Here is a 519,718-nt window from a genome sequence, read left to right on the forward strand (position 1 = left end):
AAGACCTTGTATATTGTATATGTGGAAGCAAATAATCTACCTTTTAATTTTTAACATTAAACTATTATTTATTTATTTATGGCTGTACTGCATCTTCATTGCTGCTTAGATGCTTTCCCTAGTTGTGGTTAGCAGGGGCTATTCGCTAGTTGTAGCTCCTGGTCTTTAGAGCAAGTATTTGTAGCACATTAGCTGTAGTACACAGGTTTAGCTGCACTCCAGCATGCAGAATCTCCTGGAGCAGGGATCAAACTCATGTCCCCTGAATTGGCAGATGGATTCTTAACCACTGGACCACCAGGGAAGTACCTACGTTTTAAGTTTGCTTCACTGAACTATGACAAACCACAACCACATACAGAAAACTACATACCATCAAAAAATATTGACTCTGAATTGTACGTGAAACAACAGACTAGTTCAAAATTGGGAAAGGAGTACATCAAGGCTGTATATTGATACTCTGCTTATTTACCTTATATGCAGAGTATATCATGTGAAATGCTAGATGGATGAATCATAAGCTGGAATCAAGATTGCCAGGAGGAATAGCAATAACCTCAGAGAGGCAGATGACACTACCCTTATGGCAGAAAGCAAAGAGGAACTAAACAGACTGTTGATGAAGGTGAAAGAGGGCAGTGAAAAAGCATGCTTAAAACTCAGCATTCAAACATGAAGATCATGGCATCTGGTCCTATCACTTCATGTCAAATAGGTGGTGAAACAGCGACAGACTTTATTTTCTTGGGCTCCAGAATGACTGCAGATGGTGACTGAAGCCATGAAAGTCAAAGACATTTGCTCCTTGGAAGAAAAGCTATGACAAACCTAAACAGCGTATTAAAAGCAGAGACATTATTTTGCCGACAAAGGTCCATCTAGTTAAAGCTATGGTTTTTCCAGTAGTTATGTATAGATGTGAGAACTGGACCATAAAGAAGGCTGAGCACCAAAGAAGTGATGCTTTTGAATGGTGGTGCTGGAGAAGACTTTCGAGAGTCCCTTGGATTGCAAGGAGATCAAACCAGTCAGTCCTAAAGGAAACCAACTCTGAATATTCATTGGAAGGACTAATGCTAAAGCTGAAGCTCCAGTACTCTGGCCACCAGATGCAAAGAGCCAGCTCACTGGAAAAGACTCTGATACTGGGAAAGACTGAAGGCAGGAGGAAAAGTGGACAATAGAGGATGAGATGATTGGATGGCATCACTGACTCAATGGACATGAGTTTAAGCAAGTTCCAGGAGATGGTGAAGGACAGGGAAGCCTGGCGTGCTATAGCCCATGGGGTTGCAAAGAGTCAGACATGACTGAGAGACTGAACAACAAAAACTAGATGTAGTAACTTGATGAGCTTCTGGATTATTTTTCTTGTGGAGGGAGTTACTATCATTTTATGTGTGTGGGAAAAAAATGTATAGTTGATCCCTGAGCAACATCAGGATTAGTGGCAGCAACATTAATGCAATAGAAAATCTATGTATAACTTACAGGCAGCCCTCCCTATAGACCGTCCCTTCAGATCCAAGGTTTTGCATCTGAGGAGTCAATCAACTGCAGATCATATTTGTTGTTGTTTAGTCGTTCATTTGTTGTTGTTTAGTCTGACTCTTTTGTGACCCTATGGACTGTAGTCCATCAGCCTCCTCTGTCTGTGGAATTTCCCAGGCAAGAATACTGGAGAGGTTGCTATTTCCTTCTCCAGGGGATCTTTCTGACCTAGAGATTGAACTGCATCTCCTGCACTGCAGATGGATTCTTTACTACTGAGACACTTGTAATATTCACTATTGAGAAAAATCCATGTAAAGGTGACCTACAAACACATGCTGTTCAAGGATCAACTGTGCACAGATATTTGAGTGCAAAAGGAATGCACAGTAGTAGTGATTGCCAGTTGTCCCCTATATCTGTCTTTTCTTTCTTTCAGAATATAGTTCTTAACTGGATACATGGCTGCCCAGAATAGAGTTTATTTTCCAGCCGATAGCAATCATGCATCGCTGATAGCAGCTCATTCGTCAGTTTGACAACTGAGCTGGAAGAAGTATGTAGAGGCTTTCAAGAACCTCTTTTAGGAAATAGTGCACATGACCCCTTTATCCATTTCTCAGTTCCATCCACCATCATTTCTCAAGGACTCTGGGTCTCTTGAACTAGAGAGCAAGGATATGTGCAATGGAATAAAAAGACAGGTACCTTAGTCTCTGACACTTGTGGCAGGCATCCCATGCTAGAGCTGCAATATTTCCTTGATCGTTTCTTACTTGAAAGAAAGGTATATTTGTACATTGCTCAAGCTGTTTTTTTTTTAAAATCACAATTGATCTTAAAGATAATATATTCTTTGTTTAAGTAATACTATCACTTCTAACCATTTACAGATAAACTACTCAGCTTATAACCGTGATTACCCTCTGTTGTTCATAATGTCCTTTTGACAAGATAATTTGTAAATTTTCTAAAAATTTTTTTGATGTGGACCACTTTTAAAGTTTTTAATTGAATTTGTTACTATATTGCTTCTGTTGTTTTATGTTCTGGTTTTTTTGTCCATGAGGCACGTGAGATCTTTGCTCCCTGACCAGAGATCAAATCCACACCCCCAGCACTGGAGGGCAAAGTCTTAATTAACCACTGGACCACTAGCGAAGTACCTAGTCCCCTCTGTTGTTCATAATGTCCTTTTGACCAGATAATTTGTAAATAATAATTTTATAACCAGAAGTAGTTAATAAGTTAAAAGGTAAGTTATGTTTTAAATCTTTACATTTAAATCTTTAGTTAAAAGGTAAATCGTGTTAATATGATTTACCTTTTAACCTGACTACATCCTTCTATAAAATTATTATTTACAATGTGGGATTTGGGGTTATTGTGAATTATCCAGACAAGACATATTCTATATGTTAGTATGGATGACAGAAAGTTGGCTATAAAGTATGTCTCTCATATGAACATTCAAATATTTCAAAGATGATATATAAATTTATAAAATGCATGTAAGTGGGTCTGATTCATTTTCCTGTGCCAAAGATAAAGTTAGTGGAAGAGGCATGAGACTGAAGGAGCTTTCTTGATTCCCCTTTGCTGTCTCATTAATGTGAAAACATGGCCACTTAAAAATAATACAAAACACACAAACCATCACAAAAGACTGTTAAGCAAAAATTTTTCTTCCTAATGCTTCCTCAGTTCAGTTCAGTTCAGTCACTCAGTCGTGTCCGACTCTTTGCGACCCCATGAATCGCGGCACACCAGGCCTCCCTGTCCATCACCAACTCCCGGAGTTCACTCAAACTCACGTCCATCGAGTCAGTGATGCCATCCAGCCATCTCATCCTCTGTCATCCCCTTCTCCTCCTGCCCCCAGTCCCTCCCAGCATCAAAGTCTTTTCCAATGAGTCAACTCTTTGCATGAGGTGGACAAAGTATTGGAGTTTCAGCTTTAGCATCATTCCCTCCAAAGAAATCCCAGGGCTGATCTCCTTCAGAATGGACTGGTTGGATCTCCTTGCAGTCCAAGAGACTCTCAAGAGTCTTCTCCAACACCACAGTTCAAAAGCATCAATTCTTCCACGCTCAGCCTTCTTCACAGTCCAACTCTCACATCCATACATGACTACTGGAAAAACCATAGCTTTGACTAGATGGACTTTTGCTGACAAAGTAATGTGTCTGCTTTTTAATATGCTATCTAGGTTGGTCATAACTTTTCTTCCAAGGAGTAAGCGTCTTTTAATTTCATAGCTGCAGTCACCATCTGCAGTGATTTTGGAGCCCCAAAAAATAAACTCTGATGCTGTTTCCACTGTTTCCCCATCTATTTCTTATGAAGTGATGGGACCAGATGCCATGATCTACATTTTCTGAATGTTGAGCTTTAAGCCAACTTTTTCACTCTCCTCTTTCACTTTCACCAAGAGGCTTTTGAGTTCCTCTTCACTTTCTGCCATAAGGGTGGTGTCATCTGCATATCTGAGGTTCTTGATATTTCTCCTGGCAATCTTGATTCCAGGTTGTGTTTCTTCCAGGCCAGCATTTCTCGTGATGTCCTAAATGTACACAAATAAACAAAAATATGAAATAATTGTAGATCCATTCTAGTTTGATGGGGGTTATTTAAAAAATGTTAATAAGGTCAGTTTTTAAAATATAGCTCATATTTTAGCTAGAACTGAACAAAAATTCAGTTACCATTAGTTAAAAATAAGAAAAAAATGGAGAAAATCCAAAATCCAGTCACTTTAAGAAAAGAACTCCAAGAGTTGAATATGAAAGAAAAATATCAGTATATAAATATGAATAGTTAAAAATGATGGAAAGTTTGCATATTAATAAATAACTACATAAGGGGGAGATAATATACTATTCAGGAAAATCATAAAATTCTTCTTTGTTAAGCAGGGTCCAAATTTTTGTTATAATCTGTATTATGGACTAAATGTGTCTCCCTTCCCCCTAAAAATTCACAGATTGAAGCCCTAACTCCCAGTGATTATACTTGGAGATAGACCTTAAAAAGGTAATTAAGGTTAAATGAGGTCATGAGAGAAAAGTCTCAGTTCAACAGGATTATAAAAAGAGGAAGAGAACCTGAAGTGTGCGTACATAGAGAAAAGACAATGTAAGCACAGTGAGAAGAGGGAGAAAGAAGAAATCCAAGGAGAGGGAGCCACTCAGTCTGGGGTATTTATTATGGCAGCATGCAGATTTCTCAAGAGGCAGGTCAGGTGGTCTGGTATTCCCATCTCTTTCAGAATTTTCCACAGGTTATTGTGATCCACACAGTCAAAGGCTTTGGCATAGTCAATAAAGCAGAAATCGATGTTTTTCTGGAACTCTCTTGCTTTTTCCATGATCCAGCGGATGTTGACAATTTGATCTCTGGTTCCTCTGCCTTTTCTAAAACCAGCTTGAACATCAGGGAGTTCATGGTTCACATATTGCTGAAGCCTGGCTTGGAGAATTTTGAACATTACTTTACTAGCATGTTAGATGAGTGCAATTGTGTGGTAGTTTGAGCATTCTTTGGCATTGCCTTTCTTTGGAATTGGAATGAAAACTGATCTTTTCCAGTCCTGTGGCCACTGCTGAGTTTTCCAAATTTGTTGGCATATTGAGTGCAGCACTTGCACAGCATCATCTTTCAGGACTTGAAAGAGCTCTACTGGAATTCCATCACCTCTACTAGGTTTGTTCGTAGTGATGCTTTCTAAGGCCCACTTGACTTCACATTCCAGGATGTCTGGCTCTAGATGAGTGATCACATCATCATGATTATCTGGGTCGTGAAGATCTTTTTTGTACAATTCTTCCATGTATTCTTGCCACCTCTTCTTAATATCTTCTGCTTCTGTTAGGTCCATACCATTTCTGTCCTTTATCGAGCCCATCTTCGCATGAAATATTCCCTTGGTATCTCTAATTTTCTTGAAGAGATCTCTAGTCTTTCCCATTCTGTTCTTTTCCTCTATTTCTTTGCATTGATCACTGCAGAAGGCTTTCTTATCTCTTCTTGCTATTCTTTGGAACTCTGCATTCAGATTCTTATATCTTTCCTTTTCTCCTTTGCTTTTTGCCTCTCTTCTTTTCACAGCTATTTGTAAGGCCTCCCCAGACAGCCATTTTGCTTTTTTGCATTTCTTTTCCATGGGGATGGTCTTGATCACTGTCTCCTGTACAATGTCATGAACCTCATTCCATAGTTCATCAGGCACTCTGTCTATCAGATCTAGGCCCTTAAATCTATTTCTCACTTCCACTGTATAATCATAAGGGATTTGATTTAGGTCATACCTGAATGGTCTAGCGGTTTTCCCTACTTTCTTCCATTTGAGTCTGAATTTGGTAATAAGGAGTTCATGATCTGAGCCACAGTCAGCTCCTGGTCTTGTTTTTGTTGACTGTATAGAGCTTCTCCATCTTTGGCTGCAAAGAATATAATCAATCTGATTTTGGTGTTGACCATCTGGTGATGTCCATGTGTAGAGTCTTGTCTTGTGTTGTTGGAAGAGGGTGTTTGCTATGACCAGTGCGTTTTCTTGGCAAAACTCTATTAGTCTTTGCCCTGCTTCATTCTGCATTCCAAGGCCAAATTTGCCTGTTACTCCAGGTGTTTCCTGACTTCCTACTTTTGCATTCCAGTCCCCTATAATGAAAAGGACATCTTTTTTGGGTGTTAGTTCTAAAAGGTCTTGTAGGTCTTCATAAAACTATTCAACTTCAGTTTCTTCAGCATTACTGGTTGGGGCATAGACTTGGATAACTCTGATATTGAATGGTTTTCCTTGGAGATGAACAGAGATCGTTCTGTCGTTTTTTAGATTGCATCCAAGTACTGCATTTCGGACTCTTTTATTGACCATGATGGCTACTAGGGTCTTACATTTCCTCAAATGTGAAAACAATGACCAGAGGGTTTCTATGGAGGACCGTACAGAAATGGCCTCCAATTTCTTCCAAGCTGCTTGTACCCATGCTCTTGGCTATCTCTTTCCACATCCATTTTGGTTTCAATCATGTGTTTGGCTTTGACCAGTGGGATAACAGCTGATGTGACTCAAGCAGATTTGAACACTGCTTTCACATTTGGGATTATCCCCACCTGCTGCACCTCAAACCCTGACATGTGAGCAAGTCCAAACCAGCTTGCCAGAGAATGAGAAACATGCCAGACTTTCACTCTGACACTGAAGGTTTTAGCCAACAGCCAGCCCTCCACCAGATTATCTGGCTTTGGTCAGATCATGCAGGACCACCAAGATGCCATTTCAACTTGCTAACTCTGAGCACACGTGTGATCCCAAATGAAGTAGCAAATTCCAGCTCAAACTAGAAGAACTTCCCATCAGGTTCTTAAGTTAAACTAGTGGATGTTGTGAAGTCACAGTTACCAGTGGTTTGTAACACTAACAGAAAATAATAGCTTGACCAACCTAGATAGCATATTCAAAAGCAGAAACATTACTTTGCCAACAAAGGTCCGTATAGTATTGTCAAAGCTATGGCTTTTCCAGTAGTCATGTATGGATGTGAGAGTTGGACTGTGAAGAAAGCTAAGCACCAAAGAATTGATGGTTTTGAACTGTGGTGTTGGAGAAGATTCTTGAGAGTCCCTTGGACTGCAAAGAGATCCAACCAGTCCATTCTAAAGGAGATCAGTCCCAGGTGTTCTTTGGAAGGAATGATGCTAAAGCTGAAACTCCAATACTTTGGCCACCTCATGCGAAGAGTTGACTCATTGGAAAACACTCTGATGCTGGGAGGAACTGGGGGCAGGAGTAGAAGGGGATGACAGAGGATGAGATGGCTGGATGGCATCACTGACTCGATGGACATGAGTCTGAGTGAACTCTGGGAGTTGGTGATGGACAGGGAGGCCTGGCGCGCTGCAGTTCATAGGGTCGCAAAGAGTCGGACACGACTGAGCGACTGAACTGAACTGAACTGACTGAAAGTCTTTACGTTAATGTTAACGATTAAAACATTAACGATTCTTGATTCTATTGTTATGACATAAAATTACAAAAGCACAGTCTTCGCAGACAGAGAATCTGTTCTAGTTTCCCATCTGGACCAGTTTTTGCACCTCAGAAATCTACTTTCATGCACATAGGCTGACCATCCATCCTGATTGGCCAGGGATAATCCCAGTATCCACTGTCATCCTGCTGCTGCTGCTGCTGCTAAGTCACATCAGTTGTGTCTGACTCCATGGACTGTAGCCTACCAGGCTCCTCCGTCCATGGGATTTCCCAGGCAAGAGTACTGGAGTGGAGTGCCATTGCCTTCTCTGACTGTCATCTTAATGTAATTCTTAATAGGGCCCTCTTTAAAAGAGTTTCAGTAAAGTCAATATGGTGATCTTAAAACATATTTTCTAGGTTTGGAATTAGGAATAATGAGTTTAAAATAATTTTGATTATTATGATTAGTTTTTGATAAGCAATCTATATCTTTACTGAGCATAGAATATGCAAAACCCTACTGTAGGAATCATGGAGATACAAAGATGGACAAAACATGGTCCATGAACACAGACATTGACAATCCACCATTACTCTGAATGGTATTATGTCCTCCCCAAACCCATTATGTTGAAGTCCTAACCCTCAACACAATGGTAGTTAGAAAGGAGGCCTTTTGGACATAATTAGGTATAGATAGGAGGGTGGAGATGTCATGATGGGATAGTATTCTTAGAAGAAGAGACTCCACAGAGCTTATTCTTGCTCTCTCCTCCACCTGAGGACACAGGAAGCAGGCGGTCATCTATAAACCAGGAAGAATACCCTCATAAGAGAGAAGTCATGCTAGTACCTTGATCTCTGACTTCCTAGGCTCCATGACTGTGAGAAAATTAATTTCTCTTTAAGACCACCGCCACTCTGTGTATTGTATTATAGCAGCCCAAACTAAGATGACCATATAATTCCTCTAAAATATATAAACTGTAGAAAGTCGAACACCCCAGGGTGTATGAAGTAACTTGCATAGTGAACATATACACGTGAACTTACTTGTAAATTGAGTGAGTACAGTAGTTAATAGGGAAGATTTTAGAGCCAATTTGCTTGTGGTCAACATTCACATGAATACTGTGACCTTTGACTAGACACATCCCTTTCTTAGCTCAGGTTTTCAATCTTGAGAATGGGATAATAGTAACAACATTGAATTCACCATATTTTTGGAATGATACACACACACACACACACACATATATATATACACACACATGCACACACACAACCGTTTTAGCACTAGTGTTACTGAAGTATGAGATTTGTTATAAGGAAAATAGTAGAAGTGCTTTACTTTTTTCCTACAAAAAGAAAAATGCATTAATAGAAAATTGAAATTTATGTATTTATAAGCTATACAGCTTAAATATGAAATACCTCTGAACTACAATAGAGTCAGACCTTGGAGATTATACTCACTGAGTGAAATATCAGACTCTGACATATTTAAATAACTCCCCTTTTCTGAGTCACCTTAGTTGATTCTGGCTAAATTTAATTCATGTATGATGTAATATTTGTACCTGTACTGTCAAAACAAAGCAATATTTTGTTCATTCAAATGATGGATGTTGTAATTAGCTGCTATAAACTGATTAGAATGATATACATTAAGGTTAGAATGCTAATATTTTATAATTATTCTTTTGTTTCCCAAACTAATTTGTGTTTTGAATTGAACTTATTTAGAACTGAAATAATTCTTAATGGTTAACCAAGTATAAAATACTAGTTTAAGAGAAAATGTGTCAGTAGAGGACATATTTGGGTATCTCAGACAGGTCTTCCAGATGTACTACACACAGAAATATAGAAATGCACTTTACAATTGATAACAGTGCTCTTTATTATCTAGAAATGACTTCCAGGAATAATATCTGCATACTACATATACACTTGACCCCTTTGAGCATCAACCCTCCCTGCTGTTGAAAATCTGTATGTAACTTATAGTCAACCCTCCATATCTAGGATTTCTCCATATCCATGGTTTCTTTCCATCCAAACTTCCACATCTGCAGATTCAACCAACCAAAACTGCATAGTACTATAGTGTCCAGCAATACTACTGAAAAAAAATTCCATGGATAAGTGGACTCAGACAGTTTAAACTGGTGTTGTTCAAGCGTCAAGTATAATAGAAAACTTTTCTTATATGTGGCTGTTATCTATAATTTTAAACTTTGTCTCTGTTAATACATGCTTCTTACCAGGCCTGTTCTCAAATCTGTCCTTCATACTAATAACAGGTATTGCTATATTTTTTTCTGCCACTACTGATACCAGTGGACCAAAGCAAGAACACGGTTTGAATTGTGGTTTATGTTTAATGACTCTTGTATTTCTGAACCATGATAGGAAACATTTCAGACAAATTCAGTTGCTAAAACTACCTGACAAATCTTAGAATGATCATAATTGCCAAAAGTAATTTCTTTCACTTGATTGTTCCACTGATTTTAAAAATATCAATTCTATTTTGGTTGTGCATATTGAGACCAAATCAGCATATATGAACATGATATAATTATCCTTAGTTTGGGGCTTACAAAATTAATAACACAAATAAAAAGAAAGTGTATTGGCTTTGAATACAAGTGCTCTAATTATAAAAAGAGCAAAAACAAACAAAAAATTCCACATATCCTCATCCAGTTAGGACCCAGAACAAGAGAGAGCTAATAATAAAAGTTACATTTGTACTATAATAGTCACTCGTTTTAGGGCTGCCTTTATATGAGTATTAAAGTAAAGCACAGAAAGTAAGAGAAATGAAGGGTCCTCACAATTTGCACTTGATAGAAATGTCAAAGAAGCTATAATTTTAGGCAAACTAGGAATATATACCTAGCTTAAGGTACTCTTTCAAAGGCATAGCACTTGTATTTCAGTGACCTCATTTTAGCTTTACTTTAAATGGATTTTTGCTAACCCATCACAAAGAATCAAAATTAAGGGGTAAAAACTGCAAAAATAACAAATGCAAAGTGAATTTTTTTGGAGCCTCCAATCTTACATATGGACACAAGAACTTATGAGAGTAACTATAGGAAAGTAGAAAGATTCTTTGATAGTCACAAACTGCCTATTGCGTAGCAATTTGTGGAAGATGTTTCCTTGAGCACCTAAGGTGAGAAAAAGAGCTATTCCTTAGGAACTGTAAGAAACGTGAAGGTTGAAAAGTTTTAATAAACAGTGAGCACAGTGAATGGAGGCAGTAAATATGACCACCAAAAAGTCTGATAGCATTTTAGGATATTCTAACAGAACCAGCAAAGTAGAAATTTCTTTCTATTTTGTTCTGGACAATGTGATCAGGTATAGATGCTACACCTAACATAATATGCATCCACAAGAGTGACCAGAAAGAAGTGAGTGATGAAATGGTGAAAGAACTGAAAACAATAATTAGTTGAAAGACGTGTAGATGTAAGAAAGATACAAAGAAAAGACTTGATAGGTGAGACTTAGGGTCCATGATAGTAACATGAAAATAATTGAAGAGAAAGGACTAGAAATCACACTTGCTTTATTATGGGTCCCCAATTTTGTTGGACTGCAAGGAGATCCAATCAATCCATTCTGAAGGAGATCAGCCCTGGGATTTCTTTGGAAGGAATGTGCTAAAGCTGAAACTCCAATACTTTGGCCACCTCATGTGAAGACCTGACTCATTGGAAAAGACTCTGATGCTGGGAGGGATTGGGGGCAGGAGGAGAAAGGGATGACAGAGGACGAGATGGCTGGATGGCATCACTGACTCGATGGATGTGAGTCTGAGTGAACTCCGGGAGATGGGTGATGGACAGGGAGGCCTGGCGCGCTGCGATTCATGGGGTTGCAAAGAGTTGGACACGACTGAGTGACTGAACTGAACTGAATTTTATTGGAGAGATATTTTGTTCAGTAATAACTGCCTAACTGGTCAGATTCTCTAAACAAAGAATAGACCACCTCAAAAGGTAACGTGTTCTCATTCCCTGAAGTATCAATTCAGACCGCATAGGTATTTAGGAGAAATGCTGTAGATTCAGTAATATAAGAGTAGATGAGCTATATAATGTTTAATGTTCCTTTGAAGCCTAAGGGATTTGATAGTGGGATACTCAAGCAGACAATTAGCTAAGAGAAAGTAAAAACTATTTGTTTTTATAATGAGTGTGAGTAGCCATGAAAAAGGAGCCATTCAACACATAACCTCAAAAACTCCAACATCATAAATTTTGTAGGCAATTTTATTTCTCAAAGTGAAAGCAGTAAAAAAGGTAGGTATAAAGTTACCTGACTAAAAATGCCATTGTTTTCCTTGCTGAGATTTATTTAAAGAGGAGGCCAATGGTTTGAATTTAAAATAAGAAAAAGTAACTGCAAACAATATTTAAAATGATCATGAAGTGAAGTGAAGCGAAAGTCTCTCAGTCATGTCAGACTGTTTATACCCCATGGACAATACAGTCCTTGGAATTCTCCAGACCAGAATACTAGGGTGCATAGCCACTCCCTTCTCCAGGGGATCTCCTCCTGCATTGCAGGTGGATTTTTAACAGCTGAGCCACCAGGGAAGCCCAAAATGAGCATAAGGTGATATTTCTGAGAATACCAATTTTTTTAATGTGTAACTCATATAGGAGAAAAAGAAATGCATGACTTTTTTTGGTAAGAGAAATAAATCTGCTCCTAGAAGAATGCTATGCTTTCCTTTTTCTTCTTCTTTTTTATAAACAGGACATTTAGGGTGTCCTGACAGAGTCTGACAGGAGTCGGATATAATCCCCAAACACAAGTCCATGCAGGCAGCCTACACATCTCTGAACCTCTTGGCCCCAGGACAGCCAGAAGTACTGATCACCTGACTGAGGAGCCAGGTTCACTGCTGTGTCCCTCTCAAGGATGCTGAAATCTTTTTAAAGTTAATTAATTAATTAATTAGCCTCACTGCATGGCATGTTGGACTTAGTTCCTGGACCAGAGACTGAACCAGCGCTCCCTGCCCTGGAAGCACGGAGTCGAACAGTGGACTGCGGAGGAGGTTGCTGATCTCAGTCTTACTAAATGTTCTGTAGGCATGTCTGCCGAGGAGCTCATACATTTTACGAGCTGCTTCTGTTCCCATAGTTCCCTCAGTACCTAGCTATTGTCGGTCCTCATTTCCTGTACTAAAGGTGGATTTAATCTCTGACTTGTAGCTTCTTAGGCTACATGGTCTCTAACTTTCCCTCATTACTCCTTTATGGTAACCCATTCTAGACTCCAGAGGTGAGAACTGTGACTCTTCTTATCTATACATCCCAGAAGGAGGAAACAGTTACCATGTTCAATTTAAAATATGTAAGAGAGATGTAATACAATAAAATTAATTTGCAGTCTTAATTCTCATAGATGTTAAGCTGCAGAAAATAAATTTTGATTGCTTTGTGACAGTTTCTTAAAAATTGTCCGAAGATGGTTCACACTTCCTAGACCCTAAGGGGTATCCTTATACTGTTTGTAAGATACATACAAAACCCCATTCCCTTGTATAAGAGTACATGATTTGGAACATTTACTGAATAGTAAGTTTCTCACACTAGGAATTCATTTTTTTTCACATTTAATAATCATAACAAAACCATTTTCACTCCAGTGCTTACATACGCCACGGGATCTGTTAATAGACTCAACTGATGTTTTGTTGGATCAACATATGTGAATGGAAACCAAAAGAGTATTACTACCGTTATGTGGAGCTTAAGCAATTAACATTTAATAGTGTTCAGAAATGGTCCAGGAACATCGAGGTTTGTTCTTTCTGAGACTAAAGAGCTCCAGGTATAAACTGAGATCCAAGACTAAGAGTCACTTCTACAACACTTATGATCAAGGGTGGTCCCAGCTAAGGGCAAAAGAGTCTCTCCAAGGTGGAATGGATAAATTTATTTACCTACCTTGGAAGTATATTTTGAAGCAAACTCATGCTGACATACTCATCAGGTGCAGCTCTACTCACACTTACAGCCTGACAGAGATGACAATAAGCTCCTTTCATAGGTGAGGGAGCTGATGAATAATGATTGTCAACAACATTTCCTGATAGAAGTCATCTCTTTTATCCTTTTCAGTACATAATCCCAGAGTTTCTATCAAACACTTGACAAAGAACTTTTGGATTTAAAAAGAAAACTATTTTTTTTTTTTTTTGAGGAAAGAAATGATCCTTGAACATCTGTAGCAACCTACAGATATACATTCCTAGGAATGTTTCTTCCATAGTATATTTGGCATTAGGTAGGACTATTTATTCAACAATATATACAATTGGCAAATCAGATGTGTCAGAAAATGCTGACATCAACTGACTAAGACTGCTAAAATCATGGCTGGAACAAACAGAATTTAAGAGGTCATAGTTAAAGAAAGAATTAATGAACATTCATGATTCTTTATTTTATTCTTACATTCATCAGATACCCAGAAAGGAATGCCCCTCGAATACGTCATTTTAACTTCCTAAAGAAATACCTTCAGCTAATTACTTCTATGTGGTATGCTCATAATTTTAAACAAGAGATAAGGATTTACCACTTGAAGTGCTTTTATTTATCTTCCCAGATGATATGCAAAACTATGCAGTAAAATGGCAGATACATAACAATACATGATAACAGTAAATAAAATTCAGATGGGTTGTACTTTGATGGTATTGTACCATTGTATAACTGTTGGTTAAAACTTGATTCCTGTGAACTGAATTCTCCACCTTTTATAAAAATTTGTTTTGCAGCTGTCTACATCTTTTACATATAAAGTTAGCCTTTTATGTTTAAATTCATAATTTTCCCAGTTTTTATTTTAAATTTTATTCCACTTGTTTTGCTGAAGTAGTCTAACTTCCTGAAATAATTTTAAATCTTAATACTAATTTACTGAATTTACAGTACTTCCTAGAGTCCTGAAAACTTCATAAGCATCCCTCTTATCCTTCCAACCAAACGCTGCTGACAACAATGACTTATACAGTGCCAAGGACAAAACACTATGACATTCAATGGATAAATTTTCAAGGGCAAAGATTTGTTCTTTGGGAAGAATGACAGCACAGTGATGATGTAATTTTATTCATTCTTAGAGCAAATGTGGCTCATTCAGCATAATTTCTTAATTATGATCCAAATGAAAATGTAAAAGAAATTATTTCTGACTGAAGTAAAGGCATATAGAAAGAAGATACTGTGTAACCTACTTTATGTCCATGAGAGATTTGGATCTTTTATATTAATCACATCTAATTCTTTGAATATCTCACCAACATCATTTAAAGTCATAATTAGCACTAAATAGTGAGAGGATCACCGTCTTGGAGGTCATGGAATGAAGCCAAAGTATTGACATTGGAGCCTACTAATGCTATTTGTTTCAACAAAGCTGATGAGTTTGATGTGTGAAAAGGCTGGACATTCATGCAGTAGCCACGTGATGAAGTGGAGCCAATATGCAGCAGGCATGTTTAAAACACACAGGCAACTTGGAATATGGCAAGTACTCATAACATGTACATTTCATACAAAATGATGCAAATGCAAAGGGGGAAAACAGAATGAGTAGTGACTCCAGTTGTAAACCATTATGCAGCCTCAAAGAATTAGGGAAGAAAAAATAACCTTTTGAGTCATGGCCACAGATAGCAACTTCCTTTGCTTATGTCTCCAAAGAGGAAAAGCTCTTGAAGACATAGGATTAGCATTTCTACTTGTAATATTTGCAAATCTAGTCAAGGCTACGGTTTTTCCTGTGGTCATGTATGGATGTGAGAGTTGGACTGTGAAGAAGGCTGAGCACCAAAGAATTGATGTGTTTGAACAGTGGTGTTGGAGAAGACTCTTGAGAGTCCCTTGGACTGCAAGGAGATCCAACCAGTCCATTCTGAAGGAGATCAACCCTGGGATTTCTTTGGAAGGAATGATGCTAAAGCTGAAACTCCAGTACTTTGGCCACCTCAAGTGAAGAGTTGACTCATTGGAAAAGACTCTGATGCTGGGAGGGATTGGGGGCAGGAGGAGAAGGGGATGACCCAGGATGAGATGGCTGGATGGCATCACGGGCTCGATGGACATGAGTCTGAGTGAACTCCAGGAGATGGTGATGGACAGGGAGGCCTGGCGTGCTGCGATTCATGGGGTCACAAAGAGTCGGACACAACTGACCGACTGAAATGAACTGAACTGAACTGAAAACTCAAAGAACAAAACAACCTTGTTTGGTGTGTATGTCTGGAATACCACATCCCTATATATGTATTAATATGGAGAAAAGATCATGTAACATTTCAAATTATTTTTCATATTGCATTTAATTATGAAAGTAAGTGGGAAACAACCTATCAGAAAGCAAACACTCTGAATTGACATGGCAGAGTTAACCCACAATGAGGTTCACATCTGATCCCTTCTCTCTGCTGGAGGGGCCAGTATTAAACAGGTAGCCTGAATAGGAGTCACCATGTGGCATAGTACTAGGGGACACACTAGTAGAATGGAAGATTTGGGCTTTGCAATGAAAAAAAGACTTTAGTTTAAAAATAATAGATATATGTATGTGTAAAACTGATTCACTTTACGGTATACTGAAACTAAAACAACACTGTTAATCAACCATATTTCTTTTTTTTTTTTTTAATCAACCATATTTCAATTTAGAATTAAATTAAAGAAAGAAAGAGACTTAGATTGGAACCCTGCACTGTCCCTCACTAGTTGGTCTACCTTGGGCAGTCACTTCATCTCTCTGAGGCTCTGTTTCCTACATATATAATGAGGATAATAATATCTGGGATTCATGTGAAAAGTACTAAGAAAATGTAACATACACTAAGAGAAATGATAGCTGCAATCATCATTTCCCCAGATACGTTATCAGTTCAGTTTAGTCTCTCTGTCATGTCCGACTCTTTGCGACCCCATGAATCGCAGCACGCCAGGCCTCCCTGTCCATCACCAACTCCCAGAGTTCACTCACACTCACGTCCATCGAGTCAGTGATGCCATCCAGCCATCTCATCCTGGGTCATCCCCTTCTCCTCCTGCCCCCAATCCCTCCCAGCATCAGAGTCTTTTCCAATGAGTCAGCTCTTCGCATGAGGTGGCCAAAGTATTGGAGTTTCAGCTTTAGCTTCATTCCCTCCAAAGAAATCCCAGGGCTGATCTCCTTTAGAATGGACTGGTTGGATCTCCTTGCAGTCCAAGGGACTCTCAAGAGTCTTCTCCAACGCCACAGTTCAAAAGCATCAGTTCTTCGGTGTTCAGCTTTCTTCACAGTCTAAGTTTCACATCCATACATGACCACAGGAAAAACCATAGCCTTGACTAGACAGACCTTAGTCGGCAAAGTAATGTCTCTGCTTTTGAATAGACTATCTAGGTTGGTCATAACTTTTCTTCCAAGGAGTAAGTGTCTTTTAATTTCATGGCTGCACTCACCATCTGCAGTGATTTTGGAGCCCCAAAAATATAAAGTCTGACACTGTTTCCACTGTTTCCCCATCTATTTCTTATGAAGTGATGGGACCAGATGTCATGATCTTAGTTTTCTGAATGTTGAGCTTTAAGCCAACTTTTTCACTCTCCTCTTTCACTTTCATCAGGAGGCTTTTTAGCTCCTCTTCACTTTCTGCCATAAGGGTGGTGTCATCTGCATATCTGAGGTTATTGATATTTCTCCCGGCAATCTTGATTCCAGCTTGTGCTTCTTCCAGCCCAGTGTTTCTCATGATGTACTCTTCATATAAGTTAAATAAGCAGGACATGTTATAGTCATTCTAATGGTCTGGACAAGAAACATCACCAAATAAGCAAGTGAGAGTCATAGGTGCAAAAAGCAGATTAAATAAGTTCTTTATTCTATAGAGCTTTACTTTGGTCTGAAAGAATCATCACTAGAAATCTGGTGAATTGTGGGTTCACATCTGGTTCCAGGTTGAATCAGGAATGTTGTCAATAAAAAAAGCTCATGTATATTAGTGGTTAATTAAAACTCAAGCTAGGGAACAACCACTGTGGAAAATGGTTAGATAGTATCTATAATACTAAAGCTAGAGACATAACCTATGACTTAGCAATTCCACTCCATATATTAATATATACTGAACAAATGTATACACATGTTCACCAGAAGATATATGCTAGGATGTTCATAACAACACTATTCAAAACTGCTTCAAACTGGAAACGTTGTAAAAGATCAACAGTTGACTAAACTGTGATACATTCACACAATGGAGTACTGCTTAACAATAAGAATAAATGGTATACATTAGACAACAATATGGATGATTCTCACAAATATAATGTTGATAATTTTCTATTGTTTAATCTGTATATAGTTGCATAGTTTATTAAATTTATGAATGCTCATCAAATTCTAGACTTACATGTGTACATTTCTATATATGTACATTATTCAAATAAAAAATAATAAATTAAGATGTACTAATATTCAGTGCTTAATTTCAATGTATTCTTTGATCATTGATCCTATGGCCTTCAGAAAGCATAAGCACACCAGGCAAGAGAGTTCCCAGAAAGGTTTTGACCAAAACAAGTTTTAGTATGTTACTTAGTCCCTGAATAAATGCCAGAACACACATTGTTTAGAGACATTATTAAAATTCATGCAATTTAAATGTTAATGTTTCAAGCATAACCTTATGCTAGGGGAAAAGTGTTCTATTTGTTATTTGTTTCCAATATGCAAATTCAAAATTTACATAACTATATCCTAATATTTTGCTTATAAAAAGGTGAATTAGTATAAGAAAAATCCTTTTATATCTGCATTGCACATTTATATGCAATATTGTCATCTGCCCCTTCAACTCATTTCCGGACATAGTAAACAAATATATTGCTACCTACTGATGAATTCAATGGTAGGTACATACTATATGAAATTCAAGAAGATAAATGATGTAATATGCATCACTTTACAACTCATATACCTTGATATATAAAATCACATTCACATCTTAATATTAGTCTTGGATTTTTCTTTAAATGAAATGCTACTTTACATATATAGCAGTATATGTATTAATTCTACTTTATGTATTTGAAATATTATTTTATACATTGTATATGGTTTAATATTTTTTGAGACAACTCATTTCTCATTTTAGAAAGTAGACCCTTCTGTTATTCTTGTCTGCTGTGCTAAAAATGACAGTGCTTTTAAAAGGGTTAGTGAAACTTGGCTGTATGCAATTATTTTTGATGAGATCAAACCCTGGCTTGTTCAAATACTCTCTTTGTACCTTTGGGAAAGTTGTTTGCTTTTTTAATAGTAATGAAACATTTTTTTATTTGTATTAAATCAAATGTACTCAGTTTTCTCTGTGAACAGACAACCTTGCAATGCTCCCTAAAATTACTTATTTTTATAATTTCCATCAGTTGGTATTTAGACTGTTAGTTTGCAAAAGAGTACAGTAATTGCCATAATGGATTAATTTCCTTGAGTAATGAACATGTCAAATGTGCTTTCAGTTCTATCAATTTCCTCTAAAGCCAAGACTCCAAAGAGATGTTATTTTGACCTAAAACAACATGAAGAAATTCAGCATCATGTTGAGGGTTCCCTTGAGCTTCTCCTTTCATTGTCCACAGCTCTGCTTTTCCTTGTGGAAGAAACATTCTCCCTGTAACAAAAACTCCTTCCTCATGAAGAATCCTAGACACAATCTCTCAAAGGAAGGACACTTCCTTTTTTGATTCACCATATTTGTTCATGTTGTTAGGTAGTTAGAATGGGAAAAAGGAGTCCAAAATGGTAGTGGCTAAAAGACAAAGAAAGGAAAAGCTGGCAAAAATGAAACAAAAGAAAATCTGAGGACTGGGGTGAGAACCTCAAGTGAAAGAAACAGCCCTTCTGGATAGCCCAATTTACGTAGTCTCACAGGAGCAGAAAAAACATACAAAAAGAGAAGCCAAAATTGAGCCCCTTTCTTATTTTGGTCAGCCTGCCCTCATTCCTCAAAGATGTATTTTCCTTTGCTTGGCCAAATAAAACTGAGCTGTAACCAAGCTGTAACACTGGTCTGCCATTTCAAATTTTTGCTGCAGTGAGACAGAAATAAGGAAATTGCATACTCCCCCGAAAATTTCATCACCTTTTTATGTGTCATTTATTCTTGATGTTCCTAGATTGCTTTGTCTTAGTCATTTCCTTCACTCCATGGTGGTGACATATAATATTCATCCACTTCCCTCTTTCTCTTCCCTATGCCAGTCCCTGTTAGATGCCTGTGACAAGAGCAGGATATAAGGTGATTAAGAGGCAGTATCTACCTTCAAAGAGCTTATAATTTAATGGCCACTGATTTTTTTTTTTTAATTTAAGATAATCCATAGCAAAGGGCTATAATAATTGATCAAATGAATATATTTTCCTATAATTCAGAAGGGTTAATTATGCTATGAAAGTTAACAATTTCCTCCACAAACAACACTCAAACGTAAGATTGTTCTGTTTCCCAGATTTCACATTTGCTCATAACTTCTTATTGAAGAATTAAGTCACTGTGTCCTCTCTGTCATGGGTGTTTGGGTGGTAATCCTTAAATCTCACAACCATCTTACAGGATAGGGAAGTCAGAAAAGTCAGAGAGCAGATAAGGACTATATTTGAGGGGCAGAGGGTTCTTCAAATGCTTTTGAAATCACCCCTGTAGGCACATCATGTCAGTCAGGCAGGCTAGAGGCATAAATAATATTAACAATGTAAAATGATTTTCCTGAATATTAGACCTAAATTTGCATTAATGCAAAATACATATGTAGAAATGCTATTACTTCAACTACAAATTAATTTATAAGAGTGGTGCAGAATGTTAAATAACTTTACAGAAGGAGAGTCATTTTTCCTATTATCTGAGGGAGTATTTCACATCTTTAGTCAAGTTTTTGTTGTTCAGATACCTTGGCTTCCTGGTGCTTTATAAAAATAGGCAAAAATCTTACAGCATTATTGGGATTGCCTGTGTGCTGTCTCAAGTTTTTTGCTCCAACTGTTTGGACCAGTGTTCCTAAAATTCAGTCATGATGGGCTAATGTATCTCTGACCACAGCTGTATAAGGGTAATAATTACAATTAAGGAAAGGCTACACACACACACACAAAGGATAACTTTACTAAGTTATGAACAGAAATGTTCACCAAATGCATAGGGAAAGGATACATAGTTATTGAATATATACATTATAATGAAAACATGTGTATGTCCTTAGGCAAAATTTATTTATCTACTATTTACTCTATTTCAGATTTCTGGAGTAAAATATGAAATGGTTTCCTTCCTTAACAGAGTTAGTCCTGAAAGGATGACAGACGTATGCACCAATACACACTGTGATAAGGGTTGAGGAGAATATGCTGCTTGGCTGATTAGTACTTCTCAGTCTCTTTTGTTGGTTCCTCACCCTCTGATTTTCCAAACAATTGATGTTCCCTGGCATTCATCCTCCTTCTAGCACTACACATTATCCCTGAGCAATTTTCTTCCCTGTAATTGGCTTCAATTACCTCCCTATGCTGGTGAGTCTAGATATTTCTATTCAGTCTGATGGCTCCTTCCATTCTCTCCATAAGCCTACTGAAAATCTCTACACAGGTATCTCATGCTCATCTCAAAAGCAATTTACCCAGGACAAAATGTATCACCTTTCCTTCTCTTCCTTCTGTATTTACCTACCTTAAAAAAAAAAAAGATATCACGATACTCTGTGGTTCTAGCCAGAAACCTAGGCACTAGCCATTCCCAAACTCTCTCTGTCTTTCAGCATCCACTCTGTGTGCCCTGAAGCCTACCTCTTTGATATAACTCACAGACTTCCAGCTGAATATACCCCTATCTTGTTGCCTCAGTTCAGAATCTCTTTCATTCATCCACCCATACAGTCATTATTCAGCAAATATTTCTGGAAAAGCTTCCTCCCTTTCAATTTCTCATCTTCTTTTGGCAGTAATCACCTGTTTGGTGTCCCAGTATCATTTTCATAAGATATAGAAACTGCATTTCTACCAGAGTAATGATTCTGAAATGTGAATCTGGTTCTGTTACTTCTCCACTGAATATCTCTTTTATATTTTAATGGTCCTAAAACATAGCTTTCACATACTGGGCTGTAGGGTAAGGAGGAATCAAGAAATTGTCAAAATATTAATAATAGTTTAGCATCTAATTCTAGAGTAGAATTGATATAAAATCAGACAGAAAATGTCAAATTTGCTACCCTTTTACTATACTCTACCAGAGCCTCAAATCAGAATAGCATTTCCCAAGTCAAGGCTGTATATTGTCACCCTGCTTATTTAACTTCTATGCAGAGTACATCATGAGAAACGCTTGGCTGGAAGAAGCACAAGCTGGAATCAAGATTGCCGGGAGAAATATCAAGAACCTCAGATATGCAGATGACACCACCCTTATGGCAGAAAGTGAAAAGGAGCTAAAAAGCCTCCTGATGAAAGTGAGAGAGGAGAGTGAAAAAGTTGGCTTAAAGCTCAACATTCAGAAAACTAAGATCATGGCATCTGGTCCCATTAATTCATGGGAAATAGATGGGGAAACAGTGAAAACAGTGTCAGACTTCATTTTTTGGGCTCCAAAATCACTGCAGATGGTGACTGCAGCCATGAAATTAAAAGAGGCTTACTCCTTGGAAGGAAAGTTATGACCAACCTAGATAGTATATTCAAAAGCAGAGACATTACTTTGCCAACAAAGGTGCATCTAGCCAAGGCTATGATTTTTCCAGTGGTCATGTATGGATGTGAGAGTTGGACTGTGAAGAAAGCTGAGCACTGAAGGATTGGTGCTTTTGAAGTGTGGTGTTGGAGAAGACTGTTGAGAGTCCCTTGGACTGCAAGGAGATCCAACCAATGCATTCTAAAGGAGATCATCAGTCCTAGGTGTGAAGGACTGGTGCTGAGGCTGAAACTCCAATACTTTGGCCACCTCATGTTGAGTTGACTCATTGGAAAAGACTCTGATGCTGGGAGGGTTTGGGGGCAGGAGGAGAAGGGGATGACAGAGGATGAGATGGCTGGATGGCATCACTGACTCAATGGACATGAGTTTGAGTGAACTCCGCGAGTTAGTGATGGACAGGGAGGCCTGGCATGCTGCAATTCATGGGGTTGCAAAGAATCGGACATGACTGAGTGACTGAACTGAACCCAACTGAAGAATATTAAAAAGAATGTACGTATGAAAAAGATGTATGAATCACTTTACCATAAAGTAGAAATTAATACAACATTGTGAATCAAATATACTTCAATAGAAGAGAAATTCTAAAAAAGAATAGCCTTTCCTTTCCTCCTCCACTAACTAAGGAAAGATGAAGAACATGTTTTCCCATATCTGGTATACATACTTAAGGCTCTTCTTTCTTATCTTGACAAAGGGACAATGAGGAGTCTGGTGATAGCCTATTTTGGATATTAAACTCCTCAGGACAAAAAGCAATGTTAGCTGAATCAGCAAAATATCCTCATCATCCTACCCCCTGAGATTCTCTCAGTTCCCAGCGGATATTCCTTCCCTTCTGCTGATATGAGTAGTTGAAATGGCGTGCTAAGAAGAAAAATTTAATTGGCATGGAATAATATGGTAATGGCACACTTCAATGTTTGTGAAGTGTATTAAAAAAAAAAGCCTCTATCAGACTTCACCCTGATAACATAAGATGGTCCAAGGAATAAAATCTTACCTATTAGATATTCTAAAGACTTCAAGCCAAATGCTGTATGTGTTAATTGCCCCAAGAGCTCAGAGGCCATGGAGCTATGGATTCTTGAACAGTTTGCCATGAAACCCTTTAAAAATAGAAGTTCAACATGCCAAGCAGATAAAGTGGGACTTGTTCTTGTTGAAGGGCTTTTGAGATTTAGAACTCCACTTACTCCTCTGTCTGACCCCCCATCACTTGTCCTTCATCCTCCACCACCTGGAGGCCCCTGCAGCTGCTAGTTTAATCTTGGAGAGCATGATCTTAAACCCACTAGCCTCTAAGATAAAACATGTAAACATTTAATATGGCTACTAAGACTTCCAAAGGCCCATGCCTAATTTTTAATTCCAATCTTTCTTTGCACCACCCTCCCAGCCACCAGTTTACCCCTGCTACCACTACTTTCCCCAAGCTTTCATTGCACACACTCTCTGCACCAGCCTACTGGTTATTCACCTGGTTACTTCAAGAGAATGGCCATTGCTCATGACCTTCTCACCTTCAGACTTTCTGACCTTCTCCACTCCCTCCAATCTCCATCTATCCATCACATCTCATCTCACAGAGCTCAGCTAGAGGATCACCATCCATAGGAAACATTTCCTGGCCCCTCAGTTAGAAATGACCACTTCCTACATCTTTCCAATTGCACACTATATACACTCCCAATGCAGGGTCTATAAAGTTACATTACGTTCATTATTGAAACTGAGGAGGACTCTGTGGTGCCTTCCCAGGGACACTCCTCCCTCCACCATGTCCCCTGCCTCTTGTTTGTAGAAAAGCTTTCACTTCCTGGGCCTTCCTGGAGTTTCAAAGAGCAAATTTAATCAGAGAAATGAGAAAATACAGAAATCAGGGAAAACAGTCAAGCAAGACAAAATAATAATAGTTTAGCCATAAAACAAAGTTCAGGGACCTTTATTTCCTTCTCAAGGCTGTAGATAATATCCTGAGCCATGTCCTAGAGTTGTTTTGCAGATACTAACACCCACATCAGGTGGAAGAAGTTAACTGCATGTTGACAACCAGCATGCAGACCCTAGACTAGTTGGAACTGGAAGGCTGATGACCGAGATTCCCAAAACATCACCCTGATATCTCAGGAACAACCAATCAGAGAATTATGCATTAGTTTATCACACACCCTGTGATCCTTTCTCTCATACTGTCTTTAAAAACACTTCCCTGAATGCCATCAGGGAGACTTTTGAGCATTAGCTGCCCATACTCCTTGCTTGAAGCCTTGGGAAAATGAATTCTGTACTTTCCTTCACCATAACTTGGTATCAGTAGATCGGGTTTGCTGCATGTTAAGTAAGGGGACCATAATTCAGTTCCATAATATCATTCATTTCTTTTAAATATGGTAAATTATTAAAATACAGAAAAGTACAAAACAGAAAGTAACAAACATAAATTCATCCACAATTTATCATTATAAAATTTTTGAGGTTTTGCTTTTCCTCTTTTCACCTTGTGTCTTCTTTAAAAAATAAAATATGTTTTGTTTAAAACTACATTCTGTTCATAGTATATAATTCAAATAGTGTTGAAAATCAAGAAGATTTAAATTTAAGAACACTCAAAAGTTTATCACTCAGAAGTAAACTTAACTATTCTTATGTAATTATTGTTTAAATCATCATACAAAAGATACGTACAGACAGAATGTAAAAGCCAAGATTGCTGACATGGAAAGGAACCGTATTACAGATATTAATTCTGTGATTTTTAACAAGAGAGAAAGAAACAATGAACACCTAAACCTACAGAAAAGCAGCAAAAGCAGGACAAGGTATTCCTGTTACCTTCTGCCTCAGTTCAGCTCAGTCGCTCAGTCGTGTCTGACTCTGTGACCCCATGAATCGCAGCACGCCAGGCCTCCCTGTCCATCACCAACTCCCGGAGTCCACTCAAACTCACATTCATCGAGTAGGTGATGCCATCCAGCCATCTCATCCTGGGTCGACCCCTTCTCCTCCTGCTCCCAATCCCTCTCAGCATCAGAGTCTTTTCCAATGAGTCAGCTCTTCGCATGAGGTGGCCAAAGTACTGGAGCTTCAGCTTTAGCATCATTCCTTCCAAAGAAATCCCAGGGTTGATCTCCTTCAGAATGGACTGGTTGGATCTCCTTGCAGTCCAAGGGACTCTCAAGACTCTTCTCCAACACCACACTTCAAAAGCATCAATTCTTCAGCACTCAGCTTTCTTCACAGTCCAACTCTCACATCCATACATGACCACAGGAAAAACCATAGCCTTGACTAGATGGACCTTTGTTGGCAAAGTAATGTCTCTGCTTTTGAATATACTATCTAGGTTGGTCATAACTTTTCTTCCAAGGAGTAAGCCTCTTTTAATTTCATGGCTGCAGTCACCATCTGCAGTGATTTTGGAGCCCAAAATATAAAGTCTGACACTGTTTCCACTGTTTCCCCATCTATTTCCCATGAAGTGATGGGACTGGATGACATAATCTTCTTTTTCTGAATGTTGAGCTTTAAGCCAACTTTTTCACTCTCCTCTTTTACTTTCATCAGGAGGCTTTTTAGCTCCTTTTCACTTTCTGCCATAAAGGTGGTGTCATCTGCATATCTGAGGTTATTGATATTTCTCCTGGCAATCTTGATTCCAGCTTGTGTCTCTTCCAATCCAGCGTTTCTCATGATGTACTCTGCATAGAAGTTAAATAAGCAGGGTGACAATAGACAGCCTTGACGTACTCCTTTTCCTATTTGGAACCAGTCTGTTGTTCCATGTCCAGTTCTAAGTGTTGCCTCCTGACCTGCATACAGGTTTCTCAAGAGGCAGGTTAGGTGGTCTGGTATTCCCATTTCTTTCAGAATTTTCCACAGTTTATTGTGATCCACACAGTCAAAAGCTTTGGCATAGTCAATAAAGCAGAAGTAGATGTTTTTCTGGAACTCTCTTGCTTTTTCCATAATCCAGTGGATGTTGGCAATTTGATCTCTGGTTCCTCTGCCTTTCCTAAAACCAGCTTGAACATCAGGGAGTTCATGGTTCACGTATTGCTGAAGCCTGGCTTGGAGAATTTTGAGCATTACTTTACTAGCATGTTAGATGAGTGCAATTGTGTGGTAGTTTGAGCATTCTTTGGCGTTGCCTTTCTTTGGGATTGGAATGAAAACTGACCTTTTCCAGTCCTGTGGCCACTGTTGAGTTTTCCAAATTTGTTGGCATATTGAGTGCAGCACTTTCACAGCATCATCTTTCAGGATTTGAAACAGCTCAACTGGAATTCCATCACCTCCACTAGCTTCGTTCGTAGTGATGCTTTCTGAGGCCCACTTGACTTCACATTCCAGGATGTCTGGCTCTAGATGAGTGATCACATCATCATGATTATCTGCGTCATGAAGATCTTTTTCGTACAGTTCTTCTGTGTATTCTTGCCACCTCGTCTTAATATCTTCTGCTTCTGTTACGTCATACCATTTCTGTCCTTTATCAAGCCCATCTTTGCATGAAACGTTCCCTTGGTATCTCTAATTTTCTTGAAGAGATCTCTAGTCTTTCCCATTCTGTTCTTTTCCTCTATTTCTTTGCATTGATCCCTGAGGAAGGCTTTCTTATGTCTTCTTGCTATTCTTTGGAACTCTGCATTCAGATGCTTATATTTTTCCTTTTCTCCTTTGCTTTTTGCCTCTCTCCTTTTCACAGCTATTTGTAAGCCCTCCCCAGACAGCCATTTTGCTTTTTTGCATTTCTTTTCCATGGGGATGGTCTTGATCCCTGTCTCCTGTACAATGTCACGAACCTCATTCCATAGTTCATCAGGCACTCTGTCTATCAGATCTAGGCCCTTAAATCTATTTCTCACTTCCACTGTATAATCATAAGGGATTTGACTTAGGTCATACCTGAATGGTCTAGTGGTTTTCCCTACCTTCTTCCATTTGAGTCTGAATTTGGTAATAAGGAGTTCATGATCTGAGCCACAGTCAGCTCCTGGTCTTGTTTTTGTTGACTGTATAGAGCTTCTCCATCTTTGCCTGCATAAAATATAATCAATCTGATTTCAGTGTTGACCATCTGGCGATGTTCATGTGTAGAGTCTTGTCTTTGTTGTTGGAAGAGGGTGTTTGCTATGACCAGTACATTTTCTTCTAGATTACTCAAATATTACATTCTACCACACTTGCTTTACCTGAAAAGCTTAAGAGAAAATTACAAACATAATTTCTCTTTACCTATAAATTCTTCAGAATGCATTTCTTAAAAGCAATGACATTCTCTTATATAAACACAGTATAACTATCAAATCAAGAAATTTAACATGGATGTGAGTATTATCTAATGTCCAGACTACATTCAGATGTCACCAATTATCCCACTACTGCTCTTTTTCTGATTCACTACGTATAAATCCAGGATTATTCACTACATTTAGTTGTGATGTCATTTTGCTCTCTTTTAATCTTTAACGGATCCTTAGTCCTTATCTTTCATGATCATGACATTTTTAAGCTCACAAGTCAGTTATCTTGCAAACTGCCCTGCAGTGGTTTTGTATGCTAATGGGTACGTGCAAGAGAGTCCAAAGCTTCACCTTCCTGGTTTCTTTCTTTTGATTCAGGAATGCTGGATTTGCCTGAGTTCTCTTATCTGTTGTGTTTGATTTTGGGGGTGGGGTGGGGAGTCATATTTTCTACCTTTTAGACTAGTGATTCTCATCCTAGCTGCACACTTAGTATCACCTATGTAGCTTTCATGACCAGGGATTTCTCATCCATCCACAATTTTGTAGCCTGACAAGAGGGGGAGTCATGGAATACCTGGGCTGATTCTTCTCTAAGAGCCTACAGCATTCACTATAATATAGCTCAGTCCATTTACTCTTATCAGAAAGATCCTTATTCTTTGGATTTTTCCTGTAACTATGTGTCCAGCTATAGAATCTTTGTTTCTCAAGAAATATCCAACCTCTCACTTCTATATGTTTCTCCCCAACTACTCTGTCTTTGTTATTCCCCAGAAAGAAGAATCAAAAGATACAAGCACTCACTTATTTTCTTCTCCCCAGCTATAGGGATACAGGCAAGAATCTACAATTCAGTACTTTGTTGATCTACATGTATTATTCAGGACTTCAGTAAGTCTCTCTGCTCCACTCTAGAATCTTATTTCTTTTCTTGGGTGCCAATTCTTGGATCTACTGCATTAGTTTCTGCTCTTTCCTAATTTGGCTACTTTTCATTATTTTTGTTGTTGTTGTTGCTGTAGTTTATCTTTCATATTTAAGGTATTGAAGAAGGGAGGGAATTTTGTGGCACAATTTCAACCCATTCTCTTAACACAATACAGCACTTATTTATTCATATGTCTGTTTTTCTCTGAGGGACTATAAACACCAGAAGGTCAGGTATTTATTTTCATTGACTCAGGGTATAGCAAGGTGTCTGACAGATGCCAAGCATTCAATAAATGTTTTTGATTAAATTTTTAAAAAATATAAGGGGAAAATATATGGGGGAGCACCAGAATGTTATTCATTTAATCAAAATTTGGACTCTTCATTCAAGGTCTCTACCATGTGTTTGACCATCATGTATAGAGTACAAAATTGTTTGCATTATGTGGTTATTTCTGACATCATCTCAACATTTTATGAATATCAGTAAAATCTTACTCTTTCCCAACTCTCCCCAGCTGTTCACTTCTCAGGCCAACAGATAGAAAGTAGGACTCAAAGGCTCGCTAATTTACCAAACATTCTTTTTTTTCCCACTTTTCTGGTAATCACAGGCACATATTTTTGTTCTTCCTAGATAGTTCCCTTAGAATTCACAGCACCATCACCACCTCCCAAAACATATCAAAACACCTTCAGTAACTGAAGTTTATGTAAAAACAGCTAAGCCCTTTATTTTTGTAAAAATTTCTTTTCTGACAAGGTAAAAAAAAATAGGTATTCTGTTCCCAGGCTGTACCACAGCATCCCTTTGTATAGTATTACTCATTGTCATTGGATGTTCCAATGTGAATTAACAAAACTGCTTATTCTTTTCCAGTGTAGTTTTATGAGGAAGAAAAAAGACGGTCTTAAGATTTCATTAAGAGACATGTAGATAGTGTGAGCCTAGAAGCATACTCATTCCAACATGAGTATCTCCCAATGCCTTGGCCATTGGTCCTTCTTAGACTGGCTCCCCAGGTCCCCAGTGATCTGATGCCCTCCTACCATTTGGCTATTTGTTGAGTTTTTTTTTGGTTTTTTTTTTTTTTTTTTTATGTCTGTTTACTTTTATCCAGCTTTGAAACTCTTTGGTAGCTTTTAAAGATGTCACTTGCTTACATGCATTCAAAATCTTTTAATGAGGGAGTCTTGTTGATATTTAATAAATGCATAAACATGAGGTTTCTAAGAAAGAAGAGATGAATACCAAACAATTAAAGATAAGTATTTTATACTATTTTAGAACTTATAAAGGGTCTATTCATCTAATTCTTGACTATAGAAAATAGCTCCAAGGACAAGACAGTAGAGGAAGCCTATTAAACCTATTGGGCCAAAATAATTATGCACATATGTCAATAAATTGACTGATTTAACTGATTAATTAATTTACATTTCAAGAAAATAATCTTTTATCTTGCTGGCAATAATACTGTTTAATAGGACTGAAAAGGTTTGGATGGAGTGAAATAAAGCATAAAAAATAAGTTATAATTTGTGTTAAGCTGAATGAAGGCCTGCAAAGATATCAACATTATAAACCCCTGAATCTATAAAAATGTTGCCTTATACATTAGAATGAATTCTGCAGGCAGGATTAAATTATAAATCCTGAGATGAGATTATTCTGGATTATGTTGACATGTCTAATACCATCACAAGGGTTATTTTAGAGGGAGGCAAGAGGCTCAAAATGAAAGAAGGCAATGTGATTGAGCTGGTGGCTTAGATGATAAAGAATCTGCCTGCAATGCAGAAGACCTAAGTTTGATTACTGGATCAGGAAGATACTATGGAGAAGGGAATGGCAATCAGCTCCAGTATTCTTGCCTGGGAAATCCCGTGGACAAAGGAACCTGCTGGGCTACAGTTCACGGGGTTGCAAACAGTTGGACACAACTGAGAGAATACTGCTTTCACTTGCAGATTGGAGGTTAGGGGCCATAAATCAAAGAATGGGCTTCCCAGGTGGCAGCAGTATAAAGAATCCACCTGCCAATGAAAGACACGGGTTCAATCCCTGGGTCAAAAAGATCCCATAGAGGAGGAAATGGAAATCCACTCCAATATCCTTGCCTGAAAAATTCCATGGACAAAAGGAGCCTGGCAGGCTACATTCCATGGGGTCAGAAAATTTGGACATGACTGAGCAACTCGCACTAAGCGCAGGTGGCGGCAGCGAGCTGGCGCACTAGCACTAAGCGCAGGCGGCGGCGGTGAGCCGGCGCACTAAGTGCGGCAGAAAGCCTCTACCCCACGCGAGGTCAGGGGCAGCGGCTTAGAGTGCCCCGCTGCGACGGCGCAGGAACGGCTGAGAGGATTTACCCTGCGTCGGAGGTCAGTGGTGGCTGGGAGGAGCTACCCCAAGTATGTCTATGCCCCAACCAGTAATGTGGAAGAAACTGAAGTTGAACGGTTTTATGAAGACCTACAAGACCTTTTAGAACTAACACCCAAAAAAGATGTCCCTTTCATTATAGGGGACTGGAATGCAAAAGTAGGAAGTCAGGAAACACCTGGAGTAACAGGCAAATTTGGCCATGGAATGCGGAATGAAGCAGGGCAAAGACTAATAGAGTTTTGCCAAGAAAATGCACAGGTCATAGCAAACACCCTCTTCCAACAACAAAGACAAGACTCTACACATGGACATCACCAGATGGTCAACACCGAAATCAGATTGATTATATTTTATGCAGGCAAAGATGGAGAAGCTCTATACAGTCAACAAAAACAAGACCAGGAGCTGACTGTGGCGCAGATCATGAACTCCTTATTACCAAATTCAGACTCAACTTGAAGAAAGTAGAGAAAACCACTAGACCATTCAGGTATGACCTAAATCAAATCCCTTATGATTATACAGTGGAAGTGAGAAATAGATTTAAGGGCCTAGATCTGATAGACAGAGTGCCTGATGAACTATGGAATGAGGTTCGTGACATTGTACAGGAGACAGGAATCAAGACCATCCCCATGGAAAAGAAATGCAAAAAAGCAAAATGGCTGTCTGGGGAGGGCTTACAAATAGCTGTGAAAAGGAGAGAGGCAAAAAGCAAAGGAGAAAAGGAAAGCTATAAGCATCTGAATGCAGAGTTCCAAAGAATAGCAAGAAGACATAAGAAAGCCTTCTTCAGTGATCAATGCAAAGAAATAGAGGAAAAGAACAGAATGGGAAAGACTAGAGATCTCTTCAAGAAAATTAGAGATACCAAGGGAACATTGCATGCGAAGATGGGCTCGATAAAGGACAGAAATGGTATGGACCTAACAGAAGCAGAAGATATTAAGAAGAGGTGGCAAGAATACATGGAAGAACTGTACGAAAAAGATCTTCACAATGCAGATAATCATGATGATGTGATCACTAATCTAGAGCCAGACATCTTGGCTGGAAGTCAGGTGGGCCTTAGCATCACTATGAACGAAGCTAGTGGAGGTGATGGAATTCCAGTTGAGCTATTTCAAATCCTGAAAGATGATGCTGTGAAAGTGCTGCACTCAATATGCCAACAAATTTGGAAAACTCAACAGTGGCCACAGGACTGGAAAAGGTCAGTTTTCATTCCAATCTCAAAGAAAGGCAATGGCAAAGAATGCTCAAACTACTGCACAATTGCACTCATCTAACATGCTAGTAAAGTAATGCTCAAAATTCTCCAAGCCAGGCTTCAGCAATACGTGAACCGTGAACTCCCTGATGTTCAAGCTAGTTTTAGAAAAGGCAGAGGAACCAGAGATCAAATTGCCAACAACCGCTGGATTATGGAAAAAGCAAGAGAGTTCCAGAAAAACATCTATTTCTGCTTTATTGACTATGCCAAAGCTTTTGACTGTGTGGATCACAATAAACTGTGGAAAATTCTGAAAGAGATGGGAATACCAGACCACCTAACCTGCCCCTTGAGAAACCTGTATGCAGGTCAGATAGCAACAGTTAGAACTGAACATGAAACAACAAACTGGTTCCAAATAGGAAAAGGAGTACGTCAAGGCTGTCTATTGTCACCCTGCTTATTTAACTTATATGCAGAGTACATCATGAGAAACGCTGGACTGGAAGAAACACAAGATGGAATCAAGATTGCCGGGAGAAATATCAATAATCTCAGATATGCAGATGACACCACCTTTATGGCAGAAAGTGAAGAGGAGCTAAAAAGCCTCTTGATGAAAGTGAGAGAGGAGAGTGAAAAAGTTGGCTTAAAGCTCAACATTCAGAAAACTAAGATCATGGCATCCGGTCCCATCGCTTCATGGGAAATAGATGGGGAAACAGTGGAAACAGTGTCAGACTTAATATTTTGGGCTCCAAAATCACTGCAGATGGTGACTGCAACCATGAAATTAAAAGAGGCTTACTCCTTGGAAGAAAAGTTATGACCAACCTAGATAGTATATTCAAAAGCAGAGACATTACTTTGCCGACTAAGGTCCATCTAGTCAAGGCTATGGTTTTTCCTGTGGTCATGTATGGATGTGAGAGTTGGACTGTGAAGAAAGCTGAGCGCCAAAGAATTGATGTTTTTGAAGTGTGGTGTTGGAGAAGACTCTTGAGAGTCCCTTGGACTGCAAGGAGATCCAACCAGTCCATTCTGAAGGAGATCAACCCTGGGATTTCTTTGGAAGGAATGATGCTAAAGCTGAAGCTCCAGTACTTTGGCCACCTTATGCGAAGAGCTGACTCACTGGAAAAGACTCTGATGCTGGGAGGGATTGGGGGCAGGAGGAGAAGGGGTCGACCCAGGATGAGATGGCTGGATGGCATCATGGGCTCGATGGACGTGAGTCTGAGTGAACTCCAAGAGATGGTGATGGACAGGGAGGCCTGGTGTGCTGTGATTCATGGGGTCACAAAGAGTCGGAGATGACTGAGCGACTGAACTGACTGAACTGAGCAACTGAACACACACACACACACACTCCCCTTAAAGAATGCCAGTGGCTTCCAGAAGCTGGAAAAAGAAAAGAATAGATTCCCAACCAGAAGCTCCAATAGGAACGAGCCCTGCTGACACCTTGACTGTAGTCCAATGAGACTTCTGACCTCCATAATTGTCATTGCCACTAAGTTCATGGTAATTAATGCAGCAATAGGAAATAATGTGGAATTTTAAATTCTTTCCCCAAAGGCCAATACAATTTCAAAAAATAAGCTGCAAAGCTATGTGATAAAGTCAAAAGTGAAATACTTTCTCTGTTGCTTTCTTAAAATATGTGATGAAATGTTTGCTCATCATCATACTATAAGGTTTTGGTTTTATGTAACTTTAGTACTTCATTTTTCTGCTTAAAGTTCTGTGTTGATACACATGAGTATAAAATTCTCCATAGCCCTCTGCAACATAAATTTTGTGTTTTTTTCCAATAAAATCTCTGATGTAATTACCTCTTATTGGTTTTATAAGATAAAGTCCCCTGATTGTGATAGCAAACATGTTATTTGAAATGTTTGTCTCTGTGATCAAGATATTTGCTACATCAAGGAAAAGCTACCAATTCCTAGGGAGTTTTCACACCTGAAAATTAAACCAGTTTGTATTGCAAATCTGTTTTACGCAAATTACAAAAGCAATCACTTAAATAGAGGCCTCTTAACAAAAGATTTTCCAAAGGGATTAAAGATTCCCTACAGAGGTCAGTTCCTCAAATATCCCTTAATACAAATGTATACACTGAACAGTCTAGGGTGAGACTGGTTATTTAACAGATGCCATGCTACAGAATATATCTTGAAATATTTGACTGACATAGGAGAATGCACTGGATAATAATACATTATGACAGTTCATTGTTTTCTTATGTTTTTAGTGTTTCTTGGGTGAATTCACAGTTAAATATTTGAGGTCTGGGGTTAGACTACTTATATTAAATCCCGGCTCTGCCACTGGTGACCTAAAGTTAATTATTTAATTTCACTACTCTTTTAGGAGACATTAAAAAGCAGAGATATTACTTTGTCAACAAAAGTCCATCAAGTCAAGGCTATGGTTTTTCCAGTGGTTATTCATGGATGGAGAGTTGAACTATAAAGAAAGCTGAGCACTGAAGAATTGATGCTTTTGAACTGTGGTGTTGGAGAAGACTGTTGAGAGTCCCTTGGACTGCAAGGAGATCCAACCAGTCCATCCTAAAGGAGATCAGTCCTGGGTGTTCATTGGTAGGACTGATGTTGAAGCTGAAACTCCAATACTTTGCCCACCTGATGTGAAGAGCTGACTCATTTGAAAAGACCCTGATGCTGGGAAAGATTGAGGGCAGGAGGAGAAGGGGATGACAGAGGATGAGATGGTTGGATGGCATCACTGACTCAGTGGACATGGGTTTGGGTGGACTCTGGGAGTTGGTGATGGACAGGCAGGCCTGGCATTCTGCGGTTCATGGGGTCACAAAGAGTCAGACACGACTGAGTGACTGAACTGAACTGAACTCCTTTAGGAACATGGGGGAAAGTGATAAGACCAACTTCATTTGATTTGTTTTAAAGGTTAAAAGAGTTAAAGTGTATGACATACTTACTGACAGAATGACAACTTGTACCAGGAAGCCTTCAGTTAGCAATTATTATTAAAGTCTGAAATGTAAAATAAATGTCCATCAATCTCATATATATGTATGTAGCTACCATTATATAGGCAGCAAATATTTATTAGGGGCTACTATATCCTACAGGGGTTTTCCAGGTGGTGCAGTGGTAAAGAATCTGCCTGACAAGGCAGGAGACAGAGGTTTGATCCCAGGATCAGTAAGATCTCCTGGAGGAGGAAATGGCAAACCACTCCAGTATTCTTGCCTAAAAAATCCCGTGGACAAAGGAGCCTGGTGGACTACAGTACAATGGTTTGCAAAGAATTTGGACATGACTGAGCTACTGAGCACAGCACAGCAATAGAGTAAGAGATAGTATTATAAGTTTATATATTTAATATTCAGGATAACAATAGTAGATAACCGAGAAAAACTTTTGGCAAAAGTTTTGGCAGAACTTGCAGCAGTTCTCATGAGGGAAGCATTTTTTAGCAGTCAAAGGGAAGATATTTTTTTCAACATTTTTTTTCTTTTAGCATTCAGAGAAAAGTTAGCCCCCAAGTCAACTTTATAACCACATTTACTTGCAGAGGATACATCATGTTCAACAAAAATATCAAGTTCAAATGCAAGCATTTGCTCAACATAATCAACCTCCCAGAAAAAATCTTGACCATTATAGTGAGTATGTACTTATAACTGAGTTGCAAGGAAAAGTCTGGATTGAAGGAAAACTTGTAATTGTTCATTTTGTTTATACAAATCTAAATTTGATTGTATCACCCAAGCTGGGTTTCAGATTCAGTTTTGAAGTATTTTGTCCCATCTCAGTCTTCTTAGTGTTTCAAGGTCTTATACTCAGAGCCCTCCATACTTCACTCCATACTATTTGCTGGTAAATAAATGCTCATAGTCCAACCAGGCCAGTGCATTGATATCCTTTGGCTCTATTGCTTCCTTGTCATGCTTGGGTACAGAAACTTCCTGGCAATCTATGTAGATTCAACCATTCTTTTCTAAGATTTTACACTTTCCCTCCTAAAGCAATTAGGAATCTTTCACATAAAAGAATCAGAAAAGGATTTTGACTGAGACTTTTGTCTCCTAATGTGAACTGTCCCCTCTTCTTTTAGAGCACTCTCAGCTGATAGCTAATTGATTGCCAAGAAAACATTAGCAGACTACATTTTAAGAAGCAATTTCTCCTAGGAATATTTCAATAAGCTTTTCTTACAAGTTAAATCTTCAAGACTCAAAGGAGTAAATCTCTAATGATGGAAATGACAGGTCAAAAGGTAAAGCCTTTGGGGACCCAGTTCAGCCTCATAAGCCCTCCAGGCTATCATGTGTATGTGCTCTTTTATGGAAATCCTTTCATTTCTCTCATGGGAATGAAGGAGACAAATTAAGAGAAATGCAAAGCTAAATATTGGTTACATAAGATGTTCCTTGATATTCTTCTTGAAAGCTATTGCTCAAATAATTTTACTTCCCTGTAAGTAGGGGAAAAGGTGAAACAATTAGCATATAATTTTTATTACTTCATATAACTCTAACTGCAACAGTTTAAATTGTAAACGAAGTCTGAACATTCTCAAAAAATATTCAAATTATAATAGAATGCATCCACATATTTCTATCCACATGTAATAGAACATAATAATAACATTAATAGAATCAACAAATTCTATTTAATGTGAGTACATTATATTATTTTCTGATATAGTGATTGGAAGATTAAATCTAATTATGGTCCTTTTAATGAAAAAATTATGGTATCTTATAAAACTAGGGCCAAAATTAGATATATACTTCTGCTAGAATGTATTACATTTTGAAAAATCATATATTAATATAATTTTAAATTCCATGTAATAAATGAATCTGTCTGTATATATTATATATACATATACATACTGGAGTATCTTTATTGCAGTTGAGATTTTATCATAATTTTACTTTATGAGGTTAATAACGGCATAAAAATTCACAAAATAAAATCTTCAAAAAACTTTAACCTTACTGTCAATTTTGGGTTTCCATGATGGGTTAGTGGTAAAGAAGCCACCTGCCAATGCAGGAGACACAGGTTTGATCCTTGGCTTGGGAAGATTTCCTGGAGAAGGAAATGGCAACCCACTCCAGTATCCTTGTATGCGACACCCCATACAAGTCTATAGTCTGTGAAATTGCATGAGTCAGACATGACTTAGCAACTAAACAACAACAACAACTACAAACTTGGGGTTTTACTCTATGAGTTCAAGGGCCTGAGCCTATTTATAAAATATAATTTGACCTACTCATTTACAGTGCCATAAACACACCTCTCCAACATCTGAGTCATTCATATCAGTAATCCTCCATCTTGTGTAATTACTTTGTTGTTCCCATGCTCATTCTCATGTTCTACCCCCACAGGACTTTTACTGAGTTGTATTTAGAGTGATATCTTTAGGTACTATTTTGGACCTAGGGACTTTACCCTTTCTTTTGATCTATAGTGAAAAGAAGGGGGCATTACTGTTTACTTGGGCTTATGCACACTTCTGATTATGGATCTCTTTAGAAGCATACTCATTTAAGGAAAAATAGTCTGCTTCTGTGTCCTCTTCTGCAACTAGAACCAAAGTCAGGATAAACTCTTGCTAGGTTAAGCACACTGTGCCATGGGAGACTCCTAGGCAGGAGGCTATCCAAACTGTAATAACCATCAAACTGGGATTCTTTAAGTGTTCATTTGATCTTCAGTTCAAGAAAAGACAGCACAGTGAGAGAAAAGGATGAAGAAGAGTGTCTTCTTAGTACTTAATCTCTCCTCAATTTTCCTAAAGAATTCAGTTTTGGAGACAAGTTCTCATACTATAAAATAAAAATAAAAGCTTTTTGGTTAATAGATCTGTCTTCCTCAGAGGCAGTATTGATTATCTACTGTCATTCATTTGTCATTCGTTTGGGCTTCCCAGGTGGCGCTAGTGGTAAAGAATCTGCCTGCCAATGCAGGAGACATAAAAGATGTAGGTCTGATCCCTGGGTCAGGAAGATCCCCTGGAGAAGAAAATGACAACCCACTCCAGTATTCTTGCCTGGAGAATGCCAGGGACAGAGGAGCCTGGCAAGCTATAGTCCATGGGGTTGCAAAGGATTGGACATGACTGAGCACATATCTCTACCATCATTCAAGCACACTTCTTGGGATCTGACCTTCAGCTCTAAGAGGCTTATCATGGTATTTTCATGTTTATATTCTCCTGTACCAGACCAGTTTTAGCAAATAAAGTTTTGTTCATTTCATAAGTTTTCCATCAGAGATTTTTCCATACTTGTAGCCCCTCTGCAAGTTGCCCAGGGACATTTTTGATAATGTCCATTGAGATAAGTACCTCCTCTACCATTTCTATTGATTTCTCTGTGCTGTGTTTATGGAGAATACAGATCCAAACCTTCTTATGCCACACACATGTATATGAAACATACATAGTAACTCAAAAATATCAATGTAACTTACAAAATACATAATTTATTGTTTAGCATCTCTCTTTCAGGCCTTTGATTTGGGAGACACAAAATAAACATAAAACTTGGTTACTGCCTTCAATATACAGTCCATCATATGTGCTCTTCCAAAAGTAAATTATATTGGGGAGATTTATTCTTCAAAAGTAACAGTGGACATGCTTTAAATTCATCCTGGTTTAGAATATGTTTACAACTTTTGTGTCTCAGAGGAACTATGAGTTTTATCCCTAGCTATACATAGGAGACAGAGAAGATTAGTGGCAATGAAATGCCCTGAGTAGATGAAAAAAGACAATTTTTATGGGTCCCTTTTCAATATATTTACATAAGGAGGAAAAAAACCTAAAATAAAACAATAACATCTTAAATAGCACAAAGTCCTTGGCTTATTAGCTTTTTAGAAGCTTGTGTTTGTAGATACTATGGTGTTCTGTTTGGAATACAGCCCCAGATCATCAAATTCCGTTATAATTAACTAGGCTGCATGTGACTTTTCTACTGATGGGTTGACTTTGAGATGGAAATTTTGGAGGAATCACATCAAATGCTGGAGAATGCATACACATTTGGTATAAAAGAATTGTAATTAAACTTCAGTCATCCTCTCCTACAGAGAACATTGAATTAGAGTCAAAATTGGTTTCTATTATGTTTAAGTATATCAGAGGCACTGGGGGATGATCATTAAGACACTAGAGCAAAGTAAAATCTGTAGGCAAATGTTCTATTTATTAAAAAGTGAGGGTGAATTCAAAGCTGTCCCTAGGGTGGGTGCTGAGGGCAGCCTCCTGGAGGGATGCAAATGTAGCCCTCAGTGATTCTCACCAACATAACCCTGACACCACAGTAGGGACTCTGGGTCATTTAAGTCCACAGAGTGTACAGCTCTCTATAGAAGAGCCTTAAGGGAATCAAGAAAAAAAAAAAGAATCTTTGGATTTGAACTTAAGCTTTCTCTGCCTTTCTTCCTTCTTCCCACTTAGATTCAAATTAGGTTATCAAAGTCATCTATATCCTTACAAAAGAAATCCTTTCTGAAGCAGTTTCTTGGGGGAAAGGAGGCAAGATATCTCCTTCATATTGGATTGGGAAGAATAAGTCAATCTTACTGTCACTATGATTCACTCTTGTCAAACACCATCATAAAGCAAAAGCATGAATATGACTCTTCCCCCGATCAGACATAATTTCTACTCTGTCCTTTTGTGACTTCTAGTCTACTCTAGGGCTCACAATATCTACTGCAGCATCATATACTTTGTATATAATGATTATACAAGCATAGGGCTACAATCAATCAACCAGTAAGTAAACAAGCAGGTGAGTACATAAATAAGCAAACAAACAAAGCAGTCTAGGGGTATGGTAAAGAATTGATATTGTCCCTAGTACCAATAATAAAATAGTAGTCTTTGTCTTTATCGCCCTTGCTCCACGAACAAAATCAATGGACCCTGATTCTAACTTAAGTAATCCCTAGATTTTCTCGGATATGCTCCTGAAAAACCCTCTCAATTTTATAGTCATTGTTAACTTTTGTTCTTTTATCCCACAGACAACTTTTAACATATTGCAAAAACAAAAAAAAAACAAAAAAAACAAAATACCACCCACTGTGCAATAAGATCATGAATAAGTAATGCTCTTTGTCCTTAAGGAGTATATAGTATGTGTTAGCTGCTCAGTCGTGGCCAGCTTTTTGTGATACCATGGACTGTAGTCCACTAGGCTCCTCTGTCCATGGGATTCTCCAGGCAAGAATACTGAAGTGGGTTGCCATCCCCTTCTCCAGGAGGTCTGCCAACCAAGGGATTGAACCAGGATCTCCTGCATTGCAGGCAGATTCTTTACAGGGCCACCAGGGAAGCCCCTGTGTATAGTATGGTAGAGGACAAATATATAGATAATTATAACATTGTGATCAGAGATATAAAAGAGATGTATAGGAAGCAATGGAGCACAGAAGAGAGACTCCTAGCTCAGATGGGCAAGGGTAGAGGTAACAGGAAAGGAAAATGATAGGGCCCACATGGGGTCTCATTTTTAAGATGGCTCATTATGTTGAAATCACAAACAAGGAATAAAATCACAGTGATCCTTGAGGCTGACCAAACTGCCCAAATGACATTCTGTCTTCTCACTGGTGCCTACCTTCTCAAAGCTACAAGACCACCAGATTCCAGACCTCCAGCTACATGACCACAGGAATCAACTACAGGCTAAAAATTAACCATCCCTTCAGAGAAATTTTTATTGGTGCGGTATAAGAAAGACCCCGTCAGAAAGGGAGGGTGCTGGTTCTCCTTAAGGGCCAGTCACCCTCTCTTTTCCCTCTAATAAATTTCCCTTTTCTTGTCTGACTGCCCGGCTCACTCTCTTCTTCTCTGCAATCGCCTTACAAAATCGATGCTGACTGGTGCTAGCTAGGCAAATGAAAGACGTTCATTTCAGTTCAATTCAGTCACTCAGTCATGTCCGACTCCTTGCGACCCCATGGACTGCAGCACGCCAGGCCTCCTTGTCCATCACCAGCTCCTGGAGTTTACTCAAACTCATGACCATTGAGTCGGTGACGCTATCCAACCATCTCATCCTCCCAAGGCCCCTTTTCCTCCTGCCCTCAATCTTTCCCAGCGTCAAGGTCTTTCCCAATGAGTCAGTTCTTCACATCAGGTGGCAAAAGTATTGGAGTTTCAGCTTCAACATCAGTCCTTCCAATGAATACTCAGGACTGATTTCCTTTAGAATGGACTGGTTGGAACTCCTTGCAGTCCAAGGGACTCTCAAGAGTCTTTTCCAACACCATAGTTCAAAAGCATCAATTCTTCAGTGCTCAGCTTTCTTATAGTCCAACTCTCACATCCATACATGACTACTGAAAAAACCATAGCCTTGACTAAACGGACCTTTGTTGACAAAGTAATGTCTCTGCTTTTTAATATGCTGTCTAGGTTTCTTCCAAGGAGTAAGCATTTTTTAATTTCATGGCTGCAGTCACCATTTGAAGTGATTTTGGAGCTCCCCAAAATAAAGTCTGTCACTGTTTCCACTGTTTCCCCATCTATTTGCCATAAAGTGATGGGACCAGATGCCAGGATCCTAGTTTTCTGAATGTTGAATTTTAAGCCAACTTTTTCACTCTCCTCTTTCACTTTCATCAAGAGGCTCTTTAATTCTTCACTTTCTGCCATAAGTATGGTATCATTTGCATATCTGAGGTTATTGATATTTTTCCTGGCAATCTTGATTCCAGCTTGTGCTTCATCCAGTCCAGCATTTCTGATGATGTGCTCTGCATATAAGTTAAATAAGAAGGGTGACATACAGCCTTGACGTACTCCTTTCCTGATTTGAAACCAGTCTGTTGTTCCATGTTGAAATGAGAGAAGAAAAGGTGTCAAAGAGGAACATACCATTACACTGAACATTCAAGTTGGTAACTAAATTGAATTTTGGGGATCCTAGCTCCTCTAGCCATTGGAGTTGGATAATATTCAGCCAGCATATACTAATATGTCAAAATCTATGCATGAGTATGTTTGTGTACAAGAAAAGTTATGACCAACCTAGATAGCATATTCAAAAGCAGAGATGTTATTTTGCTGACTAAGGTCCGTCTTGTCAAGGCTATGGTTTTCCCAGTGGTCATGTATGGATGTGAGAGTTGGACTGTGAAGAAGGCTGAGCACTGAAGAATTGATGCTTTTGAACTGTGGTGTTGGAGAAGACTCTTGAGAGTCCCTTGGACTGCAAGGAGATCCAACCACTCCATTCTGAAGGAGATCAGCCCTGGGATTTCTTTGGAAGGAATAATGCTAAAGCTGAAGCTCCAGTACTTTGGCCACCTCATGTGAAGAGTTGACTCATTGGAAAAGACTCTGAGGGATTGGGGGCAGGAGGAGAAGGGGATGACAGAGGATGAGATGGCTGGATGGCATCACTGACTCAATGGACGTGAGTCTGAGTGAACTCTGGGAGTTGGTGATGGACAGGGAGACCTGGCGTGCTGTGATTCAAGGGGTCGCAAAGAGTCGGACACGACTGAGCAACTGAACTGAACTAAAATGAACTGTCTGTTTTGACTGATATGTTCTTGAACTCCTCAGCTCACCTCATTATGCTGGTAAGATGATCAATTAATACAGTGTATGTGGACATACAGAGTAATCTACAAAATATAAATTTAAATATTTGAAATCTATCAGGATGACTTTGTTGCTTAACTCATGTGTTGATTGAGAAGAATACTGAAGGCAAAAAATGGAATAACAGGGAAGAAGAAAATTAATTTTTGCTGCATTTCTACAAAGCACAGCTTGAATCTAGGTATTTAGATATCTATATTCCCATTCAGGAGAAGGCAATGGCAACTCACTCCAGTACTCTTGCCTGGAAAATCCCATGGATGGAGGAGCCTGGTGTGCTGCAGTCCATGGGGTTGCTAAGAGTCAGGCATGACTGAGTGACTTCACTTTCACTTTTCACTTTCATGCATTGGAGAAGGAAATGGCAACCCACTCCAGTATTCTTGCCTGGAGAATCCCAGGGACAGAGGAGCCTAGTTGGCTGCTGTCGATGGGGTCGCACAGAGTCGGACACAACTGAAGTGACTTAGCAGCAGCAGCAGCAGCATGCCCATTCAATGGGCTTCCCTGGTGCTTTAGTGGTAAAGATCTACCTGCCAATGCAGGAAATGTGGGTTTGATGCCTGGGGCGGGATGATATAGAAAACAAAATGGCAACCTACTCCAGAATTCTTGCCTGGGAAATTCCGTGACCAGAGGAACCAGGTGGGGTACAGTCCATGGAGTTGCAAAGGGTCAGATATGACTTAGCAACTAAACAATAACAGCAACAAATTCTTATTTAAGAATTTTTTTATAAGTTGGAAAATGCTATCAAAATTCTGCAAATGACAAAACTGAGATGGGACAATTTAAATATTTTTCCCATGGTATATCAGTGAGTGAAAAAATAGAATTTGAATTCATCTCTGTGTTCAAGTTCTCTTTCTCTATCTCTATGAAGCAAAGGCCAAGTGTTATGAGAATACTTTGACCTCTACTGATAATCACACCAGAACTTGTTCTGGTTCCAAAACAATGAACAGGGCTAAGCACAGGAGCTGGACTCTGTAAGAATCAGGGAATGGTACTATGTCTCTTTTTGGTGAGCTTTCCTTGGTGGCTGTGACGGCGGAGAGGAGCTACCCCATGTCCGAGGTCAGGGGAAGAAACCAGGAGGGCCTCATACCCGAGGGGCGGTGGCCAAGAGGAGTTAACCCATGTCCAAGGTCAGGGGCAGCAGCCTAGAGTGCCAGGCTGCACCGGTGTAGGAACAGCTGAGAGGAGCTACCCCAGGTCCAAAGCCAGGGGGGGCAAAATGAAAGGATACTGAAAGAGGAACTCCCCAAGTCATTAGTTGCCCAATATGCTACTGGAGATCAGTAGAGAAATAACTCCAGAAAGGATGAAAGGATGAAGCCAAAGCAAAAGCAATACCCAGCTGTGGATGTGACTGGTGATAGAAGCAAGGTCGGATGCTATAAAGAGCAATATTGCATAGGAACCTGGAATGTCAGGTCCATGAATCAAGGCAAATTGGAAGTGGTCAAACAGGAGATGGCAAGAGTGAACATCAACATTCTAGGAATCAGCAAACTAAAATGGACTGGAATGGGTGAATTTAACTCAGATGACCATTATATCTACTACTGTGGGCAGGAATCCCTTAGAAGAAATGGACTAGCCATCATGGTCAACAAAAAAGTCCAAAATGCAGTACTTGGATGCAATCTCAAAAATGACAGAATGATCTCTGTTCATTTCCAAGGCAAACCATTCAATATCACAGTATTCCAAGTCTATGCCTCAACCAGTAACACTGAAGGAGCTGAAGTTGAACAGTTCTATGAAGACCTACAAGACCTTTTAGAACTAACACCCAAAAAAGATATCTTTTTCCATTATAGGGGACTGGAATGCAAAAGTAGGAAGTCAAAAAACACCTAGAGTGAAAGGCAAATTTGGCCTTGGAGTACAGAGTAAAGCAGAGCAAAGACTATAGAGTTTTGCCAAGAAAACGCACTGGTCATAGCAAACACCCTCTTCCAACAACACGAGAGAAGACTCTACACATAGACATCACAAGACGGTCAACACCGAAATCTGATTGATTATATCCTTTGCAGCCAAAGATGGAGAAGCTCTACACAGGCAGCAAAGACAAGACCGGGACCTGACTGTGGCTCAGATCATGAACTCCTTATTGCCAAATTCAGATTTAAAATAAAGAAAGTAGGGAAAACTACGAGACCATTCAGGTATGACCTAAATCAAATCACTTATGATTATACAGTGGAAGTGAGAAATAGATTTAAGGGCCTAGATCTGATAGATAGAGTGCCTGATAAATTATGGACGGAGGTTCGTGACATTGTACAGGAGACAGAGATCAATACCATCCCACGGAAAAGAAATGCAAAAAAGCAAAATGGCTGTCTGAGGAGGCCTTACAAATAGCTGTGAAAAGAAGAGAAGTGAAAAGCAAAGGAGAAAAGGAAAGATATGCCCATTTGAATGCAGTATTCCAAAGAATAGAAAGGAGAGATAAGAAATCCTTCCTCAGCGATCAATGCAAAGAAATAGAGGCAAACAACACAATGGGAAAGATTAGAGATCTCTTCAAGAAAATTAGAGATACCAAGGGAACATTTCATGCAAAGATGGGCTCCAAAAGGACAGAAATGGTATGGACCTAACAGAAGCAGAAGATATTAAGAAGAGGTGGCAAGAATACACGGAAGAACTGTACAAAAAAGATCTTCACGACTCAGATAATCACGATGTTGTGATCACTCACCTAGAGCCAGACATCCTGGAATGTGAAGTCAAGTGGGCCTTAGAAAGCATCACTATGAACAAAGCTAGTAGAGGTGATGGAATTCCAGTTGAGCTATTTCAAATCCTGAAAGATGATGCTGTCAAAGTGCTACACTCAATATGCCAATGAATTTGGAAAACTCAGCAGTGGCCACAGGACTGGAAAAGTTCAGTTTTCATTCCAATTCCAAAGAAAGACAATGCCAAAGAATGCTCAAACTACTGCACAATTGCACTCATCTCACATGCTAGTAAAGTAATGCTCAAAATTCTCCAAGCCAGGCTTCAGCAATACGTAAACCGTGAACTTCCTGATGTTCAAGCTGGTTTTAGAAAAGGCAGAGGAACCAGAGATCCAATTGCCAATATCCACTGGATCATTGAAAAAGCAAGAGAGTTCCAGAAAAATATCGATTTCTGCTTTATTGACTATGCGAAAGCCTTTGACTATGTGGATCACAATAAACTGTGGAAAATTCTGAAAGAGATGGGAATACCAGACCACCTGACCTGCTTCTTGAGAAATCTGCATGCAGGAAGCAGCAATTAGAACTGGACAAGGAACAACAGACTGGTTCCAAATAGAAAAGGAGTATGTCAAGACGGTATACTCTCACCCTGCTTATTTAACTTCTATGCAGAGTACATCATGAGAAACGCTTGGCTGGAAGAAACACAAGATGGAATCAAGATTGCCGGGAGAAATATCAAGAACCTCAGATATGCAGATGACACCACCCTTATGGCAGAAAGTGAAGAGGAACTAAAAAGCCTCTTGATGAAAGTGAAAGAGGAGAGTGAAAAAGTTGGCTTAAAGCTCAACATTCAGAAAACTAAGATCATGGCACTGGTCCCATCAATTCATGGGAAATAGATGGGGAAACAGTGGAAACTGTCAGACTTTGTTTTTTGGGGGCTCCAAAATCACTGCAGATGGTGACTGCAGCCATGAAATTAAAAAGACACTTGCTCTTTGGAAGAAGAGTTATGACCAACCTAGATAGCATGTTGAAAAGCAGAGATATTACTCTGCTGACTAAGGTCCGTCTAGTCAAGGCTATGGTTTTTCCAGTGGTCATGTATGGATGTGAGAATTTGACTGTGAAGAAAGCTGAGCACTGAAGAACTGATGCCTTTGAACTGTGATGCTGGAGAAGACTGTTGAAAGTCCCTTGGACTACAAGGAGATCCAACCAGTCCATTCTGAAGGAGATCAACCCTGGGATTTCTTTGGAAGGAATGATGCTAAAGCTGAAACTCCAGTACTTTGGCCACCTCATGTGAAGACCTGACTTTGGAAAAGACTCTGATGCTGGGAGGGATTGGGGGCAGGAGGAGAAGATGACAACAGAGGATGAGACAGCTGGATGGCATCACTGACTCGATGGAAGTGAATCTGAGTGAACTCTGGGTGTTGATGATGGAAAGGGAGGCTGGCGTTTGAGATTGATGAGGTCGCAAAGAGTCGGACATGACTGAGTTACTGAATTGAACTGATGGCTATAATGCAGGGAATTCCCTGGTCATTCAGTGGTTAAAATTTTACCTCCTAGTAGAGGGAATTACATGTTCAATCCCTGTTCAGAGAGCTAAGATCTCATTTGCCTTGTGGTCAAAAAGTCAAAAACATAATAGAGAAGCACTGTTGTAACAAATTCAATAAAAGCCTTTAAAATCATCCACATTAAAAAATGTTTAAAAATAATAATGAAACATTTCTATTCTACAGCTATGCAAATAACTCTTGAATGTGGCAATGTAAACAGATTCTGTTATGTGAGGAATACAAATCTGTAAGTCAAAGCCTTCTTTGTAAGAGCTGTAACATCCTACTGTTTCCCTCATTAATTAATAAGTCAAATAAAATCTTTGCCAAGTGTAAAAAAATGTTTATGGCTAAGGTTACATTCTTCTCCCCACACTCAAAAGCCATGTTGTTAGGCTCATAGAAAATTATAGAACAGACTGATGTTCAAGATCACTTTCACCATCAACACTATACACAGTGAGATTACTATGTGTTTGGCATTAAAAGGATACCACTTAGGAAAGTGGGAAGAAGAGAGCGAACTTCAAAGAGGAGCTGTCATTTGAAAACAACCTCAGGGAATGAGAAAGATACCAGGCTATGAGAAAAAATAAATACTAAAGCTCAGAGGTGAGGATACCTAAATTATGCCTGGGAAATAATAAGCTCAAATTAGTTCCAGATAGGTCATGGAAAAGAGGATAGAGACATCAGTCTATCTCTCAGGTGTGTCAAAGCTGCCTCTTCCCTTCACTCCCACTGCTACTGCCTTTATTAAGTGTCAGAATTCTCAATTGAACTGTAACAACAGCTCGTCACTATTCTCTCAGCTTCCCATTTCTCATCTGTACCCGAGTAATCTTTTTATAATAAATGGCGGTTCAGTTTGCCCTCCCACTTACAAATATTTCAATCTTTCAAAACCTTTTCAACTCTTTAAAGGAAAAAAACCCCTCAAATCCAGACACCCAATAATCAAACATTCACAATATCCAGTATCCAATACAAAACTACTAGACATGTGAAGAAGCCAGATAATGATCCAAAATGAGGAGAAAAAGGAATCAATAGATAAAGACCTAGAAATTACAAATGATGGAATTAACAAGTGATGACTTTAAAGGCAATTATTATAAATATTGCCAAAGATGAAAAGGAAAACAGACATACTTGTGAAAGAAACAGGTTATAAAAGAAAAACAAAAGCTGAAAATACATTATTTCAAATGAAAAATTTACTGGATTGGTATAACAGGCAACTGGATTGGTTAGGCAACACAAAAGCAAATATCAGTTAATTTGATGTTAGGGTAATAAGATTATTCAAATTTAAGTAGAAGTTGAAGAGGAAAAAAGGGCTAAAAACTAAGTGTCAGATAATCTAACACACACGCAATAAAGAGGACAAGGCAGAAAAAAGTGTTTAAAGAAATAATTGTTTAAACATTTCCATATTTAATGAAAAATGCCAAATTAAGACTAAAGAAGTTCAGTGAAGCACAAACAGAACGAAGGAAAGTGAAAGTGTTAGTCACTTGGTTGTGTCCAACTCTCTGAGACCCCTTAGAATGTAGTCCACCAGGCTTCTCTGTCCATGGAACTCTCCAGGCAAGAATACTGGAGTGGGTTGCCATTCCCTTCTCCAGGGGATCTTCCAACCCAGGGATTGAACACGGGTCTCCTACATTGCAGGCAGATTCTTTACCATTTGAGTCACCAGGGAAGCCCAGAAAAATCATACTGACACATTATAATCAAATTACTCAAACTTATTTCCTCTCTCTCTCCTATGTATTTCTGGTAGGGCACATTCAGATCCTGATACAAAGTCTGTTCTGCAGTACATTGTCACAGTGATAAATGTTTAGTGGTAGTATTATCTGAAGTAATTCCTTACCAGCATGGGTAGAAGTAACAATGCTTCAAAATGACAGCAAGCACATAAACAAATCCAACTAAACCCAGACTAAATGCATCCCGAATTCAACTTCTTAACTGACTCTAAATGCCATTGGCTACCCCAATGCTACCCAGACACCAGAATGACCTGATAGAGGAAAGGTCAATGTGGAAAGAAATAGTGGCCTTAAGTAAGTACAGTTAAACTATCCTGTTTTCCTAAACTTTACAGAAATGTATTACTAGGACTCCAGAAGCCTAAACAGGCCTGAGAAATGAGAGGCCCGCTAGTTGGATTTTCTCAGGCTCCTGTTACCCTGTCTCAGCAGTAGAGGAGCCGGGGGAGGGGGAAGTGGGGTGGGTCAGGGGTAGAGTAGACAGGGAAAGCACAAGAAAACAGACAGTAAATTAATATAAGGTCATGTCAACAGAGAAGTAATCACAAGACAAACAGCCCTTTTATGTAAGTATTAAGTCAGATTTATTTCTTATCATTTGGGAAAGGATAAGTTTTATTCTAGAAATGACTGCATTACTCTGAATCAGCAAAATTAAGTTTTCCATCATCTGTAAACTGCTTGCTTAAATGTTACTGTAAATTTTAATGAAATTTTAAAGTTATGTCCGTGCTCAAAAAATAAAAAGGTAAATACCATGAGACTGGACTTGAAAAACTAAAGAAACATTCATTCTTTTGCAGCACATTTTAAAAAATAGAAAAAGAGAAAGACTCTTTCCAGATAGTAAAAGCAAGTATATTGGAAGAAATAGAGAATATTTGTATTAATTTTAAAAGTTTTTTGACTCTCTTTACCATGCATTCCACCAAGTTGTATTATTGAAGGAAATATAATTATACATTAAGAGCAAGGACAATATTATTTACCCAGAGTTTGACTTCTGGTATTTTAAAAAAATAATGAATTTAGTATTTTAAAAAATGACACATATTGGCTGAAGCCAGAAAATAATATGTTAGTCACCACGTCACACTTTAAAGGTCTCTAAAACTGCCTTCTCGTGTCACTACTCACATAAGAATTTTTTAATGATAACATACAATTTTATTTATTTCAACTTTCAACTATCTGAAAAAGCTATTAATATTTTAGCCATAAGTTTTTCAAATGAATAAGCTCAGAGTGTCTGATTCACTTGAACTTCAAAATCCATCACTTGGCCAACACTTTAATTATAAAAATTAAGATAAAAACTTAAGTAAAGAATGATTTAATGTCAATATCATACTAAATAATAGCATATAATGTTAGCTATTTTTGATGAACCTAAGAAAAACATTCTGAAAATTAAAAAACAAGAAAGTATTGCAGAGGCTGAGCATTTGCTTTGAGGCAGGTATTTTCTAAATTTTCATATTCATATTAAAATTGATAAACAAAGACTGCTGTCCTTACTTATGCCATAACTTAATACCATAGAACTGAATTATAGATAAAAACTACTTATATGAGGTTTCTGTTATCACAGCTGTCATTATGTCACTAAATAAACACAGCTTGGGTAGCATCCAAGACTGACCCAGCCAGTGTTAATGACTCTGTAAACCAAACTTTTCATTATGAAAGCAAAATGTACATGTAGTCTCAAACTTGTCACTGAGAAGTATTCTAAAACATCTTTTTGCAGGTGGCTATTTGAATGCATTTTGTCAGACTCACTGGTTTCCAAGGAAATATATTGTCAGCTCAATGAGAGAACTAAATTTAACCAATAATATGCCAGAATTATAGAAGAAATTATAGGAAGTATGTATAATAAGAATTCTTTGGAAACTACAATTACTGGTTTTTCAAGAAATGCCAAGAATGCATCTCATGTTTGTTGCAGCAGACAGTTTTTATTTGAGCCCGTCCCTTCTTATGTGGCAGTTGGAAAAGAGAATCCATCAGCTTCAAGTTGATGCAGGAATTATGGGAGCTGGAGTCAAGAAAGAAAAGTTGGAAGGGATGATTGCTAAGAATGGAGGCCCATTGGCGACGGTACCTTGTAAATACTTCAACTTGTCATTTGCCACAAATATTTTTGTTTTTTCTTACCAGCCACAATACTGGGTTAGGCTGTAAGATTTCTGATAACATTACCTTTGGAGTCTATTCCAATTTGTTCCCTCTCAGGGACTCTTAGAAACAGAGCATCACAGTTTTGCATCTTTTCTCCTGTTGACTGTTCCTAAAACAAGCTCAAAAGGACTTTCCAAGGTGTTTCATTCTTTGACCTTTGTGTGCTTAAATCAATTTTTATCACAACTTGCAACATGAAGACAAACAGAATGTCCTATTATAAGCCACTCAGATTTTCCCTTTTCGTGTAGACTCAGTTATTTTCATACATGGTGTTACAGAAAGCTTGTGAAACAAGTATCTTTTTAAAGAATAAATTATAATGAATGTAAGGTTAGTCCTCTAATAAATGTCTATTTTTGCATTCTGACATACTTTTGTAAAGTGAGGGAAAGAGTAAACAGAATTATATACATAAAGTTAGAAACTGAAAACTGCCTACAATGTAAGTTACCTATGAAAGCATGGGTCATAGGCCCTGAGTGAAAATGTGTGGAAAATGTTAGGAAAGACCTCTGTAGAGAATATGAAAGGAAAGAAAAGGAAAGTGAAGTTGCTCAGTCTTGTCAGACTCTTTGCGACTCCATGGACTGTAGCCTACCAGGCTCCTCCGTCCATGGGATTTTCCAGGCAAGAATACTAGGGTGTATATGAAATTGTTACCAAACCAGTCAGGTCCATGTACCTGCTCACAGTAAAGCCAATCTACTGACACCGGGTTGTGTTGAAGGAAAGTGCAGGTTGTGGTGATGGAAGTGGACCAAAGAGTCCAGGAGAGCTAGTGCTGAAGAAAACCTGAACTCACAAATGGATTTCAGGAAGGCATTTTTACAGGCCAGGTGAAGGAGGGAGGTTGCAGGATGTGTGACTAGTTCCTGGCACAAGCCTCTGATTGGTTGATGGTGAGGTATCAGGCAGTGTCACAGGGGTTAACATTATCAATGTGTAGGTTCCAGGATGCCTGAGGCTATGTGCCCTTGGTCATCAAGTAATTAACATCTTCCATTTGGTGTAGGGTTTTCACATCTGTAAAACAACTCTGGAAATGTGCATCACATATTCTTCTGTAGGTACTTCAGAGAGGACCTAAAGCAGAAGATATGGGGGAGGGGTCAATCCCTGGAAGGCCCCACTGGGTCCTGCTTGGTTACAGAATCTTTATAGACAGAGAGTCTAAAGGAAATACCAAGTTCCTTGCTTTCTTGGGCATTTGAACTTGAGATTGACTCTGAAGGAATGCACTAATTGGCAAGTGTCCAGGCTCTGCACTGGAGTGGGGATGGAGAGGAAATGGAAAAGCAAATCTTATTATTTCACCACTTTACTCTGAAATCCTGCTTCCTCGAAGTTTATCTCAGATCATATCAGAAGCAAGAAGAGAAGCTGGACCCACTTATTTCCCAACAGTAGTTAAGAGAGAGATTGGTTCATCATAATTGGATAAAAATGAAAAAATATGTTTATTATTGAAGTAACAGACACATCAAAAACGTGACCAGTGGCTTAAATTTTCCACAGCACATTAGTAGTAAAATTCAGGTTCAGGTCTTTGGGCTAAATACATGAATTCAAAAGTTTTCTTTGATTATTATTTTTTTTATGAATTCACATGTTTAATGTATTCAAATTTCTATAAGCAGCTGGTACTCACACCTACAAATGTATAACAATAACTGTTTCCTCTCAAGTTCAAATGCAATTCTAGTTAGGCAGAGAAAGTTTCAGAGTCTGGAGATAAGCCAAAGCAAAAGAATTAAGCATAGTTAAGCAGATTTTCAAACATAGAAAGCAGTTGAATTTCTTCTTAGGGATTCATAATTATAAAGAGATCATTAGAAGAAGATTTAAAACGGTATTGCTGCCTTGCCTTTGATGCTGCAAAACCATATATCTTTGATGCTTATGCTGCCCCTTATGTTCAGTTTCTACAATTAGTTTTAAGCACCATTACAAACTAACGGAAGCTGTTTATTCAACTGTTCACTCTGAATACTGAGCACAGCACACACTTCTTTCTTAACAAAGTAATTATCTAAGAGGAAGATTATTTTGGGGGTCACCTACCAAACAAATAAAAAACTCTTTGAAGAGAATTAATTCACTCAATATGCACTGGAGGCTTCTCAATACCCTGAATGGTCCTGAAACATTATATGCAATAGCACTGAAATCACTAACCATAAGCCCTGTCCTCTCACAAAGATTAGCATCCACTGAAGATGTAGAAAACAAATGAGGAAAAAGACAAAAAAAAAAAAAAAAACTAAGCAAAAGAAGGAAACGGGAAGAAAATACTATATGAAGAAACAATCCACTTATACAGGGTATAGAGCAGCAGCCTAAAAGACATTTAACCTGAGACCTAAGGAAGAGAAAGAATCAACCAAGTGAAGATTCAGAGGAAAACAATTCTATTAAAAAACAACAACAACAACAACAAAACCCTAATGAGCCTGTGAAAAAGATTTAAAGCAGGAAAAGTCTGGTGTCAACTTTAGAAAAACAAACAAACAAACAAAAAACAAGCACAATGTGAGAGTTGCAAGTACTGTTTTATTTGGGGCAAAATGAGGACTGCAGCCCAGGAGACAGCACCTCAGCAGCTCTGAAAAATAGCTCCAAAGAGGCAGAGGGGAAAAGTCAGTTTATATGTGATTTTTGGTGAAGGGAGAATACATGAAATCCAGCACATATTTTTCCAGAAGGTTTCTACTAATCTCATGGAGCTTTTGCTAGTCATGAGGAACAGTCATCACCATGAAGGATTTTAGTGCTTTCTAGATAGGAGATTACAAGAATTGGGCTCATAAAATTGGCTTCTGAAAATATCTATCTGCAGACCTGTCTTGACAGTTTTTCCTGCAAGCACAGAATTCCTTACTTCTGCTCTCTACCCTGAACTCTTTTCAAAGGGTACTGAAAATCAGCAGCTGGAGTAGTCCATGATTTAATCCTTGTAGAGGTAGATGGCAAATGCCCACGGAAAGTGCCAATTTGTAGTTGACACTTGGATGAATGAAAACAGAAATAAGGCCACAGTGGCTCCACTTGGTGATCTAGGAGTGAAAGGCACTGCAGGAGATGAGCAAGGGCTGGAGCATGGGAGGTCTTCAAGTAGATGCATGGACTCAGAATTTTATTCTAAGCTGCATAGGGAATTCACAAAAGGTTTTAAAGCAGAGTTGAGATTTTTATCTAATTTCATAAAAGATCATTCTGGCTGTTAAGTAGAGAATGTATTAGGGCTTGGGCAGAAGAGAGAAAGGCAAAAAATTGGCCCAAGAGCAAAAATTGATAAAACAAAAACCGGAATGAACTTTGTTTGCTCTTTCTGTTAAAAATGGCAAAAGATTAATTTTCCTGATATGAACTGAGTAGCTATTTAAATTCAAAAAACAATGAGTTAAATCAGAAAGTTGAAGAAAATGTTTATGCAAAATACAGCATACATAAATGAGGGTTGTGGTCTAGCTCTATAAGCATATAGAAGCTATAAGCTTTTGATATCTCATACCCCATGTACATTTCCACCTTACACACACAAATGCATAATTTAAAACAGCACACAGTGTATGCCTGAGGCTATCTCTTTAGAATGATACTTCTAAAAATTAGAGAACAGAAACTATACTGGTGACAGAGACATGGTTTTAGGTAACATTGGAAATGACATTTGATATCAGGACATAGTAAAAAAAAAATATATATATATATATATATATATAAATTCAGATAGAAAGAACATTATGTCCTTTTCTTTCAAGCATTTCTTTCAAATGCTGTCAAAGAAGTCTCAATTTAAACTAAGATTTATTTAATATCTTTGACATGATCTAATCTCTGTTTTTCCATAATAAAAGTCAAGCTCCCATACTTAAGCAGACACTGATGCCAAACTAAAATTTAATGATTTTTGTTTGCTTCTGTTGAATTTATTGTTACACTAGGGTAGCTATGTAAAGACATATTTCTTTCATATTTTGGTAATAGGATAAAGAGTCTTCCTGGTGGTTCACCGGCAAAGAATTTGCCTGCTAATGCAGGAGACAAGACTTGGGTTCACTCCCTGGGTCAGGAAGATCCCCTGGACAAGAAAATGGTAACCCACTCCAGCATTCTTGCCTGGGAAATCTCATGGACAGAGGAACCTGGCAGACTCACAGAAGAACTGGACACAACTTAGCAACTAAACCACAAATACAACTGAAAAAAAAATCATTAAATACAGTATTTAAGTAGAAAATGAATTGATTTTAAGAAAAATACCAAAGAGTTAGTGGTATACAACAGTTTACAAAAATCATAAAAGTAGTCAACAAATGACTAAATTTCAGGAAACGCTGCTTTAAAATAAAGTTTGTTTCAAAGACAAGGAATAACTCAAAAAGTAATGAAAATTATAAAAGCTTGTATACAGAAGACTAGAAAAAGTTACCAGAACATTAAGGACATCTCAGCAGGTCTTGTAATTGTTAACAAGCCCAGTGAGAATCAGATTAAAGTGGCAGTTGTCCAAAGGCCATACAAGTGAACATCCAGCTTCCTCTTTCAGACAAGGACTTATTAAAATAATGAAGAGCATGACAAATTCAATTTGCTAAGACCTTTGTTAAATGAGTAAGGAGTCAGTTCAGTTCAGTTCAGTCACTCAGTTGCATCTGACTCTTTGTGACCCCATGGACTACAGCACGCCAGGCCTCCATGTCCATCACCAATTCCCAGAGTTTACCCAAACTCATGTCCATGGAGTTAGTGATGCCATCCAACCATCTCATCCTTTGTCATCCCCTTCTCCTCCCACCTTCAATCTTTCCCAACATCAGGGTCTTTTCTAATGAGTCAGTTCTTTGCATCAGGTGGCCAAAGTATTTGAATAAACAAGGAATACACACATACACACATATGTATATAAAATATGTTACATATATATTAGAAATGGGTAATTGCTTTGCAGATCTTTGTTTACAATAAAGGAAAAAGCAATTTCAAAACCACCAACTAAATCTAGTAGCCCCATTGAGGTGTGAATGATTAAAGCTTTATATGATACCAAATATTGGATTGACTTGGAATAAAAAGGAATGTACTTCCTCAAGTAATTTAAAATTTTCAAGATTATTGCACAAGACAAATTTTACTTGGATTTTTCTGTAAGGCCTCACATACAACTCAGAAGTGGCCACAGGACTGGAAAAAGTTGGTTTTCATTCCAATCCCAAAGAAAGGCAATGCCAAAGAATGCTCAAACTACCACACAATTGCACTCATCTCACACACTAGTAAAGTAATGCTCAAAATTCTCCAAGCCAGGCTTCAGCAATATGTGAACCGTGAACTTCCAGATGTTCAAGCTGGTTTTAGAAAAGGCAGAGGAACCAGAAATGGAATTGCCAACATCTGCTGGATCATGGAAGAAGCAAAAGAGTTCCAGAAAAACATCTATTTCTGCTTTCTTGACTATGCCAAAGCCTTTGACTGTGTGGGCACAACACAGTGTGGAAAATTCTGAAAGAGATGTGAATTGCAGACCACCTGACCTGCCTCTTGAGAAACCTGTATGCAGGTCAGGAAGCAACAGTTAGAACTGGACATGGAACAACAGACTGGTTCCAAATAGGAAAAGGAGTCCGTCAAGGCTGTATATTGTCACCTTGGTTATTTAACTTATATGAAGAGTACATCATGAGAAACACTGGGCTGGAAGAAGCACAAGCTGGAATCAAGATTGCTGGGAGAAATATCAATAACCTCAGATATGCAGATGACACCACCCTTATGGCAGAAATTGAAGAGGAACTAAAGAGCCTCTTGATGAAAGTGAAAGAGGAGAGTGAAAAAGTTGGCTTAAAGCTCACCATTAGAAAATGAAGATCATGGCATCTGGTCCCATCACTTCATGGGAAATAGATGGGGAAACAGTGTTAGACTTTATTTTTCTGGGCTCCAAAATCACTGCAGATGTCGATTGCAACCATGAAATTAAAAGACGCTTACTCCTTGGAAGGAAAGTTATGACCAACCTAGATAGCATATTAAAAAGCAGACACATTACTTTGCCAACAAAGGTCGGTCTAGTCAAGGCTATGCTTTTGCCAGTGGTCACGTATGGATGTGAGAGTTGGACTGTGAAGAAGGCTGAGCACCGAAGAATTGATGGTTTTGAAGTGTGGTGCTGGAGAAGACTCTTGAGAGTCTCTTGGACTGCAAGGACATCCAACCAGTCCATTGTAAGGGAGATCAGTCCTGGGTGTTCATTGGAAGGACTGATGCTGAAGCTGAAACTCCAATACTTTGGCCACCTCATGCGAAGAGTTGACTCATTGGAAAAGACTCTGATGCTGGGAAGGATTGGGGGCAGAAAGAGAAGGGGACAACAGAGGATGAGATGGCTGGATGGCATCACTGACTCGATGGACATGAGTTTGGGTAAACTCCGGAAGTTGGTGATGGACAAAGAAGGCCTGGCTGGCATGCTGCGATTCATGGGGTCACAAAGAGTCAGACATGACTGAGTGACTGAACTGAACTGAACTGATCCTAAAAGAAAATTTAATTATGTGTGGATGAAAACATGTCAAACTTTATATTGCATAAAGTAAATAATGGTTTAATCATCTTATTTCTGAATTTAGATATTTATATGCCTAAAAATACAGCAGGAACAGGCCATCTGCTAGGGGCCCTTCCAACTCAGTTATTTGATCACTTTATTAGTCCATTCATTCATTCAGTGATTCTTTCAGCAAACATGTATTAATTGCTTTTTTTTGATACCCATTACATTGCTTTATGTTGGAGATAAAATGCGAATAAAATATATCCATGCCCTTAGAGAGTTGTGAGTCTAATAGAGGGACAGAATGATGTGAACTACTAAGATGAAGCACAAGACACTTTTTAAGATGGTTCTCAAAGTTCCAGTTTAAATTCTCTCTTTGTTAGAGCATACTTTCCAATGATCGCCCCAAATGTTGACATTAGAAGACCCTGGATGAGAGAAGTCCTTCCAAGAATAAACCAAATTAGCAACTCAATCCTTTTCCAGGGTAGTTATTCCTTGTTATTCTTCCTAGGAGGCTGATATCTAACTATCTAAAATGACCCTGTGTTTGGTTTCTCAATCTCACTATTGCTGCAGGAATTACATTCATTTTTCCTTAATTTTATTTTGAGTATTTGGAGAATAAATACATTTACCAATTATCCACAGCAGAAAATCATGAGAATCTAAAATTAGAATTGACATGGAAGGCTTACATATTATCCAGAGATTCTGAACCTATCACTAGATAAGACTTCTGTTGTCTTCTTTTTGTGGCAGGGTGAGAATATTTAGTATAGACATGAACACTTTGAGAGCATAGACTAAATAGATGGATATGTCTAGTAAATATAGAATAGGCAATTCATCAGATAGCAATGGTAATACAACATGTTCAGATGCCAAAAACTTTTTCATAATCTTTGTTCTCTTGTTGGAGTTAAGCCTGTATCCACTTACTAGTTGGATCAATTGACTTAGTTCTAATTCAATCAGGGCATTGCATTTGCCTAATCCTTATAATTAGATGACAATATGACCTAGTGGGGCTTCTCAAGTAGTGTTAGTGGTAAAGAACCCATTTGCCAGTGCAGGAGATGTAAGAGACTTGGGTTCAATCCCCGGAAGATCCCCTGGAAGAGGGAATGACAGCACCCTCCAGTAATTTTGCCTGGAGAATCCCAGGGAAAGAGGAGCCTGGTGGGAAACAGTCCATAGGGTCACAAAGAGTTGGACATAACTAAAGCGACCGAGCACACATGCACACATGACCTAGTGAGGTCAATCAGAATGAATCACAGGACTTTGGTGAAAGCTACTTTAAGAGATTTCCTTTTTTTTCCCCACTAGGCGTGAAATGATAAAAAAAAAATACAACATAAGTAATGGCAGTATAGTGATCATTCTGAAGCAATAATGAAAAAGCATGTTAGAGAATTATGTTGACACAAGAACAATAACAGAGTTAAGCTGTACCAAGAAATGAAGAGAACCAAACCCCAGTGATAAATAAGGTTATCATAAAACTAAGTGAGAAATAAATTAATTCTGTCTTCAATATTCTCCTCTCCTCTCACTACCTATTTTATAGAGTCCCTGAAATGTAGAGCAAAATAGCTCTTTATTTTCCAGAAATTTTTCCTGAATTATGGATCCTTTTTGTTCTTTTAAATTTATTGACAACAATTAATTCCTAAAGACACAAGATGTTAATTACCTAAACTTAGAAAATAATATCATTTGAAGTACCCTTTCTATGCCCACCACATTTAGCTACTTGACAAATATTAGTTCTTTTTCTCTCCTTCCCATCAAGTGTGATAAAATAATCCATGAAGATTTGTTGTAGAAGTCTTTAAAAATAATAGTGGACATTGACTTAACCAATATGGCAGACTAAATAACTTGAAAGACCATATAATACAAAATTTCTAGAAATGTTCTATTTAATATAACAAGCATTTTAAAATTCATAACTGAGTAAATAGGAAAGCAATGAAGTCAGAGTCGAGAAACTGGGAGTTGGTGAGATTATGAAACTGAAAACCAGAAGGGAAAATGACATTAACTGATTTTAATAACTAACAGCGTTGGATTTAATGGACTCACAGAGATGGGAGAAATCACATGGGATTCAAACAGTTTGGGTTATTAGATCTAATGCCCTCTCACAGAGCTTAAATCCTTAAAGGCTCTATCCTCAAGATGTGTGAGCTAGGAAAAATAAATGGTCAACAACAGTATTCAAAAAGGAAACTGCCCATCTATATCTAGGATCTTTATGAGGTTAAAGAAATTGTTTTCTGTTACATAGGTCTGAATTTGACTGTTTATGTGGTCCAGATTACCTCATATTATAAAGAAGTTTCTGATTGATAGAAATCAATTGCAACTGAAAAAAATACACATTCTTTCTGAAGAGATACACTTTAGAACAAGATTCAGAGGGTTATCATAGAAAACATTTCATTAAATGCAAACTCACCTTTAAAATTAGATAATTCATGAGCAAACAAGCCACTTCATGAACTGAGAACAGCTGAAATAGGCCTTTAAGAGTATCAGTCAATGAAATTCTCAGCTTTAGAATATACTGTAGGTATGTTTAAAGTATGTAAAGAATTAAAACTGTTGTGGAGAGATTACAAGAGAGCACAATACCATTAAAACATGTAGCACATTTAAAGAAAACAGCAAAATAAAATTTTCAAAAATGAAAAACATTACCACTGATTATAAACTCAATCAGGAAGTTAAACAGAAGAACAGACACAAGAGAGCAGAGAAATAATAAGCTGGAAGATAGCTTGGAACAGGTTAAATGTAGTAGGGAAAATAAAGAGATTAAAAATATGAGCAAAAGAAAGGGATTTGGAAAATAGAATAAGTAGGTCCAATATATATCTAATTAAAAAAGAAGAATAAAGAGAATGGATAAGACACAAAATTAGAAGAAATATGAGTTTGAAATTTCCAGAAATGATAAAAATTTTTCAGAAAATATATCACTAGCATAAATAAAAATAAATATAAACCTAGATATATTCTTATAAGCTTCAGGATACCAAAGAGAAAGAAATCGTATTAGCTGTTTTTAAAAGATAGAAAACTGGTGAACATCTTCCTGCTCAGGCTGTTAGTGTTGGCCCACTGCCGCTCATGCCTGTGACTGGGACCTGTGCGCGCTCCTGTGTCAGCCCTGCCCATTGGCCTGTATTTATTTCTCACCAAGAAGCTGGATTCTGCCAAAGGAAGCAAATCCTGAATCCTGAATGCTTTGTGAATCAACTGCCTGATTGAAATAAACCCCACTGTCTAGAGTCAACTTCTCTTTGCATGTGGGCCACGGGACTTAGAAATAACTGAAGACTTGCTTCTTAGATCAAGATAGACAGCATTTATGCAGATAAAGGCTGAGATGAGAAACCTGAAGATCAGAAAGATTAATTAACCTTCCCAAGACCACACTTTGAAGATCAAGCCCTAAACCTTTGGAGTGGGAGCACTGACTCCAAGACTCTAGACTACAAGAGAATTAATCCTAGGGATTATCAAATAGTGAAAACTTACATTAAGGAAACCACTTGAATACAAGACCCAGCATCACCCAACCACCAGTAGCACCCTGTGCAGGGTGCTAAACATCTGAACAACAAACAAAACAAAAAAACAAACCCAGCCATCAGCAGACAGGATTACCACCTCACTCAGCCTTGCCCATCAGAGGAAAAACACAAATAAACAAAAACTTAACACAAATCTCACCCTACACAAAGTTTACACAAACCACTGGGCCAACCTTAGGAGGGCAGAAACCAAAAGGAAGAAAGAATTCAGCCTTGAAGCTTGAGAAAAGGAGACCTCAAACATAATAAGTTAAAAAAAAATCAAAAGGCAGAGAAATAATACACAAATGAAGGAACAAACTAGAAACACAGAAGTCCAAATAATGAAGAGGAAAAAAGCAAACTACTTGAAAAGAATTCAGAATAATGATAGTAAAGACGATCAAAAACCTTGAAAACAAAATGGAGAAAATGCAAGAATCAATTAACAAAGACCTAGAAGAATTAAAGAGTAAACATGCAGAGATAAACAATACTGAATTATTTTTAATTAATATTTTAATTACTGAAATCAAAAATACTCTAGAAGGAATCAATAGCAGAATATCTGAAGTAGAAGAATGAATCAGTGAGCTGGAATATAAAATGGTGGAAATAACTTCTGAAGAGCAGAATAAAGGAAAAAGAATGAAAAGAACTGAGGATAGTCTCAGAGACCTCTGACAATATCAAACACACCAACATTCGAATTATAGGGGCCCCAGAAGAGAAAAAGAAAGGTTATGAGAAAACTTTTGAAGAGATTATAGTTGAAAATTACCCCAACATGGAAAAGGAAATAGTCAATCAAGTCCAAGAGGCACAGAGTCCACCACAAGGTAAATCCAAAGAGAAACACACCAAGACACATACTAAGCAAACTAACAAAGACTAAACACAAAGAAAGAATGTTAAAAGCAGCAAGGGAGAAGCAACACATAACATACAAGGGAAACCTCATATGCCTAACAGCTGATCTTTCAGCAGAAACTCTGCAGTCCAGAAGGGAATGGCAGCATATATTTAAAGTACTGAAATACAACCAAGATTACTGTACCTGGCAAGGATCTCATTCAAAATTGATGAAGAAATAAAAAACTTTTCAGACAAGCAAAAGAGAATTCAGTACCACCAAACCAGCTTTACAACAAATGTTAAAGGGAATTTTATAGTCAAGAAATACAAGAGAAGAAAAAAGATCTACAAAATCAACCCCAAACAATTAAGAAGATGGCAATAGGAACATATATATCAATAATTCCTTTAAATGTTAATGGATTAAATACTCCAACCGAAAGACACAGACTGGCTGAATGAATACAAAAACAAGATCCATATATATGCTATCTACAAGAAACACACTTCAGATACAAAGACACATATAGACCAAAAGTGAGAGGATGGAAAAATATCTTCCATGCAAATGGGAAGCAAAACAAAGCTGGAGTAGCAATCCTCATATCAGACAAAATAGACCTTAAAATAAGAAGATTACAAGAGATAAAGAAGGACACTACATAATGATCAAGGGATCAATCCAAGAGGAAGATATAACAATTGTAAGTATCTGTGATAGGAGCACCTCAATACTCAAGACAAACAGTAATAGACATAAAAGGAGAAATTGACAGTAACACAATAATAGTAGGAGACTTTAACACCCCACTCACACCAATGGGCAGATCATCAAAACAGAAAATTAATAAGGAAACACAAGTCTTAAATGATACATCAGATGAGATGACTTCATTGATAGCTTCAGGACATTCCATCCAAAGGCAGAAGAATACACCTCCTTCTCAAGTGCACATGGAACATTCTCCAGGATAGACCACATCTTGGGTCACATATTAAACCTCAGTAAATTTAAGAAAATTGAAACACAACACTATGAGACTAGATATCAATTACAAGAAAAAAACCGTAAGAAACACAAACACATGCAGATTAAAAAACACGTTTCTAAACAACCAACAGGTTACTGAAGAAATCAAAAGGGAAATCAAAAAATTTCTAGAAACAAATCACAATGAAAACATGACAACTCAAAACCTACAGGATGCAACAAAAGTGGTCCTAAGAGGAAAGTTTATAGCAATACATCCTGCTTTAATAAACAAGAAAAACATCGAATAGACAATCTAACTTTATACCTAAAACAACTGGAAAAAGAAGAACAACAATTAAAAAGAAAATTAGTAGAAGGAAATAAATCATAAAGATCCGAGCAGAAATAAATGAAAAAGACATGAAAGAAACAATAGTAAAGATTAATAAAACTAAAAGTTGGTTCCTTGAGAAGATAAACAAAATTGACAAACCTTTAGCCAGACTCATCAAGAAAAAAGAGAGAAGAATCAAATCAACAAAATTAGAAATGAAAAGGGAGAGGTTACAACAGGCAATGGAGAAATACAAAAGATTATAAGAGACTATTGTATGCAATAAAATGGACAATCTGGAAGAAATGGACAGATTCATAGAAACTCAGTCTCCCAAGACTGAACCAGAAAGAATTAGAAATTACAAAGAACCCAAGTACAAGCACTGAAATTGAAGCTGTGATCAAAATCTTCCAAAAAACAAAAGCCCAGGACCAGATGGCTTCACAGGAGAATTCTATCAAACATTTAGAGGAGAGCTTATGCCTATTTTTCTAAAACTCTTTCAAAAAATTGCAGAGGAAGGAACATTTCCAAACTCATTCTACAAGGCTACCTCACCCTGATACCAAAACCAGACAAAGACAACACAAAGAAAGAAAACTACAGGCCAACATCACTGATAAACATAGATGCAAAAATCCTCAACAAAATTTTAGCAAACAGATTTCAGCAACACATCAAAAAGCTCATACACCATGATCAGGTTGGGTTTATTTCAGGAATGCATGGATTCTTTAATGTATGCAAATCAATCATTGTAATACACCATATTAACAAATTGAAAGATAAAAACCATATGATCATCTCAAGAGACGCAGAAAAAGCCTTTGACAAAATTCAGCACCCATTTATGATTAAAGCTCTTCAAAAAATGGGCATAGAAGGAGCCTACCTCAACATAGTAAAGACCATATATGATAAGCCTACAGAAACCAACATTCTCAACAGTAAAAAACCAAAGCATTCCCCCTAAGATCAGGAACAAGACAAGGGTGTCCACTTTCATCACTATTATTCAAAATAGTTCTGGAAGTCCTAGCTACAGCAATCAGAGAAGAAAAAGAAATAAAAGGAATCCAGATCAGAAAAGAAGTAAAGCTCTCATTGCTTGTAGATGACATGATACTGTACATAGAAAGCCCTAAAGATAATATCAGAAAATTACTAGAGCTAATCAGTGAATTTAGCAAAGTTGTAGGATACTAAAGCAATACACAGAATTCACTTGCATTTCTATATACTAACAATGAAAAATAAGAAAGAGAAATAAAGGAATCAATATCATTCACCACTGCAACAAAAGGAATTAAATATCTAGGAATAAACTTACCTAAGGAGACAAAAGAACTGTACACAGAAAATTATTAGACACTGATGAAAGAAATCAAAGATGACATAAACAGATGGAGAGATATTCCATGTTCCTGGTTAGGAAGAATCAATTGTGAAAACGACTATACTACCAAACACAATCTACAGATTCAATGCAATTCCTATCAGATTATCATGGCATTTTTCACAGAACTAGAACAAAAACTTTCACAATTCATATGGAAACACAAGAGACCCTGAATAGCCAAAGCAGTCATGATAAAGAAGAATGGAGCTGGAGGAATCAATGTTCCTAACTTCAGATTATACTACAAAGCTACAGTCATCAAAGTATGGTACTGGCACAAAAACAGAAATATAGACCAATGGAACAAGATAGAAAGCCCAGAAATAAACCCATGCACTTATGGGTACCTTATTTTTGACAAAGGAGACAAGAATATACAATGGGGCAAAGACAGCTTCTTCAATAAATGGTGCTGGGAAAACTGGACAGCTACATGTAAAACAATGAAATTAGAACACTTCTTAACACCATGCTGCTGCTGCTAAGTCACTTCAGTCATGTCCAACTCTATGCGACCCCAGAGATGGCAGCCCACCAGGCTCCCCCGTCCCTGGGATTCTCCAGGCAAGAACACTGGAGTGGGTTGCCATTTCCTTTTCCAGTGCATGAAAGTAAAAAGTGAAAGTGAAGTCGCTCAGTCATGTCCGACTCCTAGTGACCCCATGGACTGCAGCCCACCAGGCTCCTCCATCCATGGAATTTTCCAGGCAAAAGTACTGGAGTGGGGTGCCATTGCCTAACACCATACATAGAGATAAACTCAAAATGGATTAAAGACATAAATGTAAGACCAGAAACTATAAAACTCTTAGAGGAAAATAAATGCAGAACACTCGATGATATAAATCAAAGCAAGATCCTCTGTGACCCACCTCCTATAGTAATGGAAATAAAAACAAAAGTAAACAAGTAGGACCTGATTAAACTTAAAAGCTTTTGCACATCAAAAGAAACTCTAAGCAAGGTGAAAAGACAACCCTCAGAATGGGAGAAAATAAGAGCAAATGAAACAACTGACAAAGGATTAACTTCCAAAATATACAAGCAGCTCATACAACTCAATGCCAGAAGAATGAACAACCCAATCAAATAAGTGGGAAAAAGACCTAAACAGACATTTTCCCAAAGACATACAGATGGCTAACAGACATATGAAAAGATGCTCAGTATCACTCATTATTAGAGCAAAGCAAATCAAAACTACAATTAGATGCCACCACTCACTAGTCAGAATGGCCATCATCAAAAAGTCTACAAATAATAAATGCTGGAGAGGGTGTGGAAAAAAGGGAATGCTGTTACACTGTTGGTGGAAAGATAAATTGATACAGTCACTATGGAAGATTGTATGGGGATACCTTAAAAAACTAGGAATAAAACCACCATCAGTTCAGTTTAGTTCAGTCAGTCACTCAGTCGTGTCCGACTCTTTGCGACCCCATGAATCGCAGCACGCCAGGCCTCCCTGTCCATCACGAACTCCTGGAGTTCACTCAGACTTATGTCCATTGAATCAGGGATGCCATCCAGCCATCTCATCCTCTGTTGTCCCCTCTCCTCCTGCCCCCAATCCCTCCCAGCATCAGAGTCTTTTCCAATGAGTCAGCTCTTCGCATGAGGTGGCCAAAGTACTGGAGTTTCAGCTTCAGCATCATTCCCTCCAAAGAAATCCCAGGGCTGATCTCCTTCAGAATGGACTGGTTGGATCTCCTTGCAGTCCAAGGGACTCTCAAGAGTCTTCTCCAACAGTGCAGTTCCAAAGCATCAATTCTTCAGTGCTCAGCTTTCTTCACAGTCCAACTCTCACATCCATCCATGACCACTGGAAAAACCATAACCTTGACTAGATGGACCTTTGTTGGCAAAGTAATGTCTCTGCTTTTCAATAAGCTGTCTAGATTGGTCATAACTTTTCTTCCAAGGAGTAAGCGTCTTTTAATGTCATGGCTGCCGTCACCATCTGCAGTGATTTTGGAGCCTCCAAAAATAAAGTCTGACACTGTTTCCGTGTTTCCCCATCTATTTTCCATGAAGTAATGGGACCAGATGCCATGATTTTCGTTTTCTGAATGTTGAGCTTTAAGCCAACTTTTTCACTCTCCTCTTTCACTTTCATCAAGAGGCTTTTGAGTTCCTCTTCACTTTCTGCCATAAGGGTGGTGTCATCTGCATATCTGAGGTTACTGATATTTCTCCTGGCAATCTTGATTCCAGCTTGTGCTTCTTCCAGCCCAGTGTTTCTCATGATGTACTCTGCATGTAAGTTAAATAAGCAGGGTGACAATATACAGCCTTGACATACTCCTTGTCCTATATGGAACCAGTCTGTTGTTCCATGTCCAGTTCTAAGTGTTGCTTCCTGACCTGCATACAGATTTCTCAAGAGGCAGGTCAGGTGGTCTGGTATTCCCATCTCTTTCAGAATCTTCCACAGATTCTTGTGATCCACACCATCCAAGGCTTTGGCATAGTCAATAAAGCAGAAATAGATGTTTTTCTGGAACTCTCTTGCTTTTTACATGATCCAGCGGATGTTGGCAATTTGATCTCTGGTTCCTCTGCCTTTTCTAAAACCAGCTTTAACATCTGGAAGTCCATGGTTCACGTATTGCTGAAGCCTGGCTTGGAGAATTTTGAGCATTACTTTACTAGCGTGTGAGATGAGTGTAATTCCATGGTAGTTTGATCATTCTTTGGCATTGTTTTGCTTTGGGATTGGAATGAAACTGACCTTTTCCAATCCTGTGGCCACTGCTGAGTTTTCCAAATTTGCTGGTATATTGAGTGCAGCACTTTCACAGCATCATCTTTCAGGATTTGAAACAGCGCAACTGGAATTCCATCACCTCCACTAGCTTTGTTCGTAGTGATGCTTTCTAAGGCCCACTTGAGTTCACATTCCAGGATGTCTGGCTCTAGGTGAGTGATCACATCATCGTGATTATCTTGGTCGATATCACCCAGTAATCCTACTCCTAGGTATATACCCTGCTGCTGCTGCTGCTGCTGCTGCTAAGTCACTTTAGTCGTGTCTGACTCTATGCAACCCCATAAACGGCAGCCCACCAGGCTCCCCCATCCCTGGGATTCTCCAGACAAGAACACTGCAGTGGGTTGCCATTGCCTTCTCCGATATACCCTGAGGAAACCCAAATTGAAAAAGACACATGTAACCCATTGTTCATTGCAGCACTATTTACAACAGCTAGAACATGGAAGCAACCTAGATGTCCATCAACAGATGAATGGATGAAGAAATAGTGGTACATATACACAATGGAATATTTCTCAGCCATAAAAGGGAATACATTTGAGTCAGTTCCAATTAGGTGGATGAACCTAGAACCTATTGTACAGAATGAAGTGTGTCAGAAACAGAAAGATAAATATCATATTCTAATGCATATATATGGAATCTAGAAAAATGGTACTAAAGAATTTATTTACACTAGAGCAATGGAGAAACAAAGAATAGACTTATGGACCTGGGGAGAGGAGAGGAGAGAGTGAGATGTATGGAAAGAGTAACATGGAAACTTACATTACCATATGTAAAATAGATAGCCCATGAGAATTTGCTGTATGGCTCAGGAAACTTAAACAGGAGCTTTGTATCAGTCTAGAGGAGTGGGATGGTGCAGGAGATCGGAGGGATGTTCAAAAGGGAGGGGATATATTTATACCTATGGCTGATTTTAAAAAAATGTATAGGAAACCTATAAAGGAATGATGATGCATGGATCAAAAACCAATTCAAGAATTAAAAATAAAAAAGCAGATGAATAATAATTTGAAAGTATTGAGTGAAAATATTATCAATATTATCAATTAATTTTACATCTGATGTAACTGTCTTTGCAAACAATTATAAAATAAAAACATTTCCAGATTGAAAAAGAAAAATAACTTGAAAAAATTTAGCAGCAATAGAAACTCAAAAATGCAATAGCTAAAGAATATACTAAAGAAAAAAAATGGAATCAAAGTTTGAAATTACAAAAGAAACATGAGGAAAGAAATTGGTAAAGGTTAATAAACAAAAAATTGAAACAAAATAACTATTTTAACATTGATGAAAAAAATGAAACTATAAAATGACAATGGTCATATGTAAGACCAGAGGAGAAATCAGAATTGTTTAAAGATCTTTGTATGGTTTTTAAAGGTAACTAGAGATGCTGATTAACCATAGAGCTTAGAATTTGTTAAGTATCATATGCATGCATGTTAAAATTTTAAGGACAGTCACTAAAAGACTATAAAGCAGGTATATAAATTTCAAAGCCTGTATAGAGAAGGCAATGGAGTAAAAACAAACCTGAAATATCAAAATATAGACAGGAAAAAGCAACTTACAGAGAAGTAGGCTAAATTGAAAATCCAAAACATGTCAAGATTGACAGTATATGCAGAAACTGCAAGAACAGATTTTTTAAAAATTGTCTGCAAGATGTGCATGTAAAATTTGGTGGCAAATAGGTTGCAATTAAAAAGTTGAAAATTATGCACAAGGAAATTACTAGTCAAAAGTAAGTTACTGTAGCTTTATATATGTTTACACAAAACAAATTCTAAGATCAAAAGAGTTTTTATGAATACAGATATTCTTCATATTTTTAAAAGATGCGTTTCAATCTTTTAAAATGGTCTCTTACAATTTTAAATATGTATGCACTTTCAAAACTATTAACACAAAATGACAGAATTTTATAGCAGACAATTTCACAATAATGTGTGAAAGTTTGATATAATTTTTGCTTTTCTGTTTGGTAACTGAGAGCTCAAAAATAAAAGAGGGAATGAGAGAGAGAAAGATCTGAACTAGGAAATCTGATGTATTACTCTTCTTAAGCTGGCATAACAAAATACCACAGACTGGGTAGCTTAAATAATAGAAATTTATTGTTCACAGGTCTTGAGACTGGAAGTTCAAAGTCAAGGTGCCAGCAGGTAGGTTTGATCCTGAGACCTCTTCTTTAGGCTTGTATATGGCCAATATGCCATCATCTGACCTCATCTTTGTGCACAGGTGGAGACAGAAATGATCAATCTCCCTCCTACTCTTCTTATAAGGCCTCTAGTCCTATGGGACTAAGGCCCCACTCCTATGACTCACTTCTCATTAATTACCCCTAAGAACTCTATCTCCAAATACAGTCACATTGAGGGATTAGGGCTTCACACTTTTGGACAAACAAAATTCAGCCTTACAGCACTTGATAAAATAGAACATTGAATCCAGCAATAAGAGTACACAAGAACACAAAAGACAGTTATAAAAATTGTTCAATGCATTAGGCCATCAAGAATGCTCAATATATTTAACAAATCTAACTTTGGAAGGAATGATGCTAAAGCTGAAGCTCCAGTACTTTGGTCACCTCATGCGAAGAGTTGACTCATTGGAAAAGACTCTGATGCTGGGAGGGATTGGGGGCAGGAGGAGAAGGGGATGACCGAGGATGAGATGGCTGGATGGCATCAGGGACTCGATGAACATGAGTCTGAATGAACTCCAGGAGATGGTGATGGACAGGGAGGCCTGCCATGCTGCAATTCATGTGGTTGCAAAGAGTCGGACATGACTGAGCGACTGAACTGACTGATACTATTCATATCACATTCTCTAGCCAAAGTGCAATGAAAGTAAAAATCAATAAGAAAAAATACCAAAATAAAAATTTTCATACATTTAAAGTTAAATGACATATTTTTAAATTACACATGTATCAACATAATTTAAAAAGGAAATTAGGAAAGATTTGAACTTGAGAAACATAGGTTTCTATGTATAATATGATATAGCTATCTCCTATGAAACCTTGATTTCTGCAAAATCATCCACTAAAAATAACAGAACATGTCAGGAGAAGGATAGGTCTAGGATTGAAACACCTAAAATTTGTGTACTTTGTAACTACAGAACAGATAAAAAGAATAATAATCCTAATAAAATAATAAACAGCATAGTTTAACATGCCTTTTAAACATGTCTTTTAAACAAGGCTATAGAAAATACAAAACTTTATTTTATTTGATAGGTGAACATAAGGAGATGTAAGGAAGAATTGAGGCCACTGAATTATAGTAAGAGGGGATGCATTGACACTGACATTGAAGTCGCTCAGTCATGTCCGACTCTTTGTGAACCCATGGACTGTAGCCTACCAGGCTCCTCTGTCCATGGAATATTCCAGGCAAGAGTACTGGAGTTGGTTGCCATTTCCTTCTCCAAAACAACTCCAAGAGGAAGTACACAACATAATTAAATCAAAAAGAAAAATATGGAGTAAATAGGTACAATACTGGATTTCTCCACAGCTAGCATCATCCAGCAATATTAACGCACCTTCAACTTCACTGATGGTCCAGTGGTTAAGACTGTATTTCCAATGCAGGGGGCATTGATGTTTTCAAACTGTGGTGCTGGAGAAGACTCTTGAGAGTCCCTTAGACAACAAGGAGATCAAACTAGTCAATGCTAAAGAAAATCAATCTTGACTATTCATTGGGAGGACTGATGCTGAAGCTGAAACTCCAATACTTTGGCCACTTGATGCAAAGAGCCAACTCACTGAAAAAGACTGATGGCTGGGAAAGATTGAGAGTAGGAGGAGAATGGGGCAACAGAGATAAGATGATTGGATGGAATCATCATCTTAATGGACATAAGTTTGAGCAAATTCTGGGAGATAGTGAAGGACAGAGAAGCCTGGAATGTCCTTGAGGTCACAAAGAGTCAGACACAAGCAAGTGACTGAACAACAACAGGGAACTAAGATCCCACATGCCATGCAATGTGGCCAAAAAATTAAAAAAAAAAATGCCAGTGCACTTTCCATTTTAGTGTACTTTCTATTTTACCACTATTACTTTTGGTAAGATAAACTATTAATATTAACTTGTTCTTTTTAAAGTGCTTCAACTGAAGCAATATATGCCTTATACTGTCATCATTCAATTATTTATCACCCATGAACTAATTCTTATTACAGAAAATGTGTAGAAGAGCTTACCATAATCAAAAATTCACTATTAGAGGGGAAATTATAGCCTTCAATATTTTTTAGAAAATATGCTGAAATTTAGTTAGCATCTGTGTAAGCTGGATTCAATGAAGAAGAAACAAGAGGAAATTTAGTATCATTTAATGTCATATAATAAAGAACTACCAGTTATTATTGGAGAGTTACAATAAAGATAGAAAGAGAACCATAAAGAGAATCAATCCTATGCCTGAGGGAAAGTGTCCAACGAAGGACAAATTTCAAAGAATGGTTCAAACATTGTTGAAGAAGGTGTGGGTACAGCTAATTAGACAACTGCCTAGCCAGATCTTATCCACACTTGCCAGACAAGCAGGAACAACCTTTTGGAGAACAGACAAACTGAGGCTGATGGTGAGCAGGTAGCAGATGCAGTTGGGACATGACTGTGGATTTGTGAAACTGTGTTGTGTCCACATCAGGATGAGTGGAGGAAATAAACCTCTAAGACACAAGCAAGGCCAGCTGACAGGTGTGACCGCTGGGAGTCTGGTGTGCGGTGAGTTGGAGGTGATTGGTCAATGTGGGAGAAGGGGTACTGCTGATCTTGCTACTGGAATTAGGAGCTGGAGAAACCTCTTTATGCAGGAACTTAGTGCCTTTCTTGTGAAGAGCTTGGGCCCACAGGATTCAGGGCCAGCTTTAAGTTCCACTAAATAGCAGGCTTACTAAGGCTCCCAGCATGGTGCCTAGAGGACAGAGGGGAGAATACAGGAAGCAGAGGTCTTGGCTGAGGAACCAGCTCATGCTGTCAAGGACTCCTAGCTATTCTGTAGCTGCCAAGGTAAAGAGCTACAGAAAGCACATGAGAGGCAGATCCTGGAGAATGCTGGTCTCTGTAGACATCTGACACCAGAAATTCTCTACAGACCGAGCAGTGGGAAAAAAATAAAAATAAAACCCAGCACATTCTTCAAGAATCTGGTGAGCAAGTTGTTAATACTTTGGAAGGAAGAATTCCCCTTAAGATCTTGCTAGATGGCTAAGGAGAAATACTTATTAGGCTAAGTTCCTTTAAAAAAAAAAAAAGCATGAATTTGGAGCTGAGAGGCAATAAATCAAAAACCATCATAGCTTCCATTTGTAAAGCTAGAAAAATATAAGTCCAAAGAATATAGAAGAAAATGATGAAAGAAGAAGATGAATTTATAAAGATAAAGGATACAATAAAAGAATAAACAAATTTTAAAAATACCTCACCTGCCCCCCCATCTCCCCATTCCTCACCCCAGCTCCCACCACACACAAACTCTTGAAAAGATAAAGTGCCAGGGTCCAGCCCCCACAGGATCCAGGGGTACCCTCAGGAGAGACGGCGTCAGTGAAGAGATTTAGAGAGAGATAAAGAAAGAATGTTGCAGATAAGAAAATAGAGGAGAGAAAGAGGCTGATATTCCTTGGTTTACACAGAAAGCCAATAAAGTCCCAGACAAGGGACTTGCTCTGTTCATGTAGGCTGCAGGCGCCCTCCTGGTCTCCCGAGGGAGTGAAGACACAGAGCGCCTTCCCGGTCAGGTCTTAGAAGCCCAGGCAGGAAAGTGAATGCAGAGAGCCTCTGTGATACAAGGGAACAGCCTGAAAAAGAGAGTAAGAGAGAGAAAGAAAGAAAGACATGGGGGAACCAGGCTTTCGTGGAACTGATCCTGGTCCATCACTTTATTTTTCAGGGAAGCTTTTATACCTTGACTTGTACATAGAGGAAAATGAAAGATGCAAAGTCATACAGAGTCAGCCCAAACATTACATCTGTTTTGTCTTTATCGAAACCAGGATTTTTTCTGCATACCTTTCCCATAAACGATGTTGTATACATTTTCTTCTGGCCTTGGAGGCCTGTGAACATTTTATAACCCTCTTTTGATAAAGGCTGCTCAACCAGAAAACTTATTTTCCCTTGAAATGTTTTTTCTTTATATTTTTAATCTATGTCAGCCTCAGAAAGTATTAAACAGAGTTACAGTTCTCATGGAGCAAAGGTGCAATGAGTTAAAACAAAGAAAGAACCAATTAGCTCAAAGGTCTGATATGGTTAATTTCAAGGCTATTGCTTGTTTTTCTTAAATTCCAACTACATTAACTATTGCACTCCCAGGTGCACAGTGGATAAGAGATATGGGAACTTAGCAGCAAGCATTGGCTCAACAGTGAAATCCTACACCAGCACTACTCTAATAGCTTTTAACTCTTTGAAAGGGTCTATATTTTTAGAATGTTTTAGGCTTCCCATGCCTCTCACAGTTGGGAGGCTGTGAATAATCACATGCGTAGCTGCAAGAGTCTGGATAAACCTGTCAGGCAAGCTAGAATGCTAACAGGGGTGTTTGGATAGAAATACTCCTTTCATGCCCAAGAGACTTATTAGCTAGAGCCCTAAGTTGATTTTCTCCAGAGAAAGGTGGTCAGGGATAGCCCCCTGTTAATGTCAGAAGAGTTGGTGAAAGGCACAAAATAGTAAAACAGACAGATTCTGATTTTGGGGTAGATGCTTGAGCAGGTCCAGGGAGTCCCTCAAATCCTGATCCACCTTTGCCTGTCAGGTCTCCTCCACATGACCTTTGTCATGGGTGGGATCTCCCGTGGTGGCTTCTAGCAATAAAGGAGACAAATCTCTATCAGGACTGATCAAGAAAAAGATTCTGTGATTCTCATTAAAAAATGCTTGGATTGATAAGGAATATATAGGGACAAAAAATGTTTAGATTGATAAGCAATATGTAGGGAGAACTGTGGCAGAGGCATACAAACAAAGTAACACTATAATTAAATTTAAGCCAATAAGTTGAAAACTTAGACAAAAAAAAATCTTCTAGGAAGACATAACATCAAAATTAACTGAAGAAGAAAGAAAAACATTCTACATTCTAAAACTACCTGTGATTATTAAAGAAATTGAATCAGTAGATGAAGATCTGCCTTCCAACCCACACAAACACGAAGAATAATATCAAAAGGACAAGGCCAAGTAATTCTATCAGTAATGTATACCAGACTTCCAGAAAAGAGAAAGAAAAGAAAAATATTCAAGTAATTTTATAAGATTAATATAAGTTTGAGTCAAAATCAGAAAAGAACAGTATGAGAAACAACAGTTATAAGCCAATTTTACTGTTAAGATAGAATAAGGCTAGAATAGGCTAGAATAAAAAGGCTTAAATTCAGTTTAAAGACTACCCAGAATGATGACTGAAATCTAATACATGGCCACCTTCATTTTAGTTTCCTATTGAATCAGAAAACAAGTAAAACACAAGGTATATGAGATAAAAACACAAGTGAGAAAGTAGATATAGTTTCCCCATTCTTGCCTGATTTCTCAGAGATATGTTTCCTAAGTTTTGTTTTCAGTGAAGAGAGGGAAGAAGCAGAAACGCATCACACCAAAGGAGCCCAAGTCACCAGGTTTCTTCCATTAGCACTTTAGAAAAAAGAGAGAGGTCATATCATTCAAGGGTCTATCTACCACTATATGGAGAGGGCAATGGCACCCCACTCCAGTACTCTTGCCTGGAAAATTCCATTGACGGAGGAGCCTGGTAGGCTGCAGTCCAAGGGGTCACTAGGAGTCAGACACCACTGAGCAACTTCACTTTCACTTTTCACTTTCATGCACCGAAGAAGGAAATGGCAATCCACTCCAGTGTTTTTGCCTGGAGAATCCCAGGGACAGGGGAGCCTGGTGGGCTGCCATCTATGGGGTCGCACAGAGTCGTACATGACTGAAGCGACTTAGCAGCAGCAGCAGCAGCTACCACTATATAAAGCAACTCCTTTTTACCCTACAATGACCACAATTTTGTGTTATTAATGCATTGTATTTTTATTGCATTACTGGCTCTTTAGTAGGCTTGACTGTAGCCTACTACAAGTATACACAAAACTCCTAAAAATTTATATCTGCAAATTGAAATTTTCAATGTTTTTTAAAAAATAAATAATGACCAGGTTAGGTGTATCATAAAAGTATAAGGATGATATAATATTATGAACTCTCATGATGAAATTCAACACATTAATAAAGATCAAAATGCATTAATTTTGCACATCCAAAAAAACATATTCTGTTAAATCAACTCCAATTTATGATTTAATATGAAAAAGTTATCATATCATAAATAAAAGAATTTTATTAGCCCAAATAAAATGAATAATGCAGACATTATCATTTGGGTTAATATAATCTACTAATTTCTTTACCAATGCTGCCTTTCATTATATAAGCTAGAAAGCTTAATGCTTACTTTCCAAGATTGCTTTAAAAGAGCTGTGGTCTGGGTAGCTGAACTTGTAGCAGGTATTTTGGAAGCATGAGGAAAATGTCTGCATCAAGGCTTATTTTTGCATAAGAAAAGATAACTTCCTGTATTTTATATACTAGAGTCTTGTCACATTTTCTGTCACCTCATGAATGAACACATCCATGAGAGATCCAGATTATCTGACACAAACCTGCAATGATTTCCATAATTAATGTTGAAATTCTAGAAACATTACCTTTAAAAATCAAGAACAAGACAAAGATGCCTGCCATTACTGCTTCTGTTTAGCTGCATACTGACTGTTCTTGTCAGTCCGGGATGACAAGAACAAGAGCTAAAATCTATGAGATTTGAGAGAGAAAAATGAAAACTGTAATTATGATAGAGAAACGCTAAAGAGATATACAGGCAAACTATTACAGTTAATTAGATTAATTAAGCAAGAATACTGTATAGGAGATCAATATTCAAAACAATAAAATTTCCATACTCCAGCAACAGTAAAATGTGGTTTCTAAATGTAAAACTAACTCTCACTAATCCAAGAATAGAGGGGAACGTCCTAAAATTGATAAAGAAAGTCTAAAAAATATATACATTTAACATAATATTTATTTATTTTTAAAATAAATTTATTCATTTTAATTGGAGGCTAATTACTTTACAATATTGTAGTGTTTTTGCCATACATTGACATGAATCAGCCATGGGTGTACATGTGTTCCCACCTCCTTCCCATCCCATCCTTCTGGGTCATCATATTTAATGGTGAGAAACTTGAAAAATTTCCATTAAGATTAAGAACAAAGCAAGGAAGGATGTCTCTTCTCACCATTAATTTTGAACATCATTATGGAAAATATAGATAATGCAATAAGATAAGAAAGGAAAATAAAAGGAATATAGATTAAGAAGAAAGAAATAATCATGTTTTTGCAGATGACATGATTGTGTATGTAGAAAATCCAAAAAGAATTAACAGCAAGAAAAAACTCCTGGAATTAATCAATTGTAGCAAGTTTGCAAGCTATAAGGTGAATACACAGAAGTCAACCACTTGCCTATATACCAGTAATGAACAACTGGAATTTAAAATTAAAAACACAATCACATGAACATCAGCATCTCCCCAAATGAAATACTTAGCTATAAATTCAACAAAATAGGTATATAACATGTACAAGGAAAATTACAAAGCTATGAAGAAAAACATCAAAGAAAAAATAAATAGAGTGATATCCCATGTTCATATATAGGAAAGTCAATATTGTAAAGATATCAATTATTCTCAACTTGATCTACAGATTCAATGCAATTCCAGTCAAACACCAGTGGTTATTTTGCAGATACTGACAAATTTATTCTTAAGTTTCTATGGAAAGGCAGAAGACCCATAAAGGACAACAATTTTAGTATACTAACACATATATATGGAATTTAGAAAGATGGCAATGATGACCCTGTATGCGAGACAGCAAAAGAGACACAGATGTGTAGAGCGGACTTCTGGACTCTGAGGGAGAGGGAGAGGGAGGGGTGGGATGATTTGGGAGAATGGCATTGAAACATGTATACTATCATGTAAGAAACAAATTGCCAGTCTATGTTCGATGCAGGGTACAGGATGCTTGGGGCTGGTGCACGGGGATGATCCAGAGAGATGAAATGGGGTGGGAGGTGGGAGGGGGGGTTCATGTTTGGCAACTCATGTACACTCATGGTGGATTCATGTCAATGTATGGCAAAACCAATACAGTATTGTAAAGTAAAATAAAATAAAAATAAAAATAAAAAAAAAAATAAAAAATATAACAACGTAAGCACTTAGCAACATAAAATCACAAAGTCCAATGGCCACTCAAAAACAAACAAACAAACAAAAACAAGAAAGACCAAGAAATGATAAATTGTGACCCATAAGCAAAATAAACAGTTGTATAAATTCTCAGAAAAGAGAATGCAGACCACACCCAATAGAAGTTACTGTTTCTGTGTCATGTTTTAAGAGCATGTGTATAAAGAATACATGTTTAGAGAGAAAGTCAGTGTCAAGAGAAATATGCAACTATTCTTTAAAAGGGTTTCCTTGACAGTTCAGCTGGTAAAAAATCCACTGGCAATGCAGGAGACCCTAGATTGATTCCTGGGTGGGGAAGATCCCCTGGAGAAGGGATAGGTTACCCACTCCAGTATTCTTGGGCTTCCTTGGTGACTCAAGATAATAAAGAAGCTGCCTGCAGTGCAGGAGACCTGGATTTGATCCTTAGGTTGGGGAGATCCCCTGGAGAAGAGAATAGCTACCCAGTCCAGTATCCTTGCCTGGAGAATTCCATGGACAGAAGAGCCTAGTAGCTACAGTCCTTGGGGTTGAAAAGAGTCAGACATGACATGCTTTAAAAGGTAATTTTTAACCACATTAAAGTGATGATCTAATATTAATATGTAATTCCTATCATCCATTCTCACACATACATTATACAGTTCTAATTATAATGCATATATCTGATAGTAAAGTCACGCATTTAAAAAATATTCTGTGCACGTGTGTATGTAAGAAAGTAGAAAAGAGAAGATGCATAAACTGTCTGCTTTTGATCCAACCTACTGAATTGATCATGACAAGATAATTTCAGACTTTCTATATCCTAAAGCTGCTTAGATGATACATGATCTAAAAACAATCTAAACAATTAACTCCTACTCATTCTTCAAATTGAAGCTCAGGTTAAACCTCCCTTAGAAAGCTCTCCCTGGCACCTTTCTTTTCAGCAGCCGAGTTTGACACCTCTTGCAGCAGCTCCATTGTCCCCAGGCTCTCCTTCATGGTAGCACTAGTGCTCTGTAATCATCTGTGTGTGTCTCTCCATCAGTGCTTGAGCACCTTGGATGTGATCTATTTCAGGGTACTCAACCTAGCCTCAGGCTTGCCACTTAGACTCAAATGTTTGTTTGTTAACCTCTTTATGTTGTATATTCTGGATCAACATTCCTGTGAATATAAATCTAATTAAGATATTCTTATATTTCAAGCAAAGGATGAGAGAAAGAATCAATCATCATTAATCAATAACATGTTGCCATTTTATGTTTTCTCTCTTTTGCCGCTCTAGTAGAAGAGTCCCCTGTGACATAACTAGAAACAAACTGATTCCCTTAATAGAAACAGCAGTTTCTACTTTCTGCTTTTCTACTTTCCAGAACATCATGTTTAAAATACACCTTAAATGAAGTTGGTGAAAGATACCATGATACAAGCTTACCTTGATGTGTATTTTAGCAACAGAGTAAGTACTTGATTCAACATACAGTCAAATTTCATATTGGATAACATATATGATACAATTTTCATAATACACCTGGATTCTTATCACAGTATATGGAGCTATATGCAAGAATTCTGCATCTCAAAAAATGGAATAAGGGATACATTGAATTATGTATTGTATGAGAAGGGACAGATGGCATTATAGAGCACATGGAAACACTGGTATTTATACAATAAGCATTAAATACATTTCTCTAGATAAATGGGGTTATTTGCAGGTATGACGCACCTAACCCTCAAATAATGGTTTATTTTAGGTTTTAGTGCCTCACACAAGCTTATTTTAGAGGCTGCATCTGTCAGAATAAAACTGATGTGATGCAGAAATTCAAAAGATATCAAAAAGAACTCCAAGTAAACATAGAAATGTGGGAATACAAAGAGAACATAAAACTAAAGCATTTCCTTGGAGGTAGAAGAAGAATATAATAAAAATTGAACTTCAAAGAGAACTGAGGGGAAAGGATTTAAAGTTATGGATGTAAGTCACTTAAAAAACATTCCTTGAATAAAAAAATCCACTCAGGTACAAGAAGTCTAAATGACAGTTGAGAATTCATAGTGATCCATAGAATCAATATTATTTACTTTAAATATTACAGAAAAAAATAAATCTTTTGAGGATGTGAATGATTAATTCTACATACAAAATGCAAAATGCATTCTTTTTCCTTTGTATTTTGAAAACCTGTCTTGAAGAAAAGCTAAGGGTAGTGAATGAAATCTTTTCATTATAACTTGTATTATCCAATTCATTTTTCATCCATACTTTAAATTTTTCTCTCAAAAATACTTTTATTCAACACCTAACACTGAAAAAGGTTATCCTCAATTTAGACCAATGACCAACTTTTTTCTTGAAACCACCAAAATTTTGAGAATTCGTTTTATTCATGTTACCGGGAATAATAATATATTATAAATAAACAAGATTTTTCTCATATTCTTTAAGGTTTCTGTATTCTAGGAACAGTTTTATCAATATAAGTTTCACTTTGGAGCAGTCTGGTGCTTACCCTGGTCCTTTGTGTAGTTATGCACTTGACCCCATTCCCAGGCTAATGTATTAGATGGGGGTACTCTCTGCCATTCATCCTGTAATGATACAGTAAAATTTATCCTCTCCTTTTAAAATAGAAATGAAAATCTAAATTGAAAGGAAAATATTTTGAATTTGTGAAAAAAAACTTCATGACACATTTACAAGTACCACTGCTTCTTTTTAAATATTAATTTAAGCATTATAAAATATGTTTTCAAATGTATCACTGATGACAAATATCTTTAGGAAAAAAATTAAATATAAAAATAAACTAATGGGTTGCCTAAGATCAAAAAGCTTTTATGTCTCCCTCAGGTTATCCTACTCAATAATATATGAGGCTAAATGCTACTTTTAAAGACCAGGAATGAGAAATTTAAAACAGAAAGACATGAGAAACAATTGAACATACAATAGAATGTATGTCTATTGAATTTTATAAAAATGATTATTAATGTGCCAATCAAGATTCCTGATTTTAATATTCCAAAAACATAGGGATTGCATGCTTTTTCTCCAATTTCTAAATTCACTGCTTTGAGGTTATAAGATAAGAAACATATAATAATGATTTTGCAGATCCTTACTTTGGGTTCTGTTTTTGCTTAGATTTGTTAAATGCTCCATGTGTGCTGGAAATGAGTTAGCATTTTCTATGAATGCAAGATTCTATTCATCAAATCAGCTTAATAAATATATTATTTAATTTTTTAATATCCTCAATAATTGTTTTGGTCTGCTTGATCACTCATCAGCAAAAGTGTGTCAAAAGCAAACATTAAGATCAGGAATCTGTACATTTACCTTGTTCTGTCCAATGTGTTTGTAGGTTTATTTAACTGTATGTATATTATCATTGTGTTGGTTTTGTAAATGGAATATTTCTTCTATTAGATTCCCTAACTAGTTTCTAACTAATTCTAACCAGCTTTATGTCTATAATTGAATTTTATTAATTTCTGTATAAGAATTTGTATATAGCCATCTACTAAATTTTTATTTGTCACAGTTTTTTAACTGATTTAGGTTTTCTAGGTAAACACTCATTTTGTCTAAATCAGTGATCCCTTTACAGTCTACTTTTATACCTCCTACTTTGATCTCTTCTCTAATTGCATTGCCTACTACCCCTATAACAATGGTAAATAAGAAAGATGATACCTGATGTCTTTATCTTGTTTCGGCTTTTAGTGTTAAAGCATGATGCTGGCTCTGGGTTAATCAATTATGATCAATTACTATCAATATGAAAGTCTCATCTATTTAAATTTTATATTGTTGAATTATCTGTCTATTACTATTTTATCATAATGTGATGTTTATTCATATTTCATCATATTGTAGAAGTATGCATTGATTCTTACTTTAGATATTACATATTAAATGTCTAATACCTTTCAGAATCTACAGAGATAATCACCATTATTTTTCTCTTTTGAGATATTAATTTTAAAGATTCAGCAGAATATCCTTTTAACACTAGCTAGTCTTAAGAACTGGGAGCTATGGAGGGTGGATGAATATATATTATTTACTCTTTGAAACTTCCTTTGCTTTACCATGACAGCTAGTCTGTTTGGGTTATGGATCTTTACTTGGGTTAGTTTTGTAATTTTTATACATAATCCATATGCATGTGAAAAGGTAGTGCTTCCAGAAAACAGATTTCTACATGTTTAGCTTATGCATGGACAGGCTTGCCAGGTAGTGCTAGTAGTAAAGAACCTGCCTGCCACTGCAGGTAGATGGAAGAGACATGAGTTTGATCCCTGGGTTGGGAAGATCCCCTGGAAGAGGACATGGCAACCCACTCCAGTATTCTTGCCTGGAGAATACCATGGACAGAGGAGCCTGCTGGACTATGGTCCATAGGGTCACAAAGAGTTGGCCACGACTGAAGTGACTTAGCATGCACACATGTACAGTAACTTGTGAAATAAAGCCTTTCATTACCAATGCATTTATATTTTTCTTTCTATTTCTAGCATTAAAAAAAACATATTGTTCTTTTCTCCATAAAATGTTTTTAATTTTTTTTCCAGAGACTCTTTCATTTGTAATGTGGAATTATTGGGACTTTTGCAACTGTAGTATTCATAGGAATAAGACAAATTTCTTTTTACAATCTCTGGAATTCCTGAAAAATGCTACATCAGGATGCAGACTGTGGAGAAATCATTGTTTTATAATTGTTTAATAACTGATATTTTTAAGGACCTATCATGAATGTAGTGGATTATTCCAAAGGGAAAGAGGGAATCCTAAAAACTGATAATAAAGTTATTGTTTTTATAGCCTTACTTCCTATGAATATAGGTTACTGGTTTGACAAGGGACTTATTCTTCACACTCATTCTAGTTCTCTTCAACGACTCAGCCCTGAAACAGGATCAGATTCAGTCAGCACTAACATAACCGGGTAATAAGACCTTAGTTGATTAGTACTGATTGTCAAATGGAATATCCACTCAACCAATAACATGTCAATCTTAACCAACAGAATCAGATAGGAAAGCAAGGAGTTATCTGTTGGTAATAATCCATTTTCAATATTGAACATAAATAGATGTAATTTCTACAATGATACATTTATTTATACTCAGCTTGGCCAAAATGTTAGTCGGCATCCTTGCTAGGCTTCCTATAATCCCATCATCCATGTTCTGTGCTCCTGTTTCTGTGGGAAGACTTTGTGTTTGATGTTAAATCCTTTTTGACTTTTGAGAATGAGGAGTCACTACCCTCTGCCAGCTTCCTGCCACCTCTCTACATTTGCCACATTATTTGGACTCTTCCTCCTCATAGATAGATAGCAATTCCCCTCCTTTCCTTCAAAGCCACTGTCTCCCTATAAATCAGCAAGCAGAAGGAACATGTCTGACAAAAATCCTGTCTCTCCTAAAACCCAACGGTACCAAATTTGCTGTTGCCTTTAGCTGTCCCTGTGTGAAAAAATAAAACCTAGAATCTCTTGTCTGTTTCCCTCAGCCATGCCATCAAGCTGCTTGTCAACCTATTTTTAGTCAGGAATTTACAGTATTTCTTGTGAAGCTTTCTTTACATAAATATTTTCTTTCCTAATTTTGTGTCACATTTTTCTCCTTATTTCTTTTTTTAAATCCTGTTTCTCAAACTGAAAAGCCCATTCTAGCTTGGCACATTGAAAACAATTCGACAGATGTTGCAGTCATCACTGTACATTTTCTGTTTCTACACAAGAACAGAAAATTGGCTGGAAAGTGAGTCTCTGTTGATCCTCACGTAAGGCCGGTACCATCAATGCCTTCCTCAGAACTCACCTTCCTGTTCATCAGCTGCACTGTAAGCTAGCTGTCATGAACATACTAAATTATGTCATTGCCTATTGCTTTTATAGCATCTCCTATCTGGTCAAACTTACAATGGCTGCTCTATTATTTTACAGTGTAACTATCTAAAAACATTTTCAAGGACATTTTTTTAAACATCATTCTTTGTCTTCTATATTTTGTAGTAATTTCCCTTAGGGTCTCTTCTGGGCATCTGACTTTTATGAAAGCGAAAACAAAGTACCTATGGAGAAATAATTCCTGATTAAGATTTCCCCACATAAAATTTTTGCAAAAACTTAATAACAGTATTTACTATCCATTTCATACTTAGTACTTACATGATTATAATAAAGGCTTTCAATTTGACAGAATATATAAAGAGTAACTAAACAAACTACATACACACAAATTCAATTTTGCAGATGTTACATCATTTCAAGTCACTAAACATCCACATGATTACGTGAATTATTTTACATCACTCAACACATTCAGTTTCCACTCACTTTTTGCCTTACACTTCAGTTAGGCACTTGAAGAACACAGAAGTGTGAGATTCCTGCTCTTTGTGTCTGGCTGCTAGTCAGTGAGATGTAAATGAGTTCACAGTACACAGCTGGAGAATAGCATTCATCTTCTAACATCTATGTCAGCAAGATTTTCATTACAAGGAAGCAAAAACTGTAATTTAGTTGCCCAAAGAGTCTATCATTTATCAGTTTTAAGGCTAATGTGTCCTTCAATATAAAAACATGAAACAAACGAACAAAAAAAAAACATGAAACAGTATAAAACACTACTCTTTTTCTTTTGCTATTTTAGTGTAATATCTCTACATATTCAACATTCTATTAGCAACAAATATATGAAATTGAATGAATCTTGTGATTATTTAGGTGCCATTATTCTATTCATGGGCTTCTTAGGTGGCGCTAGTGGTAAAGAACCCATCTGCCAATGCAGAAGACAAAAGGGATGTGGGTTCGATCCCTGTGTCGGGAAGATCCCCTGGAGACGGGCATGGCAACCCACTCCAGTATTCTTGCCTGGAGAATCCCGTGGACAGAGAAGCCTGGTGGGCTACAGTCCATAGGGTCACAAAGAGTTGGACACGACTGAAGCGACTTAGTATGCATGCACGCATTCTACCCTATAAGAATTTATATAACTGCCATTCACAAAAACTGTTTTAGGTATAAGAATTGAAGTTTTGCTTTCCTCTTTGCTTTGAACTATTTAACGAAGAACAGTGAAATAGATTCCTACTATAAATATTTCTTATCATAGAGGCATCATAACCAAATGACAGCTTTGTCATAGCCAATTCAATGACCTCAATTTAATAACACTCATCTGAAACTAGTCGTGAAAGATCAATAAAAATTATTCTCAGATAGAAAGATAAGAAAATAGATACCCTGGTCTTCTTATGTTTAAACGTATGGAAACCCTGGGGAATTCATCTATTCCAACTAAAGCTGAGAATGTTGGGAGGAAAATAAGGCACATTCTTTAATCTTTCAAACTATGAACTGTAATTTAGTTGTATCATTAGAAAAGGTTCCCTCATTTGTCTGCTTTAAGTCACTTGAGAGCTTATGATTCTGGTGATGGTTATATGAATGTAAAACAGAACATTTTCTGGCAAAATATGAGCCTTGAAGAGTGGACAAAATTCTAGCTGTGTTCTGCGACGAAGCTGGCTGGAGTTGTTAGAGTCTGAGGGAGAAAGGCTGGGTTTCAGAACCTTTTGGGAATCAACTTTAAACACAAATGGAAACTCTGATTTTAATGAAACAAAGTTGGATATTATTCCCATAGAGCCTGGCTGAAGCTATTGGGCAGAAAGACACATTTTTTTATTCAAAAATTATTTATAAATGAATCCTAATAAAACATAAAACAGAACATGAATTGTTTCCAGGCCATGACGAAACACCCAGCTTTAAGATGATAAGATTTCTACGTGGTCAGGCAGTGGGTTTCTTGAATGAGTTCCAACAGCCTGTGGTAGCTCTGTAGCCTCCCTTTTCACTAGTGTCGTATTTGCATAATTTGAAAACATTTTAATTTGAACAACATTGCTCAGTTTTTCAGCAGATGAATGAACTGTCTGACCCAGCCAGAAAAATCAGAGGTTTCATGCTTAGAAAATCTGATCCTTGTTACAGATTACACTAATTCAGAAAACAGCCTTCAAATGTCTTCAGTTAAGATGCCTCCACAAACTCCTGCCTATGTTATTGAAAAGCCTGCTTTGTGTGTCCCAGAAACACAAGGAGGCCAGTGTACCTGGATCAAACACTTAACACTGGAGAGTAAAGATTTCAGAGAAGGAGGAAGAAACCAGGCCATGCAGTCTTGTAAGTCATTCAAAGTACCACTGCCTTTACCCTAAGAACAAACGAAAGTCATTCGAAAGTCATTCTAAGTCCTTGAGAAAGAGAATGATCCGATCTGACTTACTTTTTAAAGTATTTCCCTGGCTGCTGTGTGCAGAACCAATTAATTAAAATATCTGCTAGTGGACCCCAATAAAAGTTAAACCCAAAGTCACCCAGTAAGCCCTCATTCTCATTTACCTCTTCACATCACTAATCACATTTGAACACTGTCCAGAACTGGAAGGACACATTTGGCAAACTCAAACACTGAAGGTAATTGATGGGCATGCATTAAAAGGACTATTTACAAAGGTGTAGGTAAGTTAAGTAAAACTAACAGTCAATGGTGAAACCACCCTGGGTTAGAAATAACAGGGAATAGTTACCATGCCTTCTCTGAAGTAAGGAGAAGAAAGGAAACTGGTGGTTACCAGAAGCAATTTCTGTAGCTGTAGGAGAGGATACCTACAAAAGCCGTGCATCAAAACAGAAACGCAGACGATCTGCAGCAACCTGCAGCAAAACTCTTCTTTTGAAAAAGCACATTTGTTTCAGTATATTGATACACTAAGAAAGAATTTAAGCCTAACTGAATTTGATGTTTGTTTATGCACAATTTCATCCATGAGAAATACTGAATGAACAGAGAAAATTGCATAGCTGAACCATTTGGGGCAGAAATACACAAAAAGGCACACATACATATACACCTCAAAATCTACCTGCTACACTGTGTGTGTTAAGAGCCATGTCCGTCCACAGCTGGTGTTACAACTTTCCTTCCAATTTCACATACCCCACCTTCTACCACTTTATGATAACTCATATTCTGTAACTTTTCCTATGTCCACTTCTTCAATCAAACCACAGGTCCTTTCCAAGGTAACGTACCATATTTATTGTAATATGCTTTATTACCATTTAACAAGTGTAAAACTGTGCTACAGTTTTTATTAGGCTTCCATCTGTGTGTGTGTGTGTGTGCATGTGTGCATGTGTGTGTGTGTTACTGACAAAGATTTTGAGTGCTCTGCCCCAATCCCATTTTCCCATAACCCTGTGGTTTTAATTGCATGATTTTTTCACAGTGTGGTGATTTTTAGGACGATAAATATCCTGTTACAGCAATACTAATTCTACATATCCAGATCTCACTCATATGCCTCCTTCCATTTTCAGCCAATTCTTCTTACTAACCAAAACCAACAGAAAACCAAAGCAACGAGGCCCACCGTTATAATCCCTAAAGTACAGACGCCTGGGGAACAATGCCCGGTGGAGAAGCATGAAGACTGGATCTGAAAAGGCAAACTGAAAGCATACAGCACAGAAACTTTCTTTCATTTAAAAATCCTCTTTTGATTTCTAGTGCCTTACTACTAAAAATGTGGTCCAGGGATTAGCAGCTTCAGTAGCTTCTAGGAGCATGTTAGAAATGCACAGTATTGGGTTTCTCCAAAGAACTACCGAATCTCTCCTCAGGTGACTCATATGCACATCAGAGTTTCAAAACCATCATTCTCAAACTTCATTATATTTGCTCTTCTCCTGCCTCCTACCTCATTGGCTGGCTACTGCCTTGCTGTATTCTTTCCTAGTACTACTTCTTCCAGCTCGACAAAATTTTCAAAGCTGTTCTGGACTATGACTGACTTGTAACTTGAAGAAATTTCAATGGTGGAATGAACTGTGGCTTCAGTGAGATCATTTTCCTCCCAGGAGCTAGCTCTAAGAAAATGGCAAAAAGTGAAATTACACATCTATTCCCAAGAAACCAAATCAAACCCATGAGAGTTAAACTTAACAAATTAATGCTGAGTCAAACACCAAATATTGTCTATTAGCTTACAAGAAAAATAGTATAGGCTAATCAAAATTAATTATGAGTGAACAGCTATTAATATAGAATTTTTACCTTTTTAAGATAGCAACGCTTATGAAATACAATTGGCTATGAATTCCTCGTTAATTAAATTCACTAAATAACTTTACCTCTACAGTTTATTTTCAACACCAGCCAATGGAAAGCAATGTAATCTTCACCTTCCTTCCTTCAGCAGCTCCCTCACATGATTCTCCCAGTCACTTGTTCTCAACTTCTGAGAATAACATTTGACTTCTTTTTCTTAACTTCACTCTTGGAAGCAAAATAACTGTTGAATCTTAACAATTTGTCTTCCTCAATGTCTCATATCATTTTCATTCTTTCCATCCCCATTTCTAATTTTCTGGTTCATATCTATCACCTTTGGGGTACACGAATAACCTCTTAAGTGGTCTTCTTAAATTTATTATTTCCTTATCTTAGTTCTACACAAACCTCCAGCAGATCATCATTGCCTTCAGAGTAAAATTCATGCCTGCCTTAAAATTCATGATTTCTGATTCAGTTCAGTTCAGTTCAGTTCAGTCACTCAGTCATGTCTGCCTCTTTGCGACCCCATGAATCGCAGCGCACCAGGCCTCCCTGTCCATCACCAACTCCCGGAGTTCACTCAGACTCACGTCCATCGAGTCAGTGATGCCATCCAGCCATCTCACCCTCGGTCGTCCCCTTCTCCTCCTGCCCCCAATCCCTCCCAGCATCAGAGTCTTTTCCAATGAGTCAACTCTTCACATGAGGTGGCCAAAGTACTGGAGTTTCAGCTTTAGCATCATTCCTTCCAAAGAAATCCCAGGGCTGATCTCCTTCAGAATGGACTGGTTGGATCTCCTTGCAGTCCAAGGGACTCTCAAGAGTCTTCCCCAACACCACAGTTCAAAAGCATCAATTCTTCGGTGCTCAGCTTTCTTCACAGTTCAACTCTCACATCCATACATGATTTCTGATTACCTGGTCCCAAATTAGCATTCCAACTTACGTTGGAACTTGTGTCCTTCACAGCTCCATCACCAACCTTAGATGAGACCAAAGGTCATGCATCTCTTACCCTATAGAGGAGTAGTTTTGGGAGAATTCCCCAACATCTACTGTGTGCCCACCTAAATTTGTTCCTTTCATCCTGATCTCCTTAAAGGCATTCCCTTTAATTCATACATGGTTTTCTGGGTTGACCACTTTGATTTTCATTTATTTTTGTTCTTGGTGTTAATTTTTAAGATGCCCCTTGATTCCATGCTTCTAAGTCATAGATCATATCTGTACCTCCTTCAGGGCTCAACCCTGAGAAACCTCAACTTAAGTCAGTGCACCTGGACCCTTTATTTGGTCAAAAATGTGATCTAGAAGCCTTATTTCTAGTCCTTTCTATTTCTTTAAAAACTAGTTACTTGAACATACCTTGCTCCATTTTATCTTCCTTGAATGGAAATATTCTCTTTTTTCTTCTCTAAATACTCAGATTGTATCCATCTTCCAAGAACCTGCTGACTTCAGTTTTCTCCAGAAAGGATGGAATTCCATATCACTTCAGCCACACTAGTTACTTTCTTCACCCCCAAGTAGTTTTTTTTATTTTTTATATCAGTGTTTATTTTTCAGTTAAGGCGCCTGTGGTTTTGTGACATCAGATGAACTTTTCCTGAATTGCTTAACTCAGGTTTAAGCCTTACCTCCCTAACAAGGCCAGGAACCAACTGCAATTTTTCTTGTATGCCTTAAAAATTTTGCATGAGTTCAATAATATTTGTTGTTTTAAGCCATAACAATTTCTCTCACTTGTTTAATGGAAGAAAAGTTTTTTTTCTTCTCTTAATGGAAATGATATAGCCTGGACCCTGTAAAGGTGCACACAAATACTGTGAATACTACCCACATGCTGACAGATTAACAGTGTTTTTAATAGTTACCACTAAGGATCCAGTTCAAGTGTACTTTTATTAAATTTTAATTCCATAAGCAATTTCCTTTGCCAGTGTCCAATCTTAGTTACAGTGTCTTCATTTTTTTATGTAACTTTAACCATTGGGAAACAGGTTAAAACAAATCTGTAATTCAATTGACACTGTAAAATTACAAATGCTGCCTTTCAGTTCAAAGCTTTCTGTCTTAAATATGCCCATCCTTTGTCTATGTTGGCTAATAGTTCATAACTTTATCCCATTAAAACTATCACTTAAAAGTACATGCAGACATATATGTACTTTATATACATGAATATTTAATTTTATAAGCTTGAGTAAAATAGAGAACTTGTATCTTCTAATAAATGTCAGTAACAACCCTGTATGCAAGACAGGAAAAAAGACACAGATGTTTATAATGGACTTTTGGACTCAGAGGGAGAGGGAGAGGGTGGGATGATTTGGGAGAATGGCATTCTAACATGTATACTATCATGTAAGAACTGAATCGCCAGTCTATGTCTGACGCAGGATACAGCATGCTTGGGGCTGGTGCATGGGGATGACCCAGAGAGATGTTATGGGGAGGGAGGTGGGAGGGAGGTTCATGTTTGGGAACACATGTAAGAATTAAAGATTTTAAAATTAAAAAAATAAAAAACTAAAAAAAAAAAATGTCAGTAAGTTTTATTATAAGAAATGTTTTAAAGGCATCTTCAATATTTAGGATATTAGGTTTAAAACAATAAATTTGGAATAGCCTATAGCATTAATAAAGTTTGTAGCAAAATATGTTTGTGATTGATTTTTATTTAATTAAGAAAATCTTATATACTGTGTGGATCACAATAAATTGTGGAAAGTTCTGAGAGAGATGGGAATACCAGACCACCTGACCTGCCTCTTGAGAAATCTGTATGCAGGTCAGGAAGCAACAGTTAGAACTGGACATGGAACAACAGACTGGTTCCAAATAGGAAAAGGAGTACGTCAAGGCTGTATATTGTCACCCTGCTTGTTTAACTTATATGCAGAGCACATCATGAGAATCGCTGGACTGGAAGAAAAACAAGCTGGAATCAAGATTGCCGGGAGAAATATCAATAACCTCAGATATGCAGATGACACCACCCTTATGGCAAAAAGTGAAGAGGAACTAAAAAACCTCTTGATGGAAGTGAAAGAGGAGAGTGAAAAAGTTGGCTTAAAGCTTAACATTCAGAAAACGAAGATCATGGCATCTGGTCCCATCACTTCATGGGAAATAGATGGGGAAACAGTGGAAACAGTGTCACACTTTATTTTGGGAGGCTCCAAAATCACTGCAGATGGTGACTGCAGCCATGAAATTAAAAGACACTTACTCCTTGGAAGGAAATTTATGACCAACCTAGATAGCATATTCAAAAGCAGAGACATTACTTGGCCAACTAAGGTCCGTCTAGTCAAGGCTATGGTTTTTCCAGTAGTCATGTATGGATGTGAGAGTTGGACTCTGAAGAAAGCTGAGCTCGGAAGAATTGATGCTTTTGAACTGTGGTGTTGGAGAAGACTCTTGAGAGTCCCTTGGACTGCAAGGAGATGCAACCAGTCCATTCTGGAGATCAACCCTGGGATTTCTTTGGAAGGAATGATGCTAAAGCTGAAACTCAAGTACTTTGGCCACCTCATGTGAAGAGTTGACTCACTGGAAAAGACTCTGATGCTGGGAGGGATTGGGGGCAGGAGGAGAAGGGGACGACAGAGGATGAGATGGCTGGATGGCATCACTGACTCGATGGACGTGAGTCTGAGTGAACTCCAGGAGTTGGTGATGGACAGGGAGGCCTGGTGTGCTGCGATTCATGGTGTCACAAAGAGTCAGACATGACTGAGCGACTGAACTGAACTGAACTGATGGGTCAGATGGGTGGCCAGATGGCAAAGAACCTGCCTGCAATGCAGGAGACCCAGGTTCAATCACTGGGTTGGGAAGATCCCCTGGAGAAGGGCATGCCAAGCCACTCAATTACTCCTGCCTGGAGAATCCTATGGACAGAGGAGCCTGGCGGGCTGCAGTCCACTAGGTCGCAGAATTAGACATGACTGAAGTGACTTATCACACATCATGGGTCAGATACTTTTCTAACTTTACAAGTATTAAGTTATTTAATATTATAACAATGCTATGAACTGGTATTACTACCACACCCATTTGACAGATGGGAAATTAGGCACAGAATCCCTGGTGGCTCAGGGGTAAAAAATCTACCTGTAATGCAAGAGATCTTCTGCAAAGCAGAAGATGCCAGTTCTATTCCTAGATCAGGAAAATCCCCTGGAGAAGGAAATAGCAACCCATTCAGTACTCTTGCCTGGGAAATCCCATGGATAGAGGAGCCTGGTGGGCTACAGTCCATGGGGTCACAAAGAGTCAAACACAACTTAGCAACTGAACAACAACATGGTGATTGTACCATCTTTAGAAACAAGGTTTTGAACTGCAGCCCAGATTCATGACTTATTGTCATGCATATCCCTTATTTATAATGTGTTAGTTGCTCAGTCATGTCCGACTCTTTGCAAACTCCATGGACTGTAGCCCATCAGGCTCCTCTGTCCATGGAACTCTCCAGGCAACAATACTGGAGTACATAGCCATTCTCTTCTCTAGAGGATCTTCCCAACCCAGGGATTGAACCCAGGTCTCCTTCACTGCTGGCAGATTCTTTACCATCTGAGCCACCAAGGATGATGGCAATAATACCAGCATCACCAAGTTGTGAGAGGAGTAAGTGCTCCCATTTAGAACACATTTCACAATTGTTAGTATATGTGTTATCACCGAGACCAGGAAAACAAAATACCTTCAACGTTCTGATTCTGTGTACCTGTGAACATGAGTGTTCTCAGTCTTTTCTCCCCCTCAGTCTGCCAGAGGCATTGCCTCCTCAGTTCCCGGTCTTCCCCATCCCTCTAAGGAAGTTTCTGCTGTTGCTACGTTAGTTTTTCTGGATTTCAGCATTGCGGAATTGGAAGAAAAGGTCAAAACATAGAAAGGTTATAACTTTACTGGTACACTGTGAGAAGACATACAGTGAGAGTGAAACAGGGAGCATGGGCTGTGATGATAAAAGTGGAAGATGGGGACAAACGGGTTCCAGAAGAGTTCAGAGGGGAGTCTGTGGTTGGGGTTGGGGATGGAGAAAAATGGAAGGGACGGAAAGTCATGAATAAGAAGAAAGATCATCTCAGATGCTATTGAAAATAGCTAATGTCTGTTAGGTGCTTACGATGAGCAAGTTCAATAAATCTTACTTATCCCTTGTATAATAAGAGCCATGACATAAATACCTTAGAGATCTAGGATTTTAGAGAACAGGAGACAACCTAGAATTTTTATAAGCTTTTCTGTGAAACATGGCTTCTCCCTTATATTCATCTAGAGAAATGAAAAAACAATAAAATTATTATTTAGATTACACATTTCTGCAAGAGAGATTACTCTGGGATTGACCCACATGGACCAAGTTTTGAAAGATGACACATATAATTAATTTTATATAGATTTCTCATTCCTTAGTATTCAGCTCAGTTCAGTCGCTCAGTCGTGTCTGACTCTTTGTGACCCCATGAATCGCAGTGTGCCAGGCCTCCCTGTCCATCACCAACTCCCGGAGTTCACTCAGACTCATGTCCATCGAGTCAGTGATGTCATCCAGCCATCTCATCCTCTGTCGTCCCCTTCTCCTCCTGCCCCCAATCCCTCCCAGCATCAGAGTCTTTTCCAATGAGTCAACTCTTTGCATGAGGTGGCCAAAGTACTGGAGTTTCAGCTTTAGCATCATTTCTTCTAAAGAAATCCCAGGGTTGATCTCCTTCAGAATGGACTGGTTGGATCTCCTTGCAGTCCAAGGGACTCTCAAGAGTCTTCTCCAACAGTGCAGTTCCAAAGCATCAATTCTTCGGTGCTCAGCTTTCTTCAGAGTCCAACTTTCACATCCATACATGACCACTGGAAAAACCATAGCCTTGACTAGACGGACCTTTGTTGGCCAAGTAATGTCTCTGCCTTTCAATATGCTATCTAGGTTGGTCATAAATTTCCTTCCAAGGAGTAAGCGTCTTTAAATTTTATGGCTGCGATCACCATCTGCAATGATTTTGGAGCTATTTCAAATGCTGGAACATGATGCTGTGAAAGTGCTGCACTCAATATGCCAGCAAATTTGGAACACTCAGCAGTGGCCACAGGACTGGAAAAGGTCAGTTTTCATTCCAATTCCAAAGAAAGGCAGTGCCAAAGAATACTCAAACTACTGCACAATTGCACTCATCTCATATGCTGGTAAATTAATGCTCAAAATTCTCCAAGCCAGGCTTCAGCAATACGTGAACCATGAATTTCCAGGTGTTCAAGCTGGTTTTATAAAAGGCAGAGGAACCAGAGATCAAACTGCCAACATCCACTGGATCATGGAAAAAGCAAGAGAGTTCCAGAAAAACATCGATTTCTGCTTTATTGACTATGCCAAAGCCTTTGACTGTGTGGATCACAATACACTGTGGAAAATTCTGAAAGAGACAGGAATACCAGACCACCTGACCTGCCTCTTGAGAAATCTGTATGCAGGTCAGAAAGCAACAGTTAGAACTGGACATGGAACAACAGACTGGTTCCAAATAGGAAAAGGAGTACGTCAAGGCTGTATATTGTCACCCTGCTTATTTCACTTATATGCAGAGTACATCATGAGAATCGCTGGGCTGGAAGAAGCACAAGCTGGAATCAAGATTTCTGGGAGAAATATCAATAATCTCAGACATGCAGATGACACCACCCTTATGGCAGAAAGTGAAGAGGAACTAAAAAGCCTCTTGATGAAAGTGAAAGAGGAGAGTGGAAAAGTTGGCTTAAAGCTCAATATTCAGAAAACGAAGATCGTGGTGTCTGGTCTACTTATCTAGTAAGGCGTTCTTTTGTGCTTTGACTGCCCACAGGTTATCTTGTTTACAAGACTCATTTTCTTTCTTTCTTTAATTGAAGGAGTAAAAAGCCCTAGGAGTTTTAAGGGAACAGCTATACTTTTGACCCATATGTTATCTTATTAGGTTTGGCTTTTAAGTGTGTTTAATTTTCATTTTCATTGCAACGGGAAACTTCTATTTCCTTGATCTTTAAAATCATGTGTCTGAATTATTTTAATTCATGTAAACATAAAATATCACTTTTTATTGCACCATTTTCAGATGACTTTTTTTTTAAACCAGTTGCCTTATCAAAATAACAAAAAAGCATAGATTTGCATAACACACATACTTTCAAATAAATTTCACATACATTGTCTTATTTTCTCCTTCTAAAGCTGTATGAGGTGTGTAGGCTGATATTATTTTCCACACTTTATATATAATGAAACCGAGGTACAGAGAGTTTAACACACTTGCCCAAGGGCACATAGATAATAAATGATAAAAGAGAACTATAACCCAGGTCTTCTCACTTCTGACCCACAAATAATAAATCATGTACTTTTTCAAGACAACTTCTATTCTAATGAAGTTTTAACTATTAGATTGGATCAGGTGTTTCTGTAATTATTACAATTAACATTATATTCTAATGTTGAGATAGAGTTACCTCCATTCTCTTGTTTGTAAAAGGGGATGCTGACAAAATCCAGCTCAGTGTGTTACTGAAACAATGAAAAGGGTTAACACAAATAAAGGGGTCTTTCACATGAACCAACCTGGGACGAAATCTTGACCCTTTTGTACCAGCTGTGCAAACCTGGGCAAGTTATCTCCTCTTCCTAAATCTATACAATAAAAATAAGGACCTAGCTCCTAGAGTCTGAGAGGATTATCTGTGACATTTGCAAAGCCCTGGTACAGTTCAACTATTAGATAAGTGGTAGCTGTCACTGCTGTCATTTTCTTAGGTATCAGTCCTTGTTAATATCACCACTTGTTTATGTTTTACTCTGCTCATTAGTAAGGGCTGTGATTCAAGATTTCACTCCGTCATTTACTTCATTGATCAACATTATTAGTTACTTCGGGATAGCTATCCAACTAGATAAAGAAGTACTTCTCACCTACTTTACTGCATCTTTCCCATTAGATATAGTGAGATCTTTTACAGAGGCTTTAATAAAAATAAACCTAGTTGTCTGTTCCACCCACTGAGTGAATTAAGTCACCCTGTTTCAGACAGTAGACTGTGTATCAATGTAAGGGGTTGCTTCTGGCAATTGCTCCTTGGTTCTCTAGCTTCCATCATGGGCACAAAGTTCCAGAGCCCTGTTCCCTGGGACACTGGTGGCTCAGACTTAGTTTGTACCTCTACAATAGCACTCCCTTATGGTAAGTTTCTGTTTTTACTTCTATCACCTTGAAGTCAGATGACAAGCTGAATGAAACTATGGATTGAGCCACCCTTACACACGTACACAGTCTACTGTCTGAAGCAGGGTGACTTAATCCAAACATGAGAAAATTAGATGACAGAGACCAATACCTTAACGTAAGTATGTCAGTAACTGATGAAACAAGAATTGATTCATGATTGAAACATGATCTAATGAATGAAAAAAAATTAAAGTTTGTGAAAGGAAGGTGAAACTTGAGAAATTTCCTGAACTAAAGTTCAGGTAGTATCTGATCAGAACTTTAAAAAAAACTGATGCAAAGAGGAGAGCAACTGTGTCCCATTTATTCTGATTTTCCCCATGATGGACACTGAATGAAAAGCCTCCTTCACAGTCATGGTAAGCTCACCTGCAGCTGCCTCTTAACCCATCATAGGTGGGTTGTCATGTGAAGGCTTTTCCTCCCAGCTTGTTAGCAAGATTCTTTCGATTTGGTCGAGCCCAAGATTCTCAGAGAGTTCCAGAAAAACATCTATTTCTGCTTTATTGACTATGCCAAAGCCTTTGACTGTGTAGGTCACAATAAATTGTGGAAAATACTTAAAGAGATGGGAATACCAGACCACCTCACCTGCCTCCTGAGACATTTGTATGCAGGTCAAGAAGCAACAGTTTGAACTGGATATGGAACAACCGACTGGCTCCAAATCGTGAAAGGAGTACTCCAAGGCTGTATTTTATCACCCTGCTTATTCAACTTATATGCAGAGTACATCATGTGAAATGCTGGGCCGGATGAAGCACAAGCTAGAATCAAGATTGCCAGGAGAAATATCAATAACCTCAGATATGCAGATGACACCACCCTTATGGCAGAAAGTGAAGAAGAGCTAAAGAGCCTCTTGGAAAATGAAAGAGGAAAATGAAAAACTTGGCTTAAAACTCAAAGCTGAGTGCTGAAGAATTCATGCTTTTGAACTGTGGTGTTGGAGAAGACTCTTGAGAGTCCCTTGCCCTGCAAGGAGATCCAACAAGTTAGTCCTAAAGGAAATCAGTCCTGAATGTTCATTGGCAGGACTGATGCTGAAGCTGAAACTCCAAAATTTTGGCCACTTGATGTAAAGAACTAACTCATTGGAAAAGACCCTGATGCTAGGAAAGATTGAAGGCTGGAGAAGGGGACTACAGAGGATGAGATGTTTGTATAGCATCACTGACTCAATGAATATGAATTTGAGCAAGCTCTGGGAGTTGGTGATGGACAGGGAAGCTTGGCATGCTGTAGTCCATGGGATCACAAAGACTTGGACACAACTGAGCAACTGAACTGAACTGAAGATTCTCAGGTTTATCAATGAGAATAGGACATGGTTTCTTCAAACAGTTCCCACTCACTCCAATGAGGAAATCTTCTTAACTAGGTTAAAATTTCCATGGTGGTTAGGTTTTCTGTTTGTGCATTTTAGTGTTCTTACTGTTTTCTTTTCCACTTTTTACTTTGAGTTACAAATTTCTATTCACAAACCTTATCAGTGATTCCCTCTGGCTTACTTCTTCCAACATGCCTAAGAACAAGTCACCCTTTCAACAAAAGAACATCTCTCAAGGTTTCCTTTCTGCTTTTCCTCTCGCATGGAGAGGCATTTGCAGTACACACAGCCAATGATCATCTGTAGCAAAATACATGCATAGCAGATAAGCTATAGATCATTAGACAGATGCCATCATCCTCAAAGGTAATGGGTCTCAGGAGTAATTCTTTAGTTCTTCTGACATATTTCTCCCTGTCAATATTATGGGAATTGCTTCTTTGCAACTCTTGTTCCCTGAGGCAAGAGCTGTGTATGTACTTAAGACTCATCCTCTCCTGCTTCTGAATTTACAAACCTGCTAGAGAAGGTTAGCTTTAAACAAGATTTCAACCCTGTCTCTGGTACCCTCACCCTTGGAGAATATACAACAGACCCCTGCAAAAGAATTCACTCTCTCTCTTATGAGCATTTATGCCTCGGCAGCATGTCCTGCCTCCCCTATGTTATATGGAAATCTAGAAACGGAAAAAGTCTGTCAGTATGAGAATAAATAAGTGACTGTTTTCTTGAGTAACTACAGAGGAGAACTGGGTATAATGCAGGATCTTGTATATGTTGGAATGTGAGGTTGAGAGAATAGTGTTGAAAATAACTCCAAGATTTTAGGTCAGAAAGATCAAGAGGACAGAGATCAGATAATATTAAAACTTTAAATTATCCTAAAGCTATCTGAATACTATTTTAGTCATCCCAGAACTCTGGAGCTTGTAACAGTAGCTGAGGAGTACAGTCTTATATGCAGGAAGTCTATAACTCTTACCCAGTGGACATTCAAAATGAGAAACTTAACCCAGAGTAATTTTTCTAGGAGTTATTGGAACATATTTTGGTTCAGATACTATATTATACCTCAGAAAAATCCTATGACCTGCAGACATCGATTAGCATGTCAAATAACTGGCTCCTTAAATATGAATATATGTGTATATTACATATATACATAAATCTACAACATCTTTCTGTAAGTGGTAACATAAGAGAAATTTCAAGCTGCCTTAATTTCAGATAATAGGCAGCAAAGGCATAGATGTTAATTTTTATAGCTATTTTCTAATTTTCTCTTTCATCTTTTATCTATGCATATGTTAAATATATAATGTAGAAATATATTTCTACTGTATATATTCCTATCTCTAATAATGAATGACTCATATAGTTTGAAGATTTCCATTATTATGAAAATTAGAACATTTTCTTCTATATTCTGCCATTTTTAACTGACTGGCACCAACATTTCTTTCTTTAGTTCTTTAAATCTTTCTCTTATTCTTTTTTCTTACTCTTTTCTTTCTCTTCCTATCCAACCTCAGCCCTCTTCTCCCACTACCAACCACCCCAGTTCAACGAATTATGTCTGCTCAAGCACAAACATCCAATTTAACAACCCCAGAATTTCTGAGCTTCATCATGTTCAAACCAGAAATGCTTACTTTCCTTTCAGAAACTCATGCTGGAAAAGAAAAGATGTGCTTTTAACCAAAGCTATAATGAACTGAGTGCCCCCCAAAACGTAAATACTCTATAAACATTGCCAATAACCTATTTCCATAAAGTAGGAAAAATCACTTTCATATCTAGTCTTTTTATAACCCAAAACTAATGCTGACTAATGAGAGTTGGACTGTGAAGAAGGCTGAGCACCGAAGAATTGATGCTTTTGAACTGTGGTGTTGGAGAAGACTCTTGAGAGTCCCTTGGACTTCAAGGAGATCCAACCAATCCATTTTGAAGGAGATCAGCCCTGGGATTTCTTTGGAAGGAATGATGCTAAAGCTGAAACTCCAGTACTTTGGCCACCTCATGCGAAGAGTTGACTCATTGGAAAAGACTTTGATTGGGGGCAGGAGGAGAAGGGGCCGACAGAGGATGAGATGGCTGGATGGCATCACCGACTCGGTGCACATGAGTTTGGGTGAACTCCGGGAGTTGGTAATGGACAGGGAGGCCTGGCGTGTTGCAGTTCATGGGGTCACAAAGAGTTGGATACAACTGAGCAACTGAACTGAACTGACTGAACTAGTTTATATTTAATTTTGGGGGAATTAAGGGCAATTCTACCTCTAACATTTGCAGGATCAAATTCCAAATGAGATTCATATATCACAGTTAAATATTTAAAATTTTGTACTAAATATTTAACCACTAAGTAATTAATAACTTCAAAATTATATATCAAGCTAATGAATTACTAGATACATCATCTTCATCTTTCTACCTTGACAAATATATATTTATATAATAAAACTTGACAAATATATGTACAGCTATGGTTTTATGTAACTCAAAGTTTAAAAGATATCAAAAGATGACTATTATTACTGCAAATGTCTGGGTATTACTTGGTCACTATGGAGAACAGTATGGAGATCCCTTAAAAACCAGGAATAAAACTTACCATATATTCAGAAATCCCACTTTTGGGCATACACCCTCAGAAAACCACAATGCAAAAAGACACATGTACCCCAACGTTCATTGCAGCACTATTTACAATAGCCAGAACATGGAAGCAACCTAGATGCCTGTCAACAGATGAACAGATAAAGAAACTGTAGTACATACATACAATGGATTATTAGCCATAAGAAGGAACAAATGTGAATCTGCTGAACTGAAGTGAATGAACCTAGAAACCCTTACACAGTGAAGTAAGTCAGAAAGAGAAAAATAAATATCGTATATTAACACATATATATGAAATTTAGAAAGATGGTATTAATGAACCTATTTGTAGGGCAGGAATAAAGATGCAGACATACAGAACAGATTTGCGGACACAGCAGGGGAAGGAGAGGGTGGGGCACAATGAGAAAGTAGCATAGGTATGTATAAACTGTGCCTTCGTGCTTAGTCACTCAGTACTGTCCAACTTTTTGTGACCCCGTGGACTGTAGCCCACCAGGCTCCTCTGTCCATGGGAATTTTCCAGGCAAGAATACTGAAGTGGGTGGTCATGCCCTCTTCCAGATGTATACCCAGCCATGTGTAAAATAGATAGCTAATGGGAAGCTGCTATAAAACACAGGGAGCCCAGCCTGGTAATCTGTGATGACCTAGAGGGGTGGAATTGGTAATTGGAAGGGAGACTCAAGAGGGACAGTATATATATATATATATATATATATATATATATATATATATTGTTATGACTGATTTGTGTTGTATGGGAGAAACCAACACAACATTGTAAAGTAATTACTCACTAATTTAAAAAAAAATATCAAAAGATGACTATTATTATTCAAATTTCTGGGTGTTCCTTGATTAGTTGGTAATTACTGGACATGTGATAAAATACAGATATACATAGTTCATAACTTGTTTACTATATAAATTTTATTTTTCTTGATTTCAATTCAGTAGAAACACTGATTTTTATCATTCTGATCATGATTTAGCATTTGTATTCTCTTAACAGAAATGATTTAAATAAAGGAAAGCAATGCCATTATTTTCATAAGTAAACACAATTTGAATATGCTTCATTAAATGACATCAAATTTTTCTATTGAAAGTATTTTGTCTTCCAAAAACTTATTTTCTTATAAATATTCTGTCAAATATTAAAATTAAAATATTAATGAATATTAAAATTTAAATCCATTACTTAAAATCTGATATTTGTGCTTAATTGTTGAAAATTGTAATTAAGTTACTACTTTTTGATAAAATGACAACTTTTCTCAATTCTTGCATTCAGTGTCCATCTTGTTGCCAATGTAAAAAGCTAGTGTCACACTTCACCTCTAGATCTACATATATGAAAGATTCAGAGTAAGTACCAATGATTTTTTATTATAACAATTCCTCAGTCATCATATACAACTGTTGTGAACTTTATATTCTTTCATTAGTACATCCAGAACCATGAATTAGAACAGGGAAAAATAAGCAAAATAAAGGACTCTCATCACTCCTGAGAAACAATACTTCATTATACTGCAAAATCTATTGTAGTCATGCTATCTGGAAGTAAGCATTTGACAAGTTAATTAATGTGTCTTTTCTGCCAGTGAAGCATTTCTGCCTCTCAACTCCTTCCTGTACTATAAAACAGTGTCAATTTTTGATGTTCATGAAGGCATAATCCTCAAACTTTCACCGCATTTGGAGGCTGTCTCCTATGATTTCTAGGACAAAAGACTGAAGACATGAAAAGGCTTTTTCCTGGGGCCTGAATGGAGTTGGCCACAAAAACAGAGTTTAGGACCACTGGCCATGTTGTACTATGTGAGTGTCAGATCTCAAGTGACAGAGATATTCTTTTTTTCCCTAATTTTCTTTTCTGTCTGTATTTTTTATTTCTGCATATGTTTGTGCTGTGAAAGAACATCTAACCTGCTGACCCAAGGAAGGGAATCCTATTGTCCAGGTCAAGAGTTTAGGGGTTATAGATTATTCTCAATGTTAGAGGAGCATCTGTTGAGGAAGCCAGTAATTCGAAAAGCTTGGAAAATTCCCTCTATGTTGTTCAAATTAACCTAAACAGAACTTCCATATATGATTTATTGTTGTCCAATTTCTTTGGCAATGGTATGTAATATCTCAAACCCCATCTGTACTTCTCCAACCCAGAAAAGTAAATCATCTGTGAAGTGGAGTGCCCACTGGGTCCCATCCAATACTGGACAATCAGACTAAAATATACTTGTAATATAAAAGAAGGAAAAAAAGCTGTTCATCATTGCTTCTATGCAATTTTATTTTCCACTTTATGAAGAACACTCATCAATACAAAACCAATAAAAGAGATCTCAGGAATTGGAATTACTCTGAAGAGTTTACAAGCAAATGCTTGAAAAATAAATTTTAAAGGCACCCATTGTCCATTCCAAGAATGAGAGATTTATATTCCCCAAAGGAAAACAAATGTGTGTCAAATTGCTACTTAATCCTTGTCTGGGCAGAATTCAATCAGGGCAAAGTGCCTGATCAAATTGCCAGCATGATCTATTGAAGTTGTAAATATGACAATTCTTACAACAAAAGAAAAATGGGCTATCAATATTTATATATTTAAAAATATATGGATAGTGAATAGGAGAAATAAGTCCAAAACTGTCTGTCCTATTTCAGAGTCTACTGATATACTGATATAACATGATACAGAAATTCTGTTAAAATGTGTGCATGTATATTACTTGGAGAAGGAAATGGCAACTCACTCCAGTATTCTCGCCTGGAGAATCCCATGGACAGAGGAGCCTGGTGGGCTGTTGTCCATAGGGTTTCACAGTGTCAGACACGACTGAAGTGACTTAGCATGCATGCATGCATGCATTGGAGAAGGAAATGGCAACCCACTCCAGTATTCTTGCCTGGAGACTCCAAGAGACAGAGGAGCCTGGTGGGCTGCCATCTATGGGGTCGCACAGAGTCGGACATGACTGAAGTGACTTAGCAGCAGCAGCAGCAATACACATACGTGTAGTGTATATATACACACATTACTATGTTTGCATATGTTTGGATAAGCACCCCAGAAATTTTGTGTAAATAACCTGGATTGTATTTGAGCAAGAGTGACAGCAATTAAACAGATAAAAGCGCAGATGTATAAGAAAAGACTAAAATAAGTAAATATATGAAGTTTGGAAATAAAAAGATTAATAGCATAATCATATCATGCAACATCTGAAAAAATTACAACCATGAATATGGAGGATGTCTTAATTTGTAAAGGGAAAGAAGAGTAATACATGAAATTACAGGTCTTCCTTAATTATCAAAAATATTTCTTGGAAGTTAAAGAAGTAAGAAACAGAATGCAGGGAAAAAATCTTTTCTGAAATGAGTCAGTGACAATAGGGTCCTATATACACCATCACCAGTTCAGAGCACCAAAATATTTCTGCTAAATATTTCCAAATTGGGATTTCAAGAAACCAGAAGGAGAGCATGAGTCACTGAGATGCCCTGCTCCAGAATTCCCTCATGTTTTAAATACTACAAAATTCAGTTTGCTAAACTCAGAAGAGGACAAAAACATCTACTTTCCCATAAGCATTTTCCAGGGAGAATAGGGGTGTTGTAATTCTTTGACTCCTTTTACATGTATTGCTTGCACCTGTACCAAAGATACCATGCATAATAAACACATTTCAAATTAACAACAATAATATAAATGGAGTTTCTTTTCTAATCAGAGAAAAGAAGGTTATTAGAGACTTTTACTCCCACTCTAACAATTCTGCTGTTTTAAGTCACTAAGTTTTGTCCAACTCTTTGCAGCCTCGTGGACTGCAGCACTCCAGGCCTCCTTGTTATACACTATCTCCCAAGTTTGATCAAATTCATGTCTACTGAGTCAGTGGTGCTATCTAACCATCTCATCCTCTGCCATTGTCTTCTCTTGCTTTAATCTTTCCTAGCATCAGGGTGAATAAACAACAGTTGACTCAGTTCCTGCTCTCATGGCCTAATTTAAAAGTGTGCCTCTTTCTAGAAGCATATATTACTTACTTTAGCCTCTTTCTATTCTTTTATACAAAATGCCTGGCAAACAATGAAAGATTATAAGACAACAAATGGACAAGAGAGGAAATAGTGAATGTAAATAGATCTAGAGATAGCTCAAATGTTGGAGTTATCAAACAGGGAATTTTGACTGATCATGACTTTTTTACAATTAAAGAAATAGTTAAAATGGTGTATAAACAAATATAAAGAAGGTAAGTTTCAGCAAAGACACAAAACATCTAAACATAAATGTTATATGTCAAAGGTATGGTTAAAAAAAAAAAGGATTTAATGGACTGGACACAGCTGCTGCTAAGTCACTTCAGTCATGTCTGACTCTCTGCAACCCCATAGACGGCAGCCCACCAGGCTCCCTCTTCCCTGGGATTCTCCAGGCAAGAACACTGGAGTGGGTTGCCATTTCCTTCTCCAATGCAGGAAAGTGAAAAGTGAAGTCGCTCAGTAGTGTCCAACTCTTTGCGACCCCATGGACTGCAGCCCACCAGGCTCCTCTGTCCATGGGATTTTCCAAGCAAGAGTACTGGTATGGGGTCCCATTGCCTTCTCTGCTGGATACAGTAGAGGACAGTATTAGTATCAAAAAGCAGATCAATAAAAAGTTGCTTACCAGACACAAAGTGGGAAAAAAAGAAGTCAAAATAAGAGTTGAAAAGAACAGAATATCTAAAATATGAAGGATAATATCAAACAGTATGATACTTTGGTAGTTAGACTACCAAAAGAAGCTGAAAGAAAAAATGGGGCAGGTAAACTTAATGGCTATTATCTTTTCAGAACCAATGGAAAAAAATCAAACTATACATTCAAATGACTTACTGAATTATAAGCAGGATACATTAAAAAAAAAAAAAAACCTCAAGGCACATCATAATCAAATTTGTCTTTGAAAACCAAGGACAAAGAGCACATCTTAAAAGTATCTAGAGAACAAGAACACCACTAAAGTAAAAATGTATACCTGTGTTTCTCCTCTCATCTCATATTGTGTTTCCAGAACACTTCCAATGACCAAACTTGGGAGGGTTTTCCTACACCAAGCAATTCTGTGACCTGAGCTGGATGTCCTATAATTTAATTCAGTTCTGACATTATCTACCTGGGGAAGATCCCACAGGTTAATATCTCAGTCCTACAAGACTGCACCTCCATCCCCACTTCAGATATCAATCTCAAATCCAGGTAATCATCTCTGCTTTTGACAAATGAGCCATAAATTTCACATTCTCAAAACCCCATTACTTACTCAATTAGCAGTTTATTACAAAAGGATATAACTCAGGAACAGCCAGATGAAAGAGGTGTGTGAGCAAGGTATGGGAGAAAGGATGTGGAGCTTCAGCCCTCTCTGGGCCCATCAACCTCCCAATACTGCTATGTGTTCATTAACCTCGAAATTCTCCAAACCTTTTTCTTGGAGTTTTTATGAAAGTTTCATTACATAAGCATAATTGATTAAATCATTGGCTGCTAGTGATTAACACACTCAAACCTCCCTTCTCTCTCTGAAGGTCAAGAGTGGAACTGAAAGTTCCAACCCTTTAATTATGTGGTTTGTTCCCACTAAGAACAAAACTCCATCCTCAGGGGCTTTCCAAAGGTCACCTCATTAGTATGAACTCAGGGGTGGTTGAAAGGGGCTTGTGAGGAATAGTAAAAGATATCTTTATCACTCTTATTCTTATCACTTAGGAAATACCAAGGGTTTTAGTTTTAGGAGCTCTAGCCAGGTATGTAGTTTAGACACTCAGTTGTGTCTGACTATTTGTGACCCCATGGACTGTAGCCCACCAGGCCCTCTGTCCATGGGACTCTCCAGGCAAGAATACTGGAGTGGGTTGCAATATCCTTCTCCAGGGAATCTTCCTGACCTAGGGATTGAACCTGGGTCGCCCACATTGCAAGCAGATTCTTCACCACCTGAGCTACCAGGGAAGCCAGGAATGTAGATGAAGGCCAAATACATCAAGAGCAGTATCACAGACACAGTATGCAGAGTAGAATAATATTACGAATAATAGCTCATTTCACAGCAGAAACAATGGCAGCTAAAAGAAATGAAATAAAATCTATAAGGTGCTAGTGGGCAAGGGGGGAGTACTATGAACTTAGAATTAGACATACAGCCAAAATATCCATCAAAATTTAAGGTGAAATAAACATATTCTCTATTTAATAAATCTATTCTTAAATAGATTTAAGGGACTAGATCTGATAGACAGAGTGCTTGATGAACTATGGATGGAGGTTTCTGACATTGTATAGGAGACAGGGATCAAGACCATCTCCCAAAAAAGAAATGCAAAAAAGCAAAATGGCTGTCTGAGGAGGGGTTACAAATAGCTGTGAAAAGAAGTGGAAGGAAAGGAGAAAAGGAAAGATATACCCATTTGAATGCAGAGTTCCAAAGAATAGTAAGGTGCCGGGAGCCAGCATGAGGAATCCTGCCTGTGGCAAAGGTCATGAGGAAGGAAGCTCGGCATATGCAAAGGCCGGATCGAGCCTCAGGGGTCCCCTGGAGATTCTCGAGCATCTTCCCCCAAAACCAGAGTCTGCCTGCCTTACTGATTTATGCTTTCACCTACACTTCTGACATTATGAAAAGAAGCTAACTTAGAACTCCAGTTAATTAATCTTCTGGGCGTGACAAGAGTATTTCAGTCCACAAACTCCTCTGAAGGTTCTCTAGCCTGCCTGACTTGTTTGTCCAGCCACATGTGATTGTTCACAGCCTCCCAACCGTGAGAGGCACGAGATGTTTTAAACTTTCTAAAAACAGATTCTTTTGAGAAGTTAGAAAACTATTAGTATAGTATTAGTGAGTTAGTTAGAAATTATATCAGTGGAGGGTTTCATTGTTGAGCCAATATTTGCTGCTAAGCCTCCATAACCCTTGCTCCTTATACACACTAATTGATATAACCAGCATAAAGGAGAATTAAGTATTAACCTTGATATTAATCACATTAGACCTTAGGCTAAGTAAATTATTTTCTTGATTATAGCCCACTGCACCTTTGCCCTGTAGGAATGCAACTTTATCTGGTGCCTTCAGAGGGTGGTGCCTGACTTAAGAAAAATCACCTTTGAGGAAAATAAGTTTTTTGATTGACTAGTCATCATCAGAAAGGGTCATAAAATGTTAGCAGGCCTCTTGGACAGAAGATGATGTAAATCACCTGAGAACTTTGTATATGGGAAGGAATGTAGAAAGAAGGCATGGTTTCAATAAGGGTCAGGACTGCTGACCCCACGTGACTTTGTATCTTCCATTTATCTTTATGTATAACAAAAAGTATAAAAGTGGACCTGGAAAATAAAGAAACGGACCAGTTCCTAGAAAGACTGGTTTCCCCCTTGTGGTCTTTTCTCGTTCTCTTCTTTTCTGGCTGAATTCCCATCTGGAGCATGGAGGCTCGCCAAGCCTACTAATTTTGCCTGGGCTTCTAAGATCTGAACAGGGAGGCACTTTGTGTCTCCCTCCTTCGGGAGACCGGGAAGATGCCTGTGGCCTACATAGGTGGTGCAAACTCCTTGTCTTGGAGTTTTGTTGGTTCTCCGCATAAACCAAGTTATTCAGCCTCTTTTCTCCACTAATTTTCCTACCACACTATTCTTTCCTAATCTCTCTTTATATCTCTAATTAAATAGTTCTTTCCTAGATGCCGACTCCACCCCCGCTTCAAATTCCCTGTATCCACTGGGGCTGGACCCTGGCAGCAAGGAGAGATAAGAAAGCCTTCCTCAGTGATCAATGCAAAGAAATAGAGGAAAACAACAGGATGGGAAAGACTAGAGATCCCTTCAAGAAAATTAGAGATACCAAGGGAATATTTCATGCAAAGATGGGCTCGATAAAGGACAGAAATGGTATGGACCTAACAGAAGTGGAAGATAATAAGAAGAGGTTGCAAGAATACACAGAAGAACTGTACAAAAAAAGAGCTTTATGAACAAGATAATCACGATGATGTGACCACTCATCTAGAGCCAGACATCCTGGAATATGAAGTCAAGTGGGCCTTAAGGAGCATCACTATGAACAAAGCTAGTGGAAGTGATGGCATTCCAGTTGAGCAATTTGAAATCTTAAAAAATGATGCTGTGAAAGTGCTTCACTCAATATGCTAGCAAATTTGGAAAACTCAGCAGTGGCCACAGGATTGGAAAAGGTCAGTTTTCATTTCAGTTCCAGAGAAAGGCAATGACAAAGAATACTCTAACTACCACACAATTGCACTCATCTCACACAAAGTAACGGTTAAAATTTTTCAAACCAGGCTTCAACAATAAATGAGCCATGAAATTTCAGATGTTCAAGCTGGTTTTATCGATCATCGAAAAGGCAAGAGAGTTCCAGAAAAACATCTATTTCTGCTTTATTGACTATGCCAAAGCCTTTGTGTGGGTTACAATAAACTGTGGAAAATTCTGAAAGAGATGGGAATACCAGACCACCTGACCTGCTTCTTGAGAAATCTGTATGCAGGTCAGGAAGCAACAGTTAGAACTGGACATGGAACAACAGACTGGTTCCAAATAAGAAAATGAGTATGTCAAGGCTATATATTGTCACCTTGCTTATTTCACTTATATGCAGAGTACATCATGAGAAACACTGGGCTGGAAGAAGCACAGCTGCAATCAAGATTGCTGGGAGAAATATCAATACATTCAGATACACAGATGATGCCACACTTATGGCAGACAGTGAAGAAGAACTAAAGAGCCTCTTGATGAAAGTGAAAGAGGAGAGTGAAAGAGCTGGCTTAAAGCTCAGCATGCAGAGAACAAAGATCATGGCATCCGGTCCCATCACTTCATGGAAAATAGATGGGGAAATAGTTGAAATGGTGGCAGACTTTATTTTTTTGGGCTCCAAAATCACTGCAGATGGTGATTGCAGCCATGAAATTAAAAGACGTTTACTCCTTGGAAGGAAAGTTATGACCAACCTAGACAGCATATTCAAAAGCAGAGGCATTACTTTGCCAACAAAGGTCCATTTAGTCAAGGCTATGGTTTTTCCAGTAGTCATGTATGGATGTGAGAGTTGGAATATAAAGAACGCTGAGCACCAAAGAATTGATGCTTTTGAACTGTGGTGTTGGAGAAAACTCTTGAAAGTCCCTTGGACTGCAAGGAGATCCAGCCAGTCGATCTTAAAGCAGATCAGTCCTGAATATTCATTGGGAGGACTGCTGTTGAAGCTAAAACTCCAATACTTTGGCCACCTGATGGGAAGAGCTGATTCATTTGAAAAGACCCTGATGCTGGGAAAGATTGAAAGCGGGAGAAGGGGATGACAAAGGATGAGATGGTTGGATTGCATCACCAACTCAACGGACACAAGTTTGAGTAAACTTCGGGAGTTGGTGATGTACAGGGAGGCCTGGCGTGCTGCAGTCCATGTGGTTGCAAAGAGTAGGACACGACTGAGTGACTGAAGTGAACTGAACTGAAACATATTCTCAGGCAGACATAAGCATAGAGTAGTGCAATAGTCCCTTTCTAGTATAAGTGTGATATCAGCATTCTGAAACATGGGGAAAAACAAAGAGCATATATCAAGTAAATATATTTGTGAGAAAGAAAGTGAATATAAAAAGCATTTTAAGTACCTACATGTAAATATAAAATTTATATGAATATAAATGCCTACAGTATGTCTTTGCATCTGTATTTTAAGGAATATGGACTGCATAAAACATAGCTTACAACAGTGTATGGAGTTGTGAAATAAATTTAAAAAAACAGAGAACAAAAGGTAGCAATACAGTATCACTTAAAATTTGTGCTATAGTAAAGTGCACCAGCTTAGTGATCCCTACTGTAATGTCTAGAGAAAACAACTAAAATAATACAAAGAATTATACATAACTCAAAATAAATATATGGATTAAATGGAATACTAAGAGATATATAATGGACCCAAAATAAGGCAAGAAACAGGAAAAAAATAAGGTGATATATTTAACTCACCAAATACTACATTAAATATAAGTGAACTATAAACAGAGTTTCAGGCTAGATAAAATATCCAAAGTCAAACTATATAATGTCTAAAAGAAACATGCTTTGAAGATAAAGATACAAGTAGAAAAAAATGAAAGGGTGGGAAAATATATTATACCAATACTAAGCATGAAAAAGTTGAAGTGACTTTATTAATGTAAATAGACTTCAAGAAAAACAGTATGACTAAAATAGATAAATTTCATAATGGTAAAATGATCATTTCAATAGGTATACCAAAACTATTTGACATGTCTTCATGAAAAAAGCTTTCAGCAAACTAAGAATGGAAGAAAACTTCGAATCAATAAAACATATCTCTTAAAAAATCTACAGTTGCCATCATAATTAATGATTAAATATTGTACAATTTCCTCTTAAGTTTGGAAAGAAGGCAAATATATCCACTTTCATCACTTCTAGTACACATTGTAGTTGAATACCTACTCAACATTTAGCCAAGAAAAAATAAATAAAAAGCACAAAGAATAGAAAACACATTACTTCTGGATGATATAATTATGTACATAGAAAACTATATGGAATTTACAGAAATAAAATCTACCAGAACTAATAAATTAATCCAGCACAGTTGCAGGTTATGGGTCAATATATAAAAATCTATTTTCTCAATGCTAGTAAAGAAAAAAAAATTAATTTAGAAACTTCAGTTGTAATAATATCAGTAAACATTAAGTGATCTGGGAATCAACTTAATAAAAGATATATAAAATATATAGGATAAAACTGCAAAGCATTGCTAAAAGAGAGTAAGGAACACCTAAATTAATGGAAAGATATGCCATGTTTGTGCACTGTAAGACAGTATCTAAGATATCAATTCTCCCCAAATTGGCCTATCAATTCAATAAAATCTCTTATCATGATTAGAGCAGGATTTGGTATAAAAATTGATAAGATGATTCTAAAATATATGTGAAAATGCAATGATTCTAAATATAGCCATAATAATCATGAAGAAATATAACAAATTTGGAGAACTTACATTACCTGATTTCATGACTCACTAATGAATTATAATAATTGTGGATGTTTTATTAGCATAAGGACAAACAGATCAATGGAACAGAACAGAGTCTAGATATAGACTAATAAATATAAAATAAAATATTATTCCATCAAGATGCCAGACCAATGAAATGAGAAACGGAAAGAACAAAAAAATTGAGAAATCCAGTATTTTTTTTTTAATGGAGAAAAGGCTTGAACAGATATTTTTTTCGAAAAGCCATTTATTGTTGTTTAGTTTCTAAGTTGTGTCTGACTCTTTTTGACCCCATGGACTGTAGCCCGCCAGGCTCCTCTACCCACAGGATTTCCCAGACAAGAATACTAGAGCAGGTTGCCATTTCCTTCTCCAGAGGATCTTCCCAATGCAGGAACTGGACCTATATCTCCTGCTTTGGCAGGCAGATGCTTAACCACTGAGTCACCAGGGGAGCCCCCACATGGCAGTAAGTACATGTAAAAGGACTCCCAACCACAGCAGGATTCACTTCACAGGTTTCACAATGACTAAATTTAAAATAAAAATTTAAAAAAATCATTAAATGCTGTCAAATATGGAGAGAAATCAGAACTCTCATTCTTTGTTAATGTGTACATACCATCATTTTGAGGAATTTTTTACACTGCTTATAATATATATATACCATATGATCCAGAAATTTAACTCCTAAGTATTAGCTAAAAGAAATAAAAATATATGACCAGCAAAATATTTCTGTAAGAATCATGATAGCCATCTTGTTCATAAGTGGCCAAAAACTGGAAACAATTCAACAGGAAAATTAATAAGCAAGTACTGGTATAGTCATATAATGAAATTCAATGCAAAAATACAAAATGATATAGTACTGACATATAACAACATGGGTGAATCTTAAAATCACATTTATGAAAGAAGCTAGATACAAAAGAGTACACATTGAATATTTGCATTTATAAAATTACCAGATATCAAAACTAACTGATATCAGAAAATGAATGATCAGGGAAAGGAGGACAGGGAAAGAGTTGATTGGGAAAATGCATGCAGAAATTTTCTGTTAAGTGATGAAAATGTTCTATACTTTTTTTGAGTGGTGGTTACAGTGGTGAACCCAATGCCAAAGTAAGCAAAACAATTAATATATGTGTATTTGATTATATAATAATTACACCATAGAAAAATAAATAAATATTTCTCTGGAAAGATTACTATTATTAGTGGGAAACTATAACTCCTATAGAAGAAAGAAAAAGTAAAAAAAAAAAACATTGAATAAAGGCTTTCAATTAGAATATCCTAAAACCATCTTTGATTGCTGCTTGCTTACACCCTGCTTTCATATTCTTATCTCCAGCACTACAATAAAATTAATAATAGGCTTACCAGATGTATTAGATTTGTGAAAGTTCTATCATTCCTAGTGGCTGAAACACATAATTTATTTAATAAATGCTTAGTAAGGACATTTATCTTAAAATTAGGAAGTATCAGTCTTACAATAAAACAGTGGGGAGAAAGATAACTGCAGCTCTCAGAAGGTTTTAAAACCACATACTCCCCAGCATTCAAATTTTTAACTTCCATTTTTTCCCATTAGGTCCATTCCTTTTTCATCATATATTTTATAATGACTTTTTGCAAAATATGCAAACAGAATTCTTACTTAATGCTTACTTAGGCATCAATTTCTGCTGATTTCTCTATATCTTCATTCAGAAAACAAAAGAAGAAAACAAACAATGAAGCAATCCAATACATTCTTTATTGGCCCTATCAACAGGCATACAGACACTCTTGCCCTGAACAGCACTTGTGACTGAACAGCACTTGCTTATAGCTGGTAAATTATCCCTTCTCACTGATGGTTAATCTTTAGAACAGTCATTTGTGAAGCAGTGAGGGAAGAAGGAAAAGCCATTATACCCAGCTGGAAAAGTGGAAAGAACTTGGTCGCCTTCACATTCAATAAATAACTTCTTTACTAATTTGAAAACTATCTACATAGTACTACCCACTGAAAATCTGTTCCAACTTAATCTTATTTTCCACTTAGAACAGAAATTCAGAAATCTCAGCTATTGAAACAGAAATGGCACATCTCTGCCCTTCCCATGCTTACAGAAGACATCAGTGTTAATCACCATGCTCTATCCTGCTAAGCCAGGTATGGCCTCAGAATCTTTCTCACCTAAGCAAGATCTCACAGCACCTGAGACAGTCACTATCATTATAGTGAGATGAAACTATTCACCTTTCTTGTTCTGAATCTCCATTAGTATGACTTTATTTGATCCAGATACTATAGCTGTAAAATGAGATTAATATTTATGATTTAAATAAAGGAATCAGGAGTGTAGTACTAAAACCATCATGGCATCTTCTAGCCTCATATGACACAGAGCACATGTGAGTTAAAATTAATTACTACTTGCTATGCTTTTTGAATACATTTGGTAAAATAGGCTGAAAGTGCACAGTGAACCTTATTATTTTTTCAAAAAGTGTTTTTGCTTGCCTACCTCTAGCACACTGGAAGAAGACATACAAGTTTCCTAAAATGATACGTGATATTGAGTTTTCAAAGAGCTATAGTCAAATCAAAACAAATATCCTTGCTTATGACATCAAAGAATTCTGTTTTTTTTAATAATTACCTCTTAAGCACTATTTCTTCCTTGAAGTAGACCTTCGAATATGTCTACCCCAAATTCACAACGTTAACATGTATTGCTAGCATAGAAAATTCAACCTTAAGAACAAAAATTATTATTTGTATAGTTGGTTAATCACCCTCTAATCTAATTCCATGTCATTTTGAAACTCAAATTCTTTTTTCTCCAAAAGGACCAATTTACTAGATTATAATAATCCTCTGGTCTTCTCAATTAGAAACAATCCCTTATGGCAGTTATTTGACGCCAATTTCCAGGTGGCGCTAGTGGTAAACAACCTGGCTGCCAATGCCGGAGGTGTAAGAGATACAGGTTTGATCCCTGGGTCAGGAAAATCCCCTGGAGGAGGAGGGCATGGCAACATACTCCAGTATCTTTGCTTAGAGAATCCCATGGACAGAGGAGCCTGGTGGGCTATAGTCCACGGGGTTGCACGGAGTAGGACACGACTGAAGTAACTTAGCACGCATGCAGGCACTTATTAAATAAAAATGAAGTAATGGTGTAGATAAGGTGGAAAAACCAAATAAGAGTTATATGGCATCAGAGCAAGCAACAGTCAGAGAAAGGAAGAATATATATGCAGTCTGTATATTTCAAAAAAATGTTGCAGTGAACATCCAGGCAAGAGATTAAAGACATTCTCCTTCTCAGGTTTTCTAACAAATATTAATAGAAATTTGTGTTAACTGAAAATAATCAATAATATTTTAGCTATAGAACCCAAAATTTAAGACACTGGAACATACTAAGATTAGAAAAATGAATATTTTTAGACTTGGTGCACTCACTAAACTGAATCTCAACACAACTAATTCAAATCAAATAAACTTTCTTAACTTTCAGTAGCCCAGTATTCTCTGCAAAATTCTTAAGTTTCTTACAAATATACCAAAAATTTGTCAAATTTATTTTAAATATAGGAGATATTTAAACTCTGCTAATTTTGGCAGTCATATAGTAAGAAGCTGACATAAAAACTATCAATAGTGATTTGGTACCTTTTAATATTCGGAGAAGGCAATGGCACCCCACTCCAGTACTCTCCACTGACTTTAGAAGTCCTCAACCTCTCTCTTTAATTTGGGTTTTCAGTTCAGTTCAGTTGAGTCGCTTAGTCATGTCCCACTCTTTGCGACCCCATGAATTGCAGCATGCCAGGCTCATTAACATCAATATTCTCCTCTGGGCACACAGGCTATATTCTCTAACGTTTTTGTAGAAAGTCTAGGACAATATGTCCGTCTGTGACATATTTTCTCACAGATCCTTCACCTTTCCCTTATCAGGGATTTAACACTGCCTCCTCCAACTAGAGGAGGTAACTGTTTCTTGCTATTGATAATCCTTGAGGTTACCTTGAGGCTTCCCAAGTGGCACTAGTGGTAAAGAACCCACCTGACAATGCAAGAAACAAGAGATGCTAGTTTGATCCTTGGGTCAGGAAGATTCCCTGGAGAAGGGCGTGGCAACCCACTCTAGTATTCTTGCCTGGAGAATTCCATGGTTAGAGGAGCCTGGTGAACTATAGTCCAAAGGGTAGCAAAGAGCTGGACACAACTGAAGCAACTTGGCACACATGAGGTTAGCTTATTGTCCTTTGTTTGGCTTCTCAGCTCTGTTATCACTATGTAATTTTCTGTATTAAATTTCTTGTAACAAATTCTTTATTTTAGATCTTTAAAATAGTTTATTTCTATCTAGTGGGGCTCCAACTGCTAACACCTTGTTTCTGAATTCTGATCAAGGTACAGGAGCAGAAGCGATGAGTAACATTTCAATTAGAACTTCTCATGTGTGATCCTCACTCCTTTTTCCCTTCCCCTGCTGAACAGAAATGACTGTGGGGCTTAGAAGAGATGAGTCTTTAGCCCACCGGTACACATTACATCTTAACATGAGCGAGAAATTAAACAATTACTAAGTCTCTGAGATTTCAGGGTGAATCTATTACATATCTAGCATTTTACTTTAAGTAATACAGGTGCCTTTCTGCTTTTCTCATGCCCTATGATTCTTTCAGCTCTATAATCACATACGGAATTATGATTTTTGTGCAATTATTTCATTATATCAAAAATTAGAGTCTGATGATACTTAGATGATATTTACAAGATAATATAATGTTTATATTAATTCTCAGTAACTCCAGAAAAAAAATATTTAAAAGGTGAAGTTAGACTTTGGTATATCTCATCTATTCTGAAGAATGGTGAATCCTCCAAGCTGTTCTGAATCTACTTTATGTTAACATAATGATCTTATCATCTTTTAAAATATGCTGACTTAAAACAAAAAATTATGTTTTCTCATATATGGATAAGTAAAGATGGTCCAATGGTAGTAGGATGACTGTGGGGCATTAGGATTTTTGTTTGTTTGTTTTCATCTTATCTTGCATCCTTATTTTTTGTTATTGGATTTATTGTCAAAGATGGCTTCATGCCACATTCATGCTCCAGCCTCAGGGAGGAGGGAAAGCAAAAAGAATGCAAGGGTAGAGAAGTGGAGAAAGTTCTTTTTGTTCTAGATGCCCAAGCCAGAAATTCCATACATAACTTCTGTTTGCATCACATGGACAGAAAATAGTCATGTCATAGCTATGAGGGATATTGGAAATGTGTTCAGTCAAAACCACTGTAACTCCAGAAAGGGGTAATGTATTTGCTATATGGGGACCAGAATGGTGGAACAGCTGCTGCTTCTGTCATAAAGGCCTGCAGAGCAAAAGAGATCAGAGTGTTAGAATGTTCTGTACAAAAATCAGAAAGAAAGTAATTTCCTCTAACAAATACTAAAACAAGGAAGCTAAAAGATTTTAATGACTTTACTGAAAGATCATACATGTTTTATAATCACATTTCAAAAAATAATAATAATCATATTTCACTGACTTTAAAAAGCTGTCCATTAGATGATTATTAGATGTACTCTCTTATCTCTATCAAATAGATGGGGAAGCAGTGACAGACTTTATTTTCTTGGGCTCCAAAATCCCTGTGGACGGTGACTGCAGCCATGAAGTTAAAAAGACACTTGCTCCTTGGAAGAAAAGCAATGGCAAAGCTAGACAGCATATTAAAAAGCAGAGACATTATTTTGCCTACAAAGGTATATATATTTAAAGCTATGGTTTTTCCAGTAGTGATGTTCAGATGTGAGAGCAGGACAATAAAAAAGGCTGAGCACAGAACTGATGCCTTTGAAATGTGGTGCTGGAGAAAACTCTTGAGAGTCCCTTGGAGGGATCTCAAGGAGATCAAACCAATTGATTGTAAAGGGAATTAACCCTGAATATTCATTGGAAGGACTGACGCTGAAGCTGAAGCTCCAATACTTTGGCCACCTGATGTGAAGAGTTGACTCACTGGAAAAGACCCTGAGAATTGGAGGGAAACAAGAAAAGATAAAGGAATATGTAATGGCTCTAAATCCCTCAGTTTACATTCTGAAAAGGCAAACAATGCTGATAACACTGGCAGGTGGTAAAGGCTTAATAATAAATGAATCTCTAAGTTTAATGAGACCTAAAAGGAAAATCACAACCAGCAGAAATATGCAGATGGAGCAAAGGGAGAAGAGAAATTGCAGAACAAGTGAACTGAATTCTTTGACTTTAATGGTGAGGAATCAACAGATATAGTCTATTCTTTCTAACAATTAGGTGAGGAAAGACAGAAAAGAAGCTATTCATTTTCATTGTACAATCTCAATCATTTTGAATTTCTTTTAAATTTTTAAATTCTAATGATTACATTTTAAAAGTTCTTTTCCATTCTTTTTCAAGAATAACTGAAAGTTTTTGTTTACTTGTTTCCTCAATTTATGTTCCTTCTTATTGCAAGTGCCATAAACATTTAACATGTACACGTTATCTGATAATTCCAATCACTAAAGTCCTTGAATATCCATATCTTAATGTTCCATCCACATCAAGCTGCTTATTGCCTTTCATTTGCTATTGATTCTATTTTATTTGTGAGTTCATATTTTTTTAATCTAACTCCTAAAGGCTTGAATTGGGTAAACTTCTCAGGGGCACTATTGTCCTTGGAGCCTCATGAGTCCCATTTAAAGATCTCTTCTAGTCTTGTGTCTTGCATGAAACCCAGTCTTGGTCTATTTCCTGAAAAATGTCAATATTTATCTTAGTATGAGATTTCCTTGCACAGATTTCAGTTTATTTCATCCTTAGAAATGTCTTTTATTTTCTGTGATGTTAATGATTCAAATAACACATTAAAAAAGTATATATTTTAGCTTGAATTCCTTGGTATTATAATGGAAGAGTCCTTCATAGCATCCAGTCAGCTGTGCTAGTAGGGGCAGAAGAACATAACATTCTATAATGGTTTATTGGTTATCTACTACTGTCTCACAGCGTATCCCAAAACTGGGTGGCTTAAAACAACAAACATTTCTTAGCTCATAGTTTCTGTGGGCCAAGAATCCCAACATGGGATTGAGATGTTAGCTGGGTGTCTGTGGCTCCGGGCCTGTCACAAGGCTGCAGTCAAGGATGGTTGGAGCTTCAGTTATTTCAAGGCTGGACTGGAAGAGGATACGCCTTTAAGCTCACTCACTCACTGAGGTCTCTGTTGGCTTATTGGCCAAGGTCATCAGTCCCTTTCCACATGGGCTTTCCCACAACCTGACAGCTGGCTTCCCTCAGAGCAAACCAGAGATGGAGCAAACAAGCAAGAGATGAATCTCAGAAGTGGCATCCTATCCCTCAGGTCATAGTTAATTCTTTACAAGAGAGGCATTAAATTTAGCCCACAATCAAAGGAGGCAGTTAAACAAGGATTAGAAGGCAAAAGTCACTGGGGGCTATTTTGTAAGCTGTCTACCATAATGACAAAAATACGTATAAGTTTTTACAAAGTAAATTTGGTATTTATATAAATCATTTACCGCTATGATTGCCATATCTTTCCTTGAACCCTTACTTCTATGTTACTCGATTGTTTCCCCCCCATGAATGCTGTCTATCTATTTTATGTTTGCCTTTAAATAATCATGCGATTCCTCTTCCATAATGCTTTTTTTAGTTCTCTATTTCTAACTTCTCCTGTTTCCCTGATCTATCCGGCCTGATCAACTTTATTTCCTCTACTCCCCAGGAAACATTTTTTCTTTTAACTGGTTTATTCCTTGCCACTTCCCTACCTTTATTGAAGTTATTTCCCATGCCTGCTTAGCTTTTCCTACTTCTAGCCTCCCAACAAATATTCTCATAATCCTTCAAGATCTAGTTTGTTCCATCTCTTCTACCTACACCTTCTCTTCATTCAAGTTCATAAAGTGACATTACTTACATTAGTCATTTGACAGTTTATCATATAGTGTTAGTGAACATTGCTTTCAACTCCCACTAATATTTTATGTAAATATACTATTTCCACAGCCAGATTATTAGTACCTCAAAAGCAGGAATTCATTTAACAGAATACTTACATCAGCCACAGTCAATCAAAAAAACCATCTGAAACACTGACTTGTATGGAAATAAATAAAAACTTTCATGTTTAAGTCTATTTTTAACCTACAACCACCTGAGATCTAACCTACCTAATGTATTAATGAATCTGTTTTTGTATTCCAATATAATAAAACTTTTAGTTGGGGACTCAAATGTATGAAAAAAATGGTATCAAAACAAACAAAAATCAGTACTGATGAACATATCTTCAGGGCAGTAATGAAGACTCAGACATAGAGAACGGATTTGTGGACAGAGAGGGTGAAGGAGAAGGGGGGATGAATTGAGAAAATAGTGCTGATATACACTTCCATATGTAAAATTAGATAGCTAGTGGAAATTAGTTCTAATCCAGTGCTCTGTGACAACCTAAAAGGGTGGGATAGAGTGGGAAGTGGGAGGGAGGTTCAGGAGGGAGGAACGTGTGTATACCTATGGCTGATTCATGATGATGTACGGCAGAAACCAATACAATACTGTAAAGCAATTATTCTCCAATTAAAAATAAATAAATTCTGAAAAAATCAAAATCAATAATGAATAAAAATCAGCAATGACTGACTTTCAAAGCTTGTTAGCTATACTGCTGTAAGTATTCTGTAAAACCAATTCCTGCTTTTGAGGTACTAATATTTCAGCTGCAGAAATATTATATTTATATTAAATATCAGTGGGAGTTAAAAGCAATGTTCATGTAAGAGCTGACACAAATACTATGTGATTAACTGTCAAATGACTGATATAGGTAATAAAATGTCACTTTATGAGCTTTAAAGAAGAGAAAATGTAGGTAGAAGAGATGGAAAAAAATTAGTGATGACTGACTTTCAAAGTTCACATAGAATTTAAAAGAAGTTTTAAGAAAATCACATTAATGATCAACCTTTATGGTCTTAGTTTTCACAACTAAGTACAGAAGTATGGGCATTCCTAAAGATGTGAGGGGGAAAATGAAGAAGTTAGTCATAGAAGACATGGAACATGAGTAGGAAAACAGCTTTAGAAGGGTCTTTAAATGATTAAATAATCTTAAAAATGAAAAGAAAAATTTAATCCTATTTCTACTCATGAAACAAAGATCAAGTTAAAATGCTGGCGGTCAAGCTCTCCTTGTGGCATAGTAAGCCACTGCCACAGCCTCAGGGGAGCGCGGGCAGTGGATGGCTTCCCTGTTACCTCACTTTAGGATGAACTAATGCAAGGCAATAGACAAGAAAATGATAGGTTAGCCATACTCCAACTTGAAAGATGGCTTTTGAAGAGACCTTCACTTTAAGTCCAGAAAAATTTCAGTCTTATTTCTGTTACAAATTATGCTTGAACAAGTCACAGCAGGACACCCAGGATCTCAAGTACTTTAAGAAAAGAGAACAGCACAATAAGGAAAACTAAAGTTTTCTCTTTCCAAACATAATTTAGCTTTGAAAAAAGGAAAACCTTACTAGGTTACAATGTGTTAAGTGAGGTGTCCAAGGGCAGAGAATGACTCACAGCAAGGCTAAGAATAAAACGTGGGTTTTACACCCTAAACAACATTTATTTAAAATAAAAATGAAAATCCTATGTGTAATTGAAAAAGTTTTCTTATGAATTTCTAGGTATTTTACAGAAGTTCCTTTTCTCTCTCTGTCTCTCTCCCTCTCTCTCTTTCAATTTAAAGACAGCACTTGCAAAAATGTTATTACTCTCATGATACAGAAGCCTTAAATATAGAGAGCAGAAAGAAATGAAAGCGGGGAAGGAGAATTAAATGAAGTTAACATTTATATTTTTTTCTATAGTTGAACTACCCTAATTGTTTTTTATTTTTATTTTTTATCTTTATTTTAAAAATAAGTTGTCATGTAGTTCAAAAAGCATGAGTTCTAAGATCAAAAATCTGAATTCAAAGGCCTATACTGCCTTATAGGCCTGAGTTCACTTAACCTGAACTTCAAGGTTCTTATCTGTAATTCAGGTTACTATCCAGCCTATAGAGATGTTGTATGTAAATATCCTTTGTAAACTCTAAAGCTTATATAAATATTAAGTCATGTTTCACTCCCAAGATTTTACATTTTTGTTCCTAATGCATGAAAAGACAGAAACAAGTTTTAGGCAAAACTGTCAAATAGACCAAAGGTTATTTCATGGCCCCTCTATTTTCCATGCTTCTCCCTCTTCATTATTTCTCAGCCATGTCTGAGGCTACAGTGGAAATACAATTACCTCTCCCCTTCTACTATTCCTTGTTTTTCCATACTCAACCAAAGAGAGAAGAAGGTCCATATCTGTATGTACACAGAAATACATACACACAGAGATACACAGACACATGCACACACAGACACACACACAGACACACACACAGACACACACACACACACACACACACACACACACACACACACATCCCTGTAGTAAAGTCATAGAGGGAAGAAGTCTTACGGAAGTAGAAGTAAGATCTTCCTCCCTACTGGCAGAAGTTTATCAATGGGGTCCAATAAAAGAGTGTCTCCTTTGCATGTTCCAGAAAATTTGCTGCTATGATGCAGATAGTGGACCATGTGAAACAGAAGACATATCCCAGAAAAACAGGAGTTTGGGGAGAAATTAAAACTTTTGCAGCCCCATTCACAGAATAAGATATCAACCACTGGCATATGCCTTTCATTTACTTTCTATTTTGTTATCAGAGACAGCTTAAAGATGATTCCCAGGCACATGGTTATATTCATAGGACTGTAACTGACCTCAATGAAGTTCGACACTAGAACCACTCAGGTATTTATGAAACACAGTTCCTTGATATGAACAGTGTTGTGTTTTAAATGTTTAACTCCAAGTGGTATTAAATAGCAATTTGAATTAAAATATAGTTCAGCCAGATTTACATTTATAGATTCAATGACTGCCAAGGTCTTTTTTCACATTTTTGTCCAGTAGATATTTTAAATGTATGAAAAGCAACTTTTACTACAATATGCAGAAAAACTAAGTGAAACAATAAAAAGCAACCCACCATAATCTGAGTAACTTGTCCTGGTGATCCTACTAAATTTAAGTCTCTAGTATTTTTTGATTAACACGTAAAATGTATTATAATAAAAAAATTACATACTCCAAGTAAGACAGCAAAACTATTCTTGTACCAAGAAATTTGATAGCATTATTGACTCTAAAGGATCTAAGTGTTTCTCCCTATCTCATCTATATTATTTCCAAAATCACTTGCTTCTAACTTGGAATATGCATATTTTTGACATCAGCAAAAACTGCTTTAGAGGTAGATTGCTAATATCATATATTTTAATAATGTAAATGTGCTTACTTATTTTTCATGTACCATCTGTAATCTTATTTTTGTCTAACTCTGTATTTATGCTCATAAAGTTCATCACTGATTTGAGACTTTACAAATGATATATGAATAATTAACATCTTTTTGCTTTCAAAAATTCTAGCAATTTTCAAATCTATTGCCTATTGCTTGTAATATGAGCCCTTTTGTTAAGGGCTACATCTATAGCCTCCTAAAATATGTTTATGTACAATAAATTTCCTCTTACATTATGGCAATTTTCATTTTCATGTAATATTCCAGTATTTTTCTACAGTCATATGCTGTTTCAAAATGGCTAATTGAGACAATTTTAATTAATTTCTTTCTAGTTTTACAAATTTCATAAGAAAGTCTTGGTATGCATTTGTCTTTGCAAATCAAGATTTCTGCGTGGGCCTTTTATTTGAAGATGTAAAGTTCTTCTCTATGTCCTTCAATTCTCAACTCTTCATTTGAAGATGGGAAATTCCCCATCTCTATGGTCCTTAATTCTGTCTCTCTGGCTAGGGGCCTTTTGACATTCGTCACACTGCCTGGCATACCCCAGACTTAAATAAATTTCACTGTCTGCTTTCTCAGGCTCTACATGCTTCTCAACTCTGATGGGGAAAATCACACAATGGCTTGGATCGATTTCAATTTCAATTTATGACCTCCACATCCACTGGGCACTCACAATTGCCTAGCAAACCCTCTGTGTTTCCCTTCTCACCCTGTCTCCCAGGCTCAAATTAGCAATTTCAAACATCCTCCCTACTCCTCACACCTTCTACCTCATTTCTGATTTGTCTTTCTCATCACAAGACTTTTCTTCCTATTCAGAGATTTTAATCCCTCCTCCCAGACCTGGCTGGCCCTGCCTGTGTCCTGGACCCCAGATATCTAACCTCTTCAGAGGACTGGCCTTCACACCAAGCCCTCTCTCTCCTGCTTTTGCAGCATCCCTCTTTGCTTACAGCTTCTTTCCCACCAGCAAGGACCCTCCTAAGTCTCCTCCATGTTAAAATAAATGTTCTTGACCTTTCTTGCTGCTGCTGCTGCTAAGTCACTTCAGTCATGTCCGACTCTGTGCAACCCCATAGACGGCAGCCCACTAGGCTCCCCTGTGTCTGAGATTCCCCAGGCAAGAACACTGGAGTGGGTTGCTATTCCTTCTCCAACGCGTGAAAGTGAAGTCACTCAGTCATGTCCAATTCTTAGCGACCCCCAACTCTTAGCGACCCCATGGACTGCAGCCTACCAGGCTTCTCTGTCCATGGGATTTTCCAAGCAAGAGTACTGGAATGGGGTGCCATTGCCTTCTCCCTTGACCTTTCTTAGTCACTTCCATTTACTCACCTCACATTCATTTCCCAATTCCTTCCATTTCACTCCATCCTCAAAATCCTACCAAAACTGCCCTATCAAGCTGTCAATGATCTCTTCTTATTGATTCAATAAGTGTGTTTTTATCCTACTCTTACTTGATCTTTTGCATCTATGCGATAATTTGGATTTGTCTTTCTTTTCTAAAATTCTTCCTTTCTGCGTCTTCTCTGACACTACACTGTCCTGATTTTCTTCATTCAGCGTTCAGTGCTCTTTCTCACTCTCCAACCAAGCTGTGTTAATTGCTGTCATGTCCAATTCTTTGCGACCCCATGGACTGTAGCCCACCAAGCTCTTCCGTCCATGGAATCTTCTAGGCAAGAATACTGGAGTGGGTTGCCACTTCTTCTCCTGACCCAAGGATCAAACCCAGGTATCCTGCATTTCAGGCAGCTTCTTTACCATCTGAGCCACCAGGGAAAGCCCCTCCAACCAAGGTGTTCTGCCTATCCCTTTCAGGCAGGTATCAAGGCTCCACTCTTAGCTTTCTTCTCTTATATTAAATATGTTCCCTTGATGATTTAATCTATACCTGCATAGACTCACTTACCATTTCCAGAACTATAACTCAGCTTTCTCCACCGAAACTTAGACCCATATACACAACTACTCACTAGGTATTTCCACTGAGACATGCAACAGAGTTCTAAAATTCATATGGTCAAAACATAACTCATTAGGTATGAGTTGTCTGCTGCAAACTCGTCTGCCCTCTCCTGATTCTCTGTAAATTTCTCTGGCTTAGTAAGTGGCACCCTCAAACTTTCCCGTTTTCTCAAGGCAGAAACATATGTGTGCATGGACAAATTAAAATATAGATATACATACACACACACATAATGGATTTTTTTCTGATATATATATATATATATATATATACAAATTTTTCCAACTTCATTTCACTTAAACATAAAATCCATGTAATTCTTTATTCTCCATAAACCTTGATTCTGTGTTTCTCTCAGAGCCCACTGCTGCTTGCCTAACGCACACCAGCATCATGCTGGGGTTAGTGCTGGTGGGAAGGAAGCCGTAAACAGAAGTGGGATGCAGCAAAAGCAGGAGGGAGGGGGCCCGAGTTTGAGGCAAGTTCTCTGGGGAGGCCAGACAGCTGGGATTCAGGGCACAGGTGGAACCAGTCAGGCTTGGGAGGAGGAATAACTCAGCAATAATGAAGATCTAAAAGCTCACTCTCTCTGAATGAGAGGAGAGGTCTTGTGTTGAGAATGACAAATCAGGAGATGAGGTAGGAGGTGTGAGGAGAGGCAGGACGCTTGAAATTGCCAATTTGAGACTGGGAGAGAGGGCACCTAAGGAAAATCTCTTCTAGATTATTGTTGCAGCTCCTGGCTTGTCTCTCTGCCTCCCGTGTGGTCCTTCTCACATACTGCACACTGCGGCCAGACTGTTTAAAACACAAATCTCCTTTATAAATACTTCAATCCCTTCCCGCAATCCTCAGGAATTTAAAACCCGAGCAGAACATGAAGACCACACAATCTTGGGACTTCCCTGCCAGTCCATTGAGTAAGAGTTCATGCTTACACCGCAGGGGGCATAGGTTCGATCCCTGGTCAAAGAACTAAGATGCCATATGGCACAGAAGAACGAAAGAAAGAAAACAAAACAGTCTTGCCCCTGCTCAGTCCCACACCTCATCTCCTGTCACTGCCCGCTCCTTCACCCACCATTCCAATCCACGGAATTCCTTGAAATGCCCACATGTGTCATGTTCTCATTCCTTTCAAGCCTTAGCACATGCGATCCCTTTGTTCACAATGCCTGTTATCTCCCTACTCAGCATGCCCTCTTCCTCTGTGCAGTTCCTCCTCCTGTTTCCCCAGTCTTTTTTTCTTTGAAGCTTATCGCCTGCAGAAATCTTTTCCTCTACACTCCCTGATTTAGGTTAGTGTGGCCCCACAGTGGTCCCTCACTATCCTGCTGCTTAGCTCTTTACTGGCATACAAATGGCATCATGATTTTCTCTTATTTTTTTATCCAACTAGCAGCAGGGCAAGACCAGAGTCAATGCTGTATAAACAGTTTTAAATGAATGAAAAATTAAGTCACCCCTTAGCGGGTATTTGTTGTACAAGTGTTTATACCTTCTACATGATTAATTTCCCCAAAAATATGAATGAGAAGGATCAGTTTGTGTTCTCCGTAGATGAACAAGTTTATTCATGTTAAAACAGAGAATTGAAACATATGATAATCTCGCAGCAGGTGGTAGAGACGGAGTATATATGAAACGTGGATGTGGTTTAAGACTGTTGAACTCAGGCAGGTCAGAAGCTGTATTTCTCTTGTCTGCCATCAGTAACAAGGCCTATCAACCAGTGAATTGATGACAGAAATGTCAGCAGTCACAACAGCCAACGTGTAGTTCATGTTACCCAGTTTATAGACTCTAGCTACTAAATATACAACAGTCAGTAAAACAGAGCAGTACAATAATCTTCCGCACAAATGCACAACCATCATCTTTTCCAAGTGGCTGAAGATTAAGAAAATACAGGGACAGCCTATTAGTTAAATGTTACACTTACTAAAAATTTAAACTCTTTTAAGTTTTTTTCTCCATTTTAATATACAAACTAAATAAAGTTATTCAACTCAATTCCTAAGCCAGACACAATTTTAGTATTTTCTGCTTTAAGTAAAATGTCTAATAGCTTTTCTTTCATCTCTCTTTCCTTCTGGTAACAGACCTTTCTTATCTACAACTCCATGTAGAGTCTTTAGGTCTGTTCAGGGATTAGCCTGGCAACCTATGTCAGTAATAAAATGTCACACATTAAAAAAAAATTTTTTTATTATAGAAGTGGTATTACAACCTGGGCAAAAAAAGAAAAAAAATGACACCTTCCCCACCCCATGCTGCACAGGTATCAAATAACTACCTGGTTTCAGTCTTTACAAATTAAGGTTCTATTTTTTACTACAACGCCCTACTTGTCCACCTCAACTTGTTGAGACAGAAGAAGCTGTTATTTACTGTTATGTAGAGTTGCCAGACAGAATACAGGATGCAAGTTTAATTTGAATTTCAGTTACACAGTGAATAATTTGAAGTGTACTGCCCCACACATTATTTGTAATGTACTAAAAATTATTCTTTAATCAATGAAATTCAAATTTAACTGGCCAGCCTCTAATTTTATTTGCTAAATCTAGTAACCCCAGCTGTGAGGGCTGAAGCCAGGAAGAGATCATCTCAAAAGTTACTTCTATTTCCTAGCCAGCCACATCCCTCCCCACTCCCCACCCTGAAACTTACCACCATTTCATCTTCTTACCTGAAAAGCCTCACCATAAAAGTTATCTACTCAGAGGTGAGGCAGGAATGCTATTCAGGTCTAAGACCAGGCCCAATCTCCTCATTTTCCATTGAGGAAACAGAGGTTCAGAGTTGAACAAGGACACACAATAATGTGATAGTGAGGTTGGACAGTGTCCTCGTTTTGTTGTTGTTGTTGTTGTTAGTTACAAGCTTTCTGTTCTAAAGGTCTTACTTTACAAAAAAAATGGTCATTTTCTTCAGAATGCCACTAACAAAAGTAGCTAATCTTGGTTAGGTGGGAGGTGGTTACTGGTCTTCTCTGAGAAAATCGAAAGGTCACATAAATATCCATTTAATTGAATTGCACACAATATAATGCTCAGCAAACCAGAGGCTAAACCAGGAATAAAGATATGGGTATAGAAGTGTAGTAAGAGAACTTGGAAAAGAATTAGCACTAGAGGTGTCTACACATCCAAGGAAGCAGAGAAGTCCCTGGAGACTCTGATGGTTTCTCTTCAGTATTGTACAAGAGCCTTTATAAACCACTGATGGGCTTGTGTGGCACAGCTATTTATCAGTGTAAAGGCACATCAGAAAACAATCAACATAAAATGATACGTTTACATCTGAACATATTCAAATTTTTTATGCTTAAAGATAGCTACGTTTGTGGGTCCAAGTCTGGTATCCCCATGAACTTTCACTATACTACCCCACAGGTGAAACATCCATCTATACAACATCTGTTATGTCTTTCTAAGGTGTACCATAATTTTCATACTGTAAAATCTCAGACATATGATGCTCAAGATCATATCCTCTTGCCTCCAGGCTCCTGAAGGATACAGCCATCAAAGAAATTAATGGAAATGCCCCTTTGAGCAGAGAAAGGCCTCATCATACATGAAGCTCAGAACCTGCCTGCTATCTGTCTTGAAAGCAAGCTAAAGAAATTTAGCATGTACTTTGGAACAAGAAGGTATAACAAGTTTATACTGTGTGACTGGAGTGACGTGAAGTAGTCAGGTACATGGGAAAGGCAGTGATCAGAGGGACCCTGCAACTATGTAAACCGCACAGAAAAACTGGCTTGGAACAAACTAGCCAAGCAAAAAGAGCATGTCTACTAATAAACATAATTCATAAAAATTAAAAAAGACAGAAATGGATCCAATGCAAAAGCCATACAGACATCTAGGACTGAGACCCAGATGCTGTCTGCAAAGACAGATATATGCAGGGTATCACAGCAAGCTCTAGCCAGTGTCTGGGAGTCAGCTGAGCACTTTTTTTCCCAATGCCTCAGATTGGTAGCTTGAAAGTGTCCATGGTAGGAATATTTATACATGGAAATTGACAAATGCTACTAATTGGTGTTTGTTTGTTTGCTTTCCTCAGAGCTAGTTTACATGCACAGCACTGCCCAGTATCTAAAACACAGGAGAAAAAACCTGACAGGGACAGCATAGGAGCAATAGGCCCAGGATGCCTTCAGAGAAGTGGCCTGAGGCCAGAGGATGTGTTCATTGAGGCATAAAATACAGACCTAGAAATAGACTTGGAAGGAAGAGTCCGGTATAATTTCCCCAGATTTAAAAGTCCTACCCATCCAAATCCAATTCAGAATGGAAATTTAAGAAGTTTATCTCAAATTATGTTGAGGAGGAGAAAAGAGACCATGTAAATTTTAAATAATAGTTAGAAACCAATGCTCTGTAAACATGTACATTTTTATTTTGTTTGCATCCTGGATTTTCTTTTTAAAAAATTCAAATCCTGAATTAGCTGTTCTAATGAGTATAGTTTCAAAATCTTAGTCCCAGATGATGCTGTGAGTTCCAGGGCAGGGTGGGAGAGTGATACCAAAAAGGCAAGGATATAAAGTTAAACTTCACCCACTTCCAAAGAGAAACTAATAGCTATTTGATCAAGCAGAGCCATACCTGGAATTTGTACAGCTGCGTTCAGAGGGTCCAGAGGACACCCACACACCAGTGAAGGCCCCACATGTGATAACAAGGCCTCAGCCTGCATCCTCAGGGATGGCCCCTGAATTTGCTCAACAATATCAAACCCACCTGTCAATTTGCTTTTTCTGTAACTTGAAGACAAGAACAAAGCTTAAACAACCCATGTTTGTATGGGCAAGCAGATAATTGCTTTTACTCTTAAGGAGGTAATTGCTAAGCCTATTCCAAAGAACAGAAAAGAAACGCATTTCTTTATGTTCTCTGTACCAAAAGTCCTGCCAATCCTGATAAAGAATTTTTAAAACTCTGATTATGAAATTACCCAGGATGTGCAAGAGAGCCCTTTCATCTCTTTTGCTCTGAAAAGACATTATTTTACTTACTATTGCAAATACAATAGTTATTTTATAAAGAATATCTGAAACCAGAACTAAGGATATTATCAAAACTTAGCTCAAATATATGTTGTATGTCTGTGTTGGGTTTTCTACATTGAGCTCATGTGAAAACCTTTCTGATGTTTCTTTTTAAAAACTCATACTAAAGAAAATCATAATTCAAGAAAATCTTCACTTGAAAGTATATGTGTGTATGTATACAGACTTCCTTTGTGGCTCAGCTTGTAAAGAATCCACTTGCAATGCAGAAGTCCTGGGTTCAATCCCTGGGTTAGGAAGATCCCCTGGAGAAGGAAAAGGCTACCCATGTATACACACACACACACACACACACACACACATATTTATGTATATACAGATTTAGAGCAGAAAAATTGTCTTATCAATCAATCAATTCAAAACCTAAATGCTATAAATGAGGAAACTCCACTGGTTTGCAAATGGAAGAGCTCAAGTCCAGTCTTCTGGACTTTCTAAGATTATGATACACTGCTTCCCTGAAAAGAAATAATAACGATTGACACAGGGGTATAAAATACTAAGGTGTGTTATATATTTAACAATTGTGGTGGAATAAGGGCAAAGCCGGTTACTATGAAGCCTGAATAATCCTGACTCCTCTCTTCAGCAACCCAAGAGAGCCTAAACTGGTGGCTTCAATTAGGGTCATCTGTAATCTCTCCTAACTTCATGCTGAATGATTTTGACTAAGCAACCACAATGGGTAAGTGCAAAACAAGATGGCCTCTAATATGGCTCTACTGTTAAAATGCTCATTGCTAAGTGTGTGGTCACTTTCTCATCCACATGAGTATTTTCCTATATGCTGGCTGACCAAGTAACTGCTATTACAGAATCTGTATTGCAATTACCTGGTATTTGTAAGAAAATGTCCCACTCTGTTTTGATGCTTCAGAAATCTTTCTATATACCCACAGAGTGTTTTAACTATATTTCTACAGGGACAAATGTACTTTAAATGTTTTGCCTTTAGTATTATGTTTTCTGGAACAAAGAATGACCTTTGATACTTCAAATTTTTGTATCAATTGTTTTGACAACTAACAGCAAAGTTCTAATCCAGCATCATTTACTCTTATTTCTAGTTTACACTGACCTATGCTTGCAAACCATTTGTTATCACAAAAATTAAAAATTGAGAAGTTACTAAAGATTCAGGTTTGATTAGCAGATTCCAGGGAATGCTGTTCAAGTCATAGTGGATGTGGATGGTGCCCCCTCTGGAGTTATACTGTATACAACCTGCATGGCCATGCACAATGGCATCATTTCCTTGGGGGCTCATTTCTCTATCATTATGGAGCATAAGAGGTGATCCCATGTGTTCTGCATTATTCGGCAACTACAACCTCCTTAGCCCAGTTTTGCAACTCTTCTCTTGAGTCTCAAATTTACAGTTCAGTTCAGTTCAGTCACTCAGTCGTGTCTGACTCCTTGTGACCCCATGAACTGCAGCACGCCTGGCCTCCCTGTCCATCACCAACTCCTGGAGTTCAGTCAAACTCATGTTCATCGAGTCGGTGATGCCATCCAGCCATCTCATCCTCTGCCGTCCCCTTCTCCTCCTGCCCCCAATCCCTCCCAGCATCAGAGTCTTTTCCAATGAGTCAACTCTTCGCATGAGGTGGACAAAGTATTGGAGTTTCAGCTTTAGCATCATTCCTTCCAAAGAACACCAAGGACTGATCTCCTTTAGAATGGACTGGTTGGATCTCCTAGCATTCCAAGGGACTCTTAAGAGTCTTCTCCAACACCACAGTTCAAAAGCATAAATTCTTCGGCTCTCAGCTTTCTTCACAGTCCAACTCTCACTTCCATACATGACTACAGGAAAAACCATAGCCTTGACTAGACAGACCTTTGTTGGCAAAGTAATGTCTCTGCTTTTGAATATGCTATCTAGGTTGGTCATATACAGATACCATGCCTAATAGAACCTCAACTACTTGATTTGTGATGATAAAGAGAAAACTTTCAGCTCAAAACTAGCCAAAGTAGAGGAACTATGTGGGAATATACAGGTTCAAGTGTCCTTTCATTAACCTGAGCAAGTCGCATATGGACTCAGCCTCATTCTCTGAGCTATAATGTGACAGCAGTGAAATCTGATTTCATGTAGTTACTGCAATGAGGTAATGAAATTGCAATCATCTGTCACAATCCTGTCATCTATAGGAAAGGGTGGGGAATTCAGAGGATATTAAAGAGCCCTGAAGGAATTTCCATGATAGTCCTGAGATTAGGCCAATCATTGACTTAAGGACCACAATTCATTCATGTTAACCTAAGAGACTCAAGCACAGCAGTCTGCTTAAGGCAAGAATACTGGAGTGGGTTGCCAACTCCTTCTCCAGGTGATCTTCCCGACTCAGGGATTAAACCTAGGTCTCCCGCATTGCAGGCAGATTCTTTACTATCTGAGCCACCAGGGAAGCCCACTAATGGAGAAACCAATGTCAAAACTTGAGGTGATCGGAAAAAATTGTCTATATAAATTGTAGTAAGAGACATATGAATTAATAATAAATGTGTAATCAGCCTCTCCTGTAATCAAAGTACTGTAAATGTAAACATCAAGGAGAAAATATTTCTCACCTATCAGATTAACAGATTTTTCTTAATTATTTGAGAGACTTAATGGGATACTATCACACATCACTAGTAAGAACATAAATTGACATAATTTGCAGTAGGACACTGGACTTTTAAAAAGTTAATGCTCTTTGACTTAGAAATTCCATTTTTAGGAATAATCCTAAATAGATAACCCACAGATGTACACAAAACAACATGCAAGTGAATTTATATACTTAGGAGATATTGCCTCCCCTTCTTAAAAAAAAAAAAACAAAAACCCTATACTTCCAATAAAATCATGCTATATCCATTATATCCATCCAGTAGACTATAAGGCAAAACTCATTTTTTTTTAGCACAATGTTAAATGACATGCAAAAATGACTCTGTAGAGTGTTAAGTGAAGAAGACAGGATAGACTTGCCATAAATATGGTTAGTATATGGAGTGTACTTCATAAAAGATAACTATAATCAATAGCAGTATTGAACAGTAAAACAATGAGTGGACTATTTTTATAAAGTACAAAAATAGGCAAAACTAAACTATGGTGTTAGAGGCAAGATAATCATTACCCCTGGGGGAACAGAAAAGGGATAGTCATTAGGAGGATCTTCTAGGATGCTAATGTTTTATTTTTTTTCACTTGGGTGGCAGTTATACTGGTGGGTTCACTTTGTGATAATTCATTGAACACACCTACAGTTGATTGACTTTTCTGTAACATATACCATACTTGAATAAACAATGATGATGAAAGTGAAAGAGGAGAGTGAAAAAGTTGGCTTAAAGCTCAACATTCAGAAAACAAAGATCATGGCATCTGGTCCCATCATTTCATGGCAAATAGATGGGGAAACAGTGGAAACAGTGTCAGACTTTATTTTTGGGGGCTCCAAAATCACTGCAGATGGTGACTGCAGCCATGAAATGAAAATGCTTACTCCTTGGAAGAAAAGTTATGACCAACCTAGATAGCATATTCAAAAGCAGAGACATTACTTTGCCAACAAAGGTCCATCTAGTCAAGGCTATGGTTTTTCCAGTGGTCATGCATGTATGGATGTGAGAGTTGGACTGTGAAGAAAGCTGAGCACTGAATAAATTGATGCTTTTGAACTGTGGTGTTGGAGAAGACTCTTGAGAGTCCCTTGGACTGCAAGGAGATCCAACTGGTCCATTCAGAAGGAGATCAGCCCTGGGATTTCTTTGGAAGGAATGATGCTAAAGCTGAAACTCCAATACTTTGGCCACCTCATGTGAAGAGTTGACTCATTGGAAAAGATTGATGCTGGGAGGGATTGGGGGCAGGAGGAGAAGGGGATGACCGAGGGTGAGATGGCTGGATGGCATCACCGACTTGATGGACGTGAGTTTGAGTGAACTCCGGGAGATGGTGATGAACAGGAAGGCCTGGCATGCTGCGGTTCATGGGGTCGCAAAGAGTCGGACATGACTGAGCGACTGAACTGAACTGAAACTATAAAGAAAAGCAAGGTAATGTTTGTCATAAAATCTATGATATTGCTGAGAAAATGGATGTAGTCCTTAGGGGTACATAGGTTCCTTAAAATGTAGGAAGTAAAACATTCTGTGAAAGGTGCTTGGCTGATCTTTTAAAAATTTTCACTTTTTAATATATACAACAGAACTTTAACTCCTACGTATGTACATTTTACATTAAAAAGTTTTAAAGTATTTTTCTTTAAAAAAGAAAAGATATACAAAATGTTATGAAGTGTATTTACTATGCATTTCCTACCTGTGCACTTATATGTATGTGAAAAAGGCAAAGAAGAAGCTCAATCTATTTATTATCTATTCATGTTAAGGAGAGTGCAAAGAAATATACTGAAATGGTCTTAGTATTTCTCTTAAGACGACAGATTATTTTGCACACATATTTTTGTATTTTCCAAAGTATTTTTTAACGATCACATTACTTTTAGAATCTGAAGGGAGGAGATACAAACTTTTTTTTACAGTTGGAAAAAAATGACAGCAGCCACGCAGTTATCAAGGGCAGGGCGTGTGGGCGGGGCCACGTGCAGGGGCGGGGCTACGGGCAGAGGGGCGTGGCCACGCGGAATGGGACGTTTCAACCTGGGCTTCCGCGAGCACACTGACCAACGTGGCCTCAAATCCGGACGTTTGGACTCGGGTGTGGCCAGATGCGGCAGCTGGGAGGTGTCCAGAGCTTCCTCCCGCCCGTGCGGGGTTGAACTGCCTAGGTAGGAGAAGATTTAACTGCGCAGTTAAAAATTTTCAGCTTCCCAGGCTGGCCTGAGAGGAAGGGGGCCTTCAGGAGGAAGCTTGAGGAAGTTGGGGAGAATAGGAGCTCCTTTCATCCTTCTCACCCTAGGAATGAGGAACGTTTTCTACTGATAACCGTAATAAGTAGCCAAGAAATCATTTCCTGCAGGCAGCTAAAGGCAAGGAATTCCACATTGGGTCCCTGTACTCTACGCAGCACACCTTACAGACCAAGATCTTACTTGGTTTATGAATAACAGACTTAATTTTTATTTTGTTTTGTCTTAACCTGTATTCCTTAATAAAGTGTATGATATGAGGTTATTTATCTCATGTCAAGTGAAAGAAGATCATTATTTCAGAGTTCAGATTATATTATAGGCTGTTGTCTCCCTAACTCATGATATTACTAAGGAAATAAAGGCGCCCAATATCACTAAGTATGGCTTTAGGTAGAGAGACAATCTGAGCTCTCTCATTCTCTAAGACACAGACCATGTCTTCATCTAGGTACTCTAACATCATCAGTTCAGTTCAGTTCAGTTTAGTCGCTCAGTCATGTCCGACTCGGCAACCCCATGAATCGCAGCACGCCAGACCTCCCTGTCCATCACCAACTCCCGAATTCACTCAGACTCACATCTATTGAGTCAGTGACGCCATCCAGCTATCTCATCCTCTGTCGTCCCCTTCTCCTCTTGCCCACAATCCCTCCCAGCATCAGAGTCTTTTCCAATGAGTCAGGTCTTCGCATGAGGTAGCCAAAGTACTGGAGTTTCAGCTTTAGCATCCTTCCAAAGAAATCCCAGGGCTGATCTTCAGAATGGACCGGTTGGATCTCCTTGCATTCCAAGGGACTCTCAAGAGTCTCCTCCAACACCACAGTTCAAAAGCATAAATTCTTCGGCTCTCAGCTTTCTTCACAGTCCAACTCTCACATCCATACATGATCACTGGAAAAACCATAGCCTTGACTAGATGGACCTTAGTTGGCAAAGTAATGTTTCTGTTTTTCAATATGCTATCTAGGTTGGTCATAACTTTTCTTCCAAGGAGTAAGCCTCTTTTAATTTCATGGCTGCAGTCACCATCTGCAGTGATTTTGGAGCCCCCCAAAATAAAGTCTGACACTGTTTCCACTGTTTCCCCATCTATTTGCCATGAAGTGATGGGACCGGATGCCATCTTTGTTTTCTGAATGTTGAACTTTAAGCCAACTTTTTCACTCTCCTCGTTCACTTTCATCAAGAGGCTTTTTAGCTCCTTTTCACTTTCTGCCATAAGGGTGGTGTCATCTGCATATCTGAGGTTACTGATATTTCTCCAGGCAGTCTTGATTCCAGCTTGTGCTTCTTCCAGTGTTTCTCAGGATGTACTCTGCATATAAGTTAAATAAGCAGGGTGACAATATCCAGCCTTGATGTACTCCTTTTCCTATTTGGAACCAGTCTGTTGTTCCATGTCCAGTTCTAACTGCTGCTTCCTGACCTGCATATAGGTTTCCTACCTGGCATGAAATGTGTGCTCTGGGTGTAGGTGGTGTATGAGTGAGGGAATGAATGGTTGAATGAGTGAATATCTTAAGAATCTGCCATTCAAAGGGGATTCAGCATGAGCATTGAAAAACAGTGTCAACCTTGTTTAAAGTTTGCTTTTCACAATACTTCTCTATAAAATATAAGTATCAATAAGGATCTCTTTTTGGAACACCAACAAAATACTTACCATGTTTAATAAGCCACTAAGAAAAGAAAGAAAGAAAGTGAAGTCGTTCAGTCGTGTCCGACTCTTTGCGACTCCATGGACTGTAGCCTACCAGGCTCCTCTTGTCCATGGGATTTTCCAGGCAATAGTTCTGGAGTGGATTGCCATTTCCTTCTCCAGGGGATCTTCCCAACCCAGGGATCGAACCCGGGTCTCCCACATTGTAGACAGATGCTTTACTGTCTGAGCCACCAAGTGAAATAAGCCACTAGTTTTAAATACATGCATAAAAACTTATTTGTTATGATAACTATTTTTTAATCCCCTATGATTAAATTTGATGTGCTAATAATGTTATTATACACACAAAGGGGCTTTGGATCTTTTCAGATTTCACCAGTAAGAACTTGGGTGCTATAGAGATGCTATCATTTAAATATTATTGCAGATTGGATGGACTGTTTTCCTCCAAATGGAAAAATAAATTAGGACTCAATAATAATATTTTACAGGTTCTTTTCCCCTTCATGCACAACAAAAGCTCGAGAAGTTTTTTGTAAAGGGAACTGTAAAGGTAGAAGAGAAAAAAAAAATGCTCTGGAAGTAAGAGAGAGACCAGAATCCTTCTAATCACCTAACTGCATACAGCATATAGTTTTTCTTCATTGTCTTGATTTGAGTAAGGAATGAAATATTGATTCTGATATGGGAGACAGGGATATGACTGGAGGCAAGACTGTGTTTTGTAGTATTTCAAAGAGGTTTTTAATTTTTCAGCCTCTTTTTCAACTGGCTGTACCAGTTCAGCACCTAAACTGGTAAGTTGTCATGGTGTGTAGCACAAGAGCATAATCAATATAGAACTGAGATTTTTCTTTGTTCCCAAAGTGGACTTTTCAGTGAAGTACCTTTTCAACCTTGTTCAATATGTTACTCATCAGTGTTATTATAACCAAATAGCTAAAACTTCCTATCTGGTCATTTGCAAAGATATTTCCAAAGAGAAATAATTTTAAAGGCCATTCAGGAAAAATACCCTCTTCTTTATCTTTGCCACAGTTTGAAATGGAAAATAACTACTTGTTACAGTATCTGCCCTAAATTCATAAAGTTGTTCATCTTTTGAGTAGTGAAACCAGTATGTTGGAAATTAATTACAACCTAAAGGAAAACAACAAATGAACATGAATAATAATTGTTATATACAGGACCTTAAAAAGGTCTCCAGGCATAAATCCATAGTTTCTTCCTAACAGCAGGACAGTTTTTTCTAATTAAGACACACAATGACTAGAACCTCAAATCTCCACATAGAATTTGACTGCAGTTTCTTTTCCTTTGTTTTATGTGATGTATCAGTTGAAAATAGATGAATAGGTAGCCAAACCATGGAGGGTTATAGAAACAAAAGCTATACAAACCCCAAATGTTCAAGGGCTTTTAAATCCCTTTACATCAGAGGGCCCAGATTATTATCTCTCAACTAGTATAAAATATATTGAGTCATCTTCCTGGAAAGTGACAGTCAAATTGTAACATTTTGCTCCTATGAAGAGCCTTGCTGAGTTTTTTTCAGGGATGTTAATAAAATAAAATACTATAACAGTCTAGTTTAAAGATCACTGAAGTAGAGACTATAACTTATCACAGCTCTGGCTAGATTTCAAAATATACAAGGTGAAGAAGCATAAGTGAGGGGTCCAATAGAAAGACCATTTTCCTGTATAATTTTTTTTAAATCAATGAGCAATAATAACAATAAAAATGATGAGAGTAATAGTATAACAGCATTTTTCAAGCACTTACTGTTTACCAGGAAACCTTCTATTACTCTCTACAACAACCATGAGCTAGATATTGTCATTAACCTTATTTTGTAAATTAGGAAACTGAGAGCACAATGGCCATTACTGATATCAAAATCATTCCAAATACTCCATGGGATGGGAAAAATAACTGATGGCAAAGATTCAGCTTTACCTCTACATTTTAGAAAACCTGAAGGGGTAAGTTCATTTACATACTGTAAGATTTGATATAGATCGATATATACCTAAATATGTCTGTTATGAAATTTTGAGGATTCATATATTTGAATCACTAATATTTCATAAATTTTAGGCAACTTTGAAAGGTAACTGATTTTATGCAGGATAAGCATGAGAATGTATCCTTTAATGTTAATGAATAGAAGTTGAAGCTGAAGTCACACTGCAATCTAGAACTGCATGACAGGTGGAGAATTGATATGGTGTTGAGTAGATAATTTAAAGGGGAATATTTCAGACCAGTATTATCACTGAATAGAAATAAAAATTACCAGGAGAAACCAGAAGTTCTTGATTTCAATTTCTTTCTGTAGATGAATTAGTCATTCTGTTTACTTAAATAATATTTATTAAACTATAATAAATTACATGAGTAAATCATTAATAAATTAATTAAATGCTATTGATAAATAAGAGTAATATAAATAATACAATTTATTAATTTAAGATTTACTTAAGTTGTATGTGTGCTTTTCAAGAGTAGGCATTAATACATGGAGTCAAAGTTAAGACAGATTAAATTCCCTTTAACAGAGAAAGGGGACTTGTCTATAACTCTGAGCTGTTTTTTTAAAATATAATTGAAAATATTGGTCTTGCTTTTCTTCAGGCACCTTTAGCTGTTACTTATTAGAATGATAGTTGCACATGTTAGTTTAAAAGTTATTGGCACTCAACCTGAGCCTGTGTTTCTCTGCTAGAATAACTTTCCTTAGGAAATTCCAATTCTGGGTGTTCATCTGATTTCACATGCATGAATGCTTCAGTGCTCTCCTACCAGTTATCACTTAAATTCCTATTAGCCAGCATAACTCAAGCAGAAGAATTCAATGCTGTCTCTAAAGATCACCTAAGTTATAGTTTGAGAAGACATTGTATTGTCACCATCCTCTTCCAAAAACGCTGTGCATTTAACTTGTTAGAAATCAGCTCAAGTTTGTTAAGTTTGAACGAAGGTTTAAGGAGCAAAACTATGACTACCACTTCACACCTCTGTTCAATAGACATTTGGAAACCTAGGTTTAAGTTGTAGGAAAAAAAGAATGCAATACTACCATGGCCTCCACAATCAGCCCTCAGCATACATTCCCAAATGTAACATGTCTCTTCTACTTTAGGGAGGTGTATGTTTTGAGCGTCTATGCGATTCCTACTCAGATGATGAGGATAATGTAGGCATAGATGGCATCTCAATCTCCTTAAGTATTGGGGACAAAGCTTAATTAAAGACTCTCAAAAGTTCAGATCTCAGTTAATCCCCCCATATTTTATATTCACGAATATAGTTCACAGTGAAGAGAAAACATCATGTTAGACAGGAGAGCCATTACCAGACTGAGGGGCAAGACTTGATATACATTACAAATCACAGCATCTATTCATTTAAACATTACAACCTGACTATGTACAGTTTCCCTTCAAATGTTGCCCATGCTTTCATTGGTCAATTCCATGGATACAGAAAAGGAAGTATAATCTACAATTCATAGAAGCTCTATCTTCTCACACAGTTGCCATTTCTTCCCATTTTTCTCCCAGAGATTCTGCCTCTCACGGGCTTGCATGTTACTCTGCCTGTGTCTCAGAATTTGTTCAATCAGTACCCACACGAAACTGGTCATTTGGTTTTGGTCTTATCTTCCAATAGTAGGTGACTACCAATGTTTTCCACTTATCACTCCATCTCCCTGATTCTCAGTATTTTTCATTCTTCCAAATCTTTCATATCTACAATATACTCTCAGGAATAATGAGATAGAGCTGGGTTGTGGGCAGGGAGGAAAATGTAGTTTTAAAATGTTCCTCAGGAGCCTGCCTCATTTCTTCTTCCTGGCTTGAAAATGCCTCTTCACTTTGGAACATGCATATCAGGAGATGTCGCCCTATGCTGGTATAGATGTTTTAAAGTGAAGGCTGAGGAAAGTTGATTCCATGAATTTTTGTAGCAGAATTCTGGAGTGAGCTCTTGAGGCCTCTTTTCTTTTAAAGTTAGAATGTGAGAATGCAGAGAGGGACTATTTGTACATACCAATCAGAGATAACTCAGTAATGATTTAAAATAGCCTCTTTGAGTAAATATTTAATAAAATTGAAGCTTGGGTTCTTTTTTATGCCTATTTCTCCAACTCAAGTAGTTACCTTTAAGAGGACAGAGGAAGAAACTCATCTTCATAGCAATCAAAATGGGAAGGGACCTTGTATCAGTTCCATTCTGGTCCTCCCTGGCCTCTATTGATACAGCCTTCTTTCCACTTTTTTCTTAGGATTGAGTGTGACTGAAGTATGGTTGATCCTGAGGTCACTGATCTAATCATCAATCAGGTCATCATCTTTACCAATTAATATATCTACAGCTGCAGGGAGATTAAGTCATAAAAAGAATCAAGCCTGGAGGGATTTTTTTCCCCTTAACACAACTAAACTTTAAAAAGTTTTGATAATGAGAGCAAGCAACTTTTTCATGCCCAGTGCAATTTGTTCAGGCTCCTCAGTGCCTTCAGAAACACAGGCGGAGAATTTCTTCTCTCTCTTCACTCTACGCACCATACACACAGACCAATAATTTACAAGCCACTCACATGAACTGCATTTCATTTGTGTGATTTTGCCCTCCTGGAGAGTTCTATAGAAAAACATCTTCTGATTTACCATCAGATTATTTCCATGACTTATAACTTGTATTTTCAAACAATGCAGAGATTGTAGGTGGGGGAGAAGAGAGCATGTGTTTAGGAAAGTCTTACCTCTATTGCCTTGAACATATTAGAGATATTTTAAATTCCTAGCTAACTCTTATATCTCGATCACCTGCAGGTGTGTTTCTATTGTCTATTTTTTCTTGTGATTTTTGATTTTTTTCTTGGTATTTGGGGGGCATACTTGGTAATTTTGTATTCAGTGTTGAATATTTTGTATAGGAGGCTGTAGAAGATTCACATGATGTATCATCCTATATAATGGATTCCTCCCTGCCTTCACTAAGCAGACAACACAGTTATTCATCTTAATTTAATCAGGAACTGCTATATGTTGAGGCTGGGCTGCAGGCCTGAAAATAGTTCATACCTAGGTCACTGTGGTTCCCAAGAGTTTCCAGCTGTATATCTGATGTTTCTTTAAGGCCATTTCTCCTGCAGGTCTCACAAGACTGTCAAAACTTTGCATTGCTTTTGAGAGGCCTTCTACTTAGGTCTTTAGCATCTTGCCTCTCCCCTCCCCATACCAAATTGGCAAATGTCCCACAGATAAAAATGGCTGTAAAAGTCAGCTCATTTTGATGAAGAAGTTGTACCGCATCTATTTTTCATTGCCTCCCATCTCTCCAGTACACTCAAACTGATGATTTGGTATTTAATCCTGCTTTTTCACTTGGTCTCAACAGAAATTCTGTCTGCTACCAACAAGTCCATCCCACCCATAATGCAGAAGTTATTATGTAACGGAATCATTTGAATGATATATTTTGCCTAGGTTCAAATTGTCAAAATAGTAATTTTAAAGTATCACTTTTTTTTAAAGTTTGATATACATCAGAACTTTCCTCAAAGAAGGTTTTTATTTCATGGTTCTCTTTTTCTGGGATTGACTAGGAAAATATTAGTCAATGATTAATATATGGTTAGTTTTCAAATATCACACAACTCTGTAAACTTGTCAGTTCAGTTAAGTTCAGTTGCTCAGTTGTGTCCGACTCTTTGAGACCCCGTGAACCGCAGCACACCAGGCCTCCCTGTCCATCACCAACTCCTGGAGTCCACCCAAACCCATGTCCATTGAGTCGGTGATGCCATCCAGCCATCTTATCCTCTTTCGTCCCCTTCTCCTCCTGCCCTCAATCTTTCCCAGCATCAGAGTCTTTTCCAATGAGTCAGCTCTTTGCATCAGGTGGCCAAAGTATTGGAGTTTCAGCTTCAACATCAGTCCTTCCAATGAACACCCAGGACTGATCTTTAGGATGGACTGGTTGGATCTCCTTGCAGTCCAAGGGGCTCTCAAAAGTCTTCTCCAACACCACAGTTCAAAAGCATCAATTCTTCTGCACTCAGCTTTCTTTATAGTCCAACTCTCACATCCATACATGACCACTGGAAAAACCATAGCCTTGACCAGATGGACCTTTATTGATAAAGTAATGTCTCTGTTTCTTAATATGCTGTCTAGGTTGGTCATAACCTTCCTTCCAAGGAGTAAGTGTCTTTTAATTTCATGGCTGCAATCACCATCTGCAGTGATTTTGGAGCCCAGAAAAATAAAGTCAGCTACTGTTTCCCCATCCATGAAGTGATGGGACCGGAGGCCATGATCTTAGTTTTCTGAATGTTGAGCTTTAAGCCAACTTTTTCACTCACCTGTATTACTTTCATCAAGAGGCTCTTTAGTTCTTCTTCACTTTCTGCCTTAAGGGTTGTGTCACCTGCATATCTGAGGTTATTGATATTTCTCCCGGCAATCTTGATTCTAGCTTGTGCTTCCTCCAGCCCAGCGTTTCTCATGATGTGCTCTGTATATAAGTTAAATAAGTAGGGTGACAATATACAGCCTTGATGTACTCCTATTCCTATTTGGAACCAGTCTGTTGTTCCATGTCCAGTTCTAACTGTAAACCTGTAAATCCTCATTAAATGTAATTGAAACATGATTGAACAAATTAAAAATGTATCTCTAAATTATTTGATATCTTCTCTATATTAACTCCAAAATTAATTTCTCATAGACAAATGCATTTCTGCAAAATAAGTATCATAATTTATACTATAAAAAGATTCAGAAGAAACCTTCAAGTAATAATACCAAAAACTATACAAGTAAGAAATTACGTTCTTCTTTTTCTTTACTCATTTTTGATTGGTGAAGAAGGGACAGTCTAAGTAGATGAGAAGAGAGGCCCAGGGGGCTCTCTTTGCTCATTTACCCTCTTTATATATCCCAGAGGAGGGTAAAGGGAAGCTGCCTATGCCTGGAAATGAGGCTAAGTGCTTCAAACCCGGGACAGAGGTAAGGGATGATATGTGCCTGGGCAACTTGAGCCAGAGGCAGAGGGGTTCTGAGGAGAATACATGATGCTTGTTGCTTTGTATGTTTCATGGGGAAGCACCGACAGTGAGTAGATCACAGGTTTGTAAACTGAGCGTACTGGCTTCGGGAAGGGGAACAATGAAGTTGAATTAAATGAGTCATTTGTGCAAAAATAGCTTAAACGAATATATACAAGATCTAAGTAGTTCCATCGGAAAGTACTTCATACTCGTTTAGCCATTCAGTCATGCTCTGCTCTTTTGTGGCCCCATGAACTGCAGCCCTCCAGGCTCCTCTGTCCATGGGATTTCCCAGGCAAGAATACTGGAGTAGGTTGCCATTTCCTTCTCCAGAGGATCTTCCTGGCCCAGGGATCAAACCCACATCTCTTGCTTGCAGGCAGATTCTTTACCACTGAGCCACAAGGGAAGCCACTTCATACTTACCTTTAGTAAAGTATCAAACTAGAACTCTTGCAAAGAATCAGATAAACTCTACTAGTTGGCTCAGATATATTTATGATGTAAAATGGATTGGCATGCATAGGAAGGCAGATAAACAGTTCATTTTCTAACCTCCCTCTCTCTCTTCTATGCCAGGTTCTATGGAAAGTACATGTAACATTGTACCATTAGTCCTTAGGCCAATCATACAGAAAATCTAATGCAGCAGTTTCTCAAGTGTTAAAAATAACCTTTTATTTTTCAGTCTCTAAAGGAAAAGGCAACTTAGGGATTACTAAGCTAAAAAGCACTGTAAATGTATTAGAAAATATTAAATTGACAATAGTCATACTTCTATTATATAACATGTTTTGAGATTAGGAGATTTCTGTGTTCACTCTCCACCTGTTTCCACCCTACTCCAGAATACACTTTACAGAGATTTATGATGATCTTAGGTGAAAATAAATATCCAATTCAACCTCAGGGAAAATGATTTAGGAACAGTCTCATATTCTTGCCTCAGGTTCTCCTTGTGAGGTAAGAGTGGCAGATATTAATTATTCATGCATTACCCTTGATGCACCCATTTTATGGATCATGCACTATTTGACTGCTTATATATGATTACAATGAAAGTAGATTAGCTATCCTGCTTGTGATGGATGTTCTCTCATTTTACCAGTTGCTCTCCAGGACACAAAATCCACAGGGAATAAATATCCTGAGATTCAATTTTTATGTAAATATTAGTTGCCAACTTGTTGAAACTGAAGAAGAAAAATGATGTGTGTATGCATCTGTAAACAAAGTTTCACAATGTAAAGCAAAGCAAAGTATCAACTATTAAACATTATTAGTATGTTTTATAAATATGTTTATAATTTGTTCATGGTATAATATATATGTACTATGTTTAAAACTATAATAGCTACTGTTTGTAGAGAACAGATTATATGCCAGATGATTAATCAGTTTCTAAAAAACATTGCTTTGTTAATCCTTCAGTCACCCCTATAAGGAATGAATTGGATGAAAAAACAAGATCCATCAAAGTAAAGTAACTTATTGAAAGTTTCTTCAGCAAAAAAGAAAGATTTAGGATTTGAGCTCAGATCTCAAGTCTAAAACACAGGCCCTGATGCTGGGAGGGATTGGGGGCAGGAGAAGGGGATGACAGAGGATGAGATGGCTGGATGGCATCACCAACTCAATGGACATGAGTTTGAGCAAACTCTGGGAGTTGATGATGGACAGGGAGGCCTGGTGTGCTGCAATTCATGGGGTCACAAAGAGTCAGACACGACTGAGTGACTGAACTGAACTGAACTGAACTGAGGAAAGAGCCCAGTATTTTCACCTAATTGGAATTCAAGAAGTGTTGGTTGACTAATGGATGTAATGAATGCCTGAAAATAATCCATCCATATGAGCCTCTCTTTCAGGAACGTACGCATATAGACCTTCAAGTGTTTCTTAAGTATCGGCGCCTAATGCAGACTGTCTTCCTGTCAGACTGCTTCATCAGTGCCAGCCCAAGTACCAGTTTTACTGCATCCACATCCAGGATAAAAATGCGCTGGCTCAATGCCAGCATGGTCACCCAACCACTTGTATCAGACTCCACTGGAGTAGACTGAACTTGGACATGCTTACAGCACCAGCAAAGTAGCATTACCAAAAGAAAATAATTTTCTAGGAAAATCTAGCATGTTTTAATATTTCAAAAAAGTAATGATCATAACACTGAAACTTGTTGAACATTTTAAAAAATTATTTAATAGTTTGGCATTGTTTCATAACACTTTTAATTTGGAGTGGTATGGAGTTGGAGTGGGAGAGTCAGAAGGTGGTGCATATACTGTAACCACGTTAACACTTTGGACATTTTATATTTCTAGTACAGCCCTCCTCTGCTTATCAAACATGAAGATTCCCAAGATCACTCCTGACCCGTAAATCAAAATTTGTTGGACCTGCAACCTAAGAGGCCTCAGAAGATTCTGATGCATATTAATGTATGATCTCCCATTAAACCATAAACTCCTTGAGAATGGAGGTGATCTCTGCTTCAGCATTGCATCCCAGTGCTGACACAGGTCATGACACAGGGTAGTTGCTTAGTCAATCAGGAATGATTGCTGAATGAATGGAATTCTTAAGGTAGATTTTTAGATATCATTAGTGTATCCCACTCTTTCATTGTCTACTTTATGCCACGAGTTTTTGCTTCCAGCTGAGTACACTGTGTTTTTAACAAACAAGTTTTGATTATGTTTAAAGTAATGTGAGGTACACCTGAAATCAGCACAACATTGTAAATCAACTATAGTCCAGTAGGATATAAAAATTAAAAATAATGTTGCTGTGATGGAACCTAGAATCAGACCCTTTAGACCAATTTCAAGTCCTGCTGTTACCACTAAACAGAGCTGTGCCCTCTCTGGCCCTCATCTCTAAAATGTAGAAATTGGAACAGATGTATCCTATGATTCCCCTCCATTGCTAAAAACAATCATTTTTCATGTTTAAAAACATTTGTTTTAAAATAATGCAGTATCTATTATTTTAATTTAAACATTTTAGTACACTTTTACTTAATTATTGTTTCTTGAAACTATAGGATTTACTTTTTAAAAAAAACACATAAAGTCAAAAAGCACAGGCTACACATGTTTGTATCAGATACTTCAGTAGTGACCAACACTCTGTCTGAGCATTCTAATAACACTGTGAATCGTGAAGGGAAAAATGACCATGTAGCCATCATCACAGCTAAGATTCATGCACACAAGAATCATCAATGGATGCCATATCAAGAGAGGCAGTTTGATGAAGAACAGAAAAACTGCAGGTTTTAAGTGTCTGCACACAGACCGCTTGTAAGTTGTAACAGTGAAATCTTTCTCTGGAGAAACTAGATGACAACTTGACCAGGTGATTAAAATTTTCATCACTGGACTTCCCTGGTGGTCCAGTGGTTAAGAAGCCATCCACCTGCCGATGCAGGAGACGCAGTTTCAATCCCTAGTCTGGGAAGATCCCACATCCTGTTGGAAAGCTAAGCCCGTGCCATGCTACTCAACTACTGACCCTGCACTCTAGAGCCCTCACACCACAACTGCTGAAACTCGCACATCCTACAGACCATGGTCTGCAATAAGAGAAGATCCAAAATCAGAAGCGTGTGCACCACAACGAAGATTAATTCCCACTCACCACAACTAGAGAAAGCCCATGCACAGCCATGAAGACCAAGTGCAGCCAGAAATAATAAGTAGATTAATTTTTAAAACTTAAAAAGTATTTGCATCACCAAAGAAAGACAAGTGCATTGTGTGCTTCCAAACACGGGACCCTGAGAAAGAAGACACATTAGTTTGTGATATAATCTTACTGGGGATGCTTAACCCAATTCTAAATATGCGGAAGTATCTACCGAATCAAGGCAGAGTCTACTGAATTGCTGGTTCTTACTTTTAAAAAATGCCAACACTTTGGACAACAAAGAAAGGCTAAAGGAACTGGTTCAGAGTAAGACTAAAGAGATGTGACAACTATATGCAATACATTATCCTAGACTTGATCTTATACTTGAGGAAAAAGTACTAAAAAGAATGTTATGAAGACAGTTGACAAAACTGAAATAGGGACTATAGATTAGACAACAGCATAGTATCAATGTTAACAATCCTGGATTTCATAACTATATTGTGTTACATAAGTGAAATATCCTTGATTCTAAGAAATATGCACTGAAGTAACAAAGGATAATGAGACATGATGCATGCAACCTACTCATAAATGACTCTGAAAAAAATGAATAATATAAATTTACATACATGAATGTGTGTCTCTATAGCTGTCTACACTACATACACACATACACACACATTGGAATTATAAATGTGGGCAAGATGTTTAAAATTGGTAAATCTGGGTTAAGGGCAATTGAGAGTTCTTAATGTTATTCTTACAACTTATCTATAAATTTACAATTATTTCCAAACAAGTTAATGGGTTCATTTAAAAAATACATTTGTCACCTCTGGGTGGATGTAACTTTAAAACATGTTTGAGAACAATTAATAATTTAAAGGGTAAATAAAAGGATAAGAAATCTTTGTGGTTACTGTTCATTAATTGTGTGACTTTCTGCAAACAAAGCACTAAACTGTTCAATATATGTTTCTTCATTTGGAAATTGCAACTGGGATAACCATTTACCTTGTGTATTATGGTGGAGGCAGTGGAGTGAGGTAGAAAGAACCCTGAGAGTTGCAAGATATGATTGAAAGCACTGTTTTGCTGTGTGACCATGAGCAGGTCATTTCACCTGCCTAAGATTTCATTGTTTTCATCAGATGAGAATATATTGAGAAGCCTCTCCATCTCCACCCTTCTACAATTCTAAGTTATATTTTAAGAAATAAAATGTGAAAGTCTAAGAAGTAAGCACTATAGCAACAGAATTAAAGAGTTGGCCAAAGTTAGGGGAAAAAATTTTTTTTTCTTTATACATCTGTATAGTCTCAGCCTCTTAAGTAAATAGAAACTTGGATTACTTTTACAGACAGACAGTGCTATGTTTGCAAAGAAAGAGAACTTTCTCTCAGGATGCCAATGAATTTGCCAGGCTGATTGCATTTATGCTTCAAGAAGAAATGTAGCCAAAGGTCTCTGAAGTACGTTGAAGCATGACTTGCCTTACCCTCATATTCCTCCCACACCAAATGAGTTATTATTATTCTTTTTACAATCAAGTTAGATTAAGGATGTTAGAGAAGTACATTTGTATTCTTATGGGCCACACTTGTAAAGATAGCAAGTTGTATCATTATGACTTCCCCCAAAAGGTCTGACTTTTCTAATGCTTTTGGTTCTGAATGAGCCACACTTCATGTCAACAAAGAACCAGGGAAATTATTTATCCCCTAACAAAGACTAAAATAAAAGAGACCAGGGTAGGCACATCATAAATATTGTTGACTTAGAGAAGAAAACAATAAAAATAGAAGGAAACGAAAAGAAAGACAGAATCAGGATGCCACAGTGTCTAGAGAAACTCTCCATAGTGAAGTCAATTTGTAAAAGCTAGCTTATATTTAGGGGCCTGTGTGGTAAGTCGCTTAAGTTGTGTCCAACTCTTTGTGACCACCTGGACTATAGCCTGCCAGGCTCCTCTGTCCATGGGGTTCTGCAGGCAAGAATACTGGAGGCAAGGGTACTGCCATACCCTCCTCCAAGTGAGCTTCCTAATCCAGGGATCAAACCTTTATCTCTTGTGTCTCCTGCACTGGCAGGTGGGTTCTTTACCACTAACGGCACCTGACTTTCAACTAACTGTCTAAGCTCCTGTAATAAGGTACAGCAGGAAAAAAAGAACATAACTATGAATTTGTCAATAAATGTACTGTAAGATACAATCATCTGTTTGCCCAGTCAACAAATATTTATTGTGTACTCTGTGTCAGGCTCTGACTATGAGGCAGTGAATTAGGCATACAAGGTTCATTGTCTCAGGGAGCTTATATTCTGGTGTGAAAAGGTAGATTCAAAACCAATACAGTATTGCAAAGTAAAATAAAAATAAATAAATAAATAATGAAAAAAAAGACACATATACATAGACTAATATATGTGACTAAATATATCTGTGATAAGTGGTATGGTGAGATTTAAAAGATATATGACTGGGCTAGACTAGGCTAAGTCACTTTATCGTGTCCGACTCTTTGCAACCCTATGGACTGTAGACTGCCAGGTTCTGTCCATGGGGTTCTCCAATACGACTGGGGGAATTACTTTTAATTAATTAGAGAAGATTTCTTTAGGAACAACATTTAAGCTGTAATCTGAATAATGTGAGAAACACAATGAAGAAAACGCGCATAGACCAACTACTGCAAAGGCTCCAAGGTGGGAATGAACTTGTTAAAACAGCAAAACAAAATAAAAGCCAAGTGGCTGAAACACAGTAGACAAAGCAGGAAATGCATGATGAATTTTCAGGTATAAGAGGTTTTTATTCTATTCTAGGTATTGCAGGCAGCCACTTAAAGATCTAATGCAAGAATATGGTGGGATCTGATTTTCATTTAGAAGGATGACTTGGCTGCTGTGTGTGAGAGAACAGTTTCAATAATCTAGGCAAGAAATTATGGGGTTGGAAAGCATCAGCATGGGTATGGATAGAGGTGGACCTTTGAAAGAAAAAGTCAGTAGAACCTCATGATGGATTGGACAATAGAATTAAGTAAAAGAAAGGAAGGAAAGAAAACTCATAAAGTTCTGTTCTGACCAATGGATGTGGGGGCTTATACTGCAATGGGGAAGACTGGGTGATGGGTAACTGAAGATGAGATTTAAGAGACTTGTTTTGGGCTTTTAAATTTTAAGATGTATATTAGGCAGTCCAAGTAGAGGTGTCACACGGTGAGGTATACAGTTTTGAATTCCTGGGAGTATTCTGACGGCTAGAGTTGTAACCCTGAGAGTTATGATGGTATTTGAAGCAACAGGATTGGACAAGATCACCTAACCAGACAATGCAGATGGAGAATAAAAGCAGCTCCAGCTGTCGGGTGTAACAGAAGAGGAAGGGCCAACCTCGGAGATCAAGAATGAGTGGTCAGTGAAGTAATAGGAAAATAAGAACTGCAAGGTGCCATAGAAGGGGAGATGATGATGTGCCACTAATGAGAGTGTCATCAGTTAAGAATACTGCCAATAGGTCTGGCAGATGAGATACTCGGCAACGTGGAAGTCACTGATGACCTTTGTCAGAGCAGTCTTAATGGAGTAGGAAAGAGTGGAGTCTGCAGAGATTGGATTGGGGAAGAAAATTTGTGATGAAAAAGTGGAGACAGAGAGTATAAAAACTCTTTTCAGTCCTTTTGCAGTGGAGGGGAGCAGCAGTATGGGATGGCAGCAGGAAGGAGATGTGAAGGCAAGAAAGTTTGCTTGCTTTTCCTTAAAGTGTTGCTAGATCTGTGTGCGCATTAATGGATTAAGCAAGAGAGGAAGTGATGATTGCAGAAGCAAAGTGGTTGAGAGGTTTGGAGACACAGGATTGAGACAAAAGTGTTTAACCTTTGAAAGAGTGGAGGCATGTTCAAGGAGGACGCATGTGCAATGAGCTCACTTCTTCTCTTATGTCCCATTACATCAATTATCTCATTTGATTCTCACATGATTCTCCTGAATCCAATCATTCCCATTTCTGGGGGAGGAAAATAATGTTTAGAGAGGTTGGATAATTTCTCCTAGAACACACAGTTGATAAATAATATATCTAGAATTCAAACTGTTTGTGCAACTCCAAACTGAATGCTCTTTCCACGGTGTAAAGCCATGAACAATGAAGATACCTTTCTAATGCTGTCTGATGCAACATAACAAATGTTCACAGTGTACCAGGTGCAATGAAACACAGTTGCTTTGATGCCATTATTACCATTTGGTGACTCTCTGATCAGCAAATGATTTGTCAATTTAAAGTCTGGAATCCCCCACTCATATGGAAGTGTAGTGCCCACATTATTTTTTCAGAATTTAATGACTTCTGGAATAAAACCGGACCATACGTATACTTGCAACTAATGATCTTATTAAAAATGTCTAGTGCCTTTCTCAACAAATCTGCTTCATATACTTGTTAGCTGTAAATTGCCAATTAATTCTTTTTCCACTTAATAGAAAGTCCACCCAATAAAACAGTGATAAAATTGAATACCTTGTTACTAAATTTTGAAAAAAATGTTTTTTAAAGTAGAGAAAGTGTAAATCCCAATCAATGGTGGTGAAATGCAGAGGAATTTATTATCCTGTGGTTCAAAAGTCATGGAATTTGACATCAAATGTCCCAAGTTTAAGTTTTAGGTCTAAATTATCTTGGTGACCCCTCAGGTTGTTTAATCACTTGCTTTCCTCATTAGTAAAATAAGGGTAATAATATTTATGCAAAAAAAGTTGTTGTGAGAAACAAATGGAATAATCTAGTGAGATAAACTTGTACACTGGGAGTACTTGTTGGCTGCTATTATTATTCAGATAACACTACACAGTATGTTTTATTTTGTGTTTCTTAATAAGTATCGTGAGCCCAATTCATTCTCTCTTCCGATAATGGTGAACTATTCCTTATGATTACGTGGATAAAAGAGAAGAAAAATTGCCTGTATAGGAACACCTCTCATTCTGCCTCTTCCAAAACCAAATCTCTTCAACTGCATCAGTCTCCTGTTCCCACAGAAGCATGTTTGTTATTGCTAGCATACTACTCACCTCACCTATGCGCTCCTTTCAAAGCGCAAAAGTGTATTGAGGACCTATTAGGTTCCAGATTCTGAAGGCACTAAACATCAGGATTAGACTCTTAATGTTATGTGGCAGCCTGGATGGGAAGAGAGTTTTGGGGAGAATGGATACACGTATATATATGGCTGAGTCCATTCACTGTCCATCTGAAACTATCACAATATTGTTAATCAGCTTCCCAGGTGCACTAGTGGTTCAAAACCTGCCTGCCAATGCAAGAGACACAGGAGATGTGGGTTCAGTCCCTGGGTTGGGAAGAGTCCCTGGAGGAGAACATGGCAATCCACTCCAGTATTTTTGCCTGGAGAATCCCAGGATGGGCTCTAGTTCATAGGATTGCAAAGACTTGGATAGGACTGAAGTGACTTAGCGTGCACTGGAATGCAAAAGTAGGAAGTCAAGAAACACCTGGAGTAACAGGCAAATTTGGCCTTGGAGTACAGAATGAAGCAGGACAAAGGCTAATAGAGTTCTGCCAAGATAATGCACTGGTCATAGCAAACACCCTCCTCCAACAACACAAGAGAAGACTCTACACATGGACATCACCAGATGGCCAACAGCAAAATCAGATTGATTATATTCCTTACAGCCAAAGATGGAGAAGCTCTGTACAGTCAGCAAAAACAAGACCAGGAGCTGACTGTGGCTCAGATCATGAACTCCTTATTGCCAAATTCAGACTGAAACTGAAGAAAGTGGAGAAAACCACTAGACCATTCAGGTATGACCTAAATCAAATCCCATATGACTATACAGTGGAAGTGGAAAATAGATTTAAGGGACTAGATCTGATTGAGTACCTGATGAACTATGGATGGAGGTTTGTGACTTTGTACAGGAGACAGGAATAAAGACAATCCCCAAGAAAAGGAAATGCAAAAAAAGCAACATGGCTGTCTGAGGAGGCCTTACAAATAGCTGTGAAAAGAAGAGAAGTGAAAAGCAAAAGAGAAAAGGAAAGATATGCCCATTTGAATGCAGTGTTCCAAAGAATAGCAAGGAGAGATAAGAAAGCCTTCCTCGGTGATCAATGCAAAGGAATAGAGGAAAACAACAGAATGGGAAAGACTAGAGATCTCTTCAAGAAAATTAGAGATACCAAGGGAACATTTCATGCAAAGATGGCTCGATAAAGGACAGAAATGGTATGGACCTAACAGAAGCAGACGATATTAAGAAGAGGTGGCAAGAATACACCGAAGAACTGTACAAAAAAGATCTTCATGATGTACTCTGCCGGGAGAAATATCAATAACCTCAGATATGCAGATGACACCACCGTTATGGCAGAAAGTGAAAAAAAACTAAAGAGCCTCTTGATGAAAGTGAAAGAGGAGAATGAGAATGTTGGCTTAAAGCTCAACATTCAGAAAGCTAAGATCATGGCATCTGGTCCCATCACTTCATGGCAAATAGATGGAGAAACAGTGTCAGACTTTTTTGGAGGGGCCTCCAAAATCACTGCAGATGGTGATTGCAGCCATGAAATTAAAAGACACTTACTCCTTGGAAGGAAAGTTATGACCAACCTAGATAGCATAAACTCAATGGACATGGGTTTGGGTGGACTCCGAGAGTTGGTGATGGACAGGGAGGCCTTGTGTGCTGTGGTTCATGGGGTTGCAAAGAATCGGACATGACTGAGCAAATGAACAGAACTGAACTCCAATACAAAATAAGTTAAAAAAAGGAGGGGGGATTGTGATGAATTCTTGCACCTTCAGCACTTCACAGTCTTGTTAGACAATGTCTGCTCTATGCCAAGTTATTTACCTATACATCCCTCTCCCCATCCTACACCCTCACCCCCATGCATTCTAGAATGCCGAGAATCCTGTCTTGGTCATCCTTGGTTTCCTTTATAACACATAGCATGTGACATTTCTCTAGGTAGGTGTCCAATAAATTATTATTGGATCAAAGAAACATTCTGTAGTGTGTTTTTTTAAAAATATCAAGGTGTACTAGTGGACTAACAAGCAAGATGCTTTTCCTTATAATGTCTCTCTTACATTTAACAGCAAGTTAAAATTAGATACTTTCTTTTTTTTTAAAGAAAGAAAACCATAGCAACTGTGATGTTGAATGTTTCAGAGAGCAAATTTTTAAGTATTCTCTTTTTCTGAATTGCCCATGTTTAAGCTGCTGATTTCAATCAAAATGCTAATAAATAATTTGTCATACTAACAGCCATGTAAACCACTGATTGTATCTATGAAGTGATAGAGTCTCCCATATAAGACAGAATGCTTAATGAAATGCTCTCAGAAAAAATGAATGTGTTGAAAATCCACTGAATAAATTTTCAACAGTTACCCTCTGGAAATGATTGAACATTAACCTTTGTTTCTAGTACCTGCATTTATTATAAAACCTTCAAGAGTGTTCTGTTTCATATCAATATTTGCTGGAGTTTTTAAAGACATGGCCTCTAAGAGGAAATCAATTTTACAGTCTTCTAAATGAAAGAATGGGTATTTTTACAGAATGTTATCAGTGAATACCTCTTTGATATACATAATGATTATCTAATAGTTTTCTCTAAATGTATTTTTATTGAAGTAATGATTAAAATGTAACTCAGTGCCTTAGGAACACTGACTAATGTCATGTTAATCAACTTGAGTACTAAAAAAACACTGAAGAGGTTGATAGTTTAAATCTAGTTGGTAGATGATTCACTTGAACTATCAAAGAATAAAATGTACTTTACCCAGGACCAAATTTAAAATGAAACCAAACAAAATGTAGGAAAACCACCTCAGAAACAACTCTTAGAAAGTTAAACCAAACCTTTAAAAAAATCTAATTTACTTCCCTTAAAATTTTTAAATTAGTCTTTGATTCACAGAATCCATACTGATCAGTATCTATTGAATGTCTGCTCTATGAAAAGCACTGAACTGATGTCAAGATAAACAGATTTCTGTTTTTAGGGGGCTTGGTGGAAGAAATAAGTCATTCACATATAACCATAATGTGGAAAATAGGACTGTAAATGCTGTCGTTATTCTGAGGAGGGAGAGATGGAAAACTTCTGGCTAGGTTTGGACAGGTAGAATGAGATGAGAACAGGGAAATGGAGAATTCTTAGCAGACAGATTGAAAACAAGTATCTTTTTTGGTAGTAACAAGAAGTTCAGCTTGACTACAGAGCAGTTTGCAGAAGGTGTGCTAAATAAGTCTGGTAACACACATTGAGCTAGCTGGTAAAAGGCCTTAAATTCCAGATTATTTAAATGGTGTTGTATATTTAAAAAAAAAAGCTGTAAGTGAACAGTTTCATAACACTTTTGTAGACATGCAACAATTTTTATAAAGAATTGGCTCTAAATCTGAAGCTGAAATCACCTGATTTAGAACAACACTGAAAAATATTGGTTGAGTTTGGCCATACTTTTTCAGCCTGTACATAGAGGTCACTTTTAGACATTAGGATATTTATTCTTGGTTTTTGTGGGGACCTGAATTATGTGTTTCTTGGACAAATTTGGGATATTTACTCTTTCAGATGTTTGAAAATGTCACAAATATTTTCCCTTGATTGCTGTATATGCCATGTACATTTCTTCCTCCTCTGTTGTTGTGTGGGGCCTCCTTGGTGGCTCAGATGGTAAACCATCTGCCTGCAATGCAGGAGACCCAGGGTTCGATCCCTGGGTTGGGAAGGTCCCCTGAAGAAGGAAATGGCAGCCCACTCCAGTACTCTTGCCTGGAAAATTCCATGGACAAAGGAGCCTGGTAGGCTACAGTGCATGGGATCACAAAGAGTCAGACACGTCTGAGTGACTTCACGTTCTTTTCTTTCTTTCTTTCTATTGTTGTTTCTTGCAAAAAACTGCACTGAAGAACAAAACTGTGATCTTTATAGAGACATTAATGGACTGATGAAGAAATACTCAGAAGCCTGTTTCTTGAAAAAACAATTAACTTTCTTGCAAAGTAAAAAGGTGCATAGTTGGGTTGGGGGTGCAGACAACTGACAGGAAGACTGGAGTAGGGGAATTTGAAGGAAAAGAGGTGGAAGGAGAGAGGGAAGGAGGGAGAAAGAAAGAACAATTACGTCTTACAAGAAGTGGTTGTAAAGATAAGTTTATGTATTCAAGAGGTGAAATAAATGAAGAAGAGAGAGGTAATGCTGCTGTAGACACTTAAAATTACTAGCCACAACCAACTACAGATAATCCCACATATTTTAGCTACTATGCTTGAAGTAGAGAGAGTTTAGAAAAGATACGCTTAAAATTTGAAATAGCCCATGCTGCTGCTGCTGCTGCTGCGTCGCTTCAGTCATGTCCAACTCTGTGCGACTCCATAGATGGCAGCCCACCAGGCTCCCCCATCCCTGGGATTCTCCAGGCAAGAACACTGGAGTGGGTTGCCATTTCCTTCTCCAATGCATGAAAGTGAAAAGTGAAATATTTCCTGTTTATATATTTGAAGCTGATTGTAAGAATGATATGAATCAGAGATCCTTAAAATCAGGTATTTTGAGCTTTAAACAAGTTTTAAGAGCATCACATCTCTTTTGCATTGCAGATAGTACTGGACAAGAGGGGAACACAAATATAATTTCTATAGTATTGGTAAGAAACGAGCTGAGTTTGGAACTTAGCCACCTTGTGGTATATAAATCTTACTCAAAATTTTATAAAACCCTTAAAAACTAATATAATGTATGTATGGCGTTAGAGTTTTACTACTTCCATGTCTATAGCTTTACTACTGTAAAAAGCTTATTGGTACAGATGTATATCTTGAGTCTTCATCCACTGGAGATCTTAATTCAAGGACTGAAGCTAACTTTTCTCAAACCAAAGCATATGTGGCATAAAAGAGCAAATAAAGATAGAGTGATGGTAAAGAGTTTTTCCCTCTCTACCCTGAGTAGCCACATTAGTGGTCCAAAAGATATACTGGATACCAGCAATGAAATCAAGAGAGGAAAAGAAAACGGGGCCTTTCCTGAATGCAGTTATGCTGTGATGATGGGTCTAATGATGCTCAGCCATAACTATCTCTTTCAATACTGAGTATAACACAGACTGGCAAAATTTTTAATCTTTTAGGTGTTTTCCCCCACATAGACACAATGTACTAATAAATCAGTGCAAATCACTGGGGAAATATTTTTCTAGTGTTTAACTTCTGCAAATTAACATTCAAGATAGCTGGTATTAGAATTATTTGAAATTCAGTCTTTCCTATAAGATAATACAGATCATCACAGTAGATGTTTTGATGTGTTCAATTTTGACCTGAACCATTTCTGATGACCCAAGTTCAGTGTGGTAGGAAGGGGGAAAGTGCCTCAAAGGTTACAGTCATATATACAGTTTTGTATCTTCCTACACTTTGCCAAGAATTACTGTTGTTAAACTTCCAGATCATTTTAAAGGTTTTCTGGGGCATATCTGTCTTTCAAGCAAACAAATGAAAATAATCAACATCTTATGATTAACAAAATCATAAGATTTGAGAAGCTAGTCAAGACTTTCTCTTGAGTCAGGCAATGACATTGTAGCAGTTGAAAATAGGCAAGAGTGTTAGCTTTTATTTCATTATTATCTTATCATATTTGGCTCTTCTTTCTTACATTTTCTCTTCTCTTTGTGTTCTGAGTCTCCTATTAGGTATCCTAAACAACACCATACCTTAGAGGAAGTACTCCAAATCAGGAGTTAGTGACTGGAAGTAGCGATCCAGGAAGGAAATAGCGATCCAGGTTCCCCCAATGACCAACAGCATGACTCATATAAAGCAACTTAATATTTCTGTCCCTTAGTTTCCTTGAAAAAATTTGTTCCATATTCCTATTTATCCTACAGAATTATTTCCAGAACAGGATACAATAGGTGAAAGAGTCTTAAAAATAAGTACCAACCAAACTATACCATAACTAGTTTAACACATTTTATATTTTGAAACTAATCTAGAAGCAGAAATAGTATGCAGAAATCTTTGAATCAAATAACTGTTAGTTATATTTTTGAACATCTGTAATTTAAGAATATATCGCATCTTCATATACCATGATGCCTGATATCATTGCTACCAAAATATGAATACAGTAGACTCAAGTTGAATCTGTGGCTCCTTTAGATGAGAAGGAAATGGCAACCCACTCCAGTATTCTTGCCTGGAGAATCCCATGGACAGAGGAGCCTGGTGGGCTACAGTCCACAGGGTTGCAAAGAGTCGACACGACTGAGCGACTTCACTTTCACTTTCAAGTTGAATCTGTGGCTCCTTTAGATGAGAGGGTGAATGCCATGTTCTTCTGCTTTCAAGTTCATGCCAAATAAGAGTTACCTTTAAAGCTGTTTAAACTTGAGATTCCCATTAATAAGAGGAGAAATAAACTGCGGAAACATTGTGCTCATAACAGTTTCTGGAAGCCTTTCAGAGGAGGCAGCTGTGGTTTCTTTCGACTCCTAAGTCTATTATGCAGGTTAGCAGTATATTTTATAATGAGTTCTAGACCACCTGCCTTCCTGAGGAAATTAAGATCAAGATATATTTTTTTTAGGTCTTTTTTTTCCTCAGTGGTTATGTATAAGATTTTCCTATTCAATGACTTTGAGCACCCCATAAAAATATTCATTCAGTGTTGTTCAGCTATAGATGATTATTTTTAAAGGCATTGTCTAAATGTGTTTTCAATGAATTCTTGGGGAATTTTGAGACTAAAACATATACTTCTCTAGTAAAACAGTCAGCAGATGATGTCTACACAGTTTTAGTTTAAGGTGATGAATACCTACAATGAATTAAACAGCAATTTCAATGAAGTTAACTATATAGTCTGACTAAAACTACTGGAATTTCAAATTTTTGTTTTAATTATTTTTCTTATTCTCACCCCTTTACAGGTGTTTTAAGGGGCAATCAGTGGATTCAGGAAGCAGTAGGAGCTTGGAGAATACAATAAATAAGATCTTGTTCCAAAGATAAACACAGCAACAAAATGTCCACTTTAGCAAACCCGCCCAGCATCCTGGAAATGCCACAAGAGATTAAGAAAAGCTGTGGAGACAAACAGGTAGAAATCACAGTTGAAAGAATAAAAGTGGCAAAGAGTCTCAAAGAAAAACAAAGCAATGATTTAGAGAAAGTGGCCTTTAAACGGAAGGCAGAAGGTGACGAAAAGCCAGCTGGAAAGAAAGAGGCAAAAATAATAGAACTTGACAATCTGTTGATCACCATGCCCCTGCCTCATATACCCTTAAAGAATATCATGGATGTGGAGGTGAAGTTGGTCTACGTTGATGAAGAGAACGTGAGCTATGAGTTTGTAGAATCCTACCCGTCCACTGGGAATCAGCCAACATGCCGAGCTGCTGAAATAGTGGACCCTTTGCGTGGACCTAATTTCAGCGTTCTGCCTCAGATTGACAAATGGCTTCAGGTAGCCTTAAAGGATGCCAGTTCTTGCTACAGACAGAAGAAATATGCTGTGGCAGCAGGACAGTTCAGAACAGCACTGGAGGTATGGGGTAAGAGAAAACAGATTGGTGACAGTAAGCTGTGAAAGGGAAAGTTGTGATTACTGTGAGCCACTCTGATCATGCTGTAATGAAAATACAGTATGAAAATATTGAATATCAGGACTTTTTAGTCCTCAGTTTATACCAATACAATATGCCTGCAAATTAATATGCTTGTGTACACTCGACATATAGAAATCAGCCCCAAAGCATATTTCATGCTTTTTCCCTAACAAACACTGCAGTGAATAGTAACATATATTAAAATGCAGCTGGTTTTGCAATTTCAATGTACACCTATAAAAGCCTTAAAGTTTCAATACAATAGTAGTGGGTAGAATATAGATTCCCTAGAAATAGGCAGCTAATGAGGATATATATTATCCCCTTTTGATATGTAGTCTTCATGATTAAACATAACCATCTTACTTTTAGCATGGGCTGATAATTTATGCGTAATACTGATTGAAAACAAAATAACACCATTTCACCTTACCATCAAACTTCCCTTCCCCTCCTAGTGAGCTTTATGAATAATTATTTTTCTCTCTGTAAGCAGGTAAGTTGATCAATATTTTGGCATAAAGATTTAGCCCATGGGCTAATAGATGTAAGAATAAAACACAAAAAAAGGTCACAGGAAGAAATGCACCATCTTGTGACTCACTGAACTTATAAAAGGACCAAAGTATGCAGCTAGAACTCCTATTGGCTTGGCAATATTGGTGACTGCATATTTTAAAAAAATTTCAATGCATTTTATATATGTCTGGTGGCCACTGGAGATATCAAAAATGAGTTAAGACATGGTAGCTTCCCTCTAACAGTCTATGAGGGAGACAAACCAGTAAATAGTTAAATGGAAATGGTATTAAGGCATGACTCTTCCACCATGGAACCAGGGCCATGTGCAGGAGTCAAATGTGAGATTTTGTGATGAAGATTTAAAGAGTAAAGTGTTACTTCCAGTCTTAGTCACAGGTTAAAAATGACTACATCTACAATGAGTTATTAATGAACAATAGAAGAAAATGTGTCCCTAAATATTGAAAAACAAACCCTAGGCACAAAAAAAGAAGGCCCAAAGAGACATGAAGTGATGAGGTAGCATACAAACAGATGCATCTATAGATACTTCTGTCCTTATTAAGGGTCATTTACACAAGTCAAGAGTGGTGCACTTTGTTAACTTCTGAACTGTGTAAAAAGTGCCCCAAATTATTTTCAAAGCACTGAGAACCTTCTGCTGTTCTTTGAGCTAAAGACCAGAAGCTATTGACTGTGGAAAGGAAGCTAAGTGTAGACTCCAGGAAGAATCATGGGCACTTCTGCTAGGACTATTTTCAGCTGAAAATTTTGGGGGGGAAAGGACAGGGTTAAAGGTGTAATTCTATTATTGCAGGTTTAAAGGTGTAATTTTATCCTTTCCAGATAGAGGAAAAGAATTATTTTGGCAATGGGGGATAAAAGGCATAGAATAAGAAAGAACATAAACTTCAAATTAAGTCTAGTTAGAGAAGCAAAAGGTATTTGCATGAACTAGAAGAAAATATCGATTTTTTCCATAAATCCCAGTGTTCAGAATTGTAAAATTCGAATTCGGTTTTAATGACCCCGAGATGTGTAATTGTTCTGGAATATGCTTAAGTGTTTTGACTCTGTTGTGCACATTCTCTGTCTGTCTTTCCCTCTCTCTTACTGCCCCCCAACCTCCCGCTCTCTCAAGGGTTTTTAGGAAAGTGTTGGATGCTGACACTAATTACTGGTAATTAACAAAGGTAATTATTTTGAGACCAAAACTTAGCTTAGACATCTGGCCTAGCTTTTGTCTAATTATCCTGGGAGTTAACTTTTGAAATCTTACCTAGAATGTCTCTTAATAAACCAAAGTTACTAGGAATAGAAAAGATATTTAACCTTTTTAACTCTCCTTGCCTGAATTTAACTCCTATTGAATTTAATTGCTTCCATACTGAGTATTCTCAGGTATTACTTAATGCATCTGTTGCTTTTCCTTAGGTCCTACCATGACTAAGATAGGATGAATGACAGAGACCAAGGCATAATGATAAGGATCACACCTAAAAGATATATGCATCAATGAATATTTCAGTGTGTGAAGTTAGAATTAGGTTTGGCTGCAAATAACAAAAACCCAAATTACCTGTGTCAAAAGCAAGAGAGTTGTTGTTTATTTTCACATAAATGTTAGGTAGTCAAGGACTGGTACAGTAGGATCATCAGGTACCAGATTCTATTTTGTTCCCAAAGATGTGGCTGTGACCTCAGGATCCAAAATGACAGCTCCTGTTGGTTTTATCATGCCCACCTGCTAACCAGCCAGGAAAGGACAAAAGGAAGGAAAGAGTCACATTGTGTCCTTCTAAGCACACTTCAAGGGAAGTTGCACACACCATTTCCATTTTTTTATATTGACACAAATTTGGTCATGTGGCTGCACAGACCTACAAGAAATGCTGAAAAATACAGTTTTGATTCCCAATGGCCCTAACATTCAGGGGTCCTATTACTGATAAAGAAGGGGAGACTGGACGTGGCTGTTGAAGGATAACTAGCAACTCTCCTGTGATTATTATATGGGCGGGGAGGGCACTGTGAGGTATACAAAATGATTGGCATCTGAGTGGTACAGGTACAGAGTCAGGCTGTAGAAATACACAGAAGGCTGCTTGTGGTTTAAGGTATGACCATGAGAAGAAAAAGTGAAAACTAGGGAAAGGCACTAGAAATTTGTGGCTATTAATAGACACAATAATTTCCAACTCATCTAATAAATCCATTAGGAATGTTCTACTTCTATGTTAGTTTCCCTGTGCTTTTGACAAAATCTTAACTCCTTTTGTTTTTATAACATGGTAACTAGACAAGTAAATTCATGGTATTTTATAATGAATAAGATAAAATGATATGCAGTGATTCAGAAGATAACAGTTTAGCTTCCGAAAAGCAGCCAACTTTAATCTTTCAGGATTTCAGAACATAGGAGGCATTTATTTAAATGTGCTTGATGAAACTAATTCTGTGACTAGCTCTCAATCTTTGCTAAAATCAGTCATATTTGCTCCTGTGTTTGAAATCACAGCAGAAAACATACCAGATGGGCAAAAGGTATAAACTGAAAGATAAAAAACATACATTCATGTGAAATCACAGTTTTATGCCTAGATGCTATTACCTATAATTTTTAAGGAACAACTATATAAATTCCCCCTCTATTAAAATGTTACAGATTCTATTAAAAAATAAAGACATTGGCCTCATAGGCCAATGAGGCACATTAGGCAATACACACTATTTCCAATAAATTGCTTGTTGTTCAGTTGCTAAGTCATGTCTGACTCTTTGTGACCCCATAGACTGCGGCACTAAGCACAGCACACAGCCTGCAGCATGCCAGGCTTTCCTTTCCTTCACTGTCTCCTGGAGTTTGCTAAAATTCATGTCCATTGAGTTGGTGATGCTATATAACCATCCAGTGAACTTCCTGGCAAATTTAGAAGAGATTAATTCATAAACATTCTAGTTGAACTTTTTATTAGCAAACACCATAAGGGTTTTGCTAATAGGAAAACTTAAAGATCTGGGAATGTACTAATCACATTTTTGTCATTTATAAGAAAAGCACTCAAATTATGAAGTCTAATAATTTTGTGGCATGCAAACTAAACAATGCCATCATTTCAGCCTTACTCATAGGATCTTAGTAACTCAAAGGCTTCCACCTTTTGAAGTAGAACAGACCTATACACACCCTTCAAGAGATGCAGCTTCAAACAATCCCACTGAACCAGCCAAAGAACATAGAGCACAACCTCCCTCACCAAATGGAATTTTCAATCCCGATTTCATCATGCAGGAACTCCTTAAGGTGCTTTTTTTCTTAATATCTTGGTGCTCCAGTCACTGTTCTGTGAAGTTAGAGTAATAACTCACATTTATGGAGCTCTTTCTATGTGTCAGGTATTATATTTTACATCCTGGGAATATTTACATTCAATGTTACATTTTATTCTCACAATAAGCATATGAGATGAAACTATTATTCTTTTATGCTAATGAGAAAACTAAGGGATAGAAAGGTTAAATCACCTGCTCAAGGATCAACAGCTAGAAGTGGTAGTGCCAGGGACTAAACCAAGGCGATCTGGTTCAGAGCTCACCACCTTAACCGCTATGCCCTTGCTACCCTAAGTGAGGGTTTGTGAGAAATACAGAACTTTGTGCCAGACCTGCAGAATCAGGATCTGGATTTTAAGAGATCCCAAATGGTCCTGGTACACATAGCAATTCAAGGAGATGAGATGAGAATTGCACTCTCTGAGATGCTGACACTGCACAAATTTGCCCTAAAATGAAAACTTTACAGTTTGGTCTCCGACTTAAAATGCTTTATGCCCCTTGCTCATTTCATAGGAGGGCTTCTCTGAGTAGTTCAGTTGGTAAAGAATCTGCCTGCAATGCAGAAGACCTTGGTTCGATTCCTGGGTCAGGAAGATCTGCTGGAGAAGGGATAGGCTACCCACTCCAATACTTTGGCCACCTGATGTGAAGAACTGACTCGTTGGAAAGACCCTGATGTTGGGAAAGATTGAAGGCAGGAGGAGAAGGGGACGACAGAGGATGAGATGGTTGGATGGCATCACCGACTCAATGGACATGAGTCTGAGCAAACCCTGGGAGTTGGTGATGGACAGGGAAACCTGGCATGCTGCAGTTTATGGGGTCACAGGAGTTGGACATGACTGAGCGACTGAACTGCACTGTATTTCATAGGAAAGAATTTCCTTTTAAGCATTTTTCTCTAACAATTGTGTGGAATTTGGGATTTCAAGGACCTTAATTTTTTTTTTTAAGTTGGAGAGGTGAAAGGATTGACCTCGTATTTGTACTGTGCAAGAATATCACAAAAATAGATATCATTATATTATTTCATTAAAATTCCATTATTTCATTAAAATATGGAGCAGTTTAACACCAAAAAAGAAAATAGAAAGGGCATACTCTCAAAATAGGGCATACTCTCAGAATGAAGGGTATTTTAAAAATAGATTATAATTCAACTTCATGAAAAGTTGACTAAATTGTCTTTTTTTTTTTTTTCATTGCCCCTTAGATCAATAAAGTACTGGTCTGAGAACCAGTTTTTGAGAATCACTCTTCTAGAACACATTTCCTTTATGGTAAACATTAAGTATCCAGGACAATTGAACCCACACCAGGGCCTTCTTATGAGATTACTTCCAGTGTAATGGAATTTGGTATGAGGCAGGTCCATTTTGGAGCCCATCCAAAGGGGCTTATTTAATGAAGTAGCCAAGATATCTCATTATAGGGCCGCCTCACCTATAATTGCTCTAAGAATAATTCTGTAGCAAATCTCTAGGGCATGAAAATGTGGACATCCCAGAAAGCTTAATTTAAATGGATTCTAACACAAATAGTTCCTAGTCAACATAACCAAGAAATCGAGAGTTCACCAAATTCATGGAGTGCCCTGGAGCTAGCTGTTTTTTTACCCATCTGTGGATCTGCAAAGGGATTCAGAATTCATTTCTTAAACTCCTGCTAGGGCTGAGATCAAATTCTTGTGTCCTAATTTCATATCTGAATATCTTTACTTTCTTGCTTTTCATTCTTAACAGTTTATAAAAGTTGTATAGGAGTATTATTTCTTTAAAAAAGCAGATTCTGATATGTGGGGGTCTGTGATGGAACATCCAGATTCCTCATTTCAAATGAGCTCCAAATGATGTCCATGTCTCTGGTCCAGGGATCACTCAAGTAGCAGAGATTTATGCCACACACTGGTAGGTTTGCAGATGCCTGCCATGGTCTAGGCAGTAAGCACTTGCAGATATCTAGCTCACATAACCTTAAGTGGCCATGAGGGTCCAGAGCTGTTAGAGTACTGTATTTGGAGTCAGATTATCTGTTTAATGCTGCTTCTGGTACCCACTTGCTCTGTGACTTTGAGCAACTTTCTAAACCTCTTAAAACACTATTAAGCAGGAATGGTAAGAACTAAAGACTAATCACAAGATGCTTTCACACAGACTGCTTGTTGGAAAACATGATGAGCTCAAAATACGTGTTCAGGTTGTCATTTTATTTCTTTGTACAGTATGTATTCAACTTAAAACTTTAATGCCCCAAAGGATTTTGTCCAGTTCAGTAGTTTATCATCATTTTAACCCATATCCTTTTTTCCTTTAATTAACATTAAAATTTCATAGTTTCTGTTAAAAACTATATTTAATCAAAGCAAGGGACCAAAATAATTCACTGCTTTTTACTTTATTTTATACCTTTTTAGAAGAAATAATTAAATCAAACACTATTTTGAACTATTAACCGCTTCTGACAAACTTTCACTTAAATGCTCAAATTGTCATGCTAGAAGCAGTTCATTTTGTTCTTAGTTCTTACATATAAAGTGATTTGAACTCTGTCTGGTAAGATCAGAATTGAACATTTCAGTTTCTATCGTGATTGTTGCCATCTTTGTTCCATCCGGAGGCATCATATAATTAATTAATGATAAAAATATGTTTTAAGTGCTAGTAAATTTACAAAGCAGGAAAATACAAAACAAATGCCTCTGTTAATCGCCAAAGTAAAATAAAAAAATTAGATATATCTCTATAAGTAAGCACTAATGAAATAAAAATAATCTCTACAAGAGCAAGATCTGTCATTGTAAGAAAAAGGTATGTTAACACCCCTAACATTCACTGGCTGTTTCAGCCTGACGTAGCAGTACATGCAGGGGATACAAATATATTTAAAACTTAGACCCTGCCCTCAAGGAGGTTTTCCCATTGTGGTAGAGTGTCAGGGAGAGAGGTGACTGGGAAAATTTTTCTATAAATAAGACTACAATATAATCTGTATCACATTTGTGAATGAAAGAAGAATCACATTTCATATAGAAATATTATAAACTTTGGAAATTCCTGACATAATTTCAATCACCTAGAAGTGATATTAAATATACTTGTATGGGGTGCCCAAACTCACTCTCAGAGAGCCTGAGATACAACTGTCTGGGGTTCAGACCATGATTGTGCTTGGGGCAGTGGTATTTTTAAGTACCTAGAATAGTTAAAAACAGTTGAGAACTGCTAGCATAGACAATCTTTCTTTTTCACAATTACCTACAATTGATGTTAACCCATGTGTGCTTTTTAAAAGGGAATTAAGAGAAATAATATCTAAACATTCTAAAGCTGTTATAAAGCATCAATTAAAAAGGTAAATATTATTGTCTTGAAAATTTATTCTTTGGAAATTAATATTTAAAACAATCTTCTCATATTCACTGAAAAAGCAAATGAACTTAATGACTACTTTTCTATTAACACTAATAAAATAGGTTGATACTAAACACCAGTCAGTGGTTGGTTAGAATGTTTCTCTAAATTAATCCCTTTAGTGATTATCTCACAAAAAATAATTATTAATCCATAGGAAGCTGAGCAAGATCTCTTTAGTGAACAGGATCATTTTCATAGTTTATGAGTTGTTGTTAGGGGTTTGTTTCAGATTTCAGTAAATGTTAGTGTATTTTTAAATGCAGTTAATTCTGCTTACACTGTTGTAAATAAAAACTCAACCAACTCACTCACTGAAACCTTGCACAACCCTAAATCGTAATTCAACCTGATGATTCCATGTTGAGGCTCACACACATTAAAAACAAATTATTCTTATCCAAATATTGGGTAATATTGCCCAACATTTCTCTCACTATCTAACTTTCTAAATTTTTTGCAAGGCTTCCCAAGCTAGATACAGTTGAAAACAGCAATATTTTCTTTCCCCTACTCCTTTCCAGACTTCATACACAACACAGTGTGATGTTTAAATAGACTCTGCATGTACTAAGCATATGAGATTCACTTAAATTTGTTCACAGGAATGTAGCACAGAGTAAGGTTGTGGTTACTCTTTTGATTCAGATTATCTAGAAGAAAATTAGGAAACAAAACTTTTACTTAATCACCTAGTTCACCTATTCTGTTGCCTCATTTGAGAGTCACTAAAATAGAGAAGAACTTTCTTTCCACCTGAGAGACGATTCTATCAGAGAATAGGATATAGACAGGCAGGGTGTAATACAGAAAGGGAAACAAATTTTCATTACATGGTCTCAGTATGGTTTCCCTATTGAATGAATTGTTATGAATACCAAGAACATTGGATTCATACATACTTGAATGCTACCAATGTATATTTTATATCCAGAAAGAAATAACTTCTGGAGAACTTGTTTTAGGCTATGCTGCTGATGATGTTTCAAGTTATGCTACTAATCTATTAGTAATTAATCACTGATTTTGTGGGATAAAATTTACCAAGAAATCATCCACAAGTTAAGTGACTACTTCCTTACTACTTTCTATCTTGTTGGGTGATGTGGTGGTAAGACCATAGTATATGACAGGGATTTGGTTCTCAAGGAATTCAGATTCAAGCTTTAGACAGAAGTTCTATAACTGTAAGAAAATTAGAAATCTATCAAGTGTTCATGATATGCAATGGCCGTGTAGAACAAAGGTTTAGGATGAGAACATTTGATGAAGTTTGTGATACACATCTATGAGCATGAACTCTGGCAGATACATCACCTATACTAACACTTCTAATTCTCACAGTAACCCAGTGAGTTGAGAACTATTATTATTCTCTATTAAGGATAAAAAGATAAGAATGCATAAAGTACTCATGGAAATGCTAAGAGGATGTGGGGTGAATTTAAAAGTTTGAATGATCCTGGAAAAAAAAAAAAAAAAAAGAACCAGAATGGAAAACTGGGAATGGTAGAGGGGACAGAAACAGAGTGCAATATTTGAGATAAACATTATCAGTAGGATGGAGAACTTGAGGAAGGAAGCATGAAACTGAATAAGGACAGCAAAGAGATGGGCAGGCCAGAGGAAGGCATTATTATAAAATAAGGGTGAAGCAATAAAGCCAGATACAGGATGGTCTTAAAAACCAGGCAGAGAACATTGGAATTGGCATTAAAGGCAATAAGTGAGTTCTAGGATAGAAAAGTAACAATGTAAAAAAAAAAAAAAAAGAAGGATTGGGAATTAGTGAAAAAAAATATTGAGTAGTTACTACTTTATCAACACTATGATGCTTACCACAAGATCTACAAGGAAGTATAAGATTTCAATTCCAATATTATTGTTCTTTATCCTTTCTTCAGCTACATCTGTAATATAACTATACTCTTCTTATGGTAGCCATTTTATTTGCCATGATCCAAGTATTGATTTTAGGGGGAAACAGTCGGGAGGATGAAGGAACTAGAGAGGAACTAAAGGAACTAAAGAGAGAAACTAAGGAACTAAAAAGAGAAAACGCTGGGGTAAAACAGGAACGTATGGAGTGTTATGGTGGACAGGGAGGCCTGGCGTGCTGTGATTCATGGGGTCGCAAAGAGTCGGACACGACTGAGCGACTGAACTGAACTGATGGTAGAAAAGGCTTTCCTAGTGGCTCAGATGGTAAAGAATCTGCCTACATGCAGGAGACCTGGGTTCGACCCCTGGGTTGGGAAGATCCTCTGGAGGAGGGCACGGCCACTCACTCCAGTATTCTTGCCTGGAGAATCCCCATGGACAGAGGAGCCTGAAAGGCTATAGTCCATTGGGTCGCAAAGAGTCAGACATGCCTGAGCAACTAAGCACATCATGGTAGAAAGTCCAAGGCTAAACAGGAGAAGTAAAGCTAGAAGAGCTAGTAGGTAGCCAGGAGGCAATGAGTACCCTGTCAAGATCTTGGACATTATTCAGTAAATAACAGGAGGTCTCCCAAAAGGATTAATGTGGGGAATGGGAGTGTCAACTACATGTTTATTTTTGTTACATCACTCTAGTGTATGTAGACAACAAAGACTGTCCTCTGTCTCTGGGTTATATCTTATTACTGGACAGGAAGAAGAGGTTTCATGAATTGAGGGTAATTTGAGAGAATTTCTGTATTTTTTAATTGAATTGAAAGCAGTGGGAGAATTTGAGAAAGACTGGATAGACAACAGAGACAAATTAGACAAAAGACTAAATACTCGAGGCTTCCCTCAGAAGAGGGACCATGAATTCACAGTGACAGCAAACTGCAAAGTTATGTGATTTTCAACAATGTGTCTCTGAGCATCCAAAAATTTTCATTGACTGAAGGCTTGAGGTTTTGATAAAATGGATGAGAGGGCAGGATTATTGTGATTAGTGATGACAGAATGGTCATCATAATGGACTATGGCTCTCAGCTGGGCAGGAAAGGACAGAATAGAGGGGGTGCAATGGTCCAGGGACTGACAGTTAAAGGAAAGGCTCTTGAGGATAAAAGAGTGAAGGAGCTGAAAACCTAGGAGGTTTGGTCAAAGAGTAGTCCTGGAGTGTAAGATTTGAGAGATGAAGTTCCATGAGATTGGGTTACTCAATGAGAGTTCAGGAGTTTCAAAAAAAATGAGAAGGCAGGATATTAGATGAGTCACTCTCACAGCTGGATATTGAATATCTGAAGTCACTCAGGATGATTCTGGGACAAAGAGCAAAGAGGAGCCAAAATCCAGGTGTCAAATCTTAGTAAATGTGAGGAAATAGTCATGACTCTGATAGAGTTATGATAGAACAGCTAGATGACGTGTTTGTGTGTGTGTGTGTGTGTGTGTGACACTATGCTAAAGGACAGGCTCAGCAAGCCTTAGTCTGAAAGAAAAGAAGTGGAAAGAGGGTTTTCATGCCCAGGAAAGTTAAGGGTCATTTTCTGATTTTGGTTACTTGTACCTCTACTGTGTCCTTTTCTCCCGTGTATGTACAACACTAATCACTAAGCAAAAGGCAGTAAGAGTTATTAGAATTACGTAAACTGCTACAATGATAAATTGCTTTTATAATACACCCTTAAAGTTAGTCAGCAAGGTTGTTTTTATATCTTGGCATGTTCATTTATATTTATGGGATTTTCTCTTTTTTTTTGATACTAGGACTTATTGAATAATTGTTTTTGACTACTTTAGGAGGAAATATCGGAAAAGGCAATGGCAACCCACTCCAGTACTCTTGCCTGGAAAATCCCATGGGCGTAGGAGCCTGGTGGGCTGCCATCTATGGGGTCTCACAGAGTCGGACACGACTGAAGCAACTTAGCAGCAGTAGCAGCAGCAGGAGGAAATATATCAATACATATGCATATAGAGATAAGCACATCTTTTTAATAAAGGGATTATCCTAATCTGAGTGCTTAAAAAATTAGAATATTGATAAATAAGAATTCTCAGTAGTTTTATTAACATTGTGTGTGTGTGTATGTGTGTGTGTGCGTGCACGCGCATATACTGTGTGTTTTTAGTATACTCTATTTGGGATGTTTCCTATAGTACTGGCTTTGCGATAGGGTGGTAATTATGCACTGGCATGAAGATTTTAAACAACAAATACATGTTCTTAAATACCAAACATAATGGTGAAAAATGAAAACTAATGTAACGGTCAACATTCACACCTTCTGATGCCTTCATAAGGTGTGAATGTTGAAAGCTAGTAACCTCATACCACTTGGTTCTTTTGTTTTTATTTTAATTGTTTTTTTTTTTTTAAATTTTAAAATCTTTAATTCTTACATGTGTTCCCAAACATGAACCCCCCTCCCACCTCTCTCCCCATAACATCTCTGTGGGTCATCCCCATGCACCAGCCCCAAGCATGCTGTATCCTGCGTCAGACATAGACTAGCGATTCAATTCTTACATGATAGTATGCATGATAGAATGCCATTCTCCCATATCATCCCACCCTCTCCCTCTCCCTCTGAGTCCAAAAGTCCGTTATAGACAGCTGCGTCTTTTTTCCTGTCTTGCATACAGGGTCATCATTGCCATCTTTCTAAATTCCATATATATGTGTTAGTATACTGTATTGGTGTTTTTCTTTCTGGCTTACTTCACTCTGTATAATCGGCTCAAGTTTCGTCCATCTCATCAGAACTGATTCAAATGAATTCTTTTTAATGGCTGAGTAATACTCCATTGTGTATATGTACCACTGCTTTCTTATCCATTCATCTGCTGATGGACATCTAGGTTGTTTCCATGTCCTGGCTATTATAAACAGTGCTGCGATGAACATTGGGGTACATGTGTCTCTTTCAATTCTGGTTTCCTCGGTGTGTATGCCCAGCAGTGGGATTGCTGGGTCATAAGGGAGTTCTATTTGCAATTTTTTAAGGAATCTCCACACTGTTCTCCATAGTGGCTGTACTAGTTTGCATTCCCACCAACAGTGTAGGAGGGTTCCCTTTTCTCCACACCCTCTCCAGCATTTATTGCTTGCAGATTTTTGGATCGCGGCCATTCTGACTGGTGTGAAGTGGTACCTCATTGAGGTTTTGATTTGCATTTCTCTGATAATGAGTGATGTTGAGCATCTTTTCATGTGTTTGTTAGCCATCCGTATGTCTTCTTTGGAGAAATGTCTATTTAGTTCTTTGGCCCATTTTTTGATTGGGTCGTTTATTTTTCTGGAATTGAGCTGCATAAGTTGCTTGTATATTTTTGAGATTAGTTGTTTGTCAGTTGCTTCATTTGCTATTATTTTCTCCCATTCAGAAGGCTGTCTTTTCACCTTGCTGATATTTTCCTTTGTTGTGCAGAAGCTTTTAATTTTAATTAGATCCCATTTGTTTATTTTTGCTTTTATTTCCAGAATTCTGGGAGGTGGATCATAGAGGATCCTGCTGTGATTTATGTCTGAGAGTGTTTTGCCTATGTTCTCCTCTAGGAGTTTTATAGTTTCTGGTCTTACATTTAGATCTTTAATCCATTTTGAGTTTATTTTTGTGTGTGGTGTTAGAAAGTGATCTAGTTTCATTCTTTTACAAGTGGTTGACCAGTTTTCCCAGCACCACTTGTTAAAGAGATTGTCTTTACTCCATTGTATTGTTTTCTTAACTTTAAAACTTCACTCAGCAATGGCCCAAACAAAAGATACCTGAAATATAAAGTAGATCAGCCCTGATCTAAATCTCGTTAGGAATGAAGGAAATGCCCTACTGTGTGCATGCCTTATGGAAGCAGCAATCAAGCATATCCACTTAAACAAAAGAAGTAAGTAAAATATTATAATCTCTTAACGCCAGAGATACATATCAGCTTAGAGTACAGGAAGCCGTTGTTGGCTCCATGGACCTGCTCAGCATTTCTGGCTCCCATAGAGAGTCATCCTCATGGCTATGTTAAAATTGTGTTATTGCATTTTTATTTCTGCATTAGTGGCATGAATACTGAGGGTGTATTCTAAAGCAGGTTCCTATCAGTAAGTGATTAATTTAGGCAGAATTCTCAGAGGTGACATCCAGGGAACAGGATCTTACGTGTGGGGATGTCCATTAATGGCATCACGCAGTTGTAGCACTGCCATTAGTTAATTCAGGCTGCCAAAGGAGGAATGTCAAAAAATGAAAAGGAATGCCAAAGGCTTAGCTGAAGCTGGAGGGAAGTGTAGGTGGCCGTGATGGGTTTTTGACCTCCACTTAAGTGCACCCTGATGACAGTAACATGCACAGTGGAATCCTTGGGTCAATCATCAGCTCACTGCCACACATCATGACTCTCTCTAGTGTGAGGTGGGCCACTCACTGCATTCGGATTATATATTTGAAGTTTCTCACTTTTCTGAATAGGTAATATATTCATATAGTTCAAAATTTAAGAGGTATAAAATAGTATGCAAATGACTCCTTTCTAGCCCTCTCCTCCAGCCAGCCAATTTCCCTCTAAATGGGCAATCATTGCTTATCTTTTAAGTTAATAAATGCAAGCAATATGGAAGTACATATTCTTTCTGCAACTTTATTTTTTTTACTTAGAAATAAGTCTTAGATGCTGTTTTATATCAGCATGTATTTCCCCATCTTATTCGTTGCCTAGTATTTCAGTATATGGAAGATGCATATTCTCCATTGATGAAGATCTGGATTGCTTCCAATGTTTTGTTCTTAGAAATAGTGCTGTAATTAATAACCTTGTGCACATGTCATTTTGAATGAATGCAGGCAGGTCTGTAGGAGACATTTCTCACACCAGAATCTAAGAGTTTGCACATTTGAAATTTCAATAAATACTGCCAAGCTACACTTCCATCAGCTTTGCATAAGAAGACTTATTTTTCTTTATTCTCACCAAACCAGTATGTTATCCAATTTTTAATCTTTTCCAAAATAATAGCCTTTTTAAAATCAGTAAAAATAAATTTTCATTTCTTTTACTGTGTATGAGTTGAGAATCTTTTACTATGTCTAAGCACCATTGGCTTTTCTGTGTATTTCTGTGCTATAAACTCCAAATTTCTAATGCGCTGTTGGTGTTGTCTTGGAGTGTGATGGTTTTAAATTCAAAACAAGTCTGAAAAGTACCTTGTGGGCAAGTAAGTTTTCCCCTATATAATTCTGGTGATTCTTTGCAGAGTAGGAGAAAATGACTTCTTTTAATTCGCATTGGATTATAAGCTTGCATTAGAGCACAATTACCATCCTTTAGGAGTGCCAATGCTGACCTGATTGGCCATTTCTTACAGTGTGAGGTAAATGTCTTTAAAATGAAGTGCATGCTCATATTTTCAAGAAATGGGAGAGTAGTTAAGCAATAACATTTAGAAAAAAATATTCCTAGTCCATAAAAATCAGAAAGCTCTTTATTATTAGTAGTAAGGTTCTTGTATAAAAGCATAATTTCTCTTAGACACTGTAAAATTTTTGGCCCTTTAGGAATTGTGTATTATTTGAAATTGTAATATTTTAGATTTTGATGTTTCTAATACATGAGGTCTAGTGTTATCATCTCTCCTAGAAAATCCTTAGAGGGAAAATAAACATGCTACCTAGCTTAAGGTAGATTTCACCTAGAATATTCATCTAATAATGTGTTTTATAGGTAGCATATGGTAGTGCTGTTATATGAATTCTGGATGAATTTTTCCTTGTTAAAATTTGTTGAAAGTGTTATATTTTAATTAGTGTCTGGTGTAAACCATTGATTTCAAATAGATGTGATTTCAAACAATGTGATTCCTCCTATTTCGTATTTATTTTAGAACAAGAAACAAAGAGACTGTCAATAATGGCTTGGTCAATAATAATACCCAACTTGGAATTCCCGCTGACTGGTGGGAGTGATTTGATAGAAAAGCCATTTGTCTTCCATGATATCACTGCTGAACTTTGAGTGGTAACTACCTCCAGGATTACTGTTTTAAGAAAATATCTGAAATCTATAGATGGATTATAGATACACAGGTGACTTTGAAATTATTTTTATTCCTTCTTCATCTCTAAGATACAATGGAGAGAAGAAACATTTCTATGCCCAGCCAAAAAAAAAAGTTTTCTATTGTCCTGAAATTCCTTCTATTCACTTAGAGGTTTAGTCTTAACTCTTGATTTTCTCTGTTGTTTGTGTACTTAAGTCAGCATTTTTAACTGGTTGATGTCTGCCAGCTATTTACTTACTACACCTCTTTCGGTTCTCACAACCACCCAAAGAAGCAGGATTATCATTAGACCCATTTTGCAGATAAAAAAAATTAAGGCTCTGGGAAGTCAAATAACTTGCTTAAGATCACCTGTTAGTAGTAGAATTAGAGCCAGAACTTTGGACTATGTGCTCCAAATACACTGTAACTATAATCATTATGTAATGCTGCCTACTCAGTAGTTGAGCCACTTTTCAAATAAATTCCAACATTGAACCATGAGTGGTATTCCAAATATTTTATAATCAACATAGCCAAATCACAGCCTAATCATTAAAAGGGCATACACTAATGAACAGATGCCTACAACCAATGGCTGAATATGAGCTCAATAAATTAGAAAAATCAAGTGGAAATGTTCTGAGGTGGCTATGAAGGGCCCATTACTCACCCCTGTGACCTGCCCATCACAGGAAGAAGCTCATTCCATCCTCACTTCTCCTTCCAACTCCCATTTCACAGAAATGGGTGTTTGATTTAAAAAAAAGAAAAACTCTCGTAAAGTCACATAATGTATTTATCAATACATGATCCAATAGATCATGTACTCTTTTACTAGTACTCTTTGTGATTAACTAGAGCTGAAGATATAAAGCTAAAGTCCCTTGGACTTCAAGGAGATCAAACCAGTCAACCCTAAATGAAATCAACCCTTTATTAACTGAAACGACTGATGCTGAAGCTGAAGCTGAAGCTCCAATACTTTGGCCATCTGATGGGAAGAGCTGACTCATTAGAAAAGACCCTGATGCTGGGAAAGATTAAAGGCAGGAGGAGAAGGGGATGACAGACAACAGAGGACAAGATGGTTGGATGACATTGCCAACTCAATGGACATAAGTTTGAGCAAACTCTGGGAGATGGTGAAGGACAGGGAAACCTAGAGTCCACAAGGTTGCAAAGAGTCAGGCAAGACTGAACGGCTGAACAACAACAAAAAGATGCAGACTCATTCAAATCCCTTTGAAAATCTTTTGACCAGACCTAATTCTAATATTTCTAGGGTCATTTCATAGGGAAACCTGTCCTGGTACATTTTCAGTTCAGTTCAGTTCAGTCTCTCAGTCGTGTCTGACCCTTTGCGACCCCATGAATCGTAGCACACCAGGCCTCCCTGTCCATCACCAATTCCCGGAGTTTACTCAGACTCACATCCATCGAGTTGGTGATGCCATCCAGCCATCTCATCCTCTGTTGTCCCCTTCTCCTCCTGCCCCCAATCCCTTGAAGCTTTTGAACTGTGGTGTTGGAGAAGACTCTTGAGAGTCCCTTGGACTGCAAGGAGCTCCAACCAGTCCATTCTAAAGGAGATCAGTCCTAGGTGTTCATTGGAAGGACTGATGCTAAAGCTGAAACTCCAATACTTTGGCCACCTCATGCGAAGAGTTGACTCATTGGAAAAGACCCTGATCCTGGTACATTTTAGCTTATATATAAATAATATGTACCTGCTAGATAATGTCAGAGAAGGTGATGACACCCCACTCCAGTACTCTTGCCTGGAAAATCCCATGGACAGAGGAGCCCATCGCGAAGAGTCGGACACGACTGAGCGACTTCACTTTCACTTTTCACTTTCATGCATTGGAGAAGGAAATGGCAGCCCACTCCAGTGTTCTTGACTGGAGAATGCCAGGAATGGGGGAGCCTGGTGGGCTGCCATCTATGGGGTCGCACAGAGTCAGATATGACTGAAGCAACTTAGCAGCAGCAGCAGATAATATATGTCTGTTTTTTATGGTCATTTACTGAATGTTCACAACTGTATACTTACAATTCCCCTTTAGCTCAAAACTACTTTCCTTTTTACAATTATATAGAAAGTATATTGTCCAAGAGCAGGTTTGACTTTAAACATTTATGATTCATTTATTTAACTAGTTACCAGGTAAACTGCTCAGTGGGAAATCAGATGTTATTCTTACTGTGAGAACATCAGACCAAATTAGAAGGAAGTGTGTAGGACAAGCCTAGTGTGTTGGAGCCTCAATATATCAGTGATTGAACCAGTTAGTACCTTAATTCTTTTTTTTTCCCTCCAGAAAGCCCAAGTGTTAGCTTACTATACAAAGAAACATAGGTAAGATAAAAGCAAAGTAACAAGATTGAGGGCAGGAGGAGAAGGGGATGACAGTGGATGAGATGGTTGGATGGCATCACCGACTCAATGTACATGAGTTTGGGTGAACTCCAGGAATTGGTGATGGACAGGGAGGCCTGGCATGCTGCAGTTCAGGGGATTGCAAAAAGTCAGACATGACTGGGTGACTGAACTGAACACAAGTGAAAAGGAGGACAAATAGAGAAGGGACAGAAAAAGTAGGATGGGAAAAAGGAAATAAAGTAAATCAAGAAACTTATTTTTTACTGATTAGAAACCAAGGTAAAAAGGGAAAAGGAATTCATTTAGTTAGTTAACTAATTCATTTACTAATTTTAAATAATACTGATCCATAAGAAGAGATAATCTTTTCATTATTACCAAGATCTAAAAGAAATCTGTTACATAGGAATCTTTATGAGGATTATCAGTATCTTCTGAGGTCACTGATTTGGAAATATTAGTATAATTTTGGGAGTATGCAAAGGCAATGGCTGTTTTTGTCTCAAAAAAAAATAACTTTTGAAGGTTTTCATCTTGTGGCATTTGCATGCTGAATATAATCTTAATACTTCCAGTATCATTATGTACATATTAATCTCTGGGAAATTTTTATTGCATAATGCAATGTCATTCAACAAAATTTTATTGTGTTCCTGTTCTATGCCAGGCATTGTGTCAGGCTCTGGGAATGCAATCCATGGGGTGGGGTGGGGGGGTGGGGGTCTCCCTTCATGAGGATTTTCATTCAGAAATAAAAAGACAATGGAAATGAAATGTGGTGTGTGTTCCAGTGAAGGAAGAATGAGATGCTATGGCATCTGACATCATCTAGAGCTGTGTTTCCTAGATTTTTTATTTCATGAATGAGCATAATAATTTTTAAGTGGGGGTTAATATAGATTGCCAACATTTTACTAGCCAAGAAAAGGCACTGAAAAGATTTTAAAAGCTACTACATTTGACCCTTGAACAGCTTGGGTTTGAACTGGACAGGTCCACTTATATGCAGATGTTTTTCACTAAATGTATACTTCAGTACTACATGGTCCACAGTTGGTTGAATCTGTGGAGCTGGAACCAAGGATATGGAGGGTTGATTGTAAAGTTACACACAGGTTTTTGACTGTGTGGGAGTTGGAGCCTTTAACTTGTTCAAGAGTCAACTATATCACCTTCTAACAACATCCTTTCATTCAAAGGACATTTTAAATTAAAAATATAGGAAGAAAATCGTTTTAGAATGAAGGGTAGACATTCACCAAAAAAGACAATGACAATCTTCATACTCAACTTGAGCTATGTATAAGGTTTTAGCTGCAGGAAAATTACATCAGAACCTGGTTTTAATTGTAATCTGTACAAAAATCATAGTGCTCTGAAAGAAAGTATCAGGAGGGGCTACTACAGAGAGGGAGAACAGGGAACTCTCCTTAGAAAAGATAGAACATCTCAACTGAGGCCCAAAGGATGAACATAAACCAGGCAGGCAAGGAGGGAAAAACCCAAAACTTTCTGTCAGGAAGGCTTAACACACTCCCCTCTGTATTAGTGTTCTGAGCTTGCTGTAAAAAATCACCAACTTAAACACAATTTATTACCTTAGGCTTACTGACTAAATGAGACTCACTGTACTAAAATCAAGGCATGGTAAAAAGACTGCTTTCATTCTGGAGGCTCTGTTGGAGAATCTATTTCCTTGCCTTTTACAGCTTGCAGATGTTGCCTGCCTTGTTTGGCTTGTAGCCCCTTCCATCACCTTCAAATCTACAGTGCAGTTTCTCTCCTGACTCTGACATTGACTCTTCTGCCTCACTCTTCCACATTCAAAGAACCCTTGTGATTTCATTGAGCCCATCCAAATAATCCAGTGTAATCTCTTTATCTTGAAGGCAGCCAATTAGCAACCTTAATTCCATCTGCAACCTTAGTTCCGCCTCTCCTCAATATATATTCACAGATTCTGGGGGATAGGATGTAAACGTCTTTAGGAAGCTTGTATTCTACCTACCGCACCTCTGACTCATCGAAAACATAGTATATGCTAAATTGCTTCCTTCTCAACCATCGGCTTGTGAAGAATTGTGAAGAGTATGAGATATACTTTGCTTGAAAGCTAACAAGAAGCCTGCCAGAGTTCAGTGGTGGCAGCAGAAGGCATGAGACTTCTGGATCACAAACAAAGGACTTCATTATTCATGGTTGAGCAAGTAACATGAGCCTCATCACATATGCCTCGGCCTCCTCCCAAGTCCCACAGGAGTGATTCAGATGAGGTCTGATGGATACCTGCATCCACTGTGGACTGTATTATAGAAGAAGAACCTCAAGTTTAGGGAACCTGAATCATTTACAATGAATAATAAGCATGCCTTTCCTTTTCTCCAGAGGGAAACACAACCTCTCTCTTCCAAAGCTGCTCAATTTACAAACATCCTTAAAAAGATAATCCAGAACAAAAAGTACATCTTTCAAACAAATTTTTATTGCATAATGCAATGTCATTCAACAAAATTTTATTCTGTTCCTGTTCCATGCCAGGCATTGCGTCAGGCTCCAGGAATCCAATCCATGGGGGTCTCTCTTAATGAGAATTCTCATTCAGAAATTAAAAAAAAAAAAAACAATGAAAATGAAATGTGTGTGTTCCAATGAAGGAAGAATGAGATACTATGGCATATGACATCATCAAGAGCTGTAGTTCCTCGATTTTTTAATTTCATGAATGAGCATAAAATTTTTAAATATAGATTGCCAACATTTTATTAGCCAAGATGTTTGCAAGATGTACAGAAAAAACCTAAAGAACCTTGGAAAGTTTTCCATGAATATGCCTATGCTGCATCTGCTTTTAATAACCTGATCTGCAGTTTCTCAAATGTGGGGACTAGGTCTTCAAACATCATTTTAAAATCAATTCATTTTAAGTTAAAAGCTTTGTTTTTCATTTACAAATATAATTTTTTCAACTTTTTCTTTTACTTGATCAAGTCAACCTTTATTTATACATTACACTGAATTATTTTTCTAGTGCTTAATCTGTTCCCTGTTACCCTTTACTTATCATCAGTTCAGTTCAGTTCAGTCACTCAGTCATGTCCGACTCTTTGCAACCCCATGAATCGCAGCACGCCAGGCCTCCCTGTCCATCACCAACTCCCGGAGTTCACTCAGACTCACGTCCAGAGTCAGTGATGCCATCCAGCCATCTCATCCTTTGTTGTCCCCTTCTTCTCCTGCCCCCAATCCCTCCCAGCATCAGAGTCTTTTCCAATGAGTCAGCTCTTCACATGAGGTGGCCAAAGTACTGGAGTTTCAGCTTTAGCATCATTCCCTCCAAAGAAATCCCAGGGCTGATCTCCTTCAGAATGGACTGGTTGGATCTCCTTGCAGTCCAAGGGACTCTCAAGAGTCTTCTCCAACACCACAGTTCAAAAGCATCAATTCTTCGGTGCTCAGCCTTCTTCACAGTCCAACTCTCACATTCATACATGACTACTGGAAAAACCATAGCCTTGACTAGACGGACCTTAGTCAGCAAAGTAATGTTTCTGCTTTTGAATATGCTGTCTAGGTTGGTCATAAGTTTTCTTCCAAGGACTTATCATCAGATAGTTCTAAATGAAAACATGTTATTTTTGGCTGGCTTAATACACAAACGACTAATGCAAAAACAGACTAATGCATAAACAGACCTCAGTTCATAATGAGGAAATATTAGCAAATTTACTAATGAGGGCACTCATACAAACAGGTAATTATGAAGAAAACCAAGTGCCAATATGACCCTAATGTGAAATGTCATTCTGTGAGAACAGGGACTGAGAGGGGGCCTTTATAAGAAGGGGAAAACAGACAAATTCATTTCTATGTATTAAATCCAAATCCATTCTGAGAGCAAAAGATGGCTGTAAAGTTAGAGACCCGGTTAAAAAAAAAATGATTATATTTTATATTCGAAGTACCAACATTCATGAATTTGCTTATGGATCTATTCCCCCTATTGCTGACATTCTTCTAAGTTAAAATTACTCATTAGGTACATTTTCCATAGTTTTAAGGGCAAAGAAGGCGATAAGGAAAATATTAAACTATCTAATAATAAAAATGAGCTAGGTCAGAAGGAAAAAAGAAAGGGAATACATTTTAGCCTCTATGCGCAGAAATGATGGTAGTAGATGCATATCAATAAGGCATATTCTTTGAGCAACTTTTTCCCCAGACGTGTTAATACATAAGATGAGTTGTCAGTGTTCTCCCATCTAATTGTCCTGAGACTGACAGTGTGATTCAGACTAAGGGCAAAACAGCAGTCTTTATTCCTAAAAGGGAGTTGCTCAGAAGCCAACTGGATTATATTTATACTTGACATACGTAATGATCACAATCTTGCCACTCATAATTTTTTATCTCATTAACACTTCTAAAAACTAAAGCACCATCCCTACTTTTACCATATTCTTGTGCTTTAATAGATTATTACTCTCATGTTAAATTCATCAATTTGTATACTATGCTGACAAAAGAAGCACAAATTGCCGAGGAGCATGACAAACTGCAGCCGCTTTCCTTGACAAGCACAGTGCTAGCAATTCAGTGGAAGGCATTCAGTAACTGCAATCAGAAAACCTGCATTTTCAGTCTGGCTCCTTCTCATCTAATCCCTGTGAGTTCTATGCCTGTTTCCTCATTTGTGAAGAAATGATCTCAGGGCGACATGACATGGTGTTGTGGAAGCACCTTAATTCATAAGGATACGCTTTATTTTTAATCTGAATTTCATTCATTTTTTAAAAAATTTTCATTGAGGGAGTTAAGCAGCACCTGTTAACAACAAGACTTTTAGTAAAGAGTATATCTGAAAAATAAAGAGTGTGATTACAATCCACAATTCCAACCTTCAGGTCAGAAATCACAAACCCAGCCATGCCTGAGGGCCTGCTGTGTGGAAAGGGCTGCGTGTGCTGAATCCAGGAGGGAGAGTTTACTAGTTCCTCCCCATTTCCTCCTGCCTGGCATCCCAATCCCTTCCTTGTTGCTCATCAATGACTCACCAGTGCCTTTCTCACTCCTGATTGCAACAGGCTCACCTGCAAAACCCCTGACGGTGACACCTCCTCATCCTTGCCTCTCATGGCCTGGCACCAAGAATCTACCACCACCGTTTCTTCAGGTTCCCTCAAGTCACAGAGATGCCCCTCTTCAGAGCCTCTGCTGGCTCATTTCCTGCAGAAACTAATGGGTCCTATCCTTGCTTCCCCTGATGGCTGTCACTGATGCAAACAATCATGCTCTGTGTCTCAGCTGTTGACTCCGAGGCCTCTTCTGCCTCTCAGCTCTTTTCCTGAAGCTTCCTCTCAGGTACTAATTTCCTCCGCCATCCACAGATAAGAACATTTCAATAGCTAAGCTGAGATAAACTTGCAGGGTCCATCAGATGCAGCCTCCTGCCTATAAAGGAGAAGAGAAGGCTCCACACAAGATGTGTGTTTCCTCAACTTGTCATCGTTCCCTCTAACTTCTAGTCACAACCTGAAGAAAAGCATTCCTCTGAAAGTAAGTTTGTCTCTTATGTCCAAACCAATTGTCTACCCAGGTAGTTTGAGTCTTGTTTCCCTTCTTTGGTCTCCTCTGGTACACTTGTCTCTGATTTGGGCATGAGATAGAGGGAATCTCAAAGTTCAGAAGTCTTCTGGTCCAATTACATATCTACTTTAAAAAATACCATCATCACCGCCAATGGGTCATGCACCCTGAAAAGGAATTTACTTCATCCTAGGCGGTCGGTCCATCCTTGAACAGCTCTGACCAGGAGAAGTGTTTAACCTGGGTTCACGGAAAACTTCCTTCCTGAGTGTTACACCCTCTGATTATACTTTCTCCCATCAGGACGTCACAGTAGCTTCTACGGTCACTCACCTGCTAGTGCCATTCATCACTTCTTCTCCAGCATCTGGCAAAGGCTCTCTCTCAAAGCATAGCAGTCTTCTGAACATCTGTTGAATGAATGAGTGAGTGAGTAAATAAATGTCTGGGGCCTTTTCTAGAGGACTGCAGTTTGTATCTAAGAAATATATGAAATATAATTTGGGTCTTCTCCAGGCTAAAAGTCCTTAGTTTTTATAAGGAAATTTTCAGGTTACAATTCCTTTCCTCTGGGCTTTCTCCAGTGTGTCTAAATTTATCTCAGTAAACAATATAAAAGTTAAAAATAAAAATTATATTTAAATATAAATCATGGTAAATATATATATATATGTGTGTGTATGTTTCAGGCTTCCCTGGTGGCTCAGTGGTAAAGAATCTGCCTGCCAGACCAGGAGACACAGGTTCAGTCCCTGATCCAGGAAGATCCCACATGCCACAGAGTAATTAAGCCCATGTGTGGCAACTACTGAGCCTGTGCTCCAGAGCCCAGGAGCCACAGCTACTGAGCCCATGTGCCCGAGGGCTGTGCTCCACAACAGTAACGGGCCCTGCAATGAGAAGCCCATGCAGCGCAACTAGAGTAACCCCCACTCACAGAGAAAAGTGTGCACATCAACGAAGACCCAGCACAGCCAAAAAAAAAGAAAACGAACACTTTTAATATAAATTATATTTAAATATACATTTATGTATATGACTAATCATTGGAGAGGGCAATGGCACCCCACTTCAGTACTCTTGGCTGGAACATCCATGGACAGAGGAGCCTGGTGGGCTGTTGTCTATAGGGTCGCACAGAGTTGGACACGACTGAAGCAACTTAGCAGCAGCAGTAGCATATATAATCATATGGGTGTGAGTATAAAACTTGGTTACTCTACTTTTCTAAATAAAGTTACATAAATGTATAGAGCATGAGTAAAAAACTAACAGAAAAAAATATCCTTTGGCACTCAAAATCTACTCATACCTAAATGGTTTTATTTAGTATTATTAAATTTTTAGTTTTGGACAGAGGCTTTGCTGTATCATTTAATTATTTTTAGAAGAAAAAGCTGAACCACAATTCTACCACCCTGATGCAGTTTTTGTCATTTTCCTGTATTGCCCATCTTTTTCATACATAAAAATAACTTTGTTATTATAAATATGTGGTATAAATTTTGCATTGTATTTTTTTCACTTAAAATTATATTGCACATATTTTTCATATTATCATTAATCCTTATTATAATTTCATCAGCTTATAGTATAATACTTCATCAACTAGATATACTATAACCATTTCCCAATTAGTACTGATTAAAATGCCTCAAAGTTTTTTAATAGAGAATTATGTTAGAAATACTGCCTACGTATAGATTTTCTTCCTAAATATCTTGTCAAATTTTAAAATATTCCCTTTTCTCTATTATCATTTAAAATGATTTTTCGGTTTCTATGTGTATGAGTTTTAATTATATGTATGCTATTTATTTCCAGTTTTATATCAATGTAGTAAAAAGCTGAAGCCTATAAAACTTTGACATTTAATTAAAATTATTCATTAAGCCCTAAAACATTATAATTTTTATAAATTTCACAGATATATTTTAAAAGATGTAGCCTGTTTTAAAGATGATTAGCATTTTTTTCATTCCAGAAATATTTATAGATACGTAATTGATGCCAGGCACCATGTTAGGAACCTGTGATGCAAGAATGAACAAGACAGATCCAGTGCTTACAGAGTTAAGAAAAAGAGTAGTGAGAAAAAACTGTGATAAGTGTTATGATAGGATGGTTCAAGGCACTACTACCCTTAGACTCAGACAGAAAGCGTCTTTGGCCTCAGTCCTAGGTTTCAGAGAAACTCTCTCTGCCCCCCAACCCACCACTCACAGTGCCCCTTCTCACCAAGCAAGGAGACAGCAGACATCTATGAGATATCTTGGACATGTCCATCTGGAACTCACAATCCCTACTAGACCTTCCTCTGAGTAACAGGGATGCCAGAATTTCCTCCTTGAATAGTCTAAACCCACTCCTAGGGCCAGAGCAGATGTCTCTGTATCCACCTACTGAATGTTGAGCTTGTGTTTATATGCCCGGCAATGGACAGGTAAAACACAATGCTTGGGGAAGGCTGTGAACAGGGCTTGAGTGGTCTACACACAGGCAGAGGAATCCCCTGGCAGCTCCGGTTGGAGGCAGGAGTGGGAAGGGAAAGAGAAAGAAGAGTGCCCACAGACTATAGACACGGGGCGGGGGCCACTTCTCCCCGAAAGTCATGTTCTAGAACAGAGCTCTGAAGATTCTGAAAATTCTAATTTGGACCTTGTTTTCCAGGTGGTTTTGTGGATATATTTGTCATGGTAGGAGGATGAAACATATTTTATTTAACAGGTTGCTAGCTTGATTTATAGTTTTAAAATATTTAGACAAATAGGATGTAGCACTTCATTTATATTCTTGCCCCAGGCCTTGCAAATGTTGGGGCAGGTCTGGTATGTGGTGCCATGGGGACACCTAACAGGAGGATCTAACCTTATATGGGGGCATCATAGATGGCCTCTCAGAGTAAATCATGGTTCAGTAGCCTAGGATCAGCCAGAGGATATTCTACTATATAACTACCATATTTATAGACTAAAGGTGGAAAAGTCATATGTTCATCCTAATAAATGCCCAAAAAATGTATTTGATGAATTGAAACAGTCATGTTTAAATTAATACTTAATACTCTAGAATATTAAGGGCAGGGGGAGAAGGGGGTGACCAAGGATGAGATGGTTGGATGGCATCACCATCTCAATAGACATGAGTTTTAAGCAAGCTCCGGGAGATACTGAAGGACAGGGAAGCCTAGTGTGTTACAGTTCACGGGGTTTCCAAGAGTGGCACACAACTTAGCACCTGAACAACTCCTGTAGAATAACAGCATGGCACAATAAATGCTTTATGTATATGAAAGTAAACATTGACATCACACAGAAATCTTAAGGACCAACAATGTTCCCTTGAAATGTAACCAAAGACAAGAATGCAACTATCACTTAGTTATTTAACATGGATCTAAAATTTCTAGGCAATTCATTTGGCAGATGTTAATTTCTTTTCCCTTTTCCAGTGGTTTAATGAACATTTTTTTAAGTGAGAACTGTGTTGTGTCATTTACTCCAGAACATTTTTAAAGTCCTTTATCTTTGTCTGGTTTGTCATCATTGTTGTTGCTGGCCTATATCCCGTCTTGAAGGCACATGTTCCATAAAATTACTACCTGCTTGTTAAAATACACTTTTATGTATTTCGAATTTTCATCTTTCAAGATTCAACAGAGACCTCCATTTTCCTCCTTATGATTTTGTATTTGTTTGGTCAACCATCGCCTGGAGCTGGTGTTTAGACCAGGAAGCGACTCATTATTCTCCCAAATGGTTCCTGTGTCTCAGTTATTAATCTGCATCAGCTGGAGGCAAATAGCATTCCCTCTACCCTCCAGTCTTAACACATAATCAGGAACTTGGCAGAGGAAAAGAGTGGTGGTGGAAGTTCTGGCCTGACTGGCTATGAGAAGCAAGCAGTTAATTGAATAGAAACAAGTCATATGGCATTTTTAATTTGAGTAAAGAATACAAGTCTATTTTAAAGTTGTTTGCCTGGTCACTGCCAGGCATCTGTTAGCTACTGTGCTTGCAGGTTCATTCTCTCTCTCTCTCTCCCATTCCCTCTCTCTGACTCTCCTATTTCTGAACTATAAATTCCCAGATAAGACTTTGATTTTTGATACTTGATAAACAGTCATTCTTAAATGATGTCTAAGGGAAAGACATTTTTATGAAGCAGCAGTTTTGGTGTTCCTTTCTCACTCCTTCTCAAATTTTACAATAGAACACGAGAACTGGGCTGCTGCCTGTTCTCAAAGTACATTTTCAGAGAATTTATCATATTCTGAGCCTGTACCAGATATAATTCTTTTCTCCCCAACAATTTAGGACCCTTGATAACTTGGGGGACATCAAGCATGTTTATGCAGAACTCTCTAACTTTAACAAGAAGGCAGGACTTGAAGACATGTGCTTTTCATCATCCCTGCAGGACCATTTTATAAGTTCAAAAATCAGGGAATCCATTCAAGAGTTGTCTAGTGTTTGCTTAAATTCAGTCTTGGCAAGAACAGAAGTTGCCTAAATTTGATTCTCCCATTAGTCAAATATAAATTTGACAGCAAAAGTGATATCCAAGATATTATTTCTGTAAAATGATAAAACTCTCTGTGGTGGCTTCCCCACCTGTCTCCACTGGATCTTACTTCTCACGATCCTCCTCCTTCCTTTCTTCTCCATCCCAATTCACACCCACAGCCCTAGGTCTCAGTAAGAACAATCAAATGGCAAGTGAAGAGCCCTGAAGTGGCTTCACTTAGCACTGTGGAATCTCAACATGAAAAGCCCATTCTTGGTTTCTCCTCCTTGACACAGTGGGCTCCAGTCACCTCTGCAGTGTGCATGCCTGCTTTCTGACTCTCCAGGGTTTGCCTAGTCTTGATCCTCTGAGGAATTTCTTTTCTGATTCCTCCTTTCTGCAGAGTAATTCAGTGGATTCTGGTAAAAGATGTCCTAGCCTGGGTTTAGGGAATCTCTTACCTTAGTGAAGGTGTTAGTCACGTCAGTCTCTTTGGAACCCCATGGACTGTAGCCCACCAGGCTCTTCTGTGGAATTCTCCAGGCAGGAATACTGGAGTGGATTGTCATTCCCTTCTCTAGGGCTCTTACTGTTAGAACACAAGACTTGTGTTCTGTCCCGTCCCAGACTTCTGTTCTACAAAATCAAGTTGGATACAACCCCAAACACTCAGTGCATAAAGAACAGAACATTAAAACTGCAAATAATTCCATGACTCAACAACGATAAACATTGTTGATATTTTAGGGTATGGTATGTTGGCAGAAAGTGAAGAGGAACTAAAAAGCCTCTTGATGAAAGTGAAAGAGGAGAGTGAAAAAGTTGGCTTAAAGCTCAACATTCAGAAAACTAAGATCATGGCATCTGGTCCCATCACTTCATGGGAAACAGTGGAAACAGTGTCAGACTTTATTTTGGGGGGCTCCAAAACCACTGCAGATGGTGATTGCAGCCATGACATTAAAAGACGCTTACTCCTTGGAAGAAAAGTTATGACCAACCTAGACAGCATATTCAAAAGCAGAAACATTACTTTGCCAACAAAGGTCCGTCTAGTCAAGGTTATGGTTTTTCCGGTGGTCAAGTATGGATGTGAGAGTTGGACTGTGAACAAAGCTGAGTGCCGAAGAATTGATGCTTTTGAACTGTGGTATTGGAGAAGACCCTTGAGAGTCCCTTGGACTGCAGGGAGATCCAACCAGCCCATTCTGAAGGAGATCAGCCCTGGGATTTCTTTGGAGGGAATGATGCCAAGCTGAAACTCCAATACTTTGGCCACCTCATGCAAAGAGTTGACTCACTGGAAAAGACTCTGATGCTGGGAGGGATTGGGGGCAGGAGGAGAAGGGGACGGCAGAGGATGAGGTGGCTGGATGGCATCACTGACTCATTGGATGTGAGTCTGAGTGAACTCTGGGAGTTGGTGATGGACAGGGAGGCCTGGCGTGCTGCGATTCATGGGGTCGCGAAGAGTCAGACACGACTGAGTGACTGAACTGAACTGAACTGATAGTATGGAATATGTAAATATACAAGACATGAATTACACTAAATAATTTATAAAAATTGTTTTACATAAACATTGTTTATATGAAATTCAGTTTTAAATAGGTGTCATGTATTTTTCTTTGCTATATCTGGAACCCCTGTTACAGTTCTAATCACAACAGACTTGTTTTCCTTCACATATACCCTCACCAATAATCCCACATTTTCAAAAATTAAGAATTATTAAAATAACATTTCAGGAATAATTTTGATGAGAACATTAATAACATTTTGCTACTCACACACTGGGTGGGAAAACTGTTTCCTTTATTGATTACATGAGAAATGCTGGGCTGGAAGAAGCACAAGCTGGAATCAAGATTGCCGGGGGAAATATCAAGAACCTCAGATATGCAGATGACACCACCCTTATGGCAGAAAGTGAAGAGGAACTAAAAAGCCTCTTGATGAAAGTGAAAGAGGAGAGTGAAAAAGTTGGCTTAAAGCTCAACATTCAGAAAACTAAGATCATGGCATCTGGTCCCATCACTTCATGGGAAATAGATGGGGAAACAGTGGAAACAGTGTCAGACTTTATTTTTGGGCTCCAAAATCACTGCAGATGGTGATTGCAGCCATAACATTAAAAGATGCTTACTCCTTGGAAGGAAAGTTATAACCAACCTAGACAGCATATTGAACAGCAGAGACATTACTTTGCCAACAAAGATCTGTCTAGTCAAGGCTATGGTTTTTCCAATGGTCATGTATGGATGTGAGAGTTGGACTGTGAACAAAGCTGAGTGCCGAAGAATTGATGCTTTTGAACTGTGGTGTTGGAGAAGACTCCTGAGAGTCTAAAGGAGATCTAAAGGAGATCAGTCCTGGATGTTCTTTGGAAAGACTGATGCTAAAGCTGAAACTCCAGTACTTTGGCCACCTCATGTGAAGAGTTGACCCATTGGAAAAGACTGATGCTGGGAGGGATTGGGGGCAGGAGGAGAAGGGGACTACAGAGGATGAGATGGCTGGATGGCATCACCGACTTGATGGATGTGAGTTTGAGTGAGCTCTGGAAGTTGGTGATGGACAGGGAGGCCTGAAAGTGAAGTCACTCAGTTGTGTCCGACTCTTAGCGACCCCATGGACTGTAGCCTACCAGGCTCCTCTGTCTATGGGATTTTCCAGGCAATAGTACTGAAGTGGATTTCCAGCATTGCCAACCTGATGGACGTGAGTTTGAGTGAACTCCGGGAGTTGGTGATGGACAGGGAGGCCTGGCGTGCTGCAATTCATGGGGTCACAAAGAGTCGGACATGACTGAGCAACTAAACTTAACTGAACTCAATAAATAAAATGAGAGAAATTTTGGTTTATATTTTTTGTGTTATTGATTGGGAATTATAGCTTTAACGTGTACTATTTGATCACTGAATATGATTATTTCTGTTGACTCAATACTAAGTGATGAAAGAAAGCTTATGTTTTATTTATTTTTTTTAAAAACTTATGTTTTAAAGTAAATAAAAGATAATGAAATAAAATCATATGGAAAAGATGTAGTAATATCATTGTTTTTTTCTTCCCTTATGTATTAAAAAAAGACACAATTTTTATAACCTACAAAGAAAAAAATGTTATTTTATCAATGATGGGGTTTCATTTTACAGAAGGGGCTTGGAGATTATTTTTAATTTTTTGATCTATTTTAAATGAGAATTTCATCATGGATATGCTTTTTCTTTTTTATGTTCACCATATTATCATCAACAATGCATTCCTTGAAACTAGCAGTGATTTCAAGTCATAATGAGGACTGCATACACAATATTTGTGACTTGTCAAGCTCGCAAGAAATACAGAGAATTGCACCTGAACTTCTGCCCTATCTATATCAACTCACTGTCAAAAGACTGACAGTATCATATTTCAGACAGTAACTTTATAAACTTGGGCACCTAGAGAAATTCTTTAACAAACTAAAATATTTTCAGGGTGACATTAATGATAGACATTTTTTAGATATCATATGTAGGCCAGAATTGCAAAATGGGTTTGTACTGCAAATTTTCCCAAGTTCTTGTAATTAGTGTAACCATGATAGATGGAAAATAACAGCAAGAAGATTTCCTTCTCATCTGCAGACCTGTTTGCTTCTATTCATCATTACCAAATACTAGTGTGAAAGATAGCCATAAAGGTTGGGCAGTGGAGAGTCTGCAGCTGCTCAATGGGTATTTTTGGAAAGTGACGTGGCCTCAGGACTCACAAGGACCCTGAAGGAAGATCTGTAATACTAATTGGGGGAAAGCAATTCTCATTCATCTGGCTCGTCCTGATATCATTTCTTGGCAGTAAAAAGAGACTAAGATAATGTGCATATCTGACAGTTGGGAAGCTGATGAGTTAAAGTAGTACTTGATATCATCTCTCCTTTCTGGTCATCTGGCATCAGTGTTAAAATGATTTTACATGGTCAGAATCACTCAAGTAGGATCCACAGTTAATATGACATGGCAACAACTAAAACAGAATCAGTGCATGTTGCTAGTTGGTTCAGTCTTCAGATATATTTAACCACCTGGTATGTTTTTATCCAAAGAACTCCCATTCTAAAGATATGATGCTTTTAACTCTTTATTTTTTTTCCCTCAATACATTTGTCTTTTTAACTTTGTCATGACTGATCAGAGACAGATACACACATTTCCTTTAGAAAGATATACATATTTCCGGTCTGGGACCTAGTACTAAAGTACCAGCACTGTAGTAGTCAGTATTTAAATAGTAGATTATTTTAAAATGCAGTAGTTTTACTACATATGAAACAGATAACTAATAAAAAGCCTACTGTATAGTACAAGACACTCTATCCAATACTCAGTAATGACCTATATGGAAACAGAATCTAAAAGAGCGAATATATGTGTATGTATAACTGATTCCTTTTGCCACACAGCCAAAATAAGTAAAGGCAGTAGTTAAGAGAATATCCTCAGGGCTCTGAGTTATGTGAATTTGAATCCAAGTTTAGTTGTTTACTATGGCTTTGGGACCTTGAGGAAGTTATTTAAACTGCCTACGCCTGAAGTCATCTATAAAGTGAAAATAATAAGGTGAAAACAATATTGAATCTATAAGGTAATACAAGTAAAGGGCTTAGCGGAGTTTATGGCATACAAAATTATATTCTTCTGGTAATAAATGAAATTGAACAAATTTAAGTTACATTATAGTATAATTCACTACATCTGTGTTATAATTATCAGATTTCCTCATGAAATTTCTCCCCATCACTTGTAACTAGCTAAAATATTGAAGTAGGAATATATTTTCTTCTTCATACATTTTTCTCCTAGGGGTTCCTGCTATTAGCTAGGATATAGACAGACAAGAGATGGAAGTGTCTTCATGTTAAACCTGAATTTCCCAAACAAGGTCAATACAGAAACTCACTTCCTATTTGTCTGGGTGAGTCTTTCCCTTTATTTTAGAAAAGGAAAACATTTTCACAGAGCCTGTAGGAGACTCTGATGTGAGGGTATTAGTTGGTGAAAGAGAAGGTAATCGTTCCCTTCTTATGCACTTGGACTGAGAGCCATCAAAGTAAGTTATCACCTGTTCTCACATCCGTTGAAATCTTGATTGGTTCTCTAGCAGAAGTACTCCTTCCATTATATCTCCGCACTAGCTCTGGGAAACAGCATGCCTGCTTTTACATTGAAACTTCAGTGGTTGCACTTTAAATAAAGTTTTATCCTTGTATGGAGGAATGACTTGCATGTACTATATAAACTTTTTTTTCTCTGCAAAGACTCATAAATTATTGCTTAAATAGTCCCTTCAGGAATTCAGATCCTCTTATCATTGCTTTTATGCCTCTTTTCGCCTAAAATATTCAAATTTGAAGACCATATTATTTCTCCTAAGCTCCCACCCTTTCCACCATTTTTCAACTAGTCATGAGAGAGAGACGAAGTCTAATTTGTAACATGAACTATATACTTTAGGAATCAGAAAGCAAACATTGTGAACAAAACAGCTCAGAAGGAAACATTCAAAGATAGGGGAAACACACTAAATTTGATATGAGAAGACATATTTTTAGTTTCTTCATCGTCTATTTATGAACCATGTGACCTCAGGCAGTCACTAGATTTCTCTGAATCTTAGTTCTATCACCCACAAACTGGCAGTCAGTGGCTGCCTGACCTGCTTCTTGAGCTTCGGTGAAGAGAAAATAAGACAATAAAGTATTCTTGCCTGGAGAATTCCATGGAAAAAGGAGCCTGGCAAGTTACAGTCCATGGGGTCGCAAAGAGTCGGACTCGACTGAGTGATTAACACTTTCACTTTCATAATGGTTTATGTAAATTGAAAATCCCCATGAAAATATTTTTAGTAGTATAGAATTAACTATTCAGCTCCTCTCCACAAACTCTCTTGAAAGGTTCCAAAGAGTTTGCTGCCCCTTGGAACTGGGGACCATGCACTGCCCTGTCGTATTCACTACGCCAGAACATCAAACACCACATAATCATTCTTTTGACACTAGAATATATTGATAAGAAAGGGATTATGCAGAAACATACTGACATTTTACCTCAGAGATAGTGAATCATTTTCCTTTATCCTATTTTTAAAAGCAAACTCTTAAAAAGTCACAATATTGATTAATACAGTCCCTTTATCCACATAATATAACATATTCTTCAAACGTTTTACTATCTATGACTAGCCTTAAAATCTCAGATATTTAAAATAATTTTTTTCATTTATTACATACTATAAAAATTTTACGTGTAAAAAAATATTTCCTACTGAGCTAAAACTGTCCCAGTCTCATGGGTGTTTTTAAAAAGTGTTATTCTCCATAGCACAACAACAAGTTGTTAGTTTAAACTTATATTCTGAGAAGTAAAGAAGGAAAATAACCATTGGTATTAATAATTAAAACTAAAGAAAACAAAAAAAAAACAAACAATATGAATTAGATTTTTATATATGATATAACAGAAAGGATTAAATGACACCAGAATACCATTCTTCCTGGGCCTAAAAAGAAAAATCTCTTGACATCCACAAACAGTAAGTTCCATTGTGCTTTAAATATGTACACAAACATCTCTGAAATGCTTAAAAAGAGACTTTAAAGACAGTGAGACACACTTAAATCTAACATAATAGTAACACGAGTAACATATAAACTGAAATAGAGTGTACTAGCTCACATCAATAATAAAATTACATTGCCTTCAGATCAGATGTGCTAACCCGGCTTCTTCCTCTCCTCAAATTCTTTTTAGAAACATTTATCTCAAAATTGGAGCATTAACCAGATGCCAGCCCCACTTGAACTAAGAAGTAAGAAAGATGGAAGTTGCCTTAGGATAGCATTTCCCAAAATGAACTTCACAAAATTCTGGGCTTCAAGATGTTCTTTTTTAAAAAAATGAGTTTGTTGCAGGAAAGGGATTCTACGGTCAAATAAGTTTGTGAAATACTGTTTGCCATATCTTCCTGTTAGATATTTGCAGTATCCATTAGTATGTTAAATGGTTTTAGTACCTCTCCAGTTAGGCTTCTCAGTAGCTTATTTGACCTGAGAAATGTTTTTAATGTAACAACTCCTCAAATTTCTGTGGAACATACAATTTCAGAACTGTTTCTGTCCTGAAAGAACTTCAGCGTTACTGGAAGAAAAGGAAGAGACCAATGGCAGTAAAGATCTAAACTTTTATTTTGTGTCTCAACCCACATGGCACATCTTCACATGAGTATGTGTGGCTGAGGAATTTGGAAAAGAAATTCTTAGGAGTTTCTTAAGAAATTCTTAGAAATAAATATATTTCTCTGCTTGCAGTAGATTAAATTATGTATTCCAATTCTTCACCCCACTCCTGCCCAATCATAGCATTATTATTCATGCATATCCTAGCCATGGTCTCAGCGCTCGCCATTGGGCTTGGCTATGTGACTTTCTATGGCCAACAGAATGCTAGTGGACCTGAAGTGATTGAGACTTTCAATATGCTTGTCCCGTTGCCTTGCTCTCTTCCACTCCTGCTTTTCCCATGAGAAGATCATATCTCAGGCAGCTGCTGTTACAAGTCATAGTTAACCCGGAGTTAACTACCAAGCTGAACACTGCCTAGAATGGCCTGTCTTTAGCCAACCTATAAATGTATGGACAGAAAATAACTGCAAATTGCCAGTGAGTTTAGGGGTAGTTTTTTCCTACTGTGTGTTCATGGAGTTTGCTCCAAAATAATTAAAACTGCTATAAATGTCCATAATAGCTAAAAGAGAACATAAGAATGAAATCAAGTGATGTTTTGTAGGGCAATGAATTTGTAGATTATTGTTTTATTAATTCCTTTTACTCTTAAATTCTTGAAAATGATGGCCTATCAAAAGCATGTAATTGTTTGATATCTCATTTCTCTTAGTATGGTTATCCTGACATTTTAAAAGAAAATATATACTCAAAGATAACCCAGGTTTCCCCCATTTAAATAAAATTGTATAATGAAAAACATTTAATTGATCTGAATATAAATGTTAAAAGAAATACAACTGCAGATTAATATATAAAGACCAAAGATTCCACAAAAACCCCAATTATTATCAAATGTCCTCAAAATATTAATTTTAGTTTTTCAGCTATTCAGCAAAGAGGATGAAGGAGTAGCTCAAAAGATCCCCTGCTTACAGAACTAGTCACTCTGACATGACAACCTATAGTCCAGTAGGCCCTCACTGTACCAGCAAGGCCTTCATCCCTAGACACCAGGCAAAGACCTGTGATCTTGACAAGAATTGTGCTCTTTTTCTCCCTAGAGAAACTCCATCAGCTCTTTTCTTCATTCAAGTACATAATCTAGTCCTTCTTCTCTCCATTTTTACATGTTCCAGCCTCCTCTGCTTCTAGAATTAATGAACTGTCTATTAAGTGGGTAATAGTAGGAATTCAGTGATTCTTATATGTAAAAGTGCCTTATCTGTTGCTTAGTAAATGTTGATCCATCTCTCTCTTTCCCTGCCTATCTTAACTATCTTCCCATTTCCTTAGTGGTAATCCAGTGAGGTATAGATAGATGGATGGATAGAAGCATACATACATATATAGATATTTAGAGATCACTGGACTGCTATATATATCTGTCTCATTGCATGTATGAATATGAATTAAGTAATCAGAAGTCAGAAACTAGCACTAATGGTAACTGTAAAGATTCACATTTGTCCTTCTAGATGTGACTGTGACTCATTAATGGCCAGCCAAGGAAAATGCTATCTAAAAAATATAGAATCAGGTGACGTGACAGACCTGGATTTAAATCATAGTTTTAGAACTTACTGTCAAATGTGTTAGTACCCTCTCTTCAGCCAAGTTCCTTACCTGAAAATTAGGAGTAAAATATTTAATAAGATATCATCAATAAAAGACAATTTCAAGTACAATATTATATGAACTTAGCACAATGCCAAACACACAGTCAACACTCAATAACTGCTGGCTATTATAATTACTGTACAAGAGCTGACTTTGTATGTGATAACACATTTACTTTATAATATAAATAATACCTTGAAACAAGCACTCTATTAACATTATCTTCATTTTAAAATTGCTATCTTTATGAGCTGAAATTCCTGGGCAAGAAGGAAGGAAGATTTATTATATTAATTCATTTCACTCCTGCCATATTTCTGATCTGCTTTGCACATCAGATAGCTAGAGTTTAGGGGTATCCCTGAAAAAAACCCTGAAGGTTAATGTGTATCATTTACATGCTTCAGAGCATAAGCAAATTACTGGCTGGTCAGATCAAGGTGAAACACAGTAGAAGGAACCCACTGTGGCCACACCTCTATTTTAAGGCTACTTGAAAGGGGAAAAAAAAAAAAAAAAAAAACCAGACTGAAGCATAGCTATTTTAACAAATAGGAGTAGGAGTGATTAATTACTTTTTACTGTCATTCAACAGCATGTCATCCAGGGAGTAACCTCATTTCTCCAATTCCCATAAATTTAATAGAGGTCACATCTTGGCCTACTTGGCTGAAAAGCACTGCTCCTAAAACCCTGATGGTACTTTTAAGTTCAGTGATGTGTGAACATAATTCTCTGCATCTCTCAGCCCCACATACTCTCTCTTTCCCAGGGAGACACTTTAGTAGATCTATGTGGCACCATGTGGAAAGTTACAAGGGATGAGCTCTCTGATTCATTCCTCTTCCATGTAATAAGATGAGAGAAAATTTAAAACCAGTGAGTGTTATTCTATGGTGTAGAGATTCTTTCTAGTCTGTTAAGAGAGTATAAAAAGATCTTAAAATTGAAAACTATTAGTTATGAGACCCTTGCAGCATGAACATTTAGCTTGGTATCTAAAAAGAGACTGTAAAGATCCCAATGACAAATTGGCAGGGTAGGATGGTGGTTAGCTCTTGTGCCTAAAGCCCATCCTTCTATATGCATTAATCCTCAGGAAGATCATTGCAAAGGTCTGCCAGACACCAGGTAGGATTTTCAAAAAACAAAGCCTCAAAGAAAAACAGATGAGAAAAAGCAGACTATCACCTCTATCTACTGCATGCCCAACTCAGAGACACGGGGCCTTTCGCAGCTAGAATGCCAGCAGTTCCCCACTGTGTTCAAGGACTCATTTCTGGGGCTCTCAGTGCTATTTCATCCCTTAATTCCACTATTAGTACTCTCTTTTTATATCTATGCATAAATGTCAATCCTTTCAACATTTAGGAAATGGAAATTGGTAAGCAATGGTTTATGTCCCCTTGAGATATGAATGAGAAGAAGAGGTAGTAAAAGAAAGAGCAGTGAATTCTAGAGGTTGAAGTTTGTTTTTGTTTTTTTCTCCTTACGATTCTCCAGGCAAAGGAAGTTCTATATGTAAGTTCTAATAGTACCAAAGTGAGCTGCAAGGAGAACCAAGAAGAAGCTACCAGCTCAATCTCTAGTGTTTGGTTTGGACCAATCTCTTGTGCAGTCAGGCCTTAGGAAAGATTCTACACGGTAAAAAGAAGGGGAACCATTAAACTCAGATGGAGTACTGAATTCACATTCTCCAACAGAAAAACCACTGGAAGTTTACATGAGAAGTTCTACTGAATGGCTAACAAGGGTACTAGGTACTAACAATTAAAAAAAATATATAAGTATTGAACAGAATAATTTAGGACAAGGAGATTGATGTGAAGGAAAGAGAACGTTCCATCAATTTTAGCCCCTGGAAAAACCACTAGATTTCTTTTGGCATGTATTTTTTTATTTTTTTTAAAACACACTGTATAAGTTTCAAGAGGTTATCTTTGTAATTCAGCATCCCTATACACTATAAAATGATCACCAGCACAAGTCTATTCACTATCCATTATCATGCAGTTGACTTTCTCCCCCCATAGGTTTCAGTATTTGTCAAATGGGACAAACTGTTTTATCTACTTTATGGAGATACTAAAAAGTCAGGTGTAGTTATATACAAGAAAAAGTCTCAGAAATTATAAACGTTTGTTAGTAATGATGTCTTTAAAGTCTTTCCTATTTTCAATATTGTCCTCTATATTTCTGATCTGATACTATCACTTATTCTTTACATATTGCTTCTAGTTTAAAATTTATGCTACAATTTAATTCTCAATTTCTTAATAATTTTATTTTCTTCAAATCCCTATCTCACTGTTTCAAAACAACAAATGAATACTACCTTTTCAAATTATCTTATATATTTTGATTCAAGGGAAGATTTTCAGGATTCAAGATTAGGTTTTCCAGCCTCTTAATCTTTGGCTTTGTTCCTTCTATACTGGCTTTTTTTCTCAGAGGTTTGTCCCATGTAGTAAAGAAGGGTCCCTCAGCATTGAGTTCCTACAGTCATAACACCTGTACCTTGAAAAAGGCTACCACATGGAGTAGGAGGCACTTCTTTAGACAAGTTCAAATTTATAGGATGGGGAAAGAAATGCAGAACATGAAAGAACTCCAGGCACCCATGACTGATTTCATAAAAATAAACAAGAAAAAGCATAAGAGCATAAAAGACAAGCGGTAAAGGGCCTGACAAATGGTAAATAGTCCACAAATGATGAAATATAAATGACTAACAAATATGCAAAATGGCCTAGTCTTACAAGTAACCAAGAAAAGCAAGTGGTACCATTTTAAAGAATAAGAAGCACACACTTTCTTAAAGAGCTGTTGGCAAAAAAAAAAAAGGTGAAAATAAAAGCTGTGAATTTTTTTTCCTAAGTAAAGCACACAACACACTTCTATATGAGAAAAGCTAAAATAAATGAGTTAAGTATTAATTAAAGATATTAGTTTTTTTAAAAAAGTACAGAGAAACAAAACAAAATCCCTTAGGAAAGCAGAAGGAAAAAATAACAAAGCCAACATAAAAACCAAAGCAATGAATTAGGAAGAAGAATATGAGAATTAATAAATTAATCTACGAGTATGTTGGTTTTAAGAAAACAAAATCAAATCCCTGCAATTCCAATTAAGGAACAGAAAACAGAACTATATAGTACTAAGAGCGAAAAAAAAGAATGACATCACTGCTACACAGGCATTTAAGATATTCTAAGAATATAATGTTCTTCACTATAATGACAGATTTTAGAATCTGAATGAAACAGATAATTTTATAAGAAAACAAAAATTAACAAAATTAATACAAAACATTGAAAACCTACACATAACAATAATCAAATAAAAAAAAAGAGGTTACAAAAGTTGGGCTGAAATTTTTAAAATTATTTCCAAGTGTTCCAGAGTACTGAAAAAGATAGGAATCTTTCCAATTTGTTTTATATGGCCAGCATAAGCCTGAAACTAAAGCGTGGTACACATAACTCAAAATAAATTATATATTTGGAAAAAATCTAATTAAATATACACTGCTGCTGCTGCTGCTAAGTCGCTTCAGTTGTGTCCCATTCTGTGTGACCCCATAGACCACAGCCCACCAGGCTCCCCCGTCCCTGGGATTCTCCAGGCAAGAACACAGAAGTGGGGTGCCATTTCCTTCTCCAATGCATGAAAGTGAAAAGTGAAAGTGAAGTCGCTCAGTCGTGTCTGACTCTTCACACCCCATGGACTGCAGCCTACCAGGCTCCTCCGCCCATGGGATCTTCCAGGCAAGAGCACTGGAGTGGGTTGCCATTGCCTTCTCCAAAATATACACTAAGTGAAAATAAATCTATATGAATTAGAATATCTCAGTTGTAAAATGAATAAAATTCATGAAGTGTATACATACACATGGCCAATACATATGAGAGCTTGCTTGAATAGTCAAATTAAAATAAGGTGCCTTTGTTGCCCATATGATCAGCAAATAATAGATTAAAACATTTCTAATACCTAGTGTGCATGAGGATATAGGAAAACAAGAAAGACACTTTGTTGGCAAAAGTATAAGACTTTTCTGGAAAGCACTTTCATGTTGTATATTTTCTAAAATATGCTTTTGGGGATTGTAATGTCTATTCCTGACTCGGCAATTCCAAGATGTAAGAGGACATTATAACATAGAATATGAAAATTCAGAAATGATCAAATGTGTGAACAAAGATGTATACACAAGGCTATTCAGTGTATATTATTTATGACATTAAGAACTCTCAGTGTCTCTGGAGAAATTTCTCATTAGGAAAAATATTAAATGGGGATCTAGTAAAATTATGCAGCCATTTTAAAAATGGCATAAATTTATATTTATTAATGCCCAAGATATATTCAAAGAAAGAAACATAATACTATGGATAATGAATAGTATCATTATTATAAATGGAAGGATAAAGATGTAGATAGATGATTGATCGATAGATAGGAAACTAGGTAAGATGGAGATATCCACACCAATATCTAACATTTAAGAATGGTCATTTTTATATAATGGAATTGTGAATTGTTTTCTCTTCAAAATTTCTTACTTATCTAAATTTTTAACAATTTAGTAAAGTTCTTTTCATTATCTGTGGCAAAGAACCAATTAGTCTTCAGTTTTGTCCCATTCTGTTGCAGACTGATATTTTAATAAATAGAGTAAAAAAAATTATACTAGAAAAAATGAAGGGAAATATGACACAAAAATACAAAGCTAGCAAAGAGAGATAAGAAAGCCTCCTTAAGTGAACAATGCAAAGAATAGAGGGAAAAATAGAATGGGAAAGACTAGATATCTTCAAGAAAATCAAGAGATACCAAAGGAACATCTCATGCAAAAATGGGCATAATAATGGATAGAAACAGCAAAAATCTAACAGAAGCAGAAGAGATTAATAAGAGGTGGCAAGAATACACAGAAGAAGTGTACAATAAAGATCTTAAAGACTTGGATAATCACGATGGTGTGGTCACTCACCAAAAGCCAGATATCCTGGAGTGTGAAATCAAGTGGGCCTTAGGAAGCATCACTACAAACAAAGCTAGTGGAGGTGGTGGAATTCCAGCTGAGCTATTTCAAACCATGAAAAATGATGCTGTTAAAGTGCTGCACTCAATATGCCAGCAAATTTAGAGAACTCAGCAACGATCATGCGACTGGAAAAGGTCAGTTTTCATTCCAATTGCAAAGAAGAGCAATGCCAAAGAATGTTCTAACTACCTTATAACTGCACTCGTTTCACATGCTAGCAAGATAATGCTCAAAATTCTTCAAGCTAGTCTTCAACAGTATGTGAACCAAGAACTTCCAGATGAACAAGCTGTATTTAGAAAAGGCAGAGGAACCAGAGATCAAATTACCAACATTGTTTGGATCATAGAAAAAACAAGAAAATTCCAGAAAAACATCTCCTTCATTGACTACATGAAATCCTTTGTCTGTGAGGGTCAGAACAAACTGTGAAAAATTCTTGAAGAGATGAGAATATCAGACCACCTTACCGGCCTCCTGAGAAACCTGTATGCAGGTCAAGAAGCAACAGTTAGAACTGGACATGGGACAGTGGACTGGTTCAAAATTGGGAAAGGAGCATGTGAAAGCTGTACATTGTCACCTTGCTTATTTAACTTATATGCAGAGTACATCAGGCCAAATGCTGGGCTGGATGAATAACAAGCTGGAATCTAGATTGCCAGGAGAAATATCAACAACCTCAGATATGTAGATAATACCACTCTAATGGCAGAAGGCAAAGAGGATCTAAATAGCCTCTTGATGAAGGTGAAAGAGGAGAGTGACAAAGCTGGCTTAAAACTCAACATTTGGAAAACTAAGATCATGGCATCCAGCCCCATCACTTCATGGCAAACAGATGGGGAAAAAATGGAAACAATAGTATATTTTATTTTCTTGGGCTTGAAAATCACTGCCAACAGTGACTGCAGCCATGAAATTAAAAGGCATTTGCTCCTTGGAAGAAAAGATATGACCAACCTAGACAGTGTATCAAAAAGCAGAGACATCACTTTGCCAACAAAGATTCATATAGTCAGAGCCATGTTTTTTTCAGTAGTCACATATGGATGTGAAAGTTGGACTATAAAGAAGACTGTGCCCCGAAGAACTGATACTTTCAAATTGTGCTGGAAAAGATTCTAGAGAGTCCCTTGGACTGCAAGGAGATTCAACCAGTCCATCCTAAAGGAAATCAGTTCTGAATATTCATTGGAAGGACTGATGCTGAAGCTGAAACTCCTACACTTTGGCCACCTGATGTGAAGAACTTTTCCAATGGGAAAAGACCCTGATGCTGGGAAAGCTTGAAGGCAGGAGGAAAAGGGGACAACAGAAGATGAGATGATTGGATGGCATCACCGACTGAATGGACATGAGTTTGAGCAGACTCTGCAAGCTAGGGAAGGATAGGGAAACCTGAAGTGCTGCAGTCCATGAGGTTGCAAAGAGTCGGACATGACTTAGTGGCTGAACAACAGCAATTTTATTATAATTCAACAGATACAATATTTCTCTGTCAAAGTACTGTGAAAGTTTCTAAATGCTTGCTCTCTGTTTTTGTGCATCAGTAGCTCATGAAGTGTCACCATGTAGCACTGACGTAGTGATTAAACACACAGACTCCAGGGCCAGACATCTAGGTGTAAATTCAAATTACTAACACTGTAACCTGAGAAGATTACACTCCAAACTTCAGTTTCCTCATCTGTAAAATGAGTAATGAAAGATATGCACTGAATATTTGTCCCTCCAAAATGCATTTGCTGAAACCTAATTCCATATGTGATGGTATTTGGAGGTGGGGACTTTGGGAAGTGATTAGGTGTCTTGAAGGTGGAGCCCTCTTGAAAAGGATTTATTCCCTTATAAAAGAGACACCTGTCCCCCCGCAAAAAAGGAGACTCTCAGTGAGCTCTCTGGTTCTCTTTCTGCTATAAACATTATTCATGTATGGATTTCTCTGTGAACTAAAGTCTTCATTTCTCTGGGATAAGTGCCCAATGTGTACTTGTTGAGTTGTACAGTAGTCACTTGTTTAGTTTATTAAGCAACTGCCATACTGTTTTCATGACTGGCTGTACCATTTTACATTCCCATCAGCAAAGTGTGAGTGATCCAACTGGTCACCATTTTGATGTTATTGCTACTTTTTAGCCATTCTACTAGGTGATATCTCACTGTAGTTTTAAATTACATTTCTCTGATGGCTAATGATGTCAAACAATAAACATGTTGAACATCTTTTTATGAGCCTATTTGCCATCAGCATGTCCTCTTCAGAAAAAACTCTGTTCATGTCTTTGCTTACTTTCCAACTGGATTCTTTTTTTTTTTAACTGTTGAATTTTCAGTGATTTTCCAGGGCAGCTGAGCAAAATATGTTGTAATATGGAGTATTTTATATTTATGTTGACTACAATTGATTGGTTAATGATGTTGTACAAATCATCAGGATCTTTGCTGACTTACTTTCTAATATTTCTATCACTTGCTGAGAGTAAGAATATAAAAATATCCAACTATAATTATAATGTGAGTAACGCTTTAGATTTTAATTAGAAACATAAAAATAAAACTATATAAAAAGATGGGACTATTATATATAATTATAATTTATTATAAAAATATAAAAATTATGTTAGGAAATATTCAAGAAATTAATGGCAATTAGACATGGCAATAGAGTTATGGGTAACTTACTCTCCATCTTTTTTCTTTTGATAATTTCCTGAACAATTAAAAAGCTTAAAAAATTTCCAATTGAATGATGTATACTGTAATTTGTAGGTAATTAATAGCTAAAATAATGCCTCATTTTTAAAGATTTATTGTTCTTTCCTAGATCTGCAAGGATCACTCAAAATTATGTCCCAGGAGTATGGTGGGCAAACAGTCATCATACAATATTCTATTAAGTGAGAATCTATTAGCAATATCAATCTTACTAATGATGATACTAATTAAACAAAAATGTGTGGTTGTATTTTTAAGAATGGGACCCATAACATAGTATTTAATCTTGGTTTTTTTCTGCTATTATTGGCTTTCTGTTATTTTTATCTGTGTTTTTAAACAAACTGAAATTCCATTGTGCCACAATTTCTGAAAATAGGTTTGATATTTATTTCTTAAAACAACTTTGAAATACCTTAGAAAAAGGTTTTATAACTTTTTATAAACTTTTAATAACTTTTTATAACTCTGAAGTATTATCAGGCTATTTTCAGAAAACTATCAAATATATTTTGTAAAGTATGTATTTTTTATTAAAATTTTAGCCTGTGATTTTAATTTACTACTGAAATTTACTATTAAATTTTGAAATTTTAATATCCAGTTTCTCATGAAACCAACAACTATACCCATAAGAGTTTTTACTTCATTTTCCCTAAAAAATTATGCTTTTAACTTGTCCATGCTTTTTTTAAAAACAAAAATTTCACACCTAATTTTTGTTTTATAATTCAAAGTCTTCTCATTAATTTACTATATTAGGTAGTTTAAAACTTTTTATTACCTTGTTTCCATGACTTTTTTCACATAAGTCACCCTTCCTGCATGCAAATAAATACATCTCATATTGAAGGCAATGGCACCCCACTCCAGTACTCTTGCCTGGAAAATCCCATGGATGGAGGAGCCTGGTGGGCTGCAGTCCATGGGGTCGCTGGGAGTCGGACATGACTGAGCGACTTCACTTTCACTTTTCACTTTCATGCATTGGAGAAGGAAACGGCAACCCACTCCAGTGTTCTTGCCTGGAGAATCCCAGGGACGGGGGAGCCTGTTGGGCTGCCGTCTGGGGTCACACAGAGTCGGACACTACTGAAGTGACTTAGCAGCATATTAAAGTCCTTCATCTTCTAGAGAATTCATTTGTTAGTCTTCACAAATGACTACCTGAAATTTTAAAATTCAGCAAAATATCTGAAATGTTCTTTATAATCCTGATACCAGTACTTTGTCTATATTTTCTATATTTCTACCTTTAACATCATCATATTTGTAACAATTTGCCTTACTGCAAAGCTTATTTCAAAGGCACATCACTTTGGAAAACAAATAAGGTAACCTTTGATAAAATCGGAAAGTTCTCTATCTTATAGTACTTGATTGATAAATCACGATCACCACAAATATACAGGCTGTGTGTTTTTCCATTTTAATGTGAACTGAAAAATTATTATTGTCTTTCCTTGCTTACAGTTTGGTTTCATAAAGTATACACTCTGGAGTGTTAAGATTGATCATTTTATTCCTTTTTTTGGCCTTGAAACTCATAGAAGTAGAGACTATAGCAAACATTAGATCAGGCGCTTATTTTTCACTTTCTTTCAGTGTTCTCAGACATAAGTCTTAATGTTATTAAACTTGAAGGTCAGCTTCCTCTTGCCATGTAGAATCTGAATGTCCTTGTGGAAGTTACTACCCTAATGGTCTCTGTATTCATCCCACAAAAAGTATGCCTGAGAAAGGAGCTATATCTGCTCTATCACACCTGATATGAACAAAGAGGAGGAAAGGGCAAAGGACATATACAACGTGGGGCTTGTTTCTTTTATGTTTAAGATTTTAAACAAACAGGCTTCTCTGTCCCTGGAATTCTCCAGGCAAGAATACTGGAATGGGTAGCCATTCCCTTCTCCAGGGGATCTTTCTGACCCAGGGATTGAACCTAGGTCTCCTGCATTGCAGGTGAATTCTTTGCCTTCTAAGCCACCAGGGAAGCTCAAGATTTTATGTGAAAAAAATCCATGAGGTTTGAGCATTTAAGATTTGGGGGAAATATGCTGATTTAATTTAAAGGATAAAACTACTCAGGAAAGTCTAGAATTTTAATACAATGATATGCTAACAAATGGCACTACATAATTTCTACTTATGTTGTTTTCCACTGACTTTTTAAAAAGCTGTGTTACCCAAAAACATTTTTTCTTCCTAAACAACCGTTATTTTAGGTATCTCAGGGTCATATAGGATCAAACTGGTAGAAGAGGAGAGGTGCTGTCTCAAGCTATCATGTTCAAACTATAACACTTTCTTAAACTATATTTTAAAGTCTGTTTACAACCACACTGACATTTGTGAGGTCATACTCTCAGGAATAGTTACTAAATCACTGTTAAATACTTTGTCTCTTTTATTATGAATTTTATCAGGTAATCTTTATAAAGCATCAAAACTTAGCCTTGACTAAGGTCATTTACAAATACTTTGTATCTTCCATAAAAGTCTTTGTTCCCCCACCTTGCCAAATAATTGAGAAATGTATTCTGAGGATACATGGATAGAAGTTGACTCTTTTATGAAGGGCAATTAAAGGGGGAAAAACCTTTATGTCTGATTTTGTGTACATAGTTGTATGGGAAAATGAATACTAGATTATAAAGAGCTCTCATAATTAATAAGTAAAAGATTACAACATCAATGGAAATAGCCAAGGAATGCAAAAACAGGAATTTACACAGAACTAAAAATAGCCAAAATTTATTAAAAAGACCTATTAAATAAAACCAATTTAATGAGACCAAATTAAAATGTAAGGGTAGTATTTTTTTGTCTGATGATTATTAGTAATTAATAAATATTTATTGACTGAATGTATGTAGTAAAAAATTTATCCCATCAAATTGGAAAAGACTTTTTAAAATGATATGAATTATCATAGTTGACAAAATATCCAGGTAGTACCAGGTAACTAACAATTCAAACGAAGGATGTAAAACAGCTAGATTTTCCTTCAGCTTATAGTTGTTGGATAAAATTAAGAAGAGAAACACATTTTAGAACAGAATAAACACATTCTCAACCTATTTGCACTTTAAAAAATAGACAATAATGTTAATGTAAATGGCAAGGCAACCTCAACTTAATCTATAAAAGAAAATTAGTTTAGATAACATTTCTTAAAAAACAGGATTTAGAATACAAGAAATCTTACACAGAGATATATACAAATAGATACTAATCCTCAAACATTACTATCCCTGGTGAGAAAAGCATACAGGAAATAAAAATAGCAAATAGCAAGAGCAAAAATGTAAAAATAGCAAAGAAGCGGATATTCTGAATAAGGTCACTAAGTGGTGATGGAGTCTCTCCTCCCCCATCAGCCTTGATTCTAAGGAACAGTAGAAAACTCTAAGGGGGAAAAAAAGTACCGATCTATCCTTGTCATATTATTGATACTTCTTAATGTTTGGGGTTCTCTCCCCAAAATTAATTATTTTCTTCCTCTACAGTTTATCTATGGTGCCCAGAAGCCACTGTCTTCCTGGAATTTTTATTAAGAATTCCACATTCCTGCCATGTTTTTCAGATACTGTGGCCTCTGCCAATAAATTCTAATAAATTTGCACTTCTTTTCTTTCAATAACATCCTAGAGAATATGATTCAGACTCAAATTAATCACCAATCATGTTAATGGCTCCTAGGAGTTTACTTCCGATACCCCTTATTATATTAAATCATACCCGATAGTGTGCTAGATTATTGCTTAGCTGGGTTTTCATAAAAGCACTGGTATTTAATATGATTTATACCTGGTTTTCTGTTAATGTCTTTGCTTATTGTGTGCTTTATTTTTAAAACAGACATTCTTAGCTAATGGCACCCCTTTAAAATATATCATACTTTTAAAATATTTTACAGGAAGCATTTTACAATAAAATGTGTTACTTATAGTCACTTAATAGTGAACAGGAATAATTTAATTTACAATCAAAATGTTAATATTTTACTTGTTTGGAAAAGTGTGTGTATATATTATGTAAAGTTTATTTAAACAATCTTGACAATTATTTGTCAAGATGATTAGAAAATTTAAAGCCTTGTATTTATTTTTCTTTTAAAGCTTTGCAGCAAAGGGGCGGTTCTGGGAAAACCATTTGAAGCATCTGCTGAAGATATAGCTAGTGTGGCAAGTTTCATTGAGACAAAGCTTGTTGCATGCTATCTGCGAATGAGGAAACCTGACCTTGCCCTGAATCATGCTCACAGGTAAAATGAAGGGTTAATAAGTGCAAGTAAGTACTATCCATGCAAGCAGAGGGTATGATGTGAGCTTGTAGGATTAACTTAGATTCCATTGAAATGTAATCACAAAACTAAAACCATCTCTTTATTACTTGATTTATGTTAAGCTAGACAATCATAGAGATCACAAAGGGCATCTCAAAACCTAAGGGAAGAAATAAACCCATAATTAACTATCGTAAAGCAGGACAAAATAAAAAGGCAGGCAGCTGCAGTAGCAAATGACTGCAGGGAGAAAGGAGGGATCGAATAAGGTTAGGTAAGGGGTGAGAAGGAGGAGAAAGATTTCCAAAACTGACTGCAATACAAAGAATGGTAGAAAGAAATTCCAGCTATGAACCATGAGCAAAGACACCAAAGTTTATGGCTTATTTGGTGATAACACAACTTATTCAAAGGATGTTATGAAGGGGCAAGTGCGACAACTGTCCAAAGGTATGAATCACCTTTTTATCATTGTCCTTAAAGATTTCCTTTATATATTTCTATCCTCTTCAGAACTCTGTATTAGCTTCTGGTTTCCTAGAATCCTCAAGGTTACCCAGCCCTATCTTTTTTTCTATAAATGTCCTCTCCTATGTCTTGTTCCCTAAAGACCTTGATCTTATCATGGGAAGTACTCAGTTTAATCTACCGCAAAGATAAAGTGATTATGTTACATCTTTTAAATAGCTCTTTTCTTAGAATTATGATTCCTCTATACCTCCCTGCCTAATTTAGAGCAATTTACCTAAAACTTTAGTCTTGTTCATTCTCTGAGCTCATACATTCTGGATTTCTTTTGGACACAAATAACAAAACTAATATCAATATGAAAACATAACACCTTCCCTGTTAATAACCAGTAAAAAACATGACCATCAATTATATTAAGATTCATTATGTGAGCAGATCTGCCAATACGCTAAAACTCATTTATAACTCTATATCCACAATGATATAGAAGTTCCATCAGATATTCTTAACAGCTCTATGAAGACCTCAAACTTATACGCTTAAGTTTGACATCGAGGACCTGCTGACAACAAAATCACTTTGAAATTTCTAAGATAACCTGCTGGAAAGAAACTTTTTGCTTTAAATAAACTGCAGAACCTAAACACAGATTCTCTTTGATACCAAAGAAAATCTGACTCTATATTTTCTAGAAACACCTTATGCAACCATAGTTTCCAAACCCAATATCAGGACATATGGTTACATTGGAAGAATTTTATTTCATTTCCATTTGAAAGGGCCAACACTGGAAATGTAATGTATACTTCAGTAGGTTAAAATATTGGAATTTCTGAGCCACTTGGGTGACTTGTAAGCACAATAAAATATTTGAAATTGGGAATAGCCCAGAAAATCTATAGGCATACATAAACAATAATGAATTGAGATGCACCTGAAAGTAATTATTTATCACCTTGTCCATGGTTTTCACTACACAGATGAAGTACCATTAACATTGCCTACATATTAATCAAAATATCTCCTGGATATTAGAATGGTTTGATGGATTTTCAAATCATTTTTGTAATCATAAAAAATTGTAAATGGCATGTTCATGCCAAAATTCAATTCAGTGTTATAAAAATAACTTAATGAACATTAATCAAAATAGTACTATAAGAAACAATAAAATGCTATGGTTCCTAAGGATGCAAGGATTAGTTTCAATAGGTTCACTATTTAGACTTTGAAACTTTTGTTTTAAAACTAAGAGTGCCCTTTCAAGTCCTTAAAAATTACTGAGGGGAGGGTATACAATATAAAGATGAAAAGTAAAATGATCTTCCCTATTATGCTAGGATTAACTTCTGTATCCTTTTTATTCTATTGTAAAATAATTTTTGCTTCTGTTTCTAAGTTGAACATTAACTAAGAAATGGAAATCAATAGAGGTTAAACAGTGAATTCATACAATTAATTATGCACTAAGTGAAATAAATCATTTTTCTAGGCTTGTCATGTCACAGAACTACAGAAATCAGTGCATATGATTGTAATAATCAAATGTTTTTAAAGATCTCAGATCTTTAAAATAGAATCTGAAACATAAATGTATTTCTCAAAATAAATAATCAGGATATTCAGTCTATAAATAGCTTATAACCATTAGTTATACACTGAATGCAGAATCTTTCTTTTGTATTATTACCACACTGTGATGGTTGATACTAATCATGGATCAAAATTAAAATATTCCCTTTTTGCATTTATTTGCATTCCTGAAGCATCCTTTCTTTAATTTTATGTAAATTGTGAGGCCTACTGCATATCTTCAGATTTGTTAATACAGAAATTAGCTTGAAAACCATCATGTAGTTTTGCTTTTGATAAAAATAAGTACATATTGTTTTGTCATGTAGAAGACTACAAGAACCATAACTGTATGGTTTTAGGTTCAACAAAGATACATTTTGAAATTAATTAGCTGAGTACTGCCATTTAAAATATGCTAATAAGTAAGACAAAGGCTTTGAAAAAAAAGTGGAAGTGTTTGCCGTTCAGTCATGTCCAACCCTTTGTGACCTCAAGGACTGTAGCTTGCCATATTCCTCTGTCCGTGGGATTTCCCAGGCAAGAATACCAAAGCAGGTTACAATTCCCTTCTCCAGGTGATCTTCTCCACCAGGGATTGAACCCTGGTCTCCTTCATTGCAGGCAGATTCTTTACCGTCCGAGACACAGGGAAGACAACAAAGGCTTTAGAAACAACTATAAGCAAGTTTTTCTTTTTTAAATAACATATCCAAAGCACCATATTTGGATGTCATTTTTTTTTTTAACTTCAAACCAAAGTAATGCCTACACTCACCAATCAAACATATCAACTCTGCTCACTTCATCAAACTACTGGCATTGTTTGTCAGTGGTGTCTTGATCACTCCTGAGACTGATTTCTAATTACTGCTATCTTATCAAGAATGGAAATCCTGCTATAACTCTTTCTTCTCATATAATTATATGTTGATGTATATAATTCTAAAGATTCTAATAATACATATCACCTTTTTTGCCTATTTCCCATCTTTAGACTGATGTTGTTTATGCTGTAGAATTTTTTCTTTTTTGGCCTTTTAAAAAAATTAATTTATTTTTTATTTATTGTTTTCTGTCAAACCTCAATATGAACCAGCCATAGGTATATCTCATCCCTTTTGAACTTCCCTCCCCTCTCCCTCCCCATCCCACCCCTCTAGGTTGATACAGAGCCCTCATTTGAGTTTCCTTAGCCATACTATGCTGTAGAATTTTGATGCCACTAGGTGGCAGACAAGATGAAGTCGAAAATAGCAAATACGTAGAAAAAAGCCTCTTTTCAAAATTGTTTTATAATGCTCTCATCTATGTTCATTCTTTCAACAAATATTTATTGAATGCTAACCAAGAGCCTGTGCTAGGCAGTGGGGTAGCAGTTGTAGACAGGAATTGTGTTGTCTGTACACATTAGAAGAGGTAGCAAAGTTTAAAAAACAAATATCAATAAATATGAGAAAAAAGAGTGTGATAAATGCCACAAAGGTAGTAAATATAATTTCACATTGCAGAAGCAGTATCATTTATTAAATCAGATTCATGGAGTCTGAATCTAACTGCCCAGGTTTTAAATGTGATTCCCCCACTCACCAGTTCATCTGAGTTTAATTCTCCATAAAATTGGGTTACAAATTACACCCCACAAGGTTTTGTGAAAATTAAACAGAAACCCATGGATTCTTTATTCCAGCCATGACAGAGTTACTGGTATAAAAAGACCTGCCTTCCTGCTATAAATAAGTATAAAACTCGGCAAAACACATGAAACAATTCTTTTTAGGCACTGGAAAACGGTCACAGCAGGACTTTGATCCTTGTGAGATCAGCCATAGGTATATCTCATATATAGGGTAGTATACACGGTGACTACCATGGTTTTCCTGACCAAACTCAGGGAGTTGAAGATCAAGTTAAACTTCAATCTCAATGAGCCGAGGAAGCAGAAATTAGGATATCAGTTCAGTTCAGTCTCTTGGTCCTGTCCGACTCTTTTCAACCCCATGGACTGTAGCATGCCAGGCTTCCATGACCGTCACCAACTTCTGGAGCTTGCTCAAACTCATGTCCATCGAGTCGGTGATGCCATCCAACCATCTCATCCTCTGTTGTCCCCTTCTCCTCCTGCCTTCAATCTTTCCCTGCATCAGGGTCTTTTCCAGTGAGTCAGTTCTTCACATCAAGTGCGAAACTCCAAGTATTGGAGTTTCAGCTTCAGCATCAGTCCTTCCAATGAATATTCAGGATTGATTTCCTTTAGGATGGACTGGTTGGATATCCTTGCAGTCCAAGAGACTCTCAAGAGTCTTCTCCAACACCACAGTTCAAAAGCATCAGTTCCGTGCTCAGCTTTATTTATAGTCCAACTCTCATATCCATACATGACTACTGGAAAAGCCATAGCTTTGATGAGATGGACCTTTGTCTGCAAAGTGATGTCTCTGGTTTTTAGTATGCTGTCTAGGTTGGTCATAGCTTTTTTTCCAAGGAGCAAGTGTCTTTTAAAAATTTCATGGCTGCAGTAACCATCTGCAGTGACTTTGGAGCCCAAGAAAACAAAGTCTCTTAGAATATCAGATATTAGAATATCAGTCTGCTAAAAAACCCTGTAATTTACAGAGCAGGTGACTAAAGGAGAAATAGATATGTGAGGGGGTTGGGGGTAGAATACTGAATGAGGATTTGCTGCAGGTTCTAGACCAATATGAAAAGTAAGACTTCATGTAGCAGAGACTGCCTGCTGCAGGACCAAGTAATAAATGAAAATACCAGAGGAGCTGCAGTGATAGGAGATACTGAAGAACCAGTGTTAAGAGAGCTCACTGAGTACCTCTGGCATTCAGTTAAAATTCCTGAAAGACAATGCTTTAAGAGTTAGGACCATGACCTCCAGAAAGAATCACACTTTAGGATTAAGCTCAAAGGCAAAATTGACCTATCTGAAAAACCACACCTGACAAGAACAAGAATATTTGCCATTTAACTTCCTGATAAGAAAAAAATTCTACAGGTTTGCAGGGATGATGTCATAATCTCAATTCTTTACAAAGTTTCATCCAAAATGTTTAGTATAAAACTAAAAATTACTACACATTCAAAGGAATAGGAAAATGAGACTCATATTTAAGAAAATAAATAGTCCATAGAATAAGGCCCCAAGATGATCCACATGTTAGAATTGGTAGAAAAAGATTTTAAAGAAGCTGTAAAAAATAGGTTCAAGGATCTTGAGGCAAAGATGGCCATAATAAGAGAAGAACTGAGAATCTCAACACAAAAATAGAAACTATAGAAAAGAAACAGATGGAGATTTTACCATGGATTAATGAACTATTAATATCTAAAATAAAAATATACAGGTTGACTTTAACATCAGATTGAAGATTTAGTACTAAAGAAAGGTTTAGAGAACTTGAAGACAAATCAATAGCAATTACCCGATATGAACACACAGTATCATTTAAGATATTTTAAAAAATTAACTAATGCTTCAGTGACTTATTCTCAGACACAGTAACAAGTCTGAGTAACAAGTAACCTGCATGGTTTTTCCAGTAGTCAGGTATGGATGTGAGAGTTGGACTCTAAAGCTGAGAGCCAAAGCATTTTGAACTGTGGTGTTGGAGAAGAGTCTTCAGAGTCTCCTGGACTGCAAGGAGATCGAACCAGTCCATCCTAAAGGAAATCAGTCCTGAATATTCATTGGAAGGATTGATGCTGAAACTGAAACTCCAATACTTTGACCACCTGATATGAAGAACTGACTCACTGGAAAAGACCCTGATGCTGGGAAATATTGAAGGTGGGAGGAGAAGGGAACAACAGAGGATGAGGTGGTTGGATAGCATCACTGACTCAATGGACATGAGCTTCAGAGTTGGTGACAGACAGGGAAGCCTGGTGTGCTGCAGGCCATGGGGCAGTAAAAGAGTCAGACACAACTGAGCAACTGAAATGAACTGAACTGAACTGAACTGAGCTGAGCTACATGTAACTGTTTCCAAGAGAAGAGAGGAAAGGGCATAAAAAGTAGTTATTGGAAATTTTCCAAATTTGGTTTTAAAAAAGAGTAAGACACAGCCCCAACTAAAATAAATATAAACAGAACCATATCTAGGAACAGCAGAGTTTTGAAAAGCCAAGATAGAGAGAAAATATTAAAGACAGATAAAGGATAACAACACATTATTCACAAGGGACAATGATACAAATAACAGGTAACATTTAGTCAGAAATATGGAGGCCAAAATACAATAAAAAAGGAAGCTTAAAGTGCTGAAAGAAAAATGATGTCAAATCAGAATTCAACAAAAAAATTCTTCAAAATGATAGTGAGATAAGAACATTTTTATATAAAAGTTTAAAAATTAATAGAGCAGATCTTTACTTTGAAAAATGGTAAGGCATAACCTGAAATAAATGACAGTATATTTAAATTTGGATCTATAAAAGGGAATTAGAGCACCAGAAAGTATAAATAAATGAGTAAACCTAAACAATATATTTCTTCCCAAAATTTATTTAAAGATGAATGACTATTTAAGGGAGAAAACAGCATTTTATTATATTATCTAAAGTAAAAATAATAAATAGTAAGATTACATGATGTGAGATATTTGACTACAATATCACAAAAACCTATGGGAAGAGGCACAAATGGAATTTAAGTACTAAAGTATTTTGTTTTTGTTTCTTTTTCTACATGAAGTAATAACAGTAACTTTTTATAAGAGTTAATAACAGTATTAACTCTTAAGTAGCTTGGGTTAAGTTAAACATGCATGTTATAATCCCTAGAGTATCATTAAAAATATTGAAAGTATAGCTAGGAAACCAATAATGAACTAAGATTATATACTAAACAATATTTAATGATGTGAAAATAAGTCAAGAAAAGAGGAAAAGAAGAACAAATAATGAATGAAACAATAGAAGATAACATCAATACTCTAAGGTTGAACCAAATCATTAGTAATTACATTAAACATATTAAACCAATTGCCTAAACATTCCAGTTCAGTTCAGTTCAGTTCAGTTCAGTCGCTCAGTCGTGTCTGATTCTTTGTGACCCCATGGACTGCAGCACACCAGGCCTCCCTGTCCATCACCAACTCCTAGAGTTTACTCAAACTCATGTCCTTTGAGTCAGTGATGCCATCCAACGATCTAATCCTCTGTTTTCCCCTTCTTGTGCCTTCAATCTTCCCCAGCATCAGGATCTTTTCAGATGAGTCAGTTCTTCGCATCAGGTGGCCAAAGTATTGGAGTCTCAGCTTCAGCATCAGTCCTTTCAGTGAATATTCAGGATTGATTTCCTTTAGGATGGAATGGTTGGATCTCCTCTCAGTCCAGGAGACTCTGAAGACTCTTCTCCAACACCACAGTTCAAAAGTATGAATTCTTTGGCACTCAGATTTCTCTATAGTCCAACTCACATCCATACATGACTACTGGAAAAACCATAGCTTTGACTAGATGGACCTTTGTTGGCAAAGTAATGCCTCTGCTTTTGAATATGCTGTCTAGGTTGGTCATAGCTTTTCTTTCAAGGAGCAATCATCTTTTAATTTCAATGCTGCAGTCACCATCTGCAGTGATTTTGGACCCCCTAAAAATAAAATCTGTCACTGTTTTCCACTGTTGCCCCATCTATTTGCCATGAAGAGATGGAACCAGATGCCATGACTTAGTTTTCTGAATGCTGAGTTTTAAGCCAAAACTTTTTCACTTTCCTCTTTCACTTTCATCAAGAGGCTCTTTAGTTCTTCATCACTTTCTGCCATAGGGTGGTATCATCTGCATATCTGAGGTTATTGATATTTCTCCTGGCAATCTTGACTCCAGCTCGTATTTATTTCATCCAGTCCAGCATTTCTCATGATGTACTCTGCATATAAGTTAAATAAGCAGGGTGACAATATACAGCCTTGATGTACTCCTTTCCCAATTTGGAACCAGTGTCTTGTTCCATGTCCACTTCTAACTGTTGCTTCTTGACCTGCATACAGATTTCTCAGGAGGCAGGTCAGGTGGTCTGGTATTCCCATCTCTTTCAGATTTTCCACAGTTTGTGGTGATGCACACCATCAAAGGCTTTGGCATAGTCAATAAAGCAGAAACAGATGTTTTTCTGGAACTCTCTTGCTTTTTCCATGATCCAGAGGAGGTTGGCAATTTGATCTCTGGTTCCTCTGCCTTTGCTAAATCCAGCTTGAACATCTGGAAGTTCCCAGTTCATGTACTGTTGAAGCCTGGCTTGGAGAATTTTGAGCATTACTTTGCTAGTGTGTGAATGAGTGTAACTGGTGGTAGTTTGAACATTCTTTGGCATTGCCTTTCTTTGGGATTGGACTGAAAACTGACCTTTTCCAGTCCTGTGGCCACTGCTGAGTTTTCCAAATTTGCTGGCATATTGAGTGCAGCACTTTCACAGCATCATCTTTTAGGATTTGAAATAGCTCAACTGGAATTCCATCACCTCCACATGCTTTGTTTGTAGTGATGCTTCCTAAGGCCCACTTGACTTTGCATTCCAAGATGTCTGGCTCTAGGTGAGTGATCACACCATCATGATTATATGGGTCATGAAGATCTTTTTTGTACAGTTCCTCTGTGTATTCTTGCCACCTCTTCTTAATATCTTCTGCTTCTCTTAGGTCCATACCATTTCTGTCCTTTATTGAATCCATCTTTGCATGAAATGTTCCCTTGGTATTTCTAATTTTCTTGAAGAGATCTCTAGTCTTTCCCATTCTATTGTCTTCCTCTATTTGTTTGCATTGATCAAAGACAGATATTGTCAGTCTAGATTAAATTAGAAGATTCAACCATGTGCTATCTATAAAAAGACATAGTTTGAAAACAAAAGAAAGAAAAATGATATGACATACAGTAAATATAAAAACCTCTCTTTATGTCAGGCTTAACTATGTTAATATCAGACAAAATAGATACCAGGAAAAGATTTATTACCAAAAATAGACATAAGGCTCTGTGAAATTTTGAATATTTGAAATATGACAGAGTTTGTTTTCTTTACAATAAAATTAAATTAGAAATCGTTAACAGTAAGATATTTAGAAAAATCCCTCCAAATACTTGGAAATTAAACAGTACCCCTCTAAAGAACCCATCACTCAAACTATAAAATAACAAAGAAATCAGTTTGAATTTCTGCTTTATCCCTTATAGCTTTGACTTTCACAACTAACTTAACTTCTCTTTGCCTTGGTTTTCTTATCTTTAAATCTAAGTAAAATAATTTTTGAAATCATTCCTAAATCTTAAAATGTCAGATATGTATTTTGTTTCAATCCCACCACCAATAACAAATGCAGATTATCTTCAACGGTAATAGTAATAAATTCTATATACGCATAGAGAAGACTTTGTGTGTGTGTGTGTAGCAGAGTTTTATTAAAGTGAAAAGGGACAGAGAAAACTTCTGACATAGACATCAGAAGTGCCCCCTCACTAGTGTTAATAAGGGAGTTATATACTTTTTAAATTAGTTATTCAGTTCAGTTCAGTTGCTCAGTCGTGTCTGACTCTGCGACCCCACGGACTGCAGCACGCCAGGCCTCTCTGTCCATCACCAACACCCAGAGTTTACTCAAACTCATGTCCATTGACATGAGTTATTACAATAAATCAAAAGAATGTCTCAAGGTTGCAAAGATCTTACTAGACCCACTCCCATAATTTACATTTTAAGATAACAGGATTAGCCAGAAGGGTTTCAGGAAGGAGAAACTGTCCTCAAGCAGGATACATTGTTGTTATATACTGCCTAGTACAGAGTTTAAACTGAGTTGTTTGTTGCATAATTATCAGTTCTGGGCTTAAAGAAAAAAATCCATTTTATGTTTGTCCTTTCCTCCTCCTTGAGAACCCCAGACCCCTATCTCCCCTTCAAGAGCCCCAAACCCCTTTCTGCTCCTCAGGGACCCCAGACTTATCAACCTGCCTAGGAACTGACTTTCTCATTCACCCTTTTCTTTTAGGAGAATTATGTTGCCAAGGGAAAGGGGTATCATTTTCATTCCATAACCTCTTCCTGCTGTGATGGGGCATGGTCCCTAAATTTTTGAGGCAACATATTCTCCTAACCCTCAGATGGAGGGTCTCTGATCCAGGGGCCCCAAGTAATAATTGGAGGAGGTCATGGCACTTGTAGGACTCTGGACAAGCATTTGTAACTTAAAAGCTTTCAGATGGTTAGAAGCAAATCCAGTCACACAGTTACAGATGCAGGGAGCAAATGGTAAAAACAGAACAATTAGAATTATTATGATTAAGATAGTTTTCCACCTTGGGGAGCTAGTTAACATTTCCCAAAGTGAGGTGACTGAGGCTGCAGGAGAATCCATAGCCTGAATCATCTTGTTCATGTGTTTAGTAAAGTGAGTAAAATTAGTACTCATATTAGGTATGAATAATGGCAGAAGTTCCTCCTTGTGCAGCAGTTAGAATATCTAAGGCCAATCTGTTTTGTGTGTGTGTGTGAGTGTGAAGTCGCTCAGTTGTGTCCAACTCTTTGTTTTGTAAAACCACCTAATTTGTATTTGTTCAGCATTAAGAGCTGAAAGTTAATCAGAGCATCAAGTCATAGCATAACCCAGAGAGGGAATGAATATTGTAGCCAGATAATTATACCAGTGAAATACAGATCTTGCCCAACAAGTTTTAAGTGTGGCGGATTAGTAGGCTTCTCTGTGTTATGCACCGAGCCCGTATCTCCGAACCGACCAAGAGAAAGCAAGTCCTCCACAGTAATGCAAAAAGGCAGGAAGGGAGTTTATTTCTAGCGCGCTAGGGTCCGAGTGTCATCCGACACAGCGGAATCCGACAGGGACCCCGAACAAAGGGATATGGTGGTTTATATACAGTCAGTTCTTTGTCTCAGTTATAGGAGTAGCTGGCGTTACATGATTGGCTAGACAGGATGAGCGCATGTCCTGTCTCTTTCTGGTTGGTGTGTACGGGAAGTCTTCCTAATTTGGTCAAGGAATGCTGTTTTTTCTTCCCAGCTAACAGGAAACATGACTCAGGTCCCTGGTTCTATGCACCTTACTGAGCCGTCCGGCCTGCCTGACACTCTGGAAGCTCTGAAAATATGAAGCCATGAGTAAAAGTTAGACCTAGGGTGCATCTTCCTATCCAGCCAGGAGGAAGCCACACCCCATCAGTAAGAACCACATATACAGTAGGTCCCATTTGGAGCAAACCAGTGTGACTGAGGGATCCAGTCCAATCAGCCCCTGGCCAGGCAAAAGGAGGACATAAACTGGGATTGGAAAACACCAGCATGTTGAATTGTATATTTCTTGAGGCAAAAATCCCAGTTGTTTCCAATCATTATAATTAAGTTGTCAGCTAACTTCTGGGGATGGCTCTATTTGTTCCCAGTATATGGGAACATTAGATAGTAGGTGTCCCTTTTTAGGAGTTAGCCATATGACCTCATCCCATATTTGATAAACATCAGGTAGAAAACCACAATATCTAGACCCATTTACCTTATTATGTTCAGCAAAATAGTCATCAAACCAAGTTAAAACATAATCAAAATTAAAAGTTACATTATGTCCATAGTTACATCAGTTCATCTTAGGATTGTTAGATGTCATCAGATCAAGAAGAGGTGTCACATATGACTGTTGTTGGTGAAGGTATTCTCAGAGTTGAAGAAAGTCCTTTCCTTGAAGTGGAGAAACACACTGTAGGAAGTCTTCACAGACCCAGAAATTAAACCAATTGTGGAATGCAGTGTAGGAATGAGTCCAGGACAGAAATGTGCTGTCTTGAGGCAGACTCAGGACTTTTCGAGTCAGCAGAAGCAAGCCCACCTAGATTCTTAGGTCCATCTTGGTTCCTGGCTCAAACAGCGGCTTGTTTGACTCAAAGGCTGGGTCAGGAGTTAGTCTCCCAGTAATGTCTGTTGAAAAGCTAAAAGCTGAGTCACATAGTTAATTTTAAGGCTTCAGGATCTATGATAATATCTGTGCACAAAAACAGTCTGTCATAGAGACAGTCCCTTCTTCTTAGGGGCAGTTTGAGCCCTCATTAAAGCTATGGGTAAAATTTTAAACCAACTGTCTTGTGTTTCCTGAGTTAGCTTATGCAGATGTCTCTTAATAATGTCATTAGCTTTTTTCTACCTTTCCCAAAGATTGGGGTCTCCAGGAACAGTGTAAGTGATATTCTATTCCTAGAGCTTTTGACACTCCTTGAGTTACAGCAGCTTTAAAGGCAGAGCCCTTGTCACTCTGGAGGCTCCACGGCAGCCCAAACCTGGGAATAATTTCATGGATTAAAATTTTTATAACTTCTTTAGCCTGTTCACTATGGCAGGGAAAGACCTCAATCCATCCAGCAAAAGTGTCTACCTGGACCTGTAAGCAAGAAAATCCATTTGTTTTTGGCATATGAGTAAAAGGAACCATAGCCTCATTTATTTTCATAAATCTTGAACTAGTCTCCATTTATCATTTGACTTTTTTACACCTAAAATAGGAGTGTTGCATGGACTATTAGAGGGAATTAATAGCCCCTGCTCCTTTAAATTTTCAATGATGGGTTTTAACCTTTCCTTAACACCTCAGGCATTAATGGATACTGCTTTTGATGTGAAAATAGGTGAGAGTCTTTGAGCTTGATAACAACAGGAACAGCATTTTGAGCTCAACCCATAGTTTTTCCATCAGCCCACCCTCTAGGATTTACATTTTGTTCAATTATTGGGAGAGAAAGAGCAGGCTCCACATTCATGAAAGCAGAGGCCTAGCACTTCCTCAGTATATCTCTCCCCAGAAGGGGTGAGGGAGACTCCAACACGTTCAGAAAATAGCACAGAGTCCCAGCTGTAGCTTAAAGGATGACTGAAATAATAGTGAGTGGCTCGTCCTGACAGTCCCATTACAGTAGTGAATCAGGAGGAAAGTGGACCAGGGGCTTCAGTGAGCACAGAGAAAGTTGCCCCAGTGTCCAAAAGAAAATCGACTGATTGGCCCCCACAGTTATTAATATCCAGGGTTCCTCAGGTGTTATTAGGATGGGAGCTTATGTGGGGACTCCCAGGAACCTTCAGTCCTGACTGTCCTGAGTCCAACCCCTGGGGCCTATGCCTCAGAGGGCTATCTCTTCTCCAGTGTGGTCTTTTACAGACTGGACCTGGAGCCAGGGGTGGCTTAGATCCCTGAGAGCAACTTCACTTGAGATGCCCCTCCTTTCCACAGTAATAGCAAGCCCGTCCCCTTTCACCTGGGTTCCTCTGGGCATTCTTCTCAGGCTGTTTCAGAGCATATCTAATAGCCGTTGTTGAGGCTTCAGTCTTTTGCCTGGTTCTTTTTGCCTCTTATTTTCCTCTTTATATTCTCTACCATAATATACTATCTGAGCCAGCTGTAACAGTTTTTCTAAAGACTGATTTGGTCCAAATGCCTGTTTTCATAACTTACAGCAGATATCTGGAACCAACTGAGTGAGAAATCTATCTTTTAAGACCATTCCCCCTGCACTTTCAAGATCGACATCAGTAAACTTGCAGAGAGCGTCCCGTATCTATCTAGGAATTTACCAGGAGTTTCCTTCTCTCCTTGTTCTGTGTCAAACAACTTAGCATAGTCTAAAATCTCAGCATGTGCTCACTTGAGTCCTTCAGGAATACTTCTGACAAAGTGGCTCTGTTATCGGAACCACTTGGCTCCTAGTAGGAAGGAGAGCTATTTCATATTCCCTCTTTCCCCTTGTCTCATGTTCAAGCCATTCATCGCCAAAAGTAGTAGCTTCCCCTAAAACTCAAGTTTTCGAGTCAGGAGTCAGCGTCTGTCCCAAGACATACATTACATCTCTCCAAGTAAGTTGCATAAAGTAAAGTTAGTCCCGTAAACCTTCTATGTACTTTTTGGATCTTCTCGATAGTTTCGACTACAACTGTACTGTTTGAATTTCAACCAAGACTGAGGTAACCCCTCCTGGGAGGGTGCCCCAATTCTCAGCCTGTTGGGAGCCCCAGATACAGGGACAAAGTAAGAGAACAGGAGGCAGCTGAAGGTTTCACAGCCAAATCTGCACCCTTAGGACATAAGTCTGGCATGTCTCACAGATAAAGAGCAACACATATGTCACTTCTACCCATTTCTCTTGTTTTCTACAGAACCGGTCTAGCTGTAAAACAGTAATAATTGAGATCCTTCAATAGGTCAGAATTCCCTGACTTCTAAAGGATACTGTGGCCATTCAGTATCACAGAAGAAGGTCAAGAGTGTCTTTTTTAAACTCTGGGGATCAAACTTGTCCCAGTTCTTTTAAATGTATTTTAAAGAAGTGGTTCTGGAACTGCTAGTTTCCATCTGTAAGACAGAAAAAAGAGGCATCCAAAGCCGTGGCTTTTTTCCACCAGAATCGTCCTTCCCTGCTCTAGATGGGTGTGTAGACAGACTCTCCACTGAAGCTTTCTTTCCCTGGTTGGACTTAGTCTGTCCCTTACTGATGCAGGTGTCTTACTCGTCCCTCCCGGTTCTACCTCCAAGGCGGGGTAGAGATGCACCAGGAATAGACCTGATGACATCCCAAACTGACTTAGTTCCAAACCACCAAGACCTTTCTTTGATTTTCCCTTTTCTCTGATGCCACTCAAGGTGAAGCAGGGGAGCTTTCCCGAATGTTTCCCAAGCTAGTACCACTAGGGGAAGCATCCATATCATGTGTGTCTGTGCACATTCCTGAGTACAGTCCTGACTGCAGTAGAAATGGTGAGTCATAAAGGGATGAACAACAATCAAGATGTCCCTTCTGCGTGTCACCACACCAGCATATGTGATGGCAAAGGAGGTGGTGGAGGGTTGGCCAGCGAGAAAAAAGTTATTTTCGTCCTCCAGCTACTAGGACCAATTCTTCCAGTTCATTTCCACAGATCCCACAAAAGGAATATATCTAGGGAGTTGAGACAAAGGCCGCCAGAGAGCCTTCTCTGGTCTGCTGGGAGCCAGCACTACCGAAAGAAGAGGGCTGTTGCATTTCCAGTCTGAACAGACCCTGCAGTTCCCAGTTCACATCCTCAGAAACCTCACGGCCACCAGTAGTGCTTTTATCCACAGGGACAGGAGACACAGCTGTGACAGAGGCTCACGTTCAGGTAGCTGGCCCCTGAGGCAGGCAGCCGAGAGCGTGATCTCTAGCCCGGGAGACATCCCTGGAGCTAGAGCTCTTCCTCAATTCGAAACATGCTGCTGGAGCTAGATTTCCACCTTGCTCCATACGTGCTGCTAGTAACTTTCTAGCAAGGCTTGCCTCGTCTGGCAAGGCTAAGCACTTCCATACAGGGGGTCTAAGCAAAAGTACACAATGACAGCATGGATCACAAGTCCCTTGAAAGTCTATGATCCGACAGATTATGTTAGTTCTAATTCCCCACGCAAACGTGGAATGGTCAAAGCGAGCAGGAAAAAGTAACTGAGAAAGGAAAGTTCAGTCCACATGCTTTGTCCATTTCTGGCTTCTCCCCTAGCAGGGACCTTGGGTGTCTCTTGGCATTGGCAGGTTAGTATAAACCCCCAACAAGGCTCCCCTTTTGGGGGCTGCCTTCAGTCATTAGGCGGCACTGCAAAACCGCAGAGCAGGGCTCATCACTTGCTTCGCGCAGGGCATGTCATTCATTTACACAGCACACCGTAGAGTTAGTAAAGTAAAGCAGAAAACATGCATACTGAGAAAGCACAGAGGCTAGTGCTCTGAGCATTCTTACCTTGTCCTGAAGATCCTGGACGAGCCCCCAGGATGATACCTTACAGTGAACGGTGTCAGATTCGTGATCTCCGAAGAAGAAGATTTAACTTCGGGACCAGGGACCAGGCTTGATCATTCAAGAGCTTTTGTATAACAGAGTTTTATTAAAGTGAAAAAGGGACAGAGAAAGCTTCTGACATAGACATCAGAAGGGGGACAGAGAGTGTCCCCCGAGGAGACTATTATTTTTAAAATACCCTTTTTGACATGAAAAGATGCTCAATGTCACTAATTATTAGAGAAATGCAAATCAAAATTACAAAGAGACACCATCTCACACCTGTCAGAATAGCCAGCTTTAAAAAGTCTAATAACAAATGTTGGAGAGGGTGTGGAAAAAAAGGAACCCTCCTACACTGCTGGTGTGTATGTAAGTTGGTGAGGTCACTATGAAAAATAGTATGGAGATTCTGCAGAAATCTAAAAATAGAATTACCATATGATCCAGCAATTTCACTCCTGGGCATGTAATCCAGACAAACTATAATTCAAAAAGATACATTCTCTCCTATGTTCATAGCAGCACTATTCACAATAGCTAAGACATGGAATGGCTGAATGGATAAAGAAGATGTGGTACGCATATACAATGGAATACTACTCAGCCATAAAAACAATGAAATAATGCCATTTGCCGCAACATGGATGGATCTAGAGAGTGTCATATTAAGTGAAATCAGTCAGAAAGAGAAAGTTAAACACCATATGACATCACTCACACATGGAATATAAAGTATGGCACAAATCAACCTATCTACAAAAAAGAAACAGGCTCACAGACGTAGAGAACAGACTAGTGTTGCCAGTGGAGGGTGGGGAGAGTGGGAGAGGGATGCACTGGGAGTCTGAGGTTAGCAGTAGATGAAACTATTACATATAGAACAGATTAACAACAAGGTCTTACTGTACAGCAAGAGAACTATATTCAATATCCTGAGATAAACTACAATAGGAAAGAATATTTTAAAAACGTATATATGTGTGTATGAGTCACTTTACTGTACAGCAGAAATGAATACAACATTGTAAATCAACTATACTTCAATAATAAAATAGAATAGTGTTTTTGAATCTAACAGATACTTAGTAAAGTAGATAATTTGGAAACTTCTATGAGAATACATCTTTGGGGATATTATTATTTATAACTTTGAGGATAATTTGGAAACTTCTATGAGAACACATCTTTGGGGATATTATTATTTATAACTTTGAGGATAATTAAAATGTTCAGAGGTGATATGAGGTTAAAGTATTACAGATATTAATGAGTTTTAGAATAGACTGGTTTATAGCAGAAGTAACAGAAATGTTGAAAAGTTCTTGCAGATCTCATGAAATGAGATATCTTAAACACAACATATTCCTCTTTGCCATTACTGAATGTTTAAATTTTGGCCAGGAGTGACATCAGCAATACAACAGAACAGAAGGTTCCAGCTTGTATCATCCCCTGGCAACAGTTATTTGGCAGTATTCACAGACTACATTGCCTTTATAGGTAGGAGACTATGAAACCTCAAGGAAGGGCCCAAGACCAAAGAAGTCTATTTTAATAAAGCAGGCCCAAACCAAGGGGTTGATGTCCCTACAGTGGTCTTAACTAAACTCAGAAACAATTCTGACCCCTGTGGACTTGCCTGAAGCCCCATTTGACCTTGGTTTTGCCACTGGCACAATATGCCAAGAGACATAGAAGTCATGCCTGCCTGTACCTCAGTAATAGCCCCACAGACCTTGGTCTTGGCTGTGGGCACTGAAGTAACTCATGATCTGATTCCATCCCCTTCCAGTCACTAACCATAAGCAGTCCTACCAGCCCCAGGACCTGACTGGAAACAGTCTCATTTGCACCCCCAGAGATCCTGAAATGTTTCTGTGATACAGCTCCAGCCCCTCCCCACTGCAGTCAGGGAACAACCCTACCTACCCAGGGATCTGGTGGGAGACATGACCTCCCATGCCTTCAGAACCATGGCTGCAGATCTCAGTTCTGGTTGTGCACCCTAAAGCGGTCCTTGGGTTGGGCCTACTTTGTTAAAAAAAAAAAAAGTCTTATTTACAATAGCATCAAAACCAATAATACTTGGGAATAAAGTTAACAAAGCAGATAAAATACCTATACACTGAAAACTATATGACACTGATGAAAGATGGAAGAAGACACAAACAGAAAGATATCCCATAGTCATGGATTGGAGTAATAAACATTGTTAAAATTCCATACTACCGAAAGAAATCTACGGATTTAGAGCAATCACTTTGGAAATTTCAGGGACATTTTCCAAAGAAATAGAAGTGAGTCAAAATGCATATGGAACCACAAAAAAACCTGAATAGCCAAAGCAATCTTGAGAGAAAAAGAAGAACTGAAGGCATCACACTTCCTGACTTCAAACTGTATTACAGCTATCAGACAAAGTAACCAACAAGAATGGTACTGGCATATAAACGGACACATAGACTAATGGAACAGAATAAAAAGCACAGAAATAAATCCACATGAATATGGTGAGTAAGTCTAAGAAAAGGATGACAAGAATACATAATGGGAAAAGGATAGTCTCTTTCTCAATGACATGAAAAAAAAAAAAACAACAACCACTAGATAGCCACATGCAGAAAAAATTAGATCCTTGTATTACACCATTACAAAAATCCACTCAAAATGGAGTAGACTTAAAAGTAAAACCTCAAACTATGAACTTCTAGAAGAAATTATAGGGAAAAAGTTTCTTAACATTGGTCTCTGCAATGATGTTTTGTATATGATACCAGAAACACAAGCAAAAAAAGCAAAATAAATAAGTGGGGCTATGTGCAACTAAAATCTTCTGCAGAGCAAAGGAAATAACAAAATGAAAAAGGAACTTACACAATAAGAGAAAATATTTGCAAACCATGCATTAGGGATTATAAACCATGATAAGTGGTTATCATGGTTTATATATATCCAAAATATATAAGGGACTCACAACTCAATAGCAGGAAAATAACCTGTTTTTTTAAATGGGCAAAATATTGGAATAGACATTTTTCAAAGAAGACATACAAATGACCAACAGATATATAAGCATCCCTAACCTTCAGGAAAATGCATAGTAAAACAGTGAGCTACCACCTCATACCTGTTAGGAGGTTATTATTTACAACAAAAAGTGAGATAACAAGTATTATCAAGGTTGGAGAAAAAGGGAACCCTTGTGCCTTGTTGTAAATTTCTATAGCCATTATGGAAAACAGTATGGAGGTTCCTCAAAAAATCTAAAAAGCAACTATAATATGATCCAGCAATCCCACTACTGGGATATATATCCAAAGAAATGAAGTCAGTATCTTGAAAAGACATCTGCACCCCATGTTCACTACAACATTATTCATAATAGCCAAGATGTGGAAACAATCTATGTGTTCACTTAGAAAATATGAAATAGGTACACACACACAGAGGGAATTTTATTCAGCCTTAAAAAAGTAGAAAACCCTGCCATTTGTGACAATATGAATGAACCTAGAGTACATTATGCTTAAGTGAAATAAGCCCGACACAGGAAGACAAACATTGTATGACCTCACTTGCACAGAATCTAAAAAGGTCTAACTCAGAGAGTCAGAGAGTAGAATATTTGTTGCCAGGGCCTGAGGGTAGGAAGAAAAGTGGTTTCAACTTTCAGCATAGTGACTATAGTTAATAATATTGTATTGTATGTTTTAAATTTGAAAAGAATAGACGCTAAGTGTTCTCACCACACTGAAAGAAAAAAAAAGGGTTAACTATGTGAGATGTGAGGCTACAGATCTGTTAACTTGCTGTAAGTCATTTCACAATGAATACATGTATCAAACTATCACATTTTACACTTTAAATACATACAATTTTTGTCAAGTATGCCTCAATAAAACTTAGAGACAAATAGCTTTGTCTCTAAAATAGCTAAGCCTGAAAAAACAATGGCCAGTAAATTCAACCATTCAATAGCATTCAGTGAAACAAACTAATTCTCCTCATCTTAGGTAAACATAAAATCACAATACTAGTAGTAAAACAAAAGGGGACATTGCTGGACCCAGTTTCTTGATATGGAAAAATATTTAGCCCACCAAGTCTCAGTGTTGATACTGGCGATAGGAGGATAAGAAAAACAAGAGGAAAAGAAAAAGATGTGATCCTCTTACCTGAATATACATAATCCTGGGCATCTCATAGTGTCTTGCTTTGCGAAAACATATGGGTGACTGGATGACATTGCCATTCCTTTCAGAAAGGTATGACATTATCCATACTGTTTTTCTCAACTCTTAAAGATCGGACTCAGTTTGAATATTGCTGTTTCTCCCTAATTCTATTTCTAAATTACTGGTTGTTCCTTTCAATTGAATTAAAATAAATACAATCTCTATATACGTGGCCATGTATGCTTGCTTGTTTCTATGACCTTGCAAGTGTGGAGAAAACAAAGGGAAACCAAGGCAGGGCCATTTAAGTATATCTGTTTGGACTTTTAGCAAGTAGGCACTTTGCCTGTTTGGGAAGTTGGGCATATTAAAATACTGCATGGATCATTAGTACATTTATATCTCTGGCTATTTTGTGCCCATAAAAGTATATTTACCTATAAAAAAAAAAAAAAAAAGCTTTCACTGAAGATGATATTAAACACTCCAAGCTTTCCTTGCAACCCTAAAAAAGAATATAAAACTTGCCAATATCTACGGAACGACAAAGACTGTGTTCACTGTACCATACTGCAGAGAACAGCCACAATACTTCTCTGCAGTGCAAAGGCGACCACGTTAAGAAATAGTTCTTGCACAGGAACAAGAACAAGCACTTATTGAATATCTTATCTACTACTACTTGGTAGAGCAGATGTGAATTAGGCATTTCATATGCAGTCTCAGTTAATCTTTGCAGTAACTCCTGAGAAGGTTTCCTTACAATTATACTTGAAGGTACTACATCCCAGCAAACCTATGATATCACAATACTTTTTCTTTCTCCTGGAAATTCTGGCTGTCATCACATCTCATCCCCAAAATGATGAAAGTCATAGCATCTTTAAAATCTGAAATAATTTTTATACAAATGGAGAGAACAGTGGGATGTGGTGGGCATTGTCCCCGAAATTATAAAATCTAGATTCAACCACCATTTCACTGGTTGTTTCAAAAGTCTTGATTTCCTCATGTGTGATTTGTCGATAATAATACTTCTTGACAAGTCTACTCTCCAGTACTGATGCAACGCAGCTTTTAAATCACAAGACTATTCTAACATTTTCACGCTTTCTTTATGTGAAGCCTGCCTCTTTTTGTGATCACCACATGAATCAATAAAAAATAACTTTGTAAGGTAAATACATGGCCTGATTTCTGAAATAAATAAATAAATAAGAAAAAAAGATAATGAAGGAAATAGCAGATAAATTAACAATTAAACATGGCCATATATTACCCAAGGAATATAAATGGCTAAGCGTTTGAGAGTCATTATGTGCTTATCTTAGTACAAACCCAAGAAATAGGACACTGACAGCTCAGGTATCTTATTAGAAATTTCTCTTCTGCAGAAAGAGGAGGAGGAGGAGATAGCGGGGAGGGGAGGAGAGGAGGACCAGGAGAGAGTGGGACAGGGGGAGGAAGAGGAGGAGATAACAATGACTATATCTGATAAGAGAGAAACGTTTGAACATATAGCAAAGGCAAAAAAAAAAAAAAATATTGACCCTTCAGTTTTCAATTACAGGCAGTTTCTGAAGCTGCATCAGATTCCTTGAGTCGCCTGTCCAAGTTTCAAAAGATGTGATAAAAAGATCATACTCTTTAAACATATTTTAAAACTTTCGTGGTTATGTTTGTAATTTTTTCATTATAACAGAGACTGCTGCTGCTGCTGCTAAGTCACTTCAGTCATGTCCAACTCTGCGACCCCATAGATGGCAGCCCATTAGGCTCCTCTGTCCCTGGGATTCTCCAGGCAAGAATACTGGAGCAGGTTGCCATTTCTTTCTCCAATGCATGAAAGTGAAAAGTGAAAGTGAAGTCGCTCAGTCGTGTCCAACTCTTAGCGACCCCATGGACTGCAGCCTCCCAGGCTCCTCCGTGCATGGGATTTTCCAGGCAAGAGCACTGGAGTGGGGTGCCATTTCCTTCTCCAGTAACAGAGCCTGCAATAGATTCATTAAAATACCCACTACACAGTGTTTCTGTATTTCCTCCATTAATATTGCCATTCCTCACCATGGCTTTTCCCCCAGACATGTCACCCCCTACCTTACTTCCCTTCAACATATGTTCAAGGTGACTGCATTTTAGTCTACCATCATCTTGCTTGGTGTTTTGTATGTTATCCTAGCTTCCACTCTTTTTCTTTTGACAATTTAAGATAGTCTTAACTCTGAGGTCAGTAGCTATTCAGCTTTTATCTTTTGTTTCCACTTACTAATTGATATAAAAAATGGTTCATAAATGAAGAAGCAATATATTAGTGTACGGGAGTGGTGTATGATGGAACAATACATCTGTCCATTGGGACCTCTGTATAGAATTTAAATCTACCAGTTATTACTTTTGATTTTCATATCGTTCTTGGAAAACATAACCGAGAGTGCTAATAAACAGTGCCCATGCTGAGTACTGCCTTCAGGAAATGTTGTTCATTTTGAGGGATTCCCTGGTAGCTCAGATGGTAAAGCATCTACCTGCAATGCAGGAGACCCGGGTTCAATCCCTGGGTTAGGAAGATCCCCTGGAGAAGAAAATGGCAAGCCACTCCAGGACTCTTGCCTAGAAAATCCCATGGATGGAGGAGTCTGGTGGGCTACAGTCCATGGGGTCTCAAAGAGTCAGACACGAGGACTGAGCGACTTCACTTTCACTTTCACTTTGGTCCTCAAAGCAAGCAGGAAGGCTGTACAGACACTCCTCGTGGATGGGTTTATTCTTACCATTATTTTAAGAGGATTTTTTAATATTTGTTTCCCACTTTCTAATATACCAGCTTTAAAGTCCATTCTGATGGGTTGAACAAGCCACTTAGCCTTTCGGTAATTTCTTCTTCTGTAAATTCTCACTGGAATATTAAAAGCATTTATGTACCTAAAATTTTGAAGTGTTCTAAAATGTAATTAGTGTGACCTGGGATAAGTACACATAATGAGAAGGATGAGATATGTTTATCTCAATTTCCTTCAAGGTCAATTGATTTTTTTTTTAAAGTTCTAGTAGATTTTCAAGGGCCAATTCTATAACTACAAGTAAAGAAAAATGAAGGAGCTGGAAGTTTCCTTATAATGTAGTAAAACAAACTTCAGAAGCCAAAGGTCTGGATTTGAATCTCTGCACATCACTAACTAACCTTAACTTTCACAAGTCATTTAACTTCTCTTTTCCTCAGTTACTGTAGCTCTGAACAAGGAATAACAATATCTTCCTCAACACTTGTAAAGAGAGTGAAAGGATATTATTAATATGAAAGAGTTTTGCAAATGGAAAATGTCTGTGCAAATCTTAACCTTAAAGTCCCAATTGTGTTTTATTTCTAAACATATCAGGTGACCAGCCTGAAATTTTACAAGATTCTTTTCATGAGTGCCTGCTGTAGTTAATAGCGTTCATTGACAGAGTGAAAACTATTTTACTAGTCTCCATGGGGATGTTTGTTTTTAGTCTCCTAATTTGTTTTCTTTACATACAAAAAAATTTCCACACAAGTAGTCTAAAAAGTGAGCTAGTTTAAGACCAATACTAAAACTGAGGAAGTCTAGGGAAATACAAGTTCCTGGTGGATGCTACATGTCCAAAAATGTTAGAAATAATTAACTTTAAGGAAAAATAGAGGACTGCCCACAATTCCAAATTAACCAACACCATTTCAAGGGACTAAAAACTCATTGCTATTCATTCTGCTTCACACAGGCTAAAGTGTAAAATTGCTGTTTGAGTCTTATTCTCAATAACTTCCTCAATGTTTTCTCACACTCCCAGTCCTAAAGTTCTTCCCAGGTATACTTGGGGAAGTCACAAAATAGGCCATTATATATAGGGCTGCAAATAGCTGGGGACAAACCTGGAGCAGACCAGTTTCTGTCAGAGCAAGTAAAAAACATGGCTTAGAGCCCCACACTTATTTATTTTACAGCTCTTGCCAGTCTATGCTTGATATTTAAAAGTTTTTCTTTACTTCTTTTCCAGATAGAACTCTGTTGTTAGGTGAGTCTGACTTGCTCTCATTCTGTTTACCTTAAAGAAGCAGAATTTGTACCTTACAAATAAAAATACCGCTCTCCTATCCATTTTACTTTTCACAGTTTATGAATGTGTATTTCAAGGATATGGATATTTTCATGAATATCCCATGAATATTTTATGTCAATGACCACAGAGTATCAGCCTCAACAAGTATTTACAAATTCTGGGGGTGTACTGTTAACTGGTGTATTTACCCAAACTCTTTCTCATTTTCTCCTCTGTTGCTATGGCAAGAATTCCTCATGCTTATCCTGTGACCTTTCCTGATTTTTCGTAGAAGTCTAAAGAGCAGCCATATGTTAAGTTAGTTTAAGAGAGGCCTTTTAGTGACCCTGCCTGTGCCCTACTCACAGGTCTTAGCTGCCAATATATATTTTGTGTGAATCTTCTTCACTGGAAGAAATCCAGACCATGTGCCTTTCCTAGGTGATCTGAGGCAAAATAATTCTGTTATTAGATGAAAGTCGTCTTATTAACAATTATTAAACTTTTGGTAGCAAATGGGACTTTCCCATAGAAGACAGTAAATTTCACAGCAGTATTTCATGGGTTTTTTTTTTTTTTTTTTTTTTTTTAGTGTTTCATAATAAGAGATTAGGGGATAAGAAATCTAATATATAGCCTTAGTATATATTTAACCTCATTCTTTTTGCTTCTTCAGACTTTTATTTTCCATAAACTTTCCTTTAAGAACCTGTTCAATGTGTACAGGCTCTGGAAAAGTTTTTAGTTTCTGTGGAAAGAAAATAATATGAGAATAGCATTGATAAGTCACATATACAGATGAAAAAAAGAAGGGAGAAAGGTATTTTGGGTTTAAGAGAAAGGGCAAAAGGATGGTGTGATATAATGCAAATTATTAAACATGTCCCATGTGCCTCTTCGGAGAAGGCAATGGCACCCCACTCCAGTACTCTTGCTTGGAAAGTCCCATGGATGGAGGAGCCTGGAAGGCTGTAGTCATGGGGTCGCTGAGGGTCGGACATGACTGAGCAACTTCCCTTTCACTTTTCACTTTCATGCATTGGAGAAGGAAATGGCAACCCACTCCAGTGTTCTTGCCTGGAGAATCCCAGGGATGGGGGAGCCTGATGGGCTGCCATCTATGGGGTCGCACAGAGTCGGACAAGACTGAAACGACTTAGCAGCAGCATGTGCCTCTTTATCTCCTTTCTTATAGTTAGAACTTTCATGCAGATTTTGACTATTTACTTGTATATGCATGCATGCTAAGTAGCTTCAGTCCTGTCCAACTCTGTGAAACACCATGGACTGTAGGCTGCCAGGTTTCTCAGTCTACAGGATTCTCCAGGCAAGAATACTGGAGTGGATTACCATACCCTTCTCCAATTTACTTGTACAGTGGTTCTCAAACTATTATTCTGACTCCATTATATTTTTAAACATTATTGAGGGGCCAAAAGATTCTTTTTTTGCTTTATGTGAGTTACTTAGAAATGTTTACCATATTAAAAATTAAAATGTAGAAACTTAAAAATACGTAGTTACTCACTTAAGAATAATACACCCATTACATGCTAATATAAAATGCATATTTTATGAATAATAAGTATATTTTAAATGCATACAGGAGTAACATTGTTTTACATTTTTGTGAATCTCTTTAATATATGGCATTATAAAAGAAAACTGGGATCTCATATCTAATTCTGCATTCAATCTGTTGCACCATGGTTGAACTATATGAAGAAATCCAGTCTGACACAAGATGTATTGTTAGAAAAGGAAAGAGAAGGCTAATAGATTTTTCAGATGATCCTCAATATTCTTTTTTGATACTTTGATAATTTTTAAGTAGTAGTTTCTTAAAAATTAATTGCAATCAGAATTTTGAAGCCATATCAATCAACTTGTACCATGTTTCATAAAAAGCCACTGGTCTTCCTTATACTTTGAATGGATTATTTACTCATGCTTGAGTTAGTAACATCCTACATTGGTTTTTTGGGAAATAATGCATCATATGCAGATTTCTATTATGTAATAGTAAATTTTTAAAATCGCACATGTTTATATCACTAATATCAGAAGTCTTTAAGCATTGGGTGGCCATCATTCTCACAGTGACAGATATAAGTTTTCCAAAATTCTAATTTTTACTTGAAAGCTCAAACTTTTATCACTGGCAATAAATACTGTCAGTTGTGTTCCTTTAAGTGACAGGCACAGTCATTTCATTTTCAAGAAATGTCTGCCAAATTCCAACTCTGATAATCATAGTTTGTTAGTTGTTCTTCCAAGTGAAACATGATGTTCCATGGAAATAGCAGATAAGTCATCTCACAAATGCAAACAATGACATGCGTGCACAAGTGCTTTTCCTCAAAGCAACCATCATACTTTGTTGTGCTGGAAAAAAGAGTTTTCTGCATATGTCCCATTTTGTCACACCAAATATTAAAAATCCACACACTCAAGGGTAGAGACTGGTAATGTGGGGGATGGCAAGTGCATACAATGGTGAAGAATATACTCAATTTGTGCTACAACAGTTTGCTATTACTGACTTGATTCCTGCAAGAGAGCCAGAAGCTTTACACACCATGTTGCTTTTGCAACATCAGTGCAAATGTCAACACAGTGAAAAATGAACATAATATCTTAAAATATTCTTATAAAAATAGCAATAATCTTGTAAAACCCATTTGTAATCTGCAGACCACACTTTGAGAATCACTATGCCAATTTATAGCATCCTTAGGATCCTTCCAGGTTTTGTATCTCTCATCTTCCTTCAGAATAGTTACAATGAGTGTGTTCCTTATTTTTTAATTGGAGGAAATTGCTTTACAATGTTGTGTTGGTTTCTGCCATACAACAATGCAAACCACCCATAATTGTATATAGATCACCTCCCTCTTGAGCCTCCCTCTCCTCTTCCCATTTCACCCCTCTATATCTTCTTAAAAAATGATTCTATCATATGCTTACTTAGTAATCCCTAAAGTCTTAGTAATTTCTTCCAAAAACTTAAAGGTCTTTTAACTAATGAACAAATCCTTAATAGGATTCTGTCTTCCCCTATAGCGAATTTATTACTTTAGCTAAGCAAATTTACATGACAGTTTTTAATATGGTTTACCATCTCTTATCACCAAGTCATTTGAGGGTCACTCTTTCAATTTGGATTTTCTACCTCTCTTCTCTAAGTGTTATCACTTCAAAGTGAGCTCAAGACTTACTTCCTCCTGACATCTTTCCAAAGTTTGCATTTTTCTGTCATTGCAGACCCTTAACACAAACCTTTCCATTTTTTCCATCTCCTTTGTATGCATTCCACAATTGTTTAAAGTTTTAGTTTATTTATTGTTCTTTATTTGTGTATTTTTATAATTTTTCACAATTGGATTAAAACTTCTTTTGGAGGGTAGTTACTTAGTACCTATTATTGCTTTTTAAATAAGCAAACAAACAACAACAAAAAAAACCCCTCCAAAATATATGCTGTTACATTATATTCACAGAAATGGCAGCACTTTAAAAGATATCTGAAAAAATGCATTCTTTCCAAAGTAATGGGAGATGACACTTTATTTGGCACAAGTCACAACAGGTTGCAAATTCAGTACTTTGAGCCAAAGAGAACCAGCTAGCAAGATGGAAGATGTAGTCATCGTTGTCAACAAAGAGAGAGTTAATAAACATATTAGAAAACCTCTTTTAGTTTCAAAGAGAAACCATTAACATTCTCATTCATAGGATTAGTAATTAGACTTCCTAATTGGAGTCACTTTGAGTAAAAGTAATTTGGTCTAGAAGTAATCACTGTATTCAAACTTGAGAGCCTTTCCCATAATCAAAGTCAATATCCAATTCAAATTTCGGCTTTCAATTCGTAAACTATGATACAATATATAATCTAGGGGTTTAGCTGAAATGGCCACTCTATACATATAATAAATGCAATGCTCAGTGCGATACATTTCCACTAATTCTGTTAATTCAGCAAAGGAAAATCACAAATTGTCAGAAGTTCAATTGTTTCATCAAGCATAAGAGTCACATTTTTTATCCTTTGGTATAGGAGCAAAAGGGGGTTGTATAGTAGGTAAAATATTGTTTATGGAAGCCATTTATTTAGTCACCAGACCAAAAAATCATGATGTTAATATAAACAATTTTAATACTTAATATACAAATAGTTTTGATTTAGCGATCAAAAGTCCCTCCACTTCTCATAGTTTGAAAGAAATAAGCATGCTGTTTCATTATCCAGTAAAACTATATAGTAGAATTCACTATAATTTCTCAGTTCATTTTAAAGATTCCTGCATAACTGCTGGTTGAAGACAGCATGAAAAGTATAAGTATACAGTTTAAGTATGTATTTACCCTTCTGGTTCTTTTCTTTAGAACCTGTACAGTGCCTGGAACATGGTTTACTTTCAATAATTGTTGCTGAATGAATCATAAGTAATTTCTGGTAGGTTAGAACAGAGGGGAATTTATTAATTATACTTTTCAAAGCAATCATTCTAAAATGCAGCCCACCCAGTAACATTAGAAAAAAAAAAAATGTACTATTTGTCATGCTGTTCTTGAACCACCCCACCACTACTCTGCCCTCCTCTCCCTCAATATAACAAAACAGATAAATAGGCCTTTACATCTACATCTTTGGTTTCTGAATCTTGATAGCTTTTCTACAAGAGAGTTGATAGTTGGTATTTGGTTCATGAACCCTACAGAAAAGATAATGGGGCCAAGACCATATTATTTGTTAAGAGAAAATGTCAAGAACAAAAAATGAAAATGTCAAAGGTAGGTTGATATACTGTATTACTTAAAGACTGTTTTGTTGGAAGAACTGACCAAGTGATTTACTAACAGCTTTTAGTGGACAGTCTTTGGATTACAATGTAGATGAAAAATAAATGGGAATCCAATCTAGGCATTTGACAGATGGAGAAAAAAAATGGGAAGACACAATTATAGTCTACAGAAACATGTGTTTCTTTTCAGGATTTCAAGTTATGAAAAATAATTTTGTATCAGAAATTTTCTTCAAAGGGTCTACTTATCTATCTATATCTCTACGTCCTTTAATTACATAAGCCACCTTTAATTCCTCATCACATTGGCATACAGGTAAGGATTAGGAAATTGTGTAAAGCTGATGTTCAAAAGGTGCAAAAGTCAGTGGAGAGAGGATCTTAGTATATTTGGGTCAAAACAGATGTAGATCTCCTTGTAAAATCTTAAGTATTTTTAGGTTTTCTGGTGGGTCCTGAATGTGTTCAGCCACTTAGTAATAAACAGTGCTTTATTCCATAAACATTGAGTGTCCATTATGTGTCATGAATTTGCTAGAGGTCCCCAATATAGAGGGGAAAAAAAAGGTTAAAGAAATGGAGGGAAAAAAAACAAGAAATGTTTTCTGTTGGTCAAAAAAGGCATATCACTGCATACTACCAAAGATCCAGTAGGGTGTCATATTTAATGTTTATTTTATGTATGTTAACTGATGATATTCATGTTGATGAACAATATGGAAGACTAACACCTGAAACAAACACAACATTGTAAATCAACTGTACCTCCAATAAAAAATTTTTAAAAAGAATATGGAAGACCAAACTAAATATGGAAAAACATGGAAGTGCTAAAATCTCCTTCTAAAGGTTCCTATTTCTTGGTATTGATGACACACTAAATTTGTTATTTGAATCCCTTAATCTTCAGTCTATTCTTCTAAACAAAGAAATTTCATTCTCAAATTCTAAAGTAAAATATATTTAAAAATTGATCCTAATCATTATTTAGTATGTATTTACTATTAGCTCCAAGTACTGCATTTCGGACTCTTTTGTTGACCATGATGGCTACTCCATTTCTTCTGAGGGATTCCTGTCTGCAGTAGTAGATATAATGGTCATCTGAGTTAAATTCACCCATTCCAGTCCATTTTAGTTCGCTGATTCCTAGAATGTCGACGTTCACTCTTGCCATCTCTTGTTTGACCACTTCCAATTTGCCTTGATTCATGGACCTGACATTCCAGGCTCCTATGCAATATTGCTCTTTACAGCATCGGACTTGCTTCTATCACCAGTCACATCCACAGCTGGGTATTGTTTTTGCTTTGGCTCCATCCCTTCATTCTTTCTGGAGTTATTTCTCTACTGATTTCCAGTAGTGTGTTGGGCACCTACTGACCTGGGGAATTCCTCTTTCAGTATCCTATCATTTTGCCTTTTCCTACTGTTCATGGGGTTCTCAAGGCAAGAATACTGAAGTGGTTTGCCAGTCCCTTTTCCAGTGGACCACATTCTGTCAGACCACATTCTCAAAAACGACAGATCTCTGTTTGTCTCCAAGGCAAACCATTCAATATCACAGTAATCCAAGTCTATGCCCCAACCAGTAATGCCGAAGAAGCTGAAGTTGAACAGTTCTATGAAGACCTACAAGACCTTTTAGAACTAACACCCAAAAAAGATGTCCTTTTCATTATAGGGGACTGGAATGCAAAAGTAGGAGTTCAAGAAACACTTGGAGTAACAGGCAAATTTGGCCTTGGAATGCGGAATGCAGCAGGGCAAAGACTAATAGAGTTTTGCCAAGAAAATGCACTGGTCATAGCAAACACCCTCTTCCAACAACACAAGAGAAGACTCTACACATGGACATCACCAGATGGTCAACACTGAAATCAGACTGATTATATTCTTTACAGCCAAAGATGGAGAAGCTCTATACAGTCAACAAAAAAAAAGACCAGGAACTGACAGTGGCTCAGATCATGAACTCCTTATTACCAAATTCAGACTTAAATTGAAGAAAGTAGGGAAAACCACTAGACCATTCAGGTATGACCTAAATCAAATCCCTTATGATTATACAGTGGAAGTGAGAAATAGATTTAAGGGCCTAGATCTGATAGACAGAATGCCTGATGAATTATGGAATGAGGTTCATGACATTGTACAGGAGACAGGGATCAAGACCATCCCCATGGAAAAGAAATGCAAAAAAGCAAAATGGCTGTCTGAGGAGGCCTTACAAATAGCTGTGAAAAGAAGAGAGGCGAAAAACACAGGAGAAAAGGAAAGATATAAGCATCTGAATGCAGAGTTCCAGAGAATAGCAAGAAGAGATAAGAAAGCCTTCTTCAGTGATCAATGCAAAGAAATAGAGGGAAAGACTAGAGATCTCTTCAAGAAAATTAGAGATACCAAGGGAGCATTTCATGCAAAGATGGGCTCGATAAAGGACAGAAATGGTATGGACCCAACAGAATCAGAAGATATTAAGAAGAGGTGGCAAGAATACACAGAAGAACTGTACAAAAAAGATATTCATGACCCAGATAATCATGATGGTGTGATCACTCACCTAGAGCCAGACATCCTGGAATGTGAAGTCAAGTCGGCCTTAGAAAAAGCATCACTACGAACAAAGCTAGTGGAGGAGATAGAATTCCAGTTGAGCTGTTTCAAATCCTGAAAGATGATGCTGTAAAAGTGCTGCACTCAATATGCCAGCAAATTTGGAAAACTCAGCAGTGGCCACAGGACTGGAAAAGGTCAGTTTTCATTCCAATCCCAAAGAAAAGTAATGCCAAAGAATGCTCAAACTACCACACAATTGCATTCATCTAACATGCTAGTAAAGTAATGCTCAAAATTCTCCAAGCCAGGCTTCAGCAATACGTGAACCGTGAACTTCCTGATGTTCAAGCTGGTTTTAGAAAAGGCAGAGGAACCAGAGATCAAATTGCCAACCTCCTCTGGATCATGGAAAAAGCAAGAGAGTTCCAGAAACACATCTATTTCTGCTTTATTGACTATGCCAAAGCCTTTGACTGTGTGAATCACAAGAAACTGTGGAAAATTCTGAAAGAGAAGGGAATACCAGACCACCTGACCTGCCTCTTGAGAAATCTGTATGCAGGTCAGGAAGCAACAGTTAGGACTGGACATGGAACAACAGACTGGTTCCAAATAGGAAAAGGAGTACATGAAGGCTGGATATCTTCACCCTGCTTATTTAACTTATATGCAGACTACATCATGAGAAACTCTGGACTGGAAGAAACACAAGCTGGAATCAAGATTGCTGGGAGAAATATCAAGAACCTCAGATCTGCAGATGACAACAGCCTTATGGCAGAAAGTGAAGAGGAACTAAAAAGCCTCTTGATGAAAGTGAAAGTGGAGAGTGAAAAGGTTGGCTTAAAGCTCAACATTCAGAAAAAGAAGATTATGGCATCCAGTCCCATCACTTCATGGCAAATAGATGGGGAAACAGTGGAAACAGTGTCAGACTTTATTTTGGGGGGCTCCAAAATCACTGCAGATTGTGACTGCAGCCATGAAATTAAAAGCTGGTTACTCCTTGGAAGAAAAGTTATGACCAACCTAGATAGCATATTCAAAAGCAGAGACATTACTTTGCCGACTAAGGTCTGTCTAGTCAAGGCTATGGTTTTTCCTGTGGTCATGTATGGATGTGAGAGTTGGACTGTGTAGAAGGCTGAGAGCTGAAGCATTGATGCTTTTGAACTGTGGCGTTGGAGAAGACCCTTGAGAGTCCCTTGGGCTGCAAGGAGATCCAATCAGTCCATTCTGAAGGAGATCAACCCTGGGATTTCTTTGGAAGGAATGATGCTAAAGCTGAAACTCCAGTACCATGGCCACCTCATGTGAAGAGCAGACTCATTGGAAAAGACTCTGATGCTGGGAGGGATTGGGGGCAGGAGGAGAAGGGAACGACAGAGGATGAGATGGCTGGATGGCATCACTGACTCATTGGATGTGAGTCTGAGTGAACTCCGGAAGCTGGTGATGGACAGGGAGGCCTGGCATGCTGCAATTCATGGGGTCGCAAAGAGTTGGACACAATTGAGCGACTGAAATGAACTGAACTGAACTATTAGCTCCATAAAGAGTACAGACACTATAATATCTCTCGTCTAAATATATATTTTTTGGAACTATGACATATAGCAATTTTTAAGGTACTTATCCTATTGACTCTTGGTCATGTCAAGAAATTAGGTCCTTGTTGCTCACTTGAGTAATTCCATAATTCAATATTTTGTACATAAAATTAATTGTAATTTGGCAAACAAAAATCAGGGATGATATTCAACTTACTCTGATAGCTTCTTTAAATTTGTTTTCTTCTGCTGTGATACGTACATGCTAAGATCTCAAGAAATAGTTGAGAATGATTTCTTCTTGTTGTTTCCCTAAAGAGTTAAATTTACTTTCATGCTTTTGCAAAAACATGCTTTGCCACTGCTTCGTCAGAGCCATATGCTTTATTTGACAACAATCTACTGTACTTTTCTTATTTCAAAAACCAACACCTTTAACTGTAATTTTATGCTCTAATACTTCATAAAATAGTTCCATTTCTCCCACGTAAATTAAATTGGGACATTTTATTTTCCCGTCTTATTTGTCAATATAAGATATTTAAAGTGAACACATGGACTTCTTAATTCGTCTCAATATGTTGAGGACTGTTATACTTTATTTTGGCTTGTAATTCCAGCTACCAACCTTTTGTAGTGAGGCAAGTGAATAAGTAAGATGCAACCAGTAAGATTTCATTAAATCCTTTTGTGGTGACAGCACTAGTGCTTAAGTTTCCTTTATATTCCTATTCCTTTCACCTACCCAGGAATTTTGATTACTAGATTGAGATTTGTATTATACCAACAGCCCACAGTGAAAGAATTTCTATTATTAAGAAGCAACTTTTTATGACTAGCATATTTAACTTAGCGTAATACCTGAAGTGTCATCCAGGTTGCAAGCATGTGTCAGAATTTCTTTCCTTTTTAAGGCTAATATTCCATTGTCTGTATATACCATATTGTATTAACCCACGTATCTGCTGATGGACACTTAGGTTGCTTCCACCTTTAGGCTTATGCAAATAACAATGCTATGAACATGGAGATACATCTTTGAAGCACTGCTTTCAATTCTTTTGGGTATATACACAGAAGTGGAAATGCTGGATCATCCTGTAATTCTATTTCTAAATTTTTGAGAAATTGCCATACTGTTTTCCGTAGCAGGTGCACCATCATTCCCATAAATCATGCATGAGGTTTCTAATAGCTCCATGTCCTTGCCAACATCTGTCATTTTCTGTTTTTTTTTTTTTAATAGTAGCCATTCTAATAAGTATGAGGTGGTATCTCATTGTGGTTTTGATTTGCATTTCCTTAATGATCAGTGATGTCGAGCATCTTTTTCATGTGCTTATTGGCCATTTGTTTACCTTTGGAGGAATTATTCAAGTCCTTTGCTCAGTTTTTAATTAGATTGTTTGTTTCTTCACTGCTGAGTTTTAGAAACTCCTTTTATATTCTAGATATTGATCCTTTTTCAGATACAAAATTTGCAAATATTTTCTCTTTTCACTTTTGCATTTTCACTCTGTTGATAGTGTCCTTTGATAAACAGAAGTTTCTAATTTTGATATACTCCAGTTTATTTATTTTTCCTTTTGTTCCCTATAACTTTTACTTTGATTTAACTTCATAAATATTCTACAAGCTGCCTTAAAATCTACCTAAAACAGAATATAGATAATAATGTAATCACTCATTCTTTAATATTAGGTATTCTTAGATTTTCCTATGATATTTTAATTTTTAGAGCTTGTTATGAATTCTTTTTTATTTGTTAATGGTATGAATATAACAAATACTTCTTGCTTATCTGAACAAAAATTATTTATATAGGGAAACGATTTTCCTTGGGTCTCCTAACTTTTTGCATGCCTTGTAAACAAGGCACTGACTGGCCTCTGCTCTGATCTATCTTTTCAAAGATGACTATGTGGGAAACAACCTTGGAAGAGAGGTCAAGTCTCCTTACAGCCTTGGAAGATGAAATAGCATCTCCCTCTAGACCTACTCCGGGAGTTGGTGATGGACAGGGAAGCCTGGCATGCTGCGGTTCATGGGGTTGCAAAGAGTCAGACACAACTGAGCGACTGAACTGAACTAGACCTACAAACAGGCATGCTTGCCGTCAATTGTAAGACACTTATATCCCCTAAGCCCAGGATTCCTCTCCTATAATGCAATCTACTGCATGTGAAGGCTTCACTTGGCCTTCTTTGCTTTACTATCTGGGAACTGCTGCTCAAGGAACCAGTACAACAAAAGACTGATTGGCTACTTCTGCTGCTGTGAGTAAGGAACTGCCCCTTGTCTCTAGCCTTGGAGGGTCACAACTTCTAAAAGTACCCATAAAACTATGGCATGCTAACTTGTTAGCTTGAAGTAGGGGGGTACCCTTCACAGTGAACAATGTATGCTATTACTGTGTAACACAGGGAACTTACTCATTTCCTTTAAACAGAAGGAAATCCAAAAAAGACAGGATATAAGTAAATGTATAGTGAATTCCCTTTGCTGTACAGCAGAAACTAACTCAACATGGTAAAGCAACTATACTGTAATTAAAAATTATAAAAATGTGTTCTAAGAGATTTTTGAATATCCTTGAAAGGATAGTCTAAATATCTTTGAAAGTCATTTAGCCTAACTCCCACTCAGTCAAAAATTTCTTCTACACATCCTGACAGATGGCATTTGAAATATTACTTAAATGATTCTAGTAAAAGGAAACACTTCTCAAAGCTTTTTGCATCATTGATTATTAAGTCCCTCCTTATGTTGAACTGAACTATTTGTAACTTTATAATACTAGCTTTTGCCTGATTTCATCTTTTTTACATAGAATAATTATTCTATTTTTCACATGGCAGGTCTTTCTATTTGAAAGTACTTATTTAGTCTCCACTAATCTCACTTAATTCTCTGAACATATCAATTTCATTCCATATTCTTCCCATACTATGTTCTATAGATCCACTGGACTCTCTAGACACACCCCAAAATGGTAATGATTCCCAGAGGTGTGTCTATATGGCTATAGAACAGTTCAGTGATAAATGAATTGTTTATCAATTGTTATCAGTGATAAACACATCATTTTAACAGAATGCCATTGATTCATTTAGCATAAATTTTATATACCATTTTTGTAGCTCTATCATATTGTCCTATTGTGTTCAGCTTGTGATTAGTTAAAATATTCAGGCTTTTCCCCCATAGCCATACTCAAGCCATAATTATATTTGTAAAACTGACTTTTAGAATCCATAACAAAGATTTTTTAAAAGATTTTGTCTCTGTCATCAGTAATACTATTTTTTGCTACATATAACCTGTGCCATCGGAAAAAATTATAGGCATTCTTTCAATCTCTAAATACTAGTCACTAATGGAAATACTGTCTACAAAAAGGGCTAAGGACAAGCCATTGAACTTCTTTCATAACAATCCAGACTATACTTCAACAGTACTGATCAGTTGTTCAACAAGTTATAATCTACTGAATGAGGCCATTTTCCCACATAAATATCATCACAAAGATATCATGCTTTGGGGAAATAAAAGTGTTTCATTTGTTTCCTTGGCATTCTCTAGATCTACCAACTATTTCTAAAAGAATGTCAGCACTTTACTAAGATATTAAGAAGACTGTCACTCAGGAGGATGTGTCATTGCTAATTTACATTGATTACACTGCTAATTTACTAATGATTAAGCAAGGTAAAACCAATGAATTTAGGCATCTTTACCTAAATAAGAAATTGCTTTCCTAATCCCCAGTCTAAAGCCTTAAGCCCTGGAAGTAGTGATAACTAATGTTCTCATTCACAGAGTTCAAGCTTCTGATTGAGATGTAGAAGAAAAACACATCTGTCTCTGCGGTAATCAGTATGAAATTCTGCCTCCATTGCCACTTTTTGATGTGGTTGGAAAAATAATATATCCTTATTGTAGTGATGCTGAAGCTGAAGCTCCAGTGCTTTGGCTACCTGATGCAAAAGCCATCTCATTAGAAAACACCCTGATGCTGGGAACGATAGAAGGCATGAGGAGAAGGGGACAATAGAGAATGAGATGGCTGGATGGATGGCATCATCAACTCAGTGGACATGAGTCTGAATAAACTCCGGGAGATAGTGAAGGACAAGGAGCCCTGGCATGCTGCAGTCTATGGGGTCCCAAAGAGTTGAACACAACTGAGCGACTGAATGACAACAATTCTGTTTATTAATTTAACACTTTTTTGAATTGATAACGAATCCAAGTTACCCCTACAAAAGGTCAGTGGACAAAGTCCACAATCATATTGATAGATCAAAAGGGTATTTGAAAAAAAAAAGTAAGCATTTACTTCGGATAATAACTCTTGGAAAATAATTTTTCTCAAACTAATTCATAATCGTAGTTATCAATGAAACACTGAAGCATCCATAGATCACTTCACTTATTTAAACTCCTTTTAAAAAATTTTAGCCTAAGCAGTAAAAGAAAAAACATGAATATTGGAAAGCAGTACCAGACATCATTATTTGCAGATGATGTGAATAAAACTATATTATTGCAATATTAAGAAATAAGGATACAAAAATTAATAATCTTAAAATACATTCTAAATCAATTAGAAGTTAGGATATACAACAGAAATAAAATCCTATTCTTATCATGTATACCTGTGGTGCTTCTCAAACTTTGATGTACATATAAATCACCTGAGGATCTTGCTAAAATGAAGATTCAGTACATTTGCAATCAAGATTTAATATTTCCAATGATCTTCCAAGTGATGATGATCATACTTTGAGTAGTTATGTGTGTATATATGGATATGTATACACATACACATATACTAATATGTATAATCCACATCTATAATTTTTAAACTTTAGAATTAAAAACAAATCTGTAAAAACTCTTTTACAAAAAGGTAAAAGAAAGGTTAAGGATTACTGGATGACATAAAATAATACTTGAATGAAGAGAATGTCATGTTCCTGGATAGGAAGATAACAGTATAAAAATGTCTGTTCTTCCTCAGATCAGTTCAGTAGCTGAGTTGTGTCTGCCTCTTTGCGACCCCATGGACTGCAGCACGCCAGGCCTCCCTATCCAACACCAACTCCTGGAGTTTACTCAAACTCATGTCCATCAAGCTGGTGATGCCATCCAACCATTTCATCCTCTGTCATCCCCTTCTACTCCTGCCTCCAATCTTTCCCAGCATCAAGGTCTTTTCAGATGAGTCAGTTCTTTGCATCAGGTGGGCAAAGAATTGGAGTTTCAGCTTCAACATCAGTCCTTCCAATGAATATTCAGAACTGATTTCCTTTAGGATGTACTAGTTGGATCTCCTTGCAGTCTAAGGGACTCTCAAAAGTCCTCTCCAACACCACAGTTCGAAAGCATCAATTCTTCATCACTCAGCCTTCTTTATGTTCCAAGTCTCACATCCATACATGACTAATGGAAAAACCATAGCCTTGACTAGATGGACTTTTGTTGGCAAGGTAATGTCTCTGCTTTTTAATATGCTGTCTAGGTTGGTCATAAGTTTTCTTCCAAGGGGCAAGCGTCTTTTAATTTTATAGCTGCAGTCACCATCTGTGGTGATTTTGGAGCCTCCAAAAATAAAGTCTGACACTGTTTCCACTGTTTCCCCATCTATTTGCCATGAAGTGATGGGACCAGATGCCATGAGCTTAGTTTTCTGAATGTTGAGCTTTAAGCCAACTTTTTCAATCTCCTCTTTCACTTTCATCAAGAGGTCCTTTAGTTCTTCCTAAAATTAGTTTAATGCCTTTAACACAAATGAAAACCACTAAATGTGGGAGTGTTTGCAACCTTAAAAAATGAATATCATAAAGTTCATCAAAAGAATAAATATTTCATATCAGATATATTTTCCAGAGACCATTAGGCAGTGCTTTCCCTTCCAGAAATTAATGACAAGAATTAAAACCATTTGTTTCTGTCACAGAAACGGGCAGATCAAAATTGTATGTACAAAGTCTAGCCACTGATCCAAGCGTGCACACAAACTTAGTATATAATAAAGGTGACATATCAAATCACTGGGAAAAAATATGAATCATCTGACAAGTGAATTGAGATATAACTAATAATCATTGAAATAGACATATACTGGTCAAAAATATTATGACTTTAAGACTTAATAAAACAAGTACACACAATCATCAAATAATATGAAACTTGAAATAAAAGACATGACTACTGGAAAACAATAGCTTTGACTACACGGACATTTGTTGGCTAAGTAATGTCTCTGTTTTCTCATATGCTGTCTAGGTTGGTCATAACTTTCCTTAGAAGGAGTAAGTGTCTTTTAATTTCATGGCTTCAATCACCATCTGCAGTGATTTTGGAGCCCAAAAAAATAAAGTCTGCCACTGTTTCCACTGTTTCCCCATCTATTTGCCATGAAGTGATGGGACCAGATGCCATGATCTTCGTTTTCTGAATGTTGAACTTTAAGCCAACTTTTTCACTCTCCTCTTTCACTTTCATCAGAGGCTCTATAGTTCTTCTTCTCTTTCTGCCATAAGGGTGGTGTCACCTGCATATCTGAGGTTATTGATATTTCTCCTGGCAAACTTGATTCCAGCTTGTGCTTCCTCCAGCCCAGCGTTTCTCATGATGTACTTTGCATATAAGTTAAATAAACTAGGTAACAATATACAGCCTTGACATACTCCTTTCCTGATTTGGAACCAGTCTGTTATTCAATCAGATGTTCAAGCTGTTTTTAGAAAAGCTAGAGGAATCAGAGATCAAATTGCTAACATCCACTGGATCATCAAAAAAGCAGGAGAGTTCCAAAAAACATCTATTTCTGCTTTATTGACTATTCCAAAGCCTTTGACTGTGTGGTCACAAAAATACTGTGGAAAATTCTGAAAGAGATGGGAATACCAGACCATCTGACCTGCCTCTTGAGAAACCTGTATGCAGGTCAGGAAGCAATGGTTAGAATGGGACATGGAACAACAGACTGGTTCCAAATAGGAAAAGGAGTACGTTAAGGCTGTACATTGTCACCCTGCTTATTTAACTTATATGAAGAGTACATCATGAGAAATGCTGGGCTGGAAGAAGCGCAAACTGGAATCAAGATTGCCAGGAGAAATATCAATAACCTCAGATATGCAGATGACACCACCCTTATGGCAGAAAGTGAAGAGGAACTAAAAAGCCTCTTGATGAAAGCGAAAGAGGAGAGTGAAAAAGTTGGCTTAAAGCTCAATATTCAGAAAATGAAGATCATGGCATCTGGTCCCATCACTTCATGGGAAATAGATGGGGAAACAGTGGAAACAATGGCAGACTTTATTTTTGGGGGCTCCAAAATCACTGCAGATGGTGATTGAAGCCATGAAATTAAAAGACTCTTACTCCTTGGAAGGAAAGTTATGACCAACCTAGACAGCATAGGAAAAAGCAGATACATCACTTTGCCAACAAAGGTCCATTTAGTCATGGCTATGGTTAACCAGTAGTCATGTCTTTTATTTTAAGTTTGATATTATTTGATATTTGTGTGTACTTGTTTTATTAAGTCTTAAAGTTATAACACCAAATAATTCATGCTTTTGAACTGTGGTGCTGGAGAAGACTCTTGAGAGTCTCTTGGACTGCAAGGAGATCCAACCAGTCCATCCTAAAGGAGATCAGTCCTGGGTGTTCATTGGAAGGACTGATGTTGAAGCTGAAACTCCAATACTTCGGCCATCTAATGTGAAGAGCTGACTCATTTGAAAAGACTCTGATGCTGAGAAAGACTGAGGGCAGGAGAAGCAGATGACAGAGGATTATATGGTTGGATGGCATTACCGACTCAATGGACATCGGTTTGGGTAGACTCCGGGAGTTGGTGATGGACAGGGATGCCTGGCGTGCTGCAGTTCATGGGGTCGCAAAGAGTCAGACACGACTGAGTGACTGAACCGAACTGACACAAAGGCTTTCTCATAGTCAATAAAGCAGAAATAGATGTTTTCTGGAACTTTCTTGCTTTTTCGATAATCCAACGGATGTTGGCAATTTGATCGCTATTTCGTATGCCTTTTCTAAATCCAGCTTGAACATCTGGACATTCACAGTTCTTGTATTGCTGAAGCCTTACTTGGAGAATTTTGAGCATTACTTCACTAGCATGTGATGTGAGCACAATTTGTGGTAGTTTGAATCTTTTTGGCATTGCCTTTCTTTGGGTTTGGAATGAAAACTCGTCTTTTCCAGTCCTGTGGCCATTGCTGAGTTTTCCAAATTTGCTAACATATTGAGTGAAGCCCTTTTACAGCATCATCTTTTAGGTTTTGAAATAGCTCAACAGGAATTCTATCACCTCCACTAGCTTTATTTGTAGTGATGCTTCCTAAGGCCCACTTGACTTTGCATTCCAGGATATCTGGCTCTAGGTGAATGATCACACTCGTAGTTATCTGGGTCATGAAGATCTTTTTTGTATAGTTGTTCTGTGTTTGCCACCTCTTCTTAGTATATCTGCTTCTTTTAGGTCCATACCATTTCTGTCCTTTACTGAGCCCATATTTGCATGAAATGTTCCCTTGGTATCTCTAATTTTCTTGAAGAGATCTCTAGTCTTTCCTATTCTATTGTTTTCCTCTATTTCTTTGTACTGATCACTGAGGAAGGCTTTCTTTTCTCTCCTTGCTATTCTTTGGAACTCTGCATTCAGATGCTTATATCTTTCCTTTTCTCCTTTGCTGTTTGCTTTTCTTCTTTTCACAGCTATTTCTAAGGCCTTATCTGACAGCTATTTTGCTTTTTTTGCATTACTTTTTCTTGGTGATGGTCTTACTCCCTGTCTCCTGTACAATGTCACAAACCTCCATCCATAGTTCATCAGGTACTCTGTGTATCAGATCTAGTCCCTTAAATCTATTTCTCACTTCCACTGTATAATTGTTAGGGATTTGATTTAGGTCATACCTGAATGGTCTAGTGGTTTCCCTACTTTCTTCAATTTAAGTCTGAATTTGGCAATAAGGAGTTCATGATATGAGCCACTGTCAGCTTCTGGTCTTGTTTTTGCTGACTGTATAGAGCTTCTCCATCTTTGCTGTAAAGAATATAATCAATCTGATTTTGCAGTTGGTCATCTGGTGATGTCCATGTGTAGAGTCTTCTCTTGTGTTGTTGGAAGAGGGTGTTTACTATGACCGGTATGTACTCTTGGCAGAACTCTATTAGCCTTTGCTCTGCTTCATTCCTCATTCCAAGGCCAAATTTGCCTGTTACTCCAGGTGTTTCTTGACTTTCTACTTTTGCATTCCAGTCCCCTATAATGAAAAGGACATCTTTTGGGGGTTTACTTCTAGAAAGTCTTATAGCTATTCATAGAACCATTCAACTTCTGCTTCTTCAGCATTACTGGTTGGGCATAGACTTGGATTACTGTGACATTGAATGGTTTGGTTTGGAATCAAACAGAGTCATTCTGTCATTTTTGAGACTGCATCCAAGTACTGCATTTTGGACTCTTTTGTTGACCATGATGGCTACTCCATTTCTTCTAAGGATTCTTGCCCACAGTAGTAGATATAATGGTCATCTGAGTTAAATTCATCCATTTCAGTCCATTTTAGTTTGCTGATTCCTAAAATATCAGCGTTCACTCTTGCCATCTCCTGTTGACCACTTTCAATTTGCACTGATTCATGTACCTAACGTTCCAGGTTCCTATGCAATATTGCTCTTTACAGCATCGGACTTTGCTTCCATCACCAGTCACATCCACAACTGGGTATTGTTTTTGCTTTGGCTCTGTCTCTTCATTCTTTCTGGAGTTGTTTCTCCACTGATCTCCAGTAACATATTGGGCACCTACCAACCTGGGAAGTTCATCTTTCAGTGTCCTATCTTTTTGCATTTTAATACTGTTCATGGTATATGGACTGGGAAATCATACTGGGAAACAGACTCTTGGAGGGCACAACAGAACCTTGTGCACCAGGACCCAGGAGAAAGAAGCAGCAATGCCACAAGAGACTGTGCCAGACTTGCCTGTGGGTGTCTGGGAGTCTCCGGTGGAGGAATGTGTCAGTGGTGGCCTGCTGCAGGGTTGGGGGCACTGAGTGTAGCCGTACACGCGTGGGAACTTTTGAGGGAGGTCACCATTATCTTCATTACCTCCACCATAGTTTGGTCCCAGGTAAATAGGAAGGAGGGAACACAGCTCAACCCATCAACAGAAAGTTGAATTTAAGATTTACTGAGCATGGCCCCACCCATCAGAACAAGACCCAGTTTCCCCCTCAGTCAGTCTATCCCATCAGGATGCTTCCATAAGCTTCTTATCCTTCTCCATCAGAGGGCAGACAGTCTGAAAACCATAGTCACAGAAAACTAACCAATCTAATCACATGGACCACAGCCTTGTCTAACTCAATGAAGCTATGAGCCAATGCATGTAGGGCCACACAAGACGGATGGGTCATGGTGGAGAGTTCTGGAGGTCCACTGGAGAAGGGAATGGCAAACCACTTCAGTACTCTTGCCTTGAGAACCCCATGAACAGTTTTTGAAAAGGCAAAAAAGATAACAGGATTAGCCAGAAAGTTTTCAGGAAGGAGAAACTGTCTGAAAGCAGGATAAATTGTTGTTATATAATCCTTAGTACAGAGTTTAAACTGTGTTGTTTGTTGTGTAATCATTGCTTTAAAAAAAAAAAAAAGTGTTTTATGTGACTAAGACTAAGGAATGTAGAGAGAGAGAGAAAAAAAAAGAGGTTTGTCCTTTCCTCCTCCTTGAGAATTCCAGACCCCTCTCTCCTCCCCTGACTTCTTATCAAGCTACCTAGGAACTGACTGTCTCATTACTAACACTGTCTTCATTCCTCTGACAAAAATTCAATGACTTCCATAACTTAGCCATTCTAACATGATTCTTATTTTTACCACAACCCCTATCAACATAACTAAGTCATAACTATTTCCTCTCTTTTAAAATCAAACCAATCAGCATAGAGATCTGTCTCTGATTATAACTGTAGAGTTGATTTATTTTCATTACAGTCCCAGTCAGATTGTACATTTCAGTCATAGACAGCCTCCCATAGGTCCCCAAATGGCATCAAATGATGAATGATTAAGAACTTTTTAAAAGATAAACCAATATTTCCTCTGCAAGTTATATACAACATAAAATACATCTTTAAAAGGGCATTATAGAAAGCATCAAATAAATCAATAAAATGCAAAAAGTAGGCTTTACAATCACTACTAGCATTTCCTTGCCAAATAACTAACAGTGCATATCATAAGCACACAGTGAATGCTGCAATAATTATAAAGAAGCCAAAAATAATAAATGGCCAAATAATATCTCATCCCAAATTTCTAAACTTCCTTTTGTAAGTACCGTCACCTTCAGGGTAGACTAGGTCCTAAACCTCTTGGTCCCTCTTATGAAGCAATGATTCACATTGCTCAGTGTAGGATGTTGTACAGTTTAGAAGAACCTAGTCCAGTTTAGCAACAGTGACTTCCAAACTCATGTCCTCTACTGTATTTCTTCAACACCATAAAAAGGACTTGTAATTATAAGAAATTCTTAAAGAAACCTGTTCTTTTTAAAAATTACACTGAAACAATGTTTCTCTCACTACCCACAAAAATCTCTTCCAAAACCACTTCAATGACTCCTCCTCTCCCTTAGCCCTCTATTTTAGTAAACCCTTCTCTCATCACTACTCCTCCTGTCCACCACACCCCATGCTTCTCTCCAGTCTAATCCATTTTAATGAGAAGAACACATCTGGCAAAGCAAGATTCTTGAAGAATAGCTCAGTAAAACCAAATTGCTGCATCATGGGCAAAAAGATAACAAAGGAAAAAAATATATGTTCATTCGTAAGGATTTTGTCTCATCATATTTGCAGATATTTACTAAAAATGCTTAAGTGAATAAATATTACTAAGTAAGAGGAAAGAATTAGCCGTGTTGTGAAATAAAAGTTTCTGGTCAGAGTTGGAAGACCCAGGCCCCTAGACAGAGCACTTTTCTTTTCACTCTGACCTAGTTTTACAAGATTACTCTTACAGGGATAAAATTTACGAACATATTTCATTAACATACCTTTTTCTGAATTAATATAAAGTATTAGTACTAGATATTAATAGGAGGCTTGGTGGCCCAGAAGTTACAGTGTCTGCCTCTAATACGGGACACCTGGGTTCGATTCCTGGGTTGGGAAGATCCCCTGGAGAAGGAAATGGCAACCGACTCCAGTATTCTTGCCTGGAGAATCCCATGGACGGAGAAGCCTGGTGGGCTACAGTCCATGGGGTCGCAAAGAGTCGGACACGACTGAGCGACTTAACTTATTAATAGTTCAGTGTTGATATGGAATAAACTCATGGAATAGGCTTTAAATTTCCAATAGCTTAATCAGAAATCACTAAAGCAAATGGTCTGTGTTCTTACGGGATTAATGTATTTATTTGTACAAATTTTTAGTCATAGAATGTAGTAAAACTTTACTAACCCAGGCTTCTTTAATTCAGAAATCATCACAGAGAAGGAGTAAGATAACTTACAAAGAAGTGCTGAGGCTGGAGATGAGAAACATAATAATAAACTTGAAGCAGCATTGCAACCAGATTTTAGAAGGGTCCCTTAGTCTCTCTGGATTCTATTCACTTGTGTTTAAAGTGAACTAAACTAGTCAGTCAATTCACCTCATCATCATATAATTCTATGGCTCTATGTGGTTCAGATAGATGCAGCTTTTTTATTTTATTCTTTCCATAAGCAATGTTTCTGGGAATGGGATTATTCTTGTCTGTATGTTTTTCTCAATCCGGAGCTCATGAATGGCCTTAAAGGATCACATGAATTCCCTGAATTTAAGCAACCATGTTTATGTGCATTTTTTTAGACAGAGGTTCACAGCTTTAACTCTCGAAAACCTTTGTGAACCTCTCAAAAAAAAAAAAAAGATCAAGAATCACTTCCTTCATTAATAGACTAATTCTAAGTGATTCTCATCAACTTGTTAAAGCAGGCACACACACAAAATTGCTTAATAATCCTGTGTTGGTTCTATAACATTATGTGTCTTACATCCGTAAACACAACACATTCTGTTATAAGCTATCCCTCAAACTTTCACTAATGGCTCTCTCCTCATTTGGTGATGAGTTGTGCTCTTCATCTGTCTAGGTCACCTCATTATATCAAAAGCTTTGAACAGTTCCTGGCTCTCAGGGAAGCAAGGGAAAAGAAGAGCTACCAGTTTATCTCTAGGGAAAGAAGGTAGCTGTGGAGTGATCATCATCTCATCTGAGCTTGGATTGTGACTCCAAAACTCTGTGAGATAGTGGAAGAATCAGCAAGCAAGGATAGATAATCTTATCCAAAATCAAGCCTTGAAATTTCAGCAAAAGAAAATGTAAACCCAAAGTAAACAAGGGCTTTACCAAAAGTGGCAAGGTGAGGACCAGAATGCTTAGCCAATGGTCAGGGTTCCTACCATTTCACTACAATTGTCCAACTGGGAGAAGGCACAGAACCCAACATGGATTGCAAATGAACAAGTCACCTATTCCAGTTCCTCTCTTTTACATGAAATCCAGCAGCTAACAATCTCCTTCTTCATTATGGGTAGATATACCACAATCTGAGATTTTTGCCTAATTTATTAGCATATGACAAATAAAATAATACCATGTCTTATATGTAATAAAAGTTAGATCCAAATTCTTTGTCATTGTTATAGCTATAAAAGTTAGCCAGTGTTATAAATAAAATTGCTTTTATCATGCAAACTTAATTTTCAATAATGCTTGTTTATTTGTCTTAACTGACAATTACAGGAAGAAAAAATCATCCATTTCCTAGTATCTTTTGAAATAGATGTATGTAAAATTGGATGATTGTTATTTCATTCCTATACACTTCTGGAAATTGACTTTTAAGAGCTTAATAACATTTGCATTTCTTTTATCTTTTCAGGAGCATTGTTTTAAACCCTGCCTATTTCCGAAATCATCTTCGTCAGGCAACAGTGTTTAGATGTCTGGAGAGATATTCAGAAGCTGCCCGGTATGTTTATTATAACTTTTGTGAAGATTTATTTCAAGTTAAATTAATTTCATTCTCAGCTTCTGGTAATAGCATAATAGAACTTTCCATTTCTCTCATGGAATATGATTTTACCAGAATTATTGTCTTATAAATGTCAAACCAACAATTATTGACTATCTTTTTCTTTAATTAAAGCCACTCTGTGTTCATAGCTCTTGGGAAAATTCAAACTTTCCAGCCATGAGGTCACTGATAATGATGGGAAAACTTCCAGGGAAGATTAGAAATGAACTTGACCTCTTGCTCTCAAGTACATTCCTGATCCTAGTTGTAATGACACAATTTTGTGACTATCTCTTTCTTGAGTTCTAGAAATAAAATCCAACCACATGAAAAGGATCTCAGCAGCCCATTTCTAGAAAAGATGGTCTAAGTTATAACACCAAGCGTTTTAAGAGGTGTCCTAAAGTATTGTCTCTTGGACCTGCAATATGTTTCATAAAAACCTAGTGAAGCAGCTCCTGATATTCTCATCCCCAGAACCTAGACTTATAGCAAAGAATTACAAGACTTGTGTAACAGCCTCCATGCTACACTCAGAATTTCTTTGCACCTGTGACAATGAAGGCTTTTTGTTCCTGAGTTAAGATTATCATATTAGACTCCCCTTCCCTTTAATAAATTCTCTCAAAGAATTTTCTTCATCTCCTAATGTATAGGTATCTATTGTTTCTTACCCAGCCAATTTACCATCCAAGGATTTTATCAGTAAAGTGTGAGTGGTTTCTACATACATTCCAAACATAACTCCTAGAGAGAAATCCATAGTAATAGGAATGGGGAGCCTAGGTTGCTGGTGGCTACTATCTCTGTAACATTTATAAATAACACTTTCTTAGAAAATGAAAACTTTAAGAAATTTAAATAATAAATAATAAAAATAGTAATAAAATGATTTCATAAAATTGATACTATGAGTTTGACATGCATTCTATAAGACAGTCCTAGGTATTAAATGGAAACCCACTCCAGTGTTCTTGTCTGAAGAATCCCAAGGATGGGGGAGCCTGCTGGGCTGCCATCTATGGGGTCACACAGAGTCAGACACGACTGAAGCAACCTAGCAGCAACAGCAGGTATTACTTGAACTCAATTAAATGATGAACATGGAAGACTGAATTAATCACAATACTCTATTCGCAGTCAACCACAATAGATAAGCCACACTACCTATTTATCTATGTGGTAATGTCCTCTTTTAAAATTCAAAATATGTCTATATCAATCTCATTTATACATTCTATTTTTCCTTATACTCATTTTCTAAATGTTTTGTCTTACATTACCCACATATAACTTCTTCTAATTTTATTTTGTTTACTGAGTTATTCCCATGGCTTATTTTCTGCCCATACATACTATGTGAATGAAAGGGTATTTAAGAGATGATAGTAAGCTTCCTTTTGTCTGTAAAAGTCATTAACTACAAACAAAGCTAATCAGTTTAGCATAAACAGATACAGTACGGTTGTCTGTAAATAATTTTCTTTAAGAGGTAGTTCATTAATGTGTTTTCTGAATCTAATCAAAAAATAACAGGCAAAAGCTAGATGCAACTGCAGAACTAGATTGCAACTAGTTAAACCTGCTAGTAATACACTTATGTTAAATTGTACAGACTCTAGAGAGCCCATTGTTAAATATTCAGGAACATTAGGAGAGCCAGTTGTTTACTGTAAAAGAAATTAGCTTTGCTGGGAGAATGTATACTATGTAAATTGGCAAATGCTTCAAATCCATGATTTTGGAGTTTGGGGGAGAGCCAGACACCAGTAGATCATTGACTATAACTTAATTGTATCAAACCTAACCATTGGAGTTACACTAGTGATAAAAATTCTTTATGGTTCCTAAAACAAATGAACAAACAATGAGAACTATAAAATTAGGAATTTGTCAGTACCTACATGCAATATTGGCATGAAACATCCATTTCCCTTGACATGTATATCCCTGCAGTGTAATAAGTGCATCTGTTTCATATCATTTGATGGCTAACTTGACAAGACTCCTTGAGAAGTTTCCTCATAACTGTTGGCTATATTGGTATGGACTTTCCAACAGAGAAGCAGATACAATTAATTTCAGATTCAAGTATTTTTCATCTTGGTTTCCTTGGCAATTATAGTCCTCAATATAGAGTATTGGTCATCCTTTTTTCCCCTCTAGGGAAAGAATAATATGACCCAAGAGCATGAATATCTTAGTGTCTCTTAACTATTTAATCTCTAGTATAAAACAATAATACAAATCAATATATTAAGCATTCACACATATCGATTAATTGCTTGGATACTTAGGTAGTTTTGGTTCAGGGCTCTTACAAACACATTATATGAAAACCCATTGAAAAAGCCCACACATCAAGGTATTTTCTCTAAGGAGCCAAGTAGGCATGCTTCTGAGGTTGAAAGGCACCAAGCAAATACAAAAGAATGCCATTAGCATGTAACATAGTAAGTCTTAAAACCATGATTCCCAGTCAAGTAGGTCATCTCCCATCTGGTCCAAGATAGTGTATTTATAACTAGTCCCTAGGAAATGGAATATTTAAAATTTTCTAAGCCTAACCATTCAGGTATGACCTAAATCAAATACCTTGTGATTATACAGTGGAACTGACAAATAAATTTAAGGATTAGATCTGATACAGAGTGCCTGAAGAACTATGGACGGAGGTTATGACATTGTACAGGAGGCAGTGATCAAGGTCATCTCCCCCCCCAAAAAAGAGAAACGCAAAAAGGCAAAATGGTTGTCTAAGGAGGGCTTACAAATACCTGTAAAAAGACGAGAAGCAAAACACAAAGGAGAAAAGGAAAGATATAAGCATCTGAATGCAGAGTTCCAAAGAATAGCAAGAAGAGATAAGAAAGCCTTCTTTAGTGATCAATGCAAAGAAATAGAGGAAGACAATAGAATGGGAAAAACTAGAGATCTCTTCAAAAAAATTAGAGATACCAAGGGAACATTTCATGCAAAGATGGGCACAATAAAGGACAGAAATGGTTATGGACCTAACAGAAGCAGAAGATATTAAGATGAAGTGTCAAGAATACACAGAAGAATTGTACAAAAAAGATCATCAGAGCCAGATAATCACAATGGTGTAATCACTCACCTAGAGCCAAAAATCCTGGAATGAGAAGTCAAGTGGGCCTTAGGAAGCATCACTATGAACAAAACTAGTGGAGGTGATGGAATTCCAGTTGAGCTATCTCAAATCCTAAAAGATGATGCTGTGAAAGTACTTCACGCAATATGCCAGCAAATTTGGAAAACTCAACAGTAGCCACAGGAATGGAAAAGGTCAGTTTTCATTCCAATCTCAAAGAAAGGCAATGCCAAAGAATGTTCAAACTATCATACAATTGCACTCATCTCACATGCTAGCAAAGTAATGCTCAAAATTCTCCAAGCCAGGCTTCAGCAATACATGAACCATGAATTTCCAGATGTTCAAGCTGGTTTTAGAAAAGGCAGAGGAACCAGAGATCAAATTGCCAACATCCGCTGGATCATAGAAAAAGTGAGAGAGTTCCAGAAATACATCTATTTCTGCTTTATTGACTATGCCAAAGCCTTTGACTGTGTGGGTCACAACAAACTGTGGAAAATTCTGAAAGAGATGGGAGTACCAGACCAGCTGACCTGCCTCTTGAGAAATCTGTATGCAGGTCAAGAAGCAACAGTTAGAACTGGACATGGAACAACAGACTGGTTCCAGATCAGGAAAGGAGTACGTCAAGGCTGCATATTGTCACCCTGCTTATTAAACTTATATGCAGAGCACATCATGAGAAATGCTGGACTGGATGAAGCACAAGCTGGAATCAAAACTGCCAGGAGAATTATCAATAACCTCAGATATACACATGGTACCACCCTTATGGCAGAAAGTTAAGAAGAACTAAAGAGCCTCTTGATGAAAGTGAAAGAGGAGAGTGAAAAAGTTGGCTTAAAGCTCAACATTCAGAAAACTAAGGTCATAGAATCTGGTCCCATCACTTCATGGCAAATAGATGGGGAAACAATGGAAACAGTGACAGACTTTATTTTTCTGGGCTTCAAAATCACTGCAGATGGTGATTGCAGCCATGAAATTAAAAGATGCTTGATCCTTGGAAGAAAAGCTATGACCAACCTAGATAGAATATTAAAAAGCAGAGACATTACTTTGCCAAGAAAGGTCCATCTAGTCTAAGATATGGTTTCTCCAGTAGTCGTGTATGGATGTGAGAGTTGGACTGTAAAGAAAGCTGAGTGCTGAAGAACTGATGCTTTTGAACTGTGGTGTTGGAGAAGACTCTTGAGAGTTCCTTGGACAGCAAGCAGATCCAACCAGTCCATCCTAAAGGAAATCAGTGCTGAATATTCATTGGAAGGACTGATGCTGAAGCTGAAACTCCAATACTTGGCCACCTGATGCAAAGAACTCACTCACTGGAAAAGACCTGATGCTGGGAATGATTGAAGGAGGGAGGAGAAGTGGACGACAGAGAATGAGATGGTTGGATGGCATCACCGACTCAATGGACATGAGTCTGAGTAAGCTCTGGGAGTTGGTGATGGACAGGGAAGCCTGGCGTAGTGCAGTCCACGGGGGTCACAAAAAGTTGGATACAACTGAGCAACTGAAGTGAACTGAACTAAGCTAAAGCCTAACCAGCTCTACTCAGGAAGGAATTCCTAATGAACAGACCAAAAAAGATATCTAAGACAGTTTCACAAAATCTCAGATTCTCAATTAGAGAGCCTACAGGAAATGTAACTGAATAGAGGTTATCAGTCAGGCTTATAACAATGGGAAGGTCCTTTTATTTTATTGGTCAATATCTTTTCAGAAACATCCTACCAGGAGAAAGAGCTAGCATAAATAAATGGTAGAAAGCAGAATAAAAATAAGGACATTTATTTTTGATTTAGGTTTTGCAGAAATGATAGTCACCCTCAAAAAGGTACCTTGTTGTTGTTTTTCAGTTGCTCAGTTGTTCTGACTCTTTGGGACCCTGTGGACTTTAAGACTCCAGGCCTCCCAGTCCTTCACTAACTCCCAGATTTAGATCAGACTCATATCCATTGGTTTGATGATGCCATCCAACCATCTCATCCATTGTCACCCCCTTCTCCTCCTGCCCTCAATCTTTCCCAGCATCAGGATCTTTTCCAATGAATTGGCTCTTCACATCAGGTGGCCAAAGAAGATACTTGACACTAGTTAAATTGATGAAATCACATTTTTATACCATAAATCTAAATTGAGATTACTGTAATTACCCAAGAAACAGTAAATCTGTGAGGCCTACTTGAAATAGTCAGCAGCTTAGCCCTTTTACATTTCTGTTTCTGTGCCTATAAAAGTGTGTGTTGAAGTAGAATGTCCTTGCTAAAATCTGTCCCTCCTCCAACACACACGCAATTTGACTTACCTTCATAAGAAAGATAAAAAAGAAACTACATATAGAGATGGGAAAAAGCAAACCAAAGTCAAGACTGACTATTTTATGAAGAGAACTAATGACTTTTGATAATATTAATTAGTACATCTCTATATATTCATCAGCTCGCATAGCACTTGGCACCAACCAAATTTGGGGTTTACAAATTAAATTAGCTAGTTTTTGAGTTTGTGGTTAATAACCACTTAGCTTCATCAGTAAGGCAATATTACATGAAACGGTTGGTACAACCCTGGTTGAAAAAGAGATACAAGAGTGTGTACTTAGTGATAAAGTACATATGATAGAATCATGCCTCCTATAATGAAGATTTATGGGGTGAAAAACAGATGACATTGCACAGAATGTTGAAGACCATGTTGTTTAAGGGGCAGCAAACAGAAGGTAACAGTAAGGGAGAAAAACACAGCAAAGTCTCTTTGTCCATCACTAAGGAAGAATTAGCTATGTGTTTCCTCATACATGAATTGGATCAGGGGAGACTAGAGCAGGAATAATACATTCAAATGCTTACAAAGCCCATGCAGATGATGTGTGAAGGGGACCAATTATAAGATAAAAGGCTGTTATATACAATACAGAAAACTGGAGCTCACTAACTATAGTCACCATACAATTCATCTTTCAGACTGAACGCTGTGATAGTGAAAGTGGGCACTTTTAAGAATTATAACAGGGAAACAGGCATAAATCAGGACTGTCAAGAGCACACTGGCCACACAGTCACCCTACCACCAGCCCTTCTGAAAGGAGTAAACTTATTCAAGTCCAGTTAATATTGCTATATAGAAATACAGGATACAATAATCAAATGTTGTAGATTTTTGAGTCTCCAAGAAATAGTATAATATTTCAGAGCTTCCCAAGAAATTTCTTGACTTTTGAATGTTGGCAATTATTACTAGTTTTTCAAACACAGTGTCATCAGAAAGTTTGAAGTGAAGTGAAGTCGCTCAGTCATGTCCAACTCTTTGCAACCCCGTGGACTGTAGCCTACCAGGCTCCTCCCTCCGTGGGATTCTCCAGGGAAGAGTACTGGAGCGGGTTGCCACTTCCTTCTCCAGGGGATCTTCCCAACCCATGGATCGAACCCGGGTCGCCAGCATTCCAGGCAGATGGTTTAACCTCTGAGCCACCAGGGGAGCCTGGTGGCTTCCTTAAACTTACTTAAGAAAGTTTAAGTAATCCCATTCATGAAAATGCAATTCAATGAAGAATCAATTGGCCAAGTGACCAATTTGCAGAATTCACCAAATTTAAAGTTTACTAAAACCTTACTCTAAGAAATAATCTTATTGACTAATTAATATTAATATTAATACATTTATATGTATATATTCCTCATGAATACATTTAGCAAACCTTTTTAATTTTTGAAAATTTTCAGTCCTTCAAAAACTAAGGTTATAGAATGATTGATTCTTAAAGATATATTCTTGTGTATATGATATTACTCTACTATTCTTGAATACTCTATGACTGTTTATTCTAAGTAACATAACCAAAATTTTAATTTGGAAGTTTAACAATTTAAACTAATTTCTTTCTACTTTGAAAGTCATTTTTTAAAACATTTTATCATTTTTAGGATTCATTCCCCAATTTCTGAAGGGTGACCAAATCTGCCTATGTGATAAAATGTACTTTTAAGTATTTATAGCATTTACAACAACTTGTATTTAATGAGGTGATCTTAACAGCTTTTTACTTTACCTCCTGAAGCTAGAAAAAGCCAAAATAGGGGAAAGGGACAATGGGTAACACAGTACAATCTGGGTTGTGTGTTTCACAGAGGGGAGACTGAGAGCAGAGAAAAATCATAGGCCCCAGAATGGAGACCCGGCTCCTAAAGGATTATTATAAATTTTCTAAAAAGTTAAACTGTCTTAGGATATCAAATGATATCATTTATATGTGGAATCTTTATAAAAAAAAGTCTATAAATGAACTTATCTACCAAAATGAAACAGAATTAAAGATGTAGAAAATAAATTTATGATTACTGCAGGGTAAGAGGGTGGGGAATAAACTGGAAGCTAGGGATTGACCTATACACACTACTATATATAAAATAGACACTTAATAAGGACCTACTCAATACCCTGCAATGGCCTATACAGGAAAAGAATCTAAAAATGTGTGGGTAACTCTATAACAGATTGACTTTGCTGTGTACCTGAAACTAACTGCTGCTGCTGCTAAGTCACTTCAGTCATGTCCGACTCTGTGTGACCCCATAGATGGCAGCCCACCAGGCTCGCCCATCCCTGGGATTCTCCAGGCAAGAACACTGGAGTGGGTTGCCATTTCCTTCTCCAATGCATGAAAGTGAAAAGTGAAAGGGAAGTTGCTCAGTCATGTCCGACTCTTCGCGACCCCATGGACCGCAGCCTACCAGGCTCCTCTGTCCATGGGATTTTCCAGGCAAGAGTACTGGAGTGGGGTGCCATCGCCTTTTCCAATACCTGAAACTAACACATCATCATAAATCAATTATACCACAATAATTTTTTTTAAAATATGAACCAGAATACAGAGTTTTAAAAAGACTTTGTTTTCAAAAAATAAAATAAATAAGCCATCTTAATAAATAAGCATATTTATAAATTTAACAAATTAGTCATTTGACAACCTCATCATCTGATGAATTGATCAGGAGCCCAGAGAAGACTGTGGGCCATACCATCAGATTTAAAGCCCAGATTGAGTCCTCTCTCCAGCTCTAAATGGATATTAGCGTTTAATTTCTCAGCGCTAAAGGCTGAGCTTCCTTCTACTAGCATAAGAACTCTGTCCCGTACCAAATTTTGTGCAAGGCCAGTTGGGGTAAGATTTTAGTCCATTGTTAAACTATGTTAAACAGCAGACCACTGTTAGAAAACAATGTTATCTTAGAGAGTTCATTAGCTTTAGTTTACTTATCATCTACAACAAATCTGGTCTGCTCTATATTTTGAAAAGTTATTTAGTGTCATGTTACTTTCTTAGGTCCCAAAATCAGTGCAGACGGTGACTGCCGCCATGAAATTAAAACATGCTTTCCCCTAGGAAGAAAAACTACATAGACAGCGTATTTAAAAGCAGAGACATTACTTTGCCAACAAAGGTCCATACAGTCAAAGTTATGGTTTTTCCAGTAGTCATATACAGATGTGAGAAAACATAAAGAAGGCTGAGCATTGAAGAACTGATGCTTTTGAACTGTGGTGCTGAAGAAGACTCTTGATAGTACCCTGGAATGCAAGGAGATCAAATCAGTTAATCCTGGAGGAAATCAATGCTGAATATTCACTGGAAAGGCTGATGCGAAAGCTGAAACTCTAATACTTTGGCCACTTGATAGGAAGATCCAATTCATTGGAAAAGACCTCAATGCTGGGAAGGACTGAAAAGCTAAAGGGGAAGACGGTGATAAAGGATGAGATGGTTAGATAGCATCACTGACTCAATGCACATAAATTTGAGCAAACTCCAGGAGATAGTGACGGACAGAGGAGCCTGGCATGCTTCAGTCCATGGGGTCACAAAGAGTTGGACATGACTTAGCAACTTAACAACACATGTAATATTGTGAGAAACAGATTAAATAACATAATATGTGCTCCAAATGTTTTCATCTTTGCTCTTAAAACACTGCACTAAATGACACATTAGATTTCAGAGCTATTGTGTATTACATATGCCTTTTAGGACTAAATAAAACAATTGGTTGTATCAGTCTGTTTATTGATACAATATGAATTTTCTCCCTCACAGCTAATTCTCAGCTTTGCCTCTCTCTTGCTTAACCTCTGATAGTGTCTTTCAGTTCACTCCTATTTAATCATTTTGGCCATTCTTATCCTCCTTCTCTGCATTCACCTTTTTTCTTGTTTTATTCCACTTATCTTTTTCTGGACACAATTTAGCAACTAAAACAACAATATTTTTTCTGGGAAAAAGTCCCTTCCTTCTGTGCACCCCCTTGTTTCAATAAGCCATTCTCAAAGCATCTCATTTGTTCTGAAAGACTTTGACTCTCCTTGGTAACTGTCATTGATTTAACTGATCAATGATTATATCTGCTTTTGTTTTATTTTTGAAACTCTGAGACAAATTTGAATATTTGCATTTTCAGGAAATCTACTCTATGGGTGAATATAAATGAAAATCTCAAACACTAAATTCCTTAAAACACAGAACCTTTTAGAACTGAATTGTCAGCTATGCCTAAGGTATAACACATTAGAGTATCAATGTTTGAATTAATATAAACACTTAAGGTCTGGGCTCTGTATGAATATCAGGATGTTTCAAGGTCATTCCTTTGCCAAGCAGTATGTTACTGTTAAGCCAAATCAAGACATAAAATTTTAAGATGCATTAATTCATAACTACTCTCACTGACAATTCAAATAGTAGAGGTTGGGAGAGGTGGCAGTAGGTAAGTTTCTTGAGATCCAGCAGAGGATTTGAGGTTTTGATTTTGTGGTGGTTGTTTTCTTATGAAGTTGATCATACTGGTAATTGGAAATAATGCATATGCTAATATAAATTACAATCTGTCAAAAGAAATGAGTGATCTAAAAATAAACTGAAGTGTTTGTTTAGAAATCTGGTGACATAAAACAGTGGTGTTACTGTAGATAATCCCTTAGGAGTAGTAGTACAACAGCAAGCAGGAAGAAACTGTGTCAGCTTTCTTGGTGTCATGGGACTCTATGGTTTTAAATGGGATTATTATGTATCTTGCAAAGGAGGAGAATATACTGACAGGTAGACTCAAGACAAGCAATTCTGAAGAGACGATAGCAGTGCTGGGAGCTCATTTTAACAGTTCTGATTCAGTTGGAAGTGTAAAATCCATTCATTCATCAGGCAAGATGCTAAAAATACATCACAGGATTTTTTGGTTACAGTAAGTTCTCATTTATGCCCACAAATAGATTAAATGAAGACTACAGGCTGATTTTTATTCTTAAATTGGCTGCCTGCCTGAAGGGCTTTCTTTCTCTTTACAGGAGGCAGTTCACCACTGCGAGAACAGCTTGAGTGTGGTCTGGCATTAGTCAGTCACACGTAACATACAGTTAGGCATGATCATGCCACCACTAAACTGACTTTCCTCTTCCCTACATATGACAAGACTGCATGAACCCTAAACATCGTACAAGTGTTGCTTAGGTGTGATTTCTAAAACTGAGATTATTAAAGAAATAGTCAGTCATTTCACATGACTTAGGCTAAATATCTAACTATAAGACAACAGCCCACCCAATTTTTATGTAGGTAAGGTGTTGTATTTGTTATTTCAAGGAAAAAGTAAGCTTGAAACATACTACAGCTTCAAGTTCTAGCCATTTATTATGTCTTAAGGAGTTAAAATTGCAGATTTATAAATATCTAATTTTATAATAAAGACACTAAATATAAGGCTGTAATGACATCAGGTGGCTTAAAAAGCAATTCTGCTGCCTTAAGAAAAGTTTTGGACATGATCCAAATTATAAGTAAATTATTGCAAGGATACATAATCTTACATCAATATAGAAAAAAAAATTAACTCAGGCTGTTAAAAACAACATCTGAAAATCCATTAGGGAAAAACAAACATTGATTGACTTTGTAAATTCTCCATCTTGCTTACGTTTATAATGGTAATTATTTCTGTCCCTTTTCTCTTTTGAATGATAGGCTACACATTTGCATTACCTTTAAGCATTTCTAAACTAATTTTAAAATGCACAGTTCGTGGACTGCGTGCACTTTCTGCAAGTATCAGTCTAGAAAGCGTGTAGTACAGAGTACAGAGAAAGGCTGATTTTCTTTGCTATAGATCCAACCCTGCATCTTTAAACAAAAGTGAGTGGGGCAGTGAAGACAACAGAATCAGAAATCCACCCGATTCCCTATTTTCTACAACAGGATTAAACATTCATAAGTTTAATCCAAAGGCGCTGCAGTTGAACTCAGAGTTCTGTGCTGTTTTCTAATATCTAAGTGTTGTCAAGTAAACTAGAGTTTAAAGTCTGTAAATGTTACAATTATGATAAATGGATCAAAACCCCCTATGTTTTCAATCTGTAAATTGGAGATAATAGTAGTATCTGTGTCACAGAGGTTATTATGAGGATAAATGAGACAATTTTATTGTGCACTTAGCACAGTGCTTGGCACATCATAAACTCTCCATAAAAAAAATGAGGTATCATCATTTCTGTGGTTATTAACAATTATAGCTCTTAGAAGACAGATGAAGCTCCCTCCAAGAGAGTGAGTTTCTTAACATTGAAACCAGAATTTGTTGAGCAATCCTTTAGCTGAAATACTGTACTACAAGAGACAAGTTGGCACCCCAAGACCCTATCACACTCTGAGAGTCAGCACATCTGTGTTTTTGAAAACCACTGTTAACATACAGGTTGAAGGACAAGATTATGGATGCTTTAAGGCATTAAAAGAGGCAAGACTCTAAGTTTTTAAAAAATTGTGTATGTGTATGAATACACTGTAAATTCAAGCTTCCTGTTTCCGCCTGAGTAATATTTCAATTATTCCCAAAGCAAATTACAATGTGGAGGTCTCTGAGGTTGTCAGGTATAATTTCAGTTGTTACACAGAGAAAGAAAAGTGTTCAGGTCACCTGGTTTTTACTCCCATTCTCCCTTTTTTTTTTTTTTCCTTTCCACAATTCTGTCAAAAATAGCAATCATTTGACAAAAGATTTAAGCTAGAAATCCTAACATTGCCAGAAACTCCAACCAAAACTCTTCACCTTTTTTTTTTTTTTTTTGGTAAATACTGGCATGGTTCATCATATTATTTTGCACAGAATTTAAGTTTGATGCCACTAATTGTGAAAAATGCTTATAAGTCAAAAGTTCTGATTTTGCTTCTGCCTGCTAAAGAGAAATTATCTACACTAGAAAATATAGTCAAGCCAGGAAAAATTGTGTTCCACTCCCTGGGCTGTATGTGACCCTGGGTAAGTAAATTAAGTAAGCTCTTTGAGTTTCAATTACCTCAACCATAAAATGAAGATAATAATACTACCTTACAAAGTAAGCATAAGGATTAAATAAAATAATGAATATAAAACATTAAACTCAGCGCCTGGCACATAGTAAGTCCTAAATGAATTATTGCTGCTGCTGCTACTGTTGTTACAAGCTTTGAAGATGAGGTTGAAAATTCTAATACCTTCACTCTGAATTAATTCTGTTGGGTGAAACTTTGGTATAAACATTATACTACTCTCCTATTACCCCAATTTATCTCAATTTTAGCAGCCATCATCTATGAACCCCTGTTCTTGCCAGAAGTGTCAAAGTCTGACAAATCAGATGCTTGTCTTGCATCATCTTTGTTTCTTTCAGCTCTGAAAGAAATTATATTCTGCATTTTGTAGGTGAAGAAATGTAAGTTAGAGCTTGAATGACTTGTCAAAGATCATACCATTGATAAGTAGCAAATTTGAAATTTGAGTTTAATCTTATCATCAAATGCCTATTCCTGCACACACACAAAAAACTCACTTGGTATTGCCAGATTTTTAAATATTTGGACAAGTTTGAAATGGCATTGCATTGTGATTTACATTTTCTTCTTTTATTGTTATTACTAATGAGCCTGTGTATTTTTAGTATTTTTTGGTCAATCTTGTTTCCTCATCAGTGATATGTGCTTTTATCTTTTGCTCATTTCTTATTAAATTGTCTTTTTACCATTAAATTTATGGCCTTTTTATATATTCTAGGTACAATCACCTTTGTTGCAAGTAATTTCTTCCAACTTATGGCCTATATAATCATTCTCCTCATGGTATTTTTTAATTAAAAAAATAAGCCTAAGGACTTAACTAGTCTTAGTGTAGTCAAATGTGTAAAATTTCTTTATGATTTGCCTATTAGAAATTTTCTTCTATTCTAAACTCATTGAGATAGCCTCCTCTATTGTCTTCAAATTTTTTTAAAGTGTTCTCTGCCTTTAAAGTTTTCACTCAAGAACAATCAATTTTTATGTATGGTGTGAAGTAGGAATCTATTATCATATTTTTCCCTCAATGGATAGTCAATTATCTTGACGCTATCCTACTAAATCCTTTTGCTATTGATCTTCAGTGTTGGTTCTGTCTAGATCAGTACACATGTGAATATGTTGGTTTCTGGTTTGATTTCTAGTCATTCATCTATTTGTCTGTTATACTGCTAAAACCACATTATCCTACATAGAATGGATTTATAATATATCTTAATATATAGCAAAGAAAACTTCCCCCACTGATTCTTTTTCAAGAATGTTTTATCTCTTGTTGACCTTCTACTCTTCCACAAAAATTTTACAAAGAGTGAATTTGAATTCCAAACCAGGATAGTGTTAAGTTCTGGTTAGGAATTTCCAAAGAAGACTTGCAAATTTTTCCTGTGCTCCTCCAGGATTCAATGTCAAGACTGGCATGAAGTTTCACTATTTTGCTCTGTAAGAATTTCTTCTAGTTCTTTCATTGAACATATTATTTCATAAAGCAACCAGTATGCACGTAGTCTTCTATTCGGTCTTCACTATTCTTAGACCTCAAACTATGTCTCCTACCCACCATGTACATGTCTTGTTAAAATACAGTTACTAAACCAGTAAATATTAACCACAAACCAAACCTGCTGTCCCAAAAAAGGAAAAACAGACAAAGAGAATCAGAAGTTACTGGAGGTGAAATCTCTGAGCAGAATCCTCCATAAAAACCAAAGCTGGGATAGGAAAATCTGAACTGTAACTGACAAATTTCTGCAGGCTCAATAATGAAAACCCTCAGTTCAGTTCAGTCACTCAGTTGTGTCCGACTCTTTGCGACCCCATGGACTGAAGCACACCAGGCCTCCCTGTCCATCACCAACTCCTGGAGTTTACCCAAACTCATGTCCATTGAGTCGGTGATGCCTTCCAACCATCTTATACTCTGTTGCCCTCTTCTCCTCCTGACTTCAATCTTCCCCAGCATCAGGGTCTTTTCAAATGAGTCAGCTCTTCCCATCAGGTGGCCAAAGTATTGGAGTTTCAGCTTCAGCATCAGTCCTACCAATGAACACCCAGGACTGATTTCGTTTAGGATGGACTAGTTGGATCTTCTTGCAGTCCAAGGGAATCTCAAGAGTCTTCTCCAGCACCACAGTTCAAAAGCATCAATTCTTCGGTGCTCACCTTTCTTTATAGTCCAACTCTCACATCCATACATGACTACTGGAAAACCATAGCCTTGACTAGATGGACTTTGTTGGCAAAGTAATGTCTCTGCTTTTTAATATGCTGTCTAGGTTGGTCATAACTTTTCTTCCAAGGAGTAAGCATCTTTTTTTTTCATGGCTGCAATCACCATCTGCAGTGATTTTGGAGTATCAAAAAACAAAATCTGCCACTGTTTCCACTGTTTTCCCATCCATTTGCCATGAAGTGATGGGACCCGATGCCATGATCTTAGTTTTCTGAACGTTGAGCTTTAAGCCAACTTTTTCACTCTCCTCTTTCACTTTCATCAAGAGGCTCTTTAGTTCTTCTTCACTTTCAGCCATGAGTGTGGTGTCATCTGCATATCTGAGGTTATTGATATTTCTCCTGGCAATCTTGATTCCAGCTTGTGCTTCATCCAGTCCAGCATTTCTCATGATGTACTCTGCATCTGTTGTTCCACGTCCAGTTTTAACTGTTGCTTCTCGACCTACGTACAGATTTCTCAAGAGGCTCAGGTTGAAAACCCTGAGAAATAAAATTTTCAGGGCGTGGGGGGCCTCAGTCATAGGGAAACCCCAACACTTTTGTGAATTTTATCTCCAAGTGCTCCACCAGGTCCTCCCAGTGAATATAGAAGGAAAATTCCTTCATGTTTCCAGCAGAAGGAAAGGAAAAGAAACCATTTTGAAATATTCCAGAGAATTCTGCAGCACATCCTGCCTTCAAGTGAACATACTTTACCAGAGCCTAACATACCTGGAGGAAGAGAAATACACAGTGCTAGTCCTTTCTAGCCATTCTGTCATGCCTAAACAGTGGGTGGGGATACAAACTGGGAAGTATTAGTGAAGCTCACAGTCCAAAAGCACAGGTTCACCTAATGTAAATCATCAGTTGAGAACTAATGTTAGGACTTCAGAATGCTTCCCTTCCTCCAACACCTTACCACTACATACCAAAAGCCTATTTACTACAGTTTCTTCTACCCATTACATCATGTCCCCATTGTAACAGAAACTTATGATGTATACTAAAAAGCAAATAGACACAGTTTGAAGAAACTGAACAAGCATCAGAATCAGAATCATATGTGACAAGAAAGTGGGAATCATCAGAATGGGAACTTTTAAAAAATACATAGTTAATGTACTAAGGACTTTTAAAAGAAAAAATAAATAACATGAAAGAAAAGATGGATAATATAAGTAGAGAAATAAACATTCTAAGAAAGAAACAAATTCTAGAGATTAAAACACTAAGAGAAATTAAGAATGTTTTTGATCTCATTAGTAGAGTATATATATAGCTGAATAAAGAATCTCTGAACTTGAGGATATAAAAATAAGAATTTTCAAAATGGTATACTGAAAAGAAAAGAGAAAAGGGATAGAAAAAAAACATAACAGAATATCCAAGAACTGTGGGAAACCTGTAAAAGGTATAACAGACATGTAATGGGAATACACGGAGAAGAAAGGAACGGAAGCAATATGTGAAGCAATCACTGAGAATTTCCAAATATTACTGTCAGACACCAAAACACAGATCAAAGAAGCTTAGAGAACACAAAGCAGGACAAATGCCAAAAAAATACATCTCAGCATATAATTTTTAATCACAGAAATGAAAAGATGAAGAAAAATTCTGAAAAGAAGCCACAAGAAAAAAAGTATCACAAATAGTGAAGCAAAGATAAGAATTACATCTGATTACTTCTCAGAAAGCAGCCATGAAATTAAAAGATGCTTGTTGCCCTGCAAGAAATGTTTTTTTAAAAAGAGTTCTGCAAAGAAGAAAATGATATAGATCAGAAACTCAGATCTGCAAATAGGGACACCATGAAAGAATGAATAAGTGAAGTGTACTGTCTTTTTTACTCTCAACTGAACTGACTGATAAGTTTATTGTAAAAATGATAGTAAAAATATATTTAATTATGAAAGTTTATGTTTATGTATAAAGGCACCTATGTATACTTAGATCAATGAAGTGAATGACAGTAATGATACAAGAGATGGGAGATATGAATTAAGACTATTCTGCTGTTTTAAAGTCCTTGCACTATCTGTGGAATGGTATAGCTTTATTGAAAGTGTACTTGAATTAGCTGTAAATGTATAGTGGAAATTCTAGGGCAACCACTGAAAAAGTAAAAAAAAAAAAAAAAAAAAGTATAACTGATATGGAGAAAAAATATGAATCCTATAAGATGCTTAACCAAAAACACAAAAGGCAAGAAAAGTGTGAAAGACAAAAATAGGAGTAATGACATTAGAAAACAGTAATAAATATGGTCAATATTAATCTAACTACATAATAATCATTATAAATGTCAATGTTATAAATATACTAATAAAAGACAGAGACTGTCAAAGTGGATCAGAAAATAATACCTAAGCAAATACTATCCACAAGAGACTGAATTTAAATATAAAGGTGACTGTATTTTAAAAGTAAATGTAGAGAGATATACCATGCTAACACCAATCAAAGGAAAGTGGGAGTATCCATATGAATTTTAGATAGAGCTGACTTCAGACCAAGGAAAGTTTTCAGGGATAAAGAGATGCATTGTGCACGTGTGCTGTCATTTCAGTCATGTCTGACTCTTTGTGACTCTATGGACTGTAGCCCACCAGGCTCCTCTCTCTACGGGTATTCTCCAGGCAAGAATACTGGAGTAGGTTGCCATGCCCTCCTCTAGGATCTTCTTTGGAAGGAAGATCCTAGAGGTATCAAACCTGCATATACTATATCTCCTGCATTGGCAGGAGGGTTCTTTACCACTAGAACAACCTGGAAAGCCCCAAAGAGGAGCATTAAGTTCAGTTCAGTTACTCAGTCATGTCCGACTCTTTGCGACCCCATCAACCGCGGCACACCAGGCCTCTCTGTCCAACACCAACTCTTGGAGTTTACCCAAACCCATGTCCATTGAGTCGGTGATGCCATCCAACTATCTCATCCTCTGTTTTCCCTTTCTCCTTCTGCCCTCAATCTTTCCAGCATTAGGGTCTTTTCAAATGAGTCAGCTCTTTGCATCATGTGGCCAAAGTACGGGAGTTTCAGCTTCAACATTAGTCCTTCAATATACAGCCTTGAGGTACTCCTTTTCCTATTTGGAACCAGTCTGTTGTTCCATGTCCAGTTCTACCTGTTGCTTCCTGACCTGCATACAGGTTTCTCAAAAGGCATTCAGAATGCCTTCTCTTTCAGAATTTTCCACAGTTTACTGTGATCCACACAGTCAAAGGCTTTGGCATAGTCAATAAAGCAGAAATAGATGTTTTTCTGGAACTCTCTTGCTTTTTCCATGATCCAGCAGATGTTGGCAATTTGATCTCTGGTTCCTCTGCCTTTTCTAAAACCAGCTTGAACATCAGGAAGTTCACGGTTCACGTATTGTTGAAGCCTGGCTTGCAGAATTTTGAGCATTACTTTACTAGCATGTGAGATGAGTGGAATTGTGCGGTAGTATGAGCATTCTTTGGCATTGTGTTTCTTTGGGATCATAATGAAAATTGACCTTTTCCAGTCTTGTGGCCACTGCTGAGTTTTCCAAATTTGCTGGCATATTGAGTGCAGCACTTTCATAGCATTATCTTTTAGGATTTGAAATAGCTCAACTGGAATTCCTTCACCTCCACTAGCTTTGTTCATAGTGATGCTTCCTAAGGGCCACTTGACTTCACATTCCAGGATGTCTGAGTGATCACACCATCATGATTACCTGGCTCATGAAGATCTTTTTTGTACAATTCTTCTGTGTATTCTTGCCACCGCTTCTTAATATCTTGAGGAACATTACATAATGGTAAATGAATCAGTACTTCAAAAATACATGACAATCTTTAATGTAGGTGTTGTATGTGCCTAACAACAGAGGATCAAAATATATGGAAAAAAAAAAAACTATAGAAATGCACGGAGAATAGAAGAACCCACCATTATGGTTGGGGATTTTAACACCTTTTTATCAGAAATGAAGATATCCAACAGGCAAAAACAGTAAATACATAGTTGAATTCCAACATAGTTTTGGAAGTCTTAGCCACAGCAATCAGAGAATAAAAAGAAATAAAAGGAATCCAGATTGGAAAAGAAGAAGTAAAACTCTCACTGTATGCAGATGATATGATCCTCTACATAGAAAACCCTAGAGGCATACCAGAAAATTACTAGACCAGAAGGCAATGGCACCCCACTCCAGTACTCTTGCCTGGAAAGTCCCATGGACAGAGGAGTCTGGTGGGCTGCAGTCCATAGGGTCGCTAAGAGTCAGACACGACTGAGCGACTTCACTTTCACTTTTCACTTTCATGCATTGAAGAAGGAAATGGCAACCCACTCCAGTGTTCTTGCCTGGAGAATCCCAGGGATCGGGGACCCTGGTGGGCTGCTGTCTATGGGGTTGCACAGAGTTGGACACAACTGAAGCAACTTAGCAGTAGCAATCAATATAGTAAAGTTGCAGGATATAACATTAATACAGAGAAATTCCTTGCATTCCTATACACTAACAATGAAAAAACAGAGAAATTAAGGAAACAATCCCATTCACCATTGCAATGAAAAGAATAAAATACTTCAGAATTAATTTACCTAAATAAACAAAAGACCTATATATAGAGAGAACTATGAAACTATAAAACACTTTTGAAAGAAAACAACGATGACACAAATAGATGGGGAAATATTCCATGTTCGTGAATTGGAAGAATCAATATAGTGAAATGAGTATACCACCCAAAGCAATCTACAGATTCAGCACAATCCCTTCAAACTACCAACGGTATCTGTCACAGAACTAGAATAAATACTTTCACAATTTGTATGGAAACACAAAAAACCTCGAATAGCCAAAGCAACCTTGAGAAAGAAGAATGGAACTGAAGGAATCAACCTTCCTGACTTCAGACTGTACTACAAACCTACAGCCATCAAGAAAGTATGGTACTGGCACAAAAACAGAAATATAGATCAATGGAACAAAATAGAAAGCCCAGTGATAAATCCATGCACCTATGGATACCTTATCTTTGACAAAGGAGGCAAATATACAACAGAGAAAAGACAATCTCTTTACAAGTAGTGCTAGAAAATTGGTCAATCATGTGTAAAAGAATGAAACTAGAACGCTTTCTAATACCATACACAAAAATGAACTCAAAATGGATTAAAAATCTAAATATAAGACCAGAAACTATAAAACTCTTAGAGGAAAACATAATCAGAACACTCTTTGACATAAATCACAGCAAGATCCTCTATGACCCACCTCCCGGAGTAATGAAAATAAAAACCAACAAATGGGACCTAATTAAATTTAAAAGCTTTTGCACAATGAAGGAAACTATAAGCAAGGTGAAAAGACAGCCTTCAGAATGGGAGAAACTAAGAGCAAATGAAACAACTGACAAAGATTTTATCTCCAAAATATACAAGCAGCTCATGCAGCTCAGCACCAGAAAAATGAACAATCCAATCAAAAAGTGGGTCAAAGAACTAAACAGACATTTCTCCAAAGAAGACATATAGATGGCTAATAAACACATGAAAAGATGCTCAACATCACTATTAGATGAATTCAAATCAAAACCACATGAAGTATCATCTCACACCTGCCAGAACTGTTGCCATCAAAAAATCTACAAACAATAAATGCTGGAGAGGGTATGTAGAAAAGGGAAACCTTTGCATTGCTAGTGGGAATGCAAACTGATATAGCCACTGTGAAACATGGTATGTAGATTCCTTAAAAAAAAAACTGGAAATAGAACTGCCATACAACCCAGCAGTTCCAATGCTGGGCCTACACACTGAGGAAACCAGAAATGAAAGAGACACATGTACCCCAATGTTCATTACAGCACTGTTTACAATAGCTAGGACATGGAAGCAACCTAGATGTCCATTGGCAGATGAACAGATAAGGAAGTTGTGGTATATATACACAATGGAATATTACTCAGCCATAAAAGGAATACATTTGAGTCAGTTCTATTGAGGTGAATGAAACTGGAGCCTATTATAGAGAGTGAAGTCAGAAAGAGAAACATCAACACAGTATACTAACGCATATATATGAAATTTAGAAAGACGATACTGACAATCCTACATGCAAGGCAGCAAAAGAGACACTGATGTCAAGAACAGACTTTTGGACTATGTGGGAGAGGGCAATGGTGGGATGATTTGACAGCATAGCATTGAAACATGTATATTACCATATGTGAAACAGATGACCAGTGCAAGTTCAATGCATGAAGCAGGGCACTCAAAGTCGGTGCTATGGGACAATTCAGAGGGATGGAGTGAGGAGGGAGGTGGGAAGGAGAGTCAGGATAGTGGGACACATGTGCACTGGTGGCTGATTCATGTTGATGTATGGCAAAAAACACCACAATATTGTAAAGTAATTATCCTCCAATTAAAATAAATTAATTAAAAAAGTGGAATTCAACAACACCATAAATCAACTATACAAAATTGACATCTATAGACTTTATCCAGCAACAGCATATTATATAGTTTTGTCATCTACATAGGAAATATTCACCAAAATAGACCACTTCTAGTTTATAAAAAACACTTTGATTTGAAAAAATGGAAATCATACAGTATCTGCACTCAGACCACAGTAGAATTAAACTAGAAAAGAATACAGAAAAATAACTAGAAAATCCCCCAGATACTTGGAGGTTAAACACAGTTCTAAATAACATGAGTCAAGTAAAAAGTTTTGAAAGAATTTGTTAAAATTTTCAACTAAAAGAAAATAAAATAAAACTTACCAAAATCTGTATGTGCAGCAAAACCAGTGTTTAGAGAGAGCAAAATTTTTAGTCTTGAATACATACACTAGTAAAGAATACAGATTTGAAATTAATAAACTAAGGTTCCACTTAGGACACTAGAAAAATTCAGTTCAGTTCAGTCGCTCAGTCATGTCTGACTCTTTGCGACTCCATGATTTGCAGCACGCCAGGCCTCCCTGTATATCACCAACTCCCGGACTCACACAGACTCAAGTCCAACGAGTCAGTGATGCCATCCAGCCATCTCGTCCTCTGTCGTCCCCTTCTCCTCCTGCCCCCAATCCCTCCCAGCATCAGAGTCTTTTCCAATAAGTCAACTCTTCGCATCAGGTGGCCAAAGTATTGGAGTTTGAATTTAGCATCAGTCCTTCCAAAGAACACCCATGACTGATCTCCTTTAGAATGGACTGGTTGGATCTCCTTGCAGTCCAAGGGACTCTCAAGAGTCTTCAACACCAAAGTTCAAAAGCATCAATTTTTCAGCGCTCAGCTTTCTTCACAGTCCAACTCTCATATCCAGACATGACCGCTGGAAAAACCATAGCCTTGACTAGATGGACCTTTGTTGGCAAAGTAATATCTCTGCTTTTGAATATGCTATCTAGATTGGTCATAACTTTCCTTCCAAGGAGTAAGCGTCTTTTAATTTCATGGCTGCAATCACCATCTGCAGTGATTTTGGAGCCCAGAAAAATAAAGTCTGACACTGTTTCCACTGTTTCCCCATCTATTTCCCATGAAGTGATGGGACCGGATGCCATGATCTTTGTTTTCTGATGTTGAGCTTTAAGCCAACTTTTTCATTCTCTTCTTTCACTTTCATCAAGAAGCTTTTTAGTTCTTCTTCACTTTCTGCCATAAGGGTGGTGTCATCTGCATATTTGAGGTTATTGATATGTCTCCCAGCAATCTTGATTCCAGCCTGTGCTTCTTCCAGCCCAGCATTTCTCATGATGTACTCTACATAGAAGTTAAATAAGCAAGGTGACAATATACAGCCTTGACATACTCCTTTCCTGATCTGGAACCAGTCTGTTGTTCCATGTCCAGTTCTAACTGTTGCCTCTTGACCTGCATACAGGTTTCTCAAGAGGCAGGTCAGGTGGTCTGATATTCCCATCTTTTCAGAATTTTCCACAGTTTCTTGTGATCCACACAGTCAAAGGCTTTGGCATAGTCAATAAAGCAGAAATAGATGTTTTTCTGGAACTCTCTTGCTTTTTACATGATCCAGAGGATGTTGGCAATTTGATCTCTGATTCCTCTGCCTTTTCTAAAACCAGCTTGAACATCTGGAAGTTCACAGTTCATGTATTGCTGAAGCCTGCCTTTTCACTTCTCTTCTTTTCACAGCTATTTGTAAGGCCTCCTCAAACACCCATTTTGCTTTTTTGTATTTCTTTTCCATGGGGATGGTCTTGATCCCTGTCTCCTGTACAATGTCATGAACCTCATTCCATAGTTCATCAGGCACTCTATCTATCAGATCTAGGCCCTTAAATCTATTTCTCACTTCCACTGTATAATCATAAGGGATTTGATTTAGGTCATACCTGAATGGTCTAGCGGTTTTCCCTACTTTCTTCAGTTTCAGTCTGAATTTGGCAATAAGGAGTTCATGATCTGAGCCACAGTCAGCTCCCAGTCTTGTTTTTGCTGACTGTATAGAGCTTCTCCATCTTTGGCTTCAAAGAATATAATCAATCTGATTTCGGTGTTGACCATCTGGTGATGTCCATGTGTAGGGTCTTCTTTTGTGTCGTTGGAAGAGAGTGTTTGCTATGACCAGTGCATTCTCTTGGCAAAACTATATTAGCCTTTGCCCTGCCTCATTCTGTATTCCAAGGCCAAATTTGCCTGTTAACCCAGGTGTTTCTTGACTTCCTACTTTTGCATTCCAGTCCCCTATAATGTAAAGGATATGTTTTTTGAGTGTTAGTTCTAAAAGGTCTTGTGGGTCTTCATAGAACTGTTCACCTTCAGCTTCTTCAGCATTACTGGTTGGGGCATAGACTTGGATTACTGTGATATTGAAACGAATAACGTGATATTGGAAAAGAACAGAAATCATTCTGTCATTTCTGAGATTGCATCCAAGTACTGCATTCTGGACTCTTTTGTTGACCATGCTGGCTACTCCATTTCTTCTAAGGTATTCCTGCTCACAGTAGTAGATATAATGGTCATCTGAGTTAAGTCCACCCATTCCAGTCCATTTTAGTTTGCTGGTTCCTAGAATGTCGATGTTCACTCTTGCCATCTCCTGTTTGATCGCTTCCAATTTGCCTTGATTCATGTACCTAACATTCCAGGTTCTTTATGCAATATTGCTCTTTACTCATCAGACCTTGCTTCTATCACCAGTCACACCCACGACTGGGTATTGTTTTTGCTTTGGCTCCATCCCTTCATTCTTTCTGGAGTTATTTCTCCACTGATCTCCAGTAGCATATTGGGCACCTAATGACCTGGAGAGTTCCTCTTTCAGTATCCTATCATTTTGCCTTTTCCTACTGTTCATGGGGTTCTCAAGGCAAGAATACTGAAGTGGTTTGCCATTCCCGTCTCCAGTGGACCACATTCTGTCAGACCTCTCCACCATGACCCGCCCATCTTGGGTGGCCCCACACAGCATGGCTTAGTTTCATTGAGTTAGTCAAGGCTGTGGTCCATGTGATCAGATTGACTAGTTTTCTGTGATTATTTTCAGTGTGTCTGCCCTCTGATGCTCTCTCACAACACCTACCATCTTGGGTTTCTCTTACCTTGAATGTGGGGTATCTCTTCACGGCTGCTCCAGTAAAGCATAGCCGCTGCTCCTTAACTTGGACGAGGGGTATCTCCTCCCAACTGCCCCTCCTGACCTTGAACATGCAAATTAAATCCAAAGAAAGCAGAAGAAAAGGTATAATAAAAAAGAGTCAAAATCAGTGAAATTAAAAATAGAAAACCATTAGAAAACAACAAACAAAAAAACTGGTTCATTGAAAGTTTTAATAAAATCAACAAGCCACTAACTAGATTAAGGAAACTAGGACTCAAAGTATACATCAGAAATGAAAAGGGGGAACATCACTACAGATTCCATAGACTTTGAAAGGATATTAAAGGAATATTATGAACAACTTTATATCCACAAATATGAATAAATTAAATGGAGCAATTCCTTTAAAGATATAATTTGCCAAAATCCATAAAGAAGAGTTAGATGATCTAAAATGGACTATAGGTGTGGTCAATATCAAAGAAACTAAACCAGTACTTGATGACCTTCCAGAACAAAACCAACCAGGCCCAGGCAGCAGGTTCCCTGGTGGATTCTGCCAAACACTTATGGAAAGATTTATACCAATTCTCAACAATCTCTTCCAGAAGATATGATCAGGAAAAATACTTTTAAACTCATCTTATGAAGCAGGCATTACCCTAATTTCAAACTAAAACAAAGACATTACCAAAAAAAAAAAAAAAAAAAAAAAGCTCAAAACAACAAAAACTATAGACCAATCTCTCTCATGAACATAGATGTAAAATCCTCAAAATAATATTAACAAATTGAATCTAGCGATGTATTAAGAGACTAGTCAAGGCTATGATTTTTCCAGTGGTGTCATGTATGGATGCAAGAGTTGGACTGTGAAGAAAGCTTAGCACCAAAGAATTGATGCTTCTGAACTGTGGTGCTGGAGAATACTCTTGAGAGTCCCTTGGACTGCAAGGAGATCCATTCTAAAGGAGATCAGTCCTGGGTTGATCAATCTTTGGAAGGACTGATGCTAAAGCTGAAACTCCAGTACTTTGGCCAACTCATGCAAAGAGTTGACTCATTGGAAAAGACTCTGATGCTGGGAGGGATTGGGGGCAGGAGGAGGAGGGGATGACAGAGGATGAGATGGCTGGATGGCATCACTGACTCGATGGACGTGAGTTTGAGTGAACTCCGGGAGATGGTGATAGACAGGGAGGCCTGACATACTACGATTCATGGGGTTGCAAAGAGTTGGATTTGACTGAGCGACTGAACTGAACTGGATGATCAAATGGGATTTATTCTAAGTATTCCATGATTGCTCTATATTTGAAAATCAATTAATGTAACCCATCATATCAACAGGCTAAAAAAAATTTATATGATCAATGGATGCATAAAAATTCATGTGACAAAATCCAATCTCCACTCATGATAAAAAACAAAAAACACTCAGAAAACTAGGAATAAAAAGGAACTTCTTCACCTTGATAAATAATACTTATAATAGAAACCTACAGGAAAAATCATATTTGATGAAAAACCTGAAGCTTTCCCACTAAGATCAGGTTTAAGGTAAGGATGTCCCATTTCACAGCTCCTTTTCAACATTAAAATGGAAGTTCTAGCTAAGGCAATAAGAAAACAAACAAAAAAAGCATGCAGCTTGGGAAGAAACAAACAAATTTGTCTTTTTCTCAGATAACATGATCACCTGGGTTAAAAAAAAAAATCTTAAAGAACTGACAAAATTGCCTGCGAGTAATAAGTAGTTATAGCAAGATTTTCAGATACAAGTTGAATATACAAAAGTCAATTGCTTCCTACATACCAGCAATAAATAACTGGAATTTGAATTTTAAAACACATTACCATGTACATTAGCATCCAAAGAAATGAAATATTTGAGTTTATACTCAACAAAATATGTTATACTAACATATTGTTATATACTAACATATTGTTATATACTAACATTTTGTTATACTAACAAAATATGTATGAGTCCTATATGAGGAAAACTATTAAACTTAGATGAAATATACCAAAGAACTAAATAAATAGAGAGACAGTCTATATTCATGGATAGACAGACACAGTATTTTCAAGATGTCAACTCTTCCCTCCTTGATTTACAGATTGATTCCCAGTCAAAATCCCAGCAAATTACTTTAGTGATATCAACAAACTAATCCTAAGGTTTATATAGAGAGACAAAAGATCCAGAATATCCAACTCAGTCTTAAAAGAGAAGAGCAAAGCTGGAGGACTAACACTATCCAACTTCAAGATTTACTATAAAGCTATAGCACTGAAGTCAGTGTAGTATTGGGGGAAGAAAGAGACAAATAGATAAATAAAACAGAACAGAGAACCCAGAAGAGACCCACATAAAAATAGTCAACTAATCTCTGACAAAGTAGCTAATCAACACAATAGAGCAGAGATAGTCTTTTCTCTAAATGGTATTGAAATAACTGGACACACACACACACACACACACACATCTAGACACAGACCTAACACCATACACAAAATAATAAACACAAAATGGATAATAGACCTAGGTGTAAAACAAAAAGCTATAAAATTCCTACAAGATAACAAACTATGTTGCTACAATGGTAGATTAATGTCACTAAATATTTGTCAAAACCCATAAGATATACTTGGATAGCAAGGAGATCAAACCAGTCAGTCCTAAAGGAAATCAATCGTGAATGCTGAAGTTGAAGCTGCAAAACTTTGGCCACCTGATGTGAAGAGATGACTCATTGGAAAAGACCCTCATGCTGGGAAAGACTGATGGTAGGATAAGGGGTGACAGAGGATGCTATGTTTTATGGCATCACGAACTCAATGGAGACGAGTTTGAGTAAATTCTGGAGATAGTGAAAAACAAGGAAGCCTAGTGTGCTGCAGTTGTGGAGTCACAAAGAGTTGGACATGACTTAGTGACTGAAAAACAGTAAGATATACAACACCGAGAGAGGACTCTAACATAAACTGTGGACTTTGAATGATAATAACTTGCCCTTGTAGTTCACTGATAGGATCCTGTGGTGTTGGGATGTTGATGGTGGGGTAAAATATGAATCTGTAGGGAAAGGGAGTATATGGGGTATCTCCATACTTCTCAGTTTTGCTGTGACCCTAAAGCTGATTTTATAAAATAAAGTTTATTAATAAAAGAAAAAGTTTTAATTTATATAACTTTTTAAAAGATCCTCTAATGAATGTAACATTAGTAGGCAAACTTTTGAGAAGAAATATGATATTGGCATAGACTTAAAATATCTCCCTCAATATCTCTCAGTTGAAAAGGAAAACCTAGTAACTTTCTGGTGAAGAAAAACAGCAAATTCTACTTTAATCAAATTATCAAGATTAGTATCATCAGTAATAAAACATCAACATTGTACCCCCTGATTGGATGAAATGAGAAAGACAATACATTACTTCTATAGTATGTTTGCTTAAATGCTTATAATTTCACTCTGATCTTGAGGAAACATCAAACAAACTCAATTTGGGACACATTCTATATAATAACCAGTCATTCCTCATTAAAAGTGTCAAGGCTATGAAAGAAAAGCAAAGAGAGAAAATATCAAAGGAAGCACAACTAAATGTGTTGTGGGATCCTTGACTGAATCCTGGAAAAATCTGAATCCAGAAAAAGAGCATGAAGGGGGGAAAAAAAAAACTGGTGAAAGTTTGAAACGTCTATGGTTCATTTGTGCTTCCCTGGTGGTTCAGATGGTAAAGACTCTACCTGAAACGCAGGAGACCTGGGTTCAACCCCTGGGTCAGGAAGATCTGCTGGTGACGGGAATGGTAATCCATTCCAGTATTCTTGCCTGGAGAATTCCATGGACAGAGGAGCCTGGCAGGCTACAGACCACGGGGTTGCAGAGTCAAACACGACTGAACAATTAACACTACTTAGTTCTGTTAACAGCAATGGGCAAATATTAATTTCCTGATTTTATTCCTTGTATTACCATTATGTAAGTTGTTAAAAGTAGAGAAAGCTAAGGGAAACTGGTTGGAAGGATATATGTTAACTCTCTGTTCTATTTTTGCAATCTTTCTGTAAATTTTAAATTCTTTCAAAATAAAAAAGAATTTTAAACACCTGTTTGTTATTGTTTGTTTTCAGTTTCTCTTGTTTAAGAGTATCAGCTGTTCTGGGTTGGGTTTCTCTGACCATCTCATCCACCATATTCCCAAATTTGAAAGCCAAGACTTAACATTTTAAAGACATATTTATCATCTTTCTCTCCCAAGCCTATTTTGGGATATCCTTTGCCTGCTATAATTTAAGAACACGTTCTTTTTCTACATTTTATATCTCCTACAGAATCCATCTTAATTTTAGCTTCTGAAGCTTATTCTGCTATTCTTTTATACATTATTTACCTGAATCACAGAATCAGGTGCTAACTTCATTAGAATCGGGGTTAGACAATCAGGACCAGCAATTCAGTTTGATTACTTAAACCTGTGTTGGCCTTAGCAAGACCCTTAGCCCCTATGAATGAAGATAATAATAATGCTAGTACCTGGACTCATATTTCTAAAATTATGAGAACCAGCTTTCTCTTTTCCCCCAGATTCCCTGACATCATTTTCTCTGCATTTTTTCCCACTTCTCTAATTTTTCCCTCCCAATCTCCTGTTCCTCAGCCTACTACTTAAAAACCAGTCTTTTCGAAGGTTTCATCCCCTTTACTCTTAAAAAAAATGTGCGTTTTCTTTTCGTTGGCCATTAACTCCCTCTCCAGGCTTCAACTAATCAATTTACTAATGACTCCAAAATTCATGCCTACTTTCTTAGATCTTGCTCCCAGCCTTCACATTTCTATATTCAAGCACCTTCTGGTTATCCCCATTTGGCTGTATCATAAGTGTTTCAATCAAAACATGTTCTAAACTGAACTTTTTATTGCTCTCAAAAATTTAACTCTCCAGTATCTTTACTGTTGAACATAAGGGACTGCTTAATTAAACAGTGAAAATATCCATAGAATACAATGCAACCATTTTAATTAATGAACAGATAAATATTTACTAATGTAGAAGATACTGTCACCATATTGTTCCTTTTTAAAAGCAAGCTAAAAAACAATATGTGTAATATGCCTTATTTACAGAACAAATTTGAACACATCTCTCTCCAGACTAATTACTTTAAATGACACTCTATAATCCACAAAATAAATCCTGACAAAAAATTAAAAGGTCTCATAATGAAGGCCCTATTTCTCTCTCTAGATTTTCTACACACACACACACACACACACACACACACACACACACACACTTTTCAGTACTGAAATATGACCCAAGAACAGTATGCTACTCATTCATATGCATATTTGCATACTCCATCTCAGAATAGTTTTTCTCTCTGGTAACCTCTGAAGCCTTCATTGGGTCCAACTCCCTGGGAAGGTTTCTTTGATACCTTTTTCTCCAAATAGGATTAATTATTTTTCTGTACTATTTTTGTGCCTTGTCTTTATAGCTACTAGTGCATCAGTTCAGTTCAGTAACTCAGACGTGACTAACTCTTTGTGACCCCATGGACTGCACTATGCCACGCTTCCCTGTCCATCACCAACTCCCGGAGCTTACTCAAACTCACGTCCATCGAGTCAGTGATGCCATCCAACCATCTCATTCTCTGTCATCCCTTTCTCCTCTTGCCTTCAATCTTTCCCAGCATCAGGGTCTTTTCCAATGAGTCAGTTCTTCACATCAGGTGGCCAAAATATTGGAGCTTTGGCTTTAGCGTCAGTCCCTCCAATGAACATTCAGGACTGATTTCCTTTAGGATTGACTGGTTGGATCTCCTTGCAGTCCAAGGGATCTCAAGAGTCTTCTCCAACAGCAGAGTTCAAAAGCATCAATTATCTGGCACAAGCTTTCTTTATAGTCCTGCTCTCACATCTGTACATAACTATTGGAAAAACCATAGCTTTGACTAGGTGGACCTTTGTTGGCGAAGTAACGTCTCTACTTTTTAATATTCTGTCTAGGTTGGTGATAGCTTTTGTTCCAAGGATCAAGCATCTTTTAATTTCATGGCTGCAGTCACCATCTGCAGTAATTTTGGAGCCAGAGAAAAAAGTCTGTCAGTGTTTCCATTGTTTCCCCATCTATTTGCCATGAAGTGATGGGACCAGAGTCTATGATCTTAGTTTTCTGAATGTTGAGCTTTAAGCCAACTTTTTCACTCTCCTCTTTCACTTTCATCAAGAGGCTCTTTAGTTCTTCACTTTTTGCCATAAGGGTGGTGTCATCTGCTTATCTGACGTTATTGATACTTCTCCTGGCAATCTTAATTCCAGTTTGTGCTTCATCCAGCCCAGCATTTCTCATGATGTATTCTGCATATAAGTTAAATAAGCAGGGTGACAAAATACAGCCTTGACATATTCCTTTTCCTATTTGGAACCAGTCTGTTGTTCCCTGTCCAGTTCTAACTGTGGCTTCCTGACCTGCATATAGGTTTCTCAGGGGGCAGATCAGGTGGACTGGTATTCCCATCTCTTTCAGAATTTTCCACAGTTTGTTGTGATCTACACAATCAAAGGCTTTATCATAGTCAATAAAGCAGAAGTAGATGTTTTTCTGGAATCCTCTTGCTTTTTCTACGATCCAACAGATGTTGACAATTTGATCTCTGGTTTCTCTGCCTTTTCTAAAACCAGCTTGAACATCGGGAAGTTCACGGTTCATGTATTGTTGAAGCCTGTCTTGATTTTGAGGATTTTGAGCATTACTTTGGTAGTGTGTGAGATGTGTGCAATTGTGTGGTAGTTTGAACATTCTTGGCATTGCCTTTCTTTGGGATTGGAATGAAAACTGACCTTTTCTAGTCCTGTGGCCACTGTTAAGTTTTCCAAATTTGCTGGCATATTTAGTGAAGCACTTTCACAGCATCATCTTTTAGGATTTGAAATAGCTCAACTGGAATTCCATCACCTCCACTAGCTTTATTCATAGTGATGCTTCCTAAGGCCCACTTGACTTCTCCTTCCAGGATATCTGGCTCTAGGTGAGTGATCACACCATTGTGGTTAATTGGGTCATGATGATCTTTTCTGTACAGTTCTTCTGTGTATTCTTGCCACCTCTTCTTAGTATCTTCTGCTTCTGTTAGGTCCATTCCATTTCTGTCGTTTATTGTGCCCATCTTTATGTGAAATGTTCCCTTGGTATCTTTAATTTTCTTGAAGAGATCTCTAGTCTTTCCCATTCTATTGTTTTCCTTTATTTCTTTGCACTGATCACTGAGGAAGGCTTTCTTATCCCTCCTTGCTTTTCTTTGGAACTCTGCATTCAAATGGATATATCTTTCCTTATCTCCTTTGCCTTTCACGTCTCTTCTTTTCTCAGTCATGTAAGGCCTCCTCAGACAACCATTTTGCCTTTTTGCATTTCTTTTTCTTGCGGATGATCTTGATCACTGTCTCCTGTACAATGTCAGGAACCTCTGTCCATAGTTCTTCAGGCACTGTATCAGATCTAATCCCTTGAATCTATTTGTCACTAGTGCACAGTCTATGTCATAACTATTTCCTTAAATGTCAGTTCATCTTAAATGACCATGGGCTTCTTGAAGATGGAGAACTGACCGATTCACCTTTTGTACCTCCTGTACCCATCCTCATGACCCAATCACCTTAGTCACAATGTAAATATTGTGAAACTGAAATTAGAATGCATATGAAAGTACATAGCAAATCACAAATAGAATGCTCTGAAATTAAAACATGGTATTACTGCTAAATTCATACTGTAACAGCTGACATTTTAATCAGATTACAAAGAACAAATTCTTCCAAAGAGTGCTTCTTACTTAGATCAGCAAAATTTAGATGTCCACATTTTTATCCTAATAGTAAAATATGTAAGATCCCCTTAGACCAGATGTTTATATATAAAAATACAGAATAAAAGAGAGGCACCATCTTCCAAAACTTTATAAAATGCAACAAAATAATTTACTGGGAAATATTTGACCCAGACTCTGTAATGTAAATTTTATGGTTTTTACTCTACCCTCTTATATTTCTTGAGTTTCCCCAAGCCTTATCAACCTTTGAACACAAATCAAATCATAACAATAGAAGCAACTCAGTATACTGGCTTATATAACCACCTGCCTAAGACTTTCTCTCTCCCACAACTTACTTGGGATTCTTGTGAACTGACTCACATGCACTCCAGAAAAAGGATACAGTGGAAGAATGATATGAAGAGGTGAGTTTTCAAAGTCATTATCTAAGACCAAAAAAAAAAGAAAAAAGAGGCAAAGTCAAATATCCTTAAAAGCCTATATGTATCACCCATTATTAGAGAAATGCAAATCAAAACTACAATGAAATATCACCTCACACCAGACAGAATGGCCGTAATCAAAAATCCACAAACAACAAGTACTGGAGAGGGTGTGGAGAAAAGGAAACCCTCCTGCATTTCTGGTAGGAATGTAAACTGATACAGTCACTATGGAAGACAGTATAGAGATTGCTTAAAATACTAGGAATAAAACCACCATACACCCCAGCAATTTCACTTCTAGGCATATACCCTGAAGAAACTGAAACTGAAAAAGCCACATTTACCCCAGTGTTCGCTGCAGCACTATTTACAATAGCTAAGACACAGAAGCAACCCAGATTATTGACAGATGAATGGATAAAGAAGCTGTGGAACACATATACCATGGAATACTACTCAGCCATAAAAAGAAATGCATTTGAGTCAGTTCTAATGAGGTGGATGAACCTAGAGCCTATTATACCAAGTGAAGTAAGTCACAAAGAGAAAAACAAATATTGTATATTAACACATATATATGGAATCTAGAAGGATGGTACTGATGACCCTCTTCACAGAGCAGCAGTGGAGATGCAGACATAGAGAAGAGACAAACGAACAAGGATGGGGGAGAAGAAGGAGAGGGTGAGATGAATGGAGAGTAAAATGGAAGCATATACACTAACATATGTGAATAGATAGCCAGTGGGAATTTGCTGTATGACTCACGGAACTCAAACTGGGGCTCTTTAATAACCTAGAGGGGTGGGAATGGGCAGGATGTGGGTGGGAGATTCAAGAGGGAGAGGACATATGTATACCTATGGTTAATTCATGTTAATGTATGACAGAAATCAAACCATTATGGTAAAGGTGAAGGTGAAGTCGCTCAGTCGTGTCCGACTCTTTGTGACCCCGTGGGCTGTAGCCTACCAGGCTCCTCCGTCCAGGGGATTCTCCAGGCAAGAATACTGGAGTGGATTGCCATTTCCTTCTTCAGGGGATCTTCCCGACCCAGGGATCGAACCCAGGTGTCCCACATTGGAGGCAGACGCTTTTAACCTCTGAGCCACCAAGCAATCATAAATTAAAAATAAATACTTTTTAATAGTCTATGTGTACTTTCCACTACCATCATGGTTTTGCATATATAACATATATATATAAATATGCTCACACACACACAAAATGTAATGTTTATTATAATGTTCAGTATATAATCCCAAAGAGATAATATATTCAGAAATCATCTCTCAAGGATATCTCTGCTTGGAATACTTCAACAAATTAATGAAGATTCTATTTTGTTGGCCCTTCTTGTTCATCCTCATCATTCCATCATTTTCCATAGATGACTTTATGAGTCCATCTTACTCTTCCTAAGCTTTTATCTAAATTTTTCCTGTAAGGCCTGGAGTATAGCCCAGGTGCCTGGCAGATGTTCGATTCCTTTGCCATTGATCAAGGAAACCCTTAAATCTTTCTCACATTTCTAAAATAGGTTTCAAACTTTCAATGATTTGAAAGTGTGCTGATTTGACTGACTCCATTCACTGCCTGTGGGCTTAAGCTTATTAAGTAAAATGGCAAGATTACACTGGGCACTATTTAAATCTCCATCTTCTGCTTTATCTTTTGATCAAAATTTTGAAATCCAACTAGGTTAAATGCATGCATAATGTGACCTCGCTATTACTTGCTTTCATATCAGTCTTGAGTCTCTGGGCTCCTTAACAAGGAACTGGGAACAAGTTCCAACCCCAGGAGTTAAAGGAACTCTCTCTCTGCTGGCATAATGTGAATACCTCTTTAGTCAGTTGAGTCACTCAGTCGTGTCTGACACTTACAACTACTGGAAAAGCATAGCTTTGACTAGATGGATCTTTGTTGGCAAAGTAATGTCTCTGCTTTTTACTATGCTGTCTAGGTTGGTGATAGCTTTTGTTCCAAGGAGCAAGCGTCTTTTAATTTCATGGCTGCAGACACCATCTGTGGTAATTTTGGAGCCCAAGAAAATAAAGTCTGTTGCTGTTTCCATTGTTTCCCCATCTATTTGCCTTGAAGTGATGGGACCGGATGCTATGATCTTAGTTTTTTGAATGTTGAATTTTAAGCCAGCTTTTTCACTCTCCTCTTCCACTTTTATCAAGAGGCTCTTTAGTTCTTCACTTTCTGCCATAAGGGTGGTGTCATCTGTATATCTGAGGTTATTGATATTTCTCGCAGCAATCTTGATTCCAGCTTGTGCTTCAGTGCTTCATCCAGCCCGGCATTTCACATATAGGTATAAGAATACTTCCTTAGGGATCCCAAAACACTCTTTTCCTAGGTTTGTTGTATTCTAATTGTAATTGCTCACAAAAGTATCTTTGAGTCATGGATCTCTTTAACAGGTGATTTCTGTGAAAGATTTTGCTTTCCTTAAATAAATTCTGCAAAGTCCTGACCATGTCTAGATCTCTGCCCCTCCTGCACAAATTACTACACTGTCTCTTCAGGGATGCAAGCCCAAATGCTTTGATGAGTAGAGTCCTTTCTTGAAATGGGAAGAGCTGAAATGGATTCCATTTGTACAGGGTCTTGAGACTTCCTGCATCTCACCTTTTGATCATCCCCAGGGGCTTCCTTTCCTTTATCACGCAAGGTGTGGTTTAGCAGGTGGCACTACTGGACATGGAACAACAGACCGGTTCCAAATAGGAAAACGAGTATGTCAAGGTTGTATATTGTCACCCTGCTTATTTAACTTATATGCAGAGTACATCATGAGAAACGCTGGACTGGAAGAAACACAAGCTGGAATCAAGATTGCCGAGAGAAATATCAATCACCTCAGATATGCAGATGATACCACCCTTATGGCAGAAAGTGAAGAGGAGCTAAAAAGCCTCTTGATGAAAGTGAAAGAGGAGAGTGAAAAAGTTGGCTTAAAGCTCAACATTCAGAAAACCCGGATGGCTAACAAACACATGAAAAGATGCTCAACATCACTCATTATCAGAGAAATGCAAATCAAGACCACAATGAGGTACCATTTCACACCAGTCAGAATGGCTGTGATCCAAAAGTCTACAAGCAATAAATGCTGGAGAGGATGTGGAGAAAAGGGAACCCTCTAACACTGTTGGTGGGAATGCAAACTAGTACAGCCACTATGGAAAACAGTGTGGAGATTCCTTAAAAAATTGCAAATACAGCTGCCTTATGACCCAGCAATCCCACTGCTGGGCATACACACCGAGGAAACCAGAATTGAAAGAGACACATGTACCCCAATGTTCATTGCAGCACTGTTTATAATAGCCAGGACATGGAAACAACCTAGATGTCCAACAGCAGATGAATGGATAAGAAAGCAGTGGTACATATACACAATGGAGTATTACTCAGCCATTAAAAAGAATACATTTGAATCAGTTCTAACGAGATGGATGAAACTGGAGCCGATTATACAGAGTGAAGTAAGCCAGAAAGAAAAACACCAATACAGTATACTGACACATATATACGGAATTTAGAAAGATGATAATGATGACCCTGTATGCGAGACAGCAAAAGAGACACAGATGTATAGAACGGACTTTTGGACTCTGAGGGAGAGGGTGGGATGATTTGGGAGAATGGCATTGAAACATGTATACTATCATGTAAGGAACGAAGTGCCAGTCTATGTTCGATACAGGATACAGGACGCTTGGGGCTGGTGCATGGGGATGATCCAGAGAGATGATATACGGTGGGAGGTGGGAGGGGGATTCAGGATTGGGAGCTTGTATACACCCGTGGTGGATTCATGTCAGTGTATAGCAAAACCAATACAGTATTGTAAAGTAAAATAAAGTAAAAATTAAAAAATTAAAAAAAAAAAAAAAGAAAGAAACAGAAAACGAAGATCATGGCATCCGGTCCCATCACTTCATGGGAAATAGATGGGGAAACAGTGGAAACAGTGTCAGACTATTTTTGGGGGCTCCAAAATCACTGCAGATGGTGACTGCAGCCATGAAATTAAAAGACACTTACTCCTTGGAAGAGAAGTTATGACCAACCTAGATAATATATTCAAAAGCAGAGACATTACTTTGCCTACTAAGGTCTGTCTAGTCAAGGCTATGGTTTTCCCAGTGGTCATGTATGGATGTGAGAGTTGGACTGTGAAGAAGGCTGAGCACCGAAGAACTGATGCTTTTAAACTGTGGTGTTGGAGAAGACTCTTGAGAGTCCCTTGGACTGCAAGGAGATCCAACCAGCCCATTCTGAAGGAGATCAACCCTGGGATTTCTTTGGAAGGAATGATGCTAAAGCTGAAACTCCAGTACTTTGGCCACCTCATGCAAAGAGTTGACCCATTGGAAAAGACTCTGATGCTGGGAGGGATTTGGGGCAGGAGCAGAAGGGGACGGCAGAGGAGGAGATGGCTGGATGGCATCACGGACTCAATGGATGTGAGTCTGAGTGAACTCCAGGAGATGGTGATGAACAGGGAGGCCTGGCGTGCTGCGATTCATGGGGTCACAAAGAGTCAGACGCGACTGAGTGACTGAACTGAACTACTGGTAAAGAACCCACCTGCCAATGCAGGAGATGTAAGAGACACCAGTTTGATCCCTCAGTCTGGAAGGTCTCCTGGAGGAGGGCATGGCGACCCACTCTAGTATTCTTGCCTAGAAAATCCAGTGGACAGAGGAGCCTGGCAGGCTACAGTTCATGGGGTTGCAAAGAGTTGGGCACGACTGAAGCAACATGGCACGTGTTCAGATCAGTAGTAGCAGCTCAGAAGTTCATTAACAGGCTTACTAGTTATTCTCTTCTACCCAGAACCAAGTAGAGTATATGAGTGCAATACAGAGCAGGGTTTCTGCTTCAATCACTATGAATATTAGAAACTACAGTTCTTATAGAACCACCAGAGCCCTCTCTCCTCCCTGCCAACCTAGACACAGCCTAGAGCACACCTTCCTTCAAGGCATACATTTATCCTCTTTAGGTTTTCATGAAATTTAGAATTTTAAGAATTTTTTGCTGCATTCTACTCTTCTGTGAACTGGTATGATTTGTTTCTCATGCCTATGAAACTGTTTCTTTCCTTAAAAACAATTCACATGAAAATATACTTACCAGCTTTTATTGCTTTCTGAAATTATTTATTTATATTTTAATTTATAAGTATGCTACTGTTACTTAATGCCTATGGGTACATTTGCAAAACTAAAAACATAACTTAAAAAATAAGATAAATATCATGCAACGTGTGGTTTAGAATAAACAAGAGAGCATTGTCTCTGCCTCTGTTAAACCCCTGTCATGCAAACATCTAAAAAAAACAAATGGATAGTATACTATGCCTCCAAAGAAACGTCAGTGTTTCCTCAAATCAATACCATGAACCAGTTCAAGGGTGCAAAACTTCTCCTACAAGTGTCAGGGTGATTACTTTGAAAACTCAACATTTGCAGTGCTAGAACCTAGACTTCTACAGTCTTCCATGTATTCTACCCCGCAAAGCTTAATAATACAAATACTACTTGTAAATGACACATACACCAGTGCTCAATAAAGAAACAGTTGTTTGCTTTCAACATGCGTATCATTTTAATTCCCATCTCTTTTGCTTTCCTTGTATTATTCACCATTCTTGGAATCTCTCTCTCTTTTTCCTTCATCCTTGCTTGTGTTTTCTTTCTATCTAAGGAAACATTGATAGAAATTTTACTTTATGTTACTGTAGATGTCTGTGTGTGTTGGATAATTTGCAAAGTAGTGAAAAATACACCTCAATGTTTATTTGCCAACCTTTCTGATTCCAATGTACAAATTAAAAGCTATGAAATGAGCATTTGGAAAGCATAATTTTGTATAAATCAAAGTTCTACAGATTATATCTTCTAATAAATTCTATAAAGAAGTCATACAGACAGTTATCTGAAGATAAATACATATAGCTCTAAGAAAATATACATCTAATAGAAAAAAAATAGAATCCTAAGTTAAGGAAAAAGGTAAATAAAATTTAGTAACAATCTATTGCAGGCTACTACGTAATCAGCTATACCTGAAAGAAAGAACAGAGCAAGTTGAAAATGAGATTATTTTCCTTGAGGGCTTACAATTCTACTAGAGAAAAGGTAAACAGTCCTCTCTGCTGCTGCTGCTGCTGCTGCTGCGTCGCTTCAGTTGTGTCCGACTCTGTGCGACCCCAAAGACAGCAGCCCACCAGGCTCCCCCGTCCCTAGGACTCTCCAGGCAAGAACACTGGAGTGGGTTGTTATTTCCTTCTCCTCTCTACAGAGTATTAAACAGGTATATTTAACCATGGAAGCTGGCATGCAGTAATGCATTCATGCTCTAAAACATTTCACTTGAGAGAATGGGAGACCTTATCATTTATCCTCTAAATTATGAAAATTTTAATAGTTAAAGGGGCACTATTAATTACCCTAGAACAACAGGCATAGACTAGGACTGTCTTAGCAAAATCTAGGTGTACAGTCACCCTAAGCATGGAGTCAAGAATGTGGGCATCACAGTGCTGACCACTCTGCTGAGGTTTCCTTTTGAGCAAGCATACTGCTTCCAAGATGTTTATCCATCAAGGCAGCCTAAAGTGTAGAGGAAGATGAAGGACAAGAGACCTAGAAGGGGAGGAAAGCACTTTGTTTTCTCTACTCTCTACTCTCTTCCTTCTATTATTTCTCTTTTGAATAGCCTAGTTCTTATGTGTCTGTGATTGCTAGTCATACATGTTTCAGCCAGGATTTTTCAAACTTTTCTAGCTACGCAGACATGAACTCTGTGATCAACATCTTCATGCATACTTCCTGCCTCGTGCCACCCAACACCAACCACAGTGCCTTTCACAGATTAAGCACTCAATAGCTTTTGTTTGAATGAATGAGTGGACAAATGAGGCAATAGCTAGGCCTACAGACAGGAGAACAGTGCTTACGGATAACAACTATTTCTATCCTCCTCTACCTGCAGAGGAATACCCAAAGGAGCAAGCAAATAACCTAGTATACGTGCCATTGTTGGCTTCCCCAACGCACATTTTGTTTTGAAGGAATAGATCTCGAAATATTTAATATAATTCAGTGGAAAATTTGGTTTCACACGTAGAATCCCATTTGTACTTCAACAGCATGTCTGTGCCTTCCTTCATTTAACAAAATCATTAGCAAATATTTATTGATCACATACTATGTGCCAGTCGCTGTTTTAGATGCTTAGAGATATAGCAAACAGCAAGCTTTCAGAAGTCTCTGTCCTTGATATCTCAGTTCATTCATTTGATAATCACATAGCAAATCTTTGGTGAATTCATAATGATGAATGAGTTGTGATCTCTGCCCTCCTCAAAATTGTACTATACCAGAGATACCTTTGAAGAATGCCAATACCTAGTTCACAAAAGAGAGTTAAAGAGGTCTAAGAGAAGCAAAGTCTAATGACAGGCTGGAAGACAAGAATATTTGAATGCAATAAGGGTTAAAGCAGGCTGCAAGAGGAGAGTGGCATTCTCACTTCAAGCTCACATAACTATACTACCTATATTAGTTATAGGGTTCTCTAAGTTTTTCAAGTACAGGAAAAAACTTTAATAATAATAGAAAATTAATACACTTTTGAAGTAGTCTCAATAAGCCTGTGTGGGTATAAGCTCTTCAGTAAAGGAAGCAATGTCTATTTTATTTTCCTAAATACCAGTGTTAGTGCCTGGGCAGAATAATAATCTGCAAATTGAATGCATATCAGGCACTGCTTGATGTGCATCACGTATAATAAATTATGTAATCCTCTTGACAATCCTGTGAGGTTGGCAACTATTAACATATGCATGGTAATATGAGGAAACTGAGGCACAAAGAGGCTAAGTCACTTGTCCAAAGTCATACAGAGAAGAGATGGCAGAGTTGAGATTCAAGCAAAGGCAGTCTAGCTCCTATATCTTTGTTCTCAATCCCTGTACTGTATTGCTTCTCTCTTAACCTGATGAAAATAATTTCTTCAAAGTTATTAATGAATGATAATGCCATCATCTTCAGAAAAGACACAAATGTACAATACCATTTATTTTTTTTTTTTTAATTTTAAAATCTTTAATTCTTACATGTGTTCCCAAACATGAACCCCCCTCCCACCTCCCTCCCCATAACATCTCTGTGGGTCATCCCCATGCACCAGCCCCAAGCATGCTGTATCCTGCGTCAGACATAGACTAGCGATTCAATTCTTACATGATAGTATACATGATAGAATGCCATTCTCCCAAATCATCCCACCCTCTCCCTCTCCCTCTGAGTCCAAAAGTCCGTTATACACAGCTGTGTCTTTTTTCCTGTCTTGCATACAGGGTCGTCATTGCCATCTTTCTAAATTCCATATATATGTGTTAGTATACTGTATTGGTGTTTTTCTTTCTGGCTTACTTCACTCTGTATAATCGGCTCCAGTTTCGTCCATCTCATCAGAACTGATTCAAATGAATTCTTTTTAACGGCTGAGTAATACACCATTGTGTATATGTACCACTGCTTTCTTATCCATTCATCTGCTGATGGACATCTAGGTTGTTTCCATGTCCTGGCTATTATAATCAGTGCTGCGATGAACATTGGGGTACATGTGTCTCTTTCAATTCTGGTTTCCTCAGTGTGTATGCCCAGCAGTGGGATTGCTAGGTCATAAGGGAGTTCTATTTGCAATTTTTTAAGGAATCTCCACACTGTTCTCCATAGTGGCTGTACTAGTTTGCATTCCCACCAACAGTGTAGGAGGGTTCCCTTTTCTCCACACCCTCTCCAGCATTTATTGCTTGCAGATTTTTGGATCGCAGCCATTCTGACTGGTGTGAAGTGGTACCTCATTGTGGTTTTGATTTGCATTTCTCTACTAATGAGTGATGTTGAGCATCTTTTCATGTGTTTGTTAGCCATCCGTATGTCTTCTTTGGAGAAATGTCTATTTAGTTCTTTGGCCCATTTTTTGATTGGGTCGTTTATTTTTCTGGAATTGAGCTGCATAAGTTGCTTGTATATTTTTGAGATTAGTTGTTTGTCAGTTGCTTCATTTGCTATTATTTTCTCGGAGGCAAGAATATACAATGGAGTAAAGACAATCTCTTTAACAAGTGGTGCTGGGAAAACTGGTCAACCACTTGTAAAAGAATGAAACTAGATCACTTTCTAACACCGCACACAAAAATAAACTCAAAATGGATTAAAGATCTAAATGTAAGACCAGAAACTATAAAACTCCTAGAGGAGAACATAGGCAAAACACTCTCAGACATAAATCACAGCAGGATCCTCTATGATCCACCTCCCAGAATTCTGGAAATAAAAGCAAAAATAAACAAATGGGATCTAATTAAAATTAAAAGCTTCTGTACAATACCATTTAAAACTGCAACCTAGAGAAGTGACTAATTTGTCATTTTGGGCCCTTTAAGTCATTGAGGGAAACATTTTAGGGGTATGAGATTTTTTCATGCTTCATAAATTATCTACTTATCCCTAGATGTACTGTTGCCTTGAAAAAATTATCTGTTTAAATGAAGAAAGGTACTAAGAAAGGCAAAAACTGAATGCTATAGTTCAGACCTGAGGCCAGGGGAAAGCGGGTTTTCACTGTTGGGGAGGGGGGTTTGTGACCAAAATACCCACAGAATATAGTGAAAAGAAAGAAGAGAGAAGCATGGACTATTTAAAGGGGTCTAGAAAAGTACGGAAAGCATATCTGAACACACCATAATTTTGTTTAATATCTACCCTGAATACATATCAGGCATGAAAATCAGCAAATGCTTATATGTTACTTGCAGAGCCTCTGCTATCCTTGGAAGAGTGCATCAGTCTTCCACTAGTGAGCTGTTAACACTTGAAGAACAGATTCTTTACTGTATCTTGGTGAGATTATCACAAATAAGTTTTGTTGTTGGTGGTGGTGTTTTGTTTAGTTCTTCTACTTAGGTTAAATGGAGACTGCTACACATAAAATTGTCTTAAAGATCTGTTCTCCTTGGGTCACAAGTATCCCGCGTAACAATTTTGACTATATTAACATAAAGATGTTCCGCAGATATAAGCTATTTCTCTCCCAGCTCTACATTCGACTCATTCTCACTTTTCACACCAATCCTAGCCTTTCAGTACAGGAAACAAGCTTGCCTGAGTTGGGATCATTCGATTCAACTTGCAACCTTCACCATCGCCACACTCACCTTCTGGTTGACAACACTAAAATAAATAACAATGGTACCACCTTAAAATGTGTAGGTTTCATTTCATAGATTTCAAATAATCATACATATATTATTACTTTTACAAATACACACACCCTTCCAGAATACAGGTATTATTAAAATCTTCATTCTAGAAATGGACCATAGAATTTTAAGAAGAAGACTTGGTTTGAGTGATTTGCCCAAGGTCAAGCATGTTCTAACACAGTAAGAGGCATGAGCCCATGACCTGGTCCAGCCTTCACAAAGGACCACACAAAAAACACTATAGGTGCTTAGGTTATTATATCCAGGGGTCCTTTTCCAAGACATACATACTCTTCCAGCAATGAGCAGTTTTCTTTTGGCTCATATTTTCTGTTTCGTTTTTGAACCAAAAAATTATCCTGCTCAATACCAGTAAGAAAAAAAAAAAATGCTCTTGATAATGTAGTCTCAACTATGAAATGTTAAGTAAAAGACAACCTAAAAGAATTGAAAGCCTTTTCCATCAACTTTAAAAGTGCCTCTGATTCTTCACAAGCATCTTTGAGCAGTTCCCAGCCCCTCTCCATTCTGTGGGAAGTGAATGAGGGTGTCTGGGTTATCAAAGTAACTGGCAAGCACTACTGCCTGTAGAATGGGCTTCCCAGAGCTGCTAAACCAGCAATGCACAAGCCAGTCCCACACAGCCTGAAATGCAACTGCCAAAAACTGGCAAGAGTAGCCACTGCTGAGAACCATTGAACATGAGACCTGCTTCTACCCAGTTAGACGTTCAGAAGTATTAATTATCTTTATTCTCTTAGTTGGTTTCATTTGATTAGTAAACTACTACAAAACTGTAGAAATGCCTATTATTTCAGTAAGCTGTAGTTTAGATGGCAATCTGTAAGCTACCTTCAAAACCTCACCACATTCATGTATACAATGGAATATTACTCAGCCATAAAAAGGAATGAAGTTGGATCATTCGTTGAGATGGACGGACCTAGAGGCTGTCATGCAGAGTCAAGTAAGTCAGAAAGAGAAAACAACTACTGCATATTAACACATATATGTAGAATCTAGAGAAACGGTACTGCTAAGTCGCTTCAGTCGTGTCTGACTCTGTGAGACCCCATAGATGGCAGCCCACCAGGCTCCCCCATCCCTGGGATTCTCCAGGCAAGAACACTGGAGTGGGTTGCCATTTCCTTCTCCAATGCATGAAAGTGAAAAGTGAAAGTGAAGTCGCTCAGTCGTGTCCGACTCTTTGCGACCCCATGGACTGCAGCCTACCAGGCTCCTCTGCCCATGGGATTTCTCAGGCAGGAGTACTGGAGTGGGCGCCATTGCCTTCTCCAGAAAAATGGTGCAGATGAGCCTAATCACAGGTTAGGAATAGAGACGTAGAGAGTGGGCATGTGGACACGGGGTGGGAGGGGGAGGGATTAACTGGGAGATTGGGATCTACATATATACACCTCTATGTTTAAAGTTGCTGGCTAGTGGGAACTTGTGATATTGTGCAGGAAGCCCAGTGTAGTGCTCACACCAGAGGGGTGAGATGGAGGCTGAGTGAGAAGGAGGTCCAAGAGGGAAGGGGTGTATGTATAGGTATAGCTGATTCACTTCACTTTAGAGCAAAAACTAACACATCATAAAGCAACAATGGCCCAATGTTTAAAAATTAAAAAAAAAATTTTTCACCACAGTGTGTGTATATTTTGGTTCTATTGGAAAATTGATTCCAAGCTCCAAAGAACCAGCTTACCATATTGGAGCTTGCCTATGCCAGCAAATCACTCTTTACATCACTCTCCCCCTCTTGCCCTGTAGGTCCCAGGCACTTGAGAAATGTGTAGCTGAGTTTCTGAGGTGTGGTTCAGTGACACAGTACAATATAAAGATGGTTTATCAGGCTGTATAATCTCTGTATATCTGGGATTTCTTTTTTCCTACCCAAAGAGAGATTAAGAGAGAGCACGGCAAGCTGTAAGCCTATGCTTTTTCCTGACTCCTAAAGAGTTTTACCAGACAGTTCTGGCTACTTTTGCTGTAAGCTGTTCTGTTGCGAATGAATTTATTTTCTCCTCTGTATCCTCTTCTTTCCAACTGCTTTACATTTTACATTAGCTCTAGAAACTGCTGGTGTGAACTATTGAGAGCAAAATTAGACTCAGAATTGTCTGTTTTTGTACAGCCAGACTCTCCTGTAGATATTTTGTCCCTTTTCAGAAAGACCTAAGATGACTTTCTTTGGGTTGTGGGTTTTTGTTGTTTTTTTTTTCCATAATCTTTCCACAAGAAGCTGGATAAAACTTTATGATCCTGTTCTAGATTAGAGAAACAGATGTTCTGGATTTTGACACATACAGAAAGGGGAGGGTGCCCTCTGCCGGTGAATGTTCCAAGGACAGGGACTCAATTCTTGGTCAAGGGACAGCAGTGGTTGGGGAGCAGACCAGATCACAGGTGAGAACGTTCCCAGAGGAATACTTCAAAAGGAAATCTTCAACAAAAAGTACTAACTAAGCAAGCTTCTCAGGTTTATCAGGCTCCATAAACACTCTTCAGATAGTCAGGGCACTACATTATTTAATTTGATGCTGCTCTGTGACATATGCAGTGTACGTCATGAGAAACACTGGGCTGGAGGAAGCACAAGCTGGAATCAAGATTGCCAGGAGAAATATCAATAACCTCAGATATGCAGATGACACCACCCTTATGGTAGAAAGTGAAGAAGAACTAAAGAGCCTCTTAATGAAAGTGAAAGAAGAGAGTGAAAAAGTTGGCTTAAAGCTTAATTAACATTCAGAAAACTAAGATCATGGCATCCAGACCTATCACTTCATGGCAAATAGATGGTGAAACCATGGAAACAGTGTCAGACTTTATGTTTTGGGGCTCCAAAATCACTGCAGATGGTGATTGCAGCCATGATATTAAAAGATGCTTGCTCCTTGGAAGGAAAGTTATGACCAGCCTAGACAGCATATTAAAAAGCAGAGACATTACTTTGCCAACAAAGGTCCGTCTAGTCAAGGCTATGGTTTTTCCAGTGGTCATGTATAGATGTGAGAGTTGGACTATAAAGAAAGCTGAGCACCGAAGAATTGATGCTTTTGAACTGTGGTGTTGGAGAAGACTCTTGAGAGTCCCTTGGACTGAAAGGAGATCCAATCAGTCCATTCTAAAGGATATCAGTCCTGAGTGTTCATTGGAGGGACTGATGTTGAAGCTGAAACTCCAATACTTTGGCCACCTGATGTGGAGAGCTGACTCATTTGAAAAGACCCTGATTCTGAGAAAGATTGAGGGCAGGAGGAGAAGGGGACGACAGAGGATGAGATGGTTGGATGGCATCACCAACACAATGGATATGGGTTTGGGTGGACTCCGGGAGTTGGTGTTGGACAGTGAGGCCTGGCGTGCTGTGGTTCATGGGGTCGCAAAGAGTCAGACACGACTGAGCAACTGAACTGACTGAACTGTGACACGAGTCAGTCTCTACTCTAGAGGTATACTGTTGGTTTCAGGCTAAACTTGTTACAGTATTATTATTTATGACTTCCTTGAGACTCAGATATTAGTTCATTCATCTAGAAAAGGAAAGAATTTACTTTTAGGTTTTTCTTTTCTCAGAAGAATAGTAGGAAACATCTTAATAGTAGGAAACGTCTCCTCACAAGAGTAGAAGGTAATGTTTTTAAACATCCCGAGTGTCTGATACTTGGAGAAGGCACTGGCGACCCACTCCAGTACTCTTGCCTGGAAAATCCCATGGACGGAGGATCCTGGTGGGCTGCAGTCCATGGGGTCGTGAAGACTCAAACACGACTGAGCAACTTCACTTTAACTTTTCACTTTCATGCATTGGAGAAGGAAATGGCAACCCACTCCAGTGTTCTTGCCTGGAGAATCCCAGGGACGGGGGAGCCTGGTGGGCTGCTGTCCATGGGGTCGCACAGTCAGACACGACTGACGTGACTTAGCAGCAGCAGCAGCAGCAGCAGCAGCAGTGTCTGATACGGGGTCACCCCAGGACCTGGAATGTGACCATATTTAAGGACTCAAATGCCTTCATACATGCCTTTGTCTTTTGACTTTGTCCTTAGGAATGGTGCCAATGTCTAATTTTCTATTAGCCTACAGTCACTGCCTAGTTTAAGCTCATCCATTATCTCTCAGGAGAATTCCAGCAATGACCTCCCACTTGCAAGCTTCCCACCTTCAAATGCATCCTCTGAAGAACTGCCAAAGGCAGCTTCCCTAGTGGTCCAGTGCTTAAGGCTCCACATTTCCACTGCAGGGGCACAGGTTTGGCTCGATCCCTGGTCAGGGAACTAAGATCCCACGTGTCTCACAGTGTGGTCTAAAAAATTTTTCTTTTTAATTTTAAAAACAGTTGCCAAGGTTCTTTCTGTAAACCACAGAACTTCCAATGCCATTTAGTACTTAAAACCTGTAGGATAAAACTCAAGCTCCTTCACGCCTTCTCCCTGCTTTCTTTACCTGCTCTAGACTTGGCAAGAAGGTCCCACTGGGGTTTCCCACTCTTCCTTCTACTTTCAAGCTCTGCATCTATGTTCCAACTGTACCCTATGCCCTGAATGCCCTTCTCAGTCTTATTCTCGCTTTGCTTGACTAATACCTGCTCAACATTTTAGGTTGGACCAGGTTCTCATCTTCTGTAGGTCTCCTTCCCTGAATACACCAACCATCTCAGCTGCATGTGTGCATATATCAACTATCCCACTTTACTTGCTGAGATATAATTATCTCATGCGTGTATGCCTCCCCACTAGACCTTGATGATAGGCGTTAGCTTATTCATCTCAGAATCTCCATCTTTGTGGAATAAATGAATTCACAAAATATGCACACTTGAGTCTGATAAAAGCATGCATTACAAATCCATATGGCTCTAACAGGACCTCAGTTCCACATAAACCCATATCTAAAAAGCAAAGTAGGGACACCCCTGTATGTCTGGAGGCTGTCACTGTTCCTGCTAAACACAAGAGATCTTGACTGGGTAAGATCCCACATCACATTTCCTGCCAATAATCCTTCAGTTGTTCCCTAACTTCTGCAGGAAACAGTCCAAACTCATCTGCTTGGAATCCAAGAATACCATAATCTGTCCTCGACATAATTTTCTGGCCCTCTCTTCTTTTACACAAACCTTCTGCCTCTCCTTAGATTCTGCATCAATACTTTCCACCTTCAATGCCCTTGTATGTAATATAAGGGCCAAAGGCGGGGGAAAGCTCCCTTTTCTTCATCACCACTTAAAAATAATGATAGTCATTCTTCAGGTCTTAGCACTGAATCACTCTATTACAGCCAAAAGTAATCATTTCCCCCTTTAAAATTCTATAGCACTTATGCTCTGCACTTCTTAGTTAACATTATGTACTTAACATTTGCATAGTTCTTTACAGCTATAAAACTGCCTCATATTTTGATTACTCTTTTCAAATATGGCTGTTATACCAATACTCAAATTGGCAGCTCGCAGAGGTCAGCATCGTGTCCTTATACTTTTGAATATTGCCGTGACTCTAAATCTTATTGTAATAAGCATTTACTGAAAATGTTGATAACCCTGTTTGGGGGTTTTGCATAGAAAAATTAATCATCAAAAATAAAAGCAAGCTTATATATATAATCTGAAATGAGTTTATTCATTTAGACCTCTTCAACTAGACATATATTTTTCTATAGGAGTAATAATAGATTTCTTGATATGGCCAGGAAAGGAAAAGTTGACTGTGTCAGATTAACAAGCCAGAACCAAGGAGAAAGCATGTCTGCTGGTGAGACAAGCAGGGGATAGGGACAGGGGAGGAAGACCAGATACCAGTAGGTGATAGTAACTACCCTCACTATTTCATCAACCACAGCAGTAGAGTCTTTAGAGAGTACCAGTAGTCAACAGTTTGGCAAGAAATTAGCACCAAGGAATTCCAACAAAAGTTAATAAAGTCTTGTAAAAGCCACAAAAAAAAAAAGAATGGTTTTACATACTAACAAATAGTACTATTAATAAAGAGTACAGAACCACAGTGAAGAGGTCAAATTTTGCTGTCAAATGTATTTTGTTCAATTCTGATCTTTTCACCACTTTTGGAAAACTAATATCCTCAATCTGAGGAACCTCAGTTTCCTCCTTTCATAGCTTGAGTGTAAGAATTACATGAGATGGAAAAATAATTACTGTATACTGTGCTGGCCAAAAAGTTTGGTTGAGTTTTTTATAAGATGTTACAGAAAAACCCTAATGAAAATTTTTGCCAACCAGTACATGGTAGGCATTCAAGAAATATTAGTTGCTGTTACAAATAACAATACTATTATTGTTGTAGTGTTTGGTGGTTATCAATTGAGAATCTAGAGACAGACAATATTTGAAATTCCTGGCTAGCATGCAGACAGTGAGCTTCAAGGAAAACTCTCATCCATTACTGGACAATCTTGCAAGAGCAGGTGTGGCTAGGACTCCAGGATAACCACACCTGGAATCAAGTTAGGAACACATTGAACTAGGTTTGGTCTGCAAAAGGTAGAAGCTTGGTCTCAGGGACAAATTTCAGTTATTAGAATTAGGCAATTAGGCACAGCGGCCTGCTTGTTACAAAGATCCAAAGACTAAAATTAACTTACTCAGTGTCCATCAACTACTGAAATGCATGAACCTTCAGCACTACAGGGGCTGAGCCTCCGGATGAACTAGGGTAGTGGAGTAGGAAAGAGGATGACCAAGGCAAAGGGCAAACAAAAGCAGACATAAGTTACTGGGCACCATATTCATCAGGTTTTCCAGAGAAACAGAACCAGTAGGAAATAAATATACATGGAACTGGCTTATGTGATTATCGGAGGGCAAGGAGTCCTGTGATCTGTAGCTAGCAAGCTGAAGACTCGGGATCTACCCGGGCTGCAGTTGCAGTCTGAGTTTAAAGACCTCAGAACCCAAAGTGCCAATGGTATAAGTTCCAAGCCAAGTCTGAATCCAAAGGTAGGAGAAGACTTGTCTCAACTCAAAGACAATCAAAGTGAATTTTCCCTTCAGTTCAGTTCAGTTCAGTCCAGTCACTCAGTCGTGTCCGACTGTTTGCCACCCCATGAATCGCAGCATTCCAGGCCTCCCTGTCCATCACCAACTCCTGGAGTTCACTCGCTTCACGTCCATCGAGTTGGTGATGCCATCCAGCCATCTCATCCTCTGTCGTCCCCTCTTCTTCCTGCCTCCAATCCCTCCCAGCATCAGAGTCTTTTCCAATGAGTCAACTCTTCGCATGAGGTGGCCAAAGCACTGGAGTTTCAGCTTCAGCATCATTCCCTCCAAAGAAATCCCAGGGCTGATCTCCTTCAGAATGGGCTGGTTGGATCTCCTTGCAGTCCAAGGGACTCTCAAGAGTCTTCTCCAACACCACACAGTTCAAAAGCATCAATTCTTTGGTGCTCAGCCTTCTTCACAGTCCAATTCTCACATCTATACATGACCACAGGCAAAACCATAGCCTTAACTAGACAGACCAACCTTTTTTTCTATTCAGGCCTTCAACAGGTTGGATAAACCACACCTACTTTGGAGAGGGCAATCTGCTTTACACAGTCTATGGATTTAATATTAATCTCATCCCGAAACACCCTTACAGACACACCTAGAAGAATATTTCATCAAATATCTGGGTACACCACAGTTCAGTCAGGTTGACACTTAAAATTATCCCCCACAAGCACCTACTACTTATCAGGTGTGGAAAGAGGCTCAAGAACCGTGCCTCCTGAGGTTTAGTCTAGAGCTACTGCTGGAGTTGATGGGGATGTTCTGTGTCACTCACTGTAGTAACCGCTAGCTATTTGTGGCTATTGAGCACTTGAAATGTACCTCGTGTACCTGAGAAGCTAAAGTTTAAATTTTAATTTTAATTCATTTAAATATTAAATATAAATAGCTACATATGTCTAGTGGCTACCATATCAGATAATACAGGTCTAGGGAAAGAAGGTAATACACAAGTAAGTCAACAAGTAATCACACAATGTGAGACTTACACAGGAAAAGGATAAGATTCTGGTTGAGGTAGGGCAGAACTTATTTAGTTAAAATGGTCTGAGTAGACCTCGCTGAAGAGGTTATCAATGTTTAAGCTAAAGCCCAAAGGCCTAAATCTTGAGAAGGAGCAGCCAGATGAATAATTGAAGGAATAGATTCCAGGCAGGAGGAACCACATGCACAAATGCTCCAAGGTTGGAAACTTCCTATTTGCATTGAGCAACTGAATAAGCCACCCTGGATGGAAAAAGTGTTGAGGAGGAAAGAAAGGACAGCCTACTACAATAGTGGCAGGCCACCATAGGAGTTTGGGTTTTACTGAAGTAATTTACAGTTACATTTTTAAACATCATTGTGGCTAACTGCCATGTGGAAAATATATGAGCCTACAAAAAGATGCATCGTGTGTTTGTGTGTGTGTGCATGAACTTGAGTGAATGTGCTAGTTTGGCCCTCCTCCCAATCAAAATATAATCTCTTTAGTATTAGCATGTATTTGTATTCAGAAGGAATATGCACTTTGCATCCATATTAATTTATATAAAATTAATGGCATATGCTCTTGAGCTTTCTTAAGTATAGGAAGAAGGAAACAACCTGTTAAATACAATGAAAATAAAGAAGAATTCTGCAGTGAAAATTATCTGATAGATACACATCTAAGAAATACTTAAACCATTTACACAAGTGAAATAGCTGCATACAAACTCTGAAAGATTATCTATAAACTCTTGAGAGAGGTCATTTTCTGGTTGCAGAAGAAAGGAAAGGAGTAGCAACTTAAAAAGGTTAAAAAGACAACCATGAAACTGACTAATGTCAAGCAAAGGGGACCCACAGAGAAAGATTAAAGAAATTGGAGTTAATTAACTTAGGGAAGAGAAGATTAATAAACTATTGTGAGGATACGTAGACAGAGGATAAAGTCTAGTTGGGGCTGCAGCACCACTGGATAGATAACTGAAGCCCACAGAATAAAACTGCAGCAGATGCTATTTATGACTGTGAAACTGGAATCAGTGAGGAAAGCAGAGCAATGTCCTTCCATGGAAGTCTTTAATATAGAATAGATTCTCATCAGTCTCATTTGAAAGGTTTAAGTGTGATCCTGCCCAAAGGCAAGATGCTGAGCGGAATGACTTTTCAAGGTCCCAGTCAGTCAGCCCAACAAGACCACACAGTGGATGGTGTGTTGCGATTTTCTTTTGTTTACCCATATCTTATTGTTTTACACCACCATGTGGCCACACTGAGTAGAAATGCTATAAATTTTGAATCTGAACGTAGGCCTGGAAAAATGTCAATAATAGATTCTCATACTTTTAGAATTGCACAGTCTATTTAGAGATACTCAATGTGTAAAGTCACCTGGCATGAATATCTTTATTCATCATGATTCTTTTTCAATATTAATTTGGAAAACAACACTGATATCTGTCTTATAAATAATAACATGTCAAATTTTTTTATTGTGCATTTGCTATTTGATAGAAATAGGATTTGACTTACAATAAGCTGAATTCATGACATAAAAATCTTTTATTTTAGATGCTATTTATTTGAAAGCCAGATTCTGACCCTGTTACATTTAACAGATATATTAAGTAAATGTGACTTCAGAAAGAATATTTTTTAAAGAATTCAAATACAGTATCAAAAGAATAGTTGATTTACTTGCAGAAAAAAACATTAATTATCAACACATTTTTCAAGACATCATGTTAAAAATAAATTTAAATGCAACACATTAAGCCACTCTTTTTGGTACCTTTTTTCTTTCATTTATGTGGTAAATACATCAGCATCCATTAGCATTTGTTAAGCTCTCATATGAGCTAAATGTTGCATTGGATTCTATTTAACACATTGGAGAAATCGACAAAGCCCAGTCTGTCCCTTCATTTCCATGTCACCTCCTCTAAAAAAGCTTTCTGTTAAATATGGATGGTGAGGTAGACCTAGAGCCAGGCTGCTTGTGTTACAGTCCTAGTAAACTATGTGTCATAGTTTAAGCTTTTTAGTTGAAGTAAATAATGTTTTGTCATTTAATCAACAAATATTTATTGTATGAGGACCACACTCTAGAGCACCTCATTCACAATGCCAGGCACTCCGTGGGCACTGCAGAGAGAAGAGTGAATCAAACAGGCAACAGTTCTGGCCCTCAGGAAGCTTCCCTTCCAGTGATGACCCACACAGTAAATACTGGAGCTTTGGGGGCCTAAGGTCTCTGTTATAATTATTCACCTCTGCTACTATAGCACAAAAGCAGTCATAGACAAAACATGGTGCACAAATAGATGAGCATTGCTATGTTGCATTAAAACTCAATTAACAAACCCAAGTAGCAGACCAGATTTGACCCACAGGCCTTGGCTGGCTGACCCCATAGTTGAAGAAGACAGTAATAAATACTACCAAAGTGAAAAATAATAAACATTATGTGAAATGGTGATAAGTACTGTGGAAAAAGTAAAAACAAGCAAGAGTATGAATAGGATTAGAGTGTATCAGTGTCGTCCTTTACTGAGAAAAATAACACCTGATTCAGACTTGAAGAAGCTGAGCAAAAGAGTCAGGGGTGTCTAGAGAAAGAATATTCTAGGACAGAGACTGTCAGGTGCAAAATCCCAGAGGCAAGAGTGTACCTGTTCTTTTTGAGGAAAGCAGGTGGACAGTTTGGAGCAACTAGGAAATGAGATCAGAGAAGTAATATGTGACCAGATGGCATGAGGCTCAAATTCCATTTTAAAGATGAGTTTTCACTCTGAGTGAGAATAGGAGGCCTTTGCAGTTTTAAGCACAGCAGTGACCTGCTCTGGTGCACTAATTTTAATGGGATCATTCTGGCTGCTGTATTGAGAATAGACGGAGGGAGAAGTGAGAAGCAGGGAGTCCAGTGTGGAGTCTGTTGCAATAATCCTGGTGAGACATGATGGACCAGATGGCAATGCTGGAGGTGGTGAGAAGAGACAGGATTTGAAATAGGTTTAAGATAACCTGACCAGAATTTTATCTTGGATGGAATGTGAGACAAAGAGGGAAATCAGTGATGACACTAAGATTTTTGCCTAAGAAATTAGATAGATGGAGAAGACTGCTAGAGACAGAGGAAGAAAAGAAGATCAGGGTCTCAGGTATGGAGATAAGATTCGGTATCCCAGTAGAGATGTTGAGATGGCAGCTTTAATAAGAGTCTGCAGATCCAAGAAGAGGATTAAACTCGGTGTATAAATAAATGAGCTGTCAACCCATGGATAGTGTTTAAAACCATGACACTGATGAAATCACCAAGGGATTGAGTACAGAAAGAGAGAGAATGGGTACCAGCATTGTGCCCTGGGAACTCCAAGGCTAGGAGTCCAAGAAAATGAGGAGACGCCAGCAAAGGAGACTGGAAAGAGCACCCAGGAAGATAGGCGGGAAGTCATAAAGAGCAGAGCTGTGCAAGCCCAGTGGGAGGAGGATACTGGAGGAGAGAACAGTTGCATCGGTTATACTGGAGAGGATGTGTAAACTAAAGACTGAGAAATAAGCCACTGCATTTAGGAGTGTGGAGCCCATTAGCAGCATCAATAAGAGCAGTTTCAGTGAAGCGGGAGGAATAAGAGCCTTGCTGAAGCGAGTTGCAGAGGGAAGTTTTTGTTCTTTCATTCATTTGCTTTTTTTTTTTTAAGAGAATTAAGATGATAACTGGAAGGGAAGTAAATCAAGAGAGGTATTGGGGGTGTCTTGTTTTGTTTTAAGGTGGTAGGAAGAACAGCAATTTTGTGTGTTAGTAAAAAACTCTGAGAAAAGGAGAAATTTAAAGAAAGAGCAGGAAGGTAAGAGAGAACGAGCAAGAAAATTGCTGGAGCAGTTTCCATGGGTGGGCAAGACAGGATAAGATCTGGAGCAGAACTGTGGGTGGGCCGGATTCACATTCTGCATGTAAAGTGCTTCTCACGGTGCTCAGCACTTAGTATATCTCAAAACAGACATATTAAACTGCCAACTGTCAATTGAAAGGGTTTGGCTAAAGTGATCTTACAGTTCCAGTGTAGCTACAACATTCAGTAGATGAATCAAAGTTAAGTTGAATAGAATAAAGCAGATGAAAGGAAGACATTTAGAAGTAACACTGAGTCACATCAACTAGCATCTAGGATATTAGTATAAAGGTAAACAAAAGTCTAAAAGATCCCTGAGGAATGTAGGAAGAGTGACGGGTTAGTGTTTCCTTCTGACTCATGATGTGAGTCAAGTCTCAGGATCCCGCCAGGTACTTGACCCCTTGTAGATAATTAATCAATTATCTTTGCCCTTTATAAGTTCGGCATGATGGAAAACCACTATCTCTTGTCTCACAAGCACTGCATGGCATAATGTTATTTCCATGCCCTTTTCATGTTCTTCCACTGATTTTTACACTGCTTCATAAAGGCTAAGCTCTAGCGCAGCCAAGATAGGGCAACAGACAAAGGAAAGTAGGGGGTAAAAGCATCACTGCCATTTCCACTGAGAAGAAAACGGTGTCGGAGCAACTGCAACCCCATTGTGTTCCTAATATGAACACAGCTCTGTGCCAAGTACTGGGAGAAACACACTACACTTATGAAAAATAGCCCAGCAAACATGGAGCTCTATGAAACTATAGTTCGTTATCTTTTTATGGTTATAATAATTTTGCTTCACTGAGGGCAGGTAGCGAATTTCAATGAATCTTAATTCTTCACTTAATTTCAATATAGATTTGGAGATGTGTTGCCTTGGAAAAAAGACTTGAGCCCCCACGTGTCATAAAATCATACTTAAGAAAGCAGTAAAATTTGACCACACATTGTAATAGAAAAGCAACTTTTGGAAAACATTAATAAAAACAATAAAACTCCTAATTTTGCAATGATGAACTCAAAACCAACTCACCAAAAGCTTTACAAATGCAGGAAAGCTGAGAAGCCCACTGTAGTAACCTACCTCCTTTTCTCTCACAATTGTTCCAATCCAAGGCACCAAAGAACTGATGCTTCTGAACTGTGGTGTTGGAGAAGACTCTTGAGAGTCCCTTGGATCTCTCAAGGAGATCCAACTAGTCCATTCTAAAGGAGCTCAGCCCTGAGATTTCTTTGGAAGGAATGATGCTAAAGCTGAAACTCCAATACTTTGGCTACCTCATGCGAAGAGTTGACTCATTGGAAAAGACTCTGATGCTGGGAGGGATTGGGGGCTGGAGGAGAACGGGATGACAGAGGATGAGATGGCTGGATGGCATCACCGACTTGATGGACGTAAGGTTGAGTGAACTCCGGGAGTTGGTGATGGACAGGGAGGCCTGGCATGCTGAGATTCATGGGGTCGCAAAGAGTCGGACATGACTGAGCGACTGAACTGAACTGAACTGAACAGAAGGACAGCAATGACTAACATGATAGAAACAATCGATTTAGATTTTACTTAACTTGAGCCACTGTGTCTATGATCCAGGGTTAACTGTTATAGTTCTTGCATGTCTCAAAACTGTGAAGTTTCTTTCCTGAACTCTGCTCAATATTTTTAGTACAATATGTATGTTGTCCCAGAAATATTTAAGGGGACCTGTGGCTAGAATGTGTAGAAGCTGGTGTCTGACTACTGACTGACACTTATATCTAGCTTGCCACTTGTTGCTCAGCTTAATACTCTGTTTATCTTAGAGTTAGGTAAACTATGCTACATCTGGCTCAGGATATGTGTTTTGTAAATAAAATCTTACTGGAACACAGAAAGTCATCCTTATGTGTTTATTTATCGTTTATAGCTGCTTCTAAAGGCAAAGGTAAGTAGTGAGGGCCAACAAAGCTTAAAATATTTACTATTTGGCCTTTTACAGAAGGGGCTTCCCTGGGTGGCCCTAGTGGTAATGAACCTGCCTGCCAATATAGGTAGGAGACATAAGAGACATGGGTTCAATCTCTGGCTCAGGAAGATCCTCTAAAGGAGGGCATGGCAACCCACTTCAATATTCTTGCCTAGAGAATCCCATGGACAGAGGAGCCTGGTGGGCTACATACAGTCCATGGGGTTGCAAAGAGTCGGACATGACTGAAGCAACTTGGCAGGCACTCACGCCTTTAGAGAAAGAGGCTTCCCATACCTTGTTTAACTAATGGCTGGTGTCCTCATTAAGCAGTGTTTGTCTGCACCGTATTACATATCCGCATGCTGACAAAAGGAGGAATCAGAGTGCAGATGAAGTCTTCACCTCTGAGGACCCAACTTCTATGAATCTAGAGTGTACTGCCCTCGGCAGTAAGATTTTACATTTTCCTTGATATCTTAAATTCAGAATTTATAAAATGGATTTCTGTTAGGTGACAAGCACCTACATGTCAAGTAGATTTCCTTTTTTGGTTATTAAAGGAAGAAAATTTTACAAGTGTTTCTGTGCTAAGTTGAAAAATATAAAAAGGTTTCTAAAAATTATTCTTAAATTATTGCCATTTATTTTGAAATGTCGATGGATAGATTCATTTCAATACCACATGTGTGAAAAGAGAAATATTGAGCTGAATAATCCTTCAAATGGTAGTACTTTTTCCCATTGTTAATCTTGAGAGTCCTAATTTTTTATCTGTCCTGAGCGAAAATCTAAGCATTCTAATTCTTCAACCCAGCACCATAGTAAGTTTATAGCTGCTTTGTCTTGAACAATATATATATTTAGGGAAGGAAAATTTCTAATTCAATTTACAGTTATGTCGAGAAACAACACATATCTGCAGACAAAGATAAGAAAAACATTCAGAGTACAAAGTGATAGGTCTGCTTAAGTAAATAAACTTTTGGTACTAGTGATTGGGCACACAGGATTATTATATGTTTAATTGGCCAATGTGACAATTTGGAATTACTTCTAGTCAGGTTTAATTGGATTTGGAATCTCTGGAGGAAAGAAATAGAGAAGCCCAGCAGAGGAAAAGTCATAAAAGTAAACTGTTTTTCCAAAGGGTGCTAAGCAATGAATTAATATCCACTGCACAACAGTTTTTAATATCCCCTCAGCTTAATAAGACTAATGTGGTGGTTATACACACTAGATTCCAAAACTAATTCAATGAAACACCAAGGCCAGGAAAGCAAAGTTTTTGTTGAGTTGGAAATTTTTTATTTTCAATTTTAAGATGACTAGTTAATCCCAAGGTGAATAATCTCTAATTTAGGTAAAGTCTGAGACATGCCTAAATACCAGTATGACAGTTAGCTATATATGTTGTGCTAGATTTGAAGATGTTCTAGAGTCCATAAAATAACTGTTACTCTATAAATGCTTTGAAGTTTATTAAGAGGTAACCAAAATGAAGCATTCTCTTTAAATATTCTTACACTATATAAACAGAAAAACCATGTAGAAGACAAATGGCATGTTGCTTCTCTTCTAGATTTAATTTCAGTACCAAAAAAAAAAAAAAAAGACCTACTTTCTACATTCTAAAATGTGCTTTATGCTTTGCTTAATATTAGCCTAGTCAAATTTAAACAAGGTCTTCTTTGGTATTTATATATACTGCCTGCTATAGTTTTTCCTTCTGTCCTACCTATAAATTTTTTTTTAATCTGTCCTTGTTCTTAGGAGTGCCATGATTGCTGACTACATGTTCTGGCTCTGTGGAGGAAGCGAACATGGTATAAGCAAGCTCATCAAACTGTATTGGCAGGTAAAAATTGATGTCCCAACCAGGGAGGAGGAACCCATTTCATTTTTAGAACCAAAATGAAGGACTGGTGCTTAAAAAACTGCTGGAAAAGGTAGCTCTGGGCATATCAACCAGAAGGACACTACTCAGTAGTAATGTATTTATAATGAAGTAGATTTTCTGAGACTAATTTTAAGGGCAAAATTCAAGGTTGTTAACCCTTGGCCCATACTTCAGTTTTACAACCCAATATAAATTTTAGACATCCCAGGAACTATGTTCCCAGACATGCTGCTATAATGACCTGATCCTTTAAAATATGAACATTGTGTTTTCATAGATTCTTTTTGATCTGTGAACTGTAAAAGCAAATTCTAGAAGTAATACCAGTTACATAATAAATAAAAATACAAACATCCATTGTATTTGTGGGGTAATGTAGCATCTGAAACATTTAATCCATTATAAACTGCAGATCTTCTTTCTTATTTATTATTCAAAATAGCAAGAAGAAGTCATACCAAAGGTCAACTAGATGTCAAGAAGGGAGTCACAATTTCTCAGAATTTTAAGAAGAATTTGTTGTTGTTGTTCAGTTGCTAAGTTGTGTTCTGACTCGTTGTGACCCCATGGACTGCAACACACCAGGCTTCCCTGTCCTTTACTATCTCCCAGAATTTGCTCAAACTCATGTCCATTGAGTCAGTGATGCCATCCAACTATCTCTAATTCAGTCTCCTTCACAACATACAAATCTGTTCTGATCCTATTCTCTCCCCACAAACTGTCAATGACTTTCTCCTGAAATACATTCAAGGTGAGGAACTCATTCCCAAAAAAATAACATCTAACTCCCTAATTACTAAACTACTGTCCTCATTAAAATGGATTTCTACTCCCTTAAAACTTTCATCAAGTGGTTCCCAGTGAGGCCACATGGACCAAATGGAAACCCACTTCCAAATGAAATGTTATCAAATATTTAAAAATCCAGTACAGAAGCCTCTTCCAAATCTCCTCTCCAAACTGTGTGTGGTCTTTTTTTCCTTTCTGTTTCAAGATGGTTTAATGTAATTGAATATGAACCTTATCAACCAACTAGAATAAGATCTGCTAAGACCTGACATTTAAGATAGAAATAATTGTCAACAGTCTCCTGATGCTTCCTGATATTTTCCCCACATTTTCAGTATTGTGGCTTGGTGCCTGGTTTTCTGTTTCTATATCACCTATTATCCTTGTTGAACAATAACGTACTAGGTTTAACATATAAAATTCTTAGTAATTTATATGGTACCGTCTGAATATTTGGAGCTCAATTCACCTGCTATAAAAAGCAAAGATTTAAATTAGCCCTAATATACTGAAAACCTGAAAATTGACCTTCAAAGTATGTAAAATTTAAGACTTTATGTAAATGCAAGACTTTCCTAAAGAAATCTAGACCATGCAAAACAGTAGTTACTTGTATGTATGTAAGCAAACAGTTGTAAAGAATTGCCAGATGTGGAAAATAAGCAAATAATATCTACTATATAGCTATATTAAAAGAAAATGAGTGTTAGTCACACTTAGTCATGTCTGACTCTTTGAGACCCTATGGACTGTAGCCCGCCAGGCTCCTCTGTCCATGGTATTCTCCAGGCAAGAATACTGGAGTAGGTAGCCACTCCCTTCTCCAGGAGATCTTCCTGATCCAGGGATTGAACCCAGTTCTCTTGCACTGCAGGTAGATTCTTTACCATCTGAGCCACTGGGGAAACCCATAGTAAAAGAAAGGGGTTATTATTAAAGGATTTCAGAGGTTTTTGAAGAAAGCTGGGAAAGCGATCGAATCTTGAGGATTAGATGATATTCAGCAGACCTGACATTTACTAGGTTCCAAATGAATGCTTGACTAATTTATTCATTCATTAAACAAACACGTATTGAGCATCCAATACTTTTTCTACATTGAACAAGGGAAAAATAGATCCAATATTGGTATAGCCTAAGATAGGTTAAGCTCGAAATTTTTATAAAGGAATTTTTGTCTGTCTTCTTCAGCTTTCAAAAAGTATTAATATCCCTATTTTACTTAACTCAAATTTTTATAAAATATCTCCACTTACCAAAAAGTACCTGCTATACAAAAAAAGGAATAAAACAAATGCTATTATTTTACTATTTTCATTAATAAAATATAATAAAAAACATATTTGTCTTTGTATTCTTTTTCTCCTTTAATTTGAAGCAACTTGATATACTGAAAAATGGCCCTCATCTGGAAGTCAGATCTGACTCAGGTCAAGTTCTAACACCAACATCTAACCTAAAGCAGGCTAGACTCTAGAGGAGCTTCAGCTAGAAAATAAGAGGTGATGGTTGGATGGCATCACTGACTCAATGGACATGAGTTTGAGCAAGCTCTGGGAGTTGGTGATGGACAGGGAAGCCTGGCGTGTTACAGTCCATGGAGTCACAAAGAGTCGGATATGACTGAGCAACTGAACTGAGAACAAGGGATTTGAGGTTTATTCTTAAAGCCCATCTGAGCTCTAGAACCTCATATTTTCAGGGACATTCAAATATGATATCACACAACCTACTGATGATATGGCAAATGAGTGGTTAATATCCAAAATACATAAGCGGCTCATACAACTTAACATCAAAAGGAAAACAACCTGATTTAAAAATGGGCAGAAGACTTGAAAAGACATTTTTCCAAAGAGGACATGCAGATGGAAAACAGGTACCTGAAAAGACACTCAACATTGCTAACTGTCAGGGAAATCAAAACCACAATGAGCTATCACCTCATACCTATTAGAATGGCTATCATCAAAAAGACCACAAATAAAAAATGTTGCTGAGAATGTGGAGGAAAGAGAAACCTCCCACACTGTTAGTGGGGATATAAATTGGTATAGCCCCTGTGGAAAACAGTATGGAGTTTGCTCAAAAAACTGAACATAGAACTACCATATGATCCAGCAATTCCATTCCTGAATTTATATTCAAAAACAAAAACACTAATTCAAAAAGATACGGTACACCAGTGTTCACAAAGGCATGACTTATAATCGTCAAGATATGGAAGCAACCTAAGTGTCCATCAATAGAGTGGTTAAAGAAGATGTAGCATGTGTATATATACATATATATAATGAAATACTACTCAGCCATAGAGAAGAATGAAACTTTGTCATTTACAACAACAATGAATGGACTTGGAGGATATTATGCTAAGCACAATAAGTCAGGCAGAGAAAGACAAATACCTTATGATGTCCCTTATTTGTGGAATCTTGAAAATACAACCAACGAGTGAAGATAATGAAAAAGAAGCAGACTCACAGATATAGAGAACAAAGTAGTGGGTACCAGTGAAGACAGGGAAAGAGGGAGGAGGAATATAGGGCAAGGAGATTAAAATATGCAAACTACTATGTATAAAATAAGATACAATGATATACAATACAGGGGATGCAGTAAATATTTTATGCTAACTATAAATGGAGTGCAACCTTTAAATTTTTGAATCATTATATTGTGCACTTACAATTTATAAAATATTATACAACTATACATCAATAAAAAACACATATAAGTTACAAAGTTTAAGGAAAAAAATAGCATAACTAGAAAATATCCTGCAGATAAGTTCCACAAACAAAACCCCTCTAACCTGCTCCAACATGAGCACTCCACACCAGTGTCTCCATAGTTACATAATTCCTTCTGCTCACCGGTCTCTTTCTGATCTTCATTCAAATGCATATATCTTTCCCCAAACCTTGGTCTGTTCTAAATCAAAAGGGGTTTGTGGAACACTGCCAGAGAGTATGCAATCCATGTTAACTTTAAAGAGAAGTCCGTCCCAAAGCACCATGGCAATCAAAGTGTTCAATGCAAGAATGCCCCAAACACCACAGACTAGAAATGATGTCTGCATGTATGTTAGTAGCTGTCCATTAAGGCCAAAGAGACAGGGGCTATTTTTACTATTTCATAAATGAAGAAGTTATGATATATCTGCCTTTCAACCACATAGAAGCTCTACCATTCTGGTCAGTTATTCTTTTAGAGATGTTCAACAGGAAATTGAAAATTTCAGAATGTAAAAACTTAAGAACAAGTCGAAACTTACTCTCACAGTCTGTCAACTTACAAACTCAGATGCAAATGAACACACCTTTGCTTTGGTGAGTTCAAGAACGGCTTTCAATTGTATTAGGAATATTTTTCATATCATCAGCCCAGCAGGAAAAAATGCATAAAGCTCTACACTATGTGACAGCTCATACTAGGATATGTTGCTTTCATTAAGTGTTTGCCCCCATTATTCTATAATAGTATCACCTCTTCATGCTGTTCATGGGACTCTCAGTCCCATCATTTCATGGCAAAACAGATGGAAAAAAAGTGGAAATGGTGAGAGACTTTATTTTCTTGGGCTCCAAAATCACTGCAGATGGTGACTGCAGCCACAAAATTAAAAGACACTTGCTCCTTGGAAGAAAAGCTATGACAAACCTAGACAGCAGTAGAAAGCAGAGACATCACTTTGCCAACAAAGGTCCATATATTCAAAGCTATGGTTTTTCCAGTAGTCATGTACAGATGTGAGAGTTGGACCATAAAGAAGGCTAAATGCCAAAGAATTGATGCTTTCAAATTGTAGTGATGTAGAACACTCTTGAGAGTCCCTTGGACAGCAAGGAGATCAAATTAGTCAATCCTAAAGGAAATCAACCCTGAATATTCATTGGATGGACTGATGCTGAAGTTGTAACTCCAATACTTTGGACACCTGATGCGAAGAGGCAACGAATTGGAAAAGTCCCTGATGCTGGCATAGATTGAGGACAGGAGGAGAAGGGGGCAACAGAGGAAGAGATGGTTGAATAGCATTACCGACCCAGGGGACATGAGTTTGAGCAAACTTCGGGAAACAATGAAGAACAGGGAGCCTGGCATGCTGCCGTCTCTGTAGTTGCAAAGAGTCAGACATGACGAAGCGTCTGAACAGTCACTTCAGAGGTGAAGAGGGCTGGAACTAACGGGTCACGCTGTACCTGCATCCATTCTTCTACAACTTGATCCTCATCTTCTGTTATCAGTCAGTCTCCCCTTCTCAAACACCCCCAAACTTCACAACTTCACCATTCCAAACTAATTAGCAAAATGGAAAGTCCCTAGTCCAGCCATTTTAAAGTAGCAACACATATGTATTCATATATTGCTCCTAAAGTCATAAAACTATTTCAAGAAGATCTTGAAGAGTAACTTCTAGTCTGTCTCCCAAGCCCCCTCCCTGTTAGATCCAGGGCTAAAGTGAATAGCATCTGAAGCAGAGCTAGATTTAATAGCATCAACAAATGTAAAACAAACAAGTGTTCCTCTTCCCCTCCTGTTTCCCTTTCCTGTTTTCTCACCGTTATTTTCAGCCATGCTCTCAAACACATGAGTTATCCTGTGTGCAGCTTTATCTCCTGCAATGTGAGGAACAGAGCCAACTCTGGTCTGCATCACTCAGCAAAGTGGAGTGAGAAAAGGCAGGAACAGCTAATTTTGTTTCAGAACTCACATGAAACGAGTACAGAGAAATCCCACTAAATGGGGGCAAGCTGCCTGGTCAGCTCATTCCCCACCTTGACTGTTCTTTTTAAATTCTTTCTTTCTTTGAGCCACAAACCCCTTTGAGAATCTCATTCAATTAACGAGACTCCACCTAGAAACAATACTCAGAAACACACACACAGGAAACAAAATGTGCTTTTTATCTCATTGCATTGGAAATTGATCTACACATAGTTGCTAAAACGTCAATGACAGGGAATTATGGTTTTCTCACAGCTGTGAAAAGGTTGTACACTTTTTGGGAATAAACCAATACATCATATTTGACATTGCAGCAATGTCTGTGTTTCTTCTTAATAGCAGTAAGAGGTAAAATCCTGATTCACGAAATCTCTGATAGCAAATGGAGTCTGAGCTCCTGTAGCTCACAGTATCTCATATGGAGCATGCATCAAGAAATACCAAAATTCATGTTACATCATTGTCCTCAAGTCCATGAGATTATCTTTATTAACTTCATATTATCAAGGTTATCTACATCAGCAATTTGTTTCAATTTTAATTTCATCTAGACAAAGAGTGACCTTCATAATAAATAAGCCTTCTGCAGAGTTTCTATAGATTTTTTGTCCCTAGAAACACTCAAGACTTTGTCAGTCTCACCTCCAGTATTAGAAAATTCAGATTTCTATCTAAATGAGCCACCTCATTTAGAATAACAGCTCGATAAAAACAAAACAAACAAACAAAACAAACAAAAAAAAAAACACCCCACTGTTCTTCAATAGTATCTCTGATAGCGAATTCAACATTTCAATCAAAAGGTTTGACTCATTTTTGTGATGAAGATATGAGACATTATAAAGCTAGTCCTGGAGTGAACTTCTCACATCCAATTTGTTCTAAGAAGGGACTTTCTTTTCTCTTAAAAAATTTAAAAGAATTAACCAAATCAAATTTCTTCTCAATCTCTTCTCTGGATTGCCAACAAACTTCTCTAGTAGAAAAGAACCTCATGGTGTGCTCCTGTATCTTGACAAAGGTTTACTGAAAAGGCACTGATTCGAGTTCTTGGCTCTGAGGAAGTTTAAGACTTTCACAGCAGTGGGAAGACCTCTTTGGGGATTGCTGGAAGGGCTGTTGACACTAACACAAGCCCATGTAAAAAGGCTGACATGTGGAGCATCTTTCCTCAGTGAAGCAGCAGAAGCTGAGATAGTGCCAACATCTCGGGTCCTCCATCTGTGCAGAGAATACCAAGACTCCCCATCCAATCCAAGTTGTGCTTGGCATTGAAATGTGTACCATCTTAAAGATATCAATGGCCTAAATGGTTTCCAAGGAGGGCTCACCAAAAAGGAATATTTCTTTGGTGTAATAAGTCTCCTTTCAAAAGACAAGATCAGGAGCTGGCTGCCCCGAGAGACAAAAGATTTTCCCCAGGCACATGCTGGAGGAAGACAGTGCACCATCTGTGATCCCCTAAGACCCTTCCATGGCTCTCAGGGGTCACAGACCACAGGACTAGACTCTTGCACTGCTCCTTCTCTTTGCAACAGCCCTATTTCTCTTTGGTATTGGGCCTAACAGGAGAAATTTACTGCTTCCAGCGCTCAAAGCAAAAAATAGCACCCAAAATGTTAGTGTCATATAGTGCCTCCCGAGACTGCACTGCAGCCATTCAAGCTTGAAATCTTTCCATTCCAGTGTCTCCAGACTCCTCCTAAGTTAGTGGGTAGCTTTCTTCTTTACTCTCAAATTGTATCTGTCATTCCTATTCAGTGAGCACCTATTTATCGAGCACTTATTAGCCACTGTATGTTAAACACCATGCTAGGCATTGGATATACAGCAGTGAGCAAAATAGACATCACCTTGTCTTCAAAACTATATGTTCTAGCACAAAATATTTACCAAAAAAAAACCCAGTACTTAAATTAGACATAATTTCTTAATCTATTTTTCTTCCACAATACCATCAAAGTTCCATTACAGTTTGACATGAAACTCAGACCAAAAAAAGAGAATATTTTTGTATGTTATTTTGTATGCAGTTTTAAAATTCAGTTGTTTATGATATTTCAACAAATATATGTGTGTGTGTGTGTGTGTGTGTGTGAAGTTCAGAATTGTAGACAACTTCTGTGCTATAGTTGAGTTTGAGATTCATCAGAATATTTCAAGAAGGTCGCAGTTTTCCAAGAGTCCTTTGTCTCATTGGTTTCTACGTTCACAGATGTCTTCATGCAGCTTCCAAGGTTTTAGCTATTAGCTTCTTCTTTCAAAAGTGGTTGATCAGGGTAGCAACAATCTAATGGATTTCTCTGGCTAATCAGAGAATGATGTGGAATATCTTTACAATGAACAGAAGCTGATCTCTCAGAGTAATTTTTTCACTCCTGTTCTTTTTCTTCTTGATACTGCAAAATCATCCCAATATTAGTCATTCACCTAATAAAAACTTATGATTTCTCAACTTCAGAATAAAAATAAAATCTTCAACATGAAATTATAGGCAAAGTAATGTCAAGGAACCACAAAATTTTTTATTATCTTTAACAAAACACCTACATATTCTAGAGAAGGAAAAAAAACATGTGTTCTCTCCAAAGATGTGCTTCCCTGTGAAAAAATTTTCCACAGAAGGAACAAAATAGAAATACCACATGAGCATTTCTCTTAAGCAGCCTATATTTATAGTTTATTTATTTATTTATTTATTTGACCTGTCAGGCAGAGTTTATAAAATATTTGAGCAAGGAACTTCTGAGTATAACCCAGGGTATACAGTATTTGGATTAGATATCATCTGAGAAACACCAAAGCAACTCACCTAAAAAATATTTTCCATATGAATTGCCATATATTATGCTTAAATTCCAACCATTTGGCATAAAGGCTGTAGTCATCCCCTAGTAATATGAAACAGAAATTTTATCTGGAAGTGTTTAACTCACTAAAGGGTGACACAATTGTGGGAATTAGTCTGAGACTTTCCTAGTCTCTTTGGAAACATGAAAACAGACAGAACCTTGAGGGAACAAGATGTGGAAGGAAAGGTAAACTCTGACGAGGAAAGGTAACAATGTCCTGGAGTACAGGGAGTGCGGACTGAGCAGAAGGACCTCACATAGCGCAGGATGTGTTGTACTTTACTCTGCGAAGGAAAGAAAGCAAATGGAAGCAGGTAATACAGAGCAGTAGAACCAAGTCAAACCTCAGACTCACAAGATATAACTTCTAGGTCCAATGCTAGGATTCAACTTTGGATAAGTCACTTCATTGCTGTGTTAATCAGCTACTGCTACAACAATGCTGTGTAACAAATCACTCCACAGCTCTGACTTATAATAATAAGCAGGTCAGCTTGAGTTTGACTGATGTAGGCTGGGCTTGGCTATGCTGCAGAGAAGCCTCCACGTGTCTCATCCTCCTTAGACCAATGGCTGCCTGATGTTTTTTTCTTATGGCAAAATGCAGGATTCTAAGAGAGAAAGAAAAACCATATAAGAACATTTCAAAGCTCTGCCCACACCTTGCTTGCTAACATCCCTTAAGTCAAAGAAAACCATGTGCTTAAGCCCAAGGACAAGATTCTTCTGCTTACTGAAAGTCATGACAACCCTGTTGATATGATATTGCTATAGCTGTGCTGTGCTTAGTTGTGTCTGACTCTCTGCGAACCCATGGACTATAGCCCGTCAGACTCCTGGGATGAGAGCCTGTCTACGGGATCAGGGAAGTGCCATGATATTGCTATAGAGAGGGCAGAAATCAAGACCAGCAACTCTGTCTACCATAGCACTCTAGACTTCTAGTTTCCGCTACTATATGATGAGGAAGTTGGGTTAGGTCAATGGTTAAACATTGACCTAACACTGGTCTAGTGACCACTGCATTAGAGACACCTGGGAAAACATTCAAAGTATTAGATTCCCCAGAGTTGGGTGAGATCCTGAAAATCATATTTTCCTACTGCCCCCCTACTAGGTGATTCTACTGCACAACTGTGGGCTAGATGGTCTCCAAGACCATTAGTAACTTTTAAAGTTAATGACCAACTTAATTTACAATAAAGTTTATGTAGGGCTTACCTAGGTGCAAAGGTAGAGTGGCAGATGACCTGCACAAGTAATGCTGCCTATCTGACAATGTGACTGATATAACCCACAAGCCCCAGATTTCTGCCCCCTTCAGTCTTTCCACTATGTACACTAGAAGCCTCCAGTAAGTGAGGCAAACTGTGCTTCCCATTTTTAAAGATCAACAACTGCTCTCCCCTTCTTGCCCCTTACTCACAATGTAAATCATTGTGACTAATGCCCATTGTGAGTGATGCCCTCCTATCAAAAGCAGACTCTGTGGCTTCCTCAGGATCCTTTCCTGCACTCAGTGCTACATCGAGGCCACAATGGGGCTACAATATTTTTCAGTCACTTGCCTACAAAGAGATCTGTCCATTAAGCGAAGCAATATGACAATTGTCATTTTATGAATTCTTGTATTTTTCAGTTAGATGACAGGCTAAAGAGGAAATGTCCAAATTGAGATGAGAGGTAAAAGAGAGCTTCTTTTCCTGGGTCTTGGAAAAAAGATAAATGTAGAAATGAATTTCTCATCTAATTATTCATTTCTGTTTATATATTCTTTAATGATATGTTTCTATGGTTACCAGCGTTGTTAAACGCTGCCTGTGTTTCATTTTGCTTTGATGCTATTTGAGGTAGTATGCCAGCAGAAGAGGTTCACTTGTAAATGAAAGATGTGATTTAGGCATGTATTTGATCCAAGGTTGCGTGTTCTCATGAAGGAGACAGTGACCGTGACATCATTTTATGTTTATATAGTTCTGTGTAGTTTTTCTATTAATGTTCTGTGAGTATCCCAGGGACTAAGAAGGAAGAAAGAAAGTAAAGAAAGAAAGGAAGAAGGAAGAGAGAGAAGGAGGGAGGGATGGAGGAAGGAATCTGAAACATATATGTATTAAATTCATGCATACGTATCAGAACTATATATACATATACACACACATATATATAGTACATATCTATCTGGCAACCCACTCCAGTATTCTTGCCTGGAAAATCCCATGGACAGAGGAGCCTGGTTGGCTACTGTTCATGGGGTCTCAAAGAGTCGGACACGACTGAGCGACTTCACTACTACTACTATCTGTATATACAGTTCACATCGGTACTCTGTGTGTGTGTGTGTGTGTGTGTGTGTGTGTGTGTGTGTGTGTGTGTGTGTGTGATGGCATTGATTTGGCAAGACTGCCAAGTAGGTGAGGTTGTTTTTCACCTGCCCCATCCTTCCTTTCTCCCCACACCATCCCCCCTCCTCTATCCCACATGTACATGTCAAAAGCCAAAGCTTTCTTTGAAAAAATGAGTCAAACACTCAATTACTTTACCTCGGTGTGAAATCTACTCAGAGTGTCACCTTTTAGTAGTTTTCCTGCCTTTGGAATCCTATTTCTCACTGAGAAATAAACAGCTTTGTCTCCTGCCAAAACAATGTCAGGCATCCAGATCATGCAAGAATGGGTGGACATAGCCTCAGAAAGTAGCCTCCAGAGGGCTGCACACTTGTACCTCAGCCCTATCTATCTGCAAGTTGATATTTCAACCTTCATAGAAAAGAGTGGCATCAGAGGAGATGGAGCATGTTCAGGTGATAACCGATGCAAGGAACCCAAACCTTGTGCTCTGTGAAAACCTAGAAGGGTGGTAGGAAGGGGTGGGAGATGGGAGGGAGATTCAAGAGGGAAGAGACATATATATACCTATGACTGATTTGTGTTGATGTGTAGCAGAAACCAACACATATTGTAAAGTAATTGTCGTCCAACTAAAAATAAAACGAAAACGAGTGGCATCATATCAAACAAGAAAATAATCCTCAGCCACTTCAGAGAAATATTTATTTAAGCACTCTTCTTCAGAACTATATATATACATATAATATTTTTTTTCATGGTGCTGGTTTGGTTTTGCAGTAATACCCACAGATGATAACATAGAGTCAGCTTTTCCTTTTCTTTTTTCTCTTCTAAAAAGCTTTTTGGGTTTCCGACAGTTCTTAGGGGAGAAAAAAGTGACCTCTAAATTTCTTTTCATTTTCCTTCATTTGAGAATGATGTGAGTTTCAGAGATCTAAGGCAATTTGAGCCTTCTTTTACTTGAACAAATTCAGGTATAACTATTTAATTCCCCCAAATCCTGTGGCTATTCTGCTAGGTGGCCATGAGGTTATTTTATTTACATAGAGGCTTTGCCTTCCAGTTCAAATTTGTGAACATGTGGATTCCTTCTTTGTTTTTGTTTGCATCTGAAAATCAAAAATTGCTATGAGCAAAACCAATTTTAGAAGAGTTTATGGTTATATTTTATATTTCCCATAGATTTTATGGGTTATTGATTTATAAGCTTGCAGAGAAATTGAGGTCACTGTTTTTTTTAGCAGTTGGAAATGTGGAATAACTATTCCATGAAATCATGAAATTTTTTAAGCTATGTTCACCCAGGTATGAGATAATCTGTAAAATGCAAAGCTTTTAATGTTTTTATTTATATTCAGCCATCCTTCTGATGGTATTGCACAGCAATTAAAAATAGATTCTCCCCTTTTCTTGAATTCATCTGATTGTACTTTCTTCACTAATTTGTGAAGATTGCCTGTTCTACTTGGGTACAGTTTCTGGTGGAATTATTTTCTTTTTCATAATTTCCCCTTTTCCAAATAATGAGACCTTGGCATTTCAAATGTCAACCTTTAACGTGTAGCATGATATACTTTTTCTCAGGATCACAAAGTAACTGTTAAACGAATCTATTTTTATCCAAGAAAAGCACAGGTGCTATTTCATACAGCACAGTCTCAATTAGGAGTCAACAGCCTATGAGAGACAAAAACCTCCAGAAGACCTTAGGAGAATTATTTCAAGCCCAACCCTAAAGGGATGGAAAACATCATAACTAACGTGGCAAGTCTTCATTTCATTTATCTTTCATTAGGTAGAGGTTGGCCCGCTTTAAGATTAACATATGACACGAAGCAGAGAGAAATCTTTTGACTGGACACAGGTAACCTGGAATACAGTGGCAGGTCTCTTGAAGATAGCATCGCATTTCTTTTCACATCACTGGAAGCTGGATTTTGTTACTGTTGTCACAGAGTGTGTGTGGGTATACATGTATTCTCGGAAGTGTCTATGTATGTGTATGTCATACACTGTGACAGTTCTGTTGCATTTCTCAGATGTAGTTATCCCCCTCCTGAGATTTCCCGATGATGAGAAGTCATATATAGGAGGACTCCATGGACTATAACCCTCCAGGCTCCTCTGTCCATGGGATTCTCCAGGCAAGAATATTGGAGTGGGCAGCCATATCCTTCTCTAGGGGATCTTCCCAACCCAGGGATCAAAACTGCATTGCAGGCAGATTCTTTACCGTCTGAGCCACCTGGGAAGCCCATATGGAAGGACACTTGCCCCATATTAATCATCTTCCTGCACCCTGTTGTCTTCTAAACTATAAGGCCCTCTGTGAGGAGCTACAGCCCAGAAAAGATTAATGAAAGCCAAATTAAAGATATAAGAATGAAAAAGAATAGGTGTATGGTATGCAGGCAAGGGTGAAACTTGAGGGAGAAAAGACATTACCAGGATGAGGAGTCCACCCAAAGTCTACTACTTTGAGTACTAGACTCCAGCACAATAAAGACGCATCTCTACTTGACATTGTGATCCCTATTACTGGATTCCAACATCAAAATCCCTCCTAAGTCCTCCAGGGCCATGGAGCTATTAGCTCCCAAGACAAGTAGTTCTTTCATCGGAAGGCTCTGCTAAAACGTTTTTCTCTTCTACTAAGGGTTCTCATGTTTATAATCCTATCTTAATCCCAAATGGGGCTACAGACTTCATTGATGAGCCCATATGGCACAGATGGCTCAGAACACAAGCTCTGACTGATACACAACTGGCTTGAATCCCAGCTCTGTCACAAAGTAGCCGTGTGAACTACTGCATGTTATAACAGATAAAGAGTGAGGTTTTCTCATCTGTAAAGTGGGATGATAATGCTTATTTTTCAGTGCTGACTCAACAAATAGAATAATTTATCTACAGCACTCAGCCAAGGTACAGTGAACATATTCAAATAATAAAAATGTGTTTTCCGTATTTATCAACGAATTAAATAAAAATCTACACAGGCAGAGTCCAAGAGCAGGTTGCACTCTGGTGCAGAGTCAGTTCATATAACTGACATTTTGTCTCCAAGTTTTAAACATCTTTGGATTCTTTCAACTTCGTCTACAATATACCTTTTTTTCAAGGGTGTCCTTGATTTTTCCACTGAAAGTTATCTTTCATAGTGGCCCAAGAGACAAATATATATGTGTGTGTGTGTGTGTGTGTACACACACGTATATATATATATATATATATATACACATATATGTAAAAAGCAGTACAAGCCTGGAAACCCTGTTACCAAGTTCTTGTCCCCATATTACCATTACTCAGCTGTGAAACACCAGTCAAGAAATATAATCAAAAAACCACATACATAGAATAGGGAAAGGAATACCTACTTTCATACAACTAAACGAAGCATAGAGATGAAACACACAACAACAAAAAGGGTTCCAAACCATGTTGGCATCCACCACTGAACACAGGAGCTAAAGCTCATTAGTAATACCCAGTAATGAAATAATTACCTGTAATACAGCTATGTATTCATGTGATACCTTTTGGTGATTCATTTTAAGGCATCAAGAATAAAAGCTCTGTGGCATCCTAAACAGTCTGGAGGCTGCTGAAACCCACACTTGTAGCTCTGAGTTTCTATCAGCTGGTGTTTCTCTAATGTGCATGTAGAAAATTATTCAGGGTCTTTAGTACAAGAACATGCTTTATATTCTATTTACAAATTATTTGTGCTTTGCCATTAAATAAGTTAGACCAACCCAAGCACATTATTGACTTCCCCATTAAGAAGCCTTTCATTTAATTTCTGTAAATGTTTCTCTTTGAGAAAGGCATGTTAATTGATAGCATATCCTAAATCTAATCAGCAGCCTGTAGACAAAACACTCTTACTGTGGCCAGTAGGAGTGAAGGATGAATACTCTAGGCTAGGATTATTGTTGTGAAGAGGACCTTGACCTGGTTTAGTCTTAATGTGGTCCATTTATTTCTTTGTTAGCATCAGAGTCAAATTATCCTTGTTTTTGATGACAAGAATAAAACAGTCATGAAAAAAGGAAATGAAAGCAATACTTGATCTTATAATTCTAGGAAATAATCTATTTACAAAGATAAAAATTCTCTCAGTGTAAGAGAAAGCACTGGTTTCAGAGACTTGGGTTCTTGTCTTACTTCCATCTCTAATTTTGTGACTGCAAGTGAGTCACCAGAACTAACAAGAGCCTCAGTTTCCTTGGTTATAAAGTTGAATGATCTTAAAATAATATCTTACATCCCTTCCATCTCTTTTGTTTCATGCTGAAGAGGCATGGAAATAAAATTTTATTATGAAATATAAATGATTAAAAACAAATACAGGGTAAATTTTGGCCACTAAGTGCTCAAGTTATTCAGCTAATGGAGGCATATATATAATCAAAACCTTAACCCTAACCAGACTGGACAGTGAACAGTGGAATACATTTACACACAAAATATGTGGATATATATACATATATAGTTATATGTTCTAAAATCCTATAACACTCACATAAACTGCAAAACTAAGGAAATATTTCATACTTTAAAATGGTAGTTCTTGTGACTGTTTTAAACAAGACAGGTTGCAAAGTAGAGAATTCAAAATTGCTATATAAAAATGTGTTTTCCTTGGTACAAGTAACCTGTTCATACAATGTTTGGTAATTTCCAGAAAACACAAATAAAACTTTAAATGCTTATATTTAAACTGCATGAAGATATTTTCAATGTTCATATCACTGAGCTAATAAATGTAATGGAAAAGCTGCCAAATATTCCTTTATACTAGAAAAATATACAACTTACAATGAAGGTTGCTTAATGAAAGAACTCTCATAAATCCAAGGCAATATTTCTGCATTAAAATGTTGATTATCAGGGCAGGGCAAACTATTATATATTTTATTCTGACATATCATTATATTAATAAAATTATCATTAAAATCTCAATCCTGGCTAGTTTCTAAATGATACTATGAAGCAGTTTATAGGTAAGTCTCAAGGCAAGATATTCTGCTCCTTAAGAAAATCTACTCTTTAGATTAAATCTAAATTTCAAAAAAGTTGAAGTCTTTCAAATTAAATTCATATATATTTAAAAAGGATTCAGTTTGAAAAATATTGCTCAACAATTTCATTTTTCTGTTCTCTAGAAAATCCTAGGTATCCATTCCAAATTTCATCATTATTAAAATAATGACAAAGAGCCATATTAACCACTAAGGACTAAAGGTTTCCATCTCAATCATTTATAGCTTTCAAATATAGCATTGGTTCCTTTGAATCTAATAGTGTCAACTGAAGATAAAACAATACAATCATAATATTCATCCACTAGGATGAATCCACTTACTTAGATGGACTTTAGGAAAATTAAAGCATAAGATATATAAAAACATTTATCACACTGCTAACTGAGAAGTTATTTCATCTTAAAATATCTTTTTTCTTTACTTTTTTAAAATAATACATAAGACTTAGTAGAAAAAATGGATTATGAGATATTCCAATTTTCCTTTAATAGTGTTTGTGTATTAAGGTAGACCAACTACTACAACAAACAACTCCAGGGCATCCCTGGTGGATCCATGGTAAAGAATCCACCTGCCAAAGCAGGAGACACGGGTTCCTTCCCTGGTCCAGGAAGATCCCACACGCCACGGAGCAGCTAAGTCCATGTGCCACAACTATTGAGCCTGGATGACTCATCCACTGAGCCCATGCACCCTAAAGCCTGTGTTCCTCAACGAGAGAAGCCCCCACGATGATAAGCCGGCACACCGCGACTAGAGAGTATGCCCGCGCGCTGCAACTAGACTAAAGCCCCCGCAGCAGCAAAGACCCAGCACAGCCCCAAAACAAAATAAATCCATACATTAAATTAAATAGCAAAATAAATATATACATTAAATTATTTTTTTAAAACCTCCAAAATTCTAGTAACTTAATAAATGTTGATTTCTCACTTACAGTACAGTCCAATATGGGTGTTCCTGGCTGATTGTCCGTCCTCCAGTCAGCAACAGGAGAACCCGTACTCCTTCCATCCTGTAACTCCATCTTCATCCACATCCTGGGAGTCTTCCTCTCTAGGTAGCTGATAAGGAAAGAAAATAGAAGATCATACTAGGCAAGTTTAATGGGCTGAATTTGGAAAGAATATCATTCCTGCCTACATTTCATTGGCCCTCACTCAGCCACATGGCCACACCTAACTTCAAGGGAAAATGCCTAACCAGGTGTCTAGGAGACGGGTAGGTAGGTAGATAAATAGATCAATATATGTTCTAAAGTTCTGCAGCACTCACACATGCTGCAAAATTGAATTAAATGCTTCAGAATTTAAGATGATATGTCTATTATGGCTGTTTTAAACACAAGGATAAAGCTGAGGAAATAAAAACATAATTTTCCAAAGAGAATGTGAAATATAATATGTGAAAACCTAATTCTAAATTCTATAAAATTAAAAAGCTGTTAATCCTTAGAAAAGTCACTTATGCCTCTCCAAGTCACTTAAGCCATCTGCAATTCAGTGAATTGAACTGGAAAATTCCCAAGATTCCTTCCAGATTTAATCCTGTAAGTAAAGCAATTCACTGCAATTATGGGCAACCCCAATAAAGGGAACATTAAAGGAATTATTTGATAATAATCTATAATAACTTCATCACATTTTCTAATTAGCAGTGACAGGAATTCTACTCACTGAACCACCATCATTGGACACATAGTTAAAAGGTTACAATTTATCCAAATCCTCCAGAAAAAAAAAGGGGGGGGGGGGAATTTTATAATCCCATCATCCTGGAAATGTCTGAGGTTTATGGTTACTGCAAGATTTATCCTGGGCGCTTTAAGTCCTCTTAAAAATTTACCAGGAAGAATCAATCCACTTGGATTTAGAAGAAGGAGATAAATTTTGTTTCTTTTCTTTTTCGCTAGTCATCTTTTTCCGCTACTTTGATTGCTTTTTCCTTTATTCTTAATAGAGTATCTCTCTTCCCTATCTCTCCTGGTCTTTCTTGGTTTACAATTATCCTGGGCAAGTTGATTTCTGAAGTAGCAAACGCTCTTTTTTGCTTAGCTAAAGTATAAGGAGAAATTATTATGTTACTGTTTGTAGAGGAAGTGAGCTGCCCACACACACTCTTGGTTTGTATAACTATAATCTTTAAAACTTGATAACATGAGGATAACAATAGAGAATTATTAGGACTCCCAAATGTGAACACCTAATTTCAAAGCTTCTTTTTGTGTAGCAGCAAAGAAAGCAAAATTAATAGCAATGCACACAATAGCAGGTCATGCAAACAATCCCCATTGCAAACTGCTCCCCATGCAAACAATCCCCATGCAAACAATCCCCATGATTGCGCTCCCCATTCTCTGCATACGTGAGACATTTATTGACATCAGAAAACCTCACACATTGGGAAAGAATGACACAACTGCAGAAAATTCTTGTCAAGTTAAAAACGACCATTTGAAATCTGCCTTCATTTTCAGTGCGCTTACTTTTTTTTTTTTTTTTTTTTACAAACTTCAATTTCTCATCTCTGTTTTCAAAACCAAGGAAAATCTTTGACTGGTGGTAAAAAGTAAATCAAAATTTATATTTTAATATCTATCATTATTATAAAATATCCCAGTTAAAAAAAATTTCTGCATTTAAAATCTTCAGTTTGCCCACATTAGATTATTCATTAAAATCTACAAACAATAAATACTGATGAAGTTATGGAGAAGGGAAAACTCTTCTACACTGCTAGTGGAAATGTAAATTGGTGCAGCCACCATGGAGAAAACTAAAAGTTGCCATATGATTTAGCAATCCTGCTCCTGGGCATATATCCAAGCAAAGCTACAATTCAAAAAGATACATCCACCCCTATGCTCATAGCAGCATTATTCACAACAGCCACAACATGGAAACAAACTAAATGTCCATCATCAGATGAATGGATAAAGATGTGGTACATATATACAATGGAATACTACTTGGCCATAAAAAATAATGAAATAATGCCATTTGCAGCAATATCAGTGGACCTAGAGATTGTAATATTAAGTGAAGTAAGTCAGAAAGAGAAAGCAAATACCATATGATATCACTAATATCTGGAATCTAAAATATAACACAGGACTTCCCTGGTGGCTCAGTGGTGAAAAATCCACCTGTCAATGCTGGAGACATGAGTTCGATCCCTGGTCCAGGAAGATCCCACAAGCTATGGAGGAACTAAGCCCATGTGCCAAAACTATTGAACCTGTGCTCCAGAGCCCAGGAGGCAGAAGTACTGAGCCCACACGCCACAACTATTGAAGTCCATGAACCCTGGAGCCCATGCTTTGCAACAAGAGAAGCCACCACAGTGAGAAGCCTGCACACAGCAACCACGGTACCCTCTACTCTCCACAACTAGAGAAAATGGAGACAGCTGTCTTCATGCAGCAATAAAGACACAGCACAGCCAAAATTAAATAAATAAATTATATATTACTGCTAAGTCACTTCAGTAGTGTCCGACTCTGTGTGACCCCATAGACGGCAGCCCACCAGGCTCCTCCGTCCCTGGGATTCTCCAGGCAAGAACACTGGAGTGGGTTGCCATTGCCTTCTCCAATGCATGAAAGTGAAAAGTGAAAGTGAAGTCGCTCAGTCATGTCCGACCCTCAGCGACCCCATGGACTGCAGCCTTCCAGGCTCTTCCATCCATGGGATTTTCCAGGCAGGAGTACTGGAGTGGGGTGCCATTGCCTTCTCATATATATATATGACACAAATAAACTTGTCTATGAAACAGAAACAGACTCACATAGAGAACAGACCTGTGATTGCTGGGGGAGGAAGGTGCAGGGAGGAATGGATTGGGAGTTTGGGATCAGCAGATGTGAACTGTTATAATAGTGAATGGATAAACAGCAAGGTCCTACTGTATAACACAGGGAGCTATATTCAATATCCTGTGATAAACCACAGTGGAAAAGAAAATGGAAAAAATGTATATGTACATATACATATATAAGTGAATCACTTTACTGTACAGGAGAAATACAACATTGTAAATCAACTATGTGCTTACTCACTAAGCCATTGCTCACTCTTTGCGACTCCATGGACTATAACCCGCCAGGCTCCTCTGTGCATGGAATTTTCCAGGAAAGAATACTGGAGTAGTTGCCATTTCCTTTTCCAGGGGATCTTCCCCACCCAGGGATCAAACTCCCATCTCCTACAGCTCCTGCATTGTAGGCAGATTCTTTACCACCAGTGTCACCTACTTCAATAAAATAATTTTTTTTTTAAAAATGGACATAGATTGCTCATGAAAAACAAGCCCAATTCTAAGTTATTATTGCCATCACAAAATGAAAACCTGATATTTTGGTGACCAACGAAAAACAATAAAAAAATTCCCACTGTTTTAAATAATAATAATTATAGTAATAACAAGTATTTTAAAGCTAAATTTTTCTAGACTACTTCACAAATAAATTAGTTAACAATATAGCAGAAATGTTACGTTTGTGTGTATACATTTATATTTTAAATATATGTTTTTAAGACTTTATATGTAAATATATATTTAAAATTACACTGTAATATTTCTTCTTGGGGCTGTAGTAATTTCATCTGAAAAAGTGTCTCCACTGAAAATTCAATTTTATTCTTACACACTCTGCTTGCTCACTCACTTCTTTACTCATCTTCAAGATGGAGAGCAGAAGCCTCAACAGAACCCCAATTCTATTGACTCTGAGTGAAGAGAGAGGGAGGGTATATACTCCAGCATATACCCTCCTGAGTGGAGAACACCGTGAAAGCCTGCATGCCATGTCTTGAGCACTAAGCCAAGAGCACAATGCCTTAAACAAGCAGATCAAACTGTCATGAAAACCACTCTTCTGCCACTTACAAAAAAAAAAGCTGGTGTAGGCTCTTGGGCACGAGTCTTCCTGTCCTGCTGTGCGATGGCTTAAAGGCAAAGCTATTCTGCCAGCATCACTTAAGCTGCCAGCAATTGGAAGAGAAATGGGATGGAGAGAATGTTTTCTTCTGTCTTGGTCTTACTGGGATACTGTTAATACCTTTCTGGGAGCAAAGTAGAGGATTAAATACCTTCACTAAAATTATTTGATTCAGAATTTAAAGCAACATATCCTTCACCAAGATATTCAGAGAGACCGCCAGAAAGGCTATTTGGATATTAGGAAGTGTTATGAGCTGAACCATGTCCCCTGCAAAATTCATATGCTAGTCCTAACCCCAAGCTGTAGATGGTGATTGTATTTGCAAATAGGGTCTTTAAAGAGGTAATTAAGTTAAAATGAGGTATTTAAATGGGATTTAATTCAATTTAAAGCCTTTGACTGTGTGGATCACAACAAACTGTGGAAAGCTCTTAAAGAGATGGGAACCCAAAACAATAAAGTAAATGATAATGGGATCATACTTAACAATAATTACCTTAAATGTAAATGGGTTGAACGCCCCAACCAAAAGGCAAAGACTGGCCGAATGGATACAAAAACAAGACCCCTCTATATGCTGCTTACAAGAGACCCACCTCAAAACAAGGGACACATACAGACTGAAAGTGAAGGGCTGGAAAAAGATATACCACGCAAATAGAGACCAAAAGAAAGCAGGAGTGGCAATACTCATATCCGATAAAATAGACTTTAAAACAAAGGCTGTGAAAAGAGACAAAGAAGGCCACTACATAATGATCAAAGGATCAATCCAAGAAGAAGATATAACAATTATAAATATATATGCACCCAATATAGGAGCACTGCAATATGTAAGACAAATGCTAACAAGTATGAAAGGGGAAATCAACAATAACACAATAATAGTGGGAGACTTTAATACCCCACTCACACCTATGGACAGATCAACTAAACAGAAAATTAACAAAGAAACGCAAACTTTAAATGATACATTAGATCAATTAGACCTAATTGATATCTATAGGACATTTCACCCCAAAACAATGAATTTCACCTTTTTTTTAAGTGCTCATGGAACCTTCTCCAGGATAGATCACATCCTGGGCCATAAATCTAAACTTGATAAATTCAAAAAAATCGAAATCATTCCAAGCATCTTTTCTGACCATAATGCATTAAGATTAGATCTCAATTACAGGAGAAAAACTACTAAAAATTCCAACATATGGAGGTTGAACAACACACTTCTGAATAACCAACAAATCACAGAAGAAATCAAAAAAGAAATCAAAATATCCATAGAAACTAATGAAAATGAAAACACAACAACCCAAAACCTGTGGGACACTATAAAAGCAGTGCTAAGAGGAAAGTTCACAGCAATACAGGCATACCTCAAGAAACAAGAAAAAAGTCAAATAAATAACCTAACTCTACAACTAAAGCAACTAGAAAAGGAAGAACTGGAGAACCCCAGAGTTAGTAGAAGGAAAGAAATCTTAAAAATTAGGGCAGAAATAAATGCAAAAGAAACAAAAGAGACCATAGCAAAAATCAACAAAGCCAAAAGCTGGTTCTTTGAAAGGATAAATAAAATTGACAAACCACTAGCCAGACTCATCAAGAAGCAAAGAGAGAAAAATCAAATCAATAAAATTAGAAATGAAAATGGAGAGATCACAACAGACAACACAGAAATACAAAGGATCATAAGAGACTACTATCAGCAGTTGTATGCCAATAAAATGGACAACGTGGAAGAAATGGACAAATTCTTAGAAAAGTACAATTTTCCAAAACTGAACCAGGAAGAAATAGAAAGTCTTAACAGACCCATCACAAGCACGGAAATTGAAACTGTAATCAGAAATCTTCCAGGAAACAAAAGCCCAGGTCCAGACGGCTTCACAGCTGAATTCTACCAAAAATTTCGAGAAGAGCTAACACCTATCGTACTCAAACTCTTCCAGAAAATTGCAGAGGAAGGTAAACTTCCAAGCTCATTCTATGAGGCCACCATCACCCTAATACCAAAACCTGACAAAGATGTCACAAAAAAAGAAAACTACAGGCCAATATCACTGATGAACATAGATGCAAAAATCCTCAACAAAATTCTAGCAATCAGAATCCAACAACACATTAAAAAGATCATACACCATGACCAAGTGGGCTTTATCCCAGGGATGCAAGGATTCTTCAATATCCACAAATCAATCAATGTAATTCACCACATTAACAAATTGAAAAATAAAAACCATATGATTATCTCAATAGATGCAGAGAAGGCCTTTGACAAAATTCAACATCCATTTATGATAAAAACTCTCCAGAAAGCAGGAATAGAAGGAACATACCTCAACATAATAAAAGCTATATATGACAAACCCACAGCAAACATTATCCTCAATGGTGAAAAATTGAAAGCATTTCCCCTAAAGTCAGGAACAAGACAAGGGTGCCCACTTTCACCGCTACTATTCAACATAGTTCTGGAAGTTTTGGCCACAGCAATCAGAGCAGAAAAAGAAATAAAAGGAATCCAAATTGGAAAAGAAGAAGTAAAACTCTCACTGTTTGCAGATGACATGATCCTCTACATGGAAAACCCTAAAGACTCCACCAGAAAATTACTAGAGCTCATCAATGAATATAGTAAAGTTGCAGGATATAAAATCAACACACAGAAATCCCTTGCATTCCTATACACCAATAATGAGAAAGTAGAAAAAGAAATTAAGGAAACAATTCCATTCACCATTGCAACGAAAAGAATAAAATACTTAGGAATATATCTACCCAAAGAAACTAAAGACCTATATATAGAAAACTATAAAACACTGATGAAAGAAATCAAAGAGGACACTAATAGATGGAGAAATATACCGTGTTCATGGATTGGAAGAATCAATATAGTGAAAATGAGTATACTACCCAAAGCAATTTACAAATTCAATGCAATCCCTATCAAGCTACCAGCCATATTTTTCACAGAACTAGAACAAATAATTTCAAGATTTGTATGGAAATACAAAAAACCTCGAATTGCCAAAGCAATCTTGAGAAAGAAGAATGGAACTGGAGGAATCAACTTGCCTGACTTCAGGCTCTACTACAAAGCCACAGTCATCAAAACAGTATGGTACTGGCACAAAGACAGACATATAGATCAATGGAACAAAATAGAAAGCCCAGAGATAAATCCACACACATATGGACACCTTATCTTTGACAAAGGAGGCAAGAATATACAATGGAGTAAAGACAATCTCTTTAACAAGTGGTGCTGGGAAAACTGGTCAACCACTTGTAAAAGAAGGAAACTAGATCACTTTCTAACACCGCACACAAAAATAAACTCAAAATGGATTAAAGATCTAAATGTAAGACCAGAAACTATAAAACTCCTAGAGGAGAACATAGGCAAAACACTCTCAGACATAAATCACAGCAGGATCCTCTATGATCCACCTCCCAGAATTCTGGAAATAAAAGCAAAAATAAACAAATGGGATCTAATTAAAATTAAAAGCTTCTGCACAACAAAGGAAAATATCAGCAAGGTGAAAAGACAGCCTTCTGAATGGGAGAAAATAATAGCAAATGAAGCAACTGACAAACAACTAATCTCAAAAATATACAAGCAACTTATGCAGCTCAATTCCAGAAAAATAAATGACCCAATCAAAAAATGGGCCAAAGAACTAAATAGACATTTCTCCAAAGAAGACATACGGATGGCTAACAAACACATGAAAAGATGCTCAACATCACTCATTATCAGAGAAATGCAAATCAAAACCACAATGAGGTACCACTTCACACCAGTCAGAATGGCTGCGATCCAAAAATCTGCAAGCAATAAATGCTGGAGAGGGTGTGGAGAAAAGGGAACCCTCCTACACTGTTGGTGGGAATGCAAACTAGTACAGCCACTATGGAGAACAGTGTGGAGATTCCTTAAAAAATTGCAAATAGAACTGCCTTATGACCCAGCAATCCCACTGCTGGGCATACACACCGAGGAAACCAGAATTGAAAGAGACACATGTACCCCAATGTTCATCGCAGCACTGATTATAATAGCCAGGACATGGAAACAACCTAGATGTCCATCAGCAGATGAATGGATAAGAAAGCAGTGGTACATATACACAATGGAGTATTACTCAGCCATTAAAAAGAATTCATTTGAATCAGTTCTGATGAGATGGATGAAACTGGAGCCGATTATACAGAGTGAAGTAAGCCAGAAAGAAAAACACCAATACAGTATACTAACACATATATATGGAATTTAGAAAGATGGCAATGACGACCCTGTATGCAAGACAGAAAAAAAAGACGCAGCTGTGTATAACGGACTTTTGGACTCAGAGGGAGAGGGAGAGGGTGGGATGATTTGGGAGAATGGCATTCTATCATGTATACTATCATGTAAGAATTGAATTGCTAGTCTATGTCTGACGCAGGATACAGCATGCTTGGGGCTGGTGCATGGGGATGACCCACAGAGATGTTATGGGGAGGGAGGTGGGAGGGGGGTTCATGTTTGGGAACACATGTAAGAATTAAAGATTTTAAAATTAAAAAAATAAAAAACTTAATACTAAAAAAAAAACAAAAAAAAAAACAAAAAAAAAATAAAATTGAATAAATAAAAATAAATAAATAAATAAATAAAGAGATGGGAATACCAGACCATCTTACCTATCTCCTGAGAAACCTGTTGGCTGGTCAAAAAGCAACAGTTAAAACCGGACTGGTTCAAAATTGGGAAAGGAGTACAACAGGGCTGTCTGTTGTCTCCCTGTTTGTTTAACTCATACGCTGAGCACATTATGAGAAATGCCCTGCTGGATGAGTTATAAGCTGGAATCAAGATAGGTGGGAGAAATGTCAACAACCTCAGATATGCAGATGATACCACTCTAGTGGCAGAAAGTGAAGGGAAACTAAAAAGCCTCTTGATGAGGATGAAAGAGGAGAGTGAAAAGACTGGCTTAAACCTCAACATTCAAAAAGCTAAGATCATGGCATCCAGTCCCACCACTTCATGGCAAATAGACAGGGAATTAGACTCCTAAATCATTGCAGAAGGTGACTTCAGCCATGAAATTAAAAGACGCTAGCTCCTTGGAAGAAAAGCTATGATAAACCTAGACAGCATATTAAAAAGCAGAAACATCACTTTGCCAACAAAGGTCCATATAGGCAAAGCTATGGTTTTTCTAGTAGTCATGTACAGATGTGAGAGCTGGTTCATAAAGAAGGCTAAGTGCCAAAAATTGATGCCTTCGAACTATCGGGCTGGAGAAGACTCCTGAGAGTTCCTTAGACAGCAAGGAGATCAAACCAGTCACCCTTAAAGGAAATCAACCCTGAATACTCATTGGAAGGGCTAATGCTGAAGCAGAAGTTCCAGTATTTTGGACATCTGATGTAAACAACCAACTCTTTGGAAAAATCCCTGATGTTGGGAAAAGAAGAAGAGGGTGTCAGAGGATGAGATGGCTGGATGGCATCCCTATGCAATTGATATGAATTTGGGCAAACTCCAGAAAGTGGTGAGTGACAGGGAGGCCTGGCATGCTGCAGCCCATGGGGTTACAAAGGGTCAGACACGACTGGGTGACTGAACACCAACAATCCAATATGACCAGTGTAAGAGGAGATTAGAATACAGACATACACAGAGGGAAAAACACGTAAAGTCACAGGGGAAGGTACCTCGCCATCTACTAGCCAAAGAGAGAGGTCTAAAAAGAAATCAACCCTGCAGACACCTGGATCTCAGACTTTTAGCCACTGGAACGGGAACTGTGATAAAATAAATTTATGTTGTTTCAGCCACCCAGTCTGTGAAACTTTGTTATGGCAGCCCTAGCAAACTCACACAGGAACTAGGAGCCTACAAAAGGCAGTGGAGGCAGATCAACACCTTAGAACTGAGATCTAGAACAGCTTCCTTCTTCAGCACCTCACTCCACATGAATCCAGGTACAACTACTTACCTTCTTGGTCTGGACAGGCCATCCCAGAATTAGTTGCACCAATAAATATATTCCAGCATATTCCATGTTCCAGCAGTAAACAATGAAGCACGAAGCTGGAGAAAATATTCTCCGACCCAATATAAAGTATATTTATTTTTGTTGGAAGACCAGAACCTGATACCTAAACAGCTTGAGTCCTTAATCCACATTTCTGAATTCCAGATCTGCTGCCTGCATTGCGCTTTGTAAGCCTTCCATCGTTGCATCCAGGCCTCAGCATCCCGACCTGCTGCACTCTCAGAATCCACTGCTTCATAACCCATGGCTACCTCCATCTAATTGCTGGCTCTGGATTAGGCATCACAGTCATATTCTTTGTTCCCCTCCCAGTTCTTCAAACCTGTAAAGGACAGTCTTATGGACAAGTTCTTTCCTTCAACCATTCAGAAATTTGCCCCACAACAAATTTAAGTTGTAAGTTAGAAAACTGATCATAGAGGCCATTTGGAGTCACTGAGGAATGACGTAGGATATCAACAAGTTAAATTCAGTCTCTCAGTTTAAAATCAACTCCTTACTGAGTTTAATATTAGCCTAAAACTTGTTTAACAATACACCATCCCGGTAATACGGAGAAGGCGATGGCACCCCACTCCAGTACTCTTGCCTGGAAAATCCCATGGACGGAGGAGCCTAGTAGGCTGCAGTCCATGGCGTCGCGAAGATTCGGACACAACTGAGTGACTTCACTTTCACTTTTCACTTTCATGCATTGGAGAAGGAAATGGCAGCCTACTCCAGTGTTCTTGCCTGGAGAATCCCAAGGACAGGGGAGCCTGGTGGGCTGCCGTCTATGGGGTCACACAGAGTCAGACACGACTGAAGCGACTTAGCAGCAGCAGCAGCAGCATGCCGGTAATAATAAAGTTGCTGTTTGTTAAATGATTTTCTTTGTTGGAAACTTCAAATCTATTATTTTTCCTTATTGGTTGTTGACACTCTGAGTTCTCAGGGGAAAAACTATTCCTATAAGTATATATGAATTTTTATAATATTCTTTTATGCTATTTTCAGAAAAATGAGATAACTATAGACAGTTCCACTTTTTATTCAACTGTTAAAGCTTGTTAGAAGGAAAAGTTGTAGGAAAGGAATAAATTCCTTTTTAAAACTTCACATAACTTCCCTTTTGGTCTGTTTCAAATAGTAATGGACCTTGTTAAAACAGGAAGCTCTGGGTGATGACAAGTTTTATCAAGAATGGTACCATACATGAACAAAGAAAATTTAAAGAAATTCTTAAATAGCTGAATCCATCTCAAATGGCTCAACCATTGTGATCTGCAGGGAAGGAAAGCTTTACTAGGAGGGAAATGAGAAGGTTTTTTTTATACCTCCAAAAGACTTTGCCAGGTATTGGAAGAAGAAAAATATAGTTTGTCTAGCTTGTCAGGTTATTTATAGACAATACTTAAATCTAGATATTTTAATTACTTTTTTAAAGAACAAATTGCTCATCAGTGTCTGTTCATAAGATAATTATATTAAAGAATTTTATGTTTCAAACCAAGCTAAAAATGACACCTCAGAAAATAGAATTTTTATTTTTATCTTAAAGCAAGCTCAGTTTAGAGGTGTCTGTTTACAAACTTTCTCCATTTAATTGGTTTTCCTAATATGAAAGAGTATTTCCAGAACTAATTAAAAGTTCACTCTAATGAATATTCAAGACCAAAATGTTATCTCTGCAGTACAGTATATAGATTTTTAAATCATCCATAAAGGTAATTATATTTTTTTTACATTCTTAAAAAGTCATATATTGTTATTGATGCCAAATGGGTTATTTGCTTTCTCTTAGGCCATGATTGAGGAAGCCATCACCAGAGCGGAATCTTTCTCAGTTATGTACACACCATTTGCAACAAAAATCAGAGCTGATAAAATAGAAAAAGTAAAAGAAGTTTTCACAAAAATTCATCCTGCATACGTGGAGTATATTTACACAGGTAAGAATCAGTATCTTCAAAGTATCAGCTGACACTTTATTTTCATAAAAAAAAAAAAACAAATACAGGGATGTTTCTGACTTTTGTTATTTCAGTTTTAAGAAATTTTTTTTTAAATAATCTGTTGAGTTGAAAGGCTATGGTTTTTCCAGTGGTCATGTATGGATGTGAGAGTTGGACTGTGAAGAAAGCTGCATGCTGAACAATTGATGCTTTTGAACTGTGGTGTTGGAGAAGACTCTTGAGAGTCCCTTGGACTGCAAGGAGATCCAACCAGTCCATCCTAACAGAGATCAGTCCTGGGTGTTACGGTCCAAAGAATCGGATATGACTGAGCGACTGAATTGACTGACTGACTGACTGACTATCAGTGTGATACGGAGGAACTAGTTTTCAAAATTCTGAATTCTTCTGTAGGTAACAAAATGGTTATATGCAATTGCCCAATATATGAAATAGAGACAGCACCGTGTTTACTAAAATTTTGTTACTCATTTGAAGCAAGAAAGTCAGTGCAACCTTCAATTAGATATCAAGACACCACCCAAAAAAGCCCCTTTAAAAAGACACTAGCCTAATAAGAATTGATGCTTTTGAACTGTGGTGTTGGAGAAGACTCTTGAGAGTCCCTTGGACTGCGAGGAGATCCAGCCAGTCCATCCTAAAGGAGATCAGTCCTGGGTGTTCAATGGAAGGAGTGATGCTAAGGCTGAAACTCCAACACTTTGGCTACCTCATGCGAAGAGTTGACTCATTGGAAAAGACCCTGATGCTGGGAGGGATAGGGGACAGGAGGAGAAGGGGCGACAGGATGAGGTGGCTGGATGGCATCACTGACTCGATGCACATGAGTTTGGGTGAACTCCGGGGGTTGGTGATGAACAGCGAGGCCTGGCATGCTGCGATTCTTGGGGTCGCAAAGAGTCTGACATGACTGAGCGACTGAACTGAACTGAACTGAGTTGAAATAGAAAGTGATTTCCAGGTTTTATGTAGAGCTAGCCTTATAGGTCTAGTGTAATATCCCTTGTGTCATCGGTCATGTTTCTTTTTTTAAGAGGAGAGGTAACACTTAGAAACTGTAAGATTTTTAAAAAAAAAATGAAGGAGTAACTTGTGTAAAATGTCACCTTTTTTCATATCCTTCATCAGTAGACTAGGTGATTCCAGTATTTCCTGAAGATGAAATTTTTTCTCTAGTCCCTTCTCTTTTTATTTTCCTTGCTCCATTTATCTCATGCCTCAAATGCCCCTCTTTTTTTTTTTTTAAAAATGTTCTTCAGCCACTGGTATCCAAAGGAGACCTGGATAGTCAAGTATATACAAAGAACTCAACACTGGTGGTGTTCTTTTTTGCTCTTTTTGTCTCTGGAAGCCAATTGCTTTTATTCACTCAATACTTTCTACTATGTTCCAAATGTTATTCTAAATTAAGAATTTTCTTGTATTAAATTAAGAGCCAATCCCTAACGGGGATAGAAATATCTGGTTATCTAAGATACTAAGAGTTGTCAAAAGCTTTTGTTATTGCTGTTTTACTGTCTTTAAATCATTGACTCAAAACAATATTAAAGACCATTTTGTTACTTTCAAAATTAAAAACCCATCAACAATGACTACCATGTTAAGCAAAATCTCTCAGTACATACACCTAATATTGTATCTTCCTGTTAAGTCCCCTGCATTCCTTTTGTTAGGGTTTTAGAGTCAAATCACTGATTTATATGATTAATAACATACTCCATTAGTGATCAGTTTTAAGGTGCCAGCTACTCAACATTCATTATCTCTTGTTACTCTCATAACTCAAGTGACTAAGATGATTCTCATGTAGAAATGAGAACGATAACCAGAAGAAACAAACAGTTTTTCCAAAGATATGCAGAAAACCACCACATCAGTGGCAGCGAGCCTTGGATTCGAACCCATGTCATCGCATTGGGGTACCTTATTTCCATCTGATAGAAGCCAAGATGGGATGAAAGCATTAACTTTAGGTCCTATGGAATCTGTTTCTTCCACAATGCCCCCAGCTCTTCAGAAAAAAAAGATATTTTTAGCATGGGGATGACCCACAGAGATGTTATGGGGAGGGAGGTGGGAGGGGGGTTCATGTTTGGGAACACATGTAAGAATTAAAGATTTTAAAATTAAAAAAATAAAAAACTATAATAAAAAAAAAGATAAACAGTAAAACCTTAAGGAACAATGAAAATTTGAAGGCATAGAAAGAGAAGAAATCACATGCTATAATGACTACTCATGCTGATTTACTTAATTTGAGCATTCTGAGGAGAATAGATAAAAATATTTCAGAACTCACAATTTTTGCTAATTGTTATAAATCACTTATCATTTTGTTATGGATATCTTCAGAGGGTTTGGGGAGGAAAAGAGTGAAATCAATTATGTCAATCTAGAATCATGGAAAATTAATAAGATTCAGTTATTTCCACATCTGCTCTCAGATCCATTGGTAATGAAGAGGGATTCATTGAGGAGATCACCGATTTGCCAATTTCTCTACTGGTAGAATAAATTTAGTTATATTTAACCTACTTCATAGAGAAGTTATGAAGATTAATTAATACTTAGGAAGCAGTGTTGCCACTGAGGATTTAAAAACAATAAAAACATTAGTGAGACAGATTCATGTCTCATGTGACTCCATCAAACTTGTTATCAAGATGAATTATGATTTGTTGGCAAGGCGATTCATGCTAAAGAATCTTATACTATGAAAGAGAAGATAATTATAAGTTACTGATGATTGTTTCCATTATTTTATAATTACTAATTGCTGGATTGTGGCAGTGCTGTGTGAGAACAGAGAGAGAAAAGATGCAGTCTCTGAAGGAGAAGGGGAGGTAGAGAAGGCAATCTTGAATTTTTAATTTCACAAGGACTGGTTGGGTTCTTTGCTCTGTATGATGGGTACTTTGGGTTAACAGACTATTACGATGATGACATGCATTATTTGCCTCTGTTGCACTGATTAAAGGGTCTCTCCAAAGCTATTGCTGGAATGATAGTGAAACCACTATTACTAACCGTATTGCAAGTCTTAGTGGCATCTCTTCTTTTCCCCTCAAGTAATTCCAAGGTGAGGAAGAGAGGAGGTCAAATGTGGTCTTTAGCTTCTGTATATTTCTCACAAGAGGTGCAGAGTGATGATTTGGGCAGGTATCAGTAGCCAAAGGCAGTAGCTTGACAGTGAGTCATACAAAGAAAGATAGGGCCTAGAAGAACAGTGTTTTGTTGTGGCAAGCATGCTCAGTCGCGACTGACTCTTTGCAACCCTATGGACTGTAGCCCACCAGGCTCCTCTGTCCATGGAATTTTCCAGGCAAGAATAGTCAAGTGGACTGTCATTTCCTCCTCCTCCGAAGATCTTGCCAACCCAGGGATCAAACCCTCACCTTGTGTCTCCTGCATTGGCATGTGGATTTCTTTACCACTGATCCACCTGGGAAGCCCGGAGATTCTCCTTTTATCTGCTTTGATAGAATTTAAGAAGCTTCTATGTTGCCAAAAATGTATTCAGTTACTTATTTCAACAAATAGTCATACAGTGTAACTGGACAGTTACACAGCAAATATGTACAAACGTAAGAATTTTTTTTAACCTACACGTTTGCCTTTGATCTGCCCAGAGCCAAAAATGTATTCTCTCCCACCCTATGGGACACAATCCCATCCAATCATTTCTAAAATTTAGATTCTCCTCAGTAATTATCTGATCCAGTTCACCACTTTTTCCCGCTTCCCATGGGACTTTCTTCTCCTTCTCCTCTGGTTTCAACACTCTTGCTTGTACGTGTGTGCTCAGTCACCTCAGTCGTATCTAACTCATGTGACCCCCTGCACTGTAGCCTGCCAGGCTCCTCTGTCAATGAGATTCTTCAGGCTAAAATACTGGAACGGGTTGCCATGCCCTCCTTCAGAGGATCTTCCCAACCGAGGAATCTAATCTACGTCTCCTGTATTGCAGGTGGATTCTTTACCTGCTGAGCCATCAGGGAAGCCCAGAAGCCTGAGGGCATGTGAGGAAAGGGTCCTCTTCCAAAGTCTGGTGCAGGCTGGCACAGCTGCTGATTACACGGCTAGTGCAACCTGAGACAGTTCTGTTAGTTTGAGCAGAACCCAAGGGCACCTCTATGAGTCCCCATACTGCTTCCTGGTGCAGATTCTTTTTATATGTACACCAGCCACCCTATCACACAAATTGGCCCAGACAAGAGCTACTTTCTAAGATCCCCTCTCCCTGCCAAAATGCTAATTCTAGATCTCACTCTAGAGATTTCCTCTTCTCCCCCGGAGACTGGAAGTCACTTTCGTCCTCTCTCCAACTTGCTGTGTTATTCTGCCATTTCTCTTATCCTTTTTTCCATGCTCCAGAATCCCAAGATCCTCAGGACAAGAAGAAGATCTACAATGGCAATGAGTTGTATATTCAGCTACTTATTTATTCATCAAATATTTATTAAATACATATATTCCAGACAATATACTAGGTAATGCTACAATATACCTGACTTTAGTCATTTATACTTCAGGGTGAAAGTTGGACTGTATTTTTCCTCTCTTCTAAAGAATATTTCAATTAAAACCTAAGTGCAAATTGTGGAATGGAAGGCTGATTCTAATTAAAAGAATGGTGGAGGAGAAAACAGATGAAAGAGCAGTTTGGGAATAGAAGTCCTTGCCACCAAAAGTGGCAAAGACTAGCTAGTTGTTTACCAAACTATTTTCTGCCCCCCCCCCCCCCCCCCCGCATGCATAACCAGAAGACATTTCCAGCTTTCTTTACACTTCAGTGAGGTTGGTGACTCAATAACAGACAGTGTTTGAATGTGGATAGAAATAATATATGCCACTCGCAGGCCTGACCCATAAACTTCTGCCATATAGAATTCTCTTTCCCTTGCTACTGACTGAGTGGGTAGAACTACAGAACTAAAGAAGCTACAAGGCAAAAGAAGCTTGGGTCCCTGAATGACCATATGGAAGGCAACCCACTGAATACCTATACAAATTTTAAAAAAAATTCTCTTGTCTCAGATCATTGAGATTTGCAGGTTCTCTGTTAAATCAGGTGATTAACTCTAACAGACTACCTTACATCATAACTAGTAGATGCTTTCCTACGCCATCTGCAGGGTACACAATAAATTCATGTGAACTCAATGGAGAAAGGATAAACATCCCCCCATGTGCAGTCAAACTCACCCTCAGAAACACTCAGTTTGTGTACATTCCCTTCTACCTCCCACTCACTCTCCCTTCCTTGAACAACTACAGGTGGATGTTCTCATACATATGTGTTTGTACCCACTCAAAGAAAGGGAACATTTCAGGAGAGACACAGATGCCCCACAGGAGACAGAACACAACTATGCAGTTTGCATTGCAGCAGGAAAAACTGAGGTCACAGGTAGGAGTTTTAGAAGTCATCTAAATCAACAGTCAACAGATGAAGGTCATAAAATCTGTACCTTGAAGATCTTGGATGAAAAGTCTACCTATCGAAGTTCTACAGGATAAGTAGGTATTATCATTAAAACTTGGAGACTAGTACATTTAGCTCTCCCAGCAGAGGCTGGCAGACAAACCTCCAACTCAGAAACTCTGCCCAACTCCAGGTCACCTTCAGCAAGCATACATAGTATTGAGTTCATTACTCTTTGGTCATGTGACAATGCTGTGAGCCCAGTAATAGCTGGCAGAGGTGATGGTGATAAGCAAGAAGAGTATTCGTGATAGAGATCCCCCAGGCAGTGTGTTCTTTCTAGCTAACCCCTAATTCACAGCCACCCTTATCAGGGATTTTCACATGAAAAATAAATTGCAAAGGGAAAAAACTGTAAAAAACTCATTTTTAAATTCATAGAGGTCTAAATAGTTTTAATTTTTTATTAAATAGACCAACTAAATTGGTGATTTATTATGAGAAAAACTCACTTCACCCTCAGTGCTGTGCTTAGTCGCTCAGTTATGTCGACTGTTCGCAATCCCATGGCTTGTAGCCCACCAGGCTCCCCTGTCCTTGGAATTCTCCAGGCAAGGATACTCGGGTGGGATGCCTTGTCCTTCTGCAGGGGATCTTCCCAACCCAAAGATTGAACGCAGGTCTCCCACATTGCAGGAGGATTCTTTACTGACTGAACCCCCAGGGAAGCCTCCCTCAGTGGCAGGCACTAAGACCATGTTTATACTGCCCTTATGACCTCTACAAGACTGACAAGGGAGGATCAAAATTCAAATCTGCCTCGTTGGACAAACAGGCTTATATACCCTCAGGAATTCACTGTGCATTCTTTGCTATGTGGGGAATGTGGTAAGACTCACCAAAATCTTAAAGCTATATTATAATAGAGCTATATTGTACTATATCTCATGGAGGAAAGAAATTACTGAATTTTAGCAGTGTAGCTATCCATTTTTCTTATTTAAGGAAAAATCTAGTTTGATTCATGCAGAGTAGTCAGCATATATAAAACAAATAATAATTCAGTAACCCTAGAATTATTATGTTTTCATTTATAAAGATTTTGCTTGAGATTTTTATTCATATATTCCAATGAAATAATGCAATTCTCTATAGTTCTTATTTTTGCATGGTTGTATTTTAATAATAATAAAGTAATACAATAAGCATATCCTGTCTCCACTTGATGAAAACATCAAGATTTATTTGTGAAATAAATAAATATTCAGTAATGGATCTGTGCTTAGTAATGTTTAATAGAAAAGTTTTCTGGATCAGATATCAATTACTTTAACACTTAGGTGGATAGAGTCATATTTTGTCTTTCCAATGTAATTTAATTCCCAAGAGTAAATATGTATGTTCAGAGGAATAATATATTGTTTTAAAATAGACCTTTAAAAATTGCTTTTCACTGAAATTTATAACCTTGTTCTTGTTCAGTCATCATTTACCAGTAAGGATAATGCAGTCTTATGCTCTCTAAAATGGGAAGTTAAAATTCCTTATTTTATTCTTTCTTCTTCAAAATATTATAATTTTATCATGATCAAGAACTTCCAAGATTAAACTATTTTCCTCCTCTTTCTAACTCACTTAATCAAAATTTTTTTGTAGAATTAAAGAGCCTACATCTCCAATATCATTATGAAAGTGTTACAGCCAGGTTGGTTATAAAGACAGATAATCTCATGTTTGTACCGCAAGAATTCTTTGTAGAAATAGAGAATTATTCCCAAAGTAAAGAAATTCCTCAAATATGGGGCTAAAGTCTCTGTTTTTAAAATATTAAACTGTTGGTCTTCCCAATGGGAAGAGTGGTGTTCTGGCACTATCCTATCTAGTGAAAGTAAACACTTTTCAGTGAGCAGCCTACTTATCCTTTACAGTAGCAGGTTACAACATTGCTCACCTCTGGTCTCCATCATCTACTGTCTCTTGCCTTCTATGATTGCATTTCTCCTGGACCTCTCTGAAAGTGTAATGCATCCTGCTCAATGTGTTTTCTTATGGGACCCGACTGAAGACAAACAATGTTTCATTTAAAGAAATACTAGTCAGTAATTCAAAAATAAATGGAAGTAATGTAAGTTTTTACTCTAGCCTCCTAAGAAAAACCAATGTGTTGGGGCAAGGTGGTGTGGTTGGAATGAGATACATGGCAGAAAGCAGATGTCAGGTATTTTATCCATCATGCTCAGAGAAACCTTGTAATGTACACACGCACAACTTACAGGGCAGCTTCCCGCCAAGGCTCTTTTCCCACTCTAAGCTCTCCAAATACACTCCCCAAGTTTATTCCTTCATGAGCAGAGTAATCCCTTTCTGCTGTCTATCTTGGCAGCCTTAACAGTTTCTCAGGCTCTTATCCATCACCTGTTACCTCAGTCTACATTAAAAAAAAAAAGCTCCATAATAATTTCAAAATTAACTGAGCTCATTTCGGCAGGTAAAGGAACAGTGAGGTAAATATTCATGTTAAGATTTTACTTTTCCTGAAACACTTACTTACGTTGTCTAATCTAGCCACTCTGTAATATAGTTAATCACTAGGCACTGCTGCCTAATGAATCATGCAGCTGAGCATTAAAATCCCTAAAGACTGAACTCTCAATTACGTAAAACAATGTCTCTGTGTTCTTAATTTTAAACTCTACAAATCGGTTGTGTGCAGAATTGGAAATTTCTATTTTGCAGTGTTATCCTTTTTTTTTTTTTCTTCAGTTTTACATATTTGACATTCAGGTCTTATTTACTTATGCTTTAATACTTGGCTCAGTTACCTTACACCTTTTAGGCAGGAGCTTTTCTTGATGATCTTGTGGTCCAGAGATAATCACTGCTTTTCACACCTAAAATAGAGCCCCATCCAAGTTATTTGTTATTCTTTTTTTTTTAATTTATTTTTTGTCCATGCCGCATTGGCATGTGGGATCTTAGTTACCGGACAAGGGACTGAACCCTGGCCCTCCGCATTGGAAGCGCAGTTTTTTAACCAGTGGACCACCAGGAAAGTCCCTTCAGCCAAGTTATTCATCTTTTCTCATTTATTCTTTAAAACATTTTTATTATGAATATCACAGACATTTAAATTTACACAAAACAAATGCTCAGCTAAACTAAGTATTACAGAATAAATAATGTAAAAAAAAAAAAATTGCTAGCTCTCCAGGTAACCTCTTCTAGCCTCTGAAAAATCCCCAACCATTCCCTACCTCCTACCAACATAAACACTGTCCTCACCTGGAAGTCACCGTGCTCCATAATCTAAAGAATCATGTATTCATATATTCTGAAAAATTGTCAACATTAAAAAAAAAATACTAATCCTTACTCCTTGCTATTCTTTCATTGAAGAATTTTAGCTGGACATTTCTTACCTCTGTTCATCCAATATTCTGTTATCACTGAAGCCATTCCTTATATTTTCTATTTCTTTGTCTCTCTATGCCATCCATTTTGAATCTGAATGAGTGTCAGTCACTCAGTCATGTCCCATTCTTTGGAACCCCATGAACTGTAAATATTAATCCAATTCAAACTCTCTTTTAATTTCATTTTAGCTGTAACAGGTAATGATAATCAAGATTGTATATTTTGCTTTTCTCTTGTTAGTTTGTATTTCTTAATGCATTCAGCGAATCAGCTTCCCAGGCATTGGATTCATCTCTACAATGGGTAACTCTTATCCTTAGTAATTAATCACAGCACAACTGCCGTTTCACACCACGAGTGGCCACCCATCAAAGATTTCTCACCCTCCACTCTTTTATCCTTTTTCTTCCCAAACCACATGTTTCCATGAGCCAAAACCATTTTAGCAAATCTCACTTCTGACCCCAAATGTAGGATTGCCTTTTCCTCACACACTTTTGACACCAAATATGTGGGTGTTTTCTGTACCACTGCTCTCTCAGCCACCAACTGGGCTTTTAATAATTCAACTTTGGTACTAACTATCCAGAGTTAATACAGACCTCACAGATTAAGGGATCTATCCTACAAGACTGCCCGCCCCCACTTCAGATGGCAGTCACAAGCCTCAGGTCTCCTACACTTCTAATCAAGAAGTTATAAATTGGGGGTTCCCACCACCCCCAATTTAGGTTTTATAATTTTCCAGAATGACTCATAGTACTTAGGAAGTGCTTTACTTGCTATTACTAGTTTATCATAGAGGATACAACTCAAGAGCAACCAAACTGAAGAGATATTGGGTTTGCCAAAAGTTCATTTGGGTTTTTTTGGTAACATCTTATGGAAAAACATAGGGCAAAGTAAGGTATATAGAGGTGTGTGCATGTGTGTGTGTTCAGGGAGCTCCCAAGCTCTCTCTGGGTGCACCACTCTCCCAGTACCTCACTGAACTTCACTAACACAGAAGCTCTCCAAACCCCATCATCTGGGGGGTTTATGGAGATTTCATCATGATTGATTTAATCATTGGCCACTGGTTGTTAACTCAATCTCCAGCCTGTCTCCCCAGAGCATGAAGAGTGAGGCTGAAAGTTCCATGTTTCCAATCAAGGCTTGGTCTTTCTTGAGACTAGCCCCTATCCTGTCATAAGCTCTCTGGGGGACTGCCAAGAGTCACCTCATTAGAACAAAAGACACTCCTATTATCCGTTACCACTCAGGAAATTCCAAGCATCATAGAAGCTCTATGCCAGAAACTGGGACAAAGACCAACTATTTTTCTATGATACCACACCATCTCTCACTCACTGTAGATAGTAACGTGTGTATGTTATTTACTCTTGGGTGCAAGCCACTATTCGGTGTGGCTTTACCTGTGAGAATCCAGTAGAGTTTGGGTTGGCTTTGTTTCCTCCCAGGGATTTCTTTTGATTTTCCTAGGACACTATAGAGTCCTACCAATGAGAGAGCCTTTGTTTCTGGAGCTGAGATTTCCTGGGCATCTAGGTGTAGTATAAATTCAAACCTTATCCCATGCCTAGAGTTAAAATTCTCAAAGAGGGGGAAAAATAATACTACTCCAGGCCCCCAAAATTCAGGGCATTATAGCGACAATATGTTATTTCACTAACTGTAAATCTAATAAATATTGAAGAAGATAGTATCTTTCCTGTTTATCTCAAATCTACTTTGTTAGGGATGCAATTAAGGAACTTCCCCAGAATAAATACAATACAGCTGATTAAACATAAAACTTCAGAAACAATAAGAATTTCAAGTGAAATGGGGTGCCATTGCCTTCTCTGGAAATAAAAATAAACTACATATAAAAATCTTATGTAGTTATTAATTTTTTCACACTTTACAAATGGGTTATGAGAGGAAACATATACAAAGATTGGTTTTGGAGAAGTAACCCAGCAGCCTAAAGGGAAAATTAGGAATGAAAACCAATTTTTTTCACTTGCATCTACAGCTCTGACATTATAACGAAGGTCAACAGGAAAATACAATTTTTTATACAAAGATTCATTATACATATAGCTTTCTCACACATCAAATGCAAAAATCAAAATACACTATGCTTTTAAAAGTGGAAACTTTTATTATTTATGGGGGGCAATAATGATAAGTTAGCTGCAAAAGCTGCTGCCTTTTGCTATTTTCTTGCTGATGTGAATTTGTGGATAACTTCCAAGACAGAGGTATCGGTATTAAAGGAAGTACAAGATAAAGCTCAGAAAATGATTGGGAAAGAAGGAGTGACAAAGTGCTGGCATTATGAAGGGACTGGAGAAACTAAACTCTGAAACTGAGCACTAAAAGGAAGTCATATAAAACTGACATGGTCCCATCTCACAGTGAACAACTGGGACCTTTAGAAATGAGATTTTGCTCTAACCCAAAATGTCAGAACATTTTGTTATGGACAAAGGGCAGAGAAATGACATAGACACTGGAAAATAGAGAAGGAAATGAAACTCAGAAAGGTGATAAGAGAACCTTGGCAAATTTGCATATTTCTTAAAAAGTTTTAAAATCTCTATGACTTCTTTTTTCCAAATTGCTTAGAAATATTCATCCACAGTCTGTTGACTGTGGCTATGTTGAGGTGTCCAACAGAAAATATTGATGATGGTGGTATCTGTGCTTTCTACTTTATGTCCAGAGAGCTCAAATTTTATTTTACAGATATGTAGCCTCGTGAAAATATGCAGTCCCTCATACATAGAGATGAGTCAGCTGATCTATACTCAATAGTTCATATTTTTGCAGGTGCTTTTCTGGTGCTTCTGACAGTTTCACTAAGCCAGATTCTCCGTTCATCCAATCTTCTTAGTGACTAAGAGTCCACGTTTCCCAGAGAACAAGCTGCATCAAGGGCACAACCTGAATACGAAACTAATTATTTCATCTCAGCAGAGCTGGTCTGTTCATTTGAGCACCAACTACCCTGAGTTATCTAATACAGATTATTTTACCTCACTCACCCTTTGTAAACTGACCAGAAACCACTTAATGCTTAGGGAAAATGAAAAACAAAGATTGTGTGATATTCTTTTTTAAATTTCAGTTAAGTTTGGTTCAGTCACTCAGTCAGATCCAACTCTTTGTGACCCCATAGACTGCAGCATGCCAGGCCTCCCTGTCCATCACCAACTCCCAGAGTTTACCCAAACTCATGTCCATTGAGTCAATGATACCATAATACCATTTCATCCTCTGGCATCCCCTTCTCCTGCCTTCAATCTTTCCCACCATCAGAGTCTTTTCTAATGAGTCACTTCTTTGCATCAGGTGGCCAAAATATTGGAGCTTCAGCTTCAGCGTCAGTCCTTCCAATGAATATTCAGGACTGATTTCCCTTAGGATGGACTGGTTTGATCTTCTTGCAGTCCAAGGGACTCTCAGGAGTCTTCTCCAACTCTACAATTCAAAAGCATCAATTCTTCAGTGCTCAGCTTTCTTTATGGTCCAACTCTCACATCCATACATGACTACTGGAAAAACCACAGCTTTGACTAGATGGATCTTTGTTGGCAAAGTAATGTCTCTGCTTTTTAATATGCTGTCTAGGTTTGTCATCCAGCTTTTCTTCCAAGGAGTAAGCATCTTTTAATTTCATGGCTGCAGTCACAGTCCGAAGTGATTTTGGAGCCCAAGAAAAATGTTTGTCACTATTTCCATTGTTTCCCCATCTATTTGCCATGAAGTGATGAGACTAGATGCCATGATCTTCGTTTTTTGAATACTGAGTTTTAAGCCAGCTTTTTAACTCTCCTCTTTCACTTTCATCAAGAGGCTTTTTAGTTCCTCTTCACTGTCTGCCATAAGGGTGGTATCATCTGCATATCTGAGGTTATTGATGTTTCTCCCGGCAATCTTGATTCCAGCTTCTGTTTCATCCAGCCGGGCATTTTGCATGATGTACTCTGCATAGAAGTTAAGTAAGCAGGGTGACAATATACAGCCTTGATGTACTTCTTTCCTGATCTGGAACCAGTCTGTTATTCCATGTCCGGTTCTAACTGTTGCTTCTTGACCTGCCTACAGATTTCTCAGGAGGCAGGACAGGTGGTCTGGCATTCCCAACTCAAAGAATTTTCCATAGTTTGTTGTGATCCACACAGTCAAAGGCTTTGGGATAGTCAATGAAGCAGAAATAGATGTTCTTCTGGAACTCTATTGTTTTTTCTATGATCCAACGGATGTTGGCAATTTGATCTCTGGTTCCTCTGCCTTTTCTAAATCCTGCTTGAATATCTGGAATTTCTCAGTTCACGTATTGTTGAAGCTTAGCTTGGAGAATTTTGAGCATTACTTTGTTGATGTATGAGATGAGTGCAACTGTGTAGCAGTTTGAACATTCTTTGGCATTGCCTTTATTTGGGACTGGAATGAAAACTGACCTTTTCCAGTCCTGTGGCTACCACTGAGTTTTCCAAATTTGCTGGCATATTGAGTGCAACACTTTAACAGCATCATCTTTAGGATTTGGAATAGCTCATCTGGAATTCCATAACCTCCACTAGCTTTGTTCATAGGGATGCTTCCTAAAGACCATTTGACTTTGCATTCCAGGATGTCTGGCTCTCGGTGAGTGATCACACCATTGTAACAGAGAAATAAATCCTATCTCAGAAGCTCTGAACATTTAATTAGCTTTGAATTTTTTGAAGTTCTATTCTTACTTGGACCATTAAAAATACTGGACTGAGAAAAGGTTTTTTTGTTTGTTTGTTTGTTTTTTTAGATTCAAGTATTGACTGAGCACCTACTAGGTGCTTGGGGCATGAAGATAACTTGAAGATGTTATCTTCAAAAGGATTAAAACTTATTGGAGTGATGAGACATAGCCCCATTAAACATGAGGAAATGTACTCTGGAATGAATGGTCTAGGTGTTCTTTAAGAGTTTGGGAAGAGGTTCTGAAGTACTTGTGGCTCAGAGGGTAAAGCGTCTGCCTGCAGTGCAGGAGACTTGGGTTCGATCCCTGGGTCAGGAAGATCCCCTGGAGAAGGAAATGGCAACCCACTCCAGTACTCTTGCCTGGAGAATCCCATGGACAAAAGAACCTTGTAGGCCACAGTCCATGGGGTTGCAAAGAGTCGGACACGACTGAGCGACTTCACTCACTCACTTTGAAGTACTTAGAAAGCCCTTTATGGACTGTTGTTTTAGTTGCTAAGTTGTGTCTGACTCTTTTGTGGCCCCATGGACTGTAGTCCACCAGACTTCTCTGTCCACAGAATTTCCCAGGTGAGGATATTAGAGTGGGTTGCTAATTCCCTCTCCAGAGGATCTTCCCAACCCAGGGATCAAACCCACGTCTCCTGCATTGGCAGGCAGGTTCTTTACCACTGAGCCACCAGGGAAGCCCCTTTATGGACTAGGTGGGACTTAAATTAGGCACAGTCTGGAAGAATAGTGATCGATTGAATAAAAGAAATATTGAGAGAATAGGAAGTTGTTTCAGGTGTTAAAGCGCAAAGAAAAATTCAAAGGCAGGATGACCACAGGCTGCTACAAATTAGTAAAATCAGCAGAGTTGATGAGAAAGATTTATATTGGAGAAAACATAGGAATGAAGTATAGATTGCAAAACACATGCACACAATTGAGAGCCTTGAATACCGGGAAGGAAGCACCGAAATTCCTGAGGAAGGATGTGACAGCAACAAAGGTGATTCTGGTGATAGTTCAGGAGTATTCACTGGTTGGCGTTGTGGAGCTATATCGGTGTGAAATGTTACTGGTGGTAGCAAGGCTTGTTGGGAAACGTTTTCTATAATCCGGGTGCTATGTGATCAGAAATTTAACCAGTGTGCTAGCACTGATAATGCAAAGAAAGGGGTTAATATGAGTTGTATTACAGTGGGCAGATTTAATGAGCTTTTGAGATTCCCTAAACGTCAGAGAACAAGAGGAAAGAAAAGTCAACAATGGTTTCAAAATTTTAAGCCAAAATAATTGGGTGAACAATGGCCATTCCTACAATATACTGGTGAGAAGAAGGTGAGAGGCATGTTGTGGAGATTTCAAAAATCACTTTTAAGGCATAGACTTGCTGTTTGTGAGGTAACGTTTGTAATGGTGAGCAAATGGCGATGTCCCAGTAGGCACTGGGAAATGTGATGCATGAAATTTTGCAGATGAGACTATGGCTTTGGATCCCCCAGTCTTTTGATTAGAAGTAGTAGCTAATGCCACAAGAATAGAGAAATTTCCACAAGAGTGTTCATATGAAGAAAATAACAGTAAGCCAGAGACCACACGAAGAGAGAGGGAGGAAGAGGAAGCAGTAGGCGTGTGGGTAGGAGAGAAAGGGAGACACAGACAGACAGAAAGGCAAAGAGAGGGACAGAGAGACAGAAACTGTCACTGAGCTTCAGGAAGGTGACTTCAAGGAGAAAGGAGGGAACATACAGAAGGTCAAGAACAAGAATGACTTGAGTACCTGCCAGTCAGCTCCAGCCTCCTGAGGTACAATAAAAGGTTCTTGATAAAGGGCAAACGTTACCCTCTTTTGCTGAGAGTTGGACATCTTTCACTTGGAGGCCAAAGAATTGAAAGATCATGTTTCTACAAGAAACTAAGTTTGTATCATCTATCTTCAGTATTTTTTTTTTAAACATTTACTTCCTTAATGGTAAAAATTTAGAACTGTGTCATACCTGCAAACTGATTTTTTAATAGTAGTTTTGGTCCTAGTCATCTAAATTTCATCTGCAATTGTGATAAATTGTAAACAAATGCCTTAAGGGACTTATTTCTCCCAAGTTTTCTTCTGACATGACAGGAGCAAAGAATAAGGAGCAAAGAAGACATCTTTAATCAATTCAACTTTCCTACCAAAGGACAATATAGTCTAGTTAATTTTCATACCCATCAGAGGCTCAGGGCTTTTTGGACGTAGGTAGAGGTTAATGAGCATAAAACTGAGAACAATTAGCGCTCAAATTAATGTTACATAAGATTCAACATCTGGAAGTATGTCATCATTTTGGGTCATAGACCACCTGCTAAGCTAAATGTTCACACAACTGCAATTTATTCGGCATACAAATGGAATAAAAATGATACTTTAAAAATAGTTTTTGATTTAGCAGTATGTTTATAGAGGCCTCTCACATTTCAAAACTTCAACTAGAATTGAACAATGGATTGAACAAGATGAAATATACAGCACCAAAAGGAATAGAAAATACCTTTTTGAAATATATTTCATAATAAATTAGCTATAGTGCTAATATTAGTTTCTCTAGTTGATCTAACAACTGTCACTCTTTAACCATCAAATATTTAAGAACAAGAAGAGATCAACCTGTCATTCTTTATTCTATTTATGTAACAGACCCTGCAAACATTGGCTGTTTCTGGCAATAGAAACATATCAGAAAATGCCAAATCTCAAGATGCCTCCTGCAACTCACCTCAAATACTGGCCCATGCACAGCATACCCTAAACACACTCATTCAGGGGGTCTCTGGAGTTACCTACAAAGCCAAGGCTCTCTCCAAAGGGCGGCCCCAGACTTCATCACCAGCCTGACCAGAAAGCCCTGGGGCCTTCTGAATGAGGAAGCAAAATCAGATAAAAAAGCAAACCATCGCTAGGGAACACACACCTTCTCTTATCCTCCACCTCTAGAGTATGCTAATTCCTGGAAATGGCAGCAGTTTAGAAATGCCAGCTCTTAGAGAGTGCAAAAGAATAATAGCAATCCAGGAAAACAAGTTATGACCATTAATCAGAATGATGAGGAAATGGCAACCCACTCCAGTATTCTTGCCTGGAAGATTTCATGGGCAGAGGAGCCTGACAGGCTACAGTCCATGAGCCTACAGTCCATGAGCCTATAGTCCATGAAGCTGCAAAGAGTCGGACATGGCTGAGCACACAGCTCAAAATAGTATCCATTTTTATTTTTACTTAGCTGCCTTTTCACATGATTGGGTGATTGGCAACTTCAGTAAAACAGGTAAACTCTTGGTTGGGTATGTCTGTGAATATCTGCAGGAGATTTCAAAGGCAAAGAAATTTTCTGCAAATGCAGAAATCACATTTTACCTCATTTACAAAAATGAGCCATCATTTTAAAAAGAGTTTGGAATTCAAACACCAACTAAAGAAGCATCTTATATTGCAATCTGCATTTAAAGCGCCTAAAAAGTTATGAACAATTGAGCCTTTGTTGTGCTTTTCTAGATAGAGTAAGGAAGTGTCCAATCTAGAATTGGGTCTGCTAAAGCCATCTACATATTGGCATTGCCCTGCTTCTGTAACTCACTTCCCATGGATTGTCAAAGTGATGATAATTATCAGTGGGTCATTTTGAGAGTTAAGCCCTGTGCTCTGATGTCCAGCTGCCTGACTCTCAATTCCTGGCCCTCCACTTGTTGTATGGCCTTGGGTAAGTTTGTAACTTCTTGAAGCTCCAGTTTGGTCACTTTTAAGGTGGGCATAATATGTCCTGCTCTGTGTGGTTATTGAGCAAGAAGGATAATCTGGGTATTGTGTAGGACACAGAAGAAGGGCCATGTAATTGTCAGTCTTCAATATTACTGAGTGGTTATCAGATCCTGAGTCACCAAAGACTAAATCATGTTTAATATCTTTTTCTTCTGGGCTTGTGTTTACAAGATATTTTGTAATATTTTCTTTTAATTATCAGCCTACATGTTAACTCTATTTGACAGCCATATGCTATTTACTTAACCAAAATGTGCCACATAGCTTACGGCAGTGTTTTCCAAACTGTGCTTTAAAAAACTGGGCCTCTGGTGGTGGGGAAGGGGAGGTTTCAAGATGGCTTCCATGTGAGGGATAATAAATGGGGCCAAGCAATGAGGGTCAGAGGTCACTGATTCAGGCTTCTAACGGAAAACCTCTGCCTTTACTGACTTTAAATAGTGGGCTTCTCAGTTAAATTTTAGCTTGAACAAAGTGTTTTGTGGCTCAAAATGTGGGTGGAGGAGTCAGAAAATGCAGATAAAAACACTAATGGTTTACTGCGTCTATTATTTTTAAAAGAAATACTACAGATAGCAAAGACTATATTCGAACAGTTGCCATTTGAGTTCTGATTCTAGATTAAAAATTTTCATCTAAATCATAATTCAAGGATATTTGGAATTTCATCTTTTTCCCTCCCTAGCAGTGTTAAGTAGGGAGGGCTCATTAAACTCTGTTCATTATCCTTTTTTGAGAAGTCTATTGTATAAAGCATTATTACTCAGAATGGAAATGAATGAGGTAAATCTGGCCTCCAAGACCCCATGGCTAAAATTTGTCCCTGTCCCAAAAGTAACCCAAAGCCAAGCAAGTCAAAAGCAGAGTACAGTGGTTAGGTCCATGGTCTCCACAGTCAGACTGCCCAGTATGTATCTTGCTTTGTCCACTTACAGGCTGTGTTTCCAGACAATTCACTTCCTATCTGTGTACCTCAGCCTCCTGTTTGTAACATGAGGATAACAGTACCAATGGTGTAAAGTTATCTTGAGGATTTAGAGAATACACACAAAACAAGGGCTTCTCAGGTGGCATGTGGTAAGGAATCTGCCTGCCAATGCAGGAGACGCAAGAGACATGGGTTCAATCCCTGGGTTGGGAGCATGCCCGAGAGCAGGAAATGGTAACCTGCCCTAGTATTCTTGCCTAGGAAATCCCATGGAGAGAGGAGCCTGGTGGGCTACAGCCTACTGGGTCTCAAAGAGACATGACTGAACATGTATACACAAAACAAACATGATTACCAAAGTGGAAAGGGAAGGAAGGGAGGGCTAAATTGGAGTATGGGATTAACAAACTATTACATATAAAATAGATAGGCAACAAGGATTTACTGTGCAGCACAAAGAACTATTTTCAATATCTTTTAATAACCTATGATGGAAAAGAATCTGAAAAAATATGTATACATATATATAACTGAATCACTTGTCTATACACCTGAAACTAACACAATATTAGCCAAATGAACACAAAATATTTAGAACAAGGGAAGGTAGAAAATAATTACTAAGTAAATATTAGTTCTTGTGGTCATTAAGAACAGAGTTTGTTTTAGAACCATTTTTTTGACACTTGAATTATTTCTAAGTCTAATTACAAAAGTAATTACACAAATTAAGTCTAATTACAAAAATCAAGTCTAATTACAAAAGTCAGTACATATATCATTTTAAATTTCCTTCAGCTATAGGAGGAATGCTGCTGCTGCTGCTGCTAATAGCAACTAAATTAATTAGCTTTATAATTAATTAGCTTTATAATTAATTATTTTAATTCTTGGTAATTTTTCTCTTTCCTTTCATATAATATTATTTTCTTAAACTGTGAACAGAAAAAACAAATTCTCTTGCAAAGTGTCACACAGAAAAATATCAAGCCTGCTAGCCTGTGGTCCTGAGTGTTGTATTATGTTGAATATGGCAAATGAGGACCAAGTAACCTAGCTGTATTTTATTGCTATCCCTTGTGTTTGCTCATATTTTAAGAAAAATATGAATAATAAAGTATGATTTTGACATATCATCTATTTGACCTTTTGATGCACATACTTTTACTTTGTATCTTTAATTTTTGTATTTATCCCTTTTTCCAAGTATAATTCTTGGAATCTAGGGGGGAAAATACCCTGAAAACAATAAAATGATAAATTCTTTTGTTCTTTGTCTTTTTTTAGACTTTCAAGGACTCCACGTGTTGCCTCAGACAGTTGACTGGTCATCTTTTCCTCCTCAACAGTATCTCTTGACTCTCGGGTTCAAAAACAAAGAAGATGGAAAGTTTTTGGAAAAAGTGTCAAGTAGGAAGTTACCAACATTTACAGGTAATTCACCTGGACTTGTTATCTTTCAGTACCATTTTAAGGCATAATTAATTATTCATTAATGAATAATGTGCATTATTCATTAAGCTTTATTCATTTCAAGCCTAGTATATAGTAGAGCCTGGGCACCAAAAAGTTTGTTGGGTCATTCTTAACTCCTTCCAGTCTTCTTTGTGGGTTAGTCAACAATACCTGGAATTCTGGTTCCCTAAGAGCACCCACCTCCCTCACACCAAACATCTCACCCCAATCACACTATCACCAATGCCTAATCATGGGGCACTTAAAGAATACAAGCAAATACAAGCTTTTGTCATCATCAATTAGCAAACATAGAAGAAAATTATGCAACAAAACTACCGTATGAAATCAAAAGTATAGACAATGACCCCCCCCTTAAATCATTTGGATTATCTGCCATTGTATTAATATCTGTTCCACTCTTTTCTTATGTAATTAACCAAGACCTCTACTCTCCTAAAGAGTATTCTAGTTAAGTGGTGCTCAGTAATTCTAGTTGAAAACTTTCAAAAATCAAGAAAATATTCATGTAGAATTGAAGTCTCAGACTTGCAGGCTGAATTCATGACCAGGCTGAATTTATCCCTTCAACTCTACTCACATAATTAAGGATTTGTGTTTTGTCTGGCACTCCATCCTCCGAGGCTTATCTCAACTTCAAGCTACATTCAAAGTCAATGGGATTTGCACACTTGAATAATACCTGGGAGAAATAAGACAAGAATCAGACACATTTATGACAACCTTTTTTTCACAACTCAGGAAAAGCATACTTTGCAGAGAGAGGTGAATTGTTATAGGCTGTGCCTTAGATCTCAATCAGGAAACACAGCAAAAGGAATAAATGATGGTCTCCAAAGGGCAATGTCTCCTCTGCCTTTCTTCTCATAGATCTTTCATTGTGATACTTGTGGTCTTTGAGATGGGACTCGTTCCTGTACTAAAGATTTCATATCTATTAATATTGAGATGTCTGTTTATAGCTTGCTAAGAAAAGCATTTTGAAATGGATGTCTAGCAAAAAATAGTATAAAAGTTTATTGTTACAATTTTTAGAACATAAAACTCCCTTCGGTCTGCTGACCAGAGAAGACACAGTGAGACACATGGAGACAATGGGGAAGCGAATCTTGCCAATATTGGACTTTATTAGAGGCACCCAACTGAATGTAGGTATATGAGTCTTTTATATTTGTTCAGCATACAAATATCAAGCAATTCTAGAACTATACAAAGTTTACATGTAAATATTACAAATACTGGAAGATTTGAGAAACTTCCACAGTGAATCTCATTTGCAAAACCAACCAAAGTTTATTTTAGTCCTTTTATATTTCAAAACATTAATAATAATGTTATACTTTGCAGTTGCCAGCATTTATTAGGCTAGTGTCTTTTTAAAGGGCCTTTTTGTCTTGATATCTAATTGAAGGTTGCACTGAGTTTCTTGCTTCAAATGAGTAACAGAATTTTAGCAAACACGATGCTTTCTCTATTTTATATATTGGGCAATTGCATATAACTATTTTGTTACCTAAACGAAAATTCAGAATTTTGAAAGATAGTTTCTCCACATCATAATGATAGTCAGCCAGTCAGTTCAGTTTCTCTGTCATGTCCTACTCTTTGTGACCCCATGAACCACAGCACGCCAGGCCTCCCTGTCTGTCACAACTCCCGGAGTCCACCCAAACCCATGTCCATTGAGTCAGTGATGCCATCCAACCATCTCATCCTCTGTTGTCCCCTTCTCCTCCTGCCCTCAATCCTTCCCAGCATCAGGGTCTTTTCCAATGAGTCAGCTCTCCACATCAGGTGGCCTAATTATTGGAGTTTCAGCTTCAACATCAGTCCCTCCAATGAACACTCAGGACTGATCTCCTTTAGGATGGACTAGTTGGATCTCCTTGCAGTCCAAGGGACTCTCAAGAGTCTTCTCCAACACCACACTTCAAAAACATCAATTCTTCGGTGCTCAGCTTTCTTAGTCCAACTCTCACATTCATACATACTGGGAAAACCATAGCCTTGACTAGACCGACCTTTGCTGGCCAAGTAATGTCTCTGCTTTTGAATATGCTGTCTAGGTTGGTCATAACTTTCCTTCCAAGGAGTAAGAGTCTTTTAATTTCATGGCTGCAATCACCATCCACAGTGATTTTGGAGCCCCCCAAAATAAAGTCTGACACTGTTTCCACTGTTTCCCCATCTATTTCCCATGAAGTGATGGGACCAGATGCCAGGATCTTGGTTTTGAATGTTGAGCTTTAAGCCAACTTTTTGACTCTCCTCTTTCACTTTCATGAAGAGGCTCTTTAATTCTTCTTAACTTTCTGCCATAAGGGTGGTGTCATCTGCATATCTGAGGTTATTGATATTTCTCCCAGCATTCTTGATTCCAGCTTGGGCTTCCTCCAGCCCAGCATTTCTCATGATGTACTCTGCATAGAAGTTAAATAAGCAGGGTAACAATATACAGCCTTGACGGACTCCTTTTCCTATTTGGAACCAGTCTGTTGTTCCATGTCCAGTTCTAACTGTTGCTTCCTGACCTGCATACAGGTTTCTCAAGAGGCAGGTCAGGTGGTCTGTATTCCCATCTCTCTCAGAATTTTCCACAGTTTCTTGTGATCCACACAGTCAAAGGCTTTGGCATAGTCAATAAAGCAGAAATAGATGTTTTTCTGGAACTCTCTTGCTTTTTTTATAAAACCTGCTGGAACATCTGGAAGTTCATGGTTCATGTATTGCTGAAGCCTGGTTTGGAGAATTTTGAGCATTACTTTACTAGCGTGTGAGATGAGTGCAATTGTGCAATAGTTTGAGCATTCTTTGGCATTGCCTTTCTTTGGGATTGGAATGAAAACTGACCTTTTCCAGTCCTGTGGCCACCACTGAGTCTTCCAAATTTGCTGACATATTGAGTGCAGCACTTCCTCAGCATCATCTTTCAGGATTTGAATTAGCTCAACTGGAATTCCATTACCCCCACTAGCTTTGTTCAGAGTGATGCTTCCTAAGGCCCACCTGACTTCACATTCCAGGATGTCCGGCTCTAGGTGAGTGTGAATGATCACACCTTCATAATCATGTGGGTCATGAAGATCTTTTTGGAACAGTTCTTCTGTATGTTCTTGCCACCTCTTCTTAATATCTTCTGCTTTTATTAGGTCCATACCATTCTGTCCTTTATTGAGCCCATCTTTGCATGTAATGTTCCCTTGGTATCTCTAATTTTCTTGAAGAGGTCTTTAGTAAATTGGATGCTAATCTAAACATTGGCACTTGATCTTTATTTACCCTTAAGGTAAATTATCGAATTCCTTTTTCCAACCGAGGGAAAATATGCCCTTTCTACTTTTTAGTCTTTAAAAAAAAAAAGCCCAAAATAAGACCTGAATTAATCTGTGCTATTTTACAAAATTTAAGCCCCTTTACTGAAAGTACATAAAGGGAACTTCTCATTAACAGGCTATAAAGGCTGCAGATTTCCCCTCTTAAAATATTTTTCAAAAGATCTTTAAGCTGGAAATTTTAAAAATTTCACCATTTGTGGCTTTTGTATTCCATCATTGATCTGATGTTCTTACCTTACAAGAGGAACCAAGGGGGTCATCACCAACAGCTACTTAACATCTGTTCAGCAGTTTATCTGCTCAGTAACATTATTCAGCATTTTAGAAAAGCTATAAAACCCCTCATCTATTTGCATGATCTGTAATTAATTCTATGCTTTATAAATCCTAAAGCACACTTTCACTGATTTTCCTACCACGTAACTTCCCCTTCCTCACAACTGTGTTCCACTCAATCATCTCCCCTATACTTCTATTAATAAAAATTTATTTCTGTCTTAGTCATCTTGGGCTGTCACTCAAAATACCATAGATCAGATGACCCGAACAACAGAAGCTTATTTTCTCACAGTTCTAGAGGCTAGAAGTCTGGGATTAGGTCAGGTTCTGACAAAGACCCTCTTCTTGGCTTGCAGTTAGCTACTTTCTCTGCATCCTAACATTGCACAGAGCAAGCTCTGTGGGGTCTCTTCTTAAAAGAGCATGAATCCCATCATCAGGGCCCTACCAACTCTCATGATCTTGTGTGCATGCTTCGTTGCTCAGTTGTGTCCAACTCTTTGCAACTTCATTGACTGTAGTCTGCCAGGCTCCTCTGTCCATGGAATTTTCCAGGCAAGAATACTGGAATGGGTTGCCATTTCCTTCTCCAGGGGATCTTTCTCCCACATTGGCAGGTAGGTTCTTTACCATTGGCCACCAGGGAAGCTCTCATTTCATCTAACCCTAATTACCTCCCAAAGGCCCCATTTCCACATTGGCCTCTAGGGCTTCAACCTAGAAATTTTAAGTGGACACAAAGATTTAGTTTATAGTAATCTCACTGACTCTGCTGCAAATCTGGGGTCCTGTTCTCCAATTCACCCTCTACTGCAACCTCCTTCAGACACACACACACACACAGCTTCACCACCCCATCTTAATTAGATGCACAAACACATATCATCATTGTCATCATTAGACCTTTGTGCGGAGAAGGCAATGGCACACCACTCCAGTATTCTTGCCTGGAAAATCCAATGGATGGAGGAGGCCGGTGGGCTGCAGTCCATGGGGTCGCTAAGAGTCAGACACAACTGAGCGACTTCACTTTCACTTTTCACTTTCCTGCATTGGAGAAGGAAATGGCAATCCACTACAGTGTTCTTGCCTGGGGAATCCCAGGGACGGGGGAGCCTGGTGGACTGCCATCTATGGGGTCACACAGAGTCAGACACGACTGACACGACTTAGCAGCAGCAGCAGCAGCAGCAGACCCTTGCAAGAAGTGGAAAGAAAGCAAAGTGTTAGTCACTCAGTCATGTCCAACTCTTTGCAACCCCATGGACTGTACCCTGCCAGCCTCCTCTGTTCATAGCATTCTTCAGGCAAGAATAATGGGTGGGTAGCCATTTCTTTCTCCAGGCAGTTTTCCTAACCCAGGGCTTGAATCCAGGTCTCCTGCATTGTAGGCAGATTTTTAGCATCTCAGCCACCAGGGAGGCCCACAAGAATTCTTGTGGAAGCCTTGCTGATAAGAACCATCACCATGTAGTATTATTTCACTTCATCTGCACATGGTTAACCCTGCAGCATCAGTGTCCAGGATACTGGGGAGGTGATCTGTCTGTGCCATGGTTCTTTGGGGAAATACCCACCATAACTTGTTACTTTTCAGGAACCTGCCACATCAAATCTGTTGCCAGTTCAGATCTCCCAATGTGTTGTGAATAAAGGTTAGGCCAATCTAGGCATCATCAGGCATTTCTTAAACACTTTTAACTCATTTTCCTCTCACATTACAAAGGCCATTTTGGCCACTTTGAAATGTGTACACACATGGATATTTATGTGTCTATAAAGAGAATTTAAAAATCATAATGAATAAGATTTTTAGCATCTTATGAATAACTCAGTCTTATTTAGAATAAGTCAGTTGTTTAGTTGCTAAGTCATGTCCTACTCTTTGCAACCCCATGAACTGTATCTAACTGACTCCTCTGTCCATGGGATTTCCCAGGGAAGAATACTGGAATGGGTTGCCATTTCCTGCTCCAGGGGATCTTTCTGACCCAGGGATCAAACCTCCTGAGTATCCTGCATTAACTTGCTTATTCTTTATCACTGAGCTACCAGGAAAGCCCCAGAATGAGTTGATAACACTTTGCTACTTCAAGAGATTTCATCAACTTTCTTAGTTTTGTGTCTATGGAAAATAATAGTGGTTGGAAAATTGTCTCTAAGAGCTTGAATGAAATTGAAGTGAATGAGTCCAAAGGTATCCAGGGACCAAAAGTATATCCAAATACGGACCTCTAGGTTTCTTATTATATATCCAACCACAGCTTCATAAAGCAGGATTGAATCAAACAAGCTGCAAAAGTAACCTAGGTTAAGGAAACAAGTAATGAGTTGCTGAGCAGAAATTATTCCTACATGGTACAATTAACTATGACCCAGGGATCCCTCAGCAGTGTTTTTAGGATCCCCTGAGGTGTGTTTTTTCTTACCAGATGTCAAATGCCATCTGTTTGAATGTTTAGACACTTCAGTGTCCTTGTTGGTTGTGACCCTACCTCGTGACACCTGTAGAAAAAGACTTTTGTCTAAGACCAGCTGTGTAACCCCTAGGATGTCACTTAACCTCTGAGCTTTTTTCTCATTTATCAAATAAGCTGATATATGCCAGGCTCACCTCACACAGTTGTTATGAGACCAAGAGTATACAATCCACAGTGAATCACTTTGTAAAGTATCAAAAATTTTTAAAAATTTTAAGTATTTTTATTGGTTTTCATTTGCTTTGACAGAAGGGTTGTTTTGGAGATCCTTCTTTTTCTTTATAAAAGCCATGTACTTTGAAATTGTGTATTCTTCTAAAATGAAGACTGTGCAAGTGTCCTGTGGATTTTGAATGATTTTCCTTAGGTCACTGATGCACTTAAATCTCCTTAAAAAGGCAGGATTAAGGGTGTCATCTCCCTTCATGCCCACAGTAGGACTTCCCAGAGAACATGAATTTTCACCTCTTGCCACAGGTGGCAGAAAGAGTTGGTGAAGGCGACAAAGACTTTCCTGGTATAAGGTTTCTATGTCTCAGAAAATAATCCTCCTTACACTCTGACACCAGTTTCCTTCCCTTTATAGATTCCTTTGCTAAGTATACAATGCATGGCCAAATAAGAATGATTCTGGCATTTTAAGAGTTATTGTCTAAAAGATTCTTCCAGTTTCCTATCTGGTGGCTTTGAATCCCACTGAACATCAATTCCATTCAACCAGCTGCTCTGCTCTACCAGTATTTTCTCTTCTCTGGATCTTTGTCCTAATTATCTCACAAGCTACTGAATGCTACTATGCTTTTCCATTCATTAACTTTATTGGCTGCTGTCAGTTTAAAACCTTATGTACTGTGCTTCCTGGGGTAAATGTTAAAGAGTTAAAATAATAAAATCTCTCGCCGTGCATGAAGCTTCTTTCACAGGCTGACTTGCCAAAAAAAATGACCTAACTAACCAGATTTTAAATACCTCGTTAATTTCACTTTTAATTTCTTCCAAGTGAAGCATAAAAGATGTTTACACATGCACATTCAAAATGAACAATAATATGTGTTTCCTACCCCCTTTCCTTTGCAATGAATGTTTCTATGTATTATGTCAAATAGAAATACATTCCCAATACTTGGGCTCTGCTTTTCAGCAGTATTAGATTAGCAGTGCCACTTATCTTCCAAACATTTATCCATACCTGCTATTAAATCTAGACAAGTATCTGGAGGAAGCCTTCATTTGAACTTGCTATTTACCTAAACTTCATTGTAGCTAGGTGCAGTTTTAGCTTCAGTCTTGGCCACTCTATTATACCCTCGCCAGGAGCTAAGCATCTTTTGATCACTCCTAAAGTCTCACTGGGAGGGCTACTTCCCTTTAGATTTAGCCCTTGTGAGCTAATTCCTTCATTTTTCATTGTTTCCTTTATTTTCTTAAAGCAACAGCATTAAAGCATTCCTGCTGGCATCTATTCATTTTTATTTTTGCTTCATTTTATCGCTCAAAAGTCCCAAACTTGTAGAGGTAAAATATTAATCTATCGTTTCCTAATAACCAAAGCTGCAATTGGTCTGGGGTGGACAAAGGGGAAGTGGGGGAGGGCTTCAACTATATTCTTTCTCTAGCATCCTATTGGTAAGGAGCACTTCCTGTTTTGTTATGTATCCAACAATCAAGCTAACAAAGCACCATTGCCTTCCACTATTTTTATTTTCCTGATGTTTTGGAAAATTACAATGATAGATTATGTTCCTGAGCAGGCCGTAGTTGTTTCTGTTCTTTGGAGTTGAGTCACTACACCACTTTCCTACAACCAGCCTTATTGTTTATTTTAAAGAAGGACAAAGAAAGCAATTTTTCTTCAGAAAGAAAACTGTGTCTCCGGCAACTCGCTTTCCTCTATTTGACAGTATCGCATTGTTTAGCTACATGTTTAAACTCAATGGGTAGGCTGGCTATTTCGTCAATTTTAAGAAAGGATCTCAAATCCACAATTTGCAATCACTGCTCCCATAGGTTTATAGGTTTTCAGTTAAATGATTAATCGGAAATAGCAAATTAGTGGGGATTGACAGACATTAGTAAAATGGCTGAGATAGCTGTAAGGGAGAAATACAGCAAATACAAGGCAATGGTGCTCAACTTTGCTATATTACCAAGATTCTAAGAAAGTGCCAGAGAGGTTGGTGTCAATCAAGATGTGTATGACATTTCAGAAAGGACTGCCTTCCAAATTCAAGTTAAAATTTCGATGTTCTTTAGTAATACTGGTTTCTAATAATTTTTCTCCTTAAAATAAATTCTATTTTAAGAAGAAAAAGTCATGTCTGCCTTCTCTAATTTCTGGGCGGGGGGGATCTGGCTTTGTGAGCATGCACAGATTAAAATAGTCCATGTGCAGATACTAAGTTTTACGGTTTGTTCTCCAATTTCTGTTTGAGGTTATCTGAATATTCAGGAGGGCACTTTGCTAAAATTCCTATTTCCGGGGCCACATATCACAAGATTGTGAACCCAAGACTTTTTTCTAACCCTTATATACCCCCTTATGTCAGACGTGAAAATGAAAGTGTTAGTCACTCAATCATGTCTGATACTTTGAGACCCCATGGACCATAGCCTGCCAGGCTTCTCTATCCATGGATTCTCCAGGGAAGAATACTGGAGGGGGTTGCCATTCCCTTCTCCAGGGGATCTTCCCAACCCAGGAATTGAACCCAGGTCTCCTGCATTGCAGGCAGATTCCTTACTATCTGAGCCACCAAGGAAGCCCATACTTCTTTCTAAATAAAAAATGTGAGAATTTTATGATAAACTATGTCTCCATCAAGTAGTACAATTTGAATAAACTTCTTAGAGAAGGTAAAACATCCTCTTTTATGGATGGCAGTAGCAAACACAGAGGTGGGCTGCTTTAATTATGTGTGCCCAGTTTTAAGAAAGTCTCAAATACCAGTATATTCATGGGAGTTGGTGGTCCTTACAAGTGCACCTTATTCTATTTCAAAATGGATTGCAATTGCTCGAATGGTCCTAGGAGTCAGAATAAACACTACACTACCACAAGGAGAGAAGCCAGAGTCCATGGCCATCCAATAAGAGCTGGAGATAAAATCAGAGCTGGAGATTTAATGTAAGTCACCAGGGTAGGACAGATTCCACTTGCATAATATTTTTCAGGATTCAATTTGTATAAGATATCATCCTTTGTATAAACCAAATAGTGGGAAACTATTAATTCTTATCATGCGTTGGTGACATAGACAAAGTCACCCCCTTTTAAATGGACACAGCTCTGTGGGATCCCCACTGCGAGAGCAGAGTTCAAGTTCAATTTAATCCCTCTTTTCCCCCCTCATCCTGGCTTCCTTAGGCAGGGCCATCTCTAAACCCTTATCAACAGTCCTGCAAAGTGTTTTCTTTTCTATACATTTGTCTGTTTGAAGGAAGGGTATACACAATCCTCTAAAATAACAGAAGAAAATATTTATTTGCACTAGATGCCATTAATTCCGATGCACTAAATATATTACAACGAGCCCTGATGTTATTCCTCAGGGAGAGGTTATTTCTGTGTTTTTGTTCTAAACCATTTCCTTCTCTCCTGGGAGACTAGGGGAGTTTTCATGCGTGCTCAGGTGTGATGGAGAAGTTGCAATATGCCAGCCTTCTCAGCCGGCTGCAGAGAGTAAAGGAACAGTCCCAGGTGATCAATCAAGCAATGGCCGAGCTAGCAACCATTCCCTATCTACAGGACATCAGTCAACAGGAGGCGGAATTAGTAAGCATCTGTTTTTCTTTGTTCACAAGCCCTGAACCGACAGAAGAGTGATATGGTCTGAAAAAGAATGTAACAATAAATGGCAGTCCAAGGGCAAACTCTCCAACTCTCATGAAGCATTCTAATGAAGAAACTAGAAATTATAGAAAGGTGTATGTGTGTGTTTCATTTGCTCACCCTGACTAGCTAGCTTCCCTTTATTTTATAGCAAGACTTTTGTAATGTATGAAAATACAGAAAAGGGGTGATTATTCATATTCTGAGTCAGGCTTTTTTGTTTCAAGTAAAGTGAAATTTTAATAATTTTTTTGTTTTTTCATTCCAAGACATGTTAATATATGATTCTCTTTGATGGAAAAGTAAGAGGAAAAAAAAGTAATTGCTTGATAGAAGACTGACTCTACAAAACTATCTTTAGAGTTTTCTTATTCACTTTGAGTGTCACATATATGTTTGCAGTACCAACATGCACGCACGCGCACGCACATGCGCATGCACACACACACACACACACACACACACACACACACATTAAGGGAGTTGTCTTATTTGAGGGGAAATGTAGTCAAATGGTGGGGTGTTTTTTTTTTTGTTGGTTTTTTTTTTTACTGAACTGACCAGTTAATTTAGAAAACACAAAGCCTGTCAAAAACTAGTTGGAATACCTAGGAATAACTACTCTGCTACCTAGAGTTTTATACAGAAGACAAAAGAGTTTTATACAGAAAATTGTAAGACACTGATGAAAGAAATCAAAGACAACATAAACAGATGGTGAGATATCCCATGTTCCTGAACTGGAAGAATCAATATTGTGAAAATGACTATACTGCCAAATGTAATCTACACATTCAATGAAATCCCTATCAAATTACCAATGGCATTTTTCACAGAACTACCACAAAAAAATCTCACAATTCATATAGAAATACAAAAGACCCCAAATAGCCAAAGCAATCTTGAGAAAGAAGAATGGAGTTGGAGGAATCAACCTTCCTAACTTTAGACTATACTACAAAGCTATAGTCATCAAGACAGTATGGTACTGGCACAAAAACAGAAATAAATAGAACAATGGAACAGCATAGAAAGCTCAGAGATAAAGCCTTGTTTTGCATACCTTGTTTTCACAAAGGAGGCAAGAATATACAATGAGGCAAAGATGGTCTCTTCAATAAGTACTACTGGAAAAATTGGACAGCTACATGTAAAGAATGAAACTAGAACACTTCCTAACACCCTACACAAAGATAAACTCAAAATGGATTAAAGGCGTAAATATAAGACCAGAAACTATAAAGCTCCTAGAGAAAAACATAGGCAGAACACTCTATGACATAAGTCACAGCAAGATCCTCTATTACCCACCTGCTAGAGTAATGGAAATAAAAACAAAAATAAACAAGTGGGACCAAATTAAACTTAAAAGCTTTTGTGCAGCAAAGAAAACTATAAACAAGGTGAAAAGACAACCCTCAGAATGGAGAAAATAATAGCAAATGAAACAACTGATGAAAGATTAACTTCAAAATATACAAGGAGCTCATACAACTCAATATCAGAAAAACAAACAATCCAATCAAAAAAATGAGCTAAAGACCTAAACAGATATTTCTCCAAAGAAGAAATACAGATGGCTAATAAACACATGAAAAGATGCTCAACATCACTCACTATTAGAGAAACATAAATCAAAACTACAATGAGTCACCTCACATTAGTCAGAAAGGCCATCATCAAAAAATCTACAAACAATAAATACAGGGAAGGGTGTGGAGTAAAGGAAACCCTCTTGCACTGTTGGTGGGAATGCAAATTGATACAGCCACTATGGATAACAGTGTGGACATTCCTTAGAAAACTAGGAATAAAACCACCATCAGTTCAGTTCAGCTCAGTTGCTCAGTCGTGTCCGACACTGCGACCCCCTGAATCGCAGCACGCCAAGCCTCCCTGTCCATCACCAACACTCGGAGTTCACTCAGACTTGCATACATCGAGTCAGTGATGCCATCCAGCCATCCCATCCTCGGTCGTCCCCTTCTTCTCCTGCCCCCAATCCCTCCCAGCATCAAAGTCTTTTCCAGTGAGTCAACACTTCGCATGAGGTGGCTGAAGTACTGGAGTTTCAGCTTTAGCATCATTCCTTCCAAAAAATCCCAGGGTTGATCTCCTTCAGAATGGACTGGTTGGATCTCTTTGCAGTCCAAGGGACTCACAAGAGTCTTCTCCAACACCACACTTCAAAAGCATCAATTCTTCGGCACTCAGCCTTCTTCACAGTCCAACTCTCACATCCATACATGACCATAGGAAAAACCATAGCCTTGACTAGATGGACCTTAGTTGGCAAAGTAATGTCTCTGCTTTTGAATATACTATCTAGGTTGGTCATAACTTTTCTTCCAAGGAGTAAGCATCTTTTAATTTCATGGCTGCAATCACCATCTGCAGTGATGTTGGAGCCCCCAAAAATAAACTCTGACACTGTTTCCACTGTTTCCCCATCTATTTGCCATGGAGTGATGGGACTGGATGCCATGATCTTCATTTTCTGAATGTTGAAGTTTGAGCCAACTTTTTCGCTCTCCTCTCTCACTTTCATCAAGAGGCTTTTTAGCTTCTCTTCACTTTCTGCCGTAAGGGTGGTGTCATCTGCATATCTGAGGTTATTGATATTTCTCCCAGCAATCTTGATTCCAGCTTGTGTTTCTTCCAGTACAGCATTTCTCATGATGTACTCTGCCTAGAAGTTAAATAAGCAGGGTGACAATATACAGCCTTGACATACTCCTTTTCCTATTTGGAACCAGTCTGTTGTTCCATGTCCAGTTCTAACTGTTGCTTCCTGACCTGCATACAGATTTCTCAAGAGGCAGGTCAGGTGGTCTGGTATTCCCATCTCTTTCAGAATTTTCCACAGTTTCTTGTGATCCACACAGTCAAAGGCTTTGGCATAGTCAATAAGGCAGAAGTAGATGTTTTTCTGGAACTCTCTTGCTTTTTCCATGATCCAGTGGATGTTGGCAATTGATCTCTCTGGTTCCTCTGCCTTTTCTAAAACCAGCTTGAACATCAGGAAGTTCACGGTTCACATATTGCTGAAGCCTGGCTTGGAGAATTTTGAGCATTACTTTACTAGCACGTGAGATGAGTGCAATTGTGTGGTAGTTTGAGCGTTCTTATATGTCCCAGCAATCCTACTTCTAGGCATATACCCTCAGAAAATCAAATTGAAAAAGACATATGTAACCCAATGTTCACTGCCACTCTGTTTCCAAAAGCTAGGACATGGAAGCAATCTAGATGTCTATCATCAGAGGAATGGATAAAGAAGTTGTGGTATATATATAAAATGGAATATTATTCAGTCATAAAAAGAAACACATTTGAGTCAGTCCTAATGAGGTGGATGGACCTAGAGCCTATTATGCAGAGTGAAGTAAGTCAGAAAGAGAAAAACAATTATCATGTACATCAAGGCTGTATCGGGGAAGGCAATGGCACCCCACCCCAGTACTCTTGCCTGGAAAATCCAGTGGATGGAGGAGCCTGGTTGGCTGCAGTCCATGGGGTCACAACGAGTCAGACACAACTGAGCTACTTCACTTTCATGCATTGGAGAAGGAAATGGCAACCCACTCCAGTATTCTTGCCTGGAAAATCCCAGGGATGGGGAAGCCTGGTGGGCTGCCGGCTATGGGGTTGCACAGAGTCGGACATGACTGAAGCGACTTAGCAGCAGCAGCAAGGCTGTATATTGTCACCCTGTTTATTTAACTTCCATGCAGAGTACATCATGAGAAACGCTGGAAGAAGCACAAGCTGGTATCAAGATTGCCAGGAGAAATATCAATAACCTCAAATATGTAGATGACACCACCCTTATGGCAGAAAGTAAAGAGGAACTCAAAAGCCTCTTGATGAAAGTGAAAGTGGAGAGTGAAAAAGTTGGCTTAAAGCTCAACATTCAGAAAACAAAGATCATGGCATCTGGTCCCATCACTTCATGGGAAATAGATGGGGAAACAGTGGAAACAGTGTCAGACTTTATGTTTTGGGGCTCCAAAATCACTGCAGATGGTGACTGCAGCCATGAAATTAAAAGACGCTTACTCCTTGGAAAGCAAGTTATGACCAACCTAGATAGCATATTAAAGAGCAGAGACATTACTTTGCCAACAAAGGTCCATCTAGTCAAGGCTATGGTTTTTCCAGTAGTTATGCATCAATGTGAGAGTTGGACTGTGAAGAAAGCTGAGAGCTGAAGAATTGATGCTTTTGAACTGTGGTGTTGGAGAAGACTCTTGGGAGTCCCTTGGACTGCAAGAAGATCCAACCAGTCCATCCTAAAGGAGATCAGTCCTGGGATTTCTTTGGAAGGACTGATGCTAAAGCTGAAACTCCAGTACTTTGGCCACCTCATGCAAAGAGTTGACTCATTGGAAAAGACTCTGATGCTGGGAGGGATTGGGGGCAGGGGGAAAAGGGGACGACCGAGGATGAGATGGCTGGATGGCATCACCAACTCAATGGACGTGAGTTTGAGTGAACTCTGGGTGTTGGTGATGGACAGGGAGCCCTGGCGTGCTGCGATTCGTGGGGTCACAAAAATCAGACACAACTGAGCGACTGAACTGAACTGAATGTACATATACATATGGAATCTAGAAAGATGGTACTGATGAATCTATCTGCAGAGCAGTAAAGGAGACACAGACATTGAGAACAGAATTATGGACATGGCTGGGAAAGGAAGAAGGAGTTGGCGGAAGGTATGGAGAGAGGGAGAGAGTAACATGGAAACATACATTACCATATATAAAATAGATAGCCATTGGCAATTTGCTACATGACTCAGGGAACTCAAACCAGGGCTTGTTAATAACTTAGATGGGCAGGATGGGGAGAGAGGAGGGAGGGATACTCAAGTAGGAGGGGACATGGGTAAGCCTATGGCTGTTTCTACTGGTTTTTGGTAGAAACCCCTGCGGTACTATAAAGTAATTATCCTTCAATTAAAAAGAAACAAAATTTCTAAAAAGTAGTTGGAGAAATACCTCACAGAAAAAAATCTTCAAGTAGACTTGTGTATTATAACCATAATATTAGAAACTATAGCACCTCATTTGGAAAACAATTACTAATCACTGTGCTGGCCATTCAGAGAAAGGTAAAATTTATGCCATATAAGGCTGATGTGTTGTTGGGAAGGGCTCTTTACTCTAAGGCTCTAATTGAAGGTAGTGAAAACTAATTACAGACCTGACCGAATTCACATGGCAAGGATAAGAACAACCCCAAATTATCACCTGCAATTTTCAGATAACTAAAGGAATCCTCCCTCTTTGAGCTTTGAAAGTTGTAACAAATTACTCAAGAAATGAACTGCCAACATTTATAATGATCATCTGAATCTGCAAAAGCATATTAAATAAATATTGATATTCAAAGTAACCATTTAAAACTGTTGGAGTAGCCAAATAATAAAATTCTGCATACCAAACATTAAAACTATGAGGGATATAAAGTCTATTAGTCAGATAATTATTAAGTCACAACTGGAAATAATACTTTCTAAATCTGTATGGTTTTATACACAGAATGCCTTCTAAAAGGCTAAGTGTTTATCCTACCATTCATAAGGCATTCAGGAGTGTAGCAACTGTGGAGCTTTCAAAGTGCATATTATAGCCAATTTTAGATGATTAATGCTCCTCTGAGATAAGAGAAAGCAAAGAAAATGTTAATTTAAGAAGCTGGCACAATGTTGATCCTGTCTTCCTGAAAAGCACACTCAAGATTTAAATGAAAAATACAGGGGAGTTTTCTGCACTTAGGTCTTCTTAACCACACATCTGCAGCTTTCTTTTTTCTGAAAATTCTTATATTTTTAAATATACAAAAAGAGCATGAAACTAGCATTACTGACATCCCTAACTAACATATCTATGCAATACTCTACTACCTGAAACCTTGAAAAATAAGATTTCATGGGACATTTTCATAATTTATATACCTACTAGAAAAAAAAAGTAAATGTAAAGGGATGTATATGTGCAAACCAAATATTTTTAAAAATCATGTATCTTTCAAGATTTCATCATCTTAATAGATTTTACTTTCCAAGTTCCAAGCATGGGTTAACCTAGATAATATATCCTTGAAATCCCTTTTGTGATGCTACACAAACAGTGACTACTCAGTAGAAGAGTTCTGAGTGACTCAACTCCCTACCTAAAATATCTAAAGAACAGAAAGATTATCTAAGATTATCATAATGTTTGACACCACAGTGAACTGAACTGGCATTTGTTCTTTAGAGAACTTTTTTTTCCAGTTTCGAATGTCACGTGGCTTGATGTGGCCTCATTACTTTGCAGGCACGTATATCGTCTGTGTGCAGCTGTTGCTGTTTAGTTGCTCAGTCGTGTCGACTTCTTTGTGACCCCATAAACTATAGCCCGCCAGGCCTCTCTGTCCATGAGATTTCCCAGGCAAGAATACCAGAGTGGGTCACCATTTCCTTATCCAAGGGATCTTCCCAGCACAGAGATTGAACCCATGTCTCCGCTTGGCAGGCAGATTCTTTACCAATGAGCCACCTGGAAAGCCCCAGCGTGTGTGTAGAATTATTTTAAATTGGAATATGGCAGTTTGGGGCAAAGGGTGGAATTTTAAAACTCGCCTCTGAAATGGAACCTAAAGAGAAATCTTGGTTATTTTGAAATTTTAGAAAAGAATAGTAAAAGAACTTCAATGGGCTAGATCCTTTAAGAGGTAATGAAACAACACAATTCTAGTATGGTCCTCTGGAGAGTTTTTGCATGATGCCTAGGATTATGATGCATTAGCCTCAGGAGAAAACACTAAAACGCGTTCATGTACTACAAGCCATTTCCCAAGAGAATTAACTACTGCCTTCATTCTTTACAACCCAAATCTGTTTTCATAAAAACATCAACACCCACTGCATTAAAACCTATATGTTTTCTACAAATTTTCAAGAAGAATCTTTCTATTGTTTCAATATTTTATATCTGCAATAATACTTGGTAATGACTGAAGCAGCAATGAGGTGGCAGTGTTCATTGTCGGAAAGATGAGTAATAAAATCATCAGCGTACAAATGATTTTTTAATTAGGTTTTAATCTGTGTATTTAGAGAAGTTATTTCTGTGTGAATTCCACACTGATAATTTTTATCTTGGTGCCACAGCTACAGTCACTAATGGCAGACGCCATGGACACCCTTGAAGGAAGAAGAAACGATAAAGAACGTGTGTGGAATACAATTCTAAAGGTAAAACTTTCAGCTGAAGGAAAAAAAGATATGTTATTCTCAAAGAAAATATCCATTTGGGGTCAACTCTGTTTAAAGATAAAAAGAAAAGGAAGTTCCTCAGCTTTTCTTTTTTTTTTTTTTTTCACTTTACAATACTGTATTGGTTTTGCCATACATTGACACGAATCCACCACATGGTTCTCTTTTTAAAACAAATGCAGCTGTCTCTGGAAGTATAACCAAGACGAAATGTGGACATTTATTTAATTTGGTCCTTCAGGTCTGTTGTATTTCTGACTGTGGTCCTGTACTTTTGGGGTCTCTTATCATGCTTGTTTTCATGTTACATTTTCATTATCTGCTCCTTCATTATTGGTTATTATATATATTTAAAGCCCCTTCCTCAATGTTTCAATTTGCTCCCCAACCCCTTCTCCTGTAATTGGCACTTAAGGAATAATGGCTACATTTCAGGGAACTAGAAGAAAACTAGCACATTGAAGTTTGGGGTGAAGAAATGACATACTGGTTGTTAGAAGTCAGAGAACATCTCTTCGTTGGTTACCTGAGTTACACAAAACAAGTCCTGAGATGCACCTGGCCCCAGGTACTCAGGAGACTTGTGTGATACCACAAGACCTTCTGACAGTGTAGGAAGGAGTAGTGTTGGTTTACAGTCCAGATGAAAGTGATAAATTCCGATCAATGTACTCCCCACGCAGTCTCTTCCAATCATGGTAAGAACCCGCAGAGGGAAAACTGGTGTCAGGAGACGTGAGAAGAAAACACTGTTCCATTTAAGAGGTAAAGTCAGCCATGAGGGATTTTGATGCATTTGCAGAAATGTGCCTCTTCTGTAATCAATTCAGAGAACCTAGGGTGAATGTATATAATAGAAATCAACAGAACTCATCTAATATTTGTTGAATATCTACTATGCCTGAATATCTACTATGCCTGCGTTATGGACCTTTTGCTGGGCAAGACAAACACAGCCCCTACCTATATGGGCCTTACCACCTAGGAAAGAAGCAGCTACTTAAACACTTATAAATATTATATTTTAAAAGTGGATGTTCAGTGATTATGGGAACAAATAGAGGAATATAATCTGGTCTGAGAGGTCAGAAAATCCATCTTGAGAAAGCGATATTTATAAAACATTCAAAAGATAGTAGTAGCTATCTAGATGAAACGGGAGATTTTTACACAGAGGGAAATGCTTGTACCAAGAATGCTAAGAAAGCATGGTGAAACTGACAAAGCAACAAGCAACATGTTTTAAAATGAAGTGCAAAGGCAGGAGAAATCAAATCACAGGTCTTATAAATTATGTTCAGGATTTAGAATGTTTCAGCAAGTATTTATGTGGTAAATATTTTTGAGATATTTCTAGCGCTGTAGTGGGATAACAAACTGAGGCTACAGAAATCTGGGGAGGTCAGTTATAAGGTGGCAGCATGATCTACTTTGGTGGGCACAGAGATGGAGAGAAGCAGACAGATATAAGAAATATTCAGGAAGCAAATCCACAGGCTTTATTTACTGATTGCATATGGGAGTTTAGAGGACAGAAAAAGTTAGAACAATGCTCAGACTTTGGGCTTAAGCCACCAGGCGGGGAATAGGGAGAGGTTTGCTGGTGCAAAGGAAGGAAGGAAACACTTCAAAGAAGCAGCTTTGGGCTGAGACCATAAATACTTTCAGAGTCCGCAGAAAGCATACCAGGTATTTGAAAGGGAAGTTAATATACAGGGTGGTTAACTGGGTATGAAAATTTAGGTAACTGAAAAGGAAAACAGTTTATCACAATGGAACCATTAAAAGAAACAGCTACTATCCCTTTTAAGGGCTGGAGAATCAAAGGGAAGAGATTGCAATTATTGAAACTCAGAGTTGGGACCCGACTGGGCCACAACTCAGATCTCCTACTAGGAGGTGCTGTTTAGCTGGTGCCAGTGTCCCGGAGCTTGGAGGAGGGGTCGTGAAAGACTTCTGAGGAGGGAGCACTAACCCACTGTTGCTGATGGGGAGGGAAGGAAAGCAGTTTTAATGGAGGTTATTTGGCAACTTTTGGAAAAGCTAGATTTCACAGCCACTACAGAAAAGAATGTATATTTCTAGAGCAAAGAACCTTTACTGAATAGATGCTCACAGGAACCCCAAGCAGACCGGAAGTCCGCAGTAAATAAACGAGAACAGCAAGTCCCTCCGTTCTCCCTTGATTTTACAGTGCCCCTCTATCGCCCCCTGTTGATGGAGACAAAAAGAGGGCAAAACAGAAATGGAGTTTACAGAGTTCCAGCCCCAGCATCAAAGAGTGAAAGTGAAAGTCACTCAGTCGTGTCCGACTTGTGATCCCATGAACTATACAGTCCATGGAATTCTCCAGGCCAGAATACTGGCATGGGTAGCCTTTCCCTTCTCCAAGGGATCTTCCCAAATCAGAAATCAAACCCAGGTCTCCTGTATTGCAGGTGGATTCTTTACCAGCTGAGCCACCAGGGAAGTCCAAGAATACTGGAGTGGGTAGCCTATCCCTTCTCCAGGGGATCTTCCCAACTCCGGAATTGAACCGGGGTCTCCTGCTTTGCAGGTGGATTCTTTACCAACTGAGCAATCAGGGAAGCCCCATTGGGGTTAAGGGACAAAAGGCCAATAACTGGATTTCCCTGGTGGCTCAGACAGTAAAGAATCTGCCTACAGTGTGAGAGACCTGGGTTTGATCCCTGGGTCAGGAAGATGCCCTGGAGAATGGAATGACTACCCACTCTAGTATTCCTGCCTGGAGAATTCCATGGACAGAGGAGACTGGTGGGCTACAGTCCATGGGGTCGCTGGCACAAAAGTGCATTGAAGTTAGGGTATTGAAACTAGGGCAAGATATCCAAGATGAAATACAGGAGTCTGGAGTTCTGAATAGAGATAGAGATTTCTAAATCATTGGCAAAGTGGTGATAACTGAAATCACTTGAGTGAGTGGCATGGCAGAGAAAGAGCAAACAATGAGAAAACAGCTTTGAGGAGCACATTTCAAATTTAGGAAGAAAACTCTACAAAGGAGACTAAGAAGGAATGATAGGGTAAACCAAAGCTAGAAGTAAACCAAACCTAAGGCTCATGGGAGCCAAGCAATATAATTAAATATTTGTGCTTACTGCAGAAAGAATTGTTAGCACAGAGGGTAGCAAACTAGAGCCCATAGGTCCAAAACCAACCATGTACTTATTTTTGTAAATAGAGTTTACTACACATAGCCATGCCATTCATTTAAGTATTATGTATGTCACCTTGGCCAAGTTGAATAGTTGCCATGAAGACCATATAGCTCACAAAGCCTAAAATATTTGCTATCTGAAAAGTGAAGTGAAGTGTTAGTCACTCAATTTGTGTCTGAATCTTTGTGGTCCCATGGACTGTAGCCCGCCAGGCTCCTCTGTCCATGGTATTCTCCAGGCAAGAATACTAGAGTGGGTTGCCATTCCCTTCTTCAGGAGATCTTCCTGACCCAGGGATCAAACCCAGGTCTCTTTCACTGGAGGCAGATTCTTTACTGTCTGAGCCACGAGGGAAATCCAGTTATTGGCCTTTTGTCCCTTAAGCCCAATGGGGCTTCCCTGATCAGGTTCAGGGACTGAACCTGCATCTCTTGCATTGCAGACAGTCTCTTTAGCATCCAAGCCATCAGGGAAGCCCCCTATACAAAAAAAAGTTTGCTGTACCCTTGTACCCTGGTTTAAACAAGTATCCCTCCAAGAAATATTTGCATTTGTACAGTAAACATATATATTTACAAATTCAAGAGATATCAGAATAGTCCAATTATGAAGTTCCAGCCAAAAAGGTGGAAGAGGGACTGACATTTGTCTATACCTGCCTGCACTTTGTAGGCAAAGTTTCACCCAACCCTAAGCTGGTGATCTGATGTCCACATTCACAGGAGAGCTTAGCCAGCAGCTTCACACTTTGTCCTCACTGCAGTTACTCTACTGCTGTGTTAAATATCATCCCAAATATAGTGGTTTAGAACAAAATTATCTCCCACAGGTCTATGGGTTGACTAGACTCAGCCAGGTGGTTCTTGCTTGCTATCTCTCCTGCAGTTCAATCAGATGACATCTGCCCCTTTTGCTGGAGTCACCTGACTGCTAAAATGTTCTGGACTCTAGGATGGCTCCCTCATATGGTTGATATCTGATATTAGTCAGCTGAGACATTGACTGGAGTGCCTAAGTATGGCCTCTTCATGTGAATTAGGCTTTAAATAGCACAAGAGCTGAGCTCCAAGAGGAAGTATCTCAAGAAAAAGGAAGTAAAAACCATCAGTCTTCTAAAAGACTAAGTCCAGATCTAGGATAGCAACTGTCACCACATTCTAGTGATCAAAGCAGTCATAGGCCAGCCCTGAATCACAGGACTGGAGAAACAGATTGCAGTTTTTCCAAGTGGAGTGATATGTACGTTTGTGGAGAGAATGAGTTGATAAGCTCTAGCAGTGGAGCTGTGGATCAGGGCCCCAGACTGGAAAACATATCTGCAAGCAAGCAGGCGTCAGGAAAATAGTCAAGTTCAAGGCCTCTGAGATTGGAACACCTCAGAACCCCTCCACCCAACCACTGGGTAACTAGAAAGACTCACTGGTGAGCAGCCAATCTTTCCAAATTAAAAGCCCTGGTAATAATCCCAGCTTTCTAAATGGAAGCTCCTGAGAGGTCTTTAGGAAGATGTGAATGGGAAGGAATAGGGTGCCAAATTTTTCCCAAGGGCTTTCAATTTGGTTAATGTGACGCTACAAAGCATGATTGTATCACTTTCAGACGATTCCGGTAGCAAGTAAGTAATTTCCTTTTACTGCTACAGAGTTAATTTGCATGTGCAGAAAAAAAAAGCTAATTGTACAAGCTACACTGTGCTCTGAGCCCACTAGAAGTTGATATCAGCATCACCACCTCTGAGATCTGTTATCTGTAATAGAAACAGCTGTTGTACCTAATGAAAACACTTGAAATTTTCATCTGAAGCAGCAGAATTATAGCAGCACCTCCCAGTTCCATGGAGTTAAAGGGTCTGTCAGAATCCCTATTACCTAACACAATTTTCAGAGCTCCACTTTGTTATAGGTCTATAAAAAGACTATCAAGATGAAATCTGATTCATGAGTGCTGACCTCCTGTCTATATTTTGTTATCTTTGAGATTTCTCTAAGGACCCAGAAAGAGAAAGAGTGTGACAATTGTGTTTATTTTCCAATTCACCAGAACTAAATACTGTATATTCTTTACAGAGTTTAGGAAAGTGACTCTTGTTTTGGTTTGGCTTTACAGAATATTTCCTTTCCAGTAATTAACTCCAGAAAGATATATGTATGTTGGTTTTGCTGTACAAATACAAAAATAAGCAGATTATGTTTTTTTAAAAGGTGAGGTAAATTTTCTCATGTTGGAAAGTCCCTTGCCACAATAGGATTCTTTAAATAAGAGTATCACACTTTGCTTAACTTTAGTCTGTAACAAAAATATCTGAGAAAATGCACCCTTTGAATGACAGGTCCTGTTACCACACTGCTCATTCCTGCAATCAGTGTCTGGGGCAGACACTGTTCCCGACATTGGAGATACAGCCGTGAAAGAGCGGTGCCCTCATGACATTTGCATTCTGCTAGAGAAAAGTAGGCAATAAACTTCTAAAGAAATATGGAATGCAAGTAACACATGCCAGGAAAGGAAAATGGAGAGTAGCAGATGATTGCAACTGCAATAGAATAGTCAGGGCAGGATTCACTGAGGTGATGACTGAATGACTATCTGAAAAAAAGGCAAACCATGCCAATCTCTGGTGAGAAGCATTCCACGTAAGGGAAACAGCACATGTGAGACCCTGAGACTGGAGGGTGCCTACCAGGTACAAGGATCTGCAAGGAGAGCAAGGTGACTGGAGTAGAATGACAAGGGTAATAGGAGATGGAACGAGAGAGGAGAGGATGGCATGCCTTATCAAACAAACACAAAAACTACTTTAAGCTGCTGAATTGAGACTACATTGAAGAGGGCAAGGGCAGAGTCAGGGAGTCTAGTTAGGAGGTAACTGCAGTGATACAGGAGAGGAATACTGGTGGCTTGAACCCTGAACTCAGTGGCTATAAGAAGTGGTCAGATTCCGTCTTCTATCCACAAGAAGAACAAAAGCTTATTTACAGGGAGGCTAATACAGTAAAATACATCCTGAACTAACATTCAGAGACCTGGGTCTGTCACAAATTAGCTCAAATCCATGTCTTTTCTCAAGGACTCAGTTTTCTCATCTGTAAAATAAGGATAATGAACTAAGATTGAAAATACCCTCTCTGCTCTGAAAAATTGGGTCTTTTGAAATTCAGACCATCAAAATGAAAGAAGAATTGATGTTTACTGAGCTCTTAATACAAGCCAACACTCTTATTCACTTTATATACACCAACTCACTAACCCTCACATAGGGTAAAAGGCATAATTTATTGTAAACAGAGACGTTTAGCAATTTTCCTAAAATCCCACTGTCAGTAAGTGGTGGAATCAGGATTTGATCTGACCTTAGAGCCTAATCTTTTTCTTGAGAGAAGCCCAAGCTTTGTGTAACTGAAAAAGCCCAACCAACCAGCATTATTTTATGTGTGGCTGAGCATTCAGGTATGAGGTCAAAAGGGGAATTAGGGTGACCCCTAATCAAAGTAAAATCTGTCCCGTTTGTCTGTCTTCAGTTCTCAAAATAAAGTTCTTTCAATCTGAGCCAAAGAGGTCACTAAGGAATTTTTGGTTTCGTCTCCCTCTGTAATCCACGGGTATAGGCTCCTCCTCCTCTGTTCCTTAGCTCTCCATCTAGAACCAGAAACTATACAAAGCCTCAATCTACAAACTCTTGACCATGAATTCAGGCCGCACTTGTGGGACCTTGGACAAATCACAGCCTACTGAGAAATACAGTGTCTTCACATACTTGGTAACTTCAGGGTCTGCGATTCTGTGTTACTGTGCATTGAGTCCTAAGACCCATAATACACTAGACCTGCAGGGAATAGAAAAAGGAGCCTTTTTAAAGAAAGAAAGATGCCAACTGTTGAGTTGGAACGTTCTTATTTCTTCTCACCAGAGACTCAGTTTAGAGAAACATTTAAGCGACACTGTCTACAATCCAGAAGACAAAGTTATTGGCTCTTCATTTACAAAGTCTAAATTTCGCACTGCAAAGATCAAAATTTAATCTGGTATGACATAAAATATTGTCTTATTCTGATATGCCTCTAGATCTGACTTGAGACTAAATAAAGAGAAATAAAACTTGGTTACTTTAAAAGTAATGAGAGCTACTTCAGCATATAATCATAATCCTATGAATTTTCATGAGAAAAAATGCTACCTTAAAATTTCAAATAAGAAAATATAACACAGTACATCATAATCCTTCGTGAATCCAACAAATGGAGTTTAGGTGGATATCTTTAAACTTTAAAGCTTAAAGCATCCATGTGAATTTATTATAAAATATTTAGCTTTGGGGGTTCCTTTTTATCTCAAAATCTTAACTTATAAATCATGCTCACTGTCAAACAGAAATGACATTCATTGATTCACTCATTTGCTTTTTAAGATAAAAGGGGGATAGAATTGTATATCACTTAGCAACTCTGTTTTTATGCAAGTCTGCTGACATGGGCAGACCATGCAGGGGAAAGCACAAATTGGTGAGATGGGCTGGGGCAGTTAACCAACCAAGAGGGAGAGAGAAGAATAAATCGGAGCATTTTGTTTACTTTCCACATCAGCATTCAAACCTGAGTATTTCCAGAAACTCTGCTGAGAGAGACTGCACGTGTGGCACTATCATTCATTGGCCAGGCATCTGAGCTGACTAATACGCAGTTGGGGCCTGCCATTGTGTCTGTCTGACAGGACTGCCGTCTTGTCAAAGATTCAGCAACCATACCACTCATTTGCAAAGCAGTTTTTCCGGCAATCAGGCTTTTCCTGTGTGTCTTGTTCTTTAGGGAGTCTCCACAGATTTACTGCAACTTGATTATGAATCTTTTCTGCTTCTGGTTATGGGCTTCTTCATTAGCATATCCCCAAATTCCTTTACGGTGTGTGCTCTGAGCACTGCTAAGCATAATAATGCAGATCATGCACAGAAACCCAAGTGCTCTTTTGCTGACCATGCTGAGGGGAAGGAGGCAGGGAGGCAAGGCCCAAGGGGCTGAAGAGGCCAGGTGCCTGGAATAAATAAATCATTGCAATTCCTGGGACAATGAGTCTGTGCCAGTAAGCGTCTAAACTGGCAACTGTAGTGGAGGAGCCTTTGCCAAAGCCCTGGCAGACCCTCCTGACTGTGGTCAGAGGCTGAGCCCTGCAACTGTCAGACCTGGAGGGAGGACCTTCCTCAAACAAACAGCAAAGCCACGTCTAGCCTGGCAAGCAGAGAAAGCCGAGAGCCTCAGTTCTGGACATCTCCCCTGGCCACTGTGCAACACTCCAAATATTGATATATGGTGAATTTCAATCACCACTTAAATCGAACAAAATCTTTATCCTCTGACTTATAGGGAAAAGTATGTGGTTAATTTGTTAAATATTTTCGATAGTTGCATTTGCTAGTCACTCACTTTCCACCTGTATTCGGCCTTTCCTCCAAAACTGAGAATACCTCCCATATACTTTGTTGGCTAAAAGTATTCTGAAACTTTGATGATTTGGCAAGAAATTTCTGCAGCAGAAACATTTCTGTGTAGGAGTTGGATCTATCACGGCTCTCATCTAGGGAGCATGAATCTAGAAACTGTGCCTTTTTAACCAGGAGTTTATCAAGGGTTAGACAAAACTAATCAGCCATTGATTAGGTCCTCACATACTTAATAAAATACTGTGATATCCAACAAATTCTTAAACTATGTTAGTCTGTTTAAAGTTTGCTTTTGAATAACTATTACAATGAAAACAGGCTATAGGAAAAATTGTTTCAGGTAAATAAACAATGTGATAAAAAATGAATAATGTGATGACAAATATCATCAATGATGAATACTGATCTCTTAGTATATGTGAAGCACTTCAAGAAGTTATCGTATTTAATGACTGCAACAGTCCTATGAGAGATGTCATTATCTCTCCTTTGGAAAATGAGGGAAAGAGCTTTGTAGAATTAACAAGGAAACAAGCCTACGTTGAAGGGACAGTGTTTGGTTTTGAATCAAGTTTGTTTGGGTCAAAGGCTCTGTTCCTAGTCATTAACTAGAACACTTATGTTAAACCAAATGCAGCTACTAAAATTTAATGGTACAAAGAACATGGCCTGATTCCGTAAGACAACCAAGAAGACAATCTTTGAATCTGCTTTTCAGCAGTGAGTGGCGATAGGAGAATTGCAAGCCATCCTATTCTACATCACAGCTCACAGAACCAGATGGTGACTTACCCAGACTGCTTTGCAGCAGATGCATGACCAAAGCTGAAGCGTGGTACCCACTAGCCCCTGGAACATGGTACTTCTATTGTCCTCCTTCACCATGTCTCCCTTTATAGACCTATCTGTTTAGGTTGTTTTGAGAGCTCACCATTTTCCTTCTTCCTGCAACAGCAGAACCCCACGAGAACAGCTTGGAAGTCTGGTCATTCCTGTAGTATTTCTACTATGGCTTACACTTTCAGGTGCATTAACTAAGCACTTTGAAATGCACCAGGATCTCCATGAAAACATCATTTCAGAAGCACATATTCCTGTAACCCCTGCAAACCTTACCTCACAGCACAGAGGCATATGTTGGAGACTGGACAGCACATTGTTTACTCTTCCACTTCCAGGAATCCCTCCCTGCCTGTCCCATTAGTGAGCTAACAATATAAGGAAGTGACTGAAACAGAAATTGGAAATACTCATACTACTCCAAACCTACTAGTATCTCTATCTCTGTAAAAACTTTTCTAAATGCATCTCTCAGAAGTTCAGTGAAATATTCTGGGGCAAGGGAGGGGAGCATATATCTCAATTTCATTTGAACTGAAGAGTGAGTTGCCATTCATTCTAAAAGTTACTGTCTCTAAATTACCTAAGTATCTCCTTTGCTTGGCAGCCAGCAATATATTTATAGGTTAAGTTGCAATCCTTTGTAATTCCGAAGAATAACAAAATATTCAGCTTACACCACTTGGTACCTAAATGAACCATAGGACATCTTCTATTCTGTATTGAAAGTAGGATTAACAAGTTCAGAGCAATTGACTTGTGGCTCATTCAGTCATTTATAGTGGACTCATTATACCTTTTATCTTTTGGAAAAGGGCAAATTAAAACTGCCTTTACATGCAGCCCTAAAGGAAGGAATGGATCATTTATCATTCTTATTATAACTTTCTTAAAGTGTACATGTGGAGGAAGAAACAAGACCATAATCTAAAACACACACAAATGCCACAAGAACCAACACACCCGTATCTCTCAGCATCATCAAAACTGTGTGTGTAAAACATATGTGTACTCTGCTTAAATGGCTTTTTGCTGGATAAGAGATTCTAGAGAACATGAGGTGGCTAAGTGAAATTTGGACCTAAATTAGAGAGCCTAACCCAGAGACAGGATAAAGTTAGTCTTTCTCATTGAATTGAAAGATAATTGAGAAGCTTTTAACTTCCTAATACCTCTGATGGAGAGGAGACCCCCTTCAGCCTCAGTTATTCACTTCATCATACTAATAAAAATCTTTAGAAGCAATGGGGAAAACAGATTCAAGAAATAAAAATACATCTTCCTAAGGAATAAAGGTCAGAAATCATTTTTTTAAAGCCATGATGGAGGACTTCCACTTACAGGAATATGGAGGAGACATGCTTTTCCCTATTCCTCACATTCAGCGCAACTTTGGACATTATATGTAAAACAAATATAAGACACTGAAAGGTGGAATGAAAAGAGAAATGACCTAGAGTCCTGAGCAATAACATGGTGATGAGTTCACTGGATTTTCTTTTATTTACTAATTTTTTTGCTTCAGACATTCCACACTTGATGATGAAACCTAGTAACACAGAAACAAACAAAACTAAAACCCTAACAAGATCCTGCTCCCTCCAGCCAAAGGACAAGGGAAAAGGCAGCCCGTGCTCAGTACTCAGTCGTATCTAACTGTTTGCAACACCACAGACTATAGCCTGCCAGGTTCCTCTGTCCATGAGATTGTCCCGATAAAAATACAGAAGTGGGTTGCCATTTCCTCCTCCAGGGAATCTTCCCAACCTAGTGATTCAACCCAGGTGCCCTGCATTACAGGCAGATTCTTAACCTCTGAACCACTGAAGATGGAAAGCTGTTAGGCAAATAATCATTCTACTCCAGCCAACCACCACAGGAGGGAAAATAAAAAAAGGAAATCCAAACCCCCATCCACATCAGCAAAGCCCAAGTGAGGAGTTAGACTTCTACCTTCATTGGGCTAATATCATGAGTTTCCCTTCTCAATGTGATGTCAGTGGAGGCCACATGAGGAGTAGTGATGAGGTACTGCTAGACAGTTATCAGTGCAAACATAGTGAGGGGCTTGAATGTTTGAATGCTCATCCCTATCCAAAAGGAATGAGGAACCCCTTCCTCAAGTCAATGGAGATTGAGACTAGAACTTGAACTTCTATCCCCACCTGTCAGTAATGAGGCAATGCCCCTCCCATCTTTTGCCATAGCATGGTCAGAAAAATTCAGCTTAAGCAGAAGACTTAAATAGGATCCAGATCTCATAATATTAGTACCATAAGTGTCCAGATTTCAACTGAAGATGATGCATCATACCAAGAAACAGGAAGATCTCGAATTAAATGATAGAAGACAATCAACTGATGCTAACATAAAGATGTTAGAGCTATTATAATTATTCTGACAAAGATTTTAAAGAGGCTGTCATAAAAATGTCTAAGCTGTTAGAAACATCTTAAAACAAACTGTAAAATGTCATCAGACTATACTACAAGGCTACAGTAATCACAACAGTATGGTACTAGCACAAAAATCTAGCACATAGATCAATGGAACAGAATAGAAAGTCCAGAAATAAACTCACAAATTTATGGTCAATTTATCTACAACAAAGGAGGCAAGAATATGCATGGGGAAAAACAATCTTTTCACTAAGTGGTGGTGGGAAAACGGGACAGCTACATGTGAAACAATGAACTTAGAACATTTTCTCACACCATATACAAAAATAGACTCAAAATGGATTAAAGACCTAAATGGAAGACTAGAAAGCAAAAACTTCAAGAAAAAAAACATAGGCATAACATTTTTTTGCATAAATTGTAGCAATATTTTGGGATCTGTTTCCTAATACAAAGGAAACAAAAGCAAAAATAAATAAATGGCACACATGTTATGGGGAGGGAGGTGGGAGGGGGGTTCATGTCTGGGAACGCATGTACACCCGTGGTGGTTTCATGTCAATGTATGGCAAAACCAATACAGTATTGTAAAGTAAAATAAAGTAAAAATAAAAATTTTGTACACCCATGGTGGATTCATGTCAATGTATGGCTAAATCAATACAGTATTGTAAAGTAAAATAAAGTAAAAATAAACATTAAAAAATAAATAAATAAAAAATAAGTAAATAAAAATAAACCATAAAAAATAATAAATAAATAAATAAATAAATGGGACTCAATTAAACTTATAACCTTCTGCACAGCAAAGTAAATGTACAACAAAACAAAAATGACAGCCTACTTAATGGGAGAAAAGTATTTGAAAATAATATGACTGATAACAGGTTAACATCCCAAATATGTAAACAGCTCATACAACTCAATATCAAAAAAAGAAACAGCCCAATTTAAACTTAGGCAGAAGACTAGAATAAACGTCTTCCAAAGAATACAAATAGATGGCTAATGGGCACATGAAAAATGGTCAATCATGGTTAATCAACATGGTTAATCATCAGGAAAATGCAAATCAAAGCCACAATGAGATCACCTGTCAGAATGACTATCTTAAAAAGAACACAAATAACAAATATTGGTGAGGGTACGGAGAAAAGAAAACACCTGTACACTTTTGGTGGAAATGTAAATTGCTGCAACCACTATGGAAAACTGTATGGAGGTTCCTCAAAAAACTAAAAGTAGAACTACCATATGATCCAACAATTCCGCTTCTGGGTATATATCCAAAAAACCCCATAAGCATTCATTTGAAAAGATGCTCATAGCAACCCCAATGATCATAGCAACATTATTTACAATAGCCAAGATATGGAAACAACCAAAGTACCCATCAACAAATGAATAGATGAGATGTGGCATATATATACATATATTCCTTTGTGTGTACATATGTATGTATGTATATTGATACATACTCAGCCATAGAAAAGAATAAAATTTTGCCACTTGCAACAATGTGGATGGACCTAGAGAGTATATGCTTAGTGAAGTAAGTCAGAGGAAGAAAAATACTCTATCATATATATATATATGGAATCTAAAAAATAAAACAAATATAACAAAAAAGAGAATCACAGATATAGAAAATAAACTAGAGGGAAGGGGATCAGCAAGACAGAGGTAGGGGATTAAGAGGTACAATCTACCATTTATAAAATAAACTGCAGAGATATATTGCACAGCATAGTTCAGTTCAGTTCAGTCGCCCAGTTGTGTCCGACTCTTTGCGAACCCATGAATCGCAGCACCCCAGGCCTCCCTGTCCATCACCAACTCCCAGAGTTCACTCAGACTCACGTCCATTGAGCCGGTGATGCCATCCAGCCATCTTATCCTCTGTGGTCCCCTTTCCCTCCTGCCCCCAATCCCTCCCAGCATCAGAGTCTTTTCCAATGAGTCAACTCTCCGCATGAGGTGGCCAAAGTACTGGAGTTTCAGCTTTAGCATCAGTCCTTCCAAAGAAATCCCAGGGCTGATCTCCTTCAGAATGGACTGGTTGGATCTCCTTGCAGTCCAAGGGACTCTCAAGAGTCTTCTCTAACAGCACAGTTCAAAAGCATCAATTCTTTGGTGCTCAGCTTTCTTCACAGTCCAACTCTCACATCCATATATAGCTAATACTTCATACTATAAATGAAGTATAATCTATAAAAAATTTAAGTCACTATGTTGTACACATGTGACTAATATTGTATATCAATTATACTTCAATTAAAAAAAAAAATAGAGAGAGAGATGACATCCCTGGTGGACCAATGGTTAAGAATCACCTTCCAAGTCAGAGGACACAGGTTCAATCCCTGGTCTAGGAACCAAGGCCCCACATGCCATGGGGCAACTAAGCTCACACGTTGCAACTACTAAGCCTAAGCACTAGAACTGAGAGCCTGCCTACCACAACTAAGACCCAACACAGCCAAAAATAAATAAATATCTTTTAAAAAGAGACAGAAACTCAGCAAAGAAATGGAAGACATAAGAAGAACCAAGTAGAAATTTTAGAATTGCAAATACAATAACCAAAATGGAAAACTCAGTGGAGGGGCTCAACAGCTTAATGAAGAAGAAATAATAAATGAAATGAAGATTGTTGTTTAGTCACTAAGTTGTGTCTGATTCTCTGTGGCTCCATAAACTGTAGCCCATCAGGTTCCTCTGTTCATGGGATTTCCCAGGCAAGGATACTGGAGTGGGTTGCCATTTCCTTCTCCGAGGATCTTCCCAATCCAGAGATAGAACCCACATCTCCTGCATTGGCAGGAGGATTCTTTACCACTGAGACAGCAGGGAAGTCTGAAATGAAGATAAAACAATACAAATTACCCAACTGGAACAACAGAGAAAATAGATCAGAAAATAAAATGAAAAGAACCTCAAGGAGCTGTGAGTCTATAACATCATATCTAACATTCATGTTATCAGAATCCCAGAAAGATAGGAGAAAAGGGATAGGAATGAAAAAGTACCTAAAGAAATAATAGCTGAAAATTTCCATAATTTGGCAAAAGACAGAAACTACAGACTGAAAAATTTCAATGAATTCCAAATAAGATAAACTCAAATTCACACCAGGATGCAGCATGGTCAAACTTCTAAAAGCTAAAGACAAAGACAGATCTTGAAAGCAGCAAAAAAGAAATGATTGACTAACTATTGGGGGAAAACAATTTGAATGACAGTGGATTTTTTCAGTTAACAAAACTGGGGCCAGAAGTAAGTGGTACATTTTTCAAATACTGAAAGAAAAGAATTGTCAACACTGAATGCTACATACACCCAGTGAAAATAGCTTTCAGAAGTTAAGGGGAAATCAAGACATTCTCAGATGAAGGAAAACTAAGAGAATTTGTCATCAGCCAACTCACTCTAAAAAAAAAAAAAAAAAAAAAAAAAGAGGCTGAAGAAAAATTCCTAAATAGAAAGGAAACAATAAAAGAAAGAACTTTAAAATATCAAGAAGAGTGAAAGAACACAAGCAAAAATATGAGTAAAAACAGCAAACTGTCCTCTTCATTATGTTTGATGATTCAAGCAAAAATAACATTATTTAATATGATTCTAAATATACATGGAGTTCTGTGTTTGGTTCTACATATGAGGAGCTGGGAAGTCACCTCTATCCTAAAAGTCAGTAATTCTTCTTGGATCTGTGAGTCAATGGACGACACAAGACAAAACACTGCTCCAAAGATGGAAGAGACTAACAGATTAATACAGGGAGATATGGCTTTCTGGAGCAGAGACTTATGAGCAAAAACTGCTATGGGAACCAGTACTGGGTTTGTGAACCTGGAATTATAATTCACAAATTGCTGGACACTCAGTGCAGACAACTCTGAGTATTACAAACTCTAAGGGGACCCAGTCTAGGAGTTATGCAATATTATGCAATTTACCTCCAGGAGTTAATGCTAAGTATCAGAGAAAAATCCCCTTAGGCCTCTGGAAGCAACCACTCTGAAATATACTAAAACACTCTTTCCTTCTTAGCAAGGCTTGCCCTCAGAAGAAACCAGTTAAACAGAGCATACCTTTTGGTGTATTATCAGGGCCTAAGTGACCTAGGAGAGGAAAATACCCAACTGCAGCCCACTTTAGCCATCCTGTCCCATGTAAGGAGGAGTAGGTGGGGAAGTGAGGAAAACACTTGTGAAGGTCACAGTCTAAGGCATGGGTTCAGTAAAAGACTGAAACCTAATCTTAGAACTGTAGAATGCTTCCCCTCCCCTCACATTGTGTAGTTTAGTTGCAAAGTCCTGTCCGCCTCTTGCAACCCCATGGGCTGTAGCCCACCAAGCTCCTTTGTCCATGGAATTTCCCTGACAAGAATACTGGAGTGGGTTGCCATTTCCTTCTCAAGCCATGGGCTGTAGCCCACCAGGCTCCTTTGTCCATGGAATTTCCCAGACAATACTGGAGTGGGTTGCCATTTCCTTCTCAAGGGGATCTTCCCAACCCAGGAATCGAAACAATCTCGCCTGCATTGCAGGCGGACTCTTGCATCACAGGTGAATTCTTTACCAACTGAGCCACAAGGGAAGCCTTCTCCTCACATTACTAAAGGTCTATTTATAGCAGTTCCTTTTACCCAGTACATCATGTCCAGCTATCAAGAAAATAATTACAAGACAAACCAAAAGGTGAAAAACACAATTTGAAGTGACAAAGCAATATGGCAGAGATGTTGTAATTGTCAGACTAGAAAATTAACACACCAATGATTAATATGCTAAGGGCTCTAATGGATAAAGTGGACAGCATATAAGAAAAGAGATGCAACAATAATAGCAACGATATATTCAACTATGTATATATCTTAAGTATGTATGAATATATAATACCTTTTTAAACGGAAAAAATTGTAGAAATGGACGACAAATTAGTGGTTGCCAAGGGTTAAGGAGGTGGGCAGGAGGAAAGTGGGTGTGACTATAAAAGAGCAGCGCAAGAGACCCTGTAGTAGTGGAACTGCTCTGTGTCTTGACCGTATCAGTGTCAATATCCTAGCTGTAATATTCTACCAAAGTTTTATACGATGTTACCATGGGGACAAACTGCATAAAGAATACACAGATTCTTCCTGTATTACTTCTTACTGATGCATATGATGCATGTGAATCCACAATTATCTCAAAAGAAAAAGTTTAAAATATATGTACTTCAACTTTCAGATAAATTATGCCATTAAGTGTTGAAAATAAATTTTTAAAAGCCATGATACATTAAGAACAAAGTGATAGCAAGATTTCATAATTGTACTCTAACTCTACACTAAATTTGCTTTACAAGTGCTATTATTACGGGGATTTTCAATTAGAAATTGGTAATATAGTTTAACAGAAGTTTTTTTGCCTATTTTGTAATGTATCACAGGCATCTAATGCCTTACATTTCCACGTTGTGCTTTTATGACTATCATACCAACATACAGAATTCACTAAATTAAAATGGAGAAATATGAGGCTATTTGTTTGAATGCTAGCCAAAAGCTAAAAGAAACTGCTGTGTATTATGAACTGCAGAAACAACTTTGTTTCAGAAATTAAAGTTTATTTTAGAAATTAATTTCAAGCCTGTTTGAAAACAATTGTCATTCTAATAAGAATTAAAATTCAAACCATTTTGGATGATAAATATTTAAAAGCATTTGGTCTGGAAACTAAACTGGAAGACAGCAAGAAAACTAATGTTATGAAATCCACTGTGGTGGATTAAATGGCTGTTTTGCCAAGGGGATTTTGATCCACATTGCAAATTGCTGGAAATACATCCTCCTTCTATAACCACCACTACCGTTGTAGAAACATGATATTTATTCCCAAGGATCCAATTATTATTTTATCTATTTTTTGTCTTCTTACAAGTCTTCTTTAAAAGCTTTATTTAAAAAAAAAAAAAAGTCCTTTGAGCACCCAATCCCTGAAGCATGAACATATACAAACCCCTATAAACATATTTAATTGTCTCTCCTTAATCCAGACTACATGAAATCCAATAGGAAATCCTATTTCAAGCAGTGTCTTCCTTCTTGCTGTAATTTACCCATGCGTTTATGTTTGAGATCACATTCCTCTCACTGCTATTACTAGACAGAAACACACACTGCTTCCCAAGGTACATGCTAAGCATGTGCAGGGGGCACCAACGAAGCAGGCAACATCAACCAGCAGGAAAAGTAAAAGGCAGAAATCATCAAAGTCATGTTTGAGGAGATAAACGGAACCTAATTGAGCTTTATGGCTTAGTACAGATCTCCTCAACTTACAATAGGGTTACATCTCTATAAACCCAACATAAGCTGAAAATACCATCAGCTGGAAATTATTTAATACACCTAACTTCTGGACATCACAGCTTAGCCCGGCCTACCTTAAATTGCTCAGAACACTTACATCAGCCTACAGTTGAGCAGGATCATCTAACACAAAGCCTATTTAAAATGTGTTGAGTAGTTCTTGTAATTCATTGAATACTATACTGAGAGTGAACACTAGAATGACTGTCTGGGGACAGGACAATTCTAAGTGTATGGGTAGGGACTTCTCTGGTAGTCCAGTAGTTAAGACTCCATGTTCCTAATCTAGGAGCCCAAGGTTCCACCCCTGGACAGAGAAATAAGATCCCACATGCTGCACAGTAGTGTAGCCTAAAAAGTAAATAAACATCTCAGTGTTGATCCTCGGGACCCTGTGACTCATGGGGAGCTGCAACTCACTGCTACCACCCAGCACTCTGAGAGTATCAGACCCTATACTGCTAGCCCAGGAAAAGATCAAAATCCAAAAGTCATAGTATGGTTTCTAGTGAATGTATATCATTTCTGCACCACCAAGAAGTCAAAAAATTATGTCAACAAATTATGTCGACACATCATAAATCAGGGATTGTCTATAGTTGCATTAATTTGCTAAGACTGCTATAACAAAGTATCACAAACTGAGTGGCTTGATCAACAGAAGTTTATCATCACAGTTCTGGAGGCTGGGAGTCCAGACTCAAAGTGTCGTCAGGGCTGGTACCTCCTGAGGGCTGTGAGGAAGAACCAGTGCATGCCTCTCCCCTTGTTCCTGGTGGTTTGCTTAACCTTGGTGGTTACCACACCTTGGCTGTAGGAGCATCAGCCCATCCCCTGCCTTCATCTTCACAAGTTATTCTCCTTGTGTGAGGGACTGTCTCCAAATATCCCCTTTCTATAAGGACACCAGTCATTTTAGATAAGGCCCACCCCAAAGACCTCATTTCAATTTGATGATCTCTATAAAAACCCTGTCTCCAAATAAGGGTACCTCCTGAAGTACTGGGGCTTAAGACGCTAACACAGGAATTTTGAAGGAATGAAATTCAATGCATTACAATAGTATTTGATTTTAAATGACTTTGGGAGGGAAAGGGACACCCAGGTCTTCACAGTGATTCTCCTTCCCCTCTATCACATCTGAACGACTCCCTTTTCATAGCTCTATTAGGCTGAGGCTGTGTGTCCCTTTCTGTTACCATCTCTCACCAGCTTCGCTCATTTTGAGCTTCTTGTCGTTTTTCCTTAGTTTGTCCCCATTCCTAACTCTCTACGCCCTAAATCTCAGTTTCTTCCCCAGCAAGGCCTCTGGTCTCATGGCCAGCCATTACATAAGAAATGGAAAGTGGTGCTATTGCTTTCACCTCTGGCTCACGGGCCTTCAATTACCAAATAGAAATAGGTTGGATCTCTGTGCAAATGAAACCATAGTCAGCCCCACAAAATCATAGTGAGTCAGCAGCAACTCTCCTTCACAAGAAAACTCTCAAGTGCAGAGAAGCTCTCCTGACTTCAGGCTATCCCCATACTTTCCCCCTACACATAAGATACAAACCAATTTTACAGTAAAAGATTATCAGAGAAAATATCCAAATACTTTTTATTATGCCTGTACTGAAAGTTACTCTGAAGTGGCTTTATGAGGGAGAACATTTTAATCTGTAAAAATGTTGCATTCTATCCTAGAACTAGTAGAATAATCTTAAATTTTGATATGATAAAAAAAATCATTAACTGAGAAGAAGAATAATCTGATGATTGAATAATCTGATCCAGTTATAGAGTGAGAAATAAAGTGTGCTATAAACTACAATTAAGCTAATCCATAATAGGGGTCCTTTGGATGCAAGATAAAATGTTGATATATCTAGAGAAGTTATAGGTCTTATGGATATGCTTTTATAAGTGAAATATAATGAAGTACTGGGAACCCTAATATCTATGGATGTTTATATCAACCAGTTCGATACCTTGAATTACTAATACAGCGGAAATGATTGGCTCCCTCTCATTTCCATAGTGCTCTTTCAATGTGGTACAAGGCAAACTGCAATGTATTCTGCTTCCACTGAGCACATTTCTGTACAGTGAATCCAGGCTAAAATAACATCATTAAAGTAGTACTTTAAAGTTTATTTAATCCAACCCCCGGGTCACACATGACCCGAATAATTCACACTTGCCAAAAATGTCATCTAGTGTTTGATTTCCAGTGTCTGGTGATGAGGGTCTCCATACCTTACCCCAAAACACCTTCCACTTTTACACAGTTGTGAAAATATCAATATAATATCTATTTTTTTACTCACTGAAGGACTCATTCAGCTGTTTACCGGTTCAACAAATATTTATTGAGACCCTATTATGAAACCACCAGAATTACACAATGTGCTATTATAATCTTTGTGGAGGACTTAGACATTTATGAAGAGCTTTCCACAAACATCAAGCCATTTAATCCTCACTAAAACCCTGTAAATAAAGTCTGATTATAATTAATTCATGATTTACACTAGAGAAGAGAAAATTAACGTTCAGTAGTTAAGTTACATCACCAGTGAAAGCAATGAGACTCAAACTCATATTGTAATTCTAAATGGTACTCTCTTTCAAATATGTAAACTAACACAGAACAAATTCATCACCCCTTCACATATCACCTAAAGATACCACAGATTCCTGTTATGTTTTCTCTCTTCCCAGTAAACATCTCCAGGTCCTCCAACTTTTCTTCATAAAGTTTGGAGTTAAGACCTGGACATACCCAGTACCAAGCATCATAGCCCAGATGAGACAGGGCATGGCCAGAAAAGGGAGAGAACTATTACTCCCATTGAGACACATTTTAAACTTGTAGTTTATAATCAGATCAGTTTTGGGTAACCAGGAATTACAGTTGAAGTATTTTGAACTTGCAGCCAAATATGCACTATCAGAAACTCATATCTTCACACCCCTTTCTCTTTCCCCTCCTAATTCTACCCTTTATATAGTTGAATTTTGAGACTTAATCACAAGACTTGAAAGCATATCAAATACCTACACCTAGCACAGTTACTGAGGCAGCATCCTTAAAGAGTGGAGGTCAAAAACACAGGGACTGTTAAAGTTCTTTGGCTTTTCATTTTATTTCACTTTTATATGTATTTTAAAATTTATTTTTCTATTTAATGGGCATATATTCCAGATTCAAGCATTAATACTACTAGTAAATAATAACAATTCAGAGCTATACAATACTTCACATAAACTGTTTGATTTCATTAGGACCCTGTGAAGCCACTGACAGATGAAGAGACTTGGGTTCCAAGAAATTAAATAAGTTTGCCCAAAAGTCACACACCAAGAACATGCTGGAGATCTGACTTTGACCCAACAGGCTCTCTCTCTACCATAACCACTTTTTTGTTCTCAATAACCAACAGCATCACTTTTTGTTTCTTTTTCTTATGACTTTTTAACTGCTAGAATGCTTTTCACACAGTAGACCACAAAATAGTGGACTGTTTTTTTCTTTCCAATTAGGAGTTTTGCATCATTCTGGCTTTTAGCCTAGTATTAGGCTATTATTACAGGTCCATTTTTTAAAACACATTTCTGATTTTGTGGCCTTTTTCTACCTCTTACATTTGTCACTAATCAAACTCATTCTTTTCCCCTAAAATTATTCATTGAATTTTATTCTTTACCTCATTAAGATACCATTATTGTCTCAAATGAGAAACTTCACAGTCATTACTAGTTCTGCCTGCCTTCTAACCCCAACATAGAATTTTTCATCAAGACTACAATTCTTATTTCCCAAATGTCTCTTAAACTCTTGATGCAGGCCCCCATAGTATTTTTCATATCTTGGTGCACTGGGCCCTAATTGATCTACCTGCTTCTAGTCTCCCGAGCTGCATTCCACCCCACACAATGGCACCAGATTTATCTTTTTGACCACATAGCTAAATAGTTTTCAACTTTTTATAAGCTGATCCCAATCTATGTTTCCTGCTATGTATATCTCTACTCCCAGTCCCCTCATGCCCACATCTAAGCTATGTGACTCACCCCTATCAAATAGCCCATGTTCTTTCACAACTTCCTTTTATGAACGCCATTCCCTCTGTCTGGAATGAGTTTCTTGTCCTGACAAAGACCCATCTCCTATCACCTCCCATACTCCTCCACATTTCCTTCAGATAGAATTCACTGTTCTGACATTTTTGCTAACAAAACATTTTTGTACATAATTCTTAGATAAACATTTATGCTTTGTTGCAGTCATTTTTTCATTAACTGTCTCTCCTATGTGAATATGAGTTCCTCAGAAACAAGCATCCTGATATTTTTGCATATTACCTTAGTAAAGTACCAAATACATAGTAGATGTTCAATAAATATGTGCATGAAAGAATAAGAGTATTTCCTCTGAGATCTGAGCTGACCGGAAATTTTCCTGTCATATATACTGGTCTATTTAGTTACCGCCACATTTCTTTCTAATTGGTATTATTTGGTTTTGTACTGTTAGAATTTCAGCTTTGATATCTCCTGTGCTTCTCAGGCTGTCTTCTCTTTCACGGTTTCAAAATCATCTTTTTTCTGAACTTTTTGACTCCACACTAAGTCATGACAGATAGACTTTTGTCTATAAGAATTAAAAGTCCTCAGATACTAGTTGATAACAATTTCCTAACTCTCTGATGTGGATTTTGATTGATAACCATATGATAGGTGAGAATCTGCCCTTGGACTGAATTCTTCAGTTCCTTTCAATCATCTGGCATCCCAAATTCTCTACAAGCACATTTGGGCTGATGCCCATATCTCAGTAATGCTACGTCAGCATTGGCACACAGATACACAAGAGAATGTTATCAGCCCATTTTGCAAATGGGAAAATTAGACCCAGAATGACCAAGGACACTATCTGATATAATTAAGCAAGTGGATCCTCTCCCAAAAAGAAGGTCTAATAAGGCCTCTGCTCCCAAAACTGGTTTGTTTCCTTCCTTACATGCCTACATATTTGTGTTTTATTCCCCTAAGGGCTTTATAGAAATTTCTATCATTTGCAATCTGTTCTTCTTAGTTATATGAATCTATTTTCTCTTCAACCAGCACTTTTCTTTCCTTGACTAAAAAAAGGAAAATAAAGAACCAGCTTTACTAAAAACACGTTGCAGCTCTCCTACACTTCAGTAAGCACAGAGGCTAAAACTGGCTCACTTTGCTGCATGTTGTGTCATTCCCCTAATGGTATAATCTAAGAGAATAACCTCTGATTTGAAAACTGTGAAGGCACATCTTAAGACTGGACAAACCTAAATCTGGTGTGAGTACAAGTCATGGAATTTTTTTACTTAGTGTGTCCTTGGAAATTGTCTGCTTCCCTGGTGGCTCAGATGGTAAAGCGTCTGCCTGCAATGAGGGAGACTTGGGTTCAGTCCCTGGGTCAGGAAGGTCCCCTGGAGAAGGAGATGGCTACCCACTCAAGTACTTTTGCCTGGAAAATTCCATGGACTGAGGAGCCTGGTTGGCTACAGTCCATGGGATTGAAAAGAGTTGGACATGACTGAGCAACTTCACTTTCACTTGGAAATTATCCAGGCTAACCTTTTTCTTCACTAAAGGCTAGCCCCTAATTGATCTACCTGCTGGATCCACCATTCTGAAAACTGAAGCTCAGAAAGGCCAAGTGACTTCTCTGGGGGTAATTGAGGATTATAAACCAGGGCAAGAGCAGAACTCAACACTTCTGACTCCTTAACCAGTCAATGCCCTTTCTACTTTTGGCTGTTTCAAGCATGGAGACCACACCTTTTTATTACCATGCTTAAACTCAAATGGTAATAGAATGATGGCATATGAAAGCGATTATTTAATCTGTGAAAGTTTCTCAGTCATCTCTGACTCTGTGTGACCCAATGGACTGTAGTCAGCCAGGCTCCTCTGTCCATGGAATTCTCCAGGCCAGAATGCTAGAGCTGTTCCCTTCTCCAGATGATCTTCCCAACCCAGGAATTGAACCCATGTCTCCAGCATTGCAGGTGGATTCTTTACCAACGGAGTTACCAGGGAAGCCCATAAATATTGGACTGAGTTGCCATGCCCTCCTCGAGGGAATCTTCCCAACCCAGGGATCAAACCCAGGTCTCCCACATTATAGGCAGATTCTTTATAGTCTGAGCCACCAGGGAAGCCCAAGAATACTGGAGTGGGTAGCCTATCCCTTCTCCAGTGGATCTTCCCAACCCAGGAATTGAACCAGGGTCTCCTGCATTGCACATGGGTTTTTTACCACCTGAGCTACCAGGGAAGTCCCTCTTTCTTATTTAATTTGTAAGAGAAAAGAAAGCCTTCTGATATGTTTCATACCAGTCACCACTTTGAGTATGGAAAAATACATCGGTTTCTGAACACACTGATGTCTTCAGATCTATTATCAAGAAGTAAAATTACTGAGGGTCTACCATATCCTAGGTATTGGGACTAAGGAACACCATGGACCTAGTTGCCTGCCTTACTGCAGCAAGCCCAGACAGGAAGGTGGATACTACATAAATCATTATAAACAATTAAGAATTAAAGTAGGAAAAGAGGTGAATGGACTGCTGTGGGAATATGTTACTGAGAACCCCAACCTAATTTGAGTCATCAAGGAATATGTCCCTGAGACACTGATATTGAACCTGAAATCCAGAGGATATGTAAGCGTTCCAATGACAGTATTCCATCAGAGGGCATAGCATTAGGAAAATCAAGAGTGCATAGAGTGCTGCATGGTTGTGCTTAGAAAACTGAGAGATATATCACAGGGCTAAGGCAAATGGAATTACAGGAGACAGAATTAGAAACACAAGTGTAGTGTAACCAGATCACCCAGAGATGTGTAGCTCATGTTAAGGACTTGGGAATCCATTTAGGCCGTTAAGCAGGGCAAACTGTGATCAGATACACATTTTTAAAAGATCATTTGAGTATTATTGGGATAATGGGTTGAAAGGATAACATGTAGACAGACCAGGCAGGAGGCGAACACCTAGGCCAGGAGAAGCATGCATAGAGTCTGTACCCTAGACCTCCCAGGGTAATTCAGTGGTACTCTCTATTCAGTTAACATATCTTGTGTTTCTTCTTTGTCTTTTCTAATGAAAAGCAACCCAGTTAGTCAACACTGCTCTTAATAAACAGAATTTTCAAAAAAGATAGCAGCCACCCAAAAGATATTTTAAAACTATTATTTTTCTGTAGGACATGTTTTTTGTTGCATTGGGTTATAATTTTAATTGTATTGGGGCTAATTGCAGTCATTATCATTATAAAGAGCTTCAATTTAGATGATACATTTTCAGTGCAAATAACTTGAGTGAGCCATCAACTCAACTATAAAAGTAACAGTAACGTGCCATCTGTTGTGTTTGTTTTGATTATGCTCTATGTTAATTTTTTACCTATGATTTTGGAATAAGTTGGATAGTATAAATGGATGGAATACATAAAATCGTGCACTGACTTCATGATAAGATTAAAAATATTCTGTCAAATCATTTTGAGGATTGCTGCAATAATCAGATATCATAAATTACACAAACTTTTGGAAAAAATTTACCTGAAGTACTTTTAGGTTTTCAAAAATAATTGTTTTCACATAAACAAGCTATGTTATTTTCTTATGGAAACCAACAGATTGTATGCATCACCTTGTGTGATATAAGACCTAACTATAACATATAGATGAATGCGACTATGTATTATTCTCTTTTTGACAACCTGAATTATCTTTTGGATATTACTCTGAATGATAAATCAAGTGATTCAAAAGTAGAGCTCAAAATTGGAAAATTGAACTTGTAAGTGCTTTTATCTTAAGTAGATGATATGTTCATACACCTTGAAGAGTAAGTGCTCTAGCTTTGAGCTAACTTTATGACAATAGGCTCTTCAGTGAGTGACTTTAGACTAATAGAATATGCAGGTCCTGGGAATCAGGGTTAAGTATGAATTGTTATTCATCATGAAAGCCCAACTCAACATATATGTAAACTGTTTTACTCTGACAAACAGCACAATGCATTCAACTGTCATTGAATAATTTTAAGTTTGCTTAGAAGAAAGACTAATAATTTATTTTTAATCACTATTTTCTATATATTATTTTATCTTATTTTTTTTCAACTTTTCCTTTTTATTTAAAAGAGAAATGGCTCCTGCTAAAACAATATGGAATATTCATTTTTCTCCCAAGTGGCCTAAGTGAAGTGAAAGTCGCTTAGTCGTGTCCGACTCTTTGCTACCCCACTACTATACAGTCCGTGGAATTCTCCAGGCCAAAATACTGGAGTGGGTACCCTTTCCCTTCTGCAGGGGATCTTCCCAATCCAGGGATTGAACCCAGGTCTCCCACACTGTGGGCAGATTTTTTACCAGCTGAGCCACAAGGGAAGCCCAAGAATATTGGAATGGGTAGCCTATTCCTTCTTCAGGAGATCTTCCTGACCCAGGAATTGAACCAGGGTCTCTTGTGTTGCTGGCAGATTCTTTACTAACTGAGCTATCAGACAAGTGGCCTAAGGGGCATACTAATTAATGTAGAATTACTGGTTTTGAGGGGGGTAGATTTTGTTTCATTCTTCTTTTAGATAATGGAACAATTTTTTACCAGTTATTTCTTTCTGAAATCCCTGGTTTCACTGACCATTAAAGACAGCAGGTAATGATACTCCCAAGTTCCATTCTCCAACATATAGGACCTAGTAGTAAATTCCTGCATGTCTTCTTCATGTTCCTAAAACAAAGAACGCTGAAATGGAAATCAAAAGGGGACTTTCATGTTTAATTGTATCTGTCACTGCCAGTTCTGTTCCAACCTTGGACCTGTATGTGCCATTTATTTTAAATTCCTCAGCATTTTCCTATATACACAAAACCTGGGGAAACAACAAACACTGCTGTATCTGTTTATTTCTTTCAGGTTGGACGAATTGAAGATTTTCTATACCAATTAGAGGATAGTTTCTTAAAAACTAAAAAACTGAGAACTGCTCGAAGGCAAAAAACAAAGATGAAGCGGCTTCAAACTGCACAGCAAAGCTAGTCACTGGGGAGCAGGCACCACCACAGAGAGACATCCCAGAGAAAGGGGCCGTGGCATCCCACCAGCCTGCCTGTGGCAGCCAGTGTCAGAGGCCTAATGCCACAAGGATGAGGTGGTGCTCCTCTTGGCAAAGATGTTCCACACTTCATTAATCTCAACTGGAAGCAATAAATGTTCTCAGCAAGTTTCACCTGACTTTTGTTCAAATTCATCTTAGCTTATCAAATAGCTTATCAAATAACCATTGCTGCCTCTCTCACCTGTCTTGTCCTTTCAGCACTGACTAAAGTGCACCAGGTCTACCCAAGTACATTTTAGTATGTGTGCCTGTTCATTACCAATCAGTCACATACAGATACAAATGCAGAAATTAAGAATTACAAAACTGATAACATACTTTCTTGCTTTTTATAGAGATTGCCAATGTAGTATGGTTAATATCAGTTATATCATTAAAATCTGTACTTTTTCCCTCTGGATCCTTCATATCCCCTGGCCCTTAAATCACTCAACTCATACACACGTATTGGACAAAGTAATGAGTCAAGAATCATTACTGAAGACCTCAGTTAACACCAATAAGGAGGTCTGAGAATAGAGTAAGAAGGTGGAACCCAGATTCAGAGTAAAATAAATAAGAAAATGTAAATTTTAAAAAGAATGGAGAAAATTAATAATATCTCAGAGTACATTAATAACATGAAAAGGGAAAAGAGTAATAAAATACTTAGTGCTGAATTTTTCATTATATGGTGAGATTGTAAAGAAATCAATAATTCAGCCTTAAGTGTATTTTAGATTTGTATAGTCATAATTATGTGAGATATATTTTGAAAGTTTGAAACAAATTATGACCTTGATTTCCCTGTAGACCATTTGCTTAATTCTTACCTTTAACAAAGAGTTTTTCTCTTTTCTCCCCCACTCCACCCAGAGATCATCATTGCCATCACATTCCCTCAGGTTAGATATTAATGGTAGTCAGTTAAAGATAGGGGTATTTAAGAAACTCCTTTTGGTTTCTAGACTCAGACCAGCACAGCATCTCAGTTCTATTCTTGTAAGTAGCAGAAAATAATTTCTTTCCATGGGCACTTGAGTCTGTAGCCAGATGTGGGAGTCTAAGACAAATGCTTCAGCCTCCCATTCAGCCACTTCTGCTGTTATCTCTCTTGATCACTGTCTGTCCAGGAATTTCCTTTTATTAAAAAAAATTATATATACACTTAATATATATATAGGCTTCCCTAGTGGTTCAGTGGTAAAGAATCCACCAGCCAATGGGGGAGATGCAGGAGACACGGGTCAGGAAGATCCCCTGGAGAAGGAAATGGCAACCCACTTCAGCATTCCTGCCTGGGAAATCCTATGGACAGAAGAACCTGGTGGGTTACAGTCCATGGGGTCACAAAAGAGTTGGACACAACTTAGCGACTAAACAACAAAACAATACACACACACACACACATCTGTACAACATCTCTAGGAGACAGTTTGCTGAGCTTTGAATTTTAACTTCAGCGTTAGGATTTTATTCTCCCAAAGAATGTCTATATTCTCTAACAGTTTTTGTTTTGTTTTGTTTTTCAATGTCTCAAAATCTTAGCAATGGCTATTCTGAATGGCCTATTGACATTCTCATTCTGTAGGTGTTCAATTGCTTTATTTTTGTTCTTCAAAAATTATTGTCCTCTCATTCCACAGTGCTGAAAGATTATATTTGAAAATAATACAGTTACAATTATTAGATTATGACCACTCTGTGACCATTTCCCCCAAATCCAATACTAAATATACACTGGTTGTTTTAGGCTTGGACTTGAGTAGGGAAACAAAGGCAGTTCTAATTGGTCTTAGAAAGGATGACTTTAAATGGGAATCAAAAAAATCAAAAAGAAACGTTTTTTGAGAAAAAAATTAATCAACATTCATGGCTCTTCAAAAGGGTATCAAATGTTTAGAATTTATAATACATATAATAGCAAAGTCCACAGAAATGAATTTTGCTCCTGGTTTCAATATTAATGTCAAGAACCTTGAATAGCAAAAATGTAGTATAATTCACAACACTTGGCCTCCCATTCCTTGTTTTTGCCTGCAGATGAAGGATTTGTAAAGCAGTATGGCATTAGTTTAAAAATTAATACCAGAGAAAGCAAAGTTTACAAAGTACTTTCAGAATACTTATATCAACTTCATAAGAATTTCATTGTGTGTGCATTTTCTCCTTTCATAATTGAGGAAATCAACCCAAAGAGGTTAATGCTTGCTTGATTCCAAAGACCTGTTCTGTCCCACACTTGCTATTTGAAATGTGGTCCATTGACCAGCAGCACAAGCATCACCAGGGAATTCATGAGGAATGCAGAATTTTAAACTCATCCCCAAATATACTCTATTAAAATCTGCATTTTAACAAGCTGAGTACTTTATACATGCCCAATAAAGCTTGAGATTTGCTCTTTTATCATATTGGAAAATACTTTCCTGTCAGTTCAAAATTAACACAGAACATGATGATGTAGCTACTCTTAGATTTTGGCCCTCAAATATTTCCTAATATAATCATTTCTGCAAAGGATCATACACCAAAAGAACCAGAAAGTTAAAGTTCAGTAATAAGAGGATATACGTTCTTTCTCTACCGTTTTACTCTAAGATTTTTATTCTGTAACTTTTCAAAAACATGAAGTGAAACAAAAGAAACACATAATGGCTGAAAAGAAGTGGTATACACTTTGTGATCAGACCAACTCAAATATTATTAATTGTGTAGCTAGTCCATGCTCTAAATACATCAACGGTTTCCTTTGTCTTCTCCTATTATTTCTCCTGTGTCCCTCCGACATTTGCTGACATGCATCTAGATGAGAAGCAGAACTCTGCTGATCTCTAGAGCTAGGGGCAACTTATCTTTCAAAATACCTCAACAGATTCTTCCCAGCTTGTCTACATTAAGGTGATTAATTCTGTACATAGGATATACTGGGGAGACTGCCACTGCGTATTCTTCTATAAGAAATAGTTCAGAAGTCCCATTGCCAAAAGGAAAAACCCCAAAGGCGGCCACCCATGATCACATGAAAATCCTCTGTATTCTGACCCTCATATTCCTTAATGTCAAGTACTTGATCATTCTCAACCATTCCTTCATCATCCTTCAGGGCATTTTGGTAATGTTTGTATGTGTAGGGTTCAGAATATATAACCCTGAAATAGGGTACATTGGCGTGTTTATTATTTTGAATTAACCAGTACTTGAGAAACTGCCAAATGCAAGAAGAACATTCTGAACTTCCTTTGTTCTCTCAAAAGTAAGAAATAAATTTCCCATATATGAAAGATTCTCTCTCTGTACCAGGAGATGAAAGACATCCTAAGGCATCCTTATCTTCAGAGTCTGAAATCAGGTCCAAGAAGGCAGTATTAAACAAACCTTGTTGCTTCACCATTTACTAACCCCAGCCCAAACCCTTCAGTCTTGTCAATTCTAAACAAATAAATCATTTCTTAGCCTAAAAGGTACAAAAGCTTCCTGCTTTGGTCACTTCTTTGAGTCTCATATCTTTGTGAGGCTCCAGCATGCACAGATGTAAGTTAAATTTGTTTTTCTCCTGCTAACCTTTTTATTACAGGTGGATCTGAGTCAGCAATGGAGAAGAAGGAAGTTATTTTTCCTCCCCTATAGATGTTTTCTTCAGCTTTTCTGTTCAAACTTTTCAAACCTAGGGAAGTGGTGAGAATAGTACAATATATACTCAGCCATAAAAAGGAACAAAATTGTGCCATTTGCAGAGACATGGATGGACCTTAAGATTGTCATACAGAATGAAGTAAGTCAGAAAGGAAAACAAATATTATAATATTGTTTATATGTGGCATCTAGAAAAATGGTGCAGATGAACCTACTTGCAAAGCAGAAATAAGAGTCACAGATGTAGAGAACAAACTTATAGCTACCAAGCTGGGGAGAGGTGGGATGAATTGGCAGACTGGGCTTCATACTGTGTATAAGATAGATAACTAATGAGAACGCATTGTATAGCACAGGGTACTCTACTCAATGATGTGTGGTGATCCAAATGTGAAGGAAATCAAAAAAGAGTGAATTTATGTATACATATAACTGATTCACTTTGTTGCACAGCAGAAACCAACACAATATTGTAAAGTAACTATACATCAATAAAAAATTTAAAAAGAATAGTAGAATATAACGTGCACCCTTCACATAGATTTCCCCAATTACTAACATTTTGCTTCAGTGTGCATTCTCTGTGCTCTTCTCTCCCTCCTTCCCTTCAAGTAAAATACATTCCACAGAAAAACCAAATTGTTTCTTTTAATAGAATTACCTTATTGTGAATGCACTATGCTAATTCCCCCATGCGCAGATCTACACTTGTTCTCTGCATCAAATTAACCAAGTTAGCAGAGCTACTTATAAAGTGCTGGGGGAATGGCTATGGACAGCACACGCCACTCAGTTCCTGCCCTCCTCCTCACTGCCAGTCTTTCTGGAGCCTTGCTTTGATGACCACAGCAGCATTAACCAGGGACAGGGTCCTTGAAGAAGGAAAAGTAAGTCACAAATGCTTTTTGTTACTTGCTAACAGAGTGTTAGTCACTTAGTCATGTCAGACTCTGTAAGAACCCATGGACTGTAGCCCACCTGGCTCCTCTGTCTTTGGGGATTCTCCAGGCAAGAATACTGGAGAGGGTTGCCATTTCCTTCTCCAGGGGAATCTTCCCAACCCAGAGATCAAACCTGGGTCTCCTGCATTACAGGCAGGTTCTGTCCTATCTGAGCCGCCAGGGAAACCCAAGGTACGGCCTCAGAACTGGTAATTCATAATTTTATATATCTTCAAGTGTGGCCAATCTTTACTTCTTGAAATCAGATGTTGCAGTTTTTGAAAACAGCCAGATGTTACTAAGAACCCAAGTTGGTGACTAAAGAAAACCTTCAGCTGTCATGTTACTCGGCGCCCCTGCACATCTCTGAGGTAATGACAGGCACAAAGCAACCACATTGAAATAAGAGGAGGTTACCATGTGACTCCTCTGAAGAGAACCGTGTGTACCTTGATATCTACCTGCTAGTATGTTTGTTTGTTTCTATATGCTTCTGATGGAACAGAAAATTGGATAAACTTTAAAACCTCTCTAGAAAGTGATTTGGCAGTGTGTATCATGAGCCCTAAAGATATTTATACCCTTTGCTCCAGTAATTCTACTTTTAGAAAACTATACTAGAGTTTAGTTTAGAATAAACTTTTATCTTATACAGGTTATAAGAGAAAAATAGAAAGGTATTCATCATAGGGCTTTTTTTTTATGGAAAAATAAAATGAACTCAACTGAAATTTTAGATTATAGAATAAATGATTGATGACAGTCTATCCAATGCTTAAACTAATAATAGATAAAAATTTCATAATATTAAAATAAAAAAGATATAAAACTATATAAGCACAACTATAACTAGGTTTGGAGAAGGCAACGGCACCCCACTCCAGTACTCTTGCCTGCAGAATCCCATGGAAGGAGGAGCCTGGTAGGCTGCAGTCCATGGGGTTGCTAAGAGTCGGACACGACTGAGCAACTTCACTTTCACTTTTCACTTTCCTGCATTGAAGAAGGAAATGGCAACCCACTCCAGTGTTCTTGCCTGGAGAATCCCAGGGACAGGGGAGCCTGGTGGGCTGCCGTCTATGGGGTCACAGAGACGACTGAAGCAACTTAGCAGCAGCAGCAGCAGCATAACTAGGTTATAAAATATATACATATAAAGACAGGCAGGAAATACAAGAAGATTTAACAATGGTTATCTTTGGTGGAGACAGTTATGGGTGATTTTATTACCTTTTCCTTAATATTATACAATAAGTGTATGTTCCTTGATGATAAGGAAAAATCTGTAAAAATATTATTATTTTGTATCATTCTGCAGAGAAAGTCCAATTGGTATCACCTTTTCTTTGCCTGTTTACAATAAAAAATTATATTTTCTGAAACTTGCATCACAGATAATTGCTGTTGCAGAGACAGAAATCAGTAGAAGCACTTTATTTGCAGAATTCTTTGGGGCATAAAAATTTTTATGACTACCTCCAAACATTTCTGGGACACACAGTTCAGAAGGTTACAGAAGTAACTATTACCCAGAGTACCAATTATGGTGTTTTACCACCCTGTAAAAATAAACTGATACCACCTGTGAGTTGTCCCTATCTCCCTTGCTTGTCCTTTTCTCATAACTTTCTCCTCTGATTGTTTTGTTTCATTCTTTCCCTGTACTCACAGGATATCATCTTATAAAATATGAGATGATCACAGACAAAAGTCCTTTAAATCAAAATGTATTGAAAGCTGAGAGACCACTGGCAGAGCAAAGCTTTGATTTACAGTGACTTGATTCACTGAGATGGGGTGATGGAGTCCAAGTTCAATCAGATATTTCACAAAGTTGCCTGATCTACTCAGCAGTTCCTGGGCTCTCGGGACACGGATACAAAGGACTATTGTGCAGCCTTGACAAGCAGTAGATTGTCAAGATGTAATAGAATGTAATGACACACCTGGGGCAAGCACCTATTTTTGACAAGTTATCAAAGGGAGGGAAAAATCAGAAAACAGACCCAAAGAGCAGTCCCAAAGTTATAAATGTAAGCACAGGCTGCATGTGCCTCAATGAAAAGAAGCCAGAAACACTAAGATTGCATGAAATAGGAGATTAAAATTATTCTCCACGTACATTATTTAATAAATGGTATGGAAACTTGAAAATTAAATATTGGATATGCTCTTTTGTTGTGATCTTCTATCGATCCAAGGCAATGTACAGAACTAATACATATTAACAGTCAAGACTTTAACTTTTTTCTTAAAAAGTGTTTAGGGAAATGGAAAGGCAAATATTCATTGAGAAATGGGAAGACTAAACCCTTGACATTGATAACAAGACAGTCTTTCTCTAAGTCTTGTTCATTAGCTTTACAGATATGAATAGATGTATCAGGTTATTTCTTAAAACCAGAAGAGGAAATTGGTGTAGGACAGCTGCTAGATGTAAAGCTCTAAGAAGAGTACCTCTCACAGGTACTGCTCTGTTGAAGTTAGCTGTCAATGGCTGTAATCATGATACAGAAAGCAAAATGGGTTTTGACTTTGAAAAACTGGGTTTCAGTCCTAGCTGTGTTGCAATGAGGGATAATCATTTTTTCCCTACCTAATGAGTTTTCGGTAAGGAGCAAATAAGACAATGAAATATTAACTGAGTTTTAAACACTGAAGCATTAATGCCTTTATTGACAACTCATGGTCAGCTAAGCATTGCCCTCTTTAGTCCTCACTACAATGCTGAGAGAGGAAATGATATTATGCCCTTTTACCTATAAGTAACCTGAGGACCAGGAGATGAAGTAATTCGTTAGAGCTAGAAAGTGGGAAAGCTCAAGGTCAAACCCAGACAGCTATACTCCAGAGGTGGGAGTTGATACATAGGGCACCTCTTTTTATCGTGCTTCACTTCACTGCACTTTATAGATACTGTGATTTTTAATAATTGAAGGTTTGCGGCAACCTTGTATTGAGCAAGTCTATCAGCACCATTTTTCCAAAGCATTTGCACACTTTGTTTCTCCGTGTCACATTTCAGTAATTCAAAATATTTCATACTTTCTCAATATTGTGCTGAGAAGGCAATGGCAATCCTCTCCAGTACTCTTGCCTGGAAAATCCCATGGACGGAGGAGCCTGGTAGGCTACAGTCCATGGGGTCGCGAAGAGTTGGACGAGACTGAGCAACTTCACTTTCACTTTTCACTTTCATGCACTGGAGAATGCAATGGCAACCCACCCCAGAATCCCAGGGACAGTGGAGCCTGGTGGGCTGCCGTCTATGGGGTCGCACAGAGTCGGACACAACTGAAGCAACTTAGCAGCAGCGGCAGGAGCAACATTGTGATATTTTTATGGTGGTCTGTGATTGGTGAGTGATTTTTATGTGACTATTGCAAAAAGATGACTCACTGAAGGTTCAAATGACGGTTACCAATTTTTAGCAAAAAGCATTTTTTCAATTAAGGGTATTTTGTTTATATAATGCTATTACAGACTACAGTATAAAGGTAACTTTTGTATGCACTGGAAAAGAAAAACTTTGTGTAACTCACTTTATTGCAATACTCACTTTACTGCAGTGGTCCAGAATTGAACCCAGGGTATCTACGAAGTGCGTTTGTATCACTTCTCTGCTTTATTCTTATATTTGTTTTTAAAGACTTGGTATTCCCTAGTAACATTTGCATTATGCACACCTGTGATTACCCCCAAAGTGACCCCAGGAGCTCCACTGTGTCCAATACAGTAGCGCTGGTCACAAAGCACTATCAAGCCCTGGAATGTGCCTAATGCAACCAAATAACTAATTTTAATTTAAACTTTTTAAAGTTAAGTTTAAAAATGGACACAATTTGAATTTTGGAAACCTTGGAAATATATTTGGAACAACTGAGGTATGCAAATCTACTTTTAAACTGTAAATTTTATGAAAACTAAACACTGATCAAGTATGTCCAAAGAAAATTTAGCATCTGGCTTGAGAGATTCTGTAAGTGTGAAATACACACCTGACTTCAAAGAGCTGCTATTAAAGAATGTAAAATGTCTCAGTAGTAAATGTTCTATTAATTACATGTTGACCTGATAATATTTTGGGTAAAGTGATTCAAAGAAAATATATTATTAAAAATTCATTTCATCTGTTCCTTGTTATTGTTTTCTTTTTTCTTTTTTTTTTTTTTACTGTAGCTACTAAGACCCTCAAAATTGTATGTATGGCTCACATCATATTTCTATTGACCACCACTGGCCTGAACAATAAATCAGCTGGAGTGGGGAGTTCTCCTCTCTTCCTAGTGAGAGAGTCATTTCCTAGGCAGGTTGATAAGAAGTCTAGGGGTCCCCAAGGAGAGAGGTGTCTGGAATTCAAAAGGAGGAAGAAAGGACGAACTTTTTTCCTTCTCTACATTCTTTAGGATTATATAACAACAATGTATTCTGCCTGAGGACAGTCTCCGGATTAAACCTTCTGGCTAATTCTGTTATCTTAAAATGTAAATTATGGGAGTAGGTCTGGTGAAGTCTTTACAACCTCCAGACATTCTTTGGATTTACTGGAGTATATAACTTCATTGCTAACACTAACAAGCGGGTACTCTTTCTACCCCCTTAGATGCCTGTGTCAGAAGCTTTCTCTATCTCCTTTATACTTTAATAAAACTTTATTACACAAAAGCTCTGAGCGATCAAGCCTCGTCTCTGGCCCCGGATTGAATTCTTCTCCTCCAGGGGCCAAGAATCCCGGCGTGATTCAACAACAACCTTTCACTAGCATGATAGGATAAAGATGATCTTGACCTTCCTGGGTACAGACTTACCCAGGTTGTAAGTTACCAGTCCCAAGGTTCCCAGAAGCAGACCAAGTGGCTTTCCCAGACAACTGGCCAGGAAAGCCCTGGAGTCGATCAGTTTGTTCCCCTAAGAGAATCAATAAGGAGACAGGTCCTGCTCCTGGAATGAACAACCCCACTGTGTCCAGCACAATGTCCTGCACCCCAGCACCCTTTTCTGTGCACATCATGTATACCACATCTTGTGGAACCTTGCTCTCAGTTTCCCCAAGCCTTTTTAACTCAGAGTTGTACAGTTTGCCTTGGCTCCTGACAAATGGTAACCACAAAGGGACCCACCTTGCCCAACAGGGACTCCTGGGATCCTAGGGAAAGACTGAATTCCCTGCTAACAGGAAAGCAGATACTCAAACAGCAGGGAAGTTTGTGATCTTATTGTAAACGTGACACCTGTGGACTTATCACAGGAGAAGCCAAGGACATGCTGGTTACGTTTGTAACAAGTGTTAGTCCCCTGAGTCACATTATCCTATAAAGACAAGTGGCAGCAAAGAGAAATTTTGTACTAAGACACAATATGCATTTCACCCAGAAGAAAGCTAAAACGCAACACAATCTCTATACTCTAGGGACAACGGTATCCCTATCCACTAGCAAGTATGACAGAGGGCTGCCTAATGATAAGAAAATCTACCTCGGTTTAAATGCTAATTACACACCTACACAGAGCATCTGAGTATATGCCCGGAAATGGGGTAGACAGTAGGATGTTAGTCGTTCAGTTGTGGCCGACTCTTTGTGATTCCATGGACGTGTAGCCCACAAGGCTGCTCTGTCCATAGAATTCTCCAGGCAAGAATGCTGGAGTGGGGTACCATTCCCTTCTCCAGGAGATCTTCCCCACCCAAGGATCAACGTGGGTCTGCTGCATTGCAGGTAGATTCTTTACCATCTAAGGCACCAGGGAAGTAGGACAGTAACATGAAATAATATAAAAAGCATTGGCTTTCTCATTACGAGATCTGGGTCTCAGTCTCCTAATCTATGGAACAATGATAACAGTCCTTTTATGGATATAAGTAAGTGAAAGTCACTGAGTCATGTCTGACTCTTTGCAACCTCATAGACTATAGAGTTCATGGACTTCTCTAGGCCAGAATACTGGAGTGGGTAGCTATTCCCTTCTCTAGGGGATCTTCCCAACCCAGGGATTGAACCTAGGTCTCCAGCATTGCAGGCGGATTCTTTACCAGCTGAGCCACCAGGAAAGCCCTATATGGGTAGAGAGAGCCTTAAAGCTGAGCATGTATTTTAATTGCCAGGACAGTGTCTAACATACAGTAAGGACTCTAAGTCTCAGTGTCCTGCCTCTGAGAGATAAAAGAGCCAAAAAAAGGCCCTGTCCTGAAAGAGTTGAAACTCTAGCCAAATGGAGTAGCAGACCAGCACAGCAATTATCCTAAGGCTCCCACAGTTACACCTGTTATAGCCCAGAGCACCTTCACAGGGGCAGGAAGGAAGGAGGGGCTATTACTGCCTGTGCCTGTGAATCTGGACAACCAGAAAGTAGATGTTCAGAGGCAAGAGGAGGCAGGAATGTGACACAGAAGATGGATGAAACTGAACTGATACTGAGAGAGTCAATTCCTAGGCAGGTTGATAAAAAGTCCGGGAGTCTCAAAGGAGAGAGGGGTCTGGGGTTCTCAAGGAGGAGACAGGGGTCTGGAATTCTCAAAGAGGAGGAAAGGACAAACTTTTTCTTCCTCTACATTCCTTAGGATTATATAACAATAATGCAACCTGCTTGAGGACAGTTTCTGGAAAACACCTTCTGGCTAATCACCATACTCACAGAACATTAGTCAATCTAATCACACTAGGACCACAGCCTTGTCTAACTCAATGAAACCAAGCCATGCCTGTGGGGCAACCCAAGACGGGTGGGTCATGGTGGAGAGGTCTGAAAGAATGTGGTCCACTGGAGAAGGGAATGGCAAGCCACTTCAGTATTCTTGCCTTGAGAACCCCATGAACAGTATGAAAAGGCAAAATGATAGGATACTGAAAGAGGAACTCCCCAGGTCATTAGGTGCCCAATATGCTACTGGAGATCAGTGGAGAAATAACTCCAGAAAGAATGAAGGGATGGAGCCAAAGAAAACACAATACCCAGCTGTGGATGTGAATGGTGATAGAAGCAAGATCCGATGCTGTAAAGAGCAATATTGTATAGGAACCTGGAATGTCAGGTCATGAATCAAGGCAAATTGGAAGTGGTCAAACAAGAGATGGCAAGAGTGAATGTCGACATTCTAGGAATCAGCAAACTAAAATGGACTGGAATGGCTGAATTTAACTCAGATGATCATTATATCTACTACTGCGGGCAGGAATCCTCAGAAGAAATGGAGTAGCCATCATGATCAACAAGAGAGTCCGAAATGCAGTACTTGGATGCAATCTCAAAAACGACAGAATGATCTCTGTTCGTCTTCAAGGCAAAGCACTCACTATCACAGTTATCCAAGTCTATGCCCCAACTAGTAATGCTGAAGAAACTAAAGTTGTACGGTTCTATGAAGACCTACAAGACCTTTTAGAACTAACACCCAAAAAAGATGTCCTTTTCATTATAGGGGACTGGAATGCAAAAGTAGGAAGTCAAGAAACACCTGAAGTAACAGGCAAATTTGGTCTTGGAATGCAGAATGAACCAGGACGAAGACTAATACAGTTTTGCCAAGAAAATGCACAGGTCATAGCAAACACCCTCCGTCAACAACACAAGAGAAGACTCCACACAGGGACATCACCAGATGGTCAACACCGAAATCAGATTGATTATATTCTTTGCAGCCAAAGATGGAGAAGCTCTATACAGTCAGCAAAAACAAGACCAGGAGCTGACTGTGGCTCAGATCATGAACCCCTTATTACCAAATTCAGACTCAAATTGAAGAAAGTAGGGAAAACCGCTAGACCATTCAGGTATGACCTAAATCAAATCCCTTATGATTCTACAGTGGAAGTGAGAAATAGATTTAAGGGCCTAGATCTGATAGATGGAGTGCCTGATGAACTACGGAATGAGGTTCGTGACATTGTACAGGAGACAGGGATCAAGACCATCCCCCTGGAAAACAAATGCAAAAAAGGAAAATGGCTGTCTGGGGAGGGCTTACAAATAGCTGTGAAAAGAAGAGAAGTGAAAAGCAAAGGAGAAAAGGAAAGATATAGGCATCTGAATGCAGAGTTCCAAAGAACAGCAAGAAGAGATAAGAAAGCCTTCTTCAGCAATCAATGCAAAGAAATAGAGGAAAACAACAGAATGGGCAAGACTAGAGATCTCTTCAAGAAAATAAGAGATACCAAGGGAACATTTCATGCAAAGATGGGCTTGAGAAAGGACAGAAATGATATGGACCTAATAGAAGCAGAAGATATTAAGAAGAGGTGGCAAGAATACACAGAAGAACTGTACAATAAAGACCTTCACGACCCAGATAATCATGATGGTGTGATCACTCACCTAGAGCCAGACATCCTGGAATGTGAAGTCAAGTGGGCCTTAGAAAGCATCACTACGAAAAATGCTAGTGGAGGTGATGGAATTCCAGTGGAGCTATTTCAAATCCTGAAAGATGATGCTGTGCAAGTGCTGCGCTCAATACGCCAGCAAAGTTGGAAAACTCAGCAGTGGCCACAGGACTGGAAAAGGTCAGTTTTCATTCCAATCCCAAAGAAAGGCAATGCCAAAGAATGCTCAAACTACTGCACAATTGCAGTCATCTCACATGCTAGTAAAGTAATGCTCAGAATTCTCCAAGCCAGGCTTCAGCAATACGTGAACCACGAACCTCCTGATATTCAAGCTGGATTTAGAAAAGGCAGAGGAACCAGAGATCAAATTGCTAACATCCGTTGGATCACAGAAAAAGCAGGAGAGCTCCAGAAAAACATCTATTTCTGCTTTATTGACTATGCCAACGCCTTTGACTGTGTGGATCACAAGAAACTGTGGAAAATTCTGAAAGAGACAGGAATACCAGACCACCTAACCTGCCTCTTGAGAAATCTGTATGCAGGTCAGGAAGCAACAGTTAGAACTGGACATGGAACAACAGACTGGTTCCAAATAGGAAAAGGAGTACGTCAGGCTGTATATTATCACCCAGCTTATTTAACTTATATGCAGAGTATATCATGAGAAACGCTGGACTGGAAGAAACACAAGCTGGAATCAAGATTGCTGGGAGAAATATCAATAACCACAGATATGCAGATGACACCACCCTTATGGAAGAAAGTGAAGAGGAACTGAAGAGCCTCTTGCTGAAAGTGAAAGAGGAGAGTGAAAAAGTTGGCTTAAAGCTCAACATTCAGAAAACGAAGATCATGGCATCCAGTCCCATCACTTTTTGGGAAATAGATGGGGAAACAGTGGAAACAGTGTCAGACTTCATTTTGGGGGGCTCCAAAATCACTGCAGATGGTGACTGCAGCCATGAAATTAAAAAACACTTACTCCTTGGAAGAAAAGTTATGGCCAACCTAGATAGCATATTCAAAAGCAGAGACATTACTTTGCTGACTAAAGTCTGTCTAGTCAGGGCTACGGTTTTTTCTGCGGTCATGTATGGATGTGAGAGCTGAACTGTGAAGAAGGCTGAGCGCCGAAGAATTGATGCTTTTGAACTGTGGTGTTGGAGAAGACTCTTGAGAGTCCCTTGGACTGCAAGCAGATCCAACCAATCCATCCTAAAGATCAGTCCTGGGTGTTCTCTGGAAGGAATGATGCTAAAACTGAAACTCCAGTACTTTGGCTACCTCATGTGAAAAGTTGACTCATTGGAAAAGACTCTGATGCTGGGAGGGGTTGGGGGCAGGAGGAGAAGGGGCCGACAGAGGATGAGATGGCTGGATGGCATCACGGACTCGTTGGATGTGAGTCTGAGTGAACTCCAGGAGGTGGTGATGGACAGGGAGGCCTGGCATGGTTCGATTCATGGGGTCGCAAAGAGTCGGACATGACTGAGTGACTGAACTGAACTGAACAACTTTCATTTTCACTTTCCAATACATTGTCCACACTAAACCCAGAACAATCTTTCAGAATCCCACAGTATCCATCACTGCACTGCCTCTCCTACCATCCCCAGTTCCCCGTTTCTATAAATGAAGCCAGGTCATTTAGATTCCAGAGAGACTTCAAGATCCAGTCCTGCCTCCTCCCCTGCCCTTCTCTTGAGCAGTCCTACCCTGCACCACCCCATATTCAAAGATTCTGGGCACCACACCCTGACAACCTCCTGGCTTCGTTACCTTGCTCTCACTCTTCCCTATGCCGTTTCCCTTCTTGTATAGCTGGCTTTCAAGGCCTCAGCTGAAAATGTCACTTATTTTTTCAAACCTTCACCTGTTCACTTCTCTCATCTCCAACCCCAAATGGACCATTATGCTTTTCTCAAAATTCACATATCACTATACGTATCACTAGCACCTCTCTAGCCACATCATATCATAAGTGTATACCACTTTATAAAACCAGGGCAGCTAGTCAGTAGCCCTTCAAAGTGTCTAGGAAAGAGTGAATTCTCCAAAAACATTATTAAAAAAAGAGAGATGGGGATGATGAAAGAGAAGGGAGATGTTAAGCAACTGAGTTCAGAATTGAATACAATTGGGTTTTTCTTCTTCTCTAGTCCTTAGAGAAGAAGTTGCTGTGCTGTGACCAAGGACAACCTACATCGTTTCTCTGAATGTCACCCACCTATCTGCAAAACAGAAACAGAAATATTGACAGTAGGTCTTACCTTCCTGGTACAGCTCTGGGCACAAATAAGTTGAAAGAGTGGCTATAAAATTCTGACTTTGAATTGAGTTTAAGGTCAGTCTGTTTTTTAAAATGTATTTTTCAGAAAAGGAAAATCAGAAATTTGCTCTAAAATTTTTATTGAAAAAATGTTCTCTTTTGTTGAATAATGATAGGAGATAAAACATGCCACAGTTCCAACTCATCCTCCTTATTAATGAATTAAGCCACATCAAAATGCAATAAAAGGAGTATAAGAGACTCCTAAGAATCATTCAAATTTTTATCAGTCATTTTCTCTCCATAAAATGAGCATTTCTATTAAAATGATATTGCATAAAAATGGGATTTTAATGTGTGAAGATTCTTTAAAATCATGAGACCACCTGGTAAATCAGAGGTTTAAAACTATTTTTCCCTCCATAGAAATCAGAAATGAATTAAATTAGAGAATGCAAAACCAACATAGTCGCAAAATATTGAAGCATCAGGATATTCAACTTAAAGATCCCACAGGTAAGAGTATTGGTCTCTTGGTCAGGAAAGACCAGGAGAAATGAGAAGTTCTCATGGAGGAGTGGGTAAACCTCATTGGTTATATAAGAAAGAACAGTTCAAGGGAAGAAACAAAGTGCATAGGAAACAGAAATTTTGACATCACAGCACAGTTGAAAACCTGAATTACTTACAAAAAGTTACATGCCATGAAAAAGTGTCACAGTAGATAATAAAATTGAAAGAATGGCCACTTCATAGAGAAATGGGCTCCTCAAAGAATAGAAAAAGTATGCTTTTGATTAACCTCTATTAATAGGCAAGCCTTGATATCGTATTCAAGATGAGACTAGAGTGATGAACAGAAAGCATTTCAAATTGACAAGTATTGCAACAATAAGCATTAAACTTCGTATATTATACCTGTAAATATTGGAGGGATGTGAATATATATCTTGGTCATCCCTAAAGAACTTCAATTTGAAAAAAAAAAATTTAAATGTACATAAGAACAAAAGACTCAATAAACAAGATTCTTCCAGGGTATAAACTGAGCACCTTGGAGAGTATACCACCTCTGTTGTCCCCTAGGACACAACTAAGGAAATATCTTTTCTTATACCCAATATTACCCAGCATTTTTCATGATGTACTCTGCATATAAGTTAAATAGGCAGCATAACAATATACAGCCTTGACGCACGCCTTTCCTGATTTAGAACCAGTCTGTTGTTCCATGTCTAGTTCTAACTGTTCCTTCTTGACCTGTATACAGATTTCTCATGAGGCAGGTCAGGTGGTCTGGTATTCCCATCTCCTGAAGAATTTTCCACAGTTTGTCATGATCCACACAGGCAAAGGCTTTGGCATAGCCAATAAAGCAGAAGTAGATGTTTTTCTGGGACTCTCTTGCTTTTGCAATGATCCAGCAGATGTGGGCAATTTGATCTCTAATTCCTCTGCCTTTACTAAATCCAGCTTGAACATCTGGAATTTCACAGTTCACATACTATTGAAGCCTGGCTTGGAGAATTTTGAGTATTACTTTGCTAGCATGTGAGATGAGCGCAATTGTGTGGTAGTCTGAACATTCTTTGGCATTGCCTTTCTTTGGGATTGGAATGAAAACTGACCTTTTCCAGTCCTGTGGCCACTGCTGTGTTTTCCAACTTTGCTGGCGTATTGAGTGCAGCACTTGCACAGCATCATCTTCTAGGACTTGAAATAGCTCAACTAGAATTCCATCACTTCCACTAGCTTTGTTCACAGTAGTGCTTCCTAAAGCCCACTTGACTTTGCATTCCAGAATGTCTGGCTCTAAGTGAGTGATCACACCATCATGATTGTCTGGGTCATGAAGATCTTTTTTGTATAGTTCTGTGTATTCTTGCCAGCTCTCCTGAATATCTTCTGCTTCAGTTAGGTCCATACCATTTCTGTCCTTTATTGTGTCCTTATTTGACTTATATGCAGAGTACATCATGAGAAATACTGGACTGGATGAAGCACAAGCTGGAATCAAGATTGCTGGGAGAAACATCAATAACCTCAGATATGCAGATGACACCAGCCTTATGGCAAAAAGTGAAGAAGAACTAAAGAGCTTCTTGATGAAAGTGAAAGAGGAGCGTGGAAAAGTTGGCTTAAAACTCAACATTAAGAAAATTAAGATCATGGCATTGGGTCACATCACTTCATGGCAAATAGATTGGAGAAACAATGGAAACAGTTACAGACTTTATTTTTTGGGGCTCCAAAATCACTGCAGATGATGACTGCAGCCATGAAATTAAAAGACGCTTGCTCCTTGAAAGAAAAGTTATGACCAACCTAGACAGCATATTAAAAAGCAGAGACATTACTTTGCCAACAAAGGTTTGTCTAGTAAAATCTATGGTCTTCCAAGTAGTCATGTATGGATGTGAGAGCTGGACTATAAGGAAAGCTGAGCACCCAAGAATTGATGCTTTGAACTGTGATGTTGGAGAAGACTTTTGAGAGTCCCTTGGACTGCAAGGAGATCCAACCAGTCCATCCTAAAGGAGATCAGTCCTGAATATTCGTTGGAAGGACTGTTGTTGAAGCTGAAACTCCAATACTTTGGCCACCTGATGAGAAGAGCTGACTCATTGGAAAAGACCCTGATGCTGGGAAAGATTGAGGATGAGAGGAGAAGGGGACAACAGAGGATGAGATGATTGGATGGCATCACCGACTCGATGGACATGAGTTTGAGTAAACTCCAGTAGTTGGTGATGGACAGGGAAGCTTGATGTGCTGCAGTCCATGGGGTTGCAAAGAGTCGGACACAGCTGAGTGACTGAACTGAACTGAACTGAATATCACCCAAGTGCAATAGAAGAAGAATTGGGTCTTCCAAGGGACTTCATTCACTGTTAAAAGTTTTCATAAACAGGAAAAATCCAACTCAAAGTAGTCCATATATTTAAGAAATCTACAGGGTCAAAAATCACTGTACCTATTATCTCCCTTTTGGTTTTTTCACCTTACTGCCAACATAAATACTAACGTTTTACTTTTGTGAAATTGTGATTCATAAGAAACCTTGTGTTTCATCTGCATCCACATTTCCTAGCTCACAGCTTCCAAACCCCTTGAAATTTCCTAAGTGCGGAGAGTAATAAAGGTGTTTTTTGGTATATTAATGAGGTGACTTAGGAAATGGACTGTAAGGACAGGAGTGGGTTGCCAATGGAACCAACTAAGTGATAAGACAGTTGGAGCTTTCAGTCCTAGCCCTGACTTTCTGGGAGGGAAAAGGGACTAGAGGTTGATTCAAAGGCCAGTGGCCAATGTTCCAATCAATCATGCCTATATAATGAAACCTCCAAAAAACCCCAAATAGATGTGGTTAAAAGAGCTTTGGTGTTGATGTGCATGTGGAGGTCAGGGCGAGTGTTGAGTACGGAGAGTGTATAGGAGCTCTGCACCCTTTCCCCAGAGCTTGCCCTAAGCATCCCTCCCATTTGGCTCTTCCTGAGTCACAGCCTTTTGTACTAAACTGATAAGCTAGTCAATTCTGTAAGCCACTCTAGCAAATTAAACAAATGCAAGGAGGGAATATTGGGAAACACTGACTTATAACCAGTTGGTCTGAAACACAGGTAACAACCCGGCCTTACCACTGGCATCTGAAGATGTGGGGGCAGTCTTATAGGACTGAATGCTTCACCTGTGTTATCGGATTTCATCTCCAGGTAGATGGTGTCAGAATTTAGTTAAATTGGAAGACACCCCCCGGTGTCTGGAGCACTGTTTGTTGATGTGGGACACACACACACACACGTCGGAATTGGTCTCAGAACACCATTTTAACAAATATTAGATTTTCAAATAAAAGCTGGTCATAGCTCCCAAAGCACTTTCAAACACATTAGCTCCTTGATCTTCCTCATAGCCCAGTGCAATAGGTACTGCAGTTATTTTCTAGATGAGAAAACAAAGTCTCGGAGGAGGAAGGTCATACTCCTAGAATGAGGCACACTGAAGATAAAAATTCAAGCCTTCTGGGTCCAAACCGACTGCATCTCCCACTTCCATTTTCAAGGGCATAACAATCGTGAGAATGATTCAGTTTTCTGAGAAAAGAGCAAAACCCTTGGCGAATGCTCCTAAATTTTTTCATAGCCCCTTGGAGGACTCAGAGCTGTGTTTTAATCCCTGGGAGGGGAAGAGACCTTGGTGGGCTGAACTTTTGCATGAGGCTTCAGCAGCAGGCTCAGGCTGCAGATGGGCAAAGGGAGGGGAGACCAGGGTGCAATGCTCCAAGCTCGGATTAAGCATCCAAATCGGAAAGAGAACAGCTGTAGCCCCTTTACATTATGGTTTTAAAATTCTGAGCATGCAAAGAACTATAAAAATCACAAGTAGGCCCTGGATCATAACAGATGAATAAGGGATTTATAATCTTTAAACTGCAAGGAGAATGGCTTACATTTGTACCATTTCCTATTTTGATTACAATCATTGTCCTGAGAGCAGATTCATGTTGTGCCTTTTCTGATTCTTTTTGCAATCCATCACAAGAAGACAACAGGCTGGTGATGCCACTGTACATTCTTTGAAAGACAATAAAAGCCTGTGTAACTTTAGACCTCTCTTTTTTGTCTTGTTTGTCATAATTTGATTGGGCAATTGTTTTCTATTGTGGCCTGTTAGCCACCTCATTAACCTAGAAGGGTGAGACGGTCTGGACAATGCACCTCTGGAAAATTTAAAAGGTTAAAGCAAAAAGCCTGCTACTCAATGCTTTTCATAAACTAGCTAGGATATTAAATTCTAATATCTTTTTCCAGGGACCCAGACTGTCATCATAAGAAATGGTACAAAGCGAGGCTCTTCCTGAACTGTTTGAAAATGGCATTCTTCTTCTAATGTTTTCTGCCCCTGTGTGGTCTGTATGTCAGTAAACCCAGTGGAAATGTCTACCCTCCTTTCCCCACAACACCCTCCTACAAAAGAATGTCCTTTATTCCTTAGGAGGGACTTTTTTCCAGCTCAATCTGTTTTCCTAGGTATTATAGAAACTTCTATAAAATTGATAAGAACCTCTATAGCTACCAAATTCTCTATTTTTCTAGAAATTCACGAAATGTGGTGTGACAATATTGATGCTCATATGCAAAGAAACAAATACTAAAGTTTAGAACCAGTGCCTCTGGGCTCTGGCCTGGCTATTAACTATTATGGCCTATGGTAGAGCCATCACAGGGCACACCTACCTGTATTATTGTGCTATATGTGCAACCATCTGGAAAACTATAGCTGCACCAATGCAAAAAAAAAAGTGAAAAAGGAAGACATAGATTATGTTACAATTTTTCAAATGGTACTCAAGTCACGTAGTTGGTTAACACAAGAAGGACATAAAAATCCAGTAATTTCTAAATTAAAAATATTCATTTTTCTTCTGTGTTGATTTTTTTCCCCCCTTTTACTCCTGATCCAGCTAGACTGCCTGGCCTTTTATAGCAAAGAAAATCTATGGAGCATAAGAAACTGGTAGCATGCCCGTAGCTGACCTAACTTTATGGAATTGCACTCCTATCCCTATCACATATATTTATTACACTCCAACTTCTCTTGGGTGGCTTTATACCCAGGTGACAGTTGGGATCTGTGGGGATGTTCCCCTGGAAAGCTGGAAAGCTTGGGGTAAATTACACCACATGTGACTAATCTAAGAGCTCATTAAAGCATTTCCATACACTGCCTTCTGATGGATATGGCAGCCTCAGGAATTCCAGTTGGATATATAAACAGCCTCTTGTTTTTTATTCTAATTGTGGTTATTATACAAATGTAAATGAAATGTACACTCTGCTCTTCATTTGCATGTAAAGTTGGCAAGCAGTATTTGAAAAGTCTTGTCACCCACTTCTTTTACCAATCACTCTCTGCTCAGACAACAGATTAACTCATTCATTCATCCACTCATTTACCCCACAGACATTTCCTCTACTATGTACTCTACAGTATGAGAGGGCAGCAGGCACAGAATATACAAAAATGACCAAGAGATAATCCCGTCCCTCAAGGAGCTAATGTCTAGTGGGGAGAGAAGTAGACAAATTACAAGCGCTATTTGTTAAGTGGTAGAATCTGGGTCACGAGACCCAAGTAGACAGGTTTAACAGAGATGTTATTTGAGTTGAATTTTGAGGAATTAGTAGGACATTTTCAAATGGAGACAGCTCAAAGGACATACTTGAAAGAAAAAACAAAGACAGAGAAAAAATGTTTGTCAAGGGAGTGTAATTTTAGTTCTAGTCTCAGCAAAATAGAATTAAGTAAAGGCAATCCACTTCCCGCTGATGCCCATTCCCCTTCCATAAATCACATGATACAGGCAAATTCCAACACAAATAATTTGGGACTTTGCTTCTGCTCATCTTCATTCTTATGAACAAAGACAAGACCGTTACTGACAACCACAAAGACAGCAACTACCTTGGGTCCCCTGCTCTGCCGCATCACTATCTCCCTTGATCTCATGGGTCTTGGGAAATAATCAGTGCAGCCTTGTTGAGAATCCCCAGCTTTCTAAGGCCTACTTGGAATTAGGAATTCAATGTTCGTGCCACGGCATGAGGGGTTTTCAAGAGGTTCAGTCAAGATTTCAAACCACAGTGCCTCCAGCTATGCAGTTTTGTTGCAGAGACTGGCTGAACACACAGCTCCTGCCTTCTCAGGTCTTACTAGTCATCTCCAGCAGGGTTGAACCATGAGGTGGTAGATGAGAGCACTTCTGAAGGAGCTGGCCATTGCCCCAGCAATGAAGTGGTACAGGGACCATATTTTCTGAAGACAAAATGAAAACACATGGTCTGGTAACAGAACCAAGTATCTAAAGGCAAGGCCATCTTGAAAACCTGCCAAGATGGAAGGGTGCAGCAACCATTTCTTTGAGGACAAGCTGCTCTCTATACTAGTGCTGTTCCATAAAAATATGAGTCACAAATGTGAGGCATACATGTGATTTTAAACTTTTTTCTAGCATTAAAGAACTAAAAAAAGTACAATTCATTTTAATAATTTTTATTTAGTCTAATCTGTCACAAAATATAATTCTAAAATGTAAATAATACTTTTCAAGTATTAAGATATTTTACTTTTTATGTTCATTCTTTTTTGTGCATAAGTCTTTGCCATCCAGTATGTATTTTCCACTGATAGCTCATCTCAATTTGGCATTGGTATCAGACAGCGTATCTCCACAGCAAAGGAGCTGTTATGGTCCTCCCCTCCCTGTATACTCTGTACTGATAGTAAGACCCAACTAACCGAAGCATTAGCCAGGGTTATTCAAGACTCTGGCTAAGGACATATGGTAACCATCCTTAGCTCTTTCATTCTTCCATTCATTTATTCACTTAGCAAATATTGTTTCAGCAACTATGACTGTATCACAAAATGAAGTGTGACTAGGTCTCTACTTTCAGAGTCTACATGAGAAGAAACAAGTAAAACAGTAATGGCGCAATGCTTTGAATGCTTTGCCAGTGTGTACACAGGGAGCCTCGGGAGCCCAGAGGCAAGTCAGGGAATGAGCAAGGAAGAGAGGAGAGCTGAGGAATCATTCAGAGCACTCAGCACTAGTGCAAGTTTAGCTAGACAGTTGTAAAGTGGAAGGAAAAACATTCCTTGGAAGAGAAAGGGAAGAGGTGCAAAGACCTAAGGCACCATTCCACAGAAATCAAAAGTAAAATTTGTAATAAGGAGTTTCCAAAGATGTCAGAGAATGTGTTAGGAAACCTAGTGTGTCTGCTACAGTTGGCACAGCATGGAACCAAAGAACCTGCAAGCGTTTGACAGAGTCTTCTAAGTTCCAGGCAACTCCCTGCAGTAGGTGTCTGTTATCAGCATTCCAGAACCCAACTAAAAGTCCAACAGATTATGCTGCAAATGTACATGCTGGATACAAATGTAAGGTTCTACCACAGTTATTCAAACTTAACAGTATTTTCAAAGCAAAGGCTTAGTGCTTAACATCATGATGTCTTGCTTACCAAATAGAAATTTTCGTACCAAGTTCAGAGAACCTTTTGCTAAAATACTTTTGGCAACAGTAGCAGGATTACAGTTACCTAGGCTGACTCCCTTTAAGATGGCAGGCAAGGTTCCTCCCTTGCTTTCATGCTACCTTCAACCCCACCCTAACACTCACGCTCAATCCACTGCACTCCAATCATAGGAAATGACTTGTCATTTTCAAAACACAGAGCTGCAGTCACTCTCAGCTGCATAACTTTGCACCTATGATTCCCAGGATACACTGATTTCTACCTAACTGACTGCTTAAAACTCAGCTCAAGTGTGACTTCCCTGGGAAACCCTCCTAATCGTGACCCCCCTCCATCCATGTGGGTGCTATGTGCTTAGTGCTCTTGCAGACCTCAGTGAATATCTCTTCCATTGCTTTTTGTGCCATTTACTTGTTATCTTTTCCTACAGGAGTATTTATTCCTAGTGGACAAACCTGTTTTCCTTTTCTTAATTTCTATATCTTCCACCCTCACTCAAATGCTCTATAAGTGATTGATAAATAGATAAATGAATGACTGAATAAACTACACCATATTTAGAACAAAATTATTCAGGTTGGGAAAATTATATCTTCAGTTCAGTTCAGTTAAGTCACTCAGTCGTGTCCGACCCTTTGCGACCCCATGAATCGCAACACGCCAGGCCTCCCTGTCCATTACCAACACCAAGAGTTCACCCAGACTCACTCCATCAAGTCAGTGATGCTATCCAGCCATCTCATCCTCTGTCATCCCCTTCTCCTCCTGCCCCCAATCCCTTCCAGCATCAGAGTCTTTTCCAATGAGTTAACTCTTCGCATGAGGTGGCCAAAGTAGTGGAGTTTCAGCTTTAGCATCATTTCTTCCAAAGAAATCCCAGGGCTGATCTCCTTCAGAATGGACTGGCTGGATCTCCTTGCAGTCCAAGGGACTCTCAAGAGTCTTCTCCAACACCACAGTTCAAAAGCATCAATTCTTCGGCTCTCAGCTTTCTTCACAGTCCAACTCTCACATCCATACATGACCACAGGTAAAACCATAGCCTTGACTAGACGGACCTTTGTTGGCAAAATAATATCTCTGCTTTTGAATATGCTGCCTAGGTTGGTCATAACTTTCCTTCCAAGGAGTAAGTGTCTTTTAATTTCATGGCTGTAATCACCATCTGCAGTGATTTTTGGAGCCCAAATAAATAAAGTCTGACGCTGTTTCTCCATCTATTTCCCATGAAGTGATGGGACCGGGTGCCATGATCTTAGTTTTCTGAATGGTGAGCTTTAAGCCAACTTCTTCACTCTCCTATTTCACTTTCATCAAGAGGCTTTTTGGCTCCTCTTCACTTTCTGCCATAACAGTGGAGTTATGTGCATATCTGAGGTTATTGATATTTCTCCCGGCAATCTTGATTCCAGCTTGTGCTTCTTCCAGCCCAGCGTTTCTCATGATGTACTCTGCATATAAGTTAAATAAGCAGGGTGACAATATAAATCATTTAAATACAGAAGGCAGAATTATAGCTAATCAATCAACTATTTTTAAAACAGAGCAATGAATGGTAAAGGTTATGAAGGGTTGTGGTTTAAATAAAGGGAGGCAGATTTTGTCTCAGGGTAGAACTTTCAAACACCCAGAGCTGTCCCACACACAAAAAAATGGTCTATCTAGGGGTAGGCAAATTATGTCTTTGGGCCAAATTTAGCCCACCATCTATCTGCTTTTATAAATAAAGTTTTACTGTAACACATCCATTTGTTTACATATTGTCCATAGCTGCTTTCACAGGCAAAGGCAGAGTTGAATAGTTGCAAACCAAAAATCTAACCCTAGAACTTTCAAAGCCTAGAAAATTTACTATCTGGTCCTTTATAGAAAAAGTTTTCTGGCCTCTAATCTAGTAATGAGGTTGTGAGATTTCCACTGCAGCAAATGTTCAAGTAGAGGATGGGTCTGTCCAGGATGTGGAAGGAATACATTCTTTAAAAGGGAGAATGGTAACCTTAAAATGTCCTCCCCTCTGGGCAAGACTACGATTATATGCCTACATTTCTATGACAAAAACACATCATATTTTGTCTTTGGCTGACAATCCTGTAATGGGCTGTATTGCTAGCGAAATGGAGCAGGACCCTGTGGGGTCCTCCCAGACTCAAATCCTTTCAGTCTCCCACCCAAGTAGAGGCCGGTAACTTCAGGCTGAGCACAAGACTCCTGCTACTTCACCACCAACCAATCAAAGGAAAGTCTGCACACAGTGAAGATAATGAAGACAGACTCTGACCCCTTCCCTAAACAACTCTCCCTTAAAAATTTTTCATGGTTGAGCAGAAACTTTAGCTTTGGTTTCTGGACACAAGTCTGCCTTCTCATGGGGTTGCAGCTGCCTGAACTAAGCAAACTTTCCCTTCCAGCTGGGCTTCCCAGGTGGCACAGTGGTAAAGAACCAATGCAGGAGACATAGGAAACTCGAGTTCTATCCCTGGATAGAGAAGATCCCCTGGAGGAGGAAATGGAACCCATCCCAGTGTTCTTGCCTGGAAAATTCCATGGACAGAGAAGCCTGGAAGGGTATAGTCCACGGAGTCACAAAGTCAGACATGAATGAGCATACACACACACACACGCGCGCATCCCTTCCAACTAACACTTGTCTCTTTCAAGCAGCAGGCAGCCGAACCTTAGCTCAGTACTACTAGTTGTAGAAAAGGAAATCATCATCTTTACAGCCATGGTTTCAGTCGTGCACTTGACTTCCTAAATATAGTCTATACTCTAAATAATGAAGGAAATACATTTTTGATCCCAGGCATCACCAGGACACTATCATAGAAAGCAGTCAAGAAAGATTCAAAGGAAGCCAAGGGGACAGTAACCTAACCCGTCGCTGATTCTGCATTTCCCAACAGATTTAAAATGAAGCTCTTCCTCTAGATCACAGGTATTAATCATGGGTCAGCCCTTCAACCTTTGCTATTCTTTACGAGGCTATGTGGGGAGGGAGCCACCTATGAGACTACTTCTGCTTGCTTTGTGCTTATTGACTCACCTCAACATTGCTGGAGGTCAAGTTTCCAAGGCTGCTTTTTCATCCTTTAGCAGGTTTATTCACTAGGAGTGAAAAATTCTCAAAACTGAAGCACTCTGGATGAAAAAGTATCCCTTTTCAAAAATCTTCCCATTTTCACATATTATAATGACACATCATGAAATGGTTTTAATTTTGGAATAAAGCCACGTGCATACATCTATTTGGTGTTTACTAGGAGGGTTGAAATATCTGCATGCTTCCATACTCTCAATTCTAGAGGATATACCTTTGGGTAGATTGAAAAAGGCCTTCCTGCATCCCATTTTTCTGGAGAAGGTGATGATGCAGGAAACTGGCCAAGGAAGGCATGTCTGGGTACAAGGTGCTCCCACAACCACATCGGCCAAGCTCAGCTGTCATCTCTGCACATTGCCCACATCACCAGGTATATTGTTCTACAAATAAAGGAGGGACCACTGCAAGTCCTAAAAACCCCTCATTTTAAAGTGGTTCCACAGGCTATCCCCAAAGACACTTACTATCCCCTCTTCCATGATCTCCTCACCAACTATATCAAGACTCAAAGATGCTCAAAGATGAATGCAGCTGAAAAACCCCAAAATATCTGTGGTGGAAGTTACTTATCGCTGCCGTTTACTTTCTAGTGGTCTCATATACAGGTTTCTAGTATATTCTCCATCTTTCCTCTTGCTTCTCCATGAAATGAATCTATCTCCTTGTTTACCATGGTTGCTGTGCCAGTGAGCTGCACTCTTGCTCGTAGATTTCTGTCGATTCCTATTATCACTCTGAAGGAACTGGCTGCTTTAGGAGAAAAGGAAAGAAATCTCTCCACTACTATGTATCTCTAGCAGTAGTACAAGGGGAGGGTCATGTAAGTTATAGCTGTCTGGGGCCAACTGTGCAGACACTTAGCATTTATTCTTTGCTTCCTCTTCCCCACCCATCCCTGCTTTGCTGGAAGATACCTGCTGTAATAAAAAATAATAGAGAAAACTTGCTTCCATGAAGCCTTATTGAAATGCTCCGCTGGATGGAGTGAAAGTAGGTCAGGAGGGGAAACATTCGGTCAATGGATTTCAGAGTGATGCTCCCTCATCTTGAACTCCCATGGCACCAATTGGCTGAACCAGTCATTGTCATTTATCAAATCCTGTTCTGCTCTGTTCTGTGTGTGTGTGTGTGATTCATTCAAAGAGGGTATAAAATTCCTTAAAGGCAGTCTAATTCCACGAGCTCTCCTTTGGACCTCCAATGGCTCCTAGCACAGGGTCTTCTATCCTGAAGTCATTCGAAAAAAAATTTGTTGCAGTGCTATTTTGAAGCCTGTGAACTAGTCTTGAATGCATTTTAAGAACTATAAAAACTTTTCATAGTAACACAACAGAGAGGGGGGAGATTTTAAAATCCTTCTTTACTGGGACAGTATGATATTACTCCCAAAGATGACCAAGTGAATATGTTGGGGAATTAAAGTTGAAGATGGAGTTAAGGTTGCTAATCAGCTGACCTTAAAAGAGGGAGATTTTCCTGGATTATCTAGGTGGTCCCAATATAATCTCAAAGATCCTGGAAAATGGAAGCAGGAAGCAAAAGAGTGTCAGAGTGAAGTTATGTGAGACTCTGCTAGCCATTGCTGGCTCAATAGATGGAAGGAGACACAAGCTGAGCAATGTGGGAAGCCTGTAGAAGCTGGAAAAGACAAGAAAACAGATATTCTACAGGGCCTCCAGAAAGAAATGCAGCCCTGCAGACTCCTTGCTTTTACCTCAGTTCTGAACTTCAATAAGTGGGTGCTGTTTTAAGCCACCAAATTTATGAAAATTTGTTACAGAAGCCTTAAAAAAAAAAAAAAACCTAACAGATTCAACTCTCCCTAGCTTATGCAAAAGGAAGGGAATATTGAGGCATTTTCTTCCTAAGAGCTTCTGCCTTGAGGAGGGCCTTCAGTCCTGGTTGATCAGAACGTTTCTAAGTGATAGAGACTAAGAAGGATTCAAGTGATTATCAGGCAAAATCTTTGGCCTCCAAGGCCCTTGCATGTTTCAGGTAATGCCTCTTGTGGAAGGAAAGGCTAGCCCTGCTCTTATGTGAAATGAGCACTTGCCTCTGTAGTGCTATTTCATGGGGAAGAATAAGGTTTCCCACCCTACTTCCTAAAAGAATCCCTCTCGCTTCCCCACAGGGCCCTGAGAATGGGAAAGTAATATCATAGCCAGCTGAATAGGGAAAAGAACAGCCATTCTTTGCTTTCTGTAAGGAAATCTTATATCTATGGATATCAAGGGTTTAGTTTTCACAGTGGAAAACCACTTGCTGTAGTGCCTGCACAATAAATGTCACTTGATACTGGTGTCTCCAAACCTGATAAACAGCAGACATTGACAATGAGATAGGCTCAGAGCCAGTGATACTGGCTGGAAACACAAAAGGGATGTATGAAGACGTAGGTATTTTCCAACCAGGGAGGAAAATAGAGAGAATTGGGCTCCAAGACAATCTTTGCTAATATCACAATTTTGCTTACTTTCCACACTTAAAGGGGCAGGCTCCCCAATTCAGTCTTTATCAACTTGATGAGCCTGGAAGGGCTGCAAAGGCTGCCCCTATTACATCCTCTGAGTGAAATAGGAACCTCCAGGGTTCTTATAATTGTTCAGCACTGAGGTTCAAGTGAACACATTTATGGGACTTGGCCTCCAGCCCACTTCTTATGAATACACATAAACACATCTTTTATTGCTCAATAATGTTTTCCCTTTTGGAATTTTTTTATGAAACACTAAAAAAAAAAAAAATGGGGCTTGTATTTTAATTTTTTAACAGAAGAAACCAGAGAAATACCAAAATCTTCCAAATGGGAAATTTTCTTGCCTGCTGCCCCTATCAAAAATGATTTGTCAAGGGACTGGTCGAAGCTTCAATATCAACAACTCAAGATATTAATTTGGTCCAAATCCAACTAATTGACTTGCTCTCTAGACTGAGTTTCTGCATCCCTCTTTACGAGCCCAGCCTCCTTCTCTGGGGTGCTTCAGGTGCAATGCAGAATTCATCAGCTCTAGATGCCTGTGGGATGTGCTCCCCATCGGCTCTGTTACAAACCGGTATTCTCTCGTCTTGGCACCTGTCCAAAGAACAAGAAGTTCTTTGATACACGCACAGCATTGCCTTGCCTCCTGCAATCCATGAGTCCAAGAACTTTGTGACCCCTACCGGGACCACTGCAAAAGCTTCCTACCCAGCCTCCAATATCTGCATTATCCAATTTATATAAGCACACTGCTGTCATACTAATCTTGAAGGAGAGATGCAATCATATTGCTCCAGCTTAGATGCTCCAATAGTTTCCATTTTTCACCAGTATCCTCCACCTGGCATTCAACCTCATACAACCAGGCTCAGAATCCCCTTTCCAGATGTAGCGGTCACTAGGCTCTTACATGCATTCTGTACTGCTGACAATCTGGATAATCTGGCACTCTGCAGTGTACTCTACACATGCCTTTATTCTTGCCACTGTGAGTTCTTTGCTGCAAGCCACACACACTGACTTTGGTTACCTTGGGAGCAAATGGATGCGCTGGAAAGATGTGTGGAAGTTAAGACTCTGAAGAGCAAGGCACAGAACAGACAAGAACCAGAGTGGGTCAATGGGGTGCTCTATAGCAGGAACTGTTGGACAATCTCTTAGGGCACAGCCAAAGTGAATAAGTGAGCCCCAGATCTTTGAGTTGTTTTTTGTTTGTTTGTTTTTGCTGTTCCGTTCACATTACAGCTTCAGAGAACATCAAATTGACCTGGCTTTAGCTGTAGGCAATCAGAGCACCTTGATAGATCATTTTACAATCACTATCCAATGGAAGAAGAGAATTCTTCAAAAGTAAATTAAAGCATTAGTACCAAACAAACATATAATAGAGGCCTGAAAGCCAAAAGCAACAAATACCTACGATATATTATCTCCACTTGGAATGTTCATTTTCTACCTACCATTCTCTGCCCATCCTCCAAGACCCAGTGAGACATAATTTTGAAGCCAAAACACATCTCTCTTGTTGTGAATTTCCAGTTCAGAATGTGATCCTTTCAGTCTTCCTTACTTTCTTCCTTCTTTCATAGTTTTTATGTTACAACTGCTTCCTCACTAGCTCTGTAATGAGAAAAGTCACATCCCCTCTCTATGCTCCAGTTTCTGGATCTATAAAAAGTCAAAGTGTTAGTAGTTCAGTCATGTCTGACTCTTTGCGACCCCACCCTCCTCTGTTCATGGGATTCTCCAGGCAACAATACTGGAGTGGGTGGCCGTTCACTCCTCCAGGAGCTCTTCCTGACCCAGGGATCAAACCTGGGTCTCCTGTATTGCAAGTAGATTCTTTACTGTCTGAGTCACCAGGGAAGCCTGGATCTACAAAGAGGATATAATGATAACCATTTCAAATAATTTGTGAGTAGGATTAATATCCATATGCAATGAAATCAGTTTAGTACCTGAAATGTTGTGGTTGTTATTTTTATTAGCCTGCCATCATCATCATTATTACCAATATTAACACTTTTAGACTGGGAACCATGATTTCTTCATCTTTATGAACCCTTGTCAAATATTTTACAACAAGCTATTTGCTACTTCTGATGAATGAATAACTCAATCAATAAAGTAATCAATCAATGAAGGAAGAAAACTCTGGAAGATGAAATTGAAACTAGGATTTCTGTAGGTCTGCCCACATTTCCCATCCAATTAGGAGACCCCATATACTCATCTGAATGCAGAGTTCCAAAGAATAGCAAGGAGAGATAAGAAAGCCTACTTAAGTGAATAATGCAAAGAAACAGAGGAAAAAATTGAATGGGAAAGACTAGAGATCTCTTCAAGAAAATTAGAGATACCAAGAGACCATTTCATGCAGGGGCACAATAAAGAACAGAGACAGTATGGACCTAACAGAAGCAGAGATATTAAGAAGAGGTGGCAAGAATACACAGAAAAACTATACAAAAAAGATCTCCATGACCAAGATAATCACGATGATATGATCACTCACAGAGCCAGACATCCTGGAATGCAGTCAAGTGGGATTTAGAAGCATCACTATGAACAAAGCTAGTGGAAGTGATGAAATTCCAGCTAGCTATTTCAAATCCTAAAAGATGATGCCATTAAAGTATTACACTCAATATGCCAGCAAATATGGAAAACTCAGCAGTGGCCACAGGACTGGAAAAGTCAGTTTTCATTCCAGTCAAGAATGCTCAAACTACCGCACAATTGCACCCGTCCGTCTCATATGCTTGTAATGCTCAAAATTCTCCAAGCTAGGCTTCAACAGTACATAAACAGAGAAATTCAAGATGTTCAAGCTGGATTTAGAAAATGCAGAGGAATCAGAGATCAAATTGCCAACATCCACTGGATCATTGAAAAAGCAAGAGAGTTCCAGAAAAACATCTACTTCTGCTTTATTGACTAAGCCAAAGCCTTTGATTCTGTGGATCATGACAAACTGTGGAAAATTCTTCAAGAGATGGGAATACCAGACCACATGACCTGCCTCCTGAGAAACTTGTATGCAGCTCAAAAAGCAACAGTTAATACTGGACATGGAAAAAAAGGACTGGTTCCAAATAGGGAAAGGAGTACAAGGCTGCATATTGTAACCCTGCTTATTTAACTTATATGCAGAGTACATCATGAGAAATACTGGGCTGGAAGAAGCACAAGCTGGAATCAAGATTGCCAGGAGAAATATCAATAATCTCAGATATGCAGATGACACCAACTCTAATGTCAGAGAGCAAAGAGGAACTAAAGATCTTCTTGATGAAGGTGAAAAAGGAGAGTGAAATGTTGGCTTAAAACTCAACATTCAGAAAACGAAGATAATGGCATCCGGTCCCACCACATCATAGCAACTAGATGGGAAAAGAGTGGAAACAGTGACAGATTTTATTTTCTTGGGCTCCAAAATCACTGCAGATGGTGACTGCAGCCATGAAATTAAAAGACGCTTACTCCTTGGAAGAAAAGCTATGACCAACCTAGACAGCATATTAAAAAGCAGGAATATTACTTTACCAACAAAGGTCTGCTTAGTCAAAGCTATGTATTTTCCAGTAGTCATGTATGGATGTGAGGGTTGGATGATAAAGAAAGCTGAGTGCCAAAAAATTGATGCTTTTGAAGTGTGGTGTTGGAGAATACTCTTGAGAGTCCCTTGGACTGCAAGGAGATCCAACCAGTCCATCCGAAAGGAAATCAACCCTGAATATTCTTTGGAAGAACTGATGCTGAAGCTCCAATATTTGGCCACCTGATGTGAAGAACTGACTCACTGGAAAAGACCCTGATGCTGGGAAAGATTGAAGACAGAAGAAGGGGATGACAGAGGATGAGATGGTTGGATGGAATCACCGACTCAATGGACATGAGTTTGAGAAAGCTCTGGGAGTTGGTGAAGGATAGAGAAGCCTGCGTTCTGCAGTCCATAGGGTCGCAAAGAGTTGGACATGACTGAGCTACTGAAAAACAAATGTAGGAGCAAGAATTATCATAGATCTTCCATGAAACAGGAAAAGAGCTTTCCTTGAACATTCTGTGGTTCTGACACAGTTGGAAATACAGCTCCAGTTCTCTTCTTTTGTTGTAACAGCCTGTGTCTACAGGAGGTTTTAAAATGTGTAATGAAAAGGAAGGAAGAAAGGCAGTGTACAAACATTTGGAAACTTAGGGTGACCCATATGATAGAAAATGGATATCCCCACCCTTAACCTAGTTGACCAGTTCTGTCAGTGGCCCCCTTAGAAGCCATTCTTGGTGATGCTTTGTGCAATAGTTAGGGATGTTCCTTAGGCAAACTCATCTCCCTTGGTTACTACTACGGGTCTGTCATCTATGAATTTATCTAAATCATATTCACATCTATCTGTATTTTAATCTATGCCACTTTCCTCTTGTATTAAAGCTTTGCTTTAAATCACACCTAAAATGCTAGGGAAGAATGAGAAAAAACTCATCCTTCCCAAAGAGAACTAGAGTAAGTTCCATTTAAACCCTACCTGTGCCAACCACCAACAGCTTCAGCCAGGCATTTGCCCTCCCTGTCTCACCCTGATCCATTTAAAACTGATAGAATAATCTTCAGACTAAAGGTTAATTAGATTTTTAACTTTTTCATGCCACTCAGAACATAAAGATTATATAAATATTTCATCTTATTATAGATTCTAGATAAGACTCTTTTCTTCATTTGACTAAACTTGTATCCCTCCCTGACCCATCCTTCGTCTTAAACACCATAATATTTTTTTAACACACTTTGGATAATCCCTGTATTACCACAATGCACAATGTGTATGTAGAAGAGGTGCATTACACTACTCCAGGGGTGAGCTTCATATCCTGTTTAGCATAGGTATGTCTATTCATTTTGAAAATTTCTGCACAAAATGTCCATAAAGTATCTCAGGGAAAGACTACCTTTTCTACTTTATACAAAGATATTTAGAAGATATGGCTGGCTGGATCCAAGATATCTCTGTGTCTCTTCCAGCTTTATCCTTGAGTCTTTTAATTAAGTTCCATTAGGTAGATTCAGGAAAGCTCAATGATATTTCAACTATAATATACATGTAGTAGTTACCTCCTGCATCAGACTTCCTGCTCAGAGTAGCATTCTTCCTGGAGCTGGTTTCTTAGGCCCAGCACTTTCTCTTCTAGACCTGGTTCTGGGTCCAAAAGATACATATCTTAAGGCAGATCTATAAATTAATCAGGCTTCAATGTCTTCACTCCAGATCCCTCATCTCTGGCATAGAAATCTGTCTCAGATTGAGTGTGAAGATACCAGGTAAATCCTTAGAGTAACAATTAACAGTATCTTTTGTTTTCTTCTCAAAATGAGATCGCCCTCAGAATTGACTCCTTCAGGGCACTGAAGAGTATGTTTTTAACCCTAAGAGTAGAGGCAAAAAAAAAAATCTCTTGTTCTGTGTTTAGATTTAATATTTCCCAGTGGATTTAAGAAAACCACTATTATTTTGCTCCATGTATGTATATATGTGTGCACACACAAATTCAGATCATCAATAAAAAACAAGACAAAAATTTTAATAGGAATGGTCATCATTTCACAAATTTGGGAGTCATAATTCTCAGGATGATACAAGCAATCATCCATCAAGTATTTAAAAAATTGTTACCCAGAACTCTGATTTTGTTGAAACCAGAGGGGAGACAAAATCCTTACTCCAGGATAAGAATGGAAAGATGTCAAGTTATTTTACCAAACCTTATTTTTCTAATCTTCAAAATGACAGTAATACCTACCCCACTAGTCATTTCTAAGTGCATGCATGCTCAGCCACATTGGATTCTTTGTGACGCCATGCACTGTAGTCCACCAGGCTCCTTGGTCCATGGAATTTTCCAGGCAAGAATTCTGGAGCAGGTTGCCATTTCCTACTCCAGGGGATCTGCCCAACTCCGGGATTAAACCCAAGTCGTTTGTGTCTCCTGCATTGACAGGCAGATTCTTTACCACTGAGCCACCTGGGAAGTCCATTATCATTAGTTGAAGACCAGATTACTAGCTGAAATATAAACACGAAATCTTCTAAGCAGCTAATGTTCAACAAATGCTTATGGAAAGCCTACTGCACTAATTTAAAAGAGAAGCACTGTTCCTGTCTTCACAGAGTTCTACTTTTTATAGTCTTTTTTTCCTCAAGAGGTTTCTGAGCAAGAGAGCAACCACTGGTGCACCAGAGGCAGTGTATATTGACTTGCAAGAGCCAATTATTAAAATACTCAGAACTAGTTGCTAAACCATTGATAGTTTAAAGTGTGAAAGTGAAAGTGTTAGTCCCTCAGTCATGTCCAACTCTTTGCAACCCCATGGACTATAATCCATCAGGCTCCACTGTCCGTGGGATTCTCCAGGAAAGAATACTAGAGTGGGTTGCCATTTCCTTCTCCAGGGGATCTTCCCTACCCAGGGATCAAATCTGGGTCTCCTGCATTGCAGGCAGATTCTTTACCATCTGAGCTACCAGGAAAGTCAGTCTTGAAATGTGAACTGGTTGTTAAACCATTGGTAGCTTGAAATATAAATGTATTTACACCACAGAAATTGCCAAGCACTATAAATCAGCCTTTCTATCCGCCCCAACACCAACTCAGAGGGCCAGCTCTCTAGCACACCTTTAAAAAATATGAAAGCATGAAGAATATGGCATAGTAGTTAGAAAGAGGATCTTGATTTGGAGAGAGATGGATCAAAATCCAAACTTTACAATCTACAGTCTGTAAGTCATTTAGCTATCCTAAAAAGCTTCATTATCCTCAGTAATAAACAAGGAAAATGGATTAATATTATAATCTACGTATGTTGGTCTGCTCAGGTTGCCATTAACAAATATAGACTGGGTGGCTTAACAACAGTTTACTTACAGTTCTGAAGGCTAGAAGTCCAAGATCAAGGTGCTAGCATAGTCAGTCTCCAGTGAAGGCTCTTTCTCCAGCTTGCAGATGGTCATGTTCTCACTGCATCTTCACATCACCTTTCCTCCGTGTGTGCATGGAGACAGAGAAAGCAAGCGCTCTAATGTTTCTTCTTCTTCTTTTCTTTTTATTGAAGGATAACTGCTTTACAGAAGGATAATTGTTTTACAGAATTTTCTGTAAAACCTCAACATGAATCAGTCATAGGTATACATATATCCCCTCTTTTGAACCTCCCTCCCACCTCCCTCCCCATCCCACCCCTCTAGGTTGATACAGAGCCCCTCTTTGAGTTTCTTGAGCCATACAGCAAATTCCCATTGGCTATATATTTTACATATGGTAATATAAGTTTCCATGTTACTCTTTCCATACATCTTACCCTCTCCTCCCCACTCCCCATGTCCATAAGTCTATTCTCTATGTCTGTTTCTCCATTGCTGCCCTGTATATAAATTCTTCAGTACCATTTTTCTAGATTTTGTATATGTGTGTTAGAATACAATACTTATTTTTCTCTTTCTGACTCACTTCACTCTGTACAATAGGTTCTAGGTTCATCTACCTCATTGGAACTGACTCAAATGTGTTCCCTTTATGGCTGAGTAATATTCCATTGTGTGTATGTACCACAACTTCTTCAGCCATTCTTCTGTCAATGGACATCTAGGTTGCTTCCATGTTCTAGCTATTGTAAATAGTGTTGTAATGAAAAATGGGATACATGTGTCTTTTTCAATTTTGGTTTTCTCATGGTATATGCCTAGGAGTGGGATTGCTGGGTCATATGGTGGTTTTACTCCTAGTTTTTTAAGGAATCTCCATACCATCTTTCATAGTGGCTGTATCAATTTACATTCCCACCAACAGTGCAAGAGCGTTCCCTATTCTCCACACCCTCTCCAGAATTTATTGTTTGTAGACTTTTTGAGGATGCCAATTCTGACCAGTGTAAGGTGATATATCATTGTGGTTTTCATTTGATGAGATGGCTGGATGGCATCACTGACTCGATAGATATGAGTCTGGGTAAACTCCGGGAGTTGGTGATGGACAGGGAGGCCTGGTGTGCTGCGATTCATGGGGTCGCAAAGAGTCGGCCACAACTGAGTGACTGAACTGAACTGAACGGAATAATGAGCAATGCTGAGCATTTTTCATGTGTTTGTTAGCCATCTGTATGTCTTCTTTGGAGAAATGTCTGTTTAGGTCTTTTTCTCACTTTTTGACTGGGTTGTTTGTTTTTCTAGCATTAAGTTCTATGAGCTGCTTGTATATTTTGGAAATTAATCCTTTGCCAAGTGTTTCATTTGCTATCATTTTCTCCCATTCTGAGGGCTGTCTTTTCACCTTGCTTATAGTTTCCTTTGCTGTGCAAAAGCTTTTAACTTTAATCAGGTCATTTGTTTACTTTTGTTTTTATTTCCATTACTCTAGGAGGTGGGTCATAGAGAATCTTGCTTTATGTCATCGACTGTTCAGCATATGTTTTTCTCTAAGAGTTGTATAGTTTATTATCTTACATTTAGGTCTTTAATCCATTTTGACTTGTATGGTATCACCAACTCAATGGACATGTTTGAGTAAACTCCAGGAGCTGGTGATGGATAGGGAGGCCTGGTGTCCTGCTGTCCATGGGGTCACAAAGAGTCAGACATGACTGAGTGACTGAACTGAACTGAATGGTGTTAGGAAGTGTTCTAATTTCATTCTTTTACATGTAACTGTCCAGTTTTCCCAGCACCATTTATTTTTTTATTTTATTTTTTTTAACTTTTTATTTTTACTTTATTTTACTTTATAATACTGTATTGGTTTTGCCATACATTGACATGAATCCACCACAGGTGTACATGCGATCCCAAACACGAACCCCCCTCCCACCTCCCTCCCCACAACATCCCTCTGGGTCATCCCTGTGCACCAGCCCCAAGCATGCTGTATCCTGCATCAGACATAGACTGGTGATTCGATTCTTACATGATAGTATACATGTTTCAATGCCATTCTCCCAAATCATCCCACCCTCTCCCTCTCCCTCTGAGTCCAAAAGTCTGTTATACACATCTGTGTCTTTTTTGCTGTCTTGCATACAGGGTCATCATTGCCATCTTTCTAAATTCCATATATACGTGTTAGTATACTGTATTGGTGTTTTTCTTTCTGGCTTACTTCACTCTGTATAATCAGCTCCAGTTTCATCCATCTCATCAGAACTGATTCAAATGTATTCTTTTTAACGGCTGAGTAATACTCCATTGTGTATATGCACCACAGCTTTCTTATCCATTCATCTGCTGATGGACATCTAGGTTGTTTCCATGTCCTGGCTATTATAAAAACCCCAGCACCATTTATTGAAGAGGCTGTCTTTGCCCCATTGTGTTCTTGCCTCCTTTGTCAAAAATAAGGTACTCATAGGTGCATGGGTTTATTTCTGGGCTTTCTATCTTGTTCCATTGGTTTATATTTCTGTTTTTGTGCCAGTACCATACTGTCTTGATGACTGTAGCTTTGTAATATAATCTGAAGTCAAGAAGGTTGATTCTTCCAGCTCCATTCTTCTTTACCATGACTGCTTTGGCTTTCGGGGTCTTTTGTGTTTCCATATGAATTGTGAAATTTTTTGTTCCAGTTCTGTGAAAAATGCCATTGGTAATTTGATAGGGATTGCACTGAATCTGTAGACTGCATTTCGTAGTATAGTCATTTTCACCATATTGATTCTTCCTGCCCAGGAACATGGAATATCTCTCCATCTGTTTATGTCATCTTTGATTTCTTTCCTTAGTGTCTTATAATTTTCTGTGTACACTTCTTTTGTCTCCTTAGGTAAGTTTATTCCTAGATATTTAATTCTTTTTTGTTGCAGTGGTGAATGGGATTGATTCCTTACTTTCTCTTTCTGATATTTCATTGTTAGTATATAGAAATGCAAGTGATTTCTGTGTATTGATTTTGTATCCTGAAACTTTGCTAAATTCACTGATTAGCTCTAGTAATTTTCTGATACTATCTTTAGGGTTTTCTAGCTACAGTATCAGGTCATCTGCAAACAGTGAGGGCTTTACTTCTTCTTTTCCAATCTGGATTCCTTTCATTTCTTTTTCTTTTCTGATTGCTGTAGCTAGGACTTCCAGAAATATGTTGAATAATAGTGGTGAAAGTGGACACCCTTGTCTTTGCCCTGATCTTAGGGGGAATGCTTTCAGGTTTTTACCATTGAGAATAATGTTTGCTGTAGGCTTATCATATATGGCCTTTACTATGCAGAGGCAGGTTTCTTCTATGCCCATTTTTAGAAGAGTTTTAATCATAAATGGGTGCTGAATTTTGTCAAAGGCTTTTTCTGCATCTATTGAGAGTATCATATGGTTTTCACCTTTCAATTTGTTAATATAGTGTATCACATTTATTGATTGCATATATTGAAGAATCCTTGCATTCCTGGAACAAACCCAACTTGATCATGGTGTATGAGCTTTTTGATGTATTGCTTAATTCTGTTTGCTAAAATTTTGTTTAGGATTTTTGCATCTATGTCCATCAGTGATATTGGCCTGTAGTTTTCTTTTTTTGTGTTGTCTTTGTCTGGTTTTGGTATCAGGGTGATGGTGGCCTCATAGAATGAGTTTGGGTGTTTCTTCCTCTGCAATTTTTGGAAAGAGCTTTAGAAGAATATGCATTAGCTCTTCTCTAAATGTTTGCTACAATTCTGTGAAGCCATCTGATCCTGGGCTTTTGTTTTTGGGGAGATTTTTGATCACATCTTCAATTTCAGTGCTTGTAATTGGGTCATAATTTCTATTTCTTCACGGTTCAGTCTTGGAAGATTGAACTTTTCTAAGAATCTGTCCATTTCTTCCAGGTTATCTATTTGATTGTCATATAGTTGTTCATAATAGTCTCTTGTATCCTTTGTATTTCTTCATTTTCTCTTGTAACCCCTCCTTTTTCATTTCTAATTTTGTTGATTTGATTCTTCTCTCTTTTTGTCTTGATGAGTCTGGCTAAAGTTTTGTCAATTTTCTTATCTTCTCAAAGAACAAGCTTTAGTTTTATTAATCTTTACTACTGTTTTTTTTTTTTTTCATTTCTTTTTCATTTATTTCTGCTTGGATCTTTTTTGTTTCTTTCCTTCTACTAATTTTGGGTGGTTTTTATTCTTCTTTTTCCAGTTGTTTTAGAAGTAAAGTTAGGTTGTCTATTTGATGTGTTTCTTGTTTCTTGAGATGAGATCGTATTGCTATAAACTTCCCTCTTAGGACTGCTTTTGGTGCATCCAATAAACTGTGGGAAATTCTGAAAGAGATGGGAATACCAAACCACTTGACCTGCCTCTTGAGAAACCTGTATGCAGGTCAGGAAGCAACAGTTAGAACTGGACATGGAATAACAGACTGGTTCCAAATAGGAAAAGGAGTACATCAAGGCTGTATATTGTCACCCTGCTTCTTTAACTTACATGCAGAGTACATCATGAGAAATGCTGGGCTGGATGAAGCACACGCTGGAATCAAGATTGCCAGGAAAAATATCAATAACCTCAGATATGCAGATGACACCAGCCTTATGGCAGAAAGTGAAGAAGAATTAAAGAGCCTCTTGATGAAAGTGAAAGAGGAGAGTGAAAAAGTTGGCTTAAAGCTCAACATTCAGAAAACTAAGATCATGGCATCTGGTCCCATCACTTCATGGGAAATAGATGGGGAAACAGTGGACACAGTAGCTGACTTTATTTTTCTGGGCTCCAAAATCACTGCAGACGGTGATTGCAGCCATGAAATTAAAAGATGCTTGCTCCTTGGAAGGAAAGTTATGACAAACCTAAACAGCATTTTCAAAAGCAGAGACATTACTTTGCCAACAAAGATCCGTCTAGTCAAGGCTATGGTTTTTCCAGTGGTTATGTATGGATGTGAGAGTTGGACTATAAAGAAGGCTGAGTGCCAAAGAACTGATGCTTTTGAACTGTGGTATTGGAGAAGACTCTTGAGAGTCCCTTGGACTGTAAGGAGATCCAACCAGTCCATCCTAAAGGAGACCAGTCCTGGGTGTTCATTGGAAGGACTGATGTTGAAGCTGAAACTCCAATACTTTGGCCACCCGATGTGAAGAGCTGACCCATTTGTAAAGACCCTGATGCTGGGAAAGATTGAGGGCAGGAGGAGAAGGGGATGACGGAGGATGAGATGCTTGGATGGTATCACCAACTCAATGGACATGGGTTTGGGTGGACTCTGGTAGTTGGTGATGGGCAGGGATGCCTGGCATGCTGCAGTTCATGGGGTCACAAAGAGTCACACATGACTGAGAGACTGAACTGAACTGATAGGTTTTGAGTTGTCATGTTTTCATCATCATTTGTTTCTAGATTTTTTTTTATTTCTTCAGTAACCTGTTGGTTATTTAGAAATGTGCTGTTTAATATTCATGTGTTTGTGTTTCTTAAAGTTTTTTTCTTGTAATTTATATCTAGTCTCATAGCATTGTGGTCGGAGAAGATGCTTGATAAGATTTCAATTTTCTTAAATTTACTGGGGTTGATTTGTGACCCAAGATGTGGTCTATCCTGGAGAATGTTCCATGTGCACTTGAGAAGGTGTATTCTTCTGCATTTGGATGGAATGTACTGAAGATATCAATGAGATCCATCTCATCTAGTGTAGCAGTGAAGACGGGTTTCCTTATTAATTTTTTGTTTTGATGACCTGTCCATTGGTGTGAGTGGAGTATTAATGTCTCCTACTATTACTGTGCTACTGTCAATTTCTTCTTTTATGTCTGTTAGTATTTGTCTTATGCATATATATGGCATATATATGGGTCTTGCTTTTGCAGTCATTCAGCCAGTCTGTGTCTTTTGGTTGGAGCATTTACTCCATTTACCTTTAAAGTAATTATTGATATATATATATTCCTATTGCCATTTTCTTAATTGTTTGGGGTTGATTTTGTAGATCTTTTTTCTTCTCTTGTATTTCTTGACTATATAAGTCCCTTTAACATTTGTTGTAAAGCTGGTTTGGTAGTACTGAATTCTCCTAATTTTTACTTGTCTGAAAAGATTTTTATTTCTCCATCAATTCTGAATGAGATCCTTTTTGGGTACAGTAATCTTGGTTGTAGATTTTTCCATTTCAGGACTTTAAATATAAATATAGTCTGCCATTCCCTTCTGTCCTGCAGAGTTTCTGATGAAAGATCAACTGTTAAGTGTATGGCGTTTCCCTTGTATGTTACTTGTAGCTTCTCCCTTGCTGCTTTTAATAGTGTTTCTTTGTGTTTAGTCTTTGTTAGTTTGATTAGTATGTGTCTTGGCATGTTTCTCCTTGGGTTTATCCTGTATGGGACTCTTTGTATGGACTTGATTGACTATTTACTTTTCCATGTTGGGGAAATTTTCAACTATAATCTCTTCAAAAATTTTGTCATACCCTTTCTTTTTCTCTTCTTCTGGGACACCTATAATTCAAATGTTGGTGCATTTGATGTGACCCCAGAGGTCTCTGAGACTATCCTCAGTTCTTTTCATTCTTTTTACTTTATTCGGCTCTTCAGAAGTCATTTCCACCATTCTAAGTTCCAGCTCACTGATTAGTTCTTCTGCTTCAGATACTCTGCTATTGATTCCTTCTAGAGTATTTTTAATTTCAGTAATTGTGTTGTCTCTGCATGCTTATTCTTTAATTCTTCTAGGTCTTTGTTAATTGATTCTTGCATTTTCTCCATTTTGTTTTACAGGGTTTTAATCATCTTTACTATCATTATTCTGAATTCTTTTTCAGGTAGTTTGCTTATTTCCTCTTCATTTATTTGGGCTTCTGTGTTTCTAGTTTGTTCCTTCATTTGTGTTGTATTTCTCTGCCTTTTCATTATTTTTTTTAACTTTATTGTGTTTGAGGTCTCCTTTCCCCAGGCTTCAAAGTTGAATTCTTTCTTCCTTTTGGTTTCTGCCCTCATAAGGTTGGTCCAGTTGTTTGTCTAAGTTCCGTATAGGGTGAGATTTGTGCTGAGTTTTTTGTTTGTTTGTTTGTTTTTCCTCTGATGGGCAATGCTGAGTGAGGTGATAATCCTGTCTACTGATGATTAGGTTTGTATTTTTGTTTTACTTGTTGTTTAGATGAGGCATCCTGCACAGGGTGCTACTGGTGGTTGGGTGATGTTGGGTCTTGTATTCCAGTGGTTTTCTTTGTGTGAATTCTATTTGATAACCCCTAGTGTTAGTTCTCCAGAGAAGGCAATGACACCTCACTCCAGTACTCTTGCCTGGAAAATCCCATGGATGGAGGAGCCTGGTGGGCTACAGTCTACAGGGTCGCTAAGAGTTGGACATGACTGAGCGACTTCACTTTCACTTTTCACTTTCATGCACTGGAGAAGAAAATGGCAACCCACTCCAGTGTTCTTGCCTGGAGAATCCCAGGGATGGGGGAGCCTGGTGGGCTGCTGTCTATGGGGTCGCACAGAGTCAGACACAACTGAAGTGTCTTAGCTTAGCTTAGCTTAGGGTTAGTTCTCTGATAGTCTTGAGTCTTAGAGTCTGTGCTCTCACTCCAAAGGCTCAGGGCTTGATCTCTGTGAAGCCTGCTGCTGCTGCTGCTAGGGGAAGGTTTTGATGACAGATCCTTGGGATCCTGGTTCTTTCCTCCAATGAGGTACAGAGACCTGTCCCCTTTTGACAGTTGTGGGAGACCCTCAGCAAAGTCAAGGACTTCTAGTTCCTCCTCAAGGACTATAGAATATTCTGAGCCATGTCTTCTGAGTTTTCTTATAGCTACTGAAACCCCTACTAGGTGGAGAAGTTAGCTACATGATGATCAGACTGTAGCCATGACGTAAGTTTAATGTTTCTTCTTATAGACACTAATGCTACCAGATCAAGGCCCTGGAACCCTTAAGACTACATGTAACCTTAATTACCTCCTTAAAGCCTCTATATCCAAATAAAGTCACATTGGGAATAGAACATATGAATTTGGAAGGGACAAACATTCAATCCCTAACATTATCTCACTGAAAATTAAAATGAGACATACTGTGTTGATGCAATGTCTAGTACTTCAAGTGCTCAAAAATATTAGCTATTATTACCATTTCTCATTAGAAGAGTAAGTCTGGTTTTATGTCTTGGTGGAAAAGGAGACTTGAGAGTGAAAGCCTACAGTCAAGAGGATCATTAAGCAAATTGTTGGAAAACATCAGATAAAGACAGATTCCATTAAATGAAAAATTAACAAGATATAGAAATCAGCTAGACACGGAGATAAGAAAAAATGGTCAGAGTCAGCACCAAGCATCCTAGGTGGGAAGGAACTGGTGGGAAAAAGACATCAGAAGATGAGAATCAGTTTTAGCAGATGAAAATAATTGAGAATTTAAGGTAATGGCTAAAATTATCCATAATTCCATTTCAAGTTTTGAGAACACACATTTATTAACCAAATATTTCTTGAGTTTTTGCTGCAAGACACTGTAAGGGATACAAAGATGGTGAGGATATGGTCACTGTTTTTATCAGCCTAGGTCCATTATGGAAAAGGACATAAAAAGAAAATTGTCACTCGTGTTTGAAAGATTTAAATTAGGTGCAGTACATTTAAAAAAAATAGGAGATAACTTTTTCTGAGGATATGCTAGGATAGGATTTCATAGAGGCAAAGGGATAGAACATGAAAGACAGATAAATAAGATGATGTGAATGAGGGCAGAGAAAGGCTTCCTCATAGAGATTTTCCTCTAGCATAAGAAAAAGCATTGAGCTGAGAAAACATAATCAGGGGGCAATTCAGTTAGCCGAAGCATAGGTAGCCAATTAGAGAATAGTAGGAAAACAAGCTAGAGAGGTGGTCAAAGACCAAGCCACAGAGGATCTTAAAATCTAGGTTAAGAATTTGAACTTGATAAAACACTGATGAAGGAAATTAAAGAAACACAGATAAGTGTGAAAACATGCTCTGTTATTGCATTGGAAGAATTAATATTGTAAAAAGTGGTCCATTACCCAAAGTGATTCACAGAGTCGATGCAATCCCCATTAAAACCCCAATCTCGGTCTCTATAGAAATAGAAAAAATTCCTAAAATATGTATGGAACCATAAAATACCCCAAAGGGTCAAAGCATCTTTGGGCAAGAAAGCAAAGCTGGAGCCATTTCAAAATATTTTGCAAAGCTACAGCAATTGAAAGAGTACAATTCTGGCAGAAAAACACATGTATAGACCAATGGAATAGAATAGAAAGCTCATAAATAAACCTTACAGTCAACTGATTGTCAACAAGTGTCTCAAGAACACACTATGAGGAAAGGATAGTCTCTTCAATAAACAGTGCTAGATAAACTGTATATCCATATGCAAAAAATTTATTTGGTTTTTATCTTATAATAGATTTTAAAAACCAACCTAAAATGGATTAAAGACTTTAAAGCAAGACATGAAACCATAAAACTCATAGAAGAAAACAGGGGGGAAATGTTTGACCTTGGTTGGGGAAATAAGTTCCTGGATATGACACCAAAAGCCCAAGTAACAAAAATAAAAATAGATAAATGGAATTTCATTAAAAAGCACTTCTGTACAGCAAAGGAACTGACCAAAAGAGTGAAAAGTCAACTTACAGAATAGAAGGAAATAATTAAAAGTCATATATCTGATAAGGGGTTAATATCTATAACATATTAGAAATTCATACATCTCAAAGCAAAAAAAAAAAAAACAGTTTTTAAGATGGACAAACTATTGAGTATAAAAGAAGCTACAAGGATATATTGTACAACATGGGGAATGTGACCAGCATTTTATAATAACTTTAAATGAAGTATAACCTTTAAAAATTATGAATCACTATATTATATACTTGTAACTTATATAACACTGTACAGCAATTATACTTCAATTTTTTTAAGTGGACAGAGGACCAGAATAGATACTTCTCAGAAGACATACATATGATCAACAGATATGAAAAGGCACTCAACTTCACTAAATACCAGAGAAATGCAATCAAAACCACAATGAGATATCACCTCAAACTCATTAGAATGGTTATTATCAGAAAGATAAAATATAACAAGAACTGGAAAGCATATGGAAAAATGGAAACCCCTGCACCATTAGCGGGAATGTGAATTGATACATCCATTAAACAAAACAATATAGAGGTTTCTCAAAGAATTAACAGAACTACCATATGATCCAGGAAGCCCAGCACTGGGATATATCCAAATAAATGAAATCAGTATCTTGGAAAAGTATCTGCACTTTTCATGTTCATTATAGCATTATCACCACAGTCAAAATGTGGAAACAACCTAAGAGTTTATTAACAGATGAGTGGATACAAAAATGCAGCCTACATTTTCATACAAGGGAATATTGTATAATTATATTGTATTATGAATAAACCATATAAAAGGAAATCCTGCCACCTGCAACAATATGGATGAACCTGGATGACACGATGTTAAGTGAAATGAACCAGACACAGAAAGACAACTACTGTATGATCTTGCTTATATGTGGAATATAAAATACTCAAAGGAGCATAGAGTATAATGATGTTTATGGGGGCTGAGGGGAGTGAGGAATGGGGAAATGTCGATCCGGGGTTACAAAGTTTCAGTTGTGCTTGATGAATAAGTTCTGGAGACCTGATGTACCACAATGTGACTCTATTAACAATTCTGTACTGAATACTTGAAATTTGCTATGAGAGTAGACCTTAAGTACTCTCACCAGAAAAAAAAAAAAAAAGTAACTACATGAGATGATGGATATGTTAATTAACTTGATTGCGGTGATTCTTTCACAGTGTATATGTGTATCACATCAAGTTGTACACATTAAATATACACAAATTTTAATTGTCAATTACACCTCAATAAAGCTGGAAAAAAACTTATGTAAAAACTGCCCCCACAAAAAAAAAGAACTTGATTTAGTAGGAAGTGGTGAATCACTACCACATGGTTCAAAGAGAAGCATCTTTCACCTCATCCACAACTGATTTACACAGACCCTTTCATTCTCCAAGCCTCCAAGTAAACCTATCATCAGCTGTGCTAACTTTTAAGGTGCCTAGTTCCTGGCATCAGAGAAGGCAATGACACCCCACTCCAGTACTCTTGCCTGGAAAATCCCATGGATAGAGGAGCCTGGTAGGCTGCAGTCCATGGGATCTCGAAGAGTCAGACACAACTGAGCGACTTCACTTTCACTTTTCACTTTCATGCATTGGAGAAGGAAATGGCAACGCACTCCAGTGTTCTTGCCTGGAGAATCCCAGGGATGCGGGAGCCTGGTGGGCTGCCGTCTATGGTGTCACACAGAGTCGGACACGACTGAAGCGACTTAGCAGCAGCAGCAGCAGCAGCAGTTCCTGGCATTAACCTTCTCACAATTCCTTCAGCAACCAGGCTGTCCAAGACCCTGGAACTCTTCCTGATCCCTGGAAAACTAAACCATCTCCTGCCTTTAAGTACCTTAGCTTTCAATCTCAGAATTTCCTCAAAAAGATTAAGTAGAAAAGTCTCCTGTTCTCATTTCTGTGCATACTCCTTTGTGCAATATAGTCTATGAGAGTACTCAATATACAGTCCCTAACAGTTACTAAGCGAAAGAAAGAGAGGCTAAAAATATCCAAGTGACTTACCAAGAACCTTTAGAAGGTCTCTGGGAAGAGGAATCAGAGGAAGAGTGTGGAGGCTGAAGTTCATGAGGATCCAGACCACAAACAGGGCTTCTCCCATGGCTCAGCTAATGCGGGAGAGGCAAGAGATGGTGGTTCCCTCCCTAGGTCAGGAAGATCTCCTGGAGGAGGAAATGCAACCCACTCCAGTATTCTTGCTGGGAAAATCCCATGGACAGAGGAACCTGGTGGGCTACAGTCTGACCATAGGGTCACAAAGAGTTGGACAAGACTAAGCGCACACACAGACCACAAACATGTACACACCTACTGTCTCCCTCACCAGCATTTGCACCTCTGCCTCTGGCTTCAATTTGAGCGTGAGCATCTCTGCAGAGCAAGCCAAGTTCCTTGTTTAGATGAGAGCCCAGAGTGGGCAGAGGTTATGCAGAGGATGTGACCTATGAGCTGAAACTAAACCTTCTGAGGCTCCACAGCCCCCCTCCCTGTTCTTGGAATCTACCTTCGGCCCACTCTTCCCACAGCCAGAGCCAAGCTTAAGAGAACTTAAGCTTGAAAGAGCGTTCTGATGTTGAGACCATCTGGATGGCATAAGTGACTGAATCCAGTTAAAGCCTCTACATAAACTTTCAAAACTTGACGGGTGGGTGGGGCAATCTATTGATACTTGCAGCAGAGGAGACTACTGTCCTGTATAAGTTTCCTTGCTTGTTAATCCTACTACCCACTGATTTCAAGTGATCTCTTTCTTCAGTGTTTCCTGCCCTCCGTGTATGGGGCAAGTTTCAGATTTCACCCAGGATATTTCTAGGTTGTTAGTCAACAATTGGTGAGGCAGCCAGGGCACGGGAGAAATGGGAAAGCGGCCTCCTGGGGACGTGGTGGGCAGGGGGGCTGAGTTGGCCACTGACTTCTATGTAGACAAGGGTGGCCCTTATGTTAGATGTTTGTGGGCCACCGAGTGAGTCTGAGAACGCCCGGAAATGTTTGAGGAACTGCGCAGGGCCACACTGCAGCCAAGAGGGAAATAAACAGTTGCTGCAGTGGGCTGATCTCTACTGTGGGCAGAGCGGAGCCCTGACGCCCAGCTGGAGGCTGAAGCGCAGCTTACAAAATCGGAAGAAGAGCTGAGGATATAAGAGGGTGTGCAGTGTCCCTGGCTCTGCTAGCTTCAGGGCTGGCAGAGGAGGTGGAAAAGCCAGGTAATAATTTGGAGACCTTAGTAACTCATCTTGTGAAGTTAGGAGGGCACAAGCTGTGGGGAATTAAGGTCTGAGTGCTCCTAACAAGGCATGCCTATGTGGGTGCTCTGTCGTGTCCCACTCTTTTGGGACCCCATGGACTGTATCCTGCCAGGCACCTCTGTCCATGGGATTTCCCAGGCAAGAATACTGGAGTAGGTTGTCATTTTCTCCTCCAGGAGATCCTTCCCACCCAGGGATCAAGCCTGCATCTCCTGCACTGGTGGGCCTATTCTTTTCCTACTGAACCACCTGGGAAGCCCTAACAAAGCCTGATGGGGATGCTAAGATCAAATCCCTGAGAAAGTGAGGAGAGCAAAAGAAGAATGTTGCAGTAATTGACTGTGAAATAGACAAAACACCTCCTTCGGTACAACTCGTAAAACAGAGGAGACCAAAAGCATAACAAAACAATGCCAGCCAGCAGCCCCCAGTTCAGGAAACATTCTTGAGGAGAACATGGACTCCCACTGAGCCTCCTGATACAGCTACCAAGTTCTAGCAAAAGGCCACGGAAGATCCCCAGGCATGGTTCATGGGGCTGTGCTATACAGGGGTGATGGCATTTATCTAACAGGACAGGAGGCAGAGAAAAATAAGCAACATCACCACACAGCCTGCCATCTGGCAGCGCCTGCATGAGGTTGGGGGGAGGGGGCTGTTCAAAGAACTCACCGCTTTATAGAATGGATTGTTCTTGCCCTCTTCCAACAACTCAATAGAAGACTCTACACATGGACACTACCAGATGGTCAATACCGAAGTCAGATTGATTATATTCTTTGCAGCCAAAGATGGAGAAGCTCTATACAGTCAGCAAAAACAGGATCAGGAGCTGACTGTGGCTCAGATCATGAACTCCTTATTGCAAAATTCAGACTTAAATTGAAGAAAGTAGGGAAAACCCTAGACCTTTCAGATGTGACCGAAATCAAATCCCTACAATTATACAGTGGAAGTGAGAAATAGATTCAAGGGATTAGATCTGATAGAGTGCCCGAAGAACTATGGACAGAGGTTCGTGACATTGTACAGGAGGCAGGGATCAAGACCATCCCCAAGAAAAAGAAATGCAGAAAAGCAAAAACAGCTGTCTGAGGAAGCCATACAGACAACTGTGAAAAGAAGAGAAGCAAAAAGCAAAGGAGAAAAGGAAAGATACACCCATTTGAATGCAGAGTTCCAAAGAAATGCAAGGAGAGGTAAGAAAGCCTTCCTCAGTGATCAGTGAAAAAGAAATAGAGGAAAAAATCGAATGGGAAAGACTAGAGACCTCTTCAAGAAAATTAGAGATACCAAGGGAATATTTCATGCAAAGACAGGCACAATAAGGTACAGAAATGGTGTAGACCCAATGGAAGCAGAAGATATTAAGAAAAGGTGGCAAGAATACACAGAAGAACTGTACAAAAAAGAGCTTCATGACCCAGATAATCATGATGGTGTGATCACTCAGCTAGAGCCAGACAGCCTGGAATGAGAAGTCAAGTGGGCCTTAGGAAAGATCACTATGAACAAAGCTAGTGGAGGTGATGGAATTCCAGTGGAGCTATTTCAAATCCTAAAAGATGATGCTGTGAAAGTGCTGCACTCAATATGCCAGCAAAGTTGGAAAACTCAGCAGTGGCCACAGGACTGGAAAAGGTCAGTTTTCATTCCAATCCCAAAGAAAGGCAATGCCAAAGAATGTTCAAACTACCACACAATTGCAGTCATCTCACACGCTAGTAAAGTAATGCTCAAAATTCTCCAAGCCAGGCTTCAGCAATACATGAACCATGAACTTCCTGATGTTCAAGCTGGATTTAGAAAAGGCAGAGGAACCAGAGAGCAAATTGCCAACATCCACTGGACCATGGAAAAAGCAAGAGAGTTCCAAAAAACATCTATTTCTGCTTTATTGACTAAGCAAAATCCTTTGACTCTGTGGATCACGACAAACTGTGGAAAATTCAAGAGATGGGAATACCAGACCACCTGACCTGCCTCCTGAGAAATCTGTATGCAGGTCAGGAAGCAACAGTTAGAACTGGACATGGAACAACAAACTGGTTCCAAATCAGGAAAGAAGTATGTCAAGGCTATATATTGTCATCCTGCTCATTTAACTTATATGCAGAGTACATCATACAAAATGCTGGACTCGATGAAGCACAATCTGGAATCAAGATTGTCAGGAGAAATAACAATAACCTCAGATATGCAGATGACACTACACTTACGGCAAAAAGCGAAGAAGAACTAAAGAGCCTCTTGATGAAAGTGAAAGAGGAGAGTGAAAAAGTTGGCTTAAAGCTCAACATTCAGTAAACTAAGATCATGGCATCTGGTCCCAACACTTCATGGCAAATAGATTGGAGAAACAATAGAAACAGTGACAGACTTTATTTTGGGGAGCTCCAAAATCACTGCAGATGTTGATTGCAGCCATGAAATTAAAAGATGCTTGCTCCTTGGAAGCAAAGCTATAACCAACCTAGACAGCATACTAAAAAGCAAAGACATTACTTTGCCAACAAAGGTCTGTCTAGTCAAAGCTATGGTTTTTCCAGTGGTCATGTATGGATGTGAGAGTTGGACTATAAAGAAAGCTGAGCGCTGAAGAATTGATGCTTTTGAACTGTGGTGTTGGAGAAGACTCTTGAGAGTCCCTTGGATGGCAAAGAGATCCAAACAGTCCATCCTAAAGAAAATCAATCCTGAATATTCCTTGGAAGGACTGATGCTGAAGCTGAAACTCTAATACTCTGTCCACTTGATGTGAAGAACTGACTCATTGGAAAAGACCCTGATGTTGGGAAAGATTGAAGGCGAGAGGAGAGTGGGATGACAGAGGATGAGACGGTTGGATGGCATCACTGACTCAATGGACTTGAGTTTGAGTAAGCTCTATGAGTTGGTGATGGACAGGGAAGCCTGGCATGCTGCAGTCCATAAGGCGCAAAGAGTCAGACATGACTGAGCAACTGAACTGAATTGATTCTGACCTATAGGGAGCATTGGCCCAATGAGGGGGGACCTCCCTGAGCCTGTGTGACCCTGGAAATCTATAGAGGAAGCACAATAAACTCTAAGGCATTTGGGAATGAGACAGACCATCTCCACCCCTGTCTTTGAAGATTCCAATTTGGCCACATTCACTGCAGGAATAGGAGTCAAGATACTCTAGTCCACCCCTCAGTACCTAGTAAGGGATGCTGATATCCACGCCAAGCCCAGTTGAGGGAGAAGACAGATATGGTGTTGGGCAATACATCACTGGCTGGGGGAAACTGACAAAACCCAGGAACAGGTCCATGCTATGGGCAAGACCCAAGACAGTGGGAACTCAAAAAGCCAAAAGGCTATCCCAAGCACTTGTGAAGGACTGGGTAAAAGTAACCCAGAGGCATATGTGGTTTGACCTCATTGTTGCATGGGCCCCACGAGAAAGACAGAGAGGCAACCCAATGCTGTCTTGTTAAGCCTGTGGAAAGCCTTAAAACCTGAGCAGTAATTCAGATCTGCTTCACCTGCCCCTACTATCCCTGATGCCCTGCCTGCTCCCACAGAGTCTTCAAGGATTCACACCCTGGATATAGAATACAAGCCAAGATCACCTCCAGGTGGAGGCCTCATGTTGCGCTCCTATTCACAGTTCCCTAGTAATAAACAACAGGTGATGGCTCTGGGCCGCTCACACCTTCTGAGATGGCCCACACTCCATGAAGTATGTTTCTCTCCAAATAAGTCTACTTCTTTACCTATGACTTTGAAAAAAAATGAAAGTGATGGCTCTGGTTGATGTTAGTACCAAATCAACTCTAATCACGGTAACCTCCAGAAGCAGTGATTGATGGTTTTGGAGGTCAAATGGTTATGGTCGGAAAGGTCCTTTTGCATTGGATATCAGGTGTTTGCTTGCACCAGAATATGAGGTTTTTATCATGTTGGGCTTTGATATTATACAAGGTCAAATTTTGTAAACCTCTAATTACACCTACAGGTTATGAATTCCACCTGCAGGTTAAAGTAATCAAACCAGTGTTGAGGGGAAACAACAGCTGACAAGCAGTTAGTCTACCACCTCCTCAAAGAGTTGTTGTTGTTCAGTGTCTTGTGAACCCTTTGTGAACCCGTGGACTGTAGCACATCAGGCTCTGCTGTCCTCCACTGTCTCCCAGAGTTTGCTCAGATTCATGTCCATTGAGTGTGTGATGCTATCTAATCACCCCATCCTCTGCTGTCCTCTTTTTCTTTTGCCTTCAATGTTTCCCAGTATCAGGGTCTTTTCCAATGAGTCCACTCTCACATCAGGGCGCCAAAGTATAGCAGCTTCAGCATCAGTCCTTTCAGTGAATATTCAGGGTTTATTTCCTTTAGGATTGGCTGATTTGAGCTTGCAGTCCCAGGGACTCTCTGGAGTCTTCTCCAGCAGCACAATTCAAAGGCATCAAAGAATAGCAACTGTCAAACAATATAAATTGCTGAGGATGGAACATCATAAGAGAAACTATCTGAGAACTCTACTGAGTGGGTATTGTACATCCTGCCTGCAGTGCTTTCAACAGCCCAGCTGCCGCTGCTGCTAAGTCGCTTCAGTCGTGTCTGACTCTGTGACCCCATAGACGGCAGCCCACCAGGCTCCCCTGTCCCTGGGATTCTCCAGGCAAGAACACTGGAGTGGGGTGCCATTTCCTTCTCCAATGCATGAAAGTGAAAAGTGAAAGTGAAGTCGCTCAGTTGTGTCCAACTCTTCACGACCCCATAAACTGCAGCCTACCAGGCTCCTTCGCCCATGGGATTTTCCAGGCAAGGGTACTGGAGTGGGGTGCCATTGCCTTCTCCGCAACAGCCCAGAGTAGCCAGTTAAAAAAAAAAAAAAAAAAAAGCCAAATGGCTCCTGGAGGATGACCATGGACTGCAAAAGATTGAGCAAGTCCCTCAAGAACTGAACAAGTCATCCACGTGGCTGTGCCCAGCACTGCACTGTCTTAGATACCTGGCCACTGCCCTAGGAGTGGACCATGCTGTACTGGACTCAGCAGATGCTTTGCTCAGTATAACCCTGGCCACTGAGTCACAAGATCACTTCGCCTTCACATAGATGGTCAACAAGGGCCCTTTAAGGAGCTTCCCCAATATTACCAGCCCAGCCCCACCAAATGGCATGGGATGGCAGTGTGAGCTTTGTCCCTGTTCTCTTTCCCACATCAATAAAATGAGCCCATGACCTTGATGGTAAAATGTTAACATGAAGGCTTGCTTCTGCTGCAGAACACTCTGCAGACTTCCCTGGAACATCTGTGAGCAAGAACAGGGGCAGTGACGCCGCAGAAAACTCAAGGCACAGACGCCACCGCAAAGTTTGAGGGAGTTATTTGTGTCGGGTAAGATGTGTATTGTCCCAGAAGGTGTGATTGATATGGTGCAAGCCTGTCGAGTCCCTAAGGACGTGAGAAGTGCAAGCTTTCATAGGAGTTTAGGTGTTTGGGAGGACTTTGATTTCCCACCTGGGACAGTGCCTTCATTCCTTCTACTTCCTGGTAAGGAAAGGGCATGTGAGAAACTGAGGTTCAGAGCAGCAATCTGCCTATGAGGAAGGAAAAAAATACTCGTGAAACAGTTGTGGACATCATCTCCCAAGCAGGGCCACCATTTGAGTTAGATGGGTCTGTGACTCTGGCAGGTATGGCTTGGGCACTACAGCAGAGACAACAAAAGGAGAGGAACCCAGGTCTGGAAGAGGGCAGGAACTGGAAAAAAAAAAAAAAAAAAACAGAGAGCAACAGCTCCTGGCAGCATACACAGTGCCCCTCCAACTAGAGCTTCTCAGAAAGGAACAGTATGTCATGTGTAAGGACATCCCTCCCTAGCAAGGAGTTGAGAATGTGTTCCAGTGAGCCACCTCTGCCATGGCTCAGGCTCCCAGTTTGCCTAATCTGCCTGCAGTGCAGGAGACACAAGAGATGTGGGTTCGATCCCTGGGTCAGAGACTCAGGTTCAATCCCCGGAGGAAGAAATGGAAACCCACTCCAGAATTCTTGCCTGGAAAATTCCATGAACAGAGGAGCCTGGCGGGCTACAGTCTATGGGACCACAAAGATTCAGACGTGACTGAGCACACCACAGCACCATCTGCAACAGTGGAATATCCTGTCTGCCAGCCCCCTGCCTCTAGAAATAAAGGGGGCTACTTGGCCCTGCAGTGTACGTTGATTCTCAAAATGCCTCCACCCCTATCCTGGTGGCAGCCCCTGCAGCCTGTAGGGAGGGAGGGCGGGGGAAATTCCCGCTGACACCCGCTACACTACACAGGTGGGTCTAGTAGGGCAAACAACTCCTGCACGTGGACTGTGCTCTCTCTTCAGCCCAACACTGACACCATCTGGATGAAAACAGGAATAAACTGCAGCAGCCAGTGAGCTGAACTCAGCAAGAGCCCTGACGTTCAACTCTGCACTGATGGCTGGGCTGTGCTAAAGGGATTAACCCTAATGGCTTGCAGAATGGAAAACTGAGGGGTAATAGTCATGAATAAGCCCTTGTGAGGTTGAGACATGCGGGAAGACATTTGGGTTCACCTTCAAGGGCCTCAGCTTTCCTCACTGTCTTCCACGTCCCCACTCATAAGGTGCTGACACCCGCCCCCACCCCCGGCAATCAGAAAGCGGATGTCCTTTCTCAGGTGCAAGCCCTAGCAACTGATCTTTCAGTAGATACAGCAGATTGGGTGGGATGCACATTGCCAAGGATGCTGTATTGCCCTTGAAATATAGCAACTTGATTAATGCATGAACACCATGTCCTGTGTGTTCTAAACAAGGTCCTAGGCAACTGCCAAAGGAAACTGGGGCCATCCACTGGAGTTCCTAACTGGAGAGGGACTGGCAGACTGATTATCTTGACCCCGTCCCTCTGGGAGAGAGTTCTAAATATGCCTGGATCTGTGTGGACACTGTCTGGCCTAACCCAAGCTTTCCCCTGTCGCTGTGCAAACCCGGGTTAGTGGGAAGGAAGAATGGAATATTAACGCAGCAGATTAGAATACAGGTAAAGCCACCTTGGCCAGGGGGACTACAGCACCATCTCAGGCTTTAATACATGTGAATGACTAACCAGGAGGACCTGCTACCTCATGTGCCAGACTGGGAAGTTGCTGGAAACAGCCACTGCCCTGATTCTCGTCATGAATGTGCTATGCTGCTTGAGAACACCAAGCCCCATCACGAGTGGGAAAGGCGTTATCTACCAAAATTTGTAATGGGATGGGGGACTTATTTCATACTCCTGGGTGAAGGAGACCTACTCAGTCTCGACTGGGTTCCTGTTGTCCGACGCAGACCAGACCTGCTGAAATGCACTGTACCTGGAATGGAACATGTATCATTGGGTGTCCTGGTCTGGCATATCCCATCCCCATTCATCTCTTCAAAGCTGACAGTGCCACTTCCCTTGGCCAACATGTATGGCGTACACAAGCAGGTCAAATTCCTAAAACTGCACCACACTGATATCCAAGGATCAGGTCATGGTGTAATTCTTACAGAAAGGAAAAGAGGCTCCCATCCAAGTTCCTACTGAATATCTGACCTTGGACCTCTGCTGCTCCTGTGGTGTTGGGTAATGCGCCTGATGACTGGTTTGGTACTGACTGGTCATTCTGCCCAGGTAGTTATTGGATAGCCACACATGTGTGCCACAAACCTTTAGCTGTGATTCCCACCTGGGTGGTTGGACCACTATACCCTGGGTTTTCCCTGGGCACAGGGGAGAATTCACTCCATAGTGATAAAAATGTCCAGCCTCCCTCTCCTCAGGGCTAAATGGGTATATTCTGTTTTCCACTGGTGCAATCATTTGGCCACCATCTTTATTCCTTCCATTGGCCTGGACTTCCCTGGTGGTCCAGTGGTTAAGAATACACACTTCCATTGCAGAGAGCAGAGGTTCGATCCCTGGTCAGGGAACTAAGTTCTCATATGCTACATACAGTGGCCAAGAAAATAAATACATTAAAAAAAAAAAAAGAATCAAACACAAAGATTTGCTTAACTGAATATTTTCAGTGAAGTGAGTCTGCTTTCTTCTTTCACTTTTAGGGAGGCTGATGTGATATGTAGCCATACTTTTTAAAATCCACAGATTTTTGTAGATAGGTAACCTAAAGTCAAAATTATAGTGGGTTTAGTAGTAGCAACAGCATTACTATTACTATTACTATTACTGCAACTACTGCTGCTATTTCTACCTCTTGAGCCCGGGAGTACTTAAAGATTCCCAAAGGTAACGAAGACTGGAGTTCTTTGAAGACTCAAAACTATAAAGCAACCAGCCTTCACCTTCTGTCTGGAATACCAGCAAGAATTAATTACTTACCTGGGGGGAACGAACAGAAGCGTTATCCCGTCTAGAATGGGAAAACCAAGCCCTCGGGACTCAGAGGGCTTCAAAGCTGAGCCTGCTAAGCTGCATCAGTTTAAGGAAGATTTAAATGCTGTGTCCTTCTCTCTCTGTGTCAGAGATGAATCACTTTGCCATGAGAAGAAAGCCCAGCAATGATAGCAAGCCTCTGGCCTGAGGTCAGTTGGCACAGTCTATCCCTGATACATGAAGGTGAAGATGGCAGCTGGATCTCTGGAGTCAGCACACCTTTGAGTTATTAAGAACAGGGATTTGAGATTAAAAAGAAGCCTTGCCATACATGTATAAGTATGGCGAGTCCCCTTCGCTGTTCACCTGAAACTATCACAATATTGTTAACCAGCTATACCTCAATACAAAATAAAAAGCTTTTTTAAAAAAGAATAGCCTTGTGTTTAAAAACAAATGGGTTTCTCTTAATTTCTAGGGAAATTAGGAATGCCCAGCTGCTGCTGCTGATAGAATCAACTTCTATTAGCGGACCACAAGGTTGATGCTGTGTTGTTTGGGCTTCATAAAAATCCAAAATCCTTAAGTGTTCTGATCCTTAACAGTCCTAGTAAACTGGAGCTGAAGGAGCTCCTTTGTTCACATATCTCACCGTCTTCTACTTCCCCTCTTCTGCTCCTCACTGGGCATTTTGTGATTGAAAGACAGTTACCCATAAAAAGAGTGCAGAAGCCCAACACAAGCAGTGGCTTCTTTCCCTCTGTAAAATGAATGGAATCTCAAGTTGTTACCCTGTATAGCAGTAACCAGTTTCAAAGACCTTCAGCAAGCTTCCTTGGTGGCGTGTGCATCCATGCTCACTCGTGTCTGACTCTTTGCGACCGCATGGACTGTAGCCTGCCAGGCTCCTCTGTCTATGGGATTTCCCAGGCAAGAATAGTAGAGTGGGTTGCCATTTCCTCCTCCAGAGATCTTCCTGACCCAGGGATCGAACCCTTGCTGCTTATGTCTCCTGCAATGACAGGTAGATTCTTTACCACTGATGCTATCTGGGAAGCAATCAGTGCAAAAGAATTCACTGATTAATTTAGCTAACTTTTCTTAAGCATCTATGTTATGCCAGGGATTGAGGTTTCAGATGTGCTGGACAAAGCCCATTTCCAAGAGTTTATGGCAAAACTCCAAAACTCACATGCTCTAAGGCCAGTGTAGTCCAGACAAATATAGGCTGTGGTATCTTCCCAAGGATACACTGGCAAGACTGAAGACTGTTCTTCATAGTGCCTTGTAGTGGACTTTGAAATAAGTTTCTAAATCCTGTGACTATCTTATGAAAGGGGGCTTCCCTTGTAGTTCAGTCAGTAAAGAATCTGCACTGCATCTTATGAAAAGCCTATTTATATTGCACTGTATTTTTGTTTTAAAACAATTGGTAAAAGAAAGATATACACATATTGTTAATGCTCGACGATTTCTAGCATTATTCTAGTATTTCTCCATTTGCACATATACTGAGTGCCTCAAAGTGTGGAAGTGACATAGACATCTCTGAGAATATAAAATAATAAGGATAGTATGAAACCATGGAAATGACATCATCTTTTTCTAGCACTTAAATCATCTCAAAGTAACTACGCTTTTCTTTTTAATCTGCACTAAAGGTTTCTTATTGACTCTCTTTATAATGGCATGATGGCATTTCACTGTGGTTTGAAATTGTATTCTGCTGCACTTTAATCTAAAACCCTCCTGCATCAATTTCACTTCATTCTTTCTTGACCTATTGGTGTAAATAGAAAAAAAAAAAAGTCATTTACCATCTTTCATACTGGCTTTGCCTTACCTCTTTGCAATATATGTGGACAGAGTACATTGCTTATCATGCTGAACAAATGTTCAAATATAACCAATCAAGTCAAGAAGATTTATATACCAACTACACACACACACATACACACATATACTGGTTATTGAGCAAACTACTTCCAAAACACTATACATATATTATCTTACAACATTTCTGTAAAGTTGTTTTTATTATCCCTGATTATGCAGCTGAGGAAATTGAATCTCAGAGAAGCTAAGTAACTTGCCCTAGGTCACACAGCTAATGAATTTTAGAGTTGGGACTTATGCCCAAGCCTATCTGACCTCAAAGTCCTGTTTCTGGCTCCAGACTGATGGGTGGTGTCTCATTTCTGGTTCTGGCATTAGATTCTACAGCTTTTAATTGCCAATAGACTCCACAAGCACTTTCTAAAGAAAACAATTCTCAACTTTGAACAACTCTACAGAGAATTTGAAAAAATGAAGAAGAAATCTGGAGAGGTCAGAGCCTTGAAATTTTTTCCCATCATATTTCTTAAAAGTAATAACTCAGAAAGATAAGGTGGTACTTACTTCCAGTAAAACTGGGACAGTCCCAGAAATGCTGACTCACTTGTAATGGAACATCATTCCTGGAATCATGTCCCATATAAAGTGGCCTGTCAGAATGCTAGCAGACACAAAGAGGCCTCTGTGATCATGGCACCTCTTCCCCTTCATTCCATCCAGAGTGTTCATGAGATATCTTCTGTCTGCTTGATGCTTACATGATAGGTTTGTGCTAGAGGCAGTGTTTCTCAGATTTTCCTAAACTATGTAGCTACCAGGGCATTTAGTTTCTTCAAAATGAACAAAGTTTGAAATTAGTCCTTTATTTCCTCTCCTTTACTAACTTCAGCATTTCATTTTGGGTTGTGTGTGTGTTTGTTTGTTGTTTTTTTTTTTTACCCTGCTTCATTTCTGTGCAAGTCTTTTTTTTTTTTTTTTTTTTTTTTTTTTGGCTGCACTGGGCTGCATGGGGAATCTTAGTCCCCCAGTCAGGGATAGAACTCTGGCCTTCAGCAGTGAAATTTTGGAGTCTTAACCACTGGACCACCAGAGAATTCCCATGCTTGCAAGTCATTTTTATAGAGTTCTGTTCTATATTAGAGCAGGAAGCAGAGCTCTGGCTCACTGTCTTGCTCCAAAACCCCCAGCCCAATCATTTCTAATACCCATCTCTGGCCCATCTTTTTCAAGATCCTTTTCTACTCTACCACTTCTCCTTCCCTTCAGTACTCAGCCTTCAACCAACCGTTCCCTTTACTACAGGAAAATTATCTCACTTATGCACCTCCAAAGAGTCACATTGCATGGATGTTTCCACTCCTTATTTATTTACTCCCTGCAGTATGGGATACTGTTCACCATTCCCTCCTTGAAACTTTTACATCCCTTATTTTACATCCCATTTTCCTCCTGTTTGGCCAATCTTCCTCATTTTTACTCATATAAAATCTTTCATTCACCCTTCTTTCTCCATCTTAAATATTAATCATTCCTGGGATTCTGCTTCTGCACTTTTAACTATACTCGTCCTGGGTGACCTCACCCTCAAGATGTCAAATAGGTCCTTTATACTGTGTCTGCCAATCTGTCTACTCTAATCATAATGAAAGCAAGGATCCCAGCAATCTTGCCTGAGGTATAGAAAGTGATTAATAGATGTTTGTTGAATCCATTAAATATCCATCTCCAACTCAGCTTTCTCTCCTGAGCCCCAGACAATAAATATGTATATATGTATATGTAGGTATATATATTATATATCTACCTATTGGACTACTCCATCTGAATGTCCTTCAGGCATCTCACATTTATCTTGTTCAAAAATGGCCTATTCTCTACCAGCCCCCAACCTCTTCCTTACCTTTGATTCTCTATTTCAGTAAATGACACCATGCAAATCAAACACACTTGAGGGTAGTCCTTATGACTCCTTTACTCACATGCCCTCTCCCCACATCCATTTATTTATCATATTCCTTTGTCTTTCTCTTATAACTTTTCAAGTCTGTCTTCTCTATTCCCTCCACTCACACAGCCACAACCTCAGTTCAGGCCTTCATCCTGTATAACTACCATGGCCCCCATCTCTCACTGTCTCTCTCTAGCTCCTGATCACCCACTGCAGCTTCTACACCTCTGTCAGAATGTTGCTTTCTGAAAACAAACTCTCTCACATAAAGTTGTATGTCCAGCATCAAAGTCCATGAATTTCCTCTTTCTCTGTTTTTAAAAACACTGGAACAGGTGCCTTTTAGGAAAGATTCAGTCAAGGCAAACACAACCATACCCCATAACAGGATTCAGCCAATATTCTCTAATGGGAGTCAGAGCCCTAGGTCAAGAGGACCCTAGATTCTTATGCTTTGTTCATGCAAGAGCAGTGACGCTTGTGCCACATTCCTAGCCAATAGTTTATCTTGTATAGTACTTCCTTAGAGTGAAATACTCCTTTACAATTATTGCTAGCATCCTCAGGCTACCTAGTAAACCCTCTAGTGCCAAATGAAATGATGGAGACTTAAACATTTACAGTAGCTACCTGAATAGAGTCTTTCAAATGCTAACTAACCTCCCTTGGAGTGTGTATTTCTGATTAAAGCACTTCAAATATTAGCAATCTGCCCCTAGAGGTTGGTTAAACGAAGTAAATGCATACATATGTATTACATTTTCTATGTTAAATAATTTTAAACTGAAATACAGACAATATAATGCCCCGTTTTTCGAGGCCTTATGCATATGCCTAATTTGCCTTCTGGGTAATGAAATAGAATCAATACATATCCAGCACTTGGCATTCTTGTCTCAATGCTCAAGACAAGAAAAGATAAGCAACAGATGTCTTGTTAATGAATAAATGAGTGACTTGATGAATCCATTAGTTATAAGGGCATGAGTTCTGGATGGGAACTCAGGATTCATTGCATTTATCTGGACTTCAGTCTTCCATTTGCTCTGACAGTAGTTAATGTTAAACTGAACCGTATGAAAATGCCATCTTAAAAGTTGAAAAACACACAAATATTGGCAGTTTTATATGATTCTTTCTTGCACAATGCTTCCAAGCCACCTTCAGACACACAAAGAGAAGCCAGTTTAAAGCAAGATCTATTCAAATGCTTAGTGACGAGGTCCCAGGAGAAGGGGACCCTTCCCTCTCAGTGTAGATAGTGTCTCCAGCCTCCTTAATATTTTTAATCATTCAGCAGGACTTCGAGGTTGCCACGAAGTCAGCACAGATCAATTAAATCCTGGGCGCTTCTGAGGTGACATTCAGATTAGTGAGAGGATAAAAGGAAATCAATTCTTCCTTTTCAGCCTGCAGGTGCCCACTGACTTCCTGGTGTGCACCGTGAACTCTCATTTCAAACACAAAGGCAAAGATGGCCTCTCCTTTCAGGGCCACTAGTTGATTGCAGAAGTGATGCTGGGAAGAATAGAAACCCCAGGGGTCTTGCCTTGCCATTAAGGGCACTGACACAAAAAGACCTCTTTATATCGGGAGTTAAGAAAGAGGAGAGGACAGAATTCCTATTTCACCAACCCTTGAAGTAAAATTACCTTGAGAATTTGGGCTTCAAACAGGGATAAGAGCACCAGCTTTCATTTTCTGGCCTACACGTGGATGGAAGAAATGCTTTTTGAGGAAGAGTGTCACTGCGGAGTGGGGAGGGGGAAGAAAGACAGTCAAGGTGAGGCAAAGTGAATTCCACCATTTAATTAGCAATCACCCCTGACCTGCCAGACACTGCCAATGTGATTCCTGAATGGAGTCAAAGCAAAAGAGCAGGTAATTAGACGGTGCGCACTAGAGCACTAGAGCATCACGTTTCCAGAGCTTGCACTGAAAACAAACTGGATATATGTGCTGTGCTTTTAATATATTCTGCTTTCCAATTAGCAGTCAGAGTTGGTTTGTCAGTCACTCCACCTACAATGCATAAAGCACTGGAACACAGAGCGAGGAAAAGCCAGTTCAGAAAATCAATTACGCTTATATTTATATTCCCTCAAGGCTGAGGTGTCACAAAAACTGCCGAAATATTATCTTTCTCTTTACAATGGAGCAGAAAGAACGGGTGAGATTGCAATTCAACATAATGAATAAATCTCTGCCTGTTTGGGGAATGGTACAATAGCTGAATATTTACGAAACTGATGAAGGGAAATGCATTTCATATGGTCAGCAATTGTGGAAATATTCTACCATTTCTAAAGAACATAGGAACAAGTATGTGTTCAAGAAATAGAGTCATCTTTTAAATGTAAGGAGTTAACAGAAAATGTTTTAAAATCTAGCTTTTTATTGGATGGTGATTAGCAGAAGGAGTATATCTTGTCTATCTCACAGAGTCACGTGAGTGTTACACACTCACACAAGTGAAACTGAGTGTGTTTCACTCAGTTTGTGGTTTGCCCAAAACCAAGCACCCTTCCCCCAAACCAAGTTCCCCCGCTGAATTTATGGTTAGCCTCTCTATCCAAAACTTTATTTATTCTCTTTCTTGCCCTACTCCCCTCAGGACTGGAGAGTATCAAAGGAAAGAGGGATTGAACCCAAGCAGGACTCTGCAAGTTCTCCCAGGTATAAAAGCCCTTCTCTGTCCCCCATTTTTTGTTTGTAGAAAAAGGCTTTTAATCTTCTAGGGCTTCTGAGTCCCAAAGAGTGGATTCAAGCAGTTACTAATTAAGGAAGTGAGAAAACACAGAAACAAGGAAAAGCAGTCGAGCAAGAAAAGTAATGATCACTTAAACAATAGCTCAGGAATAAAACAGAGTCCTAGTTCATCCTCAAGGTATCAATCTGATGCATATTTTTGAGTTGTTCTGCAGAACCTAAGACACCCCCCCCCCCCCCCACTTCCCATACCCAGGTGAAAGATGTTGACTCCATGCTGACCACAGGCAGGTAGACCCAGACTGGTTGGAATCAGAAGGTTGATGATTAAAGTTTCAAAACATCACTGTTACATAACAGCCAGTAAGTCAGAAGAGCTTTTTATTTTCCTTCTTCTGACTTACTGGTGGTATTTTTTTGGGCTCCAAAATCACTGTAGATGGTGATTGCAGCCATGAAATTAAAAGACGCTTACTCCTTGGAAGGAAAGTTTTGACCAACCTAGATAGCATATTCAAAAGCAGAGACATTACTTTGCCAACAAAGGTCCATCTAGTTAAGGCTATGGTTTTTCCAGTGGTCGTGTATGGATGTGAGGGTTGGATGATAAAGAAAGCTGAGTGCCAAAGAATTGATGCTTTTGAACTGTGGTGTTGGAGAAGACTCTTGAGAGTCCCTTGGACTGCAAGGAGATCCAACCAGTCCATTCTGAAGGAGATCAGTCATGGGTGTTCTTTGGAAGGAATGATGCTAAAGTTGAAACTCCAGTACTTTGGCCACCTCATGTGAAGAGTTGACTCATTGGAAAAGCCTCTGATTCTGGGAGGGATTTGGGGCAGGAGGAGAAGGGGACGACAGAAGATGAGATGGCTGGATGGCATCACCTACTCAATGGACGGGAGTCTGAGTGAACTCCAGGAGTTGGTGATGGACAGGGAAGCCTGGCGTGCTGCAATTCATGGGGTCGCAAAGAGTCGGACATGACTGAGCGACTGAACTGAACTGAACTGAAATCAGAAGAAAGTCCACAAGCTGCAACGCTCACCCCAAATATTGCTTTTAAAAGCCCTTTCTAGAAAGCCATTGGACAGTTTGGGTCTTTTGAGCACCAACTGCCCCCTGCAGTGCGAGCCTGAAGCCCTAACCACTGGACAACCAGGGAATTCCCTCAAATTTTGCCCAAAGATTTTAGCATCTATCTTACTTAGTGACTTTTTCTACTGGATTTTCACAGTAAGAATTATATATTTCCTTCAACTGTATAAGGAAAAGTTGTCCCTTCTCCTCATTTATTTATTTCATCATGTATTTATATTTGTACTGACTCAAGGATACTTATTTTATTCTACTGGTCATAATCCCAATATTATAGTTACTTATTTTATTGTTCAGATCATTCCATTATGGCCTTTGGGAGTTCCAACTTACCTCCCGTGTCCTTGCTGCTGCTGCTGCTAAGTCAGTTCAGTCATGTCCAACTCTGTGCAACCCCATAGATGGCAGCCCACTAGGCTCCCCCGTCCCTGGGATTCTCCAGGCAAGAACACTGGAGTGCGTTGCCATTTCCTTCTCCAATGCATGAAAGTGGAAAGTGAAAGGGAAGTTGCTCAGTCGTGTCCGACTCTTCGCGACCCCATGGACTGCAGCCCACCAGGCTCCTCCGTCCATGGGATTTTCCAGGCAAGAGTACTGGAGTGGGGTGCCATTGCCTTCTCCCATGTCCTTATGATACATCCTTTTTACATATTTTATTTAGCTGTGCCAAGTCTTAGTTGTGGCACACAAGATCTTTAGTTGTGGCATGTGAGCTCTAGTTCCCTGATCAGGGATCGAAACTGGGCGCCCTACATTGGGAGCACCGAGTCTTAGCCAGTGGACCACCAGGGAAGTCTCTGTCGTCCTTTTTTTGAGTATATCTTTTTTTTGACATTGCAAGATGTTCCAGTCTCAACTCTTTATTTTTGTCCACCCCAGCTTTTCCAAAGACTTCTGGTTTCTTTCACAGAAGAAGCAAAATTGTAAACCAAGACTTTGCCACTAGGTGTACTCATGCCTACTAGGTTATCATTACTTCTAGGCTCAGTGAGCAAGGATGGGAAATATCTATATGAATACTAACCTACATATAAACATCTACATTTATTTCTACATATATGTCTCTATGTATATATGTAAATCTGTAAATTCATATTCATGAATCATGCCTATGATTCCAATCCAACACCATGAGGCTCATTTCAGCCTTCTTGCTTTATTTATCTCCTTTAAGCCAATAGTGAGAGACCCAGCTCTCACTTTCTATGGTATATTCGTTTGTTTGTTCAATACTAGCACACATGTAACATAGTTACACAGTTGCTCATCTATACCCCTAAGAGAAACAGATTTACTAACTAGATAACAGTATCTGTATATATTTCTTTTAATCTTTTCCTCCCAGTATCCAGCTGTGAGGATATTCTTTTCCAACCTTATTTAGGTTGAAGTGAAATGAAGTGAAGTGAAGTCGCTCAGTCGTGTCCGACTCTTTGCGACCCCGTGGACTGTAGCCCACCAGGCTCCTCCGTCCATGGGATTCACCAGGCAAGAATACTGGAGTGGGTTGCCATTTCCTTCTCCAGGTGATCTTCCCAACCCAGGGATCAAACCCAGGTCTCCCACATTGCAGGCAGATGCTTTAACCTCTGAGCCACAGCTTCAGTGCAGTAATGTTACTCATTTGTAATACAATTAGGTACATTCCATTTTGGATTTTCTCCACTTCCTAGTTGATTTAATTATTAACTGGGGAGAAGGTATATATGTGAAATATTATTATGGCTCTAAAAGTCAAACCTATAAAAAAAAATACTCAGAAAAATATTTCTCCCTTTTCATCCCTCCCAACCTATTCCCAATCATTCTTTTTTCTTCAGCTCTCATAACAAACTCAGTAGATAACCAATCTCTTTAGCTTCTTATTTATCTTTCCTGTATTTCTTTTGCATACATGTGCAGATATGTGTGTAAATCCTTATACCTCTTCTTTCTCACACAAAGCGTAGCATTACTATATATTTTTTTATACTTTTCCTTTTTAAAAAATTTTTCTTGGAGTATAGTTGATTCACAATGTTGTGTTAGTTTTAGGTGTACAGCAAACATATACAAATATCCACTCTTTTTCTTTAGATTCTTTTCTCACATAGGCCATTATGTACATTTCCTCTTCACTTACTAGTAAATATGCCCTGTAAATCACTCCTTATCAGCTCATAGAGATCTTTCTCTCCCTTTTTTCATAGTGGCAGAGTACTCCATTGTCTAGGTGTACTATAATTTATCCAGTGATTTCCCAGTGTGTTGTAATTTAGGTGACAGCCTAAAAAATATCAACATTTTATAATTACAAGCAATACTGTCTTAAATAACCTTGGCATATGTATTTTATATATATTGGAAGTATGTCTTCTTGGTAGATTCCTAGAAGTGTGATTTCTGGGTCAAAAACCAAATGCATGTGTAGTTCTATTAGGCATTACCAACCTTCACTCCAGAAGAGAGTTATAGTCATGCAGATTCTCATCAGGTACTTATTAGGGAGTGTCCGTGTCCTCACAGACTCGCCAGCAAGACATGTTGACATGCTTTTTTATTTTTGCCAGTTTGACAGTGAGAAATTATATTTCAGCGTTGTTTTAATGTACATGTATCTAATTATAAGTGAATCTGAACATCTTTTCATTGTGTTTAAATGTTCCTTATATATTTTTGGGTCTATTCATGATTTTTTCCCATTTTTCTAATAGGTTTGGCCCTTTGCCTCTCAATGTCTACAATCTCCCTCTCTCTCTGTTATGTATATGTGTATATGGGCTTCCTAGGTGGCAAACTGATAAAGAATCCACTGCCAATGCAGGAGACAAAAGAGATGGGGGTTTGGTCACTGGGTCAGGAAGATCCCCTGAAGTAGGATATGGCAACTCACTCCAGTATTTTTGCCTGGAGAATACCATGGACAAAGGAGACTGGCAGGCTACAGTCCATGAGGTCACAAAGAGTTGGACACGACTGAGCAACTGAGCATACACACGCGCACACACACACACACACACACACACACACACACACATATGTATTTGTCTGTGGTATATGTTACAGAGATTTTCTCCTCATTTTCCCTTTGGTTTTGTGTATGATACGTGGCTCCTCCCTGTTGGCTCAGTGGTAAAGAATCCACCTGCCAAGCAGAAAGACATAGGTTTGATCCCTGGGTCAGGAAGATTCCCTAGAGAAGGAAATGGCAACCCACACCAGTATTCTTGCCTGGGAAATCCCATAGATGGAGAAGCCTGGTGGGCTATAGTTCATGGGATCCCAGAGTCAGACATGACTTAGCAGCTAAACCACCCATAATATGTGGAGGGTTTTATCACAATGTTAGGGGAAGCACACTGATTGAAACCGCTCACCCTGGCCAGGTACCATAGTAACGATTTGCATGAGTTGTTTTATGACAGGAGATCCTGATAAGGAATACAGAACTAATAAGCCACCACCAACTGGAAGAGTTTGGGAAAGGTCTAAAGGAGACACTGCGTGTCCGTCCACTTCCCAGAATCCCTCTCGCTAGCACTCATCTTGGCTGAGCCATGTGTGCGCCACCAGAAAAGACTCTGAATTAGAATGATTGGTCAAAGACCACCCGGACACTAATCCCATCACCATAAAACCCGACATTGCAAGCCACGTGGCAGAGTAGTTCTCCTGGGTTTCCTTACTGTACTGCTCTCCACCTAGGTGACCTTTCCCAATAAAATCTCTTGCTTTGTCAAAACATGTGTCTCCTCGGACAATTCATTTCCAAGTGTTAGACAAGAGCTCAGTTTCGGGCCCTAGAAGGGGTCCGCCTTCCTGCAACAACAAAAGCTTTTTTTTTGTTAAATTTTTATATGGTCAGATTTCTTAATCTTTACTTTTATTGACCCTGGATTTTGAGTCACAGAGAGTCTTTCCCTGTGCCTTTAATAATGTTAAAGAGGAATTTATCCATGTTTTCTTCACATACTTATATGATAGTATTTTTAACATTTAGATCCCTAATGCCTTTGGAGTTTCTCCTTGTGTATAACATGAGAAATGGGTCTAATTTTATCTTCTTCCAAATGGCCCAGTTGTCCAGCACCATTAAAAAGTTCAGCTTTACTCCAGTGATTGGAGATGCCATTGAATAATTTCTAAATCTGCAACAACGAAAAGAGGAAAACCAGCAACAGACAAGACATTTCCAACATTGTTACACGAAGCAGACAGAAGAGCATTGACAAATGAAGTCGAGCTAAGGAAATTCATATGGAAGGGACATTTTATGATGATTTTTTAAAGTCAATTAATCAAGAATATAAAACAATCTTAAATGTGCATGACTCTACTGCGTCTCCTGACTGATTTTCTAACCTAACAAAATGCTATGGCCCTCATTTAACTCAAAAGTTGGGTTGGAAAATCGTTTCTTTATTTGTTCTTCTGAAATTTTTTCCATTTCACCCTACAGAGCCAGAGGCATAATGAGGAGCTTCTAGCCACATCTACAATAACATCTTGACATTCCTGACATATTTTAGGTCCTTGGAAAACAGCTGGATATAGTACTCATTCAATTCTTCCAGCTGTGAGTTTTTACCTTTTGCTTTTGCTTTTTAAATTTTACCAATTCATTTCTACTCTCCTAGAAAAGCTTCAGGTAATAAAAAACGTCCATTTGTTTTAACAGTAGTGGTTCTGGGATAGCACTTTTTATCCTAAAAGACCGTGAACAGCCAAGCAGAGCAGCTTTGGCTGTGTTACATGGGCCTTCCAGCTCCATGCTAGACCTAGATCAGCTTCACACTCTGCAAAAGCACTGAGAGACAAATCAGTTAAATTCATAAATACTTGGTGTTAATTACAAATTCGATGGTGAATTTTGTTGTAAGTAGGATCAGCTTGACATTTTGGAAACTCTCCAGAATCCAAGGTTAAGGTGTGCATGAGGTGGCTAGACTAAGCATCTAGGTTTCATACCAAAAGGTTTTATCCCAATCTCTGAGCTGTTAGACTGTGTGTGCCAGCCAAAGTCTTTACTTCTTGTTTATAAACGTCTTTCCTCCAGGGAGTTCTCCTCATATTTATTATCTTTTCAATCATCCACCTATTCCCTCAGAGAAAGCAAAGTGGGGAAACACAGGTTATATGGACTCTTTCATTCCTGGGTGGGACTATGAGTTTCAGAGAGAACAAATAAGTAAGTTGAATCTGAATTTTTTTTAATGCTGTCATAAGACATTTGTGGCGTAATCATGTAAATTTTATTGTTTTAATCCCTGAAGTGTCTACTGAGAGTAAGAGGTGAAGTCTTCCTCATGAGGATCCTTAGTGTTAATCAATTCACAATTTAATGTGGAAAAAAGCTTTACAGCATGGTAGCAATAATGTTGGAGAAGGCGATGGCACCCCACTCCAGTACTCTCGCCTGGAAAATCCCATGAACCGAGGAGCCTGGTAGGCTTCAGTCCATGGGGTCCCAAAGAGTCAGACATGACTGAGCGACTTCACTTTCACTTTTCACTTTCATGCATTGGAGAAGGAAGTGGCAACCCACTCCAGTGTTCTTGCCTGGAGAATCCCACGGACGGGGGAGCCTGGTGGGCTGCCGTCTATGGGGTCGCACAGAGTCAGACATGACTGAAGGGACTTAGCAGCAGCAGCAGCAGCAATAATGTTGGTCAAATTTTTCACACATAATACACAGACCCATCAGATTCTCTTCTCATCAAGTCCTATTCCCTTGCCTGCACTATAAGGATTTATGAGATCTGTCATAGTTAGGAATAAATCACTGAATTTCTTCATCTGTAAAATGAGGCCTCTGGCCTAGCCCATGTCTTATGCCCCAGGTACTTGGTAAGAATGAAAGATGAGAAAAGTTCCTTGAAAGTGAAAGTAAAAGTCACTCGATCATGTCTGGCTCTTTGCAACCCCATGGACTATACAATTCTCCAGGCCAGAATACTGGAGTGGATAGTCTATCCCTTCTCCAGGGGATCTTTCCAACCCAGGAGTCAAACTGGGGTCTTCTGCATTACAGGCGGATTCTTTACCAGCTAAGCTACAAGGAAAAATTTCCTTACTTGTGTGGTCCACTAGAGAAGGGAATGGCAAACCACTTCAGTATTCTTGCCTTGAGAACCCCATGAACAGTATGAAAAAGCAAAATGATAGGATACTGAAAGAGGAACTCCCCAGGTCTGTAAGTGCCCAATACGCTACTGGAGATCAGTGGAGAAATAACTCCAGAAAGAGAGAAGGGATGGAGCCAAAGCAAAAACAATACCCAGTTGTGGATGTCACTGGTGATAGAAGCAAAGTCTGATGCGGTAAAGAGCAATATTGCATAGGAACCTGGAATGTCAGGTCCATGAATCTAGGCAAATTGGAAGTGGTCAAACAGGAGATGGCAAGAGTGAACATAAACATTCTAGGAATCTGCGAACTAAAATGAACTGGAATGGGTGAATTTAACTCAGACGACCATTATATCTACTACTATGGGCAGAAGTCCCTTAGAAGAAATGGAGTAGCCATCATGATCAACAAAAGAGTCCAAAATGCAGTACTTGGATGCAATCTCAAAAACGACAGAATGATCTCTGTTCATTTCCAAGGCAAACCATTCAATATCGTGGTAATCCAAGTCTATACCCCAACCAGTAATGCTGAAGAAGCTGAAGTTGAATGGTTCTATGAAGACCTACAAGACCTTTTAGAACTAACACCCAAAAAAGATGTCCTTTTCATTATAGAGAACTGGAATGCAAAAGAAGGAAATCAAGAAACACCTGGGGTAACAGGCAAATTTGACATTGGAATACAGAATGAAGCAGGGCAAAAGCTAATAGAGTTTTGCCAAAAGAACGCACTGGTCATAGCAAACACCCTCCTCCAACAACACAAGAGAAGACTCTACACATGGACATCACCAGATGGTCAACACCAAAATCAGATTGATTATATTCTTTGCAGCCAAAGATGGAGAAGCTCTATACAGTCAACAAAAACAAGACTGGGAGCTGACTGTGGCTCAGATCATGAACTCTTTATTGCCAAATTTGGACTTGAAGAAAAGAGGGAAAACGACTAGACCATTCAGGTATGACATAAATCAAATCCCTTATGATTATATAGTGGAAGTGAGAAATAGATTTAAGGGACTAGATCTGTTAGATAGAGTGCCTGATGAACTATGGATGGAGGTTCATGACATTGTTCAGGAGACAGGGATCAAGACCATCCCCATGGAAAACAAATGCAAAAATGCAAAATGGCTGTCTGGGGAGGCCTTACAAATAGCTGTGAAAAGAAGAGAAGCGAAAAGCAAAGGAGAAAAGGAAAGATATAAGTACCTAAATGCAGAGTTCCGAGAATAGCCAGGAGAGATAAGAAAGCCTTCCTTAGCAATCAATGCAAAGAAATAGAGGAAAACAACAGATTGGGAAAGACTAGAGATCTCTTCAAAAAAATAGGAGATACCAAGGGAACGTTTCATGCAAAAATGGGCTCGAGAAAGGACAGAAATTGTATGGACCTAATAGAAGCAGAAGATATTAAGAAGAGGTGGCAAGAATACACAGAAGAACTATATAAAAAAGATGTTTACGACCCAGAAAATCACGATGGTGTGGTCACTCACCTAGAGCCAAATATGCTGGAATGCGAAGGCAAGTGAGCCTTAGAGAGCATCACTACGAACAAAGATAGTGGAGTTGATGGAATCCAGTTGAGCTATTTCAAATCCTGAAAGATGATGTTGTGCAAGTGCTGCACTCAATATGCCAGCAAATTTGGAAAACTCAGCAGTGGCCACAGGACTAGAAAAGGTCAGTTTTCATTCCAATCCCAAAGAAAGGCAATGCCAAAGAATGTTCAAACTACTGCACAATTGCAGTCATCTCACATGCTAGTAAAGTAATGCTCAAAATTCTCCAAGCCAGGCTTCAGCATTACATGAACCGTGAACTTCCAGATGTTCAAGCTGGTTTTAGAAAAGGCAGAGGAACCAGAGATCAAATTGCCAACATCCTCTGGATCATGGAAAAAGCAAGAGAGCTCCAGAAAAACATCTATTTCTGCTCTAATGACTATGCCAAAGCCTTTGACTGTGTGGATCACAATAAACTGTAGAAAATTCTGAAAGAGATGGGAATACCAGACCACCTGACCTGCCTCTTGAGAAACCTATATGCAGGTCAGGAAGCAACAGTTAGAACTGGACATGGATCAACAGACTGGTTCCAAATAGGAAAAGGAATACATCATGGCTGTATATTGTCACCCTGCTTATTTAACTTATATGCAGAGTACATCATGAGAAACACTGGGCTAGAAGAAGCACAAGTTGGAATCAAGATTTCTGGGAGAAATATCAATAACCTCAGATATGCAGATGAAACCACCCTTATGGCAGAAAGTGAAGAGGAACTCAAAAGCCTCTTGATGAAAGTGAAAGAGGAGAGTGAAAACGTTGGCTTAAAGCTCAACATTCAGAAAACGAAGATCATGGCATCTGGTCCATCATGTCATGGGAAATAGATGGGGAAACAGTGGAGACAGTGTCAGAGTTTATTTTGGGGGGCTCCAAAATCACTGCAGATGGTGCCTGCAGCCATGAAATTACAAGACACTTACTCCTTGGAAGGAAAGTTATGAACAACCTAGATAGCATATTCAAAAGCAGAGACACTACTTTGCCAACAAAGTTCCATCTAGTCAAAGCTGTGGTTTTTCCAGTGGTCATGTCTGGATGTGAGAGTTGGACTGTGAAGAAAGCTGAGCGTTGAAGAATTGATGCTTTTGAACTGTGGTGTTGGAGAAGACTCTTGAGAGTCGCTTGGACTGCAAGGAGATCCAACCAGATCTCCTAAAGGAGATCAGCCCTGGCTGTTCTTTGGAAGGAATGATGCTAAAGCTGAAACTCCAGTACTTTGGCCACCTCATGCGAAGAGTTGACTCATTGGAAAAGACTCTGATGCTGGGAGGGATTGGGGGGAAGAGGAGAAGGGGATGACAGAGGATGAGATGGCTGGATGGCATCACCGACTCTATGGACGTGAGTTTGAGTGAACTCCGGGAGTTGGTGATGGACAGGGAGGCCTGGCGTGCTGCGATTCATGGGGTTGGAGAGTCGGACATGACTGAGCGACTGAAACTGAACTTGGAAAAATGCCGGGGTCCAGTCCCAATGGATACAGGGTGATTCGAAGGTGGGGGGACGGAGTCGGTGTCTTTGAAAAAATACATATTTAATTACAGATATATAGAGAGATTAGAAACGGATAGTGTAGTAGGAAGATTAATGAAGAAAAAGAGGCTGAATAACTTGGATTACGTGGAATAGCATCCATACTCCAGATGGGAATTCAGCCAGAAAAACGGGAGCAAGAAAGAAGCGACATGGGGAATCAGTCTTTCCGGAAACTGATCCGATTTCTTTATTTTGGGGTTTGCTTATATACCTTTTGTTACACATAGGGATGAATACAGAGTCACGCGGGGGTCAGCAGTCCTGACCTTTATCAAAATCAGGTGCTTCACATAAATGTATAAAAAAGGTCTTAGGGATATTACATCATCTTCTGGCCATGCCTGAGACCTGCTGACATTTTATGATCCTTTCTTTCTGATCATCAAAAAACTTATTTTTTCCAAGGGTGTTTTTTCTTAAACCAGGCACCAAATAAAGTTACATTCCTATAGGGTGAGGGTGTAGCAAGTTACAATCAAGAAAGGAATTTATTTAACCCAAGGTTAACATGATTAATCTTAAAGGTTAATACTTATTTCTCCTATATGTTAGTTATATTCATTATAAGGGCAGGGAACATGGAGATTTAGCAGCAAACATCAGCCCAACAAATGAAAATCCTTTCACCAATGCTCCCCTTAGGATCTATTTAGTCTTAAGATAGTGATAAAGTTACATTTTTACATAGCAAGGACACAGTGATTTATAACAAAGTACAGTGATCTATTATAAAAGAGAAAATTCATTAACTCAAAAAGTCTAGTATTGCTAACCTTAAAAACTACTATATTTCCTTTACTATATTCCAAATACATTGATTAATATATTCCCAGATGCCTAAGGATATGGAGGCCTGGCGGCAATCTTTGACTCAACAAGAAGAAAAAGCCTATGCTAATTAAGACTCTCAAAATACTCCAAAACTCTCTGTGCTGTTTATGGTTAAGAGGTAGTAAACAATCATGTGCATAGTGGCAGGAGTATGGATAATTCTATCACACAAGCTAGTCTGTCAGCAGAGAGGTTTGACCTGAGACATCCTTGTCCCACCCAGAGCAGGGAATTAGCAGCAATTATTGACACAACAAATGAAAAACCCTTCACCAATATAATTCCTAACCAACCCACTATACTAATAATTTCTAACTCCCCAAAAGAATTTGCCTGTAGTAAATCTAAACAATCATATGTGGCCAGACAAACCTATACAAGCGGGCTAGATAACCTTCAGAGCAGTCCGTAAGCTGAAACACTCTTTTCATGCCCAGGAATTTTTATTGCCTTGGAGCTGCACATTTACTCCTTCTCTGAGAGAAACGGTTATAGGGGAGAGCCCCCCCATAAAGTCAGAGGTGTAGGTGAGAGCATAAAACAGACTCTGGTTTTGGGGTAGATGCTCAGGAACTGGGGGTTTCCTGAGGCTTGATCACGCCTTTGCGTATGCCAAGCCTCCTTCCTCATGACACTTGCCATGGGCGGAGTTCCTCACTCTGGCCCCCGGCAGAAAAAGGCAAATACATATGGCTAGTCAGGCAGATTATTACAGATCAAATGTCATTTAAGGGAAATACGAAGACTTTATACTATGATCTGAGTGAGAATAAAAATAAAAAAGAATAAATGTAGGACTTCCCTTGTGGTCTGAGGTTACGATTCTGTGCTTCCAATGCAGGCGGCATGGGTTTCTTCCCTCTTGGGGGAACTAATATTCCACATGCTGTGCAGTATGGCCAAGTGAAAAAAAATTACATAATTACCTGTTACTGTTTTCTGTCTTCCAATATGTATATCTAATGGATCATGGTTATGATCTTAATCAATGAGGCTTTCCTAGGGTGGTCACCATTTGGAGGTATTTATATGGTTTTTACATTTTATTATGTTTATTATGGAATTCCCTGGTGGCTCAGAGGTTAAAGTGTCCACCTGTAATGCGGGAGACCTGGGTTCGATCCCTGGGTAGGGAAGATCCCCTGGAGAAGGAAATGACAACTCACTCCAGTATTCTTGCCTGGAGAGTCCCATGGATGGAAGAGCCTGGTGGGCTACAGTTTTCAGGGTCGCAAAGAGTCAGACATGACTGAGCAACTTCATTAACTCCTGAAATTATTAATGTTTTGGGGATATTGTCTTTGCATGCATAATTTTAATTACTCCTGACAACAGTCAAAAGAAGAAAACATTATTATCCTTATTTTACAAATTAAATGTGATACAGAAAAAAATTACAAAAGAAACTTACTTGGGATATTATAGACAGTGGGTGGTACAGCTGAGATTTGAATTCAGGTCTTTAATTTTTAAGTATTAATACATATTTGTTCCAATACATGGAACATTTGCCACCAATGACACTTTTCATCTTAATTTCAATTATTCTAATAGTTTGAATTATGTAATTCACAAAATGGAATGTATCTGTATTGGTTATTTTGGAAATACTGGGTTTTTGGACAAATTGGGACTGTCATGAATAGAAGATGGATAAATGCTGTCCCTTGCTGGAAGAGGCATCCCCGTGGAATTTGCTGCATGTGTGGACTCTAAAAGGTGCTTCATGATTGCTCTTTGCTCTGCGCATGTGTGCATGCTAAGTCGCTTCATTCATGTCTGACTCTTTGTGACCTTATGGACCATAGCCCACCAGGCTCCTCTATCTGTGGGAATCTCCAGGCAAGAATAATGGAGTGGGTCGCTGTGCCTCCTCCGGGTGATCCTCCCAATGCAGGGAACAAACTCATGCCTCTTACATCTCCTGCAGCGGCAGGTGAGTTCTCTCTTTTTTTTAAATATTCATTTATTCATTTTAATTGGAGGCTAATTACTTTACAATATTGTATTGGTTTTGCCACACATCAACATGAATCCGCCACGGGTATACACATGTTCCCCATCCTGAACCCCACTCCCACCTTCTTCCCCATACCATCCCTCTGGGTCATCCCAGTGCACCAGCCCCAAGCATCCTGTATCATGCATCGAACCTGGACTGGCGATTCATTTCATATATGATATTATACATGTTTCGATGCCATTCTCCCAAATCATCCCACACTCTCCCTCTCCCACAGAGTCCAAAAAACTGTTCTATACATCTGTGTTTCTTTTGCTGTCTCACATGCAGGGTTACCACTAGCGCCACCTGGGAAACCCCCATGATTGTTCTGCTGCTGCTGCTAAGTCACATCAGTCATGTTCGACTCTGTGTGACCCCATAGATGGCAGCCCACCAGGCTCTTGTCCCTGGGATTCTCCAGGCAAGAATACTGGAGGGGGTTGCCATTTCCTTCCCCAGTGTATGAAAGTGAAAAGTGAAAGTGAAGTTGCTCAGTCATGCCGACTCTTCGCAGCCCCATGGACTGCAGCCTACCAGGCTCCTCCGTCCATGGGATCTTCCAGGCAAGAGTACTGGAGTGGGGTGCCATTGCCTTCTCCATGATTGTTCTATGATCTGGTAAATCTGGGGAAGGAGGTTTTGTGGGTGTTTTCTAAAAGATATTTGACAAAAGAACAATGTTCAAGGCTAAGATTATTACTGCCATACATGATGGCATTAGTTTTCAACTTGCATTTTGTCCCAACATTCCTGTGGGATGCAATACACTGATATCGGTAATAGTGTGTGGTTCTCTCCTCCACCAATTCATAGCCACGTGGACACAGGCCCTAAGCCTGTCTGAGTAAGCTTAGGGTAGGGTGGTGAGGTCTCTGTAGAAATCTGTAAAAGTCCCCTTTCTCAGATGACTCAGCTATGGGTGGTGGAAGAGGTAAGTAGAACAGTATTCCCACTAAATAAACTCAGTCCTTATTAGCACAAAACACGCCTTTCAGCCAATTGTTAGAAATACAGCCTAAAAAAGTTCCAAACAAGTTCCCCTTCCTCCAGCCTGGTGTAGCTCCATGTCCTTGGAAAGTATAGGCTGTTCTTCAGTCTTGACTCTCCTCTTGAGGACTCTCCTCTTGGGGCCAGCTGGAACACAATCTCCACAACCATCGGCAGTGACCCTTCTTAGCTCGAGGCTCCACGTTTCACTAGAAACACAGAATGGCTCTAAGTACCTGTTAGAAGATTAAAACCTCAATCTCTTTGCCCTTGATAATTATCAACAGCTCAGTTTATTTACTAAAAAAAAAAGAAGAAGAAGAAGAGGAAAAGAAAGAAAAACATACATAACAAAAAATTTAGCCTTACCAGAAATTAATGAAACTCAAATTAAAATCATTTTTCACTTTAAGGAATGTCACCTAAAATCTGAATTTTTAGCTTTTCTTGAAAAGCTAAAGATCTGGGCTATCCTTAGTCTTCATTCCTGGATGACAACAGTTGGCAAAATCTGTGTCAGCATCCCCATGAAAATGGGACGTGCCATCTCCAGTTCTTTCCTGTCTCCAGTGTATTCTCCCTATTGTCTCATACATCTTCCTGCTCATTTGCCTGGCCTCTGTTGGCTTTTGAGTTTGAAAACCCTGAGGAAGTGCCTTTCTCTGCTCCAATCATTTGTGGCCAGAGGGGTGGAGTCAGGTGACAAGAAACAAGCCCCTATTTGTAAGAAATGATATGGTCCTACTCCCTCAGCAGAGGGCCATGAATATAGATAGAATATCTTCAGAAGGGAAATGGCAGACATTCTTGGCTTCCCTTATCCATTACACAAACAGGGCAAATGATCTATTTTTGTAAATTTAAACATGTACTATTAAATTGCATAGAGATATGGTTACAGTATATTATGAGAAAGCAGGTTCAAATCAATAAGACAGTATCCCACTTTCATAATAAATGAATAAATTTATATGCAGGCATTGCTTGTTATCTGAATCGAATCATTTCTTGGTTTGATATGATGGATATCAAATTTATAAGTAGTGGGGAATGGGCCTTATACCTGTTTCAAGCCCATCCAAAAACCCTAAGCAATTTTTCAAAATTTAACTAAATACTCTTAAACACCTATGTAGGGAGACAAGATGGCTAAGTAGAAAGACCTTGAGTTCCTCTCAGGAAAACACCAAAGTCACAACTAATTGGTTAACAACTATTCAAAAAGAAGAAAAGAAAAACTGGAACCTACCAAAAAGTACTCTACATCCAAAGACATAAAGTAGAAATCGAAAATTTAGATGGGGCACACTCATGATATAAACACCTGTATAACTCCAAGGATTTCTGCATAAATCTATTAGGTAAAACATCAATCATATAATTATTTAATGGGTTTTTAGTAGATGTATTTTCATGTATAATAATATGCAACAATAAGTAGAAATTTGTTTTTCTTCTGTGCAAGCATATGCTGTAATGCAAACAAAAACTATATATTTAAAGTTATGAAGTGAATGTAGACAGAACTTGGTTAAATAATCAAACATGAAAAATTTTTAAATGATTATTTACCCAGTAAGGAGTGAGTTCTAGAGAGGAAGATGAAACCTCAGTTCTGTAGACAGTGATGGCTCTCAGGGATGGATGCGGTGTGGGAGTGGGCTCACACTGAGCAAGTGAAACAGCACACACCCACAGTGCATCTGTGTTCAAGCATCTCGTGGCCCTTGAGTCTCCAGAAGCGGATGGCCATGAACCATTATCTGAAATGGTAGATAACCAAGGACCAAAAGAAGTAAACAAAAGACCTGCAAAAACAAATATTTTATCTGCATAATTCCACTTTTCCTAAAGATCCAGCTACAGGTATTTCTGGCTCCTTTCTGTCTCTTCCTTTGACCTAGAAGGAACGTCAGGTTAAGCAAGTTTCTTGGTTGTAAGTTTTTTGTACCATCTGCTTCACTAAATCTAACCTCCTGCCTAAGATTTAGGATTTTTGTTTTGCGTTAATCACTTCCTTAAAACTTTGGGAGTCAGCAACAATTGCGGGACCAGTTTTTCTCCATATTCCATTCACTGTTCGTTATGATACATGCCAAACCCAGTTGATAAATCTGAAGACCTTCTGAATGTCAAAACTCTTCCATAAATCCTGAATCGAAGCAGTGTTGCCGGCAACACCAGACCATATATCAGCATATAAGCACCACGTAGTACATCACCATCTGTAAACAATGTGCCTAGAAGGCTGCAGGACTCTCAGAGGCTACAATAAGACATAATGCTGGGAGGCATAAAGACCACTGTGACATTATCTCCATAACTGTCAACACTAGAAGGACATCTGGGAGCATTGTCTATTATCAAAAAAGCATTGTTTGCAAGTTTTCCATCTTTTTGTACCCTTTGATGAATGGAAACATTTAGTTCCTCATGTAATCACTGAAAGCTGCCCTGGTCCCCCAGTCTTTACGAACTGAATATCACACAACAGACAATTTATTTTTCAATAGTCTCTAAAAGGCAACGGGGGTTCTGAAGTGATACACCAGCAGAGTTGTTAGCTTAGAATCACATTCACTTCTGAACAGTCTTAGCCTGTTTGGGATGGTTTATGTTCTGGCACTTTTATCTCCTTTTTTCTGAAATGAATGAAAGAGATAGCATTTGTTTTCAAAATAACCCAATTTCATCAACATTAAAATTTTGTTTTGCAGTTCAGTCACCTTTGTCAATAGTTTTCTATGATTTATGGGCTCATCTACTTTCTTAACAGGCTTTTTGGCATTCTTAGAAGACATTTTTCATGTCATAATGTGGAAAAGGTGATGAGATAATGCACAACATGTTTAAAGTGTGCAAGCACAGGATTCAGTCTTGCCAAAAGAGCTGAAAGCCTACGCCAGCACGCTCTTTTCTCTCCTGAATCTGTACACAGATCAAACAGCATTGCTGCTGTAACAATGTGGATTTGTTATAACAAGTCTTCCTTTCAGATGTTGTGTTTTGGTAAAAAAAAATTACAAGTCATTTATAAGTCATTTAAACAAAGATTTGGATAGCGAGATTAAGGTGGCAAGAATTACCGTTCACATAAAAGGATACTAACCAAGGTTAATAGTAACTATCCCTGAAAGATGGAACAAAGTAATTCAAAAAAATTTCTTTTTATCAAGTCTTATAATCTATTGAAAATGAATATGTATCAGTTTTACAGTTAAATGGAGAAAATAGATAGTAGAATACAATGCCATCTACCTGGACTAGCAGAGTATTTCTTGGCTGAAACACAGTTTTGGTTCTCCAAGCATAAAGGCACTTTAACAATATTTTCCATCCACTTATGCTGCATAACTTTATTTAAAATGTAGCAAGGTATTGGACTTCCCTGGTGCTACAGTGAATGAGAATCCACCTGCCAGTGCAGGGGACACAGATTCAATCCCTGATCCAGGAGGATTCCACAGGCCATGGAGCAATTAAGCCTGTGTGCCACAGCTACTGAAGCCTGTGATCCATAGCCCTCCTGCCACAAATGCTCATGTGTCCTAGAGCTCGAGCTCTGCAACAAAATAAGCCACCACAGTGAGCAGCCCACCACAGCTAGACAGTAGCCCCAGTCGTCACAACTAGAGAAAAGCCTGAGAAGCAATGAAGATGCAGCAATGCCAAAAAAAAAAAAAGTAGCAAGATATTGAAATAGGACTCTGTTTTGAATCAGTTTCAGCAAAGGCCACCAAGAAGCTCAGAGTCAAACAAAAGATGACAAAGGGCGTGAGACAACAGTTTTAAACCTTTAGTGGAACCTTCTGTCAAAGGTACAAAAAGGCTTTGTAGAAGAGGTGGGACAAAAAACTTGCAGTGCTGTGACATTTTCCCTCACCCCTTCCCTTGGGAGGAAAAAGGATGTTTCCTTCAGTTTTACCTCAGCTTGGAGAAAGGGGCTTTAAGGAGCACATTGCAAGAACTGGATATGTGTTTTCTGGAATGTGGAAGGGCGCAGGGGACTGATCTCTGGCATCCCTCCCCACCCTGACCCCCTACCTCCCGCCCCCGGAACAGCCTCAGTGATCCACCACCTGAGGAAGAAGAGCCTGGAACGAGCCCAGGCAGCAGGGGCGGTAGCCACACTTGCCCCATTAGTGAGGACACAGCACCACCTGCCCAGTAAGATGCTCCCTGACATGGGCTTCTCCACTCTTCTTCAGAGTGGAGGAATCTGGGACAACTTAGTCATGGTGCTAGCAAGTGGGCGGTGGGGGGCGGGGGGACGGGGCAGGCAGGGAGTGGTACTGTGTAGTAAGGAAGGAGAGAAGCAAAATTTCAAAACTTAGAAGTGACATGCAAGACTTTGCCCTCTTTTATCACCACAGACTTCCAGCCCAGCCTGGAAAGAAAAGTTCAGCTTTCAAATGAAGTTCAGAGTTTTATTTTCATGGGTTAAACATAAAAAAAAGAAAAAAACCTAAAAGGAGACTATTCTGATGACTAAAAATGAGTGGAAACATTTCATCTTCTGAGAATGATAAAAGAACCTGAGGGACCTGTCCTAAATTTCACAAAGATCAGCAGGCATTAAATAATGATAGTGTGGGAGTGGGAGGAGAACGTTGCTTATGATTGCACCTTATCAAGTTGTTTGTTAGTATTTACTAACGCTCCCATGTGTGCCATATTGTTACCATTTCTAGGAAGAAGTTATGGAGGGCGCCATATCCGACACAGAGCACAGCTTCTCTACCAGAGCCCACAGGAAGTAATTCACCCCAGCTCTGTTTCAACATAGCTCTCCTCCACAGCAAAGTGTCTGTTTTTGTATTATACTTACCGGAAATCGAGGAACTGGTGCTGCCAACAGTGGAACTGGGTTTTGTTCAGCTGTTCAAGCATCCAGAACAAAATGTGTAGTGCATGTCTAACAATAGGCCAGACACTCTGCAAGCATTTTGAGTGCTAACATCAATCCCAGCTTTCACTTATCATTCCTAGTCTTTTCCCCCATGGCTTTCTGTTATCTTTTTGTGTAGCATGCTTTTATGCAAACCACTTCAAATCCTTTCTAAAATACGGTACAGCAATTAATATATTTATCACAAATAATAAAACTGACTTGTACTAAAATTAATCTTGAACATAACTTAACTTTGTTCTGATAATTGTGAAGGTACTTTAGCATCTAGCATTGCCTTAAGGACATCAATATGAACATCAAATATTATTGTGCTATATGCGTGATTAAGCTAATAAGGAGTCTTATTAATGGTAGATCCAATAAAGAAGCTTTCTCTGTATTACTAGCCTGGGGTAGGTGGGGAATGAAGAATAATACTCTGAAATCATTTTCTTTAATTCTGAGATATTTCTAAGTAAACATTCATCTATATCAAAGGCATTTAGTTTTAAGAAACAATACTGTGTTTGTCTAACAATGCTGTTTGTACACATGCAAGATTTTATATATATATATATATACACATATGTATGTATATATGTGTATATACATGATATATATGTGAATATATATCATTGTTTATGTGTGTGTATATATGTATATATTGACTACTACATTTATAATGTGGACCAACTAGGATTTCTCATTCAAAATGCAGCTTGCTGCTGCTGCTGCTGCTGCTAAGTCGCCTCAGTCGTGTCCGACTCTGTGTGACCCCATAGACGGCAGCCCACCAGGCTGCTCCATCCATGGGATTTTCCAGGCAAGAGTACTAGAGTGGGGTGCCAATGCAGCTTAGTCACAAATAATTACCCAATAAAGACTTCAATAAGAAAGAGTGAAGAAATATTGTAATAATAGTGGACAGGCAGAAGGGAAAACATCAATAGAGGAAAGGTTTGAACACATTTCTAAAAGACGGGAAGATGACAGAAACCTGTTGAATAATAAAATCAACTGAGGAAGCAGAGATCTAGAATTCACAGAAGGAGGAAAAGCAGCAAAAAAGAGACTGTTAATTATGATGCAGAATGTCTGAGAGATAATGAATTCAAGGTCAGAGGTAAGGAGGAGGACAAGAAGATAGGGGGCTGAAAAGAGATTTAAAATCCTCTGTAAACAACACTCTGGGAGATGGTTGTAGGGACAGGTGAAGGGGAAGAATCTTACAAGAAAGGCTGGAGAGAAAGAGCAACAAGAAGGGGACAGGTTTGCCGAGCGAGGGAGGATAGGTGTGAGGCAGAAGGAGAAGGGCAGGAAGAGCCAGAGAGAGGAGGCGGGGAAAGGACAGAGAGAGAGAGAGAAATAGGGAGCGAGGTGCACAGAATGAGAGGCAGAGATGCAAAGGAGCGAAGACGGTGAGAGGGAGTCCAGACACACGGTGAGTTCTTTGGCTATGGGTTACTAAGCTGTGATGGATTGATTTGTGGTTTTATAAGTTTGTAAACTGAAATTTGTTTTTATTATACAGATGAGAATGAAAATTGCAAAATTCCTGTCTAGAAGGTGTGTGCGTTTTGTGACTATTTGTGTCAGCAGATAACTTGTTTGCGATCCCTATTCAGCCAAGGGACAGTGTCTTGATTCGGTTATTTGTGGGTCACCCTCTTCCCTTTTCCTGGGATGGCATAGGGGATGCAGTGAGAAATGGGGCAAGAAATGACTCTCACTTATGGTGCTTTTTTGAAGGAACATTTAAAGTGTTCGGTGGTTTTTTGTTTGCTTTTTGTTAAGAAATAAAGAGGAAGGAAAGGAGGGAGGGTGGAGCTGAGGGAGAGAGGAAAGAAGTAAAGAATGTCCTTGGAGCCATGTAAACTAAAGTGTGACATGCTTTTGAGCATCTGGAAGAGAGCTTCTTGATAAGAACGGGAAATCCACTTGAACCAGATGCAAGGATCATTTGGCTTTGGTCGGTACCAAAGTTGAAACATGGAGTTTTTAATCCTAACACATGATTTACTTGTCTCCACACTGGATGATGTTCACGTGGTCATGATAATATAAATGTTGCTTATTAATGTTCAGTCTTTGAATTAATCTATAAACTGAACATGTAACACTTTAAAATGTTACATAACAGAATGTAAACATTATCAATTTTGACAATATAAAATTAAGAGATTCTGCCCACATGACCTCCATGCAGCCCCCTTCCTCAGCACACTCATCACACTGAAGTCTGGACAGTGCATAATTCTGGACAGAGCACACCCGCCATTGGTACCACCTCTCCCTCCCACACTGCCCAGGATTCTGGAACCTACAGGCAAACAGAAGAGAGGGCGTGCTCTGGCGGAGAAGAGCCAGAGAGTGAAGGGAAGGAGGAATGAAACTCCCACTGTAGAAGGTGAGCAGGATGTGTGTGGGGACTGAAAAGGGAAATAGACCTGTTAGATGCAGGGAGTCAATGGACACATGATTTCCGGTGCACACGTACTTAGATGCTTACACAGGACAAGTGCTTACTCATGTCTGACTCTCTGTGACCTATGCACTGTAGCCACCAGGCTCCTCTATCCATGGGATTTTTCAGGCAAGATACTAGAGTGCGTTGTTAGTCCCTTCTCCAAGGGATCTTCCTGACCCTCCTGCATTGGCAAGCGGATTCTTTCCCACTGAGCAACCTAGGAGGCACTGATTTCTAATAGTTTCCTCCAAAGGAAACTGTTGTTGTTTAGTCACTAAGTTGAGTCTGACTCTTTCCTGAACCCAAGGACTGTAGCTCCCTAGTCTTCTCAGTCCATGGGAAACTGTTCAGTTCAGTTCAATTCAGTTCAGTTCAGTTGCTCAGTTGTGTCCGACTCTTTGCAACCCCATGGATCACTGCATGCCAGGCCTCCCTGTCCATCACCAACTCCCGGAGTCCACTCAAACTCATGTCCATCGAGTTGGTGATGTCATCCAGCCATCTCATCCTCTGTCATCCCCTTCTCCTGCCCTCAATCCCTCCCAGCATCAGGGTATTTTTAAGTGAGTCAATTCTTCGCATGAGGTGGCCAAAGTCCTGGAGTTTCAGCTTTCGCGTCAGTCCTTCCAATGAACACCCTGGTCTGATCTTCCTTAGGTTGGACTGGTTGGGTCTCCTTGCAGTCCAAGGGACTCTCAAGAGTGTTCTCCAACACCACAGTTCAAAAGCATCAATTCTTCAGCACTCAGCTTTCTTCACAGTCTAACTCTCACATCCATACATGACTACTGGAAAAACCATAGCCTCGACTAGACGGACCTTTGTTGGAGAAGTAATATCGCGGCTTATTAATATACTATCTAGGTTGGTCATAACTTTCCTTCCAAGGAGTAAGCGTCTTTTAATTTTATGGCTGCAGTCACCATCTGCAGTGATTTTGGAGCCCCCAAAAATAAACTCTGACACTGTCTCCACTGTTTCCCCATCTATTTCCCATGAAGTGATGGACCAGATGCCACGATCTCCGTTTTCTGAATGTTGAGCTTTAAGCCAGCTTTTTCACTCTTCTCTTTCACTTTCATCAGGAGGCTTTTGAGTTCCTCTTCACTTGCTGCCATAAGGGTGGTGTCATCTGCATATCTGAGGTTATTGATATTTCTCCCGGCAATCTTGATTCCAGCTTGTGCTTCTTCCAGCCCTGTGTTTCTCATGATGTACTCTGCATATAAGTTAAATAAGCAGGGTGACAATATACAGCCTTGAGGTACTCTTTTTCCTATTTGGAACCAATCTGTTGTTCCATGTCCAGTTCTAACTGTTGCTTCCTGACCTGCATATAGGTTTCTCAAGAGGCAGGTCAGGTGGTCTGTATTCCCATCTCTTTCAGAATTTTCCACAGTTTATTGTGATCCACACAGTCAAAGGCTTTGGCATAGTCATTAGAGCAGAAATAGATGTTTTTCTGGAACTCTCTTGCTTTTTCCATGATCCAGAGGATGTTGGCAATTTGATCTCTGGTTCCTCTGCCTTTTCTAAAACCAGCTTGAACATCTGGAAGTTCATGGTTCACGTAATGCTGAAGGCTGGCTTGGAGAATTTTGAGCATTACTTTACTAGTGTGTGAGATGAGTGCAATTGTGCGGTAGTTTGAGCATCCTTTTGCATTGCCTTTCTTTGGGATTGGAATGAAAACTGACCTTTTCCAGTCCTGTGGCCACTGCTGTGTTTTCAAAATTTGCTGGCATATTGAGTGCAGCACTTGCACAGCATCATCTTTCAGGATTTGAAATCGCTCCACTGGAATTCCATCACCTCCCCTAGCTTTATTCATAGTGATGCTTTCTAAAGCCCACTTGACTTCACATTCCAAGATGTCTGACTCTAGGTGAGTGATCACACCATCATGATTATCTTGGTCGTGAAGCTCTTTTTTGTACAGTTCTTCTGTGTATTCTTGCCACCTTTTCTTAATATCTTCTGCTTCTATTAGGTTCATAACATTTCTGTCCTTTATCGAGCATGAAATTTTCCTCTGGTATCTCCTATTTTCTTGAAGAGATCTCTAGTCTTTCCCATTCTGTTGTTTTCCTCTATTTCTTTGCATTGATTGCTAAGGAAGGCTTTCTTATCTCTCCTGGCTATTCTTTGGAACTCTGCATTCAGGTACTTATATCTTTCCTTTTCTCCTTTGCTTTTCGCTTCTCTTCTTTCACAGCTATTTGTAAGGCCTCCCCAGACAGCCATTTTGCTTTTTTGCATTTCTTTCCCATGGGCATGGTCTTGATCCCTGTCTCCTGTACAATGTCACGAAGTTCCGTCCATAGTTCATCAGGCACTCTATCTATCGGATCTAGTCCCTTAAATCTATTTCTCACTTCCACTATATAATCATAAGGGATTTGATTTAGATCATACGTGAATGGTCTAGTGGTTTTCCCTACTTTCTTCAATTTAACTCTGAATTTGGCAATAAGGAGTTCATGATCTGAGCCACAGTCAGCTCCCAGTCTTGCTTTCACTGATTGTATAGAGCTTCTCCATCTTTGGCTGCAAAGAATATAATCAATCTGACTTCGGTGTTGACCATCTGGTGATGTCCATGTGTAGAGTCTTCTCTTGTGTTGTTGGAAGAGAGTATTTGTTATGACCAGTGCGTTCTCTTGGCAAAACTCTATTAGCCTTTCCCCTGCTTCATACCGTACTCCATGGCCAAATTTGCCTGTTACTGTTAGATCATAACAATTAATATCACACGTAATATTGCCATCCCAGTTCTACCACTTATCAACTGGTAACCTTACACAAGTTGTGCAACTGCTCTGTGCCTCAGTTTCCACTCTGAAAAATGGGGATAATAATCTCTATTGCATAGATCCAATTTAGGAAAAATGAGTTCATATATATTATCAAATACCAGGATCGGTTATATAAAGCATTAAGACAGATCCTGATATTTAGTACGCACAAAATAAAAGTTTCAGTTCAGTTCAATTACTCAGTCATGTCTGACTCTTTGCAGCCCCATGGACTGCAGCACACCAGGCTTCCCTTCCATCACCAACTTCTGGAACTTACTCAAACTCATCTTCATCGAGCTGGTAATGCCATCCAGCCATCTCATCCTCTGTCATCCCCTTTTCCTCCTGCCCTCAATCTTTCCCAGCATCAGGGTCTTTTCAAATGAGTCAGTTCTTTGCATCAAGTAGCCAAAGTATTGGAGTTTCAGCTTTAGCATCAATCCTTGCAATGAATATTCAGGACTGATTTTCTTTAGGATGGACTGGTTGGATCTCCTTGCAGTCCAAGGGACTCTCAAGAGTCTTCTCCAACACCACACTTCAAAAGCATCAATTCCTCAATGCTCAGCTTTATAGTCCAGCTCTCACATCTGTACATGACTATTGGAAAAACCATAGCTTTGACTAGACAGACCTTTGTCGGCAAAGTAACGTCTCTGCTTTTTAATATGCTGTTTAGGTTGGTCATAGCTTTTCTTCCATGGAGCAAGCATCTTTTAATTTCACAGCTGCAGTAACCATCTACAGTGATTTTGGAGCCCAAGAAAATAAAGTCTGTCACTGTTTCCCTTGTTTCTCCATCTATTTGCCCTGAAGTGAGGGGACCAGATGCCATAATCTTAGTTTTCTAAACGTTGAGCTTTAAGTGAAATTTTTCACTCTCCTCTTTCACTTTCACCAAGAGGCTCTTTAGTTCTTCTTGGCTTTCTGCCATAAAGATGGTATCATCTGGATATATGTGGTTATTGATATTTCTCCCAGCAATCTTGATTCCAGCTTGTGCTTCACCCAGCTCAGCATTTCTCATGATGTACTCTCCATATAAGTTAAATAAGCAGGGTGACAATACCTAGCCTTGACGTACTCCTTTCCTGATTTGGAACCAGTCTGTTGTTCCATGTCCAGTTCTAACTGTTGCTTCCTGACCTGCATACAGATTTCTCAGGAGGCAGGTCGGGTGGTCTTGTATTCCCAATTCTTTAAGAATTTTCCATGATTTGTTGTGATCCACATAATCAAAGGCTTTGGTGTGGTCAATAAAGCAGAAATAGATTTTTTTTTTGGAACTCTCTTGCTTTTTTGATGATCCAACGGATGTCAGCAATTTGATCTCTGGTTCCTCTGCCTTTTCTAAATCCAGCTTGAACATCTGGAAGTTCATGGTTCATGTATTGCTGAAGCCTGGCTTGGAGAATTTTGAGCATTACTTTGCTAGCATGTGGGATGAGTGCAATTGTGTGGTAGTTTGAATATTCTTTGGCATTGCCTTTCTTTGGAATTGGAATGAAAACTGACCTTTTCCAGTCCTGTGGCCACTGCTGAGTTTTCCAAATTGCCTGTCAGGTTGAGTGCAGCACTTTCACAGCATCATCTTTCAGGATTTGAAATAGCTCCACTGGAATTCCATCACCTCCACTAGCTTTGTTTGTAGTGATGCTTCCTAAGGCCCACTTGACCTCACATTCCAGGATGTCTGGCTCTAGGTGAGTGTTCACACCATTGTGATTATCTAGGTCATGAAGATCTTTATTGTATAGTTCCTTTGTGTATTCTTGCCACTTCTTCTTAATATCTTCTGCTTCTATTAGGTCCATACCATTTCTGTCCTTTATTGTGCCTCTCTTTGCATGAAATATTCCCTTGGTATCTCTAATTTTCTTAAAGAGATCTCTAGTCTTTCCTGTTCTATGATTTCCCTCTATTTCTTTGCATTGATCACTGAGGAAAGCTTTCTTATCCCTCCTTGCTTTTCTTTGGAAATCTGCATTCAAATGGGTATATCTTTCCTTTTCTCTTTTGCCTTTTCATTCTCTTCTTTTCTGAGCTATTTGTAAAGCCTTCTCAGACAACCATTTTGCCTTTTTGCATTTCTTTTTCTTGGGGATGGTCTTGATTCCTGCCTCCTGTAGAGTGTCACGAACCTGTGTCCATAGTTCTTCAGGCACTCTGTCTATCAGATCTAATTCCTTGAATCTAGTTGTCACTTCCATTGTATAATCACAAAGGATTTTATTTAGGTCATCCCTGAATGGTCTAGTGGTTTTCCCTGCTTTCTTTAAGTCTGAATTTTACAATAAGGAGTTCATGATCTGAGCCACAGGCAGCTCCTGGTCTTGTTTTTTCTCACTGTATAGAGCTTCTGCATCTTTGGCTTCAAAGAATATAATCTATCTGATTTTAGTTTTATGTGCCAGAGATGCTCAGAGGGCTAAAACAAACCTTGTGTGCACCAGGACCAAGAGACCCCGAGACCCCACAGAGAAGACTGAGCCAGAATTGTGTTTGAGTGTCTCCTGAGGAGGTACAGGTCAGCAGTGGCCTGCTGCAGGGGCAGGTGGTCTGGGTGCAGCAGACCTGGATATGGCATAAGTCTTCTTTGAAGAGGTTACCATTAACCCCACCATAGAGCTGCCACAACTTACATGGGACTGGGGAAACAGACTCTTGGAGGGCACAAACAGAACTTTATGTGCACCAGGACCCAGGAGAAAGGATCAGTGACCCCACAAGGGACTGACCCAGACTTGCCTGTGAATGTACAGGAGTCTCTGGTGGAGGAGTAGATTGACGGTGGCCTGCTGCAGGGTCAGGGGCACTGAGTGCGGCAGTGCGTGCGTGGGACATATTGAAGGATGTGCCATTATCTTCATTACCTCCACCATAGTTTCACCTCAGGTCAAACAACAGGGAGAAAACACAGCCCAGCCCATCAACAGAAACTTGGACTAAAGATTTATTGACCATGGCCCTGCCCATCAGAATAAGACCCAGTTTCCCCCTCCATCAGTCTCTTCCATCAGGAAGCTTCCATAATCCTCTTATCCTTATCCACCAGAGGGCAGACAGAATGAAAACCATAATAACAGAAAATTAACCAAACTGATCACATGGACCACAGCCTTGTCTAACTCAATGAAACTATGAGCCATGCCATGTAGGGCCACCCAAGATACATGGGTCATGGTAGAGAGTTCTGACAAAATGTGGTCCACTGTAGAAGGGAATGGCAAATGACTTCAGTATTCTTTTCTTGCTAACCCCATGAACAGTATGAAAAGGCAAAAAGATAGGATACTGAAAGATGAACTCCCCATGTCAATAGGTGCCCAATATGCTACAAGAGATGAATGGAGAAATAACTCTAGAAAGAATGAAGAGATGGAGCCAAAGCAAAAACAACACCCAGTTGTGGATGTGACTGGTGATGGAAATAATGTTCCATGGTGTAAAAAGCAATATTGCATAGGAACCTGGAATGTTAGGTCCATGAATCAAGGCAAATTGGAACTGGTAAAACAGGAGATGGCAAAAGTGAACACAGACATTTTAGGAATCAGTGAACTAAAATGGACTGGAATGGGTGAATTTAACTCAGATGACCATGTATCTACTACTGTGGGCAAGAATCCCTCAGAACAAATGGAATAGCCATCATAGTAAACAAAAGAGTCTGAAATGCAGTACTTGGATGCAAACTCAAAAACGAGAGAATGATCTCTGTTCGTTTCCAAGGCAAACCTTGGAGATATCACAGTAATATTTATATCACAGTATAATATCACAGCAATCCAAGTCTATACCCCAGCCAGTAATGCTGAAAAAGCTGAAGTTGAATGGTTCTATGAAGACCTACAAGATATTCTAGAACTAGCACTCAGAAAAGATGTCCTTTTCATTATAGGGGACTGGAATGCAAAAGTAGGAAGTCAAGAGATACCTGGAGTAACAAGCAAATTTGGCCTTGGAGTACAAAATGAAGCAGGGCAAAGGCTAACAGAGTTTTGCCAAGAGAATGCACTGGTCATAGCAAACACCCTCTTCCAAATAAATGTTTAACATTATCTAACATCATTGAGAGTCACGAGATGCTGTCTCTGCAAAATTAAAATAGTAACAATTGTTTTAAGTTGGAGGTGGAAGGGGAGGAGAGAAAGTACAGTTTAAGTAGACACAATACCTCCCAGCTTCTCAGAAGTTCAGCTAATAAATAATGCCTGAAGTTGACAGCTAAAGAAACAACACTGTTTGGTATTATTTATGAAAGACAGAAAGGCAACCATTAGAAACACGAAAACTGGAAATAGTTTCTATATCCATACTTATTATTTTTCTAATCAAGTAAAGAATTATACAATTATTCATTTAAAAAATGGAATTATATTTGGCACAAATTAATTCTATGAAAACTGAACCACAAAAGCCAAATGAATCAAGCCAAATCTACTCTTTTACAAATGGATTCAGCCAGGCAGATTTATCTGGAAGTGAAAAATAATCTCCCACCTACAATATTTTCCCGAGTCTTTGCCACACTCTCTGGGGTTATAGCAGTACCACACTTCCTGAAGAAAAGACTCAGTTCTTGGGAAGGTACAATATTAGTGCCTGATGTCATATTTTCAAATTCAACAGAAATTATGCTGGCCCAGAGCCCAATTTCATCCAGACTCATGACAGCTTTGCCAGCTCCAGTGTGTGCGTGCAACTTATCTATGGGTCTGAAATACTTCCTCTAGCAAATTGTTACACCAGTTATCAGTCTTCACACCTCTTGTAGGCAGGTGATCTGAGAGGTGGTGTTTCCATCAGTAATATAAGACTGCTCTTTGAACCATTCTAGCATGTCAGAGTGGCCACCTCTCTCATCTCTTCACCTACCACACCTCATGCAATGCTTAAAATATGCATTCTCCCTAACGTACATCTAGCAGACATGTGTTAGGTTAACACCTTCTGAGAGGAACTAAAACATCAAAGGTATTAAGATATACATTGGATATAGTTATTCTTCATTTCAGTAATACAGTTGGTTGATCTTGCCTGATAGGCAGCTTTCCCATAGACTTTGGAACAATTTTAGCAGCTATTGAGCACTTATTATGTTCTAGGAATTGACAATCTAGTTTAACAGATAAGTTAGACCTCCCCCAAACATAACAGAATATAGTAAATTTTATGACGAAGGTAAACACAGGTGTTGCTGAACAGTTAGAAAGGGCACTAACCCAGCCTGGGAAGGATAGACTGTCAAGTAGGGTTTCTTGAAAGAGAATTTATGTTGTTCAGTCACTAAGTTGTGTCTGACTCTTTGCCACCCTATGGACTACAGCATGCCAGACTCCTCTATCTTCCACTATCTCCCAGAGTTTTCTCAAACTCATGTCCATTGAGTCAGTAATGCTATTTAATCATCTCACCCTCTGTCACCCTCTTATCTTTTTGCTTTCAATCTTACGCAGCATCAGGGTCTTTTTCAATGAGTTAGTTCTTTGCATCAGGTGGCCAAAGTATTGGAGCTTCAGCTTCAGCATCTGTCCTTCCAGTGAATATTCAGGGTTGATTTTCTTTAGGATTAACTGGTTTGATCTTCTTGAGTTAAGCTAAAAAGGAAAAGAAAGTCATTCTCAGGAGAGGGTACAGGATAGAAAAGGAGCATGTCAGGGAAGTCAGGCATGTTCTGGGAAGGATTTATTTGGAGAAGTGGTGAATGATGGCTCCAAGGAAGTGAGAAGGAGCCAGATCATAAAGGGAGGGCCTTTCACACTTTATAATATGCTAAGGAGCATATATTTCTCTGGAATTCTCTAGGAGAGATATTGAACCATTTTAAGCAGGACAATAATGTAATCATTTTGTTTTAGGGAGGCTACTCTCACTCTAAAGGATGGATTTCAGAAGGACAAGAATATCAGTTAGAAGGCAAATCAGATACTTCCTCTGGGTCATTTCAAACTCTCTCACCCCACCTCTTCTTACAGAAGCCATTGCTGGAGTATGTGCTACCTACCTGTCACTTCCTGCACCAGAGATCCCTGAAGCTTTGGGGGTTAGGGGGTGTCAAAATCACTGCTCGGCATTCATACCAACTGCAGCCTGGAATTGCTAGGGACCACCCTATGTCCATGGTGCCACCTTTAAACAGCCAGAATGGGAACTGAGAAATCAACACTTCCTCCTTTCACATAACAGATCTGAGCAAGAGTGGTTGTGGTGGTGGCCAGCTTGGTAGAGCAGACTGTTGGCTTTTCCCCTTCTCAGTTTCTTCATTCCTTCTCCCCAGGATGAACTACCCAAATAAACCTTAACACAAGCCCTTGTTTTAGATTCTGCTTCTGTGGAACCCTGAAGATTAGAGACTATCACATAAATCCCAGAAAAAGTCACGTGTGCCTGAAATACAGCCTGGCAGTGGGAATGGAGAAGAGGAAATGAACTCATTCATAGGATCTTAAGGATGTGGGATCAGGAGCCTGGCTATGAGGAATGATGAGGAGACAAGCCTAGGCCCAGGAGGTTTTCAGATGTCTGATTCAGGTGGTAGGGTGGATGGTGATGCCATTTCCAGAAAGCTGTAAAGAAAAAAGAAACAACACTGGAGAAGTGAAGGAAGAAGAGACTTCGGATGTGACTATATATAAAATGTGAGATGGTTTTAAATGATCCAGGGGATGATGCCCTGTGGGAAATTTTATCAAAAGCTGTACATATATATATATATATATATATACAGACACACAGACATACATATATATATGACAGATATAGAGCTATACATACATGCATAAAATAGTATACCAAGAGTACATAAAATACAAAGAACTGAGGAACAAAGAGGAACATGTAGGGAACATCTACTGGGGGCGTGGGCAATGATTCTCTATATAATTCAATGAAATATACTGAGATCTAGCTCACGAAGAAGGGGGAAAAAAGAAGTGACACATTTCAAAGGAGGAAAATGTTTTTAAAAGGAAGAGATAGTTTATGAGAACTGAACCAGAGGTACAATTGATAAGAACCAAAAAGTATACGTTAGATGTGACAAGTGGAAAGTCACAGGTGACACTGGCAAACAAGTTTCAGTGGAGGTAAGTGCTAAAGCCAAATAGCAGTGGGTTACAGAGTGAATGGAAGAGCAATAAGAAAAAGAAAAAAAAATAACAACATAGAATTTTCTCTGCCCACCCCCCAACCAGAGATATAGATAGATGATAGATGGTTGGACAGATCTGTTCTATCTTAATGAGAGATAGATCATCTGTTCATTATTTAAAAATTCAGACAATTTAAAAATCACTTTTAGTTCCATTCATAGACACTACTATCATTTTGGTATGTCTCTTTCTAGACTTTTTCCTATTCATATGTAATACTTTTAGCAAAATATAATCATATTCTACATACTATTTTATAACCTATTTTTTCATATAATAATAGGTAGTGAACATCTTTCCATGTCCATACATCTATATTTTAAAAAACATCATTTTTAATGACTGTGTAGTATTCCATTGCATGAATGTATCACAATTTACATATCCAATTTCTTATTAAAGAACATAAAACATTTTTATACTGACAATCCCTGTAATACAGCTATACATACCTGTCTATTTGCCTATGATCAATTTTGTGGAAGGAGTTTGACTCTATCAAAAAATACATTTGATAGATATATAGATATTCTTTTTGATACAGGCCTACCTTTATTACATTTGGCTTTATTGTACTTTGCAGACACTGCATTTTTGACAAATTGAATGGTTGTGACAACCTTACATTGTGACAACTTTCCTCCAGCAATTCTACTGTCACCATTTCCCCAATAGTATCTGTTCACTCATTTCTCTGTGTTACATTTTGATGATTCTTACCACATTTCACACATTCTTCTTCATCCTATTGTATTTGTTATGGCGATCTGTGATCAGTGATCTTTGATGTTACTATTGTATGGGGGGCACCACAATTCATGCCCATATAAGACAGCGAACTTCCTATAAATGTTGTGTGAGTCCAGACTGCTTCACTGACCAGCTCCCCGACCTCTCTCCCTTTCCTCAGTCATCTATCCTTTGAGACACAAGAGTATTGACATTGTGCTGTGCTTAGTCACTCAGTCGTGTCCACTCCTTGCAACCCCATGGAGTGTAGCCCGCCAGGCTCCTCTGTCCATGGGATTCTTTAGGCAAGAATACTAGAGCGGGTTTCCATGCCCTCCTCCAGGGGATCGTCCCAACCCAGGAATCAAACCCAGGTCTCCCACATTGCAGGTGGATTCTTTACTGTCTGAGCCAACAGGGAAGCCTCAAAATAGTGACATTAGGCCAATAACCCTGCAATGGCCTCTAAGTACACAGTGAAAGGAAGATTGCATGTCTCTCATGTAAATCAAAAGCTAGACATGGTTAAGCTAACTGAGGGAGGCATGTCAAAAACTGAGATAGGCTAAAAGATAAGCCTCTTGAGCCAAACAGTTAGCAAAGTTGTGAGTGAAAAGGAGAAGTTCTTGACAGAAAATGAAGCGCTACTCCAGTGAAAATGAAAAGAAAGTGTAACAGCCTCACTGATGATATGGAGAAAGTTTTAATGGTCTGGATAAAAAATGAAACCAGCCACATTATCTTAAGCCAAAGCCTAACCCAGAACAACGCCCCAAATCTCTTCAATTCTATGAAGTCTGAGAGCAGTAAAGAAGCTGCAGAAGAAAAGTCTGAAACTGGCAGAGGTTAGTTAATGAGGCTTATGGAAAGAAGTCATCTCCAAAACAAAGAAGTGCAAGGTGAAGCAGTAAGTTCTGATGTAGAAGCCACAGCAAGTTGTCCAGAAGAACCAGACAATTAATGAAGGTGACTTCACCAAACAACAGATTTTCAATGTAGATAAAATAGCCTTATATTGGAAGGAGATCCCATCTAGGGTTTTTGTAGCAAGTCAATGCCTCACTTCCAAGCATCAAAAGACAGGCTGACTCTCTTGCAGAGGGGCTAAGTAAAGGACTATCTTGTAAGGGACAGGCTGACTCTTGTAAAAGCTGTAAGCTGATGACTTTAAGTTGAAGCCATTGCTCATTTACCATTCCAGAATTCTAGGACTCTTAAGGATTATGCTAAGTAACTCTGCCTGTGTTCTATAAATGGAACAAAGCCTGGATGACAGCATGTCTGTTCACTGAACATTTTAAGCCCATTGTTGAGACCTGCTTCCCAGAAAAAAAGCTTTCTTTCAAAATATCACTGCTCATTGACAATGAACCTGGTCACCCAAGAGGTCTGATGGAGATGTACTGTGAGATGAATGTTGTTTTCATGCCTCCTAATACAGTATCCATTCTGCAGCCCATGGATCAGGGAGTAATTTTCACTTTGAAGTATTATTATTTAAAAAGTACATTCTGTAAGGCTATACTTGCCAAAGATGGTGATTCCTCTTATGGATCTTGGTAAAGTCAGTTGAAAACCTCCTGGAAAGGATTCACCATTCTAGATGCCATTAAGAACATGCACGACTCATGGAAAAAGGACAAAATATCAATTTTAACAGGAATTTGGAAACAGTTGACTCCAACCATCATGGATGACTTTAAGGCATTCAAGACTTCAGTGGTGGAATTAATTTCAAATATAGTAGAAATAGCAAGCATCATTAACTACGCTAAAGCATTTGACTGTGTGGATCACAACAACCTGGAAAATTCTTAAAGAGATGGAATACCAGATCACCTTACCTGCTCCTGAGAAACCTGTATGCAGGTCAAGAAGAAACAGTTAGAACTAGACATGGAAAAATGGACTGATTTCATATTAGGAAAGGAGTACATCAAGGCTGTATAGTTGCCCTGCTTATTTAACTTTATATACAGGCTACATCATGTGAAATGACAGACTGGATGAAGCACAAGCTGGAATCAAGATTTCTGGGAGAAATATCAATAACCTCAGATATGCAGATGACACCTCCCTATGGCAGAAAGCGAAGAAGTAAAGAGCCTCTTGGAGAAGTGAAAAAGAAAAGGTAAAAAGCTGGCTTAAAACTCAACATTCAGAAAACTAAGATCATGGCATCTGGTCCCATCACTTCAGGGCAAATAGATGGGGAAACAATGGAAACAGTGACAGACTTTATTTTCTTGGGCTCCAAAATCACTGTAGATGGTTACTGCACCTGTGAAATTAAAAGACATTTGCTCCCTGGAAGAAAAGCTATGACCAATCTAGACAGCATATTAAAAAGCAGAGACATTACTCTGCAGACAAATGTCCGTCTAGTCAAAGCTAAGGCTTTTCCAGTAGCTGGTGAGAGCAGGAGCATAAAGAAAGCTGAGCACCAAAGAACTGATGCTTTTGAACTGTGGTGTTGGAGAAGACTCTTGAGAGTCCCTTGGACTGCAAGGAGATCGAACCAGTCCATCCTAAAGGAAATCAGTCCTGAGTATTCATTGGAAGGACTGATGATGAAGCTAAAACTCCTATAGTTTGGCTACTTGATGCAAAGAACTGATTCATTTGGAAAGACCCTGATGCTGGGAAAGATTGAAGGCAGGAGGAGAAGGGGACGAAAGAGGATGGGATGGCTGGATGGTATCAGCAACTTGATAGACATGAATTTCAACGAACTCCAGGAGTTGGCAATGAACAAGGGAGCCTGGTGTGCTGCAGTCGATAGGGTTGCAAAGAGCTGGACATAACTGAGTAACTGAACTGAACTGAGAAATAGCAAGAGAAACAGAATTAGAAAGGGAGCCTTAAGATGTGACTGAATTGCTGTAGTCTCATGATAAAGCTTTAACAGTATAAGAGTTGCTCCTTATGGATAAGCAGAGTGTTGTGTGTGTGCGTGTGTGTGTGTGTGTTTGTGGTGGAATCTACTCCTGGTAAAGATGCTGTGAAGACTGTAGAAATGACAAGAGAGGACTCACATAAACTTAGTTGATAAGGCTTCCCTGGTGGCTTAGATGGTCAAGAATTCACCTGCAGTGCAGGAGATCTTGGTTCAATCCGTGGGTTGGGAAGATCCCCTGGAGAAGGGAATGGCAACCCACCCCAGTATTCTTGCCTGGAGAATTCCATGGATGGAGAAGCCTGGCAGCTTTGTTTGTTTGTGGTCACAAACAATAGGATACAAAACAATAGGATACAACTGAGTAACACAGAGACGTACAGTTGATAAGGCAGAAGAGGGTTTGAGAGGACTGACTTCAATTTTCATTTTACTTATTCCAGGATTCTGGCCTCAAGAATTCCATGGGCTGTACAGTCCATGGGGTCACAAAGAGTCAGTCACACTGAGCAACTCTCACTTTCACCCCAGCCTTCAGTAAAGACAATACTGAATAGTTAGCAGCCATCAACTCCCTGCCAGCACAAAATTATAATTTGCTGAAGGCTCAGATGATCGTCACAAAGAGTCGAACACCACTTACAGATTGTACAACAGATGGTGGTGAGCATTTTTTAGCAATTAAGTATTATTTAAGGTATACCCAGCTGTGGATGTGACTGCGATAGAAGCAAGGTCCGATGCAGTAAAGAACAATATTGCATAGGAACCTGGAGTGTCAGGTCCATGAATCTAGGCAAATTGGAAGTGGTCAAACAAGAGATGGCAAGAGTGAACGTCGACATTCTAGGAACCAGTGAACTAATATGGACTGGAATGGGTGAATTTAACTCAGATGACCATTATATCTACTACTGCAGGCAGGAATCCCTCAGAAGAAATGGAGTAGCCATCATGGTCAACAAAAGAGTCTGAAATGCAGTACTTAGACGCAATATCAAAAACGACAGAATGATCTCTGTTCGTTTCCAAGGCAAACCATTCAATATCACGGTAATCCAAGTCTATGCCCCAACCAGTAATCCTGAAGAAGCTGAAGTTGAACGGTTTTATGAAGAACTACAAGACTCTTTTAGAACTAACACCCAAAAGAGATGTCCTTTTCACTATAGGGGACTGGAATGCAAGAGTAGAAAGTCAAGAAACACCTGGGGTAACAGGCAAATTTGGTCTTGGAATGCGGAATGAAGCAGGACAAAGGCTAATAGAGTTTTGCCAAGAAAATGCACTGGTCATAGCAAACACCCTCCTCCAGCAACACAAGAGAAGACTCTACACATGGACATCACCAGATGGTCAACACCAAAATCAGATTGATTATATTCTTTGCAGCCAAAGATGGAGAAGCTCTATACAGTCAACAAAAACAAGACTGGGAGCTGAGTGTGGCTCAGATCATGAACTCCTTATTACCAAATTCAAACTCAAATTGAAGAAAGTAGGGAAAACCACTAGACCATTCAAGTATGACCTAAATCAAATCCCTTATGATTATACAGTGGAAGTGAGAAACAGATTTAAGGGCCTAGATCTGATAGATAGAGTGCCTGATGAACTATGGAATGAGGTTCGTGACATTGTACAGGAGACAGGGATCAAGACCATCCCCATGGAAAAGAAATGCAAAAAAGCGAAATGGCTGTCTGGGGAGGCCTTACAAATAGCTGTGAAAATAAGAAAAGCAAAACTCAAAGGAGAAAAGGAAAGATATAAGCATCTGAATGCAGAGTTCCAGAGAAGAGCAAGAAGAGATAAGAAAGCCTTCTTCAGCAATTAATGCAAAGAAATAGAGGAAAAGAACTGAATGGGAAAGACTAGAGATCACTTCAAGAAAATTAGAGATACCAAGGGAAAATTTCATGCAAAGATGGACTCGATAAAGGAGAGAAATTGTATGGAACTAACAGAAGCAGAAGATATTAAGAAGAGGTGGCAAGAATACACAGAAGAACAGTACAAAAAAGACCTTCACGACCCAGAGAATCACGATGGTGTGACCACTCATCTAGAGCCAGACATCCTGGAATGTGAAGTCAAATAGGCCTTAGAAAGCATCACCATGAACAAACCTAGTGGAGGTGATGGAATTCCAGTGGAGCGATTTCAAATCCTGAAAGATGATGCTGTGAAAGTGCTGCACTCAATATGCCAGCAAATTTGGAAAACTCAACAGTGGCCACAGGACTGGAAAAGGTCCGTTTTCATTCCAATCCAAAGAAAGGCAATGCTAAAGAATGTTCAAACTACCACACATTGCACTCATCTCACATGCTGGTAAAGTAATGCTCAAAATTCTCCAAGCCAGGCTTCAGCATTACGTGAACCGTGATGTTCTCCTAATGAACTTCCTGATGTTCAAGCTGGTTTTAGAAAAGGCAGAGGAACCAGAGATCAAATTGCCAACATCCTCTGGATCATGGAAAAAGCAAGAGAGTTCCAGAAAAACATCTATTTCTGCTTTATTGACTATGCCAAAGCCTTTGACTGTGTGGATCACAATAAACTGTGGAAAATTCTGAGAGAGATGGGAATACCAGACCACATGATCTTCCTCTTGAGAAACCTGTATCCAGGTCAGGAAGCAACAGTAAGAACTGGACATGGAACAACAGACTGGTTCCAAATAGGAAAAGGGGTACGTCGAGGCTGTATATTGTCACCCTGCTTATTAATTGCTTATTGTATTTTTTTTAATTTTTATTTTTACTTTATTTTATTTTACAATACTGTATTGGTTTTGGCATACATTGATATGAATCCACCACGAGTGTACATGAGTTCCCAAACATGAATCCCCTCCCACCCCCCACCCCACACCATCCCTCCGGATCATCCCCGTGCACCAGCCCCACGCATCCTGCATCCTGTATCGAACCTAGACTGGTGATTCGTTTCTTACATGATAGTATACATGTTTCAATGCCATTCTCCCAAATCATCCCACCCTCTCCCTCTCCCTCAGAGTCCAAAAGTCCGCTCTACACATCTGTGTCTCTTTTGCTGTCTTTCATACAGGGTCATCATTACCGTCTTTCTAAATTCCATATATATGTGTCAGTATACTGTATTTGCTTATTTAACTTGTATGCAGAGTACATCATGAGAAACCCTGGACTGGAAGAAACACAAGCTGGAATCAAGATTGCTGGGAGAAATATCAATAACCTCAGATATGAAGATGACACCACCCTTATGGCAGAAAGTGAAGAGGAACTCAAAAGCCTCTTGATGAAAGTGAAAGTGGAGAGTGAAAAAGTTGGCCTAAAGCTCAACATTCAGAAAATGAAGATCATGGCATCCGGTCCCATCACTTCATGGGAAATAGATGAGGAAACAGTGTCAGACTTTATTTTGGGGGGCTCCAAAATCACTGCAGATGGTGACTGCAGCCATGAAATTAAATGACGCTTACTCCTTGGAAGAAAAGTTATGACCAACCTAGACAGCATATTGAAAAGCAGAGACATTACTTTGCCGACTAAGGTCCATCTAGTCAAGGCTATTGTTTTTCCTGTGGTCATGTATGGATGTGAGAGTTGGACTATGAAGAAGGCTGAGCACCGAAGAATTGATGCTTTTGAACTGCGGTGTTGGAAAAGACTCTTGAGAGTCCCTTGAACTGCAAGGAGATCCAACCAGTCCATTCTGAAGGAGATCAACCCTGGGATTTCTTTGGAAGGAATGATGCTAAAGCTGAAACTCCAGTACTTTGGCCACCTTATGTGAAGAGCTGACTCATTGGAAAAGACTCTGATACTGGGAGGGATTGGGGGGAGGAAGAGAAGGGGCCGACAGAGGATGAAATGGCTGGGTGGCATCACCGACTCGACGGATGTGAGTCTGAGTGAACTCCAGGAGTTGGTGATGGACAGGGAGGCCTGGCGTGCTGCGATTCATGAGGACACAGAGTCGGACACAACTGAGCTACTGAACTGAACTGATAGTGGCTTTCTTTAGACACAATGATATTGCAAACTTAACAGACTCCTGAGTAAATACAACTTTTATATACACCAGGAAACCAAAAAATTTGTGACTTATTTCAATACTCACTTCACTGCAATGGTCTGGAACTAAACTTGCAAAACCTCCAAGGTATGCCCTAATGAAATTTTTCACATACACAAACAACTTATTAATCTTTATGAAGTAAAACATGTCTATCTTGACATTTCTTCTTTTCCCCAAATACAGTGGTTACGAAGCTCCTTTCATAAATTTTATTCTATATTTTATTGCTTTTATATTTTAAAACTGAACTTATTTACAAAATGATATAAGCGGTAAACAAAACTTTATTTTCTTCAAGATGGATAGTGCATTATGCCAACATATCCTCATAAATAAACCACCCTTTATGTCCAAATTGAAACGACCCTGTTATCATTAATTAGTTTCTCTGATCCATATACTCTGATCTTTTTTATTGGATCTTCTATATTATTTACTAACCTAGCATCATTCCAGTACAAAGTGAGTTTAATTATAGAAATTTGGGGACTAAGTATCAAGGCAAATTCTCCTTCACTAACTTGCAAAAGAATTTTGGCTACTCTCAGATGTCTATTCTGTCCTACAGACATTATTACTAGAATCATTCGTACTATTCTTTAAAAAGATGCAAAAGAAAAAAAAAAAAGCCCTACTTAAAAAAAAAAAAGTCGGACTATATCAAATTCAAAAGCTCTGCACAGCTGAAGAAACTATTGAAATGTTGTTGCTGAACCAACCAAAGATACCGGGATTCTTGGCCTCCAGAAGAGAATAATTCAATCCGGGGTGAGAAACAAGGCTTGATCACTCAAGCTTTCTGTAATAAAGTTGCATTAAAGTATAAAGGAGATAAGAGAAAGCTACTGAAATAGGCATCAGAAGGGGGCAGAAAGAGTACTCCCTTGCTAGTGTTAGCAATGGAGTTATATACTCTCCAGTGATTCAAAAGAATGTCTGGAGGTTGTAAAGACCTGACAAGTTCAGTTCAGTTAAATTCAGTCGCTCAGTCATGTCTGACTTTTTGCAGCCCCATGAATCGCAGCACTCCAGGCCTCCCTGTCCATCACCAACTCCTGGATTCACTCAGACTCACGTCCATCGAGTTGGTGATGCCATCCAGCCATCTCATCCTCTGTCATCCCCTTCTCCCCCTGCCCCCAATCCCTTCCAGCATCAGAGTCTTTTCCAGTGAGTCAACTCTTCGCATGAGGTGGCCAAAGTACTGGAGTTTCAGCTTTAGCATCATTCCTTCCAAACAAATCCCAGGGTTGATCTCCTTCAGAATGGACTGGTTGGATCTCCTTGCAGTCCAAGGGACTCTCAACAGTCTTCTCCAACACCACACTTCAAAAGCATCAATTCTTCAGTGCTCAGCTTTCTTCACAATTCAACTCTCACATGCATACATGACCACAGGAAAAACCATAGCCTTGACTAGATGGACCTTTGTTGGCAAAGTAATGTTTCTGCTTTTGAATATGCTATCTAGGTTGGCCATAACTTTCCTTCCAAGGAGTAAGCGTCTTTTAATTTCATGGCTGCAGTCACCATCTGCAGTGATTTTGGAGCCCCACCCCCCCAACGCCAAATAAAGTCTGACATTGTTTCCACTGTTTTCCCATCCATTTGCCATGAAGTAATGGGACCAGATGCTATGATCTTCATTTTCTGAATGTTGAACTTTAAGCCAACTTTTTCACTCTCCTCTTTCACTTTCATCAAGAGACTTTTTAGTTCCTCTTCACTTGCTGCCATGAGGGTGGTGTCATCTGCATACCTGAGGTTATTGATATTTCTCCCAGCAATCTTGATTCCAGCTTGTGCTTCTTCCAGCCCCGTGTTGCTCATGATGTACTCTGCATATAAGTTAAATAAGTAGGGTGACAATATACAGCCTTGAGGTACTCCTTTTCCTATTTGGAACCAGTCTGTTGATCCATGTCCCGTTCTAACTGTTGCTTCCTGACCTGCATATAGGTTTCTCAAGAGGCAGGTCAGGTGGTCTGATATTCCCATCTCTTTCAGAATTTTCCACAGTTTATTGTGATCCACACAGTCAAAGGCTTTGGCATAGTCAATAAAGCAGAAATAGATGTTTTTACGGAACTCCCTTGCTTTTACCATGATCCAGAGGATGTTGGCAATTTGATCTCTGGTTCCTCTGCCTTTTCTAAAACCAGCTTGAACATCAGAAAGTTCACGGTTCACCTAATGCTGAAGCCTGGCTTGCAGAATTTTGAGCATTACTTTACTAGTGTTTGAGATGAATGCAATTGTGTGGTAGTTTGAGTATTCTTTAGCATTGCCTTTCTTTGGATTGGAATGAAAACGGACCTTTTCCAGTCCTGTGGCCACTGTTGAGTTTTCCAAATTTGCTGACATATTGAGTGCAGCACTTTCACAGCATCATCTTTCAGGATTTGAAATCGCTCCACTGGAATTCCATCACCTCCACTAGGTTTGTTCATGGTGATGCTTTCTAAGGCCTATTTGACTTCACATTCCAGGATGTCTGGCTCTAGATGAGTGGTCACACCATCGTGATTCTCTGGGTCGTGAAGGTCTTTTTTGTACAGTTCTTCTGTGTATTCTTGCCACCTCTTCTTAATATCTTCTGCTTCTGTTAGTTCCATACAATTTCTCTCCTTTATCGAGTCCATCTTTGCATGAAATTTTCCCTTGGTATCTCTAATTTTCTTGAAGTGATCTCTAGTCTTTCCCATTCAGTTCTTTTCCTCTATTTCTTTGCATTAATTGCTGAAGAAGGCTTTCTTATCTCTTCTTGCTCTTCTCTGGAACTCTGCATTCAGATGCTTATATCTTTCCTTTTCTCCTTTGAGTTTTGCTTTTCTTATTTTCACAGCTATTTGTAAGGCCTCCCCAGACAGCCATTTCGCTTTTTTGCATTTCTTTTCCATGGGGATGGTCTTGATCCCTGTCTCCTGTACAATGTCATGAACTTCCATCCATAGTTCACCAGGCATTCAATCAGATCTAGTCCCTCAAATCTATTTCTCACTTCCACTGTATAATCATAAGGGATTTGATTTAGGTCATAGCTGAATGGTCTGCATATAAGTTAAATAAGCAGGGTGACAATATACAGCCTTGACGTACTCCTTCTCCTATTTGGAACACAAGCTGGAATCAAGATTGCCGGGAGAAATATCAATAACCTCAGATATGCAGATGACACCACCCTTATGGCAGAAAGTGAAGAGGAACTCAAAAGCCTCTTGATGAAAGTGAAAGAGGAGAGTGAAAAATTTGGCTTAAAGCTCAACATTCAGAAAACGAAGATCATGGCATCTGGTCCCATCACTTCATGGGAAATAGATGGAGAAACAGTGGAAACAGTGTCAGACTTTATGTTTTGGGGCTCCAAAATCACTGCAGATGGTGACTGCAGCCATGAAATTAAATGACGCTTACTCCTTAGAAGAAAAGTTATGAGCAACCTAGATAGCATATTCAAAAGCAGAGACATTACTTTGCCGACTAAAGTCTGTCTAGTCAAGGCTATGGTTTTTCCAGTGGTCATGTATGGATGTGAGAGTTGGACTGTGAAGGAGGCTGAGCACTGAAGAATTGATGCTTTTGAAGTGTGGTGTTGGAGAAGACTCTTGAGAGTCTTTTGCAAGGAGATCCAACCAGTCCATTCTGAAGGAGATCAACCCTGGGATTTGTTTGGAAGGAATGATGCTAAAGCTGAAACTCCAGTACTTTGGCCACCTCATGCGAAGAGCTGACTCATTGGAAAAGACTCTGATGCTGGGAGGGATTGGGGGCAGGAGGAGAAGGGGACGACCGAGGATGAGATGGCTGGATGGCATCACAGACTCGGTGGACATGAGTCTGAGTGAACTCCGGGAGATGGTAATGAACAGGGAGGTCTGGCATGCTGCGATTCATGGGGTCGCAAAGAGTCAGACACGACTGAGCGACTGAACTGACTGAACTGAACTGAATGGTCTAGTGGTTTTCCCCATTGTCATCAATTTAAGTCTGAATTTGGCAATAAGGAGTTCATGATCTGAGCCACAGGCAGCCTCCAGTCTTGTTTTTGCTGACTGTATAGAGTTTCTCCATTTTCGGCTGCAAAGAATATAATCAGTCTGATTTCGGTGTTGACCATCTAAAAGTTTGTCTTTTCTTCCTCCTTGAGAATTCTAGACCCCTCTCTCCTTGGGGATCCCTAGACTTTTTATCAACCTGCCTCTGAAATGACTCTCTCCCTATCAACAAAATGAAAAGGCAACCTATTAAATCGGAGAAAATGTTTGCAAATCATATATATAAGGGGCTAATATCCAAAACATAAAGAACTCATTCAAGAATCCCCTCCCACTGAAAAATCCAATTTAAAAATGGGCTAAAGGTCTGAATACCCATGTTACTAAAGAAGACACACAGATGGCCAACATGAAAAAGTGCTAGACATCCCTAATCATCAGGGAAATGCAAATCTAAGCCACAATGAAATGTGACCTCACACCTGTTTACAAAGGCCAGCACGAGAAAGATGAAAGACCTGGGGAGGTTGTGGGGCAAAGGGAACACATCCACACTTGTTGGGAATATAAACTGGGGCAACCATGTGGAAAGCATTATGAAGGTTCCTCAAAAAATTAAACATAGAACTACCACACGACCCACTTGGTGTATTTATCAAAGACAGAGAAAACACTAACTTGAAAAGATATACGACCCCCGTCTTCATTGTAACATTATTTACCACAGCCAAGACATGGAAACAAACTAAGTGTGCATTGGTTGGATGAATGGATGAGGAAAATGGAATATTATTCATCCATTTTATTTAAAAAAGGAAATCCTACCATTTCAGTTAACATGGAGAGACCTACTTGAGGATTAAGTTAGAGAGAGAAGGACAAATACTTTTTGGTCTTCTTATATGTGGAACCATAAAAAAAAAGTACACAACACACATACACACACAAAAAAACCCCCAAAACACAAGTACATGGACACAGAGAACAGATTGGTGGTTGCCAGAGGTGAGGAATATGAGTAGGGTGGGCAAACTGGGTCAAAAGGTACAGACTTCCAGTATTAAATAAGTCATAGGGATGTAATATAGAGCATGATGACTATAATGAGGAATATTGTATTGTGTATTTGAAAGTTGCTATGAGTTAAAATACTCCAAGCCAGGTTTCAGCAGTATGTGAACCATAAACTTCCAGATGTTCAAGCTGGTTTTAGAAAAAGCAGAGGAACCAGAGATCAAATTGCCAACATCCGCTGGATCATGGAAAAAGCAAGAGTTCCAGAAAAACATCTATTTCTGCTTTATTGACTATGCCAAAGCCTTTGACTGTGTGGATCACAATAAACTGTGGAAAATTCTGAAAGAGATGGGAATATCAGACCACCTGACCTGCCTCTTGAGAAACCTATATGCAGGTCAGGAAGCAACAGTTAGAACTGGACATGGAACAGACTGGTTCCAAATAGGAAAAGAAGTACCTCAAGGTTGTATATTGTCACCCTGCTTATTTAACTTATATGCAGAGAACATCATGAGAAACACAGGGCTGGAAGAAGCACAAGCTAGAATCAAGATTGGCGGGAGAAATATCAATAACCTCAGATATGCAGATGACACCACCCTTATGGCAGCAAGTGAAGAGGAACTAAAAAGCCTCTTGATGAAAGTGAAAGAGGAGAGTGAAAAGTTGGCTTAAAGCTCAACATTCAGAAAACGAAGATCATGGCATCTGGTCCATCACTTCATGGGAAATAGATGGGGAAACAGTGGAAACAGTGCCAGACTTTATTTTTTGGGCTCCAAAATCACTGCAGATGGTGACTGCAGCCATGAAATTAAAAGACACTTACTCCTTGGAAGGAAAGTTATGGCCAACCTAGATTGCATATTGAAAAGCAGAGACATTACTTTGCAGCAAAGGTCCATCTAGTCAAGGCTATGGTTTTTCCAGTGGTTATATATGGATGTGAGAGTTGGACTGTGAAGAAAGCTGAGTTTCAAAGAATCAATGCTTTTGAAGTGTGGTGTTGGAGAAGACTGTTGAGAGTCCCTTGGACTGCAAGGAGATCCAACCAGTCCATTGTAAGGGAGATCAGTCCTGGGTGTTCATTGGAAGGACTGATGGTATAACTGAAACTCCAGTACTCTGGCCACCTCATGTGAAGAGTTGACTCATTGGAAAAGAGTCTGATGCTGGGAGGGATTGGGGGCAGGAGGAGAAGGGGATGACAGAGGATGAGATGGCTGGATGGCATCACCGACTCGATGCACGTGAGTCTGAATGAACTCCAGGAGTTGGTGATGGACAGGGAGGCCTGGCATGCTGCAATTCATAGGGCTGTAAAGAGTCAGACACGACTGAGTGACTGAACTGTACTGATGAGACTAAAAGTTCTTATCACACACAAAAAAATGTGTAACAGTGTGTGGCAGTGAATGTTAACTAGACATAGTGATTATCTTGCAATATATACAAATATGGAGTTATCATAACTGAAGCTAATATGTTATATGCCAAGTATTAGTCAGTTCACTTCAATTGCTCATTCATGTCCACCTCATTGTGACCCCAAGTACTGGAGCACACCAGGCTCCCCTGTCCATCACCAATTCCCAGAGCTTACTCTAACTCACGTCCATTGAGTTGGTGATGCCATCCAGCCATTGTATCCTCTGTCATTCCCTTCTCTTTCCACCTTCAATCTTTCCCACCATCAGGGTGTTTTCCAATGAGTCAGTTCTCATCAGTTATCAAAGTATTGGAGTTTCAGCTTCCACATCAGTCCTTCCAATGAATATTCAGGACTGATTTTCTTTGATGGAGAGGTTGGATATCCCTGCAGTCGAAGGGACTCTCAAGAGTCTTCTCCAACACCACAGTTCAAAAGCATCAGCACTCAGCTTTCTTTATCCTCCAACTCATACATCCATACATGGCTACTGGAAAAACTATAGCTTTGACTAGATGAATTTTTGTTGGCAAAGTCATGTCTCTGCTTTTTAATATGCTGTCTAGGTTGGTAATAGTTTTTCTTCCAAGGAGCAAGCATCTCATGACTGCAGTCACCATCTGCAGTGATTTTGAAGTCTCCAAAAATAAAGTGTGTCACTGTTTCCATTGTTGCCCCATCTATTTGCCATGAAATGAAAGGAGTGGATGCCATGATGTTAGTTTTCTGAATGTTGAATTTTAAGTCAACTTTTTCACTCTCCTCTTTCACTTTCATCAGAAGGCTCTTTAGTTCTTTCCTTTCTGCCATAAGGGTGGTGTCAAGTGCTTATCTGAGGTTACTGGTATCTCTACTGGCAATCTTGATTCCAGCTTGTGCTTCATCCAGCCCCATATTTCGCATGATGTACTCTGCATATAAGTTAAATAAGCAGGGTGACAATATACCGCCTTGATGTACCCCTTTTCCTATTTGGAATCAGTTGCTGTTCCGTGTCTAGTTCTAACTGTTGCTTCCTGACCTGCATACAGATATCTCAAGAGGCAGGTTAGGTGATCTGGTATTTCCATCTCTTTAAGAATTTTCCACAGTTTGTTATGTTCCCAAAGACTTTGGAGTAGTGAATAATGCAGATGTTTTTCTGGAACTCTCTTGCTTTTGCGATGATCCAGTGGATGTTGGCAGTTTGATCTCTGATTCCAATACCTTTTCGAAATCCAGCCTGAACATCTGGAAGTTCACGGTTCCTGTACTGTTGAAGCCTGGCTTGCAGAATTTTGAGCATTACTTTATTAGCATGTGAGATGACTGCAATTGTGCGGCAGTTTGAACATTCTTTGGCATTGCCTTTCTTTGGGATTGGAATGAAAACTGACGTTTTCCAGTCCTGTGGCCACTGCTGAGTTTTCCAAATTTGCTGGCATATTGAGTGCAGCACTTTCAAAGCATCATCTTCCAGGATTTGAAATAGCTCAACTGGCATTCCATCACCTCCACTAGCTTTGTTCATAGTGATGCTTCCTAAGGCCCACTTGACTTCACATTTCAGGTTGTCTTGCTCTAGGCGAGTGATCACACCATCATGGCTATCTGGGTCACAAAGACCTTTTTTGTATAGCTCTTCTGTGTATTCACAGAAGAGCTCTTCTTAATGTCTTCCTTTTCTGTTAGGTCCATACCATTTCTGTCCTTTATTGTGTTGATCTTTGCATGAAACGTTGCTCCAGTTCAGTTCAGATCAGTCGCTCAGTCGTGTCCGACCCTTTGCGACCCCATGAATTACAGACACCATGCCTCCCTGTCCATCACCAACTCCTGGTGTTCACTCAAACTCATGTCCATAGAGTCGGTGATGCCATCCAGCCATCTCATCTTCTGACGGCCCCTTCTCCTCCTCCCCCCAATACCTCCCAGCATCAGAGTCTTTTCCAATGAGTCAACTCTTCACATGAGGTGGCCAGAGTACTGGAGTTTCAGCTTTAGCATCATTCCTTCCAAGGAAATCCCAGGGCTGATCTCCTTCAGAATGGACTGGTTGGATCTCCTTGCAGTCCAAGGGACTCTCAAGAGTCTTCTCCAACACCACAGTTCAAAAGCATCAATTCTTCAGCACTCAGCTTTCTTCACAGTCCAACTCTCACATCCATACATGACCACTGGAAAAACCATAGCCTTGACTAGATGGACCTTTGTTGGCAAAGTAATGTCTCTGCTTTTCAATATACTATCTACGTTGGCCATAACTTTCCTTCCAAGGAGTAAGTGTCTTTTAATTTCATGGCTGCAGTCACCATCTGCAGTGATTTTGGAGCCCAAAAAATAAAGTCTGACACTGTTTCCACTGTTTCCCCATCGATTTCCCATGAAGTGATAGACCAGATGCCATGATCTTTGTTTTTGAATGTTGAGTTTAAGCCAACTTTCTCACTCTCCTCTTTCACTTTCATCAAGAGGCTTTTTAGTTCCTCTTCAGTGTCTGCCATGAGGGTGGTATCATCTGCATATCTGAGGTTATTGATATTTCTCCTGGCAATCTTGATTCCAGCTTGTGCTTCTTCCAGCCCAGCATTTCTCATGATGCACTCTGCATAGAAGTTAAATAAGCAGGGTGACAATATACAGCCTTGACATACTCCTTTTCCTATTTGGAACCAGTGTGTTGTTCCATGTCCAGTTCTAACTGTTGCTTCCTGACCTGCATATAGGTTTCTCAAGAGGCAGGTCAGGTGGTCTGATATTCCCATCTCTTTCAGAATTTTCCACAGTTTATTGTGATCCACACAGTCAAAGGCTTTGGCATAGTCAATAAAGCAGAAATAGATGTTTTCCTGGAACTCTCTTGCTTTTTCCCTGATACAGCAGATGTTGGCAATTTGATCTCTGGTTCCTCTGCCTTTTCTAAAACCAGCTTGAACATTTGGAAGTTCACAGTTCACGTATTGGTGAAGCCTGGCTTGCAGAATTTTGAGCATCACTTTACTAGCACGTGAGATGAGTGCAATTGTGCAGTAGTTTGAACATTCTTTGGCATTGCCTTTCTTTGGGATTGGAATGAAAACTGACCTTTTCCAGTCCTGTGGCCACTGCTGTTTTCCAAATTGCCTGTCAGGTTGAGTGCAGCACTTTCACAGAATCATCTTTCAAGATTTGAAATAGCTCCACTGGAATTCCATCACCTCCAACTGCTTTGTTTGTAGTGATGCTCCCTAAGGCCCACTTGACTTCATATTCCAGGTTGTCTGGCTCTAGGTGAGTGATCACACCGTGATTTTCTTGCTCATGAAGACTGTTGTACAGTTCTTCTGTCTATTCTTGCCACCTCCTCTTAATATCTTCTGCTTGTTAGGTCCATACCATTTCTGCTCTTTATTGAGCCCATCTTTGCATGAAATGTTCCCTTGGTATCTCTTAATTTTCTTGAAGAGATCTCTAGTCTTTCACATTCTGTTGTTTTCCTCTATTTGTTTGCATTGATCACCGAGGAAGGCTTTCTTATCTCTCCTTGCTATTCTTTGAACTCTGCATTCATATGCTTATATCTTTCCTTTTCTCCTTTGCTTTTCGTTTCTTTTCACAGCTATTTGTAAGGGCTCCCCAGACAGCCATTTTCCTTCTTTTTGCATTTCTTTTCCATGGGGATGGTCTTGATCCCTGTCTCCTGTACAATGTCATGAACTT

General features: G+C 38.6%; 1 protein-coding gene across 1 annotated transcript; it reads left to right on the forward strand.

Moving 5' to 3' along the window:
- Positions 1 to 134,413: 134,413 nt before the first annotated feature.
- On the forward strand, positions 134,414 to 406,898 carry SPATA16 (spermatogenesis associated 16). Its single transcript, XM_052645324.1, is given in 13 exon segments — positions 134,414 to 134,556; positions 158,984 to 159,045; positions 159,048 to 159,068; positions 159,071 to 159,600; positions 208,122 to 208,267; positions 255,249 to 255,338; positions 313,805 to 313,889; positions 342,487 to 342,634; positions 362,228 to 362,374; positions 363,452 to 363,564; positions 372,118 to 372,282; positions 379,502 to 379,585; positions 406,776 to 406,898. Coding segments are annotated over 13 exon segments (1,857 nt in total).
- Positions 406,899 to 519,718: the final 112,820 nt, after the last annotated feature.

Source organism: Budorcas taxicolor, chromosome 1 (assembly GCF_023091745.1).
Source record: "Budorcas taxicolor isolate Tak-1 chromosome 1, Takin1.1, whole genome shotgun sequence".
NCBI lineage: Eukaryota > Metazoa > Chordata > Mammalia > Artiodactyla > Bovidae > Budorcas > Budorcas taxicolor.